Source organism: Globicephala melas, chromosome 5 (assembly GCF_963455315.2).
Source record: "Globicephala melas chromosome 5, mGloMel1.2, whole genome shotgun sequence".
Taxonomy (NCBI): domain Eukaryota; kingdom Metazoa; phylum Chordata; class Mammalia; order Artiodactyla; family Delphinidae; genus Globicephala; species Globicephala melas.
This window is the reverse complement of record NC_083318.1, coordinates 122,303,187-122,879,902: the sequence shown is the minus strand read 5'-3', so window position 1 is coordinate 122,879,902 and position 576,716 is coordinate 122,303,187. Positions and strand designations below refer to the sequence as shown.

The 576,716-nt window shown below is 38.9% G+C and overlaps 10 protein-coding genes, 1 non-coding gene and 2 pseudogenes across 19 annotated transcripts; 5 read left to right on the top strand and 8 right to left on the bottom strand.

Moving 5' to 3' along the window:
* Positions 1-54,436: 54,436 nt before the first annotated feature.
* On the top strand, positions 54,437-54,543 carry LOC115858201 (U6 spliceosomal RNA). The gene has a single exon (XR_004041568.1). It is a non-coding gene; the product is annotated as a U6 spliceosomal RNA (small nuclear RNA).
* A 38,859-nt stretch (positions 54,544-93,402) lies between these two features.
* EIF4E (eukaryotic translation initiation factor 4E) lies at positions 93,403-212,367 on the bottom strand. Of its 2 annotated transcripts, none has more exons than XM_030865628.2 (8): positions 212,129-212,367; positions 147,320-147,366; positions 115,177-115,283; positions 108,361-108,456; positions 105,835-105,898; positions 104,019-104,132; positions 102,410-102,549; positions 93,403-100,326 (listed from the first exon to the last, which is right to left on the bottom strand). In XM_030865628.2, exons 1-8 carry the CDS (start codon positions 212,355-212,357, stop codon positions 100,212-100,214), a joined length of 912 nt encoding a protein of 303 aa, XP_030721488.2. In that variant the 5' UTR covers positions 212,358-212,367; the 3' UTR covers positions 93,403-100,211. The 2 variants fall into 2 exon arrangements, with proteins under 2 accessions (XP_030721488.2, XP_060155750.1); XM_060299767.1 differs by lacking the exon at positions 212,129-212,367 and adding an exon at positions 201,895-201,964.
* On the top strand, positions 211,570-282,683 carry METAP1 (methionyl aminopeptidase 1). 2 transcript variants are annotated; one of them, XM_060299766.2, is made up of 11 exons: positions 211,570-211,629; positions 247,169-247,220; positions 253,061-253,176; positions 254,744-254,804; positions 258,924-259,015; positions 259,745-259,828; positions 262,537-262,675; positions 264,444-264,575; positions 268,104-268,247; positions 273,163-273,228; positions 276,774-282,683. In XM_060299766.2, the coding sequence occupies exons 4-11, from the start codon at positions 254,744-254,746 to the stop codon at positions 276,935-276,937; spliced, it is 882 nt and encodes a 293-aa protein (XP_060155749.1). In that variant the 5' UTR covers positions 211,570-211,629; positions 247,169-247,220; positions 253,061-253,176; the 3' UTR covers positions 276,938-282,683. The 2 variants fall into 2 exon arrangements, with proteins under 2 accessions (XP_060155749.1, XP_030721483.1); XM_030865623.2 differs by lacking the exon at positions 211,570-211,629 and adding an exon at positions 211,753-212,037.
* A 1,552-nt stretch (positions 282,684-284,235) lies between these two features.
* On the top strand, positions 284,236-285,407 carry LOC115858068 (macrophage migration inhibitory factor pseudogene; annotated as a pseudogene).
* Positions 285,408-286,759: 1,352 nt separating this feature from the next.
* Positions 286,760-299,840, bottom strand: LOC115858067 (alcohol dehydrogenase class-3). Its single transcript, XM_030865626.2, has 9 exons — positions 299,686-299,840; positions 296,654-296,755; positions 294,869-295,010; positions 293,901-293,988; positions 291,122-291,341; positions 290,711-290,971; positions 289,850-289,985; positions 287,193-287,331; positions 286,760-287,053 (listed from the first exon to the last, which is right to left on the bottom strand). The coding sequence occupies exons 1-9, from the start codon at positions 299,695-299,697 to the stop codon at positions 287,029-287,031; spliced, it is 1,125 nt and encodes a 374-aa protein (XP_030721486.1). The 5' UTR covers positions 299,698-299,840; the 3' UTR covers positions 286,760-287,028.
* Positions 299,841-309,837: 9,997 nt separating this feature from the next.
* LOC115858157 (all-trans-retinol dehydrogenase [NAD(+)] ADH4-like) lies at positions 309,838-330,986 on the bottom strand. Its single transcript, XM_060298713.1, is given in 11 exon segments — positions 309,838-309,940; positions 316,218-316,356; positions 316,850-316,939; positions 316,942-316,984; positions 320,440-320,700; positions 324,862-325,093; positions 326,801-326,888; positions 328,418-328,498; positions 328,501-328,558; positions 329,539-329,640; positions 330,969-330,986. Coding segments are annotated over 11 exon segments (1,215 nt in total).
* Positions 330,987-355,370: 24,384 nt separating this feature from the next.
* LOC115858156 (riboflavin kinase pseudogene) lies at positions 355,371-355,839 on the bottom strand (annotated as a pseudogene).
* A 27,607-nt stretch (positions 355,840-383,446) lies between these two features.
* On the bottom strand, positions 383,447-398,134 carry ADH1C (alcohol dehydrogenase 1C (class I), gamma polypeptide). Its single transcript, XM_030865616.2, has 9 exons — positions 398,117-398,134; positions 395,117-395,218; positions 394,364-394,502; positions 392,325-392,412; positions 392,008-392,227; positions 389,811-390,071; positions 386,813-386,948; positions 385,705-385,843; positions 383,447-383,471 (listed from the first exon to the last, which is right to left on the bottom strand). The coding sequence occupies exons 1-9, from the start codon at positions 398,132-398,134 to the stop codon at positions 383,447-383,449; spliced, it is 1,128 nt and encodes a 375-aa protein (XP_030721476.1).
* A 26,499-nt stretch (positions 398,135-424,633) lies between these two features.
* Positions 424,634-440,063, bottom strand: LOC115858155 (all-trans-retinol dehydrogenase [NAD(+)] ADH7-like). The gene is made up of 6 exons (XM_060298712.1): positions 440,019-440,063; positions 429,934-430,144; positions 429,543-429,592; positions 427,675-427,810; positions 426,800-426,938; positions 424,634-424,658 (listed from the first exon to the last, which is right to left on the bottom strand). Exons 1-6 carry the CDS (start codon positions 440,061-440,063, stop codon positions 424,634-424,636), a joined length of 606 nt encoding a protein of 201 aa, XP_060154695.1.
* Positions 440,064-441,357: 1,294 nt separating this feature from the next.
* Positions 441,358-458,244, top strand: C5H4orf17 (chromosome 5 C4orf17 homolog). The gene is made up of 5 exons (XM_030865622.2): positions 441,358-441,603; positions 447,016-447,188; positions 453,407-453,488; positions 454,829-455,018; positions 457,806-458,244. Exons 1-5 carry the CDS (start codon positions 441,552-441,554, stop codon positions 457,810-457,812), a joined length of 504 nt encoding a protein of 167 aa, XP_030721482.2. The 5' UTR covers positions 441,358-441,551; the 3' UTR covers positions 457,813-458,244.
* A 490-nt stretch (positions 458,245-458,734) lies between these two features.
* TRMT10A (tRNA methyltransferase 10A) lies at positions 458,735-491,057 on the bottom strand. Of its 7 annotated transcripts, XM_060299763.1 has the most exons (9): positions 490,330-490,639; positions 488,610-488,655; positions 485,350-485,546; positions 481,786-481,948; positions 472,050-472,121; positions 470,906-470,980; positions 468,909-469,058; positions 467,691-467,796; positions 458,735-466,497 (listed from the first exon to the last, which is right to left on the bottom strand). In XM_060299763.1, exons 3-9 carry the CDS (start codon positions 485,532-485,534, stop codon positions 466,232-466,234), a joined length of 1,017 nt encoding a protein of 338 aa, XP_060155746.1. In that variant the 5' UTR covers positions 485,535-485,546; positions 488,610-488,655; positions 490,330-490,639; the 3' UTR covers positions 458,735-466,231. The 7 variants fall into 7 exon arrangements, with proteins under 7 accessions (XP_060155746.1, XP_030721477.1, XP_060155748.1 ...); XM_030865617.2 differs by lacking the exons at positions 488,610-488,655; positions 490,330-490,639 and adding an exon at positions 490,908-491,057; XM_060299765.2 differs by lacking the exon at positions 488,610-488,655 and having other exon boundaries at positions 490,577-490,641.
* Positions 491,058-499,949: 8,892 nt separating this feature from the next.
* Positions 499,950-544,297, top strand: MTTP (microsomal triglyceride transfer protein). Its single transcript, XM_030865613.2, has 18 exons — positions 499,950-500,077; positions 505,793-505,980; positions 507,452-507,595; positions 513,491-513,598; positions 514,808-514,924; positions 515,211-515,350; positions 517,095-517,245; positions 519,393-519,550; positions 522,533-522,701; positions 523,590-523,697; positions 528,136-528,348; positions 530,488-530,699; positions 532,849-532,946; positions 533,051-533,172; positions 534,532-534,759; positions 540,061-540,185; positions 542,462-542,632; positions 544,126-544,297. Exons 1-18 carry the CDS (start codon positions 500,017-500,019, stop codon positions 544,295-544,297), a joined length of 2,685 nt encoding a protein of 894 aa, XP_030721473.1. The 5' UTR covers positions 499,950-500,016.
* A 19,015-nt stretch (positions 544,298-563,312) lies between these two features.
* Positions 563,313-576,169, bottom strand: C5H4orf54 (chromosome 5 C4orf54 homolog). Its single transcript, XM_030865612.2, has 2 exons — positions 570,805-576,169; positions 563,313-563,515 (listed from the first exon to the last, which is right to left on the bottom strand). The coding sequence occupies exon 1, from the start codon at positions 576,167-576,169 to the stop codon at positions 570,842-570,844; it is 5,328 nt and encodes a 1,775-aa protein (XP_030721472.1). The 3' UTR covers positions 563,313-563,515; positions 570,805-570,841.
* Between the last annotated feature and the right edge of the window lie 547 nt (positions 576,170-576,716).

Here is a 576,716-nt window from a genome sequence, read left to right as displayed (position 1 = left end):
AAGGAGGAAATCATCAATAGAAAAATGGGCATAGAACATAAAAGAGAAATTCTAAGGAAAAAAGGCAAATACTAGGGGCTTCCCTGGTGGCGCAGTGGTTAAGAATCCGCCTGCCAATGAAAGGGGACATGGGTTCGAGCCCTGGTCTGGGAAGATCTCACATGCCGCGGAGCAACTAAGCCCGTGCGCCACAACTACTGAGCCTGCGCTCTAGAGACCGCGAGCCACAACTACTGAAGCCTGCGTGCCTAGAGCCTGTGCTCCGCAACAAGAGAAGCCACCGCAGTGAGAAGCCCGCGCACCACAACGAAGAGTAGCCCCAGTTCACTGCAACTAGAGGAAGCCCACGCACAGCAACAAAGACCCAATGCAGCCAAAAATAAAATAAATAAAATTTTTTTAAAAAGGCAAATACGAAATAAATATATGAAAAAATATTCAACCTCACTATTCGCTTAAAAATAACAGAGGAAATTTTATAAGTAATTCAATGAGATACCATTTTCAAACCCAAAATATTGACTAGTAATAAAAAGAATAATATGACAGTGGCAAGGGTAAGGGAAGACTGGCACTCATCCATCCAGCTGGCAGAAGCGAAATGGGTACTTTTCTGGATGGCAATTAGGTGATATGTACCAACAAAGTTAATATATAATTAACTAATTATATATAATTAATATGTTATATATATTTAAATATATATAAAATTTGTATATATATTTATATATTTAAATATATATGTATTTAAAATATATAGTTAACTAATATATAATATATACTAATTTGACCCAGGAATTTCACTTCTATGGATTTATGGTAAAGAAATAATGTTTATTATACAAGGATAATTATCACATCATGGTTTAAAATCTGGACATTATCTAAATACCTAAAAAGAGGTGATTGGTTATATCAATTATAAGATTATCTATAGACTAACACACTAGTCATTAAATACCATTCTGCAGATGAATACCCATTGGCATGAAAATATGTTCAACCTATCACTAAGGCTAAAATTATATGTGAGGTATGACAGTATTAAGCACATTCTTGTGTGTGTGCGTGTGCGTGTGCGTGTGTGTGTGCTGAAACATGCACAACAAAAAGTTTTCTCCGAAAGTATGGTTTTCTGTTTCTTTTCCTTCTTTTTGTTGTTGTTTTCTGAAATTCTGTCTGCACTGGGCATATAACACATACCAGAAAGAAAAGATCATAAAAAACTCCAAAGTAACCCCAGTCTAGGTCTATGAACCAACAGTCAGAAGTGGACTAGTCATCCCATAAGTATTTTGGACTGTAAACTGTAAACAGCTTTGAAATCAAAGGTCAGTCCCTGAGCTGGCCACATGGCCCTGCTCTGGCCTCTGAGCTTCTGTTACCAGTGGCCCCTTTCGAGGAGGAGTGGGTGACTCTCCCGTGCACCAGGAACCAGGTGCTGGCCCAGAAGGAGAGCTCAGGTCGTCACCAGTCAGGGAAAGGAGCTGCCTGAAGACACTCGCACAGCAATAGTAGATTACATTACCTTCAGTTTTTACATTTTAGAAGCTGCATGTGTAAACTGTATGCCTGCCTGCCCTGCCCACCCTGCTATTTATAGCTGTTCTAATCAGAACCTTCCATATTGCAACAATGGAGGAATGACTAAGGAGTCAGTTAATTAATAGAATTTGTACAGCCAGATGCAAGAAAAATACCCAATGAGAAACCAGATCAACAAAGAAGCGTTTATTCCTTGTAAAGAAACTGTGATTCCCCAAATTTAAGATACACATCAACGGTTGGAGGAGATTTCTCAGGCGAGAAAGCAGGTAAATGTCTCATTCTTTTCCTCCCCTTTTAAAGTATTTTTTCAGGTTTTCCTAGTAGATATTATTTTTCATAAGTAACTTCATCTGACAGACAACAAGCATATTCTTCCTTGTTTGTTAGGGTCAGGAGGCTGCAGCATCCGATTGTATCATCCTGGTAAAAGGACTCTCTAAAGCCACTTGCAACCACTTATTGTTATAAGGTCTTGATTTGTAGGGCACAGGAGTACAATGGACAAAGAATAAACACAGGATGTGTATTCTTCACTCTGGATTGTTTAGTGTTAAAATAGCACACAGAGTAATAGCCGCTGGTGCCACTGTAACAGGCATTTACACACGTACGTTGTGCCCCATTTTCAGGTCTACGAGAAATCGGCAACCAAAGGAGGTCTAGACCTGGGTACCCTCTCTTTGCTGGGTTTTAGGGAGAGCTGAGGCCGAGTTCTGTGGAGTGTTGTATGGGACTCCTGAAGTCAGAGTTAAACATTTCTAGCATACATGGTTAAAAAAATTATAGTCACAATAACAACTTGAATTTGTTTAAGGCGGCAGCATGCTAAAAAAAGATCAGAGGTTCGGGAATTAGACTTAGTTCAGATCCTTGCTTTGTTTCTTATTAGAGGTGTGCCTTAACCTCAATGAATTTCAAGCTCCTAGCTGTAAAACTGGAATAAAATTACGCATGAAAAAAATTCATATAGTGCATAGAGCTTTATGTTGTATTTTCAATCACACTCTCATTTGATCTTTGCAATTATTCCACAAAGAAGATATTATTATCCCTAATTTACAGTTGAGGAACCTGATGCTCAGAAATTGAAATGTCTTAATCAGCTCATACAACTCAATAACAAAAAAAACAAACAACCCAATCAAATAATGGGCAGAAAACCTAAATAGATATTTCTCCAAAAAAAACATACAGATGGCCAACAGGCCGTTGAAAAGATGCTCAACATTGCTAACTATTAGAGAAACGCAAATCAAAACTACAGTGAGGTATCACCTCACACCTGTCAGAATGGCCATCATTAAAAAGTCTGTAGAGAGTGTGGAGAAAAGGGAACCCTTCTACACTGTTGGTGGGAATGTAAATTGGTACAGCCACTATGGAGAACAGTATGGAGGTTCCTTAAAAAAACTAAAAATAGAACTACCATATGATCCAGCAATCTTACTCCTGGGCATATATCTGGAGATAAACATAATGCAAAAAGATACAGGCACCCCTATGTTCACGGCAGCACTGTTTACAATAGCCAAGACATGGGAACAGCCTAAATGTCCATCTATAGAGGAATGGATAAAGAAGATGTGGCACATACATACAATAAAATACTACTCAGCTGTAAAACAGAATGAAATAATGCCATTTGCAGCAACATGGATGGACCTAGAAATTATCATACTAAGTAAAGTAAGTCAGAAAGAGAAAGACAAATATCATATGATATCACTTACATGGGGAATCTAAAATATGACGCAAATGAACTAATCTACAAAACAGAAACAGACTCACAAACATAGAGAACAGACTTGTGACTGCCAAGGGGAAGGGAGAGGGGGGAGGGATGGAGTGGGAGTTTGGGATTAGCAGATGCAAACTAGTGTATATAGAACGGATAAACAACAAGTTCTTATTGTATAGCACAGGGAACTCTATTCAATATCCTGTAATAAATCATAATGGAAAAGAATATGAAAAGGAATATATATATGTATATATATATGTAACTGAATCACCTTGCTGTACAGCAGAAATTAACACAACGTTGTAAATCAACTATACTGCAATAAAATAAAATTGTTTAAAAAGGGGAAATTGAAATGTCCTAAATCACATAGGATAAGGACAGGTATCTTCTGATTCGTAGCCCTGTGCTCTTTCCGCAAAACACACAAAATACATTCTAACCAACTAGCAGTCAAGAAAATGAGTTGAAAAGAAGATGGGCAAAATGCAGCTGTTTGTCAGGAGCCCAAGCAGTGCTCCTATTTTTGAGTTAGTTTGTAGGTCCAGTCTGTGTGGCCAATCACCTTTTCCCCCTGGGCTGCAAAGCAGTGCAAATGGAGCCATCCTTGGAAGCATCCCAGGAAACAGGAGTTAGCTGGCTCTGAAGAAGGCCTCTCTTTTCTTGATCCCAGCATCAAGTCAGCCAGGGCTGAGCTGAGAAAGTGGCAGGTGACCACGAAGGTGGCCCTCTGCTTACAGAAGTGAACTCGATCTAAATTGGCCAAGTCAATTAGGAATTTGATTCTACCTACAGCAAGAGGATTTTACACATCAGCACTCATCAGTGGAAGATGATCTCAATTAACTTGTATTGCAAAAATTGATTATAATGTAAGACCAAGGTTTCAGTCTGAGCCACCGTGAAAGCTCAACGAAGTAAGAGCTAATTCCACAAAACTCACTTTGCCTTTTTACACTCGTGGGTAGTTTCATGACGCTAGTCTGGATCATTAGCTCATTTTATTACCTGTAGGGTCTTTTCAGCCTCCATTGGGTCCTTTCCCTGCCAAATTCAGCCTGGCATTATAATTCAGGAGTTTTGAGAAATGTGAAACATATGGCCTGGGATTTTTCTAGCTATATAATGCAATGCTCTCAATTTCATTAAAAAAAAAAACTGCTTCAAAATAACTTTGGGAGATAAACTTTTTGATGTGAGACCACATTAATGCTGATTTCTTCACAGGATCAAATGTCTATGCCTCAAGTCTAAAAGTTCCCTTCTAGATACAATTCTCTTGATAGCATCATAATTAAAAGCTTAAACTCCAAAGTAAGACAGAACTGGGTTTTAATCTCAGTTCCAACTGTGGGATCTCAGGTGAAATATTTATGCTCAGTTTCCTCATCTGTAAAATGGTGACAGTGATTGCACTCACCTCATAGAATTACTATGAGGAATTTGAATGAACTAATATTTGTAACATACTTAGTAACTCCTGAAAAATAGTCATCATTCGAGAACCTTACTGCTATCCTTATTCATCAAGTACTTATTCCCTGCGACGTGGCAGATACTGTGCTCACCCCCAAGGTTGCAGCAGCAAAAGATGGTTCTTCTCAGCAGGCCAAGGTGACCAGTGCCTGATGCATAGCAACTGCGGAAGAGCAGTCAGCTTTTGATAGTAGTAAAACAAGTCCACGAGGGAAACTACAGGAGACCCCAACTCTAAGCAGAGGTCCTAGTCACAAAGCAAGCTCCCACCTAGAAAGTCAACTGATCTGGAGCAATAGCCTTAATTTATAAAAAGTTCCAACTACTGAATTTTAAAAAGACAACAAAGCAACAGAAAAATTGTCAAGGACAGAAAATACACAGAAAGAAATACAAATAATGAAAAAAATAATGCATAAAGATGATTTGAAAATGAGATTCCTATGCTTTCTACTTTCTGTGGACATGTATTACTTTAATAATTATTTTTTAATTATTATTTTTATGTTACAAAAGGCTCCATAGAACTAGGACTTAAAATATCTATAAATGAAGCATTCGCTCTCCTCCTCTACACCCCCCCAGTTACAAGCATGTGTTGGAATTTTGTCATGATTTTGCTGCAAAAGAAAAGGCCCATTGTGATCATTTCAGAGAGTAAGTCTTGGCAGGACATTTTGTAGGTAAAGAGAATGTTAAATCATCATTGTTAAACAAGGAAGAGAAAGAAAAGAAGTTTTGATTATTGGTCACAAGACTCTTGATTGATAGCTAAGTGGGGGACAACTGGTTCTCAGAATAAGGGTTAATCCCGTTAAAGTTTAGCAGAAAATTGCTTACGCATTTTTTTCATTTCCTCCCAGAATGAGGTTGCAAATTAAATCAGACCCAGAGAGTGTTTGGGATCATTTTTCTTTCACATCTTTCAGTCCTCCTTGTCTTCCAATAGTTCTTACTTCTATGATGGGCTCCCTTTCTGGGGAGTTACCTGATCCAGAATCCTGGACATTAACCTCTCCCTTGCATTTTCAGGTCAAATCACCAAGTCCTTGGTCCTATCTCTTAGATAAATCTCTCAACTCCGTGCCCTCCATTCCAAAGCCACCATCACTACTTTCATTGAGGCCCATGTATTACTGGGATAACTTCCTATTTCGTCTCTAAGCACCTGAATCAAAACTCACTGGTTTTTTATTACCAAAAGATATTGCTGACACTTACATATTTCCTGATTCCCCAAGGACAGTGACTTTTACTTTATACTTTGATCACATTTATATGATTTAATATTATTTTTTCGTGAGTTCTTTTTAAAGATGGCTACTATAATCAGGAGAAAATTATGTTTTAAATCTGATAAGTCAAGGTTAACATATAAAAGGGTATCAAAGTCATCAAATCATCGAGTTTGATGTTATTAAATATAGTGTGTATATATTATAAGAGTACTGAAAGAACTGTTCGAAATTTAACTGAGGATTTTCTGTTTAGAGTAAAAAATAAAGGATCCTGCTGTGCCCAAATAGCCTCTCTCCCACAGTTAGGGGGACCATATTTCCTAAGCGGTCAAAGACAATTCTAGTTCCAGGTCATGCCTGTTGTCCTGGAATAATCATTATTCATCCAGTTTGGGCAATAAATGTTATGGTTACTATATCTAGAATGGTTATCTCATACAATTTCCCCCCTTTTTTCTTGTAAAAGATTCCTTTATTTGGAACGTACCCATCATAGGGGATTCCAGTAGGGATGAACCCACATGGTTACTCTCCCAGCCCTCATCCTCCTAGATAGACACGTGCCTCCAGCTTGGCCAGTTAGAATAGCCTACCTCTTGGACCCCAGTTTAGGGAAAAGCGTATGACCCATGCTAGTCAATCAGAGTCCTTCCTGAAAAGTTTTACAGGCACTTTCTGAAAAAATTCTCCTTTATCCAGGTTTGCTCAGTTGGTTGGATATGAGCATTGGTGTTCCAGAGACTACTTAGCCTGCCATGTGGAGAAAGCCTATGTCAAAGTGAGAGCACCACAGTGACATCACCGACTACGCTTCAAGTCAGCTGCATTCCAGACTCCCCAGCTCAATAAGACATGACTTTTTAAAAATCAGTTAAAATAGTTTTAATTAATATGCCCTCTCTCCAGCTCCCCTTACAGTGTATAACATGGACCCCAAATGAAATTGAACATTATATGTAATCCCGTAAAGGCAGAGGTTTCCATTCTTGAGATTTCTTTAATGGAAAATAGAACATTAGTTAAAGCACTTAATAATACTTATTAACTAAAAGTAAATTATTGTTACAGTTATAACCTCAAGGGACTAAACAGAGAATTTGAGGTGCAGCTCTTGCAAAATAAAAGGGAAGTCTCAGAGGAAGAGCAGTGTGCTCACTGTATATTAATGGCTCTTTCTGAGATAAGAATCTGCTGTAAGCACATGATTCCTGGTTATATGTGGCCTATCTGCCAGATGTTGTCTAATTCTCACCCTCTTTCTGACCCCATCCCTAGCCGCCACAGATTCAGGAGTTGGTGTGCAGAGGCTCTGCCAGAAGGTGAGACGGCTGTTTTGCACATCACTTGGTAATTTTTAAGAGCTGAAAATGTAATTACTTTTATGCCACCTCAAAATATCCCCAAGTGAAAACACTTGCATCAAAGCAGCAGTTTCAGTGCCAGGTATCTGCTGCCTCTTTCGTCTGGCCTTGCCCCCTTAATTTAGTTTCCATCCAGACTCCCGAGGGATTTTTATAAGATGCTAATCTGATCTAATCATGACCTTAGTTAAAGTTCCTCTAGCTCCTGTTTTCCTTTCTCCCACCCCATCCCCACATGGCTTCCCAGCTCCACTTATATCAAACTATACACAAGTCCACGAATGCCCACGTGACTCATGACTCCACGCCTCTGCAAACCCTTCCCCTGCTTGAAGGTTTTTCTCTCTCATCCTGCCTGATGGGATGACCTCATCTTGGGTCATCTCCTCCGAGAAATACTACCGTTGTCTCCCCAGACAGGGTTAGTTAGGCATTTCCTGCTCTGGACTCTGTGCTGATCCTCTAATATCCCACTTACTCCTTCAGTGGGATTACTTGCTCTCCTATTTGTCTCTCTTGCTAGGCTGTGGATCCCTCAAGGGCAGAGGATACGTCTTCTTTATCTTTGTAGCCTTTGAACTTGGCATAGTACATTGCATGGCAATTGTTCAATAAATGTTGAATGAGTCAACAAATAAATGAATGTATGGGTGAATAAACGAGCAATAAATTAAGCATAAGAAGCCAACCATAATAGGATGATTACACTGGGTCTCGCTCATGGCTACACACCTTCTAATTTGTTCATGTGAAATTTGAAGTTGTTAGTTTCCTGCCTTCCCCACAGGAAGAAGGGACATTTGTACTGATCTTTAGGGTTTGGGAATAAAGTTCTGTTCATCCTAGTTGTACTTCAGTGGCATGACAGTTCATTTGCCAGAAGTTTAAGGACTCCAATCTGATTCAGACGAGATGTTTCCTGGATATTACATTAGATAATACATGTAAAGCACAGTGTATGGCACAAGCAGGCATTAAAAATATTACCTATTGTTATCGTCATCACCGTCACCATCATCATCAACAGCAGCAGCAGCCTTAAAGAGTCATGTTGTTGGATAAACAGCAGCAGAGCATAGAGGTTAGAGAGCACAGGGTTTGGAGTCAGGGAGAGGGGGTGTAGGGGAGGGATGGATTGAGAGTTTGGGATTAGCAGATGCAAACTGGTGTATATAGAACAGATAAACAACAAGGCCCTACTGTATAGCACAGGGAACTATATTCAATATTCTGTGATAAACCGTAATGGAAAAGAATATGAAAAAGAATATATGTATATGTATAACTGAGTCACTTTGCTGTATAGCTGATATTAACATAACATTGTAAATCAACTGTACTTCAATAAAACAAAATTTTAAAAATACAATAAATAAATAAATAAAAAGTATCTTAATGATTTCTGAGTCTAAATTGCCTAATCTGTAAAATGAAGATGTATTCATTTAAGGAGTATTTATGGATTGATTTCTCTGTGCCAAGAATTGCTCTAGGTGCCTGGGATCCACAGTGAATAAAACAAAGACCCATACCCACATGGGGTTTACACCATCAAAATAAAGCCTATCAGAATAAATAAAATGTATCTTAAAGAAAATGTTTGTGGTGACAAGTGCCATGACTGAAAGAAAAGCCAGGACGTGGATGGGGAGTGGGAGAGGACTGCATTTTAAATAGAGTGGCCAGTCAGTGTTCATTGCAGCACTGTTTACAATAGCCAAGACATGGAAGCAACCTAAATGTCCATCGACAGAGGAATGGATAAAGATGTGGTACATATACACAATGGAGTATTACTCAGCGTTAAAAAGAATGAAATAAAGCTATGTGCATCAACATGCATGGACCTAGAGATTGTCATACTGAGTGAAGTAAGTCAGACAGAGAAAGACAAATATCATATGATATCACTTATATGAGGAATCTAAAAATAAACTGATGGAAATGAAACTTATTTACAGAACAGAAACAGACTCACTTAGAGAATGAACTTATGGGGCTTCCCTGGTGGTGCAGTGGTTGAGAGTCCGCCTGCCGATGCAGGGCACACGGGTTCGTGCCCCGGTCCAGGAAGATCCCACGTGCCGTGGAGCGGCTGGGCCCGTGAGCCATGGCCGCTGAGCCTGCGCATCTGGAGCCTGTGCTCCGCAACGGGAGAGGCCACAACAGTGAGAGGCCTGCATACCGCAAAAAACAAACAAACAAAAAAAGAAAACAAACTTATGGTTACCAGGGGGTAAGGGGGAGGAGGGATAGTTAGGGAGTTTGGGATTGACATATACAGGCCACTGTATTTAAAATAGATAAGGCATTTTCTTTGCTGCCTAGAAACTGCAGCTCAGCAAGCAAGCTGCTGCCAACAAAAAGCTCGAGCCCTGAACAAGACGGCAGAGTAGAAGGACGTGCTCTCACTCCCTCTTGCGAGAACACCAGAATCACAACTAGCTGCTGGACAATCATCGACAGGAAGACACTGGAACTCACCAAAAATGATACCCCACATCCAAAGACAAAGGAGAAGCCACAATGAGACGTTAGGAGGGGCCCAATCACAGTAAAATCAAATCCCATAACTGCTGGGTGGGTGACTCAAAGACTGGAAAACACTTATACCACAGAAGCCCACCCACTGGAGTGAAGGTTCTGAGCCCCAAGTCAGGCTTCCCAACCTGAGGGTCCGCCAACGGGAGGAAGAAATCCTAGAGAATCAGACTTTGAAGGCTAGTGGGATTTGATTGCAGGACGTCGACACGACTGGGGGAAACAGAGACTCCACTCTTGGAGGGCACACACAAAGTAGTGTGCACATCGGGACCCAGGGGAAGGAGCAGTGACCCCATAGGAGACTGAACCACACCTACCTGCTAGTGTTGGAGGGTCTCCTGCAGAGGTGGGGGGTGATGGTGGCTCACCATGGGGACAAGGACACTGGCAGCAGAAGTTCTGGGAAGTACTTCTTGGCAAGAGCCCTCCCAGAGTCTGTCATTGGCCCCACCAAAGAGCCCAGGTAGGCTCCAGTGTTGGGTTGCCTCAGGCCAAACAACCAACAGGGAGGGAACCCAGCACCACCCATCAGCAGTCAAGCGGATTAAAGTTTTACTGAGCTCTGCCCACCTGAGCAACACCCAGCTCTACCCACCACCAGTCCCTCCCATCAGGAAACTTGCACAAGCCTCTTAGATAGCCTCATCCACCAGAGGAAAGACAGCAGAAGCAAGAAGAACTACAATCCTGCAGCCTATGGAACAAAAACCACATTCACAGAAAGACTGACAAGATGAAAAGGCAGAGGGCTATGTACCAGATGAAGGAACAAGATATACCCCAGAAAAACAACTAAATGAAGTGGAGATAGGCAACCTTCCAGAAAAAGAATTCAGAATAATGATAGTGAAGATGATCCAGGACCTCAGAAAAAGAATGGAGGCAAAGATCGAGAAGATGCAAGAAATGTTTAACAAAGACCTAGAAGAGTTAAAGAACAAACAAACAGAGATGAATAATACAATAACTGAAATGAAAACTACACTAGAAGGAATCAATAGCAGAATAACTGAGGCAGAAGAACAGATAAGTGACCTGGAAGACAGAATGGTGGAATTCACTGCTGTGGAACAGAATAAAGAAAAAAGAATGAAAAGAAATGAAGACAGCCTAAGAGACCTCTGGGACAACATTAAACGTAACAACATTTGCATTATAGGGGTCCCAGAAGGAGAAGAGAGAGAGAAAGGACCAGAGAAAATATCTGAAGAGATTATAGTAGAAAACTTCCCTAACATGGGAAAGGAAATAGCCCCCCAAGTCCAGGAAGTGCAGAGAGTCCAATACAGGATAAACCCAAGGAGAAACACACCAAGACACATAGTAATCAAATTGGCAAAAATTAAAGACAAAGAAAAATTATTATTATTTTTTAAATAAATAAATTGAAACTTCAAAGCTTTTGCATAGCAAAGGAAACCATAAACAAGACCAAAAGACAACCCTCAATACATTCTTAAAATTTGTATTATGCTTTATCAGAAGAGTCAGCTCATATCTAACATTACTATTCATTTTATTATTTCTCTAATTGATAAAAATGGACTAGAGACTTAAATTACAGGATTTCTAAAATATAAAATAATGATCAAATAACCCTGAATAGCCTAAACAATCTTGAAAAAGAAGAAAAGAGCTGAAGGAATCATGCTCTGTGACTTCAGACTACTACAAAGCTACAGTAATCAAAACAGTATGGTACTGGCACAAAAACAGACACAGAGATCAGTGGAACAGAATAGAGAGCAATGGCTCATTGCAGTGGCTTCTCTTGTTGCAGAGCAGGGGCTCTAGGCATGCAGGCTTCAGTAGTTGTGGCATGCGGGCTCAGTAGTTGTGGCACAGGGGCTTAGTTGCTCCACAGCATGTGGGATCTTCCCGGACCAGGGCTTGAACCCGTGTCCCCTGCATTGGCAGGCAGATTCTCAACCACTGAACCACCAGGGAAGGCCCACAAGTGATTTTTTATGTGCTCGTATCCAGCAATCTTGCCAAATTCATTGGTCAGTTCAAATAATTAGACTGTAGGTTCCCCTGGACTTTCTATGCAGCCTATCATATAAATTGTGAGCAACGGCAGTTTCACTTCTTCCTTAGCAACCTATACACCTTTCATTTGTTTATTTTTAAATTTTTTTAACTTACTGTACTCACAGGATCTCTAGTATATTATAAAATAGATAATAGTAATAATGGGTATTTTACCTTTCCTGATTTGTAATGAAATGCTTCTTACTGTTCATGATTCCATATAATGTTATTGGAAAGTGTCTGCAATTTGATCTAATGCTTCTTAGATTAGATTTTGAGATGATCGTGTGTTTTTTCTTTTATAAAATGTTAATGTGGAAAATTAGAACAATAGATATTTATCAAAATTATACATGAACACGGTTTAAAGAGTCAAGCTGCTCTATGACACACCATTTGCATGCCCACTAGCAAGGCATGGGCGCTCCAGTTACTGTACACCTTCACCACACTTGGTATTATTATCAGTATATTTCATTTCAGCCATTCCATTGGGTGTGAAGTGGTAGCTCATCACTTATATAATTATGAGCTCTGTAGTAAAACTAACAAAAAATCAACTAGTGTAGGGTGAGCCACACCAAGATGTTTGTAAATTGGTAGATAAATCAACTTGCATAACGGTAGCTCAATCCAAAGTCAACATCATAACACAGGTTCCAAAACTGTGAAGGACTGTTCCAAGGGCATGGTGAATCCATTATCTGTAAACTGTAATAATTTGTGAATCTACTGTTTGTAAACTAAATTAATAAAATTATAGCTTTATGTGGGTTCTAGGATTTTTTTTTCTTTAAAAAAGGGTTTCTTGTGGTGGCTAAGACACAGGTGGGGCTCTGACAAGTATTCTATGTGACCTTGGGTAAAACCTGAAACCTGAGCCTCAGTCTTCACATGTGTAAAATGGGACAGTAGTAGGAGCCACAAAATAGGTTCATTTTGAGAATGAAATAAGATAATCCATGCCAAGAGTTCAGTCCAGTGTCTAGCTTGGCACATATGCTCATTAAAAGTTTAGTTGTGGTTACTTGTCAAAAAATTTGGATATTAGTTGCTTCACTAATAGAGAAGTAAAGCAGTCATGCAAGTACCTAGCAGATACATATAAAAACTGGACAAAATGGAAAACAAAATGTAAAACATCTGAAAGCATCCCAAAGTGGACCAAAATCAGAGGAAAGTTTAGGCTCAAGAAACTGCAAGTAGAAAGGGTAAAAACTGCATGGACTGTGCTTCTTGACCCCAGGAAGCTGCCAACTCCCATGGCCAAGGCTGAGGAAAAATCATAAAGTTAAAGAAAGCTGTTACATATTGGACGGTCTTGGACCCTGTCTAACGTAACAGTGTTATAAGTGGTGGTCTTTAGATGTATAGAAAAGGGAAGAGGAAAAGAAAACTTGTTCATCTAGAATCACCCAAGGACTCCATACCTGGCAGGCACTATAAGGAATTAGTGAAGAGTGTTGCATGGTTGGGCAGCGACCATTCATTCATTCATGTGTTCACTCACCTCCTTCTTCATTTACTCAACGAATTTTTATCAAGCATCTATGATTTTATTACTAAATATTAGCACTATAAAGATGAATTTCTGGGTTTCCACTATTTACACTCCAGACACAGGCTTGACCAACTTCAGAGATGATTTTAAAGCTCTGCCTCAAAATCCTGCACCCAGTCCTGGCTTCCATCTGCCTCAAATCATCACCTGCAACAGAGAGAGAATGGCAGCACCTGCGTTTACCTTGAATTTCTACCCACTTCCATGGACCTGACAGAGGGGGGCTACATCCATGATGATCAACATTGGCTGCTGTTAGATCCACCTGGGAGCTCTAAGAACTCTAAGCCCCCCACTGTTCCTGGATCAATCACATCCCAATCTCTGAGGGTGACCCTGGCATCAGAATTTGTAAATCTTCCTAGGTGATTCTGGGTACAGCCAGAATGGAGACTGAACTCCAGGCTGGTTTAGAGTTGCATGAGAACAAAAGAGAATGGCTAGACAATCATCCAGGGAGCAGGGAGGTAGGGAGTGGTGTTGCTACTGATGGTGAGACAGGGCGGGCTAGAGGCAGGAGGAGGGCTTTATGGTCATCTCCCATGCCTGCTCTGCACTAGTTGGGGTTTATACCTACTGGGAAGTGCTGTGGGCTGAATTGTGCCCCTCCCCCAAATTCATAGGCTGAAGTCCTAACCTCCATACCTCAGAATGGAGGGTCTTTAGAGAGATGATAAGGGTGAGCCCTTATCCAATACGACTGTTGTACTTATAAGAAGAGGAGATTGGGACATAGGCATGTATCAAGGGAAGAGCATCTAGAGATACAGTGGGAAGGCAGCCATCTGACAGCCAAGGAGAGAGGCCTCAGAGAAAACCAACCCTCCTGACACCTTGATCTAGCCTCTAGAACTTCTATCCTCTAGAATTGTGTGAAAACCAATTTCTGTTGTTTAAGCCACGCAGTCTTTGGTATTTGTTATGGCAGCCCTAGAAAACTAATACAGGAAGCACAGGCACCATACTGATGATTATTGCCTTATTATTGCTATTATTGGTTGTCTTATTATTGCTATTATTGTTAATTAAAACATATTTGTGGTAAAAAAAAAATTCTAACAGTGGAAAATGGTATAGAATGAACACTTTAATTTCTCTTTTCTTCCCTGAACCTTCTGTAATCACTCCCCTGAAGTAAGCACTGTTAACAGAGTTGTTTTTTGTTGTTGTTGTTTTTAAATTTATTTATTTATTTATTTTTGGCTGTGTTGGGTCTTCGTTTCTGTGCGAGGGCTTTCTCCAGTTGCGGCGAGCGGGGGCCGCTCTTCATCACGGTGCGTGGGCCTCTCCCTGTCGCGGCCTCTCTTGTTGCGGAGCACAGGCTCCGGACGCGCAGGCTCAGTAGTTGTGGCTCACGGGCCCAGTTGCTCCGCGGCACGTGGGATCCTCCCAGACCAGGGCTCGAACCCGTGTCCCCTGCATCGGCAGGCAGACCCTCAGCCACTGCACCACCCGGGAAGCCCCAACAGAGTTTTATATTAAATAATATCACGTGAGAGTATCAAGGTGTATTTACTGACTATGCAATGAGCACTGATTCCCACTATGTGCAAGACCCTGTGCTGCTGGCATACAAAGGAGGATGTGGTGCTATTCGGAATCCCAATGCTGACGGGATGGCGGTACCTGGCTTCTGGGCCCCCCAACAGAACGGGGGATATAGGGAAATCAATGCTGGGGGCCACATGGGGATGAGCACAGTTGTTACTCGGCAGAGCCGAAAGAAATCACAACCAAAGGGCAAGAACCGACAGGAATTAAAATTTGTGCTTAGACCTAGAGGAAAGACACCCAGCCACAGATCTGGGACAAGAGGGGCAGGCCATGCATAGAGGACAAGGTAGGAAGTGAGGGGGCACAGAGGTCCCCAGCAGGACATCAAGTCGGCAGGAGCTGCAGGACAGAGGCTCTTCAGGTCTAGGCTGTGGGCTGTGAGCGCGGCGGGGGGCAGGGGTGGCTGAGTGGCCCCAGGGAGCCAACAGGCTTCAGGTCTCGGGGCCTTCCGTGACAAATAGGCACACGCTTGAGGAACCCGGCAGAGACCGTACTGAATAATTACAGCCATGGGAGGTCACGCCCAGATGCCATGGAACACAGAGAAGGAATCAGGGAAGGGAAGTCAGGGAGGGTGATGTGCAAGAGTGAGGTGTGAACTGGGTCTTGAAGAAGAGGCATTTACCAGATGAGCGTGTGGAAGGACATTATAGGAAAAGGAAGCACAGTGCAGAGCCATGATGTCCTGAGGGAACAGAGAGCAGTATGACGCAGCAGGCTCGTATCGTTTATGGGGACAGAGGGTCTGAAAAGGTACCCAGAGTCAGGCTGGACAGCACCCATTAGAAGCAAGTTTGGACCACATCCTGAAGAATTTTGATGGGGGAGAGATGTGCGGAATCTGGGTTGCAGACATTGATCTACCTGGTCCTCCTAAGGGCAGTGAGGCAACAGGCCTGCGTCTGGGGGGAACACGCCAGCACTGGGGAAATGCATTTTATCGTCAGCCTCCCTGTCACCTTCTCCACAGCTGCAGGAACTTTCCTTAGCTCTCCTCTCTCTTTCATTTCTGCAGGTTTTTTTCTCCAAGCAGGTCACTGCCTGGGACAGAGGTAGGCCTGCCTTGCTGCTATGGGCCCCTGAGGAATGCCCTGGCACTGACTGCCCACAGCGGGTCGCCGTGATGCCTCAAAGACATGGAACAGCTGCAGCCTGGGCTGCAACCGTGAGCTCCTCCGAAGCATACGTGGAGAGAAGTACGTGTGTCCTTCTGCCCCAATCCAACAGCTCCCCTCACACATCGAGCACTGAAGAATCTTGCCGGTTGAGGACATGTGTGTGCAGGTCTCCAGGATGTTCTTCAGGTTGGAACCGAGGCCCTCCTTTCTCTCCAGGATTCTGTGAAAGGCCCTTTCACTTAGCATTCCCAGCAGGTAAGACAGACCCTCTCCAGGGTTATCTCTGGTTGAGGATCAAACATCTGCTCACCACTGTCTCAGCAGAATAAAACGCTTCTACTGAAGCAAAATTGACACAGTGGCACAAAACAGATAAGCGTGCGTTGGGCTGTGAGAGGCATGGTTATCTGGAGTACTGTTCCTTACCCAAGAGAGAAGTATTTATCTGAGGAGTACTGTAACCGTGTCCTTTGAGATAACAAAATTTTCTAGGGAACCCTTCGTATCAGCAGCGACTCTCCATTCTCCCCCCCTGCCAAAATGGTACATATTTCTTTGCCGTATATGGCTAAGAGGAAGCGTACGAGTGTAGGCAGAGAGGAGGATTTGCAAGAGGTTGTCCGCTGTGTGTTCTGGTCCGCGAGCTGAGCACAGGAAAAGGGCGAGCCATGAGAGATGTCGGCGGGAACTGCCTCACAATGGGAGGCAGAGATGAGGTCTGGCTTGAGGGCCCTGAAAAGCTACCCCCCTGTTCCCTCCTCCCGAAAGGGAGTTCCCTGGTGATACTGCCTTCAATTCCCTCATTAATGGCTCTTGTGGGCTAATGCAGCAGCTTTCACTCTGGGCTGCATGCAGCTCTAGGAGTTCCAGGACAAGCAAGGCCAGGAGAGGAGGTGTTGTACCCTTTCCCTCACCTTTAAATAGGGGCGCTCCTAATTCCTCTATGTTACATATCAGGCTTCCCTTTGAGATTCCATTAAAAAAAAATCTTTTTTCTCCTTCTTAGTAAGTAGGATGGTTAATTTTATGTGTCAACTTGGCTGGACCACAGTACCCAGATATTTGGTAAAACGCCAGTCTAGATGTCACTATGAAGGTGTTTTTTAGATGAGATTAACATTTAAATCAGCAGACTTTGAGTAAAGCAGATGACCCTCCCCAGTGTGGGTGGGCCCCATCCAATCAGCTGAAGGCCTTAAGAGAAGAAGACTGAGGTCCGGGATTCTGTCTCAAGTTGTGACATGAACTCTTCCCTGAGCCTTCAGCCTGCCAGCCTGCTCTGCAGATCTTGGCCTCGCTCGCCTCCGCAACCTCGTGTACCAACTTCTTTACATAAGTCTCTATTTCTTCACACCCGATTTGTTCTGTTTCTCTGGGGAACCCTAACTAATATAGTAGATCTGTTCAATTTAGGGGTATGGGTGAAACAATTTGGGAACTATTTTAGATGTAATACAGAATTGAGCAAAAGAATAAACGTGTTGGTCTTGTTGGGTTCTCGCTGTGCAAGAAGGGCCGTACAAAAATGGAATGGGGCAAGGCCAGAAAGAATGCTCTGGGGATGGGTGGGAACGGGAGGTACTGTGCTAACTCAGGACTTCTGAAATACATATACGAGTATGTATATACACCTGTAGATGCCTATGTATGGGTGTTAACGTGTGTGCATGTGTAGGCATGAGTGCATCTATGTACTTATATGTCTTTAGTTCTCCCTGATGAAAATCTCAAGAAGCAAATACACCCCAGCAGCAGCAATGAGCACACTTAGTGCCCAGATAGTGGTCTCTCATATTCCCCACAAAAACTGACCAGGACTACACAGAAAAATTGTTGATTCTAAGGCTAGGGCAGGGTGGGTACAAGATGAGTCTGGAACATATTGTTAAGCCAGAAAGAAAAGAAGTGCACACAAAAAATAATGCAGCATGTTACAAGGACTTGGGAGGCAGCTCAAAGGTTTCCCACAGGCCAAATCAGGTACAAATGGAGCACGAGGACATTAAGCACAATAATAAACTCTTGAAAAAGCAATCCATATCACTGTTTTAAAAGACATATGCGGACTTCCCTGGTGGCGCAGTGGTTAAAAATCTGCCTACCAATGCAGGGGACACGGGTTTGAGCCCTGGCCTGGGAAGATCCCACATGCCGCGGAGCAACTAAGCCCATGCGCCACAACTACTGAGCCTGTGCTCTAGAGCCCGTGAGCCACAACTACTGAGCCCGCGTGCCGCAACTACTGAAGCCCACGCGCCTAGAGCCCGTGCTCCACAACGAGAGAAGCCACCGCAATGAGAAGCCTGTGCACCACAACAAAGAGTAGCCCCTGCTCGCCGCAACTAGAGAAAGCCCGCACGCAGCAACAAAGACCCAACACGGCCAAAAATAAATGAATAAAATAAATACATAAATAGATACATAAAATAAAAAAAAGACATATGCATAAATAGAGGAGGAGGTTATTCTGCTTATAGTAGAATGCTAAGGGCCAAACAGCCAATGTGCAGGGAGCGCTGGAGAGGGAAAATCATCATTTTGCAGCTACAGAGTAGAGAGTAGGTCAGCAAGAAACACCGATGGATGCTAAATCCAGGGGGAGATTTTGAAGAGGAACAGGATACATGCCTTAAAGTGTCTCCTCGCAGACTGCTTATGAGTTCAAGGGAGAAAATAAAACCTAATAATTACTTAGCAGAGATCAGAATTACCTTCACCAGTGCATAGTGTGTGTCTCCTGACGCACCACCCTGTGAAGGACACAACTTCACCTGTGCGGCATTATGGCCAGCAACACATAACCCCAGTAGAATCATCAGACAGACAAAAAGTCAGGACTGTTCTGTTTTCTAAAAGAAAGGTATGTGTATGGGAGGGGGGACTCTATTTTTCAAAATGTCAATGTCACAAAAGACAATGAAAGGCTGTGGAAGTGTTTCAGATTAGAGGAGACCAAAAGAGCGTGACAACTAAACGCAGTACCCAACTCTGCACTGAATCCTGTGCTGGAAGAGAATGAAGTGCTGAAAAGAACATTATTACATCAACTGACAAAATCAGGATACGGCTGCCAGATTAGATGAAGGTATTCCATCAATGTAAATTTATGAAGTTGATAACTGTACTATGGTTATGTAAGAGAATATTCTATTCTGAGGTAATACACACTGAAGTATTTAAAGGGAAAATACCATATGCAATTTACCTTCAACGGGTTCAGAAAAAAGAATTCTATATTCACACACATATGTGTGTGTGTCTCTATATACACACAGATGCATGGATGGATGGATGGATGGATAGATGGATAGATGATAGAGACAGATAGAGGGAGGGAGGGAGGGAGGGAGGGAAACAGGGAGGGAAAGAGAGAGAGAAAGAACAAAGTTCCTTGGGGAAAGAGAGAGCTCTGGGGGAAGAGAGACATTTGTTCCCTGTGCCTGTAGCACATATTAAGGCTGGATGAACTAGTCCTCTGGCCTGAAGACATGACCAAAAATATATGAAGTGAATTTGGGGCACTGGTTAGAATCAGATTTAGACTCAAGTGAATACACCTAATGCACTAGCTCCCTTTCAGTGTCCATGTGCTATGGTACATTATAAACAACTCTAGCTTAATCACTGTACCAGTCAACTTTCCAGCAGGAAACAGATGGCAGGCTGAAACTAGATAATCCAGGACAGTTTAATAAAGGATATTTACCAAAGTGGGGGACAGAATTAGAGAAACCAACAAGGGAAGGTGCAGCTCCCCATGAAAAGCAGCAGTGAGGAGCCAGTGCTGTCAGAATAAATGAAGGGAGAGAGCAGTTCCCTGAACTCGAAGCCCAGAGAAAAGCTGTGTGGAGACCTGGTCTGGCCACTTGACAGGAGCTGTGGTCTCTGGTAGAGGGATGCACCTGACTCTGCAGCCAACCCTCAGCAACCCAGCAGGGAGGGAGCTATAGGGAACAAACACCCTGACTGTACTTTCCTTGCACCCTCTGGTCTCCTGCCAGGGTCTCCCATTGGCTGAATCCCCCTGGCAGCCGGGAGGGAAGAGAGCCTACACACGTCAATCTCCCAGGGCTATACTGGGTGATTGTAGGGTGGAGGAGGGTAGAGAGTGAATCTTACAGGGGAGATGGATTTAGCAGTGATTTGGGGCTGCAATGAATGTTTAACTTTGTAGAAGCACAGAGAGCTGACATTCAACATCACCAAGCAAAAGAGTTCTGATTGTATGGAGAAGATTCTTGGAACTGGAGTGGTTAAAGAGTTTGATAGGAAAGTTGAAAAAAAAAAAGTGCTGTTTTCCTGATTTTTGGAAATAGGATTTTTTCAGTCCTTACTTTCTCTCAAAAAGTAATTTTCTAAATTGTCAACCATGGCCAGTAGGAAGATAAACATAGGAGAATTCATTAACAACGTAGCAGTTACATTCAATCTGGATGGAGAAATTCTCCCATTAATTTTTCCTGGAAGTAGAATACCTATTGGATTTGACAAAGTGCTAAGTTTCTGGAATGCTCCACCAAAGTGTGGCCCAGCATAGGTGGTATATTCAGTGGGGGTCTCTGCAGAGGGCAGGAGGACAAGGCAGGATGTTAACAGCATGGGTTGTTCCCAAAGGAGATTCAAGGGGCAAGATGAAACTAACGACTGAAAGATGAATCATAAAATGAGAAGCTGGGAGGTCTGGAGGAAGAGCAGGGGGTGTGGCATATGACAACACCTGGCCAGTGATTTGGGACAGGGTTGTGAGAGGCCAGTGCTGAAGTGTCGTTAGCTGTTTGTTTTGGAGGCAGGACTCACTGTGGAGAAGAGAAGAGGACAGACCTCACTGCAGGACGACTAAGACCAAGCTGACTCTTCCCAGCCCATCACATCCTCTTTTGGGAGACACCAAACCCAGCCACGATTTCCCAATACACAAAACTACACTGAGTCCTGTCTTTCCAGCCCCACGTCCCACCACTCCCTAACTCCTTTCTCCATGCTCCAGTCACAAGGATTTCCCTGAACATATCGTGTTGTTTCACACTACTGTCTTTGAGCATTACATTAGACTTCAGGTTAAACTGCTGTAACAAAGAGAGAAAAAAATAGAGGACACTAAATTAAGTTTTTCTCCCTATGAATGGCAGCGCTGCTCCCATTTAAGGAACCAGGTTCCTAACATCCTGTTATATCATCATCTCCTGGGGTACTGCCATCATCCACAGAGTTGAAGTGGGCTTTACCTTCATGTCTGGCAAAGAGAGAGTCCAGGAAAAGTAACTTTCTCTCTAAAGAGATGGCTCAGAATTTACACACGTAACTTTTGCTCACTCTCTATTGACCTGAACCTAGTTACATAGTTATTTCTAGCTGCAAGGGAGTCTGGAAAGTATACCCTCTACCTGGTGGCCCTGTGCTCTACCCAAACATATCACATTCTTTCATGGAAGGGGGACTAAATGGAGGATGTCACCAGAACTTGGGCGACAGGTCAAAGGGGACCCACTGGCCCCCAAATTGCATACAGTTGGAGCACTAAAATATTAAGGACAATAATAAACTATTTTAAAATGGGAATGCATCAGACCATATCAATGATTTGAAAAGGTACATAAATAAATAGGGGAGACGGGAGGGTTCTTGTTAATGGTACCCATCTGCCACCAGTCTGCCATCTTCTCAGGAATGGACTTTGCTCACCTTGATCACATCCCTGAACCTCCCTTTCTGCCCTTTTTTGACTTAGTTAAAATTAAACTTTCCCTACTCCCCAACCCCAGCATTTTGTTATCTCCTCTCTGTTATAATCATCTGTGTACAACTTAGACTGTGAGCTGAAGAAATCAGCAATAAATTACCAAAATCACTCCCAAAATAGAACAATTTTTATAAAGTCTATAAAACTCAGTTATTGCAGTCTTCACTTGGTCACCCTTCATAACAGTATTGTTGTTGAAGGAAAATGGTTTCCAATCCTGATCATACTCTTTCATATACTCTCAAAGTGAAATATCTTCTGTGACCAGGAAACGGTCTCTCAGGCACTGACTATACTATTCCTCTTAGTTGTTGTCTCTTGCAGCAAGTTGTGTCCCCCTCTCCACGGTCCTACAATAGGACCTGCTCAACTTTACAGACCAGACATTACTGTAATCATAAGCTGCTCTCATCTGTATCAAAATAAAACTTATGCATTGACCAAAATCTAACTGCTCATTTGTGAAAAGTTTGTGCTGCAGAGAGCTGAGGTCTTTTGATGAAAGAGCACGGAAGTAGGCACTCACTGAGTATTAACTGAATGAATGATTCATTCATTGAACAAATGAACAAATAAGTGAAAGAACAAAGTTGGTCAATATTTGATCCAAAAGCTAGTTATAAAAAACTTTAATTTGAAAAGATACATGCACCCCAATGTTCACAGCAGCACTATTTACAATAGCCAAGACATGGAAGCAACCTAAGTGTCTATCAACAGAGGAATGAATAAAGAAGATGTGGTGTATATATATATATATATATATATATATATATATACACACACACACACATATATATACATACACACACACACACATATACACACAATGGAATATTACTCAGCCATAAAGAAGAATGAAATAATACCATTTGCAGCAACATGGATGGACCTAGAGATTATCATACTATGTGAAGTAAGCCAGACAGAGGAAAACATATATCATATGATATCACTTACATGTGGAATCTAAAAAAAAAAAACATGATACAAATGAACTTATTTACAAAACAGAAACAGACTCACAGACATAGAAAACAAAGTTATGGTTACCAAAGGGGAAAGGTGGGGAGGGCAGATAAATTAGGAATTTGGGATTAACAGGTACACACTACTATTTATAAAATAAACAAGGACCTACTTTATAACACAGGGAACTATATTCAATATCTTGTAATAACCTATGATGGAAAAGAATCTGAAAAAGAATATATATATATATATACTTATAACTGAATCACTTTGCTGTACACCTGAAACTAACACAACATTGTAAATAAACTACACTTTAATTTTAGAAAAAGTTAGTTACAAAGAGTCTGGTTCTTTCAGTTGTCTTCTTTTTTTTTTTTGTGGTACGCGGGCCTCTAACTGTTGTGGCCTCTCCCGTTGCGGAGCACAGGCTCCGGACGCGCAGGCTCAGCGGCCATGGCTCACGGGCCCAGCCGCTCCGCGGCATGTGGGATCTTCCCGGACTGGGGCACGAACCCGTGTCCCCTGCATCGGCAGGCGGACTCTCAACCACTGCGCCACCAGGGAAGCCCCTTTCAGTTGTCTTAATCATCAAATGGCATTTGCAGGTCACGTGAAAGCAATTGTATTGCCTAGAATCTGATCTTGATGAAGGGTGGTACCAAGTTCATGATTTCTAGAAGTCTTGGAAATTAAAAGGAATAAATTCTGTTGGACTGCTGGTGTAGAGGGTGGTCTAGGTAGAATCTGCTTTTTCAGGCTTGCAGGACAGTCCTGCTATGGCTTTCCCCCAACCCTTTTGATACAGTCCTTATTTAAGGTGGAGCAATGACAGCAGAACACACAGCCCTCCTGTCACTTCAGAACCCACCCAGGGCTCCTGCATGTGGTGGGAGACCCCAGTAGCCATCAGAATTATAGGCTGGCAGCTCTATGCAAAACAGGCTTGCTTGAGCCTGAAGGTTTAGGACGACAAGATAAGTAAGAAAAATGATCTAACATCAAGGATTTATATTTAAAGACAAAACAACCCACCAGCTACATCTTGGGATCAATAAACATTCAGCCCTGTCTCCATTAATATCCAACAGACTCCATGAAAAGCATTGGTTCCGGTAATGACATAGCTCAGGCGCTGTAAGACCCCAAATCATCCTAGATCCAACCATGTTCAGAGTCCTATACTTCCCAAACATTGGAATATGAGCTTATAGAGTCTAAATCAAAATTTCACTTTTACTCTATCCCCGGAGTTTCCTGAGTTCATTTTATTAATGAAACCTGTTTCTTCCCAAACAAAATAGGGTCTGGAACCTGCCAACGTCCTAAACCCCTAAAATCTAGAGAAATTCCAAGCTACTTGGTACAGTCCCTTATCAAACTAGATGTTTGGTGTGTTTTCTCCTAAGAGTAACAAGAAACATCCTAAAACAGGAGTTTAAGTTTTTTACGACCACCCTAAAAACTAATTACAACCTTTGAATAACTACAAAAGTATCAACTGAATTATAAGAATTTATGTCACACTTTTAACAGGGGGAGAAAATGCCTTTGCAGACTAATACTGGGGAGACTGTCACATAAATAGAAGTACAATAAAGTTTAATGAAAGTGAAGGGAAAGGTTGTTGACAAGAAGGCCAAATATTCTTGTACAGGCAGACCTCGAAGACATTGCAGCTTCAGTTCCAGACCAGCACGATAAAGCAAATATTGCAATAAAGTGAGTCACACAAATTTTGGGGCTTCCCAGTGCATACAAAAGTTATGTTTACATTATACTTCAGTCTATTAAGTGTGCAATAGCATACATCTAAAAAAGCAATGTATATTCCTTAATTTAAAAATACTTCATTGCTAAAAAAATGTCAGTCATCTGAATATTCAGTGAGTTGTAGTAGTAACATCAAAGATCACTGATCACAGATCACCATAACAAATATAGTAATAATTAAAAAGTTTGAAATGTTGCCAAAATGTGACAGAGACACGAAGTGAGCAAATGCTATTGGAGAAATGGCACCAATAGACTTACTCGATATACGGTTGCCATAAACCTTCAGTTTGTAAAAAAACACAATATCTGCGAAGCACAGTAAAACAAAGCACAATAAAATGAGGTCCGCCTGTAATGAGATTTCCAAACAGATAAAATACTATGTCCTATTACAGGATACTATAGCTGATGTCTGACGTAGGGCCCAAATGGGATTCAAACACATCTAATGTAACTGTTGAGTAGTAGGCAGTCCTTAGAGTTAATAATTTACATAAGAAGACCGAGAGTCTGTCATACAGAGTGAAGTAAGTCAGAAAGAGAAAAACAAATACCATATGCTAACACATATATATGGAATCTAAAAAAAAAAAAAAAAGGTTCTGAAGAACCTAGGGACAGGACAGGAATAAAGACGCAAACGTAGAGAATGGACTTGAAGACACAGGGAGGGAGGAAGAGTAAGCTGGGATGAAGTGAGACAGTGGCACTGACATATACACACTACCAAATGTAAAACAGATAGCTAGTGGGAAGCAGCTGCATAGCACAGGGAGACCAGCTTGGTGCTTTGTGACCACCTAAAGGGGTGGGATAGGGAGGGTGGGAGGATACGCAAGAGGGAGGAGATATGGGGATATATGTATATATACAGCTGATTCATTTTGTTATAAAGCAGAAACGAACACACCACTGTAAAGCAATTATACTCCGATAAAGATGTTAAAAAAATTTACATAAGAAGAACTGTGTGTGGCTGAAGGAGTGAAGAGGGGCTGGGGCACACGTGCCTGGGAGTGCATGATGTCAGTGCCCCAAACAGCTGGTCAGACATGAGACTCAGAAGACACCATTTAGTGAAATGGACATACTACAAGGAGAAAGCAAAGTGTATATGAAACATTCTGGGCTGCAAACCTGGCCTCTAATCTATCTTTGCCTCGGTGTCATTTCTCCAGGATTCCTTTTCCTCACGTGCCATGTATTTGGCTTGGGCTAGATGATGTCTGTGGACCTTCCAGTTATAGTGTTCTCCGACTCTAAGGAGAACCATGACCAAAAAGTTAATAAAATAAAATAAGATGGTATGGTATCAAAGTCAGTAAAGAAATGGCAGGCAGAAAGGCATGGAAAAGAAGTGGCCAGGAATGTCTCCTTTATCAAATGGAAGAAGGATCTGAAATCCACTTCTTTGGACACAGACAGAGGGCAGCAATAGCAGCGGAGTCATAGATTTCTGTCGTGTCTACAAATCCCAACAAATTCTTGTTTCCATGGGAATGAGGAAACAAGGCTGCTTCCTAACAGATTGGTGGTTTTAAAATCCCATCTCTTCTGAAACTTTCCTTCCATCTGTTTCTGCTGTGCTGCACTCTGCTTTGGTAGCATGAAAATGGAAAGACAAGTTGCACCTGAAAGAAAAAGAAATTGTCCCCTCCTACTCTTCCAGTACCTTCTATTCAAAAGAAGGGCAATGGGGAAAAATGAAACCAAATAAAATGATACTGAAAATTCTGAATGTTATTTTTTTTCATACTCCATGTGAGTTCACAAATCTGTTATAATTGTCAATCAAATCCTTAACATTTTTATCTCCTTTCAATCTCTTCTCACTCCCTATATTTTAGTACTATTTTGTGAATTCTCCTACCATGCTCTTGCCCTTGAGATTTTCTCAATACCCTTTTACCTACAAAAAAAGAAATATATAGCACAGTGATGAAAGGAATGGTATGGACAGACAATGAGGGAAAAAGATGGTCCAAAAATACCCCAGCAATACTAAATTCTTATCTGCAGTTGTCTCTTGCTAATGACAGTCGCGTGGAAATGGAAGGTGGTAGAGAGAAAGCAAAACACACTTTCTTCACCCTTTGCTCAGCTACTATGTGTGTCACTTATTATGAGACCCAATTCTTTCCGGGAAGATACAGAGTGGAGAGTCTGCTCTCTGCCATTCCTAGATTATTTTGCTCTAAGATGACTGACATGCCCTAAAAGTAAGTAGATGTGGAAGAAGATGATTAGTGTAACTTACTGGTGAATTATTTGAAGAATTAAATGAAGATAATAGCACTAATTAAGGGTAATGTTGTATATTGATTGCACTAATGAGCCAATCCTTCATGCCTTCTTATATCCATGCTCTTGGTAGTGCCCTATACACACTGACTTTCTGTCACATAACTTGCTTTGGTCAGTTGGGTTGTAGCAATGTTGATTCAAGTAAGGGCTTTGAAAAAATCCTCTCATGTTTCCACCTCCTCTCTTGTTCTCTGTCATCATCATGAGAACTAGTCTGCTGGTGGATGAAACTCATGTGGTAAACCCAACCATGGTCTATCATGATAGCTGAGGCCATCATAGATTAGATGACAGGCAGATGATCCCCATACATGTGAGTGAGCCCAGATGAGCCCAGCCCTGATCAAAAGAGATACCAGACAACCCATAGACCTGTGAGAAACAACTATTGTTTTAAGCCACGATAGGTGTGTAGGGTGATTTGTTACATAGCAATAGCTAACTGATACAGATAACAATAATAATTTTTTGAGTATTCACAATATGCCAGGGACTCTTTCATGCTTCTTTCAAAAATCATTTGATCCTTATAACAAACATAATAGTATTATTACAAGCTCAATTTTTTAGTTCAGCATATTGAGTCTGAAATATAAATCTTCAAAATAATTTTTCACATAACTTTAAGCATCACAGATATCCTGTGCCACAGATAAGGAAGATACTATTTTCTCCACTGAGATCTGTGAGACAAACGGACACATTAAAAGTGAGCACTGTGTTCACTCCTGCTTTCTGCCTAGAGATACTTTCCAAACCAAACTGCAAAATGATGAAGACCAAGAGAAGAGACGTGACATTGCTGAGCTTAGGAGGCAGAGATGAGAGTGCAGGGCTGCCAATGTGGCTGGACTCTGCCAGGCAAGGTACCAAAGAGGAGAAAGCTGCCCAAAAGGGGGTCCATGGAAGTCTACATGGGCATTCACCTAGGTTCTTAATTGTACATGGGCAGTGAGAGACATCTTGAGGCCCAGCAGAGAGTGGGCTTAAGAGCTGAACAGGGTTACCAGGGGTTGTATAGTCCTGGAAGACATTGGAGTTCTGTTTCAGCCAGAATGAAGACACCCACACTAGCACCTTGGGCATTTCAATGAGACCCCAGAAAGGTCACACTTTAGGAATAATGACCATGCACTAGGAAAAGGGTCACACCTTAGGAATAAGAAAAATATCAAAATAGATCTTAACAAAGCCTAAAATCAAGCTTGAAAGGATTTAGAAACAATCTTCCAGTAAATCACCTACCTACCAGAACAAAACTCCATCCTTTCAACAAGAAATCGTAATTTAAACTCCCTACAGAATAACATTCACAATGTTCAGCATACAATATAAAAATTTTAGACACGCACAAAAGCAAGAAAATATGATCCAGAATCAAAAGAAAGGAATCTCAAGAAGACCCAGATGTTGGACTTACCAGAGGAGTACTTTAAAACTATTATTAATATATTTAAGAATAAGTGAAGAGATATACATAATAAGTAAATAGATGGGAGTCTCAGCAGAGAATTGCAACTACAAAAAAGGTAACAAATGAAAATTCCAGAACTTAAAAATAAAACATCTGAAATGAAAATTCAAAGGATGTGTTTGACAGAAGATGTTACAGAAGAAAAGGCCAATAACCTTGAAGACAAATCAATAGAAATTGTCCCAACTGAATAACAGAGAGGAAGAAAATTTTAAATAATGAAGAACAACTCAGACACATCAGGTAGTCCAACATACATGTGATTCAAGTCTCAAATGAAGAGGAGAAAGGATACAGTAGAAAATATTAGAAGAACTAATGGCCAAACATTTCCCACATTTTGTAAAAAATACCAACCTACAGATCAAAGAAGCTCAGAAGACCATTAGTTGAATAAATACAAAAAAAAAAAAAAAACACACACACACATTTAAGCACACTATAGTTAAACTGGTTGAAAATTAAAGATAAAATCTTCAAGTCAGCTAGAAAAAATTCTTAAATGATGTTACAGAGGAACTATAAGAATGATATCTGACTTCTCATCAAAAACAATGGAGGCCAAAATACAACAGAATGACATCTTTAAGAAAAGGGAATCCTTGTACACTGTTGGTGGGAATGTAAATTGGTGCAGCCACTGTAGAAAACAGTATGCAAATTCCCCAAAAAGCTAAAAATATAATAGAACTACCATATGATCCTGCAATTCCACTCCTGGGTATACATCCAAAGAAAACTAAACACTAATTTGAAAAGATACATGCACCCCAATGTTCATAGAGGCATTATTTACAGCCAAGAAATGGAATCAACCTAAGTGTCCATCAACAGATGAATGGATGTGGTATATACATACACACACACAATAGAATATTACTCATCCATAAAAAAGAACGAAATTTTGCCATTTGCAACAACATGGATGGACTTGGAGGGTATTATGCTAAGTGAAATAAGTCAGACAGAGAAAGACAAATACTGTATGATATCGCTTATATGTGGACTCTAAAAAATACAACAAACTAATGAGTATAATGAAAAAGAAACAGACTCAGAGATATAGAGAACAAACTAGTAGTTACAAGTGGGGAGAGGGAAAGGGGGGCAAATAGGAGTAGGGGATTAAGAGACAAACTACTATGTATAAAATAAATAAGCTACAAGGATATATTGTACAGCACAGGAATATAGCCAATATTATAACTATAAATGGAGTGCAATCTTTACACATGGTGAATCACTATGTTATACACCTAAAACTTATATAATATTGTACATCAACTATACCTCAATAAAAAAATTTTTAAGGGGACGGGGGTGGGCAAAATGGGTGAAAGCAGTCAAAAGGTATAAACTTCCACAAATAAGATTAAATAAGTCCTGGCGATGTAATATACAACATGATGACTATAGTTAACAACACTATATTTTATATTTGAAAGTTGCTAAAACAGTAGATCTTAAAAGTTCTCATCACAAGAGAAAAAATTTGTAACTATTGATATATGTGGTGATGGATATTAGCTAAACTTATTGTGGTGATCATTTCACAATATGTACATATACCAAATCATTATGTTGTACACCTGAAACTAATATAATTTTATATGTCAGGTATATCTCAATTAAAAAAACATATTTTGATGTATGAAGCACATCAAAAAAGAAGTGAGAAGATATTTCAAATATTAGAAAATGAAAGTCAAAACGAAAAAGACATCTTTAGCACTAAAAGGGGAAAAAAATCAATCTTGAAATATATACACAGTTAAAATACACTCCAAAAATGAAGAGGAAATACACATTGTCAAGTATATGAAAACTAAAAGAAGTCATCACCAGCAAACCTCTACAAGAAATGCTAGACAGAGGGAATTCTTCAGGCTGAACAGAAATGATAACAGATGAAAACTCAGATCTGCAGGAAGTAATGAGGAGCACCAGAAATGTAAATATGTTGGTATACATGAAAGGCTATCATTTTCCCTTTTATTAATTATGTTAAAAGATAAATGACTCTTCAAAAAGATTATTTTTACCATTTACAATTTGTGGAGATATAAAATATTGTATATGACAACAATAACACAAAGTACAAGGGTATAAACATTTCAGAAGCCTCAATTTCTGGTGTCTAACATTTACTTTAATTAAATGACTCCTTTTTTTTTTTTTTTTTTTTTTTTTGCCATACGCAGGCCTCTAACTGTTGTGGCCTCTCCCGTTGCGGAGCACAGGCTCCGGACGCGCAGGCTCAGCGGCCATGGCCCACGGGCCCAGCCGCTCCGCAGCATGCGGGATCCTCCCGGACCCGGGCATGAACCCGCGTCCCCTGCATCGGCAGGCGGATTCTCAACCACTGCGCCACCAGGCAAGCCCTAAATTCCTTCTTATCATGCCTAAAGTTTGCTACTTGCTATCTCAGTAGCCAACCAGAGGAACAACAGAAATAGGAGACATGGTCTTTGACATCAAGGATCATACAAGGAGTTGAGAAAGCAAAATATACAACAGTGAAATACCTTAGCAATCATTACAAAGCAGTGACTGGAAGATACAAGAACAGACAAAATGCCTAAGTTTTCCTAGGGTTCCTGACACAAACTCACAAACTCACTCCTAGCCCATCTGGAGAAGTTTTGTGAAATAGGAGGGGGAAACCACGTTTCTCCTCATCGTTGGACAAGGATGTGTGAGCTTGAATTTCAGCCCCACCAGCCCTCAGTGGGCAATGAAACTGCACAGGCAACCGCAGTGGCTCTGATCTCAGCAGATACAGAAATAATTAGGAAAGACTTCCAGGGTCCTGAGCTCTGCTTCATGAATATGGACTGTCCTCATCTCCAAAGGAAAGAAAATAACTTCCACATTAATTTTCAGAAAGAGCTTCAAAGGATCTCAAGCCTGGTATATTTTTGGAAGTTCACATCCAGCTTGATTAAACTTTGCTCTGTCTTTCTGTTTCTAACAATCTTATGGAAATGTCTTACATTTCATCTTTAAACTTCTTTGTTTTAGGAGAAATTGTGAAGACAAGTGTTCAAATGACAGAGAAAATATAAAAGTTTGTACTTGTTAATTTGTATTGAATTTAAGTAGCCCAAAGAATATTTTGCTAAGCAGTGACTCTCAGGAATGATCTTTTTTTAAAAAATAATATTTATTTATTTTATTTTTTAACTGCATCAGGTCTTAGTTGCGGCACGCAGGCTCTTCATCGCGGCGCACGGGCTTCTCTCTAGTTGTGGCACGTGGGCTCCAGAGCACGTGGGCTTGGGCTCTGTAGTTTTGGTGCATGGGCTCTGTAGTTGTGGCATGCAGGCTCCAGAGCACATGGGCTCTGTAGTTGTGGCGTAGGGGCTCCAGGGTACGTGGGCTCTGTAGTTTGCAGCACGCAGTCTCTCTAGTTGAGGTGTGCGGGCTCAGTAGTTGCGGTGCTCGGGCTTAGTTGCCCCGCAGCATGTGGGATCTTATTTTCCTGACCAGGGATTGAACCCGAGTCCCCTGCATTGGAAGGCAGATTCTTAACCACTGGACCACCAGGGAAGTCCCAGGAGTGATCTTTAAAGGAGTCTTTTTCCCACCTTTCCTATTGAACACACTCATGTATGCATATACACATAGTCCATCTGTGCTAGTACAAATATTAAAATTTGGCAGTATGATTTTTCTCATAGTAAGTCATCGATTGCCAAATTGGGAGTTAACAGCTCCTGCCATTTAAATTATCATTAGTTTTTTTTTAAAGAGTGTAGAAATTTTAATTTTTAAGCTATGGGGAAATGATATTGTTTGTTATCTTAAAGAAAGTAAATAAAAATTGTAAATCATTATTCTTTTTTTTTTAATCTTTGTGTTTGGCCTCACTGGGTGGCCTGCGGGATCTTAGTTCCCAGACCAGAGACTGAACCTGGGCCCACAGCTGTGAAAGTGCCAAGTCCTAACCACTGGGCTGCCAGGGAATTCCTTTATCTTTATTCTAAAATAAATCTTTATTCTAATTGTGCCCTCAAAATTCACAAGTTTGTTAATTATAAAATTGTTTATGTTCACTATAGTGTTGTGTTTCAAAGACATAAAAAACAAAACTTTCAAATTCACAGTCCAGTCACTTAGAAATAAACAATGCTAATGTTTTCGCTTTCCTTCTGGTCTATCTTTTCTGCATGAAAAGGCATGCCTAGACAATATCATGAAAAGTTATTTTTAATAAATTTTAGATTATATTGAATTAAAAGTTTTGAATCCTTTCTTTCAGTTAACCTATTATTAAAGATCTTTCAAACACCTTATTTTAGATATCTGCCATAATTATTTGTCAGTCATCGTGGTAGCCAGCCTCCAAGATGACCCCCAATGATTATGGCCTCCTGGTATTCATGACCTTGTGTGGTACTGCCCCACATTGAATAGAGGTGACCTGTGTAACCAACTCAGAAGTAATAGTTTGACTTCCAAAACTCTGTCATAAAAAATATTGCAGGGTTTCCCTGGTGGAGCAGTGGTTGAGAGTCCGCCTGCCGATGCAGGGGACACGGGTTCGTGCCCCGGTCCAGGAAGATCCCACATGCCGCGGAGCGGCTGGGCCCGTGAACTATGGCCGCTGAGCCTGCGCGTCTGGAGCCTGTGCTCCACAACGGGAGAGGCCACAACAGTGAGAGGCCCACGTACCGCAAAAAATATATATATATATTGCAGTTTTCATCCTTTTTGGTTTACTCAGTATAGGAGAAGCAGGCTGACGTGTCATGAGGAGTCCAGCATCCCTGTAGAGAGGTCCAGGTGGTGAGGAATTGAGGTCTCCCACCAATAACCATCACCAATTTGCCAGGTATTTGGGTTCATCACCATGGAAGTAGATCCTCCCACTCAGGTTCTCAGATGACTGCAGCCCTAGCTGACACCTTGACCGCAACCTCATGAGAGACTCTGAGACAGAATCACCAAGCTAATCTGCTCCTGGGTTCCTGACCCATAGAACTGTGTGTGTTAATAGATATTTATTGTTTTAAATATTTAAATGTTGGAATGACTTGTTGCGCATAGATAAATAATAATTATTTGGGGACCGGAAGTGGGGCACTACTATAACAAAAACCTAAAATGTGGAGGTGACTTTGTGACAGGGAAGACTGAGAAGTAAAAGCATAAGGTACATGGAAGAAACTTGGCAGAAGCCTGGTGACCTTCAAGGATGCTATTGGTAAGGACTTGGAGAAAAATCTGGAAAATATTATTGGGAACTAGAAGATAAGAGATCCTTGTTAGGGACTTCCCTGGTAGCACAGTGGTTAAGACTCCGTGCTTCCATTGCAGGGGCACAGGTTCAATCCCTAGTCAGGGAACTAAGATCACGCGTGCTGTGCGACACAGCCAAGAAAAAAAATTTAAAAAATGGATCCTTGTTAGATACGATAGAAAATTAAACAACACTGTCACATGCAAAAATATGGGGAGAAAAAAGAAAATATGTTTAATGAACTAAGTGATCTAGCTAAGGAGATTTCCAGGCAGAGTGTTGAAAGTGCTGCTTGGTTTCTTCTTTTAGCAAAATGTGAGAGGAGAGATAAGCTGAAGGAAGAACTATTGAATTGAATAAAAAGGAGTCAAGACTCTCTGCTTCTGAAATTTTCCAGATGACAGAAGATGCTAAAATTGTAAAATAGCTTCCAGGCAAAGATAAATCCGGGGCTCTTCCAAGAAAACATGGTCTAAAGATGAAGTTGAGGTTGTGACTGTAAAATCCCATTTAATGATTAAGGAAAATCTAAGGGAGTGCTTCAGAGAATTCTAAGGCTTCTGAGAAGCTTACAGGCAATGTTCCTCAGCAGTTTCAACAAAAGCCCAAGGTAGAAAAGGGCTTGTCTTGAAGAGGTTTATGGTGTGGTTTTTGTCTAATGGAATAAACGCTACCTACTACCCTATTGCAGATGACCTACAAAGTTGTTTTTTTTTTTTAATTAATATTGGCAGAAACATTATCAGGTTGGACTGAATGGACAGAAACCATACAAAGTGAAAAGAGACCTTCAGACTCCCAAACTTTGAGAGGCAGGAAGCAGGCTGAGACTATCTCTTAGCTGCAAATCACAGGTTACCTTTAATGGAACAGGAAGGAAGAATCAGAGGGTGGAACCAAGGGCTCAGAGGGCAGAACCAGGAGCCATGGAGAATCATTCCCAGGAAAGAGTAGACCTGAGTCCTAATTAAGGAACTTTCAATATTTGCCTGGGTGAATGTTACAATTTCTGTGAAGCAGTACCCTCTGCGTGCCTCCTGTTCTCCCCGTTTTGAATGGGAATATCTACAGCAGTACTGTAAGGCTGTCCCACCAGTATATATCAGGTGTGGGAGGGGTGCGGATAACTTGTCTCTGTAATTCATGGGTCTTCAGGGCGACAGGAAGTCCATTTGAACTGTACCTGGAAGCACATACTGAAGAAACTGTACCCAAAGAGCTTCATCCGCCCCTGGACCTGATTTAGCTGGTGAGGCTCTGGACTTGGAACTGATGCTGAAACAGAATGAAACTTTTGAGGAACTTGTGAAAGGGTGATTGCATTTTGCAAGAGTAAAGGATACGAATCATTGGAGGCCAGAGCACAGACTCTGACTGTGGTAACCACCCTCTCCAATGATCCCCAGTAATTCTTGCCTCCTGGTTTTCATGTCCCTATTGAGGTCCCTAACCCACTGAATAGAACCGATCTGTGAAATGCAACAGTATATTAGAAAATAACAGAGTGTGACGTCCAAAAAGAGACATTGCAGTTTCTACTTTGCTCTCTCTTGGATCACTCGCTGGAGGAGAAGCCAGCTGCCATGTCACGAGAGAACAACTCCAGTCCTATGCAGAGGTCCACGTGGGGAGGGACTGAGACCTCCAGGCAACAACCAGCGCTGCCTCAGCAAGCATGTGTGTGAGCCACCTGTGAAGCAGAACCTCCAGCCCCAGTCAAGCTTTCAGATGACCACAGCCCTGGCCAACAACTTGACTGAAACCTCATGATATGTCTTGGGGCAGAACCATCCAGCTAAGATGTTCCTGGGTTCCTTCTCCACAGAAATTGTGTGAGATAATAAATATTTATTGTTTTAAGCCACTAAGTTTTGGGGTAATTTGTTATTACTAGTAGATAGATAATTCAGTCTTATCTTATCATGCGGATATACCATAATTCAGTGTTGAACATTTAGATTTCTTCTAATTTTTCATCATTACAGAACAATGCTACTATGAAAAACCTGATAAATAGTAAATTGTCTGAATCTCTAAGTGTGACTCTAGACTAAATCCTTGGAAGTGAAATTACTAGATATGAACAATGTAGGTTTACAGCTGCATTATACAAGAGTATTTGTTTTACTGCAGCCTCTAGTTATGCTTTTAAAAACCACAGGACAAGGCTATCCATTATCAGTTTTATTATTTAACACTGTACTGGAATAAACACACATAGGAAAGAAAATGAAATTAAAAGCATAAAAGTTAGAGACGAAAAACTTAAACCTCCACTATTTTCATTTGATATGATGAGTATTTGGAAAACACAAGAGAAACTATTGAAAACCTATTATAAATGATAGGAGAACCCAATAAGGTAACAAGAGACCAAAGAACTTCATCGCTACCCTAGATGCATTCAAGACGCTCTGAACAGAGGTCTGACCAATTGTGTTTACTGGCAGAGGTAGGAGGAAAAAGAGCTGCCTCTTGACTGTATCCTACTGACTTCATCTCATTCAACAAACAAGTTACACAAATACATACAATAATGTCAGCTGTATAACACTTGAGTATCACATGTACACCTCTCAAATGTGCACACGGTGCACTTATAATCCCTAATTATCGGGAGGGGGAATTGTTGCTGATTTTGAAACTACAACTAGCAAGAGGGAAATAAGGGAGCACATGGTGACTGAAGAGGTTCGACCTGAATTACCTCATTCCTTACCTCAATCCCTGAAGTTTCTCCTACTCCATCAATCTTCTCTGAGACTGACAGACCAGGTCTTCGGCATTTAGCATCTCGCTTCCTGAGTCACGGCTTAGTCACTCTCCCACTCCTGGCAAGCTCCTCCCTGTGAGAGCTTCTGTTAAGCTCCTATCCTGAAGGGTATGTTCAAGCCCAGAAGCCTAACCAGACTGATGCTGCTAGCTGTCAACTCGCCCTGGCTACAGGCCTCAGGAACAGGGGGATCTCGATGCTGAACCACAAGCTAGATTCTGCCCTTGCGATTCACCCTTCTTTACCAGATCAACTAGCAAGGGCCAGAGTTAATCAGGATGTTGTTGCCTCCGCTCGCTCTATCACACGTTCCCTGAAGAAGACAGCAAGGATTATCTTTTTTGGATAAAAATAAGGAAGGGAATAAGGAGGGACAAAGGGCCCGTCGCGTGAACGGCAAATCTCTGGACCACGAGGACTGAACGAGATCTCACTTGGCACTTTGGGCTCCACCCGCAGGCTCAGAGCTCTGGCAGGAATGTTTTATACGCATGTGGCCTTCCTGCCAAGTCTGACAAATATTCCTAAGGCTAAAGTGTGTTAAAACACAGGAAGAGATCGTGGGTTCCTTCCTGCAGAAAGACCTCAGAGAGCTGAGTGCACCAGGCGCTATGAGGAGACTCCAGATCTCCCCTTCCCTGTCCCCTGCCCTGCAGGATGGGGTTCGGGCACGAGCAAAGAGGAGGGGTCTGTACGTGGCTTTTCAGCACCCACAGAGAGAAGCCGCTCTCCACAGGCCAGGAGGCAAGTTGCCACAAACCCAGATGAGCCTCTTGCAGCAACGCGTGCTCTCTTCCCAAAGTGAACCACAGAGGTCCTACCCTCCAGCTTCAGCAAGTGAAGGCGGGGCTTCTGAGAATCTCTCATTCAACAGCTTGGACAACTTGCATGGCTGAAGCACATGCTGTATTCACTCACATGAAACTGCAAACTAGGCCTATAGAGAACAGAGCAATTGATTTCTAAACGCGTAGGAAGAGAGAAAATCTACGAAAGTCATCCTCAGCATTCCCGCATCTAGGAAGCCATTAAAATAGTCACATCCTGGAGTCTCCAGAGTGTGAGTTTCCATCAGGTTTCACCACACCTTTCGGCCTCTTTATTTACCCCATGAGATATTAGAGAATTCACAAAACAGATTTACAATTAATTTTATTTCAAATGAATATATAGCAGATCGCATTTGGTGAGTCAGAGAGGAAATCTGAAATAAAATAAAAATAGAATGTGGTGATCTAAAAAATAGTGCAACTCATAGCTCTCCAGACAAAACTGGCATATTAAATGGACACAGAGCAGAACAGTGCATCACTGTCCTTTCTGAACGTCACAGATGTTTGTAATTCTTCGTTTGGGGTTTTAACCTCGATTCATATTAAATTTCAAAAGCACAGTCTCAGTTCACGATCCAGTTTGATTTACCTTCTCCTACGTGCTTGGCACTGAGCGAGGCACTAGTGAGACAGAGGAGAATCACACACATCTGCCCAGAAAGAGTCGAGAAGTTGACATTCTTGCTATTTTGCTCTCCAAAAGAAATAATGCACCAAGTTAGTGCAGCAAACATTTTAGAGAGCTGACTGTAAGGTCCTGTGTGAGGCCCCAAGAAACCCCCAAATAATGCCAGGCCACAAGTGGCTTTTTAAAGCCACAGTACATAGTGACTCTGTAACACAGAATGTTCATCTGGGTAGATTTATTTCCCTAATTATGTTTTGTTTGTGCTAATATTAAAATGAGCCTGTATTCCCTGATCATCTTCAGAGGAAGAAGTGCTTTAGAAGCATGCTGGGCAACAAGATAAAAAAGGATTGAAGATGCCCAAGCCAAGAAACATGGCTCCTCTGTCCCGCTCTCTTTTCCTTCCTCTCCATGCCTTGTTTTCTTTCTTCCTTCCTTCCTTCCTTTCTTTCCTTTTTTTTTTTGGAGGAATTATATGTGACTCCTTCGGAATATGAAAAATGTTTATAGTCATCTTCATAAAGTCATGGGAGGAAAAAGAAAACATTTTAATTTATTGAGCCCCTGCTAAGGGCTAGATATTGTACTGTTTCATAAGTTATCTCTTTTAATCCTCCCTAGAGCCCTGTGAAGAAGGCATTGTTGTCATCAGTTTAGAGACGAGGACACTGAAGTACGAAAGTATTTACATAACTAATAAAAGACTGAACCAGAATTTGAATACGGTCCACCAACGTTAAGACCTATTTCTTTCTATTGTCCAGTTCACGCTAACCTTTTTTTTTAAGATTTTTTTGATGTGGACCATTCAAAAGTCTTTACTGAATTTGTAACAATACGGCTTCTTTTTTATGTTTTGGTTTTTCGGCCACGAGGCATGTGGGATCTTAGCTCCCCAACCAGGGATCAAACCCACACCCCCTGCATTGGAAGGCGAAGTCTTAACCACTGGACTGCCAGGGAAGTCTCCATTCTAATCTTTAATATCCCAATTTACCAACAGCCCAATAGAGAAATGGGCAAAGGAGAGGACCAACAGTTTGCAGAAAAGGGCCTTAAACATATATTTTTTTAGATGTTCGATTATACTCGTAATAAGAGGAATGCAAATTACAGCTTCACCCACCACAATGGCAAAGCTAAAGAACACCTGGTATCACACTGTAGTGGTGAGTATGGGGGAAACAGCTTGCCCTTACATTGCTGGTGAGAGTAAAGACTGACATAACTGCTCTGAAGGGCACTTGGGTAAAATTCCTATCAAATTCCTCTTCTGTGACTTCTTCCTCAGGTATACTTGCATTTGCAAGAAATGAGATATTCACAAGACTATTCATGGCAACATTGTCTATAATAGCAACAGATTGAAACTACCTGATGTTCATTAGTGGGAGACATAAATTATGTTCATCCGTACAAAGAATTATTTACAACCATAAAAATGAGGGGGCTTCCCTGGTGACGCAGTGGTTGAGAGTCCGCCTGCCGATGCAGGGGACACGGGTTCGTGCCCCGGTCCGGGAAGAGCCCACATGCCGCAGAGCGGCTGGGCCCATGAGCCATGGCCGCTGAGCCTGCGCATCCAGAGCCTGTGCTCCGCAACGGGAGAGGCCACAACAGTGAGAGGCCCGCGTACCACAAAAAAAAAAAAGAGAGTGAAAAAAGGAAGATGAGAACAGCAAGTGCTATGTGCTTCAATTTGTGTGAAGGGGGAAATATATACAAGTTTTGGTATATAACTAGACTATTAAGAAATTAGTAGCACTGGTGGCCTCCAGACAGGCATGGGGTGGGTGAGACTGGGGAGGACAGGAGAATTATTGCTATACACCCTTTGTGTCATTTGAATTTTGAACCATGTTAATACAAAACCTATTTTTTTAAGTAAAACTTATTTTTTTAAGTAAAAAGCTAAAAAAGCACACCAATTAATTGCCTTTCATATTTAACTACTGCATAATAGAAGAGGGCAATGATACTTTACTGGGTTAAACCTTAAAGTTGTACAAACTGAAACAAAATCACCACCAGCTTGCTTTCTCTTTGGCCATTCCTGTTGTTGGAATTACTTCTTCCTTAAATTGTTGTTTAAGCCTATGACTTAAACTCTTTAGTTGTCTTCCTTCTCCTTATAACAATAATATAACAATGATGAGAACAATTTATGGAAGGACTGCTATTTGTAAAACTCTTGAGTTTAGAGCTGTGGTTATATTGTTTAATCTTCCTGATAATCTTATACAGTGGGACTATCAACCTCATTTAAAAAAAACTGAACTATAGTTGATTCACAATATTATGTTAGTTTCAGGCATCCAACCCCATTTTTAAAATAAATAAATAAATTTATTTAATTTTTGGCTGCGTTCGGTCTTTGTTGCTGCTCACGGGCTTTCTCTAGTTGCGGCGAGCGGGGGCTACTCTAAGTTGCGGTGCACGGGCTTCTCATTGCGGTGGCTTCTCTTGTTGTGGAGCACGGGCTCTAGGCCTGCAGGCTTCAGTAGTTGTGGCACGCGGGCTCTAGAGCGCAGGCTCAGTAGTTGTGGCGCACGGGCTTTAGTTGCTCTGCGGCACGTGGGATCTTCCTGGACCAGGGCTTGAACCTGTGTCACCTGCATTAGCAGGCGGATTCTTAACCACAGTGCCACCAGGGAAGCCTGAACCCCATTTTAAAGGTGAGAAAATAGAAACTTAGACAAATTAGTATTTTCTATTTTAATTGATTTCTAGATACTATGGAGCAACTGTTTTCTAATGTGTATGGCTTTGAGAAGAGAAATTTAAAAAAAGAAAAGGCCTTTGAAAGTCCATCATGCCACCCAGAAAACGAAGAGGCTGACACACAATTTATTGCACAGAGATTACTCTATTTACTCCACAGAGACACTTCTCACATTCAGGTGCTATTCAGAAAAAAATAGCCCATGTGTTATATAAGAGATTCTAATATTTTAAAGGAAGAAAATTCCTGTATAGCGATGGTACCTCCTCTTTCCATTCCTTTCCATTTCTCAGCTGCAGTGCGCACAAAGCAAATGCTCTGTTTTGACACAAGAGAACCAATTTTTTTTTTTTCTCACCAGACAATGATAAAAATCACATAGTCTCTCCCTTCACCAGCCCTTGGCACTAGCCTCAAGCATCTTCTCACAAGTTAGGATAGAGTCCAGGATAAAAGCCTGACATACTAAAAGGTGTATCAGAAACTCTCCACTAAAATATACTTGATATTTTATTATTGAAGTAAAGACAACAAAATAAACCATTCAGCCTTGGGCTTTTCCCCCATCACCGTGTAGGAGGCTTGAACTGATGTTATGGTGCTTACAAAAAACGCTTACAAGAAGGACCTTTGATTCCCTTTGCCCCAGCTGACATCCTAATCAGCCTGTGTCCTCCAGCCCCCTCTCTCTCAGCCATGAAGGGAGTCACAGCTCACTAAGGAGCTCCCAAGAGAAGGGGCACTGTTTCTCATTCCAAAATGTAGGAGGCTGAAAGCAGTGTTCCCATAAAGTTGCCATTTGGGCTCTTAGTGGGTTTTCATTGCACTGTGAGGACAGCACCTGAATTCTGACTTCTTGATGATAAAATCTCCTTGTTGATCTTGGTGAGCTGGAGTGACTGAACTGTTATTCCAAGGGTAGAAGATGGCATGTGGGCACAGGATAAGGACATCATGAAAATCATTTTATCTCTCCTTTGGCTTCTGGTGGATACAGACTTTGTTTATTGCTTCCACATGATTCAATACAGTAGGACCTATTATATTTGTCCCCTATTTATGGCAAGGAATTGTCCTAGGCACTGAGGACACAGGCAAATACAAAACCAAGACCTGCCCTCTAGGAGTTTGATATTCTACTGGAGGATACGAAAAATACACAAGTCAGGTAATTGATGTATGACACGACAAAGAAAAAAACAACTGAATAAGGAAGTGGAAACCAACAAGGGGTATGTTTTCATTAGGGTGGCAAGGGATGGAGTCTGAGGAGTGGCCACTTCCGAAGAGAACTGCATGAAGTCTGTGGCTCCCCCAGGAGAAGGGTCCAGTACAGAGGGAACAGCAAGGCCAAGGCCCTGAGATGGAAGTGGGTTTCACAGGAATAGTGGAGGCCTGTACAAGAAAGGAAGGAAGCAAAGGGGAGAGTAGAAGAAAAAGGGGTCAGAAAAATTGCGGAGATCCTTGAAGGGCCTCGTGGGTCATAAGGACTTTGGACACTGGGAAGCCACTGACAAGTTTTGAGCAGGTGAGCTCCATGATCTGATTTACATTTTAAAACGACATCTTTGGTGGCCAAAATACCAAAATGCCTATTGTATTTATAGACTAAAAACTGCGTGTAAAGCCTTTTCTGTTAATCCTACTCTTAAAGATGATATTCTATGTGACCAGAGAAATCTTCCTTTGAAACAACAGAGTTCACCTTGGTGGTTACTTTTTCTGAACAGCACAGGTGAAATAATTATCACTGGGTAACAAAGAACCACTGTATGTACCCACGTGTAATTCTAGAAGTGGACCTCCCTCTCCTTCATTTAGTTATAATATCCACTAGACCAAGGTTATTTTTCTTTAATATAAACAAAAGTACATTTGAATAAAATTTTAATAAGTTGTAAAAAAATATTCTATGTGACCAAATATTTGGACTCATTCTGGACTTAGGCATTTCAATGTTCTTGGTTTTTTAATTTAACTCTTTTCACAGCCATGTTGAGAGTAAAAATAAATAATTTCTGTCTGTCTTCCATTTCAAGTATTTCTGGATAAGGGATTCAAAAAACTAAAACTGTTTTTGCTTATAACATAAAATATGGAATTGATCTTTCCAGGGTCAGAGATGATTAATGTTTTTACTTTTATACATTATTTTCTTAAACTAGTTCACATATAAACATTTTTATATGTTTGTAAGCAAATATGCTTTCACAGCATACCTTGTGTATGTGTAAAGATAAGTATTTAATTCTCACTGTTCACTTTTAACTGACAAAGAAAAAAAGTGAAAATGACAGAAACTGTGGTAGAACCTTACTTGCTGTTCTGGTCCTGGTTGTACCCGCCTTTGGCCAATCCCATAGCTATTCAAGAAATCTTCCCAACAGAGTACAACAGGATGAGAATCTGAAATCATTTCTGATATTCCCTACTAGATATTGATTGTTATATCAAGTAGTAAGTGGTAAAACTTTTAATTGACAATTAGTATAACTGTGGGTGGATTCTGATTTTGTTTTTAATTCTGTAGATTGTGTTTAAACAATTCAAAAGTATGTTCCTGATTTTGAGATACTAAGTGATATTGCACAGTTGTCACTTTATTGAATGTGTACAACACTCCCATGAAGTTTATAAGTGTACCTTTGTATAGCTTCAGCTGCTAAAATTAAAATTGATCTGTTATGACACACACAATAAAGACATTTTTGGAATCTATCATTATCTCAAAATAAACAGTTTAAAAAATGCTATCACTGGCTGTTGGGTGGAGAATAGACCACAGGGGATGTAGGCAGACTCTTAGATGGCCCCCAATGACCCCCACCTTCAGTGTTCCTGCCCTTCTATAATGCCTCCCCTTGAGGACAGTCTGCTATCATGGACTCATGTGTAATGAATAGAATGACAGAAGTAATGGCATGACACTTCTGAGACTAGGCTACAAAAAGACTGTGGCTTCCATCTTGAGCATTCTCTCTTGCTTCCTCTCTCCCTCTCCATCTCTTAGATCACTCATCCTGGAGGAAGCCAGCTGCCATACTAATGAGCCACCTTATGGAGGGGTCCACACGAGGTGACAAGGAACAGAGGCCCACAGTCCAAAGCCCATGAGGAGCTGAAGCCTGTGACAGACATGTGAGTGATCTTGGAATTAGATCCTTCTGCCCCAGTCTTATGTTGCCGTAATGGCAGCCCTGACCCACAGGTGGGCTGCAACTTCACGAGAGACTTTGAGCCAGAGGCACCCAGCTCAGTGGCAATTCCGATTCACAGAAATGGTGTAACAATGTATGATCATTGGTTTTGCCATTATGTTTTAGGATAATTCGTTACACAGCAATTGATGACTCATACAGGGGAAATAAGAGTAGAAGCAGAAAGACCAATTAAAGGCCATTGCTGTAATCAAGAGACAACTTAGAATAGGGTAGTAATGGTAGAAGTGGTGAGAAGTGGGCCTGGGCAGGACAAAGGAGATAAGAAAAGCAACAACGTGCTCTCTGTGACCTGGAGAAAGAAAGTGAAAAACTATGGCCCTGATTTCCACTCAGTGGAGAATAACCAGCAAGTCCCACAGTGGAGCTGCATGTTGGCATGACAGAGAGAATAACTCCGGAAGGATTTTGGCTCCTGTGGGAAGGCACGGGGACAAGAAGTCTGAGGACATGGCCTGACCTGAGCCTTGTCTAGCACCCTGTAGCAGGACTGAGAAGCTGATTCCAGGAGCTGGGAAAGGGAAAGGGACAGGATCTGGCATCAGTCTGAATTTACAAACCAAAGATGATTGCAACGGGTCCAGAACACCTCTGTTTGGTTGAAGTAATCAGAGAAACTCACCTGAATAAATATGTCAGTCCAAGTCCTATGATTAAAAATTGTAAAAAGCCATATTCTTTTTTTTTTTTTTTTTTTTGCGGTACGCGGGCCTCTCACTGTTGTGGCCTCTCCCGTTGCGGAGCACAGGCTCCAGACGTGCAGGCTCAGCGGCCATGGCTCATGGGCCCAGCCACTCCGCGGCATGTGGGATCTTCCCGGACCGGGGCACGAACCCGTGTCCCCTGCGTCAGCAGGTGGACTCTCAACCACTGCGCCACCAGGGAAGCCCAAAAGCCATATTCTTAAGTGCTCCTCTATCAGGGCAGATCACCAGGTCCTGCACCTCTGGGACAAAGAGGCAGGCTGTTACCAGCCATGCAGACATTGGCCCTGGAGGCAGTTATCCTAATGGTTAAGACTATGGGTCTTGGGGCTTCCCTGGTGGTGCAGTGGTTAAGAATCCGCCTACCAATGCAGGGGACATGGGTTCGATCCCTGGTCTGGGGCGATCCCACATGCCGAGAAGCAGCTAAGCCCGTGCACCACAACTACTGAGCCTGCGCTCTAGAGCCCATGAGCCACAACTACTGAGCCCACGTGCCACAACTACTGAAGCCCGCACACCGCAACAAAGAGTAGCCGCCGCTCGCCGCAACTAGAGAAAGCCTGCGCGCAGCAATGAAGACCCAACGCAGCCAAAAATAAGTAATAAAATAAAAAGTTTTTTTAAAAAGCTTCATATCTATTAAAAAAAAAAAGAACATGGGTTTTGATGTGAGGAAGGCTGAGGTGGAATTCCAGCTCCTCTCTTGCCGTGTGACCTCAGCAAACATTTAAATTCCTACAAGCTTCTGCTTTCTTGACTGCAAAATAAGGATACTAAAGGCACTTACCCCTATTACCTTTAGTACAACAATGAATGGTTGGAAGGATTGGATAAGATAGAGTATGTATTTTTCTTAGCACAGTGCCTGGCACATAGTAAGTTCTCGGTAAATAAGCATTGAGCTGCCACGATGTGAATTGTCACCTGCTGCTGCTGTTCTAAGTCCCTGGAGGAACACACAGGGTGACTGAAGGAGGTGGCAGTGCCCTTTATCTTAAAGCAAAGCTGTACTGCTATGTCTGACATTAAAAACAGGAAGGTACACACATCCCTGTATAGCTATTCTAGGAAAATCTTGATCAAAAGCCCACTTTACCCCATCAGTGAACACAGCTGCTGGTTCCCTCTGCCCTCTTCTCACTCTTGATAAGCGAGCTTTTAACACGCCTTAAAGGCAAGTCCTGCTGCCGAAATGAAGGCGGCCCAAATGGGGACAGGGCGGATTCATGGAGAGTGTCACTCTTTTCAAGCAGCCCTATGCACACTGTGTCACCACATCTGCCCCTGACATTCACTGGCCACTTTGTGACTCACTGATGTATAAAGAGACAACCCACCGAATAAGCAGGTCAGGAGGGTCACTGGAGGACAAAAGGCCCACCAAGGCACCCACAAGGCATAGGCTAAGCTCGGGGTCTGTGTGTCATGTCATAGCTGCGAGGGATACTCCTGCCCAGATGGCATACCCCATGCCTGGGCATTCAGGGTCCTGTCACTAAGAGCTAACACGTGACACTGAAGGCAAGACAGACTCAGCAGCTGCTATGTTCAGACACAAAAATCATCACAACCTAAAGCCACCAGCACAAACTCTGCTGGAAAGAGTGGTCACCGTCATGGATGATAACACCACGCCATGAATACGGAGAACAACGTTATCAACAACCCAACAAACATATGCAAGTATACACAAAGGCACATCAAACGTTATAACCAGAAACTGAATACTAACATTTGTAACAGGAAAGAACAAAACGTTTGTCTTATGAATACATCTCACCTCAAAGTCCGCTGTTTAGTTCAAGATATCCACCTGAAGCCAAGAAAATGTCATTATTTTCTCAGCTTGGCTTCCTGTTCTAAAATGAAAGACTTCAGAAATCCAGACATACTTATAAATCTAAATGCTTTTCATTTACATCTATAATTGAGCCATAACCCCCTGCTAACACACATAAACAATTCATATTTGGAAATAAAAGTATCAAAACTTATACAATATACAAATTTTCTTAATATTCTTCCCCACAGTGGATCTTTGCCAGCATTCTGTCATTTCTAATCTATAGCGTCAGATTGACAGTTAAACCCAGCAAGAGCTAATGATTGTGACAGGGGAAAGTAATCAGCACATCCATTCATTAGCAACCTGCTCACACATTCATTGTCAATTATAAATATTTGCTTGGGCTAAACTCTGCCATCATCATAGGAGCCATTACCACCTGTAACCACGTGATACATTTGAAGAGTCAAGCTTCCAGCATTTTGCACCTGGGACTCAATAATCAAAACGTTCATAAACTAACACTTGGGTCCCAGCAGAGTATCTTGCTTGAGTTAACAAATGATTATCCTAGACAATGGAACTACAAGTCTCTGATTCATGAGTTTCCCAATTATGTTTCTGGGCTGTATCCATTAGCTTTTGTTGAAAGCCATTTCACTTGCTATTTGGGAACATTTTTAGGGGACATTCAAGTACACAGTTGGCCTTGTACATCAGCAGATACTGCAGGATTTGGCGGGGGGGGGGGAACTCCAGACCCTACTACATGTAATGGAAGCTGTCCGGTGCCCCGCCCAGATGCCCTTTAGGGGCCGGCGCACCCATCCCTCAGCTGCTGTGACTAGAGGTTGCCAATGACTCACAGCTGCCCTCTGCTCCGGAGGCCTGCTCTCCAACAAACCCAAACTGTCTTGACCTGGAAGCCGTGTCCTCCCCACTTTAAAAAAAAAAAGAGTAAATTCTGAATTTATTTCACCTCCACATCTTGTAATGAAGGTCGGCTAGTAAGATTTGTACAAACCGTGGTAATAGTTTCAACTTAGATATGGAAATTAACGTGTATTTTTCTGTAAGTGCACAATGGAGCCAGAAGCAGGGCTCATGTATATGGAGCTATATTTGTTAGAATGTATCCTTCAAAGTGAAATCTTAAACAAAGTTAACAGTATATACTTCTTGTGCCGCTCATAAAACGTATCAGCCAGAACCGCCTACCGGGTGGATATGAAGTCTGAGTTTGCTTTTACATGCATTCATAAATTACTATTTCAGGGCAACCAGGTGGTACCTGATTTCCAATAATGTGTAATGTTTTGGTTTTGCCAAATATATATATTACTGTGGATCTCATGGTACCATATTACATTTTTCCACCAAGGACTTACCGAAATGGAGTACAAAGAGCAAGTTGCTTCTCTCAAGGGAGGGACAGCCGGCTCTGGGGGGCAGTTCATGCTCTGGAGCTTCCCATGGGGCCCAGCTGAAGCTAGTCGCCCACGGAGACCACATTCCAGCTTAGTTTTCCTCCTTTGACCTGTCCTGGTTCTCTCACTCATCTTCTCCTGAGAGGACTCTGGAAATTAATTGCTTGAAAAAGAACCTCCATCTCAGCGTCTGCTCCTAGAAAGCCTGACACTAAGAACTTCTCTTTACCCTGGATGGGACTGTGCTCCTTCCAGGGCCTCCGTGAGCCCTAAGTCCCACCCTTGAGCTGGTTGCTATTTCCCAAATACTCGAAACAGGTGAGTCTTTCCGTTCGCTGTGTCCCATCCATCCCTAGCACCTGGCACAGTTCTGGCAGAATTCCTCATCACAGCCCAGACCAACAAAATCCTTCTCAACCTTTCTTAGATATCAATTAGAAAAAGACTCAAAACCCAACAGAAAAATAGGTGTAGGGGATGAATAAAAACAGCCCACTGAGATGGAAATGGAGGCGTAAAAACATAAGAGATGCTCATCCTCACTCAGAATAAGTGAAATCTGAATTAAAACTACACTGAGATACCATTTTTCAATCATTAAATTGGGGAAAATCTGAAATATCGTTTTTTATTCTATCTATATATCCAGTCCAGCGATAGTGGGTTTTTTCTTCCCCTGTTACAAATAAATTGTTAGTCCAAGAAACACCCCTCTGGGATTCCACTGCTGGGAAATGAATCTGATAAGGCTCTACAAAACCCTTTAGGGCTGTTGGTGAGAGGAGGGTGCAAACCTAAATTATTAACTTGAACATCGACCTCCTCAGGAATGTTACATATTATTTTATGTTCCTTCTCCAGGTCTTCAAGAACCTACTGCTTTCCTTATTTCCTCTGCTTATCCTACCCAGGCAAGTGTCCTTATTGCCATTTTTATCTATTTCTCACTTTTACCTGAAATCTTTTTTTCTTCAAGACCACAAAATGTCTTGATAGCATAAGGGCCATACCCTTCAGTTTGCTATATATTTCCTATCCATCTTAGTGTAAAGTGGGATTAAATGGAGTGTGCATTTTCCTCTATTATATTGTGCCTGGTAGTTAACTGTATAGGTCCACAGATCTACGTGGTTTATTGCATGACTTTTTTCAAATATTCGCTTCCTCTCTCTGCAGAAAGATTGTACCTCTCTGCCCCAATAATGTCAAGTTTGGTCTTAGAACTTGCATTGGTCAGTGAAATGTGAGCAGAAATGACAGAGGCAACTTCCAGGCAGAAGCTTTAGGACTTATCATGTGGTCCCAACCATCCTGTTATTTCCTCCACTGCAAGACCATCCCCAGATTAGCACAGCTCAGGAACGGTTTGTTCCTTTAGCCTGGTCCTGGAATAAAGACGAGATAGAGCAGAGACACGAAGGATACAAAATGTGAGTGAGAAATAGACCTTTGTGGTATTAAGCCCCTGAGATGTAGGAGCCGTTTGCTATCGCAGTATAATCTTGCCCAGCTGACTGCTAAATCTATAAGCTCTGATGCATTTTATTATTATTATTATTTGTATCCCAAAGAGCACCTAGCATAATCCTTTGCCCATAGTGCACATTTAACAAAAATTGGCTGAATATTATTTTTCTCTTACTCTTTCATTTCCCTTCCCTTTCTTTTCTAAACAATTCAGTCCGAAAGCCATTATAAGGGGCAGAGGAAGGTAGGCGTTTGGCAAAGGTGTGAAGAGGAGCTGTCATGACACAAAGCAGGGTGTCAGGGCTTCCCTGGTGGCACAGGTTGAGAGTCCGCCTGCCGATGCAGGGGACACGGGTTTGTGCCCCAGTCCGGAAGTTCCCACATGCCACGGAGCAGCTGGGCCCGCGAGCCACAACTACTGAGCCTGCGCGTCCGGAGCCTGTGCTCCACAACGGGAGAGGCCACAACAGTGAGAGGCCCGCGTACCGCAAAAAAAAAAAAAAAAAGCAGGGTGTCAGAGCCTGAGCAAGACCAGGAGGCTTGGTCAAATCAGTAACTATATTATGGATAGTGGGAGTCAAGTTTCTCACTATCAGAGAAGGGAGTTACAAATATGGATAGGGAGAAGATCAGAATAGACCCTGTTTAGTTGGACTGGAATTGGAGATATTAATGTGAACACATGGTTTTCAATATATGTAGATAGATAAATATAATTGTAAACATGTGTATATATATAAATTGCCTCGTTCTTGAAGGGGCTTGGGAGTAGCAACTTCCCAATGGAAATGACCACACCCAGCACCAGGTCTTGGCTTCTAAATACTATTCTACACTAAAGGAATCAGGAATCCTTGGGAAAAGAGCTGATTCCAAAGCTGAGACAGGGAAAGTAAGAAATGAGCCTGGAATATCCTATTCTGCCATAACTAAGGAAGTGCTCAAAAAAAAAGAGAAATGATGTCAAAAGGAAACAGAATCCAGTTTGAAGAGGCTGCTACTGGCTATATCTGAGTCAGAGCATCAAAATAAATAATGAGAGTAATGAATTAAAACCCAGGAAACAACATAGGAATTCATTATATAAATATCTAGATAGATAACTGGGGAAATTGAAAGTTTGATGAGGAACAGGGCATTTACATAACCTCAAAGTACCACCCCTCAAAATACTCAATTATTAAGAAAGACGTAGTAAACTTACATTGGAGAAGCCTGGCAACCACCACCCTAACCAAGTGATCATGGTTAGTATCACCAGTAATGGAACAAAGTATTATAAAATGTGTGCCCTAACAGGCTGCAGTGAGCCACACAGGACCACTTCTGTGATATCCCTGCCAAAGAAACATAACCAGAATCTACTCATGAGGAGGCATCAGACAAACCCAAACTGAGGGATATTATAAAAAATGATTGGCCTCCGATCTCCAAAATTCTCAAGGTCATGAGAGTCAAGGGAGGACTTCAAAACTATTCCAGATTAAAGGTGATGAAAGAGAAATGACAACTAATGTGGCTGGGAAGGCAGAGATTTGGAGGGATGCAGCCACACGTCAAGGAATGCTGGCAGCCATCAGAAGCTGGAAGAGGCAAGGAATGAATTGTTCCCTACAGCCTCTGGAGGGAGCATGGACCTGCTGACACCTTGAAGCTTGTTTTGGATTTCTCTGGAAGAAAGTATTTCTGTTTCAGTTTATGGTTATTTGTGACAACAACCAATGAAACGAATTCGGAATCATTCCCTAACACTTAAAGTCACCACGGTAGAGATGATGGCTGATCAAGAAGTAGATGTTGCCGTATCTGGCTACTCTCCGTTACCAATGAATTGAAGCAAGACTGGGGATAGTCAACATTTCCCGTATCATCATGCTTGAAGATCCAAGGAAAATCACAGATCTAGTACACTGTTAAAGTGGGTTTATCTTTAAAAAGAAGGCTAACAGTAAGATAGTTAATATTCCTGAAGAGGTAGATGTCCTTGTTAATAACTAAGGATTGTACTCTCCTTTCCTCTACAGCTTGAAATGGTTTTACACAACTTTATTAAATTTATTTCCCGGTAGTAGAATGCCACAGGGGTATCACTTGATCTAGCAATTCAGCTGTAGCAGGGTGTATTAGTCAGGGTTATCCAGAGAAACAGAAGCTACAGGATGTGCATATATATATAGAGAGAGATTTATTTTAAGAAATAAGCTCACATGATTTGGAGGCTTAGCAAGTCCAAAATCTGCAGGGTAGGCTGGCAGGCTGGAGACTCAGGGAGGAATTGCAGTTTGAGTCCAAAAGCCGGCTGCAGGCAGAATTCCTTCTTGCTTGGGGAAGTCAGTCTTTTTCTATTAAGGCCTTTATATGATTTGATAAGGTGGCTACACTATGGAGGGTAATCTGCTTAAGTTAAAGATTTAAGTTTTTTTAATACTTTAATTTTTTAACTGAAGTATCATTGATATACAATATTATATGTTACAGGTGTACAATATAGTGATTCATATTTTTTAAAGGTTACATTTCATTTATAGTCATTATAAAATGTTTGCTATATTCCCTGTTTTGTACAATATATCCTTGTAGCTTATTTTATACCTAATAGTTTGTACCTCTTAATCCCTTACCCCTGTACTGCCTCTCCCCACTGGTAACCACTAGTTTGTTCTCTAAATCTGTGAGTCTGCTTCTTTTTTGTTATGTTCACTAGTTTGTTTTATTTTTTTGATTCCACATATAAGTGATATCATACAGTATTTGTCTTTCTCTGGCTGACTTATTTCACTTAGCATAATGCCCTCCAAGTCTATCCATGTTGCTGCAAATAGCAAAATTTCATTCTCTTTATGGCTGAGTAGTATTCCATTGTGTGTGTGTGTGTGTGTGTGTGTGTGTGTGTGTGTGTGTGTGTGTATCACATAAACATTCAAATGTTAATCTCACTAAAAAAATACCTTCACAGAAACATCTAGAATAACGTTTGACCAAGTATCTGGATACTGTAACCTAGCTAAGTTGACCCAGAATATTAAACTTCACACAAGGAAAAAAGAACCCACTGTCATTGGGTTGGACATATGCATAGAATAAGAGCTCACCTTTTTGGATTCAAGATCATTTACTTTCATCTCGTGTCATTCAGTAATGTGTACACCTTTATCTCATTTTTTTTACCTGGTTTTCATTTTCAGCAGGAAAAGCAGCCTTGAGTATCATCAAAGTTTGGGACTCATTTTGCCACCTGGCAAATGCATTTTGTAACCATCTCACTAGCATAAAACATGTGGGAAAGTTTCTTACTAGCTATTCATGGAGTGAGAAAATCTAGGCCCATCTGCTTTACAGACGTGAATCAAGAAAGGCTACTCTCAGGACCCGGTCTTAAGGGTGCTAGAGAAGAGATCTAAGACATAAGGATGTTTTCACCTAAAAGTTTTTGACTGATTTTATTTAGAACAGTCTAACACATTCACTATAGAAAACAAAAGATCAGAGTTCAGCTGTGGCAGGAATCCACTACAAATTACTCATTCTGTTTCAGAAGATGATGTAATTTCTTCTCCCAGGGAGAGAAATGACACTCACCTTGGATCACGTGGCCATGAGCAGGAAAACAGAAGTCAATCCTCGATGGATCTGAGAAATGTCTCTTCCCTCATGCCTTCCTAGTTCTTTGGTTTCTTAGGAATATCAGCTGGGAAAGGATATGTATCGCAACCAAGAGAATCAGGGGGATTGTGAAGTGACCTGTCAATAACATAATAATGATGAATTAAATGTCTATTTTGTACCAGATGCTGTCCTGGTTACCACGGAGACAAGATGACGACAAAACATGGCCCTTGATCCTCTGTCTAGTGGGAGCAACAAATAAATGAGTCACTGTGATGCATGAGGGAGAGAGCTGCAAGCAAAGAGTTGACAGAAACAAAGGAGGAGGGTCTAGGAAGACTTCACAGAGGAGGTGACCTTTGACCTGTACCTTGGGAGATGCTTAAGAGTCTAGCAGGAGGAATAACAGGAAAACAGAGGATTCCAGAAACTGGGAGTTAACTTTTTGTTTATTTACTTACTGGTTTTATTACTGATTATTAAAGTACTGAAGATTCACTTAGAAAATATGGAATATACCAAAAAATTATAAAGAAGTAAAAAAAAAAAAAAAAACCAAAATGACCCATAACTTTAATATATAGATGCAATACAGCAGCAATAATTACTCTGCCATAATTCCTTATTTTCTTTTTCTATTCATTTTAACATAAAATTATATTTATTCTATAGCTATAACTTTGTATATTGTTTACTCTCAAAACATGTTCTATCATTTAAAAACTTGGTAAACTAATATTTGATAGCTTCTTGAAATCTCACCAAGCAGATTTATCACGATATTTGTAAAAGCACTAGTTTACTGTGGATTTCTGTGCTCCAGGTTTTCATTCATATAAGGCATGTCTTTGTGTGTAAACTTTTGTCATATTTTAGAAGTGGAAACCCTAGGTTAAAGTATTTGAACATTATTAATGCTCTTGATTACTAGCCATATTGTTTTCTAGGACAGTTGCAACAAATTATCACTAACAAAGTTGGAAAGTGCCTTTCTTACTAAACTATCAACTTTGCATAGAATTTTTAAAAACAGATTTTAGCATGCATTCAGTAAAGTGCACTAATCTCAAATGTATAGCTACTGGAATAGTATCACTTTTTACCTATTTGATAATGTAATAGGAAAAATTTTTGTTTCTTTTAAAAAATATGTATGTTGCATTTGTCATATTTGCTGTAAATATTTTTCCCAGATTGTTGTTTCTTTCCATTTTCTTTGTGATGTTTTCTGACAATCAAACATTTTATTGTTTGTGTTGTCAAGTTTTTCTGTCTTTTCTTTTGAGATGTCTTTCAAGTAGAATTCAAAATATTTCTAGATTTTTTTGAGACTTCTTCTTTGACTCATGGGTTATTCAGAAGTGTGTTGTTTAATTTCCAAATAATTTGGAGGATGATCCAGCTATATTTCTGCTACTGATTTCTAGTTTAATTCCATTGTGGTGAGAACATTCTTTGTATGATTTCTAAGTTTGTTAAGGCGTGTTTTGTGGCCTATCTTGGTGAATGTTGCATGAGCTTAAGAAGAATGTATGTTCTGCTGTTGTTGGATAGAGTGGTCTGCAGGTGTCAATAAGATCCAGTTGATTGTGCTCACTTCGGGAGCACATATACTAAAATTGTAACGATACAGAGAAGATTAGCATGGCCCCTGCGCAAGGATGACACGCAAATTTGTGAAGCGTTCCATATTTTTGTCTGTCATACAGAGTAAAGTAAGACAGAAAGAGAAAAACAAATACCGTATGCTAACACATATATATGGAATCTAAAAAAAAAAAAAAAAATGGGGCTTCCTTGGTGGCGCAGTGGTTGAGAGTCCGCCTGCCGATGCAGGGGACACGGGTTCGTGCCCCGGTCCGGGAAGATCCCACATGCTGCGGAGCGGCTGGGCCTGTGAGCCACGGCCGCTGAGCCTGCGCGTCCGGAGCCTGTGCTCCGCAACGGGAGAGGCCACAACAGTGAGAGGCCCACGCACCGCAAAAAAAAAAAATGGTCATGAAGAACCTAGGGGCAGGATGGGAATAAAGACGCAGACCTACTAGAGAATGGACTTGAGGACACGGGGAGGGGGAAGGGTATGCTGGGACAAAGTGAGAGATTGGCATTGACATATACACACTATGAAATGTAAAAAAAATAGCTAGTGGGAAGCAGCCGCATAGCACAGGGAGATGAGCTCGGTGCTTTGTGACCACCTAGAGGGGTGGGATAGGGAGGGTGGGAGGGAGATGCAAGAGGAAGGAGATATGGGGATATATGTATATGTATAGCTGATTCACTTTGTTATAAGGCAGAAACTAACACACCATCGTAAAGCAATTATACTCCAATAAAGATGTTAACAAAATAAACAAGATCCAGTTGATTGATAGCGCTACTCAGGTTATCCATATCCTTACTGATTTACTGCCCGCTTGATACATCAGCTATTAATAGAGGGATGTTGAAGCCTCTATTTAAAATAGTGGATTTGTCTATAACTCCTTTCAGTTCTCTCAGTTTTTAACTCAAGTATTTTGGTACATATTTAGGTGCATTCTTGTTTAGGGTTGTTATGTCTTCTTGGAGAATTACACCCTTCATCATGATGTACTGCCTCTTTTTTTTTTCTTTCGGTACGCGAGCCTCTCACTGCCGTGGCCTCTCCCGTTGCAGAGCACAGGCTCCGGACGCGCAGGCTCAGCGGCCATGGCTCACGGGCCCAGCCGCTCCACGGCATGTGGGATCCTCCCGCACCAGGGCATGAACCCGCGTCCCCTGCGTCGGCAGGCGGACTCTCAACCACTGCGTCACCAGGGAAGCCCAACTGCCTCATTTTATTCCTGATAATCTTTCTTGTTCAGAAGTCAGCTTTGTCTGAAATTAACATAGACACTCCAAGTTTCTTTAGTTAATGTTATCATGGTATATCTTTCTCCATCCCTTTATTTATAATCTCAGTCTTTATATATAAAATGGGTTTCTTATAGTTAGGTCTTGTTTTTCTTAATCCACGTTAACAATCTCTGTCTTTAACTGGTGTATCTAGATCATTCACATACATAACTCCACCATGAAAATCTGGTAGCATTCCTGGAGATAAGAACCACAAAACTGTGGGGACTTTCCCCAACACTGTGGTCCCAGGAGTTTCTCACTCGTAACAGTCCATATTCAGCCTCTGGAATTTCACTCAAAATTACCATTCAAGTATACAATTCTTTTTTTTTCTTCCAGTTATATGCTATAATTTATATGATATAATTGACAGCACTGCATAAGTCTAAGGTGTATAGCATAAAGATTTGATTTACATGCACTGAGGAGTGACGCTCACAATAAGTTTAGTGAACATCCATCATCTCCTATAGGTACAAAATTAAAGAAATAGAAAAGTTTTTTTCTTGTGATGAGAACTCTCAGGATTCAGTCTCTTAACTTTCTATATAACATACAGCAAGCAGTGTTATACTTATCACGTTGTATATTACATCCCTGGTTCTTTTAATGCTTCTTGACTTGTGTGTAAATGCCACCTGTTTTCTCTAAAAATTAAATCATAATCTATGAAATTATGAGAGAAAGGAATTACAAAATTTATTGTCGTTAGAACTCATGGTGCAAAAGTCATGACAGGTAAAATAGACAGCACATTAGCATGAAGCCAGTGGTACCAAACTGTGCTAATATTCATTGTATTCTTCACTGCCAGTTCCTCAAGTGTACAATGCTTAACTGACCAACGTCACTGAAAATCTGGACCAAGGAGATAAAGATTTAGCACATCTAGAAAACCATTTCTTTAAAGATACACAACCATGGCATAAGCATATTGTCTAAAAAGTGTCTATGAAGTATCCTTTTAAAATGGCTTAGTTTATATGGACACCAAGAGCATGCTACCACTGTAGACCTACAGAAGATCTCACAGAGCCAAGTCTTGGGAGCAGAGAGCCAAGGAGGAGTGACTTGGAAGGCAAAGTGGCTAAGCAAGGGTAGCCTTTACTGCAGCCCCTTGGGCTGCGCGTCTGGGGAGAGCATCTCTAAAAGCTTCTCAGAAACAGCAAACTAAGTGTGAATTTTATATCTGATACCCAAAGCACCCCCCCCCCTTTATCCTGCTAGTGGCTTTGTCTGTATGTATTCAGAGCTGCTCAGTTTACAGGTCTGGTCAACGTCACACCATGTTATTATGCCCTAAAGAAATTTCACAGTCCCTGTGTACACCTCCTACATTCCTGCTGTGGCAAGTGAATAAAGGTTCCAGTCCAGTTTGGAGCAAATAAAAATCTGGACCACGCTGCGTGAGGTCACCTGGACAGCCTCTTGCAGCTCACCACTAGTACTACTAAATGCACTGTGTTAATTATATTACTGAAAGATTCAAGCCACAACAAAACTATAGTAATCAAAACAATGAAGTACTGGCTTAAAGATAGACATATAGGTACTTCCCTGGTGGTGCAGTGGTTAATAACCCGCCTGCCAATGCAGGGAACAATGGTTCGATCGCTGGTCCAGGAAGATCCCACATGCTGCGGAGCAACTAAGTCCGTGTGCCACAACTACTGAGCCTGTGCTCTAGAGCCCGTGAGCCACAACTACTGAGCCCGTGTGCTGCAACTACTGAAGCCTGCACACCTAGAGCCTGTGCTCCACAACAAGAGAAGCCACCGCAATGAGAAGCCTGCTCACTGCAATGAATAGTACCCCCACTAGCCACAACTACAGAAAACCCACACACAACAACGAAGACCCAACACAGCCAAAAACAAAATAATTAAAATAAATAAATTTTTTAAAAAAGATAGACATATAGATCGATGGGAAAAAATTGAGAATCCAGAAACAAATCCTTACATTTTTGACAAGGATGTCAAGACAATTCAGTGGGGAAAGAATAATCTTTTCAACAAATGGTGCAAGGACAACTGGATATCCAAATGCAAAAGAATGAAGTTGGATCATTACCTTGCAAAATACAAAAATTAACTTAAGGGGAGCTTCAAGATGGCGGAAGAGTAAGATGCGGAGATCACCTTCCTTCCCACAAATACATCAGAAATACAGCTACATGTGGAACAACCCCTACAGAACACCTACTGAACGCTGGCAGAAGACCTCAGACCTCCCAAAAGGCAAGAAACTCCCCCACGTACCTGGGTAGGGCAAAAGAAAAAAGAATAAACAGAGACAAAAGAATAGGGACGGGACCTGCACCAGTGGGAGGGAATTGTGAAGGAGAAAAGGTTTCCAAACACTAGGAAGCCCCTTCGCGGGCGGAGACTGCAGGTGGCGGAGGGGGGAAGCTTCGGAATCACGGAGGAGAGCACAGCAACAGGGTGCGGAGGGCAAAGCAGAGAGATTCCCGCACAGAGGATCGGTGCCGACCAGCACTCACCAGGCCGAGAGGCTTGTCTCCTCCCTCGCCGGGGCAAGCGGGGCTGGGACCGGAGGCTCGGGCTTCGGTCAGAGCACCGGAAAAGGACTGGGGTTGGCGGCGTGAACACAGCCTGCAGGGGGTTAGTGCACCACAGCTAGCCGGGAGGGAGTCCGGGGAAAAGTCTGGACCTGCCGAAGAGGCAAGAGACTTTTTCTTCCCTCTTCGTTTTCTGGTGCGCGAAGAGAGGGGATTAAGAACGCTGCTTAAAGGAGCTCCAGAGACGGGCATCAGACGCTAAGGCTGCTGCTGCCGCCACCAAGAAGCCTGTGTGCGAGCACAGGTCACTCTCCACACCTCGCTTCCGGGAAGCCTGTGCAGCCCGCCAGTGCCAGGGTCCCGGCATCCAGGGACAACTTCCCCGGAAGAACGCACGGCGCGCCTCAGGCGGGTGCAACGTCACGCCGGCCTCTGCCGACGCAGGCCCGCCCCGCACTCCGTTCCCCTCCCTCCCTCCCCCCGCAGCCTGAGTGAGCCAGAGCCCGCGAATCAGCGGCTCCTTTAATCCCGTCCTGTCTGAGCGAAGAACAGACGCCCTCCAGCGACTTACACGCAGAGGTGGGGCCAAATGCAAAGCTGAGCCCCTGGGAGCTGTGAGAACAAAGAAGGGAAAGGGAAATCTCTCCCAGCAGCCTCAGAAGCAGCGGATTAAAGCTCCACAATCAACTTGATGTACCCTGCATCTATGGAATACATGAATAGACAACGAATCATCCCAAACTGAGGAGGTGGACTTTGGGAGCAAGGGTATATATATTTTTTCCCCTTTTTCTCTTTTTGTGAGTGTGTATGTGTATGCTTCTGTGTGTGATTTTGTCTGTATAGCTTTGCTTTTACCATTTGTCCTAGGGTTCTGTCTGTCCGGTTTCTTTGCTGTTGTTGTTTGTTTTTCTAGTATAGTTTTTAGCACTTGTTATCACTGGTGGATTTGTTTTTTGGTTTGGTTGTTCTCTTCTTTCTTTTTTTAATTAAAAAAATTTTTTTATTACTTAAAAATTTTTTAATAATTATTTTTTAGTTTAATAACTTTATTTTTTTAATTCTATTTTATCTTCTTCTTTCTTTCTTTCTTTCTTTCTTTCTTTTTTTTCTCCCTTTTATTCTGAGCCGTGTGGATGACAGGCTCTTGGTGCTCCAGCCAGGCGACAGGGCTGTGCCTCTGAGGTGGGAGAGCCAAGTTCAGGACACAGGTCCACAAGAGACCTCCCAGCTCCACATAATACCAAACAGCAAAAATCTCCCAGAGATCTCCATCTCAACACCAGCACCCAGCTTCACTCAACGACCAGAAAGCTACAGTGCTGGACATCCTATGCCAAACAACTAGCAAGACAGGAACACAACCCCACCCATTAGCAGAGAGGCTGCCTAAAATAACAAGTCCACAGACACCCCAAAACACACCACCAGACGTGGACCTGCCCACCAGAAAGACAAGATCCTGCCTCATCCACCAAAACACAGGCACTACTCCCCTCCACCAGGAAGCCTACACAACCCACTGAACCAAACTGAGCCACTGGGAGCAGACACCAAAAACAACGGGAACTACGAACCTGCAGCCTGCGAAAAGGAGACCCCAAACACAGTAAGTTAAGCAAAATGAGAAGACAGAGAAACACACAGCAGGTGAAGGAGCAAGGCAAAAACCCACCAGCCCTAACAAATGAAGAGGAAATAGGCAGTCTATCTGAAAAAGAATTCAGAATAATTATAGTAAAGATGATCCAAAATCTTGGAAATAGAATGGAGAAAATAAAATAAACGTTTAACAAGGACCTAGAAGTACTAAAGAGCAAACAAACGGTGATGAAAAATACAATAAATGAAATTAAAAATTCTCTAGAGGGATCAGTAGCAGAATAACTGAGGCAGAAGAACGGATAAGTGACCTGGAAGATAAAATAGTGGAAATAACTACTGCAGAGCAGAAAAAAGAAAAAAAAGAATTGAGGACAGTCTCAGAGACCTCTGGGACAGCATTAAATGCACCAACATTTGAATTATAGGGGTCCCAGAAGAAGAAGAGAAAAAGAAAGGGACTGAGAAAATATTTGAAGAGATTATAGTTGAAAACTTACCTAATATGGGAAAGGAAATAGTTAATCAATTCCAGGAAGCACAGAGAGTCCCATACAGGATAAATAAAAAGGAGAAACACGCCAAGACACGTATTAATCAAACAATCAAAAATTAAATACAAAGAAAAAACATTACAAGCAGCAAGGGAAAACAACAAATAACACACAAGGGAATCCCCACAAGGTTAACAGCTGATCTTTCAGCAGAAACTCTGCAAGCCAGAAGGAAGTGGCAGGACATATTTCAAGTGATGAAGGAGAAAAACCTACAACCAAGATTACTTTACCCAGCAAGGTTCTCATACAGATTTGATGGAGAAATTAAAACCTTTAGAGACAAGCAAAAGCTGAGAATTCAGCACCACCAAGCCAGCTTTACAACAAATGCTAAAGGAACTTCTCTAGGCAAGAAACACAAGAGAAGGAAGACCTACAATAACAAACCCAAAACAATTAAGAAAATGGTAATAGGAACATACATATCAATACTTACCTTAAATGTAAATGGATGACATGCTCCAACCAAAAGGCAGACTGGCTGAATGGATACAAAAACAAGACCCGTATATATGCTGTCTACAAGAGACCCACCTCAGACCTAGGGACACATACAAACCTAAAGTGATGGAATAGAAAAAGATATTCCATGCAAATGGAAATCAAAAGAAACCTGGAGTAGCAATTCTCATATCAGACAAAATAGACTTTAAAACAAAAACTATTACAACAGACAAAGAAGGACACTACATAATGATCTAGGAATTAATCCAAGAAGAAGATGTAACAATTGTAAATATGCACCCAACATAGGAGCACCTCAATACATAAGGCAAACACTAACAGCCATAAAAGGGGGAATCAATAGTAACACAATCATATTAGGGGACTTTAAAACCCCATTTTCACCAATGGACAAATCATCCACAATGAAAATAAATAAGGAAACACAAGCTTTAAATGATACATTAAACAAGATGGGCTTAATTGATATTTATAGGACATTCCATCCAAAAACAAGTAAATACACTTTCTTCTCAAGTGCTCATGGGACATTCTCCATGATAGATCATATCTTGGGTCACAAATCAAGCCTTGGTAAATTTAAGAAAATTGAAGTCCTATCAAGTATCTTTTCTGACCACAATGCTAGGAGACTAGATATCAATTACAGGAAAAACTCTGTAAAAAATACAAACACATGGAGGCTAAACAATGCAGTACTTAATAACCAAGAGATCACTGAAGAAATCAAAGAGGAAATCAAAAAATACCTATAAACAAATGACAATGAAAACACGATGACCCACAACCTATGGGATGAAGCAAAAGCAGTTCTAAGAGGGAAGTTTATAACAATACAATCCTACCTTAAGAAACAAGAAACATCTCAAATAAACAACCTAACCTTACACCTAAAGCAATTAGAGAAAGAACAAAAAACCCCAAAGTTCGCAGAAGGAAAGAAATCATAAAGATCAGATCAGAAATAAATGAAAAAGAAATCAAGGAAACAATAGCAAAGATCAATAAACTAAAAGCTGGTTCTTTAAGAAGATAAACAAAATTGATAAACCATTAGGCAGACTCATCAAGAAAAAAAGGGAGAAGACTCAAATCAATAGAATTAGAAATGAAAAAGGAGAGGTAACAACTGACACTGCAGAAATACAAAGGATCATGAGAGATTACTACAAGCAACTCTATGCCAATAAAATGGACAACCTGGAAGAAATGGACAAATTCTTAGAAATGCACAACCTGCCAAGACTGAATCAGGAAGAAATAGAAAATATGAACAGAGCAATCACAAGCACTGAAATTGAAACTGTGATTAAAAATCTTCCAACAAACAAAAGCCCAGGACCAGATGGCTTCACAGGCGAATTCTATCAAACATTTAGAGAAGACCTAACACCTATCCTTCTCAAACTCTTCCAAAATATAGCAGAAGGAGGAACACCCCCAAACTCATTCTACGAGGCCACCATCACCTTGATACCAAAACCAGACAAAGATGTCAAAGAAAGAAAACTACAGGCCAATATCATTGATGAACATAGATGCAAGAATCCTCAACAAAATACTAGCAAACAGAATCCAACACAACATTAAAAGGATCATACGTTATGATTAAGTGGGGTTTATCCCAGGAATGCAAGGATTCTTCAATATACACAGATCAATCAATGTGATACACCATATTAACAAATTGAAGGAGAAAAAACATATGATCATCTCAATAGATGCAGAGAAAGCTTTTGACAAAATTCAACACCATTTATGATAAAAACCCTGCAGAAAGTAGGTATAGAGGGAACTTTCTTCAACATAATAAAGGCCATATGTGACAAACCCACAGCCAACATCATCCTCAATGGTGAAAAACTGAAACCATTTCCACTAAGATCAGGAACAAAACAAAGTTGCCCACTCTCACCACTATTATTCAACATAGTTTTTGAAGTTTTAGCCACAGCAATCAGAGAACAAAAAGAAATAAAAGTAATCCAAATCAGAAACGAAGAAGTAAAACTGTCACTGTTTGCAGATGACGTGATGCTATACATAGAGAATCCTAAAGATGCTACCAGAAAACTACAAGAGCTAATCAATGAATTTGGTAAAGTAGCAGGATACAAAATTCATGCACAGAAATCTCTTTCATTCCTATACACTAATAATGAAAAATCTGAAAGTGAAATTAAGAAAACACTCCCATTTACCATTGCAACAAAAAGAATAAAATACCTAGGAACAAACCTACCTAAGGAGACATAAGACCTGTATGCAGAAAACTATAAGACACTGATAAAAGCAATTAAAAATGATACAAATAGATGGAGAGATATACCACGTTCTTGGTTTGGAAGAATCAACATTGTGAAAATGTATTACCCAAAGCAATCTACAGAGTCAATGCAACCCCTATCAAACTACCACTGGCATTTTTAAACAGAACTAGAAGAAAAAATTTCACAATTTGTATGGAAACACAAAAGACCCTGAATAGCCAAAGCAATCTTTAGAAAGAAAAGCAGAGCTGGAGGAATCAGGCTCCCTGACTTCAGAGAATATGGTAGTGGCACAAAAACAGAAATATAGATCAATGGAACAGGATAGAAAGCCCAGAGATAAACCCACACACATATGGCCACCTTATCTTTGATAAAGGAGGCAAGAATATACATTGGAGAAAAGAGAGCCTCTTCAATAAGTGATGCTCAGAAAACTGGACAGGTACATGTAAAAGAATGAAATTAGAACCCTCCCTAACACCAAACACAAAAATAAACGCAAAATCGATTAAAGACCTAAATGTAAGGCCAGACACTATCAAACTCTTAGAGGAAAACATAGGCAGAACATTCTATGACATAAATCACAGCAAGATCCTTTTTGACCCACCTCCTTGAGAAATTGAAATAAAAACAAAAATAAACAAATGGGACCTAATGAAACTTAAAATATTTTGCACAGCAAAGGAAACCATAAACAAGACCAAAAGACAACCCTCAGAATGGGAGAAAATATTTGCAAATGAAGCAACTGACAAAGGATCTCCAAAATTTACAAGCAGCTCAATAACGAAAAACAAACAACCCAATCCAAAAATGGGCAGAAGAACTAAACAGACATTTCTCCAAAGAAGACATACAGATTGCCCACAAACACATCAAAGAATGCTCAACATTATTAATCATTAGAGAAATGCAAATCAAAACTACAATGAGATATCATCTCACACTAGTCAGAATGGCCATCATCAAAAAATCTAGAAACAATAAATGCTGGAGAGGGTGTGAAGAAAAGGAAACACTCTTGCACTGCTGGTGGGAATGTGAATTGGTACAGCCACTATGGAGAATAGCATGGAGGTTCCTTAAAAAACTACAAATAGAACTACCATATGACCCAGCAATCCCACTACTGGGCATATACCCTGAGAAAACCATAATTCAAAAAGCGTCATGTACCAAAATGTTCATTGCAGCTCTATTTACAATAGCCAGGAGATGAAGCAACCTAAGTGTCCATCATCGGATGAATGGATAAAGAAGATGTGGCACATATATACAGTGGAATATTACTCAACCATAAAAAGAAATGAAATTGAGTTATTTGTAGTGAGGTAGATGGACCTAGAGTCTGTCATACAGAGTGAAGTAAGTCAGAAAGAGAAAGACAAATACCGTATGCTAACACATATATATGGAATCTAAGAAAAAAACAATGTCATGAAGAACCTAGGGGTAAGACGGGAATAAAGACAAAGACCTACTAGAGAATGGACTTGAGGATATGGGGAGGGGGAAGGGTAAGCTGTGACAAAGTGAGAGAGTGGCATGGACATATATACACTACCAAACGTAAAATAGATAGCTAGTGGGAAGCAGCCGCATAGAACAGGGAGATCAGCTCGGTGCTTTGTGACCACCTAGAGGGGTGGGATAGGGAGGGTGGGAGGGAGGGAGATGCAAGAGGGAAGAGATATGGGAACATATGTATATGTATAACTGATTCACTTTGTCATAAAGCAGAAACTAACACACCATTTTAAAGCAATTATACTCCAATAAAAACGTTAAGAGAAAAAAAAAAAAAACCAAACCAAACAAACTAAACCCACCTCTTCTCTCAGACGCTGCAGCCTAGAAGCGGCTTCTGAAGCACTCCCTCAGCCATGCACATGTACCTGCCAGGACCCCAGCCTCCCAGGCAAGGAAGCCCCTCACACTCTATCAGAAACAGTGGCTGTTCCCTGGACCAAACGAGTTTTGTAATAAAATTGTTCCTTGTCCATGTGAAACTGAGGAAAATGGGAGCAACGCACTTAACTTTTTATGAAGCTAAAATTGAAATAACTCTTTTATTCTGATGTTATGCCCTTTTTAAATTTGTGATGTTAAAATGTTCTTTTTTTCACCTTATGGAGACAGTAGATGCTGGTTCTTTTTTTGTTTGCTTGTTTTTGGGGGGGGTTTGCTAGTCACTTTTAAATTTCCAAGGGGGAAATACATTATTCAGGATCTTCTACACTTGCCTGATTATACAACTCTTTCACTGAAAAGCACTTAATAGAAACTATTTTTCCATTTACTATTTTTTTCTATTTTTCTATTAACTATCTTTGTTAGTTGCTTTCATTTTGCCCCATTTGGCAAAATTAAATGGTTGGGAAACTCCCCTCCGCAATTTTAGAAATATATATCTTACTGACCCATTAAATACAATAACCTGAGAAACAGTGATCAAAAATGTCTTTCAGAGGAGCACCACAGGAAGTTGAATCCAGTGTCAATAAAATGTGTTCAAAACAGATATCATTATGGTTACAATGTACTTCAAATGAATACCAAAAAGTAACAGTGGAGCAGCTTAGCAGGTATAAAAATAATCCTTTAAAACTGCAAATGATGTGCAAACATGTCACTCCTCAAAAAACTTGGCAGGAAGAGTTAATGGAAAATCTATTTATTATCTGGGGACTTCCCTGGCGGTCCAGTGGTTAAGACTCCATGCTTCCAATGAAGGGGGCACGGGTTTGATCCCTGATGGGGGAACTAAGATCCCACATGCCGCGGTGCAGCCAAAAAAAAAAGAAGTCTATTTGTTATTAAAGAGTGCTGGTCTCATAAATCTTTTTCTTGCTTTAATAGTTTTAACAATCATCCTTTTAAAAAAACAATTTACTTTAAAAAAATGTTTATTGGCGTATAGTTGATTTACAATGTTGTGTACAGCAAAGTGAATCAGTTATATATATACATATATCCACTCTTTTTTAGACTCTTTTTTCATATAGGCCATTATAGAGTACTGAGTTGAGTTCTCTGTGTTATATAGTGGGTCCTTATTACTTATGTAGTTTATATATAGTAGTGTATATATGTCAATCCCAATTTATCTATCCCTCCCTCACCCCCTGGTAACCATAAGTTTGCCAAACAATTTACTTTTATTTTAACAACTTCAGTAAAGTCAGAGCAAAATATTAATGTAAAGTCTAAAATTCTTCATTCCTATGGTCAGAAAAATTATATTTTACCCATAAATGGTAATAATGTCAGTAACGGTATAAGTCTCCATGTGTCTCGTCTGACATATTTTAGGATTCAAGTCTACATTACTAAAAATTTGTAAGCCCATTTACCTGCATCTCTTACTCCCTGGACAAATTTCTGTGACAGTAGACTTAAAGTCTGATACTGAGATGTGAATATGGTCCCTAAAGGATTAGAACAATGGCCTGGATATCATTATAGAATCATGATATTTTTCATAAATTTCTTGGTTCAGCATTTCCCAACAGTGTTTCTATTAAGCGCTTTCAATAAAAGAGTTGTATAGTCATGCAAGTTTAGAAGATCCTGAATAATGTATTTCTCCCTTGGAAATTCACAATACACACTGGCACATTAAAGGTTCTAAGAAGCCCTGCCCTAAAAAAACCTCTTCAGCTTGGTTTAATACAGTTTTCCCAAACTTTCTTTAGCATTTAACATTCATGAATGGAACACACTTGGAGAAACAATGATCTAATTCAGGGTATTTTATTGGTTGTAAAACTAGGACCAGAGAAAGGTTAAGAGACTTTGTTCAAGATTGCCCAAGAAAGTAATAGCCATCAGGACCAGAAACCCAGGTTCCCCCAATACTCTATTATGACATGCTGCCTTTGTTCGGCCTCATAAAAACTTTGGAAATTATTATGGAAAACCTGTTATGAAAGTGAAACAGAGAAAACCCAGGTGGATACAAAGTGCGTTCTTATCAATTTCCATTCCTTTCCAGTTGATGTTACCAGAACATTTTTTAAACCTTGGTGGTGTGTGCATAAATGGGAGGCTTGTAATTGGTGAATGGTGTAGAGAAATTGCTTTTTCTTCAGGCTACTGTTATTCAGATTATGTTTGAATGTATGAAAATCTAGGACAAAGATGTTAGCTTCTAAGTAACACACTGAAGCCCTCTGTATCTAAGGATCAAGATATAACGGGTTGAGATAGTATGAACTTGGATACTCTGTGTCATAGATTATGTATTTTGGACAATTTACCTAACAACTGATCCTTAGAACATAAAATAATACACTATACAACAGCAGTCCCCAACCTTTTTGGCATCAGAGATCGGTTTCGTGGAAGACAATTTTTTCATGGACGGGAGTTGGCGCGGGGTTGGCGGGGGGATGGTTCAGGAGGTAATGCGAGTGACGGGGAGCGGCAGATGAAGCTTCGCTTGCTCACTGGCTGCTCACCTCCTGCTGTGCAGCCCGGTTCCTAACAGACAAGGCACCCTTCCGCGGCCTGGGGGTTGAGGACCCCTCCTATACAGTGTAAGCACTCCACAAAACCTGTTCATGTTTATTTAGTAATCCCTAATACCTTTTTTCATTTAGAAATTTCTAAACTTTAATTTAATCAACCTCCATTAAAAAAATACTTTTAAAATGTTTGAATAATTGTCATGTGGCATTATTGTCTCCTATCAGAATAGAATTAGTCACATACTTTCTATTACTTTGGAATATTGTGAGATGGTTAATTATAGTGTACCTGAATGATTTCCAGTAGTCCCTTGAAAAAGGCCTCAGTGATCCATTTTGTACCAATGGGTTAAGAAAAGCAAAATAAACATACTTCCAATTTCATAGTTCTTTTTTTCTGTGTAAAAACCACTTTTTAAAAGAGATAGTCATTAAGAAAGATTTGTAAGGGGGTAGGGGCAGTACACGGGTAGGGGATTAGGAGATAAAAACTATTATGTATAAAATAAGCTACAAGGAACAAGGACCTACTGTATAGCACAGGGAACTATATTCAGTATCTTGTAATACCTATAATGGAAAAGAATCTGAAAAAGAATATATATATATATATGTATATATATATACACACACACACATATAAAACTGAATCACTTTGCTGTACACTTGAAACACTGTAAATCAACAATACTTCAATAAAAAAATAAAATAAAATAAGGTACAAAGATATAGTATACAACACAGGGAATATAGCCAATATTCTATAATAACTATAAATGGAGTATAACCTTTAAAAATTATGAATCACTACATCATATACCTGTAACTTACATAATATTGTACATCAACTCTACTTCAAAAAGAAAATACTGAAAAAAAGATTTGTAAATGTTTTTTCTAATTAATTTTTATTAGAATATAGTTGCTTTATAATATTGTGTTAGTTTCTGCTGTACAGCAAAGTGAATCAGTTATACATACACCTATATCCCCTCTTTTTTAGATTTCCTTCCCATTTAGGTCACCACAGAGCACTGAGTAGAGTTCCCTGTGCTCTACAGTAGGTTCTCACCAGTTGTAAATGTTTTTAAGAAACACATCTCCAAATTAACCCACATAAAAATCTTGTAATGGTCAGAGAATAGAACTTCAGAATAGTCTTCATATAATTCATATAATTAATGACAGAAGTGGTTAGTGACACTTTGTTTCAAAAATGTGCAATTTAATATTCGTAACTTACAGCCCTCCTTTTGTTTTCTTTTAATTTTCTATATAAGAACAATTTTTTTCCCCACTGAGACTATACTTATTAATATTTATTTATTTTTTCTGCGCTGGGTCTTATTTGTGGCACACGGGATCCTCACCATGGCATGTAGACTTCTTAGTTGCAGCATGCATGTGGGATCTAGTTCCCTGACCAGGGATCAAACCCGGGTCCCCCCGAATTGGGAGCACGGAGCCTCAGCCACTGGACCACCAGGGAAGTCCTGAGACTATATTTAAATTACAGAGGAAAAACATGTTAAAATTTCTTTATAGCCTCATGTCACTTCTCTGTTTATTGTACACTCCACCTTCAGAATCCTGTCCTTGTTCTTCTAAACTTCTGTTGCAGGCAGAATTCTAATGTCCTCCATGGTCTCCGTCCTCTAATGGTTTCCCCATCATTATATAAGTTACATAGCAAAAGGATTTGACAGGTGCAGTTAAGTGTATTAATCTGTAGACCTTAAGCCAGAGAGAGGATCTAGGAGGGCTTAACCTAATCACATGAGCCCTATAAAAGCATAGAGTTTTCTCCAGCTGGTAGTAGAAGTCAGAGAGATTCCAAATATGTGAAGGATTTGACATGCCATTTCTGCCTTTGAAGATGGAGTCGGCCATGTGGTAAAGAATATGAACAGCTTCTGGGAGCTGAGAGCAGCCCCCAGCTGACAGCCAGCAAGGAAATGGGAATGACAGTCCTACAACCACAAGGAACAGAATGCTGCCAACAACCTGAAAAGGCTGGAAGAGGATTCTTCTCCAGAACCTCTAAGATAAGAGCCCAGTCCAGCCTATATATGAATTCTTTAAAAAATATGTTAAAGAAATGTCTACCAATTCTTGTGATATTAAGATTTTTTTTTAAAGTCAAGAATGTCAAATTTTGTAAAATGCCTGTACACATCTGCAAAGATACTCCTATCATTTCTCTCCTTTATCTATTAATCTAGTTAGTTATTATTGTTGCCTTAGTAATTTTCCTTGTATTCCTGGTATGAATCCAATGAGGGCATAAACTGTTACTGCATTAATTTGCTACTGGATTCTAACTGTCCTTTATGGGACAACCTGGGTAATCTTAAGGAGAAGAGAAGGTTAATTTCACTTCGGTCTCCTATAGGAAATCTCTTAAAGCATAGGCAGCTGCTGAGGTTATTTTATCACTTTTTCTGTTTTTCTACTGTAGAATAAGTTATAATACTGTGTTCATTACAGATGTGGAAAAGTAAAGTAATCAACAAGCAGGGGCCATCCATAATGACAATACCCCAAGTATAATAGCCAGCCTCCAAACTGGCCCCCAATGATCACTGACTCCTGGTATACATGACCTTGGGTAGCCTCCTCCCATATTAGGTAGCCATAGGATATTGCAAAAAATAATAGGTCGTGATTTCTAAGCCTAAGTCACAAAAGATGTTGCAGTTGCAGCTTCTGTATTGTTCTCTCTCGAATCACTTGCTCTGGGGGAAGGCAGGTGCCATGTCGTAAGGTCATGCAAGCAGCCCTACGGAGAGGCTTCCATAATGAAGAGCTAAAGTCTCCTACCAACAGCCATGTGAATGAACCATCTCGGCGATGGATCCTTAAATACCAGTGAGATTCCAGATGACCACAACCACAGCCAATGTTTTGCCTGCGACCTCATGAGACATCCCAAGCTAAACCATCCAATTAAGCCACTCCTTTATTTCTGACCCACAGAAACTATACGATAATAAATGTTTGTTTTTTAAGTCACTGAGTTTTAGGGTCATTTTTTTTACTCAGTAGATAACTAATACCAAGTTTCATATAGTTTCCTCCCAACAGAATTGCTGAAAGGTACCTACCTCTCCAAAACCTTTCTTTCCTCATAATGGATCTTTTTCATTACTTTAACCTGGTGCCCAGTGGCTAAGACTCCACGCTCCTAATGCAGGGGGCCCGGGTTCAATCCCTGGTCAGGGAACTAGATCCCACATGCCGCAACTAAGAGTCCGCATGCCACAACAAAATCCCGCATGCCGCAACTAAGACCCAGTGTAGCCAAATAAATCAATATTTTTTTTTAAAAAAGATAATTGCCTCTCACCCAGGCTGTGAAAGTGAGAGTTCCTCTTCCTGAATGATGGTCTGCCCTCACCATTTCCCTAATGACTATTTTCCCAAATAATGCCCATACAGTGGGAAAATCTTGGCCCAGAAAAAAATCATCCAGAAACGTAAATCTTAGAATACTTATTTCCCTGTGGTTATCTCTTTTTTCCTCTCTGTCAAGATATAAGTATAATGTGAATAAATTGTTAGAGAAAGGAGCAAATGTGCCATTATCCTTGGTTCTGAGACATAATTATACTCTAAAGCATTTATCTCAATCTTTCTGAATACCTAGAGTTTTATAAAATACAGGCCCCACGCCTAGGCCTCACTCTAATGGCTCTGATTCAGTACGTCTGAAGTGAGACCCAGGAATCAGTGGGTTTTTTTAATTGCGAAATTATTCTGATGATTATCCCACTGTTAATTTGTCTTTTTACTAAAACCACATGATTTCCTTATTATGTATATCTGTCTCCTCCCTCTGAAATATAAGCTCTATGAAGGAAGATATTTTTGTCTATTTTTTTCACTGATGTATCCCCAGCAACTAGTACTATGCCTGGCACACGGTAGGTAATCAATAAATGTTGAATAAACAATTGTAAAAGTTGATGAGCAGTATGGGAAGAAACAGATCTGGGAATGCAACATGGAGTATTTATAATTTAAAGAGTTATAGTAGGATAGACTTCATTGAGAAATGACTTGAGGATATAACAGAGGGTACCATATGAACATCTGGAGGAAGAGGGTTCCAGGCAAACGAAAAAGGAGTACAAAGATCTTGAGTCTGGGATAGTCCCAGAAACATCAAAAAGACCAGAGTGGCTGAAGTGAAATGAGTAAGGAGAGGACTGGGAGACAGAAAATCAAAGGAGTAAATGGGGCCAGATCACACATGGCCTTCTAGATACGAAAGAACGTTGGCTCTTATTTTAAGAAATGAAGAGCTACTGCAGTGTTTTGAAGAAAGCCATTGCATATTTAAAAGCTCATTCTGGCTGTTTGTGTTGAGAATAGAACGTCGAGCACAGATGGAATTAGGGAGACAAGGCAGAAGGTAGGCTGAGCCTTATTTAAGTGACTTCAGGAAAAATTGGAAGAAAGAAATTGGATACAATGAGTAAACAGAGCCTTTTTGAGGTTTGCTGAAAAGGGGAACAGAGAAATGATTCAAGCAAAGGTTTTATGTTTTAAGATGGTAGACATAATAGTGTCATATTTGTATGCTAACGGAAATGACCCAATAGAAAAAAACATGGGTAGTTCCAAAACCTGGGATTCTAAACTCCAGGAGAGACAAGGAACAATTGACAGAGAGAGCAGAAGAGCAGGAAAAATATAAGGGGCTATTAAAGAACAATATGTAGACATGTAGACTCTAGCTTCAGATTGTAGCTACCAAAAAACCCATTTCCCTCTGAACATCTGAGCGTAGGGCAGCATATCTCCATCCCCTTCCACATAACAATTATGTGTCAGGAGAGAATAGTTTCCCACAGAAGTGAGAGAGAGTTTGTCAACTTTAATCTCCATGGTATGTGGGGGGGGGTACTGTGACCCCTTAGTTCACATTACCATCTCCTTCAGTTCTTGATTTTCTTCTCTGGTAAACTGATGTGATTTATCTTAACATTTAAATCCTACCTCTCCACCCCACTGTAGCATATTGACTCATCAAGGCATCTGCTGTCTGCTTGCTCTCTTGATTTGCATATACCATAGCAGAATTAAATGGGTGAGTTACTTACCTGAATATCTTTCTGTTGGAGAAAGATGTGACCATCTAGATCAGGGTTTCTTAATCTCTGCAGACTGACATCTTCGGTTGGATAATCCTTTGCTGTCTGGTGCAGTGTAGGGTGTTGAGCAACATTCTAGGTCTGGACCCACTAGAAGTCAGAAGCACCTTCCTCTCTGTCCCACTTCCTGTCCCAGTTGTGACCAAAAGAATGTTCCAGACGTTGTCAAATGTCCCCCAGGAAGTAAAAATCACCCCCCACCCAGTTGAGAGCCACTGATATAGATGTAAAGTTTCTCAATACATTATTAATAGATCCTGGTGCTGTCAATGATAAAACATGGGATAAAGCCGGGGGTTTGTTACCTATACCTTTATTCTGTGCTTTTGTCATAGATAATCATTGTTAACCCTCCACTTCTTACCACTATTCTCAAAATGAACATTATGGACCTGGTATAAAGAAATAACTTCACGCTCACTTTAAAAACTGGTACATTTCCACACATGATTGGACTGGGGAGAATGAAGGAATGAGAATAGGTGAACTATGGACACTTAAAATACTATTGGTGAGATTTTGCCATCTGAGGCTTTTCAAAATATTTGTTCAAGCACCATATACATATTTTTTTTCCTATCAACTGATTGCTGATAACATAAAATTGGCCTTATCTGCATTGGGTGCATCAATATGTATTACTTTGTGGTATCAAAAACCATCAGGACCAGAAGAACCCAGTCAAGCTTGAGAAGAACGTATTTGAATTCAAGACATAGTACAAAGTTACAGAAGTTAAGACAGTGTAGGATTGGCACAGGATATACAAATAGACCAATGGAAGAGAATAGTCAGAAAAAGACCCAGTTTATGACAGATGTCAATGCAAATCTATAAGGGAATGAATAGCTTTGCAATAAGGGGTATTGGAACACGTGGATATTTTATGGAACAAAATGGAACTTGACCCCTACCAAACAGGGTATATAAAATTTAATTTGAGATATATCACAGTTCTAAATGTGTAAAACAATAAAGCTTTTAGAGTAAAACAGGAAAATTTCCTCGAGACAGTCCTAAATAGAAGACAAAAAATACTAGCTATAAAAGACTGACTTCATTAAAATTAAGAACCATACCCATCAAAAGACACAATTAAGCAGGTAAAAAGGCAAATCACAGACTGAGAGATCTTCATGACACGTACGTCCAACATCTCTAAATCAGTAAGAAAATGACAATAATCCAACTTTTTAAAATGAGCGAAATTCCTGAAGAGGTCTGTCACAAAAGAGGCTATTCAATGGAATACTACATAGTAATTTAATTAAAAAAGAAACTACTGATACTTGTAACAAAACAGATGAATATTACAGACATTATATTAAGTGAAAGTAGTCACAACAGTACATACTGATGATGCATTTATATGTAGTTTAGGCAAAACAAATAATGATGGAAGTCAGAATAGTGATTACCTTTTGAGGGTGTGTTGACTAGGGAGGGGCATGAGGAAACCTTCTGGAGAGATAAAATATTCCATAAATTTATATGGACGATGGTTTCATGGGCCCTATGGAACATACAGATAACTCTTTTGAGGAGTTTTTCTGCCAAGCAGAGAATCAAGGCAGTAGCTGGCAGAGAAAGTGAGGTTAGGAGAAGTTTCCTAAAGGATGGGGAAATAACATATGTATATGCTCATAGGAATAATTAAGTAGCGAGGGACAATGGTGATGGAGGGAGAATGCTGGCGTAATGTCCCTATGCAAGGTGGGAGAGGATGACATGTTCTCCCTATGTGGAGGAAAGGGAGGTTCTATAACAGCAGGAAAGATGTTAGACTACATGTGAGTGATGGTTTGGATTGTATAGTGTAGATGTGACGAGAGCCTAGGAAGTTCTTTTCTGATTGTTTCCATCTTCTCAGAGAATTAGGAAGCAAAACTGGCAGAGTGAGGATAGAGGAAGTGACTTGGAAATAGGGGAAAAGAGAAGTATGAAATAATCCAAAGAGTAGCACAGTGAATGGACCAAGAATCTATATTTCAACCGTGAGGTATCACTGAGGCCCACGGCAGGTTAGGGTGATGAATTCAGTTAGTGTGGTGTGTTTTTCTCCAGGTAAGTCCATCTTCATAGGTGCAGGCACCTGAGGGGTACAGCACTGGATTTAACCAGCTTTGCAGTTTTGCCATAGAGTGCCAATTTTGTGAGTGAGATCATATATACCTGGGAATCTTATTTTTACCAGTTGGGGCATCATTAATTCCATGGACAAAACTAGGAAATGTTCTTAAATATTTTTAAATGAGTTCATATTAATATTTATAATCATATTTGATATTACAGGGATTTTTATGAACTTCTGGGTTTATATTTGTATATATTTTCTCTGGCAGTGAAAGTCTTGGGTCCTCATAATTCTATTCGTATCAGCAATAAAATTACCAGTGAAGTTTCAAGATTTCTTTGCAGTTCTTTTCGTCCTTAGAATGTATCCTATTAAGGAAGTACAAATGGAGTATTATATTCAACATTCATTGGAATAATTATATTCTCTGTATAGATCCTACCAAAATGAAATAAAAATAGGCCTTTTGATTGTTGGAGTTAAATTTGGATATTTACATTTTATATTCCTTCTAAACTTAATTTTGAATATATAAAACACATTAGTAAGAGAAAATCAAAACTATAAGAATTACACTCATATATACATATGTATAATTCAATCACTTTGCTATACACCTGAAACTAACACAACATTGTACTATACTTTAATTTTTTTAAATGGTTAAAAAAAAGAAAAAAAATTATACTCAGAGAAGTCTTGCTCCCATCCTTCTCCTGTTCCCAGGCCTCTTCATCCCTTATAGGTAAACATTTCTTCACTCTGTAAAGAATTAAACATTTATCCTGCCTTTGGGGAAGAACTATTATTTATCTCCTGTTGATGAGGGAAACTTCTTCTTTAGAGAAAAATGCCAGCTAATAAATGTAGGAGGAATTACTTAATTGGAAAAATCTTTTTGCAGTTCTTATTGAAATAATTAATTCAGACAGGATGTTAAAACCATTGGGTAAAGGTTTTTGAAGATGATATTGGCACAGAACCAAATATCACCCCACAGATTACTTGCTTATTGTAAAGGAAAAACATATCTTACAACTGATTGAGCTGGCATTATCATCTTAGCCAAGTGACAAACTTGACACTTTGTGCTCACTGATGGGATGCAATATTAAATATACAGCATTAACCATGAAGCATTCTTGCCAAGAAATGTTTACCATGTTTCCAGCCAAACCTTTGGGCTAAACCTCCAGTTAATAGGAATATGGGAGTTAAAAGAACAAGTTAAACAATCAGACAAATCAAGAATGTGGGACATCTTACTAGACAAGTGATCTGGTTTCTTCCAATGGCAATGTCAAGGAGGAAAGGTGGCAGAGCTGTTCTAAAGAGACTAAATAAGACTAAATTTTAAAATGACATAATGATTCACAAATAGTAAGGTATTCACACCAGGTACATAAAGTTCAACACTTTGCAATATTAAGTAACTTATTATTACTCTTACAGTTGTGTATAAATAGTTGTAGAAATAACAAGTAACGTGTGAAGTGTTACTGACTCTTTACCTTATCAACAAGATGGACGTTGAACATTAAAATTGCAAGGAGTTTTATTTATAAAACCATTTAATAACATTTCATTAAAGTTTCAAAAATTATTTAAATTTTATTTAAAATTGAGACACTGGGCTTCCCTGGTGGCACGTGGTTGAGAGTCCGCCTGCCAATGCAGGGGACACGGGTTCGTGCCCCGGTCCGGGAAGATCCCACATGCCGCGGAGCGGCTGGGCCCGTGAGCCACGGCCGCTAAGTCTGAGCGTCCGGAGCCTGTGCTCCGCAACGGGAGAGGCCACAACAGTGAGAGGCCCGCGTACAGGAAAAAAAAAAAAAGTTGTCTTAAAATATTCGAAGTTATTAAAGCTAAAAGACAAAATATGAACACTAGCTGTATTCATATTTTGTCTTTTAGCTTTAATAACTTTGAATATTTTAAGACAACTTTTTAAAACAAAAATAATTTTAATATTTATTTTAATTTCCATTTTAATGAAATATATTTAAATATTATACACTTGGAATACATTTTTTATACTTTATGTTAGTACCAACAGATATTGTGAGAAAATTCTTATAAGAATATAATTAATGATTTTGTTAGAATGAAAGCAAAACAAATGAAAAAGTTTCTTCAGAATAAAGATTTGAAAAGACAAGAAAAGATAAAAGCAACGGAAGAATATCCAAATATATAGAGAATAGAATCAAAATAAGCAGCATTCCTGAAGGAGAGACCTGAACAAAAGAAACAAAAACATTATTCAAAGGCATATGACTTTATTACTCACCCAGACACTGCTGTTGAACACCAAGATATGTGCAATAATTAAATTCAGTCCACTTTGATATTTTGTACTTTGTCATATAAAAACCATAGTGCTACCCATCTTTTTCAATTTTATTGTAATAAAAATTTATTTGCCAAGGTAAGAGGATGGAATATATTTTAAGTTTGTTATCATGATTCAAACATTTAAAATATTTAGATATATTGTACATGGATCTCCATTTGAACTCTTGCCTTGGATCCTGTAAACATTAGGGGTGGGCCTGACTGCAATTTCAAATACCAAAATAATTAAGCAATATCTATAAAGTTCTCAAAGAGAAAACTGCAACCCTAGAATGGTAAACCACTTATGTCTATTCAAGTTTCCTTCAACATGTAAAAAGAAACAGATGATTTCAGATGAGCTGAGAAAATAAAGCATCCATGAGTCCTTGAAAAAGTTACAAGAAGATGTCTAACAAATGACCCAAAGTTAAGAGCTCAACATTGGGAGATTTCAGGGAAAACAGCCCTGTGAATTAGTTCCTACTGCTCAACTCTTTCAACTCCAGCCCAAATACCAACTACTTCCCCCAAGCAAGCAGGTAGAGTGTATAAGCTAAACTTCAAGTCTGCTTAGATCTCTTCAGAAGAGATTAAACTCCGGACTTTCCCTTTCAGGCCAGATAAAAACCTTGGGGTCCTGTAGAAACAGCAAGAGTCCTGGTGTGAGGATTAAAAAGTCACTAATACATGATCATACCAAACCTCATTCCTTTTCACCTGTCTGGCCCTTAGGGATAGTGGGGAATTGACAAACTGACTGAATCCTTCCTGCCCCAGAATCAGGAATCCAGAGAGCAGAGAGTTCTCAGTAGGGGATAAACAACCTTCTGGCTTGAGTGCCAGCAGGCTGCCAAGACAGAAAACACCAGTGCCTCTCAGAACTAGTGGAGTTGCCCTGGAGGTACACCAGCAGCAGGACTTGAGCCCTGAGCAAGGGTGGGACCCCGTGGAGGCAAAGGAAAATAACAAGGCCCCTAATCTAGCAGCCAGAGTGAGGAAGCAGCAGCATACCCAGCACTGAGATCACCTCCTGAAACAGAGCTACTGGAGGGCAAAGCACCGACCTTAAACATACAAAATGAAAGTGCTTAAGGAAATTTGATTACAAATCACAGATGATGGATTTAAATTTTTTAAATTAAGTAGATAAATGAAAGCGGAGAAATGTCACTATTTAGACCTTGACTAATTAAAGGTCAAGTCAGAGACCTACCTTTTTTTTTTTAATTTATTTTTTGGCTGCGTTGGGTCTTCATTGCTGTGCACGGGCTTCTCATTGTGGTGGCTTCTCTTGTTGCGGAGCACGGGCTCTAGGCACGCAGGCTTCAGTAGTTGTGGCACGTGGGCTCAGTAGCTGTGGTGCACGGGCTTAGTTGCTCCGCGGCATGTGGGATCTTCCCAGACCAGGGCTCGAACCCATGTCCCCTACATCGATAGGTGGATTCTTAACCACTGCGCAACCAGGGGAGACCCAGAGACCTATCTTAAAACATTGAGCAAGCATGCAAAAAAAGGGACTCGAGAGAAAAGATGACAACTGACCTGGACAGATCCAAAGGCATCTCTCATAAAAAAGTCACGGAGTGCCAGGAGAAATTCACAAAATATAGATGAAGGAAAGGCAATCATTAAATAAATTAATAAAAGAAAATATAAGCCTGTAGATTGAAGGGGTTAGGAGCCACAGTTAAGGTTGTTTGAGAAAATACGCACCCTAGATTAGCTTCATAAAATTCTCTATTACTTCAAGGATAAAATCATATAAGCTTCAAGAGGGAAGAGATATGGGAACATATGTATATGTATAACTGATTCACTTTGTTATAAAGCAGAAACTAACACACCATTGTAAAGCAATTATACTCCAATAAAGATGTAAAAAACAAAAATCATACAAGCTTCTAGGCTAAAAGAACAAAAGATTGAGAGAGAAAAAGAATCATCCCACCCCCAAAAAAGATCAGTACTGGATTCTTTTTAACAATGCAAGGTAAAACTAGTTTAGCTTCTTTCTTAATTAAATTTGAGTCTTTTCTTGAGTATTTTGCTAAGATGGTATAGACAGCTGGTAGATTTTCTGAATATTTCCCTGTCTGAGATTTTGTTTTTTTCACTCAGCTAATGAAGGATAACAGACATTGTAGAATACATAGTGTGCCAGGCATTGTTCTAAGCACTTTAAAAGTATTAACTCTTTAAACCTCGTAACAACCTCATGAGGTAGATGTGTTATAATCCCTATTTTATAGATGAGGAAAGAAAGCATCAAGAGGTTTAAAAGTTTGTCCAAAGTCACAAGCTGGTAAGTGGCAAAATCTTTTCTCTCTACTAACATCAGCCAATGTGCAATATAAAATTAAAAGTCATAAGCAGAATAAAGAGACACCTTATAGAAAAGGCAACTCATGCAGATACAATGGTCATAAATCTGTAAACACTAACACCATGAATAATTTTGACTTCAAAAAAATTCACAATTTGTGGATGAGAAAAAATACCATAACTCAAGTGATTAAATGATATACTTGTAAAAGTATTTGTAATACAAAACAAATAATTAAGTAATCTCATAGAAAACAATAGTAAAAAGCAACTTGACAGGAAAATGGACTATGGATATAAATATGCAGAAGAGTAAGTATTAATAGGCAGAAGAGGCAATCCAAAGACACAGATGAAAATATTTTAAAAACACTATTATACAGAAAAATACAAAGTATCAATGACATACTACTTTACATCTATCAGAGCATCAAGAATCAAGAGCCTCAGTTAACACCTTACCAAAGTCCTTACTATGGCTGACGAGGCCTAACCTAGCCTACACTACCCCTTCTGACCTCATTTCTTTTCACTCTTCTCCTATCACTCAACCACACTGTCCAGCTTCAAACCATCCTCAGATGCAAGAAACATCGACCCCCTCTGCCTAAAACACGCTCTCCTTACGTATTATCATGGCTTACTCCTTCTTACATCAGGTCTTTGCCCAAAAGTCAATGCTCAGAAATTTGCCCTGATCACCCAATACAGAATCCTTCCCCCACAATACTCCCTCTCATCTTATCCTACTCTATTCTTCCTTATAACACTTACCAGTTACCTAGTATAACTGATTGTTTTATTGTATTGGTGCAATATTTATTAGATCGTATTAGTGGTTGTACTGCATTTGCTTATTACTTATCTCCCTCAGTAGACTCGAAAGTCCAAGAGAGAAGAAACTTTTTTGACTCTAATGTCTGGAATAGTGCCAGACACATGGCAGAGATACTCAAAATTTGTTGATGGAATGAACAAGCATACAATGAGCAAACAACTACCACTAGTAAAGGTGCTAAGAAAATGGAACTCTTCTAAATGGGGATATGTGGATTTACAATAGCATTTTTGAATTTATGTATAATTATGCACATCTATGACAACATCCCTTTTAACCCAGCAATGGGTTACCATCCCCATAATCTAAATAAAGCTCCAAAATATAAGGACATATGCTTAAGAAGAATGTCTGTAATGGTACTACTTGTAGAGGAAAAAAACAAGAATGAATGCTTGGGACTTCCCTGGTGGCACAATGGTTAAGAATCTGCCTGCCAATGCAGGGGACATTGGTTCGAGCCCTGGTCTGGGAAGATCCCACATGCTGTGGAGCAACTAAGCCCGTGTGCCACAACTACTGAAGCCTGCGTGCTTAGAGCCCGTGCTCCACAACAAGAGAAGCCACCAAAATGAGAAGCTAGCGCACCACAACAAAGAGGAGCCCTCGCTCGCCGCAACTAGAGAGAGCCCACACAGCAACGAAGACCCAACTCAGCCAAAAATAAATAAATAAATAATAAATAAATAAGAATGAATGCTTATCAAGAAGCATATGTTTGGATAAAACACGGTACATACACAGCACAGATTATGTAAGCTTTAAAATAACTGAAACTAGATCTGTGCCCATTAGGAGGATTTGTACTAACTAGTAAGCAAGAAAAGCAAGATTCAGATAAATGTATATAATGTGAGCCCATTTTATAAAACAATGACTAACCTTTCACTCTATATGTGTGTGCATATATAAGCACGATAAAGCGTGAGGTAACAGATTTTTTAAAAAATTTACTTATATTTTATTTTTGGCTGCGTTGGGTCTTCGTTGCTGCGTGCGGGCTTTCTCTAGCTGCTGCGAGCGGGGGCTACTTTTCGTTGCGGTGCGCGGGCTTCTCATTGCAGTGGCTTCTGTTATTGCGGAGCACGGGCTCTAGGCGTGTGGGCTTCAGTAGTTGTAGCACCCGGGCTCAGTAGTTGTGGCTCACGGGCTTAGTTGCTCCACAGCATGTGGGATCTTCCCGGACCAGGGCTCGAACCTGCATCCCCTGCACTGGCAGGTGGGTTCTTAACCACTGCGCTATAAGGAAGTCCTAGATTTTTAATAATGATTATGTGGGGTGTGAGTATGGTAAGGAAAACAAGAATTCTTTTGAAAAAATGTCCACACCAAAATAAACACAAGACATGGCCACTTTACTTACAATGATACATGTGACAGATACTGTTGGCTATCTATCCAACAGCTATTCCCCACCATTCTTTCGTGCTTTCAAAGTCTACCTCTCAATATAGTGGGTTGGCCAAAAAGTTCGTTTTGGTTTTGCCAGCTTATGGGAAAACCTGAACAAACTTTATGGCCAATCCAATAGAAACAGAAAATGCCAGAAGCACTCTTTCCCAGCCTCCCTCACAGTTGAGGCATGGCCATGTCATCTGACCAACGGAAAGTAAAAATCTGCTAGGGTCTCCTAGGAAAGATTTCTTTGCTCCTTGAAAAGACAGACACAAGGAGAAGCAGCTTATTTCCTTATTTCCTATTTTTGAACAGAGTTATCTGAGGAAGTTATGGCTAGAGCTGTGAGAGCCATCTTGTGACTATGAGAGGAAAGCCAAGAAAATCAAAAGAAGCCAATCCAAAGTCCTGACTTTGGTAAACCGCTATAAATTCTGTAACTGTCAACCTCTAGCTTTAGTATTATATGTTATATATTTAATTAATAAACCTCTATTGTTGATATTATTTTTAGCAATATATCTGGGTCAATTATAGCCCAATATCTTAAACAGCCCTGTGTTTATGTGGGTATTATGAATGTATTAAAATGTGACCAACAAAATATTAACAATAGCTCTCATACTTTTATAAATTGTTTAAATTGTTTGAATTTTTACTGAACAACTGTCATTTATATAGTCAGATCAAAATAATGAAGCTGGGCTTCCCTGGTGGTGCAGTGGTTGAGAGTCCGCCTGCCGATGTAGGGAACACGGGTTCGTGCCCTGGTCCGGGAAGATCCCACACGCCACGGAGCGGCTGGGCCCGTGAGCCATGGCTGCGTCCGGAGCCTGTGCTCCACAATGGGAGAGGCCACAACAGTGAGAGGCCCACGTACCGCAAAAAACACCAAAAAACAAACAAACAAACAAAATAAAAAACAAAAAAAAAAATAATGAAACTGATTTCATTAATTTAAAAAGTGACGACCTCAGGATCAGAGATAAATATTAAATACTGAAAATGTGATTATAAAACAGTGTAAATTGTCAAAATTACTACTCACTGAGAAAACTGACAGTGTAAAAAAAGTAATAAAAATAATCTATCCTCTGAAAAAGACTTAAAACTGTAAAAGTTTAAGCATTTTCTTAAAAAAGGGCTAAAGATATTACCTGTGATGTAATAGTTAACATTGACAAAGAACACAAATTAAAGAATTCTTTGAAAACTTTAACCACTGCAAGAATCAAAAATAAAATACACATTTTAGAAAGACAAAAGCAAAGAAAATAGTTTAAAGCAAAACACTGAAAAAAAGAAGTAGCAATCAAGCATTTAAAAACAAATAAAAAGATGACTATCACCAAAGCTATCAATTATAACAATAAATTAATCTTCTGTAGACAGATGATCTCAGAAAGGGTTAAAAATGACCAAAATCTGGTTTCAAATTGAAGATAACAGACTGAGGGTAAATTTATCTCCCTTCCTTCCCCAAATCATAATGAAATAACAATGAAGAGGAATAACAACTTCTGATGTGAAATAGCTGATCGAATCAAAATCAACATCTTTCCCTTTCTCCTCCTGGATACTCAACAAAAACAACAAGAATATAGGAGGAGGGAAACTGTGACTTTCCTCAATGAAACATAGGAAAAGTGTAATCCACAGACACCAAAACATAGATAAGTACTGCCAAAAGCACATACAGTTGTGCAGAAGTGAATAGAGATGGCACAGTGACGGCAGATCTCAGAGAGCACCAGGAAATATACACTTGTGTCATAAGATGCATTTCCTTCTTTAGAACAACCAGTGCAAGAAGTGAGGGTTGTCACAGGCAAAGGGGAATGGAAAGCTTAGATGCTATCAATAAGGCCCAGCAACAGAAAATATAAGAAATGCCAGAAAAGTACTCTTAAATTGCAATTCACTAACATTTTTAAATGATCACATCAAAAATACTGTCAGAACTAAAGTGAAAAAAGAGCAAAACTAACCATCAGATGAAGAATACTCCTCCAGAGAATACGAAAAATTATAGTAAAAAAGAATTAAATGGTTATTTTCTTTAGGCTATTCTGATAGCAAGTTAAATCTGACTAACTTAAAAAGGGGTGGCAGATTTATTTGCTCACACGATGCAGAAATTATCAAATAAAAAGTAGAAAGAGTAGAGAAATAGATGGGTTTCAGTAACAACTGGAATCAGAAACTCCAAAAAACCAGTTCTCAAGACTCTCCATATTGATTCTGGGGCATGCACATGTGCACGCGTGCGTGCGCGCGCGCACACACACACACACACACACACACACACACATATCTTGGGAAAGAACTACAAATGTGGCCAAAGTAGAGAAGTTTTATAAGAACAGAGCAGCAATTTTCAATCCTGGCTGCACACTTAATTACCTGGTGACTACCTGAGGAGCTATCAAAAATGCCAGAATGGAAAAACTTGGTAATAAAAGGGGCAGAAGATATGAACAACTTTAAACATACACACAGCCTGTAAAATATATTCAACGTCACTCAAAATAACATTAAAACTATACCATTTCTCCTGTTACCACTGACAAATATTAAAGTATTTATTTATTTTGGCTGCACCAGGTCTTAGTTGCAGCTCATGGGCTCTTTGTTACAGCATGGGGACTCCTTAGTTGTGGCATTCAGACACTTAGTTGTGGCATGCAGACTCTTAGTTGCGGCATGCATGCGGGGTCTAGTTCCCAGACCAAGGATCGAACCCAGTTCCCCTGCACTGGGAGCATGGAGTCTTACCCACTGGACCACCAGGGAAGTCCCAAACACTAAAGTATTAATAACATAGTCTGTTGGTGAGGCCGTGGAGAAACAGGCACCCTCATACACTGCAGGTATCAATGCACATTGATGAAAACCTTAAGGAAGGGACTAGTATAACTACATACACACTTAGCTTTTAACCAAACAATCCCATTTCTAGGAGTTTAATCTGAAGATACATGAAAATTTAACTACAAGATTATTCATTGCAGCATTGTTTGTAATTACATATACTGAAAAGCATATGGTCATATATAGGAGAATGGTTGAATAAACTATGGGACAGACAATGGAGTAGTACACTGTAGCTGTAAATAAGATCTCTGTGGATTGATGTAGAACAATTTCCAGCACACACTGTCAGGTGAAATAAGCAAAGTGCAAAAGATATCTTCAATATGTTACTCATTGTATAAGAAAGGAGAAATAAGAAAATATACATGCATCTACTCCTTTGTGCCAAAGAAATAAAGATACCCCAGAGATGCATGAATTTGGTTTACAGGAGGAAGGGCGGAATGGGGTAGAAAGGACAGAAGGAATTAGGGGGGAGGGAAGGATGTAATTTTTGTGAGTTTAACTTTATAAACTATTCTGACTTTTGGAACCATGTTACTGTTTTATACATGCAAGGAAGAAGAAAGGGAAGAAGGGGGAGGGGAAAAGAGAGAAAGGAGGAGTAAAGGGAGGGAGGAAAAAAGGGAAAGGGAAAAGGAAAGGAGGTAAGGAAAAAGAGAAGAAAAAAGGAAATGAAAAAGAAAGAAGGGAGAAGGGAGGAGAAGAGAGAAATAAGAAATGATGGGGACAGGAGGTCCTAAAATGGAATACAAACAGAAATGAATGAATGAAATATTTTGAAAGGTAACATAGCTACACCAAAGGAAGGGAAGGGTGGGAGGGAAAACGGAAGACCTGAACAGTGTTTGAACTAAATGCCCTAAATCTAAAGATAAAAATGAACTCTAAACATACCTTGAATTCTTAGGTTTCCTTTTTGCAAAGGAATAGGCTAGCCATTATGAAATTATTTTCTGTTATTTCTAGCGCTACACAAATAAATATATTGGGGATGATACCCTGCTTCCTCATTGTACACAGAAAATAATAACATATATGGAAAGAGAGAATAAGACTCCTGTGATATTGGGTTGGAATGAGATATCGGTGTGAACTCATGGATTTAAGGGGTGTGTGTGTGTGTGTGTGTGTGTGTATTAACATGATTATAGAAAAAAAAAGTATTTGTGGGTATGTATACAAACAAATTTCTATTTCCTAGCCCTGCTGTGAGAACTTACAAGCAATGTCACCCTGGTAGTAATGAGTATACCAACTGCCCAGATCTTGGTTACTAAATTCCATTCTCTACTAAAAGAATCAGGGCTCCATGGAGACATCATCAATTTCAGGGCTGAAGTAGAGAAAGTACAAGATGAGTCAAGATAAGCCTGAGACATCCTTTTGCACCCAAAACAATGATGTGAGCATGTCAAAGCATAAAGAGGCAGCTTGAAGGGGTTCCCACTGGCCGAATCTGGGACAATATGAACATCAAAATAATGACAGTAAAGGATTATCAACTGAATAAAACAGAAACCTCAGTCTACACTGAAATTAATTAAACAAGGGAAAGCTATTTCTTACAATAGGAAGCCAACTGGAGGTAGAAAAATCACCATTTGCTGATCATAACTGAAAGTGAGACCATCAATAGGTACTAAAACTCTGTGGGTAATAGTTATGGAGAAACAAGAAGTTGTGCTATATGATACTTAACTACTATAAAGTAAAAATCAGCAAGTTTATAATGGAGACACCCACAGAGATCACCTTAATCAAGTGATCAAAGTTAACATCACCAGTAATGGAAGAAATTTGTATCATGTATTCCCTGGTATAATGCCCTGAGAAACACACATGACTTCTGTTGTATACTTGTCGTAAGTTCATAACCTGATTCTAATCATGTGGAAACATTATTCAAACCCAAACTGAGAAATATTCTACAAGATAACTGGCATGTACTCTTCAAAAATGTTATGTCCAGGGCTTCCCTGGTGGCGCAGTGGTTGAGAGTCCGCCTGCTGATGCAGGGGACACGGGTTTGTGCCCAGGTCCGGGAAGATCCCACATGCTGCGGAGCGGCTGGGCCCGTGAGCCATGGCCGCTGAGCCTGCGCATCTGGAGCCTGTGCTCCACAACGGGAGAGGCCACAACAGTGAGAGGCTCGCGTACTGAAAAAAAAAAAAAAAATTTATGTCCATAAACACAGAAGACTGAGGACTTTTTCCAAATTAGAGACTAAAGGGATAGGACAGCTGAAAGCAAGTTATAAATGTAGGCTTTCATTTACTATCAAGGAAACTGTCCAGTAAAATAATGATGGTAAAATCTGAATAAAATTTATTGATTATATTACTGTACTAAGGCTAATTTCCTGATTTGATCATTGTATGCCCTTGCTTTTAGAAAATATACACCAAGAATTTTAGGAAACACACTGAAGTGTTTAGGTCAGAGGGGGAACGTTGGCCTATTCTCAGGCACTTTAAAACAAATGGCAGGAATTCCATGGCGGTTAACACTGCACACTTCCACTGCAGGGGGCACGGGTTTGCTCCCTGGTTGGGGAACTAAGATACCACATGTCGCACAGTGCGGCCAAAAAAACAAAATAAAAATAAAATGGGTAAAATGTTAACATATGATGAATCTGGGTGAAGGGTATATGGAAATTCTTTGTATTATTCTTAGAAATTTTCTGTAACTTTGAAATTATGTCAAAATTAAAAGTTTAAAAATGCCTATCTGGAGTTCACACATAGATAACTCCTACTGGTCTGAAATGAAACCTATTCATTTAAGAGTCAGACCCAAAGCCACATGGACCTCAGGGAGTAGAAAGAGGCAATAGTTCCTAGAAGCAAAGTGTTCAGGGCAGGTAACACCAGTGATGTCTACTGCAAAGGAAAATTAGCCATTTCTCTATGTGATAAAGCATTCAATTAACAGTGTAAACTGTCATCTTGTAGCATCAAATAACATTGAATTGTATACAGCAAAAGCTGTTAGAAATACATGGAGAAAACGAACTTATCTACAAATCAATGGGAGCAAAAGCTTCATTAGGTGATTTTCTGTTCTGCTTTATTAGTGTAAACTAGCCTGGCACATAGGAACCATTTAATAAGTGTATTTTCACACACTTACATTACATAAACTCACAGATTATAAACATGATTAGTGTGGAATCATGTCTATTTTGTTCTCCTCGCTCTATACAACACTTAGCAATGGCTGGCACATAATAGGTACTCAATGAATATTTGTTTAACGACGAATAACTGAATCTACACTTTAATACTTGTGGGAGATTGAGTAAAAAGAAACATCTTTAATAGATTAGAATTACAGATCACAACTAGCTGCAGGACAATCATCGACAGGAAGATACTGGAACTCACAAAAAGAGATACCCCACATCCAAAGACAAAGGAGAAGTCACAATGACATGGTAGGAGGGGCCCAATCACAGTAAAATCAAATCCCATAACTGCTGGGTGGGTGACTCACAGACTGGAGAACACTTATACCACAGAAGCCCACCCACTGGAGTGAAGGTTCTGAGCCCCATGTCAGGCTTCCCAACCTGAGGGTCCGCCAACGGGAGGAGGAAATCCTAGAGAATCAGACTTTGAAGGCTAGCGGGATTTGATTGCAGGACTTCCAACAGGACTGGGGGAAACAGAGACTCCATTCTTGGAGGGCACACACAAAGTAGTGTGCGCATCAGGACCCAGGGGAAGGAGCAGTGACCCCAGGGGAGACTGAACCAGACCTACCTGCTAGTGTTGGAAGGTCTCTTGCAGAGGCGGGGGGGGGGGGTGCTGTGTCTCACCGTGGGGACAAGGACACTGGCAGCAGAAGTTCTGGGAAATACTCCTTGGCGGGAGCCCTCCCAGAGTCTGTCATTGGCCCCATCAAAGAGCCCAGGTAGGCTCCAGTGTTGGGTTGCCTCAGGGCAAACAACCAACAGGGAGGGAACCCAGCTGCTGCCATCAGCAGTCAAGGGGAATAAAGTTTTACTGAGCTCTGCCCACCAGAGCAACAGTCAGCTCTACCCACCACCAGTCCCTCGCATCAAGCCTCTTAAGATAGCCTCATCCACCAGAGGGCAGACAGCAGGAGCAAGAAGAACTACAATCCTGCAGTCTGTGGAACAAAAACCACATTCACAGAAAGATAGACAAGATGAAAAGGCAGACGGCTATGTACCAGATGAAGGAACAAGATAAAACCCCAGAAAAACAACTAAATGAAGTGGAGATAGGCAACCTTCCAGAAAAAGAATTCAGAATAATGATAGTGAAGATGATCCAGGATCTCGGAAAAAGAATGGAGGCAAAGATCAAGAAGATGAAAGAAATGTTTAACAAAGACCTAGAAGAATTAAAGAACAAACAGATATGAACAATACAATAACTGAAATGAAAACTAAACTAGAAGGAATCAATAGGAGAATAACTGAGGCAGAAGAACGGATAAGTGACCTGGAAGACAGAATGGTGGAATTCACTGCTAAGGAACAGCATAAAGAAAAAAGAATGAAAAGAAATGAACACAGCCTAAGAGACCTCTGGGACAACATTAAACGCAACAACATTCGCATTATAGGGGTCCCAGAAGGAGAAGAGAGAGAGAGAAAGGACCAGAGGAAATATGTGAAGCGATTATAGTCGAACACTTCCCTAACGTGAGAAAGGAAACAGCCACACAAGTCCAGGAAGCGCAGAGAGTCCCCATACGGGATAAACCCAAGGAGAAACACGCTGAGACACATAGTAATCAAATAGGCAAAAATTTAAGACAAAGAAAAATTATTGAAAGTAGCAAGGGAAAAAAGAAAAATAACATACAAGGGAACTCCCATAAGGTTAACAGCTGATTTCTCAGCAGAAACTCTACAAGCCAGAAGGGAGTGGCACGATATATTTAAAGTGATGAAAGGGAAGAACCTACAACCAAGATTACTATACCCTACAAGGATCTCATTCAGATTCGATGGAGAAATCAAAAATTTTATAGACAAGCAAAAGCTAAGAGAATTCAGCACCACCAAACCAGCTCTACAAGAAATGCTAAAGGAACTTCTCTAAGTGGGAAACACAAGAGAAGAAAAGGACCTACAAAAACAAACCCAAAACAATTAAGAATATAGTCACAGGAACATACATATCAATACTTACCTTAAATGTGAATGGATTAAATACTCCAACCAAAAGACACCGGGTTGCTGAATGGATATAAAAACAAGACCCATATATATGCTGTCTACAAGAGACCCACTTCAGACCTAGGGACACGTACAGACTGAAAGTGAAGGGATGGAAAAAGATATTCCATGCAAATGGAAATCAAAAGAAAGCTGGAATAGCTATACTCATATCAGATAAAACAGACTTTAAAATAAAGAATATTACAAGAGACAAGGAAGGACACTACATAATGATCAAGGGATCAATCCAAGAACAAGATATAACAATTATAAATATATATGCGCCCAACATAGGAACACCTCAATACATAAGGCAACCGCTAACAGCTATAAAAGAGGAAATCGACAGCAACACAATAATAGTGGGGGACTTTAACACCTCACTTACACCAATGGACAGATCATCCAAACAGAAAATGAATAAGGAAGGACAAGCTTTAAATGACACAATAGACCAGATAGATTTAATTGATCTTTATAGGACATTCCATCCAAAAACAGCAGGTTACACTTTCTTCTCAAGTGCGCACAGAACATTCTCCAGGATAGATCACATCTTGGGTCACAAATCAAGCCTCAGTAAATTTAAGAAAATTGAAATCATATCAAGCATTTTTCTGACCACTCACTATGAGATTAGAAATGAATTACAGGGAAAAAAACGTAAAAGACACAAATACATGTCACATGGTGACATTCCATTCTGGCACATGTCTTTATCAAGCTCAACTTTCACAAAAAGAATGTGAAACTGCTTCTAAAGCATATGACTGCACACATAACTAGTTCTTCCGACACCAGTCCAAAAGTAAAACTCACTGCTATTTGAAACTCATTAAAAAGCTCATTTGAGAAACTATTTATACAGCACAGCTGTCTACTAGAACTTTCTGCAATGACGGAATGTCCGATATCTGAGCTACTGTTCTGGACACTGCCGATCTAGATCATTATGCCTTAAAGTATGGTCCCTGGGTCACAATAATCATCACAAGATCACAAGAATCACTTAGGATCAGGCACAATGAAATCTGAAAAGGACTGGTTCTCAAGGGACACAGTACCACTGACTATTACCATAACCAGTAGAAATTTATGTGACACTTTGATTATAACAATTATAGGTGAGGCGCATCTGGCATTATTAGGGATGAGCAATACACAGATGTACACACCTAAGAGCTGGTATCCCAAATGACATTCAACTATCCTGCCATGTAAACTTTTTAAAAATCTACTTTTAATACTGAAATTTTGAATCTAACCGTATTACCTAACATCTAACACCAAGCAGTTTTTGCACAATTTTAATATACTCTGAATTTTCCAGAAATACCTTAAGTTAAAAAAATGTATAGTTTTGTCCAGAACTTAGTACTAAGCATTGTTCACTTCAGAGTAACTTAACAACTTGCATTTAGAGTTGTCACATTCACACTGACACTAGGTATGTGTTCAATTACTAGACTACTTTCATTATATAGTTACATTTGGGCTAAAATAGCTGTACTCAGAACTACCTCCCTCTAATTTCCCCTCTGATTATTCTCTTATTATCTATTATTGTCTAGATAGGGAATTTATATTTTAACAAGTGGTAAGCAATTTCACTTCAGGATAATAAGAGCATGCAGTGATACATTTGCTTATACATATGGGGTGCTTTGTCTGACATGTGGGGTGCTGTGTCTGAGAGTGATCCTTAAGAATCACTGGTTTAAGGATTTATGCAGCTGTTACCATCCCCCTAGATCAGAGGCCCTTAATTTGGGAATACAAGGACACTCAGCCTAAGGAATCCACGGAGTGGCTTCAGAACAACAGAAATCCTAAATAATACATACAATTTGATACATATGTATAGCAACCTTGGGGGGTTAACAATATAACTTTGTTCCATCCCAAACTGTTAGCTTAAGTACCATTACATTACACCCTGAGACTATATATGCTGGGCTGGATTATAAACTTGGATCTCAAAATGTGGTCAAGCCCCACACCCAATTACATTTATGGAACTGCAATTTCATCACTTCATCAGCCTACACTAGACTATTAATCCTGACAAAGGATTAACCTCCAAAGTTTACAAGCAGCTCATGCAGCTCAATATCAAAAAAACAAACAACCCAATCCAAAAATGGGCAGAAGACCTAAACAGACATTTCTCCAAAGAAGATATACAGATAGCCAACAAACACATGAAAGAATGCTCAACATCACTAATCATTAGAGAAATGCAAATCAAAACTACAATGAGGTATCACCTCACACCAGTCAGAATGGCCATCATCAAAAAATCTACAAACAGTAAATGCTGGAGAGGGTGTGGAGAAAAGGGAACCCTCTTGCACTGTTGGTGGGAATGTAAATTGATACAGACACTGTGGAGAACAGTATGGAGGTTCCTTGAAAAACTAAAAATAGAACTACATATGAACCAGCAATCTCACTACTGGGCATATACCCTGAGAAAACCATAATTCAAAGAGTCATGTACCACAATGTCCACTGCAGCTCTATTTACAATAGCCAGGACGTGAAAACCACCGAAGTGTCCATCGACAGATGAATGGATAAAGATGTGGCACATATATACAATGGAATATTACTCAGCCATAAAGAAATGAATACTGTATGCTAACACATATATATGGAATCTAAAAAAAAAAAAAAAGGTTACGAAGAACCTAGGGGCAGGGCAGGAATAAAGATACATACGTAGAGAATGGACTTGAGGACACGGGGAGGGGGAAGGGTAAGCTGGGAAGAAGCGAGAGAGTGGAATTGACATATATACACTACCAAATGTAAAACAGATAGCTAGTGGGAAGCGGCTGCATAGCACAGGGAGATCAGCTCGGTGCTTTGTGACCACCTAAAGGGGTGGGATAGGGAGGGTGGGAGAGAGACGCAGGAGGGAGGAGATATGGGGATATATGTATATGTATAGCTGATTCACTTTGTTATACAGCAGAAACTAACACCATTTTAAAGCAATTATACTCCAATAAAGATGTTAAAAAAAAAAAAAGCCCAATCCCATAAAAGCTAGAATTACTATAGAATGTCAGCCACTGCATTACATACACTACAGGTTTTTTTAAATGAAGACCCATGGAAGAAGGCTAAAATTCATTACACATTTGCTCTGCACCTGGTACTGCACTATACTTTATACAAACGATGTCGTTTAAGTCTCACCATTGCCCTCTGATATAGGTATCACTCATTGTTTCACAGATGAGAAAACTGGCTTAGAGAGCTCAACTAACTTGACTAGGTTCATACATTGAATAGATGGCAGAACTAGAATTTGAACTGAGGCTCTCTGACACCAAAGCATGTGTGTGCTTTTCTGGAGCAGGTTGCTATTTATTCTTTAATTTTACTGTGGAGTATGTACTGAATCCCATCTTCCTTTGACATAGCCAGCTGTATACTTAAAACAAAAATTGTGTCCCACAAATGGCAGTCACCCAAGCATGACATTAGCATCTTTGAATAACTTGCTTCTCCATTTTATTTGGTTACTAGAATGGTCTTTATGGAATGGATTTTGCATGCTAACTTCATTTCTGGCTTAATCTTTTCTCACATCCCCCCCCCCTTTTTTTTTTTACTTTCTATAATAAAGCAAGAAACAGAGGCATACCACATGCTGCTTTAGGTAATAGAAAAAATATATTAAGACTGTCCTGTAGAGTACAAGCTTTGCTTGATGATTTATAAACCACCATGCAATCATTTTTGTAGTTAAAAACACCAACTATCACTTTGAGAATAAGTACATAAGCTCCAGTATTTCCCAGTTAGAAAACTTGATTACCTTGGCTGTTTTCTAAATAGTAAAAGAAATCTTAACATGCAAACAATGAGCATTTGAGGACATGGGCAAAAAAGCAGGGAGGTAAGCTGGGATGTCTTTTAGCCTAAGAACCCAGATAGTACCAGGGACAATCAGGAGAAACTGCAGTGGACTCAAGGACATTGTCTAAGTAGAGGGGAGAGAAGAAAATGATGATGTAAACCACACTCTGTTGACTGGATTAATGGTAAAGCCATCAGGTAGGAATGGGGTTAAGGGCTTGCTGGAAGTGAAAAGGAAAAGAAAATAGGATGAGACATTTGGCTTTGCTGACACTGTCACTAAAAACATTTGGTTTTGCTGACACTGTCACTACAAAACATTTAGAGTAAGGATCAGCAAACTTCGTACTACAAAGGCCCAGAGTAATAAGTATCTTACGCTTTACAGGGCTGTCTCAGTCACAACTAGCCAACTCTGCCATTATAGGACACACACACACAAAAATTAGACATGTGAACAAACATGTAAGTCCATGTTTTAATAAAACTTTATTTACAAAACAGAATGCAGGCCAAATATGACCTATGAGCTATAGTTTGCTGACCCCTGACAGAGAAGTCCAATAGGCAGGGAGAAGCATGATCTGAAGCACAAGAAGGTCATGGACAAGGAGAGAGATTTGAAAGCCACTGACAGTATGGATAACCTAAGAATAGTAGAGATGGAAGATATGAACATTTAAAGATAGAATCCTTATAAAATAGCAACACTTAAAAAAAACATGAAGAGGAGGTAAATAATTGATGGTAAATAATTAATAATTAATGAAAGGAGAAACGTTGCATGAAATAGGAACTTATGATTCCCTTAAATATCATTCTGGCTCAATACAAATCCCGTATGCTTGGAGAAGCACAGAACACTGCAATAATTAACTATGGTTATTATCTAGAAGGCAGTGCTAGAACACAGAAAAAGCCCCAAATGTATATGGAATACACCTAATTAACACTTTGACATAACAAGACAACACAAAGCAGGGTCAAGTTGGGACAAAATCTTATGCCTCACATACCTTATAAATTATCTTACACCAGAAACAAAGTGTCAAGCATCATGCACAAACCACTTACCCAAAATTGAGTTAAAGGCTGAAGACAAAACTAAACAAAAAAAGGCCCAAACAAAAAACCCTTAAAAACAAATGTCAAAAGAAACTTGTTACGACAATATAAAGATGTGTTTGGGAAATGCTCTCAGTTCAAAAATTGTGAAGTTAAATTCATTACAAGGCTTGAAAACAAAACTAGGTCCTATATCAGTGTTACCTGATTCAAGCTTTTTTAATATTTACAGGTCTAAAATAGAATTGCTAGCTTAATGCTTGTTTTCTGGAAGAAGTACTATCTAGCAAATAAACTATTTTATTTGTATTTTAAAACAATGTTGGCTCACTAGAAGAAAATAAAACAATTAAAAGTCAATCAGAAAAATACCATGAGGACCAAAACTGCAAAACTTGCAAAGCAGCATTCTGTAGAACACAATTACAAAACTGATGATGATCCTTGCATGTGGATTAGAACGGTCTGGGTGTGGAATGGGTAGAGAATAGGGCCATACAGTACTGCTAAAGAAAAGCAAACTTACACGTATCAAAAAACTACACTATACAGAGATAAGACTATAACTTACATTGGGAGACTGTAAAGGCAAAAATTACAAGGAAAGAAGGAAGACAGGCAGTCCTCCAATAAGGCATACATTCATATAATGGATCACTAGGCAATTAAAAATGTCTTATATGCGTTATGATGTGTAAAACTGTCCAAGATTATTAAATGAGAAAACAATGCTATTGATATTCTCAATAAAATGATTTGTGTCCAAAGAAAAAAGTTACACACATGTGCCCACACATACATGTGGTGTATGCACAGAAAATTCAGACATATACAAGAAATTTGAGTGGTACCTTGAAAAAGAAGAGTAGGACTGAAGGAGGCAGGAAATTGTCACCTTCTACCCTTCTACAGTCAAAACAAAATAGGCATGTGTTATGTTTGTGTTTTATGTCAAACATTAAAGAAAAAAAATCAGTATTTTAGAAGGTGAATAAAGGGAGAACTGCTATGTATAAAACCACACCAATACAGACACAATCATTTAAAATGCTTCAACAAATTCAAAAGTATGTTAAGTACAATCTCATAACCAAAAAAGAGCCACACCCACAAAATTTTACGTGGACAATCACACAGGTTTCAGTAATATAAAGTAGAAATTAAGTCTTGCAAAAGCTGTAATTTACATGTGAGGGTTTGGTCGAGTCCTCCTATATAGTGTGATCTGTTTAGACTCAATGTTACAGCTGGAAGGGTGTTCAGAGCAAACAACTTCATTTTGTATTTACCTCTAGACTACTAATACCCAGTAACAGAAACCCTAGGAGTTTCTATTTCAATAACATAAACTATTTGCAGAACCCTGTGGAAAGATTTATTTATTCTGAATAGATGTCTGCTTTTAAAATTTTAGAGCAGGGACCAGTCTTTTGTTTTCTGCTGTATTTTCCAGCACCTAGAGCACAGTAAACGGAGGTACTCAATATGTATTTTTTGGAGGAAACGTAGGTATGTAAGTTCTGTGCAAAACTATGAGGAATTTGTAAGTTCTGAAGTAAAAGAAAAAGGGGCAAGATTAAAATGTGGAAACTGTTTCCTCTGAATTGGGAAAGACATAGCACATGTGATCTCATGCCCACAATTTCATTTTTCTTTTGTTTCTAGCAGTGGAAGAAATAATCACAAGACTATTGAAGTCTAAAACTATCCAAGGTATTAGGAATTTCTACTTTGAAATTCACAATAAGCAAGATACCAGAAAGTATTATTGAAAGACACTACAGACGAGGGCTGAAACTTTGACACGAAGTCCATTACTTGTGAGATGAGGAGTGAAGAGATAGTAAGCTGGATGTTTTTAGAGACTGATGGGCAAATGAGCTGGTCTTGGCTACTGAGGAAAACCTAAGAGTAGTGTCTCTCAAATTATATGTGATGAAGGACCACTTTTAAATCCCAAACTGCACTCTTGTCACAAATATATTTTTAAAAATCCGTTAGTAGAGAAATGATCACATACTTTAATGTCACAGCAATATCAAATTTCCATAGAAGTTTCTAGACATTCTTTAATTTCTATACTGGTCCAGAGAGACACCAGATAGCACTGACCTAGGGTTTTGTTTTTTAATGTCAATCTGACCTGAAATTTTGCATTTGCCCAGAAGGTCTAACTCTGAGTGAGAAAATTCAGCTCTTTTTTTCCTCTACTCACTAATGAAGACAATCCATAACAATTAAGAGATAAAAAGTAGCACAGAGACTTGTCATTAACTTGTTTTAATTTTAAAATGTAAAACATCACATTATCACACTGCCTTAGTAAATTAAAATTATACTTTTGAATGCAAACTTCAGCATTTAAGAATCTCAGCTCAACTTGAAAACTCTGCTTTATTTTGCCATTTAGCTTAGAAGATACAGGATATAGACACTTAAAACTGTATACGAAAATATTCACTTAATCTATGCACCTCTAAACTCCTGTACCTTTGTCTCCATGTTCTCAAAAAACCCCAAATGATTAGTTTAGCTGACTGCGAACAGACTGGCCTCGGGGGACGCTCCATCTATTATACGTTTCATTACCAAAGGAAGTAAAATTTAAAATGTCCTGACCTATAAACTTACTACAATCTGGTGCAATTTACTATAGCCCATCAGGTAGGCTCTATATCACTGAGACTGTATAATGTGCTTTACAGGATCTCCAAAACCAAATTTCCAGGATTCAAATCCATACTAAGCGACTTAAATCCTCACTGCTTGTTTCTTCATCTGTAAAAGGGGGATAACAGCACCTACATCAAAGGATTATTGTGCAGGTTAAAGTGCGTGTGAAGTGCTTAGAACACTGCCTGGCACATAAGTACTAAGTAAGGATTTCGACTTTTTGATTGTTACACAGTATGCCTCAAATCCTTCTGCAGAACTGGAATTATTAACAAAATTGGTTAAATGAAATATGGCACATCCCTACAATGAACTACTATTTACCCATTAAAGATTATTTTAATAATCTACTATGAAAATATATTTATTTATAATATCCTGTTAGAGAGGGAAAAGTAACTTAGAAAATCATGTACAATCTAATCTTATATTTAGAAAAGATGCTAATAAAGTTAGGAAATTTGCAAGTCATTGTGGTACTTAAGTGGCATTTGCCAAAAGTGACTCAGAATCATTCCTCCCCACCCATACTGGGAAAAAGACTTAAAACCGAATGTGATTCTCAGATGGTAATAATGAGGACAATCAAATGCTATAAATTAGGATTTTTAAAAATTTAGAACTCTGTACATTTAATGCATTATTCCTCCTCTACCCGCCAAAGCTGGTACTTCTTAAAATGGACTGCATCCTAGAATTAAGGAAATTAAGCATTAATTTCTAATAGATATATTCCTCCAATGCCACCCATTGCCCACACACCACCACCTCCACGGTCACTTTTAAGCAAGCTCTTGAAGTGCTCACAACTACGTATATCAACAAAGACAATAAATCACCTTAAACAATCACCCAACCTTAAACAACAGATATTACTAGGTACAGTATATTCAGATTATAAACACAAAAGACTCAGTTATTTCCAGACTACTGAACAAGGGGTGTTTGTGGTATTGCGAGTACTCAGATGGTAGCTTGTGGTACACTTTAAACTGTTTTAAATTCCTCAATAAAATCAATACTATTAATTTCATGTTTATTTTATATAGGATTTTTGTCAAACTTAGCAGCTTTAAAATGATTCATTCATAATCACCATCTAAAGATGAAATTTCCTCTCAATTAATGGTTCTCATTCTACCTACAGTTCAACTTACCCTTTTGTCTACAATATAACTATATTTCATTTTACGGGATCTGAAATATACAGTAATTATAAACAAACTGTTTTCAAATTTGCTTTCAAATGATGCCTATAAAGAGTAGATCAAGTTTTCAAGTTTACATAAATCTATACTACACCAATTCATCATTATAAATACAAGCATTCATAACCTGTTTATTCTAATTCTATTTAGACAGCAACACTAACAAAATTCTTAATGCATACGCCCACCATCTGTAACTCTTTCCCTATGGTGTCATTTGGACACTTGAAAAATAACGTCTCAATTCAGCAACCAAGTTTTACAACTGCTATTCCTACCAATCAAATGGTGATGCACCAAGGTCGCAATTCTCATGAGTTTTAACATATTAAGAGTACATTGTTTACCTAAGACTGAAGGACTGTGCCTCTTACTTTATTAAAAAAAAAAAAAAGATAGCCACGTCAATTTAATTCCATATATGATGCTACCTATTCAATTTATTAAAAATTAAAATAAACGTAATAATCAAACTGATGCTCCAAACTTACGCTATTCACGTGGAAGACACTACAAGAGAAGACACCATAGAGACTGCCTTGCAATAAGAAGTACAAATTCCTTCTATAGAGATGGAGAAATAAAAGGAAGGACAAATCTAGTTGTCTAAAAGACAATTCACTGTACACATTTTATTTACAGTTTTGTACACTGTCTTAATATGAATGGGACCGCTTTTCTACTTGAGCCATTTTTTAACCAAAGCAAAATAACCTAAGTATAACAAAGTGTTAAAATACAGCATAAAGATACAAAAACAGACATACTAATTCTAATTAGGAATGTAATTATGATGTTACATTTTTTATAATCCACAATTATGTTTAGGAAATCACACAAACATAGATCACTGATTTGAATGAAATGCATAAATTTGTAGCAAAGCTTTGTAGTTACAAAAAAACAAAAAAATTACCAAAGAATGCACAAAATTAATGTTTATTCCACCTTTGTGTCATATTCCTGGATCCTTCACCAATGTTACATGAGGAAAAAAACAAAAGCAAAACAAATGAAAAACTGAAATCAGAATCACTAATGTTATCAAGTAGGGAAACAAATAAATTAAAATCTAGCAGCCATCAGCAAGAGTACAGCACAGACAATGCTGTAAAAAGAAACAAAGAAAATTGTTAGAAAACTGTATGCATCATACTCTTTCAAACCAGCAAAATATGCTCCTGCATACAACGGAACATAAACAGAATCGTTCTCTTGTAAGGTATAGAAATGCAAATTCTTTTCTTTAATATTGTAGATGGGTCAAATGTGTTTGTAATCGTTAATTCTTTTAAGCTATTACAGAGTGGGCCAGGAACACATTTATGGATTCTGGGGACGATGTGTACTGTAATTCTTTGATTGGGATAGTGGACACTCTAGCCAAAATTAAGAAAAAAAAAATATATGAACACAGAAGTACAAGACAAAGGCGAATGAGACTTCTCTTATATCTTAGCAACATTTAGATGGAAATCAAATTTAAATGCAGTCCACTCTGCTTTTGAAGAGGCTTTGGTTCAGCTCCCAAATCTCGATTGCTTGACGCAGTCTCCTATGAGAATACTCAGAAGGTGTCTTCTTAAACAACAAACCTATTTTTAGTGGTGGAGCCGCTCTTAGTAGCTGTGTCTGCATGGGACTGATAACCAATCACTATCTTTGGAGGAAGTCCTAACCTTTCCTTGTATACCCTCCTAGAAGATGAAAAAGAAGAAAAGTAGCCATTAATTTTTATTCAAACATACACCCCAAATCCAGTATTATTACTCTTTACATTAAAAAATAATACCTAGAGAGTGAAATAGGAAATTGCACACCTTTTTCCTTTTAGCAAAATTTACTCTTCATAATCACTTAACCAATATTTGAGAGTCTACTATGTATCAGGTACTGTGATAATTATCAGTAAATTAATAATAAGCAAAGCAAGGACACTCTCTAGGCTCATGGTGTTTATAGTTTAGAGTATTTGATTATTTGCAAATAAATAATCACAAATACATACGGTGGAGCTGTATCACATACATAGTTAATGTATTCAAAATCAATTACATGCACATTTTAATTTTCTGATCTAAAATGCTTCAATTATATTTCACATATAAACCTTAGTAAATATTGTATGTTACTGCAGTTACATTTACCTTACCTATTACCGACAAGAATTCACACACAAAAATCAAACACTGTGAAGGCGATTTATGATATTTTAAGGATAATTTAGAACATAACATGATTTCTGCCTTATATATTAACTCTACAACCTAATTTTCAAATAAGATGTGACTGAGTATCAATGAGGGTAAGCACAGGGGTTGTGATATTAGCAAGGAGGATCTAATCTCCTCTTTGAAATCAGAGAACTCTCTCCTTTTAAAAACTCATGAGGTCAAAGTATAATGCTAAGAGAATGAAGCCCATCTGAAGGCCAAGGAACAAAAATAAGGCTGTGTGGCTACAGCTCACAAGAAAGGTAAATATGAGAGATAAGGCTGACAAGGTAAAATTGGGGACAGATCATCATATGATCTTATGAGAACATCATAGGTCAAGTTAGGAATCTGGTATCTGAGAAAAAATAGCAAAATTTTAAAAACAGGCACCAAAATGAAACAAAAATAAAGAGATATATATGGCAAACAACAAAAAAAGAGATTTTCATGGAGCTAAATACTCTAGCAGTATGATACCAGGAAATTTTATTCATACTCTACCCTTCAGAAGACTTTACTACCTTCCTTAGAATAGAGTATTTAAAAATAATTTTATAACTAAAATTATAACTATTATCAGATTTACATTAGGATATAATGTATTACCTTCAATTATACTTAATCACTAAAAATGCCAGAATGAGCACTGAGCCATGCAACTTAAAAGGGTGAAAAAAAATTTTTCCTTGAAAAAGTGAGGCCAAAAGTTTTACAGAGATTTCAAAAATGTTTAATATTGACACAAATAAAAAACTTTCCGAGGTAAGAAGTTCATACTTAGTTTCTTTAACACATTTTCAAAGAAATAGGAGACCCCCACTGTCAGTAAGTTTTAAGGCTGACAGAAAGATCAGGAATATGGTGACAAATCAACAATCAACCTTCTCTTATAAGAAACCCCGTGGAGAATGAAACCTGGAAAATCCCCACATCTTTTAATCCAGAAAGGAATTATGTTCACAGGAGAATTCATAATGTTTGAAAAATCAACATGCAAAGAGGCAAACTAAACATATTGTGACTTATGACTGGTACTTAATTTTAACACAAAATTTAAAGTCCAATTTTACTAATTTAAACATAGTAAAGAGAAAATCCTAGTTAACATTGACTGACATTTGCGGGGGCGGGGGGAGCGGGGACGACAGGCAACTTTTGCAAATAGTAATATTTGCCAAAACAAAGTTTTAAAATTTATACATGTGGGTTTTAAATATGGACAAAACCAAGCTACTGTCACTTAAACTTCAATGGCAAATGCCAATAGTCACCAAATTATTGAGTATTATACATTAGCATTATGGTTTTAAAGTAGGGCAAAAAAGACATATTCTCATATGCTAAATAATAAAATGCTACATGCTAAAATAGTGATTATATACCCCACTGCTAGGAAAAAGAAATTTTACAGAAGTGAAAAAAATACGAATAAGAGCAGTTCAAGATTATAAAAGTGCTCATGAAAAAAAGGAAAATAATGATCTACATAAATACTTTTAATTTAAAAAGTACTTCTGCTTTTAGTTATCTATTTTAAAAGAAGCACACAAAAAGCAAAACTTACCCTATATGTGTAACCGCTTCTCTGTTTTCACATTCAGTAGTCCATATTGCTATTTTATCACCTTTAGCTCTAACATTAACCACAGCTCCACATACATCATCACTGTAGTCATCAAAAGACTCTCCAATAAGGCACAGCAGCTTAAAAGAAAAAACCCAAATCTCAAGTTACATTCAATAGATGATAAACAGCTTATTAAGCTGCAAATGTCTCAAATATTTGTATATATACAAAACTGAAAAACAGTTTTTAAATCAAGAGTCGACTTTCTGAATGCGTAAATTATATTTATATATAGTTTTTTGTCCTGGTCTTTAAAAAATTTGTTAATTTGATTCTTTAATATCAAGAACATGATCAGTTTTGTTAACTTTTTTAGCAAATTGGGCAACTGATGTCAGGGCACATAAAAGGTGAATTATTTTATTAATATTCACTTTGCTCTGCTGCTGCTTATACTTGCCAGCAAACATTAATGGAATAACTGAAAAAGCTGCTTAATTGCCTCTTGTTCTTATTTTTCATGAACATTTTCTAACTTTTAAAAAAATTGTAGTAAATACATGACATAAAATTTACCATATTAACCATTTTTAAGTGTACGGTTCAGTGGCATTAAGTATATTCACATTGTACCACCAACAATCTCCAGAACTTTTGTCATCCTGCAAAACTGAAATGACTTTTTAATGCAGAATTCTAAAATGGTAATTACTGATAATCTCTCCCAAAAGCAAAATTAAGTTTTTTTTTTTAACTTATTTATTTATTTGGTTGCACCAGGTCTTAGTTGCGGCCAGTGGGCTCCTTAGTTGCAGTTCTTGGGCTCCCTCTTTGCAGCTTGCCAGCTCCTTAGTTGCGACATGCGAACTCTTAGTTACGGCATGCATGTGGGAACTAGTTCCCTGACCAGGTATCGAATCCGGGCCCCCGGCATTGGGAGCCGGGAGTCTTAACCACTGCACTGCCAGGGAATTCCCGCAAAATTAAGTTTCTTCTTTAAAAAGCCATTCACTGAAATATTTATTATTGCTCAACTTAGTAAGGGCTAACTATAAACCAGACACTGTCAAGTGATAGGGATACAAAAGAGACTATAATCCCTGCTCCTAAAAGCTTGGGGTTTGAAAACTTTCACTAGAGAAAATGCCTATTATCTCATATTTAATAAATGTCATATGAAGCCAAAAGTCCCAAGTTACATCACAACATATAAGGTGAATGATATCAAGCTACAATTTCACTGTTTCCTTCACTGATCTAAAAAGTTTAGTATACAGAGCAATACTCTAAGAGGATTGTAAAAAAACTTACATCATACAAAATGTGAGAGGTTACATAATTTTGAACTTAATGAGATGACCAGGATGACCTTATTCTGGAAGGTGAGTCAACTGCCGATCACTTTCTGGATGTGTAATATGTGGTAGGGAGTTTCACTGTATTAGTATGTAAGAAGTATACAAGATTCACAGGACAGAACAAAACTAAGTGCTGGCTTAGCTATTGTGGGAATCCTTATCTCATCTTGAATTAAGTAACCAATATAAAATGTAACATAAGTGAAGTTTTAGTATTCCAAAACAGCTTTATAATTTTAAAACCTTACTGTCTCTAGCCAAAAGCGATCGAGGTCACTTCGTCTCTGCTGTTTGTTCAATGTAATGAGCCATCGTCCTCCTCGTTTGTTTTTCTCATCTTCCCACATAGGCTCAATACCATCCTACAAGGTTAGGGAGACAACAATATGAGACAATATTGTTACTTTAACTTGAGATCACCACTAGAAACAGCAAGCAACAACCCTATTAACTATTTACTTTATATCCATAAAAACTGTTAATTGATGTAGTGGGGAAAAAAGCACATAAGACTTAAAGCAAAATTAGAGTACTGACTTGGGCACTTATTAACTATCAAACCTTGGGTTTCACTTAAGTTGGAGGCTCTAAAACATTCTGAGTAACAGATACCTTTGAGAAGCTGTATACATTTCTATACCTAGAAAATATATTAAAAACTTACACAATTTCAGAGAGCTAATGACTGTCCCACCCACTACCAGCTGACAAAACTCATAAATATCTCAAGGACCCACACACTACAGGTTAAGAATTCCTGACGAACTCTGGACTTCAGTCTACTCAAATATATAAAGAAGAAACGGATTGGATGACCCATTTGGATTATCAAAGCTCTCCTCAAAATCAATCACAGTATGTGCCCATACAGTCTGACTCACTTAATTTCAATAACTGGGTTCGCCAAAAGGTTCGTTTGGTTTTTTCCCTAAGGTGCATCTAGTAGCGCTCAGTTGTCTTTAACTTCATTCAAAACAATTTCGTTAGATTGTATGTGACAGCTGTCATATCAGAGCACATTTTAAAAAAAACTTATCAGAATTGGTGAATTTTCATGTAGCCATTTTAATATTGAAGATGGAAGAAAAAAAGCAACATTTTCGGCTTTATTATTTCAAGAAAGGTAAAAATGCAACTGAAATGCAAAAAAAAGAATTGTGCAGTGTATGGAGAAGGTGCTGTGACTGACTGAATGTGTCTAAAGTGGTTTGCAAAGTTTTGTGCTGGAGATTTCTCGCTGGACGATGCTCCACGGTCAGGCAGACCAGTTGAAGTCGATAGCAATCAAATCGAGACATTAGCTGAGAACAATCAACGTAATACCACACAGGAGAGAGCCAACATACTCAAAATTAAGTGCTGACAATCATTTGCACCAGCTTGGTTATGTGAATCGCTTTGATGTTTAGGTTCCACATAAGTGAAAAAAACCTTCTTGAACGTATTCAAGCATGCAATTCTCTACTTAAACATAATGAAAACGTTCCGTTTTTAAAACAAATTGTGACAGGTGATGAAAAGTGGATACTGTACAATAATGTAGAACGGGAGAGATCCTGGGCAAGCTAAATGAACCACCACCAACCACACCAAAGGCTGAATACGTTGTTCAATAAAGTTCTTGGAGAAAATGAAAAATATGCCTTGAATAAATACAATTAGAGAAGAAAAACAAAAACAATTAGAGAAGAAAAACACTAGACGTTTTGAGGAAGGGCAAAACAGAACAATGCTAATTTAACTAGACAACTAGACCTATGAATTATGGGGCTTCAAATGTAGTTCTATTACTTTAAAACATGGTTTAACTAAATTAAATGTGTATTTTATTTTTACTTAAAAAAATGTGTCTTTTATTTCTACCAAAAAGGCACTTTTTGGCCAACCCAATGTTTATACTAAAATAGGGCAAAATATATTTATGCTAAAACCTGGTAAAGCTAATTTAATTATTCTCCAAGCACCACAACATTAACTATTCCTAAGTTTATGGCAAGATTTTTTAATGAATACCTGAATGGTCCAGTCTTATAATAAATATATGAAGTCACCAATTAAACATACCTTAAAAAGTGAGTAGTCACAGCCAGGCATTAAATTACTAGACAACTGGATATGGTTGTACAGACTAGATAAAAGAAAAGAACAATTATAAACATAGCATATGTAATGCAAAGTTTAGGTGCGTACATATACATTCAGAGAATATGATAAAAATAAGATAAAAACTCATGTTTACTTCCCGCCCCCATGAAGTCAATTTCTGAAATGGACCAAACAGATCTCAGTAACAGTCAGCTTCAAGAATCAACATCTGATGATTTTCAAGAAAATATTTTTAATAATTTTATTCTGACAAGTTTGATGTATTAGTTAACTTAATACATACATATGTATATACAAGAAACTGAAAAGAGAGGTATGAGGTGGCTTTAAGTAGATGAAAGAATCCGTGAGGCTAATGAGCAGTTTTAAACACACAAAAAGACAAATCAAGAGAAAGCAAGACAAACTCCCTGACCATCAGGATTGCATGACTAAAGTAAGTCAACATTATTATCCTTGAAAGTATCCAAGAGTGGGACAGATCAATGGTTCCCAAACACCACACACCATTACTAGTTTAAGTCAGCATAATAATCTTTTGGGGAGCTTTTAAAAACAAAACAGGACTTCCCTGGTGGCGCAGTGGTTAAGAATCCACCTGCCAATGCAGGGGACACAGGTTCGAGCACTGGTCTGGCAAGATCCCACATGTCATGGAGCAATTAAGCCCGTGCGCCACAACTACTGAGCCCGTGTGCCACAATTACTGAAGCCCGCCTGTCTAGAGCCCGTGCTCCACAACAAGAGAAGCCTCTGCAATGAGAAGCCCACGTACCGCAACTAAGAGTAGGCCCCGCTCACCGCAATTAGAGAAAGCCCACGCACAGCAAGACCCAACGCAGCCAAAAATGAATTTATTAAAATAGCAACCAAAAAAAATAAAAATAAAAAAACAGTTCCTTACCCTACTTCTTGAGATTTTAATTCCTTAAGTATAGGATGGAACCATAGAATCTGTACTTTTAAATTACTTCCCAAATAGTAATATCTAACTAAGGATAATAACACCATCCATGGTCACTAGTCATATAGCTAAGATCATCACTTCTGTATAAAATATTGGAGACAGGCAAAGCATTCTTACTCTGTTGCCCGTTTTATAACAATTTTACTGTGATAGACTTCAGGAGATCAAATGATCTAGGCTTCTACCTTCAGGCTAGTGAAATATCTAAATTAAAAATTTTAAAATTTCTTAAAAAATGTTTTCAGGGCTTCCCTGGTGGCGCAGTGGTTGAGAGTCTGCCTGCCGATGCAGGGGACACGGGTTCGTGCCCCGGTCCGGGAAGATCCCACATGCCGCAGAGCGGCTGGGCCCGTGAGCCATGGCCGCTGAGCCTGCGCGTCCGGAGCCTGTGCTCCGCAACGGGAGAGGCCACAACAGTGAGAGGCCCGTGTACCGCTAAGAAAGAAAAAAAAAAAAAATGTTTTCAATTAAAAGTGACCACTCAAAGTGGTCTCAATATACAGTTTTCTCTAATTATTCTATGCTTTGTTTTCAGTGATTCAAATGCATACTAAATGCCTAATATGGGCAAAGCACTAGAAATATACAGAAAATTGTTTCTGCCCTGGAGGAAGTATACATTACATGCATAAATTTTCTAATCACAATCTGTTAGTCTGTACGCTACACTCAGGGAGTTAAATTAAACATAAGAATCACATCACTGATATGATCCAAAATACACCAGCTGAACAAATTAGAATACTTAGATAACTGCTAGGTAATTTACAGCTCTTAAAAATGTTTTCAACAAGTTGTATCTTTCATGTTCTCAAGTAGTTTCTCCCCATACATTTTTCAAGCAAATAGACATACTAAATCAACTTTGTTTTTAAAGAATCAATATTCCAAAACTTCCTGAAAAGAACTTTGTCATTTTAAATCATATTTTGAAGTGATGCAAAGATTTAAGACCCCGAAATCTTAACTATTTGCTAAATTGAAACAAAATCTCAAAAATATTTCAACTATTCTTCTTGATGTTGACCACAAAGTATAATGAGATTAATAAACTATCATCAGAGATATTGTCATTCTTTGACAAACCCTGAATTATGAGCAGTTCTGCCTTTGAAATCTTGGAATCTCTATCACAGGAAATCCAGATATTATACTGGAAAGAATCTGCAGAAATAACGGCCTAAGAAAGCTCTGGAATACCTAAGAATAGGGCAAATGTATCTAGGCAACCAAGAAAGGGGACAAGCTCCTAAAAGTTGTTGGAAATTCTAGCAACAATAAAGGATTCTCAACGAAAGAGATCTCAGGACAAAGAATAGAGAATAGGCAGAGCTAAAAGACGACAAGACGGAAGCTTTCTAAAACTGATGAGGAATAATCACCAATTCAAACAGTTGTGAGAAGATGGACATACAAAAAGGTGAATATTAACTGTTCACAACTTACCCTTCATTTTGTGAATGCAACTTAAAATGAAAAATTACACAACAAACATCCTAAAATGAATGGTTACTTACGCCCAAAAGTCTTCAACAGTATCAAACTTAGAGATCAGCCGAAGGTTTGCTTGCCAAGTTTTGCTTTTATCATTTTTAAAAAACCAGAGTGCCCATCTAAAAACAGAAAGTCAGTGTCAAAAAAAAAAAAAAAAAAGACGTAGCTTTACATCCATGTTCAAAGCAGCATTATTCACAACAGCCAAAAGGGGGAAGTGTCTATTGTCAGATGAATGAACAAAATGTAGTGTGGAATATTAAACAGCCTTAAAAAGGAAGGAAAGTGAAAAGAGTCCATCAAAGAAGACAAATACTGTATGATCCACTTGTATGAGGCACCTAGAGTAATAAAGTAGAATGGTGGTTGCCAGGGGCTAAAAGGGAAGGGGAATGGAGAGTTGTTGTTTAATGGGTAGAGAGTTTAAGTTTTTCTGCAAGATAAAGAGAGTTCGGGGTGGGGGGGGGGAACTGGTTGCACAACAATGGGGGTGTATTTAACACTACTGAACTGTACATTTTAAAATGGTTGATAGTAAATTTTATATATGTGTTTTACCACAATTAAAAATAAATAAAATAAATAAAAATTTTATTTATAATAGCAAATGAGTAGTTTTCTCTATTTCTTTCATTTAAAAAGTATATATTTGGGGAGTTCCCTGGTGGCCTAGTGGTTAGGATTTGGGGAACTGAGATCCTGCAAGCCATGTGGTGTGGCTAAAAAATAAATAAATAGATAAATAAAATGAAAAGTATGTGTTTTGTACCTGCTATGTAACAGATTCTCTGCTATACTTAGAGATCCACTGAGGCTCATCCCACAGGGAATTCACAGAAATGTTGTACAGAGACAATTACAATGTCCTAAGTGCTATGATAGAGATAATTAAGCACAGTTATTTAAGAAAAACAGACTAGGAGCACTTAACTGGAAAGGTTAAGTGGGGAATAGGGAAGCTGAATTTACAGAGAAACAAGAGGAGAGAAATGAGAGCACTAGGAATGGGGGCGGGGGGGGGACTCATACAAACGGGAATATAATACAGGGATTCATTGAATAATGTTACCACAGATATATTCTGAAATAATGCATAGTAGTTTCTATATATCTGTATATACTTTGTCTAAAAAAGTTTTATTCTAATACTTTGAAGACAAACTCATGTCACATAAAAGTTATGCTTAAATATTATCATCCCAATATGATTCATCTTTAGTAAAACTGTATTTTCTGAATTACTATACCACCTCCAAGGAAATTTCACTTACTCATTGATAAAAATGTTGTCTGAAGACAGGTTTCCAAGTGGACATATATTTCATAACTTTATGGTTAATGCTTGATAATCTCAGACATAAAAATGAGATGCATTTCAGCACCTACTTGATAATGTATATTTGCCAACCCACTCTCAAGGAAAAAAATTTTTTTAAAAAAGCAAAGGCAGAAAAACTATTAAACATACACACACAGTGTCAAGTATTATACTCTGGATTTCTAAAATTAATTCAGTCTTTCCTCAAAAATTTAAAAATAGAACTACCACTGAATCCAGCAATTCCACTTCTGGGCATTTATGAGAAGAAAATGAAAATGAAAACACTAACTTGAAAAAGATATGTGCCCCCCCTCCCATGATAAGCAAAGACATGGAAGCAACTTAAGTGTCCATCAAGGTATGAATAAGGAAAATATGGTTTATATATATATACATTTTCAATGGATTATTCCGTCATAAAAATGAAGGAAATCTTGCTGTTTGCAACATGGATGGACCCTGAGGACTTTGTGCTAACTTAAATAAATCAGACACTAGACAGTAAAAACAAATACTGTATGATCTCGCTGATATGTGCAATCTTAAAAAAAACAAACCCCCAGAAAAAACACCCCAAGCTCACTGATACAGAGAACAGATTGGTGGTTCCCAGAGGCACAAGCGTGGGGGAATGCATGAAGGGGGTCAAATGATACACACTTCCAGTTGTAAAATAAATAAGTCATGGGGGTGTAAAGTACAACATGGTGATAATACTGCATTGCAAATTTGAAAGTTGCTAAGGGACTAAATGTTAAAAGTTCTCAACACAAGAGAAAAAATTTATAAATATGTATTGTGACAGATGTTGACTTACTGTAATCATTTCACAATACATACAAATATTGAATCATGTTGTACATCTGAAACTGTTACATCTCAATTAAAAATAATAAAATAAATAATAAAATTTAATTCCATCTTTAAAAAAAAATTGCATTCAGCCATTAAACATATAAAGATATATCCTAAGAAAATAATTGGATAACTAAGCAAAAATGTTTGTACAGGAATGTTCTTAATTTTGGAAAATTTTGGAAACATCTTAAGTGCCTACCAACAGTTCTCAAAATGTGGTTTACAGGCCCCTAGGGGATCCTAAGGCCCTTTCAAGGAGTGCTGATGAGTAAAAGCTATTTCATAAAAATGCTAAGACATTTTATTTTTCACTGTGTTGATATCTGCACTGATGATGCAAAAGCGACAGTTGGTAAACCTACTGGTGCCGTACACAGCAAGAATTATACAGTGGCACCAATTTGTACTAGTAGTCACTGTATCCTTTATTATCACCAACTCTCACAGTAATAATGTCAGTTTCAGTTAAGAATGCCACTGAACGGAAACCAGCAGTAAAAACTACTGGTTTCATTAAATTTCAATCTGTGTACATGTCTTTTTCTGCACAAAAAATATTTCTGCATACCAAATATCAATACGATGCTTAGGCAATTGAGTTGTAAGGTGAACTAGTTACTTTTTTCAAAGAACACCACTTTTACTTGGAAGAAGATTGGCTGATCAACCATGATTATTTCTTGAAAAATGAACAGACTGAGCCAGCTGCTAAAATTTGAGCTTTCAGGAGAAAATCAGAATTTTGGAAAGCATGTGTCACTGTGCACTTAACAATTTAATGACACTTGATGATATTTCTGATGAGTTTAGGTAGTGATAATAATTAATGTTATTGTTTTGATATCATATAATGAAAAGTGCCAATATTTGGAAGATCTGCAAACTCACTGAACCAATATTATCCAAATGACCAGAGGTGTGCATGGGTGAAGGATACATTCCAAATGCAAGATAGACCAATGGATTTTAATGTAACAGAGTAGAAAAAGTTCTTGGATATGGTTTCAGATTCTACAATTCAACTAACATATAAGAAACCTAGTATCAAAGGAAGGAGATAGTCATAATTATTTTAAAAGGCTATTAAAATTTCTCCTCCCTTTTCCAACCATGTACCTGTCTGAGGCCGTATTTTATTCTCATACTTTCTCTGAAACAACTTATCTCCAAAGACAATGCAACTATGAAGCAACTATGAAAATCCAGCTGACTTCTATTAAGTCAGGCACTTAAAAAGATTTACAGAAATACTTCCCACTATGTATTTTTTATGTATTCTTCCACTACGTATTTTTTATTTTGAATAAATTTTTTTCATAAAAATTATTTACATTAACATGCAATGGGTTAAGTACATATATAATTTTACATTTTTAAACATTTATTTTCTAATATAGCAAATGAAAATAGATAAAAATCTACATAACCAAAGCACTGTGGAATCCTCAATAATTTTTAAGAATGTAAAGGGGTCATGAGCCCAAAGAAGTTAAGATTTAAATAAAATATAAATAATATAATACATGCAAGAGACTGCTAGGCAGCTATTAAATAGGATAATTGTGTGAGTAAAATTCTCCTAAGACTGACATGAAACCCAGAAACCATGGAAGCAAGCTGGTATTTGATTACATGAAAATCAAAAACCTCTAAAATAACATAACTCCTTAGACAATGTTGAAAGACAAATGATTTGGAAATGCATTTTCAACCTAATTCCCCCCCTTGAATGGGAGAACATCCCTAATACACAATGCTTGGAAATAAACTTGGGAAGATAACCCAAAAGAAAATAATAGACAAAAGAACTGAACAGACTGCTCACAGGTAAAAAAACAAATAAGCGATTGTTTTCAACAAAAATGTCTTGAAATTTCAATAAAAGAAATGCAAATTTAAAACAATAAGACACTGTTTTCACAAATCAATCTAGAACCAATCTGACAGGCAATTAAATTTAAGATTGATGGTGTTGCCAAGGATGTAGAAACCAGTAACCCTTAAACTGTTAAGAGTCTAATAAGCTGATAAAGGAGGATAATTTGGCAATCTCTACAAAGGTAGTTAAAAGGTAGTCTTTAACCTAAGAACTCTGAAATTTTACCCTAGATATATTCACACAACTGCAAAAAAATATATAAGGACGTATACTTTATAGCACTGTTTGTAAATAGAAAAAAATTCTATATACACATTAATGTAAGCCTGATAAAATACGTGACTATATATTCATTTAATACAAGGCAGTGGTTTAAAATAATGAGTCAAAACCTGCATATACAAAGAAAAAAACTCAACAGTATGACCATCTATATAAAAAAAGTATATATATGCATATTGAAAGGTTTTGGAAAAATACAAACCAAATTTTTAACACTGACTATTCTGGGGAATGGAGAAAAGCAAAATGGGGAAGAAGGTATCAGAAAAAAGCGGAGAACTTTTACTTTATATACTTTGTACCCCAATAATTTAATCTTTCTTATAATAATATAGCTTTTTTTTTAAAAGAAAACATAATTCTGCAATATTTACAAGAAGTAAATAATGAAGAAACTACCAAAATTGGAACCAAAAATGTCTTAAAATAGTTTTCCATATGATACTATTTTACACAAGAAATAGAATTGATAAGAGAAATTGAAATCCTCACAAACTTCATTTTAGGATTTAATCAGTTTGTTCACCGATAGGACAGGAATCTCTTCTCAGATTTCACTTAAGCTATGAGGGATACATGCCTTGATTACTTCTCCCCACAAAACAGCAACACTAAGAACTGTGTTCACAGTCAAGAAGACAGAGCTAGCTTTTTATATACAACTGAAAAGATGAAAAAACATACTTTAAAAGTTTGGGTACTGCTGCTAGGTTAGCTAAATGAAATTGCCACTAATCAACATTCAACTATTACCTTTGGCACAATGCTTTCCTGAGGAAGAATTTTTACCCTTTATGGACTATTTGACCTTTGACATCTCACTCACATTGTCTAGAGAACTGCTGAACCACAGGTCTCCTATGAAAAAACTACTGAATGTGTTTGGACTATTATTTCAATAGGTCTACCATGATAACGAAGAAATGATAAAAAATAAAGGGACATAAAGGGACAACACATTTTTCAGATAAATGAAACTAAATTATAGACAGTCTCATGGGATCTTTAAGGTAAAGAGAGTAAAAGGCCTGGGAGTGGGGGGAATGAAAGGAACTGAAGATCCTCATAAGTTAATTCCTTTAATGAAAGAATTAAAGATCCTCAAAAGTTAACTCCAATTTACTTTCCTCCAGATTCTTACAATGTTTCTGAGTTGCCATTTTCTTCCCACCATCAGTTCTCAGGGAATGTGTTAATTTTCATCATGTAAGCCAGAAAGACAATCAAGTAAAAAACATAAACATACTGGGAAGTGGTAGGGTAGAGATAGGAAAAACCATATACTGAACTATTAAACTACTACACAGTAACTATGAAAACTTAACTCATCCTAAACTCTCCTCTTTTCCTCACCTAACTTCTCTTAAATACAACCAACCAATCTCCAGCCTCCACATCCCCTAGCTCTCTTTTCTCTTCACAGACCAACTTCAAATTGCCTATTCCTGCTCTATACATTTGTATACTTTCTATTCACTCTTCAAACTATGCCAATCTTCTTCCATCACCTGCTCTACTAAACTTTCTCCAATGTTAGCAAGGACTTATTGTTCAATCCAATGAACATTTGGCCTTTCTGTGGCAAATATGCTTATCTTGTCCTAAAATAAACCATCTGCTTGGTTTCCATGACCAAGCACTCTTTCCTAGTTTATACAGTTTATATGTCTATACCCTTCAAAGGCATTCTTTTTTTAAAAATTTTACTGAAGTACAGTTGATTTACAATGTTATGTTAATGTCAGCTATACAGCAAAGTGACTCAGTTATACATATACATATATTCTTTTTCATATTCTTTTCCATTATGGTTTATCACAGGATACTGAACGTAGTTCCCTGTGCTATACAGTAGGACCTTGCTGTTTATCCATTCTAGATGCACCAGTTTGCATCTGCTAATCCCAAACTCCCAGCCCATCCCTCCCCCACACCCCTCCCACTTTGCAACCACAAGACTGTTCTCTTCATAGGCACTCTTACTCAAAACTATCACCTATGGGCTTCCCTGCTGGCGCAGTGGTTGAGAGTCCGCCTGCCGATGCAGGGGACGCGGGTTCGTACCCCGGTCTGGGAAGATCCCACATGCCACGGAGCAGCTGAGCCCGTGAGCCATGGCCGCTGAGCCTGCGCGTCCGGAGACTGCACTCCGCAGCGGGAGAGGCCACAGCAGTGAGAGGCCCGCGTACGCAAAAAAAGAAAAAAAAAAAAAAAATCACCTATGTGCTAATATTCCAAGCCTCTGTTGTGAGAACTCATTTACTACTGTGCTTTCAATTACTATCAATTACCAATGAATTTCAAACCACTCTTTCAAAGTTCTACTACCTGAGTTCAAGATTCACACATAAAACTGCTGCTAGACATGGGTCATCCAAATGAAAATGGAATCCTTCACCTATCTAAAACTAGTCTCATCTAACTTTTCCCTCCAAACCTGTCCCATTCACCATTTACCTTGCGGCCTAAGTCAGAACACCTATGTGTCAGAAAGCTTACCTGTTCTGTAAAGGATGTTTAATATAGTGCTCTGGGTTAGCAACCTCCTGATTAGATTCTGTTTTCTCTTCTTCTGTAGGTGGGGGATTAGGAGTAGGGGTGGTTTCCTAGTGGAGAATAATTAAACATTATGAACTTCTTAACATGAAGAAATAACATTAAGAAATTTCTTTATTTTTAAATTTTTATTGAAATATAGTTAATTCACAATGCTGTGAAAAATTAATTCCTACGACAGCAATACGCTAAATAAATCTGAACCAATATTGTCCATATTTTTTTTAAGGAGAATGAATTAACAGCAGAAGCACTGGATAAAATAGACCACAGATCAAACTCTAAGCACCAGACTCTTCATTCTAGCATCTCTTCATTATGAGCAAAAGGTTTCTCAAATTTAAAAACATAATAATAATAATTTTGTATATTGTTACCTTCCACTTACACATTTTAATATAAGATTGTTAGAGACCATGGAAAAAAGTTGGGAAAATCAAGTACCTTTCTTAACATACTAAACACGGTGCAGAGTGGGAGTGGGGGAGATACAATTAAAGTTTGGAGAGTATATTAACTATATCACAATGACACAAACACAAAAATCTTTATAAAGTGATCAAGGCAATACTACACAGATCCTTGCTTTCATGTTACACTGTTATTATATATGGTGACAAAGTTCAGCAACTTGTCATTTTCAATTGGCCCTAAGCAAAAAAGCTGGACATTGGCTTGAACTTAAATTCTTCTAGGCTAGACATAATTGTCATCTAAAAATGTCAGGGAAAAAGGGAGGCTGGGAATAATAAGTGTTCTCCACATTAATCCATGTAACTCTTCACCCTACTGTAAATTGGTATCAACAGATAGCTAAGAAAAGGGACCAGACGCTGAAACAAAAGCTGATACAAAAAAGGAGGGCACTGAAACAAGGGTTTGGATATCAGATTTAAATCCAACTAGCAAACCAATACAGATATATGTTCACATTAACAACATTCTGTAAATCAGAGATGTATGATCTAAAAAAAAGACTTCAGGGACAGGTGATACACATTTTACAAAATAAAATACATTTTTCTTATCAACAAGACACCTCCAGTAAGTACTTTTTACTAGCCTATGAAGTCACTCATAGCAAGGGCTTTATCTTGACTTTGCTCACAACTGTAATGCCAATGATCACAACGCTACACCAATAAGAACTTACTGGCTTGATTACTTAACTGAATAAATTTAAATGTTTACACAGAGTAGTTAAGGCCATAAAATTTACACAGAGTAGCCAATGCCTTAATAGCACCAGAGCACCAATCATTTTTACCAGCATTTCCTCATCACAATCAATTTACATCTTCAAATAGATGATCATTACCAAATGCCATTCCTTACTCTACTAGCTTAAAATTAATGATGGTCTCCAGACAGAGGTAGTCTGAGTGAACAGAGAAAATAGCCAACAGTTAGGGACTGATAAGACAGGGGGTTTGGGGAACAGGGTACCAGAGAAAAGTGAGCTGCAGAGGAGTGAGCCTCAAAAATCTATGTAAAAATCCCTGAAGTCCTTGGCTGTGACTCCTAAACTGAGATGTTCGGAATGCAGCTCCGGGTAGTCTAGCAGGGAACAGCTGAGCCAAGACTTCAGAGCCTGAACAGCATCAGGAAGACTAATTCAGACCCAGCCAGAGTGGATGGTTGAAAATCCTCAACTTTCAGATGAAATCCTAGAAAGGTCACGTCCTAGGTATCAAGTGAAATACATATGCCTAACAAATCCTAAAACTAATCCGTGACAGGATCAAGGTAATCTACTGATAAATAAATTAACTGCCCCCAAGAACCAGACTCTATACTCTGGAGGAAAATAACAGAAGTGTGAGCCTCTATGAATATTATCTACGATACCTAGCAAACCATCAAACATTATTAGACATGCAAAGAAAATTTTTTATAGCAACTAATGATCAAGATATTAAACTGTCCATAGAAAGACATCCAGATAACAGATACATGATCCAGATAACTGAGTTAGCAGACAAAGTCTTAATAACTATGACTACTATGGTAAAATAGAAGATGGAGGGAATTCCCTGATGGTCCAGTGGTTAAGACTTGGTGCTTTCACTGCCAGGGCTGGGTCCATTCCCTGGTCAGGGAACTAAGATCCCACAAGCCGCATGGTATGGCCAAAAATATAAACAAATGAACAAACAAACAAACAAATAAATAAAATAGAAGATGTGGAAAAAGGATAGAAGAAACAGGAGTATTTGAAAAGGGAATTGAAATCAATTTTTAAAAAGAATCAAATAGACACTACTGAACTGCCAACTACAATGTCTGAAATTGAGAGCTTATTGAATAACAAGAAACTCGACTCAGCAGAATGTACGACTGGTGAACTTCAAAGACAGGTCAGTAGAAAATATTCAAATAATCACAGAGGAGGGGAAAACAGATAGTAAGAAATGTCAAGATGGTTAAAAAGTTCAAGGACAAGATAAGAGAGAATGGGACAGAAGGAATACAGAAAGAAAGAATACCAAAATTTACCAAATTACATGAGGGACTCAAGTCAGATTAAAAAACTGAGGCAACTCCAAGCAGTATAAATACAAACAAAACTACACCTGGGGGATTTCCCTGGCGGTCCAGTGGTTAGGACTTCGCCTTCCAATGTAGGGGGTGCGGGTTCAATCCCTGGTCAGGGAACTAAGATCCCACATGCCTCACAGCCAAGAAATCAAAACATAAAAAAAAAGAAGCAGTATTGTAACAAATTCAATAAAGACTTGAAAAATGGTCCACTGCAAAAAAAAAACAAAACAAACAAAAAACAAAAACAAAAACTACATCTGGGCACATTAGACTCAAACTACTGAAAACTAAAGGAGGCAATATTAAAAGCAGTTAGGAAGAAAAATTTTAAAAAGACACATACACATTACTTTCAAAGGAACAATAAGAATAACTGCTAACTTCTCAAAAGAAATTATGGAAACCATCAGACAACAGAATAACATCCTTGTGCTTAAGGGAAAAAACTGTCAACACTGACTGAATTCAGTGCCTAGGAGGGGACTTCCCTGGTGATCCAGTGGCTAAGACTCTGCACTCCCAATGCAAGGGTCCCAGGTTCAATCTGGGGTCAGGGAACTAGATCCCACATGACACAGCTAAGAGATTAGAAATGAATGACACGGAAAAAACCATAAAAAACATAAACACATGGAGACTAAACAATACATTACTAAATAACCAAGAGATCACTGAAAAAATCAAAGAGGAAATAAAAAAATACATAGAGACAAATTGCAACGAAAACACGACCATCCAAAACCTATGGGATGCAGCAAAAGCAGTTCTAAGTGGGAAGTTTATAGCTATACAAGCCTACCTCAAGAAATAAGAAAAATCTCAAATAAATAATCTAACCTTACACCTAAAGGAATTAGAAAAAGAAGAACAATCAAAACCCAAAGGTAGCAGAAGGAAAGACATCATGAAGATCAGAGAAGAAATAAATGAAATAGAAACAAAGAAAACAATAGCAAAGATCAATAAAACTAAAAGCTGGTTCTTTGAGAAGATACACAAAATTGATAAACCATTAGCCAGACTCATCAAGAAAAAGAGGGAGATGACTCAAATCAATAAAATTAGAAATGAAAAAGGAGAAGTGACAACAGACACCGCGGAAATACAAAGCATCCTAAGAGACTAGTACAAGCAACTCTATGCCAATAAAATGGACAACCTGGAAGAAATGGACAAATGCTTAGAAAGGTATAACCTTCCAAGACTGAACCAGGAAGAAATAGAAAATATGAACAGACCAATCACAAGTAATGAAATTGAAACTGTGATTCAAAATACTCCAACAAACAAAAGTCCAGGACCAGATGGCTTCACAGGTGAATTCTATCAAATATTTAGAGAAGACCTAACACCCATCCTTCTCAAACTCTTCCAAAATATTGCAGAGGAAGGAACAGTCCCAAACTCATTCTATGAGGCCACCATCACCCTGATACCAAAACCAGACAAAGACACTATAAAAGAAGAAAATTACAGACCAATATCACTGATGAATACAGATGTAAAAATCCTCAACAAAATACTAGCAAAGAGAATCCAACACCACATTAAAAGGATCATACACCATGATCAAGTGGGATTTATCCCAGGGATGCAAGAATTCTTCAATATACGCAAATGAACAATGTGATACACCATTAACAAACTGAAGAATGAAACCCATATCATCTCAATAGATGCAGAAAAACCTTTCTTTCAACACCCATTTATGATAAAATCTCTCCAGAAAGTGGGCATAGAGGGAACCTATCTCAACATAATAAAGGCCATATACAACAAACCCATGGCAAACATCATTCTCTATGGTGAAAAACTGAAAGCATTTCCTCTAAGATCAGGAACGAGACAAGGATGTCCACTCTCACCACTATTATTCAACAGTTTTGGAAGTCCTAGCCTCGGCAAACAGAGAAGAAAAAGAAATAAAAGGAATACAAATTGGAAAAGAAGAAGTAAAACTGTCACTGTTTGCAGATGACGTGATACTATACATAGAGAACCCTAAAGATGCCACCAGAAAACTACTAGAGCTAATCAATGCATTTGGTAAAGTTGCAGGATACAAAATTAATGCACAGAAATCTCTTGCATTCCTATATACTAATGATGAAAAATCTGAAAGAGAAATTAAGGAAACACTCCCATTTACTACTGCAACAAAAAGAATAAAATACCTAGGAATAATCCTACCTAGGGAGACGAAAGACCTGTATGCATAGAACTATAAGACACTGATGAAAGAAATTAAAGTTGATACGAAGAGACAGGGAGATATAGCATGTTCTTGGATTGCAAGAATCAATATTGTGAAAATGACTATACTACCCAAAGCAACCTACAGATTCAACGCAATCCCTATCAAATTACCAATGGCATTTTTTACGGAACTAGAACAAAAAATCTTAAAATTTGTATGGAGACACAAAAGACCCTGAATAGCCAAAGCAGTCTTGAGAGAAAAAAACGGAGCTGGAGGAATCAAGACTCCCTGACTTCAGACTATACTAAAAAGCTACAGTAATCAAGACAATATGGTACTGGCACAAAAGCAGAAACACAGATCAGTGGAACAAGATAGAAAGCCCAGAGGTAAGCCCACGCACCTATGGTCAACTAACCTATGACAAAGGAGGCAAGGATATACAATGGAGAAGAAACAGTCTCTTCAATAAGTGATGCTGGGAAAACGGGACAGCTACATGTAAAAGAATGAAATTAGAACACTCCCTAACACCATGCACAAGAATAAACTCAAAATGGATTCGAGACTTAAATGGAAGACCGGACATTATAAAACTCTTAGAGGAAAACATAGGAAGAACACTCTTTGACATAAATCACAGCAAGATCTTTTTTGATCCACCTCCTAGAGTAATGGAAATAAACACAAAAAGAAACAAATGGGACCTAATGAAACTTCAAAGCTTTTGCACAGCAAAGGAAACCATAAACAAAATGAAAAGACAACCCTCAGAATGGGAGAAAATATTTGCAAACGAATCAACGGACAAAGGATTAATCTCCAAAATATAGAAACAGCTCATGCAGCTCAATATTAAAAAAACAAACAACCCAATCCAAAAATGGGCAGAAGACCTAAATAGACATTTCTCCAAAGAAGACATACAGAGGGCCAAGAAGCACATGAAAAGCTGCTCAACATCACTAATTATTAGAGAAATGTAAAATCAAAACTACAATGAGGTATCACCTCACACCAGTTAGAATGGGCATCATCAGAAAATCTACAAACAACAAACGCTAGAGAGGGTGTGGAGAAAAGGGAACCCTCTTGCACTGTTGGTGGGAATGTAAACTGATACAGCCACTATGGAGAACAGTATGGAGGTTCCTTAAAAAACTAAAAATAGAATTACCATAAGATCCAGCAATCCCATTACTGGGCATATACTCAAAGAAAACCACAATTCAAAAACACACATGCACCCCAATGTTCACTGCAGCACTATTTACAATAGCCAGGTCATGGAAGCAACTTAAATGCCCATCGACAGACAAATGGATAAAGGAAATGTGGTATATATACAATGGAATATTATTCAGCTGTAAAAAGGAACGAAACTGGGTCATTTGTTGAGATGTGGATGAATCTAGAGACTTTCATACAAAGTAAAGTAAGTCAGAAAGAGAAAAACAAATATCATATATTAACACATATATGTGGAACCTAGAAAAATCGTACAGATGAACCAGTTTTCAGGGCAGAAATTGAGACCAGATGTAGAGAACAAATGTATGGACAGCAAGGGGGGAAAGCTGCGGGGGGGTGGGGGTGGGGGGGTGTGATGAATTGGGGGATTGGGATTGACATGTATACACTGATGTGTATAAAATTGATGACTAATAAGAACCTGCTCTTTAAAAAAAAAGTGATCAAATGTGTATCATTGGAAAGAAGCAAAAATAGATCATGTTTACTGTCTAAAAATATATATTTGATTTTTGAAAAAAAAATAAAAATCAACAGAAATTAAAAACTCACCTTTGACCTTACTGAAACCTAGGATCCCTCTCCTGATTTAACTACTGTTTTATTATGTAGCTTTTAAAGACCTTTCCTAATGCAATCATATGCTTCTGAATGTTTGAAAATATTAAATATTATTTTGTTTTATTGAGGTGGATCTTTTCATATGTATGGATACTATATGTATTTCTGGAAATTGTTGCACACAGTTTTATTCTGTCTCAAACTGTATTTTAATCAATGCAAAAAGTTGAAATATTATAAAGAACAATGCTTGGAATACCATATATTTTTTCTTTGATATTTTTAATTGAATTTTTAATATGTAAAAGTCACTTAAAAATGTTAGTGCCAGTTTGTACCAGCTTTCTAGCAGACAACTGGGTAATTGGAAGCATTGATGTCCAGACTCTGTAATTCTCAAAATCCTTGTTGCTTTGGGAATGTTTGGACTTTATTAAGTTGATGACAAGATAAACTGTTATTCACTGCATATTATTACACAGACATATTACTGACTTTATTACTCTATTATTAATAGTAGAATTGGCATTTTTACAATAAATATTATAGGGATTCATGTTAAGTAATAAGAATTTTCTTCTGGAAGCAAGATTTTTGAAGCAAATTATGATGTCATAGAGAGAAATTATGTAAATCATTATATACTATCTTAGAATATTGAGATGCTGAAAGGTCACTATAAATAGTGTCGTAAATAAAACTGTTCACTTTCTCTAAAAAAAAAAGAAAAAAAAGAGTTCGAATGCTGCAACTAAGGATCCCACCCGCCACAACAAAGATCCCACATGCCACAACTAAGACCTGGCACAGCCAAATAAATAAATAAATATTTTAAAAAAGAATTCAGTGCCTAGGAAAAATATCCTTCAGAAATAGCGAAGTCAAGTCAGACTCACACAGACACTACACAAACACACTCTCACACCCAAGGTCCAAAGTAAGAGGAACACCAAAGGAAAGTTTCAGGCTAGAGGGAAAAGTTCCCAGACAAGAGAATGGAAGTGCAAAAAAGAATGAAAAGCACTGGAAAAGGTAAATGTATGGGTAAACATATGAAAAACTATGAACAGTTTAAAGGAATAATAATAATGATGCCTTGTGTAGTTTAACATAATAATGACGGTCCTACCAAAGGACTGGGTATATATGGATTTGTGAGGTTGGATGTGTGAATAAAAGATACTCTTCCTGGGACATCCCTGGCGGTTCAGTGGTTGGGACTCTGAGCTTCCACTGCAGAGGACACGGGTTTGATCCCTGGTCGGGGAACTGGGATCCCACATGCCTCGTGAGGTGCTCAAAAAAGAAAAAAGATACTCTTCCTCCCAAACTTAAGAAATAATGCAAATTCTCTTATTTACCTAAATTAAAAGACAGGGCTTCCCTGGTGGCACAGTGGTTAAGAATCTGTCTGCCAATGCAGGCCACACAGGTTCGAGTCCTGGTCCGGGAAGATCCCACATGCCGCGAAGCAACTAGGCCTGTGTGCCACAACTGCTGAGCCTGAGCTCTAGAGCCTGCGAGCCACAACTACTGAAGCCTGCGCACCTAGAGCCCATGCTCTGCAACAAGAGAAGCCACTGCAGTGGGAAGCCCGTGCACTGCAACGAAGAGTAGTCCCTGCTCACCACAACCAGAAAAAGCCCGCGCGCAGCAACAAAAACCCAACGCAGCCAAAGAGTAAATAAATAAAATTTAAAAGAACTGGCTACCATCTTTAAAAAAAAAGACAAATGATAAGTAAAACATATTCATAAGTTCACAATCCTCATTACAAACCATACTTTCACAGCACATATTTACACCTTTTACCTCAGCAGCATGTAAAAGACAATCACAGTATGAGTAATTACAAGTTTCATAGGGTACAAAATGTCACTTCCTAACTCCTTTAGTACTTTCCTTTCTTTTCTCTTATTCTACTCTTTTCACCATTAGGAGAATGGTGGAAAGCTTAGATGGTATCAAAAGTCTCTAGATATATAAGAACTAAAAGCAGGTAATAACTCAGAAAAAAATATGTTCACTTCCTTAAAAAGTGTTCCTTTGAATTTTACATTCTACATTAGCTGAAATATTAGCCTTATATTAATAATATATAATTTGGGGGTTTTCCTGTAACTAAAATAAATATAGCTACTCATCTTTAAATGATTGTGTAGATGTATGAGTTAAGTATACTAGTTTAAAAACTTAGTCTTTGCTTTTAATATTATATAAACGTACTAGATTACGACAAATGCTCTAGAACACTGAAAAAAATGTTTATTAACCATAAACAATCTTTTCAGTATTTGAAACCCTTTTTTAATATAAGTGTAGTATTGATGTTTCTTTTTTAGATTTTTTTTTTCCCTTGGCCACACCGTGAGGCATGCGGGATCTTAGTTCCCTAACCAGGAATTGAACCTGTGCCCCCTGCAGTGGCATGCGCAGAGTCCTAACCACTGGACTGCCAGGAATTCCCATCTTTTTTGGCCTTTTAAATTATTATCTACAGTTTAATAGATGTTTAAATTTTTAAACTTATTTGAATTTAATTCCTCTTAATAAAGCAAAAGTGATTAATAGCCAATTGTTTCCGTGACAGAATAAAAAATACTCAAATACTCTACAAAAATACTCATTCACATGGCACAGACCAAATCTAGTAAGATTCAGAATCATTTTCATGATGGAAATTACTTATGAAAACATTAATATTAAAAATCATGTATTTAAAAGGGCATATTTTCTCAACACAAATTTTCTCAGGTCGTACTTTGCTATGGTCATATACTTATCACAACAATCCATTCATAATCAATAGAAATTTTTTTAATGCATGTACTTTTTAATATTTATTTTTTGGCTGCACTGAGTCTTAGTTGCAGCACGCAGGATCTTTCGTTGCACTGTGCGGGCTTCTCTCTAGCTGTGGCATGTGGGCTTAGTTGCCCTGGGGCATGTGGGATTTTAGCTCCCCAACCAGGGATTGAACCCGCACCCCCTGCATTGGGAGGCGAAGTCTTAACCACTGGACTGCTAGAGAAGTCCGCACCCTGTAAACTTTTTTAAAAAAATTATTTATATTTTATTTTTGGCTGTGTTGGGTCTTCGCTGCTGCGCATGGACTTTTCTCTAGTTGCCGTGAGCGGGGTGCTACTCTTCATTGCGGTGCGCAGGCTTCTCTTTGCGGTGGCTTCTCTTGTTGCAGAGCATGAGCTCTAGGCACATGGGCTTCAGTAGTTGTGGTACATGGGCTCAGCAGTTGTGGCTTGTGGGCTCTAGAGCACAGGCTCAGTAGTTGTGGTGCACGGACCTAGTTGCTTCGCGGCATGTGGGATCTTCCCAAACCAGGGCTCGAACCCATGTTCCCTGCATTGACAGGCAGATTCTTAACCACTGGATTCTTAACCACTGCACAACCTGAGAAGTCTGCCACTCTGTAAACTTCTTGAGTCTGCAATTATGTTGCCAATTACTGCAAAGGAAAACATTATTTTTGTTTGAGACTACTCAGACATGCCTTATTATAAAATCATTTCCTGTCATTTCTTTCAACTTGTTTTATTTTTTTGTTTAAAATCTCTTAACTTTGAAATAATCAGGATGCTTTTTTTCTTATTTTCAACTTAGATAAAGCAAAACAAAAGTAATAGCCATGTAGGATGTTATTTTAAACTTTCAGATTAATTCTATGGGGGTGGTCTATTCTATGGGGAAATTCCAATCCCCTATACCTTTTTTTTTTGTGGTACGTGGGCCTCTCGCTGTTGTGGCCTCTCCCGTTGCGGAGCACAGGCTCCGGACGCGCAGGCTCAGCAGTCATGGCTCACGGGCCCAGCCGCTCCGTGGCATGTGGGATCTTCCCGGACCGGGTCATGAACCCGCGTCCCCTGCATCGGCAGGCGGACTCTCAACCACTGCGCCACCAGGGAAGTCCCCCTATACCTTTTGAATCCATGGTAGTATATACAATGAGAAGTAATATCCAGAATGATGGCCGTGCTATATTAAATTATTCGATCAGGGACTTCCCTGGTGGCCCAGTGGATAAGACTCCGTGCTCCCAACGCAGGGGGCCTGGGTTCAATCCCTAGTCAAGGAACTAGATCTCGCATGCCACAACGAAAGATCCCTCACGCCACATCAAAGATCCTGTGTGCCACAACTAAGACCTGGTTTAGCCAAACAAACAATTAAATAAAATTCTTTGATCAAAAATGACTTATAATTATGGACATATGCCAAATAAGAATGATGAAATACATTTTTAAAAGAACCCTAGAAAGGAGAATTCTCTGACAGTCTAGTGGTTAGGACTTGGCACGTTTATTGCTATGGCCTGGGTTCAATCCCTGGTCCGGGAGCTAAAGTCCCGCAAACGGCTCGGTGTGGCAAAAAAACAAAACTTTCAGGTCAATCCCGAGTTAAGCATAAACATCAATTAACTATAATAGATGTTCAAATTATTCATTATTTGTCTTAATTTGCTAAATATTTATTTTTGGCTGCATCGAGTCTTCGTTGCTGCACGCAGGCTTTCTCTAGTTGCGGCGAGCGGGGGCTACTCTTTGTTGCGGCAAGTGGGCTTCTCTTGTTGCGGAGTACGGGCTCTAGGTGTGCGGGCTTCAGTAGTTGTAGCAAACAGGCTCAGTAGTTGGTGGGCTCTAGAGCACAGGCTCAGCAGTTGTGACACATGGGCTTAGTTGCTCCGCAGCACGTGGGATCTTCCCAGACCAGGCTCAAACCAGTGTCCCCTGCACTGACAGGAGGATTCTTAACCACTGTGTCACGAGGGAAGCCCTGCTAAGTACTTTTAATATAAATTGACTTTAAAAATAAAATTAAAGTATTTTGAAATTATATCTCCTCTTAAAATTCTTTGTAAGGCTATTAACTAGTTAGGTATCTAAGACTTAGGATCACCAAAAAACAGGTCGGAAGAGGAGTACTATGGGATACTTGTAGCACCAACTTCACAAAATTCTCCCTAAAAACCCTTAACAGGTGTTTTCACGGGATATGTTTAAAATGGATTTAATTAGATATTTTTTAATTATATGAGATCATCAAAGAAGCAATAAACAAGGTTATCACATTACATGGGAACTTTTTACAAACTTGTCATTTTTATGGTTGCTTCCTACAGAGCAGACAGTAAAATAGTTTTAAATTTACACTCAGTTTTTTGTTTTTTGTTTTGGCCACGCCAGGCGACTTGCGGGATTTCAGTCCCCGACCAGGGATTGAACCACTGCCCTCCACAGTGAAATCGCAGAGTCCTAACCACTGGACCACCAGGGAATTCCCTACATCCAGTTTAAAAACAAAATTCTCTACTGGGAAGTCCCACAACATCCCTCTACCTACTCTCTCAGCTTGGTGGTCTCCCCCATAAGCAATTTTCTTTGGAAATTACTTTTTAAATATCCATGTTTTATCAATACTTCTAGGTTCGAAAATTACCCAAACCAGGAAATGCTACTTTAAAAGACTATGGCTACTCTCAAGCCACCACAAGGAGAAGCCCGCACACCGCAACAAAGAATAGGCCCCCGCTTGCCACAACTAGAGAAAGCCTGCGCACAGCAATGAAGACCCAACGCAGCCAAAAATAAACAAATAAATATATTTTTTGAAAAAGTGAATTGAGAAAAATATTAATTAAAAAAAAAGACTATGACTACTTTCAAAGTAATCAAATACAATTTTAACCTAAGAAACAATCTGCAAGTGAAAAACCACTGTTTTTCAAGGGGGTAGAATGGCGAGTAAAGCCATGAGATGGTACAGTGTTTACCAAGAAGACAGTAATGAACCAGGGAGTCTGAAAGTGAGGGTCCATGAAACCAAAGATACAGCTAGAATGGTAGGCTGGAGCAAGACTGTAAAAGGCCTCAAAGGTCAGGCTAAAACTGTATCTTTCCACATGTAAGCAATGGAAGCCACTAATTAACAGGTCAAAGTGATTAAATACAAATAACAAGTAAGGGAATAGAAGAGACAACCAGTTTAAGTACAAGTTATTAAACCTGGTTTTGGATTTGCTGAGTTTATGAGATTCAAATAAAATTGTATGGAGGGGGACAATAAATTAAGAGCTTGCGATTAGCAAATACACACTACTAGACATAAAACAGATAAACAACAAGGTCCTACTGTATAGCACAGGGAACTATATTTAATATCTTGTAATAATCTATAATGGAAGAGTATGGAGAAGTACATACATACATATATTAAACTGAATCACTGTGCTGTACACCAGAATCTAACACAACGCTGAAAATAAACTGAATCTCAATTAAAAAAAAATTTTTAATGTACAGTATAATTTCGTGGTCCCAGGGCTAAGGAGCTGTCACACCAATAGAAGAAAGTAAAGTTGAAGGGGAAGAAATAAAGTCGAGCAAGGGTGGGACAAGTCTAACAATTAGCTGCAAAAAATTTCAAGCAGTTTTACTGCATTCTGCAAAAATCAGCAAATGTGTCAGTCACAATTATTAACCATGTGGTACAATCTTAAGAGTATAAAGCTAGATATTTCCCAGACGTAGCATCAGTTCTGTGGGGTTTTCTCTAATCTGACTACAAAATTTAGATTCCTTCTAGCCATGTTCAAATCTACACTGCTTAAATTCCAAAACCAAGGTGCACTTTTTCCATGGCTATGAACATTCAACATTTCTTAGCAACCCTTGGCCCTAACACACAAACTATCTCTTGTAGAAATATAAGGAGCCTTCCCCTCATGACAACCAATCACCTAAGGCTTCATTTGAAATGCACAAATACTGGGAGCTCCCTGGTGGCCTAGTGGTTAAGATTCTGGGCTTTCACTGCCTTGACCCGGGTTCAATCCCTGGTTGGGGAACTGAGATCTGGCAAGCTGCACGGCACAGCCAAAAACAAAAAAGTACACAAATATCAATAGTTCCCTGGCACTAAAAATGGTTTAAAGCACTCAAAATCAGACCTTCTGCAGGTTCTAGTCTACAACCAAGTTAAGTATAGAAATGGAAAGTAAACATTTAGAAATTTTATGGTAATTTGACAGTATATTTATGTCTGTTCAAACTAATAATATAAAATTCAGGCTTACATTTTGTATGCCTTTTTTCATCTCTTTATCCTATTGTTATCATTTTACAAAACATTAGATTGGAAATTGTTTAAAAACAAAACAAACTAGTTTTCTACCAAAGTATGAGAGACACTGGCTTAGATTACACACTCTGGAGCCATGTTACCCAGGTTGTAATCCCAACTCTGCCATTCACAGATATATGGTTTGGTGGGGCAAAACACCATAGTACCAAATAACAGATAACAATATTATTGGTAACCCATCTCCAGTAGCACTTCCTTATATTTCCCCTTCCTTGCTTCACTATTTTTTAGCTGAATGGCAAAGACCATTTGTGGCTTTAATAAAAATGTAAATGCTATTATGGCCAAGGCAGCTACAATTATCTCTACCAGTTACTAACCCAACATTTCAGTAAACTGAAGGCATTAAATAAAGATATGAAATAATGAACAGAAGGGTGAGCAAAGTAAGAACAGGAAAAGATGGTAGTGTTTTATGATTTTTAAAGTGGTTAACACCAATCCTCACACTTCTACCAAACTATGAGTTTTTACTTGATAGGTAACATTTACTAAGCAGTTACTAACAAGCAACGGGCTGCATATTTTTATATATGTTATTCAGTATATTCAATCTTCACAATACTGTGAAACTACTACTCTCTCCACTCTTCAAATTTAAGCCCTGGGAAGTTAACAAGTCTTATTTATATTCTACATTTTATTGCAGGACTGTCAAGATTCATAGCTAGGGATACTATGTGTCCAAATTTTACCTGTTTGTCGTTTCAGCATAATTATTATTACTAAAACCCTGGTTCACTCTCACAAGTGCCCAAAATTGGATAATAAATTGTATATTGTTACCAAGGTACTCTTTCCAGGCAGCATAACCCTACAGTATGTACTATGCTTTGTACCACAGCCTCAGGCTCAACACTTTCACTATCTTCCAAGTGCATGCCATTGCCAATAAATTAGAACAAAGGCATGAATGGTACACTTCACTCTTCAAACACACACACACAAACACACACACACACACACACAATCCCACTACTAGGGGAAAAAGCAAGTAAACACCAATGATTGATTATACTGATTTTATATTATGCAAGACAGTGTACTAAATGCCTATGTGATCAAAATATCTTAGAAATACAGGTAAGCATATATAAAAGCTACCTTTTATGGATACAAATAATTAACTCTAAGAAGATTATTTTTTAATACAACATATGTAAATAGACTTCAGGATACTTTACTCTTCCTTTTAGTATCCAAACATTCAGTTCCCAGGTCTCTTTTTAGTAAAGATACATTTCCCCCAGCACTCTCCCATATGTAAATTAGTATAATTAATTAACTAGTACACAAAAACAAATAAAGCCTCACCACCTGCCTTGTAAGGAATGAAAAAAAATCTGGTGTAAACAGTGAAAATTATCACAAATAATTAAACCAACTGTTTTCAGTGTCAGTTTTCAAATATACCTATAGTAAAGGAATACCAGCTAATCTGGCATCACTCATCAGGAAAAGTGCAGCTGTGGATTTTGCAGGTCTTCTTCCTTGTCTGTAATAAAGGATCAAATTGGTGACCTTTGTGCCATAAACTAAAAAGTCGAAGTAGATAAACAACATATGTAGATTCAGCAAATACAAACCTTTTAAGTTTAGAACACTGCTCAAATGGAGAATTTATTTTTCATGTAAAGGACTGTGAGATCCCATATATCAATTCTGATTCAAGACAGTACTTTTTAACATTCCTTTTTACTAATATAATATGACACCTAAACAATAATATTGAAAGCTGAGGTACAGAGGGAAGAGCTTTGACCATCTGCACAAATTGTGTTGTGTCTAAAAATTACGACAAAATTTAATAGCTGTTCAATTAATTATTTAAGTAATAATAATGTAATTATCTGACTAAAACTGATGACTAGCCCTAGACTTTTAAGTGAACAGAGTTAAATTTGCTATGCTACAGCTAAAAGTTTGTATTTCTGGATAGTCAGCAAATTACACTTAACCACATTCTACTAATAAAAAAATTCCTATAGCTCACATTTGAATTTCTTATCTTCTAGAATATAATTTTAAAACTAGAAAGACTTGTAGGCATCTTGTTACATTTAAAATAAACTAATTCCTAAAGGAACACTAATATCTGTCAACCAAATTACTCTGCACATCTTAATGTAGCTTAGGGCAAGACTACAAATTCAGGAAGTGTGACAGAGACATAAGAAATAACAAACATGTATGATCAAGAATGATGAGATTAACAATAAAATTTAAATGTCAATACTACTTAAACCAAAGGCTACCAGAAGATTCACATTTTTTAAATAACTAAGGAGAAATTTATATAAGTTGAACATTATACAAAAGTAAAAATTAGTGCTTCAAAATAACATTAAAATGATGTTAGGACAAACATTTACATTGCACAAAATTATATTGGTTCCCGTAACATGATGATTTCTATTTCATTCATTCTTTGAAGATTTATAATTACAATTTGAAAGGCAAACATTTTAAAGAATTTAACTGCTGCTTCTTTTAAAGTTTATTCCTTTTAAAACTTTGAAAAGCATAACTAAAATTTAATGATACTGGTTAAATATTTGTTTAAAAAAATCAATTTTAGGGACTTCCCTGGTGGCACAGTGGTTAAGACTCCACGCTCCCAATGCAGGGGGCCCAGGTTCAATCCCTGGTCAGGGAACTAGATCCCACATGCATGCTGCAACTAAGAGTTCGCATGCCACAACTAAGGAGCCCGCCTGCCACAACTAAGACCCGGCGCAATCAATTAAAAAAATAAATATTTTTTAAAGTCAATTTTAACATGTCAGCTAAACAAATAAGCAGTTTAATTCTTTTTAAATTCCATGTGTTAGTTTTTTTAAAGTTCTGTAATGTTAAAAGTTAAAATTTCAATGTAAACTATGGTTTAATAAGAAAATTAGATTTATCCTTTTATTCTCCAAGTATTTAAACCATTTTTCAAAAGAAATCAACTGGGCTTCCCTGGTGGCGCAGTGGTTGAGAGTCCGCCTGCCGATGCTGGGGACACGGGTTCGTGCCCCGGTCCGGGAAGATCCCACATGCCGCAGAGCGGCTGGGCCCGTAAGCCATGGCCGCTAAGCCCGCGCGTCCGGAGCCTGTGCTCCGCCATGGGAGAGACCACAACAGTGAGAGGCCCACGTACCGCAAAAAAAAAAAAAAAAAAAAAAGAAATCCACCAATATTTCTTTAAAAATTAGAAAACCAGGTACTACACTGTTTCAAATGTCCCCAGGTTTATAGAGTATGACTATATCCTTTCACTTAAGTTAATGAACCATCCAAACTTCCAAATATAAAAACTTCTATATTCTTTAACCCAGTTATACTTTTAAGAGATTTCTTCAAAGGAACTGTCAGGACAATAAAAACTTTATATATTTTATATCAGGAAGGAAAACTAGAGGCAATATATATATTAAAAAATACGACCAAAAGGTAACAGATAAATCATGGTGTTTATAATATAGGCACTAGAAGTGATGTTTGGAAAATCATTTTAAAATGTTAACATAAAAGTAGAAAAAAGATGTCAGGACTGAATAATGAGAACTTTACTTTTGTGGGGGAGGGCACTTTATTTTTAATTTAACCAGTCCCAAATAAACGTGGTACATCCAGACAATGCAATATTATTCTGCACTAAGAAATAAGCTAACAAGCTGTGAAAAGACATGGAGGAATCTTAAATGCATATTACTAAATGAAAGGAGGCTTAAGAGACTATCTACTGGGTTTCCCTGGTGGCACAGCGGTTAAGAATCCACCTGCTAATGCAGGGGACACAGGTTTGAGCCCTGCTCCGGGAAGATCCCACATGCCACAGAGCAACTAAGCCTGTGCACCACAACTACTGAGCCTGCGCTCTAGAGCCTGTGAACCACAACTACTGAGTCCACGTGCCACAACTACTGAAGCCCACGTGCCTAGAGCCCGTGCTCTGCAACAAGGGAAGCCAACACAATGAGAGGCCCGCGCACCACAACGAAGAGTAGCCCCCGCTCGCCACAACTAGAGAAAGCCCGCAGGCAGCAACGAAGACCCAACACAGCCAAAGAAATATATAGAAAAATCAAATAAATATATAAAAAATAAAATATTAAAAAAAACTATAGACTGTATGATAACTGTATGATAAGAACTATAATTCTGGAAAAGACAAAACTACAGGGACAGCAAAAAGATTAGTGCTTGCTGGGGGTTAGGGAGGAAGAGGGATGAACAGACAGAAGATTTTTAGGCAGTGAAAGTACTCTGTATGAAACCTATAATGCTAACTGTGTTATTCCACATGTGTCCAAACCTACAGAATATACAACACCAAGAGTGAGTCGTGATGTAATGTACAGACTTCGGGTGATAATGACATGTCAATGTAGGTTCATCCAGCGTAACAAATGTACCTCTCTGGTGTGGAATGTTGATTGTGGGGGACACTGTGGATGCTGGGGCAGGAGGTATGTACCCTCCTTTCTATTTTGTAGTGAACCTAAAATGGCTCTAAAAAAGTCAAAGGAAAAGAAATAGACACAAAGAGAGACATGGTGAGAAAAAAGAATCCACAAACAAGTAAAATATTAACCAGAGAACATGTTGTTGGGACTGCAGATTATTTTTTCTTCATACAGAGCTAAATGTTCCAAATTTATTGTAACAAAATTATACTGAAGCCCAAAGATACAGAGACTCTACTCCTGGACTGTTCAGTCTGTTCCAAAGATGTCAGTCCCCACTTGCACCAATATCACATTTTTATAAGTTACCTTTGTTGAATAATGTTTTTTTCTCCATGTAGGGCAAATTCTCCATTCCCCTTTTCTCCTCCAAAAATTTACTGCTAATTCTCATTTGTTTATTCTTTCAAATAAACTTGCAAACTTTTTCTCTAAAGGGCCAGAGAGTAAATATTTTAGGCTGGTAAACTTCTATCACTTATTCATTGTTTTGTTTTACTTTTTGAAATAAAAACCATTCTTGGGACATCCCTGGTGGCACAGTGGTTAAGAATCCACCTGCCAATGCAGGGACACTGGTTCGATCCCTGGTCCGGGAAGATCCCAAATGCCGTGGTGCAACTAAGCCTGTGCACCACAACTACTAAGACTGCGCTCTAGAGCCCGCAAACCACAACTACTGAACCCGCGTGCCACAATGACTGAAGCCCACGCGCCTAGAGCCTGTGCTCCGAAACAAGAGAAGCCACCACAATGAGAAGTGTGCGCACCGCAACGAAGAGTAGCCCCCACCTGGCGCAACTAGAGGAAGCCCATGACCCAGTGCAACCAAAATAAATTAAAAAAAAAAAATCTTAGCTAGCAGGCCACACAAAAGCAGCCCTAAGGCCAGCTTGAGAACCCCAGCATAAAGTGTAGCTTCCCAATAAGAACCTGCTGTATAAAAAAATAAATTAAATTTAAAAATTCAAAAGAATAAAAATAAAGTGTAGCTTCCCACCCCACTGGCAAAGATTTTGGCATTTTGACTCAGTTTATACTGAATTTACACATAAAATTCAGGAAAAATTAACATCTTTCCAACATTAACTCTTTCAAAAGCAAATTATGTGATTAAGTGATTCTTCACTTATTAAAGTCCTCCACTGTAGTTCTCAGAGCTGTACCGCTTTTATTTATGAATCCTGCAAACTAACTGTTAGGGTTTATAATTCCTGGGCACTTGAAGGCTCTGGCATTTGGGTATATGAATGCTGCAAAGAACTTGCTAGGTTTATTATTCCTGGCGTTTTTTGCCTAAAGAAAAACTAAAAAAACTACCACTAGAATGCAACAAAAAGTTACTTTTAAAATGTGGTAATAAGTGTTAGTTCTTTATTTCTTTTATATTCAGTAATCCAGTAACTCTTAGGTTAAGAGAGAGGTGGGTTAATCACTCAAGAGTGCATGGCACATGATAGACACTCAAATGTTTCAATAAATAAATGGTTCTAATTCTGTTCCCTCTCAAAACCCCACTAAAACTATAGTAATTTACCAAAAAAAATAAAATAAAATAAAAGCCCACAACCATGGGAAGAGCAGAGAAAAAAGAACTGGAATGTAGATGGAAAGGGCTAAGTAATCAATATACACCTTAAAGTCTCCTGGCAGCACCTTTCAGAACTGGGAGTGAAGGAAGGGAGTAAATTAAAAAGAATCCAGGGAAAGTTGTTCGGGAAATAACTAGATCCCTCCATCCCCTCCCCCTACTCCAAGTCCCTAGGCTTGCTGCCATAAGTTCAAAAATAAAAAGAAAAGAAGCAATTTGGAGGTAACAGACAGGCAGGGAATAGAAAATGCCTTTAAAAATATGTACCTATATATATCCTCAAAAGGATGTTAAGATTTTGCATGCACACAATTACAGGAAGCTATAAAAATGAACATTCAGAAGACCAGAGAGAGAGAACATCTGGAAATTAAAATTATGAAGCAGAAAAGGTTGGAAAATAAATTTCCCAGAAAACCAAACAAAAAGAGATGGAAAATGAGAGCAAAATTTAAATGAGAGTGAGAGTGCATCAGAGCTCGAAGACACTAACGAACCACTGCAGTAGATTCAATATCTGAATAACTGTTTCAAAGAGAAACGGGAGAGGAAAATCACCAATAAATCTCTCAGAAGTGATGGATAGGAGTTGCTATATTAAAGTCCAATAAGTACCCAGCACAATAGATGACAACACTCATACTAGAGCATGTCATTGTGAAATGGGGACAAGGAAAGACTATAAATTTCTGGTGAGTAGAAGGGAACTGGTCACATTAAAAAAAAAAAAAGTCATCAGAATAATTCCTGAGTTATTAACAGTTACAAGAGAAGATGACCATGGAACTTCAAAATTCTGAAGAAAAGAATTCTACACCCAGCCAAACTACAGATATGACATTGTTCAATAGGCATAGTCTCAAAAATCTTTAATAACCCTCATGTACCTTTTCTCAAAAAAGTTCTGCAAGATGTGATCCACCAAAGTGAAACAAGTAACCAAATAAGAGGAAAACAAGAGATACAGCAAACAGAGGAGTGCAACACAGAAGTCATATGAGAGCAAATAAGGAACATAGTCAAAAGAGATCCAAAAAAGACAGGTGTGCACCAGATATAGAGAGCCAACGGTCTAGACTGGAGCAATGTGATTCAGGCTACATTCATGTGCTGTTATGACCAAGAGGCTTACTATTGTACCTTTTATTAAAAAACGACTGCCATGTGTCTGGCCTGGACATTTTTTTTTTTGGTATTTTTTAAATTGTAAATTTATTATTTTTAAAAATTTATTTACCTATGGTTGCATTGAGTCTTCGTTGTGGTGCACGGGCTCCTCATTGCGGTGCTTCTCTTGTTGCGGAGCATGGGCTCTAGGCACATGGGTCTCAGTAGCTGTGGCTCGTGGGGCTCTAGAGCACAGGTTCAGTAGTTGTGGCGCACAGGCTTAGTTGCTCTGCAGCATATGGGATCTTCCCAGACCAGGGCTCAAACCTGTGTCCCCTGCACTGGCAGGCGGATTCTTAACTACTGCACTACCAGGGAAGTCCCTGGCCTGAACATTTATGTACCCGTAACTCAGCTTAAAAATATGTTAACATGGACTTCCCTGGTGGCGCAGTGGTTGAGAGTCCGCCTGCCGATGCAGGGGATGTGGGTTCGTGCCCCGGTCCGGGAAGATCCCACATGCCGTGGAGTGGCTGGGCCCATGAGCCGTGGCCACTGAGCCTGCGCGTCCGGAGCCTGTGCTCCGCAACGGGAGAAGCCACAACAGTGAGAGGCCCATGTACCGCAAAAAAAAAAAAAAAAAAAAATATATATATAGTTAACAAAGCTCCTTTTTCCTCTTCTGTGCCCTGCTCCCTGGAACAGCTCAGAATTTCACACCAGAATTAACCTATTCTTAAACAAGATACAGAGCAGCTCACTCGAAGAGACCACTCTCCTAACTGAAGGCTCTGCCTGGCCCATACCACAGCCCCAGCAGATAACTGTAGAGTCCTTTGTTTCCCAGAACATGTTCATGATCTTGCCCACTCGTTTTCCCAAGATGGGCTCTAGTAAAAATTCCAGGAAGCTGAAGCCAAACTATAACCCAGAAATGGTGTTTAGCTTATCTTAGGAACCTACCTGTAACAGTAGCAATACCGTGCTTTCCCTACACATCATCTAAGTTTTTAGTTTTTCAAAACTAAAATACTTAGCTGAAAGATATACACACTGGAGATTAAACTCTAAAGATAATTATACTGTAAAAAAAAAAAAATTCAAGGGAATGACTAACATGAAAGTCAGAACAGTGAGTAGGTAAGGAGGCAAAGAAATGAAAATGTGATCAGAGTGTAAGATTGAGGTCCTGGGGCTTCCCTGGTGGCGCAGTGGTTAAGAATCTGCCTGCCAATGCAGGGGATACGGGTTCGAGCCCTGGTCCGGGAAGATCCCACATGCCGCAGAGCAACTAAGCCCGTGAGCCACAACTACTGAGCCTGCGTGCCACAACTACTGAGCCTGCACTCTAGAGCCCATGCTCCGCAACAAGAGAAGCCACCGCAATGAGAAGCCCATGCACTGCAACAAAGAGTAGCCCCTGCTCCCCGCAACTAGAGAAAGCCCGTGCACAGCAACAAAGACCCAACACAGCCAAAAATAAATAAAAATTAAGAAAAAAAAATTGAGGTACTGATGTTGTCTTATGTGATGGGTACATGGGTCTTCAGGTTATTACTCTAAAACTTACGTACAAATGTATTTCACATTTTTTCTACATAAAAGCATCTTGCTATTAGAAAAGAGAGGATCTCTAACAACATCAACAAAAAACAATTGTAGCATGATGGACAACAAGAGTCACAGAAGTGTTTTATTTGACCAGTAGTTTTTTAATTTTCAATTTGTTGCCAAAACATTCACCTTACAGATATACTACCCCATGTGTAGAATGACACAGGTAAAGGGTTATTCATCACAGTACTGGAATAGCAAATGGTTCCAAAGCAAGTTACATGGCTAAGCCCAGTGGGGATGGGGGGGCTGTAGACTACTCAAAGTTATGGATACAGGGAAGTATGATTCTTTAGGGGGCATAGCTAACAATCTTCCATACCTGTAAATTTTCTATTGCCTTTCTCAAATAATAATAGTAGTTACCAATCTTTCTAATTGTTCAATTTATCACCTAGTCCTTGGCTCACCTGGTATGGATCACATAGCCACACCAATAAACACAAACGGTACTATAATTTATCCCCAAATTAACGATCACATTCCCTTTTACAATCTATACAGGATTATAAACTCGAATATACTTATATGCCTTAATTGAACCCTAGCAAATGTTCATCAGTATAGAAATAAAAATGTTTTAAGGGCTTCCCTGGTGGCGCAGTGGTTGAGAGTCTGCCTGCCGATGCAGGGGACACGGGTTCGTGCCCCGGTCCGGGAAGATCCCACATGCCGCGGAGCGGCTGGGCCCGTGAGCCATGGCCGCTGAGCCTGCGCGTCCGGAGCCTGTGCTCCACAACGGGAGAGGCCACAGTGAGAGGCCCGCGTACCGCAAAAAAAAAAAAAATTAAAAAAAAAAAAGTTTTAAGACCAAACCATGTAATACATACCATCAGAAAAAAAGTGAAAGCTTTGTGTTTACATGTAATGCTCTAAAAAATATATTACTAACTGAAAAACACAATGTGCCAGAATAGTGTACAGAGTTGGCTACCATTTATTTTTTTGAAAGAATATACAGCTGACCCATGAACAACGTAGGGGTTAGGAGCACTGACCCTCTACACAGTCTTAAATCCACACATAACTTTACAGCCAGCCCTCCTCATCCAAGGTCCCACATTTGCAGATACAAACAACCGCAGATCACATAGTACTTTAGTACGTATTAAGTGAAAAAAATCCGTGTATGTATAAGTGGAACCATGCAGTTCAAACCCATGTTGTTCAAGAGTCAACTGCAAATCATATTTGCTTGTATATATAGTTGTCCCTCGACATCTGTGGGGGACTGATTCTAGGATCCTCTCAGATACCAAAATCTATAGATGTTCAAGTCCCTTATATAACATGGTATAGTACAGACAGCTCTCCAAAATTTGATCCACAGCTGGTTGAATCCTCAGACGGAAATCCATGGATGGGGGGCCAAATGAACACAAATCTCTACAGAAAGATATGAACTGACCATGGTGGTTGCCCCTAGAAGTGATCCACCTGGATGGGATCAGCTTGAGAAGATTTCACTGTATACTCTTTTGTACAAAATTTGAGTTGTGGACAATGTATACAATGGGCTACTCACCCACACATTTTCTTAAACAGCAAAACAAGGTCATAGGACAATTGTAATTTTAGGACAATTTTAATTGTACATACAAAAGCAAATAATTATCTTTGGAAGTTTAAAATACAGAGAGAAAAAAATTAAAAACTAAAATACAGAGAAACATTTTCTAGAATAAAATTAAAAAATAACTTGCCCAACCAAACTGGTCTTTGTCATATTCAGTTGTACCTTACAAAGTTATAATACAACATGTGTTTGTATACAGCAGGATATGTCTAGATTCTACAGCCACATTGTCCAATTTGGTATCCCCTAGCTACATATGGAATTAAATTTCAATTAATTAAAAAATACAATTAATACAAGTTTAAAATTCATCTCCTGGGTTGGATTAGTCTTATTTCAAGTGCTCAATAGTGCCGCTAGTGGCTACCGTATTGGTCAGCACAAATACAGAACACTTCCATCATCACAGAAAGTTCTCTTGGACAGCCTTTTTTAAGAAGAATCCTCAAAAAAACTGGTTAATACTGGATGCTCTGGAGAGGAGAACTAGGTGACTGGAGAAAATAGATAGGAGATAGGTTTTTCACACCAGTAAGACAGGACTTTGCCTGTGCCAGGCAGCACCCTTAATGTTTCATGTTAACTCACTTAATCCTTACTGTACTTCAACTTCAATATAATTAGTTTCCTTTGTAATCCTATGTATTTTATTTAATTTAAAAACATTATTCTGAAAATGAGGTCACAGGCTCCAGCTGTTTAAAGCTAAAAGGATCCATCTGAATTTTGGAACATGAGCATTTATTACTCATCTTCAAGAAAAAAGCTATTAAAAAAAGCTAAAATACCATTATCTATAAACCAAAACCCAAAAGAGATTTTACTAAATATTATTTTAAAATACGTCACACCAGTTTAAAAGAAAAAATAAAATGTATCGCTCCTAATCTCATCATGCCACCACCCATAAACCATCTGATACATCCTTTCAGATATGATTTTATGTTTATTTGTGTATAATGATGACCTATGCATCAATTTTATCCATAAGGTAAGAGTTTTGCTGAAGGCAAAGAGTTGGACATTTTAGTTTTGGTTGAATTTTAGTTTTTTTTTTTAAGTATAGTAATAAAGCTTGAAGATAGGACCTGGGTTGGAGTTCTACCTCTCTCACTTAGGAACTATGTGACCTTGGTAGAAACTTTTTAATTTAATTTTAAAAAGCTTTAAAATCAAAAAAAAAATCACTTGAAATATGAATTTCTCACCTATAAAAAGTATTTATCCCACAATATTAAGATTTACAAAAAATTACGGTATTTTATCTTTCTATTAAAATATTGACCTTAGTTAATACTTTATGTTATTAGACTGTGGTTACATAAGCTGTTGCCCTAAGATGACCCATGTAAAACCCCGAATTTTTTATAGCAATACTAATATCAGTTCACATAAATACTAAAACTTATTGACTGTCACTGTAATAAGCAGAGCACAGAAAAATTTCTGTAATTTCTAATTTCTGTATAGCATTTTGTATGAACACATTTAAAATATGTAACTGAAGACATTTTAGCTTTAAAGATCACTGCAGGGCTTCCCTGGTGGTGCAGTGGTTAAGAATCTGCCTGCCAATGCAGGGGACACAGGTTCAAGCCCTGGTCCTGGAAGATCCCACACGCAGAGCAACTTAGCTTATGCGCCACAACTACTGAACCTGCGTTCTAGAGCCCGCGAGCCACAACTACTGAGCCTGCGCACCTAGAGCCTGTGCTCTGCAAGAGGAGCCACCGCAATGAGAAGTCTGCACACCACAAGGAAGAGTAGCCCCACTCGCTGCAACTAGAGAAAAACTGCACGCAGCAACGAAGACCCAATGCAGCCAAAAATAAATTTATAAAAATAAATAAAAGTAAAGATTACTGCAAAGACATGAGTTTCAGAGAAATCTTATGGTCTTATTACTTCTACATTCCCCAAATAATTCAGCTTTTAAGACTAGCAACATACTACAACTGAAACTTTTTCAAAACTGCTTGACTCTTTGCCAGACCTTTCACCAAAATTACTAAAAGTACAAAGGTAGATGAGAGTAAATTCCACGTTTGCAAATTTTTTTTCAATTTCACTACACTGTTTTCACTAGCAAAATATTTTAACTGGCAAAACATATGAATTGACAGGTCCAGAAACCAAATGTACAGGGGGAGAAGAAGAGTGACCATTCACTTTCTTTAGAAATCAACGCACAAAGTTCTGGACCAGTATGGCCAGTATAACTACTTGTTTAGTCCTCAAATTTAGACACCAAGGTGATATTTTCTTCTTGGTGATATTTTCTTAAGATTCTATACTTTGGATATCAGTTAGCCAACACTGTAGTACAACAGAAACTAAAAATAAATGTCCACATACTTTTAGAACTGTAGCAAAGTATCTATTAAGTTTATCAAATTAATCTTTCCAAGTCACACAAGGAACACACGTTAAATGCCTATGGGAAAGACAGTGTCATGGTTAAGAACACACACTCTGGAACATGGTTGCTTTAGTTTGAACTCCACCCCACCACTTATTAGCTCTGTGATCTTGGGCAAGTTAGTCACACAAAGTTACTTAATCTCTCCGTGCCTTGGTTTCCTCAACTGTGAAATAAGAATAATACCTACCTCATCGATTTGCTGTTAAAAATTAAATGAATAAATATATGTAAAGCACTTAGTAAGGTGCCTGACATACAGTAAGTGCTTTGTGTTAGCTATTATTAAGATATAAAGATCACCTACATTAAAAATCACTGTTACAGACTGTGTTTAAAATATCATTTTTATTCAGTTGCTTAGAACTCTAAATCTATAGCCCTGGAAATTCAATGCTGGGTCCTAATTTGTCATAATTCCATAGAAACTTACTGAACACAGTAAGCCAAAACTACAGCTTCCTATTGTTTCTATGGAAGATGTATCAAAAGTTCCAACTGGGAAAAACAATCTTATTTTTCTGACCACATTCTCAGGTTCTAGAAGGGACTACTTAGTACTTAAGAGACAAAAGCCATCCTTTCTTTTTTCTCCAGGCATGTACAGGAACTCTTAAAGAAACACTAGTGATTTTTACAGTAAGGAGCAGGAAGACTATCTGTGGGTTATGGGTCATAAGCCTTGTATTTCTTAATAATGGCAAAGAAATGATAAAGTCGGCTATGTAAATCTCCTAGCAAAGAGAGGAAAAAGTGAGTACAACTTTGCATGGATACACCTACATGCAGCACACCTATGGAATATTAACTTTATCTAGTTCTTTTTTTAAAAATAAATTTATTTATTTTTGGCTGTGTTGGGTCTTCACTGCTGTGAGCGGGGCTACTCTTCATTGTGGTGCACTGGCTTCTCATTGAGGTGGCTTCTCTTGTTGCAGAGCATGGTCTCTAGGTGCACGGCCTTCAGTAGTCGTGGCACGCGGGCTTCAGTAGTCGTGGCATGTGGGCTTCAGTAGTTGTGGCTCACAGGCTCTAGAGTGCAGGCTCAGCAGTTGTGGCGCACAGGCTTAGTTCCTCCACGGCATGTGGAATCTTTCCAGATCAGGGCTCGAACCCACGTCCCCTGCATTGGCAGGCGGATTCTTAACCACTGCGCCACCAGGGAAGTCCTCTATCTAGTTCTTCATAACTGATAAATTTTCATCCCTGAATAGTGCATTTGAAAATCAAAACCACTATATCTTATTCCCATTTTTCAGCCAGACTTAGAAATTTCCATCTTCAAGGTCACACAGATATTAAAATTAGACTATAATTCTGGCTCGTTTCCACTTCTCAAAAAACTCTCTATGACAAAAATGGAGCAACTCAGAGGTACCAGAGGAGCAAGGAAGTTTCTAATAGTAGCAGAGAAGTAATAGAAGAAATTACCATTGCTAGAACAAGTACTTCACAGGTTGCTTGTTACATCCAGGACTGCTGGTACTTCTCCTATATTCTTAACCTTATATAAATTAAATAGAATACTTTAAAAAAAATTTTGCATAGAATTTTCTGTCCAAATTGGATTAAGGTTACATAATTCATTAAACATTTTATTCTCTGCAACTTTGGTGTGTAAAACTATGTCTATTTCTAAACTGGACTTCTCTAAGTCAAATAATTAGGCATAATTTTAATTCAGAGTAAAAAACAAAGTGAAATCTAAAATATAAACACCGGAACTAAATTTGTTTGGTTTATGAATGAACTTTGATATACTGGGTTCTTTCTCTTTTTTTTGCAGTACGTGGGCCTCTCACTTTTGTGGCCTCTCCCGCTGCGGAGCACAGGCTCTGGAAGCTCAGGCCCAGCGGCCATGGCTCACGGGCCCAGCCGCTCCGCGGCATGTGGGATCCTCCCAGACCGGGGCACGAACCTGCGTCCCCTGCATCGGCAGGCGGACTCTCAACCATTGCACCACCGGGGAAGCCCCTGGGTTCTTTCTTAAAGCAAAAATATGCATATTAATTTGCAAGGTCTGCTTGTTAATCAATAGTCTTTGGTTAGCAAAAATACATGGCATTATATAACAACATATTTGTCAACACGTATTTAAGACTTATTTACTTTTAATAAACTCTTTGCAATACAAAACGTGTTTCTAAAGGATAAAAAAAGGAAACATTAGATCAGCTGATTGTCCAAGTTGATTCCATTTATGAAACTAATGTACAGTTTAAAAAATTCAAGAGATACAATGTAAAAACAAGTAAAATTATATACCTTCAGTTTAACTAAATAAACCAAAATCTCTTACCTTTAAAAGAACTACAAGTCAAAAAAACCCCAATAATGAAGAATGAAGAATGAAGATAAAAGCTGCCAAAACCCACGACCCACTGGAGGTAAGATGGCCTGCCACCTTCGCCAACTGGTATTAAGTCTAACTTTGATCTACCCACAAAGTCTAATTTTGACCTAACCACAATTTAAATGCCAATAGAATAGGAGAGTATTGTTTATCCCAATGTTCAAAACTTTGCCATATTACCTGTTAAGAGGTAAAATGCTGCCTTTAATATACCTATCAAGCTTGTCAACAAGTTTAATATTTGTAAGCCACTTCTTTTATGTGTCTGTGTGTATTTTGTTGTGGGGTTTTTTGTTTTTTTTGGAAGTATAGTTGATTTACAATGTTGTGTTAGTTTCAGGTGTATTAGCAAAGTAATTCAATTATATATATATATATATACACACACACACGTGTGTATATATGTACATATATATTTTTTCAGATTCTTTTCCATTATAGGTTATTATAAGATACTTAATATAGCTCCCTGTGCTCTATAGTAGGTCCCTGTTTTTTTATCTATTTTATACAGTGTGTATCTGTTAATCCCAAACTCCTAATTTATCCCTTCCTCCTCCCTTTCCCCTTTGGTAACCATAAATTTGTTTTCTATGTCTGTGAATCTATTCCTGTTTTGTAAATAAGTTCACTTGTATAATTTTTTTAGATTCCATGTAAGCCATTTCTTAATCTAAATGATCTTGTACACACACACTTGAGAAGCGCACAATATCAAACTGAAAATGACTGATATTTTACTTAATTTCCATAAATAAAAATTCCCTGAATGCCTTCAAAGGTGGGACAAGCAGAAAAAACCCATGACTCTAGGTGCTTCTGATTATGCTCAGCAAAAAATAAGGAAACTCACAAGCTAGCTGAAATAGCAATGAACAAATATGCTTTTTGTAGGCTTTTACATGGATACCTCAATTGCAGCAAATACTAATCAGCTGCTTAAAAAATATATATATACCACTATTTAAAATTGTCAAAAAGAATTCTAAATGACTAACCTGTGGACAAAGGTGCATTAAAAGTACTTTAAACTTGCATTTTTCACTAAAAATAAACACAAGATTATTTTACATGCATCCTCACTCTATTATAGCTTCAATCTGGCTTTTGACTTTCACACACTAAGTTTTTAGGTTCCCTACTCCCCAAATTTAAATGCAGCATTGAAATCTCCCTGGGGTCAGCACTAGAAGGAATGCTATACTGCATCATTGACCAGATCACTGGAAATTAAGTTCCTAAAATTTACACTGAACAAGGTATAGAATCACATTTTGTATAACTCTGTATCCTAAAGAACACTTGGTACAAGGTCCTAAATGTATCAGGAGCTATAAATATTTACTGACTCAAAACAGTCCTTCAACACTTTTTAGTTTTGTTCCATGTTGTTGAAACAAAACAGCATAGCCTGCAAAACCCAAAGGCCCTAAATGTTACTGAAACTTCACAGACTACATTGTTTTATTGTTTAGAGGTTTTAGCCTTGCCCTTATTACCAGCTGTAATGCTTTTACTGACGCTGGTACGGTCGGTAGGAGTTGATCCAGTCAGAAGTAGTATCAGAGGCCATAAAAGGGTTTTAAGTTCAAGTTTTACATATTTATCTTTTATCTATTTAACATTAATGTTCTAAAAATCATTTAATTGTATCAGCAACTTAATAAAGTTCTGTAGTCAACCTAATTTCCAGGAATGTAAATAAACACTTGTACCAATAAAAGAATAAGTAACCAAGCAGGAAATGTGCCTTAAGTTCTGGCAACAAGGTAAGGATAGTGTTTAAGTCAATGTAATGAAAAATAAGCATTTTTGTATTCTATAGATCTTTTCATAACTAATTTTTTAATAGTTATAAAAGTCTTTAAAAAGTCAAAGCAAATTGGGAAGCCATTATCAAAATCACAAACTACCATTAAAGATATATGAAAATATCCGGCAACCAAGGTCCAGAACTGGTTCCAGGGTATCAAAGGTTTTCTGGTTAATGTATTATGCCTCTAAAATATCACTTAGATGCAACATTCCTGAAACGGCAACACAGACCTAGAAGTTTCAGTGAGCCACTGCCGGCAAACCCAAACTATGACAAAGATACTCCCTCCTTTGGACGGTTATCAATCAACTTGGTGCTCTGGGATCAGCTTGCTTGAAAGAAGTTTAAGATGGTGCCCAAACTGGGAGAGAAACCAGTAGAACGGATAAAGAGAAAATCAAATGGAAAAGTAACTTTAAAAGTTAAGTTCCTATTTCCAATAATCTGTGCCTGAGGAACCTTCCAGACGAAAAAGACAGATTCGGAAGAACAGACGGATCTACACCCACTCGCATTCTCTGAGGCGTGAGCACTGCGCGGAAACGATGAATGAATGGGAGACGGGCGCGTGTGAAATGCAGCAGGTCCGGCCGGCAACCAGACCAGCAGCAGCTCTCCGTAGGCCTCGCTCCTCCCCCTTCCCTCCTCCATGACAGCCCAGCCTCCAGCATGGAGGGGCGAGGACAATGTGATCCCCCGGCTAACCACCACCACCACCCTTCATCCTACTCGCAGAGCTTCACCCTGTGACACGGGGTTCTCCTTCCCACTCCAAACCCTTCTCGCCTCCCCTGCAGCCCACCCCGGCGACTCTTGGACGCGCCGGCGTAACATGCGCTGGCCGCTCTCGGCTCCCCTAGGCGAGGTCGAAGCTTCTCCGCGCACGCCGCGGCACCATTCCCGCCCAACTCACCCTAGGGCAACGCGCGCCCACCGGCTCCCTGGCCCACCAGTCTAAGGAGTTCCGGCGCGCGCTCCGCACCCGAGCCCCTGGGCTAAAGCGAGGGAGGAAGACACGGAAAGGCTGCCCCAAGGCTCCCTCCATCTCATTCCAGGCCGGTTCGCCGCCCACCCTCCCTGCGGATCCGGGCGCCAGCTCGGAGACGACCCAGCGCCCTCCTATCCCGAAGACACAATTCCCACACACCTAGCCCAGGGCCCAGGTCGCCCTCCACCCTCGAACCCCCTCGCGGCTCCGCCTGAGGCGCCGCCCCTCCCCCACACCTCTCCGCGAGCTCTCGGGCCCCCACCAGAACGTGGGCTCTACACGCCGTCGCGGCCAACCTCCGGGGCGCCCCCAGTTGTCCGCGGGGAGGTCAGGCCCACGAAGAGGGGGAGGGGGCGGCAAGGGGTAGCGTGCGCACCGGGAACGCGGTCCCGCGGGGTCCCCGAGTCCGAAGGGAGATGGAGCGTGCGGGCCTGTGGGGGTGGGGGCCAAAAGCAATACTCACCGGTTCCACAGTCGCCATCTTAGATCGATCTGATCGCACAACCGCTCCTGAAGGGGGGGGTGAGAGGAAAAAAATGAGATTCAAACCGCATTGGCCGGCTTCTGTTCACGTGACGGACGTGTCCGTTTGGCCCTGGCGGCGCCTGCGCAAGACTGCGGCGGCGTGTTTAACGAGAGGCTTCTGGGAAGTGGAGTCTTTCTCCTGTGTTTCTCTCTCGTTTTCGTTTTTTTTTTCTTTCAGGCAAAGAAGTTTAAAAAAAAAAGGACTGGTCACGTGGTCGATGGGTACCGTGCACGGTTCTCGGCGCGGCGGACACACGCGTTCTGGAGGGTGGTTTTCAGTCCTCTGCTCTTCCGCCTGGATAGCTGCTGTCGCACTTACTGCCAGGCATGCCTGCTGTACCCTTTGTCGCCCTGTCCTCCCATCTTTCCCGAAAGGTTGGGAACCGTAGGTTCAGCACGCACAATAAGGCTTCGTTTGCTTAGTTGAGGTCCTAGAACAAGTTGCCTGTGTGTTCATTTAATTTTCTTTTGACTGCACACCATTTTCTCTTAGTTTCAAAAAGAGGCGGCGATGGAGAATCGTTTAAGCAGGCAACCCTCCCCGGTCCCCCGGCTCCGCTAACGCTGGTGGTCACTCATGGCCATCACTGCCAAAAGGGGTGGCGGGGCTGCCCACAGTACCCACTTGCCACAGGTTGGGGGAGGGGGAGTGCACCCGACAGCGTTTCCTGTTCCAACTCCTGAGATTAAGACCTCAAGGCTAAGGCTTGCGTGGAAGTAAAAATCATTTGCAAGTTGGGTCCTCTCGCTTCCACTGTTCTGCTTTAACGTGATCGGAACTAGCCCAAGTCCGGGTGCCAGCCAGGGAAGCCACTCCGGCCCCCGCTGACTAAGCCCTGGATTGACCGTCAGGAGTCGTTAGGCCGGGTCAACTATGACTCGACGTTGACTCATTCTCCTTGGGCGAGTGACTTAATCATTCAGTGCCCTAGCTTTTTCATTTATGAACCACAGATGATAATACACTTCCCTCACAAGGGTGTGCTATGCTAATGATTGTAACCAGCTTTGAAAATGAATCGGACTCCCTAAATGCTTCAGAATAGTCAACCTCGTGCCTTCCTAAGGATCAGCGGCTTTCCCTGTTTTTTTTTTTTAAACAATATTTAATTTTTTTCTTTCGTGCACTTTCTTACATTATCATGTACACCAATGCAATTTTAAAGTTTCAAGACAAGTTTTTTTTTTGAACTGTACCTACCCTCCATGGAGACTTTAATGTTCAGGAAAATAGTGTTATATTCACAATAATCACTGGTAATTAGAAATTTATCCCTACAGTGGCATCCTATATTTCCTTTCCCTGTAAGATGCTGTGCTGTCATTTCTCAAGACAGTGTTATTCTGCATGGTTATTAATACAAAAAACAGAGGTAAAGAAATCTAGTAGAGTGCTACTGTAAGGTTTTAATGAGGAAGACATACGATTACTGTTTTCCATGCTGCTTAAGAATGTTAACACCAGAAAAATCAGTATAAGCAGGTTGCCTGTGCCTGCCTGCTTACAGTGTTGCTGATGTCCAGAGCTGTGTCATACCTATTACTGACTACATAATGGTCGCTTGAGTTGGCTAACACATAATTGAGGCTGTAATAACTCAAAACCATTGCCTGATCATAGGCTTTGGTTTACCTGGATGTCAGACACGATTAATAAAAGCTTTTGACCAACTTAGCTCTAGTAGGTTTAAAGTAGAAAGAATTCTGAAAACATAAAATAAATGGATAAATGAATTTCTATTTAGACTATCTACTCTTAGTTAACCTATCCAAAGTAATTATAGTCGACCTCAGTGATACTTTCTGTTGTTTAAAAGTAGTATCCTGTTATCTTCTTTGAAGAGATAGTGTATATGTATTATTTTCCCAATGCTGCTAGATAATAGAACAAAAGAGATTTAAAGAGATTTCAGTGGGACTGAATACCAGTGATGTTCTTAAAACTTCCTTTTAATAATAGCTTCCATTATTTTAACTTTTCTCTTGATCAAAACACACCTCACTTTTGTCAATCATCCTAGTACTTCTACTATACATGTATAGTAGAAGTATATATATATATACTCCTCTTTGGAGCTTAATTTCTCTCCATTTTCTATGAGCTTTGTTGCATGTGTTTTATGACACATTCATGTGTCTTTTCCTAATATTACCATTAGACTCTACCATGTCAAAGACTTGGTGATTAGGTTTTTATCTATGTGTGTATATGGTTGTTTTGCTTTTGCCAATCTGAAATATTTTATTCTTTTTTTTTTTTTTTTTTTGCAGTACGCGGGCCTCTGACTGCTGTAGCCTCTCCTGTAGTGGAGCACAGGCTCTGGACGTGCAGGCTCAGCGGCCATGGCTCATGGGCGAAATATTTTATTCTTTATTAATCTATTAATGCACAAAAAAGTACATTTGTTACATTACTACCATATTTGTGCTTGTACTTAAAGGAAAGAGTAATAAAAAAGATATTTGAAATGGGATATGGTATTGAAACACTATTCTACTTGTTGGAGTTATCTAGTTAATACATAATTAATGGCCCAGCATAGTATCATGGTAACTATTATTTAAAATCCTGGAAAATAAATAAATAAATAAATGCCTGGAATGATTGATTATCATTTAGCATCTGTAAATAGTCATGATCTTTTCTCTACCTAATATAATCCTGAAGCTGGTATATCACTAGTCTTTATAGATCTAACTCATGGTAAAGAGACTTTAAATAATTTAATAGAACGCATCATAATAAAAACAGCACATCATTTTTATCATGTATTTTGTCATTGGAATTTTATTTAGGTTTTCTAAATAATCAAAATCATTGTTTTGCTGGGCATTGTTCAACTGTGGTTCAAACTGATCACATCTGCTATAAAAATATTACTACTACACTGTCTAGGATTTAAAAAAAAACAGACCTTGGAATTTTAGACATTCTGTTTAAATTAGTTGCCTTTCTTAGACTTGGATTAGTAATAAGCAATCGTTTTTTCTTAAAATGAATAGGTTTTGAGACTGAAGATATGAAATCGCATAATAAAGTAAATGATCCTTAATATTTTCATTTTGGGTATTAACTTTAGATATAATCTAAACCAACCTCTAGTTAACACTTTTTTTAAAACCTTTTTCACTCTCTTTTTAAACTTGGTTATACTTTATACTCTATTTTTTAAATTGTTATTGTCACTTTCTACAGTGATGTTACTTTAGGAAAGACCTAAAATGATGGCTTCAAACAGGATAAATAATCCTTTAAATTACAATTATATAGTTTAGTATGTGAGAGCATGAGCTCCAATGTCAAATTTTCTTGGTTCATAATCCCAATTCTCCCCTTTACTGTGACCACATGCAGATTATTTAGTCTCTTTGTGCTTCATTTTGTCATCAGTTAGATAGGCACAATAACAGTACATATCTTGCATGGTTAGTGTGAGAAATGAGTTAATCCATGTAACTTATTTAGAATAGTTCTTAGAATATAGTAAGCACTCAATGTAACTATAATTACCATGATGTAATATTATATTAACATAAATTTATTATTTCTACTTTTTGTATAGTGTAATATGCTTAAGAATTCTTCTGTGCAGAGAACCAACCCCCACCCATTATCTTTAAGGATATTCCAAGCTTTCAGAGTCAACTATTGATTTCTTATAACATACCACATATTTTTCACATCAATTAATTCATTTGACCTTTATAACAAATATGTGAATTAAAAATTATCACCCCCATCTTATAGATAAAGAAACAGACTCAGTAAAGTAGGGGACACAGGCAAGTCCACACAGCCAATGGGTGAGCTGGAATTCAAACCCAGTTCTCTTGACTCCAAGATTCTTTCTTCCATACCAGAGCTGCTTTCCTCTGATAGGGTCTTCCAAAATGCCTGTATCTCTTTGAAGGACTTCAAAACTGACAATTCAAGAAGTACTAAGTTAGTAATGGGAAATGTGTAATATTTGAAGGATATTTAAAGGACATGGGAAGCCCAGGCACTTCCTTTCTGGACTGTTCTGTTTGGCATCCTAAGTCATAGATATATAAATAGTTCACTACCCATATAAAGAAGTGTGACTAAGAACAGAAAGGGTGCAGCTAACAAGCCAAAACAAGCACTCATTCACCTGACGATTGAGACAGTCACTTCGTTTCTTCCCTTGTTTCATTCAGATCTCTGTTCCAATGCCATCTCCTGAGGGAAGGCTTCCTTGACCACCCTATCTAAATTACCATGCTCATTACTCTTTATCTCCTTAACCCTGCTTTATTTTTCTTCAGGCCACTTTATAAGTCTAGCTCTAAACCCAGTATTACATTAAATATTATTTAATTAATCATTGGTTGCCTCCACTAGCAAAATGTTAGGTCCTTGATGATTTGTAGGTAGAATGCCAACAAATATTTGGGAAAAACCAAGATTTTTAAAACTTCACAGAATTCTAGCCTTAGGACTAACAATGTAATAGGAAAATTACTATATACCAGGTATCATGTTAAGCAGTTTATGTGCATTGATAATACCTCATTTTATCTTCAAAACAACATTCTGAGATAGATAAGGAAACTGAGGTTAAATAACTTTCCCAAGAACACAGTTCTGTCTTCAGGGCTCTTAACACTATATAATATTGACTAGATTGTAATTGAACTGCCTAATAAGAAAGATAATTGTCTGAAATACTGAGAAATAATCTGCAAAGAGTATGTGAAAAATTCATATAAGGAGTATGCTGGGTCAACAATAAGATACTATAAAGAAATGTAATTTACCTTTTAAAATTGAAATTAGAAAAAAATTTAAATGTAGTGGGATGAGATCAGTAGCTTTTAGAAATAACCCACAAGATTGTAAACACCCAAAATTCAGAGATTTGGGTGGAACTTCAGGGAAGCATGATTGGATTTTCATTGTTACATACATGAGTAAGTGCTTATATTGAACTTGTCTAAAGAAATATGTTAATGGGTGGGAGCTGGTCTGCTTACCATCTATAAAAGAGGAATCCAGAATGACAATATTTGACCACCTAGTTTTGTTCTAGGGACAGAGTGCCCTGGTGCAAAAATATGGATCTCTGGTCCATTTGGCCCTCATTGGGGACGGTTTCTTGAGGACACCAGAACTAATTCTCCTTGTTTGGTTCCAGGTTTACCAAGCGACCATATGATGAACATATCTTCTGGTATTGATTTGTATATATGTAGGGCTGATATGGATACACGAATGTCTAGACTAGTTATATTGCTCAGAGTCCATCTTAACTGGCACTAAATTTTTAGTTTGTTTTACTTACACTCTATGAGCTTGGCTAAAAGAAAACTACCCCTGTGGACTGGATTTTCTCTGTGTCCTCAGATTGTGATGATTCTCGGAGGAAACACCAATCTACAGGAATGGTCTGGTTGGCTACCTTCCCCAGGACTTGCCATGTGCCTTTCTACTCCAACAGCATCGTTGGAGACCTGTGAATTAGAAATTTTTGATTCACCTGCCTCTAAACTCTTATTTTAAATTCAGAGTTTGAGAGATACCAATCCTCATTCAGGACATTGCTCAGAAACATGGGATGTACTAAAAATTCTCAGATATCACCTTATGTGTTTCAAGTAGCTAATGGAAAACCGTGATTATTGTTTTGTTAAAAATAAATAATAAAATAATGGTAATAATACTCGCAAGAGAGCCATTTATATCTTTTTAAAAAATGACAAATCACTATTAAAGACTTACTATTTGGGGAGAGCTTTTGTCAGGTCTGTGGATGCATTTAGTACAAACTGACCAACAGTATCCACAGCTCTGAAATGGAAAGTTAAGAAACGGGTCTATACTTTTATCATATCAGTGCCTGAGATTATCAGGTTTTAAGAAGGGGAAAAGGGTTTGATCTAGATATGCGTATTAGCAGACTGGATGTACTTAGCTTATAAAAAGTGACTTCTGGAAAATGAAAAAAAATTACTATGCTGGGCAGATTTATGAAACAAACTGTTAGTTTAATTGCCAGGCAATTTATGGAAACAGAACCTTAAAGAAAAAAATCTGACCTTGCTTAAAAGTTTTTCCATATAGGCTTATATGCTTTTCCTCCCTGAAAGGTAAGAGAATAGGTTCACATGAGAGTTAAATACCTATTTTATTGTACAGTAAAATAAGATGGCAAGATAAGTAAACACGATCCTATTCCTTTATTAGAGCTTAACTTTTACATTCTGAAAGAGATTTGGGCAATATATAGGAAAATGTCAGCAGTCATTGTTGAAATTTTAAAACTAAGGGGAAATTATTGTTTTGTTAGTTACAAAAAGGATTAGCTAGGGCTTCCCTGGTGGCGCAGTGGTTGAGAGTCCGCCTGCCGATGCAGGGGACACAGGTTCATGCCCCGGTCCGGGAAGATCCCACATGCTGCGGAGCGGCTGGGCCCGTGAGCCATGGCCGCTGAGCCTGCGTGTCTGGAGTCTATGCTCCGCGACGGGAGAGGCCACAACAGTGAGAGGCCCGCGTACCTCAAAAAATAAATAAATAAATAAATAAAAGGATTAGCTAAATGTAATTAATACTTGAAGAAAAGGGAAATTATTGTTTTGTTAGTTACAAAAAGGATTAGCTAAATGTAATTAATACTTGAAGAGCAGAGCGATACTTGACTGAAAATATTTAAGTGAAAATATTTAAATATTTTAACTTATTAACTTTTGTTTATTTTTTTGTCTTAAAAAGGAATGTTGGGCTTCCCTGGTGGCGCAGGGGTTGAGAATCCACCTGCCAATGCAGGGGACACGGGTTCGAGTCCTGGTCCAGGAAGATCCCACATGCAGAGGAGCAACTAAGCCCGTGCGCCACAACTACTGAGCCTGCGCTCTAGAGCCCGCGAGCCACAACTACAGAAGCCTGTGCGCCTAGAGCCCGTGCTCCGCAACTAGAGAAGCCACCGCAATGAGAAGACTGCGCAACGCAAGGAAGTAGCCCCTGCTCACTGCAACTAGAGAAAGCCCGCGTGCAGCAACAAAGACCCAACGCAGCCAAAAAAAAAGAGGAATGTTACATTGCATGTCAACTGTACCACAATAAAACTTTTTTTTCAAAGAGCCGAAAAAAGGTAATGTTAAATATAGGAAATTCATGCTATTTTCTGAAACTGCCTAGGGGGTAAAAGTATTTAAAGTACTCATAAAGAAACTTGGAACTATGTTCTTGTTTTGGGAGATTAAACCAGATATCTGATAGAAGATAATATTACTTAAAAGCCTTGTGTTCAGCTCCATCCAAAAAAAAAAAAAAAGAAATCACACCCATACCAAGAGAGGAATTTGTTATTTATTTGCTCTTTAACTTGGAGCTGGACTTTAGCAAAACCTTTCATGTTAGGGGATGGGACAACAGCTTAAACTGGTTTGGATCTATAAATTAAACTTTCGTTTTTCAAAATGTAAGGAGGGAATTCCCCGGCGTTCCAGTGGTTAGGACTCCACACTTTCACTGTCAGGGGCCCGGGTTGGATCCCTGGTTGGGGAACTAAGATCCTGCAAGCCGCGTGGCCAAAAAAAAAAAAAAAAAAAAAGAACAAACAAACAAACAAACAAAACATGTTTAAGGAACCCTGGAGTAGAATTGGAATTTTAAAAATTATTCTATTATTCTTATTGTTTTTATACTGTTCTTCCCCTTGGTGATTTTTTTCTTTTCTTCTTTTTTTTTTTTTTTTGTTTTTTAGCCCCTTGGTGATTTTTTAAATGCATTTAATCTTATATAATGGTTTCATTTTAAACACAATATAACAAACATCATTAAAGAAATTTTTTTTAAAAAAAGGAAAATCTTCCCTACTACCCTAATACATCAATATGCCAACATTTTATGCTCTTACAATTATAGGTCACATACAGTTTTGAACTGTATTTTTCACGTGATCTCTTATTGAGAATATTTTGGACACTGTTTGTAGACTAGATAATACTTTTTAAACATTTTATTTTGAAAAATTATCAAACTTACAGAATAGTTGCAATAGTAACTTCCACAAACCCTTCTAAAGTAAACAATCGTTAACATGTTGCCTTGTCTCTCAATCTTTCATTATTTCTGAGCCATTTGAGAGCAAGTTGCAGACATAATGAGCTCTAAATACTTCAACATGTTCCTCCTAAGTATGAAAATATTTTCTTACAGAGCCATAACACAATTAAATCAGGAAATGTAATATTCAACACTTTTATCTAAAATTTAATCATCGAATCAATATTCAAAATTTGCCAATTGTTCGAATAATTAGTTTTATAAATTTTTTTTTCCAATCTAGGATCATGCATTGCATTAGTTGTCATGTCTCTTCAGCTTAATCTGAAACAGTTCCTCAGCTTGTCTTTTGAAACAATGACACTCAAAAGTAAAGGACAGTTGTTTTGAAGAATATCCCTTAATTTGGTTTATCTGATTGTTTCCTACGATGCTGTTAGGATTATTGTGGACTTGTTATGTTGATACAACACTTTTAAACTTGTACATTTTTGGCAGAAATTCTATGTAATATTGTGTCCTTCCTAGAGCATCACATCAACATTGGTAGCATTAGCGGCCTCAGAATATTTCACTAAGTAGATATATTACAATACCTAATTCTCCATGGCTACATATTCAGGTTATTTCCAGTTTTCTCCTATTATGAATAATGCTCTAATGCATACATTCAAGAGAAATTTATTTTCATATTTTAGATAATTACTTCAGGATAAATTTTCAGCAATGGAATTAAATGGTTTATAGAATACAACACAACTTTCACTTTTTATACATATTGGAATTCATATTGCTCTCCAAAAATGTTGTATCAACCTAACAGGTTACAACAAGCATCAGCATTTGGCCTTAAAGGAATTAAAATTTATTTATTTATTATTATTTTTTTTAACATCTTTATTGGGGTATAATTGCTTTACAATGGTGTGTTAGTTTCTGCTTTATAACAAAGTGAATCAGTCATACATAAACATATGTTCCCATATGTCTTCCCTCTTGCGTCTCCCTCCCTCCCACCCTCCCTATCCCACCCCTCCAGGCTGTCACGAAGCACCGAGCCAATATCCCTGTGCCATGCGGCTGCTTCCCACTAGCTATCTACCTTACTACGTTTGTTAGTGTATATATGTCCATGACTCTCTCGCCCTGTCACAGCTCACCCTTCCCCCTCCCCATAACCTCAAGTCCGTTCTCTAGGAGGTCTGCGTCTTTATTTCTGCCTTACCCCTAGGTTCTTCATGACATTTTTTTTTCTTAAATTCCATATATATGTGTTAGCATACGGTATTTGTCTTTTTCTTTCTGACTTACTTCACTCTGTATGACAGACTCTAGGTCCATCCACCTCACTACAAATAACTCAATTTTGTTTCTTTTTATGGCTGAGTAATATTCCATTGTATATATGTGCCACATCTTCTTTATCCATTCATCCGATGATGGGCACTTAGGTTGTTTCCATCTCTGGGCTATTGTAAATAGAGCTGCAGTGAACATTTTGGTACATGACTCTTTTTGAATTTTGGTTTTCTCAGGGTATATGCCCAGTAGTGGGATTGCTGGGTCATATGGTAGTTCTATTTGTAGTTTTTTAAGGAACCTCCATACTGTTCTCCATAGTGGCTGAACCAATTCACATTCCCACCAGCAGTGCAAGAGTGTTCCCTTTTCTCCACACCCTCTCCAGCATTTATTGTTTCTAGATTTTTTGATGATGGCCATTCTGACTGGTGTGAGATGATATCTCATTGTAGTTTTGATTTGCATTTCTCTAATGATTAATGATGTTGAGCATTCTTTGATGTGTTTGTTGGCAGTCTGTATATCTTCTTTGGAGAAATGTCTATTTACGTCTTCTGCCCATTTTTGGATTGGGTTGGTTTTTTTTTTGTTATTGAGCTGCATGAGCTGCTTGTAAATTTTGGAGATTAATCCTTTGTCGGTTGCTTCATTTGCAAATATTTTCTCCCATTCTGAGGGTTGTCTTTTGGTCTTGTTTATGGTTTCCTTTGCTGTGCAAAAGCTTTGAAGTTTCATTAGGTCCCATTTGTTTATTTTTGTTTTTATTTCCATTACTCTAGGAGGTGGGTCAGAAAGGATCTTGCTGTGATTTATGTCATAGAGTGTTCTGCCTATGTTTTCCTCTAAGAGTTTGATAGTTTCTGGCCTTACATTTAGGTCTTTAATCCATTTTGAGCTTATTTTTGTGTATGGTGTTAGGGAGTGATCTAATCTCATACTTTTACATGTACCTGTCCAGTTTTCCCAGCACCACTTATTGAAGAGGCTGTCCTTTCTCCACTGTACATTCCTGCCACCTTTATCAAAGATAAGGTGTCCATATGTGCATGGGTTTATCTCTGGGCTTTCTATCCTGTTCCATTGATCTATCTTTCTGTTTTTGTGCCAATACCATACCGTCTTGATAACTGTAGCTTTGTAGTATAGTCTGAAGTCAGGGAGCCTGATTCCTCCAGTTCATTTTTTCGTTCTCAAGATTGCTTTGGCTAATCGGGGTCTTTTGTGTTTCCATACAAATTGCAAAAATTTTTGTTCTAGTTCTGTGAAAAATGCCAGTGGTAGTTTGATAGGGATTGCATTGAATCTATAGATTGCTTTGGGTAGTAGAGTCATTTTCACAATGTTGATTCTTCCAATCCAAGAACATGGTATATCTCTCCATCTATTTGTATCATCTTTAATTTCTTTCATCAGTGTCTTATAATTTTCTGCATACAGGTCTTTTGTCTCCTTAGGTAGGTTTATTCCTAGATATTTTATTCTTTTTGTTGCAATGGTAAATGGGAGTGTTTTCTTGATTTCACTTTCAGCTTTTTCATCATTAGTATATAGGAATGCCAGAGATTTCTGTGCATTAATTTTGTATCCTGCCACTTTACCAAATTCATTCATTAGCTCTAGTAGTTTTCTGGTAGCATCTTTAGGATTTTCTATGTATAGGATCATGTCATCTGCAAACAGTGACAGCTTTACTTCTTCTTCTCCAATTTGGATTCCTTTTATTTCCTTTTCTTCTCTGATTGCTGTGGCTAAAACTTCCAAAACTATGTTGAATAAGAGTGGTGAGAGTGGGCAACCTTGTCTTGTTCCTGATCTTAGTGGAAATGCTTTCAGTTTTTCACCATTGAGGATGATGTTAGCTGTGAGCTTGTCATATATGACCTTTATTATGTTGAGGAAAGTTCCCTCTATGCCTACTTTCTGCAGGGTTTTTATCATAAATGGGTGTTGAATTTTGTCAAAAGCTTTCTCTGCATCTATTGAGATGATCATATGGTTTTTCTCCTTCAATTTGTTAATATGGTTTATCACATTGATAGATTTGCGTATATTGAAGAATCCTTGCATTCCTGGAATAAACCCCACTTGATCATGGTGTATGATCCTTTTAATGTGCTGTTGGATTCTGTTTGCTAGTATTTTGTTGAGGATTTTTGCATCTATGTTCATCAGTGATATTGGCCTGTAGTTTTCTTTCTTTGTGACATCCTTGTCTGGTTTTGGTATCAAGGTGATGGTGGCCTTGTAGAAGGAGTTTGGGAGTGTTCCTCCCTCTGCTATATTTTGGAAGAGTTTAAGAAGGAAAGGTGTTAGCTCTTCTCTAAATGTGTGATAGAATTCACCTGTGAAGCCATCTGGTCCTGGGCTTTTCTTTGTTGGAAGATTTTTAATCACAGTTTCAATTTCAGTGCTTGTGATTGCTCTGTTCATATTTTCTATTTCTTCCTGATTCAGTCTTGGCAGGTTATGCATTTCTAAGAATTTGTCCATTTCTTCCAGATTGTCCATTTTATTGGCATAGAGTTGCTTGTAGTAATCTCTCATGATCTCTTTTATTTCTGCAGTGTCAGTTGTTACCTCTCCTTTTTCATTTCTAATTCTATTGATTTGAGTCTTCTCCCTTTTTTTCTTGATGAGTCTGGCTAGTGGTTTATCTATTTTGTTTATCTTCTCAAAGAACCAGCTTTTAGTTTTATTGATCTTTGCTATCGTTTCCTTCATTTCTTTTTTATTTATTTCTGATCTAATCTTTATGATTTCTTTCCTTCTGCTAACTTTGGGGTTTTTTTGTTCTTCTTTCTCTGATTGCTTTAGGTGCAAGGTTAGGTTGTTTATTTGAGATGTTTCCTGTTTCTTAAGGTAGGATTGTATTGCTATAAACTTCCCTCTTAGAACTGCTTTTGCTGCATCCCATAGGTTTTGGGTCGTTGTGTCTCCATTGTCATTTGTTTCTAGGTATTTTTTGATTTCCTCTTTGATTTCTTCAGTGATCACTTCGCAATTAAGTGGTGTATTGTTTAGCCTCCACGTTTTTGTATTTTTTACAGATTTTTTTCCTGTAATTGATATCTAGTCTTATAGTGTTGTGGTCGGAAAAGATACTTGATACGATTTCAATTTTCTTAAATTTACCAAGGTTAGATTTGTGACCCAAGATATGATCTATCCTGGAGACTGTTCCATGAGCACTTGAGAAAAATGTGTATTCTGTTGTTTTTGGATGCAATGTCCTATAAATATCAATTAAGTCCATCTTGTTTAATGTATCATTTAAAGCTTGTGTTTCCTTATTTATTTTCATTTTGGATGATCTGTCCATTGGTGAAAGTGGGGTGTTAATGTCTCCTAATATGATTGTGTTACTGTTGATTTCCCCTTTTATGGCTGTTAGTATTTGCCTTATGTATTGAGGTGCTCCTATGTTGTGTGCATAGATATTTACAATTGTTATATCTTCTTCTTGGATTGATCCCTTGATCATTATGTAGTGTCCTTCTTTGTCTCTTGTAATTTTCTTTATTTTAAAGTCTATGTTGTCTGATATGAGAATTGCTACTGCAACTTTCTTTTGATTTCCATTTGCATGGAATATCTCTTTCTATTCCATCACTTTAAGTTTGTATGTGTCCCTAGGTCTGAGGTGGGTCTCTTGTAGACAGCATATATACGGGTCTTGTTTTTGTATTCATTCAGCCAGTCTATGTCTTTTGGTTGGAGCATGTAATCCATTTACATTTAAGGTAAGTATCGATATGTATGTTCCTATTCCCATTTTCTTAATTGTTTTGGTTTGTTATTGTAGGTCTTTTCCTTCTTTTGTGTTTCTTGCCTAGAGAAGTTCCTTTAGCATTTGTTGTAAAGCTGGTTTGGTGGTGCTGAACTCTCTCAGCTTTTGCTTGTCTGTAAAGGTTTTAATTTCTCCATCAAATCTGAATGAGATCATTGCTGGGTAGAGTAATCTTGGTTGTAGGTTTTTCTCCTTCATCACTTGAAATATGTCCTGCCAGTCCCTTCTGGCTTGCAGAGTTTCTGCTGAAAGATCAGCTGTTAACCTTATGGGGATTCCCTTGTGTGTTATTTGTTGTCTTTCCCTTGCTGCTTTTAATATGTTTTCTTTGTATTTAATTTTTGATAGTTTGATTAATATGTGTCTTGGCGTGTTTCTCCTTTTTATTTATCCTGTATGGGACTCTCTGTGCTTCCTGGACTTGATTAACTATTTCATTTTCCATATTAGGGAAGTTTTCAACTATAATCTCTTGAAATATTTTCTCAGTCCTTTCCTTTTTCTCTTCTTCTTCTGGGACCCCTATAATTCGAATGTTGTTGCGTGTAATATTGTCCCAGAGGTCTCTGAGACTGTCCTCAGTTCTTTTCATTGTTTTTTCTTTATTCTGCTCTGCAGTAGTTATTTCCACTATTTTATCTTCCAGGTCACTTATCCGTTCTTCTGCCTCAGTTATTCTGCTATTGATCCCTTCTAGAGTATTTTTATTTTCATTCATTGTGTTGTTCATCATTGCTTGTTTCCTCTTTAGTTCTTCTAGGTCCTTGTTTAAGGTTTCTTGCATTTTCTCTATTGGAAATAGAATAGAGAAAATGCAAGTGAAATTTCTTCTTGATCTTGTAAGGGGTCACAATGACCATCACTTTGTACTTGCAGATCCAGATTGTGTAAACTGTCAATCATACATCATCTAATGTACAGCTTTTTTTGGTCTCAAAAACCTTGTATAACTGTATTTTGGCTTCTAGTGGGTGGAACAGTTCTCAGAGCTTTCTGATATGCTCTTCCCCGGTTACAACCCTCAAATTGGCTTGGATGAAATTTTCCATTCTTTTTCTTAGATGAACTGATTAATTTTCTGTCAACACTTGCTTTCTGAAGAGTCTAGGAAACATGACTTTCAAAAACTCTAACCCTCACTGACATATTACAGGCTTTTCCACCGTAATGGTAATGACTCCCATGATCCTATGTTTATGTAATCCCAGGGAAGGATGAGTTCTAAGTCAGGTGCCCACACCTGGACAAATCAACAAAGTTCAGCAATGGTGGGGTGTTATGATTGGCCTAATTTGTGTTATAAATTCACTCTTCGACTAGTCAACTCTGCCTGGGGGAAGGGGTAGCATTTGTATCAATGTAATGACTCATGTGAGCCAGAGAATTGGAGGAGAGGGAAGAGCAGGTTACAGCAAAGAGGAAGGAGTGATGTGCTACCAAGAAGGGAGTGTTTAGTATAGAAGAAAAACCAAGAAAAGAGCTTAATATCATACAAAGATGAATAATTACCCAGATTGACCAACCTAGATGTTATAAAATGCATAATCTCTAAAAATAGGGTAAAAACTAAAGCGTATTTTGAAAGAATGATGATTTGGAAATATTCAGAGGGACACATATCAATATATTAAGAATGGTTATCTCTGAGTAATGTGAAGGGGGAAGGGATAATGGGGGACACTTTCACTTTCTACATGTCTACAGTGTTTGAAATGTTTTATATGCCTACATGTGTAGTGTACCAAAGTTTGTGAAGAAATAACAAAGATAGGAGACCCAAGATACCTTTAAAGTCTTTTAAGCAACAGAAATAGGGGAACGTTACATACTTGGAAAGTAACAGAGGTATTGTGTGTGATAAAAAAATAAACCAGGGGGCTTCCCTGGTGGCGCAGTTGTTGAGAGCCCGCCTGCCAATGCAGGGAACATGGGTTCGTGTCCCGGTCCGGGAAGATCCCACATGGTGCGGAGCGGCTAGGCCTGTGAGCCATGGCCACGGAGCCTGTGCTCCGCAACGGGAGAGGCCACAACAGTGACAGGCCCGTGTACCACAAAAAACAAAACAAAACAAACCAGGACTTCCTTGGTGAAACAGTGTTTAAGAATCTGCCTGCCTATGCAGGGGACACGGGTTTGATCTCTGGTCCAGGAAGATCCCACATGCCACAAAGCAACTAAGCCTGTGCACCACAACTACTGAGCCTGTGATCTAGAGCCCACGAGCCACAACTACTGAGCCCGCGTGCCACAACTACTAACGCCTGCGCGCCTAGAGTCCATGCTCTGCAAGAAAGAGAAGCCACCGCAATGAGAAGCCCGCGCACTGTAACGAAGAGTAGCGCCCGCTCGCTGCAAACAGAGAAATTCTGCATGCAGCAATGAAGACACAATGCAGGCAAAAATTAATTAATTAAAAAAATAAAACCTGATTCTATAGAATGTAACAGAAACTGATTCTGTAGATTTGAAATGAAGAAAGAATAGCTGCTTACTCTCTGGGAGAAGAATGACTGCAAGAGAAATAAAATCCAAGCTGATGAAATTGATAAAATACTAATAGGAGGTCACAAACTGCTTTGGAGTCTAGATAGGTAAGAAAGAAAAATAAATAATTAGAGGAATATGAGGCAAGAGAAAGTTCCTTAGGCCTAATTCAAATATTTCTAAGACCTAGGTAGTTGAGATAGATCTGTAACCAATAATTTAAAATGTAGTAACAAAATGGGGTAGGGGGTTAATTCAGGTGGTTCAAGGAGCTAAAGGCCAGGGACGATACAACGTGATGTGTACGCTTCCCCAGTGAGAATGGAATGAGGAAGAATAATGTGTTGCCTCGTTAGGTAGAACTTGACATTTTTTAAAAACAAATTTAAAAATTGGCCAGCTGCTACTCTACGTGGAGACAGAATTTCCCTTTAGAGCATGTCTTTTTTCTGAGAAGAGCCACTGGAATGGCTGCTCTTAATTATGTAAATGTAAGAACACAGGCACTCCTTACCCTTTATTTTGTGGCTTGACAAAGCCTGACCTTCCTAATGCCTCTTCATATGAAAATTTTCATAGAAAACAAGGAGCCTCCTGGGTAGAAAGGAACCAAGACCTTGACCTCTTCTCTTTTGATATTCCAATTTATTAAAATCTATTTAATAGATTGAGCCAGTCCCAACTGATGCCCTGGTAGTGAAGGACACCAAAGGCACCAAGAATTAGCCATGAAGAAAGGGGACATCTGGGGATAGGGACCAAGCCCTATATGGCATAGCATGTGGATCACCAGGAAGCTTTCCCCCTCACCACCTCACCTCCTACTTGTCTTGGAATGTGTGTTCCCAAATATAAGTTAAAATGTTATAACTTTGGGGCCTACACTGAGGGTACTTGGCCCCAATTTGGACCAGCAAGAGTATCATTGTTACGTTAGTAGACAAAATCATACCCCTGAACTACAGCTGTTAGTGAACTAGGCCAATTCTTTAATTCTTCTTCAGCAGCTAAGCAGTTTGGAATTAGAACAGGCCTCCTTGGGACGGAGGTGGGGTTGGGAGGGTAGGGGGGGTGGGGAAGGGATAAATTAGTAGTTTGGGATGAACATATACACACTACTATATATAAAATAGATAAACAGCACTTCCCTGGTGGTCCAGTGGTTAAGACTCCGAGCTTCCACTGCATAGGGAACGGATTCAATCCCTGGTCAGGGAAGTTCTGCATGCTTCATGGTGCAGCCAAAAACAAGTGTGTAAAACATATAACCAACAAGGACCTATGGTATAGCACAGGGAACTGTACTCAATGTTTTGTAATAACTTATAAGGGAAAAGAATCTGAAAAAGAATATATATGAATATACATATATATATGTAAAAATCTGAATCACTGTGATGTACACCTGAAACTAACATAACATTGTAAATCAACTATACTTCAATAAAAAATAAAGAACAGGCCTCCTTGGACTCAGTAAGTTTCTAGGCTTTTTAATAAGTCAGAGGGAAATGCCAAAACAAAGCCTATCCCCACAATACTGAGTAGAAATTACCAAAATCAATAAAGATGACTTAGGTATAATTATAGAGAAGCACAATGGGATTGTGATTTTAACCAATAAACTTAAAACCAAGTGGTTTAATGCACTGTGGTGACCTAAATGGGAAGGAAATCCAAAAAAGAGGGGATATATGTTTATGTAGAGCTGATTCATTTTTCTGTACAGTAGAAACTAACACAACATCATAAAGCAACTATACTCCAATAAAAATTAATTTTAAAAAATGGTTTCTGGTGCATAGTCAAGGCTCTGTAAGTGTTCGCTGTTGTAATTATTATACTTCTGTGATTTAGGAGAAAGAGGAAGAGAACTGAGTCATGGGCAGCTTGAAGACTTTGTGGATCTTAGACTTCTGATTCATAAGTGAACTCAGACTTATTCAGAGATTGTGCTTTTTGTTTGTTTGTTTCTTTTTGTTTTTGTTGAAGTACAATTGACTTAAAACACTACGTTAGTTCCAGGTGTACAACATAGTGGTTCAATATTTCTATACAACACAAAATGATCACCACCACAAGTCTAGTTACCATCTGTCACCATACAAAGTTATTACAATATTACTGACTATATTCCCCATGCTGTATATATTATCCCCATGACTCATTTATTTTGTAATTGAAAGTTTGTACCTCTTACTCTCTCTCACCTATTTCACTCATTCCCCCACCCTCTCCCCTTTGGCAACCACCTGTTTTTTCTCTGTATCTATAACTCTGTTTCTGTTTTATGTTGGTTCATTTGTTTTATTTTTTAGATTCCACATATAAGTGAAATCATACAGTATCTGTCTTTTTCTGTTTCACTTAGCATAATACTGTCTAGGTCTGTCCATGTTGCTGCAAATGGCAATATTTCATTTTTAAAAAATATTTATTTATTTGGCTGCGCCGGGTCTTAGTTGTGGCATGTGGGATCTTTGTTGCCGCATGAGGGATCTTTAGTTACAGTATGTGGGCTCTTAGTTGCAGCATGTGAGATGTAGTTCCTTGATCAGGGATCGAACCTGGGCCCCCTGTGTTGGGAGTGCAGAGTCTTAGCCACTGGACCACCAGGGAAGTCCCAAGATTTCATTATTTTTACGACTGAGTAATATTCCGTTGTAGTTATGTATATCACGTCCTTTCTATCCATTCATCTGTTGATGGATATTTAGGTTGCTTTCCTATCTTGGCTACTGTAAACAATATTGCTAAGAATACAGGGGTGCACACATATTTTTTTTTTTTTTTTTTTTGCATTACGCGGGCCTCTCACTGTTGTAGCCTCTCCCGTTGCGGAGCACAGGCTCCGGATGCGCAGGCTCAGCGGCCATGGCTCACGGGCCCAGCCGCTCCACGGCATGTGGGATCTTCCCAGACCGGGGCACGAACCCGTGTCCCCTGCATCGGCAGGCGGACTCTCAACCACTGCGCCACCAGGGAAGCCCAATGCACACATATTTTTGAATTAGTGTTTTTGTTTTCTTAGGAAAAGTACCCAGAAATGGAATTGTTGGAACTTATGGTAGCTCTATTTTTAATTTTTTGAAGAACCTCAAACAATTTTCCATAGTTGCTGTACCAATTTACATTCCTATCAACAGTGCAGGAATCCCTTTTCAGAGATTGTGTTCTTAACCGCTAATTTTTATGCCTCTCTCTAATTTTTATTCCATTTGGTGCAAATCCTTCTGTATTTGAAAGACATTTTTCATATTAAAAAAAAAGCATTATAGTCAGCCTTTCATATTCATGGGTTCTGCATGTGCAGATTCAACCAACCACTGATTGAAAATATTGGGGAAAAAATTCCAGAAAGTTCCAGAAGTCAAAACTTGAATTTGCTGCATGCCTGAAACTATTTACATCACATTTACATTGTATTAGACATAAGTAATCTAGAGATGATTTAAAGTATACAAGAGGATGTGCATAGATACAGAATATGCAAATTCTATGCCTTTTATATGAAGGACTTGAGCATCTCTGGATTTTGGTATCTGTGTGGGGTCCTGGAAACAACCCTTGTGCATACTGAGGGATGACTGTACTTTAATTGTTTTGCATTTTAATTTTTTAATGTGGAAAATTCCAAACATACACAAAAGTAGTAAGAATAATAACAAATCTTATTTACCCATAACCCAACTTTAACTGTTATCAATTTATGGCTTTCAAAGTTCTTGGTATGAACCTTTCCCTGGTTTCTATACAAATGAGAATATTGTTTTAGCACTTAGGAAAAGGAGGATCCGTGGGTCTGTACCTATCTATTTAGATTTTCTGAAAGTCTTAAATACTTGTGCTATTCTGATTTAACTGCTTTTTCTTACAACTATAACAGCCTTATCAGGCTGTTACATCAGTTCCATTTTCTTTGTTTCTACTCTAATTGCCTTACTTTGTACCATCATCACTTTTCTCCCCTAAATTATTGTAATAACAGCCCAACTGATCTTCCTGTATTCAGACCTCTATATTCAGTCTACCCTCCACACTGTTGAAAGATTATTGTTATATCACAAGCCTAATTATGGCACTCTATTTAGAAGCCCAAGAATTACTCTCAGTTGCCTACAAAATAAAACTCAAATTTTCTTATTTCCACAAGAATCTGAAGTGGGTCTTTTTAGCCTTTCCTGAGAATATCTTTCACTATGTACTACAGTTCTTCCATTCTAAGATACCATTGATTATGATACATCATTGATGTAATAACAGCTTTTAGGTATGAGTCCAAGGGGCATGGTGGACCTTATACATCATGGATAAGATATATCATGATTTCACAATTATTAAAATGTGAAGACATTTAATGATTCCTTAATCATAGATACAGTATCAAGGTAATAGCAAAAAATGGATGGCATACACTTTTTCTTTTATGAATGTGTGGCATACACTTTTACTCAACATAGTTTTGAAAATCCCAGACATAGTAATCACAGAAGAAAAAGAAATAAAAGGAATCTAATTTGGAAAGGAAGTATAACTGTTACTGTTTGCAGATGACACAATACTATAAACAGAAAATCCTAAAGACACCACCAGAAAACTAGTAGAGCTCATCAGTGAATTTGGTAAAGTTGCAGGATACAAAATTAATATACAGAAATCTATTGCATTTCTATACACTAAAAACGAACTGTCAGAAAGACAAATTAAGGAAACAGTGCCATGTACCACTGCATCAAAAAGAATAAAATATCTAGGAATAAACCTACCTAAGTAAGCAAAAGATGTGTACTTGGAAAACTATAAGATACTGGTGAAAGAAACTGAAGACAACCCAGGAAAGATATACCATGTTCTTGGGTTGGAAGAATCAATATTGTTACAATGACCATACTACCCAAGGCGATCTACAGGTTCAATGCAATCCTTATCAAAATACCAATAGCATTTTTCACAGAACTAGAAAAAATAATTTTAAAATTTGTATGGAAATACAGAAGACTCCAGATAGCCAATACAATCTTGAGAAAGAAGAACAGAGCTGGAGGAATCACGTTCCCTGACTTCAGACTGTAGTACAAAGCTATAGTAAACAGTATGGTACAGGCACAAAAACAGAAATATAGGTCAGTGAAACTGGATAGAGAGCCCAGAAATAAACCCACACCCTTATGCTCAATTAATCTATGACAAAGGAGACAAGAATATACAATGGAGAAAAGATACTCTCTTTAATAAGTGGTGCTGGGCAAACTGGACAGCTAATGGAAAAGAATGAAATTAGAACATTTCTCTAATACCATATACAAAAATAAACTTAAAATGGATTAAAGACCTAATTGTAAGACTGGATACTATAAAACTCCTAGAGGAAAACATAGGCAGAACACTCCTTGACATAAATTGCAGCAATATTTTTGTGGATCCATCTCCTAAAGCAAAAATAAATGCAATCTAATTACACTTAAAAGTTTGTGCGGAGCAAAGGAAACCATCAACAAAATGAAAAGACAACCTACTGAATGGGAGAAAATATTTGAAAATGATATGACCGATAAGTGATTAATATCCAACGTATATAAACAGCTCATAAACTCAACATCAAAAAAACAAACAACCTGATTATATAATGGGCAGAAGAACTGAACAGATATTTTTCCAAAGAGGACATGAAAAATGGCCAACAGGCACATGAAAACATACTCAACATCACTAATTGTTAGGGAAATGCAAATCAAAACCACAATGAGATATCACCTCACACTGGTCAGAATGGCTATCATCAAAAAACAAAACAAAACAAAACAAAAAAACACCCCACAAATAACAAATGTTGCCAAGGATGTGGAGAAAAGGGACTCTTGTACACTGTTGGTGGGAATGTAAATTGGTGTATCCACTGTAGAAAACAGTATGGAGGTTTTTCAAAAAACTAAAAATAGAACTAACATATGACCCAGTAATTCCACTCCTGGGTATATTTCCGAAAATATAGAAACACTAATTTGAAAATATACATGCACCCCAATGTTCATAGCAGCATTATTTACAGTTGCTGAGAAATGGAAGCAACTTAAGTGTCTATTAACAGATGAGTGGATATAGAAGATATGGTATACATGTACAATGGGATACTACTCAGCCACAAAACGAATGAAATTTTGCCATTTGAAGCAACATGGATGGACTTGGAGGGCATAATGCTAAGTGAAATAAGTCAGAAAGACAGATACTGTATGATATTAGGTATATGTGGAATTTTAAAAATACAACAAACTAGTGAACATAACAAGAAAGAAGCAGATTCACAAATATAGAGGTATAAAATAAGCTACAAGGATATACTGTACAACACGAGGAATATAGACAATATTTTATAATAACTATAAATGGAGTATAACCTTTAAAAATTGTAAATTACTATATTGTACACCTGTAACTTATATTGTACAGCAACTATACTTCAATTAAAAAAATGGACAGCATATTAAACTGGATAATTCAAGGAGAGTTTAGTAAGGGAATTATTTACAAGACATGGGCAAAGTTTAGGGAGACACCGGAACATGGTGCAGTACCCAAAGGATAGCTTTGGGATGGGACCTCTAGGTCTGAAGGAGCAAGGGGAAGGAGCATTACCGGTATCTAGAGAGGGAAGTGAATGGAGCTGGACTCTAAACAAGATCCCTGACTTCAGTAGAGGGAGCCATGGAAACTTGGCAAGGAAGGGGCCAGGAACAGGTATTCCTACTTCAGTCTTCCCCTACCCTCTTATTTTCAGGTTAGCTGAACCCAGCCGGAAGCCAGAGGAAAAGCAAGTCTACCAATGCAAGTAAACTTCCCAAGGCACAGAGCAGGAGGACTCAAGGTGGAGCACAGTGAAGAGGGGACCCAAAGGAACAAATGCAAGTTATCTGACACACCTTCCATCCCGTCTACCCTCCCTCTTAAATCACAGATTAAATCTCCACACATCTGTAGATCTGCACATTTTGCTGTTATCTAGTCTTCAAGCCCAGCTTAATTTCCACCTTTTCCATGAGGCCTTCTTTGCCTTCTTTAGTCAATTTGTTCTCCTATGTGTGCTCATAAAATTCCATTTAAAAGATTTAACTTTTACACTTCAAGAGGTGTCTATATATTTGTCCTCTCTGATATAAACACTTTGATGGTAAGGAATATTTTATCATTTTGTCTTACCCTTTCCCCCTGAAAACGCACAAACTCACCTGTCACACTGTCCTCTACCCAGAATCAAATATTTCAGAGCTGGAAAAAAGTCCTGGAAACAACTAATCCAACTATCTTATTTTATAGGTGAAGAAACTAGATCTCAAATCAATGTTGGTAACAGCCCAATAAATGTCAGTTGAAGTGAAGTTTCATCCTAAAAGGTCAATGGTGTCTTCAAGAGCACTTTGAAAACAAGTGGGAAAAAAATTACCTTTTTGTGGAAAATCTATTGTACCTTGTCACCTGGAAGACGGTTGATGATTTTGGTTTTCACTCCAGGCTCCCTGCCCTTGTAAGAAGATTAAATTAAGTCAATGCATATAGTCTTAGCAGAGAACCTGGCACATGGTAAACTTAAATAAAAGTGGGTATTTGTTCTGGGGACATTCTGGTGGGATAACTTTCAAGAATTTAAAAATAAGGGAAATAAGATTTTCCTCTGATACTTCAAATGTAAAATTAAACACAAATAAATGTGGAACATACATACTGTGCAATAATACATACCTGTTAAAATGATGACATACATTTGTAGTTACTGACATGGAAAAATGTCTACAGCATATTGTTGAGTGAAAAAGTAGGATATAAAAAGTCATGTATGATGTGATACTTTTTTCATTTTAATTGAGGGTGATCTGGAAGGATGTTTACCAAAACGTTAACAGTGGTTTTAACTGGCTAGTGGTTCTCTGGTCAATTTTACATTCTTTATGCTATTCTGGAATATCTGGAATATTTAAATGTTTTATAACGAGCTTGTATTGTTTTTAAAATCAGAAAATAAATGTTATTTTCATGTTAAAAGCAAAACCCAATAATAGGTAAAGTCACCTTAAATAGAGTGGTTCTAGACCAACCAAACTGGACTGTAAAGATAGAAAGCATTAACATATCTAAAGGAAGAATGTGTGAATGTGTCAGACAGCAGGGGTCTGGTCTGTTATCAAAATACTGAATGAGGGCTTCCCTGGTGGCGCAGTGGTTGAGAGTCCGCCTGCCGATGCAGGGGACGCGGGTTTGTGCCCCGGTCCGGGAGGATCCCACATGCCGCGGAGCGGCTGGGCCCGTGAGCCATAGCCGCTGAGCCTGTGCGTCTGGAGCCTGTGCTCCACAACGGGAGAGGCCACAGCAGTGAGAGGCCCGTGTACCGCAAAAAAAAAAAAAAAAAAAAATGCTGAATGAGAAGAGTCAGGGAAACAAATTTAGACAGCACCCATCCAAGCACTGTCCAAGAGAGGAAGAATCATGGCCAGTGGAGAGGATTTATTGACAAGACCATTCCTGTTGTTAGATGAGTACCTCAGGCACTCTCAGCCTGATCACACTAAATTATAACGAAAGAGAGAAAAATAAATATACTATTAGAAACAAGAAAGGGCATGTAACCAAAAATCTGGAAGAGATTTTTAAAAATTACATGAATATGTTATATACAACTTATTGCAAAAAAAAAAAAAGAAAAGAAAAATTAAAGAATTTAGCCCAGAGGAGTCATGGCTAAATACAATAGTAACAACAGAAGAAATTGAGAAGATGTCAAACTGTTAACTCTCCCCAAAACAAAAGGCCCAAATGGTTTAACTGATAAATTATATCAGATTTCAGAGAACTGATACTACATATCATATTTAGATATTTTGGAACAGATATAAAAAATGGAAATTTATCAGTTCATTTTATGAGGCTAACCTGATTCTGACATAAAATACAGACAAAGAACAAAAATTAAATCTACAGAAATAATCACTTAAAAACAGAGGAAAAAGTGGGGTGGGAAGTGCTGAAATGGGTGAGAGGGGTCAAAGGTACAAAGTTTCAGTTATAAAATAAAACATGGGGATGTAGTACATAGCATGGTGACTACAGTTGAGGCAGGAGATAGATGGGCCCCAAGCTGAATAGTTTCTTCCCTGTGGATAGAAACTCCATAATAGCAGAAACTCCATAAAAGCAGTATGATGGAGGAGGCTGGGCCCTACCCAGATAAGATAAAAGACCACATATTCCTCATTCTCGAAATCAAGGAGCCCTTCCCAACTACACATGCGCAGAAAGGCTCCTTGGAGATCAAAAAGGGAGGGGGCGCCACCCCATAGTAAGTGATGTCAACTACCCATAGGCCTCTTTGCTAGACTCCATCTGGGCTAAGAGATGCGCAGGCACAAAGGGGAGGACCCTGAAATATACAAGATACGGACTCAGAAACAGGCAAAGCAAGATGATTGGCCAAAGGAAACCCGGAAGACATGCCCCATAAAAGTGATTCAAACTGCCAAGAGGACGCGACTCTCTCGCTGAGCCCACCTCTGTGACTATCCACACATACTGTACTCTTTTTCCTCCTAATAAACACTTCACTCGGTTCTCTACTTTCCATCTCTATGTGGAAATTCATTTCTACACAGCTGACGGGCCAGGGTGTTGTCACTGGCCACTGGCCCCTGGTGGTCTGGTGGCTAGGATTCAGGGCTCTCACTGCCGCTGCCCAACCTCAGTCTCTGGCAGGGGACAGAAATCCTGCTTCAAGCCGCTGCAGGCTGAGGCTACCCGAGATCATAGTTAATAATACTGTATTGCATATTTGAAAGTTGCTAAGAGAGTAGATCTTAAAAGTTCTCATCATAAGAAAACACATTTTGTAACTATGTATGGTGAGGGATGTTAACTAGACTTATTGTGGTGATCATTTTGCAATATATACAAATATTGAATCATTATATTGTACACCTGAAACTAACACGATGTTACTTGTCAGTTATATCTCAATTTAAAAAAAAAGAGAAAAAATATTTCAAATAAAATATTAGAAAAATATACCAACTGTGTCAATATGAATCATGGCAAAGTAAGATTTATTCCAGCAATGCAAAATAATGCATTTATTAAAAGCCTATCATATTTATGTATGTTGTATACAAAACTGATGACAATAAACAGTTAAAAAGGACTTCCCTGGTGGTCCAGTGGTAAAGAATCCGTCTTCCAATGCAGGGGACCTGGGTTAGATCCCTGGTGGGGGAACTAAGATCCCACATGCCATGGGGCAACTAGGCTGGCGTGCCACAATTACTGAGCTCGTGCGCCTCAACAAGAGAGCCTGCATGCTGCAAACTACAGAGCCTACACACCCTAGAGCCCGAGCGCCACAACTAGAGAGAAACACAAGCAGAGCATGCGCCATAACGAAAAGATCCCGCATGCCTCAACAAAGATCCCGTGTGCTGCAACTAAGACCCGACCTAGCCAAAAAAAAAAAAAAAGGAAATATATATATAAAAAGAAATAAACAGTTAAAGGAGAAAGTTTGCAGACTCATCTGGATAAATACTAAAAATTTGTTTAAAAAATACTAAATTAAAAAAAATAAAATTTCAGTACTCACCTTAGATTCAAACTAAAATTGCAGTCTACTCCCTTCTTATCATAGTAATTACTTATCTGAAACAAATAACCAATGCCATTCTTAACAATAAAATACTACAGGCATACATCTGAAGCCAGTCCTGGGTATTTCCATTCTTTTTGAAATCTTTACCAAGTTAATAGCTGGTATGACTTTCTATAAGGTTCGACATAAGCAAAGCTTCTGAACATAGCCCACAAACTCATACCTACCAGGGAGGGCAGCTTGCAAAAATGCATGAAACAGCCAGGGTAAAATAAAATACTTTTTGCTGCAAAAAAGAATAATGCTATCTTCTTTTTTTAAGAAATATAAAACCCAGGTTTTATTTTCCTCTGAATTTTACTACAAGAAACACAGCAATGCAAATATAGTGATAAATGTCAAATGACAACAGCATTAAAGTGGGGGAAGCTCTACAGAGTGACAGCAACTATGCGGGTACTTGCCAGCTGAGCAGGTGCCTGCACCTCCAGGCATGATGCTAAAGTAGGAGCAGAAAGACATACACACAAGGTGTGCTGGAGGTGGGACTCTATTAGTTTGAGTCTTAACTTGCATGTAACTGAGAACCCCATCTGTGGAACAAATCAGAGATGGGCCTCAGGGACGTGACCATAGGTATCTCTTTACACTGTCCATTTACGAAATGGAATAAATCATTCCATAGGGAAGAAATTTCTCAAAGACTGAGTTGAAATCTTTTAAGATCATGTTCATATGGTGACCAGACCTGTGGTGTGTCTACTGGTAATATTTATTTTGGTTTTCTTGAGTCTCTTTGTGATTTGGGACCTCTCACCTCTGCTTCTGCCTTGCCCATCAGTACTACCTCTTGCCACTAGGATTTTCCCCAAACCTCAGAATTCTCTTACTTCATGGTCACGTCTCCTGAGTATCTGTTTCTCTTCAGCAAGCATGACATTTTCTATCCTGCGGAGTTCTTAAGGTTTAGTCTTCACCTTACCTAAAATAAATTAATTACAGATAGTTTTGAAAGTTCAAAATTCTTTAAAGTTTCTTTTTCTTTTTTACTTAAAATGGAGTATTCATATGTGTTAAAGGAATAATAATGGACATCACTTATGCTTTATCATGTGTCAGGCAATGTTCTAAGGACTTTATACATGAAATTGCATCTAATCCTCACCACACCCTATGAGACAGGCACTATTATTATTCCCATTTTCAAATGAGTAAACTGAGGCACAGAGATGTTAAGTGCACTGTACAGGTTTACACTGCTGACAGATGCAGAGTCAGAATGTAAACCCAGACTGTCTGGCTCTGGTGTGGGTCCTAGTCACTCTGACATGCTGCTGCAAGAAGGCAAGCCAAAATACTTAAGGGAAATATTCCTTCTCTTATATATGCCAATCAGTCATTTGCTCCTTCATTTATCATACTATTTGGAGTGCATACTATGAAAAAAGTGCTCTTCTGGGAATGGTACAGACATTAAAAACCAACCAAATAAATAACCAACAAGTACTACAGAAATCGAAGAATGTTTAAAATCGGTATGAAATAAAATAGTTCAACCCATTATATTAGTGATTTATAATCAGATTTGCAATTAACTTTCGAGTTCATGGTAAATTGTTCTTGAATCTGTTATGAATGCTTTTGGCACTTCTCAACAAAATTAGCTCAAAACTTCATTTTATTTTCTTTATTTAATTGTTTAATTTAGATAAAAAATTTGCTCTAAGCAAAGCTAAAATAGGCTATCATGACAGATTCGGTCTTTATTTTCTTTGTTTTTCAGTCCCATGAATTACTGACAGCTTTCTTAATTATTCTGAGATTCTGGATTTCAATGATTCATTATTTGTGTAATAATTTCTGCAAAATTGCTGAAAGCTGGCAAGTCTATAATTAATTACATATATTAGACTAAGTAGTTGGCTATGACATGAACTGGGTTTGTTTTTCTCATCTTTACCGTATTTTCTGTCACTGTGTTAGCACTTGCTAATGTCTATAGGGATGCCTTGGTTTTCTTTTAGTGGTGGAAAGAGCATAAGTATTTATGCACATTACCTGAAGATCTCATTTTAATCTGGCAGATAGAACTGGGGAAGAAAAATACACCAAATAGTACTGAAGCATAGCAGGGAGTCCCAAGTTGAAATGAGGTTAAGTTTCAGGTAAGAGCAGGAATGTCTGGCAAACTGGTAAGGTGGGCCCACCAGGAATCATTTAGATGAGGACAAAATTGCCTCTTGGGAGAAATCACCTTGAAGAAAGACCAAGTCAGAAACAATGGACTTGAGTTTGTAAGAGAGCCTTAGTAAAAGAATAGTGATCTTGGCAGCCTGGTGGCTGTCATTAAGCACATTCTCATTTACAAGTCCCCTGAGTGGGTGGCTGGGACCTAGGGAGAAAGAGGGCTCTAAGTAAAAATTGAAAGTGCTGTTTTACTGAAGACTGTAAGATACCGACACTGCTGGTTTGGATTCCCCCTGTGAGAAGTGACAGGGAGAAGCATTTTCCTTTAGTGCCTTTGGGTGGTGCTTGGTCAGAGACACTGCCAGGCAGAGCAGTGTCTGAGACCAGCAAGAATTGCCATGCCTGCTGGAGTAGAGCAGAAGCTGAGATGCCCTGTGGAACCAGAGCAATGTCTGCAGGGAACTTCGTGCCAGCAGTGGCCATCATGTGATCCAGAAGCCTCCCTGAACATCAGTGGAACCCCGCAGAAATTAGCATGCCAGCAGAAACTCGTTGCTGGTGGAAGAGCTCCAGGTTCCAGCGAGCGAATGTGATACCCGGTGGGTGGCTGCTGAATCAGGGTGTGTTTGTGCGCATATGTGAGACACCCACTGAAGATGCCTAAAACACTTCAAGAAAGTGAAGGGGACTGGAGTGCTGCACTATGCAGGGGATGACATCAGTTGTTCACTAGTTGGTTATTCCGCTTAACATGACCTTATTTGCATCTATAAGCTAGTGGGAGCTGGGCAAATGGGTATATAAAATAATCTAGAGATCACAAATTATCATCAGAACTATCGGAGATTTTTTTTTTTTTTTTGCGGTACGCGGGCCTCTCACTGTTGTGGCCTCTCCCGTTGCGGAGCACAGGCTCCGGACGCGCAGGCTCAGCGGCCATGGCTCACGGGCCCAGCCGCTCCGCGGCATGTGGGATCTTCCCGGACCGGGGCACGAACCGGCGTACCCTGCATCGGCAGGCGCACTCTCAATCACTGCGCCACCAGGGAAGCCCTATCGGGGATATTTTAAAGGGGCCACTTGGGAACTTGTATTATAAAAATTTAGAGACAAATCAAAAGTGTAATCCCATTTTGTAGTCACAAGCTACCACATTGTATAAGGTCTTATTTAAGACTAAATAACCCAGACTATGGGAAATATACTAATTTGAACTCTGGTCATTGCCTCATAGAGATCATGGAGCCAAACCATGTCTGCATGTGTCAGGGTGGGGTTTTATCCCCAAAGGGAAAGGATATATTTTCATATTCTGAGAGCAATATTTGCCTTATTTACCCTACCTTTAATTAATGGTAATACTGAACAAGCTAAGTTTTAGGATAGCTGTCTGCCCACAGCCCCTTCTAAGAGGTTCTTCTCTATAGTCCTCTTCCAGAGTTTATTTCTGCATAGAATTCTCTCCTTGTATGAAAGTACCCTGATACCTTAGCCACAACTGACATGAACAAGGGCAGTTACCAGAGCCAAGAAAAGTCAATAACCCATTTAGTCAATTATAACCTATGAGTTGAGACCCTTTTTCGGAGTTTCCATGTGGGGAAACCGGTTTCCACATGGGTTCCTCAGGCCACCATGCTGGGCCCCAAGCTCCGCAAGGACAGACGCTCCTTTGTTTGGGATCTTGCCCTACGTATTTCTTCATCTGGCTGTTGATTAGTATCTTTTAATATCCTTTTATAATAAATTAGTAACCTAGTGAGAAAAAAAATTATGAGTCGATGTATCACGAAAACTCAATTGGGAATAATTGCAGTTAATTAGTCTGATAAACATCATCTTACTTTGGGAGGTGTTCAAACGGTAGCAAAGGCAAAAACTGAAAGACCAATTGAGAAAAGGTAACTAGTAGAAGTCTTTAAGTAGGAGGAGTCAACAATAAGGAGAAGCTAAAATAAATAAATGCCATTATGTTGAGAGAAAAAAGACGGTCAGTTAATTGGTGGCATCTAGAGCAGGACAATCAGACACAGAGAGTAACTGAGTCTCTGTTATGCTCGAGCAGACAATGGAGGCCATTGGAAGCTTACTGAGTCACTAGAACTGCTGGACATCAGGATGGACCTTGCCATATTCTTCCCAGGCCATATTCTCTCTTCTTGAGTTCTGGTAGCTTGAGTATGTCTCTATTACTGTAACCTGCTAGACTATAGCTACACTCCACACTGCTGCAATGAATTTTATTAGTTTAAAAAAAATCAATATGGGGATTTAAATAGGTAGGTAAATGTATTTGTTTACAAGGTATACCAAATAATAAAATGAGAATGAACAACCAGAAATCAGAATATAAGAAAAATAAATTAGTAAATATTCTCATTCCAAGGGTCTTTAATTGTTACATGTACTAACCATAAAATTTGAACCTGAGCTTCCAGGTATCTATGGCAAAAAGAAATAAAGGAAGAACACAAAATATTTTGAGATATTTAACTTTTACCTCTTTTTTTCCCCCTTCCCTGTCCTCTCAAATAAGTAGGTGGCCAGGTCTGTGCTTTCTTCATCAAGATGAAGTGTGTGTAGTAAGGATGGAAATGGAAGTCGCCTGGAAAACTTTCTGGCTTTTATTTCAAAAGGCTACGTCTCTGTAGAAGAGAGAAAGTGCAGGTAGGGGCAAAATGGCTTGGAGAAAGTTGAAGTAAAAGAACTTCTCTCTGTTAAGAAAAAAAGATTCTTGGGACCTCCCTGGTGGTCCAGTGGTTAAGACTCTGTGCTCCCAATGCAGGGGGCCCGGGTTCCATCCCTGGTCAGGGAACTAGATCCCACATGATGCAAGTAAGAGCCTGCATGCCACAACTAAAAGATCCTGCATGCCACAACGAAGATCCCACGTGCTGCAACTAAGACCTGGCACAGCCAAATAAATAAATAAATATTTAAAAAATAGAAAAGAAAAGGAAAACAGATTCTTTAGGCTCAATAAGGGCCAGAGGACTTGGGTTTTGGACATGGGAATCTGGATCATACTTTCGAATAGTATTGCTAGGGAGGGAGCAAGACGGACCCTAGAAAGGAACAACTGCAGGGCACATGAGTCCCCAAGCATGCAATTCTCAGCCTTGGTAAAAATACCCGTGCTGCAAACTTGGAGCAGAAGCAGCTCAGAGCTGCTGGACCTGAAGGGATGATGTGGACAGAGTGTGATCAAGGGCTGTGAAGAGATGACCAACCTGCTGGATGCCTTGGCACTGCATTAGACACCAGAACTGTGAACAATCCTGGGTAAGCTGGGGTCAAGCTCTAAGAATGAACAAGGTTAAGTTTCCACACACCAGTGGAAGGGGGTGGTGGAGCTCAGAATCAGGAAGCACCTTGCTGTAGAACACTTTTTGTACATCTGTATCTGTGAACTGAGATTCACAGCCACTAATACTTGTATTATCAGAAAAGAGTACCAAGATCACTTCTAAGTTTCAAATTAATCACAGTGGCTATACTGACAGGTTTTTTTGAATCCCAAGCCAAAATGACATGCTAGGAAATCTTAAGTGATGGGGCTGTAAAATAAGGAAGACAAATGTCTGTCTTACAGTCAGACCCTCCTCCCACTGGAACGAATCTGGAAGGTCGTTTGGGATATTAGCAGTTCATGCCATTGTGTTCTCATGAGGCCACGGGTCCCTGTTGCAGTCCTACACCATTCTGGTGACTCAGCTACTCTCTGCAGCCGCTATTCCCGCTACTCCATTCTCTCCATTGTCTTTCCTAGCTTTTCCCATTCATGGTGTCTGACAACTCTTGGCTTTTATTGTCTCATGGCTTCTGATCATTGCCTTTTCTCTGGGTGTTTGGTTTTGTTCTTTTCATTTTTTGAATTCCACTCCGGTAATAAACTGCTGACTTACTGTGTGTTAAACACTCAGCCTTTGCAAGAGAGAATATTGGTCCATTCATTCAGTCAGGGCCACCTCTGTTGGCCACCTGGGTCATCTCTGCTGCATTTAGGGCTATGGGTTCCTGAAACTTTCTGAGCCTATCTCACAAGGAGTGTGGTGGGGACAGACATGTAAATAATAATAATAGGTAACATTTATAGAGTGCTACGGGCCAGGCATTATTCCAAGTGCTTTACAGTGAGTCAGGTCAAACCTCTGAATAAAATCCCCATTTTACAGATGAGAAGGCTGAGGTGGTTAGAGGTGAGCAGTATTTCCAAGGTCACACAGCCAATAAGCAGCAGAGCCAGGATTCTAGCTGGGTAGTCTGGCTTTTAGCCACCACATTTGCAATGCAACTGAATTTTAAGAAACTTACATTGGAGTTGCTGTTCATAGCAGAGGGGGCTAGCTGACAACTAAATGTTCAGATTCTGTGTTCATAGTGGAGAGTTGTTACTGGGAAGCAGCTGTCCAGCCAAAGACTATATTTTCCAGTCTCTCTGAATCTAAGTAGGAGCATATGACTGGTTCTAGCCAATGTGAACAGAAGTGATGTGCTTTCACATTCAGGTCAAGGAAGTAAATATCTGGAGTGCCTTCTGCATGTTCTATTACCCTCCCATGGCAACCTTGGAACCCACCTATTTAAGATGGTAGTGCTATAAGATGGAAAGTGCCCAGTTCTCTGAGTAACCACTTGGAGAAAAATTGCCTAGGAGAGCTGCACAATCAGGAATACCAACTAGACTTTATATGCAGGAGAAATAAACTTTAATGTGCTGAGATGTGAGGGTTGTTTGTTACAGCAGTTAGCCTATTCTGACAAATACATCATATAGACACCGACTTCTTGGGTAAAACTTATAAATTTGTTGATAAATACATGGTTGAGATGTTCTAACCAAACAGATGTTTTGGACATGGATATTAAGGGAGATGACGTAAACAATTTTGACAACGGTTCTGAGAAGAAAATATTGTAACTGTTTACTGATCTTTATGAAAAATTAAAACATAAAGCAGTAACTGACTCCTCTTCTATTCTGAATGTGTGACCATGTATGCAAATATTGTTGTATGCTGAGGCATCTTCTCCTGGGTCTTCTAGCATTATCATGTGAATAATCAAGATCATACATTGGGAAATACTGTGAACTGCTTCCACATTTCCTGGATCTAGATTCTGACACATCCAGGATAGCATATTTCCCGATGTCATCGGCTGAATTGTGCCCCCTCAAATTCATTTATTGAAATTCTAACCCCCAGCACCTCAGAATGTGACTGTTTGGAGATAGGGCCTTTAAAGAGGTAATTAAGGTAAAATGAGACCATGTGGATAGGCCCTAATCTAGTATGACTGGTATTCTTATATTAGGACAGAGACAACACAGACCAAGGGATGACCACGGGTGGACACGGCAAGAAGGTGGACGTGTACAAGCCAGGGAGAGTGGCCTCAGAAGGAAGCAAATGTGTCGACAACTTGATCTCAGGCTTCTAGCCTCCAGAATTGTGAGAAAATAAGCTGTTGTTTAAGCCACCCAGTCCATGGTATTTTGTTATGGTGGCCCTAGCAAACTAATACATCCCAAAAGGCCCTACAACCTCAGAATCAGCATTCTGCTTCTTGAAATCTCTTAAGTCATCACAAGTGTAATCTTGTACAGCGTGGGCAGGATTCTTTATACATGAGTCAATCTTTAAATTTGTAAAACAAACAGTTTTTACTCTGCTAATTCCGTAGGCAAGAGTTCTCTTCTTGCATCCTATGAAACCCCTGTATATTAGAAGCTGATCCTTTATTTTCTGAGTTGAGACAAATAATTCAGCTCTTCAGATAAGTAGAAATATCCCCACTAAGCTGATTGCATTTCAATCTTTGAATATCACTAAGTGTTAGATTCTTTCAACAATCTCATAAGTTCATCAAAATCTTTCATCCTAAGTGAAATAGAAGAGAGAGATCTTTTGGTAAAAAAAATATTTATTTAGGCTGCGTCGGGTCTTAGTTGCGCATGTGGGATCTTTAATTGTGGTATGCGGACTTCTTAGTTGCGGCATGCATGCGGGATCCCTGACCAGGGATCGAACCCCGGCCCCCCTGCATTGGCAGCATGGAGTCTTATCCACTGGACCACCAGGGAAGTCCCGAAGAGAGAGATCTTATGGCAAATATGTTTTCCTTCAATATTTGAGACTCTCAGGAACATAACATGATTTAGTTGGGGACCTCTATTTTTATTTTAAAAGAGGATGGAAGCGGTAAAAGTGCAGGCTCACTAATATCAGACTTTTCAGAGAACTCTCCAATTTATGGTCATGTCTTATTCAGTTTTTATAAATTATAGAATCAAGTACTTATAGATAATATCAATGCTTTAAATAAGATGAAATGACATAAGGCATTGAAAACATATCCTCTTCATTTTTCTAAAATATATCAGAATACATGGGTAAAACAGTAATGATTATAAAATTACTTGAGACTCCTTAGAGATGCATTACTAATATTCTTGTTGTAAAGACTATTATTATTATTGTTATTCTGTTTGTATAGCCAGGATGGTAAGGCATACTTTCTTTATATTTATTTATTTATTTTATTATTTATTTATTTAGTTGAACTGGGTCTTAGTTGCGGCAGGCAGGCTCCTTAGTTGAGGTTCACGAGCTCCTCAGTTGCAGCTCCAGGGCTCCTTAGTTGTGGCTCGTGGGCTTCCTTAGTTGCGGGTCACTGGCTCCTTGGTTGCGGCATGCAGGCTCCCTAACTGTGGCATGTGAACTCTTAGTTGAAGCATGCATGTGGGATCCAGTTCCCTGACCAGGGATAGAACCCGGGCCCCCTGCATTGGGAGCACAGAGTCTTATCCAGTGGACCACCAGGGAAGTCCCTGTAAATACTATTATTGAAACATAAAACTTGCCTAAATGTACCAAGTACTTGAGAAGAAATAATGGTTTAACTGTAAGATAGGGAAAGAGTGAATTGCATCATTCAGTTGCATTATTCATTTTGATGCTGATGACATTGGAATGAAGCAAAGTAGATAGATTATGCAATCCCAGGTTGTACATTGACACTTTTGAATTATCCAGAGATAATTAAGTAGCATCACACAGTTACACTGGTTATTCTCACAACAGCAGCTATACTCACAGCTAGATGAGGTAGCTTTCCCACAAAAACATTCTGACCTTGGTAGCATGTCTGACCTCTCCTTTGAGCCTTTCCTGCTAGCCCCTGTAGATCTCACTTCTTGCACTGCTTTCAGACATGCCCAGAATACAGCTGAAATGGGAGTCCTGCCATAAATCAAGATCCATGAATGGATGCTATAAATTTCCTAATTTATATGCTACATGGTATGTGTTCCTTTGAGAGTCACAAAGCTATGCAAATAGAGTAACTTGGAAAGCACTGATAGGAAAGGACCATTTTGCTAAGAAAGGAAGCCATAGGAATCAGTAAGCTCATTTCTTGTGAGTGACCACCAAGCAGGGCAAAATGGCAGCTGTAGAGGGCCTCCTAAGAAGCTTGACTGAGCTACCAGGAAAGAAGCTGATAAATCTGTAAAACAAACAGATGCTTGTCTTTCATTTCTAAACTGGTTTGGTGTACTACAGTTGTCTTTCCCGCCATCTATTGGAAAGCAAACAAACCATTCTGTGTAATTTGAGCCCAAAGGGAAAGATATAAAAGAATTGTACTTCACTTTGCTTCTTTCCTGGGGCTCTCTCCTTGCTAAAAGGGGTTGCTGTGAACATAAACAGAATATGAAAGGCTATTTTCCTGCATATAAATGTTATGTTCCTTGGTAATCAAGTTTTCTTCTTTCAGATCTTGCTAGCCTGGGCATTATTTTCACAGTTCACATGAGAAATAAAGTTCAGAATCTGCAATGTGGCTTTGGTGTTAATGTATACGTCAAATGTTCCACAATTTATGGATACTTGCCTAATTCTAATTACTCAAATATTTCACTTCTTTTAAATTTATCATAAGCACTCAAAACAGAAAACCAGAATGGCGCTTATTTTACACCGCATCTCTATACCCACTAAAAAAAAAAATTAACTTTTACTTCAACTTGTATGTGTAATCAATCTCAGAACAGTCGTGGAACACATTGTAGAATATTTCAGCAGAGGTAAATTCAAGCAGCTCTTCAATATCTCTTGCTGCCTCGAAAGGGATGATGCCACTTGCCATTTTAATTTGTTAAACAGTATGGAGGGAGATCAGATCGTAATGTGGAACACATATCTCAAATTAAACTTTGTAGTGCTTGGTTGATATTTATCTGAGGCACTGCATTTTAAAGCTGTATTAGCACAGAATTTAACTCAATTCATTCTGAGGCTGAACTGTAAATGAAACGTGTTTTCTAGGAAATGGAGAGAAGATGGTCCAGGGGTTTCTTAGGCTTGTGAGTCCAGAATTCTTACTTAAACACTATTTTTAAGAAATTCATGTTAAAAAATCCCCATCTTTATAACTGAACTGAAATCCAGAACTTGTAATGAATTAAAAAGAAATAGGAGATTTTGGACAAATAATGTGGGTTTCATATTATTATAAATAGCATAGTATGTAAGTTAAAGAAATAATGTTTCTTCATTTAAACATACTGTTTTCCCCATTTTCCTTATTTTAAGAAAGCACACATTCATTAGGCATACTGGGAAAAATATAAAAGTATATAGAAAAGAAACCCTATTTGTCATTGTTCTACCATCCTAAAGTAAGTATTGTCCATATTTGGAAATGTTTCTTCTATACTTTTCTTTTTTTCTGAATTTTGAATTTTATTTTATTTATTTTTTATACAGCAGGTTCTTATTAGTCATCAATGTTACACACATCAGTGTATACATGTTAATCCCAATCGCCCAATTCATCACACCACCCCCCCACCCTCTGCTGCTTTCCCCCCTTGGTGTCCATACGTTTGTTCTCTACATCTGTGTCTCTATTTCTGCCCTGCAAACTGGTACATCTGTACCATTTTTCTAGGTTCCACATATATGTGTTAAAATATATTTGTTTTTCTCTTTTGGACTTCACCCTGAATGACAGTCTCTAGATCCACCCACGTCGCTACAAATGACCCAGTTTTGTCCCTTTTAATGGCTGGGTAATATTCCATTGTATATATGTACCACATCTTCTTTATACATTTGTCTGCCAATGGGCATTTAGGTTGCTTCCAACCTGCCTATTGTAAATAGTGCTGCAATGAACATTGGGGTTCATGTGTCTTTTTGAATTATGGTTTTCGCTGGGTATATGCCGAGTAGTGGGATTGCTGGGTCATTTGGTAGTTCTATTTTTAGATTTTTCAGGAAACTCTATATTGTTCTCCATAGTGGCTGTATCAGTTTACATTCCCACCAACAGGGCAAGAGGGTTCCCTTTTCTCCACACCCTCTCCAGCATTTGTTGTTTGTAGATTTTCCGATGATGCCCATTCTAGCTGGTGTGAGGTGATACCTCATTGTAGTTTTGATTTCATTTCTCTAATAATGTGAAGTTGAGCAGCTTTTCATGTGCTTCTTGGCCCTCTGTATGTCTTCTTTGGAGAAACGTCTCTTTAGATCTTCCACCCAGTTTTTGATTGGGTTGTTTGTTTTTTTAATATTGAGCTGCATGAGTTGTTTATATGTTTTGGAGATTAATCCTTTTTCTGTTGATTCATTTGCAAATATTTTCTCCCATTCTGAGGGTTGTCTTTTCATCTTGTTTGTAGTTTCCTTTCCTTTGCAAAAGTTTTAAGTTTCATTAGGTCCCATCTGCTTATTTTTGTGTTTATTTCCATTACTCTAGGAGGTGGATCAAAAAAGATCTTGCTGTGATTTATGTCAAAGAGTGTTCTTCCTATATTTTCCTCTAAGAGTTTTATAGCATCCAGTCTTACATATAGGTTTCTAATCTATTTTGAGTTTATTTTTGTGTATGGTGTTAGGGAGGGTTCTAATTTCATTCTTTTACATGTAGCTGTCCAGTTTTCCCAGTACCACTTATTGAAGAGACTGTCTTTTCTCCATTGTATATCCTTGCCTCCTTTAGATTAGTTGACCATAGATTAGTTGACCATAGGTGCGTGGGTTTATCTCTGGGCTTTCTATTCTGTTACATTGATCTATATTTCTGTTTTTGTGCCAGTACCATGTTGTCTTGATTACTGTAGCTTTGTAATACGTCTGAAGTCAGGGAGTCTGATTCCTCCAGCTCCATTTTTTTCCCCTCAAGACTGCTTTGGCTATACGGGGTCTTTTGTGTCTGAATACAAATTTTAAGCTTTTTTGTTCCAGTTATGTAAAAAATGCCACTGGTAATTTGATAGGGATTGCATTGAATCGGTAGATTGTTTTGGGTAGTATAGTCATTTTCACAATACTGATTCTTCCAATCCAAGAACATGGTAAATCTCTCCATCTGTTTGTGTCATCTTTGCTTTCTTTCATCAGTGTCTTATAGTTTTCTGAGCACAGGTCTTTTACTTCCTTAGGTAGGTTTATTCATAGGTATTTTATTCTTTTTGTTGCAATGGTGAATGGAATTGTTTCCTTAAATTCTCTTTCTGATCTTCTGTTGTTAGTATATAGGAATGCAAGAGATTTCTGTGCATTAATTTTGTATCCTGCAACTTTACCAAATACATTGATTAGCTCTAGTAGTTTTCTGGTGGCATCTTTAGGATTCTCTATGTAAAGTATCATGTCATCTGCAAACAGTGACAGTTTTATTTCTTCTTTTCCAATTTGTATTCCTTTTATTTCTTTTTCTTCTCTGATTGCCATGGCTAGGACTTCCAAAATTATGCTGAATAATAGTGGTGAGAGTGGACATCCTTATCTTGTTCCTGATCTTAGAGGAAATGATTTCAGTTTTTCACCACTGAGAATGATGTTTGCTGTGGGTTTGTCATATATGGCCTTTATTATGTTGAGGTAGGTTCCCTCTATGCCCACTTTCTGTAGAGATTTTATCATAAATCGGTGTTGAGTTTTGTCAAAAGCTTTTTCTGAATCTATTCAGATGATCATATGGTTTTTATTCTTCAATTTGTTAATATGGTGTATCACATTGATTGATTTGTGTATATTGAAGAATTCTTGCATCCCTGGGATAAGTCTCACTTCATCATGGTATGAAGAATCATGGTATGATTCTTTTAATGTGTTGTTGGATTCTGTTTGCTAGTATTCTGTTGAGGATTTTTGCATCTATATTCATCAGTGATATTGGTCTGTAATTTTCTTTTTTTGTAGTACCTTTGTCTGGTTTTGGTATCAGGGTGATGGTGGCCTCATAGAATGAGTTTGGGAGTGTTTCTTCCTCTGAAATTTTTTGGAAGGGTTTGAGAAGGATAGGTGTTAGCTCTTCTCTAAATGTTTGATAGAATTCACCTGTGAAGCCATCTGGTCCTGGGCTTTTGTTTGTTGGAAAATTTTAAATCACAGTTTAAATTTCATTCCTTGTGATTGCTCTGTTCATATTTTCTATTTCTTCCTGGTTCAGTCTTGGAACGTTCTTTTCTAAGAATTTGTCCATTTCTTCCAGGTTGTCCATTTTATTGGCATACAGTTGCTTGTAGTAGTCTCTTAGGATGCTTTGTATTTCTGTGGTGTCTGATGTAACTTCTCCTTTTTCATTTCTAATTTTATTGATTGAGTCCTCTTCTTCTTGATGAATCTGGCTAAAGGTTTATCAATTTTGTTTATCTTCTCAAAGAATCAGCTTTTAGTTTTATTGATCTTTGCTATTGTTTTCTTTGTTTCTATTTCATTTATTTCTGCTCTGATCTTTATGAGTTCTTTCATTCTGCTAACTTTGGGTTTTGTTTGTTCTTCTTTCTCTAGTTCCTTTAGGTGTAAGGTTAGATTATTTTTTGAGATTTTTCTTGTTTCTTGAGGTCGGATTGTATTGCTATAAACTTCCCTCTTAGAACTGCTTTTGATGCATCCCATAGGTTTTGGATGGTCGTGTTTTTGTTGCAATTTGTCTCTAGGTATTTTTTGATTTCCTTTTTGATTTCTTCAGTGATCTCTTGGTTATTTAGTAACGTATTGTTTAGCCTCCATGTGTTTGTGTTTTTTACGTTTTTTCCCTGTAATTCATTTCTAATCTCATAGCGTTGTGGTCAGAAAAGATGCTTGATATGATTTCAATTTTCTTAAATTTACTGAGGCTTGATTTGTGAACCAAGATGTGATCTATCCTGGAGAATGTTCCATGAGCACTTGAGAAGAAAGTGTAATCTGCTGTTTTTGGATGGAATGTCCTATAAATACCAACTAAATCTAACTTGTCTATTGTGTCATTTAAAGCTTGTGTTTCTTTGTTAGTTTTCTGTTTGGATGATCTGCCCATTGGTGTAAGTGAGGTGTTAAAGTCCCCCACTATTATTGAGTTACTGTTGATTTCCTCTTTTATAGCTGTTAGCAGTTGCCTTATGTATTAAGGTGCTCCTATGTTGGGTGCGTATATATTTATAATTATTATATCTTCTCCTTGGATTGATCCCTTGATCATTATGTAGTGTCCTTCCTTGTCTCTTGTAACATTCTTTAATTTAAAGTCTCTTTTATCTGATATGAGTATTGCTACTCCAAGCTTTCTTTAGATTTCGACTTGCATGGAATATCTTTTTCCACCCCCTCACTTGCAGTTTGTATGTGTCCCTAGGTCTGAAGTGGGTCTCTTGTAGACAGCATATACATGGGTCTTGTTTTTATATCCATTCAGCGAGCCTGTGTCTTTTGGTTGGAGCATTTAATCCATTCACGTTTAAGGTAATTATCAATATGTATGTTCCTATTACCATTTTCTTAATTGTTATGGGTTTGTTTTTGTAGGTCCTTTTCTTCTTTTGTGTTTCCCACTTAGAGAAGTTCCTTTAGCATTTGTTGTAGAGCTGGTTTGGTGGTGCTGAATTCTCTTAGCTTTTGCTTGCCTATAAAATTTTTGATTTCTCCATCGAATCTGAATGAGATCCTTGCAGGGTAGAGTAATCTTGGTTGTAGGTTCTTCCCTTTCATCACTTTAAGTATATCGTGCCACTCCCTTCTGGCTTGTAGAGTTTCTGTTGAGAAATCAGCTGTTAACCTTATGGGTGTTCCTTTGTATGTTATTTGTCATTTTTCTCTTGCTGCTTTCAATATTTTTTCTTTGTTTTTAATGTTTGTCAATTTGATTACTATGTGTCTTGGTGTGTTTCTCCTTGGGTTTACTCTGCCTGAGACTGTCTACACTTCCTGGACTTGGGTGGCTATTTCCTTTCCCATGTTAGGGAAGTTTTCGACGATAATCTCTTCAAATATTTTCTCAGGTCCTTTCTCTCTCTCTTCTCCTTCTGGGACCCCTACAATGCGAAAGTTACTGTGTTTAATGTTGTCCCAGAGATGTCTTAGGCTGCCTTCATTTCTTTTCATTCTTTTTTCTTTATTCTGTTTCGTGGCAGTGAATTCCACCATTGTCTTCCAAGTCACTTATCTGTTCTGCCTCAGTTATTCTGCTATTGATTCCTTCTAGTGTAGTTTTCATTACAGTTATTGTATTGTTCATCTCTGTTTGTTTGTTCTTTAATTCTTCTATTTGTTTGTTCTTTAATTCTTCTAGGTGTTTGTTCTTTAATTCTTCTGGATCTTTGTCAAATATTTTTTGCATCTTCTCGATATTTGCCTCCATTCTTTTTCCGAGGTCCTGGATCATCTTCACTATCATTATTCTGAATTCTTTTTCTGGAAGGTTACCTATCTCCACTTCATTTAGTTGTTCTTCTGGGGTTTTATCATGTTCCTTCATGTGGTACAAAGTCCTCTGCCTTTATATTTTGTCTATCTTTCTTTGAATGTGGTTTCACTTCTACAGGCTGCAGAATTGTAGTTCTTTTTTAAAAAAATTTATTTGTTTATTTATTTATCTATTTATTTATTTTTGGCTGCTTTGGGTCTTCATTGCTGACTGTGGGCTCTCTCTAGTTGCAGTGAGTGGGGGCTACTCTTCGTTGAGGTGCACGGGCTTCTCATTGAGGTGGCTTCTCTTGTTGTGGAGCATGGGCTCTAAGCGCGCAGGCTTCCGTAGTTGTGGCACATGGGCTTCAGCAGTTGTGGCTTGCGGGCTCTAGAGTGCAGGCTCAGTAGTTGTGGTGCACGGGCTTAGTTGCTCTGTGGCATGTGGTATCTTCCTGGCCCAGGGCTCGAACCCATGTACCCTGCATTGGTAGGTGGATTCTTAACTACTGTGCCACTAGAGAAGTCCCTATGCTTCTGTTTTGAGTTGTGTTTGTTTCTGTAAAGTTTTAAAAAATTCTGTCCTCTTCAGTTAACATAATGTAATAGCATTTATCTATGTTAACATGTATCTTTACAAACAATTTTAAAGGGCTGTACAATTTTCTATTATATGTAGACTCCATGATTTATTTATCTAGTACCAGATCATTAGATATTTAGGTTAATCTAAATTTTATCTTTCAGTAAGTATGCTACTGTGAACATCCTTCTGCATAGAAAATATTCTTAATTTTGAATTTTAGGTGATTTATTTAGGTTTTCTTCTCAGAAGAGAGATCAGATTTAAAGACCTTTTTAAAAAAGGACACTAGCATTAGAAATCTATTAGAATGCTTTGTTTTATGACACTCTTGCCAGCACTGAATAGTACTGTACATATGACTTCCTGTTTAACGTGGCAGAGTGACCACTTATTTTTTCTTCTACTCAAAGCTTCATAAAGAGGCAGTAAAAGAATAAAATATATATCAAAACCCACAAGATCAAAGAAAATGGGAATGAAAACATGAGATCTGCACAAGAGGAAGCTGTGCCTCCAGGAGCTGACTGGGAGAAAAAAGTGAAAATATGCATATACAGTAGAAAGTAATACAACATTGTAAAGCAATTATACTCCAGTAAAGATGTGAAAAAAAAATTGAAAATATGAAGACTCTTTCCTGGGCATTAAGGCAGTCAGATATACACACCTCTTTGGCAGGAGATAGGAGGACAATTTTCTTGAATGATTTAAGATCAGGAGAAAAAACCACCAAATAATAACATTTTGGGTTCCTAGCACAAGGGTTGGCTTGTATTCAGACAGAAAGTTGGAGAAGAGGAAGAATAGAAAATATTAAAAAGAGCGTAAGAATCATATGGGACACTGATAAGAAACTGAATATATGTGTAACTGAAATTTACTTTTAACATATGTGTAATGAGAGATACTGACTAAGAATTTTCAAAATCCGACAAGAGATATCAAGCCGTACAGTCAATAAACTCTAGACCCTAGCAAATAGAAAGAAAATCATGTCCGGCACATCATAGCAAAGCTAATGAACACCAAAGACAAAGAGCGAAATCTTAAAAGCATTCACAGGGAAAAAAAAATCACTTTCAAAAGAACAACGATAAGACTATCACCACTAATTCCAGAACATTTTCATCACCTGAAAAGAAATCCTCAGTCACTCCCCATTCTCTCTTGTCCCTGTCCCCTGGAAACCACTAACTTAATTTCTATCTCTATGGTTTTGCCTATTCTGGACATTTCATGTAAATGAAATCATACAATATGTGGCTTTTTGTGTTTGGCTTCTTTCACTTAGCATAATGCTTTTGAGGCTTACCCATGTTGTAGCATGTACTTCACTCTTTTTATGGCTGAATACTATCCCATTATACAGATACAACACATTAAAAAATTCCTTCAGCAGTAGGTGGACATTTGTGTCGTTTCCAACTTTTTGGAAGATAAATGTATGGGGTTTTTTCTGGACTCTCAATTCTATTCCACTGATTTATACATCTGTCTATAAGCCAGTAACCACACAGTTCTTTATTTTTCTTGAAAGAAGTTATTTATCCTTGATATTTATTTGATTCTTGCTAGAATCTTCAAGAATACAAACTCTGTGTTGTCTGTTGTTTACTGATCTAGCCTGAGATTCTATAATAAGGCTTAGGATATGGTAGGTGCTCAATAAGTACATGATAAAGTTGAATTTGGACTTAGTCTTCTTTTTTAAATAATTTCTAAACATAGACCTAGAAAATCTCTCAGAGGTTTTCTAAATATCCAATTTTGTTTCTTTCAGTTATTCTTTGGCTAATTTTATTACCTTTAATTTTTTACTTTTGTTCTTTAATTTATTTTATTATTATTATTATTATTTTATAATTTTATTTTTGGCTGAGTTGGGTCTTTGTTGCTTCGTGCAGGCTTTTCTCTAGTTGAGGCGAGTGGGGGCTACTCTTCGTTGCAGTGCGTGGGCTTCTCATTGTGGTGGCTTCTCTTGTTGTGGAGCACGGGCTCTAGATGTGTGGGCTTCAGTAGTTGTGGCATGCAGGCTCAGTAGTTGTGGCTCACAGGCTCTAGAGCACAGGCTCAGTAGTTGTGGTACACGGGCTTAGTTGCTCCACGGCATGTGGGATCTTCTTGGACCATGGCTCGAACCCGTGTCCCCTAAATTGGCAGGCAGATTCTTAACCACTGTGCCACCAGGGAAGCCCTTTACTTTTGTTCTTGATTTATCATTAAAAAATTTTGTTTTCCAAATTGCCACCTAATTTTCCTTAGATTATTTAGTCAAACATTCTTCCCCTCTACATTGATTTGTAATACTTTCATCCATCATATGTGAATAAATTCTCTTATGTAAAAGGCAGGCAAGGAGAAACTAACTAGAAAGGGGATTAATCAGAATTTGAACTCAGTTATTCTTATTTTTTGGACTCTATCACTCTGCTTTCTAGACTATTTTATCCCATGGGACTATATTATTATACTGGTACCATATGTTGTTTTATATATGGTAAAATTAGGCTTCCCTTTTAATTTATTATTTCCCTTCCATAATCTTGTGCCTATCCTTGACTATTTTTAAAAAAATTAAAAATAATTTCAATAACTAACAAAACTATAATAACATCTCACTAATTTTAACTGTAATGATAACTTATATATTAACTTGGGATAAACTGACATTTAAAAAAAAAGTTTGTATGCTTGAAACTAACACAAATTGTAAATCAACTATACATCAATTAAAAACAAGTTTGTCTTCCTATATATAAACGTTGTCTTTATATTTATTTATGTCTCTCAATAAAATTTTCTAAATTTCTTCCTGTTGATATTAATACATTTCTCAGTAAGCTACTTGTTGGTAGTTTTAAAACTTGGTTTATAAAAAAAAATTTTTGTTATATTTTCTAGTTTATCTCTAGTAGATGTTTATTGATAAAGTGAGAAAAACACCCTCTTAAAAGTACTAACAAATATTTATCAAATAATGTTTATTGTGTCTATTTAAAATACGGTTTTAAATACAAATGTCTCATTTTAAATATTTTAAGAGCCTCTGTATTTATGTACAAGGTAGGTGTGGGAATTTTTCCCCCATCCTGACTGGTTGCAAATCAGGACCAACAGAAATTTTGTTATTCATACTCATAATTTAATCGAAGCATCTATTAAAATGCATTGGGTGCTTTATAATTTAATAAGAAGGAAAAGATGTCATTGCTTAGAATTGTAAACAGCCTGTTATAATCTGGTTCTTTATAAACTGAAAAAGAATATTGCAGAAAAGCTGTCTACAGCAACACAGTAAGGAATATACTGACTTTTAGAGAGGTTTTTAGCAAAAAATGCTAATTCTATTTCATTTCATGAGTAAAAATCATTATTGGAGATATAATTTACAATATCATCTGATGAACACATACATATTGTATAGAAGCACACAGGGATATGTTTTATGTCGTTCCTGGCTGAAATGTGAATTTGTGTAACCTCGTCTTTCTGTTATTTTGCTACTCTGTGTACATATACACATAAAAACACACACAAGTGTGTACAATGTTAATATTAATTGTAGAAACCACTTTCTAGTAGAAATAAAATGTGTACATGTTAAAATTAAAGCATTTTAATAAAGGTCAAGCTGTCTCCTCAAAATAGGCCAGGCAATTTTTACAATATCTATAGGTCAAGCACTGGCTCTGCCTATAACTAAAAAAAAAATTTTATCATACTATGCATTAGAAAAATTAACTAGAAAAGCTACAGTAATCAAAACAGCATGGTACTGACACAAAAACAGACACATAGATCAATGGGACAGATCTATGAACACATAGATCAAATCCCAGAAAAAAACCCACACACTTATGGTCAATCTACAACAAAGAAGGCAAGAATACACAGTGGAGAAAAGACAGTCTCTTCAATAAGTGGTGCTGGTGACTGCCCTAGTGGTCTAGTGGTTAAGAATCTGTGCTTCCACTGCATGGGGCACAGGTTTGATCTCTGGTCAGGGAACTAAGATCCTGCATGCTGTGTGGCAAAAAAAAAAAAAAGGTGGTGTCGGGAAAACTGGGCAGCTACATGTAAAGGAATGAAATTAGAACATATTCTAACACTATATAGAAAAATAAACTCAAAATGGATTAAAGACCTAAATGTAAGACTGTATACTATAAAACCTAGATGAAAACATAGGCAGAACACTCTTTGATATAAATAGAAGCAATATTTTTTTAGATCCATCTCCTAGAATAATGGAAGTAAAAGCAAAAATAAACAAATGGGACCTAACTAAACTTCAAAGCTTTTGCACAGCAAAGGAAACCATAAACAAAACAAAGACAACTTAGGGACTGGGAGAAATTATTTGCCAACAATGCGACCAACAAGGGTGTAATTTCCAAAATATACAAACAGTTCATAGAGCTCAGTATTAAAACAAACAAACAAACAAAACCAAACAACCCAATCAAAAAATGGACAGCAGACCCAAATAGATACTTTTCCAAAGAGGAAATTGAGATGGGCAATGGGCACATGAAAAGATGCTCAACATCTCTAATCATCAGGGAAATGCAAATCAAAACTACAATGACATTTCACCTCACGCCTGTCAGAATGGCCATCATAAAAAGTCTACAAATAACAAATGCTGGAGAGGGTGTGGAGAAAAGGGAACCCTCCTACATTGTTGGTGGGGATGTAAATTGGTGCAGCCACTATGGAGAACAGTATGGAGGTTTCTTAAAAAACTAAATATAGAACTACCATATGATCCAGCAATCCCACTTCTGGGCATAGATCCGAAAATGATGAAAACTCTAATTTGAAAAGATACATGCACCCCAATGTTCAATAGCAGCACTATTTACAATAGCCAAGACACAGAAGCAAACTAAACGTCCACAGATAGGTGAATGGATAAAGAAGATATATACAATGGAATACTACTCAACCATAAAAGAATGAAATAATGCCATCTGCTGCAACATGGATGGACCTAGAGATTATCATCCTAGGTGAAGTAAGTCAGACAGAGAAACATATGATATCACATATGTGGAATCTAAAAAAATGATACAAGTGAACTTATTTCCAAAACAGAAACAGACTCACAGACATAGAAAACAAATTTATGGTTACCAAAGGGGAAAGGGGTTGGGGGAGGGATAAATTAGGAGTTTGGGATTAACAGATATACACTATTATACATAAAATAGATAAAAAACAAGGACCTACTGTATAGCACAGGGAACTATATTCAATACCTTGTAATAACCTATAATGGAAAAGAATCTGAAAAAGAATATATATATGTGTATATATATGTGTGTGTGTGTGTGTGTGTGTGTGTATATATATGTATATATATATGTATATATATATATACATATATATACACACACACACACACACACACATATATATGAATCACTTTGCTGTATACCTGAACTAACACAACATTGTTAATCAACTATATTTCATTTAAAAAAATTAAGCCATTACTGAGAAGCTAAAAAACAAAAGTGGATCTTAGGCTACATTCATTTGTATATATTTCATTAATTTTTCATGTATTTATTCTACAGATATTTAGTGAAAGCCATAGCAATGACTGGCTAGATGCTGATCAAACTCATTTTCTCTTATTTTGAAGCTACAGGTAAACTATGTTTTTTAGCATCCCTTGTATGTGGCCAGTGACTGACTTCTGGCCAATGGGATGAGCTAAAGTGAACTACACCACTCCCAGCAGTGGCCTGTTAAATCTCATGCACAGGAAAGCTCCTGTGCCAGCCTATCCTTGGGTAAGGATTTCAAGGACCTAGGATGTGGTAGAGATAAGTGATTGATCCGGAATCTCTGATTGACTGAGAGAGCAAGGTTTCCCTGACTGACCTACAACTGATGCTGATTTTCTTAAGCCACTGAGTGTTTTGGGATTGTCTGTTACAGCAGTTAGCATTCCCTGATTAATACTAATGCAATGCCTATACTGTGCCAGCCCCCATTCTGGGTACTAGGGACACAACAGCAAACAAACAAGAGAGACAAGGTTCTTGCTCTTACAGGATATGTTATATATAGAAGGGGGGCAGACATAAACGGCGATCGTTTACTTTCATTGGTGCTTTCCAGTTTACAAAATGATTTCATAGGTACCAATTCATTTGATTTTCATAACAATGTTCTACAGATGAGGAAACAAAAGCTGAAAGATTTTAATTGCTTTGCACAAGACAAAGAGTTTGGAACTAGACACATGGATCAGAGTTTTCTGACTCCCAGCCCATTGATAATACCATGACGCTTCTCAAGTATAAAAATATGACAGAGCAAGGAAGGTGTTAGTCCTTTTCAGAAAATTCTTTTATTTAATTTTATTTTAAAAATAACATATTATGCAGAAGTCTAAGAATCTTTATGGCAGCACTGGAGGAGAGGAAGCAGAGGGATGTGACTGGGGAGGGGTACACTGAGGACTTCAACCGTATTGGCCGTATTCCATTTCTTAAGAGAGGTGGTAGGTACAACATTATTCCGGGTGATTTTCCATTTGCCCCTCTGCATCCATTTTCCACCCATCTCAATCTGGTCCTCTGCCCTTTGAGGCTGACTTGTATGTTTCACTGTAGATCAATGGGCTCCTTATCCTTGTCGCTTTTAGAGGATTGAAAGGGAGGAAGAGAATGAGGTCCCAGATTCCTGATTTTGGGGTGGCTTTGGGTTGGTTAGGCCTCTTAACCAAAAGTCACAGCTCCTGCTAGGAGGCCCTCTCCTCTCAGCTGACTCCGGGTTTTGCATTTATTTGCATTTACTGTGTAGTGTACTGGAAGTATCCAATAAGGTACTATCCAGGAGTCTCTGCTGAATCCTGAACATCAGTTTCCATTCCTCGGGCCCCATGTAGGGTAGCAGACAGAACCAAAAAACTATTTTGCTGAACGCTAATAAACTTCTCAATTTTGGCTAGAAATATTTCTTCAGCAGGCACAAAGCATTCTTTAGCATCCATCAGTGAAAATGCTACTACAGAAAGAGGAAATATAGTTGATCCATTTTCCACTGGATCTGAATACGGAAACTTGTGGCTTTGATTTTCGAGGGCAGTTGCAACTTACTGTCCATTCCCTTTATTCCTTCAGACCAAGAAATGTAAATATTGCCTCATTGTTAACTCTCAGTTATTGTAGTATTTCTTTTGGTTTTCCAAGACACTGTCCATGCCTTAGTATAGAGTCTGTCTCTTTTTTGGGCAGCGCCTGTGGCTTGTGAAACTTCCCTGACCAGGGACTGAACCTGCATCTCCTGCAGTGGAAGCTCGGAGTCTTAACCAGTGGACCACCAGGGAAGTCCCTAGTTCCTTTATTAAATTCTTCACTCTTCTCAAATTACCCAGCTTGAGAGTGTCTTCTGCTTCTTTCTGCATTCTGACAGAACAGGTATTCTCCCCATCACCCCCAACTCTATCTCTCTTTCAATCAACATGTACATATATCCTTCTTCTTTTTTGAACATTTGACATAATTCATATTTGCAAAAAACTTAAGAAGGAAAAACATTTACTGAGCACTTATATGTCAAGAATTGTGATAGGGTTAACGGTTGGGAATAGAGAAAAAAATAAGCTATAACCCTCTTGTCACAGAAAGTTACAGTCTAGTAGGAGAGACAGGTGAAAGATTAAAGGTAACGAGTACAGTGGTTAAGAGCATGGGCTTTGTAGTCAGACAGACTTGAACTCAAGTCCAGGCTCAGCCACCTACTGGTTATGTGAACTTGGGCTAGAGAGATAAAAATGGGATTAGTACTAGTACCTTCCTCATAGGGTCCTTATGTGAATTAAAAGTAAACCCATTAGTATCTATACTTACTTATAAGCATATGATCATATGCTTAGCATATAGTAAGTTCTTAATAAATGTTACTTAAAATTATCCTTAATGGCGACAATAGCACCATGTACCTGGTTTAGAGGTAGCACAGTGGAAGCCACTGATTAACTAGAGCTATGGAGGTCAGCAAAAATTTAATGGGTAAAGTGATATCTGAGCTGGATCTTGAAGAAACAGAATTATAATTTCACCAAGAGATCAAATAGGGATCAAACATAACCCATTTCCTTTACAGCAAAAACATTTTTTTTCTTTTGGTCCAAGATCCAACCCAGTTTCAAGTGTTACATTTAATTGTTATGTCTCTTCAGTCTCTTTTGATTTGGAATAGTTCCTCAAATCTTTCCCTGTTGGGTCATTGGCATTTTGAAGAGTACAGGTCAATTATACTGTTGATTGTCTTCTGTTTGGATTTGTCTTATGTTTCCTCATGATTAGAATCAATTATGCATTTTTGGCAAGAACACCACAAAAGATATACCATGTTCTCAGTGTTTCATATTAGGAGGTGCACAAAGTTGATTTGTCCTCTTCCTGGTGATTTTAACTTTGATAACATAGTTAAGAAAGCACCTGCAATGTTTCTCAGCTGTGAAGTTACCATTTTGCCTTCTTAAATGATAAATATTTTGTAGGGAGTTACACTGAGGCTATGTAAATATCCTGTTTCTTAACAAATTCTCCCCCAATTGTTTTAGCACCCATTGATGGCTCCTGCCTAAAAAAGTATTACTATAATGGTTGCCGAACAGTGATTTTCTAATGACTTCATTTCTTCCACACTTATTATCCGACATTCTATTATAAAGAAGTGCTTACTTTTGCCCCTCATTTGTGTGTTTATTTATGTGTTTTTATCAGTATGGGCTCATGGATGACCATTTTTTAAATGGGTTATAACCTGATACTATCATTATTTATTCTGATGCTCAGATTGTCTCCAGTTTGGCCAGTGGGAGCTCCTTCAAATTGGCTACTATGTCCTTTTTATACTTTCCATCATTTATTTATTAAAAAATATTTATTTGTTTATTTATATTTTTGGCTGCATCGGGTCTTAGTTGCAGGGGTCTCCATCATTTCTGAGCTTTAGTTTATGTTCTGGTACAATGAGACTTTACAGACTTATCTTGTACTTACCCTGCTCCTGGAATGAGCCAGTTCTCCAGGAGCTCTGATTCCTTTTAGTGGAGAATGGTATTTAGAAACCAAGATCTGGAAATCAGATGTGCTCATTGCCATTAGGCCCTCTCAGTGGGTAAAGCATTACTTACACACACACACACACACATGTCTATATTATCTATGTATCAAAATTTGAGTTCACGCTGATACTTCTAATTCCGATACAACACTACATGATTCATTCTAGCCTTCAGCCTTTCCATATTTTAAACTCCCTCCTTAGACAGTGAAAAATTTGAATCTCAGTATCTTTAATTTAATTACTTATTTTCTCATTTCCCCTTTATGTACCAAGCCTCTGATCCTTGATTATCTCCTTAGCTTTGGCCTTGGTGGTCCCAGAGATCCCCTTAGCGCTGTTTCATTGGCCCCAATTCTGCAAGCTCTGGTCACCTCTCTGACCCTGGCTCCAGCTCCATAGGCCCCATATTAGTGAAAGATGTTAAGCAGGGGAAAGGCATGATCAGATTTGTCTCTTAGAACAATCAGTTTGATGGCAGGGATCAGATTCAATGGAATTAGGGGTAGTTAAGAGGCTACTGTAAAGCTTAGGCTTAAAACGGCCTCAACTAAAACTAAAGCCAAAGTATAGAGAGAACACATAAAACAAATACTTAGAAGATAAAACCTATAGGATTGAGTAAATAATTTGATGTAGGGGCATACGGAAGAAGAGAGAGCCTAATTTTTTTTTTTCGGCCACACTGCATGGCTTGCAGGATCTCAGTTCCCCGACCAGGGATTGAACCCAGGCCATGGCAGTGAAAGTACCAAATCCTAACCACTAGACCACCAGGGAACTCCTGAGAGAGCCTAATTTTTAACTTGGGAGATAACAGTAGAAAGGATGTCACTAAACAAAATAGGAAATTCAGGAGAAAAAGCAGATTTAAAGGGGGTGACAGAAGTGCCAAATAGAGGACAATTGTTTATTTTTGACCATGTTGAATGTGAACTGTCTGTGGACACTTGAAACAGAATAGCAAGCTGGGCAGATGGCTTTGGGCATGTGCTTAGATACTACCTGAAAAATGCTTTTCTCTGTGCAAAAGTCCAGGGAAACAAGTGCCTCCAGGGCCAAAGGACTCTCAGAAATGCCAAATTCTCATCTGAGACTCTGAAGTCCATTCTTCTGCCTGTAAGTGGGTTTGCTGAACTTTGCCCAAGGTAATTAAAACAGAAACCGATGTCCAATGGGGATTTTGACTTAAAAATCTCAGAAGAAGAAGGAAGAGAAGAATACAACAGGACTATGTCTGACATAATTTTATAAAAATCTATGTTTATCACTTTTTCATGCTTAAACAAAAGCATAAAATTGCTTATCTGAAGGACAGCCAGGGACTTCCCTGGTGGCGCAGTGGTGAAGAATCCACCTGCCAATGCAGGGTGACAATGGGTTCGAGCCCTGGTCTGGGAAGATTCCACATGCCGTGGAGCAACTAAGCCCGTGTGCTGCAACTACTGAGGCTGTGCTGTAGAGCCCACAAGCCACAATTACTGAGCACATGTGACACAACTACTGAAGCCGTGTGCCTAGAGCCCATGCTCCGCAACAAGAGAAGCCATCGCATTGAGAAGCCTGCGCACCACAACAAAGAATAGCCCCTGCTCACCGCAACTAGAGAAAGCCCGCACGCAGCAAAGAGACTCAACACAGCCAAAAAAAAAACTCAAAAAAAAAACAAACAAACCCCAAAACCAAAACCAGCCATAAAGGTGGTCTTAAGAAGTTTATATCACTCAATGGCTTGCCTTGTGGGGGTGAAGGGGACCAAAGAAAGAGGAGCTGATGGCAAGGCTAACTAGTATTGATAATAATTATAACTTATTGGTCTCTTAAGCACTTCACAAAGTGTTTCCAAATTAATTATGACAAAACTCTATGAGGTAGGTACTCTAATCTGTATTTTTCTGATATGGAAAGTGAGGTTAAACAAGTGGCCCATGGAAACATGACTAAGGGAGGGGGTATGTAGGTAGAGGTTTCAACCCAGGTTTGCCTATCTTAATACAACATCTGGGCTCTTAACTGCCCCAAGCACTGCTTTCCTAAAGATGCAAGGAAGCAGCAGCCTCCAGAGGAGGTGGCCAGCAAGAGCAGGAGAGTTTCTAGTCTCCCTGCGAAAAACCCTGAGGGTCTTTTGAACTAGAATTTTCAGAAATTCCTGTTTCTCTATTTGATTAGCTCAGTCCTGGACACAACCCAACAGAGGTCAACAAACTGGAATTTCTCCAGAGTAGATGGACAAAGATTACAAGGGATCTAAACATACTATAGAGGCCTTTTGGTGGGGCTAATGGCCGACTCTGGGAGCGCTTACATCAAGGAGTACTTCCCAGAATTTCTGCTGTCAGTATCCTTGTTCCCATGATGAGCACAGCCATGCCCCGCCTCTGCAGGAGACCCTCCAACCCTAGCAGATACACCAGGAATACATCTACACGTGGAACAACTCCTACAGAACACCTACTGAATGCTGGCAGAAGACCTCAGACCTCCCAAAAGGCAAGAAACTCCCCACGTACCTGGGTAGGGCAAAAGAAAAAAGAAAAAACAGACAAAAGAATAGGGATGGGACCTGCATCAGTGGGAGGGAGCTGTGAAGGAGGAAAGGTTTCCACACACTAGGAAGCTCCTTTGTGGGCGGAGACTGCAGGTGGCGGAGGGGGAAAGCTTCGGAGCCGCGGAGGAGAGCGCAGCAACAGGGGTGCGGAGGGCAAAGCGGAGAGATTCCCGCACAGAGGATCAGGGCCGACCGGCACTCACCAGCCGAGAGGCTTGTCTGCTCACCCGCCCTGGGAGCTGAGGCTCGGGCTTCCATCGGAGCGCAGGGAGAGGATTGGAGTTGGCAGCGTGAACACAGCCTGAAGGGGTTAGTGCACCACGGCTAGCCGAGAGGGAGTCCGGGGAAAAGTCTGGACCTGCCGAAGAGCAAAGAGACTTTTTCTTCCCTCTTTGTTTCCTGGTGCGCGAGGAGAGGGGATTAAGAGCGCTGCTTAAAGGAGCTCCAGAGACGGGCGCGAGCCGTGGCTAAAAGCGCGGACCCCAGAGACGGGCAAGAGAAGCTAAGGCTGCTGCTGCCACCACCAAGAAGCCTGTGTGCGAGCACAGGTCACTCTCCACACCCTGCTTCCGGGGAGCCTGTGCAGCCCGCCACTGCCAGGGCCCCGGCATCCAGGGAAAACTTCCCCGGGAGAACGCATGGTGCGGCTCAGGCCACTGCAACGTCACGCCGGCCTCTGCCGCCGCAGGCTCACCCCGCCCTCGGTGCCCCTCCCTCCCCCCGGCCTGAGTGAGCCAGAGCCCCCGAATCAGCGGCTCCTTTAACCCCGTCCTGTCTGAGCGAAAAACAGACGCCCTCCGGTGACTTACACACAGAGGTGGGGCCAAAGCCAAAGCTGAGCCCCTGGGAGCTGTGAGAACAAAGAAGAGAAAGGGAAATCTCTCCCAGCAGCCTCAGAAGCAGCGGATTAAAGCTCCACAATCAACTTGATGTACCCTGCATCTGTGGAATACATGAATAGACAACAAATCATCCTAAATTGAGGAGGTGGACTTTGAGAGCAAGATTTATGATTTTTTCCCCTTTTCCTCTTTTGGTGAGTGTGTATGTGTATGCTTCTGTGTGAGATTTTGTCTGTATAGCTTTGCTTCCACCATTTGACGTAGGGTTCTATCCGTCCGTTTTTTAAAAAAATATTTTTCTTAATAATTATTTTTTATTTTAATAACTTTATTATATTTTATCATACTTTATTTTACTTTATCTTCTTTCTTTCTTTCATGTTTTCCTTCCTTCCTTCCTTCCTCCCTCCCTCCCTCCTTTCTTTCTTTCTTCCTACTTCTACTAATTCTTTCTCTCTACTTTTTCTCCCTTTTATTCTGAGCCATGTGGATGAAAGGCTCTTGGTGCTGTGGCCAGGAGTCAGTGCTGTGCCTCTGAGGTGGGAGAGCCAACTTCAGGACACTGGTCCACAAGAGACCTCCCAGCTGCACATAATATCAAATGGTGAAAATCTCCCAGAGATCTCCATCTCAACACCAGCACCCAGCTTCACTCAACGACCAGCAAGCTACAGTGCTGGACACCGTATGCCAAACAACTAGCAAGACAGGAACACAACCTCACCCATTAGCAGAGAGGCTGCCTAAAATCATAATAAGTCCACAGACACCTGAAAACACAAGACCAGATGTGGACCTGCCCACCAGAAAGACAAGATCAAGCCTCATCCACCAGAACACAGCCACTAGTCCCCCCCACCAGGAAGCCTACACAACCCACTGAATCAACCTTAGCCACTGGGGACAGACACCAAAAACAGCGGGAACTATGAACCTGCAGCCTGCGAAAAGGAGACCCCAAACACAGTAAGATAAGCAAAATGACAAAACAGAAAAACACAGCAGATGAAGGAGCAAGATAAAAACCCACCAGACCTAACAAATGAAGAGGAAATAGGCAGTCTACCTGAAAAAGAATTCAGAATAATGATAGTAAAGATGATCCAAAATCTTGGAAATAGAATAGACAAAATGCAAGAAACATTTAACAAGGACCTAGAAGAATGAAGATGAAACAAACAACAATGAACAACACAATAAACGAAATTAAAAATACTCTAGATGTGATCAATAGCAGAATAACTGAGGCAGAAGAATGGATAAGTGACCTGGAAGATAAAATAGTGGAAATAACTACTGCAGAGCAGAATAAAGAAAAAACAATGAAAAGAACTGAGGACAGTCTCAGAGACCTCTGGGACAACATTAAACACACCAACATTCAATTATAGGGGTTGCAGAAGAAGAAGAGAAAAAGAAAGGGACTGAGAAAATATTTGAAGAGATTATAGTTGAAAACTTCCCTAATATGGGAAATGAAATAGTTAATCAAGTCCAGGAAGCACAGAGAGTCCCATACAGGATAAATCCAAGGAGAAATACGCCAAGACACATATTAATCAAACTGTCAAAAATTAAATACAAAGAAAACATATTAAAAGCAGTAAGGGAAAGACAACAAATAACACAAAAGGGAATCCCCATAAGGTTAACAGCTGATCTTTCAGCAGAAACTGTGCAAGCCAGAAGGGACTGGCAGGACATATTTAACGTGATGAAGGAGAAAAACCTGCAACCAAGATTACTCTACCCAGCAAGGAGCTCATTCAGATTTGATGGAGAAATTAAAACCTTTCCAGACAAGCAAAAGCTGAGAGAGTTCAGCACCACCAAACCAGCTCTACAACAACTGCTAAAGGAACTACCCTAGGCAAGAAATACAAGAGAAGGAAAAGGCCTTCAATAACGAACCCAAAACAATTAAGAAAATGGGAATAGGAACATACATATCGATAAGTACCTTAAATGTAAATGGACTAAATGTTCCCACCAAAAGACACAGATTGGCTGAATGGATACACAAACAAGACCCATATATATGCTGTCTACAAGAGACCCACTTCAGACCTAGAGACACATACAGACTGAAAGTAAGGGAATGGAAAAAGATATTCGATGCAAATGGAAATCAAAAGAAAGCTGGAGTAGCAATTCTCATATCAGCGAAAATCGACTTTAAAATAAAGACTATTAGAAGAGACAAAGAAGGACACTACATAATGATCAAGGGATCAATCCAAGAAGAAGATATAACAATTGTAAATATCTATGCACCCAACATAGAAGCACCTTAATACATAAGGCAAATACTAACAGCCATAAAAGGGGAAATCGACAGTAACACATTCATAGTAGGGGATTGTAACACCCCACTTTCACCAATGGACAGATCATCCAAAATGAAAATAAATAAGGAAACACAAGCTTTAAAGGATACATTAAACAAGATGGACTTAATTGATATTTACAGGACATTGCATCCAAAAACAACAGAATACACATTTTTCTCAAGTGCTAATGGAACATTCTCCAGGATAGATCATATCTTGGGTCACAAATCAAGCCTTGGTAAATTTAAGAAAATTGAAATCGCATCAAGTATCTTTTCCGACCGCAACGCTATGAGACTAGATATCAATTACAGGAAAAATCTGTAAAAAATACAAACACATGGAGGCTAAACAATACACTACTTAATAACGAAGTGGTCACTGAAGAAATCAAAGAGGAAATCAAAAATACCTAGAAACAAATGACAATGGAGACATGACGACCCAAAACCTATGGGATGCAGCAAACGCAGTTCTAAGAGGGAAGTTTATAGCAATACAATCCTACCTTAAGAAACGGGAAACATCTCGAAGAAACAACCTAACCTTGCACCTAAAGCAATTAGAGAAAGAAGAACAAAAAAACCCCAAAGTTAGCAGAAGGAAAGATATTATAAAAATCAGATCAGAAATAAATGAAAAAGAAATGAAGGAAACGATAGCAAAGACCAATTAAACTAAAAGCTGGTTCTTTGAGAAGATATACAAAATTGATAAACCATTAGCCAGACTCATCAAGAAAAAAAGGGAGAAGACTCAAATCAATAGAATTAGAAATGAAAAAGGAGAAGTAACAACTGACACTGCAGAAATAAAAAAGATCATGAGAGATTACTACAAGCAACTCTATGCCAATAAAATGGACAACCTGGAAGAAATGGACAAATTCTTAGAAATGCACAACCTGCCAAGACTGAATCAGGAAGAAATAGAAAATATGAACAGAGCAATCACAAGCACTGAAATTGAAACTGTGATTAAAAATCTTCCAACAAACAAAAGCCCAGGATTAGATGGCTTCACGGGTGGATTCTATCAAATATTTAGAGAAGAGCTAAGACCTATCCTTCTCAAACTCTTCCAAAATATATCAGAGGGAGGAACGCTCCCAAACTCATTCTATGAGGCCACCATCACCTTGATACCAAAACCAGACAAGGATGTCACAAAGAAAGAAAACTACAAGCCAATATCAATGATGAACATAGATGCAAAAATCCTCAACAAAATACTAGCAAACAGAAGCCAACAGCACATTAAAAGGATCATACTCCATGATCAAGTGGGGTTTATTCCAGGAACGCAAGGATTCTTCAATATATGCAAATCAATCAATGTGATAAACCATATTAACAAATTGAAGGAGAAAAACCGTATGATCATCTCAATAGATGCAAAGAAAGCTTTCAACAAAATTCAACACCCATTTATGATAAAAATCCTGCAGAAAGTAGGCATAGAGGGAACTTTCCTCAACATAATAAAGGCCATATATGACAAACCCACAGCTAACATCATCCTCAATGGTGAAAAACTGAAAGCATTTCCACTAAGATCAGGAACAAGACAAGGTTGCCCACTCTCACCACTCTTATTCAATATAGTTTTGGATGTTTTAGCCCCAGCAATCAGAGAAGAAAAAGAAATAAAAGGAATCTAAATCAGAAAAGAAGAAGCAAAGCTGTCACTGTTTGCAAATGACATGATACTCTACATAGAGAATCCTGAAGATGCTACCAGAAAACTACTAGAGCTAATCAATGAATTTGGTAAAGTAGCAGGATACAAAATTAATGCATAGAAATCTCTGGCATTTCTATACACTAATGATGAAAAATCTGAAAGTGAAATCAAGAAAACACTCCCATTTACCATTGCAACAAAAAGAATAAAATATCTAGGAATAAACCTACCTAAGGAGACAAAAGACCTGTATGCAGAAAATTATAAGACACTGATGAAAGAAATTAAAGATGATACAAATAGATGGAGAGATATACCATGTTCTTGGATTGGAAGAATCAACATTGTGAAAATGACTCTACTACCCAAAGCAATCTACAGGTTGAATGCAATCCCTATCAAACTACCACTGGCATTTTTCACAGAACTAGAACAAAAAATTTCACAATTTGTATGGAAACACAAAAGACCCCGATTAGCCAAAGCAATCTTGAGAACGAAAAACGGAGGTGAAGGAATCAGGCTCCCTGACTTCAGACTATACTACAAAGCTACAGTAATCAAGAGAATATGGTACTGGCACAAAAACAGAAATATAGATCAATGGAACAGGATAGAAAGCCCAGAGATAAACCCACGCACATATGGTCACCTTATCTTTGATAAAGGAAACAAGAATGTAAAGTGGAGAAATGACAGCCTCTTCAATAAGTGGTGCTGGGAAAACTGGACAGCTACATGTAAAAGTATAAGATTAGATCCCTCCCTAACACCATACACAAAAATAAGCTCAAAATGGATTAAAGACCTAAATGTAAAGCCAGAAACTATCAAACTCTTAGAGGAAAACATAGGCAGAACATTCTATGACATAAATGACAGCAAGATCCTTTTTGACCCACCTCCTAGAGAAATGGAAAAAGAAACAAAAATAAACAAATGGGACCTAATGAAACTTCAAAGCTTTTGCATAGCAAAGGAAACCATAAACAATACCGAAAGACAACCCTCAGAATGGGAGAAAATATTTGCAAATGAAGCAACTGACAAAGGATTAATCTCCAAAATTTACAAGCAGCTCATGCAGCTCAATAACAAAAAAAAAAAACCAACCCAATCCAAAAATGGGCAGAAGACCTAAATAGACATTTCTCCAAAGAAGATATACAGACTGCCAACAAACACATCAAAGAATGCTCAACATCATTAATCATTAGAGAAATGCAAATCAAAGCTACATTGAGATATCATCTCACACCAGTCAGAATGGCCATCATCAAAAAATCTAAAAACAATAAATGCTGGAGAGGGTGTGGAGAAAAGGGAACACTCTTGCACTGCTGGTGGGAATGTGAATTGGTACAGCCACTATGGAGAACAGTATGGAGGATGCTTAAAAATCTACAAATAGAACTACCATATGACCCAGCAATTCCACCACTGGGCATATACCCTCAGAAAACCATAATTCAGAAAGAGTCATGTACCACAGTGTTCATTGCAGCTCTATTTACAATAGCCCAGAGATGGAAACAATCTAAGTGTCCATCATCGGATGAATTGATAAAGAAGATGTGGCACATATATACAATGGAATATTACTCAGCCATAAAAAGAAACGAAATTAAGCTATTTGTAATGAGGTGGATAGACCTAGAGTCTGTCATACAGAGTGAAGTAAGTCAGAAAGAGAAAGACAAATACCGTATGCTAACACATATATATGGAATTTAAGAAAAAAAAATGTCATGAAGAACCTAGGGGTAAGACAGGAATAAAGACACAGACTTACTAGAGAATGGACTTGAGGATATGGGGAGGGGGAAGGGTAAGCTGTGACAAAGCGCGAGAGAGGCATGGACATATATACACTACTAAATGTAAGATAGATAGCTAGTGGGAAGCAGCCGCATAGCACAGGGAGATCAGCTCGGTGCTTTGTGACCGCCTGGAGGGGTGGGATAGGGATGGTGGGAGGGAGGGAGACGCAAGAGGGAAGAGATATGGGAACATATGTATATGTATAACTGATTCACTTTTTTGTAAAGCAGAAACTAACACACCATTGTAAAGCAATTATACTCCAATAAAGATGTAAAATAAAATAAAATAAACATACTATAAAATACAAGGGAATATTGTAAGAACTGAGAAACCATAAGACATGATAGTACCAAATACATAAAGAGCTATTGTGTAGAAGAGGAATGGGACTTACTGTTTCTCTAAATCTAAGAGTAATCCATGGCATAGTGCTATGTGAAAATGCAGAGCAAAATATTCCATCAATGACTGCAAATATGTAAACATTTAATAGGCAAGCGAGTAAGGATTGAAGGTAACTAGGACAGATGAAACACTGATGTGTTTAGGCGATGGTACCGTGGCCAAGTTGACTCTTTGTTTAGTATTGTTCTGCAAAAAAGAAATTTTAACAAAAGCAAAACACATAAAAGAAGAAATGGAAGTGCTATAATCATAGAAAAATGTTCGGCCTTACTATAATCTAAAAACAAATAGATTTACATATTTATCAAAATGAAAAACATTAAAAATAGATAATACCTAGTACTAGTAAGGTCTAAGGAAATAAGATCTCTAATGCAGTTCTGACCAGAGTGTAAATTTTTACACATTTTCTGAGGAAAAATTTGGCAAACTATATAAAAAAGAATAAACAACAGTGACAATCCTTTGATGCAGCAATTCCACTTTTAAGACTATATCCTAAGTAAGTAAGGATTTATGTAAAGTTTGAACTAAAAACGTACTCACAGAAGCCTTGTTTATAATCCATAACAATTAAAAATAACCTAAATGTCTATGATTAGTTAATTTGGCTCAGTAAATTATACAATGGAATATTATGCAGACATTAAAATTATGTGCAAAAAGTACATATATATATATATATTTTTTTTTTTGGTTGCACTGCACAGCATATGCGGTCTTAGTTCCCCAACCAGGGATCAAACCGTGACCCCTGCAGTGGAAGTGTGGAGTCCTAAGCACTGGACCAGCAGGGAATTCCCTGGAATAAAGTATATCTGATGGCAATAAAGGAAGTTCACAACTTGAACAAAACAGGTAACTAAATACTCTGCATAGTACGGTCCAGTTTTCGTTTAAAATATTCTATATATATGTACTATATGTGCATATACACATATCATATACACATACATATACATATATACATATATTTGGTGCTTGATTTCTTTTTTGCTCATGTGTATATAAATTTTAAAATTTATTATTTGATTTTATTACATTATTTATTTTATTGCTTATATAACAAAACAAAGCAATTAAAAATTAAATAAGAGGGCTTTCTTGGTGGCGCACTGATTAAGAATCCGCCTGCCAATGCAGGGGACACGGGTTCGAGCCCTGGTCTGGGAAGATCCCACATGCCGCGGAGCAACTAAGCCCGTGTGTCACAAGTACTGAGCCTGCACTCTAGAGCCCGCGAGCTACAACTACTGAGCCCACGTGCCACAACTACTGAAGCCCACACGCCTAGAGCCCGTGCTCTGCAACAAGAGAAGCCACGACAATGAGAAGCCCGCTCACCGCAACTAGAGAAAGCCTGCGCACAGCAACGAAGACCCAACACAGCCAAGAAAAAAAATAAAATAAAATAAAATAAAAAGAGCTTTTCTCATCTATCAAATATGGGAAGTTTTTAAAAAATATGGATTAGATAACACAAAGTTCACAGCACTTAGTTTGTAATGGAGCAGGACCCTATGGGGCCTTCCTGGGACAGGCCTTTTCTCATATTCTCTTCTTTAGTTCCTCTCTGAAGTACCTAGATAACAGCATTTCATGCACATTTCCATAGTTGTTTTACAGATGTGAAAACCCCCCACTGAAAGGAAGGTATTAACTACTTGATGACCATGAGCACATAGCCCCAGACCTCCCCATAGCCTAAGGACTGATAATGTTAATCCCTGTGACACCTCCCTGTTGCCTGCACCTTCAGCCAATCAGAGAATTGTGCGTGAGCTGATCACATACCTTGCAACTCCTCCCCCACCCCCGCCCCCCAACCTGGCTTTTAAAAAATTGCTTTGCTGAAACCCTTTAAGGAGTTTGGGTTTTTTTTTTAGAGCAATGAGTCACCTGTCTCCTTTGTGGCCCTGCAATAAACCTTTCTCTGCTCCAAACGCCCACGTTTTGGTGTTTGCCCTCACTGTGCGCTGGGTACACGAACTTGCGCTAACAAGTTGATGATCAATAAATACTTCCTAAATGGGAAGGAAATCTAAAAAAGAGTGGATATATGTATACATATAACTGATTCATTTTACGGTACAGGTGAAACGAACAAAACATTGTAAAGCAACTAAACTTCAATAAAAATTATTTAAAAAATTTATCAGAAAAAAAAAATACTAGTTCCTCTCTCTTCCCTGGTGACAGGAGGTATTCAAGCACAAATTAGAAAATGGCAGATCTGGGATGCAGTTGAAGAGATTTAGGCAAGAGGTTTGTATTAGATGAACTCTAAAGCTCCTATCAACTCTGACATTTCATGATCAACACAATTTCCCCCTATTTACCTCTTAAACTATCAACTGGGATAATACAAAAAACTACGGTTTGTATTGACTACCTAGTAGTTGTGTTACCATCAGTAGCACTGTACATTGTGAATGGAGGGGCGGTGGTGTGAAAAAAAATCCGGCACAAGGGAAGCCAGACTCAAGTCCCAGTCCACCTCTCCATTGACAGTTCCCTGGCTCCTTGTTTTGTGAATGAGCGGTGGTCCTCAGGCCTCAGATCAGACACTATCCGCGAGAAACAGAACTTTAAAAAGGGAATTACTTTCCTTTTCCAAGGAGTTGCCGGGTGGACCAACACAGAGGAATGGAGCGCCCTTTCCAACCGCCTGAGAGTACGGGAGACGTTCAAGACCCTGGGATCCAGTCAGTAAGGGACGACTGGGGAGCTCTCTCTAGGAACTGAGAGGGCCTCTCCCAGTTGGTCGCACCGGGCCTTCTCCGCCGGGCGCCAGGAGGTCGCGCTGGCCGCGGCTACAAGCAGGACAGCACGGAGGGGCCGAACGCCCTACCAGGTACCCTTACGGCCCCCACGTGCACGCGGGCCGCGAAAAGGCTGGGGCCTCGGGCCGGGGCGGGGCTAAGGCCGCGGGGCGGGGCTCCAGCTGCGCGCGCGGGGCGGGGGCGGGGCGCGCAGCGTGGTCTGGGCAGGCCCGGTGCTCTTCCTCCTCCCGCGCCCAGGCCTGGCGGGCCGAGCTCCTCCCCCGGCTCGGCCTCTCTCCCCACCCCTGCCCTCCTTCTGCCCAGCAGTTCCTCCTTCCCTCCTCCCCCTCTTCCTCGGTGAGGTGCTCCTCCATCAGCCAGCCAGCATGGCGGCCGTGGAGACGCGTGTGTGCGAGACGGACGGTTGCAGCAGTGAGGCCAAGCTCCAGTGTCCCACCTGCATCAAGCTGGGGATACAGGGCTCGTACTTCTGCTCGCAGGTAGACTCCCGCTCCCCAGCGGCGCCGCCGCCGCCCCCCCTCCCCTCTCCGCCTGACCTCGCCGCCGGTCGGGACATGCTCCTCCTCTTACCCCCGCGGTCGCGCCGGCCGCGCTTCCTCCTCCCCACAGTCTGAAGCGCCGCCGCCTCCTCTCTCCTCCGGGGGATCTGGGGCCCCACCGGATCCTGGCCGCGCGGGGCGCACGCTGGGTACTGGCGCGGGCGGCCGCGGCCATGTGGGCTGGGGGCGGAAGCGGACTTGCCCTGAGTCGCTCGGCCGCGCTGGGGCCCCGCGTTGACGGGCCGGTTCTCACCGCGCATCCTCTGCCCGGGCTGGGGCTGCCAGGTGTGCGGGCTACCCGGGACAGGTGGGGACGCCGGGGGAAGGCGGCAGCCCCAGCTGTGCGAGTCGTCACAGCTGCAGCTCCCGGCAGGGCTCTGATCTTAGTCGCTGGGGGCTGCGGGGCCGGGTAGTCACTCTGGTCCCTACGGGATTGGGGGTCGGAAGAGACCCGCTGGCCTTTGAAGAGTGAGTTACCTGGGACGGTGGGGGTCGCAGAGAGGAGGTATACCAGCCCCACCCACCTCTGTCCGTAGGTTTTACTGCTGCGCATTGACACTTCGGCAACTTTGGGGTTGGGGATGGAGAGGGATCTGTGTAATTCATTCTTTTCCTTTGGCATCCAAAATTATTAATTTACAAAACCATAAGTTAACAGTATGAGTCACTCCTGATTTACTGAATTTACCACTGAGTGAAAAAGACAGTTCCATTAAGAGTTATGCTTTAAAGCCGTAGTGTATTAAAATACAAGTTTTGTGCGGTGGAGCAAAGCCAGCACTGAATGGGGTCCGGACTGCAACGTGTGCTGGTGTTTATGTTTACTGAAGAGCACTAGTGTTCCGGCTGCATTTAGACGCCCGGAGTATTGGCCCGGCGGCATTGGTACGGCTTTTAGTTACAGTCCGGATTTGTTGAAGAAAGGCACGTGAATATTCAGGTACTAAATCGGTAGTGTCCCGCGAGGAGGAGAGCATGAACAAAGAGTCTGAAGACACGGTCAGGGCCCTGGCCTTGCCGTTGACTGTGAGATCTTGAATTAGTCAAGTTACTTAATCTTGCTGAGCACCTCTGTGCAGAGGGGAAGATGATACTTTTACTTGCATATTTCACAAGGTTGTTCTGAGGCCCAAATTATCCAATGAATGTGAAATCTTGGTAAAACCTAAGGAGGTTCTTTTTAAAGGTCGTCAGTACACTGTAGCACTGTTATATGTAAAAATATAAACGAATAGAAGGAAAACAAATATATAAGAGCAATAATATAAATATTTCAAATATAAACTGTGTAAACATAAAGATGTATGTAAAATTAACGTATAAATAAAATCCTTAAGGTCCAGCACTTGTAGATAAGCGGTTGTAAGAGATCCTAGCTATGTTGTACAGGTGTTGTTTTCAGATAGGATATGATCCTTGACCTTGTTAGTATCATTTGGAAAAAGTTGCACATGGAGAAGTGTTGCTCATTTTAAAAATAGCATTGGGACTACTCAACATGCTAAAAGTGGTCTGAGTCCTTTTGTTTCTTTAAAATAATTTTCAAATTCTATAATTTGTTGAGGCCTGTGTGGGACCTGGACTTAAAACAAAAAAACAGTAGTTTATCTTTGGAAATTGTGTACCGCATGAGTAGACTAATGTGGTTTATGTTGTGCTTAAATTTAGTTGGTATTTGGTAATGTTAAATGAATTAATATGTACACAGACTTACCTGCTGGGATTTTAAAAAGATACTATGAAGCCATATTCATCAGGGATGGGTGATATTCTCTTAGGCATGGTTTTATTCAATAGAAAGAACATTGGCTCATTGGGGTTTATGGAAAAATGCCAACACATTTGTGAAAACATGCAGGGTTTATTCAGTACAGTAGGTATTTCATGTTGGATTCTGCAGGTATATTTCTAGTCCCATTGTTATACCTGTAGTCAAATATATCCTGAATGGTGCTCAAAGCTGTCTCTTTCTTCATTTCTGTTACTACCTCCTTTAGTCAGTTTTAAAAATTTCTCACCCGTTTCTCTTAGTTCATTTCCCTGCTGTAGTTTCCCACCTTGCAAATAAACACCCACACCCACCCACACACACACACACACACACACACACACACACACACACACACAAATCAAAGGAAGAAAACCTTTTGTACAGAAGTTATTTCTCCCCTAGCATAGCACAGTCTGACTATGCTTACCGCCACCTATAACAAATAGAGTTACCATTGCTTGCAGGATTCTAGCCCCGTAGTCAGGGCACCTGTCTTCAGAAATCACAGCTATTCTTTCAGTCCCAGCTTGAGACCTTGATCAATCATTAACTTTTCCTAAGCCAGTTTCCACATTTGTGATGAAACTAGGGCTTCGTGCCACTTCTCTGATCATTTTCACTAGCAGTGGTCTGTCTTTTCTCTTCTCCTTGCTCCTCTGGTCCCCAGCCTGGCTATCTGGCCAGCTTGTCTTTGGGAACAAACCGAACAAAACTACAAGAGCCGTAACAGAAGTAAGCCTTTCCCGGTTACCCTGTCACACCACCTTATTCCCTTTATAACATTTTATACAATCTGTAATTATTTCATTTTTGTTCTTGTTTATCTGTCTTTTAATCAGAAGGTGAAGTCATGAAGAAGCTATCTTGTTCAGTTCCCTATCCTCATTTCTCAACACAATGCTCTATGCAATAGGTGGTCAATAAGTGCTTGAGTCATTGTATCAAAAGGCAGAATAAAGAGGTAGACTACTGCATTTGAATCACAGCTCCATTACTTACTAGCTGTGTGCTTTAGGTAGATAATCTTTGTTTTTTGTTATAGCCTTTTAAAATGGGTCTATGAATAGTACCAACATCAGGGTTGGGACTAAATACTAAAGACTAAATACTAAGTGTATGTAAAACACTTAGCATAGCAGTGCATTTCATCAGTGTTAGCTCTTTGTATTGTTATACTGAGTTTATGCTTAAGAAGATAGAAATATTTTTATTTAGGATGCTTAATTTTAAGAAAAGTTTTGGTCCTTTAATGAGTAAAACCCGTTTTACTTGAAATCGAGCTTTTCAGGAATTCCTGATGTTTGATGGTATTTCTTTATAGATGTATCTATCTTATTCAATAGTAGTTGACCAATTTTAATAGTAGTTTAGTAGTTTACTTGTAGTCCCTAACAGTTTGTAAGAGTTTTTTGAGGATGGAGGCTGTGCTGTACTCATTTTTGTATTTCTTTTAAGTGCCTTGTACACAGTAGGCACTCAGTTCATTAAATGAAAGAAGAAAGGTCATTGGGCCTGAGAAGGAAAAGCAAAGAGCAATCAAGCCCTTAGTGAACACCCCAGGGCAGATGCTATCTTGTCCTTAGTTGAAGGATCTGCTGAGAAGGACCTGAGTGATTTGCAGTCCTTCATAAGGCATAAGAACTTAAAAGGTAGTATAGTATAAGTGGAAGGAGCCTGCCTGGGTTTGGAGTCTGACCTGGGTTTAAAATTTTTGAGACCATGTCCTTGGGTAAGTCATCTCCTATTTTATGAGAGGACTAATGGTACACCCTCTTTATGGAGCTGAGGTGAAGGTGAATAAGAGCATGCGAAGTGCCTCACACAGTGTTCAGTAAATAGTTTTATTACACACATAGCCTTATGTCTAATACTATTACAGTCAGATATAAGGAAGGTTTAAAAATGTTTAAGGACTCCTAGAGTAATGAAAACAAAAATAAACAAATGGGCCCTAATTAAACTTAAAAGCTTTTGCATAGCAAAGGAAACCATAAGCAAGACTAAAAGACAACCCTCAGAATGGGAGAAAATACTTGCAAATGAAACATCAGACAAAGGATTAATCTCCAAAATATACAAACTGCTCATGGAGCTCAATATATAAAAAACAAACAAACAACCCAATCAAAAAATGGGCAGAAGACCTAAATAGACATTTCACCAAAGAAGACATACAGATGGCCAAGAGGCACATGAAAAGATGCTCAACATCACTAATTATTAGAGAAATGCAAATCAAAACTACAATGAGGTATCAGCTCACACTGGTCAGAATGGCCATTATCAAAAAATCTAGAAACACTAAATCCTGGAAAGGGTGTAGTGGAATGCTGCACTCTTGGTGGGAATGTAAATTGATACAACCACTATGGAGAACAGTATGGAGGTTCCTTAAAAAACCAAAAACAGATCTACCATATGACCCAGCAATCCCACTACTGGGCATATACCCTGAGAAAAACCATAATTCAAAAAGAGACATGTACCAAAATGTTCATTGCAGCTCTATTTACAATAGCCAGGACATGGAAGCAACCTAAGTGTCCATCGACAGATGAATGGATAAAGAAGATGTGGCACATGTATACAATGGAATATTACTCAGCCATAAAAAGTAATGAACTGATTTATTTGTAGTGAGGTGGATGGACCTAGAGACTGTCATACAGAGTGAAGTAAGTCAGAAAGAGAAAAACAAATACCATATGCTAACGCATATATATGGAATCTATAAAAAGATAGAAATGGTACTGATGAACCTAGGGGCAGGGCAGGAATAAAGACGTAGACAGAGAATGGACTTGACACAGTGTGGGGAGAGGGGGAAGCTGGGGGAAAGTGAGAGTAGCATTGACATATGTACACCACCAAATGTAAAATAGGTAGCTAGTGAGAAGCAGCAGCATAGCACAGGGAGATCAGCTCTTTGCTTTGCGACCACCTAGAGGGGTGGGATAGGGAGTGTGGGAGGGAGGCTCAAGAGGGAGGAGATATGGGGATATATGTATGCATATGGCTGATTCACTTTGTTGTACAACAGAAACTAACCCAGCATTGTGAAGCAATTATACTCCAATAAAGATGTATTTAAAAAAATAAAAATATAAGCAGTAAATAAACATATTCTATGAAATGGAGAAGCATCGTTTGTCATGAACATTTTGAACAAATTCTTGCAATAGGTTCTTTCAAAGAAACTGGTGATGTAAGGTGACTGATTGGGTCTTCAGTAAGAAAGTAAGTGGGTGGGCATCTTGTATGTTGGAGTTGGAAAGTGAGGAAGGAATTGACCTTCCAACATGTAGCATCTTTGAAATGCAGACCTGCCCTCTAAGACGCTTTCTCCTTTGGTAACAAAGTTCCTGAGAATGCGGAGTGTTTCTGGAACTCATCTTCATCCTCCTTGGAGGTATTACCATATTATACTTTTTATTTCTAGGGATTTTCTTTAAATTCCTCACATTACCTCACACTATGCCTAGATATTGTTGTAAGATTGGTGTTTGGGTACAACTGTCTTAGCTTCTTATTAAAAAATGAATAGGATGAAGGTCTAGAGAGGTTGTGATTTTTTTTTAAACAAAAATAACTTTTGCTGTAGAAAAAATTAGAAAATGCAGGTGAAACGTTACCCAGTGATTATTTCTGTGAGTTTTTTGATGAGTATTCTTACAAACACGTTTATATATTCTTATTTACATTTATGTGCATATACTTGTGTTTTTGTCAGAATGGTACCATAATATGCATAATCTTAGGGAATTTGCTTACTTTTACGTCTTAACTAATACATTGGGAATGTCTGTAATAGCTACATTTACATTATCCTTTGTAGTGGCTGGACTAATATACAACGTGATCGGTGTACCGTCCTTTATTTACTCACTTATGGTTGAATTTACTTTCTTTTCAACTTTTTTGGCTACTGTTTAACTGCTCTTCAATAAATGTTCTTGTGAAATTTAAATCATTTTGATTTACTCGGGAGTATAGGATAATAGTAGGACTGGTACAGGAACCCAGGAACCAAGGATTGAAGCACCCCAAGCTGCTAGTAGTTCTCACAGTGTAGTCAATGGATTGTTACTAGTTTGAGAAACTTCTGGTGGTGAATGGAGATCTCCTTTTATTGACATGTTTGTATTATAAATGCTTGTCATGAATTATACTTTTATTCCAGTAGAACTTGTGAAAACCAAGCATCATTTGGTTGGTAGATAGTAAAAAGTTGAACAAATCTTTAACTCTGAGTTACTGTTTTAGAGATTGAAGGGCTATTGGAAGTAGATGTGATCTTATACTATTGATATAGCTTGTGGTAGAAGTTTTAGTCACTTTTTTTTTTTTTGGGGGGGGGTGAGTCTGTTTCAGATTTGGCACACTTACAACATTTTTAGTTTGGTCTTAATAATTTGGTGGGGATGACAGACACATAAGCCCATTGCTAAACACATACCCAGCTCTAGACAGGAGGGAGGAGCTTTAGCATGGTAGCTCCTTCTCTATAAATGAGGAATTGTCTTTGGTATTAATAGCAAATCCATTTAGTTGATGTAATATAGGCAGGAATACTCTATAGAGCAACCATTGGGATTCTCTCCATATTAAAGCTTTAATGTAACCAAATATAAATATAATTATCCTTTCTGCTTGATCCTGAACCTCTCTTGACCTCACAGTTTTAACATGAAGCATTTGCTTATTCATGCTTGGGCAGCTCAACAATTATAAATCTTTTTTTTCTTTGATTGATATCAATCTCGGATCTGGCTTTGAATAAAGAACAATTCAACACACCCTGTAAGCTAGGCCTGCCTTTCGCAATGTGTGTATTTAGCAGCTATAGTTGAACCTAGGAAAGGGGGCCCTCTGAAAATTCCCCTCAGTTATTCATTGCAAATGAGTTTTCCCTTTGTGCACCATTCACAATAGCTAAGTTGTGGAAACAACCTACATATCCATGGATGGATGAACAAATAAACAGAATGTGGTATAAATATATAACAGAATACTATTCAATTTTTTTTTTTTTTTTTTTTGCTTTACGCGGGCTTCTCACTGTTGTGGCCTCTCCTGTTGCGGATCACAGGCTGCAGATGCGCAGGCTCAGCGGCCATGGCTCACGGGCCTAGCCGCTCCATGGCATGTGGGATCTTCCCGGACCAGGGCAGGCGGACTCTCAACCACTGCGCCACCAGGGAAGCGCAGAATACTATTCAATTTTAACAAAGAAGGGAATTTTGCAATGTGCCACAACATGGATGCATCTGGAGGACATTGTGCAGAATAAAATAAGTCAGTCACAGAAAGACAAATACTGTGTGATTCCACTTACAAAAGGTACCTGAAATAGTCAAAATCAGACACTCAAAGAGTGGTTGCCAGGGGTTGGGTGAAGGGGGAAATGGGGAGTTACTAATTAATAGGCATAAAATTTCAGTCAAGTAAGATGGATAAACTCTAGAGATCTGCTCTTTACCATTGTACCCACAACAATGTAAATTATATATATATAAATTTTTTGGCTGTGCCCTGCGGCATGTGGGATCTTAGTTCTCCGACCAGGGATTGAACACGTGCCCCCTGCATTGGAAGTGTGGAGCCTTAACCACTGGACTGCCAGGGAGGTCCCAATGTAAATTATTATTGACACTTAACAATTGTTAAGAGGGTAGATCTCATGTTAAAGTCTTCTTACCATTAAAAAAAAAAAAAGTTCTTTCCTGTTTTTGTCTCTAGTAACCTATCTGTTTTATAGCTAAGTTCAGTGGGGACTTCTTCCTGATACACCAGAGCTGTGCCATGTCTGTTGGAAAGCATTCCTAAAATCCCTGTCAGCTGGAGTTGGCTAGTGTGACATTTATCTGGGTCATAGGCTCAGGCCTCTAAAGAGTGGTTTGGGTATAAGTGAAATTTTGTGACTTTAGCAGTTTCCTTATCATCATATAGTGGGAGGCAACAGAGACTTTTCCATATTTTGAACTTGTATTTATTGGTTCTGCCTTGATAAAAGGTAAAAAAGGGCAGCCCTTTGCATCAGATTCTGAAGGTTATCCTGCTTTATTGATCAAGCTATGAGCTCAAATCATTTAGTAAAATAGGTAAATGTAAGTACCATTAGGTTTTAGACATGACATGGCTTTTTTTTTTTTTCCCTCTGAATGGGGATTAATTTTCTTACTGATTGTTTCACTAATTGGTGCTAGTGATGGGTTTAACTATTTGAATACTGATAACTCTGCATTGTTCACTACTAATATGTGGAGAAAAATATAAATGCAGTTATGTGATTTAGTGTTGCTTTTGAATTGAGGTTTTTAAGTACCTTAAAGTCAGGATCTATAAGTTTTGTTTTTTTTTTTTTTACTCATTTGTTTTTATTAGATGTTGAATAGAATAAAAAACTAACAGTAAGTCATCCATAGGATCTAAAGAAACGTGATATAGTAAATGCCTCTATACTTAACCACCTAAGTTATTAAAAAGAACATTATTAGTAAAGCAAGTAAAACCAGAAGGCTCTTACGTGTCTCTCACCCAAGTGGAACTCCCTATTCTGAATTTTGTGTTTATCATTCATTTGCTTTTCATGTTTGATTCCTTAGATAATACATTGTTTAGTTTTGGTGTTTTTGAGATTTTTATAAATGAAATCACTGCAAGTATTCTAAAACTTGCTTTATATATTGAGGTGCTCCTGTGTTGCACCTACGAGTGCAACGTGGGGGGAGGGGCTGGGAGCTGAGGCTCAGGCTTCAGTGGTCAGACCCCAGGGAGAGGACTGGGGTTGGCTGCATGAACACAGCCTGAAGGGGGCTAGTGCACCACAGCTAGCAGGGAGGGAGTCTGGGAAAAAGTCTGGAGCTGCCAAAGAGGCAAAAGAACATTGTCTTGGAGTGCACGAGGAGAGGGGCTTCCTGCTGTGTGTTCCCACAGGTGACAGAGCACCACCTAAGTGAGCTCCAGAGATGGGCACGAGCTGCAGCTATCATCTTGGACCCCAGAGGCGGGCACGGACCGTTACTGCTGCCACCAAGTATCCTGTTTGCAAGTGCAGGTCACTACCCTCACCCTCCTGGGAGCCTGTGCAGCACACCACTGCCAGGGTCCCGTGATCCAGGGACAACTTCCCCAGGAGAACACATGGTGCACCTCAGGCTGTTGCAGTGTCACTCTGGCCTTTGCTGCCACAGACATGCCCCGCATTCCATCTGTGAAGTACCCCTCCCTCTCCTCGGCCTGAGTGAGCAAGAGAGCTCTAATCAGCCACTGCTTTAACCCCCTCCTATCGGGCAGGAAACAGATGCCTGAGGGCGGCCAAGACGCCCTCAGGGACCAAAACCAAAGCGGAACCCCAGGAGCTGTGCAAACAAAGAATAGAAAGGGAAATTTCTCTGTGTAGCCTCAGGAGCAGTGGACTAAATGCCCGCAATTGGCTTGGTAAACCCTGTGTATGTGGAATACCTGAATAGACAATGAATGCTCCCAAAAGAAGGCGGTGGACTTTGGGGAGCAGCTGTAGACTTGGGGTTTGCTTTCTGTGTCTAATTTGTTTCTGGTTTTATGTCTATTTTTGGTTTTGGTTTTATCTTAGTTTAGTTTTAAGTGCTTGTTATCATTGGTGGATTTGTTTATATGTTTGGTTGCTCTTTTCCTTTTTTTTTTCTTTCTCCTCTTTTTGTGAGTGTGTGTGTGTATGTTTCTTTGTGTGATTTTGTCTGCTTTTACCATTTGTTTTGAGGCTCTGTCTGTTCAGTTTTGTTTTTTTTAATAAATTTATTTATTTATTTAGTTTTGGCTGCATTGGGTCTTCATTGCTGTGCATGGGCCTTCTTTAGTTGCAGTGAGCGGGGGCTACTCTTCGTTGTGGTGCGTGGCTTCTCACTGCGGTGGCTTCTCGTTGTGGAGCACGGGCTCTCGGCACGCAGGCTTCAGTAGTTGTGGCTCGCGGGCTCTGGAGCTCAGGCTCAGTAGTTGTGGCGCATGGGCTTAGTTGCTCCGTGGCATGTGGTAGCTTCCTGGACGAGGGCTCAAACCCATGTCCCCTGCATTGTCAGGTGGATTCTTAACCACTGCGCCACCAGGGAAGCCCTGTTCGTTTTTTTATTTATTTTTTCTCCTCCTTTTCTTCCGAGCCATGTGGCTTGCAGGGTCTTGGTGCTCAGGCTGGGTTTCGGGCCTGACCTTCCAAGGTGGGAGAGCTGAGTCCAGGATGTTGGACGACCAGAGGCCTCCCAGCCCCATGTAGTATTAATCAGCGAGAGCTCTCCCAAAGATCTCTGTCTCAACACTAAGACCCACCTCCACCCAACAGCCAGAAAGCTCTAGTGCTGGATGACCCATGCCAAACAACTAGCAAGATGGGAACACAACCCCATCCATTAGTAGAGAGGCTGCCTAAAGTCATACTTAGTTTACAGACACCCCAAAACACACCACCTGATGTGTCCCTGCGCACCAGAGGGACAAAATCCAGCCCCATCTACCAGAACACAGGCACCAGTCCCCCTAACCAGGAAGCCAACTTCACCCACTGGGGCAGACACCAGAAATAATAGGAACTATGAATCTGCAGCCTACAAAAAGGAGACCCCAAACACAGTAAATTAAAAAAAATGAGAAGACAGAGAAATACGCAGCAGGTGATGGAACAAGGTAAAAACCCAACAGACCAAAGAAATGAAGAGGAAATAGTCTACCTGAAAAAGAATTCAGAGTAATGATAGTAAAGATGATCCAAAATCTTGGAAAAAGAATGGAGAAAATACAAGAAACATTTAACAAGGACCTAGAAGAACTAAAGAACAAACAAACAGAGATGAACAACAATAACTGAAATGAAAAATACAGTAGAAGGAATCAATAACAGAATAACTGAGGCAGAAGAACGAATAAATGAGCTGGAAGACAAAATGGTGGAAATAACTGCCGAGGAGCAGAATAAAGAAAAAAGAATGAAAAAAAATTGAAGAAAATCTCAGAGACCTCTGCGACAACACTAAATGCACCAATATTCAAATTATAGGGGTCCCAGAAGAAGAAGAGAAAAAGAAAGGGTCTGAGAAGATATTTGAAGAGATTATAGTCGAAAACTTCCCTAACATGGGAAAGGAAATAGTCACCCAAGTCCAGGAAGCACATAGAGTCCCATACAGGATAAACCATAGGAGAAACACATCAAGACACATATTAATCAAACTAACAAAAATTAAATTCAAAGAAAAAGTATTAAAAGCAGCAGGGAAAAGTAACAACATACAAAGGATCCCCACAAGGTTATCAGCTGATTTTTCAGCAGAAACTCTGTAGGCCAGAAGGGAGTGGTAGGATATAGTTAAAGTGATGAAAGAGAAAATCCTACAACCAAAATTACTCTACCCAGCAAGGATCTCACTCAGATTTGACGGAGAAATCAAAAGCTTTTCAGACAAGCAAAAGCTAAGAGAATTCAGCACCACCAAACTAGCTTTACAACAAATGCTAAAGGAACTTCTCTAGGCAGGAAACACAAGAGAAGGAAAAGACCTACAAAACCAAAACCAAAACAATTAAGAAAATGGTAATAGGAACACACATATCGATAATTACCTTAAATGTGAATGGATTAAAAGCTCCAACCAAAAGACACAGACTGACTGAATGGATACAAAAACAAGACCCGTATATATGCTGTCTACAAGAGACCCACTTCAGACCTAGGGACACATACAGACTGAAAGTGAGGGGATGGAAAAAGATATTCCATGCAAATGGAAATCAAAAAAAAGCTGAGTAGCAATACTCATATCAGACAAAATAGACTTTAAAATAAAGACTATTAAAAGAGACAGAGGACACTACATAATGATCAAGGGATCAATCCAAGAAGAAAATACAACAATTGTAAATATTCATGCCCCAACATAGGAGCACCTCAATACATAACTCAAATACTAACAGCCATAAAAGGGGACATTCACAGGAACACAATAATAGTAGGGGACTTTAACACCCCACTTTCACCAATGGACAGAGATCATCCAAAATGAAAATAAATGTGGAAACACCAGCTTTAAATGATACATTAATGAAGATGGACTTAATTGATATTTACAGGACATTCCATCCAAAAACAACAGAATACACTTTCTTCTCAAGTACACATGGAACATACTCCAGGATAGATCATATCTTGGGTCACAAATCAGCCTTGGTAAATTTAAGAAAATTGAAATCATATCAAGTATCTTTTCTGACCACAACGTTATGAGGCTAGATATCAATTACAGGAAAAAAATCTGTAAAAAATACAAACATACGGAAGCTAAACAATACACTACTAAATAACCAAGAGATTACTGAAGAAACCAAAGAGGAAATTAAAAAATACCTAGAAACAGATGACAATGAAAACACAATGACCGAAAGCTTATGGCATGCAGTAAAAGCAGTTCTAAGATGGAAGGTTATAGCAATACAATCCCACCTCAAGAAACAAGAAAAATCTCAAATAAACAACCTAACCTTACACCTGAAGCAATTAGAGAAAGAAGAACAAGAAAAACCCAAAGTTGGCAGAAGGAAAGAAATCATAAAGATCAGATCAGAAATAAATGAAAAAGAAATGAAGGAAACAATAGCAAAGATCAATAAAACCAAAAGCTTGTTCTTTGTGAGTTGAAGAAAATTGATAAACCGTTAGACTCATCAAGAAAAAAAGGGAGAAGACTCAAATCTACAGAATTAGAAATGAAAAAGGAGAGGTAACAACTGACACTGCAGAAATACAAAGGATCATGAGAGAGTACTACAAGAACTATATGCCAATAAAATGGACAACCTGGAAGAAATGGACAAATTCTTAGAAAAGCACAACCTTCCAAGACTGAACCAGGAAGAAATAGAAAATGTGAACAGACCAGTTACAAGCACTGTAATTGAAACTGTGATTAAAAATCTTCCAACAAACAAAAGCCCAGGACTGGATGGCTTCACAAGTGAATTCTATCAACATTTAGAGAAGAGCTAACCCCTGTTGTTCTCAAACTCTTCCAAAATATAGCAGAGGGAGGAACACTCCCAAAGTCATTCTACAAGGCGACCATCACCTTGATACCAAAACCAGACAAAGTTGTTACAAAGATGAAAACTACAGGCCAATATCACTGATGAATATAGATACAGAAATCCTCAACAAAACAGTAGCAAAAAGAATCCAACAACACATTAAAAGGATCATACACCATGATCAAGTGGGGTTTATCCCAGGAATGCAAGGATTCTTCAATATACCAAATCAATCAATGTGAAAAACCATAATAAAAAATTGAAGGATAAAAACCATATGATAATTTCAATAGATGCAGAAAAAGCTTTTGAAAAATTCAACACCCATTTATGATAAAAACTCTCCAGAAAGTGGGCATAGAGGAAACCTACCTCAACATAATAAAGGCCATATAAGAAAAACCCACAGCCAACATCATTTTCAATGGTGAAAAACTTAAACCGTTTCCTGTAAGATCAGGAACAAGACAAGGTTTCCCACTCTCACCATTATTCAAAATAGTTTTGGAAGTTTTAGCCACAGCAATCAGAGAAGAAAAAGAAATAAAAGGAATACAAATCAGAAAACAAGAAGTAAAACTGTCACTGTTTGCAGCTGACGTGATACTATACGTAGAGAATCCTAAAGATGCTACCAGAAAACTACTAGAGCTCGTCAATGAATTTGGTAAAGTAGCACAGAAATCCCTTGCATTCCTATTACTAACAGCAAAAAGCTGAAATAGAAATTAAGGAAACTCCCATTTACCATTGCAACAAATGGAATAAAATAAACCAACCTAGGAATAAACCAACCTAAGGAGACAAAAGACCTGTATGCAGAAAACTATAAGACACTGATGAAAGAAATCAAAGATGATATAAACAGATGTAAAGATATGCCATGTTCTTGGAATTGGAAGACTCAACATTGTGAAAATGACTCTACTACCGAAAGCAATCTACAGATTCAATGCAATCCCTATCAAACTACCACTGGCATTTTTCACAGAACTAGAACAAAAAATTGTACAGTTTGTGTGGAAACAGAAAAGACCCTGAATAGCCTAAGCAATCTTGAGAATGAAAAACGGAGCTGGAGGAATCAGGCTCACTGACTTTAGACTATACTACAGAGCTACAGTAATCAAGACAGTATGGTACCTGCACAAAAACAGAAATGTAGATCAATGAAACAGGATAGAAAGCCTAGAGGTAAACCCACTCACATATGGTCACCTTATCTTTGACAAAGGAGGCAAGAACATACGATGGCGAAAAGACAGCCTCTTCAATAAGTGGTGCTGGGAAAACTGGACAACTATATATAAAAGACTGAAATTAGGACACTTCCTAACACCATACACAAAAATAAACTCAAAATGGATTAAAGACCTAAACTTAAGGCCAGACACTATAAAACTCTTAGAGGAAAACATAGGCAGAACATTCTATGACATAAATCACAGCAAGATCCTTTTTGACCCACCTCCTAGAGAAATGGAAATAAGATCAAAAATAAACAAATGGGACCTAATAAAACTTAAAAGCTTTTGCACAGCAAAGAGACCATAAACAAGACGAAAAGACAACCCTCAGAATGAGAGAAAATATTTGCAAATGAAGCAACTGACAAAGGATTAATCTCTAAAATTTACAAGTAGCTCAGACAGCTCAGTATCGAAAAAACAACCGAATCCAAAAATGTGTGGAAGACCTAAATAGACTTTTCTCCAATGAAGATATACAGATTGCCAACAAACACATGAAAGGATGCTCAACATCAGTAATCATTAGAGAAATGCAAGTCAAAACCACAATGAGGTATCACCTCACACCAGTTAGAATGGTCATCATCAAAAAATCTAGAAACAATAAATGCTGAAGAGGGTGTGGAGAAAAGGGAACTCTCTTGCACTGTTGGTGGGAATGTAAATTGATACAGACACTGTGGAGAACAGTATGGAGGTTCCTTAACAAACTGAAAATAGTAGTACCATATGACCCAGCAATCCCACTACTGGGCATATACCCTAAGAAAACCATAATTCAGAAAGTGACATGTACCACAGTGTTCATTGCAGCACTATTTACAATAGCCAGGACATGGAAGCAACTTAAGTGTCCATTGACAGATGAATGGATAAAGAAGATGTGGCACATATATACAATGGAATATTACTCAGCCATAAAATGAAACGGAATTGTGTTATTTGAACTGAGGTAGATGAACCTAGAGTCTGTCAGTCATGCAGAGGGAAGTAAGTCAGAGAAAAGCAATTACCATATGCTGATACATATATATGGAATTCAAAAGAAAATGGTTCTGATGTACCTAGGGGCCGGACAGGAATAAAGACGCAGGCGTAGAGAATGGACTTGAGATGGTATGGGAAGGGGAAGCTGGGATGCAGCAAGAGGGTAGTATTGACATATATACACTACCACATGTAAAATAGCTCGTGGGAAGCAGCTGCATAGCACAGGGAGATCAGCTCGGTGCTTTGTGACCACCTAGAGGTGGAAGATAGGGAGGGTGTGAGGATGGTGCAAGAGGGAGGAGATATGGGGATATATGTATATGTACAGCTGATTCACTTTGTTCTACAGCAGAAAGTAACACAGCATTGTAAAGCAATTATACTCCAATAAAGATATAAAAGAAAAAAAAACTGAATTTGGATAAACTGAAAGAAAAAAAAAAGTAAATGAAAGGGTGTGTATCAGTGCAAAGGAGAGGACATTCTCTCCAGGGGAAGGATATGTTTATGGAAGCAGGAGCAAGCTGAGACGTGTGTTATGGCAGGTAGATTAGCTTTACGGTGGTAAAGAGTCTCAGTACAGAAATATAAGGAAATAAAATGATTGTTAGAAGGGTAGAGACCTTGCTGTTACATTGAGTATATTTTTTCAAAATGTAAATACCTTCATTTGTATTTTCAGTATAAAAAGCAGTACATGATCTTTGCATAAATTTAAAACAGAAGTTTATAAAGTGAAAACTCTGTCATGATCATATCCTAAGAGAGTGTTAACAGTTTGGTTTATTGTCTTTTCAGACTTTTATGTATATATTACATAGAGGTTAGAGCATGGATACTGTGTACAGAGGGCCTGCATTTAAATCCTGGCTTTGTGATTAATTAGCTGTGTGGTTCTTTTACATGTTAATTAATCTCTCTGTGCTTCAGTTTCCTCATCTGTAGAATGGGAAATAATAGTACCTACCCTTTAGAGTTGTAAGGATTAACAGTTAATGCATAGTAAGTCCCTAAATCAGTGCTTGGCATGTAGTACACATTTAAATGTTACCTGTTGTTTTTATCTTTTGAAAACAAAAACAGGATCGTTTTTCTTTATTATACACAGGTATACAGTTTTGTAACTTTTAAAAAATGAATTTCTTTCTTACTGTGGTTAAAAAAGACATAGAGACGTCACCATCTTAAGCACTTTTTTTTTTTTTTTTGCGGTACGCGGGCCTCTCACTGTTGTGGCCTCTGCCGTTGTGGAGCACAGGCTCCGGACGCGCAGGCTCAGCGGCCATGACTCACGGGCCCAGCCGCTCAGCGGCATGTGGGATCTTCCCGGACCTGGGCACGAACCCGTGTCCCCTGCATCGGCAGGCGGACTCTGAACCACTGCGCCACCAGGGAAGCCCAGATCTTCATGTATTTTGAAATATAAGCCTTTAGCTAAGTTAGTTGTTTTGTAAGACAGTTCCTCAGTTTATTTAATGAGAATAATCCTCTTAGTCCTCTTATTAAAGCTGGGATTTGATGTAAGTTTCATGAACCACGTATAAAACACTCTGAAATCCTCTGAGGAAAATACAAGGCTATTTATTTGGATAGCTACTTTTCAATGAATGTGATGAATTTCAAAATGTTAGTTGATGATAGCTACATTGAAAACATAGTTGGGAAAAAAACGATGTGGTATAGCATTGATCCCCAGTGCATTGTAAACTTCTTCAGAATACCAAGTAGTCTGAAAAATGTGAAGCGTGTTCTGCTTTTCTAGGAGTATGTTCATAATCTTGTTGAACGTGGGGTTTGTTTTGCTGAAATAGAGTCAAGGAGGATTATTTTAAAATCTTGGTAATTGCTCCATAGCTTATGACTTTTCAGAATAGATATGAAAAAATTAGTTTACCATGAATACTTACGGTGTGTACCTTAACTTAAGGTGTGTACCAAATCTTAAATGTTGGTCTTTACACATTGTCTTGGGCTTTTTACTTTGAAGTGACAGTAGAGGAGAAGCGTTTTGAAATATAGTTCCTTTAAAAAACTTATACTGCTTTTAGTTTGTTCAAAGTTTACCCGAGATAAAATCAACAGAAATTACAATGAAATAGATTATTAATTGAATTGTAGAGGCAGTAATTGCTAAAGGGTTTAGAAGAAATGTCATTTGTCACTGGGGGACAGGAGGAGTTTTACAGAGAAGGTGGTATTTAAAGTCATTTGTTATCTTCTAAACTCTTGCAGGAAGGTAAGTTTTGGATGGAGGAGAGGAGGGCATCTTCTTATTTAAGCTTAATTGCTTTGAAAGAGAAGATATGAAATTGGGCACAGGTGAGAGTGGCTCCCCCTCGCTGCTCCTGTCTCAGAGCAGCTCTTTGTTCTGTTTTAAATTCAAAAGATTGCTCTAGATTTCTTTTTACAAGAGTTCTGTGATCAGTAGCGGTACAAAGAAAAACTTGGCATCTACTCTGATACACTCCAGATGGCAAGCATTAGCAAATAGAATCGAAAATCTTTATTTATTTAGAATTCAAGAAGATTTGATGATTGGGTTTCTGTATGTTTTCCTGTTGTAAATAACATTACCTTTTGAGTGGAGAAGCTAGGAACAATCAACAAATAATGGTGAATGTGTAGACATACCCACTGTAAGAGATGGGTCACTGAAGACGACAACGTTAGGAAGGATGTGAGATTGATGTGAAAAAAAAAAGAATAACATGATTGTGTTCCTTGATGCCAGTCTGTCAAGCCTCGTTCACCTTAAGGTGATGTCCCCCAGGAAGAGGCTGAAAGAGGTGAGCTGTGTGTTTTTGCCACTGGGGGGATACTTAGTTGTGGGGCAAAGAGTAACTTGTCCGGTTAGTAACACTGTGAGCGGAAAGTATAAACACATTGCCTTAATGCTGTATTAATTGTTTTAAAGTGTGCTTCAAGTGACAAGATGCCTTAACTCAGAATAAGAAAACAGTTTGTATTTTAGATGGAATCTTCATGCAGCTGGAAAATGGCGTTCAACTTAAAATACTGTCTGTAGGAAAGGAAACTTAATATATATACACTGTACAGTTTAGAGATTATTATACCAATTATTATTTAAATAAATTTATTTATTTTATTATTTTATTTTATTATTTTATTTTTGGGGCTGCATTGGGTCTTCATTGTTGCATGTGGGCTTTTCTCTGGTTGCGGCAAGTGGGGGGGCTACTCTTTGTTGTGGTGCGTGGGCTTCTTCTTGCAGTGGCTTCTCTTGTTGCAGAGCACGGGCTCTTGGTGCGTAGCCTTCAGTAGTTGTGGCACACAGGCTCGGTAGTTGTGGCTCATGGGCTCTAGAGCGCAGGCTCAGTAGTTGTGGCGCACGGACTTAGTTGCTCTGTGGCATGTGGGATCTTCCTGGACCAGGGATCAAACCCGTGTCCCCTGCACTGGCAGGCAGATTCCTAACCACTGTGCCACCAGGGAAGCCCCCAATTATTATTTTTTAAATATGGCTTTGATTCTTGAAAAGACATGCACATGGCTTAGAGTCAAATAGTCTATAATCCTTACACCCTATACCAGATATCTCTTTCAACATTTTATCCCAGTTTTATTGAGAAATAATTGACATAACATTGTATAAGTTTAAGGTATACAACATAATGATTAGATACATGTATATATTGTGAAATGATTACCACAGTAAGTTTAGTTAATGTTCATCACCTCGCATAGTTTCAGTTTTTTTCCCCTTGTCATGAGAACTTTTCAAGATTTACTCTCTTAAGCAACTTTCAAATATACAGTAGAATATTGTTAACTACACTCATCATGTTGTACATTGTATCCCCAGAACTTTTTATCTTTCACCATTTTCAACAGATTATTTTGGTACTTATTTCCATATCTCTAAAATACATGGTTAAATTGCTCTGTCTCGATAATCTGGTTTTAGGCCTTCTCTCTAGGCTTCCTGGAATGGCAGAAGAAGGGTTTAGCTATTACACTCCTCACCTGCCATGTGCCTGTCTTCTGACTCGTAAGGTGGTTATGAGTCATGTAGTCTACTTGCCACTTATTAGCTGTGTGACCTTGGGCAAGTCATTTAACTTCTGTGCGGCTCAACTTTTCTCATCCGTAAAATGAGTACTATATAAATAGTATCTAGCTCATACGGTTGTTAGCACTTAACCTATGTAATTAAAATAGTGCCTAGCACATAGTAGGCTCTAAATAAGTGTTATGTAATATTATTACATAGTGATTACCTTTCCTTTCCTGTGTAACTCATTACTTAGCTTTCTGTGTACTTGTCTTTAATTACCCCAACCCTTCCCCTGGTTTTTTAAGTCTTTTTTTAGTATATTTAAACATACTTGGTATTCTTTACTTGGTTTCGTGTTCTTGAAGAGTCTCTTCCAGAGTCTTCTGACCTCTCCAACCTGGTTTAGTCCATCTCTAGATCTGTTGTATAGTGAGTTTTTTTTTTTTTTTTTTTTTGTAGGGAGGTGGGTGGGATGGGGAGGGGATCATCTCACATCATCCTGTGGTTTTCTTTTATCTTCTTTAATGTAGCATCCTCTGATTGTACATCTTGTTAAAATATTTCATGGAAAATTTCCTTGAGAAATAACATTTTGAGAAAGTATTTTCCTTTCTAGGGTTATAAAGCATTTGTTACTAATTTAAAACCACATATGGGTAGCAGTTTTATATTTTATGCCCTTTAGTTAGAAATAATTTTGTTAGTTAGAGGTGTGTGTGTGTGTGTGTGTGTGTGTGTGTGTGTGTGTGTGTGATGGTAGAAGGTATTTAATAGCAATTTTACATGGAATACCTTAGTTTGGACCCAGAATAGGTACTTTCAAATTCAGGAATGCTTTTTATATATTGAGCACTCATTTAATATTAAATGATTGATTTTGGCAACTCTTAAACCTTCTATTTGTTGAAAGTTTCAAAATAGAAACAACCAAGTGTTATAGTTATGGAACCACAGTACGGCAATGTGGTTGATAATAGCAGTATCTCTAGAATTTATAAAATAGGCTTGTTATATCTTCTTGAAAGGACATTTTTCTGAACTTTTTAGTGTTACCGTATTCCTTCCTCTACCTTGTGTCTAGTAGGTCTTCTTGAATAGGCAGGTAGTTTATGATTTATTTTGTTTTCTTTATTTGAAAATGAGGAAGAAAGGACTTGCTTGTAACCCACCAGAAGGAGTTTAAAAAGTCATGCTGTATAACATTCTGGCAAAGTTTGCTCATTTTTGTTATTTAGAGGTTGCATTTTACCAACATGAAGAATTAGTAATCTAGTGGAGTGATTTGCTTAGCATTTTTTTTTTTTGGCCGTGCCCCACAGCTTGCAGGATCTCAGTTCCCAGACCAGAGATTGAATCCGGGCCATGGCAGTGAAAGCCTGGAATCCTTACCATTAGGCCACTAGGGAACTCCCTTGCTTAGCATTTAATAACTTTACAATATTGTAATTTAAAGTTAATGAGTTTATTCTGTTTATGTAAAGTCCTTTCTGGGAGCTACTGATGCATCAGGATGGTTAAATTCTATTCAGTATAGTTTTGATGCTGAGTGTTTTTCTGTGTATGTGTTTTAATTCCATGAAAATCTCGGAAATTATTTTATTGTAGTAATATTATATTTTGTTTATTAAAAATGATAATACATGATAGTTGTAGAGAATTTTGAAGTGATGAGTGCTTCTCCCCAAATTTATCTCTAATTCCCCAGGATCTCTATTAAATATTAACAGTTTGCTATGTATCCCAAGGTGTTTTCAAAGAACGTGGTGCATCTCTTAATCAGCATATTAGTCAACAGAATTCAATAAGAAACTTTCTTGATAACATGGTTTATTATAGTGTCTAGTAGGAAAATAATTACTAACGTAAGAGAATTAACATACAGTAATATAAGCTCTGTGGATGAAAACATTTAATTATGTAATGTTTAATAAGTGGTAAGTATGATTCTGTTTGAGACCAGTCTTTCGTTTCTTCTTTGACTTTATCCTTTGCCAGTTCTTAGTATACACTGAGAAATGTTTATGTATTTTTCATATTTATATAAAAAATTTTTTAAGTTAAAAATTTTATTTAACCTTTTTTCTTAAATCTGTTTCCTTTTACCTAGATCTCACCTGCTTCTTCCTCTCTCCTCTATATGCTGCTAGATTGTTTTTGCTTTTATTTATGTTTACCAGTTTATTATAGAGGATACAACTCAGGGACAGCCAGATGGAGGAGATGCATAGGGCAAGGGATTGGGGTGGGAGATTGTGGTGCAGAGCTGAATCTTATCCCTTTTACTGAGCCGTTGCTTCTTCAGAGCACTGTCCTGTGAGCCTTGTAGCTAGATAGAAAGAGAGTAGACTTTGGAGCCAGAGAGCCCTGTGTTGCAGTTCCAGCTCTACCACCCGACAGCTGTTTGAACTGGTTCATATTATTTACCCCTTTCCTGCTTTAGTTTCCCCATCTGTAAAATGGGAATATTAATATGCAGTTCCTAGGATTAGTGTGAAGTTTTAATGATATAGTACATGTAAGGTGCCTGGCACAAAAAAGTCCCTCACCAAATGGTAGTTTCCATTAGCAAATGTCAAGGGTGGACAGGCTTTTATCTATAATGGAAGGTGATGTCGTGCTAACCCAGCTTGATGGGAACCTTCCTTTATAGATACTCACCACTTGGTCCTTTTTACTCATTAAGATGATGACAGGGCTATTTTTATTTTTGAGACAAGATTTTGAAGCAGAGTATTATCCTTCCCTATTATCTGTTGGCCAGTAATAATAAGGGTTGGTAGTAATAGTGAAATGGCAGGTAGACAGGAAAGGGAAGAAAGAGCAGCAAGAAAACCCTGGATTAAAATATCCAGCAATACATATCGAGAGACATAAAATGCATACAACTTCGTAAAACAAATATTACTAAGTTGCATTATGCAGTATGTAAAGGAATAATCCACCATAGTCAGCTAGTTTATTTCAGGGAGGTAGAAATCATTAAATAATACGTGAAGTTATTAATATAATATATCAAATCATTACATCAGATACAAAAAATCGCTTATGAAGGTGCTTAAAATGAATTTGATAGGATTCAATACCAGTTCCTAATAACATTATTTAACAGTGAGAGGCCTGCGTACCGAAAAAAACAAAAACAAACAAACAAAAACTTATAAATGAATTTGGGGAGAATTGACATCTTTCTTGTATTTAGTCTTCTACTTCAAGAGCACAGGATGTCTATTTATTTAATTCTTACTTGATTTCTTTTATCATTGTTTCTTAGTTTTCAGCATACAGCTCCTGTACGTCTTTTGTTATATTTATACTATTTATTTAATATTGGGAGGAGTGATTGTAAATGGTGTTACTTTGTGTATTCCCAATTACACATGGCCAGTATATAGAAATATGGTTGGTTTTTGTGCGTTGACCTTGTATTTATGGCCTTGCTGAACTGATATTTTAGTTCTGGCAGATTTTTTTCCCTTGGTTTTTTTTTTTGCGGTACTCGGGTCTCCCACTGATGTGGCCTCTCCCATTGTGGAGCACAGGCTCCGGACGCGCAGGCTCAGCGGCCATGGCTCACGGGCCCAGCCGCTCCGCAGTATGTGGGATCTTCTCGGACCTGGGCACGAACCCGCGTCCCCTGCATCGGCAGGTGGACTCTCAACCACTGCGCCAGCAGGGAAGCCCTCCCTTGGTATTTTTATATAGGTAATTATGTCAGCTTTGAATGGGGACAGTTTAATTTCTTCCTTTCCGGTCTGTATGCCTTTTATATTTTTCTTACCTTGTTGCATTGTAAGACTTCCAGTATGATGTTGAAATATGCATGTTGAAAGTAGACATCCTTGTCTGTTTCTGATCTTAGGGAGAAAACACTGTGTCTTTCACATTAACTATGATATAATCTGTAGACTTTTTGTAGATGATCATTATCAAGTTGAGGAAATTCTCTTCTAGTTTACTGAGAGTTTTTATCATGAATGGTTGTTGATTTTTGTTTCCAACTATATTGTGGATTTTTCTTTTTCTTCTTGCACTTCTGTTACTTTCTGCTTCATGTATTTTGAAGCTCTGTTGTTTGATATATACAGTTTAGACTGTTACATCATCTTAGTTAATTGATCTTTTAAAAAAAACATTCTGTAATTTTCCTCTTTACCCTTAGTAATTTTCTTTGTTATGTCATATAGGTCCTGAGGCTCTGTTCATGTTTTTTAAAAAAACTTTTCTGTGTTCAAATGGGATAATTTCTTTCAATCTTTTAGTTCACTGCATCTTTCCTTTGACATCTTCATTATGCTATTCAGTACATCCAATTAGTTTTTTAGTTTGGCATTGTATTTTTCAATTTTAAAATTTTCATTTGGTTTTTCTTTACATCTTCTTTGTAAAGATTTTCTTTTTCCATTGATTGAAGAGTGTTTTGATTGATTGTTGGAATGTTTTAATAATAGCTGCTTTAAAGTGTTTGTCAGTTAATGCCAACGTTGGTGTCATCTTAGCATCGGTGTCTGTTGACTCATTTCCCTTGTAAATTGAAATTGTCTAGGTTCTTTATATGCTGAATAATTTTAGATTGTATCCTAGGGATTTTGAATATTATGAGATCTTGAGTCTTGTTTAAATCTTGTGAAGAATGTTGATATTTTAAGTTTTAGCTGGGTAATAATCTGGTTAGGTTCAGCTTGCAAGTTCTAACATGCCTTCTTTGCGTCCAGTGTCAGTTCAGTTTTCAAAACCTAGCAGTGCCATTCAGATTTGTCCCTGAGACCTGGACGATGGTCTCTCTATTCTGTTCTCACACACATCAGTATTGTATTATGAACAACTTTATGGGGTCACTTTCTGGTGCTCCTTCCTGGTACTTTCCGGTTCCTTGGGAATCCTCATTTTTGGTCCTCTGGCCAGAAAGCTGGGGTTTTAGTTACCTGCTTTGCCGCATACTTCATGACAGTGCCTTTGTCTGGGCCAAATGACAGGAGGACACAGAGAGAAGAAAGCAATGGGGTTCGGCCCCACCCTCGCTGGACCACAGCTTCACTGATGAGAGAGGAGATGCCTCTTCCTCAGAACTTTGACTCCTATGAGCTCACATTGTAGGTCGCCTCAGGATCACTTGGGGTTTGGGGTGTGAGAAGAGAGAAACAAGAAAAGAAGGTGGACTGTATTCTGAGCACTAGGAGTTCCCTTTCCTGTTCCTTGAGCCAGAATTAGAGGGCTTCTGGACTGCTCTGTGTTTGTGCCCCGGTGGGCACTTCCATGTTGCCCCTGGTGATTTTGGTGGGGGAGGATGGTACACTCATCACCAGTTCAGTGGTTCCTTAAATAGCTGTGCCATACATTCTGTTTGGGTTTTGTAGTTGGACTAAATCTGTGAACCTCTGACTTTTGTCTCCTTTACAGTGGCTACTGATGTCTCTGCTCAATGTTTCTTTAATTTAAAAAATTAAAAAAAAAATCCTAAAACCTGGCTTCCTAAGGTTTGCTTTTGTGTCTGAATAGCTTAGAATTCTGCCAAAGGTTAGTCACAAGTTGTGCTCACACACCTTGAGCTGGCAGGCTGTTCTCTGTGATGGTCTCTGTGTTGGCTGGAGAGCCTGTTCAAACCTAAGGTTCTTCCTGACTCTTTTTTTTTTTTTTTAAATTTTATTTATTTTTGGCTGCCTTGGGTCTTCATTGCTGCGCGTGGGCTTTCTCTAGTTGTGGCGAGCGGGGGCTACTCTTCGTTGTGGTGCACGGGCTTCTCATTGCGGTGGCTTCTTTTGTTGCGGAACAAGGGCTCTAGGTGACCGGACTTCAGAAGTTGCAGCACGCGGACTCAGTAGTTGTGGCTCACAGGCTTAGTTACTCTGAAGCATGTGTGGGATCTTCCCGGACCAGTGATCGAACCCGTGTCCCCTGCACTGGCAGGCAGATGCTTAACCACTGTGCCATCAGGGAAGTCCCTCTTCCCGACTCTTGCATCCCCTTTCCCAATGCGCAGGTTCTGTGGACAGTGATGCTAGTCAGCTACAAAGGTTACAGTCATCACTAGCTGCCTAACTGCCATAAGTTTTCATAAGCTAAGAATTCAGGGCAGGGTTGACACAGACATGTTAAAAATATACAGGTGCACCATCTTTTCAAATTTCAAGTTTAAATTGCTTTTAAAAATAATAAGATTGAGGGACTTCCCTGGTGGCGCAGTGGTTAAGAATCTGCCTGCCAATGCAGCGGACATGGGTTTGATCCCTGGTCCGGGAAGATCCCACATGCCGCGGAGCAACTAAGCCCGTGTGCCACAACTACTGAGCCTGCGCTCTAGAGCCCGTGAGCCACAACTACTGAGCCTGCGAGCCACAACTACTGAAACCCGTGCACGTAGAGAGCTCCACAACAAGAGAAGCCACTGCAATGAGAAGCCCGCACACCGCAACTAGAGAAAGCCCCACGCACAGCAACGAAGACCCAATGCAGCCAAAAATAAATAAATCTATTAAAAAAATAATAAAATTGATAAAACTGTTATTGGCCACACATTTTTACACAGTTTTCCCTACATTGCAGTTGAGGAAAGTGGAACGTGGAGATATTAAGATTTTTTTTCCCCTTACAGCTAATAAATGATCAAGCTATGGGACAAGTCTGTCTGACTTCAAAGTCCATGATTTTAGCTGCTGCCCTAAACTTAATTTAGAAAATCATGTGAGTTTTGAGTTGTCCCTACCTATAAACCCTTTATGAATTATCCTTAGTAGTAAGTAGGCAATGGATTTTTTTGTAGTGTTAAAAAAAATTAGGTGAAAATACTAATTTTCTTTAACATTTTAAATGCTTCTTTTATCTCTCCTCTCTGATGGTTCGTTCTTTCCCCTCCCTTTCTTGAGTTAAATTGGTGTGTAAACTTCTGTGTTCTCTAAATGAATCAGTTGGGATAGAGATGTTATTTTATTTAAGGAAATATGTGTCAGCTTCTGTGAGGTCAAAAAAAGATGCTGGGTGAGGCAAAAGTACTTTGTTCACATAACCTATTTAGAAAAGTTTATAAATAGGTTGTATTGGGTTGCCAGCTATATAAAGGCAGATCTTATTTTGCAGTTTTGATATGCATGAATCTAGTTACCATAGAGTAGTTAAAACCAGTCTCCGAACAACATGAGTAATGACATGAAGTACATAAGACTTCATTGCTAGCTCTTCAGTCCTCAGATCACTGCGTAAATCACAGCTGTGCGTCTTGATCAGTGAGTGACCAGTCCCTCCACTTCGTTCAAAGCCTGTCAGCGATTGGTCCCTGTGCATCTGTCACTCGGTTCTCTTGCAGACAGCAGAGCCTGTAGTTGCCTAGCTTTCTTGTTTCCCAATGATAAACTTATGTGACATTTTACAAAAATGGATCATTGAAAGAAGGAATTGGCTAAAAAAGATGGAAGTGCAGCAAAGAAGTGCTAAGTGTTAATGCTAGAAGTGAAATCTAAATGGAACATAAATGGAGTTGTGGAAGAAACAGCTGACCCAGGGGAGTGTTGACATTGCCCACCTTTCTAGAGACTCTGTAGATGTGCAGCCAGAGGAAGTCGGACAGACTTGTTGACATAAATGAGGAAAATGGTTGTGATGAAAAGAATGATGGTGTCTCAGGGGAAGTGACACCAACAAAAAACTTTACATTAAAAGAACTCTCAGAGGTATTGAGAGTGCAAAGGATAAAATTTGGAAGCTGTTTTAAACCTAAAAAGGAGTATGACAATCTGCCAAGCATAACAAAGATATTCACTCTGTTTACTGAGTTATACAGTGGGAAGAAGGCACACGTGTTCAAATTAGTCTTGATAAGTTTTAAAATAAAGAAATAAAATACCCTAATTTTCAATATATCTGATGTTTTAAATTACAGTATACTAAACAAATATTAGTTTTACTTTTCCAGTTTCCTGTATATTTATAACCTACAGTACGAGAATTTTTCTTAAACATCTTGTTCATTTATTTATTTATTTACTTATTTATTTATTTATTTATGACTGTGTTGGGTCTTCGTTGCCGTGCACAGGCTTCTCCAGTTGCGGCGAGCGGGGGCTACTCTTTGTTGCGGTGCGCGAGCTTCTCACTGCAGTGGCTTCTCTTGTTGCAGAGCACGGACTCTGTGCACGCAGGCTTCAGTAGTTGTGGCACGTGGGCTCAGTAGTTGTGGCTCGTGGGCTCTAGACTGCAGGCTCAGTAGTTGTGGCGCATGGGCTTAATTTCTCTGTGGCATGTGGGATCTTCCCGGACCAGGGATCGAACCTGTGTCCCCTGCATTGGCAGGCGGATTCTTAACCACTGCGCCACCAGGGAAGCCCTGAATATTGCTTTTTACGGTTACAGCTTGTATGATTGTTTACTACTATGCAAAGCAAGGACTGCCTGTATTAAAAATCAGCTTTATGGAGTTCTTTAGGACCATTCTGTGTATTAAAGTTTTAATTTGGGGTGTGTGGATGGAGATCAGGGATGCTGTAAACTCAAGTCTTCATCAGGTTGTTCCTTCATTTAAAACCCTTTAGTGGCTTTTTCTGTTGTCATTAGAATAGACCAGAATTTTTTTTTTTTTTTTTTTTTGCGTTATGCGGGCCTCTCACTGTTGTGGCCTCTCCCTTTGCGGAGCAGAGGCTCCGGACGCGCAAGCTTAGTGGCCACGGCTCACGGGCCCAGCCGCTCCGCGGCATGTGGGATCTTCCCGGACCGGGGCACGAACCTGTGTCCCCTGCATCGGCAGGTGGACTCTCAACCACTGCGCCACCAGGGAAGCCCCAATAGACCAGAATTTTTAACAGGCTCTTATCTCTGCCTCTGTCTTTAGCTCTTGTCTTCCACTTCTTCTCATAGCACTGTGTATTTTTTCTGTTTAGCCCTTATGATTTAAACTATGTAGTAAATTGTGTGATTAGCCATGTAATATTTGTCTAGAATAGGCCTATATTGTTCACTGCCGAATGCCCAGCACCTATGCGCATATAAACATGGGCATACAAGTCTGTTCATTCACTCATTCATACATACAAGTACAGAGTGCACGTTACAACCTCATGGCACTCTGTATTTTATATGTGCATGGATAATTTTTTTTTCTGTGGAGGGGAATGATTGCTTTCCCAAGATTCTCAAAGCCTTCAGTGGTCTGAAAATGTTAAGTCTTGTACTATAGGAATTGATACAGTGAAATGTGTACTCAAGCCTAGATGGTATCATTATACATTAAAGATGTTCACTTTCTAATCTGTATTTGAATATTTGGACATTCAAAATATTATATATGGCCCTGAGCAAGCATTTAAAATTAGTACATTGTCTGTAGAAGATAAAATTCATTTTAAAAATGGTTATTTGTGTTGGGATATATTAATATAGTAGCATTTAAAAAATCTCTATCAATTTTACATAAGATATAAGACAGAGTAGAGTGGCTATTGGGTGGGAAATCGGCTGCTTGGCAAATTTAATCTTCTAGAAAATTGTTGAGTCCATAAATAAGTACATGTAAGTGGAAAAAGCTTCAGAAAGACTGTAGTTAGTCCCTCACCCTGTTTCAGTGTGTGCCCTGATGTCTTGTTAGTCACTGTATTAGTTTCCTGTGGCCGCTGTAACAAATCCCCCACACTGAGTGGCTTAAAACAACAGACGTTTATCCTCTTAGTTCTGGAGGCCAGAAGTCCAAAATCAGTTTCATTGAACCTAAATCAACGTGCTGGCAGGGCCGCGCTCCCTCCAGGGGCTCTGCCACATCACTCTGATCTCTGCCCTCCTAGGAACATTACGTTTTCCTTTTCTCTGTGTGTGAACCCCCCTCTTCCTCCTTCTTACAAGGACACTCGTGATGATGGCATTTAGGGCCAACCTGCATAATCCAGGGTAATTTCCCTATCATAAAATCCTTAATTTAATCACATATGCAGCAACCCCTTTCCCGAATAAGGTAACATTTTACAGGTTCCAGGGATTTTATTATTGCTGCTTTCACCCATCACTCTTCCAGCCCCCTTTTTGTCTTTTATTAAACAGGTGAGTGATTGTTTATCCCAGTGTTCTTTGAGTTTTCGTACCTCATAATCCAATGCAATTTCTAACCAGTATATCCACCAAAACTAAAGTTGTGGAGTTTTTTTTACTGACGTCTCTGTTATTGTTTTTCTACTATGATGAGGAGTCTGGAGGTGGATGTGTTGGGACTTGGAACAGCAGCTCCACAAAGTCATTAGGGACCCAGGCTTCTTGGGGTGTGCTTGTCGTTTTGCAGGCACAGCACTGCTACTTCACTTCAGGCAACATCTCCGGGTTTGAAGAGGGGAAAGGGCAAAGAGTAAAAGATAGGTGTTTCTTTTCTCAGAAGCTTTGCAGAAGCCCCACCCAACAACTGGGCTTACACTTGGCTGGCCAGACTGGGTCACGTGTCCACCTGCAGCTTCAAGGAGGCTGGGAATGTTTTTAGCAGTGTTCCCACAACTCCACTCTAGCAGGATTCTTTGGCTGTTGAGGAAAGGGGAGGATGGCTATGAAGCAGGCAGCTTGCAGTCTGTCCTGGAAAGTGATGAAAGCAGTTCACGTTTCCTTCTACAGCTACAAGGTTTTTTTTTTGTTTGTTTTGTTTTTTGTTTTGTTTTGTTTTGTTTTTTTTGCGGTACGCGGGCCTCTCACCGCCGCGGCCCCACCCGTTGCGGAGCAGAGGCTCCGGACGCGCAGGCTTAGTGGCCACGGCTCACGGGCCCAGCCGCTCCGCGGCACGTGGGATCTTCCCGGACCGGGGCACGAACCCGTGTCCCCTGCATCGGCAGGCGGACTCTCAACCACTGCGCCACCAGGGAAGCCCCTACAAGGTTTTTTTTTATTGGCTGCACTGTGCAGCATGTGGGATCTTAGTTCCCTCACCAGGGATTTGAACCCAGGCCCTTGGCAGTGAAAGGGCATGGAGACCTAACCACTGGACCACCAGGGAATCCCCTAGAAGGCTTTTGTGTATATGATCACATTATCTTTGTTTCTTCCCTAACGGTTGTGGAGAAAACCTGCTTAATGCTGGGTATGGTGATAAGCACTAAGATGTCATACGTTGATACTTGCTATGTGCTAGACACTTTAACTACTTTTATATATGTTAGTTGCATTATCTCCTTTAATCTGCTATGTGATCTTCTCTTGGAGAAAATCAACCCACTTTATAGGTGGAGCAACTGAGGATCCATTAAACTGGTAGTAAGTATCATCATTTCCTAAATTTAAAGGTAAAATTTTAGAGCTTATAATGGTATAGCTAACACATGGTATAGCTTAATCACACCTGTGTTTTCTAGTTCCAGGTTTGGTGCTAAATCAGTGTTTTGAATTGAGTATGCGCAAAACACCCCTCCCCCCCACCCCGCCCAGCCCATTCACACACTGTAAAACAGTGAGAAAGCATGACCTGTAGTCAGGTAATCCTGGTTTTGAGTCCTCCTTCTGCCAGGTACGGTTCTGTTATGTGATAGACAAATTATCTAGTTTATCTGTGCTTCAGTTTTATCATTTGTGAAATGGGGACAGTGCCATCTGCCTCGCAGGGTTTTTGTGAGGATGAAATGAAATATAGGTGTATAGTGCACATATATTTAGTAAATGATAATTTACAGTTTTTACTATGGTTGTCTTCCTATTACAATTCAACATTGAGTTTTCCTTTCTTATGTGATGCAGCGGTCTCCAACCTTTTTGGCACCAGGGACTGCTTTCGTGGAAGACAATTTTTCCATGGACCAGGGTGCGGGGGGGCGGTATGGTTTCGGGATGATTCAAGCATGTTACATCTATTGTGCACTTTATTTCTATTATTATTACATTGTAATATATAATGAAATAATTATACAACTCACCATAATGCAGAATCAGTGGGAGCCCTGAGGTCATTTTCACTTGCCACTCACTGATAGGGTTTTGATGTGAGTCTGCAAGCAATTGATTGATTAAGGTCTCTGTGCAGTCAAACCTCTCTGCTAATGATAATCTGTATTTGCAGCCGCTCCCCAGTGCTAGCATCACCCCCTCAGCTCCACCTCAGATTATCAGGCATCAGATTCTCATGAGGAGCGCACAACCTAAATGCCTTGCATGTGCAGCTCCTGTGAGAATCTAATGCTGCTGATCTGACAGGAGGTGGAGCTCAGGCGGTAATGCGAGCGATGGGGAGCGGCTGTAAATACAGATGAAGCTTCATTCGCTCACCCGCCCCGCTGCTTACCTCCTGCTGTGCGGCCTGGTTCCTAACAGGCTACAGACCAGTACCGGTCTGTGGCTCGGGGGTTGGCAACCCCTGATGTAATAGGTTAATACTGAAGAAATAATTTATTCCTTTTTAGTTCTTGGGACTTTTCGATTAATCTTAATAATCCTCTTTTGTGGTAAAATCATGGAAAAATATTTGTTTTTCTACCTATTTCCTATAACTCCATGGTGGGGAGGAATTGATTTTTGTGCCAGTTGTGAGTGGTTTTTGCAGTGACAACAGATAGGGGTACCTCTAGTTTCCTTCCTGTATTAGTTTTCTATAGCTGCCAAAACAAATTACAACAAACTTGGTGGCTTCAAACAACACAGCTTTGTTATCTTGCGGTTCAGTATGTCTGACACAGGTCTCAGGGCTAAAAGCACGTGTTGGCAGGTTGGCATTCCTTTCTGGAGACTCTAGGAGAATGTGTTATTTGCTCTTTTCAGTTTCTAGAGGCTTCTTGCATCCCTTGGCTGGTGGCTCCCTTCCTCTGTCTTCATAGCCAGTGATGTAACATTTCTGTGGCCATGCTTCCATCATTACATCTTTCTCTGACTCCTTCTGCCTTCCTCTTCCACCTCTTAAGGACCCTGTGATCACATTAGTCCCACCTGGGTAAACAGTATAGTCTTCCCCATTCTCCAAGTCAGCTGATTAATAGCTTATATTCCCCTTTACCTTAGTTGTAAACTAACATATTCACAGGTTTTGAGGATTAGGACACGGACGTCTTTAGGCACCATTATTCTGCCTCCTATATCTCCCATCCTCCCCAAAAGACTGAGCTCGGTTTCAGCTTCAAAACTGGAGAAGTCTTTAATGTTGCATACACCTTTTTATACAGTTGAAGTCTGTTGAGGTTGTAGGTTGTAGTAGGAGGTAATGGGTTAATCTGGGATTTTTGACTCAACTGCTGCTGGTTGCGGAAGATGCGAGGGGAGTGAAGGGGAAGTAGTGAAGGTCTGGCTCTGGAGGGGGAAACCAGCGGAGGCTGTTGGGTAAATCTCTAGGGAAAGCAGCTTTTAGCATCACTGGTGTAATGGGTGTTGATTACTACATAGTCCTAGGGATTTTTCTTTATTTCTCCTTCTATTTTTTCTTTAGCTTTCCTCTTATTCCTGGATTTTTTTGTGTGTTTGCAAAGTCAAAACGTTTGTAGGGATTTGTGAAATTTCTTAGTATTTGTATGATTTATTTGAGTAATTTTAAATTATTTGAAGGAAAAACTATAAAAGTCAAAGCATCAGTAAAATCTATGTCTGGTTGAATTCATTTTTCCAATTTATTACTTGAGTTCATTACTTGAATTCAATTTACTACTTGAATTCATTTTCCCAATTCAGTACTACTTACTGGTGTCTGAATTATGTCACACGAACGTATTTTCCCAAGTGAAAAGTCTAGTCTTTCTAGTTATTTATTTATCCATTCTGATCAATATGCAGGTGTTCACTGAAACTCCTCCATGTGCCAGGCGCTCTGCTTGGCTCTGGAGATATAGTGGTAAACTTGACATAGTCCCTTCCCTCATGGAGCTTACAGTCTAGTCTAGTAGGGCTGTCAGCACATAGTAAACAAAGTGGATATGACTAACTGGGAGTCAAACTACTATAAATCATGGAAGAATCTGCAAAATTTTCCTTATTTTTATTTCCCGCAGTGTATGATTACTTCATTGGTTCAGAGTTCTTTTCAAATTCTTCAAAATAATTTGATGACATGAAATTGAAATATAACTATGGCTACTATTTACAATATTGACTAATGTTTTTTGGCTTATTTGAAGTATGTAATCTGAAGTTTAGGTTGCTTTATTTATTTTTTTTGAATTTTATTTCTTTATACAGCAGGTTCTTATTAGTTATCTATTTTATACATATTAGTATATATATGTCAATCCCAGTCTCCCAATTCATCACACCACCACCCACCAACACCCACCACTTACCCCCTTTGGTGTCCATACGTTTGTTCTCTACATCTGTGTCTCAATTTCCGCCCTGCAAACTGGTTCACCTGTACCATTTTTCTAGGTTCCACATATATGTGTTAATATACGATACTTGTTTTTCTCTTTCTGACTTGCTTAACTCTGTATGACAGTCTCTAGATCCATCCATGTCTCTACAAATGATCCAATTTTGTTCCTTTTTATGGCTGAGTAATATTCCATTGTATATATGTATCACATCTTCTTTATCCATTCATCAGTCGATGGGCATTTAGGTTGCTTCCATGACCTGGCTATTGTAAATAGTGTTGCAATGAACATTGGGGTGCATGTGCCTTTTTGAATTGTGGTTTTTCTCAGGGTATATGCCCAGTAGTGGGATTGCTGGGTTATATGGTAATTCTATTTTTAGTTTTTTAAGGAACCTCCATACTGTTCTCCATAGTGGCTGTATCAATTTACATTCCCAACAGTGCAAGAGGGTTCCCTTTTCTCCACACCCTGTCCAGCATTTGTTGTTTGTAGCTTTTCTGATGATGCCTATTCTAACTGGTGTGAGGTGATACTTCATTGTAGTTTTTTTTTTTTTTTTTTTTTTTTTTTGCGGTACGCGGGCCTCCCACTGCTGCGGCCTCCCCGTTGCGGAGCACAGGCTCCGGACGTGCAGGCCCAGCGGCCACGACCCACGGGCCCAGCCGCTCTGCGGCACGCGGGATCCTCCCTGACCGGGGCATGAACCCGCGCCCCCCGCATCGGCAGGCGGACTCCCAACCACTGCGCCACCAGGGAAGCCCCCTCATTGTAGTTTTGATTTGCATTTGTCTAATAATTAGTGATGTTGAGCAGCTTTTCATGTGCTTCTTGGCCATCTGTATGTCTTCTTTGGAGAAATGTCTATTTAGGTCTTCTGCCCATTTTTTGATTGGGTTGTTTGTTTTTTAGTATTGAGCTGCATGAGCTGTTTATATATTTTGGAGATTAATCCTATGTCCGTTGATTCATTTGCAAATATTTTCTCCCGTTCTGAGGGTTATCTTTTCAGCTTGTTTGCAGTTTCCTTTACTTTGCAAAAGCTTTTAAGTTTTATTAGGTCCCATTTGTTTCTTTTTGTTTTTATTTCTATTACTCTAGGAGGTGGATCAAAAAAGATCTTGCTGTGATTTATGTTAAAGAGTGTTCTTCCTGTGTTTTCCTCTAAGTGTTTTATAGTGTCCGGTCTTACATTTAGGTCTCTAATCCATTAGGTTGCTTTATGAAATGAGTTTTAATATAGGCATTATCATTTTTAAGCTTTTCCAAATATTTAATGTAGTGAAGTTACAGATGTTGATTTTCGCAAATAAGGTTTCCAATAACTATTTCTTATATATAAAGTTCTTTAAAATATTTCTAATTAAGGAAAGCCTGGGGGCTTCCCTGGTGACGCAGTGGTTGAGAATCTGCCTTCCAATGCAGGGGACACGGGTTCGATCCCTAGTCCGGGAAGATACCACATGCCGCGGAGCAAGTAAGCCCGTGCGCCACAACTACTGAGCCTGTGCTGTAGAGCCCGTGAGCCACAACTACCGAGCCTGCATGCCGCAACTACTGAAGCCCATGCTCCACAACGAGAGAAGCCACTGCAAAGCGAAGCCCGCGCACTGCAATGAAGTGTAGCCCTCGCTCACCGCAACTAGAGAAAGCCGTGTGCAGCAACAAAGACCCAGCACAGCCAAAAATAAATAAATAAATAAAATAAATTTATTTTTTTTAAAAAAAGAAAGGAAAGTGTGACACTAATTTTCATGTTTTTTCCTTTTAGGAATGTTTTAAAGGAAGCTGGGCTACTCACAAGTTACTACATAAGAAAGCAAGTAAGTAAAGTCACACATCTCTATACCATTTTTCTTAGAAGTGGCTTTGTGCAGAAGACAAGAATTCTTCCAGCTCTGAAAGCGTATATTTGAATGTTCTGATGGTATAATCCCAAAAGCTAGAATTAGGACATTTTTTGTTCTTTGTGGTATGTAATCATTTAAATAAAACGTGACTAATATCTCTGTTAATCTTGTTTCACATATGTAACATGAAAACATGAGATGGCTGCCACGAGTGGGATCTGGCTTGAGCAATACCAGAGGACATCCTAAACTTTTGGCATCTGGCACCCGCTTTCCTTTGCTAGAAGCGTTTGTGTGTTTTAGGCAAGGGCGCACGAGCTATCTGGCTTCATTTAATCAAATCGCTTTTGTTCTTGTTTAGTTTCAATTTCAGTTGCTTTGTCTAACTCAAAATTGTATCACTTTGTTTTTTGGATGTTTTAATGTTATTCCTTACAGTCTAATGTTTAGTTTTCCTTTTTGAGACACCACAAAGTGAAACTATTGGCTGCTTTTTAGCTATTGCTGTCAACCACACTGATCTATTGCTGATTCGAATGGCCTTTTCTGCTTTCGCGACTCATCCTATAAATTCAAGCCGTTAGTGTGGCTAGCTCAGGACAACTCGTCACAATTACTTGCAAATTGACAAGGGCTTTTTTTCTTATAGCATTGCCATCCTTATGGGTGGATTGGCAGATAGTACGTGGTTCTTGGTATAAGATTTTCTTTCAACTTACTGATCTTGGTATTTTTAGTTCATCTACTTTATATTTTTAAGGAATTTGCTGATTTAATAAAGTTTGATAGATTGTTTTATATGTGTATATACCTTAAAAATCTCATTGAGGTCAGTTTAACCACCATTTCAAGGAAAAGGAAATAAAAATTTAAAAAGACATATATTCTGTGGTTGTATAAAGCGAAGTCTACATTTAACGGAAATGCTAGGCTATTGTGGGAGGAAATGTGGTTAGAGATGAGGAAAAATGATATGAATAAATGAATTTAAAAAGCATAAATGGCAGGATTTGCTACCTGCAAAGTGTAGAGATAGGTTTAAATATGCCATTTTATTTTATTCACTTATACTTTAAATACTGTATATCAAATGTGTTAGGTATTTTTAGAGCTCTTTGAGCCAATTATTAACATTTTATATTCAGGAACTTAAAGCACAGGGAACTGAAGGATTGAGGTGAAAGAGTATGTTACTAAAAGAACTTGGGGCTTCCCTGGTGGTGCAGTGGTTAAGAATCCGCCTGCCAATGCAGGGGACACGGGTTTGAGCCCTGGTCCGGGAACATCCCATGTGCCACAGAGCAACTAAGCCCGTGTGCCACAACTACTGAGCCTGTGCTCTAGAGCCCACAAGCCACAACTGCTGAGCCCTCGTGCCACAACTACTGAAGACTGTGTGCCTAGAGCCCGTGCTCCGCAACAAGAGAAGCCACTGCAATGAGAAGCCCGTGCACCGCAACAAAGAGTAGCCCCCGCTTGCAGCAACTAGAGAAAGCCCGTGTGTAGCAACGAAGACCCAATGCAGCCATAAATAAATAAATAAATAAATAAAGAATGGGTCTCTACTGCAAGTGTTTGCCAACTCATTGAAGTGTGCTTGTTTCTTCAATATTGGGTTTCTAAGGATAGAGCTATTTCATTATGACTTACACTGCAAGAGAATTAAACAGCTGGTGTTTCCTAAGTAGTTGTTACTGCATTGGACTAAGACGGTTTGTGTTTTACTTATACCTCTAGAGTTTAGTATGGTGCCGTGTTTCAGATTGTGCCCTCTTGGATCTTAGGGGATGATTTCTTCAGTGGGTGAGCTTAATATTCTTGATCACTTTGGGCTGTGTTGGGTAGAGTCAGCCCTCAGCTGCCAGCCCTGTGTCTTTCACGCCCTAATAAATTGAACCCAACTACCATTGTGGATGACAGTCCTAGAGGAGGGAATGGTGTGGGGAAAGGTGATCTCCAGGGCTAAGAAGAGTATTGAGAAAGGGATTAGGGGAAAAGAATGTTGGGCTGGGAAGGAACCAGGGCATCTTAAAAGATAGCACCTCATTCCAAGAAATAATAGTGAAATAATGTAGCAAACAGTTCATGTGAACTGATCTCTAATTAAAGATGGCCCAGTTATATTTATGTTCATGAGGGATATTGGTCTGTAATTTGCTTTTAATGTCTTTGACTGGATCTGGCATTAGAGTAATCCTGGACTCATAGAATGGGAAACATTTCCTCCGCTTCTATTTTCTGGAAGAGGTTGTGTAGAATTGGTCTTATTTCTTCTGTAAATGTTTGGTAGAATTCACCAGTGAAATCATTTGGACCAGGAGTTTTCTTGGTTGCAGAAGCTAATCAGGCCTTAGGAATATTTCAAGTGTGAGTTAAATGACTTAAGAGCAGAATTTACTTTTTATGTGTCATAGTAAAGAAGACCAGTTAGGTTGTCAAGTCCTTAAATGCATGTAATGCTGATGCTTGGGTGCATATTTCTTACACATATCTCCTGCCAGAGTTTACACAGTACCATTGCCTTTGATCTGTAAAAGTTGTAGCACTTCACATCTCAATACTATATTATTCTACACTTTTTACACTCACCACTGATATACTCAGTGTGTTTCTTTGCTTCCCATTTTCCTAAAGTAAAAGGTGGACATGGTTGACACGTATCTTTTTATTTATTTATTTATTTTTATTTTTGTGGTGTGCGGGCCTCTCACTGTTGTGGCCTCTCCCGTTGCGGAGCACAGGCTCCGAACGCGCAGGCTCAGCAGCCATGGCTCACGGACCCAGCCGCTCCGCAGCATGTGGGATCTTCCCGGACCGGAGCATGAACCCATGTCCCCTGCATCGGCAGACGAACTCTCAACCACTGCACCACCAGGGAAGTCCCGACAAGTATCTTTTGAATAGCCAAAGATATGATATAAAAACTCATTTAAAAAAAAAAACACAAAAGAAAAACCTCTGTGGGATTCCCTGGCGGTCCAGTGGTTAGTACTTGGCGCTTTCACTGTCATGGCCTGGGTTCAATCCCTGGTCGGGGAAATAAGATCCTACAAGCCGCACAGCGCGGCCAAAAAAAAAAAAAAAACACCTCTAAATAATACTTTTTATTCTACTCTTCTACCCTTCCAAATTAGTGTGCTTGAATTTTGGATTGCAGAGGGAAGGTATTAGGTAATATTTCAAAACCGGTTCCACCAAGTTTTGTGAGCACGGATTACTCTAAGCCTCACTTCCAAGCTGCCGAAATCATGCATTTATTTTGAGTGTTAAATAAACAAATCTATGTAGAGTGCTTGGTGTATGTACAGTGCATAGTAAGTGCTCAGTAGGCATTTAATAATCACCTCTGGGAGAACTGAGTCAGGATTGTGATCAGAAGATTCTGTTCCAGGCAAAGCTTAGATATGGGCAGTTCTTTTGTGGCAGCTGAGGCCACCTGCACAGAACCTTTTAAAGAGGAAAGAAAGAAAGGTGTGCTGTACTTGGTACCTGATCTTGCACATATCAGGTACTCTTTGACACCACCTGCAGCTTACCTGGCCCTGTTGCATTGTGATGTTTGAAAGACAGCTTACAGATGTTCGTTTATGCTGTCCTGTGCTTTCACAGTCCTTTGAAAAAGACCAGTTAGTATGCAATTTTGTTACCAACCCCCAGTCCAATTCATATTTATTAGGTTTCTATTACGTATGTGTCTGGGACTTAGGGGCTTGAATCAATTGATCCGTAAATAGTTTACATTAAGAAAAACTTACTTTGGAAGAGAAACTTTCCCTAAGTAAATTATACCTAGAGACTAGAAAAGGGCTTGCCATATTTCATTCTTATTTAGATAGCTTTTGGGTTATATTATTTGTTGGAGATCTGCTTTCAGTTCTCTTGAAAATCGATTGTGGAATGTTCAGAATCCAGATCAGTAGGAAGGAAAGATTTTACGTCCTTCGTTTTCACCCTCCCTTGGATGATGTTAAAGCAAAAAGCCTGCATCTTGATTGCTGTTCTGTCCTGTTTCTGGTGAAAATTATTCTTGAAGTTTATGATTCAGACAGAAGCGGTTGATGCAATCACAGCTAAAGCAGGTGTAAGTTGGCCTGCATTTTAAACTATTTTCTATAATGTTTGACCCTAGTGGCAGTGAATGGAGTCCATTTCTGTCCTGGAATGAGAAACAGTTTCGTGTGAATGTTAATGTCAATAGGAAACCTTTCCTGAATTTCATAGGGGAGAAAGGTATCTAAAATTTAGTAGTGTAGCAGAGCTTTCCTTTCTCTCTTTCTATTCCTTCACTTTTTTTTCTTTTGGCTGCGCCATGTGGCATGAGGGAATCTTATTAGTTCCCCGACCAGGGTTTGAACCCATGCCCCCTGATTGGGACTTCAGAGTCTTAACTACTGGACCGCCAGGGAAGTCCCCTCTATTCCTTTACGTTTTATGTAATATTATAATTGTATTTTCTTCAATAATGTGAATGGATTGGTGGTATTTTTGCATTCTTTTCAATTGCCCCTCAAGGGCCTTTCAATCCCAAGTTGACCACATGCTCTTTGGAGAGAGTACTGGACTGGGAAGCAGCATTTCCACATTTCTGTGCCCATGTGAACCATATTGCCTCAGTTTCCTCATGTGTAAAATGAGAAAATGAGATTAGATTGTCTTTTTCTTGTTGTTGATAACTTTAGTCACCATGCTGTCCTTTATATCCCCAGGACTTAATTTATCATATGACTGGAATTTTGTACCTTTTGATCACCTTCACCCATTTCACCATTCCTCTTTAGCTTAAGATGACATGATTCCATCTGTCCAAAATCAATTTTAAATAGATTGCTTAAAGGGGGGAGTTTTTTCCTTGTACACTTCTAAAATTATTTGGAGCTTGCCTTTTAAAACCTGTGCTAGCATTACAATAATCAGGAAGACACTGGTGTGCATTGGGAGGTGTATAGGCTGCTACTTGGTGTAGGAGGGATTTGAATTCCTGCCATTTAAACTCTTAGGATAGTAGTTTTATTTTGGTTTTTGGATCAGAACTGCAGTTAATGTGCTCAGATACCATTAAGGGTAGGTTCTGTGTGAAGATTTTTAGGTGTATTTCAGTAAATACAACATTGTATATTATTAACTAACCTGGAAGTAAGGTGTGTGTTTGGTTCTTAATTTTTCTAATGAATTTTCAGTAACTTCCGATTGATTGTTCCCTCCCCTTATCTTTGCCTTTTCCTACTTCCTTCTATTACCTACTTCTTTCTGTTACCTCCTTCCTGAAAAAAAGGCAAATGATACTCATCAAATTTTCTAAGCAACTTAAAATGTTGAAAGTCATTCATCAGCTAAGTGAGAAGTTTTTGTTTTTTACTTTAAATTTGCTTTGGGATTATTTAGAATCTGTTCTTTTAGTAAAAGCACAGAATCCATTTGTAATATCTGCTCTCAGTTGGGAAGTTTTCCCCAGGCTCAAATTTTGTATTTCAAAAAGCAGGCTTCCTATAAATTGACATTGTAGAGAGAATACATTTAGTATTTACTTGAGAAAAGGAGTTCAGCTATGAGCTGTTCCTATTCAACATTGTGTAAAAAATGAGAATATGTTTAGTTTGGGCTTTTTCTCCTAAGACACTTAGATCTTTGAGGAGTCATAGGGCTGTGGCAAGAAAGCGGTAGTTTTGGTGACTTAGGTTAGGGTAGAAGTTTGCTGGATTTTGTGCCTGGGCTCTTTGGCTTGGCTTTCAAATGGTGATAGTTAAAGTATGCTGCTGCTCAGTAGCTTGACCACTGAGGCGTTTCTTTCTCTCATTCATCTGTCCATCTCCCAGAAGATGAAAAGGCCAAGCGAGAATCTGTGTCTCCCTGGACTGTGGAAGGTGATATCAACACTGACCCGTGGGCAGGTTATCGATATACTGGTAAACTCAGACCACATTATCCACTGGTGAGTAAATAAGGTAATAAAAATTTAACATTCTTTTAAACCAATTTTCAGTTTCCTAAAAATGATACTTATAATTTGTATTCCAGTTATGAATCATGTGATCAGGATTAAGTTTACATTCTAGCTTTTGAACTTTTATGGTACATTATTTAGAAGTTAGTAGGGATAATTGGCAATCATGGATGAAGTAGAAAAATTTTAGATGAAGGATTCTTTAATTTTTAAGAAAGAATGAGGTAGAATAGATATTTTTAGGCCAACATAATGGTAGTGTATATTACTACTTCTCTAAAATGTTTTCAGTGTGATATTCTTCTACCTTAAGTTTGATATGGCTTTTCTGCCACTCCTGTTCCTTCCAGCGTTCTTGGCAGACTGACTTCAGAGTCTTAACCTAGGAATTGACTTAAGTTGAAATTTATTTGTCATTCTCAAATACTTAAATTCTTTTTACTGTTGTTTTCATTTTATAAAAGAGATACATTGGGGCTTCCCTGGTGGCACAGTGATTGAGAGTCCACCTGCCGATGCAGGGGACGCGGGTTCGTGCCCCGGTCCAGGAAGATCCCACATGCCGCGGAGTGGCTGGGCCCGTGAGCCATGGTAGCTGAGCCTGGGCGTCCAGAGCCTGTGCTCCGCAACAGGAGAGGCCACAACAGTGAGAGGCCCGCGTACCGCAAAAAAAAAAAGATACATCTTTAATTTTTAAAATTTGGAAAAATGTCAAAAATATAAGAAAGTTTAATTGTAGCTCCCAGAGATAATGTCCAGGAACATATTGGTGTACATTTACTTTGAAACATCATTTTTTTACTGATTGTGGTTCACCAATTTGTTTGGAACAACACGGGCACCCTCCTTGTCTGCATGTAATCTTAAATCTTTAATGGCTTCTGTCACTCTCCCCATTCCTTACATATCCTGGGAAAGGGGGGTGACATTAGCACTAGGCTCGATCTTCACAAAACAGATATGTTGTGATATTTAAGATGTCATTTAAAACTTTTTTTTCATTTAAGTCAGCAGTCCCCAGCCTTTTTGGCACCAGGGACTGGTTTCATGGAAGACAGTTTTTCCACGGGGCCGGGTCTGGGGGGTGGTTCAGGCGCTTGTGAGTGATGGGGAGCGGCAGGTGAAGCTTCACCACTCACCTCCTGCTGTGCAGTACGTGGCTGTGGCCAGGTGTTGGGGACCCCTATTTCAATGAAATGAATGAACTTTTGAATTTGGTGTTTATTCCCCCACTTTTATTTTCTTTGTTAGTAGATTTTTTTTTTTTCGGTACGCGGGCCTCTCACTGTTGTGATACCGGCCTCTCACTGTTGTGTCCTCTCCCGTTGCGGAGCACCGGCTCCAGACGCGCAGGCTCAGCGGCCATGGCTCACGGGCGCAGCCGCTCCGCGGCATGTGGGATCTTCCCGGACCGGGGCACAAACCCGTGTCCCCAGCATTGGCAGGCGGACTGTCAACCACTGCGCCACCAGGGAAGCCCTGTTAGTAAATTTTAATAATGAAAGTTACTTTCATGTTTGAATCGGATCCATCTAACCTCTTCGTTTCTTTTCAGATGCCAACAAGGCCAGTGCCAAGTTATATTCAAAGACCAGACTATGCTGATCACCCTTTAGGTAAATTCTGCTATGCTGTTTCTTCATAGTTCAGTTTGTGGGCTTGCAGACTACTACAGAGGAAAAGAGTGCTTTCTTAGTAGAAAAGTTTCAGTGCTGGATTTCTAATAAATGTAAATATGTTTTTTCAAGGCACACTAGAACATTTGAGAGCATTAAAGATTCTTTCCTCTCATTAGAAATCTAATCAATTCTGAAAACATTGTTTATGTGGCTGTTAAAGGCTACATTCAACATAATATTGTATTTAGTGTTATATCAAATTCTAGATTTTAAAAATAGTTTTGATTTTAGCATGTTCTCCAACCTTAATTAAATAATATCCGTTTAGGAAATAACAGATGGTGGAGGCCTTGAATGCATGCCTAACTAAAGACTCTGGACTGTAGCAGTAATAGAAATAGTAGTAATGGTGATGATAATAGTAGTAATGGTGATGCTGATGATTCTATAACTGATATTTTTTCATAACTGTGTGTCAGGCACTGTGTCAACCTCTTTACATGTATTACTCCATTTAATACTTTCAACACTCCTGGCGTGGGTTCTATTGTCTTCTCCCTTTATGGTTAATGATAGTGAGACATGCAGAGAAGATAGGTACTTTACAGCATAGGCTAAAGTTGGATTATGTGAAATTACTGAATTTGCTTGTCAAAAATGGTTGAATGTGGTTTAATCTACAGAGCTAAGCTACCTTTGCTTTTTTCTCAAAGAAAAAAGGGGAACTGTATTAAGTCCTTATGAATATAATTTGAAAATTTAGTTAAACTCCACTATTTCAGATAAATTGAAAGAAAAGAGTCTGAATGATAGAATACTGTTGAGGATGTATAATTTCATTACACTGTATTTAATATTCTTGAATATAGTTTTAAATTGTATTTTTAAAGAGTACATAGATAAGGTAAATTGTAATAGGATAAAATGTTGCACAGTGAAAAGTGAGTACCTTTCCCCAGAAGTAATCACTATTAATGATTTCTCGTAGAACTTTTCAGATATTTGTTGTGTGTACACACATTAACACGCCCCCACCCAATTATACACAAAACGAACAAACTATATACACCTTTTCACCTTGCTCTGTTATATTTTATGTTGTAAATATTCCATATAATCCGATATAAAACCATTTCTTTCTTTTTAATGACTGAAGTATTCCATTATGTGGACATGTTACAATTTATTAAACCAGACTCCTACTAATGTATATTTAGATTATTTCCAGGTTTTTACTTCTAACAATTTGACTTCAGGAACTGTTCTTATAATTACATATTTGTACACATGTTGAGAGTATTTCTATAGGTTAATTGCCTAAAGTGAAATAGCTAGATCACAGGATACATGCATTTTTAAAAATTTTGAGAGGTATTATAAATCTCAGAGATTTTTTTGCCAGATAAAAACATATGAGAGTCGCTTTCCCTGTATCTTTTTTTCTTTTTAAATAAATTTATTTATTTTTGGCTACATTGGGTCTTCGTTGCTGCGCACGGGCTTTCTCTAGTTGCCGTGAGCGGAGCGCTACTCTTCATTGCGGTGCATGGGCTTCTCATTGCGGTGGCTTCTCCTGTTGCAGAGCACAGGCTCTAGGCACGTGGGCTTCCGTAGTTGTGGCACACGGGCTTAGTTGCTTCCTGGCATGTGGGATCTTCCCGGACCAGGGCTCAAACCCGTGTCCCCTGCGTTGGCAGGCGGATTTTTAACCACTGAGCCACCTGGGAAGTCCTGTTTTCCTATATCTTCCCCAGCTTAGAATCTTATCAAGTTTTGCGATCTGTGCTAATTTGAAAGATGAAAAACGGTATTTTGCAGTTTTTTTAATTTGCATTTTGAGTAAGGTTGAGCATCTCTATATTTTTAAAAATCATTTGTATTTTTTTTCCTTTTGAACTGTCTATTCATATCCTTAGACTTTTTTCCCCCCAGTTAGATTACTTAGTTTTTTCCATACTGACTTATAAATGCTCTTTCTATATTAAGGAAAATAATCTCTTGGTGTATGTACTATGAAATGTTTTCTCCCAATCAAGCAGTTACATTTTTGTCTTTGTAACATTACATTTATGACAAACTTTCAACATTCTTCTGTAGTAAAATTCATCAGTGTTTTCTTATAAGGTGCCTATGGCTTTATGACCTAGAAAGACCTTTTGGGTTCAGAGATTATAAAAACATTTTCCCATGTTTTCTTCTGTTTCTATGGTTTTACTCTTCTTGAGTGTGTGTGATAAAATTTTTGGTCCATCTGAAACTTATTTATCTTTAGGAGTTAAGTAGGGATTCAACTTTATTTTTTTCCCAGCAGAATATCTGGTTGTGACATCACGAGTTATTTTTAAAAATTAGTCTTTCTTACTGATTTAAAATGCAAGCTGTATCACTATATTAAATCTTCACGTCTTTAGGTTTTGGGATTCTGTTCTGTTTCATTAACCCATCTGTCTAATCATGTGCCATTGCCAAACTCTTAATTATTACAGCTATATCATGTTTTCATACTTGATAGGCCTTGTTGCCCCCGCCTTTCCTCGTTTTCAGAATTTTCCTGGCTGTTCTTGCATGTTTGTTTTTCCACGTGAAATTTAGAATCAGCTTGTCTGGTTCCCAAAAATGTCCTGTTGCCATTTTTTATTGGGATAGTATTAAATTTATAGAGTAATTTTGGAAGAATTGACACCTTTACCGTATCGAGTCTTCCTATCCAAGAATAGGGTATGTTTTTCTTTCCTTCATTAGGCCTTTTAATGTTAAGTTATTCCTGGATACTTTATCTTTTTAAGTTATTCTTGTGAATATAATATCTTCTGTATTTTTTGCTTGTTTGTATATGGGAAAGTTATTGATTTTTATATATTTTTCTTATCTGCCAACTTGCCGAATTCTTATTTCTAGTCATTTACCAGGTATTCCCTTGTTCTAGAGATATATAGTCGTATCTGAAATTGATAAGGAGTTTTTCCTTTTCTTCCTAATTTTATATGTCTTGTTTCTTTCTCTCGTTTAGTACATCTGCTAGTATTGTCAGAACAGTGCTAAAAATACTAGTGCTGAGAGTGGGCATTCCATGATGTTGGTTCTTGGCTTGAGATTTACATGTATCATGTAAAAGTGGTAGCTGGCTATGGTATCAGAATTATCTTTCTAGATGATCATTTATTTTTCATTACTTAATCTATGGCTATGATGAGTTATATTAATAGTTTAATATTGAACCATCCTTGCCTTTCCAATATGAATCTTGCTGAAGTCATGCTGTACTATGTTTTTAGGATTCTGTTTGATAATATTTTATTTGGTATTGTTATATCAGCATTTATAAAAAGAGTAGTTTATGGTTATATTCTTTTTGTCAGATTTTGAAATAATTATTATACTGGCTTTAATGCTTTTAAATGTATGAATAACTTCAATTAAGCTAATTTTATGAGTGCAAATTCTTAGGGCAGTATTTTTCAAACTTTTTTGACTATGACCCAGAGAACTGTATTTTATAGCATGATCTGTGTATATGTGTGTGTGTATAAATCAACAGTCAAACATTTTACAACAGCACTTACTTGCTTACTTACTTACTTACCCTGTATGATATAGTCTATTATTTTCTATTCCATTTATTTACTATAAAAAAATATTAGTCATAGCCCACTAATAGCCACTAAAGGGTCACAAGCTGCCATTTAAAGAACACTGACTTAGGTTCCGGTTTCAAAAAAGAAATGAGTGTAATTAATTTATCAGTTGTTGATAATCTACTTGCTTCATGAGATGATGATCATGAAAACAGTTATAAATTGTATGGTGCTCTTCAAATGTGAATCATTTACTGACCTTATTAACACACTCCCGGGCAAATAATAAGTACTCCATCTTGAATGATTTCTCATAGATTTGGAAATTTGTTCTTTAAAATTGTTCTCTCAGTTTGTTTAGCAAATCTCATGTTGCAAGTAGTTTTTCAGAAAACCTGACCTGGACCCTCCCATGTTATGAAATACCATTGTGTGAAATAGTGAGACCTGACTATTATTATATCATCTAGGGGATAATTATGCTAATATATACTACGTCTTTTTGTTCATTTTGGTTTTACTTACTGATTTTCTTTACCAGGAATGTCTGAATCTGAGCAGGCTCTTAAGGGTACTTCTCAAATTAAGTTACTCTCATCTGAAGATATAGAAGGGATGCGACTCGTATGTAGGGTAAGAGTTTTTTTCTCCCCCCCTTGGGATAGAACATGTTTAAGTAGTTATAACACATGAAGTCAATGATTTGCTCATTTATAAAAGTAACAAATGTTACCTAGTAAAACTGTGATTAGCCATATTTACTTTATTTTTAAATTTACTTTTTGAAGTACAGTTGATTTACAATGTTGTGTTAATTTCTGCTGTACAGCAAAGTGACTCAGTTATACATACATTTTTTTTTATATTCTTTTCCATTATGGTTTATTCCAGGATATTGAATATAGTTCCCTGTGCTGTACAGTAGGACCTTGTTGTTCATCCATTCTACATGTAATAGTTATTTTCTGTGGTTCTTTGAGGAAAATCATTCATCTATTCTTTTATTTCCCTCCCTTCTCTTCCCTGTTGTAGAATTGTGAGAAGCTTCAAACTTCATCAGTTCATTATTGTTTAGATTACTTAGGATGTACATTTTCACATAGAAATCAGTCAGACGTACTTATTAAGCTATTTTCTAGTTAGCCCAATTTTATTTATATGTTTACACACACATGCATGCACTTTTATTAATGGGTGTTAGAAATACATACAAATGGTTGTAAACTGAAAATTCAGGATTATAATATGCAAAGTGAGGTTCGTCTTATCAATATCCTACAAAATCTAAGTTAGTCCAAAGGGTACAGATTTCTATTTCTATTTCATTTCTTCTTGAATGTATGAAGTGTTTCTCTTTTACAGCTTGCCAGAGAAGTACTGGACATTGCTGCTGATATGATTAAACCAGGTGTAACTACTGAAGAAATAGATCATGCTGTACACTTAGTAAGAATTTTAATTTTATGCTTTGAAAAAATTTTTCATACTGTTAGATGTTTAGTCTAAAACATTAAAGTAAAAAATTAAGTAAACCTAAGTTCTGAATATCTACACTTGGCTAATTTGAAAGCAAAGTTTTCACTTTGTTTCAAATATAGAAAGTATTCAACAGTCATTATTCCCATCTTTAAGTATCTGTGGTATTGGGGTCTGAGGTAAGCTTGAAATATCTTGTTTCTGAAACCTCACATTTCATAACATTTTAGTTTAGCTTTTATAAGATGATTAGCTTTATTAGCACTTTAAGTAAATCACGCTACCACATGCATCAAATATTTTGAAATAAAAAAGAATATAACTTCTGAAACTAGATTAGTAGGAAAACATCTTCCTTTTTATATCTGTAATAACAAGGCCACAAACAGACCAGATACATGTTTGTAGTAAATATGGTATAGGTATACTTTTAAAATAAAGATTGCTTATCTACCAAAGAGAGACCTTAAAACCCTTTAGTAAATAAATATTCATGATCATAAAAAAAACAAAAAAAAATACCCTACAGTAGATGAGTACATATATGATATGATTAGGTTGTTCATAGTAGAAGAGCAATAATTAGTTAATAAATCACATGGAAAACTAATTAAACCTGCTCTGGTAATCAAACAAATGCAAGTCATAAAGACCTACTAAATTAGTAAGTATTTTAAAGATGTTTATGTCCATTGCCTACGGGAAGATGGTGAAATTGGTACTCCTTTGCATGGTGGTGGTATTGTAAATTGGAACTATCCTTTTGGAAGGAAATTTGACAATGTGTCTTGAGCTATAAAAATGTTTAGAACATTTTTTTATTTGGAATTTTATAAATCCTGATTTTTGGATATTGTTCCATGTTATAAAGTACAGTTGACCCTTGAACAACACAGGTTTGAACTGCATGGATCTTTTTTTTTTTTTTTTAGTATTTATTTATTTATTTGGTTGCACCAGGTCTTAGTTGCAGTGGGCTCCTTAGTTGCAGCTCCAGGGCTCCTTAGTTGCTGCTCACCAGCTCCTTAGTTGTGGCAGGTGAGCTCCTTAGTTGTGGCATGCATGTGGGATCTAGTTCCCTGACCAGGGATCGAACCCGGGCCCCCTGCATTGGGAGCGCAGAGTCTTATCCACTGCGCCACCAGGGAAGTCCCTGCATGGATCTTTTCATGTGATGAAAAAGATCTTTCATCTTTTTTCAATAAATATATATATCTACTGTAAATGTATTTTCTCTTCCTTTCGATTTTTAAAAAAAATTTAATAAAAATTAAAAAAAAATTCTTTGGTCTCACCACGTGGCATTCTTTTTTTCTTATGATTTTTAGAGTAGTATTTTCTTTTCTCTAGCTTACTTTATTGTAAGAGTACAATATATAATACAAAGAATTATGTAATATAAAGAATACAGTATATAACACATACAAAATATGTGTTAAACTGTCTGTTATTGGTAAGGTCAACAGTAGGGTATTAGTAAAGTTTTGGGGGAGTCAAGTTATATGTGGAATTTGGACTGTGCAGGGGGTCAGTGCCCCTCCCCCTCCCCCTCCATCCTTCCCCCACCCCCTGTGGCCCCAGGTTTTTCGTGTCAGCTGTATGTGGTATGCATTAATAGCAGTTTGAATGCTTCCTATAGGCCAGGTGCTCTTTTACGTGCTTCTTTTATTAACTTATTTAATTTCCCCAGCAACTCAATGAGATAGATGCTACTGTCATCTCCATCTTACAGATAAGGAAACTGAGGCAGAGAGAGGTTAAGTTGCCCAGGGTTACACGACTTGTAAGTAATGGAGTTGGCATTTTCAGTCAACGCAATCTGCTTCTGTGTGCTCTTAACTAGTATTTATACTGCTGTAAGAAATACAGAAGCATATCGTTAAATATAAGGAAAAATGATAGGCATGTAGTTATTGATCATAATTTTTTTGTAATTGAGGAAACTAATATAAATTTTCAATACTAGAATTGCCAATAAAATTATAGTACATTCCACAAAGTGTATTCTAGGCAACTATTTTTAAATTATTTGTAGGAAGACTGTGGCAATGTGGAAAGAGAAATTATGTATGCTATGACTACCACTGTATAAAAACATCCAAGTAAAATAAGACTTATTTATGGGGAACCAGATCATTTTCTTAGAGGTTCTTTTGTTGTTCCACATGAATGTAGTGGTTAAAATGTCTCAAGGAATACTTTACCATCTCTTAATTATTACTAGTATTTATTTTTATTTTTATTACTTTTATTATTAGGGATAGAGGCTTGTTTCTATATAAGAAATTATAATTACATTAAGTGTGCACATTAATTTAAAATTTTAAATTTAAATAATATGTTTTTAATAAGGAGTAGGTAATTCTAAAATAAAATCTTCATATAGTGACATCTGTATATGTAAATATTTGGAATATGTGAATTTTCTTTTCCTTTGCGATTATCAAGTAAACTGGTTTGCCTGTGGTCTGACTTACAAACCCTACTATTTATCTACTGTTTAAGGTAATAGCTACTAGTATTTCTAAAATAAAATCTTAAATAAGTTCTTCATTAGGAGCGTTTGTACAACAAAATTTTCCACATTTTTCAAATTTTAAAATGATTAATTGTATACAGATTAACTTTTTCTTTGGCACATTCCAGATTATTCTCTCTGTATTTTTATTTTATTATAGGCATGCATTGCAAGAAATTGCTATCCTTCTCCCCTGAATTATTATAATTTCCCAAAGTCTTGTTGTACTTCAGTGAATGAAGTGATCTGCCATGGAATTCCAGACAGACGGCCCTTGCAAGAAGGTGATATTGTTAATGGTAAGAAATAAGTGTGACTTTTGTCACTGTTAGCAAAGAAACAGCAAGGCTTTGGGAGTCTAATAGTGACTTGCATTTTCTTCACTTGCTTCCTGTCTTTTACTTTTTTCATATTTAAAACTTAAAATAAATTGAAAATCTCTGGAAACCTATTTTATGGTTTTAAGATGTTTAATTGCTTTCAAGGTGCTTCTACTATGATGTGCTTGATACAGGTTCTTTAATGCAGATGATCATTATGTGACTGGTAAATAGGGGAAAGATGTCAGTGAAGTGTGGAAGTAATGTTGATTCAAGTGGGATTTTTTTTTGCTTATTCCTTTTAGTCCACTATTGGTTTTGAAGAAATCAGGGCAGGCTTTCTTACAGATAAAGAGAAATCATTAGTAATATATGAAGCTCTTAAGAAAAAAAGCTAAAAATTCTGCAGAAGTATTGTCCTTGATGTAAGAAGTTCAGAAAGTGGCTTTAGGGACCACTGTGTTAAGCTATTTTGGGAAACTCCAAGTGCAGAGAAAGAAGCTGCAAAAAACATTTTCCTCTGTGATTGAAAAAATGTTGATGAATTAGGCTCCCCTCGATGGTATTTTTAATATTGATGAACTTGGTCTCTTTAGTAATCAGATATCTTCAAGGATCTATATATCAAACAAGGAAGCCTGAGCCCAGGTGTTAAAGGCTACAGAGAATGGACCAACTGTGATGCTGGCTGTGAATGGTAGTGGGGACTTGACCAACACTGTTTTTTTTTTGTTTGTTTGTTTGTTTTTTGGCGGTACGTGGGGCTCTCACTGTTGTGGCCTCTCCTGTTGCGGAGCACAGGCTCCGGACGCGCAGGCCCAGCGGCCGTGGCTCACGGGCCCAGCCGCTCCGCGGCATGTGGGATCCTCCCGGACCGGGGCACGAACCCGTGTCCCCCTGCATCGGCAGGAGGACTCTCAACCACTGCACCACCAGGGAAGCCCTGACACTGTTTTTATATGAATTGTTTTTGCTTCAGTTAGAGTATCTGTTTATAAAGTTCCATAAGTTTTGAGGGGTCTGCCCAATGCTGTTTTTCATATATAAGCCTTATTATTTTTATTACACACATAATGTGTGAGGTTTTTCAGGAACGTGAGTGTTGTGCTAGAGCCAGCACACCTATATTGTGATATTGTAAGTGGATTGAAAATTTATGGTTTAAGAATACTCATTTAATGTGCTCCGTAGGATACATTTAGTGTAGTTTAGTGGTGTAGTGGTAATCTGTATTTTTAAACATGGGAATAGTCACAAATCAGTGAAAGGCAAATGAGTCTTTGAAAAATAAGTGTAGAATAGTGTAAATGTTTCTATTTATTGATTCACTAGGACGAGGAAAAAGTCATTAAAGATAACTAATGAAAGCAGTATTTCCTGTTTAATGTCAAAAGGTGGCAAAGTCCTTCATTTAATGTTCTTAACTTGGATCATTGATCTTGCATGAATATATCCGGGGTTACATTTTTCTTCTGCTGTAAACGATCTAACCACTGCTGTAAGAGTATTAAAGCCCACTGTCTGGCTTGTGCTGCGAGACCACGGACCTGTTTTCCACAGTGAGTTCAGTTGCATTACAGACAAGAAGTGTCTCTTGGGCATTAAGTGTGTATTCATTGGTGTCACTTGTGAATGCAGAAGTTATCTCTCTCATTAAGCTGCTTGATTCTGTCATGTTGGAGAAAGTTAACTTCAATTTTGAGATAAAAAACAAGTGTGGTCTTTATGTTTGCACATTCTTTTGCAGTGGACATCACTCTTTATCGCAATGGTTATCATGGGGACCTGAATGAGACGTTTTTTGTTGGAGACGTGGATGAGGGAGCTCGGAAACTGGTTCAGACCACGTATGAGTGCCTGATGCAAGCCATTGATGCAGGTCAGGCTCAGTGCTGGGCACCCGCTGGAGCTACTGTGTGGTGTGGGCCTTGAGTGACCTATCACTGTACTGTGCATGCCTTATCCCTCCCAGCTGTGCCTCTACCCTCCTTGAGTTAGCTTTGGGTTTGGCAGTAGTAGGTTTAAGGATGATTTGGGAATCCCTTGATGAGGATGGACCGGACTATTGCTTATTCCTTTGACTCTTCTATGATTTATCTTCCTTTTCTCTGGCTGATCAATGAGGAGGAATGCGTGGATACTTTTTTTTTTTAACGTCTTTATTGGAATATAATTTCTTTACAATGTTGTGTTAGTTTCTGCTGTAAAACAAAGTGAATCAGCTATACATATACCCCCCTATCTCCTCCCTCTTGCGTCTCCCTCCCACCCTCCCTATCCCACCCCTCTAGGTGGTCACAAAACACCGAGCTGATCTCCCTGTGCTATGCAGCTGCTTCCCACTAGCTGTTATTTTACATTTGGTAGTGTATATATGTCAATGCTACTCTCTTACTTCATCCCAGGTTCGCTTCCCCCTCCCTGTTTCCTCAAGTCCATTCTCTATGTCTGCGTCTTTATTCCTGTCCTGCTCCTAGGTTCATCAGAACCATTTTTTTTAGATTCCATATATATGTGTTAACATACAGTATTTGTTCTTCTCTTTCTGACTTGTGGATAGTTCTTGAGTGCAACTTTTCTTCTACTTTTTAATTATTTTGGGAAAGAGTGTGTTAGATTATAAGAGAAAAATGAGTGATCTTCCTTTACGCTTGCTTCTCCTTTTTTGTTTTTTAATCTCTCTTCTCCAGAGGTGTCCACTTTTTTTTTTTTTTTTAATAAATTTACTTAGTTTTGGCTGCATTGGGTCTTTGTTGCTGCGCACAGGCTTTCTCTAGCTGCGGCGAACGGGGCCTACTCTTCGTTGCAGTGTGCGAGCTTCTCATTGTGGTGGCTTCTCTTGTTGCGGAGCACGGGCTCTAGGCACATGGGCTCAGTACTTGTGGCTTGCGGGCTGTAGAGCGCAGGCTCAGTAGTTGTGGCGAACGGGCTTAGTTGCTCTGCATCATGTGGGATCTTCCCGGACCAGGCCTTGAACACGTGTCCCTTGCATTGGCAGGTGGATTCTTAACCTCTGCACCACCAGGGAAGTCCCCAGAGGTGTCCACTTTTAACATTTAGGTTTTTTTCTCTGCAGTATGTTAGTACACACATAGAAACACACATAACTGTATGTATGTGTTTAGTTAGGTTAAACGGTATCATAAGATTTGCGGTATTCTATAATTTGGTACTTTTCAACCAGTAATATCTTAGAGGTCTTTCCATATTAGAATACGTACGTACCTGTATGCATAGATCTCCATTCTTTTAATGGCTATATATTATATTCCACAGTATAAAAATTTCTACAACTGTTCCCCTACTGGATTTTGGTATTTTCCATATATCTTGCTATTGCAGTGAATAATATCTTTGGGTAGAGGTGTATTTCTGTGGGATTTTTCTCACACACAACAGTTCATCCAGGTTTTTTAAAATTTATGCCATATCTTGTGAGGAAAGAGAAGGAGAGTCTTGTTGCAAATGTTAACAGACTATTACAAAGGACAGTTTGAGGGCAAATAACTTTTCAGTTAAAATCCACAGCATTTCAACCTTATTGTTCAGTGTGTTATCCACCCCCTACCCCCTGTTAAATAAATCTGATATATCATCAACAATGTATTGGACAGGACAGGGTTCTTAGGCAAAAATATAGGATATGATGCAATTTTTACTAATTTAATGAAGTCAGAGGAATGAAAAATGAAAGCATGTGATTATTTTTATATATCAATATGTGATATTCTTTTCCTTATTTTTCACTGTTGATTATACTTAAAAACTTTGATATTCTCTGTGGTATTGTGAGATGAAGACTTTAATATTTAGTTTCTCATTTTGGAAGCTTTAGTTTTAAATCATTTTTAGGGTTTCTGTGTTCAATGTTTATGTCCCTTTTGCTTCTCTGTGGGTTGATTGAAATAACCAGACAGCTGGAATGTTGTTTTACAGTGACACAGGAATAAAAGTTGCTAAGAAACTACAAGAAATCAAAGTCTTCATTAACAGTAGACAGGAAAGAATAGAAGTTGCTTCATCTCTGGAAAGTGCTATTAACACTTTTGTATGTATCATTCCTGCCTCTTGTTTTCCGATAATTTGGCTGCCCACCCTGGTGCAGAGCACTAGAGAGCTTGACCAGCTATGAAATTAGCCTTCTAGAATAGGGCTTCTCAGTCTACATGCTCATGGCACTTTGAGTCTGATAATCCTTTGCTGTGGGAGTCTGTCCTGTGTACTGTAGGATGCTACGCAGCATTCCTGGTATCTACCCACCAGAGGCCGTTTGCACCACCACTCCTCGTTGTGACAACCAGAAACGTCTCCAGATATTATGAAGTGTACTTCCCTGGGACCAGAATTCCCTCTGGCTTGAGAATTAGGGGAGAAGTCTCCTCTCTCACCCTCCGTCATTGTTTTTGAACAGTTTCTTGTGTGTTGTGCACCATGGTTAAAATTTTCCTTTCCTCCCTGCTGACTGGGGCTGATAGGACGGCTTGGATGGAAATGCAAGAAAATCATTATGCAAGTCAGCATGTTCCTCAAAAATCATTAACCTCCCACCCCCCCCCCCAAAAAGTCAAGCTGGAACATGTGGTTAAGAGCAAGTAAATGTTATGAAAATGATGCCTTGAGCCGTTCACCTGGAAATTTGATTGATGGGAGAGGATGTGTTGTGCCTGCGCCTCAGGTTGGAGATGAGAGAGGCACAGTAGGGGACTGTAGGGCGTGGGAGGACCCCCAGAACCGTGACTGGGTTCCCTAGGAGTCTCCATGCTAGGAGAGCTGTAGCAGCAATAAGAACCGCTTCTTTGGGTTTTTATTTAAACAGTGGTAAAAGTCATAAAAATTAAACGGGGCTGGAAGTATACAGTGAGAAGTACCTTTCTACATCCTACTCCTAAGACCTTCTGCAGAGGCAACTATGAATAATTTGAGAACCACTTTTATGGGGATAAAGAAGCCCAGGGGAAGTAATTCTTTGAGAAATTGACCAGACTAAAACTGAGGACAAGTCAAGTTCCTTTTTGGACCTTCCTTTTTCTCCTGATGCTCTTTCCTTTCTTATCTCTTCTGCTTGCTTTAATGGAAAGCACACTGACCTTAGGGAAGCCGAGGAAGAGAAGTGTGTGTTCCATTCTCTTGTTTATTCAGAGAGCAAGCGGTGCCTCTCCCAACCCCTTACTGCTGCACACGCCCTCTTCTTCTGCAGCAAAGGAGGAAACGCAGGTGCTGCTGGCTTGGATCTCAGCTTTGCTGTTTCCTGGCAGTATAGCCTCTTTGTGCTTCGGTTTCCTCATCTTGAAAGTCTCGGAATGTAGGTGTGTAAAGCCTTCAGAAAGGTTCCTGGCATAGACAGTGATTGCTCAGTAATTATTAGTTTTTCTTTCTCTTGGTCATGAGTCTTCTCTTTTCCTTTCAGTGAAACCTGGTGTTCGATACAGAGAATTGGGAAACATTATTCAGAAGCATGCCCAAGCAAATGGATTTTCAGTTGTTCGAAGCTATTGTGGGCATGGAATCCACAAGCTTTTTCATACGGCCCCCAATGTACCCCACTATGCCAGTAAGTACTGTCCAAAGATTTGGTATTTGCGAACTATTTAGTCAACAAATATTCAAACATTTAACAGGACCTCCTATTTTGTATTTATTAAAGTAATCTATTAGCTGTTATAAACAGACCCCCCAGAGTGTAAACGCAAGGCACATAGCAGTCCACAGCATATGTGTTCGGTCACTCTGGGGGTGTGGGGTGGGACAGTTACTCTCTGACCCAGGCTCTTGTCACTTTCAACCTATAGCTTTCAAGATCACTTTGGGGGTTCCCCTCCTAGTCGTACAGATATTGGGGATGAGGGGAGAAGCATGGAGGGGTATGCTTGGGAGGTTTTAATGGGCCAGCCTGGACTTGGCATAAATCACTTACATTTACTTTTCATTGGCAGGAATTCAGTCACATGGCTACACTAACTGCAAGGGAGGTGGGGAAGTGTAATCCAGCTGAGTACTCGGGAAGACAAGGAGACTAGTAATTTTGGTGAACAGCCAGTACTCTCTGCCACATGTATTCTGATTCCTGAAATGAAATTGGTTCAGCTGGGTTTGATTTGAGTTCTCAGTACATGTCAGCTACTGTATTCTTTGTTGGTATAGAGGGGAATCGACAAAGTACCTTTTCTTGGGCTTCCGTGGTGTCGCAGTGGTTGAGAGTCCACCTGCCAATGCAGGGGACATGGGTTCATGCCCCGGTCTGGGAAGATCCCACATGCCGCGAAGCAGCTGGGCCCCGTGAGCCATGGCCACTGAGCCTGCGCGTCCAGAGCCTGTGCTCTGCGGCGGGAGAGGCCACAACAGTGAGAGGCCCGTGTACTGCCAAAAAAAAAAAAAAAAGTACCTTTTCTCAAATTGAGTGCTGTCTGATAGATTAACAAAGGAAGTTTTGGGCGATTAATGTCTTACAGAAACCTTTCCCTTGGAGAGTTAAGACATGCAGGGGTGAGTCTGTTATTTAGTGCTAGAAAGGAAAGCCGTCCACAATAAGTGACCTAAGAAGGAATTTAACAAATATGTAGGAGCCATTGCTATGTAGACACTTTCATGTACCTCCTTGTGCTTACGTTTTCCCTCATATGCACAATAGCAGGGAATGGTACCTACCCTAGAACTGTTACTAGGATTAAGTGAGATAATGCGTGTTAACTTTTAGAGTGATGATAATGATGATGGTGATGCTATACATTATCTCATTTGATCATCACAACTCTATGAATAATTTCTTAGCCCTATCTTTTTAAATTTTTTTTTTAATTTTTTTTTATTTTGCGGTGCGTGGGCCTCTCACTGTTGTGGCCTCTCCCACTGCGGAGCGCAGGCTCCGGACGCGCAGTCTCAGCGGCCATGGCTCATGGGCCCAGCCGCTCCACGGCATGTGGGATCTTCCTGGACCAGGGCACGAACCCGTGTCCCCTGCATCGCCAGGCGGACTCTCAACCACTGCACCACCACGGAAGCCCTCAGCCCTATTTTTAAAAAGCAGATTCTGCGTTTAGGGAAGTGGTGTATTTATTCAAGTCCACACAAACTAGTAAATAAACGTCAGGTGTAGGATTGGTACCTAGGTTCTGTCTGGCTTTCTAGAGTCAGTCTTTCCCGTGCTGCCTAGGAAGGACTGAAGCAGTTTGGCGCTGGGTCTTGTGGGAGAAATAAAGATTGAGATTTTGGTTTGCTGGAGAGATGAGGAAGGGCATTCCAGGCAGTGGGGAAGCATGAATAGGTGCTTCAAGTTGAGACTGAACAGAGACAAGATAAGCTTGGGCTGAGAATTATGTGTTAAGGACTAGAAATGGGCAGTGCCAGATCGAGGATAGTTGACTTCCTTTTAGGGATTTGTAGAACATTTTTTGGCAGAAGAATGGCAAGGTGAAATTGCCATTTGGGGAAGAAAAGTTAGCAGTGGTGTCTAGAATGTATTGCCGGTGTGAGTTAGCCAGGCTTGTCAGCCTGATGCACAGTTGTCGTAATCCAGATGTGAGGTAAAATCTAAGACGTCAGTAGTTGTGAAGAGAAAGGGAAATGAGTGAGAAACGTCTCAACAGGAGGAGCTAGAGAAGGCACTTAAGGCACAGCATTCGACATAAATCAATAAGCATTTATTAGCAGACCACATAGGCCTTTTTATTTCAGCTGGAATTGTGCTTGAAATAAAAGCTAGCAATAGAAAATAGGTAGCCAACTTCATTCCTACCTGGTAAGCCCTGTGATCACCTGATGTGCATTGCCTTTAACAGAATGGAAGTAGCTATTCTGATGACACTGGCGTGTGCCACACGTGTACGTGTGTGTGTTTTGTGTGTGGAACAAGAGTGTGCAAGGGAGGGAATGAAAAAAGCACCCTTACTTGCAGAGGTAACAAACTTAGGTTTAGGTATGGACTAGATAGAGACTTTTTGTCTATCTGTCTATGTCTATTAATTTTTATCGGAGTTGAGTTGATTTACATTGAGTTTCTGCTGTACAGCAAAGTGAATCAGTTATACATATACATATATCCACTCTTTTTTAGATTCTTTTCCCATATAGGCCATTACAGAGTACTGAGTAGAGTTCCCTGTGCTATTCAGTAGGCTCTGAGGAGTTATCGATTTTATATCAATACACAGTAGTATGCATATGTCATAAAGAGAGATTTTTTTTGAAGGAAATAGAATTTATGGGAGACGGAGATACAGGTCAGTGATGATGGTGTCAGCAAAATACCATACCACCCATACACAAGAGATGGCGCTTGAGTTTCATGTTAAACTCTTTAATTAGAAATAAAAATTCTGAAAAAAGAAACAAGGACCCAGGTATACTTCATTTCATCCAACTGATACGTTTTTGAAAAGTCAAGTGTTAATCGGGTTTAGATAAAACAAAATATGTGTGGTCCCTTTAGGGACGTGTTAAAGGAAGCTGCTGAGAGAGTCTCTGTACTGCAGAGGCCTTTTGAAATGTAAAGGATCCCTGCTTTGGCTTGTAACTTCATATTCCTAAGCACCCGAGCACGGAACCAGGAAATTGTTGTGTGACTTCCCTCCACCTCCTTCCGTGTAAGAGAAGTCCTTGTTAGATGAGAGTTTAGTGTGCTGCTTTGTCATTATGGTTCGGAACTAAAGGTGATACTACCCTATCTTTAGAATATATATCACGGTAATTCTGGGAGGCAGACGGTAGAGCAGGTACACACTTTTGTAAAAGCACTCAGCAGTAGTATCTGCTATAGTGTAGTCGCTAGGCGATGTATGTTTGAGCCTTTTTGAGAAGCTGAAACCATGAGTCAGGGTTAGCTGCGAGTTGTAACTTCTACAACAATGCATCAATGGCAGAAACAGGAGTGGAACTTGGCTTCTCTGTACTGCGCTGTCCAGTGTATATGAGGCACATATGTAATGTTAAAATTTCTAGTGGTCATATTGAAAAAGTAAAAAGAGACAGATGGAGTTAATTTTATATTTTATTTAATCCATTACATTAAAAATATTAGCATTTCAACATTTAATCAATGTAAAAAAATGGCGATATATTACATGCTTTTTTTTTGTCTTTGAAATCGGCGTATTTTTACATGCACATTCTGACTTGCCATGTTTTAAGTGCCGAGCTTCATGCACCCAGTTGCTGCCTTACTGGACAGCACAGCTATCAATTCCTTTATCCTTTTTTCTTTCCATGACACCACACTGACTCTCTGACATTTTCTGTTTGATATCCCCAAGGGAATATGACCAAGTCTTTGTAGTAAATTGCATGTCATTTGGAGAGAAAGTTCATGAAATTAGAAATAAAAAGTAAAGATTATTTTTGCCCCTCAGAGTTTTATAATTTAGAAACTCCTGATTTGGAATCTGTAGAATAAGTGTATTTTGGCAATACCTAAGATAGCGGAAAGCAGCGTGATAGCTATTCACAAGGAAGGGCGTGCAGGAGTGTAAACGTGCGGGTGAGGTTAGACCGTACCGAGACAGAGCAGCTTGAGCAGGGTCTGCCTCTGTCGACACATGGGTTGCCATCCGGAAGAACCGCAGCCTTACGCAGAAAACCCCTGAAAGCCGGTGCTTTCGCCACCTGGTGGTCCGGCAGCGCAAGTGCAGTCACCTGTTTACCGATGCTCTTAGCAGTTTTTGGTTTTTATTGACAGTTTGAACTTTAAACTGGTTCTCCATTTTCGTCTGAGATTGTCTAAAAAGGCCTATCCCGTTTAAAATTTTTGGCCTTCTTGGGGAGATGGCACGCCTGGGCACTGATAGTTGAGTTTCTCACAATGATCCTGAAAAATACTTTTGTATTGGTGAACTTGGACAAAAAGTCTTTGGAGGGAGAAATGGAATTTTTGTTTCCAATAGAAAGGAATAATCGTGTCAGCATTAAAGAAAAGTAGGTTAGTGTGCGGGGCTTTGTCCCCCTCCGAAGATAAGACAATTTACAAAACTTTTAAAAAATGGTGCAGTTGTTTCTCTGGGCTGTGCCCCCATCTCCACCCGCATCCACACCCCTACACGCACCCAAGAGGTAGGAGGCTTCTGGTGGAATTCGAAATGTCTTCTTCTTTAAAGCATTGTACCTCCATGAGTGTGGCGCTTTGCTGGGTTGCATGGTTGCAATTCTAACCCTGCTATAACATAAATGGGGGGCACTTTTCCTTTTATAGAAGCGATAACCACATCTGAGATCCAGCCTAGGGCATCTCTGTATTTTCCTAGAGAAGACGTAAACAAAATGAAATATGCCTAGGACAGTATCTGCCCCAGAGTAGGTTTTCAGTAAAATCCCTGTTTGTTGAATGATCTGCTTTAAGAAAGGGGAATCAGGAGAGGAGAAAGTCATTAATTTAAGAATCACTCATGGGAATATAAGTTGCGTACTTTTCCCAGGGAGCTGCTTAACAATATGCTGTAGGTTTTTTTGCTGTGTTCTGAGATTTTTTTCTTTAATTTCAGAAAATAAAGCAGTTGGAGTGATGAAGGCCGGCCACGTATTTACAATTGAGCCAATGATTTGTGAAGGTGAGAAAAAAGGGATGCTGTAACATTCTTTAATTGAATTTTTATTTACTTTTGGTTACTCATGATCAGATTAGTAGTCTGCTCTACTTTCTTTTTGCTTCATTTCCACTCCCCGTCCTATCTCTAACTTGATTCGGTATCATGTTAGAGAACTGAAAATTGTAAGGGTTGGCAAGAAAGCAATACCTTCTGCACGGTAATTTGCCTGCTGTCCGTAGATGCTGAAGTGCTTGAATCCTGGTCCCTTTTCATAAAGGTCCTGTCAAAGGGAGCATGGTAATAACTAGGCGCCTCCATCAAGCCTGTGCAGAAGTTCTTGCTTGTCTTGGTGGGGGTGAGGAGGAGGAGGAAAAAAGAAGCTAGAGCTATTTGGGTTTTTTTTTTTTGTCTTTTAAATTAATTAATTAATTTTTATTTATTTATTTTTTGGCTGCATTGGGTCTTCGTTGCGGTGAGTGGGCTTCTCGTTGTGGTGGCTTCTCTTGTTGCAGAGCACGGGCCCTAGGCGCGCGGGCTTCAGTAGTTGTGGCACGCAGCCTCAGTAGTTGTGGCTCACAGGCTCTAGAGTGCAGGCTCAGTAGTTGTGGCACACGGGCTTAGTTGCTCCGCGGCACGTGGGATCTTCCTGGACCAGGGCTCGAACCCGTGTCCCCTGCATTGGCAGGCGGATTCTTAACCACTGCGCCACCAGGGAAGTCCGAGCTATTCGTTTTACAGCAGAGTTATATAATTTAATTCTCCACAACTTATGAGGTAGGTGCTATCCCCATTATACAGGGGAGCGAACTGATTTTTGAAGAGGTTAAGTAACTTGCCCAAAGTCACTTAGCTAGTTAAGTGGCAGAATCTGTGGGACTCTAAACTCATGAGCCATTCTGCCGCTTGAGGGTCTGCACTCATATCGTCAGGTGGTGTCATACAACTGCTGTGGAAAAAGCACAGCATAGACACGCTCAGCACTGGCAGTTCTGTGTCCTCGCTGTTGGTCACTGTGACAGGCACATGGCAGTGATGGTTGGTGTCATGATTGGAGCCCCCCACTGAGGCTGTCCATAATAACTGGGGCCTCCTTCATGAGGCCTTCACCTTTGCTTTCTGCCAGTTCTTTGCTGGGATTGGGGGATGCAGAGTGGGGCAACAGTAGTAGGGCTCTTGTGTCCTGGTCCCTGTGTTAAAGGATGCGTCCCCTTGGGATCCTTCCAGTCTTTTTTATAACCTAATCTTTGGAGTGATATCCCATCACTTCTACCAGATTTTCTTCCTTAGAACTGAGTCACTAAATCCAGCCCACTAAATCCTCTCAAGGGGAGAGGAGCATTGGAGGTTGTTTTAGAGGCTACCTTCTTAACCTGGTCCTTTGTTCCCTTTTCTGTAAAATGGAAGTTACAATCTTTATCCTGCTGAATCCCCAGGGCTGTTGTAAGAATTAAGTGAGATGATTTGTATTAACACAAAGTACCTTTAAAGGGCTGTACAAATGTAAGGTATTGTTTTGTCATTCCCTGGAATAAGAATAATGATCATATGTAACCCATTGCAAGAGCATTGAGTATATTAGCAGAGAAAGGCAAGACGGTGAGAGGAAAGTGTCATTTTGGTTACATACCTATTTCCATTAACTGGCACTTAGCTGGTGAGACATGAAGTGGTATTTCCGGGAGTAAGCAAATAACACAGTGTTGAGCTGGTTCAGACAATCGTCAGATTATAACAAATATACCTCAGTGTAACTCAGCTAGGTTAAATCCCAGCTTCTTAGTGGAAGGTCTCTAATCCAAAGAAGAATTTGAATTTCCTTAGAATAGTAGTCTAATATATTTAACTTGACATTAGTAAAGGATCTGTTTTAGCAGATGACAATAAAATTAAAGATGTATTTATGTCGGGCTTCCCTGGTGGTGCAGTGGTTGAGAATCCGCCTGCCAATGCAGGGGACACGGGTTTGAGCACTGCTCTGGGAAGATCCCACATGCTGTGGAGCAACTAAGCCCACGCACCACAACTACTGAGGCCGCGCGCCGCATCTACTGAAGCCCGTGTGCTCTAGGGCCCATGCTCCGCAACAAGAGAAGCCACCGCAATGAGAAGCCTGCGCACCACAACGAAGAGTAGCCCCCGCTCGCCGCAACTAGAGAAAGCCCGCGCACAGCGACGAAGACCCAACGCAGCCCCAAAATAAATAAATTAAAAAAAAAATTATAAAAAACCCCCAGTGTATTATGTCTTAAATCCGTTTGTGAAAAGATCATTCGTTACATTGAGAAATATCTGTTTACTCATCTTTAGATGGTTGACAAAGCATGAGTTAACTTTCTTTAAGCTACCTCATATTTTCTTTTTAGACTGGGGTTTAATATTGCAAAAGTAGGTTACTTCACTGCAGACTTTGTACTCTGGGATGTGTCTGAGGCAGTAAGACCTAATCTTTGGTAAAGATTACTCAAAATGGGAATTCCCTGGCGGTCCCGTGGTTAGGACTCGGCGCTTTCACTGCCGTGGGCCTGGGTTCCATCCCTGGTCAGGGAACTAAGGTCCTACAAGCTGCGAAGTGTGGGCCCCCCACCCCCAAGGCAAAAAAGATTACTCAGAATGAAGAATATTGATTTTTTTTTTTTACATCTAATTTGGAGATAAGAAAGTCTCTGTAAACACATTTTTATAGTAGTATCTGGAATTGCAGAACTTTGTCATTCCACTGTTGCCTCTCCTCCCCTGCCCTACTCCGCCTCCCATTCTCTCTTTCCTGTGTTGTCTCCCAGCTCTTTTCATTGTCCCTTCGTTTCCTTTCTAACCCTCTCTCTAACCCATTCTCCCTCATCATATTTTTTTTTTTTTTGGCCGCACTGCACAGCTTGCAGGATCTCAGTTCCTCGACCAGGGATTGAACCTGGGCCACAGCAGTGAAAGCCTGGAATCCTAACCACCAGGGAACTCCCAATAATTTAAAAATTTTCTCACCAGTCTCTCTTTTTCTCTGCCCTCTTTCTGGTTACAGGGGTGTGGCCTATAAAAATTTCAGCGTATAATCTGTTCTCACCATCTTTGTGCCTGCCATTTAAAAATTATATCAGGAATTAAATGCTATAATAAAAGTATAAGAAGTTACTCTATTTCCTTCACAATATACATCGGCTATAGTTCAGTCAGATTCCAAAGTTATACCAGGAGAGAGCTAAATTCATTAATTCAGTTTCTTACTTGTAGTTCTGTGATGAGTGGTTATCAGTTACGTTTCTGAAAATGAAACCGAGTGCCTTTGTTTTGGAAATACCAACTTGATTTAATATTTGGGAAGTATACAAAATGTGAAGTTTTAAAATTTAAACACTGTTATTACTTTGTTGGACTAAAGACCAAAATGAAATAGAAAAGGCTTTTTAGCTTAAACAGTTGAAGTGTAAATAGGAATCTTAATAGTGAATTTTAAAATTAGTTTTCTGAGATATCCAAGGATATAGGAGTACAGGCCAGTACACTTGCCTAGAGAGTTTATTAAGAAAACAAGCTGAGTGATAGAATTAAGAACTGGTGTTTGTTTGTTTAAGGCGGATGGCAGGATGAAACCTGGCCGGATGGCTGGACAGCAGTGACGAGAGATGGGAAACGGTCTGCCCAGTTCGAGCACACCCTGCTGGTCACGGACACTGGCTGCGAAATCCTAACCCGGCGACTCGATAGCGCACGGCCTCACTTCATGTCCCAATTTTAATTTCTCCCGAGATGGCACATCTCAGTGATACCTTCTGGCTGTACTCGGCGTTTTATTGAGAGTACAGGATGGAAGAGGACATTTTTTATAACTTGTTTTGTTTCGACTATAGATAAGGAAGGACTACAGCATTTGATGTGTGTCCTCAAGAACTTGTCTTAGGTCTGAAAAAGCCAAGAAGAATAAAGGAAGCTTTCTCAACTCCTTTCAATGCTCCCCTCTCCCCACACAAAAAAATCTCTGCGCCCCTGTTTTCTCATTTGCCCTTTGAGCACTTTTACTTAAACCTGCTTCTAGTTGCTTTTATCACTGCCACAACCGGGCCTTCAGAGCCACCTGCTTTCCAGGTGAATGTTGGAGGTGAGAATCCCTGAAACTTTAGCAACATATTTTGCTCCCGATTTTTTTTTTAATTATATATGTATGGAAATATATACGTATACATTTTAAATTCCATATATGTAATTACCAAACACTATGTGACCTGGGGTTTGTGTTGATTCTGACAGGGTTCTATGCTGTCGTAAATGGACCCGTCATTTGCAGTGATTTAATTCCCAGCTGGGAATTAGCCTCCCTCCTCCCCTGCTAATTTACCCTCGTAATTGTGTGTAAGGAAGCACTCGGTCAGTGAGACTTTCCAGTGTGGACTCTGTGTGCGTGAATGGCTATGGCAAAATTCACTTTGGAAAAAGATGATCAGGTTTTAAAAAATCTAGTTTATGGCAAAAATAGCCACGCTCCAAGCGGAAGCTGGCTGTTGCAGAGAATGGGATTTTTGTAATACGTTGCTATTTCAGACCTCTGTTTGTTTATAATGGTAGGAAAAACGCTCCCTTCTCTCTTATTTCAAAGGCATACCTTGGAGATATTCAGAGAAGGGTGGAGGCTGCACTGTGGGGGTTGATGGGGAAAGACAGTTCTGAAATCTCTCCAGCAGTGAGCAGAGTCTGGAAATGCTAATGTTTAATAAACCTGGTGGGGATGAGAAAGGAACTTCTTTGAAATTGGACTGTTGCCTTGCAGGGATGCAGCTGTCCTTGGTGTGCTACCACAATTCTCCTTTACATAGTTGGGAACCTCATTAGAAATGACCTCAGCTGCCCAACATCTGTGTTCCTTTCAGTAGTTCAGTCCAAATGGGAGTGCATCCAGTGAAGACATATCAGATCAAGGTCATTGTCATTAGAGAGTACTTGATTACTAGGTATCTGGTAAGTTTATTCTAAGATAATTCGATACCACTGACATGTTACATTTGTATGAGAACATCTTTCCCAGAGTGCCTCAGACCTTTATTGCTTTAAAGGAATTATAATGTTTTCATTACTTTTATTATTTTAATGATTTAGTAAAGTGGCTGAATCTGGTATGTGTGTGAAGTTTTTTATCAAACTGTAATATTTGTGAATGGAATGCCTTGCAATATGAATGTTAATATAATGTGTAAAGGGAGATTAAAAAGTTTGAATGACTATCCCACCATGTAGTTGTTAACTTTGCTGTATTTGTTGGGGATTTCAGAAGGAAGTGGTGGGAATGGGGAGGCTAATTTCATAATCTAAAATAAAATTTGAGTAAAAATACTTTTTTAAGTTGAATGTCTATATACAAATTCCAGTACTGTGTTTAGTTCAGCAGTCTACCAGCAGTATTTGAAATGCAACCATATTTCTGAGATAGTTTAAGGTGGCGATTGCTGCATATGTAAGGCAGCATCTTATGTACTGATAGTGGAATTAACAGTGTGGGCTTACTCAGTGTCTACTATTAGAAAATAAGCTCAAAGAAAAAAGTCTTGGTGGGTAGTTTTTTTTTGTTGCTGTTAAAAGATAAACACCACACTGGTGATGGTGCTTTTCTCGGTTTGGGAGATTTTAAAACAATATGTCCTCTAGTCTAATTGTATATGTCTGATTACAAATGTTTGTTTAGTAGGTTTAGATGAGAAAACATCTAGGGTAGTTTCATCATTCTGCCAACTTCTCAAAAATGTCAGTGTGTTAACTTTTTATTTTTTGTATTAACTTTAAAATAATCCTTTTTTTCCCCTGACAGTCCTTCATCCCCCTTGGAATTATAATTTAGAAGGGAAAGGTGTTTGCCTTTTATTTTCATTTTATGTCTTTTGCTGGTAAAATGTGTAAAGGTACATTAGAACCCGTTCACCAACACCTTTATATTACTTGCCATCCACATGTCTAAATTAACAGGAAGAGGGTGTTTAGGAATTTGCCATCTTAGCTTGATTCCTCAGTTTGTCCTGTCACCACTTCTGGCTCTTCATTGAGTTTGGTTAAATTTGAGAGTGGGATGCTCCAGTTTGCTAAAGCCCCCAAATGCACCCTCCTGGTATCTGTAAGCTATTTCTGTCCTACCCCCTCCCCCGTTTTTTCGTTTTTTTACTTCCAAGTTTTAATTTTGAAAATTTCAAATTTACAGAAAAGTTGATGGTACAGTGAAATAACCACATATCCTTTCCCTGTATTCAGCAATTGTTATTGCGTCACATCTCTCTATATAAAAAGCATTTTTCTTTTGAGAGAAATGGCATTGTCGTACTTCACCTGCTACTGTTGCAGTGTGTCTCTCTTAAAACATAAGAACATTTCCTACACAATCATAATACTCCTGTCACACCCAAGGAATTGATTATTCATAGTTATCTAATGTATAGTACACATTCAAACCTGAGGCTCAGTTTCCCCCCAAGTGTACTTTAAAGCGTTTGTCTTGTTTAAAATGCAGAATCCAAACCCATGGCATTTGGTTGTCATCTGTAGGTTTTTTTAAACTCTAGAACAATCCTTCCACCTTTTTTTATCTTTTATGAAACTGACTTGAAAAAGCAGGCCAGTTAGCTTGTAGAATTCTGTACTTCCCTGATTGTTCCTCATGAGTAGGTTCAGGATAAATGTTTTGGCAGAAGACTCCATAGATGGCATGTGGTGTGTCCCATTCATCGCATCACATCACATCACATCACATCACATCACAAGGCACATACTGTCATTGTCACATTATTGCCAATATATGTTTGCTCACTAGGTTTCTTTTAGATTTTCTATTTTAAGATCCCTTTCTTAAGCAAATAATTTGGGAGGAGATACTTGGAGACCATTTGGATATCCTGTTCACTTAATGATTTTAGCATTCATTAATAATCCTTGCCGGAATCCATTATTTTGTTACATTGGTGGCTGCAAATAGGGACTTTCTAAATCTAGCATTCTGTCTGCATTTATTGGCTGGCATTCTTTTACTAAAGAAGCACTTTTTTGAGTATCAGTGTGGGCTCGTTGTTTTTAAAAATTCAATTAGTTACTCTAAATGGTCTGTATTTGGCCAGTGGAAGCACCTTTAAGCTTATTTATGGGTCATTTTGATCTGTGTCTGTTAGTCTTTGAGCACATTCTTGCTTTTTGCCGTATCAAGATGTTCTAGATTTATCATACACTTTTCCTGCCCCAGCCTGGGAATTGGCTTCTTCTCCAAGGAGCCCTAGTTTCTTTTCATGGGGAATGGTATTTGGAAATCAAGATCTGGGTGCTGCTGGGGTGTCATTGCTCCTAGGGCCGTTCAGGGAACAGAGCCAGCAAATGCATTTTTTATAAATCATGAATTCATTCTGATACTCTGATTTCAAATTTAACACTAATCTTCCTCACCCTTCCCTGTTCCATATTTGTATCTTCCTTCTCCCATGGTGAGAACTTTGGTTCTGAACAACATTAATATTAACTTATTTGCTTGATTCTACATGACATGTAAAATTATTTTAGAATTACTATACCAAAATCACTACCAAAATTTAAGTGTAAAAGTTGTGATTGTTCTTATTCTTGGAACATATTTCACTAAGGGGGTACAGAGTATTGGGTTAAAAGCTATTTGAAGTAATTAATTTTGATCCTGCAGTATTCTAAATTTCATAAACCATGAAGTTACTTTTCAACAGTAAATGCAGTGAATCTTGGGGGCAAAGCATGCTATACAGGTGGGGAAGATTTTTTAGCAGTCTGGGAGTTAGAAATACTGGAATCAATTGAGATAATGTGATATGATTCTGTCTACATTTGATGGTGTGTGGCTTCTACCAAGTTCTCTAGCTACCAGAGGAGCAAATTATACCACTTGTAATGTGGATGTATAGCCTATTTTCAGTATAGAGTAGGAAAAAACATCTGGACATTGTTTTAGGAACAGATTGTTTCACAACATAGGCTGCATTATGCTGATATTCTAAAAGTTATTAATGTGTTTTGCTTCATTTAAAAAATGAACATCGAAAGAAAGGCAGCACAGGTTCCATGCATCGAAATTCTGTGGTCCCACTGTGTTTGAACTCACAAGCAGCCTTTGGTGGCAGCCTCCTTCCTTACCTCTTTTTCCTTTTGCTGCTAAGTATGAAAAAGAAAAACAGTGGTTTGCATTTGGTTATTTTGCAAAAAAAAGCCAGGAGTCAGGTGGCCTTGGCTACCTGTTACCTGCTGCTTTTCATTTTGGGGACTGTGGTGAGGAACAACAGAACTGTCTGTGTATGGTAATTCTGTGATTACATTCAAACGTGTCAACACTGGTTTATCTCACTAAAATGTGCCCCAAAGTCAATATGCGGAGCACTCAAGAAGGGCTTCCTGGAAAGATTTTCACTTACCACTGATGTTTGTTGGAGTTCAAAGTATTTTAATAATTTTTCTTGTGAATGTCCAGCCTTTTTACTATTGCGAAGCTTTGAGTAGAATAATTGCTTCCATCTCCTGGGTGCTTGGCCCTTTTACTATTACTCCAGCCTCTTCATTCAACTCCCAACAACAAACACATGCCAAACTCTCAGGCACATTTGCACTGTGGTGTCATGAGACGATCACGAGATCAACAATCAGGACACTAGGGCTCTGAGTTCTCTGATTTTTGCGATACGCGGGCCTCTCACTGTTGTGGCCTCTCCCGTTGCGGAGCACAGGCTCCGGACACGCAGGCTCAGCGGCCATGGCTCACGGACCCAGCCGCCCCGCGGCACGTGGGATCTTCCCAGACCGGGGCACGAACCCGTGTCCCCTGCATCGGCAGGCGGACTCCCAACCACTGCGCCACCAGGGAAGCCCAGTTCTCTGATTTTTTTAAACTAGCTGAATGGCTTGGACAAATCACCGTATTTCTCTATGGAGGTATCCTATTTGTGTAATGACGCCACAACTTAGCAACTGTTTTATTCTATATATAATGTGACTATAAAGCGAATTTGCTTTATTTCAGTACTTGGGTCAGACATCAACAGAAAATTCAGAATAGAATTTTTCAAACTTTACCAGTAAATCTGAGCCCTGGGTGATTCTGAGAAAACAAAATAGCCAACGATAAGAACATTTAATATTAAGATGTAGATTTAAGAAAGAGAACAACAGGTATTTTAAAGCAAATTTCCACTGTTTTATCTTGTTTAACATATCTAGATATTTTTGGTAGTCAGGAATATTTCAGTCCACGTCTAAACTCTGGGTAGTTCAGTGGTGGATTAGCGCCCCTTTCCTGAAGGGAGCATGTACATATTACCTCTCAATGAATTCTGTTACGATGTCCAGTTTGATAAAAATCAATCTGCTTAAAAGCCCATCCCACTTGCTCTGTTCCTATAAAGTTCCACCAAAAGAAGTTTGTATAATGCAGGACTTTGTACGTACCGGTTCACTGTGCTGGTTTACTTCCTAGTTGTTTCTTTAAAGATATGATTTCCTTGGTATAGTTCTATGTACTTATTATCTAAGTAACTGTTTAAATATACTTAATGTTTTCCAAATGTGTTTTCTGTCTGTTTTTTCTGCAGGGTATTTGCTGACAGAGAATCTGATCTTGCATGTTAATTGAAACAAAATTGGCTGAGTGCAAAGTTGGTTTTTTCCTGGGTCACAAAGTATCTCTAGGCCCAAAGAACTGTCAGTTACTTTAGGACTTTGATCATCAACCTACTTGGGAGATTGGTAGCCATGCAGAAAATGTTCTGAAGCATCTGTGCATGTAAAAATATGTTCCCTGTTTCCCAGATCAACAAAACATTTTGAGAATCATGAGCTACATTTAATTTTGCTTTGAAATGGGATAAATGGAAGTAGCATTGTGTTTATCTTTTGGAGCTGTATTTGTTTAAGCTGTACACACATTAACTGGCTCCACTGTAACAAAGTTTGGAAATAATGCAGTTTTTTCCCTCATCTCAATAACCTCATCATTCCATAGGTTCTACCTTATGTTAGTTCTCTGTGCATGTCGTAAAGAACTCATTCCAAGTCAGACATGGAATTCCAAGTCAGCCTGTATATGGACTATCTTTCTACAGTGAACATCACTAGGTGGGTTAAATAGAAAGCAGAATAGCCCGACATGCGGAAAATGGAAAAGCAGGAAAGATTTGAAAAATGCCAAGTATACCAGCATTTTCAATGAAAAACAAAAAGCTGTTAAAAGATACATCCTAATATTGTAAAATTTTGGATCCTTAAAATTTTTTTTACCAACTTTCATGAAATATACAGCAGAGGTTAGTGACTTGTGTTAAAATTATATACCTTTTATCCAAGAAAGCAGTTTAAACATAACTTCAAAAAATTCCCGACAATACTTCTAAGGTGGTAGAGTCCTCATTTTGGACAACCAGGATAGATTTGCTGACATGCACATAGTGAATGTTTTCTAGCCCTATGTTGTGTATGTTCTTCCAAAAAATATTTGGTTCCGCAATATACATAACCACCTAGATGCCATCCAAGAGGATGTATTAAAAGTATCTTAACAAGAAATACTTTATACCTATAGTTCCATGTTCCAAGAATCTTTATATTAAAGAGCTTGTAAAATTGATTCTAAATACTGGTTCTTTGAAAGAGACAATTGTACTTTCAGCCAGGAAACGCTCGTACTTGTTAAACTGAATTAGCTGGCTTGAGACTATGTACATGACTGTGACAGAAAAGTAAACTCCCTAATTGGCCAGCTACAAGAATTGGAGTTACATTATTTTACTATCTTAAAATTATTCTCTCATTATTGGAGAACATAATGTTTGCCATTCTCATTCAAGTATAACTCATGTATGAGAAGAAAAAGGCGAAAAAAAAACCCCCAAAATTATTAGTTCTCCTCCATTATTACCCTATATACCCATTCCGTTACTGCAGTCGCTTAAGGCAATAATATACTTCGTTCCTGGAAGGCTGAGCTAAAACAAATCAGATTAAAGCACACTTCCTACAGCTAGGGTAGAAGCTATTTTTATTCTGTTCTTCCAGTTCACCCAGAACAATAGGTTGGAGCCATCTGGGCCCCGACTGGGTCTCCAGCCCTCTAGGTAAAATGAGAGAAGCTAGGTCATACTGCCTAGTCCTTCAAATGCACCAGAGATCCAAAAAAGAAGTCCTGACCATAACTGCCACTTTTCTAGTTTTCAGTCAACTAAATATTGCTCTCTCAGAAACACAAACTTTGGGAGTAATTAAGCTACATCAGTCAAAAGAATTAAAACAAGAAAAAGCACATGGTTTCAATCAAACCAAAAGATATGTATGTGCATGGCATATCTGATGTCCTGATACAAAAACAGTCTAAACTATGCTATGATGTAGAAAGAAGAAAAAGGCACATAATAGGCGGGGCGCCGTTCACACGAGAGTCGGTTGGTTCCTGTATCCCTGTCCCCGCCTTCCCTCGCCGTCATGTCGATATTCCTGGTGAACACCAACGTGCCCCGCGCCTCTGTGCCGGACGGGCTCCTCTCTGATCTCACCCAGCAGCTGGCGCAGGAAGGCCACGGGCAAGCCGGCGCTGTACATCGCGGTGCACGTGGTCCCGGACCAGCTCCTGGCTTTCGGGGGCTCCAGCGAGCCGTGCGCCCTCTGCAGCCTGCACAGCATCGGCAAGATCGGCGGCGCGCAGAACCGTTCCGACAGCAAGCTGCTGTGACGCCTGCGCGTCAGCCCGGGCAGGATCTACATCAACTACTACGACATGAACGCGGCCAACGTGGGCTGGAACGGCTCCACCTTCATCTGCACGTCGCGCTCCGGAGTCCCCTGCCCCAGGCCCGCAGCCCGCACGCGGTTTTCTGCCCGCCCCGCCCCCAGCGACCCCACCTCCCGGGACGGAGAAATAAACGGTACGGAGACGGGGGGGGGGGGGGGGGGGGGGGGGGGGGGGGGCACAGAATAGTGTTAATAGTATTCCTTCGTGTTAAAGTATATGTACAAATGCTATTATATTCATAGAAACTTCTGGGAAGCTACATAAACTGAATAGTGGTCACCTATTTTTTGGGGGGAGAGGGAAGTGTAGCTTTTCTTATGCAATTTTCTCTACTATTTGAATGTTCTAACTCTTGGATGTATTGCCTTCATGTATTTATTTTTGTGTTAATGGATCACCTGGATGGTAAGACTATGCCTCATTCTCGTTTGCTTCTTTATTCTGCTCAGGGTAAAGAAACCTAAATGTTACTTAACAGCACCAGGAAAAGACTGATAGATTTGACTATACTAAAATAAAAATTAAGAAATATAAATATATTAATATAAAACTTACAAAGGATTGGCATCTAGAATAAAGAACCCCTAAAAATTACTCAGGAAAAGAGAAGTAATCCAACAGAAAAATGGGCAAAGGATGTGAACAGATGCCTCACAAAAAAGGAAATACAAATGGCCAAAAGAATGAAAGACTTGGGACCTCCCTCGCGGTCCAGTGGTTAAGACTCTGCACTCCCAATGCAGGGGGCTCAGGTTCCACCCCTGGTCAGGGAACTAAGATCCCACCATGCTGTGTGCCACGGCCAAAAAAAAAAAAAAAAAAAGACTTTAGTCATTAAGGGAAAGGCAAATTAAAGTCATTTCACACCCATCTGATTTGCAAAAATGTCCAACCACATTTAAGAGCAATTTGACAATTTCTAGTAAGGTTTAAAATGTGTTTATTCTATGGTACACATCCTTCATAACTAACGCACTGAGCACAATGTACAAGGATGTTCCACCAGTGTTGTTAGCAATACAGAAACAATTTGGTCAACAACTATATGCTATCAACTGGAGACAGATAAATTATGGTAGTTCATATAATTGACTACTGCACAGTACTAAAATTAATGAATGGGAGCATCACCTACAACAGGGATTAATCACAAAATAATGAGTGAAAAATGAAAGCTGCAGAATGAGACAGTATCATGTTTAAAACATGTATGACAATACTGAAGACTAAAGGGTTTATGGATATGTGTAGTCAAAGTATGGCAGTATGCATGGGAGTGATAAACACCCAATTCTGGATGTCGACTATACCGCAGAAGAGGAAAGGCAAAGTGGCCTGGAAGAGTAAGATGTTAAGATTTGACCAAATAAGTACTGGAAATTTGGGTATTCAGTATATAAATATTTTCCATATGCTTGAAATAGTTCAGAGTGACCAACAACACATATATACCTACTTAAGCTCAGAAGGTAGTTTCAATGAATTTGTGGGCCAGATGTCATACTAGGAATTAGGAGTCTAAGTCTGAACAATGCATGGTACTTGCCCACAAGAAGATAATCTCACAGAAGCAGATTTGGGTTCTGATTAACTGTGCTACTGCTGATTGGAGAAATTTGTTCTTTAGTAAATGGGCCTGAGACCCTTAAAAGTTAAGCGAAAGTTACCAAGGACAGTAGAAGACAAGGTTCAGATACTCACCACCGCCCTTCTTCCTCCATCTTTCCTTTAAAGAATGAAGATAATGGGGAGAGCAACCATGACAAAGAATTTGACATACAACAGAGTTGACAACTTCCACACATATGCAGAAATGCCTTTTATTATGTTAAAAATATTCCTTAATGAGCCAGCAATTATTTATGTGAAGAGTCCAGAAAACAGACTTATAACAGTATTAGCCTTGTCCTTGATTAGACATTTATGAATTTATACAGAAAACATTATTCCCCAGAGTCAGTTAATGAAGGTCTAAGAAGATGTGAACTTGAAAGAGCTCCTTCCTGCTTGTCTGGCTGCTCCAATCAGACCACAAGACTTAGTTACAAGGATGGAAGAATTTTTCTCTTTTGAATTTAAAGCTTTAAAACAGTTCGGATGCTGTAAGAGAAGAAAGCAATAAACAGGTTCTGAATGATTTCTTTGAAGACCACTAAAACTCTTTTTTTTTACCCTTCTCCCTCCATAAGCCCCAAATCATTACCACATTCTACATTAAACAGCTAAAGAGAAAGCTCACCTCTTTCCTGCATGCATCAGTTCAAAGGCTTCGTTAATTTGGTCAAAAGGCAAATTGTGAGTCACAAATTCATCAATCTTCATTTTTTTGGACATATATTCGGACACCAACTTTGGGATGCTTTCTACACTCTTCCATCCTAAAAGAAATCATACATCTATTCATTAAGTTTTCCAACAAATCTCTACAGTATGCTTATTACTTAGTGGGTGACAAAGACATTTAAGAGAATGAATTTTTTCACGAACTAAAGAGGAATGAAAAACTTCAAAATCAGCAGCGAGAGGAAGAAGAAATGCACATCTTTAATTAAGAAAAAAGTAAATGCCTTTTGAGCACTTGCCTTTTTCTGTATTAAGGTTTACTAAAATCTCATTAAATCTTAATGGAAATTTTTAAACCATACAGGATAGAACTCTAGAATCAGAATAAGCTTATTTAAGTCCACAACAGCAAAGATTTCTGTAATCGTGAAATTCAAGGAAGAAAAAAACTGATGTGATACATGACTATTTCTGTGGTTTTAATTTCAACAATAAGGATACCATCTCAGAAGAGAAAACTGAAATTGAAAAGCAAAGTAGGTGATCTTTAGTTACAGGTTACGATTTTAAACAAAATCAGATCCTTCAATTTCTCACTTGTGTTGAAAGAAGCAGTAAATCAACAAAGAAGCCTTCCCACCTTTTAAACCAGGGAGTCTTTGGACCACATTTCAAACCTCTTTTGAGCCTTTCCCAAATCTCCCTTCTTGTGTCCTCTACCAGTTACCCTTTCCTTCCAAACTGCAGTGCTTTTTTTTCTCCTTTAAATCTCCTGGTAACTGAGACAACCACAGCCACTGCCATTCCCTAAACTGAAACTTCTGTTTACATTTGTGAGTCATATTTTAGCAACACCCATGGGGCCCCAAGGCTCCAGCTTATTTCCCAATAAGCATGTGTTTGGATGAGGCTTCAGTGAGAGGTGACTACCAAACCCCCTGGCTCAGTCTCCCGGACTAAGAACACCCTTTCAAATACAGCTATGGACCCTGAGATGATGCCCCTGAGCTGCACGTATGGCTCTGAAAGTCTGTCCTAAAATACTCAAGTGCGGCATACGTGTAGCGGTTTGGAAAAGAGGGTTTAGTCAGCTTGACATTTGCCTTGACAAATTCTGTAGTATAAGGAAGGAAAACTCTGACCAAACCCCTCATTTTTCATACTTTCCTAATCTTTTCTTTTGGCCTTGAAACAAAAGCTGGCATGAGGTAGGGGACACTTTGCTTAAACACAGATCATTAAAAACTCATGCTATTAGAGAATGGACTTGAGGACACGGGGAGGGGGAAGGGTAAGCTGGGACAAAGTAAGAGAGTGTCATGGACTTATATACACTACCAAATGTAAAAAAGATAGCTTGTGGAAGCAGCCGCATAGCACAGGAGATCAGCTCTGTGCTTTGTGACCACCTAGAGGGGTGGGATAGGGAGGGTGGGAGGGAGATGAAAGAGGGAGGAGATATGGGGATATATGTATATGCATAGCTGATTACTTTGTTATACAGCAGAAACTAACACACCACTGTAAAGCAATTATACTCCAATAAAGATGTTAAAAAAAAAGAAATGCAAATTCTTGAGGAAAAAAACCCTCATGCTGTGTAATTCTTTCCTTAGGAGGATGGTAAGGATATAAATATATTTTTTAAAAATCTATGAAAAACTTTATATTTCATTTATTCACAACAGTTGGGATATACAAACATGTTTTTTTTTTTTTGAAATAAACAGCTGTTTTTTTTAATAGTTTTTTTTTAGATGTTGGGGGTAGGAGTTAATTAATTAATTATTGCTGTGTTGGGTTTTCGTTTCTGTGTGAGGGCTTTCTCTAGTTGTGGCAAGCGGGGGCCACTCTTCATCGCGGTGCGCGGGCCTCTCACTATCGCGGCCTCTCTTGTTGCAGAGCACAGGCTCCAGACGCGCAGGCTCAGTTGTGGCTCACGGGCCTAGCTGCTCTGAGGCATATGGGATCCTCCCAGACCAGGGCTCGAACCTGTGTCCCCTGCATTAGCAGGCAGATTCTCAACCACTGTGCCACTATGGAAGGCCCTACAAACATGTTTTGATGTCTTTTCTCTTCTCTAGCTGAGCAACCTTGAAAAAGGTGGAAACTTTCTCAGCATTCTGCTGGTAGTTAGGCAACCCCAAACAACCACATACTTTTAGGATCATACAAGGGAAAAATGATCAGTCTGGCAGCTTTTCAATTTTGTTGTAAGGTTTTGTCAAATTTAATATTTTCAGTTTAAGACTTAGTATTGGTTACTGCTGAAATCAGTGCTATTCAGACGGAAGTATGATCACATCCAGGGATCACTGCACTCTCTGGAAAAATGAGTAAAAAATGCCAATAACCTATGTAAGTCTACAACACGGCACAGGGTGGCTGATACTGTCGTTTGCTTATCCTGTAACCAGCTTCTCACTCCTGACCTACCCTCAACTATTTCATTAACAGAATATTAATATTTTTTTCAATGTGTAAGAAGTAGCCTTGTGTTTCAGGAGAAGCTGAGCACCTCCCCAGTCCCAGGGGTAAATGCTGACTAGGATTAAAATTCTGCCAATGGAAGTAACAAAAGAGAAAATGTACTCATCTCATCCACCAAATTACCTCCAAAGGCAGTGCCTTTCCACGTGCGGCCTGTTACCAGCTGGAATGGACGAGTGGCAACTTCTTCACCTGAGGCAGCTACTCCAACCACCACGCTGACGCCCCAGCCTTTGTGGCAGGCCTCCAGCGCTGCTCTCTGCAGGCAAATCACAGAGGTCAGTGCACTGTGCTGAGAATATCTGCTTCCCCAGAAACTTCCGGGGGAGAGGGTGGTGGTACAGAGCTTATTAGAAAAACGGCAACAAAATGTCCAAAGTGAGTATTTAGTAAGTTTAATTTTATTGAACAATTTTAACAGGTATTTTAAAAAATTTACGAACTTGGCCCAACACTGACACAAATTGAAAATAAAAAGCTTTCATTTGTTATTTTAAAAAGTAAATCTTAGCTCAAAATTCTAAAGGCTTAATAAAGGCAGCAGGCAGAGAAGTAATAGTTATACTTCTGCTGAGTGTCTACTTTGTGTCAGGTACCTACGGTTACTATCTGCATTTTACACATAAGGAAACAGGTTTAGAGAAGTTAAGTAGTTGCTCAAGGTCACTGAGTTAGTAAGTGGACATATATCTAATTCCAAAGCCCATGTTCTCTACAGCTGCATCATTTTGCCTTTTCATTTAATGAAACATACTCTGAGATTTATGTGTACACTGAAAGGCAAAGAAACATTTCCCTTCATCTTTCCCTTGTATCATTTCCAATTTCTAGTTCAAGTAGTCATTTTCCCTTCTAATAATTCTTATCAGGGAATTCAAGACTTTTCCTTTACAAAACAAAACAATTTTTGAACTTAATTAAGGAAATTACATTAAAAAAAGCAGCCCCCCCCCACCCACTTGGAATGAAGCCAAGCATACTCACCATGACTTTAACGTTACCAATACACTCAAAGGAATAGTCCACTCCCCCATCAGTCATCTCAACGAGCACTTCCTGGATAGGTTTACTGAAGTCCTGGGGGTTAATACACTCAGAGGCCCCAAACTCCTTAGCCCTTGTGAATTTATCTTTATTGATGTCCACACCAATGATCCGGGATGCACCAGCCACCTTACAGCCCATGATAACTGCCAATCCAACTCCTCCCAGTCCAAAGACGGCACAAGTAGAGCCAGGCTCCACCTAATAGTAAAGATAGTTTATAAGGTACTCATTTCACAAGAGTCAAGGAAATCATTAGGTTTCTTACTGTTTGGGCCTATTTCACTATTCCAGCAAGGCTTTGTTGTATGAAATTAGAAGGTGGACGCTGAAACCCAGGCCAACACTTACCTTGGCAGTGTTCACAACAGCACCATAACCAGTTGAAATGCCACAACCCAGAAGGCAGACTTTATCCAAAGGGGCTAAAGGATCAATTTTAGCAACAGAGATATCAGCCACAACTGTGTATTCAGAAAATGTGCTGGTTCCCATGTAATGTAAAATTGTCTTTCCTTTACAAGTAAATCTGCTAGTGCCATCTGGCATTAATCCTTTCCCTTGAGTGACTCTAAAGAAAATAAAAAAGGAAGAAGGTAGGGTAGAATCAAGTTTCCTAAAATGCACAGGAAAAAGAAATCAATTTAAAAAATAATGACCAGTAAACAGAAGAGTGTGCTAAGACCAAAAGTCTAATTTCTAATATATTCATTAATAATTTAGCACCTTTCAGCAATGCCTTATTAGGAAAACTTATAAAAGAATTATAATCTTACCTATCTTTTCCAGCATTCAATATACTTCTGGATTATACTGTCAGAGTATTGAAATAATTTTAACAGGTACAATTTATGGATCAGATGAAATGATTTTAAAATTCCATCGTAAAACTCTGTGACCAAATATAACTTCATAAAGCCAAAACCAGCATCTACACAGCAAAGATTACAAGCAACTATCCACATCAGCTGATGAAAGTAGATGTCCACACTGGCTGATTTAGACCTTTCAGGAGGCCTATTTCAAGAGTGTAGCTCTCACCACTGATATGATACATGGTAACAAAAATTATTTTTGATATTCTAAATAGGTGATGTAACATCTTGCTTAGGAACATGGGCCCTAAAGGCAGACACACTTGTGCTCAAATCCCACATGCTCCTGGGCAAGTGAATTAACTTTTGTGCCTTAGTTTCCTCACCAGAAAATCAGAGAAATCTATCTTTCTTAGACATTGCTATAAAGATCAAATGAGGTTATGTAAAGCACTAGCACTGTGCCTGGCACAGAGTGCTTAATATATATGTTATTTTAACAAAAATAAACACTACAATTTGATGTACATTCTTGGAAAATCCTTTGGAATACATGTGAATAAATAAATATATATAGATGAAGAAAAATGGATTGCCTCTGGATTCAAGAATAAGTACATTTCCTTTGGGAGAAAAACAAAAATATGATCAGAAACAAACAACAAATAGGTGACAAAGCTCTACGATCAATAACTTGTATCTTTATGAGAGCAAGTTAAGTTTGTTTAGCTCTGAATGTGAGAAATTGCTCCTGTCCCAGAAGAGTTTCTTGAACAAAAGGTGATATGGGATGTATTTTAAGCTTTGAAAGGACTTGTCCTTCTAAAAGGTTACAGACAGCCACAAAAAACCTATTACCATTATTATATCTGACGTGTCAAAATTTTTTCAGACCGTGTTTGGAATTCCCTTTCAAAATGACTAGTTTTTTATTTTTTCGGTTCTAGCTTTTTTTTTGCGGTACGCGGGCCTCTCTCACTGTTGCGGCCTCTCCCATTGTGGAGCACAGGCTCCGGACACGCAGGCTCAGCAGCCATGGCTCACGGGCCCAGCCGCTCCAAGGCATGTGGGATCTTCCCGGACCGGGGCACGAACCCGTGTCCCCTGCATTGGCAGGCGGACTCTCAACCACTGCGCCACCAGGGAAGCCCGGTTCTAGCTTTTTAACTGGATTTACGTGATAAAATAAATGGAACCTTATTTCCAAAAATAGAAACTAATTTTGTCAATGGCATTAGAAAAAAATGCAAAAACAAACAGATCTCCCAAACACTGCTGGTGGGAGTATATCCCATGACTCAGCAATTTCAATCCTACGGAAATACCCAAGAGAAACTTTTGTATATGTCCATCAAGAGACACATATGAATGCTTATAGTGGCACTAATCACAACAGGTCCAAACTGGCAGCAACGTAAATGTCCATGAACAGGAGAATGGATTAACAGTGATTATTTGGAATGGAATGTGAAAGAAACAAAAGAAAATCACTGATGCACAGAGCAACCTGGATACATCTCGAAGGAAGCCAGACAAAAGAGCACATATTGCATAATTCTGTTTATATGAAGTCCTACAGTGAAAGATATCAAAATAGTGGTTAGCTTTGAGGGAGGCAGGTGTTGACTTGTATGGGACATGAAGAACTTTGTGGGCTGCTGGAAGGGTTCTCTATCTTGATCTGGGTGATGGTTATAACTATTAGGTGTGTATATGTATAAAAATTCATGGAGCTGTACACTTAAGATTTGTATACTTTAATTACTTCATTATATGTATATTCTACTTCAATAAAAAAGACAAAAAAGGGGCGAACAGACACAAGATCTTAAATGCCTTGAAGTTCTTTAAGTGTGTTACCTTGCTACAATCAAATAACCACCTTTTCTGTGTCAAAAGGTTATGTTATCTCTTGTAGTCTTCCTAAAACCTTATGAGCTAAGTTTTATTACTTCGATTTCATGGACAATAAAATGGCTCATAAAAATGACTTCATTTAATTTCATAAGCATGTCCCTCCTTACTACATATTTTGGCAAATTTAGCCTAGTGTTATGGAAAGAGAACGGGTTCAGAAATTTGTGAGGTACCTCTTAACAGCTGATGATGCTGGGCACACCACTTAATTTCTGGGTCTAAATTTTCTCATCTATGAATATAGTGATAGCAGTGATAATGACAGGTTGCCCTAAAGATGGAATGAAATAATTCATGTAAAATGCCCTGTATAAATTGCCACGTAATTACTTATTATCATGATATTATCATGATTAGTGTTACCTCTTGTTTTAAGAATAAAATAAAAAGATACTAACCTTATCTTCTGGCAAAGGTTCGTTTTAGGATTTAGACAAAATTTGCACTCTCCACACTGTGGGATGTAAAGTGGGATGACAGTATCACCTGGAAAACAAATGCAGGGACATTATCCTGAATAGGTAGCATCTGATTCTAAATGAATACATCAGCCCCTGCAAATTCCCATTTTTTTTTAATTAAAAAAATTTTATTTATTTATTTTTGGCTGCATTGGGTCTTCGTTGCTGTGTGCAGGCTTTCTCTAGTTGCGGTAAGCGGGGGCTACTCTTCGTTGTGGTGCATGGGCTTCTCATTGTGGTGGCATTTCTTGTCGTGGAGCATGGGCTGTAGGCGCGCGGGTTTCAGTAGTTGTGGCTTGCGGGCTGTAGAGCGCAGGCTCAGTAGTTGTGGCACACGGGCTTAGCTGCTCTGGAGCATGTGGGATCTTCCTGGACCAGAGCTCGAACCCTTGTCCCTTGCACTGGCAGGCGGATTCTTAACCACTGCTCCACCAGGGAAGTCCCCCAAATTCCCATTCTTGTCAACCCATGCAGCTTTGCAAAGTTAACAACTTTAAGACCTAGAACTTTACCTACATGACATCATTCAGACACTGCCCATGCAAAAAATACAAGCTTCAAATTTCTGTCTAAGTGAAACTTTTAAAACAGTAAGTGGAGAACAAGGAGGTCATGTGCTTCAAAACACTGACTCAATGCATCTTCAAAAATTCTTGCTTAATTGGGCAAAATTTGCTTTGGCGATGTACTTAAACCATTTCAGATAAACAGCAGTCTGCATAATCAGAGAGAAAGAAACTCTCAAATATTTGTGCTTTTCAGATGAGGCGTATAAAATCAATCTTGACAACTTACTTAGGCGATAACTTATTCACAAATAAACAATGTATAAGTTATGAGAAACATAATTTCCCTATAGAAATAAGCCAAAATTGTAAAATAAGTGATTCAAATACTCTCCTTACCTGCCTTCAGCTTAGTAACTCCTTCACCAACACTTTCCACAATTCCAGCACCTTCATGTCCCAAGATCACTGGAAAACTCCCTTCAGGATCAGCCCCACTCAGGGTATAGGCATCAGTGTGGCAAACTGCAGTGGCAATAATCTAACAGGGTATTAAAATGTCTACACGTGTGTGCATGCGATTCAGTGAGGCATAGGTGGAAGCACTTTTACTTTAATAACATTTTATTGATTAGAAGATACAATTCTTTCATATTTTAACCTCTCTAAAATCAGCATATGCTTATACTCTATGGCATCTTAATTAGAACTGGCAGCATTTTCTTAGTGGTACTTAAAAGTAACGGTGCATTTATAGGCAATGAAACATGGTACATCTATTCTCCTTTTCAGTGCATGTTAGCAGGAGAAGGTAAACAAGGTGATGTTTTGGGCACTGTGCCGTCTGCAGGTGTGGAGAGGAACATCCCCTGTGTGCAAATGCAGGTGGAGCCCATCTCACTGCTGGCCTCCTCCTAACTGCTGGGGAATGCGATTTCTAATAAGGTATTGGCTATTTCTGAAATACGTCAGCCTGCTTGGTCTGGGCCAAAACTCAGAGGTTTTACTGGAACCAACTCCCCTTTTAGCAGCCACACACAATTTCTACTTAAATAAGCCCTTTATCCCGATTTCTCTAGCCTTCAAGCACCTCTCACTTCTCCAAACTACCAAAAGCACAGAAAGGAAAAGTCTTGGGGGTGTCTGTATTTATGCTTCTATGCTGCTCACAAATATATCCAATTACAACGTAACATTCTTGGCTGTTTGTCAGCCGTTTCCCAAGGAAGCCTGCTGAACTCAGTGTGCCCGATACGGCTCATTTTAGTACATCCAGGACCAACATTTTCTTTTTTAGTAGCAAAATCACAACCAGGCTGATTTCTGAACTTAAAGAAAAACATACACACTAGTCTAAGATTTCAGATCCCTGGGCCTGGGTTAAAAGGATCTGAAAGTTATTTGGCTCTGGCTTCTCAACCTGTTCAGTGTGACCCCTGGGAACCTGAGAATTGGAGGTGGGATGGGGGAAGTATACCCCAATTCACAGCAAAAAATGCTTATTTTTTCTAGAGGTTAGTTTTATTCAATGTTCACTACTTTAAAGCACTGATTTTATATGAAAACAAATACAGAGGAGAATGCCAGAATATCCAGCTGCCTGCCTTGTGCAGTATGACTCTCTCCAGGGGTAACTTCAACTTCCCTGCCACAGCAGAGGTTGAGAAGCACTGCAATAGTGAATCCCCTGAACCCTGGCCTTGTCTGCAAGGGTCAGTACATTTTAAAGCTCTCTTAGCAAGCTTACTTCACTTGCTTGTTGGTCTAATCAATTAGGAACCTCTTCCTAAATCTTATTTGAAGTTTCTTCTAACAATCCAAAGACCATTTCTTTCTTCTTTTGTTTCTAATGTGTCACCATAGATTTTAACTTATGGGATCAGCAGAAAGGGGAGCATCCTACCAAGCCACCTTAAACCCAGACTACAGAGATAAATTGCAGTAATCCAATGATCCACGGAGAAGGCTGCTCAGCACAACACCAAAGCTAAAAAGATGGGAGAAGACTGCTGCAAAGGTGAGAGGGATAAAATAAGAGGCTGTGATTCCAAGGTTGGATGACTTTCAATACCTTCTCCTATACACTGTCCTTTGGGATTTCTCCTCTGCAGACCTCAGAGGACTCATCTATCCAGATACCTAATTGTAAGCCTTTTTCTCCCAGTACCTTGGATGTTTCATTACCTTAATTCGAACTTCATGAGCCTTTGGGGGTGCCACCTCTATCTCCTCTATGGAGAGAGGCTTTCTAGCCTCCCAGGCAACCGCAGCCTTACATTTGATAACCTGAAATGGGGAAAACAGAGCAAGATGTTTATCCTCCTGAACTAGTAACCAACTACTTATTAGTTAATTTAGATGCTGGTGAATGCTAATCTTAGAAAGTATATCACAAATTCACAAAGACACATATAACTCTAAGTGATATGGAGAACTGTCTGGCACGTGTTTATACTTCGTATAAGTGATATTCATTAAAAAGGTTTAATCGAGATGACCACATGAAGAAGTTTAATTCAGGAATTCCCTGGCAGTCCCATGGTTAGGACTCGGCGCTTTCACTGCTGGGGCCCACTTTCAATCCCTGTTCCGGGGAAACTAAGATCCCTGCAAACCGCATGCCCCCCACCATAAAAAAAATAAAGTTTCACTCATCAAATATTTAATGACCCTCTATGATGCATAAACAGGAGCTGGTTAACAATACAGGTTCCAAGAAAATCTGATTCTAGTCTGGTACAGGGTCCAAGGAATCTGAATGCTTAAGATGTGCCCTACGAAATTCTTTTGCTCAGGCTGGTTTAAGTAACACTGGTTTAGTGCAAAACTGCACCGTGGGAAGGAGCGTAAGGAAAAGTATCAGAATGGGGGAATTAAAAAACCCTACATCTTTCCCTTTCAACTGTGCTATCCAACACAGTAGCCACTTGCCACGTGTGGCTTTTGAATGCTTGAAAAATGGCCAGTCTGAACTGAGATAAGCTGTAAGTAGAAAATATACCCAGATTTTGAAGAGTTAGTATAAAAAAATTAAAATATTTCAATATTAAAAAAATATTGATTACATGTTGCGATAGTATTTTGACTACATTGGGTTAAGTTTTAATCCAACTTAATACCGTTTTAATGTGGCTAATAGAAAACTTAAAATTATATATGTGACTCATACTGTATTTCTATAGTATAGTGCTACTTCAGAGTCTAGTCAGTACACTCCTCCTTTACCAGAGAATGAAGTGTATGTAATAAGGAAGGTTTTGACTCGTTCACATAATGCTTATGAAACATGTTCACAGAATAAAGATTGCAATGGGTTTATAGGAGACAAACTCGAAAGCTAACGATTACAAAAAGTGTGATTTAAAGGGATAGGCACAAAGTGCTACAGAATGCAAAATGTGGAGAAAGAGTGTAACTTTGGTTGGTGGGTTTGGGAAAGCGTCACTTTTAACTGGGATGCGGAAAGATGAGGAAGAGTTAGTTACATAAAGATAAAATATCTACATATAGAGTGACTGTGAATGGTGAATATGAAGCCCCTTACACAGTCCTTGATACAGTGTAGCTTTGCAGAAATAAGGTGGTAGTTATTAGTAGCAAGAGAACAAAGAGTAGAGAAAAAGAACTGAACTATGTAGAGGGATGAGTGGCTTGTGTTAATTGGCGAGGCTGGAAATGATCACTTTTAAAATTAAAATGTAGATATTAAATCTGATCAATCAATCTGGTAAAAAAAATTCATACACTGCAGTAGAATCTTTTTTCACCTCAACGTACCATAAATTTCAAAACAAAACTCCAAAGGTAAAATTCAGAATACTAACAATGAAGTCACATATTCTAGAGATCTGAAGCAACAAGAATAAATCATCCATAATCTAAGCTTTAAGTGCCTTCTCCACCCTTTTAAAGCATATATGAAAGTTTAACCTTTTCCTGTCAATGACAATTCTAAACAAAACAAAGCCCCACACTAAATCCACACGCAATTGCTCTACTTCAACATCTGAACTATCACAGGAATTATAATTTTTCACATTCTCTGCTGAAGGCACTTGGTAATAAGGAAAAAAACCTGCCAACTTGTTAAATCTGAAAGATCGTTTAGAATTTACCATTTCTATTCAAGTCCAAATCTTTTTAGAAAATCTGTTTGCAAAGCATTAAAACAATCAGCAACTTTAGACGGATTAATCATATTACTCATATATTTCTGCCTTTGTTTATTGTCTAATGTGTATTTCAAGAACTTGCAATAATAGTCTGTTGCACAGGGTTCGGAACCCCGGCTCACTATGTTTAGTGTTATCACTAAGCACGACAAACCACTAACCCTCAAGTTTTTGGTCTGTAAAATGGGCTACTACCTTGCATAGCTGTTATGTGAGGATTCAAGGAGGATATGTATAAAGCTCTGGTGCCCAAGTGCTCCAAAACGTTACCGAAAGGGCCCTTAGGAGCCTTCCAAAAATACATTCCTGGGGCTTCCCTGGTGGCGCAGTGGTTGAGGGTCCGCCTGCCGATGCGGGGGGGCGCGGGTTCGTGCCCCGGTCCAGGAGGATCCCACATGCCGTGCAGCGGCTGGGCCCGTGAGCCATGGCCACTGAGCCTGCGCGTCCGGAGCCTGTGCTCCGCGGCGGGAGAGGCCACAGCAGTGAGAGGCCCGCGTACCGCAAAAAAAAAAAAAAAAAAAAATACATTCCTTGGTGGCACAGTAATAGCTCAATTATGAACTACTATCGTGAAAAACAGGCAACGTAGGGGTTAGGAGCACGGGCTCTGGCTGCAGCTTTGCCACCGAAAAGTATGGCCCCGGGCAAGTTACTTATTTTTGTGTACGCAAGGCGTGGCGGCCCCTAAGTCACCCCCAGAACACCAGGCTAGAGACCGACTCCCCCTCACCTCCACTCTCCGGTTCTCCCCACCTCCACCCCGCTTCGGCTGTCCCAGAAAGAAGCAGCAAAAACCCTCCCACGAACGAAGCCGAAACAAAGCTTCCTCCCTCCCTTCTTGCTGAACCGCTCGCCCGAAGCCCCGTTTCAGCTCCGGCAGCCGGAGGCCGTCTCAGGGCCAGGCCCCGCGCGTCTCCCCCTCAACTCCTGACTCCCCCCCCTGGTCCCCCCGCCCCCCCACCCGGCCAGGGGCCCGGTTCTGCTCCATAGTTTCCCTCCCTCGCTTCCTTTTCTGGACTCAGCCAGCGTAGCAGCTGACAATACCTGGCTCGCCATCTCCTCGGATTCCGGTCAGCGCGAAGCGAGGACTCGCAAAACTCCCCAACGCAACGAAAGATCGAGGATGTGGGTGGGGCGTGCGTCCGGCGCGGTCCCGCCTGCGCCGGGGAGAGCGTGGAGGCGGGGTTTGCGGGGGCCGGGCCGTGAGGGGCGGGGCCTGGAGTGCGGCCCGGCCAACGCGCCTGCGGAGGCCCAGGTGGTTTCGCGGGGAGCTGGAGGGGTGTCAAGGAGGCTGGTTGATGGCGGCAGCTTCGTGAGCCACGTGACAGGCACCCTGCACTATATCTGTCAGGAAAGGGTTTCCCCGTGTGACTGTAGCCCAGGCAGCGTCGATAAAGCTTACAAAAGAGAGTGGTGGAAGGTGAGGAGCCAGGAATTAAATTCTCTGGAAGCATGTGAGAAGCCATGAGAGGACTGCACCGTCTTTGTGCTCCTTCTACACACTTTGTGGGCACGTCTTGAGAGCGCAAGGCGAGTAAGATGCAGCTGTTCGAGGGAGTCTCCGTCAGCTGAGCTGTTTGAAGAAGAATAAAGGGCACGCCCCAAACGGAAGCGCCTTCAGGACACTTCCCAGCGTCAACTTGAAAAAAAACGCGCAAGGGACGACCAGTGAGTTTATTCAGTGTCCTGCTGGGGACTGTGGCGTGGGAGACAGCCTCTCAGATAGCTCAGAAGAGTTGTCTTGGGAGGCCAATAGATATGTGATTTGGAGGAGGGAGGTCCATGTAATCCAGCGTGTTATCTCCTAGAAGGTTATTGCTAGTCCCGAGGAACAGGTATCTTAAGTGAATGATTTTCGTGCATGGGAAGGTGTGAGAATCCAGGTTCATAAAAAAGTTTCTCTTGAAATATTTCTCACTATCTAAGGGCCTGTTTCTCCTGTTTTCCCAGAGCACGGAGTGCCACTTTCCTGATCTTCACCCTGAATTCCTTTCAGGATGCACTGTAGGTCAGCGACTGCAGTGGCCAGTGACTCAGTCCTTGCAGAATTGGATGGTGGGCAACATCCTTCATTTTACACCAGGCTCCTATGCCAGCTGCTGCTGAAGGGTGAGTAGGATTTCTGATGGTGGTCGATAGGACATGGGGAGAGAACTTTGCGAGGAGGAGAAGCGGGCAGGGAAAAATCTCTGAAACATGGATGCATTTGATGTGTTTTAAGAGTGGACCAGAGTGTAGAGAGAGGGAGGATGAAGTATTTGCCAGTTTACTCTTAAACTCTGTTATGGATGCTGAATTTTATTAAAATGGCTCTACTGAACAGACCACTCTTCTTCCTTGCTGCTCAGTCTTTTTAATGGCTCCTTTCCCTCAGTATATACCTTAAGGGTTAGTGCTCCCAAAAAGTTTGTCCGAAGCCTTTCCTTTCACTCCACCCACTCATCTACACCATGGCTTTTAACTTCTATTTATATAAGGACCACTTCTAGATTATGAATCAGGATGGCTCCCAGTAAACTCCAGACTTGGGCACACAACTGCCTTCTAGACCTCTGCCTCCATTAGGATATCCCACAATTATCTCAGACTCAACTTGTCCCAGACTCATCCTGTCATCCTTTTTCCTTAAAGGTACTCTTTTTTCTGTCTTTGTGTGTATCACTGAAGGACCCAGATCTAATCATCAGACTACAGAAACCTTCCCCTTCTCCTACACCTTACCATTACATGACTAAAGGCCTATTTACCACCTTTTTGCCCAATAAGTATATCATATGTGCCTTTCAACAAAAAATAACAAGGCATACTAAAAGGCAAAAAACACAGTTTGAAGAGACAGAGCAAGCATTAGAACCAGACTTTGATATTGCAGTGATGTTGACATTATCAGGAATTTAAAATAACTATGATTAATATGCTGAGGGTGCTAATGGAAAAAATAGACAATATGCAAGAACAGATGGATAATGTAAGCAGAAAGATGGAAATTCTAAGAAAGAAACAAAAAGAAATGCTAGAAATTAAAATCACTGAAATGGAAATGAAGAATGCCTTTGGTGGGCTTTTTTTTTTTTTTTTTGCGGTACGCGGGCCTCTCACTGTTGTGGCCTCTCCCGTTGCAGAGCGCAGGCTCTGGACGCACAGGCTCAGTGGCCATGGCTCATGGGCCCAGCCACTCTGCGGCATGTGGGATCTTCCCGGACTGGGGCATGAACCCATGTCCCCTGCATTGGCAGGTGGACTCTCAACCATTGCACCACCAGGGAAGCCCTTTGTTAAAAAAAAAAAAATTATTATTATTTATTTATTTATTTTGGCTGCATTGGGTCTTTGTTGCTGCACACAGGCTTTTGCCTAGTTGCGGTGAGCGGGGCTACTCTTCATTCCACTGCATGGGCTTCTCATTGCAGTGGCTTCTCTTGTGGAGCACGGGTTCTAGGCACACAGGCTTCAGCAGTTGCAGCACGCGGGCTCAGTAGTTGTGGCTCGTGGGCTCTAGAGTGCAGGCTCAGTAGTTGTGGTGCAAGGGCTTAGTTGCTCCGCAGCATGTGGCATCTTCCCAGACGAGGGATCGAACCCATGTCCTGTACATTGGCAGGCGGATTCTTAACCACTGAGCCACCAGGGAAGTGCCAGTGGGTTTATTTGTAGATTGTACATAGCTGAGGAGAAGATCTATGAGGATGAAGATATGTCAGTAGAAACTTACTAAACTGAAAAGCAAACAGAAAAAAAAAACTGAAATAAATGGAAAAGAATATCTAGGAGCTATGGGGTAACTACAAAAGGCATAACATATACATAATGAGAATGCCAGAAGAAGGAAGAGAAAGAAACAGGAGCAATATTTAGAGCCATAATGATTGAGAATTTCCTCAAGTTAATGTCAGACACTGAACCACAGATAGAAGCAGCTCAGAGAACACCAAGGAGGCTAATGCCAATAAACAAAACAAAAATAAACAAATGAAAAAACTACACCTAGGCATAACATATTCAAATGACAGAAAATCAAAGATGAAAAAATCTTGAAAGAAGCCAGAGGGAAAAAAGCACCTTACCAAAAGAGGAGCAAAGATAAGAATTACAACCAGTTTCTCCTCAGAAATCACCTATGCAAAAACATAGTGAAGTGAAGTATATAAGTGTTGAGGGAAAAAACCTTCCAATCTAGAATTCTGTGTCCTGTGACTTTATCCTTTAAAAGTGAAGGAGAGATAAAGACTTTCTTAGACAGAGAACCATTGAGGAAATTTGTTGCCAGAAGACCTGTCTTACAAGAAGTGTTAAAAGAAGTTCTTCAGAGAGAAGGAAAGTGAGTCAGGTCAGAAACTCAGATCCAAATAGAGAAAGGAAGGGCAATAGGGAATGAATAAGTGAAGGTAGAATAAAAACTTTTATTGTTCTTTACTGATTTAACAGATAACTGTTTGTTCAAAATAATAATAGTGGGACTTCCCTGGTGGTCCAGTGGTTAAGAATCTGCCTTCCAATGCAGGGGACACGGGTTCGATCCCTGGACAGGGAACTAAGATCCCACATGCTGCAGGGCAGCTAAGCCCGTGTGCCACAACTAGAGAGCCTGTGAGCCTCAACTACTGAGCCCACATGTCACAACTGGAGAGCCTGTGTGCTGCAGCTACTGAGCCCCCACACTCTGGAGCCCATGCGCCACAACTAGAAAGAAGCCCGTTCACTGCAGTGAAGAGCCTGCATGCCGCAATGCAAGATCCTGCATGCCGCAACAAAAGATCCTGCATGCCGCAACTAAGACCCAACGCAGCTGAATAAATAAATAGTTGAAAATAACCTACCTCCAGTTCCATCTTCTCATTAAAAAAAGTAATAACAGCAAGAACATTTGATGATTATAGTTATGTATAATTGAAGTGGATGACAGCAATGATACAAGGGATTAGAGGGCGGAATTAGGATTATTTTGTTATTGTAAAGTATTGGTACTACCAAAGAATCCATATATTGCTATTTGAAGGTGAACTTGGATTAGCTGTAAACATGTATTGCAAACTCTAGGGCAACCACTAAATTTTTTTTTTCGGTATGCGGGCCTCTCACTGTTGTGGCCTCTCCCGTTGCGGAGCACAGGCTCTGGACGTCAGGCTCAGTGGCCATGGGTCACGGGCCTAGCCGTTCCACAGCATGTGGGATCTTCCCAGACTGGGGCATGAACCCGTGTCCCCTGCATCGGCAGGCGGACTGTCAACCACTGTGCCACCAGGGAAGCCCCCTAAATTTTTTTAAAGAAGTATATGGGAGCATATGTATATGTATAACTGATGCACTTTGTTATAAAGCAGAAACTAACACACCATTGTAAAGCAATTATACTCCAATAAAGATGTAAATAAATAAAGAAGTATAGCTGATATGCTGAGAAAGAAGGAAACATGGAATCATGTAATATACTGCATTAACACCAGAGAAGGTAGAAAAGGAGAAGACAAAAACGGTAACAAAGAAGAAGGACAACGAATAGGAAACAGTAACAAATATGATAGATAGTAATCCGCCTATATCAGTAATCACTTTAAATGTCGATAGTCTAGATGCACCAATTAAAAGATAGAGACTGTCAGTATGAATCAAAAAACAAGTCCCAAATATATTTTATATACAAAAAACCAACTTTAAATATAAAGACACATATAGGTTAAAAGTAAAAATATGGAGAAAGATATAACATGCTAACACTACTCCAAAGAAAGCTAGAGTAGCTGTATTAATTTCAGACAGCAGATTCAAAGCAAGAAATATTATGAGGTATAAAGAGAGGCATTACATAATGATAAAGGGGTAAAAATGTAAAAATTCTCGGCAAAATATTATCAGATTGAATCCAGTAATTAATAAAAAGAGTTATATGGCACAACCAAGGGATTTATCTCAGGTATGCAGCCTGTTTCAACATTTGAGAATCAACTAATGTAATTCATTTCATTAACAGGCTAAAGAAGAAAAATCGCACAATCATATTAATAGATGCAGAAAAAACATTTGACAAAATCCGACACCCATTCATGATGACAACTCTAAGGAAACTAGGAATGGGGGGAAAGTTCTCAACTTGATAAAGAACATCTACAACAAATCTACAGCTAACAATGTACTTAATGATAAGAAAGTATTTAGAAGCTTTCCTACTAAAATCAGGCACAGGCAAGGCTATCCCCCCTCACCACTCCCTCTCAGTATCATAGTGGAAGTCCTAGCTAACACAATAAGACAAGAACAGAAAATAAAAGATATACTGATTGGCAAGGAATAAATAAAGCTGTCTTTGTTCACAGATGACACGACTGTCTAAGAATCCACAAAAAACTTGTGGAACTGATAAGCGACTATAGCAAGGTTGAAGGATACAAGGTGGTATGCAAAAGTCAGTTGCTTTCCTATATACCAGCAATGAACAAGTGGAACTTGAAATTAAAAACAATACAATTTACATTAGCATGAGGAAAATGAAATACTTAGATATAAATTTAACAAAATATGTACCAGATCTATGAAGAAAAACTGCAAAACTGATGAAAGAAACCAAACAAGAACAAAATAAATGGAGAGATAGTCCAGATCATGGATAGGAAGACTTATTTATTTATTTGGATGTGCCGGGTCTTTAGTAGCTTCACACAGGATCTTTGTTGTGGTGTGCAGGATCTAGTTCCCTAACCAGGGATTGAACCTAGGCCCCCTGCGTTGGGAGCATGGAGTCTTAACCGCTGGACTGCCAGGGAAGTCCCTGGTTAGGAAGACTTGATATTGTCAAGATGTCATTTCTCCTCATCTTGATCTGTAGATTCAACCCAATTCCAATCAAAATCCCAGCAAGATATTTTTGTGGTTATTGACAAACTGACTCTAAAGTTTGTACGGAGAGGCAAAAGACCCAGATTAGTCAACTCAATATTGAAGGAAAAGAGGAAAGTTGGAGGACTGCCACCCCCCAACCTCAAGACTTACTATAAAGCTATAATAATCAAGACAGTGTGGTATTGGCAAAAGAATAGACACATCAGTGAAACAGAATAGAGAGCCCAGGCATAGACCCACATAAATAAAGTCAATGATCTTTGACAACATAGCAAAGAAAATACAATGGAGAAAATACAGTCTTTTCAAAAATGGTACTGTAACAACCGGACATTCACATGCAGAAAAATGAATCTAGACACAGACCTCACAAAAATTAAGTCATAATGGATCATAGACCTGAATGTAAAATGCAAAACTATAAAACTCCTAGAAGATAACATAGGAGAAAATCTAGATGACCTTTGGTATGGTGATGACTCTTAAAATACAATACCAAAGGCATGATCCATAAAAGGAATAATTGATAAGCTGGACTTCATTAATATAAAACAACATTTCTATTCTGTGAAAGACACTGTCAAGAGAATAGGGGAAGCCACAGATTTGGATAAAATATTAACAAAGCATATCTGATCAAGGGCCATTTTCAAAATATACAAATAACAATAAGAAAACAAAAAACCCAATTAAAAATGGGGTGAAAGGTCTGAACATATTGCTCATTAAAGAAGCATATGGCAGCTAAGCATATGAAAAGGTATTCAACATCATGTGTCATTTGGGAATTGCAAATTAAAACAATAAGGTACTACTACACACCTGTTAGAATGGCCAAAATCCAAAACACTGACATCACCAAATGCAACAGGTATTCTTATTCATTGTTGGCGGGAATGCGTAATGATACAGCCACTGTGGAAGACAGTTTGGTGATTTCCTACAAAACTAAACATATTCTTACCATGTGATCTAGCAATCCTGTTCCGTGGTATTTACCCAAAAGTTGAAAACTCATGTCCACACAAGTTTTATAGCAGCTTTACTCATAATTGCCAAAACTTGGAAGCAACTAAGATATCCTTCAGTAGGTGAATGGATAAACTGTGGTTCAGCTAGACCATGTAATATTATTGAGCACTAATAAGGAATGAGCTATTAAACCCTGAAAAGACATGGAGGAATGTTAGATGCATATTACTAAGTGAAAGAAGCCAATTCAAAAAGGCTACATACTGTGTGATTCCAACTATACATTTAACATTCTGGAAAAGAAACCTATGGAGACAGTAGAAAAATCAGTGATTGCCAGGGGTTAGTGGGGAGGGAGGGCTGAATAGGTGGAACAGAGAACATTTTTAAGGCAATGAAACTATTCTGTTATGATACTACATGGTAGATATATATCATTATACATTTGCCGAAACCTGTGGAATGGACAACACCAAGAGTGAACCTTAACATAGGAGTTTGGGTGATAATGGTGTGTCAAAGTAGTTCATCAGTGTAGCAAATGTACCAGTATTGTGGGGAACGTTGATAGTGGGAGAGGTTGTGTGTGTGCGGTAGGGAGGAGGAGGTACTCTGTATCTGTGGGAACTCTGTATTTCTACTCAGTTTTGTTGTGAACCTAAAACTGTTCTAAAAAATAAAGTGTATTAAAAAATAACAGGGCTTCCCTGGTGGCGCAGTGGTTGAGAGTCCACCTGCCGATGGAGGGGACACAGGTTCGTGTCCCGGTCTGGGAAGATCCCACATGCTGCGGAGCGGCTGGGCCCGTGAGCCGTGGCTGCTGAGCCTGCGTGTCCGGAGCCTGTGCTCCGCAACGGGAGAGGCCACAGCAGTGAGAGGCCCGTGTACCGCAAAAAAAAAAAAACAACAAAAATAATAGACAGGAATTACAAGTAGATGTTTAAGTCTCATCTACTTTCTGTGAGAAGACAAAATTGATACAAGGTGAAATCAGAGGCCCTCAGTCTCATTAGAGAATTTGCTAGTGTGGACTAAATTAGAAATAGCCTGAGCAGGTAGGAGATACAGGTGATCTTTCCAGATACAGATCACAAAATGGTATAGCAGCAAAATATAGAAGTATTGAGGAATCTCAACCTCCTGGCAGCATTTGGAAGCAGGCCCTTTGTTAAATTCTTGACCTACTGTGCTCTCCATTTCATTGAATAGAAGAGAGGAAACAATGAATGATACTCTTAACTTGTACTTAATTCTAACTCTTAAGATAATTCAGCTTATTTTTAAATTTTATTTTATTTTTATTTCTGAGATATGCATTTTAAAGTAATAACTAGAATTATGACTTATACTATTATACCAGAACATGTAAGATTTTTAGGAATTTCATCTAATGTCTGAAACATTTATATTTAAATTTATTTTTAATTCAGCTCATTTTGAACTGAAGGGCTTATTAGGTGAAAATGACCTGTCATTTTAGACTTTGTAACATGCAAGTAAGTGTACACTAGACATAGTCAAACAGACTTCAAAAAGTTGAAGCATATTTCATAGAGCTCACAAGAAATAAAGATAAGTATTGAATGAATTGAAGGAAGAGTTCATGAAGCCATAAATGTCTGCTACATTTTGAGGGGAACTTTTTCTGTTTTTTGTTTTACCAGCTTCAGTTGACATTGCTTGGGTACATCTTCCATTAGAGAGGTAGAGATAGCCCTTGCTATGGCCCCTCTGAATTGGAACAGGAAACTGAACTGCCACAGATGGGTTAAACACAGGGGAGCCAGAAGTGGTTGGTACTAATTCTATTAAATACTGAGGCTCGAAATCTACCCAACAAATCCTTTCTCTTGGGAAAGCACACATACACATAGCATACAAAGTAGATGGACACCTAGTTTGCAGCTGCAAATCTGAATTGTGTTGTGCAGTTTTTCCTGTTATTTTTCAAGACGAACACATATCACAGAATTAGGGGGTCAGAGACTCCTTGGGTGGTGCTACGATCCCAAAGAAGTAAATTTTCCTTATGTTTTTTTGTAGGTAATGTATTATAAGTTATCCATTATAGAGAACATATCTTTTCCTGATCTTTTCCTGATTGGAACTGTGGAGACTCTGGAAAACCTGACAGGCTGGAGAAGTACAGGCATACCTCATTTTATTGTGCTTCACTTTATTGCATTTCACAGATATTGAATTTTTAAAAACTGAAGGTTTGTGGTAACCTTGTGTTATCAGTTGATGGTTAGCATTTTTTAGTGATAAAGTTAGGTATGTACTTTTTTTAAGACATAATGCTATTGTACACTTAATAGACTACAGTGTAGTATAAACATAACTTTTATATGCACTGGGAAACCAAAAAAAAAAAACCTCATGTGACTCACTTTATTGCCACATTCACTTTATTGCAGTGGTCTGGAACCAAACCTGCAATATCTCTGAGGTATGCCTGTACAAGGGATAGTTTCATTAAATGTAACAGGAAGTTAAAATGGAACTTTTCATTTTGTCTCAGTTTTGGCTAAAAACTCCAAGGCCAAGCAATATAGGTGCCAAAATTACCCTCACATTCTAAAGCAAGGTACTAGAGTACCTTATGTAGGACATGCTAAGAGACATCTTCTGTCAGCATTAGCTCATCTCCTATCTCTCAGCTATATAAGGGAGGGTAGAGAATCCATGGGGAAGGGCAGAAATGGTTTGGAGGGAGAATTTCTTTGGAGAGAGTTGTCAGTGTGCTGTATATGCCCCTCCTACTTCCTGGTAAGTATGTTGGGAGCACTTCCCCCTCATCTGAAGCCAAGAGAAGAAAAACACTCAAAAAGCATGAAGTATTTTCTCTGAAACGTGGAAGATGCAAGGTCTGTTACCTGAAATAAATTTAAGGCTGGTGGCAGAATGAAGTAGAGCAGAGTTTAGTGGGGACAAGGACACAAGTGTGTTTCCCACGGACCAAAGGTGGAAACTGCAAAGGGATACAATTGTAGATTATTTTAAAAGGAGCTTCATCACAGAAATCCATCTGGAGAGGTAAGGTGACCCTTGTGGAAGCAAAGGGTTGAAGGCAGCGTCTTAGTTGTCCAGTTGTAGAAAGAATCATCCCTATAAAGGAGTTGCAGGTAGGAGATCCCTACTGGGTCAGAGGATTCTTTGTGAAACCCACAGAAATTCCCCACTCAAGAAGGAATTCTGTATCTAAAAGATGCTGCACCCAAAGGACACCAATATCAGATTGCAACAGTATTGGTTGTATAAAATGTAGTCTTTTCCTCTAAATTTCTCCTCTTTTCCAGGCTGGACAATTGAGGGGGCTTGAAGCAGTAGCTAGCAAGAAGTGGGAGGAGATGGAACACAGAAGGGAGAAGAAGTAAGTCCCTCACTCCTTCTCTACTGTGGACTTAATTTCCTGTAGCAGTAATGGCAGTCAAGCCAGTGGCGGTGTCCTCTGTCCAGGGGTGGAATTGATGGTTCAGTCTGTGGCATCTTGAACCTGAGGTCAAGAAAAATGGTGATCAGATCAGTTCTGCTGCCTGGGTTTGGACATAATTTCAAGCCATAAATCTCTGAAAGTGTTTTCTAGTCCTCTTGATAGTTCTAGGACTTGCCCAATAATAAATTCCTTATCATTATAAATTAGCCAGAATTGATTCCTGTGACTGGCAATGAAGTCAGTCAAAAGCAGTATCAGGAATTTTGCAAGAAAACAGACCATCAGGGAAATGGGTCAGTCTGGGATTAATTATCTGACCTGTTGAGGCTGAAAGTAGTGAAAATCCAGTTGATTTTAAGGAGTAGATTATCTCTAGGTATGCAGGGGTGGAACAGTTAATAGAAAATCAACTCTGATTTACTTGAAATAAGTAAGAAAGTATTAAAGGCAAAGCCTTAGGGACCACAAGATTTTTGCTGTAGAAGCGTGTTAAAGTACATGAGTCATTCAAAGCCTGTGGCGGGTAGATGGTTGCTTCTGAAAGTGCTGGACATTTTAATGAAAGAGAATGGTAAATTCTGCTGCTCAGTGATGTCAAGGCTCTAGTTCAACTTCTCTGCCAGTCTCGTCTTTCCCATCATGGTTGCAAGATGGCTCCTGCAGCTCCAGACTGTCATGTCCTTACATGACAGTATCCAAAGGCAGGAAGGAAAGGGTCTTTTCTCCGCTCCCCACTTTTTTTCTTTTAAAAAAATTGAAGTATAGGGAATTCCCTGGCGGTCCAGTGGTTAGGACTCTGTGCTTCCACTTCAGGGGACAAGGGTTCCATCCCTGGTTGGGGAACTAAGATCCTGCAAGCTGCGTGGCATGGCCTAAATAAATAAATAAATAAAAATAAAAATTGAAGTATAGTTGATTTACAATGCTGTGTTAGCTTCTGGTATACAGCAAAGTGATTCAGTTATACATATATATACATATTATTTTTTTGTATTCTTTTCCATTATGGTTTATTACAGGATATTGAATATAGTTCCCTGTGCTATACAGTAGGTCCTTGTTGATTATTTTACATATAGTAGTTTGTATCTGCTATTTCAAACTGCTACTTTATCTCTTCCCCACACCCTTTCTCCTTTGGTAACCGTAAGTTTGTTTTCTATGTCTGTGTTTCTGTTTCATAAATAAGTTCATTTGTGTCATATTTTAGATTCCACACATAAGTGATATCATATGGTATTTGTCTTTCTCTTTCTGACTTACTTCACTTAATATGATAATCTCTAAGTCCATCCATGTTGCTGCAATTGGCATTATTTCATTCTTTTTTATGGCTAAGTAGTACTCCATTGTATATATGTAGTGGAATATATATATATATATATATATATATGTAGTAGAATTGCTGGGTCATATGGTAGTTCTATTTTTAGTTTTTTAAGGAACCTCTATACTGTTCTCCATAGTGGCTGTATCAATTTACATTCCCACCAACAGTGCAGGAGGGTTCCCTTTTCTCCACATTCTCTCCAGCATTTATTGTTTGTATATATATATATATATATATATTTTTTTTTTTTTTTGGTGGTATGCGGGCCTCTCAGTATTGTGGCCTCTCCCGTTGCAGAGCACAGGCTCCGGACACGCAGGCTCAGTGGCCATAGCTCACGGGCCCAGCTGTTCCGCGGCATGTGGGAACTTCCCGGACTGGGGCATGAACCCGTGTCCCCTGCATCAGCAGGTGGACTCTCAACCACTGCGCCACCAGGGAAGCCCGTCTGTAGATTTTTTGATGGCCATTCTGACTGGTGTGAGGTGATACCTCATTGTAGTTTTGATTTGCATTTCTCTAATGATTAGTGATGTTGAGCATTCTTTCATGTGTTTGTTGGCAATCTGTATATCTTCTTTGGAGAAATGTCTATTTAGGTCTTCTGGACCTAAATTTTTGGATTGGGTTGTTTGGGTTTTTTTTGATATTGAGCTGCATGAGCTGCTTGTAAATTTTGGAGATTAATCCTTTGTCAGTTGCTTCATTTGCAAATATTTTCTCCCATTCTGAGGGTTGTCTTTTCGTCTTGTTTATGGTTTCCTTTGCTGTGAAAAAGCTTTTAAGTTTCATTAGGTCCCATTTGTTTATTTTTGGGTTTATTTCCATTACTCTAGGAGGTGGGTCAAAAAGGACCTTGCTGTGATTTATGTCATAGAGTGTTCTGCCTATGTTTTCCTCTAAGAGTTTTATAGTGTCTGGCCTTACATTTAGGTCTTTAATCCATTTTGAGTTTATATTTGTGTATGGTATTAGGGAGTGTTCTAATTTCATTCTTTTACATGTAGCTGTCCAGTTGTCCCAGCACCACTTATGGAAGAGGCTATCTTTTCTCCATTGTATGCTCTTGCCTACCTTGTCATAAATTAGGTGACCATATGTGCGTGGGTTTATCTCTGGGCTTTCTATCCTGTTCCATTGATCTATATTTCTGTTTTTGTGTCAGTACCATACTGTCTTGATTACTATAGCTTTGTAGTATAGTCTGAAGTCAGGGAGCCTGCTTTCTCCAGCTCCATTTTTCCTTCTAAAGATTGCTTTGTCTATTCCTGGTCTTTTGTGTTTCCATACAAACTTTGAAATTTTTTGTTCTAGTTCTGTGAAAAATGCCATTGGTAGTTTGATAGGGATTGCATGGAATCTATAGATTGCTTTGGGTAGTATAGTCATTTTCACAAGGTTGATTCTTCCAATCCAAGAACATGGTATATCTCTCCATCTGTTTGTATCATCTTTAATTTCTTTCATCAGTGTCTTATAGTTCTCTGCATACAGGTCTTTTGTCTCCTTAGGTAGGTTTATTCCTAGGTATTTTATTCTTTTTGTTGCAGTGGTGCATGGGAGTGTTTCCTTAATTTCTCTTTCAGATATTTCATCATTAGTGTATAGGAATGCAAGAGATTTCTGTGCGTTAATATTGTATCCTGCTCCTTTACCAAATTCATTGATTAGCTCTAGTAGTTTTCTGGTAGCATCTTCAGGATTCTCTATGTATAGTATCATGTTATCTTCAAACAGTGACAGCTTTACTTCTTCTTTTCCAATTTCGATTCCTTTTCTTTTTCTTCTCTGATTGCTGTGGCTAAAACTTCCAAAACTGTGTTCAGTAATAGTGGTGAGAGTGGACAACCTTGTCTTGTTCCTGATCTTAGTGGAAATGGTTTCAGTTTTTCACCATTGAGAATGATGTTGGCTGTGGGTTTGTCATATATGGCCTTTATTATGTTGAGGTAAGTTCCCTCTATGCCTACTTTCTGGAGGGTTTTTATCATAAATGGGTGTTGAATTTTGTCAAAAACTTTTTCTGAATCCATTGAGGCGATCATATGGTTTCTTTCCTTCCATTTGTTAATATGGTGTATAACATTGATTGATTTGCGTATATTGAAGAATCCTTGCATTCCTGGGATAAACCCCACTTGATCATGGTGCATGATCCTCTTAATGTGCTGTTGGATTCTGTTTGCTAGTATTTTGTTGAGGATTTTTGCCTCTATGTTCATCAGTGATACTGGTCTGTAGTTTTCTTCTTTTGTGACATCTTTGTCTGGTTTTGGTATCAGAGTGATGGTGGGCTCGTAGAATGAGTTTGGCAGTGTTCCTTCCTCTGCTGTATTTTGGAAGGGTTTGAGAAGGATAGGTCTTAGCTCTTCTCTAAATGTTTGTTGGAATTCGCCTGTGAAGCCATCTCTTCCTGGGCTTTTGTTTGTTGGAAGATTTTTAATTACAGTCTCAATTTCAGTGCTTGTGAATGGTCTGTTCATATTTTCTATTTCTTCCTCGTTCAGTCTCGGAAGGTTGTGCTTTTCTAAAAATTTGTCCATTTCTTCCAGGTTGTCCATTTTATTGGCATATAGTTGCTTGTAGTAATCTCTCACGATCCTTTGTATTTCTGCAGTGTCAGTTGTTACTTCTCCTTTTTCATTTCTAATTCTATTGTTTTGAGTCTTTTCCTTTTTTTCTTGATGAGTCTGGCTAATGGTTTATCAATTTTGTTTATCTTCTCAAAGAACCAGCTTTTACTTTTATTGACCTTTGCAATCGTTTCCTGCATTTCTTTTTCATTTACTTCTGATCTGATCTTTATGATTTCTTTCCTTCTGCCAACTTGGGGTTTTTTTGTTCTTCTTTCTCTGATTGCTTTAGGTGTAAGGTTAGGTTGTTTATTTGAGATGTTTCTTGTTTCTTGAGGTAGGATTGTATTGCTATAAACTTGCCTGTTAGAACTGCTTTTGTTGCATCCCATAGGTTTTGGGTCATTGTGTTTTCATTGTCATTTGTTTCTCGGTATTTTTTGATTTTCTGTTTGATTTCTTCAGTGACCTCTTGGTTATTAAATAGTGTATTGTTTAGCCTCCATGTGTTTGTATTTTTTACAGATTTTTTTCTTGTAATTGATATCTAGTCTCATAGCGTTGTGGTCTGAAAAGATACTTGATACGATTTCAATTTTCTTAAATTTACCAAGGCTTGATGTGTGACCCAAGATATGATCTATCCTGGAGACTGTTCCCTGAGCCCTTGAGGAGAAAGTGTATTCTGTTTTTTTTTTGGATGGAATGTCCTATAAATATTAATTAAGTCCATCTTGTTTAATGTATCATTTAAAGCTTGTGTTTCCTTATTTATTTTCATTTTCGTGATTTGTCCATTGGTGAAAGTGGGGTGTTAAAGTTCCCTACTATGATTGTGTTACTGTCAATTTCCCCTTTAATGGCTGTTAGAATTTGCCTTATATATTGAGGTGCTCATATGTTGGGTACATAAATATTTAGGATTGTTATATCTTCTTCTTGGATTGATCCCTTGATCATTATGTAGTGTCCTTCTTTGTCTCTTGTAATAGTCATTATTTTAAAGTCTATTTTGTCTGATATGAGAATTGCTACTCCACCTTTCTTTTGATTCCCATTTGCATGGAATATCTTTTTCCATCCCCTCACTTTCAGTCTGTATGTGTCCCTAGGTCTGAAGTGGGTCTCTTGTAGACAGCATATTTATGGGTCTTGTTTTTGTATCTATTCAGCCATTTTATGTCTTTTGGTGGGAGCATTTAATCCATTTACACTTAAGGTAATTATCAATATGTATGTTCCTATTACCATTTTCTTAAGTGTTCTTTTCTTTTTATTGAACGTCTTTTTTTTTTTTTTTTTTTTTTTGCTGTACACGGGCCTCTCACTGTTGTGGCCTCTCCCGTTGCGGAGCACAGGCTCTGGACGCGCAGGCTCAGCGGCCATGGCTCACGGGCCCAGCCGCTCTGCGGCATGTGGGATCTTCCCGGACCGGGGCATGAACCCGTGTCCCCTGCATCGGCAGGCGGACTCTCAACCACTGCGCTGCCAGGGAAGCCCTGAACGTCTTTTTTTTACATTGCAGTTAACACTTTTACAAATTAGGGAGTTCATATGAGTAGAGATATTTTCTCAGATTTCTTACCCAGGAAGTATCCTTGGTCCTCACACCATGGACCTATTTTCTTCTTTTGCAACATTTGTTCTCTGCTTCAAAGTCCTGTCATTTAACTATGTACTTTCCCCCTTTCACTTCTTTTTGTTGCCTTTTTGCATCTCTTCTGTGTAACACTGTTCCTGGTGTTTTGGCCTTTGCTTCTATTGATCAACACTGTGGTTGATTATTTTAACCAAAATCATTGATCCTAGTCTTACCCACTCCCCAATTACCAGGGATCCCCTGATTGGGACATTTTTATAAATCATTTCTCAGGGTCTATGCCAAGAAAGCACAATGTAGCTAAAATTGTAGACTTGAATCACTTGTAAGACAACCATGACAAAGCAAGAGAATGAGGCAGTTGGGGAACCCTTTAAGTATCTGTTACCTGCCACTCACTACTCACATCTTCATGGTTTTCACCTGAGTCTGATAATGAAGGGCCTGGAGTGGGCATTCTGTGTCAGTCGCAGACCACAGTGATTCCAGACTCAGGGCCATATTGTACTATATTGAACCTGACATTATACTCTAGAAACCTCTCTTGCTATGGAGCAGCCCCAACTGAGTTAACAATTTGTGAAGGGGAAAATATGTGTCAGTTTATATCACCACTCTATGTTGGAACAGTGTATGTCCATGTACATTATGGAAATAGAGTAGGAAGTTTTCTTTTTTGCAAATGGCCACTATTTAATCTTTTAAGGACATTGAGTACTTCTGATGATGTGGAAAGTGTCAGAAAAGACACACTGGTTAGTTTTCAACATCAAATGAAAATAGAATCATCATAAAGGTTTTTCAAACTGCTCACTCATCTCTTTGGTAATTTACCTTTTTCTTTGGTACATTACGTCAAATGCCTCATTAACTTTGTCAAAAGCAAGGGTATGGGACGCCAGTGCATCCAGATCGAATTTCTTATTCTTGTAGTCAGCAGCCAGCTTTGGGACAGAATTGATACCTTTCCAATCTGTAATTGGCCAAAATACCAAATAAAGACATGGTGCTTGACATGAAAAGGTAGTTTAACCAGTGTTTGTCGAATGAATGAAATTATCAGGTCAGATTTGGGTTGCTTCAATTAGCTTATCCCCCTTGCCATCTCTAATTTTTTGTACTTCTATCTATTAAATTTTTTTTCTTCAAAAGAAAAATTCAAGATTATTTTCTATTTCTAGATAAGGAAGTATCTCAATTTGATCGCTGTCTACCTTTTGTTCCCCTATGTTGGTCCATTTTAATGCAAACTGAATTTCAATTTGCAAATTATAGTTATCCTTCTATAAAGAAACTCTGTTTACTTTCAAGTAACTAATAGAATAAATAGCTTTCAGGTAGTCTTCAGATATGTTCTAGGCACTCAATATTTAAAAAATAAATTATTTTCCTTTCCTTTCAATAATCCTAATTATGATAATTTCAGTACTACTATGAAGAAAATTAAAAGAAAAAAAAAAACTGACCACCAAAGCTTGTTCCATTTAGAGTACGGCCCATTATTAGCTCCACTGCAGAAACACTCAATCCGTTGTCACCAACGTTTACTCCAATGATGTACATACTCCCCAACCTACTGTTATGCTGTCAAGGGCTGCTCTCTGGAAGGTCAAACAAAAAGATTAGCTGAGTAAGTAGAAAAGTAGAACATGAATTCCAATGTGGGTTTGTACAATAGTTTAGGGAAATTTTACACAACTCTGCATAAAAGATAATGGCTAATGAGGTTGTAATATTGTAGATTGAGACTTGAGGCACCAGTGTTCTGTTTCAGATAGAATATCCAATAAAATTTTGAATGTCATCAAAAAAGATATTGAAAAGAAACCAAACATATTTTACTCTGTTTAATACCACACTTATGCTGAACCCAGAATGCATCTCATTGTATATCAAGAAAAATATACATACATGAAGGTAAAGAAAGATCTATAGAAGATATTATAAACTCTAGTCAACAAGTTTTTGACCAGGTACAATGGTATATATGAAGATATTTGCAATTCCATGGACAAAGGATCAAAATTAAGTCACGAACAGAGGGTGAATAAGTATTCACTAGAGTCTAAAAATGAGGCATATACTGTAAACTTAGCAGATCTCAATGTAGGATAATTTAAAAGAAATGCTATTTAAAACAGAAGGCAAAATGGTTAAACAGAAAATAACAGTGGCTGCTGCTCATCAAACATTTCATCTGCTTCCCTATATTTTTTAGCTCTCTTGCAGTTAAGTAGAGTCATATGACTAGTTCTGGGCTATGGGCAGGAGTGACGTGTGCCATTTCCTAGCCAAAATAGAAAAGCCAGTGCACATCCCGCCAGCTGTCCCTTCTACTCTAACAACCAAGAGGACCTCATGTTGAGATTGTAAAGCCACAAATTTGAACTTCCTTGATTGCTGAATCACTACACGGAAGACAGGGGCCCAGGGGATTTGCATTGATCTTTGCATGAGAGAAAGAGAAAATATTATCTTAACCTACTGCAGGTTTGGAGTTAATATAAAAATGCCAAGATTGAAAATGTAAATAAGTTTAAGAAAGATATAAACTTGTGGATGGCCATTCCACATAGAAGCCCTATGTTATAGTTGAACATTTAAAATCTTTTGAGACTAATATTATACAAGAAAAATATAAACTTATCCCATATTGTTTGCCATAGCCAGTGGTTAACTTTGTTCTCACCTGTTGAGGCAACTTTTACTTCTACAGAAGTCCCAATAGGAATACCATTCCTGTTCATCACTGATCATTATATGAAAGAAGCAATCTGAAGTACAGTAAATTATTTCCCTCTTCTCTCTGTCTGTCTTACTAGGGATGGGCAATGCAATGACCTAGAACTTTTAGAATGTGTTTTGAAATCTTTATTTGAATATATATTTATAGTTTTGAGAATTTCTAACATTTCTAAATAGCAACTCTTCTAGTTTCTATACTTCTTATATGGCAGAAATATTTTTGTTTAATGTATATTGTACAGAGAGATCCACAGAGAGAGGTAAAGAGCACAGGCACTGCTTGCAACCTTAAGGTAGCTGCCTACATTACTCCTGGTTTTTTTTTAATTTAATGTTTTTCCTATTGCCCTTCTCTACATTTCTGAGCTTTGCTCCAAGCAGGGAATTAACCTCCATAATTATAACTTAGTTAAATGGGTATTATATGCAAATAAAACAGGGTTTTATTTGGTAGCCTCTGATAACTTTTGATGAGAATTTTTAATTCTCAAAATCTTATAAAATTGTCCATTACTGTAAATTTCTAATTGTTCTGTTGGGTTCTTTAGACTGCTTTAGAGCATTAGCGGTCATTGAAATTAAGTTCATTCCCATTACTGGAATCTCCTCCACAACGTAGAAATTAAGCTTTCCCTAGTTATGGAAGCTTTTGGTGGAAGGGTAGTTAGCCCATCTTTTTGTGATTAAACCCATCTCTTTTTATTTGGGTTCTCTAGTGTAATTCTATTCCATAATTTAAAATACGTTTCTTGGTGTAATAAATAAGTTAATAATAGAACCTGCCAAGTTTTGGATCAGTGGTTCTTAGCTTGAGAACCAATGCATGAGAATATCCTGGGTATGGGTCAATTCACTGATGCTGGAAAACAACAACTCCCCAGGTACTTCTGAAGTATAGCCAGTTTTGAGAATCTCTATACTAGAAAAATAAGTGGGCTGAATTTCAGTGTTTGTGAAACATATGAGCTGTGGGAAGTGGAGGGAGGGATGTGGCACATTGAAGGCCACAGGTGCCAAGGACAATTGAAAAAGCAAGACCTGAGGCTTTGGATGCAGGGAAGCGGTGCAGTACAAGGGGTCCTCACTGCACGAATGTCAGTAATAGCTACCATTTATCGAGTGCTTATTACCTGCCAGATCCTCTTTTAAGCAGTTGCACTATTATAATGAAGCCATTCTAAGAGGAAAGACCCAGGAAGGGCAGCCTTCCCAGTCTCCATTCTCTTTTGTCATATCATGTTGTGTCAGGTAAGAACCGAGGGGAAAATTGCCAAAGCCTGCTCCTGGGAGGTTGAAGTACAGAATTTCATTCTGTGTACCCTCTCTAGAGGAGAGTTTTAGGAGCCAGGCTGAGTGAAGGGGTAAATAAAAGGGAATAGTGTCATAACTACTTCACAGCTCTCACTAATGAACTAAGAAGCCTCCATAGGCAGAAAAGTTAGTTGATGAATTCTTTGGTCATCTTGTTAAAAAAAACAAAACAAAACTCTACTTAGTAGCTTTGAGCAAAGATGCATTAGGTGAATATTTGCTGGAAACTAAGGCTGCGTGCTCTGGAGGCTAACTTCTCCCTATGTTGCCTGTGCAGTTGGCTCTTTACCCCATTTTCTGGAGCAGAACAGACAGGACTGGCTATATGGGCCTGCAACCAGTGCAGTTGCCCAGGGCTCTGCACTCAGAAGGGCCCTCCTTTCCTGTCCTGAGAGGGAAGATATCTGAATGATACAAAATTGTAGTGTTTAGGAAAAAAAGATTGAGTTTTTAATTTTGCAGCTTGTTGACTTTTTTAATTGAAAATTTCACATACGTAATTTGGACCTAATTCTGCAGCCTGATTATTGAGATCTGATGGACAGAACTGGCTTGTTTGTAGGTTGCTAACATCTCCTTGCTCTACTTTAAGATGAGAGTGGATACCTCTGGCTGTTAGGGGTGACTCCATTCACCCTGTCTATTCCCTCCTCTAAATCTGCCTTTTCTATTTTTTTTCCTCACTTCTCATAGGCACAATCCTTTGAAAGTTTTTATTTCTAAGTTTTCTCTTAATTTTTTGCTGACTTTCATGTGAAAGAATAAACAAATATTAATAACAAATTAATATTAAATAGTAATTATTAATATTTATTAATAAGTAAAAATTAATTATATGTATGTAACATATAATGATATCTAATATAGTATTAATAACTATTCTTAAACATAACTTATACATGTATATAAATATTAAAATTTAATAAGTATATTAAGATGCACATATTATAAATGTTAATAAGCAATATTTATTATATCCTACTATAAAAAATATACACACCATGATTTTAGCTCCACCTACACACTCAAAGGCAAAATCCACACCTCCATTGGTCATTTCAACAATGACCTCCTGAATGGGTTTATCTAGGTCTCTAGGATTGAGGCAGTTGGTGGCTCCAAGGGCTCTGGCCTTTGTAAACTTCTCACTTTTGATGTCAATAACTATGATTCTGGAAGCTTATGCTGCTTTATAACCGATTACAGCTGAAAGACCGACACCTCCTAGGCCAAAGGTGGCACATGTAGAACCAGGTGTGACCTGCAGGCAAGAAAATTATACATTAACTTCTCAAGCAGCTGGTCCCACTTTTGTTGTTTTTTTTTTTCTTAACCACTCCGTGCTGCATGCGGGATCTTAGTTCCCTGATCAGGGATAGAATGCGTGCCCCCTGCATGGGAAGCACAGAGTCTTAACCACTGGACCACCAGGAGTCCCTGGTCCCACTTTGTAAAATAGGGACCGAGTGAGGTGGGGGCAGGACCATATAAATAAAGACTGCCTGTCATAAAACTAAATGATATAGCTAAATGGGGGCAATTTGCCAACATGAAAATGGATGAATCACTGGCTAAACCTGCAGAAACACTTGAAGGCCATTAGATATTCAGCTCATAACGAACAAACCCAAGTGAAAATCATTCTCTTGTCTTCCTTTTCCCTTTGGTGTTATGAGAACAAAAACTGAGGCCCACACATTTTAATGGGTTTATTGGTTTCTTTTTAAAATAGATCAAAGTGAGAGAGTAGCACTGACATATATACACTACCGAATAATGTAAAACAGATAGCTAGTGGGAAGCAGCCGCATGGCACAGGGAGATCAGCTCCGTGCTTTGTGACCACCTAGAGAGGTGGGATGGGGAAGGTGGGAGGGAGATGCAAGAGGGAGGGGATATGGGGATATATGTATACATATAGCTGATTCACTTTGCAATACAGGAGAAACTAACACACCATTGTAAAGCAATTATACTCCAATAAAGATGTTAAAAAAAAAAATAGATCACAAGCCCCAGTGTTCATTGCAGCACTATTTACAATACCCAAGACATGGAAGCAACCTAAATGTCCATTGACAAATGAATGGATAAAGAAGATGTGGTACATATATACAATGGAATAATTATTCAGCAATAAAAAAGAATGAAATAATGCCATTTGCAGCAACATGGATAGACCTAAAGATGATCATACTAAGTGAAGTAAGTCAAAGACAAATATCATATGATATCACTTATATGTGGAATCTAAAAAAAAATGATAAAAATGAACTTATTTACAAAATAGAAATAGACTCACAGACTTCAAAAACAAACTTATGGTTACCAAAGGGGAGGGGGGAGGGATAAATTAGGAGTTTGGGATTAACATACATACACTACTAGATATAAAATAAATATATTTCCTTCAATTAAAATATAACCAATACCTCTAGGCCCAACTTAAATCACACTCTCCCCATGAAATGTTTCTTGATTCTTCAATTAGAAATTAGTGCCCACCTCTTTGCTTTTTTTATATCATATAATTTATAATTATTCTTGATTGATTTTGTTTGCATACATGTGTTTCTTTAAAAGACTGTAAAATCTTTGAAGGCATATAATCTCTCACATTGCTATCAAGGAGTGTTCTTATCTTTTGTCTTTGATAAATGTTTGTTACATTGAATTAAAAAGAAGCATAATATATAAGATGATAAGGAAAGCTGCTGTAGCTGGAATATGTTATTTTGTAGAGTGGTATAGTGGCAAAAAAATTACTATACAGAGAGATGCTCAATTAATATTTTCTAATGGTGATGAGAAACTGTTAGAATTAAAGCATAAACAAAAGGGAAAGAGAAAATGTGTCCAAGGGAAGTACTGATATATTCTAAACTGGAAACGAAACTATTAAGGAACAGAGAGAATGCATGTATTTTACTTTAACTTATGTGTGATATTAGGCATGCATATGCTGACTTTTGCTACTCAGGGAAAATAGAATATCTATTTTGCAAATATTCAGAATAATGTTCTATATATACTATGTTCTATTGACTATGATACTGTGGCGTATTTAATATATTTTCAAATATATTTCTATGGAGACTGTATTACAAAGTTTGCCGTAAGTCTCATTGAAAGTAACATGCATTTTTCTCATTGAAGCAATGTTGTACACAGTAGTTGTACATAGCTCACAACAGTGTATAAATTGAATACACTGCACTAGTTATGTTATACAACTGGACATCTGTGTGTAAAAGTGCATTTAATTGCACTTCTGAGTGGAGGTTATTATAAAGTACCCCCCACTTAAAAATAGGGCTATAAATAGTTGATGATTATCTATCTGCAGACAACACTGTTACAGGACATTTTTATGCTTCCAAAGATCTCTATGAAATGTGATTAATTTGGCAGTAAAGGATACAAATAGGTTAAAAAGAACCCGGAGTTCTGGTGATACTGAGGGAGTGGTCCTCAATAATTAATCAGAGTTTTTGCATCACTTTTCTTCCCAGAAGTAAATTAAACATTATTAAAGCTCTTGCCTTTTGACTAGAATTACTGACACTTCACTTCTCTTAACTTGTTCCTATCAGATTTATTTCTCTTCTTTGAGCGTGAGGTGGTTTAGCTATTCCTCAGTAGCAGGAAGAGCAGATTCTGGGAGTTTAGGTAAGTTCTGACTAGATTTAAAAGAAAACTGTGGCTGAATCTCTAGTGTTAATACCCCTGAAGAAAGACTAGAACAGTAGAAGGTGACAGTCAGCATGGAGTCCAGAAAAGGGCGGGGTGGGGTGTGGTGGCAAAGAGCAGTAATTTTTCCCTGTGTCTCCAGTGTTATCTCGAGGAAACTAGCCTTGACCGGAGGGTCACATCAGCTCTGAACTCCACCCAACTAGCAACACCCTTCCTCCAGGAGCCTTCCGATTGTAGTTTGACCTCCCATATAGTTTTACATTTTTGTTAATGAATAAATGAATGAATGAACTTTTAGAGGGAGATAATACACTAAGAGCCAAGAGTAGCATTCCTATGGCTGATGTAATTGTCAACGAAAAGTCATATCTCGATATTCTGGCTACTAGATCAGCCTCTTATTTTGGTTAGTTTGACTTTGTTTCCTTGGCACTGAACAACTCTAAGCAATCTGATAAAAAAGAATATTTGGATTGCAAGGCTGAGGACCAAGCCTCACCAAGGCGTTCTAGGTGTTTCACATGATCCTGGCTTTATTCATTCATTTGCTGAAAAATTATCAAGCTCATATTATGTGCCAGGCACAGGGCTAGGCTCTGGCGCTATCACAATGAACAAGAGAGAATTCTTGCCCTTACAGAGCAAATCATCTAATAGGAAGGAGAAATAAATGGGAAATTTCTTCATAGTGTGATAAGAAGGAAGACAGGGTTAAATACAGAAACTTTAGGGGAAAGTGGGAGGGAGGGATACCTCATGCATGCCTGGGAGGGTGGAGTAGGCTTCCAACAGGAAGGGATAAATAAATGGAGTCAGCCAGAAGAAGTGGGGGAGCTTTCCAGGCAGTGTTGGTGGGAGCCAGGTGTGAAAAGTCCAGAGGCGCAGTCCAGAGCCCAGAGACTGAGGGTCAGGCCCAGGGGAACAGTGAGCCACAAAAGGAAGAAGGAGGAAGAATGACTGTAGCATATTGAAGGAAAAGGGGAATAATTAAATGGGAATAAAAACTTCAGATTTTTTGTTTAGGAAGATCACTCTGGTTGCATTTTGCAGTTTAGAGTCAAGGGGAAAAGATTGATGTCAAGGAGGTTCAAATAAGGAGGTTGTTTGAAGCGTCCAAGTGATATTGACATCTCTCTAATCTCTCAGTTGAAGAGCTTTGTAAAAGCTAAATTCTAACATGGAATTCCAGGGACGCATCTTACCATCATCAGGGCTGCCATCTGAGACCTTCCCCTGAAGCCACAAAGGCACAGGGTGAGAAGCAGAGATGAATTACTACAGTTTGAGAGAGAGGAATCTGCTGTGTCAGGGAGAAAGTAGGGTAGCTCTATGGAGATGGGTGGAGGTTTCTGTTGTCTCTTGACTGGGTCTGCTGTCCCAGGACGAGCATTCGCATTTAGGGGACATATTTATCAGGCTCTGTTTAAATCAGGGACAGTCTATAATCTAACATACGAGTAAAGGACTAGAAATGAACATGAACTGGGTGCCAGCTATATGCTAGCCTCTGGGCCAGATGTCTTACATATGTAATATGATTTAATTATCCCCACAACTATTTGTAGTAGATATTATGGTAGAGAGATAGGAATAGAGAGGTTAAATAACTTGCCTAAAATCACAGAGGTAATAAACGGCAGAGCCAGGTTTTGAAGATAAATCTGGTTGCTTTATCATGCTACCTCCTAGTAATGTCTATTTTACACAACCTGGTGATTAAGTATTTTACCTTGGCAATGTTGACTACAGCACCATAGCCAGTTGAAAATGCACATCCAAGCAGACAAACTCTCTCTAAACTGGCATCATCATCAACTTTGGCAAGGTTAACATCTGACACTACAGTGTACTGACTGAAGGTACTGGTTCCCATGAAATGGTAAATTGGTCTTCCTCTGCAGGTAAACCTGCTAGTTTTGTCTTCCATTAATTTTTGATCACCCATAGGAGTTTTGAAATGCCTAGGGGAAAAAGATACAAAAAAAGAGAAAGTAGATGGACCACTGATTACTTTCCTGAAGAAAAAAATTAGGCGTTATGTATTCGTTATGATAATTTTATTAGATGGAAAAATTGAAAAAAAATGGCTTGAGAATTTTCACCTAAATATATAGTCAGAAGTGGTCTAAAGGTAATAATGATAATAATAATACACTTTTGACTGTATACTTCTTATGTGTCAGAAACTCTTTTAAGGGCTTTACATGTATTTCTTTAAAAAATTGTATTATGGACAACTCAAGCACATATAAAAGTAGAAAGAATAGCAAAATGAATCCTCATGTAACCATCTCCAAGCTTTGGCAATTATCAATTCATGACTGATCTAGTTTCATCTATTACCTACCTGCTTCCCCAACACCAGCACCTATCCTCCCCACTTTGGACTATTTTGAAGTAAATCCTAGACATCGCTATTTCATCTGTAAATATTTCAGTATGTGTCTCTAAAAGATAAAGATTCTTTTAGTTCCACACATTGCATTTGGTTGATATGTCTCTTAAGTCTCTTTTAATTTATAGGTTCTCACCCCACCCCTTGTTTTTTCCCTGCCATTTATTTGTTGAAGAAACAGTCATTTGGCCTCCAGAATTTTCTTCACTCTAGATTTTTCTGATTACACTCTTGTAACCTGGTTTAACATGTTTCTCCATCACTGTATTTCCTCTAAACTAGTATTTTTGATCTAAATGCTTGATGTGATTCAGGTTTTATGTTTTTGTAGGAATATTGCTAAAATAGTGTTGTGTATTTTCATCTGGAGGCATATAATACCTTATCTCTATTTTTGTGACGTTAGAGAGAATTGATGGTCATTGTCAAAATCTATTATTAAAGGTTTGCAAAAGGGTGTGTTCATTCTTTGAATATCTGCAAAACCCTGTGAAGTAGGCATTATTATTGTCCCCATTTTATAGATGAGGAAATTGAGGCACAGTAATCTATGTAAGAGTAGTAAAATTTTAGCTTCTAAAATAACTAGTTTCAATTAGAATTAAGCATAAACAGATCTTTCTATAGTCTCAGTAGAGAATAAGGCAATTAAAAATTTTGACTCTGGAGCCAGACTGCCTAGGTTCAAAATCTAGCTCCAGGACTTACATCTATGTGGTCTTGGAATAAATTACTGTGACTCATTGCATTCCTCTCTCATCCTCTGTAGAAGTAGCTATTATTCTGAATGTGGCATTTATCATTTCCTTTACTACATACACATGAACCATAAACAATATATGGTATTGTTATTGTATATGACTAAATTTATCTGTGAGAAACTTGCTTCTTTCCCTTAACATTATATGTGTGAGCTTATTCTATGTTGATACATTTAGAGCAAGTTTAGCCATTCTCATTGTTATATAGTATATTTAGAGCAAGTTTAGCCATTCTCATTGTTATATAGTAATTCCATTGTGTTACTACATAGCAATTTGTTAATCTATTTCTTACTGAAGGACATTTACCCGATTTTCAATTGCTTGTTATTACAGTGTTGCAATGATCATTATGGTGCATGTCTGTTTCGGTGATTTTACAAGTTTCTTGTACACATCTAGGATTGGTGGGTACAAAGTATCCACCTCTTCAACTCCATTTAGGTATGCCAATGTACTGCCCAAAATATTTGTAACAATTTATACTCTTACTAATAGTTTATAGAGCTTACTTGATTTTTCCACAAAAATTTGTGTGTAAACTCAGACAGAACTTGTATTTTCCACATTGAGGTGTGTAGAGTGGAATTACTTTGTCACCTAGAAAAGAAGGCCATGTGTTAGATGATGCCTAAGATGTTACTTATAGTTTCTACCAGGTGAATTGGTGGAAAACACCATTCTTTATGGTATACATTTTATGTTCAGTAGGAAGTATAGGTGGCTACAGTATTTTATTAACCTGCAAGATTGCTGATTCTCCCAAGTATTGTATATACTGTCTTTTTTCTTTTTTGTTTTCTCTCTGCTGGGCAGTCAAGCAACACATCTGTATTATACCATCAGGTGCAGAGTCCTTTGTGAGACTCTGCTGTCATTGCAACACTCTGCATTATGACTATTATTTATTACCTAAGGACTTTATTTATTACATTTCTAAACATCCTGCATGGAACAGAACATCCTTATATAATAGGGGAGGTGGGCAATAGGCTAGATATGGAGAGTAAACTATATATCATCTTCATGTTTCATTTAGTTCACTCTCAAATTCTACATTTTCTACTTTTTATTCAATTTCAATAATGATTTCTATCCTCTGATGACCAAGGTCCAATAATGATGATTAACATTTGTTCAACATTTAGTATGTGTCAGTCACCATTCTAACGGCTTGCATGTATTATCTCATTTAATTCTCAGGACAACCCTTTGAGATGGGTACTGTTATTGTCCCCGTTAGAAAATGGAAATCTGAGCTGAGTCACAGAAAAGTGACTTAACTGGTTGAGGTCACACAGCCAGTAAGTGGTAGAGCTGGGAGTACATTGGCCAGACTTGTTTGTGGATGCCAAATTTTGGAGAGCAATTTGTTTCTATAATCTTGTTTTGAATGGAAAGATACTAATATACTTCTCAGTTTGGAGCATCCTCATTAAAGGAAGAAAGAATGATACGGTTCATCCTGTCTGATAAGTGACAATTGCATAGCTCATATTGCAGTATTTGATGGATCTGTTACAAAATGTAAAGTAAATAATTCGACTATTGGCATGCTTCATACACATGTTTATCTTACAAACTTCCAAGAAGACATTTAAGCTAACATTGACATATGCATAATATTTCTCGCTTAAGCTACCTATAAGTCATCATTCTTTAAATTCTTTATAATATTAAAATAGTTTTCTGTTTTATTTAGAGGAGGTTGTTTTAAATTGTCATCTGTTCCCCCTTGGAAGCTCAGTGTAAGCTCACCTTGTAGCTTTGCATCATAGGACAGTTTCGCAGTGCTATATGTAAATAAAGTGACTGTATTTCGCAGATTTTATTAGACAGTTCTTTTTTTTTTCATTTCCCAGACCAGGGATCGAACTTGCACCCCCTGCAGTGGAAGTGTGGAGTCTTAACCACTGGACTGCCAGGGAAGTCCCTAGGCAGCTCTGATTGGAAATATTGTGTCTCGTTGCTAGACTCTGATAGACTGTGTGCTTCAGTTTTGCTTTGGAAAAGATGGTCCCCTTATGTAAACAGAGATCAATTATAGCATGCAAAGCCAGGACTGTATCAGGAATTATCCCTGAAATATCCTGACATTTCCATTTAATTGGAATCAGAAATTTAAATACCTGGTTTGAAGTTGGTCACTCTTGGCCCAACACTTTCCACGATTCCTGCAGCCTCATGGCCAAGGATCACTGGGAAAAAAGCCCCTCAAATTGAGGATGGATGACATGGGCATCAGTATGGCACAAGGTGGTGGCGATTATCTACAAAGCAACCGCAGACTTGAGTCCTGTTTCTGTAATTATATCATTGGGGTTGTTAGGAGGATAATTTTAGGCCCAATGACACCTTGAAACTTAACAACACTCATTGAGCTCAATAAAAGAATTGCATTTTGAAAAAAAAAAGAACAATTAAAAATATGTTGCGATATAGTCTTTCCTCTTAATGCATCTTTATTTTCTTCCTTTCACTGTCACTGAAAAAATCACACAAAGAGAGAGAATTGGCAGTCACTGTCTCTAGGAGAGGAGAAATCAAAGGTAACAGAAAAGTTAAACTCTGTTAGAGGGAGTGGAGGGGGAACACAGGTTTCGAGGGCTTGTTCAAATTTTGTTGAAACGACATGAAATACAATAGAGGTAATAAAACTTCTATAGTTAAAAGAGAGATATCAAATAAGGAATTGTCTTAATTAATTACGAAGTGTCCCAGTATTATTTTTCAGGATTCTGTTCATGAGGATAACTCATTCATTCTCATGCATCAACTCTTACTGTGGTTGGTGATCCTGAGGAAAAATATAAGCCAGGTCAGCTGCGGAGAAAATGGAGAAATTGACTCAACTTGTCGCCTGTGATCCCTCTCTGCTCAGTGCCATGTCTTCTCCCTGCTGTCTCACTTCTGTCCCCTCCTCTGGGCACCCAGGACCCTTAGCATCAGATCTTTCCTTGTTTTGAACCAAACTCTCAATCTTTCTTTTAATAACACTTTTCAATAACTGGCAACTGGAAAACAAAAAGAAAACCTACCTAATTCTAATCTAAAATGAATTCCTTTGTCTGATTCTTACAATTTACCCCTCCTGGGGATAATACCTGTTTTTGTTGTGAACCTAAATATGTAATTCCCCCATAGTGAAAACTCCTGGGACTCCCAGTTATACTACATAGGCTTGACCTGACCGAAGCCAAGTCTGCATTTGGTGTCTTGCCTGTCCCGCCTTGGGAAAGTTCACACACACCTGAATTCGAACTTCATGAGCGTTGAGGGGAGTTCCCTCAACCTCTTCAACGCTGAGGGGCTTGTTTGCTTTCCAGGCGATAGCTGCTTTGCATTTAATAACCTGAGAAAGAGGGAGAGGGGGAAAGGATAGGAGGGAGGAAGAGAGAAGGAGAGAGAAAGAAAGACTATCATGGAAAAAAAATGAACGAACATGTTGATACTATTATTTTATGAAAGAGAGTTTTGGAGTTTGTGGCTGGATGTTATATATAATTATATTATTCTAAAGACAAGGGACCTTAATTGAAAATAAGAAGTCAAATTCTACATTGTAGTCATTGCACTTTTAATTTTCAAAAAGAACAGGTGTATTAAAGTTTACCCTATTATAAAGCCTTGATTTTTTTCTCTCCAGAATAAAGAGGATAAATTTATAGGATTTGGGCATGGTAGATGACCAATATGTGTTTGTTGATCGAACCATTTGTTATCAGCTCTGCATTACCTGAATCCTTATTGCTAGAGCAGATGTGTTTTACATCTTCGCTGCTCAAAATGTGGACCTCCCTGCCACCAGCAGTTATTGACATCACCTGAGAATTTGCTAGAGCTATAAGCCCTAGTAGTTTGTATCCCTTAATTTCCCTCACTTATTTCTCTCATCTTCCCAACTCCCCACCCCCACACCCTGGGCAATCACCTGTTCTCTGTATCTATGATTTTGTTTCTGTTTTGTTATGTTTGTTCATCTGTTTTTGCTTTTTAGAGTCCACATATAAGTGAAATCATACAATATTTGTCTTTCTCTGTATGACTTACTTCACTTAGCTTAATACCCTCTAGGTCTACCGATGTTGTCACAAATGGCAAGATTTCATTCTTTTTTATGACTGAGTAATATTTCATTATGAGTGTGTATGTACGTGTGTGTGTGTATATATATATATATATTTTATTTATTTATTTTTGGCTGCGTTGGGTCTTCGTTGCTGTGTGCAGGCTTTCTCTAGTTGCGGCAAGCGGGAGCTACTCTTTGTTGCGGTGCGGGGACTTCTCATTGCGGTGGCTTCTCTTGTTGTGGAGCACGGCCTCTAGGTACGCGGGCTTCAGTAGTTGTGGCTCACGGGCTCTAGCGCACAGGCTCAGTAGTTGTGGCTCACGGGCTTAGTTGCTCCGAGGCATGTGGGATCTTCCCAGACCAGGGCTCGAACCCATGTCCCCTGCATTGGCAGGTGGATTCTCAACCACTGCACCACCAGGAAAGTACCTATATGAGTATATATATACCACATCTTCTTCATCCGTACATCTGTTGATGAGGACTTAGCTTTTGATCAACTTTAAACTGCTGCTTTCTGAGAGTAATTCCCAAGGACGCTTCTTTTAGCAACTGTATAAAGACACACACACAAAACAAGAATTGAACAAAGAAACAGTATATTTGCTTACTTTGCCCTTGGTGCCCATTTTCTTTGGGAAACTTGCCTTGGAAGTTTCTTTCTGATTTAAGTTCTTCTTCTTCTATCCAGGGTGCTCTGTGTCCTGTGTAGAATTGTCTTTGAATAAATACCATTTCTGCTCTTCTATTCTCCAATTATTTTCTCTCCTTTTTTGTTGCTGTAATCTGCAACTTTGCCCATCTCTCTCCACATCATCATTTGTGGTGTCATATTTCAGCTGCAAACCCTCATTGCTTCCAACTATTTGGGGATTTCTGTTTACTTGTTTTTTTCTTTTTTTATTGCAAAATATAAGATAACAGAGTAAAGGTCATTAAACCTATTAGATAAGTTAACAAATAATTATAAAGTGAAGGACATTTCCACTGACCCAGAATCCCTCCTATATCCATCCTTCTCTTTCACAATCCTAATAATAATTTCCTTGCATTTCTTTTATGATTTATGCTTCTCTACACAATATAGTTTAGTTTTACTGATTAAAAGCTTTATACAAATGGAGTCATAGTGTATGTGTTCTTTCATGTCTTTTTTTCCCTCTCAACTCTATTTTTGTGAGATGCATCCACATTGCCTGTGGCTGTACTTTGTTTATTTTCATTACCGTAGAGTATTCCATTGTATGAATTGACCACATTTTTTTTCATCCATTTTCTGTTTTGTGATGAATCAGAATTGCATAACAAGTCTTTTCCTGTATATCCTGTTGTACTTGTGCTTTTCCTTAGGGAAAATTCAGGGCTTATATGCAGCTAACATACCCTATTAAGGTGATGCCAATTGTTAAAATATTGAAATACTTCTGATCCTGTTGGTAAAAAGCCATAGTATTCTATTATCTCCTCCAGACTTTAACTAATATTTTATTATTGAATATTTAAGTTGCTCTGTTACACTTTTCTTTTTTTTTTTTTTTTTTTGCGGTACACGGACCTCTCACTGTTGTGGCCTCTCCCGTTGCGTAGCACAGGCTCCGGACGCGCAGTTATTTCAGTTATTGTATTCAGTTATGACTGGTTCCTTTTATATTTTCTAGTTCCTTGTTAAAATTCTCATTATGTTCATTGATTCTTTTCCTGAATTCAGTTAGCATTCTTATTACAAATGCTTTGAACTCTTTATCTGGTAAATTATTTCTGTTTCATTAATTGCTTTTTCAGGGGTTTTCTCTTGTTCTTTCATTTGAAATAAATTCCTCTGTCTTTTCATTTTGCTTAACTTTCTTTCTTTTCATTTTGCTTAACTTTCTTGTCTCTATGATATTGTGTGAAACAGTTACCTATTCTGGTGTGCTTGTGTGGAAACATCCCTATACAGTCTGTGTGTGCCCAGTGGCTTTGCAGGGAGAGCTGTATCTGACATGAGCATGAGTCATATCTTCCCCCAGGGTGTGCTGGCAGCTATCACCTTGGTAGGAGGTGGGGCTGGAGATAGAGGGGCTAGTGCCAGAGCCAGGTGTGAGCTGGGGCTTCTCTACTGCTCAGTGGCCAACAGGACTTTTTTGGGAGTGGGGGCCAGGTCCTTAGTTGCTGGAGCAAAAGCTGTAAGGGTCGGATCTGAGCTGGTTCCAATCCCTCTAGTTGTGTGCTTTGCCCCCTCCCAGCGCCTGCACCCTCGCCCCAGAGGGGAGCAGTGCTTGAGCAAGAGAGGCTGGTGTGGACGTTCAGCATGGGTCAGGGAATGGGCTGTGGCAGTCCTGGACCCAGTCAGAGTTCTAGATCTGCTGCTTCCATGGGCGCCAGCAACGGCCACCCTCACCCAGTTATGATGCCATGTTGGGTCCGAGTCGGCTCCATCCTGCACAACTGTGCACTCCCCCGGTTCTATCAGCCCTTGCGCTAGTGTGGAGCTGTGCTGTGGAACAAGAGGGCCTGGAGCGGACACTTGGCTCGGGCTGGGGCTCAGGCTGGGGCGCGTGCTGGGGCAGTTGTAGGGAACTTGTCAGAGTCCCAGACAATCTCATTTTGCTTCCTCTGCCTTGTTTCAGGAGTGAGCAAGTGTGTGCACACATTCTTCATGAGCATAGTCTAGGTTTCTTACAGCTCCACTGTCAGTCCCACTGGTTTTCAAACCAGCCAAGGGGACTTACCCCCCCAAGCTGGGGTGCCCGATATGTGGCTCGCACAGCTGAATCCCCAGGGAGGATCTCTGAACCCATGTAATCCTCCCCGTCTTCTGTGTCCCCTCCTAGATGTGCAGGTCCTGACCTGACCACTTCTCTTCCCTTCCTACCTGATTCTGTGTGGGTCTTTCGTACAGCCTTGGCTGTACAAGAGTCTGTTCGCCAGTCTCCAGTTTTCAATGAGAATTGCTCCACGTGTAGATGTATTTTTGATGTGTTTTTCTGGGACAGTGAGCTCCGTGTCCTCCTACTCTGCCATGTTGATTCCTCTCCTGAAAAAGTGTTATTTTAGAATCTGGCTACAGTTTGTGACAATTGGCCAAGGGAAAACGAAAGTTTCAGATTGGTATGGGGAAAATGCCTTAATGGTGTGGGTGGTAACGTAGGGCAAGGGTTATGGTTAGAGCTTAGGTGGAAGACGTATAGACAAATAAGAATTATATTAGTGTAAGTAATAAAATAGGAGGAATTTTGGGTCTTTCGCTTGTGGGTGGGTACAACAGAAGTACCAGTTCTTGGAGAAAGAGTGTAGAGAAGGGCAAGAATCGGCTTGTATGAGATATGAGTGAGAAAAGAGACAGCTCATGTAAAATTCCATGAGTGGGAGTGGCCAGAGGACATGAGGGCAGCAGAGCCTAACATTAAACTTAATGTTGTCAGTTCATGTCACACTGTACTATAATCTATCTTTCCTAAATCATCAGCAAAGTCTGCTACCCACTAGGGCTTTGTGTTGGTAGTGCTTTGGGAACTACAGGAAGAGGGAAAGTGCAGCATATAGTGAAGTAGCCCAGATAACAGTAGCTCCAGGAAGACAACTGACCAGTGGGATGGTTCAAAAACGATTCAGCAGGAGCAGGAATTCAGACCACATGAATGTTAGCTCCTGGGGACGCTCAGAAAACATGGAGGGAGTATGTACTTCAGTAATTGTCATGGGGACCCCAGCCATTTTTTTGGAGGGGGGATAGTGAATGAAAGGTGGGGACACACATGCACGACAAATATCTGGATTACACAGGTAGAATCCGAGGTTTCTTTTTCTACCAAAGAAGTCTTTTGTTTTTATTTTAAGTTAAATCTTGTCATGATTTTAAGCAATATGAACGAGGCAGTGCTCCATGGGTTCTGCTGTTTGCTAGAGTTCTCTTTCTGTTTTGTTAATACAGTTTCATTTATTATCAAAATATTTTCAGAGGGGTTAAGAAAATGTGAAGAAATGGAAAATATTTCTAAAGAGACAAAGGGAAAGCTCTTTATGAAAGTTTCTTTAGAGAGGCCCTTTAACTCCCGTCCTCACTTCCTGCAATCCCAGGTCTGCATCTGTCTCCTTTTGTGTCCTCCTCAAATATTTACAATATACAAGTACCTTTGAAAAACCCCATTCCAGAGGTCTTACTCCTGGTTCTATTCTTCTTTTAAAAAATCATCAGGGGGAAAGGATTGTCTCCATGCTGTCTTCTGTGTTTTACACCAGCCCATTCTCTTTGGCCATGGAAACCAATGGTAGGCAGTTTTCTCCAGTAATGTTTTTCTCTAGTAATGTTCAAAGTATAAGGAGAACATTAGAATAACTTGCCTGTGATGGACTTAGTGACTGTCCCATTGTCTACTGCTGTAAACCAGAGCAATTTTCAGTTAAAAGCATTTGTAGGATTCAGACTCTTCTGTTTCACTTATTTTCATTTTTTAAAAAGTAACACATACATACGGTAAAAATTTAAACTGCACAAGTGAAAACCGACATCGTAGTCTCCAGTCTTCCTTACCCCACCCTAGAGACAGTTACTCTTGTCAATATCTTTCAGAGATATCTTTCAGAGATATAACCCCTTTAAAAATACAAAGGCTGCATATTATTTACCCTGTCGTAGGCCTTGCTTTTTTACTTAACAATAGATTCTGGAGATTTCTCATTTTAGTACATGTAGCATTCTATCATTTTGTTTAATAGTTACATAGTATTCTGTTGTATAAATATATCATAATTTGTTTAACCAGTCCCCTGGACACCGATAGACATTTAACCAGTCCCCTGGACACCGATAGACATTTATTTATTTAACATTTGAGGGTTTGAGGTTGGGCATCTGCTCACATGCTTAAAAGCATTTGTGTGTGTGTGTATATGTCTGTATCTATCTCTCTATATATTTCCCTCCAAACTAGATATGTATTTTCTTTGCCAATTTTTGTAAATTGCTTTTAAAGAATTCTTTATATAGTGAGGAAATTTGCCTATTGTCATATTGTTTTGTTGATTTTTGGGGGGATTTTTTTATATATGGAATTTTAAAAAACTTTTCAAATGTATCTATGTTATTTTATATCTTATGGATTTTTGTATTGGTTAAAATTTCCTTTCCTTCTCCTTTCCTTCCTTTCCTTCCATTCCTACAGTGTTCTCTTATGGTACTTTATAGCGCTTGTGTGATTTCACTTTTCACATTTAATTCTTGGATTCATATAGCATTTTTTTTTTTGTATAAAGAATGCAATAGCAACTCAACTTACCTTTTTTCCCCAGATAACTATCCAGCTGTTTCAACATCATATATTGAATAATCAATGTTTCCCTCTCAAATTTGAAAGGTAAACCTAATCCTATAGTACATTCCTGTATATATTTGGTCCAGTTCTGGACTCCTTCCCTATTTGGTTCCACTAATGTGTTCAACTATTTATCATATGCTTCATTTAAATAATTGTTCAACAGTTTCCCTTGGTTGACCTTTTTTTGGGAAATTTTTGTCTCGTTTGCACTTTCAGGTTCAGTTTCAGTGCATTCTATTTTTTGTTCACAGGGAGATCTGCTCTGTGCTTTGTGACTGTCTGGAGGGGTGGGATGGGGAGGGTGGGAGGGAGGGAGACGCAAGAGGGAAGTGATATGGGAACATATGTATATGTATAACTGATTCACTTTGTTATAAAGCAGAAACTAACACACCATGGTAAAGCAATTATACTCCAATAAAGATGTAAAAAAAAAAAAACAAAAAAAAGACTACTGAAGAGGGCAGGATGGGTTCAGAAGAGACGGTTGTAAAACCACAGTGTGACTGATCAAAGGTCTCACTTTGTGCTTCATTGGAGCTTGTGGGTGGGGGTGTGGAGGAGAAGGACCAATTATAGAAATGAAGGAATTGGAACACCAGAAGGAAAAGGATAATGTCTCCTATTATGATTGAGACCTTAATTTATTTCACATTAGGGCTTTAGAGTTGTGTTATTGGTACAAGTCATAGTCCCATTTTTTGTTGTAAATCAGCCAGATAAAGTGGAGACTCTCAAAGCAGTGGATAAGAAAGAGCTCAAAGCTGGAATCCTGGCTCTGTCCCCACCCCTCCTTCTTAGCTGTGTGACCTGGGGGTAAATTATCCTTCCAAGTCTCAGTTTCTTCATCTCTAAAATGGGCACGCGTTCGGCACACATGTGCACACACACGCACACATACAGAATTAAGTCAAGAATTGAAATCTATTGAATTTGCCCATGTAAAAGGGGGATTATTGGAAGAATACCATAAAATTGCTTGTAACGTTATTGTAGGAAGTGCAGTCAGATCTAATGGATCTAGAAATCCATCAAGCAGACTTTGTCTTCATCTCTCTACTTTGATTCATTGTATGCATAGCTGCATTTTCCTGTTACTCTTTGCAGACAGGCTTTCTCTTATTCGTCATGATCACATGGTTAAAATGGCCACCAGCCCTGAGCCCCTCCAGCCTTTCCGGTTTCCACCATCCCCTGCCTTGCTCAGTCTCTCTGTATCTTGTTCAAATGCACGGATGAGAGATTCAGATTTGTAGCTTATCAGATAATGGGTGGAGATGCCTTTGAGTTAGTGTCCCAATCTCACTGTATGAGTTGTGAGTCTGTGGGTAGAGCGTGGATGGGGTTAGCCAAATGGACTTCTGTGCACTCAGCAGGGGGTATAGACCAGAGAAGACTCTCTGAAAAGAGGGCATGGATTGCACAGGCAAGGTAACTGTGCAAGAAAATGACTCTCTGTAATCCATTAATAAGCAGTACTTATTCATCATTGTTAAAATTGAATAATGGCAATTTAAAAAACCTGAATGAGAAGTCAGGCGAACTACCTTCTGGGCTGGTAGCCTCTTATTAGAATCACCTGGGGGAGATTTAAAAACTCTCATGACCAGACTGCACTCCACACCAATTAAATCACAAATTCAAAATGTCTGAGGATGGGACTCAGTTATCAGCATTTTTCAAAGCTCCCGGGTGATTCCAAATATATAAGCAAGGTTGAGAAAAACTGTTGAAGTCTGTGTTCTTAGCCGTTTGAACAGTCGCTGCACCTTATTGGATTTCAATCTTCTCATCTGTAAAATAACAGGTATCCCTAAGTCCCTTCCAGCTCTAACCTGAATTCCAAGGATTCAGACTTGATTTATCTATAATCAAACAAATTTCATACAACATACAGTCAGCCTTCCTTATCTGTGGGTTCTGCATGCACGGATACAACCAGCAAGGGATTGAAATTATTTTTTAAAATTCCAGAAAGTCCCCAAAAGCAAAACTTGAATTTGCTGCATGCTGGCAACTATGTACATGTCATTTACATTGTATTTACAACAATTTACATAGCATTTATCTTGTATTAGCTATTTTAAGTAACCTAGAGATGATTTAAAGTATACGGGAGAGGGCTTCCCTGGTGGCGCAGTGGTTGAGAGTCCACCTGCCGATGCAGGGAACGCGGGTTCGTGCCCCGGTCCGGGAAGATCCCACATGCCGCGGAGCGGCTGGGCCCATGAGCCATGGCCGCTGAGCCTGCGCTCCGCAATGGGAGAGGCCACAACAGTGAGAGGCCCGCGTACCGGAAAAAAAAAAAAAAAGTATACGGGAGAATGTGTGTAGGTTACATGCAAAGACCACAGCATTTTATATAAGGGACTTGAGCATCCTAGGATCTTGATATGGAGTGGGCGTGGTCTTAGTACCAATCCCCTGCAGATATAGAGGGAGGACTGTATTTCAAGATAACTTAAATATCATGAGGAATATCATAAAGAAAGTTGAAAGTACAGATTAAAATATGGTTTGTGGGTAGAAACTGCTTTTAATTAGTAAATAGTAATAGTTATAAATAGGTATCCTTTGGGTATGTAGCCTATGCCATACCTCCCTAAACTTTTCTCTGGCTAGATTTAAAGATGGATGGAAATTTTTAATAAAAAAGGAATAGGAGAGTGTATAGTTTTCTTTTTGAATTGAACATTGTGAAAATGATGTATAACTTATAGTGAACAGCTCTGAATTTTGGTGTGGAAATGTTGTGGATTTTTTTTTTTTTTACCTTTATGCGAACTTTATGTGAACTTCCTTTGCCTTTGGTGGAGCCACTTCTACCTTCTCAATGGAAAATGGGCCGCCAGGCTTCCAGAGTATGGCTGCTCTCACCTGATAACCTGGGAAAAAGAATATGGGGGCAGAAAAGGAAACTCCTTAGGCTTGGGAGTTGGAGAAATCCTGTATTCATGATTATTTGAAGGTTGAATCCAATTCTTCTGCACTCAAGCCAAAAAAAAAAAAAAAAAAGAAACCATCGCTTAAATACACGCTGAATGTAGCCTCTTGAACCTCAATTCAACTTTTCTTGTACTATCAGTCTCTGTATTCAAATTAGTCTTGCAATTCTAACTATATTTACATAATGCTACACAACCAAGAGGATAGATGTCATACTTTTGATCTTACCATGAATGAAGTTGTCCAGTGTCAGGGTAGAAATGACTTTGCAGTGCAGGAGTTTTTTTGTGATCTTAGGTATGGGAGAGAATCAATTTTGGGGTGGAGGCAGGGATGGAGACCATCTAGTTGTGGCAATTCATCAAATGGTGGTGGTCCCTGGCAGACTGAGATTGACGAGGTTGTTGGTGGTAAGGTAGTTCTTAGGGGTTCTGATTTCAGCCCACCACTGTTCTCATTATAAATTCTCTTCTTATGTGGTCTCACCTGTTTTTATAGATTCAGCTACTACCTTTATGTAGATGACGTTCACAATCTGTATCTATGGATAGACTTGTCCCTAAGCTTTAGATTCTATTCATCAGCTACTTGAATGTCCTACAGGTACCTCAAATTCCACATGGTAAAACATGTACACACCATTATTTCTTTCTTCTGCCACCACCCTCCCCCTGCCCAGTGGTGGACCTAACACGCAATCTGTTCTTTACTCTTTACTTTATTCTCTGTTTCAGTGAGTGGCCATGTAACCTACTCACTCATCCAAGAAAGAAACCTGGGAAGTAGCCTTAATTTTTCTCTTTCCCTCAGTCTCCACAATCTAAAAGTTTCTGTTATCTGTCCCTTCTTCTCCATTCCTGCTGCTACTGTGTGGTCCAGTCCTCATTACCTTTCACCTGGCTTGGGTTCATCACCTTCAAGTCCATCTTCTATAGAATTGCTATCTCAACTATAATTCTGATCATGCTCTTTCCCTACCTAAAAATGATATTGCCACCAATTGTTTATCAGAATCTGTCGACATGGTCTACGAGGCTCTCCATGATCTTCTTCCTGTTATTCTCTCCAACCTTATTTCTGGTCACTTCCAGGCACAACAAATATTCTGGAGATTCTCCTCATGTTGTTTCATCTGCCTGTACAATTGTCTCCTCCTTTACCTGGTGAATTCTTACATCTGTAAGTTTCCTCTTAGATGTCACCTTCTCTGTGAAGCCAGGCTAAGTTAGGAGCACTTTCTCTCTCTTTTTTAATTATTCTTGCACACTCTTATAATTACTATGTCTCTCTGTGAGATCCTTGAAGGAGGGGGTATATCTTTGACTCTGGAAAGTTTGATGTAGGAGGGTTTGATATATTGCCTATTAAAGGACTGAAAAAACTGAGGAAAGGCAAAGAACATTAAGGGAATAAAAGAAAAGGGGAAGGAGAAGGAGAGGTATTAAGATTAAGACTCTCTCCCACTTTAGGAGTATAGAAACTACTTGGGCAATGAGGTGTTGGTAAATAGACAAGCGCACAGATTGACACAATTATGATATGACATAAAGAAGACTATACTTACTTTCTCTGTAGTACTCATGCTGATTTTCTCCGTGTTCTTCTGGCCACAGATGAATATATTGAGAAAGGGAGATTCTGGTTACAACTTTCAAAGTCCAAGAGAGTAAACATCACTGTTTGATCAAGAGTCTGGGTCCTGAGCTTTGTGTATAATCAGGAAATTAACACACCCGATGCTTGGAAGCTCAGATTTTCCTGTTCCTTAAGGGAGGTTCCTAAGTATGATATGAAATAGACTTAGCTCAGTGAAAATGCACAAAAGGTGAATTTGTGTAAACTTTTTTTTCTTCTCTCAATCATGAAGTTCTTTTGGTCTTTTAAATGTCCAAGTTTAAAATTTCTCATAGCGTGTATAGAATTGTGTCTATGTTGTTTTTCAAATGCAGATATGATCTCTGTAACTCTAAACTTGAGTAATCCATTTGATTTTCCAAGCATGTGTCGCATTTTCGAGGAATTAGGATGTTACTAGACAGTTTTATCTAGTAGTTTAGCATAAGCTCCTCACCTCTTGGTATTCTGAGCTGGTCACTCAGAGAAATTGAAACCGGTTTCTGTAAGAAGTCTAACGATCAGGATTTGGATTTGACCAAATCTCTGTATGTGGATTAAGAGAGTCTTGACCAGGACCCTGATGAACATGGGGACAAGGAAATACATTCCCAATGAAAGGCAACACCAGTGGGAAAGTTTTAGCTAGAGGGGAAGAGAAGAAGATTAAATGCTCTTTCTGTGTCATGATATGAGCATATGATTTTTCTTCCTTAGCCTGTTGAATTATGGTGGATTATATCGACTAATTTTCAAATGTTGAACCAGCTTTACATACCTGGAACACATTCTACTTGGTGTACTAGTTTTCTTTCTTTGCACTGTCTCTGCCTGATTTTGTTTTCATAGTAATACTAATTTCATCAAATTATTTCCTCTTCTATTTTCTGTGAGGGATTGTGTAGAATGGGTGTTAATTCTTTAAATGTTTGGGTGAATTCTTCAGTGAAACCCTCTGGGTCTACAGATTTCTAATTTGGGATGTTTAAAATTTTACATTGTGAGTTCAGTTACCTTCATATTTGTGGGGCTATGTAAGTGATCTGTTTCGTATTTGGTGAGGTGTGGTAGTTTGCGGTTTTTGAGCAATTACTCCATTTTATCTCAGTTGTCAAATTTATGTGTGTAGAGTTGTTAATAGTATTCTCGTATTACTCTTTTGATGTTTGCAGTGTCAGTAGTTATATACTCTGTATTATTCCTGCTTATTGGTAATTTGTACGTTCTTGCTGTTTTTCTTTGTCAGTGTTGCCAGAGGTTTGTTAATTTTATTGATCTTTTCAAAGAACAAGCTCTGTTTCATTGATGTTTCTCTATTCGTTTCTTTTCAATTTTGCCGATTTTTGCTATTAACTTACTTTGTTCTGTTTGTTTTTAGTTTATTGTGCTCTTTTATTTCTGGGGTCATGAAGCGTGAATGTGCATTATTGATTTGCAGTTTTTCCTCTTTTTTAATGTAAGCATTTGGTACCATAGATCAGATTCAGTGCAGCCTTAGCTGTGTCACACAAATTTTGGTATGTTTTTCATTTTCATTCAGGTATATGTATTTTTTAAACTTTCCCTTGAATCTTCTTCTTTGACCTCCAGATGATTTAGAAGTGTGTTGTTTAGCTTCCAGGTGCTTAGAGATTTTCCTTTTATTTCTGTCATTGATGTTTATGATTCCTGTTATTGATTTCTAGTTCAGTTCCATTGTGATCAGATAACAAACTGTATGATTTCAATTCTTTTTCCTTTGCTGAGATTTGTTTAATGGCCCAGGATATGATCTATCTTGGAATATGTTTCATGGGCACTTGAAATGAATGTGTATTCTGCTGCTTTTGGGTGGGATGTTCAATAAATGTCTCTTAGGTTCGATTAATTGGTGGTGTTATAAGTTCTTCTGTACCTTTGCCTTCTTTCTAATTTGTCTATCAGTTTTTCAGACAGGGATTTTGAAGCCTTTAGCTAAAATTGTTCATTTGTCTACTTTTCCTTCCAGTTCTACCAGCTTTTGCCTCACGAACCTGTAGCCCTGGGTGCATGCACATTTAGGGTCGCTGGTTCCTCTTGGTGGATTTTGCCCTTCTATCATTATATCATATTCTGCTCTGCCTCTGACAATTTTATTTTCTCTGAAGTCCACTTTATCTGATATTAATATAGTCCCTCTTTATTTTGATTAATGTTTGCATGATATATATTCTTTACCTCTTTCCTTTCAACCTGCCTATATATAAAGTGACTTTCTTATAGACAGCGTACATTTGAGTCATGATTTTAAATCTACTCTACCAATTTCTGTCTTTTTAAAAAACAACTTTATTGAGATATAATTGACTTAATATACAATTCACCCGTTTAAATCGTACAATTCAGTTTTTTTGTAGATTCACAGATATGTGCAACTATCACCACAATCAATTTTAAAATACTTTCATCACCTCAGAAAGAAACCCATACCTCTCTATTCCTTTCTCATCAACGTCCCCCACCCCAAACCACCACCCTGGCCCAATGCCACCATTCATCTACCTTTTGTCTGTATAGATTTACCTATTCTGGATGTTTTTACTGAATAGAATCATATGATATGTGGTCTTTTATGACTGACTTCTTTCACTTAGCAGTATGTCCTCAAGGTCCATCCATGTTGTGGCATGTATCAATAATTCATTCCTTTTTATGGCCAAAACATATTCCATTGTATTAATATAGTACATTGTCTATTCATCAGTTAATGCTTATTTGGGTTGTTTCCAATTTTTGACTATTATGAATAATGCTGCTATAGTCATTCATGCACGTTTTTGTGTGGACATATGTTTTTATTTCTCTTGGGTGTATACTTAGAAAATAAATTGCTGGGTTATATGGTAGAACTCTATGTTTAATTCTTTGAGGAACTGCCAGACCGTTTTCCAGAGTGGTTGCACCCTTTTACATTTCCACCAGCAGTGTATGATGATTATGATTTCTCCACATCCTTGTCAACATCTGATATTATCCTATTTTTAAAATTATAGCCGTCCTAGTAGGTACAAAGTGGTATCTCACTGTGATTTTGATTTGAATTTCTCTGACGTCTAATGATGTCGACCATCTTTTCATGTGCTTATTGGCCATCTGTATATCTTCTTTGGAAAAATGTCTATTCAGATTATTTGCCTGTTTTCAATTAAGCTCTTTGTCTTTTTTATTAAGTCATAAGAATTCTTTATTCTAGATACACATATCTCTTATCAAATATATGATTTGAAAATATTATCTACCATTCTGTGGGTTGTCTTTTCATTTTCTCGATAATATCCTTAGAAGCACAAAATTTTTTTATTTTGATGAAGTCCAACTTATTTATTTCCCCTTCTTCTTCCTCCTCTTCTTCTTCTTGTGTTGTATCTAAGAAACCACTGCCTACTCCAATGTTACAAAGATTTACACTGATCAATTTTTTCTAAGTTTTATAGTTTTAGTGTTTACATTTAGGTCTCTGATCCATTTTGAGTTAATTTGTATATGATGTGAGGTGAAGAGCCAACATTTTCTTTCGTGTGAGGATATCCAGTTATCCTAGCACCATTTGTTGAAAAGATATTCTTTCTCTATTGGATGTCTTGGTACACTTGTCAACTGACAACTGCATGGGCCTGGCGAGTGCTGCGGAAGGGTCTGCAGTGGCTGCAGGAGCTATTGGGGTTCTCAGCGGTACCTCTAGGTCCAGTGGCTAGGGACCAAGGCAGGCAATGGTGGTGTCTGTGCAGCGGCTCAGCTGTGGGAAGAAGCTGCAAGTGTCTGTGTAGTGGCAGGGGCTGGTTGCAGGCACACATGCAGTGGCAAGGGCCATTGCTAGTAGCAAAGGCTGGGGCCAGCTGTGGGTGCACCTACAGCTCTGGGGGCCCTGGCTGTTGTCAAGAACTCCTGTGGTATAGGGTCTTGCCATGGGCACGTGTGTAGCAGTGGAGGCTGGTGGTAGAAGTCAGGCTGGTGGGATGCAGTTGTACAGGTAGACTGGCTAGCTGTAAGTGAGCACAGTGGTGCAGCCCAGTGACAGGAGTCAGTCAGGTCGGGGCTGACAAGCAGCTATGGCGCCCTTGTTGGTGTACACTCCTGTGGTTGCAGGGTCTTGCAACTGGCACATGGCAGTGGACAGGCTTGGACCAGTGGAGTGCAGGTGCAAAGCTGGAGCGGCTCATTGCAGGTAGGCCCAGCAGTGCAGACTAGTGACTGGAGATAGGGCAAAATCAAGACCCACAAGCAGCTGTGGGGCTGCATTCGCAAGGCTGCAGGGTTTTGCCGTCGGTATGCACTTGGCAGTGGAGGCTGGAGGTGGGAGTCAGGCTGGCAGCACGCAGATGCACAGCTGGAGGCACTAGCCTCGAGCATGTGCATGGTGGTGGGGGTCAGCCACAGGGGTCTAGGCTGGTGTCTTTGCACTTGTACAGAGGCTGGGGCTGGCTGCCTGTGCAATCCCGGGCTCTGGCAGGGAGGAAGGAGAAGGAGCAGGGAGGGACTCAGGCTGCTGAGTGAAATCGGGTGAAAACTGGTGAAATCTGCAGGGGGTCCATGGTAGCTATGCAGGGGAAGGGGAGGGGGAGACTGACTCATTACTGTCGGGGGGTGGTGGTGGTGGAATTCAGGTTCCCCACTAGCTATCATCACCTCCTGAGGCGGAGACTGCTCCTTATACTTCTGGACAGAGGTGAGAATTCCAACTCTCCGTTCAGCTTCCACTGACACCTCCTCAGTTGGAAAGGATAGCAGTGCCTTGTTACTGCTATCACATGGCCCCTATGACACAATGGGGAGTGAGTGTGTGTGTGCGTGTTCGTGTGTGTGTGTGTGTGTGTGTGTGTGTGTGTGTAAGGGTAGCCTAATTATTGCTGGGTGGTAGTGAAAGTTCTGACTCTTCACCAGGGCTCCTCTGACACCACCTCAGGAAGGAGGGGAGGGGTACCTCATTATTGCTGGGTGGGCATGGAAGTCTAGGCTTCCCACCCACACTATGGGGTGGGTGCTCCTTACTGCCAGGTGGGGTTGGAATTCCCAGATCCTTCCTTTGCCTTCTCTGACAGCACCCTGGTGGGTGGGGCTACCGTTCTTTCTGTTGTGTTTTGGTGGGGGTAGAGCAGCTATTATCTAAATGTTTTCTGTTTTACTAGGCTGCCCCTTTTGTAACTCTTTGGTTAGAGAGAGCAGGCTTTTGTTGGGGCCTTATTTTTTTGTCTGTGCCTGTTGGTGTTTTGAGGTTTCTGGCTTCTTCAGCTCCAAGTCTGAGATACATGAGGCATGCAGAAAACCCAGGTAACTCACACCCATACATTCCTTGGGGCTCCAGGTCTCTAGCCTTCTGCTTTCTTCTCTCCACCTTTCAGAAAGCAAACAAACAAATTAAAACCCCCCCAAACCCCACACAATATAAGAAATAATTATAAAAATATCAGCAAACAAAATAATATAGATGCATTATATGTGGAATCTTAAAAGAAAGTTACAAATGAACTTATATACAAAACAGAAATAGACCCACAGGCATAGAAAACAAACTTATGGTTACCAAAAGGGAAAGTGGGGAGGGATAAATTAGGAGTTTGGGATTAACATATACACATGACTGCATATAAAATAGATAACCAACAAGGGCCTACTGTATAGCACAGGGAACTCTACTCAATATTTTGTAATAACCTATAAGGGAAAAAAAATAGATGTATACATACATACGTATAACTGAATCACTGTGCTATATACCTAAAATTAACACAGCATTGTAAATCAACTATACTTCAATTAAAAAAGTAATGTAGATGGATTAAACTCATACCAAAAAAACCCTACAAATTAATGTCAAACTTTAATCAGTAGCTTTATTAGTGAAAAAAGCAGAAAGGAGCATTGCTGAGGATGTTTATGCTCCATTTTCATCATCTGGGATCTCAAAATGAGAAGACACAGTGGATGCTGAAACACAAAAATTCAAACACTGAAATGACTGACTTGCCTGCATAAATGTGGCTAGGACAAAATAATTACAGCATGCGTATTTTAAAGGACAAAATCGTCTACCTGCCCCCATTTGTTATGTCTACATTTATCTCCCCTCTTTCCTCATAGGCACCAGAAAATGTCCCCTGGATCAAGTCCAGAGGGTAACTGGCAATCATAGGATTTAACTTTAGTAATAGGAAGCAGAGACAATAATCATCTCTGCTTATGAGTCTTGGAAGTCATCTCATTTGGATCCGTAGTTACAGGGTGCACTTCACTCCTTCAGTTTTTTTTTTTTTTTTTGCATTTCTTTTTCTTTTCTTCCAGTTTTATTGAGGTATAATTGACATACAGTGTAAGTTTAAGGTGTAAAGCATAAGGATTTGACTTACATACATCATGAAATGATTACCACAATAAGTTTAGTGAACATAGATTATCACATATAGATACAAAATTAAAGAAATAGAAAAAAATTTTTTCCTTGTGATGAGAACTCTTAGGATTTACTCTTTATTTTTTTAATAGATCTTTATTGGAGTATAACTTCTTCGCAATACTGTGTTAGTTTCTGTTGTACAACACAGTGAATCAGCCATATGCATACATATATCCCCATATCCCTTCCCTCTTGAGCCTCCCTCCCATCTTCCCTATCCCACCCATCTAGGTTGTCGCAAAACACCGAGGTGATCTCCCTGTGCTATGCTTCTGCTTCCCACTAGCTAACTATTTTATATTTGGTAGTATATATATGTTGATGCTACTCTCACTTTGCCCCAGCATCCCCATCTCCCCGCCGTGTCCTCAAATCCATTCTCTATGTCTAGATCTTTATTCCTGCCCTGCCACTAGGTTCATCAGTACCATTTTTTTTTTTTTTAGATTCCACATATATGTGTTGGCATATGGTATTTGTTTTTCTCTTTCTGACTTACTTCATGCTGTATGACAGACCCTAGGTCCATCCACCTCACTACAGATAACTCAGTTTTGTTTCTTTTTTTTTTTTTTTTGTTGCGGTACGAGGGCCACTCACTGTTGTGCCCTCTCCCGTTGCGGAACACAGGCTCCGGACACGCAGGCTCAGCGGCCATGGCTCACGGGCCCAGCCGCTCTGCAGCATGTGGGATCTTCCCGGACTGGTGCAAGAACCCGTGTCCCCTGCATCGGCAGGCGGACTCTCAACCACTGCGCCACCAGGGAAGCCCAGTTTTGTTTCTTTTTACGGCTGAGTAATAGTTCACTGTTTATATGTGCCATATCTTCTTTATCCATTCATCTGTTGATGGACATTTAGGTAGCTTCCATGTCCTGGCTGTTGTAAATAGTGCTGCAGTGAACATTGTGGTACCTGTCTCTTTTTGAATTACGGTTTTCTCAGGGTATATGCCCAGTAGTGGGATTGCTGGGTCATATGGTAGTTCTGTTTTTAGTTTTTTGTTTTGTTTTTTTTGCGGTACACGGGCCTCTCACTGTTGTGGCCTCTCCCGTTGCGGAGCACAGGCTCCAGACGCGCAGGCTCAGCGGCTATGGCTCACGGGCCTACCCGCTCCGCGGCATGTGGGATCTTCCCGGACCGGGGCACGAACCCATGTCCCCTGCATCGGCAGGCGGACTCTCAACCACTGTGCCACCAGGGAAGCCCTGTTTTTAGTTTTTTAAGGAAGCTCCATACTGTTCTCCATAGTGGCGGTATCAATTTACATTCCCACCAACAGTGCAGGAGGGTTCCCTTTTCACCACACCCTTTCCAGCATTTACTGTTTTGAGATTTTTTGATAATGGCCATTCTGACTGGTGTGAGGTGATACCTCATTGTACTTTTGACTTGTATTTCTCTAATAATTAGTAATGTTGAGCATATTTTCATGTGCTTTTTGGCCATCTGTATGTCTTCTTTGGAGAAATGTGTATTTAGGTCTTCCCCCCATTTTTTGATTGGGTTGTTTGTTTTTTAATATTGAGCTCCATGCACTGTTTGTATATTTTGGAGATTAATCCTTTTTCATTTGCTTCATTTGCAAATATTTTCTCCCATTCTGAGAGTTGTCTTTTTGTCTTGTTTATGGTGTCCTTTGCTGTGCAAAAGCTTTGAAGTTTAATTAGGTCCAATTTGTTTCTTTCTCTTTTTCTTTTCATTACTGTAAGAGGTGAGTCAAAAAAGATCTTGCTGTTTTTTATGTCAAAGAGTGTTCTTCCTATGTTTTCCTCTAAGAGTTTTATAGTGTCTAAGAGTTTTATAGTGTCTGTTTTATAGTGTCTAAGAGTATTTAGGTCTTTAATCCATTTTGAGTTTATTTTTGTGTATGGTATTAGGGAATGTTCTAGTTTCATTCTTTTACATGTAGCTGTCCAGTTTTCCCAACACCACTTATTGAAGAGGTTGTCTTTTCTCCTCTGTATGTTCTTACCTCCTTTGTCGTAAATTAGGTGACCATATGTGTGTGGATTTATCTCTGGACTTTCTATCCTATACTATTGGTCTATATTTCTGTTTTTGTGGCAGTACGATACTGTCTTGATTACTATAGCTTTGTAATATAGTTTGAAGTCAGGGAGCCTGATTCCTCCAGCTCTGTTTTTTTCCCTCAAGATTGCTTTGGCTATTCAGGGTCTTTTGTGTTTCCATACGAAGTGTAAAATTTTTTGTTCTAATTCTGTGAAGAATGCCATTGGTAGTGGTAGTTTGATAGAGATTACACTGAATCTGTAGATTGCTTTGGGTAGTATAGTCATTTTCACAATATTGATTCTTCTAATCCAAGAACATGGTATATCTCTCCATCTGTTTGTGTCATCTTTGATTCCTTTCATCAGTGTCTTATAGTTTTCTAATTACAGGTCTTTTACCTCTTTAGGTAGGTTTATTCCTAGATATTTTATTCTTTTTGTTGCAATGGTAAATGGGATTGTTTCCTTAATTTCTCTTTCTGATTTTTCGTTGTAAGTGTATAGGAATGCCAGAGATTTGTGTCCATTAATTTTGTATCCTGCAACCTTACCAAATTCATTGACTAGTTCTAGTAGTTTTCTGATGGCATCTTTAGGATATTCTATGTATAGTCTCAAGTTGTCTGCAAACAGTGACAGTTTTTCTTCTTCTTTTCTAATTTGTGTTCCTTTTATTTCTTTTTCTTCTCTGATTGCCATGGCTAGGACTTCCAAAACTATGTTGAATAATAGTGGTGAGAGTGGACGTCCTTGTCGTGTTCCTGATCTTAGTGGAAATGCTTTCAGTTTTTCACCATTGAGTATGATGTTTGCTGTGGGTTTGTCATATATGGCCTTTATTATGTTGAGGTAGGTTCCCTCTGTGCCCATTTTCTGGAGAGTTTTTATCATAAATTGGTGTTCGATTTTGTCACAAGCTTTTTCTGCATCTATTGAGATGATATATGGTTTTTCCTTAATTTGTTAATATGGTATATCACATTGATTGATTTGCGTATATTGAAGAATTCTTCCATCACTGGAATAAATCCCACTTGATCATGGTGTATTATCCGTTTAATATGTTGTTGGATTCTGTTTGCTAGTATTTAGTTCAGGATTTTTGCATCGATGTTCATCAGTGATATTGGTCTATAATTTTCTTTTTTGTGATATCTTCTTCTGGCTTTGGTATCAGCATGATGGTGGCTTCGTAGAATGAATTTGGCAGTGTTCCTCCCTCTGCAATATTTTGGAAGAGTTTGAGAAGGATCAGTATTAGCTCTTCTTTAAATGTTTGATAGAATTCGCCTGTGAAGCCATCTGGTCCTGGACTTTTGTTTGTAGGAAGATTTTTAATTATAGTTTGAATTTCATTCCTTTTGATAGGTCTGTATATATTTTCTAAATCTTCCTGGTTCAGTTGTGGAAAACTGTACCTTTCCAAGAATTTGTCCATTTCTTCATGGTTGTCCATTTTATTGGCATATAGTTTTTTGTAGTAGTCTCTTATAATCCTTTGTATTTCTGCAGTGTCAGCTGTGATTTCTCCTTTTTCATTTCTAATTTTATCGATTTGTGTCCTCTCCTTTTTTTTCTTGATGAGTCTGGCTAAGGGTTTATCACTTTTGTTTATTTTCTCAAAGAAGCAGCTTTTAGTTTTATTGATCTTTGCTAATGTTTTCTTCTTTTCTATTCCATTATTTATTCTTTTAAACTTTTTAAAATTAACTTTATTTTTTATAGTTTTATGTTCACAGCAAAATTGTTTGGAAAGTACAGTGAATTCTCATATACGCCCATTCCCACACATGTACATCCTCCCCAACTATAAGCATCTGTACTACAGTGGTGCGTTTGTAGCAGTCAGTGAACATACATTGACATATCATTATCACCCCAAATCATTAATTTATATTAGGGTTCACTCTTGGCATTGTACGTTCTGTGGGCTTGACAAATGTATAATAACATGTACCCATTGTAATATCATACAGAATAGATTCATTGTCCTAAAAATCCTCTGTAGTCTGCCTATTTATCCCTCCCCTGCCCCATTAACCCCTTGTAACCACTGCTCCTTTTGTTGTTTCCATAGATTTGTCTTTTCCTGAATGTCATATAGTTGGAATCATACAGTATGTAGCCTTTTCAGATTGGCGTCTTTCACTTAGAAATATCCATTTAAATTTCCTCCATGTCTTTTCATGGCTGGAAAGCTCATTTCTTTTCAGCATTGAATAATATTCCATTGTTTGTATGTACCACAGTTTTGTGTATCCATTCACTTACTGAAGGACATCTTGGATGCTTCTAAGTTTTGGCAGTTTTGAAAAAAGCTGTTATAAACATTCATGTGCAGGTTTTTGTATGGATATTTTGTATGAACAGTTTTCAGTTCTTTTGGGTAAGTACCAAGGAGCATAGTTTCTGAATTATGTAGTAAGAGTATGTTTAGTTTTTTTAAGAAATCACAAAAATAACTTCCAAAGTGGCTGCACCATTTTGCTTTCCTAACAGCAATGAGTGAGAGTTCCTGTTGCTCCACATCCCTGCCAGCATTTGGTGTGTGAGTGTTTAGGATTTTTGCTGTTCTAGTAGGTGTGTAGTGCCATCTCATTGTTGTTTTAATTTGCAATTCTCTAATGACATGTGATGTCAAACATATTTTTATAGCTTTATTTGCTATTTGTATATCTTCTTTGGTGAGGTGTCTGTTAAGTCTTTGGCCCACTTTTTAATAGAGTATTTTCTTATTGTTGAGATTTAAGAGGTTTTTATATATTTTGGATAAGTCCTTTATCAGATAGGTCTTATATTTTGAATTTTATATTATTTTATTTTTTATACGGCAGGTTCTTATTATTTATCTATTTTATACATCTTAGACTATATATGTCAATCCCAATCTTCCAGTACATCCCCCCCACTGTCCCACCACCCCCGCTTTTCCCCTTTGGTATCCATACGTTTGTTCTCTACATCTGCGTCTCTATTTCTGCCCTGCAAATTGGTTCATCTGTACCATTTTTCTAGATTCCACATATATGCATTAATATACAATATTTGTTTTTCTTTTTCTGACTTACTTCACTTTGTGTGATGGTCTCTAGGTCCATCCACGTCTCTACAAATTACCCAATTTCATTCCTTTTTATGGCCGAGTAATATTCCATTGTATATATGTACCACTTCTTCTTTATCCATGCATCTGTCGATGGGCATTTAGGTTGTTTCCATGACCTGGCTATTGTAAACAGTGCCACAATGAACATTGTCATGCATGTGTCTTTTTGAATTATGGTTTTCTCTGGGTATATGCCCAGTAGTGGGATTGCTGGGTCATATGGTAATTCTATCTTTAGTTTTTAAAGGACCCTCCATACTGTTCTCCATAGTGGCTGTATCAACTTACATTCCCACCAACAGTGCAAGAGGGTTCCCTCTAGTAGAGCTAATCAATGAATTTGGTAAAGTTGCAGGATACAAAATTAATACACAGAAATCTCTTGCATTCCTATACACTTACAATGAAAGAGCAGAAAGAGAAATTAAGGAAACAGTCCCATTTACCATTGCAAAAAAAAAGAATAAAATACCTAGGAATAAGCCTAACTAAGGAGGTAGAAGACCTGTACTTAGAAAACTATAAGACACTGATGAAAGAAATCAAAGATGACACAAATGGATGGAGAGATATACCATGTTCTTGGATTGGAAGCATCAATACTGTGAAAATGACTATACTACCCAAAGCAATCTAGAGATTCAGTACAATCCCTATCAAACTACCAATGGCATTTTTTACAGAACTAGAACAAAAAATCTTAAAATTTGTGTGGAGACACAAAAGACCCCAAATTGCCGAAGCAATGTTGAGGGAAAAAAACAGAGCTGGAGGAATCAGACTCCCTGACTTCAGACTATACTACAAAGCTACAGTAATCAAGACAATATGGTACTGGCACAAAAACAGAAATATAGATCAATGGAACAGGATAGAAAGCCCAGAGATAAACCCACACACTTATTGTCAACTAATCTATGACAAAGGAGGCAAGGGTATACAATGGAGAAAAGATAGTCTCTTCAATAAGTGGTGCTGGGAAAACTGGACAGCTACATGTAAAAGAATGAAATTAGAACACTTCCTAACACCACACACAAAAATAAACTCAAAATGGATTAAAGACGTAAATGTAAGACCAGAGACTATAAAACTCTTAGAGGAAAACATAGGAAGAGCACTCTTGGACGTAAATCAACACAAGATCCTTTTTGACCCACCTCCTAGAGTAATGGATATAAAAACAAAAATAAACAAATGGGACCTAATAAAACTTAAAAGCTTTTGTACAGCAAAGGAAACTATAAATAAGACGAAAAGACAACCCTCAGAATGGGAGAAAATGTTTGCAAATGAATCTATGAAGAAAGGATTAATCTCCAAAATATATAAACAGCTCATGCAGCTCAATATTAAGAAAACAAACAACCCAATCAAAAATGGGGGGAAGATCTAAATAGACATTTCTCCAGCGAAGACATACAGATGTCCAAGAGGCATGTGAATAGCTACCCAATAATTACTAATTATTAGAGAAATGCAAATCAAAACTGCAATGAGGTATCACCTCACACTGCTTAGAATGGGCATCATCAGAAAATCTACAAACAACAAATGCTGGAGAGAGTGGGGAGAAAAGGGAACCCTCTTGCACTGTTGGTGGGAATGTAAATTGATACAGCCACTATTTCATTTATTTCTGCTCTGATCTTTATGATTTCTTTGCTTCTGCTGACTTTGGGTTTTCTTTGTTCTTCTTTCTCTAGTTGCTTTAGGTGTAGGGTTAGATTGTTTATTTTAGACTTTTCTTGTTTCTTGAGGTGAGATTGAATTGCTGTAAACTTCCCTCTTAGAACTGCTTTTGCCATGTCCCATAGGTTTTGGGTCATCCTGTTTTCATTGTCATTTGTTTCTATGTATTTTTTTTTTCACTTGGTTAAGATTTTTTTCAAGGCCTGAAAACACTGACTAATCGAAAATGGCCCTACTGCAATTTCTTATAATATATAAATACTTAATATAAAACTTTAAAAAATGTAGACACTATTAACTAACTCCTAAACCACACACAATAGGCTTTTCAAAAGCAATAGTTATTTAACAAAATGTAAGGTGACAATATCAAAGAATTTTCACACTTAATGAGGACACAATCAGTCACAAGCTACTCAAACACAAATCTTTTTTACACTTTCCATGTTTGTTTTTAACTTTGTTTCATAGAACCACTGATAATTTAGGCTTTTTTCAAGTATAGGATTTCTAACATTCAATTACATTTTCTAAGTATTTCTATAAAGAAGAAATGAAAAAGACACATACTACATTGTTTGCCATAAATTCATACACCGAAAAGTCAAAACAATCCAAGTGAATTTATTCCTGCTTCTCCCTTCTCCAACATTAGCTTTAGATGTTCTTCTAAATATTATATAAACAGTTTTGTTAAAATCAGTTCTCTCATTTATGCAGATTAGGGGAAAATGGTTTTATAATAAGTTATCTTTAAAATTATCTTCTAAATAGCACTCTTTAGCCTTAAATTACATTGTGCACACACAACTACAACAGTTTGCATTTGCTCAGGAACATATAATCACATTAAAAACAAATAACCTTGTATTTCATAGTTTAGCTGGCTCTTAAAATAGTTTCCCTGGGGGGGAAACAAGTATTTTGTGTTGTTTAAGAAACTGGTATATGTAAATGAAATGCTAGGTGTTCGTTTAAACTTGGAGAAAACCTACAGATGAACTTTTGGGTGTTTTTTCTAAAATGCAAGAGATATGTGCTTAATCACTGTTCGTATAATGAAGGAATGGGATGGCAGATACAGACGCAGATGAAACTACATTTTGTAAATGTAGAGTTGGATATTCTAAATGGAAGAACTGACACTGACAGTTGTTTACAGGAAACAAAGGTTAAGAAAAATGTTGAAGAATATCTACTCTTAAAAAGAGAGAAGTGTTATACAACACATAAATGAGAGCTAGATATTCAAAAAACACTTATTTTACTGTTTTAAAAGAAAAACAAAAAAATAATAGGGAGAGAGTCTAGACCAATTAGAACTGAGGCAGCTGTAACAAAGATGGAACACAGTACAATGATTTGAGCCCTTAAAGGAAATGACTAACTAAAATGAAATTTCACAAGTCTTCATGTCTATAATAATATATAAATGCACAAAATATCAAAAATATGAAGTCTGGATTTTTCCCCTTAGGTTTGTAATAAACTGTCAAACCTCTGCTTAATATAGTTACTTTTATAAGCCTTCTGATTAGCAGAGCATGCTATACAGGTACATGCATGCTAGAATTTTACCATGAGAATTATAGTTCTCATCTCAAACTAGTGACTTGCCTGTTACCCACATTTATATATATTTCATTTCCATTATAAAACACTTAAGACCTTTCTAGTGGTACATTTTAATTAACATATTACATAAAAAAGAATCTTGATTTTTAAAATGAACCTTTTTAGTACTGTGACATGATGGGTTTAATTGAACAGTTGGAACATAATATGGTAACTACATTGTACTGTTTAATTCACATTAATTCACAGTTTAATGTAGGAAAATGTTTGATTTTTAAAGTATAACCAAGATGAGACTGTAGAGTTATAAGCAGTAAAATATTAGAAAACAGTGAATGAATCAATATGATGCTTTTCCATCAGTGGCCATTCATTATTTTGCTTTTAGGCACCTGGAAGAAATTGTCTTCTTTGAGTTTCAAATGTTCTGGTAAATCTAGTCGTTTCTTAGCTTCCTCAATATCACCTTGAATTGCTGAAATAAGTGACTCTAAAGATTCAAAAGTTCTTTTCTGGTCTGAGGTAGCCGACGATGGCCACGTTGAGAATTTTCCTGTAGAAATCCTCTTTGAAAGTATGCATGATATGAGTTTCCATGGACGCTTTTGTATTCTTGTAGTTTGGGTTGCATCCTATGCTCACCACCATCTTATGGACGTCTCCACTTCCAACACTGTCCCAACCATAATATATGCCAGTGGATACGTCAGCTGGAAGATTATCTACTACTTGTTCAGGAAAGTTAGCTGTAGGGATGCCCAGCTACTTGGAGCCGCGACCGAAGCCCCGCACCACCTGGCTGCGGCGGAAGTACGGCAGGTGCCTCATGACGCCGTCAGCTAGGGGTGCAGGCTGTGGTCCAGTCTGCGCGTCCCGCGGAGCCGCTGTTGAGGCGGTGCCTGGACCCCCTGGACCAGCCGGGGGACACGGGTGGGAGCTCCACAGGCCAGCCGGCTGGCTGGGCGAGTGCACGGGCATACAACGGGCCTAGCGGCACAGACGACACACCATGGCGAGACCCTCACGCCTGACCGAACAGAAGGTGCCGAGTGACTCAGATGCTGCGTCTGGGCTCCTGAATGCCGGCGACCGAGGAAGTGTGTGTTTCTATGTATTTTTAAATTTCTTCTTTGATTTCTTTAGTGATCTCTTGGTTATTTAGTAGTGCACTGTTTAGCCTCCATGTATTTGTGGTGTTTACAGTTTTTTTTCCCTGTAATTGATTTCCAATCTCATAGCATTGTGGTCAGAAAAGATGCTTCATACGATTTCAATTTTCTTAAATTTCCCAAGGTTTGATTTGTGACCCAAGATGTGATCTATCCTGGAGAATGTTCCATGTGCAGTTGAGAAGAAAGTGTATTCTGCCACTTTCAGGTGGAATATTCTATAAATATCAATTAAATCTCTCTGGTCTATTGTGTCATTTAAACCTTGTGTTTCCTCATTTATTTTCTGTTTGGATGATCTGTCTACTGATGTAAGGGGGATTAAAGTCCCCTACTATTACTGTGTTACTGTTGATTTCCCCTTTCATGGCTGTTAGGATTTGCCTTATGTATTGAGGTGCTCCTATGTTGGGTACATAAACATTTATAATTGTTATATCTTCTTGGATTGATCCCTTGATCATTATGTAGTGTCCTTCCTTATCTCTGGTAACAGTCTTTAAAGTCTATTTTATCTGATATGAGAATTGTTACTCCAGCTTTCATTTGATTTCCATTTGCATGTAATATCTTTTTCCAGCCCTTCAGTTTCAGTCTGCATGTGTCCCTAGATCTAAAGTGGGTCTCTTGTAGACAGCATATAAAGGGGTCTTGTTTTTGTATCCATTCAGCCAGTCTTTGTCTTCTGGTTGGGGCATTTAATCCATTTATACTCAAGGTTATTACCAATATATATGTTCCTATTACCATTTTCTTAATTGTTTTGGGTTTGTTTTTGTGGGTCTTTTTTCTTCTCTCATGTTTCCTGCCTAGAGAAGTTCCTTTAGCATTTGTTGTAAAGCTGGTTTGGTGGTGCTGAATTCTCTTAGCTGTTGCTTGTTTGAAAAGCTTTTGATATCTCCGTGGAATCTGAATGAGATCCTTGCTGGGCAGAGTAATCTTGGTTGTAGGTTTTTCTCTTTCATCACTTTAAGTATATCTGCCACTCCCTTCTGGCCTACAGAGTTTCTGCTGAAAAATCAGCTGATAACCTCATGGGGATTCCTTTGTATGTTATTTGCTGCTTTTCCCTTGCTGCTTTTTATACTTTTTCTTTGAATTTAATTTTTGTTAGTTTGATTAATATGTGTCTTGGTGTGTTTCTCCTAGGGTTTATCCTGTATGGGACTCTCTGTGCTTCCTGGACTTGATTGACTATTTCCTTTCCCATGTTAGAGAGGTTTTCGACTATAATCTCTTCAAATATTTTATTCTTTTTCTCTTCTTCTTCTGGGGCCCCTATAATTCAAATGTTGGTGTATTTAGTGTTGTCCCAGAGGTCTCTGAGACTGTCCTTAATTCTTTTCATTCTTTTTTCTTTATTCTGCTCTGCAGTAGTTATTTCCACCATTTTGTCTTCCAGGTCACTTATTCGTTCTTCTGCCTCAGTTCTTCTGTTATTGATCCCATCTAGTGTATTTTTCATTTCAGTTATTGTGTTGTTCATCTCCGCTTGTTTGTTCTTTAGTTCTTCTAGACCTTTGTTAAACATTTCTTGTATTTTCTCAATCCGTGCCTCCATTCTATTTTCGAGATTCTGGATCACCTTTACTATCATTACTCTGAATTCTTTTTCAGGTAGATTGCCTATTTCTTCTTCATTTATTTGGTCTTGTAGGTTTTTACCTTGCTCCTTCATCTGTGACATAGTTTTTTGTCATCTCATTTTTTTTTTTTTTTTATGAGTAAAATTGTGTTCCTGTCTCACTGGTTGTTTGGCCTGAGGCTTCCAGCACTGGAGTTTGTAGGCTGTTGGGTAGAGCTGGGTCTTGGTGCTGAGATGAGGACCTCTGGGAGACCTCACTCCGATGAATATTTCCAGGAGTCTGAGGTTCTCTGTTAGTCCAGTGGTTCAGACTCGGAGCTCCCACCACAGGAGCTTCAGCCAACCAAGATCCCGCAAGCTGCACAGGGTGGCAAAAAAAAAAAGAGGAGAACAATAACAAAGTAAAAAATAAAATTAGACTAGGAAACAAACAGATATGTTAGAAAGAAAAAATATATATATATAGATGAAACAACAACCAGAAGGTAAAACAGAACCACAATAGTATAAAAGAGGAGAAAAAAAGAAGGTGGAAAGGCCTTGGCTGTGGAGGGTGGGACCTAAGCAGGGGTGGGGTTTGGGTGGTGGGTGGGGCCTCTGCTTAGGACCCACAGGGCTGGATAAGGCCCTGGGGGTGTGGGGTGTGGGGCCTCGGCTCAGTGGAACAGAAGGGGCCCAGCCGTGTCTCCCACCTCTGGTCTCAGAGGATGGGGGAACCCCACCAGGGAGCTCAGCAGTTTTCCTGGGCCTCGAGTGGGTGAGGCAAATATCCTCCACTCCTCTCCCGCTCCTCTGGTCCTGGAGGGCCCCTCCTGCCTGCCTCTCGTACTCCCTCCCTCACCCCCCCGCCCCGCCGCTGCCCCGGCCTCCCTCCTATGCCCCCAGGACCCACGCAGCCTGGAGGGGGCTTTGGAGGGCGGGGAACTGGCCTGGGAGCTCAATAGGTTTCCCGGGCTCTAGTGGGTGGTGCCAATGCCCTCTGCTCCTTCCCCTGCTCCTCTGGTTCTGGAGCGACCCTCCTGCCTGCCTCTCCTGTTCTCCCCCAACCTCCCTCCCATGCCCCCAAGACGAGTGCGGCCCGGAGCAGGCCTCTGAGGGCGTAGGACCCTGCCCAAGAGCCCGCAGACATCCCCGGCCGATTGGGCAGGGGATACACTGGGCACACACCCCACGATCTGAGCCCCCGAGCGTCCCTCCAGGCATGGGAACCCCTCACCCCTCTCAGCCACACCCCTCAGGGGTGCCAGTCCTGTTCCACCTCCACCTCTCCTCCCCAACTCAGTCCCCACACATCCTACCAGTTTGCTTTGGGGTTCCTCCCGTCTCCTTGGGCGTTGAGGTCCCCCATCAGCATCCTGCAGGAGCCCTAGTCGTGGGGAGATGCAAACTCCGAGTCTTCCCACACTGCCATCTTGACTCCACCACCTAGGATTTACTCTTTTAACATCTTTCATGTATAATGTACAGTGGTTTTAATTATATTCATCACGTGTGCATTATATCCCTAGTACTTATTTATCTTATAACTGGAAGTTTGTACCTTTTGACTACCTTCATCTAACTCACCCCCCCCCAACCCCTACCTCTAGTAACTACAAATCTGATTTTTTTACTGTTCACTCCATGACGTTTAATCACCTTGTAGCTGCCCATGAGCTGGTATGATTGGAAAGGGAGGATTCCCACAGCATCTGTTTTCTAATTGTGAATGGCTACATGAGAATCATCATAGTATTCCACTTTAAATGTCAGCTTCTTAGCTTCATCCCTCATCTCCTGTGGTACTACACAACCCCTTTCAATAGCTGTAAAACAGTTCTCTGTTAGGAAGAATAACAAGCATTATACATTGTATAGTGGCAGGTACCCTAGATGTGTGCAGTATTCGAATTCCATTGTTCTAAATGCATTTGTAGTACCTTGGCTCATTAACACATGTTCTTATTTATTCATTTATTTAAACAGCTTTTTTTTACTGAGCCAATCCCATATTTCAGGCATTGCATTTGATGCTGTGGTAATGATGATGAATGTGATATTCAAAGAGTTCACAGTCTAATAGTGCAAACAAATAATTAATCAGACAGTTACAATATAGTGTTTGACATGTTATAATGGGGGGAGTAGAGGGTGCAATAGGAACAGAGAGGAAGTATATGTAACCTAGATTTCTGGGAGCTTGAGGGCCCTGCTATAATGTGACTTGGACAATGGCTGGGAGTTAAGGAACATGGAGTTTGGTGGGGATGGGGTTTGGGCATGGATGGGTTTCAGAACAAGGAACTAGGAACTACATGTGTGAAGGCTCAGAGACAAGGGAGCCTGGTATCGTTTGAGGGGCAGGAACTGGGAGAAGACTGAAAGAAGCTCAGTGTAATTGAGGCACTGTGCATGAGGAGTGAAATGAAAGATGTGAGAGTAACATGGAAGATTCATGTAGAGAAAGGAGTGGTAAGACTACAAAATTTACTCAGCTGGTAATTGGCTGTGTGATCCTGATAAGTCACTACACTGCGCTTACCTGGGTCTTGATTTTCTTCCCCATAAAATGAAGGTGACAGCCAAATGACCTCAGAAATTACATCTGCCCATACCCTATCAAAGCTAAGTTCAGTAAGTCCCTTTGCAGAAAGATTTCTGCAAATGGCTTCTGTTAGTGGGGTTGGGAAGGGTTAATAATATTCTATCCCAGGAGTATAAAACCCAGAAGCTTGGTCTGCATTTTATTTTTCTCATGAAAGTTCATCTCAGTTTCTTTGCACTCCGTTTTGTTCTATTACTACATACACTGTTTATATTACAAAGAATAATGTTATTTATTTTAACCTTTGGGACCAAAGTCTAATGTTGCTAAATCATAGATAATTATCAAGCCAATCCCAATAAAGTAAATTTAAAGAGAAGTAACATTTCCTCATATTCCAATTCAGTAATGTAAATTGCTTGAGGACTTTCTGAATAAGTTGGAAAAAACTGCCTGTTTCTAGGGTCAAATTCTGAAATTAGGTTTCAAGGTAGGGAAGATGACTGTATTAAATTAATATCTGGGACTTATTTATAGTCATTACCTGTTAGTCATAGTAAATGTGAAGAGCAGAAGTGGCAACTTTTCTGATCTTTTTATGTGCTTGTAAACTCTGCAAAAGTGGCCATTTAGCAATAAATGCATGTTCTCCATCAAGTTAGCATCAATGCCTACCTCATCTCCTCAGGAAATTAGATTCACCTTTTGCATTTTCACCCACGATTTGGTGACCATGGTCTTTAAATATTTTGAGAACACTAAATTTAAAATGCTTGAAAAGCTATGTGTTGTTTAATTTTCAGTTTAGATTTTCTCGCATACACCATTGTACGAAACATTGCGTTAACCTCATGCTTCAATGGAGAAGAATCTTAGTTCTAAATTCTCAGCATGCTTTTCTTTTCCTATGAATGCGAAGCTTCAATCCACAGTCAATAATGTGGGAACTGTCTATTGTTTTTCTCGGCTAGTGATGGATGGATTTTGGTACTCTCTTACTGCTGGTGACAAAATAGGATACATTTATTTAAATACTGCTGGGAGATAGGAGTGAAATATTTAGCTGAAGATTTTTAAAGGAGAGCTACTTAAGGGTCAGTTTCAGAGTTCTATAAAAAGTATTTGGGCCACATTGTTTCAGAACCCAGAACCATAGTCTCATAAGCTCTGAACTCAATATACATAGAAGCATGGGTGGACTCATAGAGCTAGAAAGTGGCTTCAAGGTCAAACACTCCAACACCTGTATTTTTGAGATGCTTTGTAGCTTGACTGATTTCAATCAAGCTACAAAGTGCACTTTAATAATTTCAACCAAAATTATTGTTGATTTATGTCAATCACTACTAGGTGGGACTGCATAGCAATATCATATAGTAAGGCCCAGGAAATGCATGATAATATCCTAGGAAAACCCAGTTCTCTTTAGATGTGAAAATTCTTGCACTCTTACTTGTTGACATAGAAAATATTTTGCAATCAAGACCTTTAAACTCACTCAGTACTCTACACAAACACAATCTGGCCCTTGCAGATGGAATTGTTTGCTGCTTACCATATGCAAGTTTTGTTCTCTCTTTTATGGGTTCTTACACACAGTTCCAATTTCTACAGTGTCTTTTACCCTGTTGTTCATGTTGTAGTTCTGTAAGCTCCCAAGGCTCAGCTTAGGGCTGACCTGCTCCCCGAGGGCTTCCCGTCTTCCAGTCAGAAATGAGGTCTCTATGCCTTGAATCTGTAGTCTTCTGGATTTCATTCAACTCTGCTTTTTCAGTGTGTCTAGCACAATGTTGTTATTAAATGTTTAATGAATGTATGCTGAAGAGAAATATTTCTGAAATACCAAACAGTAAACTGTTGATTGAGAATAAACCCATAAAAGCAGCACAAATTGCACCTTGTAAATAAATAATTTTCTGGAGGAAGTTAGGTCATTTCAAAATTGTGTTATAGTCAGTTGCTAATTAAGTTGTACTATAATTTAATTTAATTCCCAATTAAATTTAATTTATTGGTCATATATATCAGTATTCAAACAAATCACAATGAAAATTTTATTATAACATAATTTTGCAGTATTTTTTTCTTTCATTGGTCTTTCCTCTTATTTACACATTTGATCTTCATACCTGTTTCTCAAGAAAAGAGGTATCATTATCCCCATTTTATAGATGAGGACAGTGATGACATGGGCAAAGGTAGCCATCTGGGTTCACACAGTGACTGCTTAAAGGGCTCTTCAAAACTGACTTAAAGCTCTTTTATTGCCATTCTCTAAAAGGTTTCCCACAGCCACCCTCTTTTATACTTGATATGAGACCTCTCACTTCTCATAAAATCTTGGGTGTAAGAGTCATATGCATAAGATATGTCACATTACACAAACACACATACACACAAATACCAATTTCCATCTTGGAGCAATTCAGATGCCTTATTGATTTCTTTCAAAGGGCAACTCATGGTGGGAACTTCCCTGGTGGCGCAATGGTTAAGAATCCGCTTGCCAATGCAAGAGACACAGGTTCAAGCCCTGGTCCGGGAAGATCGCACATGCCGTGGAGCAACTAAGCCCGTGTACCACAACTATTGAGCCTGCGCTCTAGAGCCCACGAGCCACAGCTACTGAGCCTGCATGCCACAACTACTGAGCCCGTGCACCTCGAGCCCGTGCTTCGCAACAAGAGAAGCCACCACAATGAGAAGCCCGCGCACCACAACAAAGAGTAGCCCCCGCTCGCCGCAACTAGAGAAAGCCCGCATGCAGCAACGAAGACCCAATGCAGCCAAAAATAAATAAATAAATAAAGGCAACTTATGGGTTATAAGTAGATCTATGTTAATTTTTTTTACAAGTAGTCAGTTACCAGTTTAGGAATAGAGTCTGGTTTTAAACTCTGTGGAAGGAGAGGTCAATAATAACAAGACTTGGGAAAAAAGAATCAAAACTAAACAAAGAATCAAATGAACTGTTTATGTAGAAAATTGGCAAAAGCATTCATGGGGGATAGTAAACCATTTACTTTTTGACTCCTTTCCTAATCATCAAAAGCAAGGTAATTTAATTCATAGCAGAATCCAGTTACTGCTCAGTAGTGCTGAGATTACCAATATGGTAGCTGAGCCCTACATGGGCTATAGTGGACTGGACTGTTGGAGTGGATCCAGTACTGCCATGGTCGCAGACCATCAGCCCCCAGCTATCCTTTGTGCTCAGGGCACCAGTGATTTCCTGTAACAGCTTACCCTCCAGCTGGAATGATTTGAGTTACCATGTACCAAGCCTCTCTGAGGCTCTAGATATATCTCCTTCACAAACCTAACATTTCAACCTCAGAAATAAAATTCTGTACTTTGATAGTGTTTTGAGAGTAACGTAGTAGAGTAGTTGCAGAAGTTGCTGGTGGCATCCTGCCTAGATCCCATTTACTATTTGATTACAGTGAGTGAGGCAGAAGCAGGCATTATTTTCCCTATTTTTCTGACTTTGAGGGGACTGATGTTCGGAGACGTTAAATATTTTTTACTGATTGTATTTATTAGGTTTTTCTTTTTTTAAAATATATTTTAGAATACTTTGATATCTTGGGACCTTGTGGACCCAGCGAGGGACTGCCTCTCCCGGGGTTAGCTAATTTCCAGAGATAGCAAACAGCTTGCTTCAGTACATCTTTGATATGCAAGCCAACCAATCTCAGTCCATATCCCCCATCCACCTCCTTTTGTTGGTGCCAACATTCTGGGACACTATCCTCCTGCCCTAAATCACCCCAGGGCCAGTTACCAGATAACTGGGACCACCCCTATGGCCCAGAATCCACTGAAGCTCACTTAGCCTGCCTACCCCACCTTGCCTGTTCCTTTTCCTGAAATCCACAATAAAGGCCCTGGCCCATACTTTTCCTTAGCTCTTTCTGCCTCCTGACTGACCCTGGGCTTCCCCATATGGCCCTGCATGGCGTGGCATGCTCCCTTCTTTTGGGGAAACCGTGAGCAATAAACTCTTCTTTCACGGCAGTTGTCACTGTGTCTGTCATCGTACCATATCTGACTAAATCAAATCCTGGGTACATTTTAAGACACTGATGGACATCTAGAAAGTGGAAGTGCTGAACCTAGAACCCAGGTCTTTATATTCCTAGCAGGGTTGTGTTTCTACAACATTATGTTCCTTATAAATTTATGTAAAATTGCATTTAAGGCTATTTTGAAATGTTAAGATATGGTAAAAAAAAAAAAGGGGTTGACTTCTTTTTATAAAAGACAGCTAGTACACTTTATCAGAGCCTTGGCCTCAAATATTTTATGTTGCCTAATGGGACAATTTTTACTAAAATATTTGAATATTATATAATTATTATGCAAGAATTTGAGTAACTTAGAAACTTGTCAGCATGGAATTGAACGATAGGAAAAACCCATCACAGATTTTTCCATCCAAAACAAGAATCTTATTAAGGGTGATCTTCTTCAGTGTGTTGCATATAGTGAGAGAGGATGGAGACATGGCAGATACGTGAGGAATGTTAGAAAATGTGAATAAATTCCTTCAATGAAGCAAAGGGTTAGCGCTGAGAAGAAATATCGGTGTCAATTATACTTAGTCATTCCAAGCACCAGCCTCATCACTTTTGAAATGGTTTAATTTTTAAATTGGGTTTTTATTCAAATTGGAAATTCAGACATCTAGAGTTTCTGGAAAAAGAAACTTTCATGATGGGAGGTTGGTCAATGGTAAAGTTTTCTCTAGTATTTGACATTGAAGTACTTATACAGTTTTATTTACATTTAATCAACTCATGGAAAACTGCACGAATGAAGAAATAAAAGAGCACCCAGATATCTTAAAACAGGAAGAAATCCTTCACTTATCTTTTGCAATATAGGTACCTTCCTCCTCAACTTTTGTCTGAAGCTACTGTTATCATTATTGTTTCTGCTACAATTAAACGTTAATTTTGTGCCTAACGTTTGTCAGCTTGTTTGCCAAGTGCTTTACCTGCATTTTCTCCTTTAGTTCTCACTACACTAGGTAAGAAAAGAACTACTATATTTACCCTATTTTTCAGATGATGGGACTGGCAATTAAGGAGTTTAAAAAACTTGCTAAAAAAATGGTTATGAAGAACCTAGGGGCAGGACAGGAATAACGACGCAGACGTAGAGAATGGACTTGAGGATATGGGGAGGGGGAAGGGTAAGCTGGGACGAAGTGAGAGAGTGGCATGGACATATATACACTACCAAATGTAAAACAGATAGCTAGTGGGAAGCAGCCTCATAGCACAGGGAGATCAGCTCGGTGCTTTTTGACCAGCTAGAAGGGTGGGATCGGGAGAGTGGGAGGGAGGGAGATGCAAGAGGGAAGAGATAGGGGGATATATGTATATGTATAACTGATTCACTTTGTTATAATGCAGAAAGTAAGACACCATTGTAAAGCAATTACACTCCAATAAAAACGTTAAAAAAATAAATTCCTAGGGCAGTTTTGAAAAATACCCACATTCAAAATCATTTATAACTATTCGGTTAACATTTCATTTTTATTTTAAGACTGAAGTCAGAGATGTTGAGGGAGTTGAAATGCTTGCCAGTGTTCTTGTAGCTTGTAGCTGGGATCCTTGCCATGAAGACCATTACACGTCAGTCTTGTTTGCATATCTCCTGAGAGTCTTGGGAAATAATATCTGAGAAGCCAAAATCCAAAATGACAAAGATGTACACTTTTGTCTTCTTGATGAGAGCCAAACTACAAACAATCTGAATGTCCCACAAATGTTTTGGTGACTTGTTTCGAATCATTTTGATGATGTGCTTGGCAGATGCAAAATATAATTACCGAGATGTTATAGAAACACCAAATGTTCATAATATTTTTAAAATAATACAAAGTAATACAAATGCCATGGTTGCAACAATATAAAACTATCTTAAAACTAAGAATAGTTCTCTAATGGTGGAGAGTTTTCTTCTCAAAAATTTAAAATATTGTTATTTTCCATGGAAAACAAATGATTACTATCAATATCTAATATTCATAGAGTGTTTAATTTGCTAGGTACTTTATATACATTGTCTTATCTAATTCAAACCCTAAAATTAGCCTATAAAGTAGATATCATTGCTATGTACATTTTACAGATGAGGACACTGAGGCTTAAGGAGTTTATATAAATTTCCCAAGATAAACAACTAGTGGTAGAGCCAGTGTTCCAGGAGGCCTAACTGTAGAGTTTAATAACCTGCCTGATGATGATGATGACAACTAATATCTTTGTCACTCTCAGTATGTTCTAAATGCTTTACATTTATCAAGTCATTAAATCCTCACAGTAACTATGCAGTAAGTTCACTATTATCCTCATATTAGAGCTGCTTGTGTTTCATCAATATCTTTGTCATCCTTAAAGCCACTTGAGTTTTGTAGCACAGTTTTCCAGAGTATGTCAACTTTACCTCCATCTAAATTTCTCAAGACCCTTGGCGTTTTCAAGCAGGAGCCAGCACAGTACTGGAAATTTTATTCCCAGACACTTTTCCTACTGGAGTCTTTGGCTTGTACCAGTGTGGGCTGGGAATGCTCTGCATCTGGGCACATCTGCCATCCTCAAGCTTCTCTGCCCTTGTCCTGGGGAATCCCTTCATTCTCTCCAGGGTGAGACCATCAGCTTCCTAGATCCCATGTTTTTCTCTTGAATTCACTTACCACTTTAGGAGAACTTCATCAGGTAGCCTCCTGAGAAAAAGTTCATTGGGGGGGTAGATTTTTTGAGATCTTTAAATTTTTCTATTGGAGTTCCTTTCCTGCTATGATAATTTTTAATTCCCAAGAGCTCTTTTTTTTTTTTAAATTGCCACCTGTTCTTACTTCATGTATACCCCATCTTCTTGTCTCTTTCAGAATATTAATAACAGCCTTTTTGAAGATTTTTACATTTTCTCTTTTCATGGATTATTTCTTCCAACTTTTCTTTGTTTGCTTTGTTCTCTCTCATATTAGAAAGCTATTGATAGAATCACCTCAAATGTCTGCTGATTCTTGGTTGTCTGCTTCTGTTGAAGAATGGCACACTAATAAGCTATTGGGAAGCTCAGAACACATGGATGGCTTTTTTTGAATGTGGGATTTGCCGTAGAATTATCTGGTGTGTTTTATTGTTAGGGCATCGCAATGTTGGTATTTTGAGGTCTTTTCTCTTTTGGCTTGTCAGATTATTCAGAGAAGAATTTTCCAGTTTTCTATGTGGAAAGTACATACCCAGCTGCCACCATTCTGGGGTCCAAGAGGGCAAGTGAAGATCCAAAGATAAGCCCCTTGGGAGAAAAAAATGCAGAATCCAGAACTATGCAGGTAACTCCAGAAAGTTTGTTTATATTAATTTCATATAACTATCAGCCAAAAATCTACTAGACCTTACAAACTCATGTTTAAAAGCTCTAAACATTTTTTAAAGGCCTGTGAAAAATGTTTCTTATATCTAGCCTTATATATCTGCCTTAGATAATTATAGGTTCCTAAATGATCCATTAAGAAAAACATGTTTATGACTCCATGAGTAATGTGCAAAATGGACAGAGAGTTTTGAAATCTTCTCAAGATTTTAGAGACATCCCCAAACAGTTTATATTATTTTGACAATTATTGGGCCGGAGTGTTTTTTCGAAAATGAAAACAAAAATCACAGTAACTTCAAGTTATTTCACAGTTACATATGTATGTTAGCAGTTGAAATCTTTCATTTCTCTACAGTTTCTTTATAGGTAATAAAGTCATAAGTTTCATTGTAACAAGTGAAGCCAAACAGTTGCAGGTAAAAGGTTAACTTTTGTTCTCCAACTCAAGTCAGGCCAGGTTTCTGAGGTAAACAGCCTGTATGTACATTTCCACACCTTTCTCCATGCTCATATAAACCTATATACTAATAAATGGGAATCTATTTTTGGTTTATTTTCGTCTTTCACAAACACTGGATCATACAATACACATTACTACTCTGTACTTCAGTTTCTACATGTAATGATGCATCCCATTCGTCCCTCTTAAAAGATGTCAGTTGTTTTTTTAAACATCCACTTAACATTCAAAATAGGGGTTTATCATTCCTTACTCTGTCAATTAGACTGTTTAAAAATTACTTATTTTTTTCTTCTACAAGCAAGGCTGCAGTAAATAATCTTGTCTTTACATCCTCACACCCAGATACTTTTATTTCTAGGAATTGATTCCCAAGTATAGTACTCCTGGGGGAAAGGACAGGTGTACTTTAGCATTTTAATAAATATTGCCAATTGCTTTTCAGAAACCTATAACAATTCACATTTTTATCAGTAGTATAAGCTAGAAGGTTTTTAAACTTTTTATTTTATATTAGAGTATAGGTGATTGACAATGTTGTGTTAGTTTCAGGTGTGTACAGCAAAGTGATTCAGTTATACATATAAATGTATCTATTCTTATTCAATTTCTTTTCCCATTTAGGTGGTTATATAATATTGAGCAGAGTTCCCTGTGCTATACAGTAGGTCCTTGTTGGTTATCCATTTTAAATATAGCAGTGTGTACATGTCAATCCCAAACTCCCGAACAATCCCTTCTCCCTTGGTAACTGTAAGTTGTTTTCTAAGTCTGTGAGTTTGTTTCTGTTTTGTAAATAAGTTCATTTGTATCATTTCTTTTTAGATTCTGCATATAAGTGATATCATATGATATTTCTCTTGCTCTGTCTGACTTACTTCACTTGGTATGACAATCTCTAGGTCCATCCATGTTGCTGCAAATGGCGTTATTTCATTCTTTTTAACGGCTGAGTAATCTTCCATTGTATATATGTACCACATCTTTATCCATTCCTCTGTCAATGGACATTTAGGTTGCTTCCATGTCTTGGCTATTGTAAACAGTGCTGCAATGAACATTGGGGTGCATGTATTCTTTTGGACCATGTTTTTCTCCGGATATATGCCCAGGAGTGGGATTACAGGATCCTATGGTAGCTCTATTTTTAGTTTTTTAAGGAACCTCCATACTGTTCTTCATAGTGGCTGTACCAAGTTTCATTCCCACCAACAGTGTAGGACGGTTCCCTTCTTTCCATACCCTCTCCAGCATTTATTGTTTGTGGATTTTTTGGTGTTAGCCATTTTGACTGGTGTGAGGTGATATCTCATTGTAGTTTTGGTTTGCATTTCTCTTATAAATAAAGATGTTGAACATCTTTTCATGTGCCTCTTGACCATCTGCATGTCTTCTTTGGAGAAATGTCTATTTAGGTCTTCTGCCCATTTTTGATTGGGTTGTTTGTTTTGATGGTATTAAGCTGCATGAGCAGTTTCTAAATCTTGAGGACTAATCCCTTGTAGGTCACATCATTTGCAAATATTTTCTCCCAATCTGTGGGTTGTCTTTTCCTTTTGTTTATGGTTTCCTGTGCTGTGCAAAAGCTTTTGATTTTAATTAGGTCCCATTTGTTTATTTTTGTTTTTATTTCCATTCCTCTGGGAGACAGATCAAAAAAGATATTGCTGTGATTTATGTCAGAAAGTGTTCTGCTCTGTTTTCCTCTAAGAGTTGTAGAGTGTCCAGTCTCACATTTAGGTCTTTAATCCATTTGAGCTTACTTTTGTGTATGGTGTTAAAGAATGTTCTAATTTCACTTTTTTTACATGTAGCTCTCCAGTTTTCCCAACACCATTTATTGAAGAGATGGTCTTTCTCCAATTGTATAGCCTGGTCTCCTTTGTCATAGTTTAATTGACCATAGGTACGTGGGTCTATTTCTGGGCTTTCTATCCTGTTCCATTGATCTATACTTCCATTTTTGTGCTAGTGCCATACTGTTTTGATGACTATAGCTTTGTAGTATAGTCTGAAGTCAGGGAGCCTGATTCCTCCAGATCCGTTTTTATTTCTCAAGATGGCTTTGGCTATTTGGGGTCTTTTATGTCTCCATACAAATTTTAAGATTTTTCTAGTTCTGTGAAAAATGCCATTGGTAATTTGATAGGGATTACAATGAATCTGTAGATTGCCTTGGGTAGTACAGTCATTTTGAAAATGTTGATGTTTCCTATCCAAGAACATGGTATATCTTTCCAGCTGTTTGTGTCGTCTTTGATTTCTTCCATCAGTATCTTATAGTTTTCAGAGTATAAGTCTTTTGCCTCCCTGTGTAGGTTTATTCCTAGGTATTTTATTCTTTTTGATGTGATGGTAAATGAGATTGTTTCTTGAATTTTTCTTTCTAATCTTTCATTGTTAATGTGTAGGAATGCAAGAGATTTCTGTGCATTAACTTTGTATCCTGCTACTTTACCAAATTCATTGATTAGCTCTATTAGTTTTCTGGTGTCATCTTTAGGTTTCTCTATGTATGTTATGTCATCTGCAGACAGTGACAGTTTTACTTCTCCTTTTCCAATTTGTATTCCTTTAATTTCTTTTTCTTCTCTGATTGCTGTGGCTAGGACTTCCAAAACTATGTTGAATAATAGTGGTGAGAGTGGACATCCTTGTCTTATTCCAGATCTTAGAGGAAATGCTTTCAGTTTTTCACCATTTTGAATGATGTTTGCTGTGGGTTTGTCATATATGGCCTTTATTATGTTGAGGTAGGTTCCCTCTATGCATACTTTCTGGAGAGTTTTTATCATAAGTGGGTGCTGAGTTTTGTCCAAAGCTTGTTCTGCATCTATTGAGATGATCATATGGTTTTTGTTCTTCAGTTTGTTAATATGGTGTATCACATTGATTGATTTGCGTATATTGTAGAATCCTTGCATCCCTGGAATAAATTGCACTTGATCATGGTGTATGACCCTTTTAATGTGTTGTTGGACTCTGTTTGCTAGTATTTTGTTCAGGATTTTTGCATCAATATTCATCAGTGATATTGGTCTGTAATTTTCTTTTTTTGTAGTATCTTTGTCTGGTTTTGGTATCAGGGTGATGGTGGCCTCATAGAATGAGTTTGGGAGTGTTCTTCCCTCTGCAATTTTTGGAAGAGTTTGAGAAGGATGGGTGTTAGCTCTTCTCTAAATTTTTGATAGAATTCACCTGTGGAGCTGTATCGTGTAAGTTTAGATTGTTTATTTGAGGTTTTTCTTGTTTCTTGAGGTAGGATTGTATTGCTATAAATTTCCCTCTTAGAACTGCTTTGCAGCATCCCATAGGTTTTGGGTCATTGTGTTTTCATTGTCCTTTGTCTCTAGGTATTTTTTGATTTCCTCTTTGATTTCTTCAGTGATCTCTTAGTTATTTAGTAACGTATTGTTTAGCCTCCACGCGTTTGTGTTTTCTTACTCTTTTTCCCTTGTAATTTATTTCTAATCTCCTAGCTTTGTGGTCAGAAAAGATGCGTGATATGATTTCAGTTTTCTTAAATTTACCGAGGCCTGATTTGTGACCCAAGGTGTGATCAGTCTTGGAGAATGTTCTGTGTGCACTTGAGAGGAAAGTGTAATCTGCTGTTTTTGAGTGGAATGTCCTATAAATATCAATTAAATCTATCTGGTCTGTTGTGTTATTTAAAGCTTTTGTTTCCTTATTAATTTTCTGTTGGATGAGCTGTCGATTGGTGTAAATGAGGTGTTAAAGTCCCCCACTATTACTGTGTTACTGTCGATTTCCTCTTTTATAGCTGTTAACATTTGCCTTATGTATTGAGATGCTCCTTTGTTGGGTGCATATATGTTTATAATTGTCATATCTTCTTCTTGGATTGATCCCTTGATCATTATGAGGTGTCCTTCTTTGCCTCTTGTAACATTCTTTATTTTAAAGTCTATTTTATCAGATATGAGTATTGCTACTGCAGCTTTCTTTTGATTTCAATTTGCATGGAATATCTTTTTCCATACCCTCACTTTCAGTCTGTATGTGTCCCTAGGTCTGAATTGGGTCTCTTGTAGACAGCACATATACGCATCTTGGTTTTGTTTCCATTCAAGGAACCTGTGCCTTTTGGTTGGAACATTTAATCCATTCACATTTAAGGTAATTATCGATATGTATGTTTCTATTACCATTTTCTTAATTGTTTTTGGTTTGTTTTTGTAGGTCCTTTTCTTCTTTTGTGTTTCCCACTTAGAGAAGTTTCTTTAGCATTTGTTGTAGAGCTGGCTTGTTGGTGCTGAATTCTCTTAGCTTTTGCTTGTCTATAAAACTTTTGATTTCTCCGTCGAATCTGAATGAGATCCTTGTCGGGTAGAGTAATCTTGGTTGTAGTTCCTTCCCTTTCATCACTTAAAATATATCATGCCTCTCCCTTTTGGCTTGCAGAGTTTCTGCTGAGAAATCAGCTGTTAACCTTATGGGAGTTCCCTTGTATAGTGTCATTTTTCCCTTGCTGCTTTTAATAATTTTTCTTTGTCTTTAATTTTTGTCAATTTGATTACTATGTGTTGGCATGTTTCTTGTTGGGTTTATCCTGCCTGGCATTCTCTGAGCTTCCTGGACTTGGGTGGCTGTTTCCTTTCCCATGTTAGGGAAGTTTTCAACTATAATCTCTTCAAATATTTTCTCAGGTCCTTTCTTTCTCTCTTCTCCTTCTGAGACCTCTATAATGTGAATGTTGGTGCTTTTAATGTTGTCCCAGAGGTCTCTTAGACTGTCATCATTTCTTTTCATTCTTTTTTCTTTATTCTTTTCCATGGCAGTGATTTCCACCATTCTGTCTTCCAGGTCACTTATCCGTTCTTCTGCCTCAGTTATTCTGCTATTGATTCCTTCTAGTGTGTTTTTCATTTCAGTTATTGTATTGTTCATCTCTGTTTGTTTGTTCATTAATTCTTGTAGGTCTTTGTTAAACATTTCTTGCATCTTCTCGATCTTTGCCTCCATTCTTTTTCCGAGGTCCTAGATCATCTTCACTATCATTATTCTGAATTCTTTTTCTGGAAGGTTGTCTATCGCCAATTCATTTAGTTTTTCTGGGCGTTTATCTTGTTCATCATCTGGTACGTAGTCCTCTGCCTTTTCATCTTGTCTATGTTTCTGTGAATGTGGTTTTCGTTCCACAGGCTGCAGGATTGTAGTTCTTGCTTCTGCTGTCTGCCCTCTCGTGGATGAGGCTATCCAAGTGGCTTTTGCAAGCTTCCTGATGGGAGGGACTGGTGGTGGGTATAGCTGAGTGTTGCTCTGGTGATCAGAGCTGAGTAAAACTTTGATCTGCTTGTCTGCTGATGAGTGGGTTGGGTTTCCTCCCTGTTGGTTGTTGGCCTGAGGCGACCCAACACTGGAGCCTACCCGGCTCTTTGGTGGGGCTAATGGCGGACTCTGGGAAGGCTCACACCAAGGAGTACTTCCCAGAACTCCTGCCGCCAGTGTCCTTGTTCCCATGGTGAGCCACAGCCACCTCCCACCTCTGCAGGAGACCCTCTAACACTAGCAATTAAGTCTGGTTCAGTCTTCTATGGGGTCACTGCTCCTTCCCCCTGAGTCCTGATGTGCACACTACTTTGTATGTGCCCTCCAAGAGTGGAGTCTCTGCTTCCCCCAGTCCTGTCGAAGTCCTGCAATCACATCCCACTAGCCTTTAAAGTCTGATTCTCTGGGAATTTCTCATCCTGTTGCCAGACCCCCAGGTTGGAAGCCTGACATGGGGCTCAGAACTTTCACTGCTATGGGTAGACTTCTGTGGTATAATTGTTCTCCACTTTGTGAGTCACCCACCCAGTGGTTATGGGATTTGATTTTATTGTGGTTGAGTCCCTTGTACCATCTCATTGCTATTTCTCTTTTGTCTTTGGATGTGGGGTGTCTTTTTTGGTGAGTTCCAGTGTCGTCCTGTCGATGATTGTTCAGCAGTTAGCTGTGATTCTAGTGCTCTCACAAGAGGGAGTGAGTGCACGTCCTTCTACTCTGCCATCTTGAACCAATCTCAGCATAACATTTAAGTTAAACATAATATTAAAGGTTATATGTAAGGCAACCCATGAATACTTGACACATAAGCTGTAGGACTACCTGTTTAGAGGTCAGAGGATGAGAAATCTCCTGCTGCCATGTCTTGTGATGTCTGTTCTCCTTGCTGTGCAGCTGTTGTTACAATAAAGGTGCTTTGTGTCTCTTACAGAAGTATTTTAGTAGCTCATTTGTTTTTTCACATTTTTGTTTCTCTCATCAAAGGCTATTGATAGTAATAATAACAGCAATTATTTATCAATAGCTTACTATGTGCAGGCAGTGTGCCATGGCAGTGAGTGTTCGATGGCACTTTACGTTTGGCAGGCTTACCTGTGGGAGGAAGGGTAGGCTAGGTGGTGGGCCTCCAGTTCAAATTTTAGTGTGGGGATTAGGAAGTCTAAAGTAACCCTAAGAAGTGTAGTAGTTAGAAATGTATTCAAGAGCAGATAACTGAAAACTTGACTCTGAGGGGACTAATCACTTAAGAATTATTTTCTTACCAAATAATAATTTGGAAGTAGGGATTTTTCTGCATGTGTTCAGCAGCATGGTGACATGAAGGCGTTTTTTGTTTTGTTTTGTTTTTTTGGCTGCATTGGATCTTTGTTGCTGCACGCGGGCTTTCTCTAGTTGCAGCGAGTGGCGGCTACTCTTCATTGCAGTGCGCGGGCTTCTCATTGCGGTGGCTTCTCTTGTTTTGGAGCACAGGCTCTAGCCACACAGGCTTCAGTAGTTGCAGCATGTGGGCTCCATAGTTGCGGCTTGTGGGCTTTAAAGTGCAGGCTCAGTAGTTGTGGTGCACAGGCTTAGTTGCTCCACGGCATGTGGGACCTTCCTGGACCAGGGATCAAACCCGTGTCCCCTGCATTGGCAGGCGGATTCTTAACCACTGTGCCACCAGGGAAGTCCCTGAAGGCCAGCGGTTTTGAAATTACTTTAGTTCTTCTATGATTGTTATCACTGGTCCCAAGATGGCTGCCCCAGCTCCAGGTTTTACAACTATGTTTAAGGAAAGCAAAACAGGGAAGGAGAAAAAAGGGGGAAGGAGAAAAAAGGGATAGTGCAAACATATTTGTTTCCTTCATCAAAAAATGGGCAGCTTCATCCCAGAAGTCTCCATCAGAATATTGTTACATCCCTATTGGCAAGAAGTATGTCATATGGCCACTCCTAGATGTACGAAAGGCTAGGAAAGCAATATATACCTTTCCTAAGCCCTATGGTAGAGGCAGCAAGATGGAAGTGGTTTGAGAATTACGTACTGGTTTAGGCAGTGGATATTGTAGGACAAAGAACTGCTGGGAGTGAGAATATGTGTTTTACATGAACTCTCATTTAATTATCACAACAGTGCTGTAGATAGGTGCTTTTATTATCCCCATTTTACAGATAAGAAAATGGAGATTAGTTTCTACCTTTCTTGTGTGCTGTAGCCATCTCCTGTCTTTTCTGTGGTAATTTAATCTATTATTTCTCTTAAAATTTTTTTTTAATCATTTCTTCTCTACTGTCCACTGACTGTTCATTTATCCCCCAAAAAGAATTTCCTTTCAACCCTGTTGCTACTACTGTTTTTGTCCAATATTTTAAAGTTTTCCACACTTGCCTTTTTTTCATTACAACTCAACTCTTGAACTTCTTTGCTTATGCAATTTGCTTCTCCCACTCTCCTTCTCTTTACTAGAACTGCCACTTCCAGAGGTAAAACGCAGCTCTTTCCTCAGTTCTCTGGCCTTCATTACAGGTTGTCTCCTCATTGTCTTCCCATCTCGTCTGCCTGCTCTCTCTCTCTATTCACAGAACTTCTTTTACTTCAAAGATGAGGACATGTTCCAATGCCAGTCCTCTGATATCAGAAATCATTTTTATATTAATCCTTTTTACTATTACCTCATGTCCCATGCCATCTTGGATCTGAAGTCTTATGTCTACTTACTGGACATCATTTGAATGCCTCCTGTCACTTCAAAAATCCATGTTTCTAAGATATGGCCCATTTCTTTTCTTTTTAAAACCCCCTTTTTTGGCACTCTATGTGGATTTTTCTTCTTCACCTGTCCCCTGATTTACAGACCTGTGGTCATCTTTGGCTTTTCTTTCTCACAATAGGCACCAATCTCAATGATCCTTCCTTTATGGAGTTTCTCACATCTGTCACGTGTGATCAGTCTCTCATCTATCTCACTCATGTCCTATGGAAATTCTTTCCTAGCTGGTCTCCTTACCCAGACTCAGTCTATTCTACTTATTACTGATCTATTAATTTTCCAGATTGGTACATTTGCTAAACCTTCAATGGCTCTTTTCTCTAGGAAGAAAAGCCAAAGCCTGACATTGAAGGTCTCTCCACAGTCTGTCACTTCTCTTCCTATTCAGTCATTTCTCCTAGTTCTCAGTCAATTGACTGACTTATGGTTCCTTAAATAGCAGTGCAAACACTTCTCCCTGTGGCTGTTAGCTGATACCTTCTCCCTGATTGAAATGATCTTTCAGTTTCTCCTTCTGATTTGTTCTCTTGATGTCCTATACTCTCTCCCTGGAAATATTATCTTTCCCCAGGGATTCAGCCAACACCTTGTGCTTGTCTAAATGTTGATCATTGTAGACACCAGAATCTTCTAAAGGTAGTTTACACAGAAGGGATTTCTTGAGGGAGATATTTCTTTGCATAAGCAAAGGGATTTCCATTCTGACTGGTGTGAGGTGGTACACCAGTAGTTTTGACACTTAAATCACACTGTAGTGTTGACACTTAAATCACAATTTTGCATCTTGTAATTGAAATCACTGTAGTTTTGACACTTAAATCACAATTTTGCATCTTGTAATTTTTTTGGGGTGGGGGCCATGGGAGAATTCAATGCTAGAAAAGGTGGACTTATACTACAGGGAATTATCAACATGGGAATCAACCCCAAATCTATATATTTAGCTTAGAACTTAATTTGTAGCTGCAGACTTTGTATAAACAGCTCCATATGAAAATCTTAGAAGCACTTCAAACTTGTCAAGTCCAATGCCAATCTTAATCATCTTCACTACAAATACTTGGTGCTGTTCTTAGACCCCAAGTTGGTGAAGGGGCCTACTGTCCACACCCAGTTGCCAAGACAGACACATTGGAATAAGCCTCAATTCTGTCTCCTTCTACCTTGCACCCTGCACTCCATCAGTCTTTGTGCCAAGTCACCTATACTTCCTAAGAATATCTCATTTATCTGATGCACTCCTTCCCCTTTGACACTGCTCTAAAACAGGCTCCGTTCCCTTTTGCCTCTACATAGCTAAAGCCTTCTCACTCTGTTCCTCTCCTCACTTCTAATGTCCCCTCCTCAGGGTTGCAAGAATGAATTTCTAATGTTTTAATATAATCATATCACCAATCTGCTCAGAAAATTTCAACAGAGGTCCCATTGCCCAGAGGATAAAATCTAAAGCTCTTGCAAGGATTTCAGAATTCACTGGTACCTGACCCTAGACATTTCCCACTGTGAAGTCTGCAAGTCAGCAATACTAAATGCTTACATTACCTAAACATATTCTGCTCTTTCATGCTGAGCCCTCTGTCTGGGAAGCCCAATTTTCCTTCTGTCAAACTCCTCTTCATCCTTTCAATTTAGGTATAAATATTTGCTTCTAAGTAACAATCAACATAATCACAGAATGCAAATCTCAGGTTAAACAATGACAATTTCTCTTTTAGGTATTAGTTTTGAATGTACTTGTTATCCTCTCCCCTTCCTTCTTCACTCCCTTCTTTTTCTTCAGAACTATTGGAGAGATGGAGAATAAATGGCTCAGAGACCCTAAAATCTCTCTCACACTCAAAAGTCAACCAGCATATTCTTCAAAGATCTGTTTTTCAATGTCCTTGAAGGAAGGGAAGGTAGCAAATATAAAATAAATGGTCATTGACAGCTCTAAATCTTTTCTGCTATTCATTATAGTTTGAAGACTTTGGAAGGATAACACCAAATGCCTTAGTATTTCCTTCCATTAATGGAGGAGTGTACTTCACTCCAGCTTTTCTTTCACTTCTAATTTTCTGATGCTTGAATTCAGGTGCAAAATGACATAAAGATGAAAAAGACTATAGAAAAGTTCAGTGAAACCAAGAGCTGGTTCTTTGAGAAGAAAAGCAAAATTGACAAACCTTTAGCTAGACTTAACAAGAAAATAAGAGAGGGCTCAAATAAATAAAATAAGAAATGAAAGAGGAGACATTGTAACTGATACCACAGAAATACAAAGGATCATAAGAGACTGCTAGGAACAAATGTATGCCAACCAACTGGACAAACTAGAAAGAAATTTTGGGAAACATACTACCTTCCAGGACTAAATCAGGAAGAAATAGAAAATCTGAACAGACTACTTACTAATAAGGAGATTGAATCAATAATCACAAACCTCCCTACAAACAAAAGTCCAGGACCAGACAACTTCACTGATGAATTCTACCAAACATTCTAAAAAGAATTAATACCAATCCTTCTCAAATTCTCCCCAAAAATAGAAGAGGAGGTAACACTTCCTGATACCAAAATCAGACAAGGATACCACAAGAAAATAAAATTACAGGCCAAGATCCCTGATAAACATAGATGTAAAAATCCTCAACAAAATATTAGTAAACTGAATTCAACAACATATAAAAGGGATCATACACCACAATCAAGTAAAATTTATTCCAGAGATGCAAGGATGGTTCAACATCCTGAAATCAATCAATGTCATATCCCACATTAACAAAATGAAAGCTAAAAATCATATAATCATCTCAACAGATGCAGAAAAAACATTTGACAGAATTCAACATCTGCTTATGATACAAGCTCTCAACAAACTGGGTATAGAGGGAACATACCTCAGTAAAGGCCATATATGAGAAGCCCAGCTGACATCATACTCAATAGTGAAAATCTGAAAGCATTTCCTCTAAGATCAGAAACATGACAGGGATGCCCACTCTCGCCACTTTTATTCAGCATGGTATTGGAAGGCCTAGCCAGAGCAATTAGGCAAGAAAAAGAAATAAAAGGCATCCAAATTATAAAAGAAGGAAAACTGTCACTATTTGCAAATGAGGTGATAGTGTATAGAGAAAACCCTAAAGACTCCACCAAAAAAAACCTGTTAGAACTAATAAATAAATTCAGTAAATTTGCAAGATATAAAATCAATATACAGAAATCTGTTGCATTTCTATACACTAATAATGAGTGACAAGAAAGAGAAAGAAAACAATCCCATTTACCTGAAACCAAAAAAGAAGAAAATATAGGCAGTAAGCTCCTTGACATTGAACTTGGTGATAATTTTTTGTATTTGACACCAAAAGCAAAAGCAACAAAAGCAAAAATAAACAAGTGGGACTACATCAAACTAAAAAGCTCTGCACAGGAAAAAGACTATCAATAAAATGAAAAAGCCACCTACTAAATGGAACAAAATATTTGCAAATAATCTATCTGGTATGGTGTTAATATCCAAGATATATAAAAACTCATATAACTCAACAGCAAAAAACCAAACAATTGGATTAAAACTGGGCAGAGAACCTGAAAGACAGTTTTCCAAAGAAGAGCTCCAAATGCCCAACAGACACATGAAAGGATGCTCCATATCATTAGTCATCAGGGAAATGCAAATCAAAACCACAATAAGATACCACCTCACACTTGTTAGAATGGGTATTATCAAAAAGACAAGAAATAACAAGTGCTGGCAGGGATATGGAGAAAAGGGAATGTTTGTACAATGTTGGTGGGAACGTAGAAATTGATGCGGCCACTATGGAAAATAGTATGGAGGTTCCTCAAAAAATTAAAAATAGAACTAGCATATGAGCCAGCAATTCTACTTCTAGGTATATACCTGAAGAAAACAAAAAGCTAACTGGAAAAGATATATCCATCCCCATGTTCACTGCAGCGTTATTTACAATAGCCAAGATATGGAAACAAACTAAATGTCCCGATGAATGGTTAAAGAAGTGGTCTATATATACAATGGAATTTTATTCAGCCATAAAAGAGATGAATACTTGCCACTTGTGACAATATGGATGGACCTCGAGGGCATTATGTTAGGTGAAATAAGTCAGATATAGAAAGACAAATACTGTATGATCTCACTTATATGTGGAATCTAAAAAAAAAAAAAACATAGATACAGAGAACAGAATATTTGCCAAAGGTGGAGGTGCCGGGGGGTGGGCAAAATAGGTGAAGGGAGTCAAAAGGTACAAACTCTCAGTTATTAAAAAAAATCCTGAGGATGTAATGTACAGCATGGAGAATATATTAGTTAATAATATTGTATTGCATATTTGAAAGTTTCTAGGAGACTAAATCGTAAAGGTACTCATCACAAGAAAAAAAAATCAGTGTCAAAAGAAATACTTAAGTCTTCATGTTATTTCCCAATCTCTCTCTCAGCCATGCTGAAACATGGAATTACCTAGGAGATATTCAGTATTTAAATTTAGAATGAACTAAAATTCTTCTTGCTTCAAAGCTGTAGTTATGACCCTTTAAGGCAGTTAGACATCTCCCAAAACACTGTAAATTATTTGTTTATGGTGAGTAGTAGTTTTTTTTTTTTTTTTAATTTTTGGCTGCGTTGGGTCTTCGTTGCTGCACGCGGGCTTTCTCTAGTTGTGGCGAGCGGGGACTACTCTTCGTTGTGGTGTGCGAGCTTCTCATTGTGGTGGCTTCTCTTGTTGTGGAGCATGGGCTCTAGGCATGCAGGCTTCACTAGTTGTGGCACGCCCTAGAGCACGTGGGCTTCAGTAGTTGTGGCTCGCGGGCTCTAGAGCGCAGGCTCAGTAGTTGTGGCACACAGGCTTAGTTGCTCTGTGGCATGTGGGATCTTCCCAGACCAGGGATTGAACCTGTGTCCCTTGCATTGGCAGGTGGATTCTTAACCACTGCACCACCAGGGAAGTCCTGAGTGGTAGTCTTTAAACATCATTTTTAGATAAGAATTGTCTGATGATTTCTGACTTGCTTTTGTTCCTAATAAATCTACTGAGTTATTTGTTGACATGGCAAATACCTCAAAGAGCAAGACTGGAAAAGGAAACCAGATGCTTTACTGTCTCTTTGCTCATGTGTTAGTTTTGTTTACGAGTTATTCAGCCACCTCTGGGTTCTTTTGATGACTGTGGTAGGGCTGTGCAAGATGATCTTCTGGCCCTTGGATCCCAAGTGAATGAAATGAGTAAACCAGGTAGACATATATGACAAAAAATTTCATCAAAATGGTGTTTGGCCTCTAGGGCCCCCACTCTAGTTTTATTCTTGCCATACTAATTTTGGTTTCTCTTCCTATGCAATGGTCCATTTCCTGAATGTTTGCTGCATATTTGACAGATAAATATAATTTGATATACTTCAATACAATGATCAATTTCACATTTTTGGAGAATACTTAATAGAGGTTATTTGTGCAATAATCATTTGCTAACAGAATTAAGTAGTCATGTGTCTAAGAATGTAATTATTAAATACATACTTGCTCTTACTCTACTTCAACTTCTGAGTAATTTTTTTTGTGTGTGGTACGCGGGCCTCTCACTGTTGTGGCCTCTCCCGTTGCGGAGCACAGGCTCCGGACGCGCAGGCTCAGCGGCCATGGCTCACGGGCCAGGCCTCTGTGCAACCAGTAGGATTTTATGCCCGCTATTGTGACATGGGCATTTAGAACCATCTCTTTTTCCTCTGAATCTCACATTATCAGCACCAATATAAAAACATTGGAGCACCCAGTAACATGGGAACGTGGTGTTCCATGATGTCAGGACAATCTGAAAACTTAGGGACATTCTTAAAGCTCCCCTAACCCTCAGTATCTCCTTCAGTATCTTTGACAAAAGAATTAAACTGTTCCCTACATTTACGTGGCACTTCATAGTTGACAAGCCTTTTCACTAGCATCATTCCATCTAATCTTCATGAAGCTGTAATGGGTTGGTAGAGTAATTTTTTAAAACAATGGATAAAATGGGTTTAGAGAGGTTGAGTAATTTACTGAAGGTCACAAATAAGTGGTAGATCACTTGCTCTAAGTCTAGAATCCTTTCCACAATATCAAACAAATTGTAGACATGGAAACAAATCACACTTTTAAAGATAGCTAAAGCTCCTTCAAGGAATAAGCTTTTCATTACACATTTAGAGATGAAGCTCAAAGTGCAAATCTTCCCCTGAGAAAGCACTAACAAATGGGGACCATAGACTTTCACATGTGCAAAGAATTAATTCCAGGGTTATAGGCTTAAGACATGGTAGTTAATAGAAAAGTTCTAGTTTGAAAAGATTTTTGCAAAAATGTACATCTCTATGTGTATATACATCTACTTAGAAAATCTATTGCTTTGGATGTTTGTGCCATTTCTTAGTTACCCTTTTTACACTCTGTGTCCACAGCTGCTTTATTCCCATCCCTAGACTTCAATCCACCATATTATTTTTAATTACCTTATGACTTATTTTCAGTCAATTGTAATAACTAAGATCATTTAACCAATAAAGTACTTTCTTGAGTAAAAGTTATAGACTTTTGGAATATGGTTCCAAGAGCAGTTCAGTTTTCAGATTTACTATTCAAACCTCACATTTATCACAGGTAGTATGAAACTGTAGTATAAAAACACTTCCCTTCACCTTAAAAATATGTGACATTTCCCTAAGAAATTCCCTGCACTTAGAAGTTCTGGACCTTCTCCACTTATAAATCTGAGTGTATCCTTTCGCAGACTATGTGTAGTTTTTACTGTAGGGTTTTGCTGCATTTCATAAAAAGGAAAATACAGACAGTAGAAGTACAGGTAGAGGACTTGGAGCACAATAGTCCATCACATATATGTTGGGGAATAAGTATCACGAGGACTTTCTCAATGACTAAGGCTTCAAAGACTAAGGGTGGCAAAGATACGAAAAGTGCAGAAACTCAAAAGAAATACCTTTCCTCAGTGGGAAAGATGACACGATTCAACATGAGTAGAATGATTAAGAAGGAGGGTTTATTGGACGCAATTACCCATATGATGGTTCATCTGGCTCTTACTTGAATTTTAAGCATTTGCTTAAAAATGATTTCACATTAATTTTATTTCTTTTGGAAAGCCCCCATGTGTAATTTATTGGTAGTATCTCTGAAGAATAGAATTATTGATGATGTTTGGCTGATGTTTCAGATGATGGAGGAGCCGGAAGACTGCTACAAGTGAAGCCACGTGTATAGTCTCAAAATGTCAGGACGGTACGGACACTGAAACAGAAAATAAAAGATACTAATTGTTTTAATGTTTAGACAATATACACTCTTCCATGTGAGAGTACAAGGAGCACTTGATTTGTCTCTTTGAAAAGCTATCTTTGTTTCCTGCTATTTCATTCCCATCCGTAATGCACTCAAGTCAAGTCAAGTAAAACGTCATCTCATCTTTTCCTGTTGTGTTTTCTCCAACCTGAAGCTCTATTATATCCTGAATATGACTGCCATTTAGGCTTCATTATGTATTAGATTTTCAAAATATAATTTTTGAGATCCCACATGCCTTGTATAATAAGGAATACAAAATAACAATGTGTAATGATATGTTCATGCTGTTGTCACATACTATGTAGATGTTTTTCATGTATTTTATCATTTAAACTTCTACTTAAACAACAATGCTAGGAGGCAGTTTCTAATATTATTTCCATTTTAGCGATTGTAGATACTGAGACTTGGAGAGACTTGCAACTTTCTTTAGATCACACATCTAGTGTGGGATCCTGGGATTTAAATACAAATACAAAGTTGCACAAATTACAAGATGATAGGTAATGTGCCTAAAGGTGCTGATAGTGTAATAAAGTTAAGACCATGTTGAAAGTTTAATAGAGCTTTGATAAAGAAATGTTTAAGGAGACTTAGAAGTAGAAAAAAAAGAATTGATTTGTACTGGGTGAGACTTTATTCTTGGAAAGATCAGAAATGTTACGTTTTACTGGAACTAATGTCCTTTCCAAAAACCATCTTCTGATGGGTACTTTAGAAAAAGGTGGTCTTTGTGTTTAAAAAAAATATATATATATGTGTGTGTGTATATATATAATATATATGAAAAATGTATGTAGATAATTTAGAAAGTAAAGGACAGTATAAAGAAGAAAGTAAAGATAACCTGTAATCCCACAACCCAGAAATAATCAGTGTTAATATTTTCTTGAATTTTGATCAACTTTTTCTAAACATATGCAAGTTTTTATTGCTCTTATTGAAAACTTGGAACCATATTGTATATATATATAAGTTTGTTTTCTCTACTCTATAGCCTAAAATTACATCAGGAGAATTTCCCAATTTAATGAAATCATTTCTTTTTAAATGGCTTCATTGATTTCTAGTACATGTTTGGAATTTATTTAACTATCCCCTTAATGTTAACCTTTGGAATGTTTCCAATTTTTGATATTATAGATGAACATGCTTAAACATATGTATGTTGGCATATCTCATAATTTCTGTAGAATATATTCTCAGAAATGGCATTGCTGGGACATAGGATCTAAGTTTTATTTTTTTGTTTTGTTTTTTTAAGGTTTCTGATACAAATGACCAAACTGCTTTCTAGAAAGGATGTAATCTGGTACTGTTTGGATGCTAGTTTCTTTCCTTCCTCAATAATATTTATCAGACTAAGTGCCTAGTATGTGTTATGTGTATGGGTGCTAAAGAAATATTGTTTAAAATTGAAAACCTCATGAGAAGAAGGGTGAAGCTGCAGAAAAAGCAGGGACTATGGAACAAGAAGGGGAGAGTTAGGTAAAACTGCCTATTATTAATTGTGCCCCATATATAAATGCAAATGATAAAATTCTTCTTTTTAGGTGGTTGTAAAAGTTAAACGTTAGAGGTGGAAAATGGAACTGGCTTGTTTTCCTAAGCTTTGAAGAACACGTAAGATTTAAAGATTTAAAATAGATTATGTACCCTTCCTCTTTGCAATAATTTTTATTTGTGAAAAATTCTTTGTAAATGGAAAAAAGGAATAACAATAATAGCATTTTAATGAAGAAAGTAATATCTGTAAAGAAAATAATGCCTATATAGCTCCACCAGCTCCCATAATGAGTTTTGGGGATGTCTTGAATGTAATTTAAATTTATAGCTATTAATAGTCAACCGTTTTAGGTGGCTAGGCAGGGGCTGCAGTAACTCCACGTTATAATATGACTGTGTGTCTCATTCTTTTTCCTTGCAAAGATAAGAGTTCTCTTGTAAAGAAGGCAGAGGGCTCTGATCATTCAGATTTACTGTGACCAACATAATTTGGCTTCAACAAAACAGGCAGTGCAAAGCATTTAGCTTCTCACAACATGATCTTAAGTGTCCTACATGCAAAGATTGAACTATGAATGGAAAACCAAGGTACTGCACCCTTGCTTTCTCTCATCCTTCTACCTTTTTTTCTCTGTTAGTCAAACCACACCATGAAAAGAAACTTAAAGTCTACCTCTTTCCTGAGCGAAGCAGGTCAAATCCTTCATTTATTTTTTCAAAGGGTAAAACATGGGTTATTAATGGATCCAGTGGAAACTTCTTAGCCATAAAATCAGCCACAAGTTTGGGGACAGAATCTTTACTTTTAAAGCCTGAAAAGGAAGTGACATCAATGTTAGATTCAGCCAGATATGAGGAGAATTGGAGAGGAGACTTTCCACATAGAATTTAAATGAAAGTTTGTAAAGTGTCCACAGACTACTATTACTGAGGTTAAGAAGAGATGGTGTGTTTCAATATCCTTTTGCGGTGGTTTGACTTTTTAATACAATCTCTCCAAACAAACTAGGGTCCTTGGTTATTAGTTCTCTCATAGAGAAATTATAGTACAGATGGTTATTCTCAAAGTGAAGAAGAAGATTTAACAATTGTCTAAATTGGGGCAGTGAGTGCAGACATAGATTATCGCTGTGGATTTCCTGGATCCTCCTAGGTATTTCAGTGCATTGTGCAGTCACAAGTATCAAAGGAGATGATGCTGAAAGATCCTTGTTAGTTTATGGGGACTCCATTAAAGTCTATCTTGGGACTTTCTGTATGCATTAGTTCCACATCTAGTTGATTTGGAGCCTGTAGATACAAAGGAACTTTAGTTTATTTTTAAACTACATTGCATTTTATTTTTTTAAATTAATTAATTAATTAATTTTGGCTGTGTTGGGTCTTTGTTGTTGCGCGCGGGCTTTCTCTAGTTGCGGTGAGCGGGGGCTACTCTTCGTTGCGGTGTGCGGGCTTCTCACTGTGGTGGCTTCTCTCGTTGCAGAGCACAGGCTCTAGGCGCACAGGCTTCAGTAATTGTGGCATGCGGGCTCAGTTGTGGCTCACAGGCTCTAGAGCACAGGCTCAGTAGTTGTGGGGCACGGGCTTAGTTGCTCCGTGGCATGTGGGATCTTCCTGGACCAGGGATCAAACCCATGTCCCCTGCATTGGCAGGTGGATTCTTAACCACTGCACCACCAGCGAAGTCCCTACACTGCATTTTAAAACCTGGCCTTGTCACTTGTAAAAAGGAAGAAATCCTGAAGTTAGTAAGAATTTGGCCCTCAAGCCTAACTACGTACCACCAAAAACAGCTCCTTTCCAGGTACGTCCAGTCAACAGCAACATGGGGTTCATAGGGAGATTTTCGGCACTAGAAGCTATTCCTACAATGACGCTTACTCCATATGCTTCGTGACAGCACAACAAGGCAGCCATCTGGAATAAAATTAATATGTAGCATCATTAAAGTGGATTTTCTGGTAGTCCCAACTTATGATACACGGTATCGTGTAATATGGATCTAGCTAAATTGCGTGTGTGTGGCGGGAGGAGATTATGCCTTTTTCTTCATTCCCCATTATTTCCTGAAGCCACTAGGTGTGGCTTTAGAAAATGCCCAGAAGATATTTTTGAGTGAGACAATAGATGAATGAATTTGTATGTTTGTATGTACTTAAGTCTTCTTTAGAAAATAATAAAGTGGCAAATCTCATTACATATATGTAATCTGATTCCTCAAATAAAGGTAATGTTTATCATCACATGACCCCTGGGCAATCTGAGTTAGTTAACTCATTCTTCATTTACTTATTAAGATATTTTGAACTCAGTACTTTGAACCAGGTATTTTGATGGTGAACCCGATACAAGGTCAATTACATCATCAACATTTCTCTCTTTCCCACTTCACAGTCTCCCTTTTTAATGGATCCCCATTTCTACTGCCCATTTCTAGTGGACACTTTTTTCTTAATTTATGTACTTTATTTTTTTACAGTTTTGTTGAAGTATGATTGACAAATAAAAATTGTTTATTTTTAGGTTGTACAATGTGATTTTTTAGGGTGAACAATGTGATTATTTAATATACCATGTGAAATGATTACCACAGTCAAGTTAATTCACATTCATCTCCTCACATAGCTACTACCTTTTTTTGTAGTGAGAACATCTGAGATCTACTCTCTTAGCAAATTTGAAGTATACAGTATAGTAGTATTAACTATAATAACCATGCTGTACGTGGAAGTCTCCAGAACTTACTCATAACTAAAAGTTTGTACTCTTTGACATCTACCCATTATTCCTCCCCCACTCCTCCAGACCCTGGCCACCACTGTTCTACTCAGTGGTTCTAAGAATTTGATTTTTTTAGTTTCCACATGTAAGAGAGGTCATATAATATTTGTCTTTCTGTGTCTGCCTTATTTCACTTTGCATAATGTCCTGCGGGTTATTCCATGTTGTTGCAAATGGCAGGACTTCTTTTTTATGGCTGAATAATACTCATTCATATGAATTATATTATTGAATATATTATTGAATAGAATATATATGAATATATATATTATATATACATCACAATTTCTTTATCCGTTCATCCATCAATGGACATGTAGGTTGTTTCCATATCTTGGCTATTATGAATAATGCTGCAGTGAACATGGGGGTGCAGATAGTGATTTCTATATTCTTTGGATATATACCCAGAAGTGGGATTGCTGGATCATATGGTAGTTCTATCTTAAATTTTTGGAGGAACCCTTTATACTGCTTTTCATAATGGCTGTACCAATTTTACATTCCCACCAACAGTGCACAAAATTCCCTTTCCTCCACACAATCTCCAACACTTGTTATTGCTTGTCTTTTGATAATAGCCACTCTAACAGGGATGAGGTAATATCTCTCTGTGGTTCTGATTTGCATTTCCCTGGTGATTAATGATGTTGAGCACCTTTCCATATAGTTGTTGACCTAAAATGGGCATGTTTTAAATGTGCTTTTAACTGCTGTGTGACTTTACTTTAAACTACACCTATTACTCTGCAACTTGAAAAGAAAGCCTTTCCCCTCCAGTCAGGTTTTTAAGCAGGTTTGCAGTAAGAAAGTCATTTAGGATCCCCCCCTGAAATATATAATAATCAGTCCTTTGATTTTGGAGTATGACATTTGGAAGACCAGAGAACTTTAGAACATGTGGCTATCAGACATTTAAAACAGTCCAATTCCACAAGAGAAAATGGAGGGGAAACCATAGAAAAATGGCATAAGGAGAAAGGCTAGAGCCTTGGAAAAAGTTGGATTGTATTGGAACTTCAGTCATCTATGACATATTGTCCCAGGTCAAGGCTGCAAAGAGCTTTACTCTTTAGGTGCTGCTTCTTACTACCAACACTGCTGGGGCTTACTGGAGAACCTTAAAAGGGGGCTTTTTTTTGTTGGTCTCTGGGGGTGTTTTCATTAGGATTCTAGAGAATTCTGGTTAGGTGAAATGTAGCTAGGGATGTGTTCTCTGTTGCAATTGATAATTGTAATTATTTGAAAGTAATATGTATATTTTAAAGACGATGTAAGTGCTGCAAGATTGCAAACAGTACTGTACGTTGATGACCCCAGCTGACATTTATTAATAAGAGCTTGCTACTGACAGGTGGCATGTGCTAAGTATTTTACATGTTTATCTCACTTAATCCAGAAACAACACTATGAGATACATATCACTTAAATTTTTTGGGTGGAAAAACCTGTTGACTTTTTAAAGTATTCAGTTCAACACACAGATTCGAATGCGTATTATGTACCAGGCACTGTGCTGCGTGCTGTGGTAAAAACAGGGCATATTTTCTGTTAATAAAATGATACGGAGCCTAAAGTTGCTCATTTTTTCTTTTGGCCAAAACATGATATCCATTATAACCTATAAAAATCGTCAAACCATTTTTTGTTAAGAATGTGGGGGAAAAATCAAACTTGCCAACTTGAAACCAGAATTTATATTCTTTATATTGACTTGAGGTTGAATTTTTTGAACTAAAAATTAAAATAAATTTATGATGGCTCAATAAAAAAACCCTCTTCTGTCTCTAAAAAGGAAATAATACTTGTGACAGTTATATGTAACTGATGGAATGAGATTCCTCATAATAATAATTAAGCAATCCAGGTAACAAATAGGAGATGGAAAATTGCCATAGTTTAAAAAATATTCTTTATATATAATGTTTATATTCTGCTGCATAAAAGTAGACTCTAGAATGCAGAAGCTGATGTCTCAAGGCATTTCAGGGTACATACCATGGTGTCAAAACGACCGATGACTTCAAATGAAAAATCCACACCTCCACCACTCATTTCCTTCAGCACCTCCTGGATGGGTTTCTCATAGTCCCGAGGGTTGATGCACTCAGTGGCACCCACCTCTTTGGCCTTTACAAATTTGTCTTTGTTGATGTCCACTGCAATGATCCTGGCTGCTCCAGCTGCCTTACAGCCTATGATAACAGACAGACCAACTCCTCCGAGGCCAAACACGGCACAGGTGGAGCCCTGGGTGACCTGTGTTTTCAGAAAATGCAAATACAGATTAATGACTGTTAGAAAGAGCCTAAATTGTATAAAGTGCCATGCTTTTCCCTTGTCAGGAGCGACTCAAACTATGTCCATCTGTTTTCAAAACTTCTTTTGGCTTCAGCTGCTTCATGTTTAAAATGAAGGGGTTGAATTAGATCAGTGGTTCTCAAATTTTGCTAGACATAAGACTCACCTGGGGAGCTTTGAAAAAGAATCTCAACACCCAGGTCACAGCCCATAAGCAATTAAATCAGACTCTCTGCAGGTGAGACTGAGTCTCCAGGTGACTCCAATGGGAAACCCAAGCTGGGAGCCAGTGGACTGGATGATCTTTGAGCTCTAAATGCTAGTGACCCCCTCTTAAAGAGAATCTATTGATAGCCAGCTTCAGTCCATCACACATACACAAACACAATTTTGGGGAAATTAAATAATAAGTAGAAGAGAGGAGACTGAAAAAAAATAATCCAATTGAACCCTCAATAATTAACTCCTTGTTTCATTAACTTTCAGTAGTCATGATCAGTATAATGAGAGCAGAAATTATCGGTGAAGCATAGAAGAGTTATCCTCGGCTTAAAGCAAACTTAACAACAGGGGAAATTTAACAGGTAAGTTTAAGATAATACTGCTTGGGACCGGTGTGCTCTGAGTGGGTCTTTATGTCTGCTTTTTAAAATACACTAATGAAGAATAATGCAATGAAAAGCTAGTCTGTACTTTAATAATGGATGAAATTCATCATCACAAGTGCTTCTTGGCTTCTGTGTGTAGGTTCAGTTGGACCACCTGCTCAGATGAGGCAATTGCACAAGGGACTTAGTGCTAGGCTCACAGAAATTTGGAAAACACGTGCTCTCAATTGTTTAACTTGCCTAAGGAACTGTTTAATAAACCTGATCTGCTACAGTTAGCCTTCAGTGTGGGTGAAATGTTCCTCCTGTCCCAAGTAAACATTCTGTGGGGCACAACACCATTTTTTTACCTTAGAAAAACATGAGGCTTGTGGTTGTGATTTAAAAGTGCTGGTAATTATGTATTATGGTTTATGATTCAGCAGGAGTTTTGAGAAAGAAGCTAGTCACAGCTGTCATATTAACCAGTTGTGAGATTTTGGGCAAATTGCTCTATGTCTCTGGACCTCAGTTTCATAAAATGAAAGGATACTACTAGATTTCCAGCCTTTTGGGAAGAGGAGCCTTTAAAGAATTTCTCCTTAAAATCTACCACTTCTGAAGTGTGTGTGTGTGTGTGTGTGTGTGTGTGTGTGTGTATTTGTGGCAGGGGTGGAGGTATAGCAGTGGAATAAATGCTTCATGCATCATTGAAGCTTCATTGCTTTCCTCGTAGAGATCCACAGAGCGGGTATGTTGGCGACCCTCAGTTTGGAAGCATATCGGCATATCAGGTAAGGCTTTGAAATCTACTGTTGGTCATAATTCTGGGAGTAGAAGATCCATGGACTAGATACTCCTCAAAGGCAACGCCTTCATTTCATTTACTTTTCCTGACGCAGAACTTAGTGGAAACTGCTGTGTATGGGTCATGTTGGTGCTAACTACAAAATGAATGACAAAACGAGCTCCCAGCTCTAAAATTTAGTAATCCCATAGAAAAACACATGTAGAAGAATAATTATTGAAAACATCTTTACTTTCTCTTAGTTAATTATCAACAGCTTTTCATTTGTGATTAACAGATAAATTTTCTAGGATGCGCTCTCAATTCCTTCTGAGGGCATTTTCTACTTATAATCAACAGACTCGATTCTATGGAGCATGTCAATATTATTACGGTGGTGGGGGGAGAAGCTACCAGTAAATCTGTGTAGCATGATCTCTGATTCCTGTGAGAAGCTGCTCTCCTTTTAGCTCCTGACAGTCTGAGTGTAGCTGGTTTTATCACCCATTGTAATTCCTACCTTGGCAACTTTGACCGCAGACCCATAACCAGTAGAAAATCCACAGCCAATGAGACAGACTTTCTCCAGCGGTGAGTCTGCATCAATCTTGGCCACCGACATCTCATCCACCACTGTGTACTGAGTGAAGGTGCTGGTGCCGATGAAATGGTAGATGGGCTTCCCTCTGCAGGTGAACCTGCTGGTACCATCCATAAGGGTCCCCCGAGGCTTGGTCATACTGGTCAGTGCAACACACAGGCACATGAGGGTATGAGACAGGAGTATAACTGATGTGCAAATTCCTTGGCTGCATAAGGAGAGTATCAGAAACTTACCTGTTTTTCAGGCAGAAATTGCCTTCCGGGTGTTTACAAACACTGCACTTTCCACACTGGGGAACAAAGAGTGGGATGACTTTATCACCTGGGGAAGGGGGTAAAACAAATTCTTCTTAAATTTCTACCCAGGAATTAATAGAGCTAGAGCTTAGAACTTACACATATGTATTAGAGGCACTTGACTTTGAAAAGTCTCCAACAATAGGGTCCAGTCAGCACTATGTCTTGGTCATTGCCTGCCAGCATCGTTACCAGTTTGGGTTTATATATGCCTGAAGATGCCCAAAGAAAATGCAAATGTGGAAACCAACATGGATTTTTAGAAGTGGTTCCACTGTGTTGATAGTTATCTTTTATTGTGTGCCCTTTCTCTTGGGGATTTTATATGTATCATCTCATTTAATCCTTAATAATTAAAACAAATATTCTCACTGTAAGTGTAAATATAAATTTAAGTTGTGAGCAGGCTGCCATAGTTCCACTAGATGATCCAGTATTTTGTAATAGTTTGGGATACAATAACAATGAGAATCTCAACAACTATTTCTTGGCTTTTCAAAGTGATTATGCTTATCTCTACTATGAAATGAGTCCTTTAAAAAATTCTTTTTTAAGGAAAACAAACAAAAATAGGACACATAAGAATTTAAGAAATGCTTTTGAAAACCTCAACCCTCAATAATAAGTTAGACACTTTCTTTTAGGATAAGAACTGACTTTCCAATGTTTGTAGCTGATAATTTGTGAATAGTTCATTTTTACTGCTATGGTGGAGGGAGCAGGGGTGAAAAGTAGGGGTGTTGGGCTTCCCTGGTGGCGCAGTGGTTGAGAGTCCGCCTGCCGATGCAGGGGACACAGGTTCATGCCCCGGTCCGGGAAGATCCCACATGCTGCGGAGCGGCTGGGCACGTGAGCCATGGCTGCTGAGCCTGCGTGTCCGGAGCCTGTGCTCGGCAATGGGAGAGGCCACAACAGTGAGAGGCCCGCGTACCGCAAAAAAAAAAAAAAAAAGTAGGGGTGTCATTTATTATTAATAGATTTCTAACTAAAGTAAATACTGAGAGCTGAAACTCAAACCAGACAACTGATTTTATTATTTTCTGTTCACAGGTCAATTAAGTATTTGGTGAGCAGGGAGGTCAAATCTACTGGCTAAAGTGATTTTTTAGAATTAAAAATATTTATTTTTAATCATCTATACTACTTATCCAAAAGACTCAGAAAGATAACATTTAATAGATAAACTTTATATGAGATGATAGCGTGGAAATTTTCTGTTTATTCACAGTTTACCTCTAAAAATATTTATCTGTATTAATACACAATAATATTAGGATACAATAAATATTAAAGAAAAATAGTACTTGGTAACCAGTCACATTTAATCATGGTTAAAGGTAATAAAACAGATATTGTTTATGGCAGGATGCCTTCTGCTAGTTCTCTTTCATTTCCTGCCAACTAGTCTGTTTCGTTCATTCCGTGTTCAGGAAAGAAGGCCATATTGGAAGGGGAAATCAGTGAATGGGCTCCACTTCCCACCTGAGAAGAGATAATGTTGATTCAGTCATGGCCTCACAATCCCCATTGTGTGAAGTCAGTACAGAACAGGTTCCATACACTGATCTAGAGGCTCAGGACACAGACATGTTTTTTCCCTTGTCTCATCTGTAGTTTAATTTGGACCTGATAGAAGACAATGCTTAGCAACACTAAAATGGGAATTAATTCATTATGAACTCCACCCTGGCAGGCACTGGGTCTTTTTTGATCCTCATGTATTCCCTGGATCTAACATGGTGGCTGACATCTAGCAGGTCCTCAAGAAATACTTGCTGAAGGAGAGAATACAGGAGTGCATGGATGCATACATGCCTGAGACAGGCAGGGAGGGAGGAAAGGAAGAGACCTCCAGTCAAGTCCTAGCTCAGCCTTGAGCAAGTTCTTTCATCTCTTATTACTTCAGTGTCATCATCCAGGCTGGATCATCTTGGGGTCCTGAACCAAAGCACACTCCCCAACTGTGAATTCTGTACCTGGTTTTACTGTAGTCACCCCTTCTCCAATGCTCTCCACAATGCCGGCTGCCTCATGGCCTATGATCGCAGGAAGAGGTGTGACCAAAGATCCATTAATCGCATGGTCATCTGAGCGACAGACTCCTGTGGCCACCACCTACAGGGTAAAGGGAGGATGATTAGATTCAGAAAAGATTATGACCCTCACTCAGATGGACTTAACATACCCAGTTTCCTGAATTTGCGCTAAAGAGTTTTCACTGACAATTCCTACTCTTCCCAAATACAGATTCAATTTATACCCAAGATTATTCAGCCTAAAACCCTCCTCTACTTTCCTTTCATGCATTAAACAATTTGGAATAATCTGTGAAATAATTGTTTCTGAAATAGTTAAGTCATATAATATACAAGGAGGCAATCTTTTGTATAGAAGTAGGAAATGCAGATTAGCACCAAGAAAATAGTTACTTAAATGCTACCATCTAATGCTAATTGATTTAAAATCTGGATATATATTCCTTTGCACCTATTTTTCTGTATTAACACATAAATTCTTTTTTATTTTACTAGGTTTATACTGTATATACTCTTTGGTCTCTTTTTAAAAAATTTAACAATTTATACTTACAACTTTCCTTGGCAACGAATATAATTCCACTGTCTGGATAACCATATGAAAAGTGCCTCTTAATGGATTTTGGTTATTTTCATTGTTACTCTCTGAAATTTTTAAACCTAAGATTAAATAGAAATGGAAGGAAGTTTTACCTTAATACGAACTTCATAGGCCTTAGGGGGTGCAACCTCCACCTCCTCAATGGAAAATGGTTTTTTGAGCTCCCATAGCACAGCTGCTTTGCATTTTATTACCTGAAAATTGAACAGAAAGATGATACCAGTTTTTCCCGACCCTTGAAGTCAGGGATTGTGTCTTTTACCTTTTTACGTGCAATATCTAGCCCCATGTCTAGAAACTAACATTGTTCCACAGAAATGAAAACCTTTGATTTGCAAAAAGAATAATAGTACCTCTTTATAAAAATGTGTAAAGCAATACCACAAGGAAAGAGAAACAGAATTAACTATAGTGAGACACTGAGATAAAATGGAATATATTCTTTTATGAAGAAAGAACACCATAGGTTTTTTTTTCCTCTAAGGATTGTTTATTGCTTCTATTTCCTAATGCAGTCCTGAAATTGGTTGTTTACCCAAAACTATTGGCTCGTACGTGAAGTTCTAAATCACTATCACTTTGCTGACAGATTCAGTGTCTGTTCACATGATACTGATTTCTCCCTTGCTCAGTTCTCCACTTAAGCCAAAATGATCTGACTTTATGATTCCAGTTATGGACTTGCCTCCCTGCCTAGGGTTTCTCTCTATATATTTGCCTGTTCCTTTGATTTTCTCTCTACACTTGTTCTATGTGCTATTTGTTTGCATCACTTATTTGAAAGTTAGCTTTGGCAGCTCTGTTTTGTTATATAATTTATGTATAGGGATTTCTTCCAGATTACACTTGAGCCCAAAATTGTAGCGATTAAAACTCTACACACACACAACACACACACACACACACACACACACACACGCATATATTTAAAAATGGGACAACTGTGTATTTGACTTTCTAACTAGCATAGCTTACTTACAGGTGTTCTTACAAATAAAAGTTGAACACATTTTTAGTGCTTGGGAATGTAGTATAAGACTTGTGTTCATTTTTGCAAAGCTTGTATAGTTGACAGTTTTTTTCTAGAGAGAATTAACATATTGCAAATACGATAAAAATTCAATTGAAATTTATCTGATAATTTATTTTCATTATTTGTATGCCAAATCCTTCTACTTTGCAAAGTGTTTGTCATGGTCAATTCCACAATAAATATAAGAGTACTTGGAAATAATACACTAACGGTAGATGGGTGTTGATTATTGGGTGCCAATGATGTAGCAGGCACAAGTGGCTGTGCTGGGTGAGTTCTTGATACATGTTTGACTTTTAAACTTTACAGGGCAGTATTATTGAACTATTAGTCTTATTTTACAGATGAAAAGATTGAGGCTCAACTGATTTAGTAATTGACTAAACACTTCTCAATCACAAAGCTGGGTGTCCAAAGAATTAACATCATTTTATCTTTTCACTACTTGATGGTAGTAAAAGATTAACAAAAGGTTAGAGGTTAGATAGCAATAACAGCAATAATAGCAGTGACTGGTATTTATTAAATTATTTCTGTGTACCAGGCACTATTTTCAATGCTTTCCAGTATGAAAAAATTTAATATGAATTTATTAAATTCTCACAACCACCTTATGAAAGTAGGTATTATTATTGTTGCCATTTAGCATTTGAAGAACATACAATGCAGGAAGGGTAAACATAAATGAAGTGTTATCGTAGCTAAAAGTTATTGATGTTGCACCTGAGGAGTGAGAATTGATTGCCTATAATTTATAATTATCATTAATACATTTGGTTTACCCTTTTGATCTCTGAACTCTTTCAAGCTGAGTTTTGGAAAATTTAGTTTTTCTTTTTCTTTACTATTCTTCATTTGAAATGTAATATGCCACTGTAAATGCTAATCAGTAATGGATGAAAATAAAGTTAGAATAAGAAAACTGACAATTGGTTACCCATAAGATTTCCAACCAATCTCATTGATATAGGCCTTTTGCGTGTCACACAGTGTGCGTAGAAACCTCAGAATCTTTCAGTTGAGTCATCATAGCAAGATATTATATTGTGCAATCAACTCCTAATACAGCAAACCTACTGGAAACAGTTACACAGGCTTTTGCCGTGAAGAAGTTAAACAACATGAATTGATTGTATTGAATAACCACATGTATTTCTCTGCACCTGTAAGCACATTGAACAAATAAACATGAATCTATGGAAGACTTAGAACCAAGTATCTCTGTTCCCAGTGCTAATAAGTGGTTCAAACTGTATCAGTATTAACTTTTTTTTTTTTTAAATCATATTGACTTTTACATGAAGAAGATGTCGTTCTTTAGCAGTGGTCCCCAACGTTTTGGCACCAGGGACTGGTTTCGTGGAAGATAATTTTTCCACGGACCGGGGGGTGGGGGAAGGGGGATGGTTTAGGGGGTAATTCGAGCGATGGGGACCAGCAGATGAAACTTCACTGGCTGGCCTGCCTTTCACCTTCTGCTGTGAGGCCAGGTTTCTAAGCAGCCCAGGGGTTGGGGACAACTGTTCTATAGGATTTCTATGGAAATTTCCTGAATTGTGCCATAATAGGACCCTTTTAAATCAGAATTTGCATGTTGATGTTGGTTTGTTTAGTCTTGATTGTTCTAATGCTTTGAGATCAATAAAAGTTTTATCACACTTAAGTTTCCTGTACTCATAAAAAGAATATGATTATAAAGAATAGCATTCATATTATGGTATCTTAACATAAAGATAACTTCTTGATAAAAACATTTCATTTCTAACTTTAGACTTGAAAATTACTCATGATTGGATGTACTACTTCACATTTATTTAATATATGAAATATAGACTGTAATAGGTATAATGCTATACATTTTGTTAAAGATATTTAGGTATTGCCCATCTCTTGTAGTTTAATATACCTTGTATATTGAAGCCTATATTCTATGTTATATTTCAGTATATATTATTTCTAATTTATATATGAATTTTAAGTTATTCATTAAATACTGTATCTCTTTGTGTATTATATTAATTAGAATATAATTCCAAAAGTAAAAAATAAATTGCCTTACTTTTCCTGCTGTACTCATGTTTCTGCTTTCTCTGCAGGCCAGGAGACGTGAATTCTTACAGACTCTTCCCTGCTTAAGTATGTACAACAGATATATTGCACAGATTATTGTTTGCTTGGATAATGCCCAATTCTACACATGTGATCTGGGATCTTTAAGCCCCTCCCATCAGCTTATTTTTGACCAAGTCAAATCAGGAAGAACAGTGCACTCAAATACTGACTTTGTTTGCAATATGCTAATTTCAGGTAACATCTTGATTTCATCAGGTTAAATATTTCCCTAGATATATCTTTTTCCTGGATTACGTATTTCTCTTCTCTCAGTCCCACACAGGGTGTTCAGAGTTCTGTTTTCCCTTTGTGTGAACTAAGCTCCAACTTCTAATCCACATAATGCAGTTAGCAAGGCGGAGGAGTAAGAAAGCAGCACAAATGCCTTAGGACGGAGAGAGTTACAAGCCTGAGGAATGTGTTTGCTTCAGCACTCTCCTCCTCTTCACAGCAGAGAAGTCAGACACCAGTCAGTGACAGCAAAGGTGCTCACTGTTTCTGGCATTCCTGCTCCACTCAATACCAATTAGCACTGGCTGGGAACTTCCCTGTTCCAGACACTCAGCTGGATACCGTGGGGTGACAATGATGGATAAGAGATGGCCTCTACCCGTGCCAGGAGGCATTATGAGGCAGTGGTTATAGCATGACCTTGGATTTGAGCAGACCCTATCCTTACTAGCTGCGTGAACTTGGTCTTGTTATTTAACTCTCCTTGGCCTTAGTTTCCTTATCTGTAAAATGAGGATGAGTAGTAGTGCCACCTGAAAAGGTTGTTTGATGGACAAATGAGTTAATCCTTTTAAAGCACTTAGGGGGCCTGACACACAGGACAGCCTTTAATAAGTGTTAGCTACAATGATCATCCATAAAAGTAAACTCACAGTCTATGGGGGAAAAAGACACAGGCAACCAAGTCAGACCATCTGTGATGTTCTATATCAGAGGGAGGGCGTTCTGACCGAAGGACTCAGAGGAGGCTTTGTAGAGAGAAGACATTTAAGATAGAAACAAAATAATGATCATTTTGGCAATTAGTCAAGAAAACTCCTGTGCATTTCCATTGTCCTTCATTCAGTGCAGTGAGTATGAGAAAGAGTTTGTTTTTTAATAAATCTCAAGTCTTTTACCAGCACTTGGAGGACATAGTGCATTCAACTACTTAATTAGATTTAGTCTGTCAACATGTATATGTTAACAGAAAGGGTATGTTTCTCTGGAATTGTCAAGGGAACAACACTATTGTCTGTTTCCAACTTTACTTATGCAGGTGTAGAAAGTCATACTAGGGTTGCACTACATCCACCAAGAGGAGAGGCAAGAAAGGTCTTCCATCTCACTGTGGTCTTATAATCATTGAGTAGGCGCCACTTCTAAGGAATGGCCACCACCCAGCTCTCACCCACCTTAACTTGTGGAGGAGAGCAGTGCAAAGAAAGGGAGTCTGACCACTTTTCAGAGATTCTGGATGGTATCAAGGGGCTGATATGTCCTAACCAATTTGAAAGACTCATGGGATTCGTGTGTTTATAGGATAATGGAAGAATAGGGTATCAGGAATAATGTAAGATACAAATTTACAGGAAGCTAATGGCCACCATTAATTGAGCACCTACTATGCTTCCAGAACTCTACTGGGAGTTTTTCCTACATTCTCATATACAATCCTCAGAGCAATCCTACAAGGAAGATACTAGTATTATTCCCATTTTACAGATGAGATAAGAGAAGCTCAGAAATTATACATCCATAAATATCCTTTCTCAGTCAGAAATATTGGCTTCAAGAACATCAAGATACTCAGGCTGATGTTAATAAGAGTGTTAGGGTATGAATATAATAGGCAATCACATAAGCATCAAAGGACAAGAAGTGAGTGGTATGCCCTGAAAAAGTGAAATATCAGGGCTAACTGACTATTTCATATCTTTGATTCCCTCTCCCTCTCTTTCTCTCTCACTCTCTCTTTCTCTCTCAGAACATAGCTTGGCCATAAGTCTTCTATCTTTTGACTAAAGTCTCTCCATCAAGCAGTTGGGTCAGGTGTTATCTTAGTCTGCCTGGGCTGCTATAACAAAAATATCATAGACTGGGTAGTTTAAACAATAAACATTTATTTTTCATAGTTCTGGAGGCTGGGGAGTCCAAGGTCAAGGTGCTGGCGGATTCTGTGTCTGGTGAGAGCCTACTTCCTGTTCATAGATGGCCGTCTTTTCAATGTGTCCTCACATGGTGAAAGGAGCAAGGGAGTGCTCTAGGGCCTCTTTTATAAGGGCACTAATCTCACTCACGAGGGCTCCACTCTCATGAACTAGTCACCTCCCAAAGGCCCCACCTCCAAATACCAGCTATTGGGGATTAGGTTCAAACATATGAATTTTGGGGAACGCACACATCAGTCTGTATCAGGTGTCCGGCCATGAAATAGTCAGTTAAAAACAGATGGTTGAGTTTATGCAGCTGTAGAGAGCTATACCATCTCTAATGGTATCATGAAGCTGGAAAGTGGCAGTGGAAGAATCCTAAACGAGGTCTGCCCAATTCAGAAACCCATATTTTCCCCACTACTTTATAAAAAGAAGGCAGGGCAGAACAGGATTTGAATAAGACATTCAGCTATCTATCCACAAAGGTGGCCCCCACATTTTATAAGGCCTGAGAAAGAACTCTTTAGCAAGGAGATCAGAAACCATCCAATCCAAATTCCTTATTTTATGGCCAAATGACTTGGCAAAGCAATGTGGTTAATATTTACTTAAAAGATATTTGGAAAGGAAAAAGATGTAACTCTTCTCATGGGTGCATAAATAATCTAATAGCTTTCAAATATTGTGGGGTTTGGGCAAGGTAAAGAGGGAGATTAGCAACAGCCAAACATTTACGTTGCTATGGCAATATGTTTAAACTGCCCAAATCCAATACTACAAATCAAGTATTGGACTTCCCTGGTGGCGCAGTGGTTAAGAATCCGCCTGTCAATACTGGGGACGTGGGTTTGAGCCCTGGTCCCGGAAGATCCCACATGCCATGGAGCAACTAAGCCTGTGCAGCACAACTAGTGAGCCTGCACTCTAGAGCCCGAGCTACAGCTACTGAGTATGCGTGCCACAACTACTGAAGCCCACACACCTAGGGCCCATGCTCCATAACAAGAGAAGCCACCACAGTGAGAAGCCCACACACTGCGATGAAGAGTAGCCCCTGCTCGCCACAACTAGAGAAAGCCTGCATGCAGCAACAAAGAACCAACATGGCCAAAAATAAAATATAAAATAAATTAATTTTAAAAAAACAAATCAAGTATTTACTTAACATTTTACTTTGACATTGAAGCCTAAGTTTTTGAGAGAGTTAAAGTTATCTCCTTTTCCCCCAAGTTAGAAAATATTTTGGCAACTTTGACCCCTGATCCTGACCTAAAGAGCATGTATAGAATGTTTAAAATATTTGTTTGTAGATCTCCTTGTGAAGGTCTTAGGAAATAATCTCAGAGAAGTGTTAAGACAAAGCCATGCAGATTTTCTTGACAGTTTTCTCTGAGTTCCAAATTCGAATTATCTGAATGTGTAGAGGATGTTTTAGTGAAATATTATGGATCAGTATGCTGAAGTGCTACTCAGATGGTAATTTTTGAGATGATGCAGAAACAGAAATATTATGTAATGATTTTTTAAAAATTGAAGTATAGTTGATTTAGAGTGCTGTTTTAGTTTCAGATATACAGCAAATTGACTCAATTATACATATCTATCTATCTACCTATCTACCTGTCTATCTATCTGTCTCTATCTTTTCTTTTTCAGATTCTTTTCCCATATAGGTTATTACAAAATATCGAGTATAGTTCCCTGTTCTATACAGTAAGCCCTTGTTGCTTATCTATTTTATATATAGTAGTGTGTATATGTTATCCCAAACTCCTAATTTATCTCTCCCGCCTTTCCCATTTGGTAACCATAAGTTTGTTTTCTGTGTCTGTGTCTATTTCTGTTTTGTAAATAAGTTCATTTGTATCATTTTTTTAGATTCCACATATAAGTGATATCATATAATAAAGTAATGCAAAATGGCATGAATTCTGCACTTTAAATAATATGAAAATATGTACCAGGGAAAGATGCAATCTACACACTGAAAACAGTTGTTTAACCATGAAGAATCTATGGTGATTTTCCACAGGATAGTATTTTTTTTAATTGATCATCACATTATATTACTAAATATAGCCAAATTTTATTGAGTGATTGCTTTATTAATGCTTTATTTACATTGCTTAGCTTAATGTTTATTAGGAAGATATTATCATACATCACCCTTTGTAGATAAGAAACTGAAGATAATACATTAAAAAGTTGATTGAGATAAGTTTCTAAGAGGTTTTCTCCAAAGTTCTTAATAAAGAATAATAACGATGATACTAGTAGCTAGCAATTACGTAGATTTAGCATGTGCCAGGCACTAAGTGCTTTATATTTACTAAAAATTTTCAATTCAATCCTATGCAGTACTACTATATTCCTTTTTATAGATGAGGAAACCGAGGCCCAGAACCAGGTTCCCCCGCCAATGTGGGGCAGAATCAGGATTCGAACAGTTCAGCTCCAAAGTCTGCACTCATCTGTTTACTGCTCTAGTCCCAGGGCTTCGTGAAAGTAGCAAAGAAAGAATGAAAAGAGAAATTACAAAGGAAAAATTAAAGTACGTGTGGTAAATCCAAAACAACTCAATGTTCCAGTGTGAATGCGTGGGAGAAAGTGGTTTTACTGACTAATAGGGGAGGTTGATTTGAACATGTTAAATTTTAGATAACCTTGAAATATTCTGAGTGGAATGTCCGGCTGGGAAACATGGGAATGTAATAGGCAATATAAAATGACTCAATATGTAGATTCGAGAGTGTGCAAAGAGAGGTAAGAGAACTTCTTGTTTTCAGTCTGGCACGCAAGAAGCTTGGAAGTCACCACACCATCCTAACAACAAGTAATATGCTAAACAAACTGAGAAATCAACAACTCTTCTTAGAACCATAAGAGAAATGAGATCTCAGGGCAGACTGCTGCCCCCCAATTTCTTGTATTCCAAGAAACCAATTGGAATACAGAGGATCGCAGCTGACTGGAGCAGCGACTGCCAGGGAAACCAGCACTGGGTAGGAAGACCTGAACTGCAACTGAAGAATTGCTGAAGGCTCAGTTAAAAACGGAGAGAGTTAAACAACTCCAGGCGGACTCAGGAGACCTCCACACTTTTGTGAGTTTTACCTCCTGGATCTCGACCAGATTCTCAGTTATTATTGGAGAAAAATCCCCTCCTGCTTCCTGCAGGGGGGATGAGAAGAGGAACCTTTTGAAATATGCCAGCATATTTTGTTCCTCTCAACAAGGCCTTCCCTCAGGAGCAGCTATTTAACCAAAGCCTAACCTTCTGGGGTTTTTATCAGAGCCTGAGTTACCTGGGGGAAGGGAAATACCCAACTCCAGCCAGCTCTAGCCATCCTGTCTCACCTAAGGGGGGTGGGAGGGGGACTGAGAAGCCCTGACGAAGTTCACAGTGCAGGGGCACAGTCTCACTGAAAGACTCATAGGGCCACAGAATCCTTCCCCTCTCCCCACACCTTACCACCGCATTACTAAATCGTATTTTCATCAGTTCCTTTTACCCAGCACAACATGTCCAGATATCAAGGAAAAATTACAAGGCGTACTAAAAGAGACAGAGGAACCAGACTGTAGGAAGCAGACTCAGATATGGCAGGAATGTTGGAATTATTGGACTGGGAATTTAAAACAACTATGATTAAGATGCTAGGAGCTCTCATGGATAAAGCAGACAGCGTGCAAGAGCAGATGGGCAATGTGAACAGAGAGATGCCCCGTCCTTCCCTAGAGGGAAGTCAGGATGAGTGTAGTTTGGCATTAAGTAGGTATAAATGCTTTGCTGTTAATATTGATCTGTTGTAACGATCATTTTACCCTTTTGTAGTCTACTCTGTGATGCTGGAGCTGTGACTCTCCAAACTAAATTGCCCAGAGTCTCTTGACATGTAGTTTCCCTAAAGTTTTTGTCACGGAGAGATTTGAACATAGGAGAAGGGAGAGGGGACTTTCTTTCCAGTTCCCGTTAGTGTCACACCGTGTCACAAGGTTGGCTCCATCCGCCAGCTGCTTTAGGTGCTCGGGGCACTAGTCTTGCTTCACCCCTCAGAGGCGGCAGCAGCAGCTGGGCCCAGCTCTCTTGGCAGGGTGAGTGTGAGCTTTGCCTTCTGAGCAACCACTAGGCTGTACCCTCTCCTCGCGTGGTCTGAGCCACAACCCCGTGGGGCCCTTTTGCTCAGGTTTCTGTTCTGGCAACCCCACTACTTTCTTTTCATTCTCCCAGCCCTTTCGGAGCTTAATGCTTTTAATGTTCTTGGTGACTTCAATATGCCCTTTGTGATCTTTCTAACAATTCTATAACCAGTTTTTCTGTATTAAATTCCTCTTTATTTGAAATACAGAGTTGTCTGCTTTCCTAACGGGGCATATTGATACAGCTCTTGGCAGCAGGAGTGGTTCCAGAAGCAGACCCTCAAATAAACAAGTGTTAGCGCAGACTGAGTTGATGTCTTTTTAATGGTCATAATTTGCTGAAATAGAAAGCACTGGGATGAGTATGTTTAAGGGATGTGAGAAGAAAGGCAAAGATCGAGAATCGTCAACTAAGGAGAAGCCACTAGAGATGATTAACGGGGCCCAGTTCCTCTTTCCCATGACAGGTTTATATGGGTCTGATCTGCAGTGTTTTGCACAGCCTCCATGTGCCTTCAAGCAGAAGTTTTCCAGAACATTCCAAGGTGTTTGCAATATAGTACCTTTTGAATCTTTATCTGATACAGTCACTGAAAATAACTCAGCTACATATACCTATTTGTACAGTGCTATGAAATTGGTTTGAAAATGTTCATTCACTTTGTATCTTATTAATCCTAGAATGTAACCAACTCTTAATGTCTTCATCATTTTTCCAGTTTTTTATTTTTTATTTTCATTTTACCAAAGTGATACATGAATATACATACGCAAATTTTTTTTCCTACGAAGTCTAACAGCAGTATTTGCTTTCCCATTTCTTCCTACAATTACTCCTCCCTAGAAGACACTGCTTTCAACTTTTGAAACTTATCATGTGTTTTATCTCTGCATGTCTAAGTAGCATGCATACATTCCTAACTTGATTTTTCTTTGGGCATTTTGTTGTTCTCACTTTGAAGGATGAGAATTTGGGGCAGTCATTACCACAAAAAGACTCTAGTTCTCCCGTTTCCCAAACGAGTAATAGATATTAGAGTAATTTATATTATTATGACAATGTAAATGCTACTTACAGATGAGCCATGCAGTTTGCACTGCTTTTTTTTTTTTTCTTTCTACCTGAACAATTTCATTTTTCCCTAGGATTAAATACTGGCTTTAAAAAAACTAGTTTGGTTTTGTCTTTATACTTAACAAGTAATTCAACGCCCAAAGCATAGCCAGTTGTCTAATTCTCCATTCAAGGCATGCAGATGTATCAAGTATCCCATCAATTTTGTCTTGACGGGAAGTCTCTCCCATAGTCTTTGACTTGCTCCAGAATGGCCTGGGTGCACTCTGCATCTGGGGCAGTCTGTTGTGTTGCTTTCTTTTGGCTGCTGTAACAAATTACAGTAGTCCCCCTTTAGCTGAGGGGGATACGTTCAAAGACCTCTAGTAGATAGATGCCTGAAACCTTGGATATATACTGCCTGAAACAATATATATGGTACTAAACCCTATATATACCTTTTTTTTTTTTTTTTTTTTTTTTGCGGTACGCGGGCCTCTCACTGTTGTGGCCTCTCCCGTTGCAGAGCACAGGCTCCGGACGCGCAGGCTCAGCGGCCACGGCTCATGGGCCCAGCCGCTCCGCGGCATGTGGGATCTTTGCGGACCAGGGCACGAACCCATGTCCCCTGCATCGGCAGGCAGACTCTCAACCACTGCACCACCAGGGAAGCCGCCCTATATATACTCTTTCTCCCTGTACTAACAGGTGTGTAGCCTATGCAGCATGGATATGCTGGACAAACGGATGATTCACACACTGGGCAGGATGGAGGGGCATTGCATGATATTTCATCATGCTACTTAGAAAGGCGCTCAATTTAAAACTTATGAATTGTTTATTTCTGGATTTTTTCATGTAATATTTTTGGACCACAGTCGACTGTTGGTAACTGAAACTGCAGATAAAGGGGGACGACTGCACCACAAACTGGATGGCTTAAAATAACAGGTTTATTTTTCTCCCAGTCTGGAGGCCGAAAGTCTGTGTTACTGGGCTGAAATCAAGGCGAAGGCTTGGCTGTGCTCTCGCGGAGACTCTAGGAGAGAATCTGTTCTGTGACTTGTCCACCCTCTGATGGCTGCCGCATTCCTTGGCTTGTGGTAGCCTCTCCTCCTTCTCTGCTCCTTTCCTTCCTCTTCCTTTTTCATATTGTCTTCAGAAGCTTGTAGGATGTTTTGTTAATTCCTAGTAGTCTGAAATTTTCCAGTGATCTGTTCTGGGTGTGGGTGTATTTCTATCCATTTTACTGGCATTCAGTGGCTTCTAAAAGATATGAAGATTAACTTCCTTCAGTTCTAGAAAATTTACTTAGATTGTTTTATTAATGCTCTTCCGTTCCTGCCCCTTTCACTCCGCTTTGTCTGTTCTTTCATGCTGGAACTCCTACTGCTCATATATTGAACATCTTCATCTGGTACTCTAATTTTCTCTCCCCCTGCCCCTTTCTCCTTTTTCCTATCTCTATGTTTTCGCTCCCTCCAGCTCCAAACTCCCTCTTAAAATGCAGGCACAGGTGGCAGCATGAGGGTTTGCAGAGCATGGCACAGTGTTCCTAGGGGTTGGGGGCATTTATAAACCTAGGGCTGGCACTTCATCTTTAGTTCCAGTCGGGGGAAGCAGGAGAGTGGAACAGAGCCTTAGTAATGTCATGCAGTAGTGTACCAGCTCAGAGTGCCTTCCTGGCTCCCCGCAATGACAAATTTGATTTCTAAGATCAAGAACTTCTATTAATCTCCCCCTAATTGTCACCCTTTGAATTTGCAGACCTTATATTCATGGAAATAGGGGCCCTGATTTTTTGCTTACTGTGCTAGCTAGTACCCTGAGAAATTATCAATGATATTTATATGATGATTGTTAAGTTCATGGTCCACTTAAGACTTGTGCTACTGCTTCAACAGTTATAGCTAGATAATATAAGATCTCGGTTTGCCAGAGACAGTTACTGTTGTCCCAGTGTTAATTATTGATAGCTCACTTTTCACTTTCAGGAGTGTTCTAGTTGTGATCACCCTACTTATGCCTGGATATAACTTAGATTTAGTCAGTTGCAAAAGGCTTCCTTGGAATAAAGAAAACTTTCAAAGTTTCAAGAGTTAGAAGTTCATGTTAATTATTTAACCAATAGCTCCTGTGGTGGTGACCTATTTCAGCAATATTGCAACAATGAAAAGAGTAATATAACACTTAACTAATTTTTACTACTTTATGAGTCATACTAGCTAGTCTAGGATTAGAAAGCTCAAAGGCTAATGTAACTTAAAAAAAATTAGATAGATTCATAAGAAAACTACTCTCAGAAGCTATATTAGAATGAGTCAAAGTCTATATTCAATAACTACATAATACTTTAATATTTAATTTTTTTAGGAACTGATTATTACAAAACCTCAGTTAAGTGTTCACTGAAAGATTTGAAAGTGGTGATTGTATTGAAGTATGTCCATTTTTATTTGTATAAAACTTGCAATAACCTGGAAATGGGCCATTGCATGGGAATAGATAAAATTATTGAAATGAGAATGCATGAAAAGTACAATAGTCACATTGTAGCTTTATCAAATTGGTGTTTGAATTTGAGATTAATTCAATGAGATTAATGGTCTTATATGCGGACTTGTTTTTTTTTTTGACTTACAATCCAGAAGACATTCTGTGTGCTACTGTCACAGACATCACACAACACCAGAACTTATTTATTAGCCTAAGCTGCATACTAAGTGGAACTTAAAAAAAATTCTGGTTCGCACAGCTGTGTGAAGTATTATCCAGATAAGCTATTTAATGTGTTAATATTTGTCGACAAATATTATGAAATTTTCTTTTGAAAACAAACCAGAAGAAAAGCAAGATTTTTCTTATGTAAGCATTATGTTTTTGGTCTACTGCTCACCCGGAAATCAATGAATTGCAGTAAACTTGGTGGTATCCAGCTGCCTTAAGGTAGATCGCTGCAGTCTCAAAACAGAATTAATATTTGCTTATTCTAATGTCAAAAATAAATATCCTCCTCGGATGCCGTGTCTGGGATCTGAGTTGCAGAGAGGGGAAGCAAAGGATGCCAAAAAATAACTTAAGGAGTAAGTATTTCTCCAGAGTCTAAACTCAGGCCTTGGGAAAGTAGAAGCTGAAAGAAAGCTGGAGTGTAGTATATTCCTCTACCTCTAAAAGAGAATTCAAAAGCACCCCTCCCACCAAAGGGCAAATAAAAATAAAGAGCAGGAAATGTTTGGAGGAGTCATGACCTATTTCTGTGACACACAGAAACTTCCTCTCTTATAGGGATATTCCGAGGCACACAATACTCAAGCCACTGATGATTTCCAAGTCTGAGGGGTTCTGGGCTTTTTGAGCAATTTTTATTTATTTATTTTAACATTAAGTGTACACATTGGTGAGCCTTGCCCAATTAATATACCTCTAAATCTACTCTAAATCTACCACCACAAACAGAATATGGAAAATTTCCATTTCCTTAAAAGTTCCCTCATGCCTCTTTGCAGTCAGTCTACCTAGACACACCCAGGCCCAGGCAACCACTGATCTGCCCTATGTTAGTATAGACTGCTTAGCTTGTTCTAAAATGTCATATAAATAAAATCAAGCCAGGATCAAGTCTCACATATTTAGCTTCTTTATTCAGCATCATGTTGTTGAGATGTAAACGTGTATATCAGTAGTCTGCTCCTTTTTATTGTGAGATAGTAGCTCATTGTATGGATTTACCATATTTGTTTATCCATCCTCCAGGGGATGGACATTTCAGGTGCAATTTTGGCTAGTGTGAAAATAGCCACTAAAAACACTTGTGGACAAGTCTTTTTGCGGACATATGTTTTCTTTCTTTTGGATAAATATCTAGGAGTGGAACGGCTGTGTCATATTGTGGGTGGATGTTGAACTTTATAAAACATAGCCACACTATTTTCCCAAGTAGTTGTACCATTTTACATTCCCACTAAGAGTGTATGTGAATTCCAGTTGTTCCACATCCTCACCAACACTCGCTGTTGACAGTCTTTTAAGTAGTAAGGCCAGACACTATGAAACTCTTAGAGGAAAACATAGGCAGAACACTCCATGACATAAGTCACAGCAAGATCCTTTTTGACCCACCTCCTAGAGAAATGGAAATAAAAACAAAAATAAACAAATGGGACCTATTGAAACTTCAAAGCTTTTGCACAGCAAAGGAAACCATGACAAGACGAAAAGACAATCCTCAGAATGGGAGAAAATATTTGCAAGCAAAGCAACTGACAAAGGATTAATCTCCAAAATATACAGGCAGCCCATGTAGCTCAATATCCAGAAAACAAACAACCCAATCCAAAAATGGGCAGAAGACCTAAATAGACATTTAGATGTAGACATTTCTCTACAGATTGCCACAAACACATGAAAGAATGCTCAACATCATTAATCATTAGAGAAATGCAAATCAAAACTACAATGAGGTATCACCTCACACCGGTCAAAATGGCCATCATCAAAAAATCTACAAACAATAAATGCTGGAGAGGGTGTGGAGAAAAGGGAACCCTCTTGCACTGTTGGTGGGAATGTACATTGATACAGCCACTATGGAGAACAGTATGGTGGTTCCTTAAAAAACTAAAAACAGAACTACCATACAACTCAGCAATCCCACTACTGGGCGTATACCCTGAGAAAACCATAATTCAAAGAGTCACGTACCACAATGTTCATTGCAGCTCTATTCACAATCACCAGGACATGGAAGCAACCAAAGTGTCCACCGACAGATGAATGGATAAAGAAAATGTGGCACACATATACAATGGAATATTACTCAGCCATAAAAAGAAACGAAATTGAGTTATTTGTAGTGAGGTGGATGAACCTAGAGTCTGTTATACAGAGTGAAGTAAGTCAGAAAGAGAAAAACAAATACCATATGCTAACACATATATATGGAATCTAAAAAAAAAAAAAGGTTCTGAAGAACCTAGGGGCAGGACAGGAATAAAGACGCAGATGTAGAGAATGGACTTGAGGACACGGGGAGGGGGAAGGGGTAAGCTGGGACGAAGTAAGAGAGTGGCATGGACTTATATACACCACCAAATGTAAAATAGCCAGTGGGAAGCAGCCGCATAGCACAGGGAGATCAGCTCGGTGCTTTGTGACCACCTAGAGGGGTGGGATGGGGAGGGTGGGAGGGAGACGCAAGAGGGAGGGGATATGGGGATATATGTATACGTATAGCTGACTCACTTTGTTATAAAGTAGAAACTAACACACCATTGTAAAGCAATTATACTCCAATAAAGATGTTAAAAAATTTTCTTTTAGCCAATCTAGTGAGTGCAGTGTTATTTCAATATGGTCTAAATGTTCACTTACTTCAAGACTAATTTTTTGAGCATTTTGCTCTATTGGTGATCTGTATAATTTCTTTTGTTAACTGTTTAAATCTTTTACTTATTTTTAGTGGGCTGTCTTCATCCTGTTTGGTGGCAAGAGTTCTGTATACATTCTGGATACAAGTGCTTTGCCAGGTATGTGTTGAGAATATTTTATTCCATTCTTTGGCTTGCATTTTCATTTCCTTAATGGTGTTATTTAGAGGAGCATACATTTTTAATTTCGATAAAGTCTTATTTATCAATTTGCTCTTTTATAAGTAGTACTTTTATGTTCTAAGAAATATTTGCGTTAAGCCAATATGCGAAGATTTTTCCTGTGTACTCTTCTAGAAGTTATATAGTTTTAGCTTAAACATTTATGTCTGTGATCCAAGTTAAGTGAATTTTTGTGTATGGTAGGAGGTAAGTGTTGGGGTTCATTGGTTTTCCAAGGGATAGCTACTTGTTCCAGCCCCATTTCTTGAAAATCTCTCCTTTTATCCATCACATTACTTTGGCACTTTTGCTTAAATACACACACAAATGTGGGTCTATTATTTCTGGATTCTGTAATCTCTAATATGTTCTATTGCTATTTGTTTATCTTTGTGCTAATATTGCACTATTTTGATTACTATAGCATTACAGTAATTCCTGAGTCTTCCAACTGAGTCCTTATTTTTCAAAACTGTTTTGGAGATTCTAGGTCCTTTGAACTTTCATATAAGTTTTAGAACCAGCTTGTCATATTCTACAAAACAAGCCCACTGAGAGAGTGATTGGAATTATATTAACTCTATAAATGAATTTGGGGTCAGATGATATCGTAATAATCTTGAGTCATCTAATCCATAAACATGGTATATCTATTCTTTTATCACCATCTATAATAAGTGACAAAAAGTTAAGTAGATTTCAGTGTATAATTCTTGTACATATTTTGTTCATTTTATCCCTAAGTATTTCATATATTGAATGATATGTAAATGAAAACTATTTTCCAATATTTCATTGTTACTATATTAAAATATAATTGATTTCTATATATTGATATAGTATTCACTAACCTTGCTAAATTCACTTCCTAATTCTAGAAACTTTTGTTGCATTCCTTAGGATGTATACACTCATGACATCTGTTAATAAAAGCAGCTTTTTTCTATATCATTTTAAAAAAATTTTATTGGAGTACAATTGATTTACAATGTTGTGTTAGTTTGAGGTGTACAGCAAAGTGAATTTGTTATACATATATCCACTCTCTTTAATTTTTTTTTAGATTCTTTTCCCATATAGGCCATTGCAGAGTATTGAGTAGAGTTCCCTATGCTATACAGCAGGTTCTTATTAGTTATCTATTTTATATATAGTAGTGTGTATATGTCAGTCCCAATCTCCCAATTTATCCCTCCCCCCGCTTATCCTCTGGTAACCGTCAGTTTGTTTTCTACATCCATTACTCTACTTCTGTTTTGTAAATAAGTTCATTTGTACCCTTTTTTAGATTCCACATATCAGTGATAACATATAACATTTGTCTTTCTGTGTCTCACTTCACTCAGTATGACAATCTCTAGGTTGCTACAAATGGCATTATTTTGTTCTTTTTTATGGCTGAGTAATATTCCATTGTATATATGTACCACATCTCCTTTATCCATTCCTCTGTTGATGGACAGTTAGGTTGCTTCCATGATCTGGCTGTTGTAACTAGTGCTGCAACGAACATTGGGGTGCATGTATCTTTTTTTTTTTTTTTTTTTTTTTGCAGTACGCAGGCCTCTCACTGTTGTGGCCTCTCCCGTTGCGGAGCACAGGCTCCGGATGCGCAGGCTCAGCAGCCATGGCTCACGGGCCCAGCCGCTCCGTGGCATGTGGGATCTTCCCAGACCGGGGCACGAACCCGTGTCCCCTGCATCGGCAGGCGGACTCTCAACCACTGCGCCACCAGGGAAGCCCGCATGTATCTTTTTGAATTATGGTTTTCTCTGGGTATGTGCCTAAGAGTAAAATTGCTGGGTCATATTGTACTTCTATCTTTAGTTATTTAAGGAACCTCCGTACTGTTCTCCATAGTAGCTGTACCAGTTTACATCGCCACTAACAGTGTAGGAGGGTTTCCTAATAAAAGCAGTTTTACTTCTTCCTTTCTAATATTAAGGCCTTTTATTTGTTTTTCTGGCCTTAAGGAACTTGTTTGGACCTCCAGTGCAATGTTGAAATGGTGAGAATAGAATTCCTTACCTTGGTCCCAAACATAGGTATACAGTCTCTTTTAACTTTCTATTTCTTTATTGGTATTCTCTATTTTTAAATTAATTTTTATTTATTTATTTTCTTTATTTTTTTGGCTGCATCGGGTCTTGGTTGCAGGGGTCTTCGTTGAGGTCTGTGGGCTCTTCCATTGTGGTGCGGTCACTTCATTGTGGCGCAAGGGCATCTCTCTAGTTGTGGAGTGTGGCTTTTCTCTCTCTAGTTGTGGTGCATGAGCTCCAGGGCACATAGGATCTTTTGTTGTGGCACGCAGGCTCTCTCACTGAGGCGTGCAAGCTCCATAGTTGTGGTGCGCGGGCTTAGTTGCCACGTGGCACGTGGGATCTTAGTTCCCCAACCAGGGATTGAACCTGCGTCCCCTGCATTGGAAGGCAGATTCTTTACTACTGGACCACCAGGGAAGTCCTGGCATAGGGTCTTAAATTAAGTATGCTGCTAGCTTTAGATTTTTCATAGATTGCCAAGAAATTTTTCTTATCATGCATGGATGTTGGATTTTGTCAAAGGTTTTTCTTGCATCTGTTGGGTTAATCATATGACTTTTCTCCCTTACCCTGTTATGAATTACACTTACTCTGTGGCGAATTGCATTAATATATGTATATTAAACCAACTTTTAATTCCTGGGATAAATCCCACTTGATCATGATATTATCATTTTTATATATTATTGATCTGCTAATATTTTGTTAAGGATTTTTGTGTCTATGTTCATGAAATCTGTAGTTTTCTTGAAAAATGTTTGTCTGGATTAGATGTCAAGGTAATACTGACTTGATAAAATGAGTCCCCTCTTCCTCTATTTTCTAAAGTTATTTGAGTAAAATTGTTATTATTTCTTCCTTAAGTGTTTCCAGTTAAAAGTGGAGTTTACTTTGTGGGAAGACTTTTAGTTAAAAATCCAATTTAAAAAATAGACAGGAAAGAAGTGCAGGATTAAGCAAAGTGCCTGAGCCCTTGAGTCAGACTTGACTGATTCCTTCCTACTCATGTTTTCACATGATTGGGTCGTTATTTAACTAACTAAGTTTAATAGCACCTCATATAAAATAATATACTCAAGAGTCTGAAAAAATAAGCTCAGTAAAAGTTAATCATAAGGTGAGTTTGTAAAACTTCTAAAAGTAATAGATACTTGAAAAGAATATGTGTGTAAGCTTATTGTATGGAACATGAAAACAATATTAGGAAGTAGAATTAAGCAAAAGATTATAGTGTTTTCTCTTTCTACCATAAACTTAAACTTTTGCACCTGCTTCCACATATTTATTTATTCTCTAATCTCAGAATTGCATAATTAGTGACTCAAAATTTAATGTCAACATTATATAATATTCCATAAAGAATATTGCGAACTTTAAGTCCTCTGCTTCTTGAATATTTGAGAACCTCTGCTCTGTAAGGCTTTTCTGACTCTAAAACTTTGTAGGAAAAAGAAAACTCCTATTTCACTTTGAGCTGTTGTCACAAACATTCTATGGTTGGGTGGGATCATTTAGTTTAAATTATTTTTCACATGATAAAACTAAAGGTCCTATATGAGATTATGCAATTTATTCGGTCACATAGAGTTGGTGCAATATCTGGAATGGGAACTCCATGCATTTTCTAATATACCTCACTAATATGGGGGCCTGACCACAAGTTTCTTAGTTTTCTAGTTATTGCATCCCAGGGTTTGGTTATAGGGTTAACATGATAGGAAAGTAGCTATGCCTGCTACACCTCCACACAACCAAACCAACAATGATGACAGAAAAAAAAAAAAAGACACCCACAGTAGAAATTCAAAAGGCCACAGTAAGAATAGATTTCCCATTTGTATTGAGAAGCATATATTTTGAGGCACACCACATACTTCAGCCTTTGAACCAGCTTGCAACTTAACAGAGGAAATAGAAAAGTATTTTGTTTTATCTCTCTTCTCTGTGCTTTTTCCAAGATGAAGGGCTGTACAGATCATTGGGCAATTTGGCCATTCCTGAAGTATGAAGTATTGTCTTTGCCCATTAGAATTATTCTACTCTCCTAGCCACATCCTACAATATTACTGCCTCCCTTTTTCCACCTAGGCTCTTCCACGAATGCTATGTATTACATGAAAGGGGTCTGAAGAAAGCACATGGCATCCTTAGATGCTTAGTGACCTAAGGACAAGTGTTGCAAATGTGGATAGAATGTGGGAATAGTTCACATGGAGGTCTAGTCCCATGTATAATATTGTTCAGTTAAGAACTGCACTCTGCATGGCAGTTGCATTGCCAGTCAATGTAAAAGGAACTAGGAGCTGAGCACATAAATTAGCTTTAGCTACAGAACAAGGCTAAGGTAAAGGCTGGAGTCCAAGTGGTATCTGAGTGACTGGGAAACTTATACAATAAGTTATAGGTACAAGTTTTAAAATCCCCTCAAAATGGAAGCAGTAAAGAGTAGAATCAACGTTCCTGACATCAAATCAACAAACTAGAGAACAAATTTGAGATACTCATCAAGAAACCATAGAGTGGGTAAGGAAAAAAAACAAAACCTTGCAAAACAAAATGATGAAGGTTAAAAATTAAAGAATAGGTGATGATGACTTTATTCATTTGATTAATTCTTATTGAGCATCTATTGTGCTTTAGGCATATATTGGGCAAATTCAAACAAAAAGAAATCAAGATGGTTTCATAAACATCATATAGAGTTCAAGTCAAAGAAGCGTGAGACCAGATAAAGAGGATCACTTTGTATTGATAAAAGGAAAGCTGCATTGTCAACAAATATCCTGGCGTTAAATAATGTAATATTTTAGAAGTTTTAATTACAGAGAAAATGATAGAAGCAAACACTTAACGAGAACTTGGAAGTGCTAATCTACCATAAACAGGTTGGAACACTCTATCCATGAGAATGCCTGCGCTACAAGTTACAAAATACAAATGAACAATGGCTTTAACTCTTGCTAATCAATGTGACGTCCATGGACCAACAGCATGGGCATCACCAGGGAGTTTGTTAGAGATGAAGAATCTCAGGGCCCACCCCCTACCTACTAAATCAGAATCTACATTTTAACAAGATCCTCAGGTGATTCAAATGCACATTATTCATTAATATGAGTAATGATATGTAAAGTACTTGATATGTACTTGATATGTAAACATTTTGAGTAATAAAAATAATAAGGTAAAATTATATATGCTATATACTCTACTTACAAAGGCTAGCCTCTTTTTTGAACATTTATGGAAGACTTACAAAATACGTCACTAGGCTAAAAACAAAATTCCTATTAGCTCCAAAGTGTAGAAATTGTAAAAGTCATATAGTCTGGGAACTAGATTAAAATTTAACTATACAGATTTGAGCAAAAATCAGACAACCAAACAGTAAACAGACAAAAAACTCTAGTTAGCTATCATTTCAAAGAAGTAATATAATTATTGATTCTTCCAATCCAAGAAGATGGTATATTTTCCATCTGTTTGGGTCATCTTCAGTTTCTTTCATCAGTGTCTTACACTTTTCGAAGTACAGGTCTTTTGCCTCCTTAGGTAGGTTTATTCCTACGTATTTTATTATTTTTGATGTGATGGTAAATGGGATTGTTTCCTTAATTTCTCTTCTGGTAGTTCATTGTTAGTGTATAGAAATGCAACAGATTTCTGTATATTATTTTTATGTCCTGCAACTTTACTAAATTCATTGATGAGTTCTAGTAGTTCTCTGGCAGTGCCTTTAGGATTTTATGTGTATAGTTATCATGTTATCTGCAAACAGTGACAGTTTTACTTCTTCCTTTCCAATTTGGATTCCTTTTATATTTTTGCTTCTCTGATTGCTGTGGCTAGGACTTACAAAACTACATTGAATAAAAGTGGTGAGAGTGGGCATCCTTGTCTTTTTCTTTACCTTAGAGGAAATGCTTTCAGCTTTTCTCTGTTGAGTATGATGTTAGCTGTGGGTTTGTCATATATGACCTTTATTATGTTGAGATATGTTCCCTCTATGCCCACTTTCTGGAGAGTTTTTATTATGAATGGATGTTGAAATTTATCAAAAGCTTTTTCTGCATCTATTGAGATGATCATATGGTTTTATTCTTAAATTTGTTAATATGGCATATCATATGGATTGATTTGTGGATATTGAAAAATCCTTGCATCCCTGGAATAAATCCCGCTTGATCATGGTGTATGATCCTTTTAATGTATTGTTGGATTCAGATTATGGACTTCTTTTTTTTTTATATCTTTATTGGAGTATAATTGCTTTACAACGTTCTGTTTCTGCTGTACAGCAAAGTGAATCAGCCATATGTATACATATGTCCCATATCCCCTGCATCTTGAGCCTCCCTCGCACCCTCTGTATCCCACCCCTCTAGGTCATCACAAAGCGTCGATCTCATCTCCCAATACTATGCAGCAGCTTCCACTAGCCATCCATTTTATATTAGGTGGTGTATATGTGTCAATGCTACTCTCTCACTTCTTCCCAGCTCCTCCTTCCCATGTGTCCTCAAGTCCATTCTCTACATCTGTATCTTTATTCCTGCCCTGCCCCTAGGTTCTCAGTACCGTTTTTTTTTAGATTTCACATGTGTGCGTTAGCATACGGTATTTGTTTTTCTCTTTCTGAATTACTTCACACTGTATGACAGACTCTAGGACCATCCACCTCACTACAAATAACTCAATTTCGTTTCTTTTTATGGCTGAGTAATAGTCCATTGTATATATGTGTCACATCTTCTTTATCCATTCATCTGTCAATGAACATTTAGGTTGCTTCCATGTCCTGGCTATTGTAAATAGTGCTGCAACAACATTGTGGTACATGTATCTTTTTGAATTATGGTTTTCTCAGGGTATATGACCAGTAGTGGGATTGCTGGGTCATAGTTAGTTCTATTTTTAGTTTTTTAAGGAACCTCCATACTGTTTTTTATAGTGGCTGTATCAATTTACATTCCCACCAACAGTGCAAGAGGGTTCCCTTTTCTCCACACCCTCTCCAGCATTTATTGTCTGTAGATTTTTTGATGATGGCCGTTCTGACTGGTGTGAGGTGATACCTCATTGTGGTTTTGATTTGCATTTCTCTAATAATTAGTGATGTTGAGCATCCTTTCATGTGTTTGTTGGCAATCTGTATGTCTTCTTAGGAGAAATGTCTATTTAGGTCTCCCCATTTTTGGATTGGGTTTTTTGTTTTTTTGATATTGAGCTGCATGAGCTGCTTGTATATTTTGGAGATTAATCTTTTGTCAGTTGCTTCATTTGCAAATATTTTCTCCCATTCTGAGGGTAGTCTTTTGGTCTTATATATGGTTTCCTTTGCTGTGCAAAAGCTTTTAAGTTTCATTAGGTCCCATTTGTTTATTTTTGTTTTTATTTCCATTTTTCTAGGAGGTGGGTCAAAAAGGATCTTGCTCTGATTTGTGTCATAGAGTGTTCTGCCTATGTTTTCCTCTAAGCATTTACAGTGTCTGGCCTTACATTTAGGTCTTTAATCCACTTTGAGTTTATTTTTGTGTATGGTGTTAGGAAGTGTTTTAATTTCATTCTTTTACATGTAGCTGTCCAGTTTTCCCAGCACCACTTATCGAAGAGACTGTCTTTTCTCCATTGTATATTCTTGCCTCCTTTATCAAAGATAAGGTGACCATATGTGCATGGGTTTATCTCTGGGCTTTTTGTCCTGTTCCATTGATCTGTGTTTCTGTTTTTGTGCCAGTACCATACTGTCTTGATTACTGTAGCTTTGTAGTATAGTCTGAAGTCAGGGAGCCTGATTCCTCCAGCTCCGTTTTTCTTTCTGAAGATGGCTTTGGCTATTCGGGGTCTTCTGTGTTTCCATACAGATTGTAAAATTTCTTGTTCTAGTTCTCTGAAAAATGCCATTGGCAATTTGTTAGGGATTGCATTGAATCTCTAGATTGCTTTGGGTAGTATAGTCATTTTCACATTGTTCATGCTTTCAATCCAAGAACATGGTATATCTCTCCATCTGTTTGCATTTTCTTTGATTCCTTTCATCAGTGTCTTATAGTTTTCTGCATACAGGTCTTTTGTCTCCTTAGGTAGGTTTTTTCCTAGGTATCTTATTCTTTTTGTTGCAGTGGTGCATGGGAGTGTTTCCTTAACTTCTCTTTCAGATTTTTCATCATTAGTGTATAGGAATACAAGAGATTTATGTGCATGAATCTTGTATCCTGCTGCTTTACAAATTCATTGGTTAGATCTAGTCATTTTCTGATGGCATCTTTAGGATTTTCTATGTATGCTATCATGTCATCTGCAGCAGTGACAGTTTTACTTCTTTTCCAATTTGTATTCCTTTTATTTCTTTTTCTTTTCTGATTGCTATGGCTAGGACTTCCAAAACTATTTTGAATAAGAGTGGTGAGAGTGGACATCCTTGTCTTATTCCTGATCTTAGTGGAAATGCTTTCAGTTTTTTACCATTGAGTATGATGTTGGCTGTGGGTTTTTCATATATGGCCTTTATTATGTGGAGGTAGTTTCCCTCTATGCCCATTTTCTGGAGAGTTTTTATCAAAAATGGGTGTTGAATTTTGTCAAAAGCTTTTTCTCCATCTATTGAGATTATCATATAGTTTTTATTCCTTAATTTGTTAATATGGTGTATCACATTGGTTGATTTGTATATACTGAAGAACCCTTGCATTTCTGGGATAAACTCCACTTGATCATGGTGTATTATCCTTTTAATATGTTGTTGGATTCTGTTTGCTAGTAGTTTGTTGAGGATTTTTGCATCTATGTTCATCAGTGATATTGGTGTATAATTTTCTTTTTTGTGATATCTTTTTCTGGTTTTGGTATCAGGGTGACGGTGGCTTCATAGAATGAATTTATGAGTGTTCCTCCCTCTGCAAATTTTTGGAAGAGTTTGAGAAGGATTGGTGTTAGCTCTTCTCCAAATGTTTGATAGAATTCACCTGTGAAGCCTTCTGGTTCTGGACTTTTGATTGTTGGAAGATATTTAATTACAGTTTGAATTTCATTACTTGTGATAGGTCTGTTTATATTTTCTAATTCTTCTTGTTCAGTCTTGGAAATTTGTACGTTTCCAAGAATTTGTCCATTTCTTTGTGGCTGTCCATTTTATTGGCATATAGTTGTTTGTAGTAGTCTCTTATAATCCTTTGTATTTCTGCAGTGCCAGTTGTGTTTTCTCCTTTCTTTTTTCTAATATTACTGATTTGCGTCCTCTCCCTTTTTTTCCTGATGAGTCTGTCTAAGGTTTTATCAATTTTGTTTTACTCTCAAAGAACCAGCTTTTATTTTTATTGATCTTTGCTATTGTTTTCTTCATTTGTATTTCATTTATTTCTCCTCTGATCTTTATGATTTCTTTTCTTCTACTGACTTTGGCTTTTCTTTGTTCTTCTTTCTCTAGGTGCTTTAGGTGTAGGGCTAGATTTTTTCTTTGAGATTTTTCTTATTTATTGAGGTGAGATTGAATTGCTATAAACTTCCCTCTTAGGACTGCTTTTGCTGCATCCCATAGGTTTTGGGTTATCGTGTTTTCATTGTCATTTTTTTCTAGGTATTTTTTGATTTCCTCTTTCATTTCTTCAGTGACCTCTTGGTTGTTTAGTCGCATATTGTTTAGCTTCCACGTGTTTGTATTTTTTACAGTTTTTTCCTCTAACTGATATCTAGTCTCATAGTGCTGTGATCAGAAAAGATGCTTGATGCAATTTAAATTTTCTTAAACTTTCCAGTGCTTGTTTTGTGAGCCAAGATTTGATCTATCCTGGAGAATGTTCCATGTACACTTGAGAAGAAAGTGTATTCTGTTGTTTTTGGCTGGAATGTCCTATAGATATCAATTAAATCTATCTGGTCTATTGTGTCATTTAAAGCTTGTGTTTCCTTACTTATTCATCTCTGTTTGTTCACTCTTTAGTTCTTCTAGGTCCTTGTTAAACGCTTCTTGTATTTTCTCTATTCTATTTCTGAGATTTTAGATAATCTTTACTATCGTTACTCTGAATTCTTTTTCAGGTAGTTTGCCTATTTCCTCTTCATTTATTTGGTCTTGTGGGGTTTTATCTTGTTTCTTTGCCTGCAAGTCATTTCTCTGTCTTCTCATCTTGTCTGATTTACAGTATTTGAGGTCTCCTTTCCCTAGGCTGCAGGGTTGTAGTTCCTCTTGCTTCTGCTCTCTGCCCCTCGTGGTGAGGTTGGTGCAGTGGCTTGTGTAAGCCTCCTGATGGAGGGACTGGTGCCTCCGTTCTGTTGGGTGGAGCTGAGTCTTTTCCCTCTGATGAGCAGGGATGTGTCAGGTTGTGTGTTTTCGGTTGTCTGTGAGATTAGTATGACTGTAGGTAGTCTGTATGCTGATGTGTGGGTTTGTGTTCCTGTCTTGTTTGTTGTTTGGTGTCAGGCATCCAGCGCTGGGAGCTGCTGGCAGTTGGGTGGAGCCAGGTCTGGATTCAGTTAGAGGCTTCCGTGAGGGCTCTTGGCGATTAATCTTCCCTGGGCCTGGGAATTCTCTAGTGGTCCAGCTTCCTGGACTTGGTGCTCCCAGACCTGAGCCTCAGGCCCGACTTCCAGTGCAGGAACCAAGACCCCATAAGTCACTCATCCCAGCAATAAAGGGATTAAAAAAAAAAAAAGAAAACTAACAAAACCCCAGACAAATGGTAAAAAGTAAAATGAAACAAACAAAAATAGAAAAAAGGAAACATTCACTTACAAAAAAGAAACAAAAACAGAACCAAATAAAACAAAAAGCAAGAGAACACTCAAACAAAAGAACCCAAGAATGAAATCAAACAATTAAAAAACCTGACAAAAACATAAAACCAAAAAACAAAACCAAAGCAGAGTGCCAACTGTAGAATGAAGCAAAGAAACAAAAGAAACCAACAAAAATGATTTAAAAAAAAAGAAAAAGAAAAAGGGGAAAGAAGACAGAACAACTGAAAAGCAACATAGAAATAGAAATATAAAAAAATAAAATAGAAAATATATTACAGAAAAAGAAAGACAAACAAAACCCCAGAGAAATGCTAAAAACAAAATCAAACAAATACAGAAACAAGGAAATACACACACACACAAAAGAAACAAAAACAGAACCACATAAAACAAAAAGCAAGAGAACAACCAGTCAAATAGAAGAACTCAAATACGAAATCAAAGAATTACAATTAAACTATCAAAAACACAAAACCTAAAAACTAAACCCAAAGCAGTGTGCCAACTGAAGAATGAAGCAAGGGAACTAACTAATAAAAATGATTTAAAAAATAATAATAAAAAGGGAAAAAACACAGGACAACAGAAAAGTAGAAATGGAAATATAAAAAAAGAGAGAGAAACATATATTAAAGAAAAAGAGGAAGAAAAAAATTAGGCAAAAAAACACAGAACAACAGAAAAGCCAAGTAAGAATAGAAATGTGTAAAAAAATAAAAATATGTTATAAAACATGGAGATCCCAAAAGACTAAATAAAAAAACTAAACAACAAACAAAAAAATAAAGAAACCAAAAAAAAATCTAGAACCAACAACAGAATGAATCAAAACATAATAAAATTAATAGTAATAATTATGTTTCCCTGGGGTCTCCGCTGTGAGGTAGTAAATTACAGTAGTAAATTTTATATTACTATAAAATTGTGACATACATAATGATTAAAAAATATAATTGATAAGATTATATTATATTATATATATTATATAATGTTATATTATAATTATATTATATTAGATTATATATATTATATAATTGATAAGAAACTCTAGGCCTAAAGTGGAGTTCATTTCAAAAACTGTGACCTGAGAATATAAATGTTTACTCCTTTTGGGATTTATTTCTTCTGATGTAACTATATTTGTATATAACTTTAGGTATCCTTATGTAATAAGTATTTTCAAAATTTGAGATAAGGTACATAAACATTAACCCATTTTACATATGGATTAAAAATGCTTTGGGGGTCAGTTTTCCTTCATTAATTAGGTCATAGGGTCCTAACTATAGATGTTGCTAATGGATGAGGGAAATGTCTCTGAATGATGCTTAGGTGGAGACTGTGTGTGTGTGTGTGTGTGTGTGTGTGTGTGTGGTGTGTATATGCATATATGTATGTATTTTTTTCTAATAAACTGTGACTGTTTATAAGTGCTTTGAGAATTGCCATACCTAAACAGCTTGATGAAGGGATTTCACATACTTTTTAGATATTTCTCCCGTTTTTTGTTTTGCTTTGTTTTTTGAACCTAGATTAAGCAGACCAACAAACTGGTAAAGAGACCTTTTACCCCTTGAGTTCAAGCCACTTTTCATTGGGAAATATTCATTGTGTAAAAGTGACTCATAATTACCTGGACCTTTTGCAATCTCCCAAGGCAGGACTGTCCAAGCTATATGACGACCTTATATTGAAACCTCCTATTTCTGCTATGCCCACCTTACTTATTTTTCTTATGAAGTATTTTGTATGTTTTTCAGGTGCCTTACTTTAGTCAATAAAGCTTTATAACAAATAAAACTGCACTCTTCAAACAAAATATATCACCATAAAATGTTTTATAAAACATTTAAATTTTATTAAGAATTTTAAGTATATCATATATATAGATATAGCTAGATATGCCAGTGCAGTCGTACCAAATTGAAAACATTTTTTGGTTAAATGAGTCATTACTAAGTAAAGTGGGACTTAGGGATTTATAATTCTGCTTTATTGAACTGAACATTAGTATATATATTACAGTATGATTCTAGCTGCACTTTTATGTTTAAGTAGTATTACAAAAAGACATTTTCTGAAATGTCAATGTATGCTGGCAAGTAGCCTCATGACACCTTATAGGATGCTTTTCAGGTTCATCTAGTTATAAAATGATTCTTAAAGTTAATCATTTAAAGTGTGCCCCTCCTTTATATTTCACTATTTCTTTTCTAAACTAATCAAGTAACTTGTACCATGCAATGAGCTGATTTCAAAACCTAATCCAAGTTAATTTGTAACAAATGCTTTTTAAAAATATTTACATTTACATCCAAAAAGAAAGGTTACAATGTGTTAAACACTATCCATAAAATTAATATTACTGTAGGAAATACACGTACCATATCTTTATATGCTAAATCTGCTCTAAGTGGTGGCAGGTGGGTAAAAGTCTTTTTCAAAAATCTCTATTCCAACAAAAAAATCCAATTGTGTGTTTGTGTGTGGGTGTGTGTATATATATATCTCAAAATATATAATTATGGCTTTAGAACATGTAAATTAAAATTTTTAATATTGTTGACCTAAACGCCCTGCTAATTCCCAGGTCCTCATAAGATACTAAATCTTTATTTCATAAAGATTATATATCTTCATCAAATCTTGTACTTCTGCTTGTATTTATGAAACAGATCCATGGTCACAGCAGAGGAAATGTGAAAAGGGAAGCCCAGGTCACCATCACGTGACACAGACCTTCTGTCACTTAGAATCTCAAAATGTCAGGACAGTTCGAATGCTGAAGTGTAAAATGATGGTTTTTAGTGATTTGTTTCCACACCTCCCAAACAAGAACATTTTATACAATTGTCCTTTCTGCCTGGGTTAGGAAACTTCAGGTAAATTCTGTTACTGGAAATCCTTCTGGGCCTGAGGTCCCCACCAGAAAGAAAATGAATCGGTATATGAGTATATGCATATGGGTATCTGAGCTGATTCTTGAGGCATCGGTACAATTGCAAAGGCTGACAAGAGGAAAGGGGTTTCCTTGCTGAAGGGAAAGCATGAATATGCTAGGAAGGTGTGAACAGGAAGGATAATCCAGTGTGCTTAGACTTCTGGGTGCCAAGGAGAAAAGTAGGTGAGCCCTGCTCCCTTACTTTATCTCCAGAGCCTAGCACACAGGCTGTGATAGAGTGGGTGCTAAATTCTCAGTTGTTGAATAACTGGGTATATTAACAAAGTAGGTTGTGGTCCAATAGTAAAGGCTTTCAAAACCATGCTAAGTCATTGACATTTGGGGGCAACTTGAGTTTTAGCAGCTTAGTGAATGCCTGGCTAATATGGTAATATACAGAAGGCAGGAGACATATTATCATGCTACTGTGTTAACATGTCCAGGTGAGAGATTACTGGACTGAACTAAGGTAACAGTCATGGGCAATTAGAGGGAGAATCCTGGAGGAGAAACTGGACTGTGCACTATCAGAGCTTAGCATCAGTTTGCATGTTGTAGGCAAGAGTGAAGAAGGAGTCAAACATGATGCTCTGGCTTCTAGTCTCTAAAAGCAGAATAAGTGGCATTATTTGCTGAGATAAGATATACTGGTGGAAGCATTATTTTGAGTGAAGTTGATGCAAGTGGGACATTCAAGTGGAGCTGTGTAGAAGTCGATGGAAATTGAAGAGCTTAGGTTTATAAATGTCAATTTAGAAGCCACTGCCTTAAGGTAATATTTGAAACAAAATTCCTAAGAGTAGAATTTATGTTTCTTTGGATAACAGCTAGTAACTATTTTTCAAAGTGACCATATTAAGTTATTAATATTGCTTGACTAAGTAAAGGTGTATGTCGGAATAGACATTTTTCCAAAGAAGACATCCAAATGGCCAAGAGACACATGAAAAGATGCTCAACATCATTAATCATCAGGGAAATACAAATCAAAACACAATGAGATATCACTTCACGCCTGTTAGGAGGGCTACCATCAAGAAGATAAGTAACAGGTGTTGGCGAGGACGTGGATAAAGGGAATCCTCATGCACTGTTGGTGGGAATGTAAATTGGTGCAGCCACTATAGAAAACAGTATGGGGGTTTCTCAGAAAAATTAAAATAGAGCTACTCTGTGGCCCAGCAATTCTACTTCTGGGTATTTATCTGAAGAAACCAAAAACACTAACTTGAAAAGATATATGCACCCCCATGCTCACTGCAGCACTATTTACAATAGCCAAAATATGGAAACAACCTGTGTCCATGGATGAATGAATGAATAAAGAAAATGTGGTGTGTGTGTGTGTGTGTGTGTGTGTGTGTGTGTGTGTGTGTAATGGAATATTTAGCCATACAAAGAATGAAATTTTGCCATTGGCAACAACATGGATGGACCTCAAGGGCATTATGCTAAGTGAAATAAGTCAGTCAGAGAATGACAAATACTGTATGATCTTACTTGTATGAGGAATCTAAAGCAACAACTTCATAGATACAGAGAACAGATTGGTGGTTGCCAGAAGCAGGAGTATTGGGTGGGAGAAATAGATGAAGGAGGTCAAAAGTTAAAAAACAAACAAGCAAACAAAACCTAACTTTCAATGATCAGAAGAAAACACATTTTAAAAAGCACTTTGAAAACTGTAAAGTAAGGAAATTTTGTGGCATTACTTGAAGAAGTGAGCAGCTTTGTGCTGAAATAAAAATAGCCAAGATGAAATCAATCTAGTATAAAAGAATGAAGTCCAGAGGTTTTTTAAAAAATTGGTTGATATAAGACGATGACATAATAAGTCTATGAAGAAGAAGTAATCAGCTATATCAATCTTGCTACATAAGATAATCAGAAATAAAATATGAAGGAAACAGATGCATTTATAAATACTAAATTTAAAAAGTGACCTATGGGGAGGAGACAAGAGAACTATAAAAAACAGATACCTTTGATGTGAGTAGAGCAGTTCAGAGCCTTCATTGATTTGTTTAAAAGGGAAAACATGGGTTGTCACTTGGTCCAGGTCAAATTTCTTTTCCAGGAAATCAGTCACTAGTTTTGGAATATCATCTCTGCTTTCCCAACCTGTAAGTAAGCATACATGTTCTCTTTAGACTTTACTGAATGATCTTTATGTGTTATTATCTTTGTTCCTTCTCTCTCTTGCATTATTACCTTTTCCCCATACGGGACTATCCTTAACAGCACACAAATGAGCTGTATTTCTCCCATCTTAAGAAACAAAGGCAAAAACCCCATGAGGAACCTCTATTTCCCCCACAACTTCTAGCTACCCCATGTCTCTGCTCCTTTTACAGAGAAACCACTTTACAGTTCACTGCTCCACTTCCTCTTCTCCCATTTTCTCTTGAGCCCACTCAGCACTCGGCTAGTACAGCTCTTGTCAAGGTAACCAAAGATACAGACAACGGTTAATGTGAGGCCAAGCCTTGTTCTCTTTCCACAGTACCTGGTGCACAAAAAATGAGAGGCTGGTTGGTACAGATGAGATTCTTTAGAGAGGGCTCCTTCAGGGAAATAAGACTTGAACTGAGAACTACACAAGAGGTACAAGTTGAGCCTCCTCGCTTCGACTCTTTGTGTGATGTGGGGAGATTATGGATTACCCAGGAATTAGAAGTAAAATTCAGTTATTCACTAAATGTCTTTGGGGAATATGCTAAGGACCAGGCACTGTTTCCGGGGCTGGGAATAGGGTAGAGGTATAACATACCCAATCCCTGCTCTCAGGAAGCATGAGAATCCTCTCATTGAGTGCAGAGAGACTGACAATAAACAAATAAGGCTCTGCCATTCTTACCTCCAAAAACGCATCCTTTCCATGTGCGTCCAGCGCAGAGCAGCACTGGGTCATAGGTGAGTATCTCGGCTGATAGAGAAGCCCCTACCACCACGCCGACCCCGTAGTTCATGCTGCAGGATGCAAGGGCATCAATCTGAGTTTAGAATGAGGGAGACTGTTGGTTTCTCATGTCTCATAATATGTCATGGGCTCAGAAATGCCCTACATACTATTGCAGTTCCAGTAGTTGGTTTTGTTTCCAAGTCATGAAGTGAAATTAGGCTCACATGCCTTTTCTTTCTGCTTGCTTTTTTTTTTTTTCAAACTTTCTTTTTATTTATTTATTTATTTATTTATTTTTGGCTGTGTTGGGTCTCCGTTGCTGCACGTGGGCTTTCTCTAGTTGTGGTGAGTGGGGGCTACTCTTCGTTGCGGTGCGCGGGCTTCTCATTGCAGTGGCTTCTCTAGTTGTGGCTCATGGGCTCAGTAGTTGTGGCGCATGGGCTTAGTTGCTCCGTCATATGTGGGATCTTCCCAGACCAGGGCTCGAACCCGTGTCCCCTGCATTGGCAGGCAGATTCTTAAGCACTGCGCCACCAGGGAAGTCCCTCTGCTTGCTTTAAAACACTCGCAACACAATTTTAGTCATGAATTAAACTCGTTCATACATTTGTCCTTTAAGGCAGAAAGTAGAAATTAATGTGGTCAGTGTTCATGGCATTTTCAGTTTACCATGGACCAAAATGCAGGGAGAAATTCCTATATTTTCAGACCAATATCATCACTTCAGATAAGGTTTGGAAAGCCATTTGAACTAAATCAAATTACTTATACTGAATCAATTAATCCAGTTATTTTAAAGTTTAGTATGAAAATTAAATCAAATACTAAAATGTGGGACAAAGGAATCCCTTTCTTGGTTACATTTCTGAGACTAACTCCACATTTTCTGGTCATCCACGCATCCAATCATTCATTAATAGTTTTTTGAATACTTGGTAGGTTGTAGCAATAGATGTTGGCATTTTTCAGAGACCAATGTTCATTAAAGTATCATCTGGAAATCAGTAGGCCGTAGCAATATTCAGTGTTGCATATTGGCTGTGTAAACATGGTATTTGTTGCTGTGGAATAATTCTAAGTGACACTAAGGAAGGGGAATGAAAACAGTGGTAAATTAAAGACTACTTGTTCCTAAAGTACCAAAAGTATTAGAGCGAATTCAGTCTCCTAGTCAATTGTGAGCAGAATTGACTTTGTCCCATATTTCCAAGTCTCCCTCCCTACCTTATCCCAGGCTGGGGCTTTCCAATCCAGGAGATCTGACCCGTTTCTCAGATTTAAATGGAAGTCTGGTGCTACTGACTGCCACAAGGGAGGCGTATTTTAAAAAGTTGAAGGCTCCTATTTTAAGAGAATTCAGAAAGGAGAAAGCAAACTCAGGTATAGAGTGAGAAGTTGGCTACATCGTGGTTTTGAGGGAAGAGACTGCCAAATTTGGAATAGTTCCTTTCGCCCCTGGATCTCCTCCATCTCTGTCTCCAGAGAGTCACTTTGTGCTGTTTGACTTGCTGACGTTCAAGAGATGGAATCACTGTTGCCAAAAAAGCCATACATACAAAGTAGATTAACACTTAAGCAATTTGCCTAGTTGGTTGACTCCCTCCCTGGCAGTCTGATCACATGAGAGTGGTATGATATGATATACTTTGGTCAAGCAGACCTGCACATAAGTTTTGCTTGACTTTTTAGGCACAAGTGCTTCATGATTACCAGGTATTTTGCCTAACAGGTAGTTGCTTTCAGTAAAGCTGTGGAAAGTGAGTTTACCCTGTGCGTTCAAGGTAGTTTGGGTATTGTGTGGCTCCTCTAATCTTGGCTCTCACCATAGTTTCAAGATGCCCAATAACTTCAAAACTGTAGCCCAAAGTGCCGCCTGTCAATTCTTTTCTTTTTTATTTTAAAGAAATTAATTTTATTTAGTTACTTTTGGCTGCTTTGGGTCTTCGTTGCTGCATGCAGGCTTTCTCTAGTTGTGACGAGCAGGGGCTACTCTTCATTGCAGTGCGCGGGCTTCTCATTGCGGTGGCTTCTCTTATTGTGGAGCATAGGCTCTAGGTGCACTGGCTCAGTAGTTGTGGCTCACGGGCTCAGTAGTTGTGGCTCACGGGCTTAGTTGCTCCGTCGCATGTGGGATCTGCCCGGACCAGGGCTCAAACCTGTGTCCCCTGCATTGACAGGCGATTCTTAACCACTGCGCCACCAGGGAAGCCTCACCTGTCATTTCTGACAGCGCCTCACTGATGGGCTTGGTGGAGTCCTTGGGGCTGATGCACTCAGTGGCTCTGACAGCCACGGCCTTTTCAAATTTGTCTTTGTTGAGGTCAATCCCAGTGATCCTGGATGCACCAGCTGACTTACAGCCCATGATGACCAAAAGGCCAACTCTTCCCAGGCCAAAGGCCACACAAGTTGAACCACGGGTGACCTGTGGAGAGACAAGTTCCTGTAAATGTTAGACCTAGGGTTAAAATGTGGAACCTGCAAAGTATCTCCAATATTAGAACACAAAATTCAGAAGATCACTATGATGAGTTATTAGGACTGGATGACTTGTTCTCATGAGAATGCCACAAAGAGAGCTAGAAACAGCAGAATGTCTGAGAACAGAAAAGGAACAAAATCAGTATTTGCAGATAAATGAAAACTTTTGATAAAAGGTTACATCATTCAGGCCTTTGTTGTGGGAGCTTTTGCAGCCTTTTTGGCCACCACCCATAACCTCATCTAACCTCATAACAGGATTAAATAAGCACTTGGATCTCTATTACTCTTCTACACAAAACCATGCTAAATCTGTTTTAGATTTGGTTTAACTAGCATTTTCTTAATAACCATAACTCTGAATCATTTGTAAATAAATTGTTTTTTCATTGAAGTTGAATTTCCATGTTGCAATTAGATGATCCATGTGTAGCTCCAGGAAGGAAATGTAGTTAAATCAATTGGGAGATTTTTACCCTGTACTGTGCTATGTTAAACAAGGTTCTAGCCAAAACTCACTTTTCCTGCTGTAGAGTCCTAATCCTGTTTCATAGCAGGGATCAGGGAGACCTGAAAATCAGGAAACCCACAAAAAGGGTATGGAACTTATTGTGATCATTTTTGTCTTCTTTTCCTTTCTTTTTTCTCCTCCCTCCCTTCTTCCCTTTCTTCCTTCCTTTTTTTTTTTTTTCTTTTTCTTTTTAACATGCAAAGGCTTATGTGTGAGCAGGGTGTGTTGTCATATGTCCTGATTCTCCAGTTTTGTCCTCCTTTGCAGGAATTACCTGAAGAAACAGCCTGTGTGTGGAGGTCTATGTATGCATGTGTTTTGAAATGTCTGAATTTATAAGCAGATATTTAAGTGGGTACAGAGGTGCTGTAGTTTCAGCTACGGCATCCTAACCCCTCAGTTCATTTCCTGAATTTGGAGCTCTGAAGTTAGTGTGGCCATTCTCTCAAGTATCATTCAGTCGTTCACTCATTTATGCAGCAAAGTTTATTGATGGATTCTTTGTGGTCAACATTTTATGTCAGAAACTAAACTGGGCGTTCTCTGCCTTTTCTACTAGTTTATCTGCTAGCTTTATTATCTAGATCTGAGATGGAATTTTTTGTTGATGGTTGAATTCTAAATCTAGAATTTTATGATTCTAACACTGTCTTCTGGGACCTCTTTCAGCCTTCCTTATTTAATCTCTAGCAAGACTTAGGCTGTGGTGGCCCTGAAGTGTGATATTTCTGACCACCTGGGAACTGTGCCTCTAAAGACTTCTCCCTAGGACTCCATCACCCATCTGGAAAGTTGTAATTTTTGACCTTCATGTCACCCTGACTCTAAGCCTTTAAGTGGATCATGGCCCCAGTCTCTTGCTAACTTCAGATGTCCCCCCATCTGAAAAACCAAAACCAAAACCAAAAAAACTTCTCTTCCTTCCCACCTTCTTGTTCTACAGAATGGGAACTGGAGATTAATATCTATAGTGAATTATCCATATCATTATTATAGAAGAAAGTTATAGTCTAAAACAAGAGTGTCAATTTTAGGTCACTTAAAAATTTTTATTATTTAAAATAATATTTTATTATTTTGTATTTTAAAATATAGTAAGCTTCCACTTTTTAGTATTATTTTTCTTTACCCTTCTGATCCCCTTCATGATCTTTAATAAATACTTAAATTTCACTATCCCAAAGAACCTTAGGACCTTAACCAGGTCTTGGGAGATAACTTTTGAGTCCTTGGAATATCCTGTCCACTAAGAGTGTCTTTGTACATCTGAGACATTGGGCTACTCCAGATAGTTGATGCTAACAGTGTGACTTACGGTGAATGCCTGTTTTCATATGTCTGGGGCTTTGATCCATCAGCTTAACTCCTGATTCTACTGGGGTCTTGAGTAGCTGAGGTCAGTCCTGTGTGTGCTGTGTGCCTACATGACTGTTCCCACAATAGAAACCCTAAACACCAGACTTGGGTGAGCTTCCCTGGTTGGCAACACTTAATATGTGTTGTCACACATTGTTGCTGGGAGAATTAAGCTCTGTCCATGTGACCCCACTGGGAGAGGACAACTGGAAACTTGTACCTGGTCTCTCCTGGACTCTACCCTATGTGGCTTTTTCTTTTGCTGGTTTTAATCTGTATCCTTTCACTGTAACAAACTGTAGCTATGAATATAATAACTGTTCTGAGTTTTATGAATCCTTCTAGTGAATCATCAAATCAAAAGAGCATCTTGGGGGACACCAACACATCCTCATATTGTAAGTTTGACCTATCTTCAAATAGGCAAAGGCAAGAATATGTGTTCATTCAAGTAATTTGCCTTAAGATATAGCTTCCTGTAAAAAATTATACCTAAAAGTGGAGAATGTCTTGGTTAATAATATATTAGCCAAGTACTAATATGGTACCAATATATCAAGTACAATAAAAAACTTAGAATACTAACATAAAACCATATCCAATGTCCCTTCTCTCACCTCTATCTTGGTAGAAAATTCTTAGTGGAAGGTCTCGAGGAATGTTCCAGCACCAAGATTTTCCAAAGAAATTTAAAAGCAAGTGGTTACTAACATATGTCATTGACATGTACATGCATGCTAATGTTATACGTTCATAGATCTGAGACTTGTCTTGAACCTATGTCTGGGATAAATCTACTTCAACGCCCATATGTGTATTTTCCACAAGCTCCTCACCTTTTTATTCTTCCACATATTTGGACATCCCTTTCCTTATTCATTCATACATCTCTTTTTTTCCAAATATTATTTATTAAGTCATTACTATGTCCAGGCTCCTTGCTAAGTACTGTAGTGAATAGAGACTTGGTCCATACCTTCTTGGAGCTTGTGGTCTAATGAAGACTAAAGGTATAATAAGAATTTGAGATTTGGGACACATACTGTTAATGAAGCAATCATGTAGCCTTGAATAATGGAAGGCGGTTCCTGCTTAGATGGAGTAGACAGAAAAAAACAAACAAACAACTTCTTTGAGCAAGTGGGTTATCTTTAATCTGAGAATGATGTTAATGAAGCACCTACACAAGGGCTCAGTAGATGAGTGTTCCAGACAATCAGAATAGCTTGTGTAAGTGTCTTCATGTAGGAACAGCTCAGCAGGCTTACAGATCTCAACAGAGGCCAGCGAGTATGAGTGGATCACAGTGCCACAGTAAATAAATCTTCCAAATGTAAGTAATTCAAGCAAGTAGTCTGAGGGAAAAAAGCTTAAAGCAAAAATGACGAGTTAACATTTTTGATATATACAATGCATAATCGAATTGATAGGGAAAGCATTAAAACTTCCACTACCTCTTCTGCCCTCCCACGTAGTTTACTCAATACCTGGAGATACACACAAAGAACATAAAGAGGAAAATGCAAATTAGTAAATATGTAGTGAAGTGTTTGTTTTCCTTGGTTATAAAATTTTTTTTAATAAAAGTAATGAGGTAATTCTCTTGTTAGGTCGATAATGATTTTTTTTTTTTCTTTTTTTGCGGTACGCGGGTCTCTCACTGTTGTGGCCTATCCCATTGCGGAGCACAGGCTCCGGACGCGCAGGCTCAGCGGCCATGGCTCACAGGCCCAGCCGCTCCGCAGCATGTGGGATCTTCCCGGACCGGGGCACGAACCCGTGTCCCTGCATCTGCAGGCGGACTCTCAACCACTGAGCCACCAGGGAAGCCCCGAAAATGATTTTTTACTTACGTATTGTCAAAGGGGTGGTGAAATGGGCAGTGTCATTCATGTCAACACCTTTGGAAAATAATTTTCAGTATACATCAGGATACTAAAATGGTTCTTTTTTCCTGTGGGTGGTCACAGTTTGTTTAGCAACTTAATTGAGATATCTTTGCCATATAAACATTGTATATGTTTAAGGAATATAACTTGATGTTTTGATATATGTATACATTGTGAAAAGATCACCACAATCAAGCTAAATAACTTATCCATTACCTCTACCTAGTTACTATTGTGTTTTCATGTGTTTGTTCATGTGTGTGTGTTAAGGTTTAATTTAAGATCTGTCCTCTCAGCAAATTTCAAGTATACAATACAATATTGTTAACTATCATCACTATGCTATACATTAAATCTCCAGAATTCATCTTGTATAACTAAAACTTTGTACCCTACTTAAGAATATTTTGACACTTTCACCAGGTAATTCCATTTAAAAAAACCTAACTTAAGGAAATTGTAAATTCAGAAAAATATTAGTATATATTAGAGGTCATCACAGCACTAGTTATAAAGGGAAATATGTAAACAGTATGTGTAAACAAATATGTAGATAATAATAGAGAAATGAGTAAATGAACTGTAAATCTAGAAATTAGATATTTAAAAAGTTTATAAATTGTTATAAATTTGGAAAATGCTTATATTAAGTTGGAAAAATAGGATAAAAATATTTATATATTGTACGAGTACAGCTACATAAAATATGGATGGAAAAATGTAAGGAGGGAAATTTAAAAAAATCAATGGTAGTCTGTAAGATATAAGACAATTGTTGATTTTTTCTTCTCATATTTTCTGATTACCCAAATTTTCTGGAATGATTATTGTTACGGGCTGGATTGTGTTCCCCCAAAATTCACATGTTGAAATCCTGACCCCCAGTACTTCGGAATGTCTGTATTTGGAGATAGGGTCTTTTAAGAGGTTAAAACAAGGTCATTTGGGTGGTCCTTAATCCAATATGATTGGTTTCTTTATAAGCAGAGGAGATTAGGACACAGATATATACAGAGATAAGACCATGTGAAAACACAAAGAGAAGATGGCCATTTGCAAGCCAAAAGAGAGGTTTCAGAAGTTACTGCCAGCACCTTGATCTCAGACTTCCAGCTTCCAGAACTGTGAGAGAATTAATTTCTGTTGTTTAAGCCATCCATTCTGTGGTACTTTGTCATGGCAGCCCTAGCAAACTAAACAATCATCTTTTACTTTTTTAATGAAAAAGAAAACATTTATTATAAAAAGAGAAAAAAGCAATCCCCAGTGCAAAGAGAATCCCTCCTTTCCTGTGATTCAACTGAAACCCTAAAGCAACTTGGGCAATATAGAACTCTAATGCAAACCACACTATTGCATGCATATCTCTATATCAAAATAGTATAGCTTTTATGCTATATCTTGAATTATATACTGTATCATTAATTTTAACTGGAAACTGCTGCCTTTAGGTTAGCAGTTTGGAAATATTCTAATAATGGCTAGATATCCACTTTATAGAGGTAGCACAACGAGAACTCAAGCATCTGTTGGTTGGATGGAGTTGCAAATTTTTAAGATTCCTTCCAACCCTAAGATTCATTAATTTCTATGGGTAGAGTTGCTAGCTTCTAAAGTCCAAAATTAATTCCCCGATTAAGCTAGTTTTGCTGGGTCCTTGACCCAAACTAGAATGCTTTTATTCTAGTTCTATTCCACTCCAGGAAGAATTATTTCAAATTCTAACATCATAGGGCCTCCTCACTTTGTCACATCACCCAGACTTCAAGTGTCATCTTCATTTTTCCAAAACCTTAAGGTAGGCTAAATGCAAAGTTGTTTAAACAAAAACAAAACAAACAAATGAAAGCACCTAACACTATAAACAATTGGCATACCCATTTCAAGCAAGCAACTATACTGACCAACCTGCAAATGAAAAAAGTGCCAAAACTATTTCTAAGTTAAAGCCAACTCTGTTTTAAAAGAATAAACATACTTTACCTACAATGCATTCTTGGTTTTTAAAGATTTCTTTAACTTGTATTTTGATGAAAACTGTACCATTAAGAAATCTTGAAAGCATGATACTTTCTTGTCCACTTTGCATTCCAGAATTAGCATTTTTCCATTGTCAACAGCAGGAAAATCTTTTCTAACGGCTGAGAATGAGACCTTGGTTACCCTGTGAACTACAGAAGTGAATGTAATGCGTGCTATTGAAAGTCAATTTATGGAAACATTTTGCTTACCAGCGCAAATGCCCAGCTATCCTGAAATTAAATTATCAATAATGTCAATAGAAACCACATTTCTCCATTTTCCCCCACTGTCTTACTGAAAAACCTTAATACGCTGTTTTATCCTGTTTCTATTGGCATTCTCTGAAACTCCAACCCAGTGTCCCCCCCACCAAGTGTATGCTTGCTCAAAAGGCATTTAATTCCCCAAGAAATAACCCCAAGTATTTAATTACGTTAAGGTATTCCAAGTTCTAACAATCAGTCCCACATTATTAGATCATAATGAGGATACAGAAATGTCCTGCTTACTTTTCCAGTGGTGCCCATCCTGTCTTTCTCTTCATTCTGTTTATTAGTAAACAGAGGCTTTTTCTGCCTGATGTTTGGCTCCGTCTGCTGTAAATAACAGCATCTTGTGCCTTCAGTTAAATAGTCTGGCTCAAAAGTTCCACCTTTAGCAATGACTCATAGCCTTCAAGACTTTCCAATGGCTCATGAGCCCCACCATTTGCAGATCAAGTTGTGAAAAGCAATACAGTAACTTATAATGATCAAACCATGGGTAGAGCTCTAACAAAGACAGGATAATCAAACCTATTGAAAATGACTGAAAGCTTTCTTATCCACCTTATATCTGGGAATATAAAAACATGTCAGGTTAGTTCAGCTCAACACAACTCAGTAAAAACGTACTGTATGCTTCTTTAGCTGCTCTGCAAGGCGCAGCTGATTTTAGGCATATGTGTGTGTGTATTTATTGATGCTCTACTTCATGCCACAAAGACATGATGTAGTTTGTGGAAAACATGTAATTAAACATAAATGAAAATAAGGCCAAGAAAATGTAAACAAATTGGAATAGAAGGTCAAAATTTGGAAAGAGGAGTTGGGGGTATATAGAATATAGGTATGGATAACTATAGTTTATAGATATTTGGGGGATAGTAAGATATGTAAAACTTGTTAACTCTGCACGTAGACAGATTATGGTCTGAACCCAAATCACCGTTACATACACGGCTGTCTCATACAGTTGTACAGGTTGTGCATGGCACAAAGGCACGCAGTGCAGAGCAGAAGTCCACCCTGTATACTGGCTCTCAGATGCCAAAGGGCTTTTATTTGGGCAAGTGCTTCACTCTTCTGAAGTAGCTGTTTAAATACTTCAAGCCACTATTTCTTAAAATAAGATGCACTGATCCTGGAATCTCCTGGATCTACTGACTGTATTGATAGGAGAGTGTCCAGGATGAATTTTATTTTTTACACTCTTTGGGGGTGCACTGGCAGACTTACCTCCAAGTAAATTTATTCTACACAAAGGACGTTTTACTCTTGTGGAGTCAATCAGTGGAGCAGGTTTTCTAAGTCTTCAAAGCTGTTCAGATCATGAAATATTTTTTCAGACAACAGATATGAACAAAACTTTCTTTTGAAAACCTAGTATAAGCTTTGCCCACAGATATCTCTCTGAATGCAATATAGTGTTGTAAGTCCGATTTAAAATCTATATGCCTAATTCAGAATTAGCAGTTAGAAGGACCTTGTTTATCCATTCTATATGTAATAGCTTACATCTGCTAACCTCAACCTCTCAATCCATCCCTCCCACACCTCCCGTCCCCCTTGGCAAGCACAAGTCTTTTCTCTATGTCTGTGAGTGTGTTTCTGTTTCACAGATAGGTTCATTTGTGCCATATTTTAGATTCCACGTATAAGTGATATCATGTTGTATTTGTCTTTCTCTTTCTGACTTCTCTTAGTATGATAATCTCTAGGTCCATCCATGTTGCTGCAAATGGCATTATTTCATTCTTTTTTATGGCTGAATAATACTCCATTGTATATATGGACCACATCTTTTTTTATTATTTATTTATTTATTTATGTGTCTGCTTCAGGTCTTAGTTGCAGCATGCGGGATCGTCATTGTGGCATGCAGGGTCTTTCGTTGCAGTGCACAAGTTCTCTCTAGTTGTGGTGCAAAAGCTCAGTAATTGCGGCACGCAGGCTCTCAAGTTGTGGCATGCAGACTCTAGAGCACGCAGGTTCAGTAGTTCCCCTGCGGCATGTGGGATCTTAATTCCCCAGCCACTGATAGAACCCATGTCCCCTGCATTGGGAGGCAGATTCTTAACCACTGGACCACCAGGGAAGTCCCTGGACCACATCTCCTTTATCCATTCATCTGTTAATGGACATTTAGGTTGTTTCCATGTCTCGGGTATTGTGAATAGTGCTGCTGTGAACATGGGGTGCATGTATCTTTTTGAATTATAGTGTTGTCTGGATATGTGCCCAGGAGTGGGATTGCTAATATTTTTTTAGAAAAGAAAAAGAAAAAAAAATAAAGTCCATGAGAAAAGAAAATAGAATTAGAATTAGTCATTCTAACTCACTGGCCAAATTAAATCCACCCAGTAAAAGCACTACCAGTCGATCAGCCTTGACTGTGAACACCATTTTTTTAGCAGCAAAACACTGAAGAAACCCAGCATGTCTTACAGGTATTATCAGATAGACTTAAGCAGGTGTGGACCAAACAGCTATTTTGAGTTTTAATTTTCAAACCAAAGAAACCAAAGTTTATCTCAGCAACAAATAGTTGTTTACTTATGAACAAAGGCAAAAGAGTACCAATATGGGTGGTATCAGCACAAACAAAAAAGTACTCATTTGGTAAACTCCTTCATAAGGCCTTGACAAAATCTTATAGCACCTAATCTAAAAAATAACATTTTACAAGAAAATAGTGTGTCCAATAAGGTTTAATATCTGTATAAACCTTTAGGGCCCTAATCCCTTCTCCAGGAGAATTGATTGGATGTTAAAATGTCAAAAACTGAAATTTGGAAGGTAACCTATTAAAAAAAAAAAATTGAGATAAAAATGTTCATGGTCATGTCTCATGATATAGCATGTAGTTAGTCCTAATTTTTGGTTTAGAGAAGTTACCAGCTGAATCTCCCCTGTAAACTCTTTTTACAGTGTTTCTGTGACATTCTGGGGCCAAGTCTCTCAGGGTACTGTATCTCCAAAATGCTGTGAGCCTGGTTCCACTCCAGAGTTTCCAAGAGCCTCTAAAGAAGGGTGCTGATCTCAAAGTAGCCATGCAATTCCGATTTGCTTGGGACAGGGTACAGGGGACCTGGAAGAACTTTGAGAAATGTGCTGCAGGAATATGGGCTTTGGAGTCAGATACACCTGATTCAGGGTCTGGAACCTTGCTTGAATACGTATGACCTCAATACCACATTTGTAAAATGGGAGTAATAATAACACATTATGTGTCAAAGATTAGCAGTGAGGATCAAAAGCACTTCCTATACTGCTTGTTTCATAATTAGTAGAAAATATCATTGTTATTAACTTGGTTCCCACAGGTAACCAAGGGTTTAGATTTTTAAAATATTTAAAATGTAACCACTTGGGGCAAAATGACCCAGAGTCCAGGCTCAGTAAAAACTGTCTTGTTGAGATCCACTGTGTGTTCCCAGAAGCCTCTAGAATTTCCTAAGAGTTTGGGGCTAAGAATCTTCTGAACCTAGAGGTGCTACCAGATATTTAGGTGGAAACAAAGAGGCAGAATATTATCCATATGGGGGTGACCAACTGTCCTGGTTTGCCCATGACTGAGGGGGTTTCCAAGTCACAGGCTTTTCAGTGCTAAAGCCAGGACACGTTATAGCACCTGATCTAAAAAATAAAATGGAGCTGAGCTGGTCACCCTCTGTGCACCTGCATCACTACACAGGTGCTGTGATGTGAGTGTGTGTGGTGGACAGGGTCACGTTAGCTTCAGGTTGTCAGCCTTCCTCTCTCACAGCTCTGATCCCTCACTCTCAGTAACAGCCTTCTATCATGGACCTCAGCCAGGACTCGCATCGCCCAGTCTCATAATGACAGCAGGGGAGTGAGAATACTTAGTGGAGTCAGGAGAGCAAGGTTTGACTGTCACCTCTATCAGTGACTGGTAAGTGCTCATGAAAAGACACTAAATGCTCTGATTTTCACAATGAGAGGAAATTATACTGACTTCAGGGCTTGTTGTGAAGCCGAAGTGAAGGACTGTGTGTAGTAGAAGTGCCCATTAAACTGTCGAACACTCAGTAAATGAAAATTACAGTAAGTGATACCCCTAAGGTTAAGAAAGTAAGAAAAGAGCCTTTGTGTGCACAGGGAAATGGACCTCCGTTTATTGCTGAATCATTCTTAATAGCAGAAATAGTTATGCAATTGTAGTACCCAATGGCATACAACTGCTGGTCACTAGAATCACAGTGACTTTTGTTCTGCCTTAGCAAACCAAACCTTAAGGGTGGAGTTTTACTCTGATCTTTGTTTTTTCAAACACTCCAAACTCAGGTGGTACGGCAAACAACCAGCTGCAAGCTGAAACTCATCCTTTAATCTTTCCACTATGCCAAGCCATGCCAGGATGGGGCCAAGCTGGAAAGCAGGGTTGAGATGGGGTTTCTGCAGCTGCACCCTGACAGGTGAAGATTTTGCTAATCCTTTTTCAGGCGTGCTGTGCCAGTGTGCAGAACTGCTGTGTGAGATTATGCTTGGCAGTTTCAAAACTTTTATTCTCCATGCAAACCCTGCCCAGGAAGAGAATCCAGAGCAGATTTTTCATTATAAGGCAAGGGCTTCACATCTGCTCCACATAAACTCTCCATTGTGCTCAGCTCACCAGCCGAGCGTGCTGGTTGATGAGAATTTCCGTTCAAGGAGATCAGGAATTGTGGAAAAAGTATAAATCCAAGTTGTTTTGTGCCCCTCTTGAGCTCCCCTTAAGAAAAAACAGAACAGTTAGGGAAATTGGTTTTGCCATGTATCTGGCTAAGGACGAGTTGAAAATAATTTCAAGGCACCAAGGTCCGGCAGTTCTTCATTAACTGACGTGGATCTAGGGATTGTTTCTTGCAGAGGACAAGCCACAGACCATCACAACAATGGGAAGCGTGCTGCCTAAGGACCAGAAGCCAGGATCATGGCCTTGAAAGGAGGTAAAGATGGCTCTGGATGCGCTGCATGGCCTTAAGTCAGGTTCATTGATTTGTTCTCGCTTTGCTTCCAGAGTTCCCCTCAGGATTTGTCTCGGTAAAACATGGAGTAAGATTCCAGAATGTTAGCACCAGAGGTAGGCGCAGACCACTTCTCCGTTGCAAAAGTCCAGTCCATATTCAGAGGGAACTCTCTTCCTGGCACAATGAGAATGTGGCACTCAGAGTGAATCAGCTATTTCCGTGCCTCGCCTTGTGTTTTTTTTGTTCTTTTGTTTGTTTGTTTGTTTTGCGGTACCCGGGCTTCTCACCGTTGTGGCCTCTCTCGTTGCCGATCACAGGCTCCGGACGCGCAGGCTCAGCGGCCATGGCTCACGGGCCCAGCCGCTCCGCAGCATGTGGGATCTTCCCGGACCGGGGTACGAACCCGCGTCCCCTGCATCAGCAGGTGGACTCTCAACCACTGCGCCACCAGGGAAGCCCTCTCTTTGTGTTTTACATTATCAGTTAAGATGGTTAGAGAGTAGATCCAGGGGAATGTTGAATCCTGTCTCCATGGGATGCTGTGGTGTGACGAGGTTATCTTTGGTCTAGAAACTTATCAGCTTTGCAAGTTCAAGAACTTGATTTTATTAGTATGCCTAAGTTTGATTAGAATCTGAAGGCTGATTCACATGAATCACACCCATGAAGAATTGATAAACTAGATACCAATTTATAATATATTAACTTATAATGCTTGCCACTATAACTTTGAATAGATTCTGCACGAGGAACATAATGGACAGATGTAATATTCAGAATATTTATCAAACCTGAAAGGCATGGGCACCCATTAATCAGAATGGGTCCACAGTCCATTGGAATAGATGCCAGATGGCTTGCTATTTTAGGGCATATTAGGGAGAAGCCCTGGAAATAGGGGCAAAAGTTAATATTTAAGTAACCCTACTACCTGCCAGATACTAATATATGATCAATTTACGTGGACTTTTTTAATTGAAAACTTACAATGACGCTTTGAGGAAGGCATTAAAAAAACTGGCTATCGAAGATTTCAGATAACCTGCCCTTGGTCCAACAGGTAGTAAAATAGTCTGGTTTCACACACAGGTGTATGTGTACCGTACTGCAAAGGGAGATTCTCCCCTGGTACATGCAGAACTGTGGCCCTGATTTCCTTTTCTGGTCCAAGGAATGACAGTATGTGACACGATGGAGCAGCATGGCAGTCCTCACTGACAAGACCCAGGGTTGCATAACGTGCAAAAGCTAGTGGCTAAATGAAGTCTGAGCTATAATCCCGTGGGGGAGGACTAAACTGAGAACAAGTCTGCAACTTGCCCTGGATTATTTCAAAACAAAAAACTTCTAACTTAAAAATAAACGGTTTAATTATGCCCCCAATATAGTGCATGTTATTTTCCTAATTAAAAATCAACACAGTCTAATAAAGGGTTTGCTTTTTTTTTTTTTAACATCTTTATTGGAGTATAATTGCTTTACAATGGTATGTTAGTTTCAGCTTCACAACAAAATGAATCAGTTATATATATACATATATTCCCATATCTCTTCCCGCTTGCGTCTCCCTCCCTCCCACCCTCCCTATCCCACCCCTCCAGGCGGTCACAAAGCACCGAGCTGATCTCCCTGTGCTATGCGGCTGCTTCCCACTAGCTATCTACCTTACGTTTGGTAGTGTATATATGTCCATGCCTCTTTATCGCTTTGTCACCGTTTACCCTTCCCCCTCCCCATAGCCTCAAGTCCATTCTCTAGTAAGTCTGTGTCTTTATTCCTGTTTCACCCCTAGGTTTTTCATGACATTTTTTTTTTTTAAATTCCATATATATGTGTTAGCATACGGTATTTGTCTCTCTCTTTCTGACTTACTTCACTCTGTATGACAGACTCTAGGTCTATCCACCTCATTACAAATAGCTCAATTTCGTCTCTTTTTATGGCTGAGTAATATTCCATTGTATATATGTGCCACATCTTCTTTATCCATTCATCCGATGATGGGCACTTAGGTTGTTTCCATCTCCGGGCTATTGTAAATAGAGCTGCAATGAACATTTTGGTACATGACTCTTTTTGAATTTTGGTTTCCTCAGGGTATATGCCCAGTAGTGGGATTGCTGGGTCATATGGTAGTTCTATTTGTAGTTTTTTAAGGAACCTCCATAGTGGCTGAACCAATTCACATTCCCACCAGCAGTGCAAGAGTGTTCCCTTTTCTCCACACCCTCTCCAGCATTTATTGTTTCTAGATTTTTTGATGATGCCCATTCTGACCGGTGTGAGGTGATACCTCATTGTAGTTTTGATTTGCATTTCTCTAATGATTAATGATATTGAGCATTCTTTCATGTGTTTGTTGTCAATTTGATGCTGGCGATGTCACTCCCTTTAATACTTTGGACCTCATCTTGGAAGCTTAATTTGGACACTCATGTAGGAATTTTCTGAAACATTTCAGTGCTTTATGGAAAGAGAGAAACAGAATATTTTATATCAGAATGTGCTTGAAAATCAGAGATATGGCCACATTTCTGCCAACATGAAAGAAGGAGAGGAGATGGCCTCCTTGGCATCTGAAGTGACAGTCTTCAGCAATGCCCAGGGGCTCTTCCCTTCCCTATTTTTTTTTTTGAATCCTGGTTCAAAAAGCCCAACCTGAGGTCATGCTAAAGCACAGCCACTCTGTAAATGCATTTTCTGCTTCTTCCCTCTCTCCATCTACCCCAGTAGAGCTGTGAAAGTCAACAAAACAAATTAGGTGGGTCTAAAATTACTCATCAGAAAAAACAAATTATTAACTTTGTCAAGTGCACCATGGGGTTGGAATAGTTCCTTTTAAAGAGAAAAATGAGATAAGACTAAGCAACATAATTTTTTTATATTTAAATGATCCATTATAAAAACTTAATGATTCATCTAAAAAATATTTACTATATTTTTTCTTCCCATCTTTTTAGGTCTTTCTAGATAAAATGATTGGCTTATACATACTCAGTTTGGTTCATTTTCAGTGTTTTAGAGTGAAAAAAGAAATCATAGGTTTTGGAGTTAGAGACTGAGCTTGGCCAGGTACTACCCATATACTTTGACCAAGTTACCACATTTTTCAGAGCCCCAGTAAATGAGGCATGTCTTTGAAGGGGTGTTTTAAAGTTAGAAGAAGATAATGTAATTAAAATGCACATTGTAATAGGTACTTGCTAGGATAATTTTGTTTATTTTTGATTGCTGATCATTATTTTGGAGTGTAATACTTTTCATTTTTCAACCCAAATGTCTACAGACATATTTTAAGTTCATACAGATCTTCTGGGTATCACCTGTTTGCTCCCCAAGCTTCCCTCTCTACCCTGCTCTGTCCTCAGGGAAGGCTCACTAATTGGATACGTTGATGGACTCTCTTGCCTTCTGGCTGGGTTTTGGCCAAGGGGGGGGATCATAGGCAGAAGAAGAGGTAAAGAGTCGGGTTGAGGGTTTATTTCCCAGGTGCTTCTCTGTGGGTCCCTGTAGCAAAGGCCACAGCCGCTGTCAGGGGCCCTCTCTGTGCAGCTCTGTCTCTCTCCTGGTTCCAGTAAATGCTCCCTCTCCCACCTCCCAACACCCCGAGCCCCCTTACTCACTCCAGGGTACTAGACCACTTCTTGTTTGTTGCTTTTTAAAAATCCTGCCCACAGCCTTACCATCTATGAAACTCTTCTCAATAATTCAGCTTGGAGGTAGCATCTATTTCCGCTAGATCTAGAAATGATACAATAGTTATTACACTTCCACAAGTATTGCTTCCAAGCTTCATGATATTTTGTTTATATTACATATATATGTGTATAATTATCAGTCAGGTTCTTCCACAAGGCTTTCCATCAGAGCTCACAGAAATGTGTTCTGGAGGAGGTCTGGCTGAACAGAAGCTTTGGTTTCAAACAACTGGGTTCTGGTCACAATTCTGCCATTTCTAAGCTCTGTGGTCTATCCAAGACTTCTCTGTAAGACTCAGTTCTTTCATCTGTGAAATAAGGATAATAGTAGTTTCTATCTCATAGGATAGTTAGAATACACGTCATTGTTCCATTAATGTCAGCTATTAAGAATAAAAAAAGGATGCCCAGCTGATCATAAACGAGCAGCTGAGCTGTCAAGTCTGCCTTCAGTACTGTAACATTTCAGGCCAAGGTGGAGGTACTGAAATCAGGCCTTGTGTGAACCCAGTGTGAACAGGGGACAGGGCAGCTGAGTGCTGTAGGAACAGTCAGCACCCTCTGGCTACAGAGCAGATCTTGCTGGAGGCCTGGCTCCACAGCGATTTTTTTTTCCACCCGTGACTCTGCATCACCCTACCAGGAAAGGCTTTTTAAAACAAATTGCAGGCACTATTTCAGAGCTTCAGAATTTTTACAGACCTACTCAGGTACTTCTGATATCCAGCCTGGACTCTGAGCCTTACCCCAAGGGGCAAGATACTATCCTGGGCAGAGGTCACACTGTGCTACACCCTGTGGCCCTCCTCTGCTCCACAGCCAGCCAGGGACCAATCTGATCAGCCTTCAAAGAAAGCAAATACTTAGAAAATCTTAGGGCTAGGATGCTAACATTTGCCCTAGGATTACCAGCCATAGATTAGACGTATGAGCTGTTTTTCCCAACTTGGATACAGAGTCCTAGTGCCAGATATTAATAGGCTCAGTATTCTCTGGGGGAAACTCTCAATCTGCTGACTTTTGACAAGGTCTGTTACTGTCCAGGTCCTTCAGGGTTATTGCAACTACCCAAACTGCAACTTTTCTGGAAGCACCATGGCTGTCACTGCTGGGAGCTTTGCTGTGCTTTCTCCAGGCCAGTGCATGGTCCAGCCAAAAGAGTCTGGCAGTACCCTTTGTTCTCATCAACTCCCTACCTGTCCTATGTATTCTTTTATTCACTCATGCATTCAGTAAATATTTATTGTGCTATCACAGAGGGTGGATTCTACCCATATATATGGAAAGCCTCCTGGGAAAAAAAATCCCCAAGTAATTCATTGGTACACCCAGGATTGAGAATCATGTTTCTAAATGTAGTCAACCTGAAATAATAACTTGAGTCAATGGTAGCTCACATTTCTGTAAGACAGTTTTGTAGAAATTATTTTAATTGTTCATTCTGCTTATCCAAGAGGTAGAATGTCAACTCCACTAGTGAAAGCAATCTACTGGTGCAAGCAGATGTTCCATTTTATCAAGAGTATCTTTTTGAAAGGGCTATACATAAGTCTTCATTGAGTTTTACCTTCTAAAGGGTTTATTAGTTTAGGAAACTGACCACAGCAGTTGCTGCCTCCATTCTGGCTCTTCATGCTCTAGCTGACCTGGACACAGCCAAGTCTGTGGATGGCATGTTGCCGCCACCTAGTGGTGAACATGGAACTTTAACCTTGTGACTGGAATAAAAATCTCTTTGAGGGAATTGGTAGAGTTGGAGTAGCAACATCAGTTTGAAAACAATGTTGAATCCCCTCTTGCCCTCAAACAAACAAAAAACCCACCCAACCACCCTGATATATTCCTTCGACAAGTTTAGGTATTCTCTAACTTTTTTTAAAAGGGCACACCAACGCTCATTTTCCCCCTTTTCTCTATTCACACCCTACAGTAATTTTTCCTTCATTAAACAAAAAGTCAGAAATAAACTATCACCCTAACCTCTCAATATCTGTGAAATATCTAATGTGGATATGCAAACGACAGAGAATGCTGGTTCAACCTTTTTAATGAACCCTTAAACATCAAATGCATAGCGCTTCTTCTGATGAATGAAACATCTCTTCTCAGAGCCAGGAAAACAATTAAGAAGCACTCGGGAGGGAGACTTTCAAGATGGCGGACGAGTAAGACGCGGAGATCACCTTCCTCTCCACAAATACATCAGAAATACATCTACACGTGGAACAATTCCTACAGAACACCTTCTGAACGCTGGCAGAAGACCTCAGACTTCCCAAAAGGTAAGAAGCTCCCCACGTACCTGGGTAGGGCAAAAGAAAAAAGAATAAACAGAGACAAAAGGATAGGGACGGGACCTGCACCAGTGGGAGGGAGCCAAGAAGGCGGAAAGCTTTCCACACACTAGAAGCCCCTTTGCGGGCGGAGACTGCAGGTGGCGAAGCGGGGAGGCTTTGGAGCTGCGGGGGAGAGCGCAGTAACAGGGGTGCTGAGGGCAAAGCGGAGAGACTCCCGCCCAGAGGAACAGGGCCGACCGGCACTCACCAGGCCGAGAGGCTTGTCTGCTCACCCGCCGGGGCGGGCGGGGCTGGGAGCTGAGGCTCGGGCTTCGGTTGGAAGGAGAGGGAGAGGACTGGGGTTGGCGGCGTGAACACAGCCTGCAGGGTGTTAGTGCGCCACGGCTAGCCGGGAGGGAGTCCAGGGAAAAGTCTGGACCTGCCGAAGAGGCAAGAGACTTTTTCTTGCCTCTTTGTTTCCTGGTGCGCGAGGAGAGGGATTAAGAGCGCTGCTTAAAGGAGCTCCAGAGACGGGTGCGAGCCGCGGCTAAAAGCGCAGACCCCAGAGACGGGCATGAGACGCTAAGGCTGCTGCTGCCACCAACAAGAACCCTGGGTGCGAGCACAGGTCACTATCCACACCCCTCTTCCGGGGAGCCTGTGCAGCCCGCCACGGCCAGGGTCCCACGATCCAGGGGCAACTTCCCTGGGAGAACGCACGGCACGCCTAACGCTGGTGCAACGTCACGCCAGCCTCTGACGCCGCAGGCCAGCCCCGCACTCCGTGCCCCTCCCTCCCCCCGGCCTGAGTGAGCCAGAGCCTCTGAATCAGTTGCTCCTTTATAACCCCGTCCTGTCTGAGCGGGAAAAGACAACCTCAGGTGACCTACATGCAGAGGTGGGGCCAAATCCAAAGCTGGATCCCAGGAGCTGTGCGAACAAAGAAGAGAAAGGGAAATCTCTCCCAGCAGCCTCAGGAGCAGCGGATTAAATCCCCACAATCAACTTGATGTACCCTGCATCTGTGGAATACCTGAATACACAACGAATCATCCCAAATTGATGCAGTGGACTTTGGGAGCAACTGTAGACTTAGGGTTTGCTGTATGCAACTGACTGGTTTCTACTTTTAAGTTTATCTTAGTTTAGTATTTAGAGTTTATTATCATTGGTAGATTTGTTTATTGATTTGGTTGCTCTGTTCCCTTTTTTTTAATATACAGGTATATATATATATATATATATATATATACACTTTTATTTTCCTTTTTCTCTTTTTGTGAGTGTGTATGTGTATGCTTCTTTGTGTGATATTGTCTGTATAGCTTTGCTTTTACCATTTGTCCTAGGGTTCTGTTTGGCCATGTTTTTTGTTTGTTTTTTTAGTATAGTTTTTAGCACCTGTTTTCATTGGTGGATTTGATTTTTGGTCTGGTTACTCTCTTCTTTCTTTCTACTTTTTTTTCTTTTTATAATTACTTTTTAATCGTTTTCTATTTTTAATATTTTTTATTTTTTATTTTAATAACTTTATTTATTCTCTCTCTCTCTCTCTCTCTTTCTTTCTTTCCTTTTTTCTCCCTTTTCTTCTGGGCTGTGTGACTAACAGGGTCTTGGTGCTCTGGCCGGGTATCAGGCCTGTGCCTCTGAAGTGGGAGAGCCAACTTCAGGACAATGGACCACCAGAGACCTCCCCGCTCCACGTAATATCAGTTGGTGAAAGCTATTCCAGAGATTTCCATCTCAACGCTAAGACCCAGCTCCACTCAACAACCAGCAAGCTACAGTGCTGGAGACCCTATGCCAAACAACTAGCAAGACAGGAACACATCCCACCCATTAGCAGAGAGGCTGCCTAAAATCATGTCCACAGACACCCCAAAACACACCATTGGACACTGTCCTGCCCACCAGAAACACAAGATCCAGCCTCATCCACCAGAACACAGGCACTAGTCCCCACCATCAGGAAGCCTACACAACCCACTAAACCAACCTTAGCCACTGGGGACACACACCAGAAACAACGGGAACTACGAACCTGCAGCCTGCAAAAAGGAGACCCTAAACACAGTAAGTTAAGCAAAATGAGAAGACAGAGAAACACACAGCAGATGAAGGAGCAAGGCAAAAACCCACCAGACCAAACAAATGAAGAGGAAATAGGCAGTCTACCTGAAAAAGAATTCAGAATAATGATAGTAAAGATGATCCAAAATCTTGGAAATAGAATGGAGAAAATATAAGAAATGTTTAACACGGAACTAGAAGAACTAAAGAGCAAAGAAACAATGATGAACAACACAATAAATGAAATTAAAAATTCTCTAGAAGGAATCAATAGCAGAATAACTGAGGCAGAAGAACGGATAAGTGACCTGGAAGATAAAATAGTGGAAATAACTACTGCAGAGCAGAAAAAAGAAAAAAGAATGAAAAGAATTGAGGACAGTCTTAGAGACCTCTGGGAAAACATTAAACACACCAACATTTGAATTATAGGGGTCCCAGAAGAAGAAGAGAAAAAGAAAGGAACTGAGAAAATATTTGAAGAGATTATAGTTGAAAACTTCCCTAATATGGGAAAGGAAATAGTCCAGTCTGGTAAGCACAGAGAGTCCCATAAAGGATAAATCCAAGGAGAAACACACCAAGACACATATTAATCAAACTATAAAAAATTAAATACAAAGAAAACATATTAAAAGCAGCAAGGGAAAAACAACAAATAACATACAAGGGAATCCCCATAAGGTTAACAACTGATCTTTCAGCAGAAACTCTGCAAGCCAGAAGGGAGTGGCAGGACATATTTAAAGTGATCAAAGGGAAAAAGCTAAAACCAAGATTACTCTACCCAGCAAGGAGCTCATTCAGATTTGATGGAGAAATTAAAACGTTTATAGACAATCAAAAGTTAAGAGAATTTAGCACCACCAAACCAGCTTTACAGCAAATGCTAAAGGAACTTCTATAGGCAAGAAACACAAGAGAAGGAAAAAACCTACAAAAACAAACCCAAAACAATTAAGAAAATGGTAATAGGAACATACATATCGATAATTACCTTAAATGTAAACAGATTAAATGCTCCCACCAAAAGATATAGACTGGCTGAATGGATACAAAATAAAGACCCGCATATATGTTGTCTACAAGAGACCCGCTTCAGACCTAGGGACACATACAGACTGAAAGTGAGGGGATGGAAAAAGTATTCCATGCAAATGGGAATCAAAAGAAAGCTGGGGGCTTCCCTGGTGGCGCAGTGGTTGAGAGTCCGCCTGCCGATGCAGGGGACACGGGTTCGTGCCCCGGTCCGGGAAGATCCCACATGCCGCAGAGCGGCTGGGCCCGTGAGCCATGGCCGCTGAGCCTGCGCGTCCGGAGCCTGTGCTCCGCAACGGGAGAGGCCACAAGAACAGTGAGAGGCCCGCGTACCGCAAAAAAAAAAAAAAGAGGAATTGTACAGATGTTGTCAGGACATATAGGAGTAGATTTGGAGCTAAGAGAGTCTTCAAGGAGAAAGGAATCCAAAGAATGTTTAAGATATAATTAGAAAATGAAGAAAAGCATGGAAGAGCTCATTCCCAGTGAAGAGAGCTTCATATCTAAATGCTAAGATGTGAGAGCACTATCTATTCAAGGAACTAAAAGCAATGATATGGGTGATGCAGAGAGTGCAGGGAGAAGTTTATAAAAGACAGGGCTGGAGACTTAAGCAGAAACCAGATAATAAAGTATTTTATAAGCTATATTGAGGTGGCCAGATTTCATCCCAAGGGCTGAATTACTTTGTAAGTACAAGAATTACATTGTCAGAGTTGTACTTTAGAAAAATCATTCTAGATATAATGTGCAGAATTAATTTGGGAGGGGGAAGAAAATTTCCAGCAAGGTACTCTGCTTCCAAACTGATAGATTAGGTTCATTAGCCTCCAACTGTAAACAGCAATATATCTGGGAAACAAACAAACAAACAAAAAACTGTTTCCAGGCACTGGACACCAGACAGCACAGATTTATGACCATTAAGGGAAGTGAAACAGTTGGGATAATTTCCACATTCAACCCAGATTTCTTCCTAATCATGGCACAGAGAAGTGGAGCCCAAACAGAGAGTACGAGCTTCACTAGGTAGAGAAAACAGAGTTTAGTGTTTGGGGATGCTGAAGTGGCTGGAATTCGCAAATTAAGATACTGAAGAAGAAGGATCTGTGGACAGAATGAGCTCCAGAAATCTGTATCGGGTTCCCTGAATCTTTAGCCCAATAAAAGCTGTATGTGCACAGGATGAGAGTCTGAGACCTGGCAGAAGAGAGCTAATGGGAGGGAGCATTTTGCTTAAAGATGATGGAGTGCTGATCTGCTAGAGTAGAGAGACCTTGCTGAACACACCAGGAATGCAGTTGAGACCCCAGAAAGGTCACACTTTAGAAAAAGAATAGGGTATACTAACCCACAGTAGGGGCTACCCTAGACCTACACTCAAACCCTAAAATCAAAGTTCAACAGATCAAACTCACCCACCAACACATTAACTGGCTTCCAGAATAAAACTCAATGGAGAGAAAGTTTCCTAGGAGGACTTATTCTATCTTCTCTCACTAAGATGATAATTATATTCTTTCAAAGTTGTAAATGAGTGACCTGTGAATTAGAAGAAGCTGGGAGTGATGTGCAGTCACCATATTGATGACAAAATCATGAGAGGCAGAGTGGCCTGGAGAATAATATAATACCACAGGGCTATTTTTCTATTTTTGCCATGGACACTGATTTATTGTGAAATTAGGAGCAAATTTAACTTGTTCTCTTCTAGGATAAGGCATTATTGGGGACAGGAATCTTAATAATAGAACAAAGCTCAATAAAGGACAGTGGATTTTTCTGCCCTTTACTTTAAATTCTATATCTCCAGCACCTAGATCAATGATAGACACAAATATTTGTTAAATTAATAGTATTTTAAGAAAAGATTTCAGCCAGAAAGCCTAGGAAAAAGGATGTTGCAGTTGCAGAATTGATGATAGTTTAGACTGGGTCAAGGCTGTGGGGATAAAGAGAAATAGAGATATTTGAGAAATATTTAGAAGAAAGAATGCACTGAACTTGTTGGTAGTATGTTGTAGAAAAGGGCAAGGGAGTTGTCCAGTATGAATCCCAGGGTCTTGCTTGGACATATGTTCAATGTATGCTGGTGTGTCCACTGAGATAGGGGAACCAGGAGAAACAGCAAGTTTGGAGCAGGTTTTATGAAGAGAAAGCTGGGTTTAGCTTTAGATATTTGGGGTTCAAAATACCTACAGTATGTCTAAGTGGATACGTCTGGTAGGCAGATGGATATATAGGACTGAAGTTCAGGAGACAGGTTTGGATTTCAGATATGTCTAAATTCCAAGAACAGACACAATTTAGGGTAAAACTAGAAACATCTACATGTGCTTAATACTTTGGACTTTAATGCCTTATTATAGTCCATTTTTATTAGAATTATTTCATATATCTCCTCTGTCATCCACACTCAGCCCTTAACTCCAGATTAAGAAGTCAACGAAGGATTCTGATAGACTAGCGGTAATTGTATTCCTATCCTATTGGGCCAATCACTGTGTTCAGGGGACTGAGGAACAATGATGAATTCAGCTAGATTCACTCACTATAGAGAGGAGAAGTACAGATGGGGCAGTTCTGTGACTGGAAGAACCCCATGCTGCAGTGGGCAAGTATCAATTCCGAAAGAGAAGAAAAGTGAATTGCTCCTCCAGAAGATGTTAGTACTGAACAAACAAAACAAAACTGCATCGCCTAACCTAAACTATCACAGTTGACCCTTGAACAACACAAGTTCGAACTGTGTGGGTCCACTTATACATGGATTATTTTCAATAATAAATATGATAGTACTACCTGATCTGTGGTTGGTTCAATCTGTGGATGTGGAACTGCGAATATGGAGGAACCACCTGTATGGAGGGCTGGCTCTAAGTTATAGCTGGATTTTCGACTGCTTGGAGGGTCGGCGCCCCTAACCCTGCCTTGCAGGGTCAAATGTACTTGTACTGAAGATGTTTTTTTCCTGTTTGAAATCTGGCTCCCAAGCTAAAATCCCAGTCGACTTGAGCATCATGTACAGAGTGACATTTGGGAAGATGAGATTGTGGAGTAAGTAAAGGAAACCTTATAAATCTTGCTCACTATGTAACTCTAACGTTCTCTGTCAGGTTCTGGAAAAGATCTGTAACATTCTACGTACTGATTCTCTGGCAGAAGTTCTACAGTGGCTGCTCCATGCAAGTTCCAAAGGTGAGATTAAGCATTTGTGAACACTGAGCTCAGTTTATTGTCAGAAACTAGGAATGTGCCAGTGTCTGAAGTTTTCTACCTTGGATTTGCAAAGACAAGGTTGCAGTATTATTTCCCTAATGTTTCAGTATCAGAGTCCTGTATATCCAACTGCACACAAGCTGGTCATACAATGACCCACAATCTGGTATGCCCCAAACTGAACTTCTTCGGGTGATGTGAAACACTTGTGTCCAGAGCTGGTTTGTGCTTTTCCTCTTGCGTCCGCACACCCAGGCTCTCCCTGAGCATATCTTCTGGCCTCCTGTGACCCCTGAATACAGCCTGTTTCCCTCCTTTTATGTGGATGGCAGTAGCACAGCCTTCCAAATTCCAGATTCTAACAGCTCTGCCAATTCCTCACCAAAACCATCAAGTCAGTCAACTCCCAGCCTCCTTTAGGCTCTTCTGACCTGTTCCATGAAAGCACATGCCAGTCCCAAGTGAGATAACCATAAATAGCATAGAGCAGCTAACCTCAGACCTAGCTGGTCATCAGACTGAGGCAAAACTGAGGTGAGTGGAGTCTGAGAATTGACAGTTCTAACAAGTTCCCAGGTGACATGATAAGCCTGGTCTGGGGACCACTCTTTGAAAATCACTGCAGTAATCAATGTTAGGAAATACCAATGTGTTAGGAACAGACTAATGTTTTTAAATGGGGAGTACTTTGGAGATAGTACCTTACCTCAGGAAGATTACTTGGCAGGCAATTGAGATGTATTTGGGGATAAGGAGTTTTTAGTTATTCTTTTTTTTTTCCTTTTTAAGAATATAAATTTTAAAAACTTACACAAGTATTGAGTGCTTATTTGGGGGTGAAAAACAAATCAGAAAAAAATAATAAAAGAGGAAAAAGAATAAAATTATCACGGACATCACTTCAGTACTACTTTGGTATATATCTTTGTAGAGATGCTTAAAACTATTTATTATTTAACTATTAGTCTTTATTTTAATGAGATCGCATGGTACTAATACTTTTTATAGGTATCCTTATTTGTTTTTATTTGGCAGTGGCCTGTAAGTCTGGGTTTTATACTCAATATTTTAAATGTATTCCACTGCCACTCAGGGACAGGTACCCCAGTGAGTGCTCTGAGAGCTATACAATATCACAGGTCAACAGAAATTAGGTTGATGTGAATCACCTTTTCTACAGAAAATTTAACTCACACGTAGGTGCCTACCCAGAAAACAGATTACCTTTCACACTGGAGTGCTGAGTAAAAGAACTAATCCTGTGTTTCTAGCCAACATGATAATTACAACCTTCATGCCCCTCTCTTTTTTTAAATCAGAAAAGGAGTGGGTCTCAGCTTTGATTCATGCTGAACTGGCTGAGATAAACTTGTTAACTCCCCTCAGAAGAAAAGCCTCAGCGGAACTAGCAGCAGAGACTGGCAGGCCACCCAAAGTTAAATCACCCTCAGATTCACCAGCAAAATCAGAAGTGCTAACCAGTTCTAGGGAAGGACATCAACAGAGCAGGTAATTAGGCCTAATGGCCACCTATGGGGCATGTGGTTCATACAGACTTTGAATTCCCTTTCGTGTTTTGTTTGTTTGTTTTGCGGTACGCGGGCCTCTCACTGCTGTGGTCTCTCCCGTTGCGGAGCACAGGCTCTGGACGCGCAGGCTCAGCAGCCATGGCTCACGGGCCCAGCCGCTCCGCGGCATGTGGGATCTACCCGCACCGGGGCACGAACCCGTGTCCCCTGCATTGGCAGGCGGACTCTCAACCACTGCGCCACCAGGGAAGCCCTGAATTCCCTTTTGGTTATCTTTCAAAACACTAAAATCGCGGAGGTTTTAAGTATCCTCCTTATTCAGTAAATGACAACAACGAGTGTTTGTTTTCTTTCATTTTCATAAACGTAATACGAGAAATCATTCTAAATCCCGTTGTTCAGAGCATTTGGCAGAGACCATGTCTTCCTTACCTAACAACCCATCTTTTTGAGAAAAGTTCCCTTTCCATTCAGGGTAAAGCAAGAGTAGCCACCCAGAAATCTAAGAAAATGCAGTGGTTTTTAGTTTATCTAAAAATAGAAGCAATAAAGAGAACCAAAATTGCATTGTTATTGTGTATTTTGTTAAATCACTTTTTTTTTTGTCTAGAACAATGCAAGATTAAAATAAATTGCTCCACTTAATTTTCTCTGACGTATGCCTGGGGGCTGCCAGAGGGAAAAACAACTATTAAGGGAATTTGGAATTATTTCAGTAGAAATTTGTCTTAAGCTTTGTAATTTGAATGACAGAAGAAAATACATATTTATGTGTAACAGCATGGTGAAAGAATGTGGTAAGATGTTATTTAAGCTGTGAGAGAATATCTTGTTGCTTTAAAATTAAAAGTTGGGCAAATCTTAAATTCAGGGAAAATAAATATTCAAAACACATAACATGTCACTTTAAAAAGCATTATTAAGACAGAGGAAGAATTTTACATTTTAATCGGTCGCCACCTTGAAGTTTCCATAAAATTGGAAACTGGGAGATAGAGTCAGTTTCTCTACCTTACTGAGTAATAGCTGATGTACTGTTCAGATGTTTACTCAAAGTTAGAAGAATTTTGCATTGGAAAGTACATTTAATGCTGTCTGCATTGAAAAATGAAGAATTGGGGTAGCTTATTTAAGAAACATACATACTTAGCTTGTTGATGATAATGCAGTCTATGGGAAATACTTGTTTGTATCTGTGAATTTCATTTTCTCTTTCTCCAGTTGATTTAGAGTGTCAAGTCAAGGATCTGAAGGAAATAAGGAAGTACTGAAAGGTTAAGTACAGTTTGCGATAATTACTGAGTTGGTATAAGGAAACCAGTAAGTATCTAGCTAGTTAGAGACAAAGATGTTAAGGATCTGTGGTTTTAAAGGCAGTATAATATAATAGCAATTTACAGCTACTCTTAAGGGACAGCATCAGCTGAATTTTTCAATGAGATAAATTTGACCTATATTTGACTTTGTTTTGAAAGGCAAAGTGCCTCATCACACTCTTTGAGAAGCAAGACAGAAGGACAGCAGGAACTCTTAAGTTTGGTCATGCCAATCCAGTGACAGGAGACAACCTGCATTGACCTAACGAAAAGGACAGTGATAGTCAGAGTTTTGGTTCTTCACAGCTTAACTGTCATTGGGCTAAATGATTTTCACTTGAAACAAAGCCAGCCAGAGAAAACAATAAAATTTTGACAATTAGCCACAAACATATGCCCACAACACAGCTGAAATACAACAGAGAGTAGCAGTTTTATGTCCCCATAAGAAGTCCAGCCCCAGCCTTCAATTTGGACCAAGCAAAATCAAGAATTGTGGAAAGTCCTAGTTTGGTCCAGAATAGTCGAATCAAAATATCCCTGTGGGTTTGGCAGCTCCTAGCTTTAAAACAAACATAGCAGCAATGGCTATAGGGCAACAACTATGAAGCCTCTCTACAAGGCTCAAACATAAGTCTGTCTTCCTATTTCTGCAAGTCCCCCTTATACCAGGAATGACTTAGCAATCAATTAGAGTTTCCGGAGGTCACTCTAGACTCCAGCAGTTTCTGTTGGGATTAATCAAACCCGAAAGAAATGCTATTTGCTAATAGGCAATAATAAGTATAGTTTAGAAATTAGAAAACACCTCCTTACTCTGACACTCCAAGGATGGTCTATTGTATCTGACTTTTAACAAACTCTTCACCCTATGATCACAAAATCATGACAGTGATGGTTTCTATTACATAATTTTATGTCTTACCTGTAGGCCTCAAATATATTTTATCCTGTCTAGATACTTGTATACAAATCCTCAAATCATACCTCTTTGTCTCTAGTGTTGGTATTCAGCGTCTCCCCAAATCCTTATTTCTGTTTAGGTGTAAACAGTGTAGGCCTCGGGAAGGTCTTTTGAGTACAGTTGTTTTAACCGGCTTGTCTACTTTCTTTTTTGTCTGTCAGGACCATATATCCTTCACCTTTCTCTTACTGGTCCCATCCTTATCCCTCACCTTTACTCATCACCAGCTCTAAATTGTTCCTACCAAAATAATGTTTGATTTTAAGATTGAAAGAACATATCTTGCATGTTATAGAACAAATAACTCACTAAAGATGAGCAGGTGCTAAGAAAGATGAGAATAAATTATTTTATGAATTTTGGGTGTATTTGATTCACCTAAACTTCATATAGATTTTGTGTGTGTGTGATTTGCTACTAAAACATGGCAGAAGCTACTATATTCGATGTCTCAATTATGGTCTTATTGAGACTTTTTCTATTTCAGAGGCTGAGCACAAGCTTCCACTGTTTATAAGAAGAAATAAGATGAAAATACCCATTGCAGAATATTTCAGCAAGCCAAAGTCTCTTCCCAGGCCTAAAACTCAAGAGAGCATATCAACAAAACCAACATAAGCAAGGAGTATACAGCAAGGATACAGTCTCTCTCCCCAGAGAAGATTTTATCCTGTAACACACCAAAGGTAGAAATTCTAGACTGGGCTAAGTCTTTCACAAACGTGAGTTTCACTTTGTTATCACATCAAATTATTAAAAACATGTTTTTGGTATGGAGGAATCAATAGCTCCTCTATATGTTGGTACATGTAAATCTCAAAGCACCTGTATATAATGATACTAAATAAATATTAAGGGAGATAATATTTCTATTTGTAGTTAAATTAGTACCATGTATAAAAGAAATATATTTATATACTATATTTCTAGTCTCGCTACTATTAATATTAGTACATAAGCATTGGGCTCTGATACTAGAAAAATCATCCATAATCAGAATTAGGCAATTTCAATTCAACACTACCCCAAAATCTGATAAAAAATAAAAAGCAACGACAATAAACAAACAGAATTTTAACATCTGAGCTACTTTTTGCAATCTACTGTGTTTCAGTGTTGTTGGACTATTGGAAAAATGGTCATCTCCTTACCCAATCTTTTGTTTAGAATGTTTGCACTGATATTCAAAACAGATATTATAAATTTTTTGTGTGTGTGCATTTATGCATACACGCTTTTTTTTAAACATCTTTATTGGGGTATAATTGCTTTACAATGGTGTGTTAGTTTCTGCTTTATAACAAAGTGAATCAGTTATACATATACATATGTTCCCATATCTCTTCCCGCTTGCGTCTCCCTCCCTCCCACCCTCCCTATCCCACCCCTCCAGGCGGTCACAAAGCACCAAGCTGATCTCCCTGTGCTATGCGGCTGCTTCCCACTAGCTATCTACCTTACGTTTGGTAGTGCATATATGTCCATGCCTCTCTCTCGCTTTGTCACAGCTCACCCTTTCCCCTCCCCATATCCTCAAGTCCATTCTCCAGTAGGTCTGTGTCTTTATTTCTGTCTTACCCCTAGGTTCTTCATGACATTTTTTTTCTTAAATTCCATATATATGTGTTAGCATACGGTATTTGTCTTTCTCTTTCTGACTTACTTCACTCTGTATGACAGACTCTAGGTCTATCCACCTCATTACAAATAGCTCAGTTTCGTTTCTTTTTATGGCTGAGTAATATTCCATTGTATATATGTGCCACATCTTCTTTATCCATTCATCCGATGATGGGCACTTAGGTTGTTTCCATCTCCGGGCTATTGTAAATAGAGCTGCAATGAACATTTTGGTACATGACTCTTTTTGAATTTTTGTTTCCTCAGGGTATATGCCCAGTAGTGGGATTGCTGGGTCATATGGTAGTTCTATTTGTAGTTTTTTAAGGAACCTCCATAGTGGCTGAACCAATTCACATTCCCACCAGCAGTGCAAGAGTGTTCCCTTTTCTCCACACCCTCGCCAGCATTCATTGTTTCTAGATTTTTTGATGATGGCCATTCTGACCGGTGTGAGGTGATACCTCATTGTAGTTTTGATTTGCATTTCTCTAATGATTAATGATGTTGAGCATTCTTTCATGTGTTTGTGGCAATCTGTATATCTTCTTTGGAGAAATGTCTATTTAGGTCTTCTGCCCATTTTTGGATTGGGTTGTTTGTTTTTTTCTTATTGAGCTGCATGAGCTGCTTGTAAATTTTGGAGATGAATTCTTCGTCAGTTGCTTCATTTGCAAATATTTTCTCCCATTCTGAGGGTTGTCTTTTCGTCCTGTTTATGGTTTCCTTTGCTGTGCAAAAGCTTTTAAGTTTCATTAGGTCCCATTTGTTTATTTTTGTTTTTATTTCCATTTCTCTAGGAGGTGCGTCAAAAAGGATCCTGCTGTGATTTATGTCATAGAGTGTTCAGCCTAAGTTTTCCTCTAAGAGTTTGATAGTGTCTGGCCTTACATTTAGGTCTTTAATCCATTTTGAGTTTATATTTGTCTATGTTGTTAGGGAGTGTACTAATTTCATTCTGTTACATGTAGCTGTCCAGTTTTCCCAGCACCACTTATTGAAGAGGCTGTCCTTTCTCCACTGTACATTCCTGCCTCCTTTATCAAAGATAAGGTGACCATATGTATGCACACACTCTTAATGATAACACTTATACTACACTTACTGTGTGTCAGGAATCATTCTAAACACTTTAGATATAGTATTTAAGTTTCACCATAACTATTTGAGGTAGCTATTATTTTTATACTCACTTTTTTTTCTTTTTTAAATTATTATTAATTAATTTATTTATTTTGGGCTGTGTTGGGTCTTCGTTTCTGTGCGAGGGCTTTCTCCAGTTGAGTCAAGCGGGGGCCACTCTTCATCGCGGTGCGCAGGCCTCTCACTATCATGGCCTCTCTTGTTGCGGAGCACAGGCTCCAGACACGCAGGCTCAGTAGTTGTGGCTCACGGGCCCAGTTGCTCCGTGGAATGTGGGATCTTCCCAGACCAGGTCTCGAACCCATGTCCCCTGCATTCTCAACCACTGCACCACCAGGGAAGCCCCTCACTTTTTTTTTTAAATAAGAAAACTTATTTAAAAATAAGTTTAAATTCTCTGAGGCACAGAGAGTTGTACTCATTGGGATGAGACAAAACAGTTGTAAAAAATGTCATCATTCAAATACAGCAGAGGTTTTTCTCACATAAGAGTCCAAGGTGTGTGTTTTCAACCAGCAGATGACTTCACTTTACTTGGTGATTCAGAGGCCCTGGATCCTTCCATCTTCTGGCTCTACCGTTATCTAGAGTTTCACTGTTAATTTCTTCCTGCTGGCAAAAGAAAGTAGTATCTTCTTGTAGCTGCTGTAATAAATTACCACAAACTTAGTGGCTTAAGCCGATACAAGTTTCTTACAGTTCTGGGGCCGAGGTCCAAAATGGATCTCACTGGGCTGAAACCAAGGTGTTGGCAGGGCTGCATTCCTTTTGGAGGCTTTAGGGGAGAATCTGTTTCCTTACCTGTCCAACCTCTAGAGGTTACCCACACTCCTTGCCTCATGACTCCCTTCTATCTTTAAAGCCAGCAGTGGCTGGTTGAGTCTTTCTCATAACACATCACTGATACTGACTCTTCCGTCCCCCCTCTTCCACTGTTAAGGACCCTATGATTACATTGGGCCTGCCTGTTATCCAGGTTATCCAAGATAATCTTATCTTAAGGTCAAATGATTAGCAATTTAATTCCACTTTACCATGTAACACCATAGGTTCCAGAGGTTAGGATCTTTGGGGGGACATTATTCTGCCTCCCACAGGGAGGGTACATCTGCTTAAAGTCTTGGTATACATGATATACAGTGCTGTGTGTTGTGTGTTTCGAAGGTGTACAGAATCTTTTTCATTTATACATACAGATATATCTATTCATCTCCGGATTCTTTTCCCATATAGGTTATTACAGAATGTTGAGTAGAACTCCCTTGTTATACGTAGGTCCTTGTTGATTATCTATTTTATATGTAATAGTTTCTATTTGTAAATCCCCGCTTCCTAATTTGTCCCTTCCCCACATCTGTCCCCTTTGTTAACCATAATTTTATTTTCTACTTTTGTGATTCTGTTTCTCTTTTGTCAATTGGTTCACTGGTATTACTTTTTAGATTCCACCTATAAGTGGTATCATACAATATTGGTCTTTTTCTTTCTGACTTACTTCACTTAGTATGATTACAACTAGGTTCATCTATGTTGCTGCAATTGGCATTATTTCATACTTTTCATACCTGAACAATATTCCATTGTGGACATGTGCCACTTTTTCTTTATCCATTCATTGGTCAATGGACATTTTGGTTGCTTCCATGTCTTGGCTATTGTAAATCTTGCTGCAGTGCACGTTTGGGTGCATCTTTTCAAATTCTGGTCTTTAGATACATACCCAGCAATTGGACTGCCGGATCATATGGTAGCTCAATTTTTACCTTTTAAAGCTGCCTCCATTCTGTTCTCATTAGTGGCTGCTACCAGTTTACATCCCACCAGCAGCATAAGAGGGTACCAATTTCTCCACCACCCCTTCAGCATTTCTTGTTTGTAGATATTTTGCTGATGACCATTCTAACTGGTGTGAGGTGATACCTTTTTGTATTTTGGATTTGCCTGACTCTAATAATGAGTGATGTTGAGCAGTTTTTCATGTGCTTTAAGAAAAAAAAAAACAACGGTGTGAGTAGAATTTACCTCTTGAAATTGTCTTCTTGAAAGTTTGCCCTGTGTTGAATTTTCTTGTCGATTCCTGACCGCAGGACATTTTTTGAGGGCAGGTGTCATTTACAGCCCTGCAGTCCTTGTGAATATTATGTGACCGTTAGCACTAGGTTTAAAGCTGCTGTTGCGGGAAACGGCCACAAGGTGGCAGGATTTCTCAATTCCCCACTCTGGTTACTAGGGCAGCAGAGCCTTCCTGGAAGTCCTGTTCCTTTGTTGTAAATTAGAGTGGAATGTGCCAGGACAAACCCCCAAAAGCTTATGTCTCATTACTTCTTTGTTTTTTTAATTTAATTTTTATTTTCTATCAGAGTAAATTTGATTACAATGTTGTGTTTGTTCTCGGTGTACAGAACCTGCTTCATTTATGCATATACATATATCTATTCATGTACCGATCCTGTTCCCGTGTAGGTTATTACAGACGGTTGAGTAGACCTCCCTTGCAATGAGGTAGGTCCTTTTTGATATATTTATTTTATCTGTATTAGTATATGTATGTTAACCCCAACATGCTAATTGACCCATTCCTCCCACCTTTCCATTTGGTTAACGATAAGTTTGTTTTCTAAGTCTGTGTCTTTCTCTGTGGAAATATGTTCATTGGTATCCGTTTTTAGATAACACCTATAAATGACATCATAGGATATTTGTCTTTCTCTTTCTGACTTCACGTAGTATGATCATCTCTAGGCTCATCTATGGTTCTGCAAAGGGCACTGTTTCATTCTTTTTTTGTGGCTAATATTCCATTGTGTACATGTACCACTTCTGTCCATTCACGTGTCGATTGACATTTTGGTTGCTTCCATTTCTTGGCTACTGTAAATCTTGCTGCAGTGGACGTTTGGGTGATCGTGTCTTTTAGATTCTGGTCTTCTCGGTTGATAGGCCCAGTAGCAGGTCAGCCAGATCATATGGTAGCTCAAGTTTTACCTTTTAATGGCACCTCCATTCAGTTCTCGTTAGTGGCTGTCACCAGTATACATCCCACCAACAGCATAAAGGGTATGCATTTCTCCACAACCCCTTCAGCATTTATTGTTTGTCGACTTTTTGCTGATTGCCATTCTAACTGGTGTGAGGTGATACTTCTTTGTTGTTTGGATATGCATGTCTCCAATTATTCATTATGTTGACCATTTTTCCATGTCTTTTTTTTTAATAAAAAAAAGAGTAAACTTTACCTTGTGAAAATTTTCCCCGTGTTGAATTTTTTTGTCAATTTCAGACTGTAGGACATTTTTGGAGGGCAGGTGTCATTTACAGCCCTGCCTTGTGAATGTTAAGTGACCATTAGCACTAGGTTTAAAGCTGCTGTTTCAGGAAATGGCCACAAGGCGACGCAATATCTACATCCCCAACTCTGGTTACTAGGGCAACAGAGCCTTCTTGGAAGACATGTTCCTAGGTTGTAAATCAGAGTGGAAGGTGCCAGGACAAACCCCCAAAAGCTTATGTCTCATTACTTCTTGTTTTTTTAATTTAAATTTTATTTTCTATCGGAGTAAACTCCAGTACAATGTTGTGTTTGTTGTAGGTGTACAGAATCTGGTTCATTTATGCACATACGTTTATCTATTCATCTTCAATCCTGCTCCCATATAGGTTATTACAGAGTGTTGAGTAGACCTCACTTGGTATATGGTGGTCTTTGGTGATTATATATTTTATTTTAGTATATGTATGTTAACCCCCATATCCTAATTTATCCATTCCTCCCACCTTTCCTTTTGGTTAACGATAAGTTTGTTTTCTAAGTCTGTGAGTATCTTTCTCTGTGGAAATATATTCATTGGTATCAATTTTTAGATAACATCTATACATGATATCGTAGGATATTCTTGTTCTTACTTCACATATGATTATCTCTAGGCTCATCTATGGTGCTGAAAACAGCATTTTTTCATTCTTTTCCGTGGCTAATATTCCATTGGCTACATGTACCACTTCTTGTTTGTCCATTCATCTGTTGATGGCCGTTTTGGTTGCTTCCATATCTTGGCTATTGTAAATCTTGCTGTAGTGGACGTTTGGGTGCCTGTGTCTCTTCCATTCTGGTCTTCTCAGGTTATAGGCCCAGTAGTGGGTCTGCAGGATCATATGGAATTTTTACTTTTTAAAGGCACCTCCGTTCTGTTCTCCTTAGTGGCTGTTACCAGTTTACATCTCTCCAACAGCATAGGAGGGTATGCATTTCTCCACCACCCCTTCAGCATTTCTTGTGTGTAGACTTTTTGCTGATGGCCATTCTGACTCATGATGGGTGATGCCTCTTTGTTGTTTGGATTTGCATGTCTCTAATTATTCATGATTTTGAGCATTTTTCCGCGTCCTTTTTTTTTGTTTTTGTTTTTTTAAAGAGTAACAAATTCTGTTGTTTTAAACCACTGGTTTGCAACAGTTTGTTACGGCAGCCCTAGGAAACAATTACAGGGCTTTTATAATTGGTGAAAATTAAACTTTGTAGTGCTTGTAATGATCTTTCTCCACCTTTCAATATTAAACTGTGCCTTATTCCATATGGAGTAATTTAAGGAAAAGGCATAATGTTCCATGCCACCAACTAGATTTACTCAGAAAAACCTGGAGCTTTGAAAGATACAACTTAAGACATTAAGCTTTGTTCTTCTACCATTGCGGGGGCTTTTCTTTGTTTACATATGTTGCTCACAGACCTTAGACGGATAACTATAAAGATCACTAAGAATAAAGCAATGTAAGAGACAGTGAACATCAATGTTAAATTCAATGAACTTTCTACCAAATATATATATATATATATATATATATATATATAATTTGAGATGCCAATGAGTAAAAAGAATAGAAACTTAATTATGCAAACTCAGAAAAGGCTTCTGAAATGTTACTTTAGCTGTGACAGAGAATAATCACTTTAAACGTAATTGCTCTACATTTACTGGTAGGAACTAAAATATCTTTTTCGAGCCCCATCTTCCCTTGCCAATGCCCTCATACAAATGTCGAGTTATGGATTTTTGCACTTTATGAAATTTAAATTCCTTAGTGATATTCAGCACAATCATTCACACAAATAAAACAGATATATGGCAACTCAATCCTATTATCATTGATTAATAACAGAATCATACATGATATGGACAAATAGATGTATATACAATTACATGCATATTTTCATATATGCTTATATTATTTATAGAAACATACATTTACATTAGCTTGAATATTATTATATGATAGTAGGCAGATGCACATATAAAGTTAACTTTATTTGCTTAAGAACCAATATATTTTATTGTAAAGAAGTACATATGGAAGGAAAAGAATAGGTGCTAAGAGCTACGTTTTTGTTTTTCTTTTTAAGAACTGTTTCTTTTTAAATTTGGGTAATGACAAAATTGATCCTTCAACAGCCTTTTAAAATAATATAGCCTGAAAAATTAAATTTTGTAATTGAAATAATTTACCATCATTATTGAAATTAAGAAAATATATTAAAGAGAGTCTTAACTCTTCAGTGATTGCTTTAGAACCACAAAGGCATTACAAAGGAAGAACAGAGATGGGCTCCGTAGTCCAAAAGAAATCAATTCTTGAGTTTCTCAATCCAACACTTATTCCTAGAATCACTATATTCCTTTGAAGTAACTAAATTGAATATAAAAGCTGCAAATGGGTAACCACCCATACAGAATATTTTGGTGGACTTAAAGGAGTTTCAGGATAGCTGCCTCCATAAATAAGTAGGCAATAAATCAGAAAGACATTGATATAAACATATAATAATAAAACTGAAAGGTCAGAAGGCACATTCTGAAGAATGCAATCTTGTAAATAAAAGAGAATGAAGGTTTACTAATAAGGTAAAATTCTCAAGAAATGCTTATTTGAGGCTTAGAAAATTATTTTTTAAATTACACATTTAAATCTTATGCAAAAACAAAAAAATGCTTTTTTAGTGCTTTTTATCACTTAGTTCTAAAAAAAGAAAGTTTAAAAAATTCACAACAGAAATAAGAGAAAATGAAAGTTTCTTCCATTTCAAATATTCTATGAAATATTGTATGAAATTCTATATTTTCTCCTAATTTTCCTTAAACTTAAAAAAAAATGACATTAGTGTAGTATAGAGTTCACTGTAGATTCAGTGCTATTTTCTTTATCCTGCTTTTCTTCCTTATGTGGTGAATCTAGTTCATTTCTATTTTCCTCCTCACTGGAATCACTGTTCAATCCACCTTCAACTCTGGTGAACTTCTTGTCATGTGAAGAACTTTCACAGGCTTTGTCTGTGGGAACAGCTCCTTTTCTTTGGGGTAAGATAGTGAAAAATGCTTCTTGCCAGTCTCTTGTTTCTAGGTATTCCAGAATAATCTCAAACACTGCAACAAAGACAAACTCCATGTGTTTCTTAACCTAGTTCATCACAATGGTGCATGCTTTAAAACACACTGCTTTTGTGTTAAGAGTGCTAGTATGTCCTAGTAACTACTTTGTTCTTATTACTTCTTTCTCCTGTATTAGCTGTCAGAGCCAATATGCCTAAGGCTCTCAACGCTGCTACCTCTTTTGTAGCTTTTTCTCATTTCAGTTCTTAAGCACTCAGAGGTTTACCATTATCTGTTGTCAATTATAATAGACAGAGGACCTTTTTTGTTTCCTTCCTATTCTTTTTTCCTTCCACTTCTTTATCCTTTATGTGCTAACATAAAACTAGAAAAAAAAAAGGGTTAGTGTTAACCTAAATTTCTTCTATCTTTCCTATATAGTGCCACTCACTCTGGGGAGTGTCTTGCCTGCTTTTTTTTTTTTTTAAATACTATCTTCGATGTCCTTTCACTTTAATACACTGCTGGGGGAAATTTGGATTACTTTATGATAGAAAAGTACTTTCCACTAATTTAGCAAAAGTCTTAGAAGAAGTTCATTCCTTGAATCAATAAGTTTGTTTCTATAACTCCCTAGAGCCTGCTATAGAGAAAATTTAAAAGCCCAATTATGTGTACTAACAGAAATCTCTACTGAAAAATTTTTAAAAAGCAAAACTCCAGGCAAAGACTTAAGTCTGAGGATGTCTCTTACAATGATATTTACAATAGTAAAAAGAAAAAAAATAACAACAGGAGAATGGTTACATTATTGTGTATTTAGATGATGGAAAATTACATAGCCACTAACAGTGATTCAATAAATATAATAATAAATAGGGGGGAAACACCCTGGATTTATAACATTTTATGCAATAGAGTAAGAATCCAATTATGTAATAAATAATATTATATATGCATAGGAAAAGAACTGGAAGAAAACACACCAAAAACTTTCTACAAAGTATCTCTGCATAGTAAAATTACACCTATTTATTTTTCTTTATACTTTTGTACATTTTCAAAATTTTGTAAAGTATGCATATATTATTCAAAAAAATCATAAATGATGACATTTTATAATTTTGTACCCCAAATTGTGTGTTTTCCAAAGGTGTATATTTTCTACTTGTCCAAAATGTAAATGTAATGTTATTTTTCACAGTGTTCACTCAGGTACATTTTCAGTTTATCCCCTTATAGCTTACCATGATTAATTGCCAAAACTTTTCTACTATTCATCTTCACGAAATTTCCAAGAGGGAGCTGTGCATGATCAATTCCACGTTCTGATGCTTGTTTATACGTGAGTCCCTAAAACAAAGACACTGTGACTTGGGCTAGAACATTACATTATTTAAAGTCTATGAAAGAATAAATAATTTTTAGGAAAGACCTTAGTTCAGAGAATATAATCTGAAAAAGTGTGTGTGTACGTTTAACCACTAATTTGGAAACATTCTCTTGACAATAAGTATAGTTAGAATGTTGCTGGCATTTGTCTTAACCAATTTACAAATGAGGAAACCAAAGACATTATGCTCTCCGTCCCATCACAAAGTTCCTCAGTGGCAGAACCAAAGGAAAAACCTGGCTCATGCCTCCTGACTCAAATAGCGTCTCATCACTCCACACTGCCTTTCTCTCTTAAAGTACACAAACTGAATTCCTAGAGAAGGATCATCATTCTTCCCATGACTTTAAAAGATAAAACTATGTTTCAATTACATAACACTAAGAGGCACAAATGGCAAACACAAATTAAATAAAAACCTGAATTGAAAAAAATGTTCAACTGCCTATAAATTTTATTCTTCCCTTTCTGTCAATTAAAAGAATGCTGAATATAAATTTTCTCTCTTCTCAAAATTAAAATCCTTAAAGCCTGGGTCTAATCAGGACTGAAAGAGCAAAAAGACAGAGTGAAGGAGGAAGAAGAGCTAAACTTCTCAACCAATAGTTTGCATGTTTTATTTTTTTAATTTTTTTTAATTTTTTTTTTTTTTTTTGCGGTACGCAGGCCTCTCACTGTTGTGGCCTCTCCCGTTGCAGAGCACAGGCTCCGGACGCGCAGGCTCAGCGGCCATGGCTCACGGGCCCAGCCGCTCCGCGGCATGTGGGATCTTCCCTGACCAGGGCACGAACCCGCGTCCCCTGCATTGGCAGGCGGACTCTCAACCACTGTGCCACCAGGGAAGCCCTATTTTTAAAATTTTTATAGCACTGACCTCACTGGGTTGCAGTTAGGATAAAGCAAACTAATATATGCAAAATGCTTTGCTTAGCTAGAAAGGTGACTGAAATACTGTAGGCACTCAAACATCAACTATCAGTATTTACTAACAAGAAAACTGATATTACTATCAAGAAAACTGATATATCAATTTTAAGTATGAGCAAAAGCAAAAATAAAAACTTAATAGTACCTTGTGATGGTTGTGATCTACTAATCCTCCAATCACATAGGCCTTTGATTCATCTAATTCCTTTAGTACATTAGGTGAATCTGATGTAAGATAAACCAGGTCTTCTTTCTGTATGAATTCACTATAGTGCTCTGGTTTGATGTGGATATCCTTTAAAACACAAGGGGAAAGATGTTATTAATAGGATTTTGTGAAAATTGGCTAAAAATGATTATTTTCTTTTCCCTAGACAAACCCATCCAAAAAATATATGAAAGGAAGTTTGAAAGAATATTATAACAATGTATTATTTATTTAGAATCTACTACTCCAACATCTTTTCACCTCACATCTCCATTATTTAAGTAGCCTCCTGACGTTATTTCCCTGTCTCTAGCCTCAGATCTCTCCAGTTTACTTCCACACACGGATGGTGCACTCATTTTCTGAAAACACTATCACGTTTTATCTTTATCTGTAGAATAAAATTCAAACTCCTTAACTTAGTAATTCTTTCCTGAATATAGCAGTAACCTATCTTTCTCTGTTCCAACAAAACAAATGCATTTTTGTCATGTATTTGCTCACTTTGTTCTCCAGCCAAAGAACGCCTTCTCCAATTACTTCCTTCTCCATCTACATGAATCATCTAAAGGAAAGGGCTTACAGATTTAATAAATTCCATGCATCTGCTTCCACAAAGATACACATTTGAAATCTTCTTCACCAAAACTGTCAGGTCAGAGGTACAAGACTGAACAACAGTTGGCAGTCAGAATTTTGCAAATTGCACCAGAAGAATAAAGGAAGATGCATCCATCGCCAGGCTCAGACGGCATTTCTCAATAATTTTTGTGGAAATCAAAAATGAAGCGGAGACCTCTCACCTAAGATGTATACCTTATTGATTAATAAACAGCCATTTTTCTGGAAAATGGTATATTATAAACTTGATCCCTATGCTGAATAAGGGCCCCAAGAGGAATGTGCATAATTAGAGACCAGCCAACTCACATCTCTCTGGAAAACTGGTGGTATGAAATAATAAATTTAACAAGCCACAAAATAGCTGAACGTATGCCTATTCTAACTTATTACATTATTTCTTAGAAAAATAGGCATGAACATAAAACTTGGTAAATATATTGTACTTTAAAACTTAAAAAACCTTTGAAAATGTTTTATACTATGGACTATTAATAAATTAAATGCAGTCATTATGGGATTAGTGAGTGAGACAGGGAAAGTCTATCACAGTGAGAACTGGCTTGGAGAAAGGAAAAAAGTGTAGGAATAACCCACTACTTCTCTGAGTAGAATAGGGTTAAGGTTCCTTAGGGACTGGTACTAAAGCCAATCTATTAGTAATCTTTGCAAATGACTGAGAGTAGTTTAGTCCAATAGAAAAAAATGTGAGCCACATATATAATTTGAAATCTTCTAATAGCCACATGAAAAAAAGTGAAAAGAAATAGATGAAATTAATTTTAATAAATTAATTTGGTTTTTTTTAAATTTTAAGGAGATATTTTACATTCTCTCTCTTTTTTTTTGTACTAATGTCTATTTGACATTTATAGCACATCTCAACTCAGACCAGTCACATTTCAAGAGTTCAGCAGTCACATGTGGAAGTGGACACCATATGGTATAGCACAGATTTAGAAGAAAGAGAATGCAAGTACATTTCCAAATTTTAGAGTGACTTCACTCATAAATAATGTATAGCCAGTTTGCTAGGTAGAGACTGCATACAGACCTTTAAATTTTTTCCTTTTTAAAAAAATATGTTTTAAAGTTGGCAGTTAAATAGCAAGTGAGATTTCATGAAAGCAAGTACAGACTATATCTCAAGGCTCTTAGCTTCTTCCACTGGTAAACTTAGGTACAGTGATATGCAGGGTTTGTAGCTGCTGACTCTTATATTTATTAGCATTGTGTAGAACTTAGGTAAAACATGTAGACCTTTAAACATAAAAATACCTTGAATTATGTGAGAGTTAATCTATTTTAGTTACCTTCCAGTTGACCCATCCTTTGTCATTTTCATCCATGTTCTTTTTCAACTGGCCTCCATGGCTTGTCAAGTAAAACTGATAGAGAGATTGGCAGGTATAGAAAGAGAGAGCAAATGACTATTAAAGTCAATATTTTATTCCCTCATACACTCATCTGATTATCAATGAAAGACAAAATATTTTCATTCTGGAAAAAAATGAATTTATGGCATGCTTTAAACGTGCAAGAATAAATTTGTGGTACAAGCAACGTGTATTTTTGTGTATCTCCTAACCCACTAACTTCTGTATTCCATCTACATTTTCATCCTGTTTTCTAAACAGTTATAATCTGCCTCTTGTTTAATGATCACTTTACTATAAACTTCCTGCTTCCATGTGAAGTTTCCCTTCCCCTTCTTTTGCCACTACAGTTATTTTTTACCAGTCCAAAATCTTCATAATTTTGCTTTGACTCTAAACCCTGAAACCTATTTCAAATCTAATCAAGGGTGAGAAGAATATAGAATGTAAAAATATAATATTACTATCACTTGATAAGAAGAAAATATCTAACCAAAAGTATATTAAGAGTTTCTGGTTTTTAACATCAGTGAGCCAGAATTAATTTTTAGGTCACCTAGAATTCAAACAAATTCAGTAAGAAAAATGACCCTACTCTTAAGAGCAGCCAACTAGTCTCACAAATCACTTCCTCATTCTAGCTAATAAAGTACCTTTCAAAATTATTAGTGACTCAATATCCTTTAAGTAGAAAAAATCTAGCCAACAGACACAATGGCACATATCAGCCAGGGGCAGTTACCCCATTCCCCAGAAAGGAAGGAATTGAGAGCTGAGAAACTGGTATGGAAATATGCATAAGTCCTTTAAAGAAGATGTTCAACTACACAGCAGTGAACAGGTCAGTGTGTATATGACTAATGATGAATGGGCACAATGTGTTTGAGAATGACATGAAAAAATGTTTAAAATATTTTATTTTTGTAGAAAAATAAAACATTTTTACAAATAGGCGTTTTGTTCTCTAAGAAAGATTACTTGTAAGACTCTTTCTTATAAAAGCAACGAGGATTACCTATGCCTTTTCCGAAGGAAGATATAAAAGGAAATTGGAAGTTTGTTTTAAATTCCCCAAACATACCTGCACAGGATGCAGTGCTCGTCGATTTTCTGCATAACATCGTTGAATCTGCTTATGAAGTTTCTTAATGTCCTATAAAAGAGTGAAATTTTTAAAGCAATATTTTCAAAAGTATCTATGGCCATTCCACAATCCGAGTGGAATAGAATAAGCAGAAGGGATGACTAGATAGGGACATCCTTTCTTTTGAAATACAAGTCCTTTCTGATAATTTCCATTCAGTTTTCTTACATACTAATAAAATAATTACCATAAGTCAATACTCTATATAAGTGACCCATTATTTCACATTTTGTAGCCACTTAAAATGCAAGTTCAGGAAAACTTTCACTCTTCTTAAGAGACAACAAAAGAAAAAAAAAGAACTCTCTTATGGTCATGCTATTACAATTTTTATAACTACCAAAGGTTATAAACATATTCCTTTTAGTAGCATTGTTTAAACAACCAGGTTTCTCAAACTATTAAATAAGAAATAATTCTATTAAGCCAATCATATTTCTTATTTTCTTCCTTTTGATTAGGATAAATAACAAACTCCCCACAGCTCTTTATGATTAATATGCAATTACTGAGTTTCATAATCTCTTAGAGTATCTGTCTTTCCCTCTGTCTATACATATACATATAAATAAAAGCAACTTATTAGCTACTTTAATTTAGGGTAACAGATTTTGAAAAACTTAATTTTAAGATGCATTTTAAAGCTGGTTTGGTGGTGCTGATTTCCCTTCGCTTTTGCATAAAGCTTTCGATTTCTCCATCTAATACGAATGAGAGCTTTGCTGGGTGGAGTACACATTCCTGCACACTAACAACAGAAGGTCAGAAAGAGAAATCAAGGAAACAATCCCATTTATCATCACATCAAAAAGAATAAAAATACTTAGGAATAAACCTACCTAAGGAGGCAAAAGACCTGTACTCAGAAAACTGTAAGATACTGATGAAAGAAATCAAACATATGGAGAGAGATCTAAGATATTCCATGTTCTTGGATTGGAAGAGTTAATATTGTCAAAATTACTATAGTACCTAAAGCAATCTACAGATTCAATGCAATCCCTATCAAATTACCAATGGCATTTTTCACAGAATTAGAACAAAAAATTTTTAAATTTGTATGGAAACACAAAAGACTGAGTAGCCAAAGCAATCTTGAGAAAGAAAAACGCAGCTGGAGGAATCAGGCTCCCTGACTTCAGACTATACTACAAAGCTACAGTCACGAAAACAGTATGGTACTAGCACAAAAACAGAAATATAGATCAATGGAAAAGGATAGAAAGTCCAGAGATAAACCCATGCACCTATGGTCACCTAAAGGAGGCAAGAATATACAATGGAGAAAAGACAGTCTCTTTAATAAGTGGTGCTGGGAAAACTGGACAGCTATATGTAAAAGAATGAAATTAGAACACGCCCTAACACCATACACAAAAATAAACTCAAAATGGATTAAAGACCTAAATGTAAGGCTGGAGACTATAAAACTCTTAGAGGAAAACATAGGCAGAACACTCTTTGACATAAATCGCAGCAAGATCTTTTTCAATGCACCTCCTAATGAAAATAAAACCAAAAATCAAACAAATTATTGTTTTTCTTTTCAGTTTTTTTTTTTTTTTGGCCATGCACATGGGATCTTAGTTCCCCAATCAGGGATCAAACCCACGCCCCCCTGCATTGGAACTGTGGAGTCTTAACCACTGGACCACCAAGGAAGTCCGAGTGGGACCTTTTTAAGTTTAATTAAGCTTAAAGTTTAATTAAAACTTAACCTTTTAAGTTTAATTAAACTTCAAAGCTTTTGCACAGCAAAGGAAACCATAAACAATGAAAAGACAACCCTCAGAATGGGAGAAAATATTTGCAAATGAAGCAACTGACAAGGGATTAATTTCTAATATATACAAACAGCTCATGCAGCTCAATATCAGAAAAACAAACAACCCAATCAAAAAATTGGGAAGAAGACCTAAATAGACATTTCTCCAAAGACATACAGATGACTAAAAAGCACATGAAGAGATGCTCAACATCACTAATTATTAGAGGAATTCAAATCAAAAGTATACTGAGGTATCACCTTACACCAGTCAGAATGGCCATCATTAAAAAATCTACAAACAATACATCCTGGAGAGGATGTGGAGAAAAGGGAATCCTCCTGCACTGTTGGTGGGAATGTAAACTGGTATAGCCACTATGGAGAACAGTATGTATGTTCCTTAAAAAAATAAAAATAGAGCTCCCATATGATCCAGGAATCCCATTCCTGGGCATATATCTGGAGAAAACCATAATTCAAAAAGATACATGCACTCCAATGTTCATTGCAGCACTATTTACAATAGCCAGGTCATGGAAGCAACCTAAATGTCCACTGACAGAGGAATGAATAAAGAAAATGTGGTACATATATACAATAAAATAATACTGAGCCATAAAAGAGAATAAAATAATGCCATTTGCAGCAACATGGATGCACCTAGAGTTTGTCATACTGAGTGAAGTAAGTCAGACAGAGAAAGATAAATATCATATGATATCGCTTATATGTGGAATCTAAAAAAAGGGTACACGTGAACTTATCTACAAAACATAAATAGAGTTACAGATGTAGAAAACAAACTTATGGTTACCAGAGGGTAAGGTGGGGGAGGGGTAAATTGGAAGACTGAGACTGACATATACACACTACTATACATAAAATAGATAACTAATAAGGATGAACTGTATAGCACAGGGAACTCTAGTCAATACTGTGTAATGGCTTACATGGGAAAAGAATCTGAAAAAGAGTTGATGTATGTATATGTATAACTGATTTACTTTGCTGTACACCCAAAACTAACACAACATTATAAATCAACTATACTCCAACAAAAAATTTTAAAGAAAGATGCATTTTAGAGGGCTCCAATCGAGATCGCAAAATAGAAGGATACAGAGCTCACCTCCTCCCACAAATACATCAAAAATACGTCTACATGTGGAACAATTCTCACAGAATACCTGCTGAACACCGGCAGATCTCAGACACCCAAAACTGCAGGAAAGATCTCCATGTAACTGGGTAGGATGAAAGAAAAAAAAGGAATCGGGACAAGACTTGAGCCCCTGGGTGGGAACAGTGAAAGAGGAAAGGTTCCTGCACCCGGGGAAGCCCCTTCACTGGCAGGGAGATCAGCTGGGACAGAAAGGGAGCTTCAGAGGCTCAGAGGAGAGCACAGCAGCTGGTTTGCAGCAGGCAGAACAGACGGAGACCTGCACAAATGGTCCCTGCCATCGCCCTGCACTCCCCAGTCTGAGATCTGCTTTTGCTTTAAAGCTTGGGCTTCAGAGGACAGACCCAGGGAGAGGACTGGGGTTGGCTGCACGGAGACAGCCTGAAGGGGCTGGACTGTGGCTCGGGCCTGCCACAGAAGTGAAGCACCATTGTTAAGGGGTGCACAAAGGGAAGGGCAGGGTCCGCCATAGCAGCCTCACTCTTGGTGCACTCACAGCAGGTGTGCTGCTGCCACTGAAACCCCACTGTTAAGGGGCAGTGCCTGCTAAAGCTCCTTCTTTCTCAGTGAGCTCTCATCAGGCTCAGTGCTGCCTCCACGAGCTCTGGGAGCACGCAGTGCCAGCAAGTTGTCCATACACAGAGGCGGGGCTGAAATCAGAGCTGATCCCCAGGGGCCGTGTGACTTACGAAGCAGGGCTGATATCTGAGCCCTCTCCCTGTGGCTGTGCGATCTGTGGGTTTAGGCCACTGCTGCCAGCTTTGTAAACTCAGTTCCTGCGGAACATCCAAGTGGGCTACAGGTGCTCCCATGGCTGGGGCGGGTCTGGCCTTAGCCGCTGTGGGCTTTGTGGGTGTGTGCATATGGAGTTGGGCCAGGGTCTGGGCTCCATCCATAGCTCCCACGGCAGGTTCAGGTATGCAACTACTGCGGTCCTGGTACCTGAATTCAGTGGATCTGCGCCAGCGGATCTGCGCTGGTGGCTTTGTGAACCCAGCACCCGAGGAACAACAGGGCCAATTGCCTGCATTCCCATGGTTGAGGTGAGGCTGAGGGCAGTGCCCACAACAGTGTACTTTGTGAGCCTGCACAACGGGTGACAGATGACACGACAGAGCACACTTCTCAGCGGACAGCTCTGGCAGAGGAATACTCAGTGGCTCCTCTCCCAGTAGGAGTGCTCCAATACTGCTTACCTCACACTACAGCTCAGAAATGGATCTAGGGGCTTCTACTCCAACTGGGGAACAGACCTTGCCTCCAATAGGGCTGTGACAACCACAGAGCAAAGAGGAGGCCCTGCTCAATATTCAGTGCAGGCTCTGGCCACCACAACCCCAGTCACACCCCCTATCGAGGAGACAACAGCAGGTATCCATACAAAAAACAGCTCTCTCACCAAAAATATTAAACCCATGCAGGCTACACAGGGACATTCCCACATAAAAATATCTCCAACTATTTAGGAAACAATTGTTTCTCCTAAACTCATAGAGTAAGAGAACTATAAGTAAAATGAAGAAAACAGAGGAACCACTCCCAATGAAAAGATCAAGAAATTGCCAATCAAAGACAATGAAACAGACTCCTTCAGTCTAACAGACATCAAGTTCAAAAAGGAGATAATGAAAATACTGAAGGAAGTAAGAAAGGCTATTGACAGAAATGCAGATTACCAGGAAAAGGAACTAGGAAATATAAACAGGAGACAAGAAAAATTAGAAAACTCATTTGCTGAGACAAAAGCTGAGCTAAAGTCAACGAACAGCAAATTGAATAATGCAGAAGAACAAATAAGCGATGTGGAAGACAGACTAATGGAAATCACACAATCAGAACAGCAAACAGAAAGCCAAGTGAAAAAAATTAAAGCAATATAAGATGTATGGGGTAGAATAAAGCAGGCCAATCTACACATAATAGGGATCCCAGAAGGAGAAGAAAGAGAAAAGGGAATCGAAAATATATTTGAAGGAATTATGGCTGAAAACTCCCCAAACCTAAAGAAGTAAACAGTTATACAGATACAGGAAGCACAGAGTGTCCCAAACAAATGAACCCAAATAGACTTACACCAAGACGTATTATAATTAAAAAATAGCAAAAGTAAAAGATAAAGAAAGTATTCTAAAGGCAGCAAGAGGAAAAAAAAGAGTTAATTACAAGGGAACCCCCCATTAGGCTATCTGCTGATTTCTCTACAAATATGTTCCAGGCCAGAAGGGAATGGCAAGATACATTCAAAGTCCTGAAAGGGAAAAATCTGCAACCTAGGATACTCTACCCAGCAAGATTATCATTTAGAATAGAAAGAGAGAGAAAGAATTTCTCAGACAAGCAAAAACTTAAAGAAAAAAGCAATACTAAACATATCCTTAAAGAAATATTAAAAGGTCTTGTCTAAATAGAGAAGTAAGAATCTATACGAAAGAGAAAATCACAATTGGAAAGTAAATCACTTAAATAAGCCAGTATACAGATTAAAAAAAAAAGAAAGAAAAAAAATTTCTGTGAAAGCAAGATAACCACAATGAACAGCAAAAGGATGAACATGAATATGTAAGAGGACGTCGAAATCATAAAATGTGGGGGAGGAGAGTAACAAAATGTAGGGTTTTTTTTTTTTTAATGTGTTTTAGCCTATATGACTACCAGTTTAAAGGCAGTAGATATAGGAAGGGGTTAACATACTTGAACAACAGGGTAACCACAAATCAAAAACAGATTCACAAGAAAACAAAAAGAACACAAGCATAATACAAAAAAAAAAATCACATCACAAAAGGAAATACAAAAAGGAAAAATAAACAAAGAAGAAATACAAAATCAAGTGGGAAACAAGGTTTAAAATGGCAATAAATACATAACTATCAATAATTACCTCAAATGTCAATGTGCTCCTATCAAAAGACCTAAAGTGGCAGATTGGATAAAAAAGCAAGCGCCTACAATATGCTGCGTACAAGAGACCCACTTTAGGGCAAAAGACACACAAAGACTGAATGTGAGGGGATGGAGAAAGATATTTCATACAAACGGAAATGACAAGAAAGTGGGGGTTGCAATACTCATATCAGACAAAATAGACTTTAAAACAAAGGCCATAAAGAAAGATAAAGAAGGACACTATACAATGATGAGAGGATCAATATAAGAAGATAATATTACACTCCTCAACATATATGCACCCAACATAGGAGCACCCAAATACATAAAATAAATACTAATGGACATTAAGGGAGAAACTGATGGGAAAACAGTAATAGTAGGAGACTTTAACACCCTACTCACAGCAATGGACAGATCTTCTAGACAGAAAATCAGTAAGGCAACAGATATCATAAATGATAAAATAGAACAGTTAGACTTAAATAACAACCAAACATACAAGGAAGAACTTATATCAATCCTTCTCAAACTCTTTCAAAAGCCTGAAGAGGAGGGAACATTCCCAAAGACACTCTATGAAGCCATTTTCACCCTGATACCAAAACCAGACAAACCATAACAAGAAAATTACAGGCCAGTATCTCTGATGAAAATAGATGCAACAATTCTCAACAAAATATTAGCAAACTGAATCCAAGAACACATAAAAAAGATCATACACCATAACCAAGTGGGATTCATCCCAGGGTCACAAGGATGGTTCAACATATGCAAATCAATCAATATGATACACCACACCAACAAAAGAAAAGACAAAAACCACATGATATCTCAATAGATGCAGAAAAAGCATTTGATAAAATTCAACATCCATTCATGATAAAAACTCTTATGAAAATGAGTATAGAGGGAACATATTTCAACATAATGAAAGCTATTTATGACAAACCCACAACCAATATAATACTCACTGGTGAAAAGCTGAAAGCCTTCCTGCTATAAACTGGAAGAAGACAAGGATGCCCACTCTCATCACTTCTATTCAACATAGTATTGGAAATCCTAGCCACAGCAATCAGACAAAAAAAATAAAAGGTATCCAAATTGGAAAGGAAGAGGTAAAATTGTCATTATATTCAGATGACATGATACTATATATAGAAAACCCTAAAGACTCCACACAAAAACTACTAGAACTGATAAATGAATTCAGCAAGGTAGCAGGATACAAGATTAACATACAGAAATCAGTTGCATCTCTTTACATTAACCATAAATTTCAGAAGGGGAATGTAAAAACAGAATCTCTTTTAAAATTGCAACCGAAAAAAAAAATACTTAGGAATAAACCTGACCAAGGAAGTAAAAAACTTATATGCTGAGAACTATAAAACATCAATAAAGGAAACTGAGGAAACTGAAGATGATTCAAAGAAATGGAAAGATATCCCATGCTCTTGGCTTGGAAGAATTAATATTGTTAAAATGGCTACACTACCCAAAGCAATCTACAGACTTAATGTGATCCCTATCAAATCACCCATGATATTTTTCACAGAACTAGAACAAATAATCCTAAAATTTATATGGAGCCATAAAAGATCCAGAATTTGCAAAGCAATCCTGAGGAAAAGAACAAAACTGGAAGCATAACCCTCCCAGACTTCAGACAATACTACAAAACTACAGTAATCAAAACAGTTTGGTACTGGCACAAAAACAGACATATGGGTCACTGGAACAGAATAGAGAGCCCAGAAATAAACCCATGCACCTATGGTCAATTAATCTTCAACAAAGGAGGCAAAAATATACAATGGGAAAACAAAGTCTTTTCACCAAGTGGTGCTGGGAAAGTTGTACAGCTGCATGTAAATCAGTGAAGTTAGAACACACCCTCACACCATACACAAAAATAAACTCAAAATGTCTTAGAGACTTAAATACAAAACATGACATCATAAAACTCTTAGAAGAGAATATAGGCAAAACATTCTGTGACATAAATCCTACCTATGTTTTCTTAGGTCAGTCTCCCAAGGCAATAGAAATAAAAGTGAAAATAAACAATTGAGACCTAAACAAACTTATAACCTTTTGCACAGCAAAGGATGCCATGAAGAAAATGAAAATACAATGTATGGACTGGGAGAAAATATTTGCAAATGATGCGACCAACCAGGGCTTAATTTCCAAAATAAACAAAAAGCTCATACACCTTAATATAAAAAAAAAACCCAATCAAAAAATGGGCAGAAGACCTAAACAGACATTTCTCCAAAGACATACAGATGGCTAAAAAGCACATGAAAAGATGCTCAATATCACTAATTATTAGAGAAATGCAAATCAAAACTACAGTGAGATATCACCTCACATCAGTCAGAATAGCCATCATCAAAAAATCTACAAATAATAAATGCTGGAGAGGGTGTGGAGAAAAGGGAACCCTCCTATACTGTTGGTGGGAATGTAAATTGGTACAGCCACTATGGAGAACAGTATGGAGGTTCCTCAAAAAACTAAAAATAGAGTTGCCATATGATCCAGCAGTCCCATTCCTGGGCATATATCCAGAGAAAACTATAATTCGAAACAAAACATGCACCCTATGTTCATAGCAGCACTATTTACAACAGCCAAGACATGGAAGCAACCTAAATGTCCATCAACAGGTGAACAGATAAAGAAGATGTGATATATTTATACAATGGAATACTACTTAGCCATAAAAAAGAATGAAATAATGCCATTTGCAGCAACATGGATGGACTTAGAGATTATAGCCATAAAAAAGAATGAAATAATGCCATTTGCAGCAACATGGATGGACTTAGAGATTATCATACTAAGTGAAGTGAGTCAGAGAGTGAAAGACAAATACTGTATGATGTCACTTACATGTAGAATCTAAAAATATGACATAAATGAACTTATCCATGAAACAGAAACAGACTCACAGACACAGAGAACAGACTTTTGGTTGCCAAAGGGGAGGAGGGGTGGGGGACAGATGGATTGGGGGTCTGGGATTAGCAGATGCAAACTATTATACATAGAATGGATAAACAACAAGGTCCTACTGTATAGCACAGGGAACAATATTCAATATCCTGTAATAAACCATAATGGAAAAGAATATGAAAAAGAATATGTATAAATGTATAACTGAGTCACTTTACTGCCCAGCAGAAACTAAGACAGCACTGTAAATCAACTATACTTCAATAAAATAAATTTTAAACACACACACACAAAAGAACAAAATAGCCAAGAGGTGGAAGCAACACAAATGTTGATGGACACCAGATGAATGAATAAACAAAACGTGGTCTATACATACACTAGAATATTATTCTGCCTTAAAACATAAGGGAATTCTGACACACACTACAATGTGGGTGAACCTTCAAGACATAATGCTCAGTGAAATAAACCAGTCACAAAAGGACAAATACTGTAGGATTCCACTTACATAAGGTACACAGAGTAGTCAAATTCATAGAGACAGAAAGTAGAATGATGGTGCCAAGGGCTGAGGGAGGGGGAATGGAAATGGTTGTTCATTCAGTGGGGATAGAGTTTTAGTTTTTCAAGATGAAAAGACTTCTGGAGACTGGCTGCACAACAACATGAATGTAATTAGCACTACTGAACTGTCCACTCAAAAATGGTTAAGATGGTAAATTTTACATTACATGTATTTTACCACAATTAAAAAGAAAAAAAGATGCATTTTAGTACATAAAGTTATATCAAAGTCATATTACATATTAAAGCAAAAATTATTCAGCCTAGTTCAGTTACAGGATTTTTCTGACAATGATTCATGATACCTTTAATACCATCAAGCTATCAAAACTGCAGTCAATGATAAGGCGGAGTGGGCTGTAAACAATGTCTCTTCGAATACGTTTTCTGTCACTTCCTTCTGAGTTTGATTCCAGTTGACACTGTCGCTCTAATTGCTTTCTCTTGCGTTTTTCCTTTCGCTTTTGTCTAAAATTAGTAATTGAAAATAACTTTTCATTATTTGTATATTCATACATTTACAATACTTTTCTAAATAGACAAAGAAACAATTACTTTTAAAAATTAGCAGACTAAACCATAACAAAATTGCCACTTCCATGGATCAAAAATTGTCAGAGGGCTTCCCTGGTGGCACAGTGGTTGAGAGTCCGTCTGCCGATGCAGGGGACACGGGTTTGTGCCCCGGTCCGGGAGGATCCCACATGCCGCAGAGCGGCTGGGCCCATGAGCCATGGCCACTGGGCCTGCACGTCCGGAGCCTGTGCTCCGCAACGGGAGAGGCCGCAACAGTGAGAGGCCCGCGTACCGCAAAAAAAAAAAAAAAGTCAGATATCAGCAATTATATATAATCTATCTAAAAGCTTTACATAATAAATGAGTTGGCAAAAACAGTATAGTACTTTTTACACAAATTCAAACTATGCTAATAATTTTATTTACTATTGGTAGCATGTTAAACATACTTACAAAACTTTTAAAATACTGAGTTTGAGAGTTACGATAAATTTTACTTTTATCATTCTTCTACATGATTTTTGAGTTACATTTATAACCATATAAAAAGAAGTAAAATTTTTATCCAACATAGTTTTGGAAGTCGAAGCCACAGCAGGCAGAAAGAAAAAGAAATAAATAAAAGGAATCCAAATTGGAAAAGAACAAGTAAAACTGTCACTCTTTGCAGATGACATAATTCTGTATACATAGAAAATCCTAAAGTGCTACCAGAAAACTACTAGAGCTCAACAATGAATTCAGTAAAGTTGCAGGATACAAAATTAATACACAGAAATCTGTTGCATTTCTATACACTAAGAATGAAATATCAGAAAGAGAAATTAAGGAAACAATCCCATTTACCATCTCATCAAAAAGAATAAAATACCTAAGAATAAACCTACCTAAGGAGGCAAAAGACCTGTACTCTGAAAACTCTAAGACACTGATGAAAGAAACTGAAGATGACACAAACAGATGCAAAGATACCTCATTCTTGGATTGGAAGAATCAATATTGTTAAAATGACCATACTACCCAAGCAATCTACAGATTCAGTGCAATCCTTATCAAATTATCAATGGCATTTTTCACAGAACTAGAAAAAAATTGTTTTAATTTGTATGGAAACACAAAAGACCCTGAATAGCCAAAATAATCTTGAGAAAAAAGAATGAAGCTGGAGGAATCATCCTCACTGACTTCAGACTATACTACAAAACTACAGTCGTGAAAACAGTATGGTACTGGCACAAAAATAAAAATATAGATTAATGGAACAGGATAGAAAGTCCAGAGATAAACCCATGCACCTATGGTCACCTAATCTATGACAAAGATGGCAAGAATATACAATGGAGAAAAGATGGTCTCTTCAATAAGTGGTGCTGGGAAAACTGGACAGCTACATGGAAAAGAATGAAATTAGAACATTCTCTAACACCATATACAAAAATAAATTCAAAATGGATTAAACACCTAAATGTAAGACCAGATACTATAAAACTCCCAGAGGAAAATACAGGCAAAACACTCTTTGATATAAATAGAAGGAATATTTTTGGATCCATCTCCCCAAGTAATGGAAATAAAAACAAAAATAAACAAATGGGACCTAACTTTTGCACAGCAAAGGAAACCATCAACAAAATAAAAAGATAACTTATGGAGTGGGAGAAAATATTTTCAAATGATGTGACTGACAAGGGATTAATTTCCAAAATAAACAAAAAGCTCATACAGCTTAATATCAAAAAAACCAAACAACCCAATCAAAAAATGGACAGGGGCTTCCCTGGTGGCGCAGTGGTTGAAAGTCCGCCTGCCAATGCAGGGGACACGGGTTTGTGCCCCGGTCTGGGAAGATTCCACATGCCGCAGAGTGGCTGGGCCCGTGAGCCATGGCCGCTGAGCCTGCGCATCTGCAGCCTGTGGTCCGCAACGGCCAAGAGGCACAGGAAAAGAAGCTCAGTGCCACTAATTATTAGAGAAATGCAAATCAAAACTACAATGAGGTATCACCCTACACCAGTTAGAATGGCCATCATTAAGAAGTCTACAAAAAACAAAAGCTGGAGAGGGTGTGGAGAAAAGGAAACTCTCTTACACTGTTGGTGGGAATGTAAATTGGTGTAGCTACTATGGAAAACAGTATGGGGCTCCTTAAAAAACTAAAAATAGTGTTACCATATGGTCCAGCAATCCCATTCCTGGGCACATATCTGGAGGAAGCTCTAATTCGAAAAGATACATGCACCTCAATGTTCATAGCAGCACTATTTACAATAGCCAAGACACAGAAGCAACCTAAATGTTCATCAAAAGATGAATGGATAAAGAAGATGTGGTATATATATACAATGGAAAATTACTCAGCTATAAACAAGAATGAAATATTGCCATTTGCAGCAACATGGATGGACCTAGAGATTATGATATTAAGTGAAGTGAGTCAGAGAAAGGCAAATATCTTATGATATCAGTTATATGTGGAATCTAAAAAAATGATATAAATGAACTTATTTACAAAACAGAAGTAGACTCAGAGACATAGAAAACAAACTTATGGTTATGAGAGTGGATAGCAGGGGAGTGGGGAGATAAATTAGGAGTTTGGGATTAACATATACATACTACTTATGTATAAAATAAACAAGGACCTACTGTATAGCGTAGGGAACTATATTCTGTGTCTTGTAATAACCTATAATGGAAAAGAATCTGAAAAAGAATATATATACATGTACATACTTATACATATATATATAACTGAATCACTTCGCTGTATACCTGAAGCTAACACAACGTTGTAAATTATACCTCAATAAAAATAAAATGGTTTTTTAAAAACTATTCCTATTTAAAAGTAAAATTGTTTGTGAAATAAAAGTCATATTTTTTTCTCTCATCTGCATCAACAATATTTTCTTCTAGTAAATTCTGTCTTTATACAGTGACAGCGTCAGCCTAACTGCTCTCACCAAAACCTGCAATAGTTCTTCTAGCAAAATCAATGTTAGGCCCAAATTTGATCTTTCTGAGGTGGTTATTTTTGTTCCATATCTAGGACATGGATGCTAACTATATCCCTTTTGTAAATCAGTTATTTTAGAAATTGTGCTCCTACTCACAATAGGTTCTGGGTGAGAAAAGTGTACAGTGTAAATTCATCAACACTGCTAAAAAAATAAAACACATTCAGTTTTAGTAGCCAATTGACAATGTTAGCTAACAATATGTAGACCCGAATTTTATTAACATAATTATTTTTAATATGTCAAAGGGCTATTGCAAGGTCCAACATTCCAATAGGGGTATATTGGAATATACCCCTGTGAATAGGGGTAGAATACATGCATTCTGATACATACTTGCGGAGTTCTCTTTGTTCTTCCCATTGTTTCTGTTTCATTAGCTTCTTCATTTGCCGTTTAGATATTGGTTCAAACCCTTCACCTAATCCTGGTTTCTGATTCTCCTCTTGGTCTTCATTTAAGTCTTGCTTTCTTTCAACATTAGAAGTCTCACTAAATGCTGGCAATATTTCAGATGACATTATTTGATGCCTCTGAAAAATTGAAAAGCAACTTTGAAATGAACAGATGACTTACAAACACAAAAAAAGTAAGAAAAAAAACTGAAGGATGTGATTAAAATTAAACCATATTAGTAATGAATAAAAATGCAAATTTGGGCAATTAATTGTCATTTACTGCCAAAGATCATTTGATGAAATGGGATATTTTCATACAGTACTGGTGGCCATGGCACAATTTTTCCAGAAAATTACTCAGACCTATAATGTTTGAAGAGCTTTAAAATGGTGGTGATACTCTTTCACATAGTAATTTATTTCCTTAGAATAAATTCCTGTAAATTAATTAGAAATACACACAAAATTAATGCAAAAGGATATATGTACTGTTGTTATTTTTAACAATAAAAAATTAGAAACTACTTGAATGTCAGCAAATGGGGACTAAAAATAAATTAAAGGTCATTGATAACACTGGCTTGGAATACTAAGCAGCCAAGAAAAATCCTGTTACCCAAAATTATTTAATGATAAAGGGAAATGGTTATGTTAAATAAGAAAATCAAAGCAAAAAACAATAATGTCCAATTTTGTTTTAAAAAATACATACACACGTTTTAATTCTGACCCACCCATGGCTTTCTGCATTTTTAAAATTTTATATAATGAAAATATAGTTTTATAAAAAATATATACTATTTTTTAAAAGAGATGGAAGACACCTTTTTGTACTTGTCTTTAATGCTGTCCATACAAGAAAAATAGTACTTTCACTATCTGGGCGTACCCTCAACAATTGGGTTTTGACAACAGACATGCTATATATTTCTATCTTTTGGCCAGTGCAGAGGACAACTTTGGTTGCCCCCACCCCAATATATTTCATTGTAAATATGTAATTGTCAATTTTCCACTTAAGTCACAGCTGAAAAACAAAATACATAAGTTGACTCTGTAATCAGCTGTGGAATACTTAGGGCCAATTCAAACATCTTTATTTGGATTTAAACACCCACATCTTCATATCCATTGCCTAAAACTGAACTTGCTTTCAGATTACAGAAAGGGCTAGAAATATGAGACATCTTTTCTCTTTAATTGATTCTTAACATCAAAGCTTAAGAATGTATGTTATTTATCCCTACCAAAGACTAAGCATGAAGCTTGCAAATGTTCTATTGGCCTTATAGAAAAATACGTGATTCTTCCCTCTTACAGAGATAGCTAACAAGTCTGTGCAGAGAAGCTAACATCTAAAAGAAAAAGGAACAATCCCCACAATTCAGATAATGGAAGGAAAAAACCTTTGCAGAACATAATTTGAGCAGTAGTTTTATTATATGGTTCTTGCTTTCTTTAAAAGTGCAACGATATAACAGGACATATGGGGATAACCAAAGCAAACTTAGAAAGTTTACTGAATTTTGACTGAAAGACAAGAAATTTTAAGATGCGTGCTTTAGGGGCTAGAGCAAAAGCCCTGGCATTTTACTAGGTCACAAAATTACTAAGAGTGGAAAAAAATCATTTAGTAATACAAGTAAGAATTCACAAGTTTTCCTTACGTCACCAACCAAACAATTCTCCTTAGGGAGAACATCTCCTAGAAATAACAACTCAACTTTGACTCTACACTGGAAACTCCACTGGGTAAGGGATAAGTCTGATTTTGCCCAACATTATATTGCCAATACTAATACAGTGCTTGGCACTTCGTAGATGCTTATTATACACTGGTAGAATAAACAAATGAGTGAATATGATATTACAAAGGACTTTTTAAAGTAATGAAAATAGAGCAAACATTAATTCTTATTATGCTTAATAAAAAATGTATTATCTAATTTACTCTTCATAAAAACCCTATGAAGTAGACAGTATATACCTACTTTGCAAAGGAAGAGGTACAAAGGTTAAATAACTTGCCCAAAGTTAGAAAGCTATTAAATAATTCCTAAGAAACAAGGCACCTAGAGCAAATGTCACACAAAGTAGGTCCTCAAAATACTTGAATGAATAGACAAATGAAGTGATGGAGCTAAGATTCCAACCCACATCAAACTCTACCATCTCCCAGAAATCCAAAGTCTTATTTAGAAAATGAGGGTTTCCAAAGAATGTTAAAGAGTCGTGTTGCTTTAACCCTGCTGTTGGAGGGCTCTGAAAAGACCTGTGTCTCTGAAACATAAGGAGAAAAAAATAGCTCCAGTTCTATTCTTATGCCTCTGCACCAAAAAAATTGGGACAGACTTCCTAGAGATCATTGCCAAAAGTTCATGTTTTGATGCACTCTGCCTCCCAATCTTGAAACATATGACAACAGTAGATAAAATATAAAAAGGGGAAACAAAAAAGGTACAGCCTCTCTCAAAATCCAGGTTAAGAACTGGGTCTTCTGTGTAAAGGCAGCTAGAAGTTTTCCTAGCTTTAAAGTAAAGAGAAGAAGAATACAAGAGAGAGAAAGATGGGAGACAGTTTAAGACGAACCCTTAAACTAGTGTTAGGGGTGGGGCTCCTCTTTCCATGAAAAAAGCCTGAAAACAGATAAAATTATAGACTATAGCTTATACAAAACTGACTACTTGGGGGAAACCTGAAGGAAACAGACACAGCCTCTTGGCTACAACCTGGGTCCAGCATGAGGTGACATATGAACTTATATTATTACATGATTAGAATTCTGAACCACATATATAAGCTCTGCTGTGGGCTGAAGCACTGAAAAGGGTCATGGGTGGGAGAAACCACAAAATCAGTAGTTTGGAGAGGAAAGTTATAATTCCATTCAAGATGAGTCTGCAAAGCAAAATTACAAAAAGACAGAAATGATGAAAAAAACTCCAGCTAAATCAACAAGCAGGAGATAAATTCACTCTACAAAAATTGAATAGAGCAATGTGAAAATGACTTTAAAATAAGTTTGGTAGAAATCTTTCAGAGCTCATGAAGAGTAATAACCATAAAAACAAAACAGGAAATTGGGACACAAAAGCAGGCATAAAAATAGGAAAACAAGAATGTGTAAAAAAGAACCAATTTGGAAACCATGAAATGAAGATATAAAAATTTCAACGTATGAGACAAACTCCAGATTACCTGGAGTCCAAGAGGTAACTGATGAATTAGAAGACATCCTCAGAATCTAACTCAGAATCCAGACAGAAAAATAGAACGAAAAAATAGTATGTCCGAGCATTTAGATACAAATAACAGGATGAGAGAACTACAGGCCAAAAAGGTAAATGAGGGTAAATGTATAACCTTGAGTGCATTCACTAATTTTTTTTTTTAATCTGGAAAATAAGGTTAGCATTCAATTTAAGGAACAGGAGACAGGAGAAACACAGTAAGCCTGAAAAGATCAGAAGAAAAAATTTAACTATATATTGTGACCCCTAGGATCAATTTTATTTCCTTTCCATAGATAGTACGTTAATAAAAATGGGCAATAAATGTATTCAAAACAATATAGGGTGGAGAAAACATAAGCTAAACCTGCCCATTAAGCTAAATGTGCAAACTTAAAGGCACAATTAAAATTCAGAGGAAACAAATTGCTTTCTTCATGAAACAGTGATTAATATTCGAAGAATATTTCTATTATCAGTGGCATTTTTTGCTAGTTCTCTACTCTGTTCCAAACTGCAAGTGTTGATTTGCTTTATCATGTGAAAATTTTAGAAAAGTATAGCAATGTTTTACAGCTTATGCACACCAGGGGGAGCTTTCGCCTTTCCTATCTAAGAAGTCTAAGTTAAATCTAATTTGCTTATCATTGCATACTAATGTTTTTAAACAGCCTATCAAATACAAAAGGTCATGAGCTAGTCAACATCATTATCACTACTATTTTTAAAGTTATTCCCAATTAAGAAAATGCACTGTAGTGAGAGAATTTTTTTAAGCTTTGAATAAGCTAGATACATTGCACATTGCACAACAAAAATGATGCTAGCTTGAGATCCTATAAATTATTGCTTGCAGCATACTTTACATACAAAGATACGTACCAACTCCTACTGCCTACAACATACAATAAGCATTTCACTATGTACTCGCTTGTTTGGATTAACCTGTTAAGCAAAGTATAAACTCCATGGAGTTTTGCATTCCTCCCTCACATGCAGTGATACTCACAGCTCATTTTCATTCATTCACCACGTTCAACAAATTTTGTAGCAATTATAGAAATAATTGCGTGAAATTTAGTTTACCGGGGCATTGAATTTTTTAAAAATGTTTCATTTAGTTGCAAATCCAGGTTATCTGATGGTCTTATAAAATTAACAACTGGATAAGGATGACTAAGGCAATTTGGTATGGGATAAATACATTAAAAAATAGTATCTCAATCGTCCTTGTATTCCCACTTCTTAGCACAACTGCCGGCAAGGAGGACATACGTCATAATGAGTGACCGGCCAAAAGTTAAAAAAAAAAAAAATTCATGGTTTTATTGATTGGGCTAAAGTCTTCATAATTTATGACACATCCTCCCTTACAGAAAGATCCAAATGAATGTCGGAATAACTGCAAAATGGAATTAAATGACCTGACGGTGATAAAGAATACCCTTTTTAAAACGCGCGGGCCAAATGTGCATAGCTCGGTTCAGCTATGAGGCCCTTAGGCAGAGAGGGCTGGGCTGGGCCGGGCTGGGGAGACGGGGCAAGATTTAAAACAAAGAAAAATAAAGTGAGAAAGTCTTCTGTCGCTATCCTCTTTATATCTCTAGAAAAAGTACCGAATTTTAACACAAAATATTTCAGTGAAATCCAGTAACACCACGGACTTCTTAAAATCGTCCTCAGCTCACCACCGTGGGGCTGACAGCACCTGCAGCAACCTCGCCCTGGCCTCTCCCCACATTTCAGAGCGCTCAGCGACGTCTTTGGAAAACTGAGGTAAGGCAGGTTTAAAGAGGTGAAGCGACATGCTCACGCTCTCTAGCCACCAAGTGGCAGAACCACAACTCGTTTTCCGGCCCTTCAAACTCCAGATTTCCCTCTCCCTTCATTCTTTGGAAGCGCACACCCTTCACATGCTAGGGACCTTATCGCTACCCGCAAGCAAACGTCGACAGCGACAGCCCGGACGCTTGTGGACAGAGCCGCGCCCCACTCTTCCCTACAGGCCGCCCGAGGGCGGACGCATTCCGGAGGCGGGATTAAACTGTAGCCGACGAATCAAAAATCTGTTTGGCAAGGCGAGGGGGCGCGCTCTCTGACGTCACTTCCTTCGGAAGCTGGGTCTCGGTTGCTGCTTCCCGTGTCCCACTCCCCTCTCCCTCGGAAGCCCTACTGCTAGTGGAAGGCAGCAGTGGTGCGCGCTCCTTTTGCGCTCGGATAATATCAAAGGGTAGGCGAGCGATAGCCTCCATGCCAAGAGACTTACCGAACGGAGGGGTTGTCGCGGAACCTGAGAGCCCGCACAGAAAGCTTTTTGTAGTGGTCTTTACCACTGCAGAAGGTCCTCTTTCGGAAACTTCAACTCCCAGAGGCAGACACGGTAGCTACGCGTAGGAGGCTACGGAAGTTACGTCTTACGTCAGCTAACTGCGCCAACTCCGTAGCCGCAGTCGGAGAAAGGGGCGGGACTTTATGTGGGGCGGGGTCTGGAGTTAGGGTTTCTGGAGTGGGAGGTAGTTGCGTGATGTCTGTTTTTCCACTTCAAGGCAAGGTTATACCTGCGGCATATATTCACTCATATTTCTGTGGGGATGGCGGGAGATGTTAAGACATTCCTACTCTTAAAAATTACAAGTGCGAAATACTGTTGAAGGGCTCTTAATTCTTCCGTGTTGGAGATGAAAGCATCTCTTGCCTAAACTATTTGTAACTAATCCAGAAGAAGGTTGTTAGTAGCACATGATTTTACACAACTCAAATGGAAAATCAAATTTTAAAAGTGAGTCAAACTCCCAATAAGATGCGTGTAAACCCGGAATGGTTAAGCTTTTTCTTGCTTACAACCGCAAGTCTCACTCTCCATTCATTTCTTGAGCGGTTTTACATATGCTATTTTGCAAAACGTCAGGTGACATTTCATTGTTTATAATACCTGACCTTATGTAATCTTTTTGCTATATATAGATCAAGTCAACTGAGGGAGGGCTGAAACATAATCCAGTAGATTGTCATTTTCTATTTAGTTTTTAATTTGGTCCTCCTTTGTTTTGTTTTGTTTATTTATTTTTTTGGCTGCGCCTTGCTGCATGTGGGAGCCTAGTTCCTCAACCAGGCATCGAACCCTCGGACCCTGCAGTGGAAGGGCAGAGTCTTAGCCAGTGGACCACGGGGAAGTCCCTGGTCCTACTTCTAAAAGGTGATTATTGCAGAATTTGAATAGAAGAATGTTGTTTGACTCAATGAATAGAAGACTGCCATCTCAGTATGGAAAGAACTCTGAAGTAAATTATTCTTAATATTTGAAAACATTTTAACATGTTTAAAGGTTTCAGTGAATAGAAAATTAAATTCTGAATTTGAGTTTTCTTAAAGAATTGAAACTTCTCTAAATTTAGTTACAAAACGGAAGTCACTCTTGCTTTAAACCATCAAATTTTACTTGAAAAACTATGTCAGCTGTAACATGGTTGTAAGCCATGTCTGCTTCTTCATTATCTCCAGTCCAAAAGATCTTTTAACTAAGCATTGGCAGAGAAGTCTGGATCCATTTCTGATCTGTTAGTAGGGCATCTTTTTTCAGCTGCCTCCATATCAGGCCAACGAGTAGCTGAGGGAGGATTAGTAATTGGATATGTAGCCCTTCACATGTAGGTCATTAAACTCAGGCTGGCCATAGTGATGTGCCAGAACTTTCAGCAGCTGTTCAGTTGCCCCTCAGGGATCTGTTTTATGAATAATTATATATATTTTTCAGCGTTAATACCTGATATCCTTAGATATTTAAAACAAAAATGTTAAGTTACTTTAAAAACCCTCATATTTTAACAGTGGGGTCAATGTTTTCTTTTGACATAGCTATTCAACTTTATAATCATAGGGTGTGAAATTTAAAATGATTCTAGTATCAATCCAAACCAAGCACCAGCAAAAAATGGACAGTTTAACCAAAGATATAGAAAGCATTCAGAAAATACAGGAAAGTAAAAATCATAATATGAAATAATCTTATTTTCATTGATTTGTAAAATTCGTGTTTAATTTTTTTTTCTTTTTTCTTTTTTTTTTTTTTTGCGGTATGAGGGCCTCTCACTGTTGTGGCCTCTCCTGCTGCGGAGCACAGGCTCCGGACGCACACGCTCAGCAGCCATGGCTCACGGGCCTAGCCGCTCCATGCCATGTGGAATCTTCCCGGACCGGGGCACGAACCCGTGTCCCCTGCATCAGCAGGTGGACTCTCAACCACTGCGCCACCAGGGAAGCCCAGATCTCAATTTTTTTAAACAGCAGCCGGAAATCTGGATTTTTACGTGAAATCTGATTTTTAAGTGTTGGCAACTATTTTGTTTGTTTTTAAGTACTGAGCAGGCTAAACAAAACATGTCTTGGACCACATTCAGACAATTGGCAGCCAGTTTGTTAAATTGGACTGTAGATTGTAGTACAGATAAAAACAGAATTTTAGGACACAAAAATATGGTAATAAATAAAATTATGAGATCCTCTAAGATGCTTGGCCTGAAAACATAGGGCAGTCATCACAAGTTATTTTAAGCCGAGTTCTGATGTTTTATTAAGTCTGAGAGTACTCTTCAGTAGGTTGAGGAGGTCTGGGAATAGAGTTACATTTGTGGGTAATTAATCTGAGGCTAAGAAAGCCAAAAAGAACCTAATTTCTTTTAAATGATGTGAAAGGTATCTAAAATCAACCTATCACCTATAATCATTTCAACTTGCATTTGGATTGCCTTCAAAAATATAGAAAAAGTTTAAGTGTTTTAAAAAATACCTTATTCCCCCCTCTTAAGTTATTGAAGACTCTAGGAAGATGACTATGGAGACTGTAGTCTGAATCTCTTCATAAAACAGGTAGAGCATCTAGGATAGCAGAACGACGCTAATTACAAGAACAAATCATGGCTACAACAAGAAAGAATCCTTATAAAGCTCAAACTATGAACAGGTGGGAGCAAACCACCAACTTAGTATCAGCATCTGTGTAAGAGGAAATAGTGGGAAGACAACAGAGCAGCTGAAGGCCATGAGAATGGGAGGACTTCAAACTGCCAACAGGTATTCACTGAAAAGCAAGGGAGATCGATGTGAGATTAGCAGTAAAACTGACAGACTCTAATTTCAGAGTGAGTACAAAAGTATGAACAGGAAGGTCTGGAAGTGCTCATGGGGTGTGAGGGTCCAAGAACTCTCAAAGCTTAATGAACCTGAAAAAAAGCCCAACACTAAGAAGAAACTTTGGGGGAGTAGAATCCAAATTGAACAGAACAGGGACAACAGAGGCAAAGAAAAAAGGTCCAGATAAAAGTGGGAGAAAAGAAGAGGAGACAGAGCTAAGAAATGACCAGGATTTTATGAAAACATCAGAAAAGGAAGCTCTAGAAGCTAGAAAAGCTATTCTACCCACTTCTGTCTACACATACAGAATAACTTATTTAGCCTAAAAATACACCATGAAAAGAATAGTAATTGAACCTATTTAAAGCTGTTATAATAAAAAAGAGAATATGAAGCAGAAAAATAGATGAAAACTATAACCCATTATTTCAAAATGAGAAGTTTTTTAAATGCTAGGAGATAGAACAACAGAAAACAGAAAAACGCAGAAATAAAGTGATTGGAAAAAAGATTTGAAGAGCAGTAACAACTCAGAAAAGAATATGAAATATAAACAGTACACATATATATTTAACATCATATTGGAAGTGTGAGCTAGTGCAGTAAGAAGAAAAGGAAATAAAAGGAAGAAGTAAAACTGTTCTCAGGTGACATGATTGTCTATGAAAAACATCCCCCCAAAATCAACCAAAAAACCCCTCATGGAATTAATAAGTGATTATAGCAAGGTCACAGGTGACAAGGTTAACATACAAAAGTCAATTGATTTCCTATCTACTAGCAACGAACAATTGGAACTTAAAATTCAAGAAAACATTAGCACCAAAAAGAAAGGTGTAAGTCTAACAAAATATGTACAGTACCTAAATGAGTGAAACTACAAAACTCTGATGAAGGAAATAAAGATCTAAATAAATATAAGATACTCTGTGTTCATGGATTAAAAGACTCAATATTGTAGGGATGAGCACACTTTGTGCTCAGATCTTGGTTTCTAATACCATTCTTCAGTAAAAGGAACCACTTGGAGAAAGGGCTGATTCTAGGATTGGGGTGAAAACACACAAGATGAGCCTGGAGCATCTTGTAGTGCCAGAAATGAAGGAAATGCTTAAACAGACACACGCACACACGGATGGGGTATGTCAAAGGAAAACAGGAGCCAACTGAAAGAGCTCCCGATGGCTGAAGCTGGAACAATTGTAGATGTAAATTTAAAAGTAGTATTAGATTATAACCCCAAATATAAAATAAATAGTCATGTGCTTATACGGCTAAAAATGATAAATAAATGGGGGAGAAGCGACAAATCTCTCATGCAGAGAAATTCCAAATAATTTATATAGATGCTCCACCTTCAATGAGGAGCAACATAATTCCCTACTCCGTAAGTACGGGCCGCCCCTAGTACTTTCTTCCAAAGAGTACAGTATGGAAAAGAAGGTAAAAAAAAGAGTAAGTTTACAGTGGAGAAATCTGACGACACTTGTCAGCCAGGTGATCAAGGTCAACATCAACAATGATAAATCACATTGATAGTATGTACTTTTGATATAGTGTGATGAAAATGGGACCTCTGGGGTCTTCCTCCAAACCTACACGCCCACTCAAATCATGAGAAAAGCATTCCACAAACTCCAATAAAGGAGCATTCTGCAAAACACCTGACCGGATCCTGCAGAACACTTCAACGCTGTCAATGTCATCAAAAATGAGGAAAATCATTATATGTGGAATCTTAAAAAAAAAAAAAGGAGTACAAATGAACTTATCTACAAAACAGAAGTAGAGTTGCAGATATGGAAAACAAACCTATGGTTATCGGGGTAAGAGGTGGGGAGGGACAAGCTGGACGATTGGGATTGACATATATACATGACTATATATAAAATAGATAACTAATAAGGGCCTACTGTATAGCACAGGGAACTCTACTCAGTACTCTGTAATGGCCTATATGGGAAAAGAATCTAAAAAAGAGTGGATATATGTATGTGTATAACAGATTCACTTTGCTGTACACCTGAAATTAAAACAACATTGTAAATCAACTATACTCCAATAAAAAAAATTTTTTTTAATGAGGAAAATCAGAGAAACTGTCATGACAACTAATTTTAATGTAACCTGGGTGGGATCTTGGAACGAAAAAAAAAAGCATTAGATTAAAACTAAGGAAATCTAAATAAAGTAAGGATTTTAGTTAATATGTGAATTATTAATATACCACACTAATGTAAGATATTAATAATGAGGACAACTGGGTGCAGTCTATATGGGAAATCTCTGGAATGTCTTAGTAAATAAAATGATTCTGATCAAAATTTAAGTTTGTTTTCTTTACAATAGTTCATTGAAAGAAAGCCATCAATTTTCTCCTTTAAATGCTAGAAATTTGGTTTTATGCTGCCAAAATTAGTGTAAAGTTAGACTCCTCTTAGGGTGACTATTATTGACCCATAAGGATTTTTTTGGTTGTTGTCAAATACCTGTGTGTGGAGGGGTGGGAGGTGGAGGTAAAGTTTGGTTAATAACTCCATTATGGAAAATGACTACCCTTTCTGGAGAGTCTTAGATTCCAAACTTTTCAAACCTAAGTCTTGTTTACTCTTTCTAAGGAAAGGCATTTAGTGCATTTGTATTTTCTCAAAGTGAATTCTTAAAGAATACCTTAAAAAATAGTATATGTATTCTATAATTTTTGCCTTGGCATGAAAGACAGCATCACATCATAAGAATACAGTCCCATAAATTGGGAGATTGGGATTGACATATACACATTATTATATATAAAATAGATAACTAATAAGGACCTACTGCATAGCACAGGGAGCTCTACGCAATATTCTGTAATGACCTATATGGGAAAAGGATCTAAAAAAGAGTGGATATATGTGTATGTGTAACTGATTCACTTTGCTGTACACCTGAAACTAACACATTGTAAATCAACTATACTCCAGTGAAAATTTTAAAAAACCAAACAAACAAATAAATTGAGAAAATGTTAACTGACAAAAGGCAAAAAAAAAAAAAAAATACAGTCCTCTCTCAGTATCCATGTGGGACTGGTTCCAGGACCCCCGCTGTTACCAAACTGCGGATGCTCAAGTCCCTTACAGTTGCCCCTCCTGGGTATCCCCTGGTTCCACATCTGCTGATACAGAAAGCTGACTGTATTCTTAACCTACCAAAAATATTTTTTCAGGATTCCTTGAAAATGCTAACTCCCTCATTGAATTGAAAATACTATTAGACTTTATTATGACCGCTTAGGGATAACTTGAAGAGTCCCTCTAAGAATTTGTTTTTCATTAATGTCGTGGTTCTTTCTGGAACAGAGTAAAGTGTTCTGATGTTATAAAGACTTTTTTTTTTGTCTCTAGCTATCATACATTCTGACTTACTATATATAGTAGGTTAATACCTTTCCTTCCAACCTTTAGTGGGGTGAAGTTCATTTATCTTCTAATCTAGGAAATGAGTTAACTCCTAACAACCTCTGATACTTAACAGAAACACTATTGTACTTTGGAATCAGTCAGCTGTCTTTATTTCATAGTCTCTTATTATCACTGCAAAATAGTAGTATAGCAAATATTCCACAGTGTCATGTACTTACCAACAGAATTTCATTGCAATAGCATTGTTTTAAAATCTATTATTTGATTTTGACCTGGCTAGCACAGATCAGTTTTTTCCCCTGGAACAATTTGTTCAGCCTGGAACATCTAACAACAGCAATCAGGTGCTCTTTTAGCCTCCATACAAAAGTGTGATGAACTTACTAAAAGAGAGCCCCAATTAATAATTCTATGTCATCCATAAGAAATCAATTCTTTCTACCTCCTATCTCTAATATTTTTTAAGGAGAGTATTGGATCTAGGTCTCAAGGCTTGTTTTTCTATGGTCCCTAAATCATTTTACTAAATAAATCTGAATATCATTTTGCTAACGTGTGAAATGATTGTTGTTAGGATATACTACAAAATGTTCAGTGCTTAGCATAGTGTATTGTACATAGTAATCGTTCCAAAGATGGCAGCTCTTATTTTTGTATCGTGCTGTGCTTCTGTCCTGCTTCACATACCATGTAAATAGCTGATTTACTTGTGATGAGATCTGGAGGTATCTCCCACATATATTATACAATGTTTGCTCTGCTTGATCAACAGAGCAACAGAGGAGAATGCCTCTCCTTTGGTACCCAGAATTCACTGAATATGAAGACTTTGGCATTCTTATTTCATCTCTGTGAAACAATCTTAAGAAGTCTTTCAAATGTCTTTGTAAAAAGTTACAAGCAAAATATAAAAGGATGATGGTTTTTATTACCAAGAGAAGCAGCCTTATTTGAACACCCTATGTTGAAATGACTACTTAATACAGTGACTCATAGGAGCTTTCTAGTGAAAAGCAAATGCTCAATGAAACAGATTTTGTTAGGCAATAGTGATATGCCTTTTATTGGTTGGATTCTGGTAAACACCTGACAATGAACGATCCTTTACCTGAATAGACATGTATCATGCACCACATAGTCTAACCACAAACATGTAGCTGTGAGCCTCAAATGGAAATACAAAGTTCTCATAAGATTCAAACTAGTCCTTAATTTAAATAAATAAGTATGTAAAGTTTAAGTGACTATAGTGGCTTCATGTCACTATGTATATAATGCAAAAATTGTGGGAATACATAGAAATCTATTCAAATGTAAAGCAATAAAGCACTTTCACATTATCTTGTATTTATAATACCTACTATTCATAAAAATTTATATTCCTTCAACAGTTATTTTTCTAAGAATGGCCTTTTCTATTTACCCCAGGATAATATGTAAAGTGATTGTCATAACCAAATATTTTATTTTTATATAGGTATTTTAGTCATGATTTATATATAAAACATGATAGGAAATGAAGTTCTAATCTCAATAGATGATAAAGACAAACAATTTTTACATTTCAGTTCTTTATACAAAAATATATTTCGAGAGGAAATATGCTTAACTGTGAGATTTTTAAATTTTAGATTTCATTTTGTGGCCCTGTCTATAAAGTTGACTGTCTTTTACCTGGGTTGTCTAGAAGATTTAAGCTTAAGGTTAGGATTCTAGAAAAGGGTTTAGAGAGAGATGAGGGTAGATTTAGGAACCCATTTTATGCTTAAACACGGCCATAAGTATTTTCAAGTTCATTCCAAAAAGCCCTTCACCAGCACTTTATTCCTTCCTTTGCCAAAACATCCCCACGTGCCCCCCCAAACCACCTCATTTTAGTAGGTTTTATTCATATCAGGTTTCTCTTGCAGAAGTTTACAAGGACAGAGTTAGTTTAGTTAATGTGGCCTTAGCCATACTAGAGTATTCACTTTAGAGAAGTGTCATAATTAATTTTCTGTAGCAAAAGTGTTAAGGGCTGGAATCCCCCCTCTGAGTTTCTTCCTAGAAATGGGATTCAGAAAGCACAGGGGACTCCATCCAGCCAGTCTGGGGACTCAGACAAATGTTTCCTGTCATAGATATAGCTAGAGGTCTATTATGATAAACTCAATTGCCTGCTAGTGTGTTAATGGTAGACAATGCTGATTCACACATAAGGAGAACCATCTAGGTTTCAGAACTGAATGTTTTAGCTAACATTATTTTGAAGTGATTGGTGGTGGTACAAGTTAAAATTTTTAAATTTAAATTCTAAAATTCAGAGTGATTTTTAAAATAATAGCATACACATGGTATAAAAAAATTCAGATGACCATACAAGACAATAAAATCCAAATTTATCTGAGTTGGCAAATCCTCACCACCCTCCCACATAAAGTGGTAAATGTGAAGACAGGCATTTAATGTTATAGGCGTGATGATAATTATGTACTGAGCAGAAAAGTATCACCACCAGTTTTCCTTGAATGCCCCTCAGTACTTCTAAATTTATAGGATGGTAGACTGGTTTAGTTTAGCTCTCAAAAAGTGAAAATTTTCTTGATTTTTCTTATTGAGTAAAAAATAAATAAAAAGAGTGAGAGACTGAAAACTACAGCCCACCTAAGTTTAATCATTAATAGTGAGCCCTTCTGTGAACTTAGTTCCTGATTTTGGAGTTTGGAATCTGACCTTTCCCCCAAAGATAACCATTATTGTTGCAGGTTCTGAGGAGGGTCACTCCTTCGCTGCCATTGGAAGAGTCCACTTCTCAGTGACTCCTAGCTGGGAACTGGATGCATTAGAGGGTAGCTAGTCAATATGATTCTTCTTGCTGTGCTTTTCCTCTGCTTCATTTCCTCATATTCAGCTTCTGTTAAAGGTAAGTTTTTGTTGCTTTCTGCTAAACTTTAATTTTAATCGTTGAGGGAGAAAAGTGTGTGTGTGTGCGTGTGTGTGTAGTGAAAGAATTCCAAATTAAGCGATCTTCAAAACCATGTAACTTTGGAATGTTGGTGAAGGCATGACTGGGTTGGAATGAAAAGCAAATTCAAATTCCTACATAAAGAAAACAGAGGTTCCTTTTAGTTTCAGTCCCTCAGACTAGCATGCTTCTTGCTTCATTCTCTCATTCATGGTTTATTTTTAAAAGGGAGAAAAAAAGACACCAACTATTGTTACCTGCTGCTGTTGGTCACTCAATGAATGCAGCTCCTTCATTTGAATTGTAAAAGTAGATTTAAAAAAAAAAGTTCTTAAATTTCCTTCTAGTTGCCTAGCAATGTGCTATCAAGAAGAATTAGACCCAATGAAAAAGGCATTTGACTTGCCAAAGGATTATGAATGAAATGGTAAAGGCTGTATTTAATTCCATTCAGAAGTGATAGGACTATCAGAGTTGGTGAATTACAGAAAAGAAAACTACATGACGTAGATTTAAGAAGTAACACTTATCTTTGGAAAAATAGCGTTGCTCATTATCGTTTCTATTTTAAGATAAAATTGATTAAAAAACACATGAATTGATAACTTTCAGAGCAAACATTTTGAGTAATGACTTTAAAAAGCTGTATGAAATGTATTAATATGGAATCTTGTTTTAAATCAGCTAGTTTATGCACACCTTGAATCTCTCAATGTTGCACCTGTAGAATCATCACTTTTTAGAATCTCTTAAGAGGACTCACTGTCAAAGCCAGTTGGCCTAAGAAAAGACTTAGCATGATAGGGTCTAATTTTAATAACTGTGTACTCTTAGTAAGTGATAAAAAGTAATTCACCTGTAAACTTTTAAAAGCCTTTTGGGATAACTATGGCTTTTTTTCATAAGGTAAAGTTTGTCTCAAGATTTTTTTGCACAGAAAATTTCCGCATGAGGAAAAGAGACAATCTTTGCTATTGGAGCAATAAAAGGGTGGGGGGGTTAAATTATTTCACCTAAGCAAATCACACTTTAGGTTCTTGAACTAAAGATAATATATATATTTTTACCAGATTCTAAAATGTTCAGTATTTAAAGATATAGTCCTTACTTGGATGAAAAGAAATTTTAATGAGAAAAAAGTAAAGGTTTGTAAATTATATCTGACAGAGAATTGCTATATAGAGAGCTTACATTTTATTATCTGTCAAATAAACTGTTGAATATTGGAAATATGAATGATTCATACACCATGAGATCAAACCAATACCATGATTATTTTGAGAAAAATAATTGAGATATAGTAGTTATTGTGGGCTTCTCTTTTTTCCCCCCGTCCTACAAATGAGTACATTGGATAACTTGATGTTTTCAAATACATGCATTTTTAAAGATTTAAACACACACACACACACACACACACACACACACACAGAGCAATGACATACAGGGAAATATGACTTAGAACATTAACAGATAGCTACAGTTTTTTGTGTGTAACTTCAGTGGCAAATCCAGAATTTTAGAACCTGAAGCTTATGCAATTTAGGCTCCATCTTTGAGAAAAAAATATCTACTTTTTTACAAAAATATCCTACTTTTGCAAATGTTACTGAAAAAAAGATATGGCATGTGTACACAACGCTAGGGTCCCCTTCCAGGATCTTGGAAGAAGCCTGGGTAATTGAGGGCTCCAATGCTTAAGCATTATTAGCATCATGATATAAGCTGCTTATGCCAAATACCATGAATAAAAAGTACAGGACTTGACAGCTCTCTCTTACCCAGATGGGGTGATTTTTTGTATTATAGTACCATGGTTTAATTATAGATTCCTTGCCCTTTGCAATGATTGACATTTAATAAGCGAACTACATGTGAAGAGTTTACTTTAAAATCAGGCCATTATAAATTTTGGGATGTTATGCATCACTTCAAAACTCGTCTCAAATTTAGTTCTCAATGCAACTATTTAGCAAATCCCCAGATCTGGGTGGAGGTTGAGAGAGGTTGGACCATAAAGAGGATGGAGGAGGGGTTTAGAATTAGAATGGAAAAGGGTCTGTTTAGAAGAGATATGCTGATATGCTGACTGAATGTTTGGAAGACTCAGGTTTTCCCTACTTTTTCTGAATCACATTTTGTAATGGTGGGTCCATTCTCAGTGCCTTCTTTGGGTTTTCTTTATAGTGCTTTTCCTTTTGATAACCTGCCCATACACTTTCTATTTAATCTTGTTACCTGAACTCTTCCTTCACTCCCAGTCTTTCTCTCAGTCCCTGGCCCTACCATGCTTTTCAGTTCAGTCACAGTAATCATCTTCCATATTTTCTCCCTTATCCTTCATCCTACTCGTTTACTTCCGGCCTTCTAGTCTTCTGTTGGATTCGTAAATCCCATTACCTATCTTCCTTATCACCAACGCAGGTCTCTTCAAGCCTCACCTTTATTAACTTGTCTCTATTTTGTCTTTTTGCTTAAGTCAATGAACTATTATATTGATCTAAGTTTAATTAAAGAATATTTGAAGATATTTCTTAAAAAGTTCAAAATTAAGAGTTTTGTTCCTTTTACATGACTAAAAGTTTCACTTGAAGGGGCACCTTGAAGAGGTACTGACTCCTTTTGGGGCTAAAATTGATTTCTCGTTCAATCTACCATCAGTTCCAATTGCCATTCTGCATACTCTACAGAGCAACACCTTAAGACAGAAATTTAGTCACCAGTATAAATGGGACATGCCCCCACTGCCCAGTATTGCCGGATCTCTGAATAACAGAAACAGAAATATCAATAATTATCAAAGAGGAAAGGATAAAAGGGACAACACTTCACCGTGAGCACTTATTTAAACCATTTTAGGCTTTATCTCCTGTTGAAAGAGGTAGGAAAAAGTTCTAGGAGAACAAAGCCCAGTCTTCCCTGTGCTTTATCACTTCCAAATCATAGTCAGGAACTGATATATATTGTCGCTTTTCCCATTCTTTTGACCAGTCAAGTAAAAGAAAAGAAAAAAAAAAAAGAACAACATGATAGTTTGGAAAGCTTTGGAATTAAAGAGAGGCTACTTTACTGCAAAGATCTCATAGCTGCTTTAATCAGAAGACACCTTCAGGTAGTCCACAAAACTTGAATTTTAGCATATTCCAACGTCAAATCCTGCATCATATCTGCTATGTTGGATTATATGTGGAGTCAGCTTTTTTCAGCTGCCATATACTGCTTACCTTTCAGACTTGCTGTGAGGATTAGATAAGACAACATGTATTTCCTTTTTGCCCTATGTGGAATTTGATAGGTGTCATAAAAAGAAGGCCTCTTTGACCAAAATATCTTCCTGGTCAGAAAGCCAGTGTTTGACCCTGCAGCAGTGTCCCCAGTTAACATGCAGAAGAGGTGGAGATCAGGGAGGCTAGAGGGAGTCCCAGGCTTCACCTCCTGCAAGGTTTCTCCTGACTCTGTCTGCCTTCTGTATCTCATACCTGAGGTTCTGCCTGACTTAGTGTTTGGACACAGCCTGTTTTTGTGTACACACTTGGAGACCCCCTCCTACACTTCCTTCTCCTGGCTTTTCTTGATTCCTATTAAACGCCCTATTCCCTTTCCTTGAAGGTTTGTCAGATCATGTATAACTTCACCACGCAAAACTCTCCAGTGGCTCCTCTTGTCACTCAACCAAATTCTAAATCTATGCAAATGTCCCCCCAGGTCTCCCAGCCACCCATGGGTACCTATTTGACCTCATCTCCTTCTGCTATGTCTTTCACTTAGCCAATCCCAGCCTCTTTGGCCTCCTTGCTGTTCCTCCATTACACCTGCATGAACTCTCCTCAGGGCCTTTGAACTTGTTACTCCCTCTGCGGAGGGGCGGGGGGTGGGTAGGAATGTGGGGAAGGAGGGAAGGGGGGTGCTCTTTCCACAGATATCCATGTGGCTAGCCTAAAGTATTTGCCCAGAATATTACCTTCTCACAAAGCTCTTTCCCTTAACATCCCAGTTCCCTTTCCTGTTTCATTTTTCTTCATTAGCACTTCTAACATACTTTATAATTTGTTTATGTACTTGCTTTTTTAATTTTCCATCCCTTCCTCATTTAAAGGTAAACTCCACAAAGGTAGAAATTTTGTCTGCTTGTTAACTGGTATAGCTCCAGAGCCTAGAAAAGTGCCTACTACCCAGTAGGTGCTCAGTACATCCTTGTTGAATGAAAGAATGAATGAATGAATTCCTAGCTCACTCCCCAGGAATGGAAGAGTTCAACCTAAAGGTTTTATGTGTATAGTATAGGTAAGAGCATGGTCTCTAGATCCAGACAGGGTGTTAGAGGCTCCGCCACTGATTTCCTGGGTGATCTTGGGCAAATTGTATAATCTCTGTTTCCCTCGATTTCTTCATCTATAAAATCAGGGTAATAATAGTACCCACCCCATTAGGTTTTTGTGAAGATTTAATAAGTTAATGTGTATAAAACACTTAGAACAGTTTATTAGAGACAATGTATTTGACCTTTTTTTCATCTGGGCAGTAGACGCCACAGTAGGTGATAGAGACAGTAAATAGTAAAGACTTTTCAGAGGTTTTCTAATTTCTGGCTTTCCAAGTCATTTCACTTCCTTTCTCAGCTGCCTCACTTCTGTCCTAGTTGTCTCAACCTCCTTTCCTGTCCCTCTCCCATGTGCATATGTCCTGAGGGGAAAAAAAAGTATGGTTCCCTATATAGTTAACTAGGCAATGCTACCCTGTTAGCACTGAGGAAAAATATATACTGAAGTCGTTTTTGTACTATCTCCTGCAAGCTATGGATAGAAAACATACAAAGACTTTGTATGACCATAAACTGCAAGCCATCTCTGGGAAAGACTTGATCCTACTCTTTTACATTTCTTTGGGTTAAGATAAACTGACTTGGAGAGTGTATGAACTCCTCCATATATCAGTTTTTTTTGGTCATAATACTGACTTGTATACTATTTGACATTAAATTGTCCCTGCCAGATTAAAGCCTGTGCTAGGATTTTATGTAGGAAAACATCGTTTTATTCAGGAATAGCTAATTTAAATTTATATACGTGTAGCCTTGAAATGTACATTCATACTAAAAGTTTACTAATTAAATTAATAGGATAAAGTACATTAGAGGGATATTTAAATACTCAAAATATCCAGTGTAAGGGACTGCTTTCTAACTACTAAAATTACTTTGGCTTTGATCTCTTGTATTTAAATGATATGTTAATAACAAATGTTTTTTATTAAATTATAAAGCAATCTCTGGCTGCATCTCTACTTGAAATCATATTCATTATACCTCAGTAAAGCTGGGGTGGGGGGCAGGGAAGAAATCATATTCATATAATTTAAAGCAATACAATGATATTTCTTTAAAAAATATTCTATAGTTCAACCAGGGCAATATTTAGATAATCTGATTACTGATTAAGAATACAAACTAAGGTCTTCTGAAATGGAAGCTTATTTCTTTGTTGTGGTTTTTGTTGTTGTTCAAGCCAATAATTTCAGCAGATGGAGAAGTAGAACCATGTTTCACTTAGCAAAAATTTACTTCCATTAGCAAACATAAGCTCCCACTGTGTACCACTGTGCTAGATAGCACAGACCCTGGCCTGATGGGTGCTTTGCAACTAAGACTTGACTTGTGTCACTATCTTTATGCAGGTCACACAACTGGTCTCTCATTAAATAATGACCGACTATACAAACTCACGTACTCCACTGAAGTTTTTCTTGATCGGGGCAAAGGAAACCTCCAAGACAGCGTGGGCTACCGAATTTCATCCAATGTGGATGTTATCTTACTGTGGAGGAGTCCTGATGGTGATGACGACCAACTGATCCAAATTATGGTGGGCATTTTCTACCAGAGAGATGCAAAGATTAGATGTCAGCAGTCTTTGAGAAGTGTACCATTCAACAGCACTTGTCTGTACTCTTGGTCATATAGTCATTGAATTTTTTGTCCATCACTAACATAAGTAGAGATACAGTTTTGAAGTTTTTGCTAACCAAAAGTGATCTGATCTTTCCAAATTGTTGAAGCAGGCAAATGAAGGTGTATACGAGTGAGTAACTGAAGTATGATGTCCAGTTCTATATGTCATACTAATAGGCACATTAAACTAGAATCCATTTGAAGTGTTCTGAAACTAAGGAGTCTAGAATCCATGTTATGTGTAAAGCAATCGAGACCACTCTAACTGAAGGAGATAAATTGTGACCTTCCAATTTTTCTGAGTTCCTTGATCCAACAGGTAAAATTACCAATGAGGGAGTAAACCTATTCTGCATTCTTCTTGAGGACAGAACGAGGTGCTCCCCTGAATGGCAGTGTTTGGTCAGTTATGATGCTTTAGATTTAAGTGTTGACAAAGAGATTCAAATTATATGGCCTCTGGGGCCTGTTCCTGTTTCAATATATGGTGAGTCCACATTTGCTTTTCAAGGACCTAAAGGCAATAGTTTCTCTAGTATAGTCAGTTCTCCTTCTACAAGTCAGTGTGAAACAGGTACACAGGACCAAGATTTGCTTCATTGTCACTGATAAGCAGTTACTGATATACTTTATAATGAGGTGTTACTGCAATACATTTATCAAGTGATCTTTGCTTCTTTGGTTGTCTCTAATAGCTGTGTGTGTTTTCCAAGTTGGATCAAAATTTTATCATCCACCTCACTAAGCCATTTCTCAATAGAACAGTATTTTGCAGAAAACATTCTGTACCTCTTTGTTCAGTAATCAGACTGTTCATTTTAATTTTGTATGTACAAATAAAGTACAGTGGGGCAGGGCTCCTTTCAAACAAATGGTACAGAAAGTGAAGAGAGCAGGCAGACAGCAGCAGTTCAAAATAAATGAAGAGAGTGACAATGACATAAAAGAGCTATCTTCTAGCCACAATTATTGTAGACTTGAAGTCACAGATTTCTTTTTTTTTTAATTTCTAAAAACTTTTATTGGAGTATAGTTGATTTACAATGTTGTATTAGTTTCAGGTGTACAGCAAAGTGAATCAGTTATACATATATCCACTCTTTAAAAAAATTTTTTTTCCCATATAGGCCATTACAGAGTATTAGGTAGAGTTGAAGTCACAGATTTCCTTGATGTCAGTATTTTTACCTAATTCAAAAACCTAATTTTTAATATCTTCTCCATTCTTTTAAAGTTGATAATTAGGTCCTATGAATCATGAATTGAGAATGACAGAAGAAATTATGGCCAACCCTGTTTATTGCTTTACCATTTTATTTTCTAGGAGACTCTGATGGAAACAGACATAGGAAGTTTTTCTAATAGGTTTCTTTCCATGATTCCAGATAAAAGATGTAAATGTCGAAAATGTGAATCAACAGAGAGGAGAGAAGAGCATTTTCAAGGGAAAAAAGCCATCCCAAATCATAAGAAAGGAAAACTTGGAAGCTCTACAAAGACCTGTGCTCCTTCATCTAGTCCATGGAAAGGTAAAAGTGATTCTTGGAGTTTCACATTGTTTTTTCCAACTTCATATTTTTCTCTCCTTCAGTAGATATTATTTTAGGTGATCATGGTGTTGCTACTTTTATGGAAAATGGAATTTTTCAAGAACTAATAAACAGAAGTTGCAAATTAAATGTTTCAGAAGTAAATCAAGACATTGGATTCACTTATATTTCCTAGCCATTTATGTTCCCTATTTTTATGAAAAATTTTTATATAGGAAGTATATGTTTATTGGTAAGAGGCATAATTAAAAGGTACATTCCTTATTAAATTAGGAAGAATTCAAAAGACATTGTAACACAATAGGTCATCAGAGATGATTGGATAAATTCAGGAAAGTAGACAAATTATGAGAATGAAATGATGTAACTTAGATAAGTGATATTAACTTGTCATAAGAAATCAATAAGTGGATTAAGTACAAAATTGAAGCTTTTGAAGGGGTATGGCATTTCTAAGATAGAGTTGATTCTTTAGAAAAGCATTTAGATTATTTTATAGCTACGACTGAAAAGCACTTTATATGTTAAAGTAATGAATGAACGCTATAATATACATTGGAAATTCGCTCTGAAAATTCTGTAACTGTGCATTTCTTACGGTTTGAGTCTAGTCTATTAAAATGGTCTTACTATGTTTGGAATTGAAAAGAAACTTTGATCTGTGAATGATCAAGTATTACATATGTGGGTTTATGAAAAGTACAGATGTTATACTGACATGTATAAAAACATATTAGTATAAGATGAAAGCTTACTTTTAGGAACTAAAGTAGAAAAACAGAAAGGGATCATTATAGTTAAAACTACAAATCTCTAAAATTTCTCTAGATCCAAAATTTCTAGATTCAAACTAAAAGTGAAAACAAATACTTTAAAATATAAATTTCAGACATGAAATATTTTGCTATTCATGATGCTCATTTTTAATAAAGTACTAAAAAGGGACTCACAAGAAGGATTATTATATCATCACTCTCCTGTAACCAAACATGAATCACCATTTCAAGAATCCTTCTCTTCCTTCTCCACTTGTGAAAATACTTACCATGCTTCAGGCTTTGCTTGCAGACCCTTTCTTTTACAAAGTTCCCACCCTTCTAGCCAGCTGGAAATAACCATCCCTCTTCAGAACCCTCTTAGCACTTTATAGCTCACTCATGCCCCTCATTACTTTCCTTTTGGTCATTTGTGTTCATTGCTAGATTATGGGTCTTGGTGGAGAAAATTGCTGTTCCTCTTGATATTCCAGCCCTTCTACTCCCTTCCTCCCCAAAGCACCCAGAACCAAGCCTTGCACTGACCAACTTGGTGTTCTGAAAGCCTTTCCCAAACCCCATACTCCCCTGAGCTTATTTCTATCCAAGCATTTATCACAGTGTATTGTAATTCTCTCTTTACTTGTCTGCCATCCACATTCAGAGTAAGCTTCTCCTGGGTGGCAGTTGTGTCTTTATCTTGTATATTCAGCACCTTGTTCATAGTGGGAACTCAATAAATGTTCGTAAATTAAAGGAATGAACAAATAAGGTTATATGGGGCTAAAATGAGTCAGACTTTGAGGAAGTCTGTGCCTATTGTTTGCTTAATAAAAGCTAAAACATACTTAGTGCTTAATGCCTGCACTGACTGAAGGCATTACATGAATTCTCTCTTTTTCCTCATGACAGCCCTAGGAAGCAGGTGCTACTTTTTGGTCCTCTTGTAATAGATGAGGAAACCAAAGTTAAGAGAAATAAAGAAACTTGCCTAAGGTCACACAACTGGCAAGTGGTGGAGCTGGGATTTAAAACAGGTTTCTGTGCTGGAAACCTCTATATTTTACTGTCTTTTCGAGCTGGAATATACTTGGGGAAAAAAAAATGTCTGGCTGCCTTGTAGTCTTCTTTTTATTCTTCACTGTATCCATTAACTCACTTGATTTTCATATGGCACAACTATATTAACAACATGAAGTACTGTTATTTTCATCTCTGGCCTTCCAATGTGGCAAGATGCTTGATTTATAAACTATTAATTGCATTTATAATCTTAACGACAAACCAATTATCTTATAGCCCCTTGGGTAGCGGTTGAGTACAAAGTCTTTTGTTACACATACAAAAGCACTCAGTGCCCTCCCTGTTCAAAGGCTGGGATGGAGCTGCCACATCATTATTTCAGTGACTCCAACATGCCATTTCTACAGGAGCTATTACTTGTGATGATTTACTGTAGCTACAGGTCAAAGTACACTGTGATATCTTTCAATTACACAATAAAGTACTTGTTGGAAAAAACATGACCCTGGAGACTAAGAAGCCACCTGGACTCTTTTAGCCACATCACTGTCAGAAAGATCATTATTTAAACTATCACTTCATTTTACTATGAGAGAAATTATGAAAGGGAAGACTGTACTGCTGTTTTCTCAAAGAGTATTTTCTATCCCAGGCTCAATTTAAGAAATTTCTGTGATTTCAAGGATACTCATCAGCATGTATTTTTGTCCTCCCAGAGCCCCCTGTTTTAAGCTCCCACATTTACATTGTAAAAGATATCTCATGGAAATACTTATATGCATATTTATTGCACATATTTTTTTTCCATGCCTACTTATCTCCCCTACTTAAATGTTTGGGTATGACTCTAATTTTATCTACAAATCATAGATGAAGTCAGAAATATGACAGTTTTCTGGTTAAGACTGACATGCAAAAGATGCCTCAAGTTACAGTGTTGAATGCTAATCCAATTAACTAGAATATTACCAGACTTCTGTTTCTGGTTTTTGCTCAGTATTGATTACATTAATCATGTGGCTGCCGAGTCTGTCCCTTATTTTGTTGTTCCTAGACATTGATTTGCTCTCTGAATCTGGCAGTGTGGCTCCTGTACACACACGGAACCTCCAAAAGATATGTGGCGCCTTGGAAACCTTCTAATTCTTTATATATTTCTTCACTTGTCTGTTTTCCAATGTACCATTTCTTAGCTATGCTCTGTCTTAGATACATATGAAAGAGACATAGCTTCTGCTAAGTAGACCAGATAAAATGACTAATCTCTGTTTGCTGAGATCCTTTTTGTTTATTTTTGCTCTTTGACCAGTTAATGAAAATTCGCTTTCTCTTATTTTTAACGAATGTGTAAATTAAGGGAATGTATAGAAGTAATTTTTTCCTAAGGAAAAGAAATGTATAATCCCTACTGATTCCAAGGGGGAGATTGGCCCTCAAAATTATCCCAGAAGAGGCACTGAGTCTCCTTTCCCACAACCCACCCTTCTCCCTCTATGTTTAGTTTCCTTGGGTTCAACTCTTAGTTTGTGACTAGTCTACAATGCTGCCGGTCTCTGGCAGTTTGGGAGACTGTGAATTTAGATAAGAGTCCTGTGCTGTTGGATGTTCAGAGCTCATTTCAGAACTGAATGAAGTAATCAGCTTTATGGCCTGAATATAATAAAACTTACTTAGTTCCTGTTGTGAAATAATGAATTTAAGATTATTGTTGTGTCAGCCGTGTGGATTAAACTTCCAAGTCCTGATATTTTATTATTATTTTCTGAATTATCAAAACCCTACTCGATTCTAACAGTTTTGACATTTAGCTAATATGGATACCAGTGCTGTCTTCACTTTGGATCTCATTGCTCTGCACTAAAGGAAGAGAATTTAGGCCCCAAATGTAGCAGGCAGACAAAGGAAAAAGAGACTTGTCCACTTTTCTAGTTCTAGGGAAACAATAAAAGCTAATAGAAGGAATGAAAAAAATTTTTTCTGTCTCACAGTTTATGTTGCTCAGCCTTCCAGGAAAAAATTCAGCATACCATTTTCTTAGGTATCTAGCAGTCAAGATCAAAAGAAGTAGGAGTAACAGGAGAGTATTTAACCTTATGCATAGTCTAAAGATTAAATTTGAGACCTGGGTTTCCTGAAATTTTAGGTGAAACTTTATAAATAGTTCAGGCGTATTTTGTAGCTTGGAAGCAAAGTGAGGATACTGATGATAGTACAAGCATTTTTCCCACTTAATGGCTCCTCTCACTTTCTGAAGTATTTAAGGCTCAGACCAAAAAAGTCACAGGCCTTAGGCATATGTGTATTGCTACCAGTAAGCCCTTCTGACTGTGTATGGGCTCAAGCGATCCAGTTGTAAAGCTCTACTAGTCCTGATATTTGCAGATTCCATACTCCCAAATATTTGAAAAGAAATTTACACTATAATTCCTAAAAGGAGAGAAGACCTAGTTTGCAAAATAGAACATCAGAAACTCAGCCTTGGTTCTGAGAAATTGCCAGTGATTTGTTTGAGAATATGATGCCATGGATTTTCAGACACTGAGATCACTATTCCAGTTCCTTTTTAAGCTGGACAAACACAATTCCAACATTTATAGGTTCATCCACTGTAATGACTAAAATTGTTTGCCAGATAAAGTACCTAATAAATCTATCACTAGGCAGAGTATATGTAGAAAATAAAAATAGAAAACTTGAGGCACTTGTTAGGATAATTCAGGCAAAGTATTTTCTTCTTCTAAGGGATGAGGGAGTTTTCATGTATACTAAATTGTTCAGATTGGTATTAATTGAATTTATTGCATAATGACTGAGCTTTCAGTTTTACTTGAGAAGTCATGGTTCGTTTTAAAGAGAAATAGGAAGGCATTCAGGATATTTCTGGTAGAAATGCCAGCTATAATTATCATAGACCTTGGGAATTTTTACAGGGAAGCTATGTCCAACCTCTCCATTTCTAAATCATGTGACATGTTTGGAGTCAAAGCAGAGTAAAAAATGACAGCCTACGTTCCAGAAAATGCTTTGTATTTTTATCCTTGTTTCCTAAACATGAGCTAAATGTTCAAAATGGTATGCGACATCGTTATTACCTCTGTGCCTATAAATCTCAAGGATGAAACAAAGCTAAGATAAGCCATTTACTAGTGCAGCCAAATCACACTCACCTTCCTCATTCCAACCTCTTTTTCCCACCTTCTGAAGAGAAACTCAAAGCAGCGCGTGGGGCAGGCCATGCAGTGTTAGCACCCTAAACCTCAAGTCTTCCAACCTTGTATGTCTCCTTATACCCAAGGCCAACATGAATGCTATGGAGGGCAGAACATCAATCCTGTGGAATTGGTTTTTTTTTAATTTTTTAATTTTTTTGCGGTACGCGGGCCTCTCACTGCTGTGGCCTCTCCCGTTGCGGAGCACAGGCTCTAGACGCGCAGGCTCAGCGGCCATGGTTCAAGGGCCCAGCCGCTCCGCGGCATGTGGGATCTTCCCGGACCGGGGCACGAACCCGTGTCCCCTGCATCGGCAGGCGGACTCTCAACAACTGCGCCACCAGGGAAGCCCAATCCTGTGGAATTTTGACCATGGCCATTTTGGCCACGTGTGGGCCCGTATCATAGCCCTTAGAGGCTGTGCTGCCTCAGGAGTCTCAAGTATGGGGATTGCCATTCTCTTCCAAGAATCTATTTCTTTGATGTTATTTTAAACCTTGGTTAGTTTTTGTTTCAAGCAGAATCACAGGTAGCGAATACATTGACATGTTTGAAGAGAATGTTCCTGATTTCTCTTCCTTGGGCAATCCTTGTTTTCACAGAAATCCCACCCCGTATCGGTGCTCTCTTTCCTTCCCTATGTTACGCTCATCATATTTAGAGCCTTCATTAAAAGTCTCCTGAAATGTATTTGGACAGTCTAGCTTCTTAGAAATGTAAATAGCTTCTTTTCACAAAAAAAAGAAGTCCCAGCTTTGGACTAACAGATCTCTTTCTCGCAGAATTGATAGGGGGTGAGAATCTAACCTTTTCTGCTATTTATTTAACCAAATCTGGTAAATGATGCATTTTTGCTCTATTTATGCTTGTCCTTTTTTTTTGCCTAGGTCAAAGAGTTCTACTCCTATCAAAATGAACCCATAGCCATAGAAAATCTCAAGAGAGGCCTGGCTAGTCTATTTCAGATGCAGTTAAGCTCTGGAACTACCAATGAGGTACTTACTAATATTATTAAGGATCCAGAAACGTATTTGTCAATAAAGTTACCAAAATTGTTTATATGGGTTTCTATCTGCAGAAATTCAGTAAAAAAAAAAGTTACTGCTATGGTAATGCTTAGAAAAGATGACTTGGGTGGTTATCTCATTTACATACAAAACGAATTGCCGTTTACCCCAATTTGTATTTGAATACAAGGTAGAGGGAATTAGAATAAGTCATACTAAAGAGACCTATAGAATGACGGAATGATAGAGATGCAAAACACCTTGGAGAATATTCCAGTGGTATCACTGTGCATCACTATCCCACGGGGAGCTTATTAAAAATATAGATTCCCTGGATTCACTGCAGAGTTTCTGATTAAGTAGATTAGCATCTGTATTTTAACAGTTTCTCAGCTAATGTAGATGCATTGTCAGTTGGAGGAACCACTGGTCTATACAAACCCTCTTCATTTTATAGATGAAGAAACCGAGGTTGAACTAGGGAAGTTGAGTGACTCCTTCAGTACCATACTTGGAGTCAAAAGCAAAGCTGAGTCCAAGTTTTCTTGTCTGAATTCAGCCAGTCCATCAGTGGGTGAGAAAATCTGATGGCAAGGCTGGGCCAAGGGAATGCTGGTTAGCTTTCTAGAATGAAGACTGGGGGTGGTGCTTGTAGAGGCCAGAGGGAAGACTCAGAGATGCTAAACTGAGTCTGTACTGAGATACATTTGCCTACATTCAAACTGTTGATGTGACTTATAATGAGTTGAATTAATCCCACAGGTTTTTAAGGATTTCGAATCATACTCAGCTCATCAAAGCATGTGAGTGCACGCATGCGCACATGCACACATACACACAGCCTACATACAGCATTAAAAGTCAATTCCCCTTGCCACATAATTACCCACTTATGAGAGGTTTTGATTATGACCAGGCCATTTGTCCAGTTCCTATTAGACATTAGAGAGAAGTAGGAAATCCTTTATTATTCCTGGGGCAATATGAAGGCACTCATAAGACTCAAACAAACGGAATGGAAAAGAATCCACATGCTGCAGGAAACACTGAATTCTTCTGCCTTCCTAGCTTGTCAGCCTGGGCAGAAAGGCAGTCCCCCATGACATATTAGAACCCCAATTTTCAAGCCACTTCCCACTGGAATTCAAATGGTCCATGTGAGAATCCCAAACATTGTATTTTTGCTTTTCTTTTTAGGTAGATATCTCTGGAGATTGTAAAGTGACCTACCAGGCTCATCAAGATAAGGTGATCAAAATCAAGGCCTTGGATTCATGCAAATCAGAGAGTTCTGGATTTACAACCCTAAATCCGGTATGCTTGCTATCACTTTCTTTGAGGCAACCAAGTAATTACCTTTTGTAGAGATTATTTTAAAATAATAGGTGAATAAGGTAACAATATAATTTGGGAACATTTATAATTTTTAGTTTAGGGTATTAATTTTGTATAATATCAAATGAATAGGTTTATCTTAATATATTGTAGGTTTGGGTGACGGGGAAGTTCTTGTGAAGATGAAAAGATAATTCACTATTTGGCTTGATTCAAAGATAAAAAGCTAATTACTTGTTACAACCACATATATTTATTTATTTAGGTCTTGGGTGTCACTTCGAAAGGCACATCTGTCACTACCTATAAGATAGAAGACAGCTTTGTTGTAGCTGTGCTCGCAGAAGAGATACATGCTTTGAGGCTGAATTTTCTACAAACAATTGCAGGCAAAATATTATCAAAGTAAGATAATGTTAGAATTTAAGTTTTCTTTACTGTTCTTTGATATATTATTATACTTGGTTTAAAAAAATATATGTGTGTATATACACGCACATGTATATGCAGTGCTTCCTCATTTTGACTGAGTTCTTTTAAAACAGTGATTATGTCTGTTCATCTTTATTTTTCATATTATCTACAGTAATATATGGCATGTAATAAATACTTAATGTTTTAAATAGAATTTCATTAAAAATAAATTGTTAATTGAATAGAATTTAAATTTTGAAAAGGTAAACTACTTGATTCATTCTCATTTATTTTCTAATTTCTCTGTCAAATGATTTTAATGTTAAGCATTAAAAAATGGTGGCATTGGTGAGTTCTCGCCTCCAGATTATTTTTTTTTATTGTTGTTAATAAGCACAGAAAAGTTCCATACTAAAGTGATGTGACAGAATTTTTGATGTGATTTATAGTACTTACATATTCAAGCCTATTATTTCAATTGGAGAAAATTTCTCTGGTCAGAATAGTTCTCACAGGCTAAAGAACTAGAATTTCAAATCTAAGAGTATGTATTATTTTCAAATTTTAATTCAGAAGAACATCTCTAGCATTAAATGTTAGTTTTATCTTATGTCATTGTTTCTCAAATGTTTCTTCTGAAGTAGCCCTAATGTCAGAGGTACATGGTTGCAAAATCTTGGGAGAAATGCTTCAAACCATAAATGCTTGAAATTTTATTGAAGTCTCCTCTGGATTAGAACCTTGTGTTCTACTTTGTACTATATCCATATTGTTTTCATATATTTTCATATAAACTTAATATTTTTAATTACTTAGGTTTATCAGGTTTCCATTGCTCTATAACACACCACTCCAAACTTAGTGGTATAAAAAAACAACAATCGCTTTATTATTCTCACTCATAATCCTGGCACTTGCCTTGGTCCTGCTAGGCATGCCTCTCTTGGTGTCTGTTGTACAGTTGCAGACAGTCACTGACCAGAGATGGTTCAAAGGCTGCTCCCTCACCTATCTGGTGTCTGGGCTGGGAGACTCAAACTACTGAGGCACCTTATGCATCTCTGTTTATTTCCATGTGGCCTCTCAACATGGCAGGTTTGGGTAGCCAGACTTCTTACATGGCAGCTCAATTCTCTCGAGGTATGTGCTGCTAGCATGCCAGATGGAAGCTGAATTCCCTTTTATGACTTAGCCTTACAAGCCACATACTGAAACTTCTACTGTTCTCTGTGAGTTGGGGCAGTCACAGAGTCCTGCCCATGTTCAAGGAGAGGGATGTAGATTCCACCTCTTAAAGGGAGAGAGGCAAGCTTCTGAAAGAGCATATCAGATAAAAATATTATTGAGGCCAGTTTTGGAAAACAAGATTTCCTAATTATCTTAGTTAATAAGTGAAACGTGGTTGTACTGAAGACATCATTTTCAGAGAGCTGGGCTAAATCCAAAAGAGGTAACATCACATATCCAGGCAAATTTTCTTTCCTATAGTCTCTTGTCATAGTATTTTTACACTCCAGACTTAAATTTTCGAATCTTTGAGTAAAATTGTTGCTCCAGAAAAATTTCATAATTGTCTTGAGGTTTCTGTTACTGCTGGAGATATCACTGTTTGAAAGACATGGCCTTACAGAATTTGAATAAATTAGTATCTTGTTTGCCAAAAGAATGACAATTAGTAGCTTGTTCACTCAAAAGAATGCTGCTAATGTGACATTTCTCTTCCTTGGTTATGCAGGCAGAAATTAGAGCTGAAGACAACAGAAGCAGGCCCAAGACTGATGGCTGGGAAGCAGGTTGCTGCCATCATTAAAGCAATTGATTCGAAATACACGGCCATTCCCATTGTGGGCCAGGTCTTTGAGAGCGAGTGCAAAGGATGCCCTTCTGTAAGTGTGAGCAGCTGCGTTGTGTGGCCAAATCATGGAATAATCATGGCTTAAAGTTCTGTTTTCCTTTTGTCTCCAATGGAAGCTTCAGTTAATTTGTAAAGAAAGTTTACAAAGAACTACCAGCCACCACTGAGTTATAATGGCAGTAGCCTAATAATATGCACCCAAGGTGATGCATAATACAACAATAATTAACCAATGATTACCGTCCACTCATTTCAAATAAAAAATGTTATGACTTAAGGAGAGCTTCCTCAGAGCAGCACTTAGAATGCAGTGGGAATAAGGACCTCATGAAGTTAAGGGGAAGCATGGCATCAAGAGCACAGACAGCGGTCTGAATCCTGAAAGTTCTGCCATTTGGTAGTAATATGTCCGCAGGTGAAACGTTTTACTGACCTCAGTGTTCTGAGGATCGCTGTGAGGACTAAAAAAGGATACCAAACTCTTTGCCTAAATTGGGAACACTGATTTACCATGCCCCAACCTCCCCTACAGTTACAGCCAGAAATGAGATAGCACATCCCCAAGGCAAAGTGTAGATCATCTCATAACATTTGTAATCCAGCAAAGAGAAATTTCATTTATTGCATGAATCATTCGTGATGTATGGCCACAGATATGACTCTGGGTTCCAGCATTTCCTAATACTTCACGTCTTTTCAGGAGAGCAAACCCTTGGCTTCAGGCTCTGTTTGTATCTACCAGAAGATGCTCTACCCTTGGCTATTATTAGTGTTGAGAAAAGTAGACACATCAAGCACTAATACCATAATTTGCTTAAAGTGTGAGGCACTAATTCCTTGCTAGTTTCTCAAATATACCAAAATTGAATTAAGGGAAAAACAAAATGAGACAAAAAAAGTAATTGTTCTCACACTTGGTTTTTTCTTTTGTTTTTCTTCCATAAATCATCTCATGTTCTGGTGTAATTTTCTAATGTCATATGAGATGGAAATTATTTAGAAAGTTGACTAATGAAACTAATCATCTTTTCTTACGCTATTAATTTCTCCCCCCACAGTTATCTGACATTATGAGCCATCTAAGATTTTTCATAACTATTTCTTCATTATTATGGGAAAGGTTTATGTCTTTGAGGAATTTGTTTTCCAACTTCAGTATAATGTCACCAGTGCAACCCTTTAAAGAAAAAAACAAATCTGACTTCACATTGATATGCTCTCTGCCCTCAGAAATGACCCAGTAAATCTTTAGCTAAGTACAACTGGAATTTTGTTTTGGAATATCCTCTTAAGATTAGGTAACCAAAAGGGACTTGAAAAAAGAGAAAAATGTATATCTGTTGCTTATTGGAAGGAATGAGTAATTTAAAAACTGGCAGCATGGACATTATTCAGAGTTAGAGGTCACTGATGAGATTTAATACATTCTTTTACAACTGGGGAAAAGTGGTAAACTATGAAAAATAAGTTTTTAGCTTATTTCTAAGCCAAAGGATGTCATTAATTAGAACTATTTACTATTTTTAAAACCACAGTAGCATAATGATGGTGTATGTGAGAATTACCTTTATCTAAATAATACTCTACTTAACACGGATATATGAAATGAACAGTTCAGACCCCAGCAACATGTTTTACTATTGTTTGCAAACTATTTACTATTGTTTGCATCTCATACAGCAGTAAAATAAAGAGAATAGGGAGCTCAAATTATTACAGAAACTGGTTTTCAGTAAGGTTCCACTGCATAAGAAACCTGATACAATTCTTCAGCAGTTCTGATTTTTTTCCCCTCCAGAATATCCTGTTGTTAATGAAATTTTGGCATCATTTCACTATGGTGGTCAAAGTCTGGCCTCAGATAGAATTCCCTTGTTGTAACCATGGAATGACCCATATGCCCAGAAGCTTGAGGTCCTTTGAGCTAAGTGCTAATAGACAAAGACAGTCCTCCTACAGGGGAATTGTACACAGAGTCAGCAGGCCTCTGGGTTAGCCTCTGAGAGCCACAGGAGTGTGGTATGGACAGGGGGCGATCAGATATATTGAGGTAAGACACAAAAAGCTTCTTTGGCTTGTCAGATACAAAGGAAAGTTTATGTCTGGAAAGAACATCCTTTGTAAGTGTGGATGTTCAGAATTATGAATGTGGTATGGGCCTGCGGCCATGTTTTGCAGCTCTCGGAGCACTGGCAGTCCATCAGAAAACACCTGCAGCCTGACAACCTCTCCAAGGCTGAGGCTGTCAGAAGCTTCCTGACCTTTATTAAGCACCTCAGGACTGCAAAGAAAGAAGAGATCCTCCAAATTCTAAAGGCTGAAAACAAGGAAGTACTGTAAGTGCCCTGAACATTGTGTGGGGTTGTCTGTGGGAAAGCATTACTGGGTTATTGTTTATTAAGCAAGTAAGATCTCTTTTTAACCAACTGCCTCACCTTCCAATCAATTGTTTTGTTGTTTTGTGTTTTCATTGAACAGTTATACCTCAGTGCAGTAATGCAGTGGTTAATTGACCAGACATGCAATAACAAGTTTTCAGTAGTGACTCAGAGTGAACATTGTTTTTTGAGTATTCATGAGTTTACATCAGGTCTGGATTGGTACATAGATGGGGGGGCAGGGCTTCATTGTGACACCACGGTGCATGTGCTGCCTCACTGTTGTGAAATTGTGTTCCCTAGCTATTCATTTACACTCGAAAAGATTTCAGAGTTGATTATAAAAACAAAAAACGAATATGATTTTTTCAGTTGAAAATGTGGTTTCATTTTTATGTGATCATCCCCATTGAAGCCGTGTTTTAAAAAGAAAATTGAGTACTGAGGTAAACAGCCAAAAGAATCCAGAGAAAAGAAATGTGTACGTTATTTGAATATTTGATGAGAGAATGCTTTATTTGACATGCATCGTAAAGAGAGTTGACAAATTACCAAATTTACTTTGTAAATACAAATACACTTTCTAAGTAAAAGTGTTTTGGTCTTGTAATATAAAATTTGTCTGTAACTACAAATTCAACCATATGACACTAATTATCTTAACTGATGATATAGAACATGGCTCAATTAATTTGACAAACAGTGGAAACTAGCCATTAAGATAATAAAAAGTAGAAAGTGGCCAAGTTACACACACGCATGTACACACACACACACACAGACACACAGAGCAGCAGTAGTCACTGAGTTCAAGGGACTCAATTACCCAAGAATAAGAGAATTTAGTTTTTTTTCTGAGAAGTCTGTTTATTCTAGATTGTATTTGTTATTTACTCATCTTGAGGACACTAAAAAAATTGATATGAATTCCATATGACAAACCAAAAGTTAGTTGGGTACTATCTTCAAAAATAAATATTTAAACCAGAAGTTAACTATATGCAAAATCATAAATTCTCAGACTCTGTTTTAATCATAGAACTTAGGAAAAATATATTTTAGAGTGACTTATCTTTTTATCAAAAACAAAAATATGACAAGAATAGTGCAAAAATTAGCTATTTAGAACGGAGATTACACTAAGCCTTAGCCTATTTGTATCCTAAAAATTTTAAGGTGGCAATAATTTGTATGATTGCATGATGTAGTTTCTAAATCAGGTTATTTACGCAATATTGTACCATATCATAGGTAACACACACGTAACGTAGTACGGTAGAAAAGATACTAGGATGCGCTAATATCAGAAGACCTAGTTTTAAATTCTGACTTCCAACAACATACAACCTTTAAGTAGGTCATTTACATTTAGCTTCCCTGAGCCTCACTTTCAACATCTGTAAAATACAGAGAATAATTCCTTCTATTTATTGTAGGATAGTGAAAGTCAGGGTGGTGGAATGTAACATTTCCCGAAGTTTTTATTATGTGTATCTTATAACTTATACAATATTAACAAGTATGCCAAGAGGAAAGGCTTCTGTGAGCAACTGAGTTTGAAAAACACTGGGAGAAACCAAGTTAAACAGTTCTCTGCTACAGAAATATCCAGCATCTTTAATCTGATAATATTATGTATAAGTTTCCTTAAACATATTCCAAACTTACACAACTTTGAAAATCCCTTTTCTTAAAGCATTTGGTAGGACTAGTATTGCATGAAAAACACTTTAGGAAACACTGTAATTAAAGACCGTGTACTCCAGTCAGAAAAACCTGAGTTCCAATCCTAGCTATATTTTTACCAGCTATGGGACCTTGAACAAATGACTGGATATCTCTGTTTCTTTATATATAAGGGAGAATATTAGCATTAAACTGATAGAGATGTTCAGTGAGGTGATGGTATTAAAACCAGCATATATTTATTGAACATTTACAATGTGCCAAGCACTATTCTAAGTGTTTTACATAGATCATGTAATTTAATCCTCTCAACAATCCTAAAATAACTACTGTTTTTAGCCCCATGTTACGGATGAAGAAGTTAAAGCGAAAAGAGTTTGCACACCTAAAATTTCTAGTGCAATAATAGACACTTAATAAGTATTACCTCTCTCTCAGTTTGCTTCATTCACTAGGCTTTTTGTTAGGATCAAAATGGTATAGTGCAAGAATATCTTTTTAAAAATGTATAACATATTAAATACATGTATGGTATGTTATGTGAATGTGGAATAAAATATATATCAATACATACCTAATATGTTCATTAGTATGGCAACTAGTTTCAGAAATTTTACCATCCCAAGACTCAGCCAACAAAAGATTCTTGATGAGTAGAATATGTAACTAGCACTTTCCTGCAGGAGTTTTGCTCTGCTCACAACTGATCATTGTGGTTGAACTTGAACTATACCATGGTGCTTTTTATTTTTTAAAAAATGAGCAAAAACGTCTCTCTTGGATATAAATGAAAGTTTAAAGAATGCCCCACCTTTCCATTAAATAATACTGCCCTAGTTAAGTTATGTATTTGAGAAATGTATATATTTGCAAAGCTAATTAGAGAAAGAATTGATTTGGGGGACCATAGCTTTTATATATGACCCATACAGAAAAGTTTGAACCTAATTTATAATATTATTTATATGATTTTATTTATAAATCTCCAAATTATATTTGGCTTAGGCTAATACAGTAAAATTAATTTGTATATTCTGATTATACATTGAGGAGAAAGAAGGGAGTTAAGGGAGAGATTTCAAATAAAAGGGGGAAGGGTCTTTGGTGAAAGTCATTCATTTTTCTTTTGTTTAAATAAAAAAATTTTCACTTCTTTAGGAAATGTAAACCAATAGGGTCTATGAATGGTAGCGATTCAAAATAATTTCTTAAGCACCCTAAACATTGATATCCATGACCATGCCTTTTTTGTAGACCCCAGCTGGTGGATGCTGTCACCTCTGCTCAGACCCCAGACTCATTAGATGCTATTTTGGACTTTTTGGATTTCAAAAGTGACAGTAGCATTATCCTCCAGGAGAGGTTTCTCTATGCCTGTGGATTTGCCTCCCATCCTGATGAAGAACTCCTGAGAGCCCTCGTTGTAAGTCAAATGGAAACTGCAAAAATAAAGGCTCTGGGCTGCTCTTAGGAATCTAGGCAGTAATTAAATTTGCCAGCATCAGAATACAGGCTGAAATACAGCCTTCTGATTAGTCATATTCAAATTCCTTTGGACTATTTTCTTTCTGTTAATCATTACCTGTACAGTAGATTATTTCACATAGTGTCTTCTTTGTAATTCCTCTAAATAACTTAAACTATACTTTATGGAAATTTAAAGATTGTGTTCACCTATCATATAATGTAACATAGGACAAAATTTCAGAGGGGAGAAGTTTTGATTATGCTTCAAAATTTGATTTTAAAAGATTTGTTTTGACTTCAAAAATCTTCATGGTATTTGATGTACAGTACATTGTATAATGTATAATCTTATACATGTTATATATATATATAAGATATAATTCTTCTGATATTAAAAATTATATTGGAAGCAAAAGCTAGAGTTCTCTTGGATCCAAGGTTTAAAAACAAAAAGTGCACTTATTCACTTATGATTTAGGGGAATAGTTCATAATCTTTTTAGAAAATGGGTTTGTTTGAAAAATCTGATACCCATACATAAAATTACCCACACATAAAATTTTACAGATCAATTTTTGGATTCACTGACCCAATGAGCCCAGTCCATAAACCTCTCAGGACTTCACAGACCCATGTTAAAAATACCTGAAAGAACTCTAAGACTTTTCAACCCAAAGCTAGACAGTGAATTTGTAAGTGTCCCCAAAGCAAAATTCAGAGTTTGCAAACTAGGAACATAAAAACAATTTCCTCAGACTTTGGCTACTTTGTTTCTTTACTTAAAATATCCCTTGGAAATGTTTAAATGTTTCGGTAACCTATTTTATCCTTGTTTGGCTAATAGAGTAAGTTCAAAGGTTCCTTTGCGAGCAATGACATCAGAGAATCCGTTATGATCATCATTGGGGCCCTTGTCAGGAAGCTGTGTCAGAATGAAGGCTGCAAACTCAAAGTAAGTGCAAATCCAATCTCATTTATCGTATCTATAGTTCCGGACCAATCTATTTAACATTTACTGTGCTGCCCACCATTGGGGCAGAAATCAAATTTGTATGGTTTTTATGACATCAAAGGACTATGACTTCTTATATTTTTCAATTTCCATAATTATTTGAGTTGGCTGGTTTACTTCAGCAATCATATATCAAATATCTTGGCTAAACACAAAACTCACATATAAAAACATCCATTCAGTAGTATTTAATGAGTGTTTACTCTGTGCTAGGCATTATGCTAATACCTTAATATAAAGATACATAAAACATTCTACCATCCTCAAAGAACTCTTAGTCTGTTTATCAAATGCAAACAGATAAATAATAATATTGAAATATAAAAAGAGTGCTCTGGGGCTTCCCTGGTGGTGCAGTGGTTAAGAATCTGCCTGCCAATGCAGGGGACATGGGTTCAAGCCCTGGTCGGGGAAGATCCCACATGCCCCAGAGCAACTAGGCCCATGCGCCACAACTACTGAGCCTGCGCTCTAGAGCCTGCAAGCCACAACTACTGAGCCCGTGTGCCACAACTACTGAGGCCCACGTGCCTAGAGCCTGTGCTCCGCAACAAGAGAAGCCACTGCAATGAGTAGCACCGCAATGAAGAGTAACCCCCACTAGCCGCAGCTAGAGAAAGCCTACACGCAGCAACAAACACCCAACACAGACAAAAATAAATTAAAAAAAAAAAAAGAGTGCTCTGCAAATACTACAGAAGATGCACCAAACTATTCTGCTTGGGAGTGCTGGGGAAGCTGTCACCAAAATGATAATATCAAATAGCTTAGCCTAGAAGAGGTTTTTAGGTGAAGAGATAGTTTTGTGGAATAAAGGACGTTCTAGGAGAGATACAATAATGTATAAAAAAGCCCAAACTCAAAATGAGCCTTGTATGCTTGAAAACAGTGAGAAATTCTGTGGGGCTAGAGCAAAAAATATGTATGTTTGTGGGGCAGATAGGTGGGAGTGCTGATGAAGGAAAGAAGGGAAGAGAGAAGAGAGGTAGGCTGGATCTCTATTAATGGCAAGCTAAGGAGTCTCGACTTCATTCTGTAGAGAAAAAGGAGAATAATGTGGTTTTTAGGTGGTGAATGACACACGCCGATTTTTTTAACCTAGGAAGAAGCAAAATGGTATATAGACTGGGTGTCAGCTGCATTAGGGCCAGTACGATCTGATCAGAAATGTTTGCAACAACCTGGGCACGAATTAATAAAGGTCTGAATTAACGTAGGTGCTGTACGGTAAGAGAAGGAGACAGATTCAAGAGCCCTTTCGGAGATAGAATCGATAGTATTTAGTGACTGATGGGATGTGGGGAATGAGAAAGAGGTGAGAATCCAGGTGACTGTTAAGCTTCCATGTTAGGATACTAGATGTATGGTGATGTGAACCACTTAAGCAAAATTTATATAGAACCTGGTTTGGGGGTGGGAGGAGGGTAGAGCTATTAATTTGGCTATGTTTTGGCTATGTTTGAATCCTTTGGGACACCAGGTTGAGTTGCCCAATAGGCAGATGGCCACATCCATCTGTAGCTCAGAAAAGGAGTTAGGACCAGGAATAGAGAGTGACTGAAACCTTAGGAGACAATGGGATTACCCAAGGGAGGCATATAGGGTGAGAAGGAAACAAAACAAAGGATTACATTTAAAGTTCTTCTGATAATGGGACAGCCTAGTTATCACATCTTTAAAGTTACCTTATGAGTCTAGCTGTAAACTATCCATCACTGTCATTCAGTTTTGTTAATGTTTTTGAGCAACTTTTAAAAAAATGCATCTTTGAAGATAATGAGGCTTGGCTACCAAATGGACCATAGCAAATGTTCAGATTTTCTTTTCAACTTTCTGCTGTGGAATACTCATCTATCTTTTGCCCATATCAAAGACATCTGGATAGAAAGAAAACGATGTATTCTAAATACACATTTAAGGCATCTGCTGGGCACACAATCCACAATACCTTACTGTGCAAAAGGTACCTGCGAAGCTATCGAGTGCTATAGCTGTTCAGCATTTACTGGCATGAAAGCTACTGCCCTATGACAGTCTAAATGGCAGCTACACAGGTCACAATGAGTACTAAACCTCTATTTCTTTTTTCTATTTGTTTTTCCTTACATTTTGATCTCCCTGTATCCTAATTTCTTTTTTCACCAAGTTTATATTTGAAAAAATTCAAACCTATGGAAAAGTTGTAAGAATAGCACAATTCCATTAATATTTGTATACCTGCTTCATCTGGATTTGCCAATTGTTAACGTATTATCATATTTGCATTACCTCATTCTGTTTTATTTCATTTTATATTATTTTGGTTGAACCCTTTGAGAGTAAGTTGCATGCATCTGACATTTTACTCCTAAAGACTTTTACTTCTTATTATTCGAGTGCCATTGCATCTAGGCTCTTATAATGGACAAAATACATATATTTACATTTATTAAATTGCTAGTTCATACTGCTACCTCCAGTTCTACAGGGTTCTTCCTCTCCTTCCGTCATTCTGTAATTATACCTTCCTTCTCCCACAGTGAGAACCCTGGTTCTCAAGAACATTAATATCCTGATTCATTTGCTCAATCCTAAAACATGTACAAAATAATTTTGGAATTGTTACACCAATGTCATTACAAAAACCAAACTGACTTAAATAAAGTTCAAGACTTCATCACAGTCTTTTTGACCTTAGAATATATTTCACTAAAGGTATACAGTCAGAGGACTATGTTCAAACATTGTTTGGATTAATTCTTTTTTATTCTCTTCTGTTTAGTTATGTTATTACTCATTTGCTTCTGTTTGAAATCAATTTTAGCCACCTTTCATCCTTGTTGACTTCATTTTATTTCTTGAACATATGGAATAGTAACATGATTCAAAAGTCAGGACTTTATTTGAAAAGTATTCTCAAAGAGGTCTCATTCCCTTTCCTACTCTTCCACCCATTCTCACCTACCTTTTCTATGTAAGCAGTATCATTAGTTTTAGGTTCTCCTTTCTGTTTCTTTTTGCAACAGTAAGCAGATGTACATACACATTTTATTTCTTTTTTCTTGCACAAAATATAGCCTTATATACACTCTCTTGCATCTTCTTTTTTCCACTTAACAACATACCTTGGAAATCACCCCATACTGGTTCACAGAGATCTTCCTCCTTCCTTTTACAACTGCCTAGTACTCTATTGTGTGTTAAACTGAGGCACAACAGTTTATTCTCCCATGTATAGTCATTAGGTGGTTTCCACTATTTTTACTATTACAAATAATGCTTAAATGAATAATCTTAGGCACACTTTCTCTTAATTTTGGAGATATAGCTTCAGGGCCAGGGTATTGGATCAAAATGCAGATTTGTTAGATTTTGCCAAATTATCTTCCATGGGAATTGTAGCATTTTATGCTTCCACCTGAATGCCTATTTCCCTGTAGGCTCAATAACAATGTATGTTGTCAAACTTTTGTATTTTTAAAGATCAATCTGGTAGTTGAGAAATGGTATTTCTTTAATTACATTTGAAGTTTAGCATCTTCATTCTCTTTGGGGGCCTTTTATATCTTCCCTACCCCCATCTCTCCCATGGTGTGTGTGTGCACGTGTGTGTGTACCTGCAGCCTGGTTTCAGAGTTTATAAATCCTATAGATGAATTAGATCTTAGGAACCTTTACTTTACAGATGATACTGAAGCCCCTAAAACATACGTAGCAGCAAAGGTAAAATAAGAACCTAGATGTCCCTATTTCTAATTTGTTTTTCCATTAAACTGTTAACTTGCTAGTTCATAGTTTCTAGGCCAGAAAACTAAAAGGCCTTTTCTGATTAAAAAATATGTTTGAAAAGTACCTAGCAAAGTACATGCTACATAAAAGGCATTCAAGGGATGTTTTTTGAACAGTATGTCAGCATTAATCAAATTTGGAATCAAGTGGAAACAAGCACTTTTTAAACATTTAGAACAAGACCTTACAGTTGAGTGCTAAGTGCTTTCACCGAAGTTGTTACTAAGGAAAAGGTGTGTGCCACCATTTAGGCACCATCTAACCATTATTTTAGAATTTCAGTGAATGGGCAGTTTTAGGAATAATCGATCACAAGGGAATTTTAAAAATGACTTTATGCATTCAGAATGTGTTTAAAAGTAAATATGCCCATTATTAATTATACTCATTGCTTCTTAATATGTTAATGTATGTATTTTAAAAAAAAAACAACAACACCTTTATCAAGCTTTACTTGTTCATTTTCATTGTGTGCCTCAGTCAGGCAACCAGTGTAAAACTTTCTAAAACCTTAGGCTGTTATCCTGGACACAAGAGTGAAGCTGATCTTACCCAAGCTTTGTTTAATATATGGTTATGCATATGTCTGATGTAGAATGTGATTCTTTAGGGAGTGGTAGAAGCCAAGAAGTTAATCTTGGGAGGACTTGAAAAAGCAGAAAAAAAGGAGGACAAAATGATGTACCTGCTGGCTCTGAAGAATGCCCGGCTTCCGGAAGGCATCCCACTCCTTCTGAAGTACGCGGAGACAGGAGAGGGGTCTATCAGCCACCTCGCCACCACCACTCTCCAGAGATATGATGCCCCTTTCATAACTGATGAGGTAAATTCTCCAAGAATGTTTGCAACATTCACAAAAGGAAAAAAGCATGCCTAATCACAAGTCAGATGCAAACTTCTCTGAAGTCACCCTATTTTTTTTTCCAAACTAACAATCTCTCTTTCCTGTTAGAAATAACCCTTAAATTGGATTTAAGGCTCTTCTGAAGCAGCCTCACATTTTGAATAGATAATGTCCTATATCCTGAAGCATAAATATTGAAGCACATTCTCTTGTTTTATCACCAAAGGTAATAGATAATGCTAAGATATAGGAAGTCAAGAATGTGAAAGGAAGATAAAGCAAGGGGAGCTGAATCTAAAGCTAAAAGATGAGAAACGGTCAGGCAGAAGAAAGGATATGTGTGTTGGATAGAATACGAGAAAGAAGTGGGAGTCTTTCAAGCAGGGGAAGCATATGGGTGAAGACCCACAAATGGGAAAGAGGGTGGAATATTCCAGGAAAAGAAATAAGTCCAGAATGACTGATACATGAAAAGTTAGGGAAAACATCTCTGCAATATGGTTATGCAGCCTGTACTTGAATGTTTCTGGTGACTAGAAGTTCAATATTTCACAAGACTTCTTCATTATTGGACAACTCACACTGTCCGATTTTTTTGCTCATATCAAGGTGATATCTTCCTTCCCGTGACTAACACTTATTTGTCTTAGTTTGGCTTCCCCTCCGGCAGGAGAATTCTACAAGTATTCGAATAGAGGCAAAGTCCTCTCTCCTTTTGGGTACCAATGCCAGTTCCTTCAGCAATTCCCTGTTAAATATGATTTCAAAATATCTTCCCCAGGATGAATTCTTATTGTCAAGTGGTCTTCTTAAAATTAATATCAAAATTCAATAAAGTACTCCAAATGATAATAAAAAAAAAGAAACATTCTTTTCTGAAATATCTTTACTTCCACAAGTTTTAAGATGCTCTTAAATTTTTTGACACTGGAATAACCTGGCTTAAGTACTACCATGTTGGTTCCTACAGCTGCATTTTCAGGAAGCCATCCCAGCTATACTTTTTTTTAGGGCAGAGAATGTTTATAAAGTGTAAGATAAACTGCCTGTTGAGAATGATGTTCCCGGTTTGCAACTATGTTTTGTATCACAGTTGATAAGCTGCAAAGTGTGGTAATTAGGGTCATGAGTTTTTGACATAGACAGACCAACATATGGATTCTGGCTCTGTCCCTTCCTAGTTGTTTTTGCTTAGGTGATTCTTAATTCCTATATACCTGACAACAAAGCTCAACATTTGCGGGAGATAGAAAAAGACAGAGGAAAGTAGAACTGAAAGAAATATTTATAAATGCCTAGTACAGAACCCCAAGCACTGCATATTGTTAGGCAATGCTAGTGACCAATGAAATTATTTGTTGCCGCAGAATGTAATTATTTTGGCAAATTTTCTTTTGTGTTAATGTTTTGTTGAAAGAAGAAAATCCTCTGATATGACTTATGGACTTTAGGTGATAATGATGTATCAATATAGATTCATCAAATGTAACAAATGTACCACTGAGATGCAGGATGTTATACAGGAGGAGGTTGTATGTTGGGGGGAGAGGGGAGGCATGTGGAGCACGAGGTATATAGGAATTCTATACTTTAAGCTTAATTTTGCTGTGAACCTAAAATTGCTCTAAAAAATAAAAAGTCTATTAATTAAAAAGAAGAAGGGAAAATTCTGAGGTACCTCATTGTAAGGAAATGTAAGTTCATATAGCCATCTCTCTCCAGAGCCCCTTTGCCATGTGGCAGTAGTGTCTTTGAAAATTCTGTGGTTGTTAGGGAATACCATGATATGCTGCAATAACAAACAAGACTCAAAAATCTCAGCTTCTCATCCACTCTATGGCTAAAGTAGGTAAAAGAAAATGTGGCCCTGAGCTCACTACCGTAGTAGAAGAGAGAGAGGAATAAGATACACCAGCTCTTAACTGCGTTGGCCCAGAAGTTACCCGCAGTGATTCCGTTCATGGTCCATTAGCCAGAACTATGACCCCAACATAATTGCAAAAGAATATGGGAAATATTGGAATACATGTCTATTTTATGAGCGTTAACTCTTCCTGCCCGATATCAATTTTAAAAATCTAGATGTGCACTAACTAAGCTTGAACATCTTACGAACAGGTGAAGAAGACTATGAACAGGATATACCACCAGAATCATAAAGTTCATGAAAAGACTGTGCGCACTACTGCAGCTGCCATCATTTTAAATAACAATCCATCCTACATGGAAGTAAAAAACATCCTCCTCTCTATTGGGGAGCTTCCCAAAGAAATGAATAAATACATGCTCGCCATTGTCCAAGACATCCTACGTTTTGAAACGCCTGCAAGGTATGAAGCAGTGCCCCGTCTCTGCTTATCCAAGCTTATTTGTATATTGATGTGGTACATGTGTGGCTAATAATAATGGTGTGGTCTTTATGCTGGGTTATGTTGCATAAAACCAGAGAGTTTGCCAAATCTATTTGGAGGGCCAGATTAAACAACTTCACTTTGGCACTGTGATTTGGAACTCTGGGTATGATTTTTTTACTCTAGGTCTCCCGTTCGGTCTGGTAACATCATATTGCCAAATGTTAGCAATGTTTTAAAATCCAACTGTATTTTCAGTAGGACTATTTTTATAACTAGCATCATAAAATGAGGTAGGTTCCCACCAAATGGTCTTTCATCTTAACTTTCCAAATGTTAGGAATCTTTGAAGCCTCATTTATCACAGGTTAAATGAATTTACCATTTGAGTTTAAAACCATAGACAAGACCCATGTTTTAGGACTATTCAAAGTACGAAGTATGGAATCAGCAGACTTCATTGCTCTCAGTTACTCATTGGAATCATCTTCCTTCTAGTTCCCAAGTCTCTTCTCCCAAATTCACTGCTGTCCCTTTTCCTCACTGAAATCAGAGGGCCAGGGAAGGAAGCTCCATTTCCCCTGAGTTACATGCCGAGCACTGCCTTCAGGAAGGATCATGTTTGCGTGTTCCCAGTTGAAAAGGGAAACAGACATGGGGGGAGGGTGGGAAATAGGAGAAAGGGAATGGAAAAAAAGGCAGTAAAGCTGAAGGAAAGAAACAAGGAGTAAGACTGAAGGGAAAAGAAACAGGAGGAGTAAGTACAGACAAAGGAGCAGGGCAAGTAAGGAAGCAGGGGGAAGCAGATCAGAGATGCAGAAAAGAAACAAATTCTCTCTGCAGCCATGTGTACCTGGTCAAATGCATTTGATTTCTCCTTCTATTGCTTTGCTTTTGTGAGACTCTGTGGGGGAGATCCTGGGTGTATTTGCTGCCATTGTCTTGTGAACCTAGTGATTCAGGGGACAGTAAAGAGGAAGCAGCGGAGTAGAGAGCAGCCTGGGAAACATGAGGAAGCCATCGCGAACAGGGCAGGTCAGATTCTCAAAACTGAAAGCATCAGAGTTGGAAGGGACTTCAGAGGCCCCCTCGCTTGCTATCTCTCTCCAGTGAGGGGGTCTAGTCTCCTGGCAGGTGGTGTCCAGACTTTGCTTGCACCTCTCCAGTGGTGGGAGGGTCACCACCTCTGAGGGAACTTGTGTCATCATTTAGAGACTCTCTCCATTACTGCTTTGCATAACTGAAATCTTCTATTGGCCCAGATTTTATTCCTGAAGCAAAGTGGAAGAGATCTAATCATTCAACCACATGCAGCCCCTTTGAATATTTGAGGACTACTCTTCATCTTTCCTTTTTCAGGCTAAAATCTTATAATCTAGTGATACTGGGGGAAAAACCTATAAGATAACCATTCTTCCTCTCGGTGATGTTCTACCTCAGAACTAGGTCCAGATTTCTTTGGTTGGTTATTTTGATTTCGTTTTTGCTGAGTTGTTATAATTTTATTATTACTGATATGATTAGTGTTAAGTAGTCAGGAATGGAAATATCTCAACACTAATTAGTTAAGTGGATAAAATAGAGGTATGGGGTCAGGTTTAAGACTTACTTTAGAGGAGACTATTGGTTTTTACTGAGATGTTTCTTTAAGTGAAAACTACACAAATATAGAAGAAATTCCTGGGAATTTGCTGTTATATATCATTAGCCAGTGATAACATTAGAGGGTGTAGGAAAACATTTAAAGAAATATTGGGCAACCTCTCCAGTTTGGTACAACTTTCCTTAAAAGTATCTACTATTTAACAATAGAACCACGATGATTCAAAGAACATGTGTTTTCCACTCCTGAGGTGTGTCCATCAGTCAGCTTAAGCCATCTCATAGCTGGCTGAACTCTCCTCGCTGTCATTTTGATACCAAACTGAATTTCAAATATCCGAGGAATGGAGGGGAAAGCCCTCATCCTGATGCTGGTACTCCAGCTGGCGCCTCCCCAGTTTTGGAGTGGCATGAGGAAAATTTGGCCCCCTCTTTTTTTCCACTGAGGATTTGGGTTCTTTCCAAATCTGACCTGGGAAACAGCCATTACCATGAATGTGCAGCTTTTTCCTTTTACGTGTTACAGCAAAATGGTCCGTCGAGTTCTGAAGGAAATGTTTGCTCATAATTATGACCGTTTCTCCAAGAGTGGATCCTCTTCTGCCTATACTGGCTACATAGAACGTACGTAACCCAAAAAGGGGTTCTCCCTCCCTGCTCCGTCCCCTGCTCGGTATTGCTGGAACTGTTGTTAAATTACAGGTTTTTTTTTTTTTTTTTGTCCTTAGGTAGTCCCCATTCGGCATCTACTTACAGTCTTGACATTCTTTACTCTGGTTCTGGCATTCTAAGGAGAAGTAACCTGAACATCTTTCAGTACGTTAGGAAAAATCCTCTTCATAGTATTCAGGTATCTCATGTTTCATTAATTTTGCTTATTAAAGTATGTAAGAGGTTAGTGTGCAGTAAAATAAAATATATACTAATGATAACACTATAGAACGCATAAATTAATGGTGGATCTATCATCATCTGCAAGAGGCTGTATGGTTTACAGTCCCAGAGAGAGTTTCAAACATGAACTTGAAAACTTATATGTTTTGAGTCACTGGACTTGCCAAACATCCATAGTTTTTTCAAAGGTACACATAGTCACAAAATTGAAGTCATGCCAGTATTTCTCATGTATGTTTTAAAAACTGTTTTTATCCATAGATATATTCCCTGGAGCTCCAGATATTTAGTTATAGAATATATTTCCTTCTCTTTGTGTTTCTATGAAGAGACTGATTCCCCATAATAAAAGCTTTCATGATAGAATATGGTTCTCCAAAGAGTCAATCTATATTTTTTCAATATTGCTAAGAGAGAAAAGAATAAAGTGTAGGCATTTGACAACTGGCTGACTTCCATCCCTTTAGTTTTACCCCAAATGTGGTGACAATCTCTAAAGGCTTCCTAATTGTGAAATATACTTTCTTTATAGTTTTTATGCATATCAAACTATAGCCTTCTCAATAAGCTCATTTAAGCTTTAAAAACGATGCAATATATATAAACTTGAGATCTTATCAATATTGTATTACTACACCTTTGGTAGGAATCTAGTTACGATACTATGCTTTCTGTCCTGAGGAATCACCATCTGTTTTCTGATATGCATTCTGAAATGCCAAATGCCCAGTGGCTAAGGTGCTGGGTGTGGAGGACAGAGAATCTGTAGGATTCCTGTGTGTGGCAGAGATCAGGATGTGAGGCTCCTCATAGCGTTCATCATCTTTTCTTTTACTGGAGAAAGTTTTATGTGGAAAGGTGTGAGTCATGGCTTAGAGAGTTCCACATCCTCTCATAGGGCAGACTGTCCCAACACTTCTCCGCCTCTTTTTAGGGGCTCTACAAGGTAGCCGATCCACCATGTACGACAGTTCTGCAGAGACTGAGTCTCTAGGATGATGCCATTAAATGGAAAGCTCATGGTCATTGCAGTCAGACAGAAGGGGTTTGAGACTTACCTCTGCCATTTGAGCTTTTTTTTTGGCCTCATCTGCAAAATGGATACAAATCATATGAACCCCAAAGGGTGGCTGTGAGGAGTAAATGAAGAAAACGAACTCATATTCAGGCCTGGAGTTGTTTTTGTTTTGTTTTTGCCTAGCAACTGCAAATGTTTGAGTTTTTGACCCCCAGGAAAGTTCTAGTTGTCAGCTCATCATCACGTACAGAACAGGCATGGAGCTAGTGTCATGAATGCTATATCCATTTTCTCTAGGTGGTCATTGAAGCCCAAGGACTGGAGACCTTAATTGCAGCCACTCCCGATGAAGGAGAGGAGAACCTTGACTCCTATGCTGGCTTGTCAGCCCTCCTCTTTGATGTTCAGCTCAGACCTGTCACTTTTTTCAACGGATACAGTGATTTGATGGCCAAAATGCTGTCAGCAACTAGCGACCCTATGAGTGTGGTGAAAGGACTTATTCTGCTAATAGATCATTCCCAGGTAATTCATTCTGCAACTGTTTACTGAATGTACCAGGCATGCTTTAAATGTACTCCATGCTTGGAGGATACAAGACAAAGTTCCACCCACCTTGGAACTCGCATTCAAAGCATTGGAACCTCTTGGTATTATTGCCCTTTCTCTTTTTCTCTTTTGCTACAGGTAAATGTGTTTTCTTTTGTCTGTATTATCTGATTAAGTCATCTTTTCACTGTTGAGGCAAAAGAAGAAGTACTCAACATAATATGAGTATAATATAATGTCATTTATATCTCCATAGAACTAAAAGGTGGGGGTGGGGGGTAACCGATGTGAACAGAGACAAGAAATTATGGAGAAAATAACCTAGGATTCAACAGAGAAGAGATGGCCTTATCTCTTCACTTGGCTTTCCTGGGCACAAGGGCTTAGATGATATTTTTTTCTGAAGGCAAGAGCTAAACTACATGGCTTCATAGTTACTGATGACATTTGTCACGACAACAATGGTAAGATCCAAATAGTGCATCATCCCTGCCAAATTCGTAGAGACACAAGCAACCACTGACACCAACCACACGTTTAATGGAGACCCTGCCCCAAATTCTCATGTTCACAGAAGCTTACAAAGGTTCACTCATTGTTAAAGAGTAGGATTACTTTCATTCACTTGACCTGCATTCTTCAGAATAGTTTTCAGTTTGCTTCACCCCTAAATCTTACATTACTGTACTAAGGTATGACAATACTATATTCTGTGTGGTAAGATTTAGGTGACCAGGTGACTGTGAGGTGGGAGTGGGCTGCCTCATGGAATTTTTTGAGAAACAGAAAAGGGTTAATCTGAATAACCTTTGAGTTTGAGTGTTTGATGCTTAAAATTTTTTTCTTTAATGGCTTGACATTTCCTGCCTTACTAAGCATAGCAATATAAAAATGGAATATTTGCTAAAAAAGGATCTTATGGGAACTCCTTAAAGTGATCACTTGCACTCTGATTTATAATTATTAAATTAAAATTTATAGACTATAGGACTTGCTTGGGAAGTTTGCTTTTGTGGTTTAATAAATTCATAAGTAGTAGCCTAGTTTTGACTTTTGCCTTCACTACTTACTTTCTGTGTGTTCTTGGGCAGTTACTTAATAGCTTTAAACCAGGATTTGCTACTCATAAAGTGAGGCATCTGGAACAGATGATTCACAGTTTTTATCAGCTTTGTTCTTTGCCGGATAAGTTGAGGATCTTGATTTGTTGGATTCTGGTTATGAAATCATAGATTTTAAGATCTGGGAGTGACCTTAAATATCAGATTTACTAAAACTCCACCAAAACATCATTGGTTGAAACTAGATGCTAATTCCCTATCTTTATTATTCCTCATAACAGTTCAGGATAGCTGTATATAACAAAAGAAGCCAGTTTGGGGTAGCTTAACCAAATCGTTTGGTTTTTATCATGTTACAAGTATTTGGAAGTAGGTAATCCAGGATTGATATGGAAACCCTAAGATATTGTTAGGATCCAGACTCGTTTTCCTCAGGTTGGCCATCTTTACTTGTGGTTTTCAACCTCATGCTTGTCACCTCATGATTATCAGATGGCTGCTGCACTTCCAGCACTAATTCCTCATTCCAGGAAGGAAGAGAGAAGGGTAAGGTGCAGCAGAGTCTGAGACTCTTTTTCAAGAACTGTCCTGCAAGTACTATTTCTACAAAAGATAAGCATCTACAAAAAGAAGTCCTTTTTTATTGACCCAAACTATGCCATATGGATATCTCTAGCTGCAAGAGAAGCTAGTAAATATAGTTTTTCAATGGTTGTATTGACACTCTGAACAAAACTGTGTTTCTGTTAATATGAATGAAAAGAAGGACAACCAGCAATGCGTTTCATGCCCCTTAATCCTCAAAGTCACAGAAGAAAAATTGTTCTCAAATTATATTATAATTTTATACTGCAGTTTTCCGTTGAAGTATTACCTCTGGAGAGATGTATTCTTAATGAAAGAATCTCTGAAGAAGGCATAAGAGTGCTGAGAAAGTAGTCCACATTTTAAGATGCAGGAATAATAACAGTTCAGTACCACCTGTACGTACTCACCTACCCAACAGCAATGCCTAATAGTCTGAATGGGGGTATAACTCTTGATGCAAAGATAAGTAATAACCTAGGTCAGGGTTGGCAAACTTTTATGTAAAGGGCAGAAAGTAAATAGTTCAGGCTCTGTGAGACATATGGTCTCTGTTGAACTACTCAACTCTGCCATTGTAGAGTGAAAATAGCCATAAGTGATATATTAACATATGAGCGTGGCAGTGTTCCAATAAAGTTTTATTTACAAAAATAGCCAGTGGGCGAGATTTGCCTGCGGGCCATAGTTTGCCAACCCCTGATCTAGATTTATCTTGCATGATTTTTGTCTTCATTAAGCTAGGGCACTGCAGGCATATTCTAAGAGAAAGGTCTTCCCTTAGTTATTGAACATAGCCCAATGCCAGTGTAATTTAGATTGGAGTATTTGGCAGATCTGAGTTTATTATACAAATATACTGTTTGAGTCTCCCTGGCTCTGCAGAGCACTCCAGTAATGCCATCCTAGCTTCAGGGGCACATACCACTCTAGGTCAAGTGCTGACATTGAAGGAAATGTTGGCAGCGGATGACCAGTCACAAACGCCAGGGCAGATGGAATTACTCTGTGCTTACTCTCTCGCTCTCTTTTTGCAGCTAACTGGATTACTCTTCAGAGAAGGATGTCTGATAAAGTCAGATTAACAGGGGGATCCTCTTTAGCCAGCAAAGAACATATTTTCCTGAATGGGAGCAATGGGATGAGTTGTCAAAATATCAGTGTCTGAGCTGTAAGAAACACCTTCAGGCCCAAAAGTAAAAGATCAAAGGGGTCACATTAGCTACAAATACAAAGCTCCAGTATCTTATTCTTCTGGTTCATAAACAAGAATTTAAATAAATATGTCCTCTTGGTGACACAAGGACATAAGCCTATGCTTTATCTTGTTTGCAATATTTCTCAGAACAGGCTTCCTTGCACACTAGGAGACAAATGACAGTTATGATTTCCTGCTAGCTATGCATGTATGGTAGTAGAAAAGTCTCCCCACAAGAGACAGTCTGGGTAATCATTCTAGCTCCACATGCAGCCTCCAAGCCTAATTTTTCTTTTCAGTCTTCAGATATAATGCCCACCATGGAAGATTTGTGTGAGAATTAAATGAGATAAAAAATGTAGAGCTTTGGGGGCACAGTAGGTGCTCAAAAGCTGTTAGTTCTACTTATTTGACACCCCTCAAAAATTAGAACCACTGCACTATGTGGTTTAGTCCCTTTCATGAAGGAAAGAGTGGTTTATCCTTCTACAGGGGTCAGTGGTCTGTCCTTCTATTGCGGGGGGGGGGGCAAACAAATTCCTCTGTGATTATGCATAAGAATTCTTCCACGATCCCTTTGTAGGAGAGAAGTGGAATATTCCCGGAAAGCCAAGGCACTCCTCAAAACCCACACTGCAGTGGAAATGCTCTCTCCCCACAAAAGGCACCTTGTTTAATAGCTGTGAAATGTTCTTTTCCATGGCAGTTGGTGTGTTTTGACATCCACGTAATGTATGGCCAGTGGGAAGGCTAAAGTCCACATCACAGACCTCTGCCGAGTTAGGTGGACTAAGAAGATTATAGTTTTCAAATGGGGAATAGAGAATATGATCCAAATAAGGAAGTACTTTTGAGGCAGGGCATACAATAGGGCCAATTTGGAAACAATGACAGTAACAGTGCAAGTGCAGAACTCACATCTTGGTTCTGCAGTTCATGGGCATAGGTTACAATTGGGACATGATTATTGTGGTTTTCTCAGGATAATTTGTCTTCCTTCATATCAGTTATGATGCCTGAGGTAACCCCTGCATCCCACCACTGCCACATTTTGTTCTGGACCTAATGTAGCAGTAAGTATCCTTAGGGCTGTCTCCTAATACGGCCCGAGCTCTGTGTTGAGAATCTCATGCTTTCGTCCAAGTGTCTTTGAGACTGAAGGTAGTTTCATGCCACAATCAGACTTTTCTAGTAAACCAAGTTCTACAATTGAGATTTCTCGCCACATTTTTTTGAAAGTTGGAGAAAATTCAGGGAGATCAATGATCAACACAGTACTTTCTAGGAAGTGAAATTGCGGCATTAATAGTTGGTGAAAGCATGGCTTATTTGGTCTGAATAGGGCAGTTACATAAAGAAGTGAGTCACGCTGCCAGTTGCTGTGGACCTAAGATCTTTGGAGGAATATCAAAATTAAAGGTACTGAGCCTTTTTCCCAGAACCGTTATCATTTCAAACACTGTCCCAAGGCAATCTGATTCCAATCCAGCTGGAGAATTTTTCAGCCAACATCACCCCATCTAATGTACATAGAATTGCAAGACTTAAAGGGTAAATGCTGGCAAACAGCATAAAACAATGGTTTCCAGACAACTACAAAATTACTGAGGACGGACTACGTTCGTAAACGAGTACTGTCCCTCTGGAATATGCCGTGGAGTTCATGTTGGTCCTGTTTGTTATTTTGGTGTCATTCCAAATGTCAAACAATAGTGTATTATGGCTTAGTTAAGTCGCCTTGCCTTACTTTCCTAGCTTTCCTTTCCTAGGCAATTCCTGGAACTTGTATACTGCACCGGCAGTTTTGATCCTGCCTTTCATTTACCAGCAGGATGCAGTTTACTATATTTGACACAGAAGTGGTAAAGGACTTCAAGAGATCATCTATCCCAAAGCCTCACCCTCCACTCCAAAGCCACACTGGATTTCTGACGGATATGCTTTCATTTTCCCTAGTCTTATGGTTCTCAAATTTAGGTGCAACAGAAGCACATGAGGGCTTATTAAAACACAGAGCTCTGGGCACCACCCTCAGAGTTTCTAATTCAGTAGGTATGGGGCTTCCGTTCCTAACAAGTTCCCTGGATGCTCATGTTATTTGTCAGGGAACCACACTTTGAGAACCATTGCCCCTCCCAAAGTGAGGCAAAGATTGAAAGAAAGCACCCTTGTCAATTGACACTTCACTTCTTTAGTATTGTAATTGACTAAATAATTTAGCAAATCAGTAATCTACTTCCGTGATCAAGGTTAGGATGTGTTTCCAAGCCTAGAGAAAGACTTCAATGTTAACACAACTCAAATGGTATTACCTACAGCCGGAGGTTGAATGTGCCTTTGGAAAGGGGCTGGCTACGTTGTGCCCCTCCCCCTCCCCTCCTCCTTCTTCTAATTCTTCTTCTTCTCACTGTTATTCTATATTTTTGTTTCTAGGAGCTTCAGTTGCAATCTGGACTGAAGGCAAATATGGATGTGCAGGGTGGTCTGGCTATTGATATTTCAGGTTCAATGGAGTTTAGCCTGTGGTATCGTGAGTCTAAGACCCGAGTGAAAAATCGGTAAGCATATGTATAGTACTCTATGCAAAGAACCACAGAGATAAAGTTTTTTTTAAATTTTATTGAAATATAGTTGATTTACAATGTTGAGTTAATTTCTGCTGTGCAGCAAAGTGATTCAGTTATACATGTATATAGTTCTTTTCCGTATTCTTTTCCATTATGGTTTATCACAAGATATTGAATATACTGTACTATGCAGTAGGACCTTGTTGTTTATCCATTCTCTATATAATCGTTTGCATCTGCTAATCCCAGACTCCCAGTCCACCCCTCCCCCACCCCCTCTCCCTCTTGGCAACCACAAGTCTGTTCTCTATATGCAGAGATATGTTTTCGGAATTGTTTAACTTTCCGACTTCTTGAAATCTGTGCTTTCTGTTTGTAATCAGTAAATCGTAGAGTAGGGAGTAACCATGGGAAGTCATTTTTTCCATAGCGTCTTATGAGCAGCTAGGTACCTAATATGACTCAGCCAAGGATCTCTTTGCTTTTAAAGACATCCGCGGACAGCTTGCACAGTGGATGAGATGTTCATCTTCTCTTGGTAGTTGACAATGCTGTCAGAAGACTTTACTTTTAAGCAATCTTTTTAGCTTATACCTCTCGTTGGGATTTAAAATCTTTCCTCTTTTGCTGTCTTCAGTGGAGAAAAATAAAAAGATGATCACTTTTGTGAGACTCTAAGTCTTAAACATTGAGTCCTTAAGTGTTTTTATTAGTGTTCATTTTTCTAAATAGAATTTTCTCTGCTCTTTTAGTTTTTCTAATTGACCCATCAGATCAAATGAAAGTGTTTTACTTTGAACTTAAAACAATGTCTTTGAACCAATGTGATTGAACTTAAAACAATGTCTTTGAACCAATGTGATAATCAAAAGAATTATTCTTCTGTTTGTTGTAATACTCAAGAAAAGAACATGAAAATGCAATTGATTTTTACTTTTTGGATATTTAAAAATACAGTGGGGCAGAGGTGAGATAGGAGTGCTAAAATTAGATTTTTAGTTTATTTTGAACAATGGATGAAGGAATTGAGAAAAATCAGAAGGTGGCACATTTAACATGAAAGGTGACCCTCAGTGTTACTAAAAGGAACCAAAGAATGAGAAATGGGAGAGACTTTCAGAGTGATAAGCAATATAATTTAGGGCTTCCCACTGCATCAGTCATCTTGGTCATCTTTTTGATGTATTTTCTAGACAGAAATTTACCCAAATTAAACTGAACTGAATTATTTTCAGAAGGAAATCAACAACAGCTACAACAAAAATTTCTGGCTTTTTAAAAGAGACACGGTATCCCTAAGTATCTGCCAGTGTCCACATTATAGCCAATTCATCTTCAATTTTCCATTTGTTCATTTAAAAAATATCTCTTAAGCCTTTGTTGAGTGTAAGATATTAGAAGGTATTCAGGGATTTAATGAATTCAGGGAAAAGGATTCAGGGATTTAAATGATACCACCTCTGACCTACTTTTGCACTGGCAATAGCAGCAGGTGTGCTGTGAGAAGCGCAGAAAAAATTAGTAGCCTATTAAAAGAGCACGAACGTACAGCTCTGATTTCATCTAAAGTCTACAATTAAATTAGAGTAGTCCTAGAGGTAAGCCTTCTACTAGGATTGTTTATCCTCTTCATTTTCATCCAAGCCTCTATCCTAGTCAATCCAATCTGTCTAGGTGATCACTGGAGAACCTATGATATCTGTCCTTTCTGGGGCACCCAATATACATGCTGTAGGAATGGTTCTTTGTGATACTGTATTTTTCAAATATCTTGGCAACCATAGACTTCTGTCATCAGAGACCCTTTGGAGAAAGTAATGAAATGGAATTAAGGTAGCTACATAGAAGCCAACAGAGAGATAGTTACCAAGAAAATTGTTGTAAACATCAACTGTCTTCTGGGTGAGCTTATACTTTGTTTTAAGATAACACAGGTATTTCTGACTTCCTGATAGGACCAGGTCCCAGGCATGTTTTCATCATGGCTCTTGGTATGCCCATACCAAACATTAATGCCTGATAGACATTTCATTCCCACATCTAGAATTGAAGGCTGGGGGAGGACTCAGGAGTAGGGCAAAACTTCACTGCCCAATTGCTGGGACAAACCAGTTCCTGGTTACCGACAGACTTCTAAGCACATTTAGGTCACCTATTAGTTCCTTAAGTGTTTCTTTCCAGTTATCAGCATGAGAAATTCAGACCCTGTGGTCTGTTAGTTCAGCACAGTTAAATGTGATTAACAGCTTATTTTGTTCAATTCTTAGGGTAACTGTGGTAATAACTTGTGACATCACAGTGGACTCCTCTTTTGTGAAAACTGGCCTGGAAGTTGGTGTGGAAACAGAAGCAAGCTTGGAGTTTATCTCCACGGTGCAGTTTTCTCAGTACCCCTTCTTAGTGTGCCTGCAGATGGACAAGGATGGAATTCCGTACAGGTAAGAAGCAGTGCTTATGGAATGTTCCAGGGCCAGCCCCAGTTCACCAGGAACTTGCACCCAGTTTTGAGCATTCCGTTACAGAAATTAAAGGAAAATGGTAAAAACCCAGTGAAACATGACTTTTCTTTAAATGAGTAAAAGAATAATTGATAAGACTAAAAAAAAAAGTTAGTTTCTAGGATACCAAGAAACTGTAATGACTAGTTCATTTGATTCTGGAGATAATATCATATTCTAGCCCAGAAATAATTTATCAAGGCAACAAAGGGATTTGATTTACCGTAAGAATTGCCACACAGTTTCAGCAAAAGCACGAGATGCATATTTACTATCAGCTATCTTCACAGTTGTCTCTTGGACAGAAAGTTCAAGACAGAACATCTGACGATCATTTACCCTGGTTTAAGAGCCCAAATGCATCACAATTTTTAGGTAATCCATACAACAGCAACTTGACCTGGTTTAAGTTTTGGCTCAAGCTTAAGATTTTGGGATTTTGAATTTAAAAAAAAAAAGAAAGCCTTTTAGTAGAGTACTTAGTGTCCCAGAAACTAAATATATAACGGTCCATGTAGTTTTCCCAACACCTTATCCACTCTAGAGCTTTTCATTTACACTGTGCCCTTTGAATTTTGTAACAATTATTCTAATAATACTATAGTGAGGAAGTAGGATGCTTCGGGTCTAGGGAGCACTGACTTTTCTGTAGTGGGTGTAGAGGTCGCCTTGACATGCACGCTTAACCATGAAGGGAATCTGTATACTTAAAACAGAGAACCATGTTTTACATTATCTCCTTTGATAAGTAGGGCAGAGTTAAGCACCTTCTTTGTTTATTTTTTTAATTTCATGATCCATGTAAGGAATGCTAGATGATGTAAGTACAAATATGAACAGGTTATGTTTTTACAGAAGAAAAGGTTGTAGATTATAGTACATTAAGCTGTTGCTAATTTATTAACCTATGTCTAGAATAAACCTCCATTAATACATTTTAGAAAATCAACCTTCCAATGGTCAAAATGCAGTGACCAGCAGCCCAGGCACAAGGCTAACTGGTTAGGTTCCACATTTCACTTGGGCCAGGGCTCTGGGGATGTTTCCCTGTCAGCATTCTCAGCTTAACTCCAGTTGGATTTGCTCCTTTCTCAAAAGGGGAATGCTCCAGAGGTGGGGCTCCTGGAATGAGGGTGGGGGACATAGCAAGGCCTGCAAAGCTTAGCAGCCTCTGCAGAAAGCTGCGAGACATTTGGTCCTTCATTCCAGAAGAATGAGTAACAGCACTCCCGTATCCCAGGCGTGTGAAGAGAAACGCGAAGAAAAAAAATCACCCCATTCGTGGGAACGAAAGCTAGTCGTCTTTGGTACTCACATCCTTTCTCAAATGGCTTTGAAACAGAAGCTTCAAGTGTTCACTCAATAACTTGGCTCTGACGGGGGTGGGGTGACTTTAATATGTGTGTAATTTTGTTATTATTGTTATTATGCAGGCAATTTGAGACAAAGTATGAAAGGCTGTCCACAGGCAGAGGTTATGTCTCTCGGAAGAGAAAAGAAAGCCTAGTAGCGGGATCTGAATTCCCGCTGCACCAAGAGAACTCTGAGATGTGCAAGGTGGTGTTTCCTCCTCAACCAGAGAGTAGTTCCAGCAGTTGGTTTTGAAACTGATGGGGCTGTTTCACTGGAATCCATCTCCCCGGAAGGGATACGATGTGACGTGCCTAAGTACTTGCTCTCTGAGAGCACAGTGTTTACATATTTACCTGTATTTAAGAGCTTTTGTAAAAAGCAGTGAAAAACCTCACATAATTAAGCTTGGGCCTGAATCATTCAGTACTACCTACAGTGTCATTTTGAGCCAACCTATGTGACACTTTTAGTAGCATTCTTAGTTTTATTGTATCTCTCTCAAATCACATTTAGTACTATGAAAATAGTTCTTCCCTAAGAAGAAACTATTGTTTGTAAGAAATAAGACACACATTCAGGAGAGCACAATTTTGTTTCAACAATTTTCAATCAATGTATATGAAGCCCTTGGTAGAACCTTACACAGCTTGTTTCTATGAAACATGCCCAATCAGGAAAAAACAGACCTTTTTTTCTTGGAGAGGGGAGCATGGAGGAAAGGGATAAGACTTTTAATGGCCTTTGGCAGCCATCTTCAGGAATTAATATTTATCTCTTCTGTTAGTTTTATTGAGTATTGAGGTAGGAGGCACACAGAATGAACACATACCATCTCTCCTTTCTGCTGGCCATGTAGTCAGATCGCTAGAAGAAAGCTAGTGAGTCCTCTGCCTTCTGCCTTACAAAAATGCCGGACTCAGCATATCAGAATTAGAAATATTAATTTCAGGAACTCCATTAGATTTTTTCTTGTGCTGTATCTCTTTGAGACTATAATGTGGTTCACTGTCCTTTATAAGGGACATCCTCAAATATTCATCATTTTATTTTTCACTCAACTGTTTTGTGGTGGAAGTCCCAGTCTGTTGGACTGCAGTCTACAAAAGCCAGAATGGCCGAGAGAATTTAATAATGCTTTGAGAACCTGATGGATTTGGACTTCTAAAAAATGAAATCAAGAAAAGAGTGTCTCTATTTGTACAAATTAAAAGAGCCACGTTAACCATTTTCAAATATTTACTGACAAAACAGATACATGTTTTGATAGCGACAGGCCCAAAACAGATAACAGGTGCTCACTTGTCCATTAAACACACACACACACACATGCACACATACACACACACACATGCACACACACACGGGAAGTTTAGCTAGCCCGCCACTAGTTGTAAATTTAAAATGATATGTGATGAAATAAATATGTGGAATTCCTATTGAATTGCTTTTGTCTTCCGTATTTCTCTGTTCCTGCCACTTTCTGAGCCCAGACACATATACAGCTAAGCTTCTGAAGCTCTATAGAACAGGCCAGATGCTCTAATAGGTGGTCAGAGCCCTTTGGAAAATACGCTATTGAAAATAGCAGCAGAAGCAGTCAGAAGCTCTTAAGGACCGGCAAGCTTAAAAACAAGCTCTAAGCCCAGTTTTTATAAAGCTCTGGACCTGCACACGTATTGTTATGTTATTGAGAAGAGAAAAAGGAATAAAAACAGGAGGGTTTCGGGGGTACTCTTGGTGGTGGTGGCATTGGCCTTGGAGGAAGCGCTCTGTAGAGATACTCATGCTGCCGCAAAAGCAAGTTGATCCAGGGCACTGAGCTTGAAGATGCTGTGGGCTAAGGAACCTCACCCATGTGACACTTAGTAAATCACAGCTGCTTCTGGGATAATGACTTACTTAGTACGTAAAATAAGAGCTTACTTAAGAGTGATGACTGCAGGGTCATGGCTATTGCTGTTATGCCATTTCCCAACTGCTTGTCTGCCTGGCTGAGTCAAATATGGCCACTTATTTGGAGAATGGATGGTACCTACCAACTCTAACATGCTCCAAAGAAAAAAGAAACCTGAAGCATAGAACAAACATTAACTCCTTTCTAGATAAATGAGACAAATTTAAGAGGAGTAAGGTGATAGTTCACCTTTTATATGACATATTGGAACCAGAAAGACTTACTTGGCATCCTTATTGTTGACCTGTTTCAAACACCAGTGTCCAGACGGCTGACTTTTGCAGAGGTGGCTGTCTCGGAACTTCACGACCCTCTGGCATGAGCCCCTGTGCCCAGTCAGCCTCTCCTTGCAGACCTGAAGGATTTAGCCTGGCTGTTCTACAAAGCGCTACTGTCATGCCCTGTCTCTCACAGAGGTACTGCCCATGGAAAGTTGCTCTCTGCTTCTTTGAACCTGACCACCTTCAAATACATTTTTATTTTTATTTTTTTTGCGGTACGCGGGCCTGTCACTGTTGCAGCCTCTCCCGTTGCGGAGCACAGGCTCCGGACGCGCAGGCCCAGCGGCCATGGCTCATGGGCCCAGCCGCTCCGCGGCATGTGGGATCCTCCCGGACTGGGGCACAAACCTGTGTCCCCTGCATCGGCAGGCGGACTCTCAACCACTGCGCCACCAGGGAAACCCTCAAATACATTTTTAAAGGTAACACTTATTTAGCGCTTGTAAGGGTCAGGTATTTTTAAGCATCTTACGTATATTAAAAATTATTTAATTTTCACAACAACCACATTTAACGGGGAATGTTATTATTTCCATGTTGTAGACTGGCACTGTCCAATAGAAATATAATGTAAACACAAATAATTTTGACTTCTGTTTATAAATATAAACCTGTTTAAAAATAACCATAAATACAAATGTAGACTTGTAATATAAATGTTAATAAATATAAACATAAGCAATTTTAAATTGCTAGTGGCCATATTCAAAAAATAAACAGAAACAGGTGACATGAACTTTAATTATTTATTTATTTATTTATTTTTTGCGGTACGCGGGACTCTCACTGCTGTGGCCTCTCCCATTGCGGAGCACAGGCTCACAGGCCTAGCTGCTCCACGGCATGTGGGATCTTCCCGGACCGGGGCACGAACCCGTGTCCCCTGCATCGGCAGGCGGACTCTCAACCACTGCGCCACCAGGGAAGCCCTAGTAATTTATTTTTAACCCACTATATAATTTATTTTTAACCCACTATATAAGTATTATCATATCAAATGGGATATTCTATTTTGGGGGAGAGGATTAGGTCTTGGAAATGTGATATATAATTTGCACCTATAGCACATCTCAATTTGGATTAGCTCATTTCAAGTGTTCAATAGCCACATGTGGCTAATGGCTACTGAATTGGACAGCACAATTACAGATGGAGAAACCAGGGCACAGAAGACACTTAACTTACCCCACAGGAGACCTTTTCTCAGCTAGGAAATGGTAAAACTAGAATTCAAATATAAGCAGTCTCACCCCAGAAACTGCTCTCTGAATCCACTATATGTCCCAGATTGTTTGGGTTTTTTTAATTTGGTGCTAAAAGAATACAAATAGTTATGAAAACGACAAGCCTGGAACAGTGGCTACAAAGCTTTAAGCTATGCTACAAAGTTCTGAGAGTCATTGCCTGGCTGTAGTTCTCTGTAGTTCTAGGTCTCTTTCTCTGACAGCATCAGAAGTCCTTGTACGCTCACAGGTCTCGACATTTTTCTTTGCCAAGTGTCCTGTGTCCCTTCCTCCATGAAAGGTGCTTCATCCCTAGAGGCAGGTCTGAATGTGCTACCAACAAATGTTCATTTTTTGATAGCAGCTTTACTGAGATGCAATCCACATCACATGCAATTCATCCACTTGTAGTGTAGAATTCAATTTTTTGGTATTATATATAAATATAGTAGAGTCTCAAAGTTGTACAACTATCACTACAATCTATTGGGGAACATTTTCATCATTTCAAAAAGAAATCTGTACCCCTAGCTCCTACCCCCAATCTCTTCAGTCTCCCAGCCTGAGGCGATCACTAATCTGTTTTCTGTCTCTATAGCTTTATTCTGGAGATTTCATATAAATGTAATCTTATAACTACATGGTCTTTTTTGACTGGCTTCCTTCACTTAGCATTATGTTTTCAAGGTTCTTCCGTGTTGCAGCTAGTATCAGTACTTCACTCTTTTTTACAGTTGAATAATATCCCATTATGTAGATATGCCATTTATCAGCTGATGGACATGTGGGTAGTTTTCACCTTTGGCTATTATGAATAATTCTGTTATGAACTTTTGTGTACAGATTTTTGTGTGGGCATATGCTTTCATTTCTCTTGGGTAAATACCCAGGAGTAGAATTGCTGGGTCAAATGGCAACCCTATGTTTAGCTGTTTAAGAATTGCTAGGTTGTTTTCTGAAGTGACTACACCATTTTATACGCCCATCAGCAGTATATGAGGGTTCTGATGTCTCCACATCCACAACTACAATTTTATTATCTTTCTTTTTGATTATAACCATCCTAGTGAATGTGAAGTGATATCTCACTATGGTTTTGATCTGCATTTCCCTAACGACTAATGACGTTGAGCATCCTTCAATGTACTTATTAGCCATTACATATTATTACATTTTTTTGGAGAAATATTTATTCAGATCCTTTGTCCTTTTAAAAATTGGATTATTTGTTTTTATTATTGACTTGTAAGAGTTCCTTATATACTTGGGGTGTAAGTCCCTTATCAGATATATGATTTGCGAATATTTTTTTTCATTCTGTGTGATGTCTTTTCACTTTCTTGATAATGTCCTCTGAAGCACAAGCATTTTAACTTGTGGTGAAATCCAAGTAATATATGTTTTCTTTTGTTGCTTGTACTTTTGGTCATATCCAAGCAACCACTGCCAAATCCAAGGTCACAAAGACTTACCCCTATGTTTTCTTCTAATAGTTTCATAGTTTTAGCTTTAAGTTAAGTATTTGGTCTATATTGAGTTAATCTTTTTATATGATGTGTGGTAGGGGCCCAAATTCATTTTTTTGTATGAGGATACCTGGTTGTCCCAGCAGCATTTGTTGAAAGATTATTTTTTCCCCACTAAACAGTCTTGGCACCTTTGTTGAAAATCAGTTGACTATAAATGTAAATGCTCATTACTGGATTGTCAGTTTTATTCCATTAATCTGCATGTTATCTTTATCCCAGTACTACACTCTCTTGATTGTCGTTGCTTTGTAGTAAGTGTTGAAATTGGGACTTGTGAGTCTACCTACTTTGTTCTTTTTCAAGATTGTTGTGGCTATCCTGAGTCTCTTGAGTTACCATATGAATTTTAGGATCAGCTTATCACTTTCTACAAAGCCAGCTGGGATTCTGATAAGGATTATATTTAACCTGTGCATCAGTTTCAGAACTATTACCATATTAACCATATTAAGTCTCCAGACCCATGAATGTGAGACACCCTTCCACTTACTTCAATTTTTTAAAATTTCTTTCAACAGCATTTTGTAATTTTCAGAGTATAAGTTTTGCACTTCTTTTGTTAAATTTATTCCAAGTGTTTTATTATTTTTGATGTTATTATAAATGGAATTGTTTTCTTACTTTCAGATTGTTCATTGCAAGTATATGGAAATACAATTTTTTTTGTATTTGATCATGTATCCTGCAACCCTGCTGAACTCACTTATTCTAATATCTTATGATAGAAGGATTTTCCATATAAAAGATCACATCAACTGTAAATAGAGATTGTTTTACTTTTTCCTTTCCAATCTGAATATCTTTAATTTCTTTTTATTGCTTAATTGCCCTGGTTCGAACTTGGAGGTTGAAGGTTGAATGCAAGTGGTAAGTGTGGACATAGCCAAGATGATGGTGCTAGTGAAGATGGCGGTGAGGGTGATAGTAATGAGGGATAATAATAACCCCCGAACCTGAAAGGAAGGCTCAAATCACTTGGCAATGATCTGGTTCTATTTTCACTAAGTAATATATTTTAAAATTCATAAAAACTTATTTGAAACCTTAAAACACATTCAAAATAGCCTAAATGCACTCCTGTACAGGGAGGAGGAACAGAATTCGAGATGTCTATCCCGACATTAAGAGTCTGTTCCAGACTCAGATGGATCACAGCTTTGTTGCTTCTTCTCATTAATTTAGTTGTCAGCTGAGACAGTGTGGGTCCAGCAGGGGAGTGGGGCAGGGAGGCCTGGCTTGGAATTCCAGTTCTGCTACCTATTGGTTGAATGATTTTGGGTATATGACTCTATCTGTCATCTCTAAAATAGGTGTGATAATCCCTATTTCACTGGGTTGGTTTAAGGATTCATTGAGATAATGCATGTATAGTGTTGAGCACACAGTAGCATTTGATAAATGTTATTTTCCACTTTCATCAATTTTTTTTTAAATTTTATTTATTTATTTATTTATTTATTTTTGGCTGCATTGGGTCCTTGTTGCTGCGCACGGGCTTTCTCTAGTTGTGTTGAGCGAGGGCTACTCTTCGTTGCGGTGTGCAGGCTTCTCATTGTGGTGGCTTCTCTTTGTTGCAGAGCACGGGCTCTAGGTGTGTGGGCTTCAGTAGTTGTGGCGCATGGGCTTAGTTGCTCCGTGGCATGTGGGATCTTCGCGGACCAGGGCTCGAACCCGTGTCCCCTGCATTGGCAGGCGGATTCTTAACCACTGCGCCACCAGGGAAGTCCATCAATGTTGTTTTTAATGTTAGAGATGTGGTGCGCAATGTTCTTATTTACCTATGATCGGTTTCAATAAAATGGGGTTTGTTTACATGTTCTTTCTACCTCTACCTTCCAACTAGTCAGACAGCACAGTGGTCGTGCTTCTCTAACTCTCAGGGCTTAGTGCAGTATGGCTGGGATATCTGCACCTCTCACATGCAGCATCCAGGAAAGTGGGAAGCAGGGGAGGACAGTAGTGAGGGCGATTCTGAGTAAGGTACTCCTGTATATCTGAAATCTCACCTCTTCCACATAGTCCTGCTATATAAACTATATAAACTGCCAAGGCTTTCACATCTGTGAAATGAGCCTCTCCTCATGGGTTGTTGTGAGGATGAGGTGAGGTTATGCGCCAGCGCCTGGTACACAGCAAGAACTTAATAAGTGTTCACTAATATTCACTTTCAATGTGTGGTCCGATAGAACTGCTGACAGAAAGCAACGTGTTACGTTATGACTACTCCATGGAGTGAATCTATTTTCTGGACTTTCATCCGTGAGGAAAATGGGTTTTAGGAAGATTACCAGACTTATTTATTTGCTTATCATGAAAACATTACTTTCACATTGTAAGATTATTCTCATATTTTGTAAAAACATGACTTTCATCCGTTTCTCTACTTGCCTAAATTGACTTCAGATTTCACCAATCCTTTCTTTACCAAATTCCTTTGCCTTTGTTCTCTGTGAATGTGATAATTACCGAGGAAAAAGAATAAGTATTTCCATGAGGAAGCATGGAATGAATCAAAAATTCAGCCTTAAAATAAGCAGGTTCCGGTAGAAAGTTCTTCTAGAAAATAGTAAGAAGGACTCCATATCATAAGTGACAGGTACAACATTTTTGAGAACAAAGAAAATATGGGAAGAAGATTGCATCTCAACTCAGTCATTATCCTTCTTCAGGACTGGAGCAGGATATCATCTCTGTGTCTAAACTTCTGCGTGTTCTTAGTCACCTTCACCCTCACTGTCTCTTTCTTTTTCTCTGTCAGGATCCCTGTAGGAAACAGGGCCACTGCATAAAACTGATGGCACATCCAAACTGGGTAACTTGAGAAGAGCTTAATAAACCTTAGAAAGATAAGGGCAGGATATAAGGAAACCTCAAGGGTGATACAGCACCTCCAGGCTCATAACAACAGGGAGAAGGAAAGGTCAAGGGAGATCACTGGAACCCAAAGAGCCTAAGCCATGTGGACCGATGGCCTTGGATTAAGGGACACAAGCAGCCCTCACCACCTCCACCGGAGGGAACCAGGGAAACAAACATTCTGACTTCACTTTCTTTTCTCCCTTGGATCTCCTGCCTATGGTACCCATTGGCCGAGACCAGCCACAAGGCAGGGGGCAAGAGTTTCTATGGACCCAGACTATCCACAAAGATGGAAAGGGTAGAGAGGGGTTTGCAGGAGAAAATGGAAGAAATCTAGCCCCGGTTTATATGATGGGTTCTCCTCTACAATTTATTAATTTCTTTAATTAATCATCTTGCAACGTGGAGAGTCTATTAGGATCAAGAGATATACTAGGTTAAAAAAATTTAGATGGGTTGCCTCAACTCAAGAAACTCAGTGAATTAGGGAAAACAATACAACTACAAATAATTTTAGTACAATGAATAAATGTTGTAAAAGCAGCATGTTCACAATCCTAAGAGAGCATAAAGAGGAGACAGATAAAGAAAAAAGCATCAAGGAGGTGAAATTTGAAGGAGGCCGTATGATTTCTTTACCTCTCTTCATCTACCGTTTCACCAGCATTGGCTTCTTTGTGCATCAGCTTCCTTTACTGTCCAGGACATCTCAGACCCCCAGATGGAGTCAGGTCTGTTTGTCTTCAGCTTGAGTGTGCAGACTGTTCACATTCTCAGAGAGCCTACCGCACAACTGCATATGCTATTTGATGAGATTATAGAAGAACATAAAAATTGATATCAATAAAAAGTCCACCATTGGAGGTACTTTAGGTAACCATTTACCTTCCATAATGGGATTACAGTTAAGCTAGAATGAGTTAGTCATCCTTTGCTACCCTCCTATTAATAAAAGTTTACTTTATTCACAGCTGACTTGGAACAGCACATAAACCTGTATGCTATTTTCATCCTTCTGTTTTTACTAGAAAGATTCCTGCCATAATCTAGGATTACATGTAAAAGTTTGGACGTTCTCTTTTCAGAATAGGCTTTAGGTTTAAATTACCTGATTCTTTTGTTGGTGAAAGTGAGTCACCTCCATTCTGTTTTGAGGTACCTATCCCCACTTCTGTATACTTCTTCCACTCAATCTGCCTGAAGATCAACCATGTAAACACAGTCATGAGTAAGATTTCAGTGTGAGATGAATCAAATTATTGAGAAACAAAGAGTTGCTTAAGAGTGGACATGGTCTAATATATTCCCCAATTAGGGAGGAAGACGTCAGCTCTTTAATAAAATCTTAGGGGCCTTGGTGAATACAAAGCACTTACGGGATGAGAAGACAATTCCTAAAAATTGGAATTATTTGTGCTTAACCAAAGTCTTCCACAGTCTCCCTCTACCCTTTTTACTCAACATTTTATATTACACCTGTTAGGCAACATGTACTGCTCTAGGCACTTCATAGGTATCCAATCGTTTCATTCTCAAAACAAGGTAGAAACTGTTATTATACACCTTTTGTGTATGGAGAACTGAAGGACAGAGATATTCAGTGACTTGTTTAAGATCGCACAGCTGGTGGAGAGCAGAGTCAGGATTTAACCCTGGAGTCTCCCTCTAGAGTTTAAGCATGTAACCATTGTCCTACACTACCTACCCAGGATCCAGTCTAAGCTCCTAAGCCTGGAAGTCAATTTCTTCTCCCCACTCAAGTTCAACATTTTATTCCAGCCTCATGTGCACTAGTCTTCACAAAGAGCACACCTCCTGTTCCTGCCACGTGCACTCTCCAAACACACCAACATTCGGCTGTTCCGGTTCCTTGGCTCTCATCCTTCCACCTGCCCTTCTGCCCAAATGAGTCTTCCCAAGCCCAGCTTCCGCTGCATTTCCTATGCATGGAAGCTGCCAGCTACTGAGCCACCTGCTTCCCAGGTACACTTATTACATATACCACCACTTGTGAATTAACCATACCAACCTGCCCTTCTCTCTTTCCTTATGTCATTAAAATTTTCTTTTATTATGTAGATATCCTATTTTCCCAAATGAAGGGTGAGCTTCTCAAGCTCAGGGCCACGTATATGTCCTTAGTATCCTCCACATAGCACAGCCGGTGTTCAGTAACTACTGAGCTATTCCCCAGGGATGTCAGTACATTTGTAACTTTCAGGATGCTCAGACTGCCTTCAGTGGCCAAGGAGACATTTGAAGCAGACAGAGCCTGCTGTCTGTCAGAGCCTCCATAGTGAAGCAATGTCCCTCATGGCCCAGTGCTCTAACGTTTTCCTCAAAAGAAAAAAAATAAAGGAACAAACAATAAGGGCTAGATTAACTTTGCCAAAAAGGAAGAAAAGCAATATTTCTTTTCTTATGATTAGCAATTTAATAAAATAAACATGATTTCATAAAAGCTCCTGGTCAAAACACAATTTTTTTATAAAATATTTTTCTTAATTACAAAATACTTCAGATGGAAGATAGAGGGAGAAACATCTATGCATTTAAGATCCAGGTTTGGCACTTCCCTGGTGGCGCAGTGGTTAAGAATCCGCCTGCCAATGCAGGGGACACGGGTTCGTGCCCCGGTCCAGGAGGATCTCACGTGCCGCGGAGCGGCTGGGCCCGTGAGCCATGGCTGCTGAACCTGCGCGTCCGGAGCCTGTGCTCTGCAACGGGAGAGGCCACAACAGTGAGAGGCCCGCGTACCGAAAAAAACAAAAACAAAAAACAAAAAACTCATCGAGGAAAACGAGGGTGGGAGGGGAATATCTCTCTGGGGATGAGTACACTAACGTGATGGGCGCAGAGCATAGTTTTCCAGTCAGGACATCAGCCTTTTGGCTTCCCTCCAAGAAAGAGGTCAGCTGGTGGTTGCCAGCGCCCTGGGGTCCAGAGCAGCGGGTCTCAAAATTGTGTGCAGAAGAATCACCTGGAGGGCTTGTTAAAGCATAGATTGCTGCCCCTCCTACCCATTTTGGATTCAATTGGCCTGAAGTGTGCTGAGGATTTGCATTGAAACAGGTGAGGTTTCCCAAGTAAAGCGCACACCGTTGATGGCGGTCACACTTTGAGAGCCTTGCTCTTGAGAAAAAGGAAGACACTTAAAGTCATAAGAAGACCACCGGTCTCTCCTAAAGTTTGTAAGCAGTGTGTGTGTGTGTGTGTGTGTGTGTGTGTGTATTTGGGGGGATTGTTGGGGGGTTGAAAGTAAGAGTTTGTATTTTGGGCAGGGAAATATGTATTTCAGCAAATCACAAGGAGCTTCTCATCCCTCAGTCGTCAGGATAATTGAATAAAAGTGCTAAAATATAAAGTTTCTAAGTGAGGTGTTTGCATGTTTCAGGGTGGATGGTGGGGAGACATCTGTGTGAAAAGTTTTAAGAATGTTTATGTCCTTTCATTCAGTAACTCTACCCAGAGGACTTTATCTCAAGGAAATCATCAGAGATGCTTGGAAAGATTTGTGTCCAGATGTTCATTGCAGCATTTATTTTCATAGCCCCAAACCATAAAAACTAAGTACTTAAAAATATGAGATTGATTAAACATGTTATGATACAGCCATATAAAGAAATTTAAGATATAGCTGTTAAAAATCATTCCTTTAAGAATACTGGAAGATAAGGAGGTAGGTTTATAAATTTATGAAGAAAAAATAGACTACAAAATAGCAGGTAAAGTATCAAATACACTTGCAAGTATTTATTTCTGGAGGCCTTTTGTTTAGTGATTAAGAATTTTCCCTACTTTTCAGTTTTTAGAAATTTTAACATTTTCTAAATATCCTTCAAAGAACATTCACTATTTTTATAAACAGGAGATATCCCAAGAAATGGTTTGAGTATTTTTAAACACCCTGTATAAGAATGAACTTGAAGTTTTCAGGAGCAGAAATGTTATAATGGAGAGGTATATTGTAGTAGTTAATATTTCTTGAATACAACTACAGGGTAGGGGTAATATATATTATCTCACAATTCTCTCTTTATAATAATACATAGTATGTCACATATTATATGTAATAATGTTATTCTGCAATATTGCATCTAATGTGTGTTTGTGTGGAATATACATATGTGTATAATAAAACTTGTTTTCCCTCTCTATCCAGTAGTACTGAAGGTATATAAGCCTTCAGGGAAGATTACACTCAAGGGACAATCTGTTGATTGCCTTGTAACTTCAAGGAGCATGAAAAATATATATACGATTTTGCTGTGTCTTGGATGACTGTCTTTTCACACCACTTCTGTTGGATAAACTTGCTGCCAAAGGGTTGAGTCCACACTACTTCTCCATACACTCTGCCCCTTATTGCCTTTCAGCAGCTCCCTGCTCCCTACACAACTAAACAGCTTTTTCTTTTTCAGTCTCTTGCTATTGCGCTGGTTTTCTGGTTCTCTTCACACCTAGCCCTCTTTGCTCCCTGCCTGTCCCATGCTGGGTCGCTGGCATGGATCTCCTCTTTGTGGCCGCTGGCCAGTTTCCTCTTTCAATCTCTGTGCATTTGACAAGGCTTACACTGGAGAGCTTCATCAGCGTATCAGGCATTCTCACCATGTTTAAAGGCTTCCTGAAATCCGAACCTCTTCATGAATCAGAGCACCTGGCATATAGCAGGCATTCATTCATTCCTCAACAACATTGATTCCCTCCATGCTGGAAATACAGCAGTGAAATTCTGCCCTCTGAGATTCCAGCATACTCCTAACACACACAAAAAGCATGCCCAACAAATCTTGTATAGACCATTCTCATTCTAGATTCTTTCTAAAATCTTTGACCGAGACTACACTAATCTAAGAACTAACTTTAAAACTCCTTTATAAAAAAGTATCTGTTTACAAACACCCCTTAATGAGGATGGGGGTTAAAACAAGTTTCCAAATTATTTGACACTTTCCACTGAGAGCTGGGACTGTGTTCCTGCCCACTGAATCTGGGTTCTGTGATTGTTTGTCAAACAGAGGATGCTAAAAATGATGCTGTGTCACTTCCTGAACTAGGCCGTGAGAAGTGGGCAGCATCTGCTCCTGTCTCTTGGATACTCATGGTTGGAACCCAGCCACCATGTTCTGAGGAAGCCCAAGCAGCCCAAGGAGAGGCCCAGCTGAAGAGGAACTGAGGCCCTTGGCTGGCTCCAACTGAACTCTCAGCTGATAGCTATCATCAGCGTTCTAGTCATGTGAGTAGATTGTCCCTGGAAGTCACGCTGCCTTCTGAAGCAGAGCCAAAACTTCCATGCCGAGCTCTGCCCAATTTGCAGACTCACAAGTTAAACAAATGATTTTTGTGTTTTTTAAGCCATTAAGTTTTGGGGTGGATTGTTACTCAGCTACATAACTAGAGCAATGGTTCTGGACATAGTGCCGTGGATCTGCTTTAGCAGGGCTTTGTTAGGTGGTTAAATTGCTCTATATAAGAAATAATAGGGGGCTTCCCTGGTGGCGCAGTGGTTGAGAGTCCGCCTGCCGATGCAGGGGACGCAGGTTCGTGCCCCGGTCCGGGAGGATCCCACATGACTCGGAGCGGCTGGGCCCGTGAGCCATGGCCGCTGAGCCTGTGCGTCCGGAGCCTGTGCTCCACAACGGGCCTGCGTACCGCAAAAAACAAACAAACAAAAAAAAATAAAAGAAAAGAAATAATAGGAAATTAGAAGATTCTGAGCCAGCAAGCTAAGGAGCAGAGGAAGCAGACGATGAAGAGAGGGAGAGGGTTCTAGCCATTGGCAGGATGGCTAAAGCACAAATGAACTCAACAACCAGCAAAATTACCTAGTGCCAGAGATGGCAGGGGACTGTATAAGAACAGGAATGCCAGTGCTCAGGTTTAAGGTGTTTGCTAATGCAGCTGGCTGCTTCGGGTGAAGCACCTGCTAATCTCCATCCCATGTACCCTAAGCCTTCGGCAAAACCCTGACACACATATACAGTCTCAAGTCTGGAATACTCAGGACGGGATGGGTGTCCTGCAATGAAGCCTGCTGGGGCAATGCAATGCAGAGTAAAGGAATGCACACTTGAGGCAAAATGGAAGAATGGAATTTGAGAATTCACTGGAAACAAGAGCTGGAAGCCAGAGGTGAGTCAGGAAAATACAAGGCCTAGAACAGCCCTCAACTTAATTTCTTGCCCTACACCCCCCACACCCTGGACATATGTAAGGGATTCTGGATCTGTATGTTCTTGTGGAATGTGGTTTCAAGTCTCTTGGGGGCTTCAATCTTAAGGTTTCTAGTGACTTCAACTAGTGCTTGACATTTTACAGTACTGATCCTGTGCAGTGGGTCTCCAAATGTGTGCTTCAGATATTTAGGTTTTGAAGGGGCCAGACCACAATTACTCTGCTGGGCCTCAGTGTGGACCCTCAGGGACACTCGTCTGGGTTGCTCTTTGGTGTCAATGGAGCATCTCTCAACTTGGTAGGTGCCCCTCACAATGCTACTTAAAAATGTAAGCAGTTAGATACCTTCGGTTGATCAGGTGAAATACTCCGGGTACAGGGAGAGACCATACCAGACTCTGACCTCCAGAACTGTAAAATAATAAATTTGTGTTGTCTTAAGCCACTAAGTTTGTGGTTCCCACAGCAAGAGAAACTAATACAACCTGGATGTGAAACATTATAATAGAGTATTTTAGTTAAAGGAAGGATTTAAGTTAGAAGACAGAAGAAAATGAAAATGTCCAAAGCTTTTTTCTGAGTTAAAATAAAGAGAAAGAATGCATGTTTTCTTTGCATTTACTTTTACTGGAAAAACAACAACAACAACACTTTTTTTTTTTTTCAAAAAGAGTCAAAATAAAAGACCATTACACAAGATCGCACAATCACAAATGCTGGCAATTAAAGGTAAGTAAGCTAGTCAGTCTCACAGAGTCCTTGTCTAAGTAGTTTTCTCCACATGCAATCCACTGACAAAGTAATTCTCAGAGCTTTTGGGCTGGATTCACAGTCACAGTGGCCATGCTCACTGCATTCCATAATTGAATCACATCAGACCTCAAGTAGGAACTCTTCCACCAAGATTTCTATCTTGAGAGCAGTTTAAATGTTCATGTTCTTTCCATTTCCCACTGGCTTTTTTCATAGTCAGGGGTATAATTCAGCGTTATCCAATGTCTTTCTCCATTTACCACACAATTTACTCTCCTCTGTTTGGGACCTAACTTCCTCAGTCTTCACATTCTCTTCAACCATCACTGTCTTTACTGTACAATAAGATGACTTCAATGTAAATATAGAAACCTACATCTTCAAAGGGGGAGAAAAAGAAAGGACCACCTGCTAGAAAAAGATACAGGGATGATAAGTAATTTCAGGGAGCCCTGGATAGCACTTTTTGCCATTAATACCAGCTTATAAAAAGCAAGTAGGAAACTTTTAAAAAGAAATCAAATTCGACGGGTTGTGTGTGTGTGTATGTTTTATTCTGCACCATTATGAATCAAATAGGAAAATAACTAATAATATGCTCTAGCTGCAACATAAAACAAGAATGTTAACAGCTTACAAATGCTACTGTGAACATTTAGTTCTCTTCTGAGACAAGGGGCATACAAATGAGTCCAATTTTCAGAATCCTCCCCTGGGCCTTGTAATGACATGTGACACAGACGGACACTTTTTTTTCCCCCCAAGGACCAGAGTCTGCAATTCCAATTAGATTCAAGCTCAAGGTACGATTTAGCAAATGCTACATGCTTTATTAATGATTTTATGCACCTGTGAGGTCTACTTAGGACCCAGAAGTTAGTTAAGAATATAGAAACAGTCTCTTGAAAATATGTATCATATCTATATGTATACTTCCTTAGGAATTATGTAAAAGTCTAACACAATTTGTGAAGTTGATTTTTATAAGTAGTTTTGTAAAACAAACCTACACATAATTTTTCCCCTCAACAGTACTGATAAAATACAGGGCACCTTTTTCTTTCAAGTATTTGGGTAAAACAGCATACCCTGAGAATTTGGGGTGCAAACCTACACCTTGTAAACTGTAGAATGAAACTCCTCAAGCACCACATTGGAAAATGTATACCGTGATAGTTTTTAAACAGAGACTATTACTGAATGTGTTTTTTCATGCACATATAATATATACTTATCATGAGATTATAGTCAATCTACTTAAGAATCAACACTGTCCTGCACTCCAAAGTATTATTTCAGGTAGCATGAGCATTCAGTTTGCAGCAAACACTGACTTCCGTTTCTATGAAATATGAAAATAATTAAAATGCATTAAATCTCTTTAAGAGGCTAGAATGATGAAGTTAAATCTGAAATTAAGAAACTTATATCGCTAGATATTTTCTAGTGATATAAGGATGGATTTGAAATGTGTGTTAACATTTAAGATTTATCATAAAGATGTCAAAGTGTCATTTGTTTTAGCTTACTTACTCAATGATATCCAGAGAGCCATACACATACAGACATACGGAGACACAGGCAGACATACAGAGAACCGATATGTTAAGTCACGAACTGCATATCTGGGCTTCATTTCATCCTGAGGGCAATTTCAGTGAGTGCTTTTTAAGAAAAATACATTCTGTTGACTTAGATTTTCGTACGGGTTACAAATTTGTTCAGTTTTCCAAAAACAATTCAAATGGGGCATATTTCAACCTTACCATTTAACCAACAGGGAAAAATAGGAAATGGATCAAGATTTCTACACACAATGCCCTGTGATTCATCTGGAAAACTGAGTCACACATGTAACCCTGAGAGGAAACGGCGAAAGCCAGACTCTGCAATGCTAATTAGATTCAAGCTCCAGGCACTGTATAGGAAATGCTACATGCTTTAGTAATGGTTTTGTGTACATGAGCCCTAAAAGAGTAGTTCAGCAGCTAAAAGGACACTGGTAGGGTAATAGTTTTATGGGTCGGAAGGCTTCATAGACTCTTGGTTTTTCCTACTTAACTTGGGTTGAAAAAGGAAGGGCACAACTGTTTTATTCAAATATCAATTCAAACTCAAGAAATAATAAAACAATGAAAATGAGGATTTAGATTTACCTCATGTTTTTAAAAATGTTCCTCGCTATCACTCGAGGTGGTAAATGGCCCGGCAGGTTTGATTTGCTTTCTTATGGCTTGATGAAATGGAAAGCCATAAAATTAACAGTAGATGATATGGCGTTCATAGAATACTATTGTAAAGTCACATTTTAACCACTTGGACATTTACTACATCCACAGCAGCTTCTCAGAGGACACGGCCTCTCTGATAGAACCGACAAATGAAAAGTTCTCCTTTCTTTCCAAGTTTCTGTCCTAGTTTACCTCAATGTGAGAATTTAAGGCTCAGATCTGCTGGTGATAAATCATGATAAATAGCGATAAATAGCTTATGGGCTTCCCAGACCCTTGGTAGGTAAGAACTCTACCACATGTTCTAGGAAAGGAGATGTCTCTCATTTTGAAGACCTGGCAATCCGTTGACTACTTGACACGAGCACTGGGTTTTCCTAAAAGTCATGCACATATAATATATACTTATCGTGTATATATTATATATACATGATATTACATGATATTATATATACATGATATTATATATACATGTCATTCTAAAACAGTTTTATCAATTCTGCTTCTACCTGCCAAATCCTATCTGAGTTTCACAAGATGTGTTCAAATACGTGAGATTTCACGGTGCTGCTTTAAGTATTCTAAGCTTAAGATCTTTGATTGAGTCTACTTTCTTATTTCAATATTAAGTGACCTCTTACCCAGCACATCTCTACTGAAAATGAGGAAGGGCTGATGCTGTAAGAGAAGTTTCCCAGTGGTGAAAAATCAAGCAAGCTCTGGGGTGAATCTGTTGATGTACTTGGGTGAGAAGACCTCTATGACAAAGGAATAACGCTTTCCCCAATATAGCACAAGGGCATCTTTTCCAAACACAGAGACTGTTTCATATTTCATGTTCCATGTCTCAGAGAGGCTATCGCTTCATGTCATAGCTCATCAGCCCAATGACTGATTGAATTGTGACCAGAGCTGACTATTCCTGCCTCAAACCTTTCCTTTTACCCAACAGAACTTCTTTTCAGAGTAAGGTCCCTTTAAGGAAGTTCCTGAATGTGAAATTGAGGTGTTTTTTTTTAAAGAGTCCAACTGAGATGGAAAGCATAAATACAAAGTAATGAGATTACACAAATCATACAAAAATCAGTCTCTTAGTTTTTCTACTCACACCTTCAGTTATGAGTAGTATAAAATTCTGTGGTTTCCAGAAGCTGTTTTAAGCAGAAACCAATACTGATGATCATTAAAATCAAAATAAGGCTTTAAAAAAATTACCAGAATGCTTTATCTTTGAACAAATAAGTAAATAAGAGGAGATTCCTTTAAAAAAAAAAAGTCTGGGAGAACCTTCAAGTTATCGTTTTAAAAAGTAAAGAAATATTCCAACGTAACATTTGTTGAATATATATTGACTCGTTATTATGATGAGCTAAATATTTATCTGTTCAATCAACTCTTCAAAACTCACCATGAACACTCATTAAAATAACCTTCAGAACTGGACGACAACTGAGGCAGTACTGAATGTCAAGGAAAGATTCTGTGATTTAGATTCTCGACATCTCTAAAAACCATAAAGAGCAAATGATATAAACCTAGGTCAACTGCTATGGGTATGGCTAGGGCTGGAGATAATCGGAGCCACCAAATCAGTGTTTACTTTCTACTCCACTGCCCCAAACAGGTCACTCTTCAGACTCCAAATAATCTGTGAGAGACAGGAGTGTGCAACTAAGGAGGGATCATTGAAGAAGAAAAATAATCCTATACACTCATAGCAGAGGTTGGATTCTGAGGGAAGTAGATATTTTATACCTTTCTGAAACTAAGAACTTAACTTTAAATGCAACCACTGGCTCTTTAGTCTTTCAAGCCATTCTATTTTACGGCAACAAATAGTGTCATAGCATTGTACCAATGGGAAAGTTAAAACAAGGCACAAAAGTTAAAACCACCTTTTCACAATCACATTTGAAATCGTGCTAAACCCAATAAAAGAACATGTAAAACATAACCAAGAGAATGACTAGGCATGATGCAAAATGCAGACCCATCATATTTAAATCCAAACAAGTGCTACAACTCTGCCAGCCAGCCCTGATATATTCCAAGATTCTGCAGGGAGATTTGTGATGCAAATTACTGATTTGCTCATTCGGTTTACAACAGAACCAATCCTACTCTGTTGTATGTTTTGACTGAACTATGAGAACATGTAAGAGATTGTTTGCCTAGTCACAAATGCAGGAGGGAAAGATGAAGGGAAAGCTTATATTCTGTATTAAAGTATAAAAAGAAATAGTTTTACACAGGAAAAGTGCAACCATTCAATCAGCTTTGTAAAACTAAAATAACACAAGCTGTCTTAACAGGGTCATTCAGAAAATATAGGAACTTACACACTTGGTTTATAGAAGCAAAAACTAAGAATAACATATGTAGAGGAAGGTTTCCAGATAAATTCTTAGTGCTGTTACAATGCAGCCTTCTGATTCAAGAAGATTCGTCCATCTTTCTGTCTTACTCCTATAAACAAACATAATCAAGGAAAAGATTGTTAGTAAATCTCGCTCTTAAAGAAGGAAGAAAAATGACAAAATACATTTTATTTAACTATTTGGCTAATTTCAGTGTGAATAATGATGAAGTTCACATTTTAAAATATGTTTGGTGAGTGTGTTTCTGAACCTACTAGACACATCCTACTGACTTTAAGAAATTGCCTCGTGGAACCCTCTCTTTGAAACTTGAATTAAATACAGTCAACCATTCAAAAATGATTTTAGAGTTAAATATTTAGTTTTACTGAAACCATCCATAACAGAGATAAAATAGTATAACCGATATGTTCCTAAAATATACAAAAATGATATTTAAACTAAATTGAAACATTTGAAATTTACCATGAGTTATTAATCTAGTTAAATGAATAAACTCTATACTCTAAAGTGAATGGTCACTACTTAAATTATGTGGAAATTCATATTGCGCATTTTGTTTAAAATGAGATATACTGGTTAGAGCCTATAACTTAGTTAAATCCATTCTAAGACAAGCATTGACATGTTCAAAAGCTTACTGAAAATTAGCCCTTTCTTTCTGTTAATCTCTTTCTCTCTATATATCTATTAGAACTTTGCCTAAAGAACATTTTTAAATTAACCTTTGGGAGTTGATATTTGAACGTGATATTATGAAGACAGAAATAGAGTGGCCTACAGGTAGTATTTGTTAGGGATTAGAAGACTCTATCATGTGAAAAGTAACTTCTAAGAAGTATCAAATAACAGCTATCTAATCAATTATATGCAGAGTACTGTGGCAAAGGATATTTTAATCCTGCCCTCTAGAAACTGACCTGTGTTAAGTATATACTTAAGGAAAAAGAAGTCTATAAGAATAATTATGGGTTTAGAGAATAGCTCATGTGTATATATTTCAAGTTTGTTGATTTTACTCTTTTGTGTTTTATACCGAGAAATGACTTTCAAGAGGAAAGGGACAGTTGTGGGTTTGGAAACTTCTCATTTGCTAAAGAAGTTTAAAAGTTTTTTTTACCTTAGGACACACGGAGTAGCAACAGGAAAAAAATATATAATTACAAGGGGGAGGAGAAGAAAATAGACTAAGAAGAAAAGTTTTAATGTGGATGCAAGGATCTAGTGACAACTCAAGCTGAATTCCATCGTGAAGCAAGGTTTGCAAGGACTCTCTGAGCAGAAGGGGGACAGAGAGAGAGAGAGAGAAACAGTGAGAGAGAAAAAACAGTACAGGATGGGGAGAGCAGTCTGAGGAATGGAGGAGAAATCTGTTTCTACCAGCTGCTGGGGTCATTTTTGGGGATCCACAGTCCAGATACGGCCTTTTCATTCTTTTGCAGGATACTGCTTCCGCTTATATTAACTTTCGAAGAATTTTGTTTTAAACTTTGAAAGTAATAAAATGCTCCAATTCCTATTAAGGATGAAATAATAAAAATTGCCGGTTCAACCTAGCAGAGGGTCACGAAGAAGTCAGTAAAGGGAGAGGAGTGACTGCACTGTGTCACCGGGCAGTTTGGCCTGGATGACTTCCCATGATTTTAGGACCGGAACACATGACAGAGTTCAGCAGGGATGTTGGGTCAGATTTTCCTTTGCTCCACAGAGGTCTGTGCCCAGACTGAGAGGAAAATCACCACATGCAGCTGGCCAACTATGCCCAGAGTTGTGTAACATGCTGGAAAGCCGTGGGGCATACTAGAGGACCCCGACCACAGCCAACTGGCCTGACCCAGGGGATCAGGCAGCCCAAAGGGGACTGCAGAGCTGTGGGCATGACCTCTGGTTTGGGGAAATATCAAGCAATCCTGGGTACGGGTCTCTGGTGCTGTCCTGAGAGTCTACAGGAATAAAGGCTGACTTTCTGCCTTGGTGGAGGGCCCTGAGAGATGAGGGGCTTCTGAGGCATTGACGAGCTTCTAGTCTCCAAGGGAGATAGAACTCTTACTACATGCCATGGACTTTGTGCCACATCCTTTGCAGTGATTTTACCATTCAATCTTCACGACGTTCCTGAGAGGTATCCCCATTTTACAGTTGAGGAAACTGAGGTCCAGAGAGGGCAAGTCACTTGTCCAGAGGAGGAAGATTTTGCGCCAGGGCTGCCTGACTTCATGGTGCAGATACCTGGGTTTTAGTCAAAGCCACACTGTTTCTCTTAGACTGAAAGTCATGAGCCCATCAGTATCCAGTGGGATCCCACGCTCAGGTGACAGACCACACTCGCCCATCCCCACATACACACAAAATTATTACGGACCACACACACACTGGGAGCCACAGCCCCTAGAAGTGCTGGAACTGTTTCTCTTTGGGACATAGGAGAGCTAAACTTTAATCAAAAGAAAAACACATACGGAGGCTTAGTATACGCTAGACATCGCCAGGTTCAGGGTCAAATTCTTACCTTATTCCCTCCCTCTTTTTTCCCAAATAAGGGAAGAAGGACAATTCACAACAAGGAACTGAGACGGGGAGGGCAGAGAGGGAGAAAGTGGGCAAACTAGGGGTCATCAATAAGAGCATGGGCCCCCAAGCTTGAAGGGCCTGGATTTCAGCTGATCTCTTAATCTGGGACAAGTTATTTTTTCATTTGTTAAATAGGGATAAGAATAGTACCCACTCGTTTAAAGAATCAAGTAGCACCATGTTAAATCTTAGTAGATAATAAATGATTAATACACATTACTTTTCATTTTTTTATTAATTTTGTAGAGAGTTGAAAAGAAAATATAAGGCAATAAAATTGTAGAGAAAGGCACAAAATAATAAGAATGGGGAAAGCTACCATCCAAGAAAAGAGAAAGGGAGAAAAGAAATGGCAAAAAAAAGACACGAGGAAGATAATAAAATAAAACAGCAGCTATATATAATAATCAGGAGAGGAAGCCACAATCAAATTAGGAAAAATATAGATATAAATGAATTGACTCAAGAACGTAATCATGGGATGAGCTGGAAATGAAATGTCGAGCTTGCAGCCTGCAGCCAGCAGCCTCGTCCATCACCTGGCCTCGTGCACAAGGCTGCAGAGAACGCAGGTGAAGGAGCCGCAGCTTCAAGCCTGCCCTTGAAGCTGTCCAGTCTGTGGTGACAACAGACTCCAAACAGAAAAGGGAGGAGAAGGAAAAAAGCAAAGTGGGGCTTTAAACTAAATCAACTTCAAGTGAATGGGAAAGGAGAAACCACAATAAGGAATTAAAAAAAAAAAATAGCAAAGAACAGAAAGTAAATTCTCAAATAAAAGGCAAGGGAAGAAAAGAAGGGAAGTAAACTGTGGGCCCGACCCCAAGATGGAGGACCAGAAAGAAGAGTGGCCCTGGGGAGAAAAAGAGAAGGGGACTGGGAAGCAGGAAGAAAGAAGCAAATGGAAAATAGACTCTGGTCTGGGATGATTTAGGTTTTGAGTCCCAACTCTGCCCCAGAGGGACACTGTGACTTAAGAAGGGTCACTTAACTCAGGGGGTAGAAATGACTCTGAGGGGGTGAGAAGAAAAGAAAGACCAACGATGCAGGAACAACATAAAGCACACTCAGAAATGAAGAAACAAATGGGTAACATTTTACAGAAAAAAGAATAGACATTCAAAGGAAACAAAATAATTGTAATACCTACTGGGTAGCAGGCATGGTGCAAATTAAAGTTTTCTGTTGTTATTCTTACACATTTATCTTTATGCCCTTGTAAACGGTATTTAGTATCAAGTCTCAAATTTTAAAACAAAAATATGGTATCTAAGTGGCTGGGCAGGAGAAAGCATGAAAGTGAATATGTTAGGGAAGGAAAAATACAGCTACATGTCTCGAATGACAGAAAACAAAAAACTCTCATCAGAAAAGGCATCAAAGGTCCTGTGGAGAAGGAACTTTCAAAACTAAAATGAACAAATAACAAAGGCCTAAAACAGAAAAGGCCTAACAAAAACGGAGAGAGTTGTGAATTTTTGAACTGTTGTGCTCAGCACACTGGTGTGTTATCAATGGGTTCCTGTTGTGACTTTCCGGCCACTGCGCCACCGGCTGGGAAAAGCCTGGTCCATTTATCACAATGTGTGATGTCATTACTAAATACAAACAAAATACGTAATATTACTACTTATCTTCTGAGATGGGTTGTGACCTGGCAAAGTTTGAGGAGCACTGCAATTTTCACCACAGGAGGAAGAGAAGTAGGGAAGACCCTACCTATGAAAGCAAAACTAGAGGAAAATTCATAACAGAATAATCCGAGAGTAGCAGCAGCTGGCTATGCTCAAATCTACACAGGGGAGAAAGAAAGGCTCCCTGTTACAACGTGCAGCTAAAAATAGATGATGAAATACTTATTATTTGAGCTGGAAGGAATCTTAAAGGTTAAGACAGGACTTGAACACTGGTTTTGCAGTTCTGCATGTACGGTCTGTGTCCTCCAGCTGGCTCCTGGACTGTGGGACGGTACCAGGTCACGTGTGGCTTTATAGCCTCACTGCAGAGTACACTGTGCCTGGCGGAGTGTAAACATGTAATTCACGTTTGTTGAATGAATGATGGAATTAGTGCTTTTTGTTCAAATATTCATTTCACAAATGTCTGGAGAGGCAGAGCAGATCCACTGCCCTTCTCTGTCCTCCTTCTTGCTTTTCATGCCTCCTACCAACAAACAAACAGCGCATGGCGTGGTCCAGGAGCTGGGAGCCAGGCCCATCCTGGCTCTCTCACTCTCTGGGGACCTCAGCAAAACCATTTCTTTCTAAGCCCCAGTTTTCTTCTCTGTGAAATGCCGTGCTTGGATCAAACCATTTATGTGACTTCTAGTTAAAAGGGGCACATAAAACCCTACCCTACCGCAAGGAAAAACTCTGGAGTAAGTCTGGTTTTCAAAGGAAATCTCAAACTGAAAACAGCTTCCAAGCCTTCTCACACTGACCATCCGTATGAACAGCAACTGATGGATGGGGGTGTACAATGTAATTTTTGATATATCTGAACCGTGTTTAAATTTTTTTCACACAAGGAAAAGAACTATACACTTCTTTTTTATGTATCTGACTTTTCTTTGGAAAGTGGCATAGAACTTTCAGGATGGTGAGTTTTGAAGGATTTTTATAATAATTTCAATTATTATCTGAATTTGGGTAATTAGATTTTTGCCTGTACACAAAAAGCTAATAACTAGCTCCTGACTAGTCTTTTGCTTTCTATCTTTAGGACTGTGGACTAAAATAAAGGTTAAAGAAGGGAAAGCTTTCAAAGAAATCACTGTTCAAATCTCCCATACAGAAAACTCTGATTTGTATTTGTGTCTGATGGAAACAACTCCAGGCCTAATCTCTCCAGGCTCATCAGACAGGAGAAAGGCCAAAGGCAGCTGCTACAGGGACACGATTCGAGCGTGTGCCCGGTTCCTCCCTCCTCTGGGCCCTGTCCTCCCTTCCCCTTGCTCTGCACCTGCACAGCCCACACGAAGGCCTCGCAGGATTAGCTGCTCCCAGAGAGCCGTAGGTAAACATCCCACCTGTCCAGAAGATGAAAATGCTTTTATCTAGAGGCTACTCTTTTCCTTCTACAAAATGAATTCTCTAAATCTGCCCCTCTTCCACATGCCTATTTCTTTATTTTCTACACCGAACAATAGGTACATTATTTATATTTAATCTTCCCTCCCCTCTGTATTTGTGGTCATTACATAGGGCCCGTTGCAAATTCTTGGAAAGGAAATCATCTGTTTCTAGATTGCAAGTAAAATGAGGCTTGTGCTTTCACCTGAATTCTTGCAGAAAGAGCCAAGGATTTTTGAACAGTGGCCTAAGAAATGTTACTATGCATGACATTTCTTGCAGTCCAAGAAATGTAATGCATAGTAACCATCCCTTAATTCGGAGAGGTTTTATATTTTTCAATACACTATTGTATCATCTGGCATTCAGATACATTCTGAGGAGTAGAGATTACTGACACATGAGTGTCATGTGTGCTAGAGAGTTTGCATGTCTAAGAACACACAGCCGGTGAGAAGACGCTGGGACTCTGATCTAATGATCCTACTTCCTAATTTAAGGCTCTTTCCTTGAAGAAAGAAACCATGTTCCTGTTTCTTTTAAGCACAGAAGAGAGAGGAATGGCTTATTTCTTTCATACAAGCATAGAAAGGGCTCCTCTCCTAAAAATAAAGGTTCAGTATGATCTTACCAAGGAGTGAACCTCCTTAGAAAGCATTTATGATGTCAACCCTTCCTCATGTGAAGAGGACAGGAGAATGAGAGGGTAAATTTCTCCCCACAGGGCTGGCAGCTTTGTGCTGTATCTGAAGGTTGCCCCTGTCTTATGTTTTTGACCTGAAGTGTCCTGGTTCGGAAAACCCGAGCTCACCTTTCCTATCAAGTTCCATGGACTGTAGTTACAGCCAGGATTCCTGTCAGTGAATCTGAATTAACTTGGGTGTCAGGATCTACGTCTGCTTCATCTGATTTCCTTTAGTGGGGGCAAGGGGGAGTTGATTCTTTTCTGAAGGGAGAGAATGCAGATAGGAAAATGAGTGCCTTGTAGGAATCAGCAGCAGAGCCTAGTGGATTCAGTCTGAATGAACTGGATCAAACACAGCAGCTCCATTTCAGGAGTCACTGCAGGCCCAGAATCTCCTCCTCCCCTGGAGGTCAAGCCGAGTGTGTGTGTGTGTGTGTATGTAAAATACCTTAAAGACTGGACTCACCTAAGAAAAAGTATTCTGATGGTCTGAAAACAAAAACAAGAGCTTAAAAATACAGCCTTTTTGTATAAGAAACTCCAAGAGGAAGATGTGGTGGAGGGAGAGAAGCCTTTCTGTAGATTTTAGAAAACCTCCTAACAAGAAAATGTCAGTCTTTGACTCTCTTTACTCTGAGGAGTAACCAGAGTAACGGTGTCCCCAAGGATTTTCGTGCCTGTCACTGGGGTTGCTAAGAATAGAGTGGAGCTCGCTCACTCCACAAAATCCAGACCGGGTTTTTATTGCTTCCCCCTGCCAGTCTTCACCCAAGGCTAACCTGAGAGATCCAGGGTTCACCTCCCTCTCCCACTCACTGTGGGAAAAACACTCAGGCAATTTGAAAAGGTCAAAGGGGAAAGGCCAGCTGTGGGACTGAGGAGTGGGCAAGAAAATTAGCTCCTTAATAATACGGATGCAGTTTTTGCTCTGTTCTTCCGAAATGCCCATTTCTAGAGACAGCCTCCGCTGCTGTAAGTCTGCCCCTTCAAACACAAAGAAATAGGACTGCTGTTAATCCCTTAAACGTGATTATCGAAGTGATGTCCACTCACCAGCAGCTGCGCCCTTCTGCTTTCTGGTGGCCGCCCATCATCTGTGTTCCACCACGAAGCTCATGGTGGTGCCGTCAAAGGAGGGGGGGGCGATGATCCGCGGCCCCAGGGGCTGCGAAGTGATGCTGATGACAGGCTTGCCATGCAGCTGGGCAAAGCCCTTGGCCCCCACCAGCTGGGATGTGGCCGCTGGGGCAGAGGAGGAGGTGGGAGACTGACCGGAGGACATGAAGTAAGGGGCCTCGGTGAAAGATGCAGCTGCCTCTTTGCTGGGGGGCTCTGCTGCCACGGGGGAGAGCTCGGCGCCCCTTGGAGTGTGAGCAATTGGCGTGGGCTGCAGGGCATTGGCGGGCAGCACCGTGGGCAGAAACCCGGGGTAGATCATGTAGGCGGGGCCGTAGGCCCCCGGACTCAGGGCCAAGGGAGGCCCGGGGAGGGACATGGGAGCCACAGCCTGCTGCTGGGAGGTCATGGGCACGTCCACATACTGCCCCGTCTCGGGGTCAAACAGTCTCCGGGTCATGGGCTGTACTGGTGTGTCCACCAGATAGTACTGGCCGGTTGTCACATCCAGGAGCATCTTGCGCTGGGTCTGCGGAGGCTGCGGCTGCTGGAAGGGGTCTGTGGGGACCGGAGCTGGGCCCACAGGTGCCGGGGCAGGCATGCCTGGTGGGGAGAAGCAGAGGACCTGGGGCTGGGCCCCCTGGAGGGTGAAGGGCAGCAGCTGCTGGTGGTAGATCGTGGTGGGGGGATGCTCGGGGCTCTGTGGCTCTGCGGGGGCAGCTACCGTGCCCCGGGGGTCGTCAGGCTTGGTGCGCCAAGCTGGCCGGCTGGTTCCGCTGACCTGAGAGCCTTTGGGGCTACTGGGGACCTGACTGCGGGCACTCAGCGGGGGCAAGCTGCAGAGAGTGGTGGCTGAGGAGGGAGGGGCCTCCCTCCCCGCCCCAGGCCTGCCTGGAAGCTCCCCAGCTGCAGAGCTCCCTTTAACGGGGATGGTCAGGTAATTCTCGCAGTCGCTGTGGCTCTTTTCCAGATGGCTGCCATTCTTCCTGTTGGTCACCTCTTCGAGAGATGCCCGAGTGGCCGGAGAGATCTTGAGAGACCGGAGTCCCTGCGATTTGATGCCCTTTGCCGCCAAAGGGCTCTCTGCAGCGGGGCCTTGTGGGAACTTGCCAGCGACACCCCCAGTTTTCTGGGTGCTGCTGGCGCTCACTGTGAGCACGTTCCGGTGGCTGGGGAGCGGCGGCAGGGGCTGGGTTCTGTCCACATCCTTGTGCACCGGGGGGATATAGAGGGACCGGGGCCTCTCCCTGGCCAGGTTCTCAAAGGCGGCCGCGCGGGCGGACACACTCTCGGCGCTCGGGTTGGAGTTCCTCCGCTGCAGACGCTCTATGGGGCCCCCTCGCAGGACCACACCTGCGCCTTTGTGCCCGGCGCCCCGCTCTTCCGCCCCACCCACCCGTTTGGCCAACTTGTCGGGGTCCCGCTCAGCACCCCCGGCCCCTTCTCTCTCCTCACTGGCGATGAGCGACAGGACGTGGCTGTCGGTCATCAGGGGCAAGGGGTCGCTTTTCCGCTTCCACTCGTTCCTGTTGAAGCTGTACAGCTCTTCCATGGACCTCACAGCCGCCGTCAGCTTCTCCAGAGCATTGCGAGATGTCTTGGGGCCTCTTCCTTCCTCCTTGACCTCCTCCTCCTTGGCCTTCTCTGGGGTCTTCTGAGGCTTGGAGACGATCTTGAGCACGGGCAGGTACGAGCCCTGCTCAGGCTTATTGGGAGCGATGGTGGCCACGGGCAGCCTGCCAGATGCCCTGTGAACCAAGACTGTCCCTTCCGGCGAGGAGGAATTCAAGGCCCTGCTGCTGCCCTCCATGCCCACGTTATCCCTGGGCTCTCGGTCTGTGCCGTCTTCCCTCTGGTTCACCACAGCCTGGCATGTAATCACCATGGGGGACAGGGATTCCGAGCCACCAGCTGCAGGAGCCAGCGGCCTGGGTTTGGGCCCGGTCAGCCCCTGCTCTGGGGTAACGCTGCCCTTGTCACTGCTGTCCCCTGACGCTTTGATGAGTTTCCGGACATCTCTTACCTGGTGGAGGGGGCCTTGGGCCTTGGACTTGTCCCTGACATCTCTCACCTGGAACTGGGGCACTTTTTCCAGGTTGTCCCCCCGGAAGAGTTTCTGCTGTGCCCTGCTGTTGTCCTCAGTGGTCTTGAAGAGGTTCGAGGCGCCGCCACTGGCCAGTTTGGGTGTGAGCAACTTGGCGATGTTGAAGTCCGAGCCCGGCTGCTGCACGCTTCCCAGCCGGATCTTGATCTCGGGAGCCTTGGGCCTGACCACTGCTGTGGAGGTGGCCTGGGCAGCGGGGTGCTTGGTGGCCTGCTTGCCCGGCTGCTTGTCCTTGGGTGTCTGCTGGATGTTGGGGACAAAGAGGCGAGACATGATGGTGGACTTACTGGCAGAGATCTCCCCGAGATCAGCCCTCCAGTCGCCCCCTTTGGGGAGTTTCAGCTTCCCGATGGGGGCCTTTTCTTCCCGCTTGTCCGCCTCCTTCTCCTTCCATGACCGGAATGCACTGTTCTGACTGCGGAGGAAGATGCTCTTGACAGTCTCTGACGCACTCTTTTTGATTTCACACACTTCTACCGGGGGTCCATCAGCGAAATTCCGGCCGGAGCCTGCATGGCTCTCCCGAGGGGCACTGGCTTTGAAAACTGGGGATTTAGACCCAGCTACGGACCCCTCCCCACCTGCATCAGACACGCTGACCACCGTGTACTCAGAGCCGGCCTCCGAGTGGCGAGAACTCTGCCTCTGCAGGCCCTTCTCCCGCTGCTTCTCACCCCCGGGGGGAGGGCCCTCCGTCTCCTTGGAGGTGCTGGAGAGGTTATGGTGGGATGTGTCACTGACTTCTCCCCTCTCCATTTTGAACTCATGTTCCCGCTGCATCTTCTTGGAGATGACGTTTTTGAGCAGACTGGAAGCAAACTTGGACTTCTTCTGGGGGCCGTCAGCTCGGGAGGCAAGCCTGCTGCCCTCAGAGGTCTCCGAGCCATCATCCGTGTACACTGACCCGGGGCCCTTGCTGGGGCCTTTGGTGGCCCTGCAGGGCCCCGCGGCGGAGCTGGCTTTGCTCTCACTGCGTAAATTCAGAGGCTCGAGAAGGGTGACCACGTGGGAGCCCGACTGGACCTGCTTCTGGAAACACAGAGGTGTCTCCACGTGTTTGATCTCCCCCTCGACTTTGCTGACCACGAACTCCAAGGCCTTGGTCTGGGACTTCTTGGACTGGATGTAGAGCTGGTCTGCGGTCGTCCTGGCCCCACTGCCCTTCCTCAGACCCGCAGCCATAGAGGCAGCGCTGCTCCTGAGGAGACTCTGTTCCACCCTGGCTCCAACGCCTGCGCATTTCAAGTCCAGGAAGGCCGACCAGCGCCCAAAGCCGACTTCGGAGAGCGACGAGGACTCCCGGGAACTGATGTTCAGAGCCTCAAAGTAGGGGTAAGCGAGGCTCCGGAAGGCCCGGGAGGTCAGGTTACGCACCTCTTTGTCGGCGTCGTCCAGCTCGCTCACGGCACTGGAGGCCCCGCTGGAGGAGTCCACCAGCTCCTTCGCCCGGACGGCCCCGCACCGCGTTTGCAGGCGAGCAGGGACGGCGATGAATTTCTTCGCATGGTCCTGAGCCACGGCTGCAGCCGGGTCTTGCTTCAGTGAACTTGAATTGTGTTCAGCAGCTGTAGAGACGCGGAGGCTCATGTCGCCTTCATGCTTGGCAGCGTAAATAATGTTTTGCTTTGCACACACGTTGCTAGGCTCATTTATAGCCCGGGAAGTCTGTTTGATTGATAGGAGGATCTGGCCTGCTGCACTCCCGCAGCTGCTTGCGACGGCTGAGGCTGCCTCCAGCGGCTGCAGCAAGGGCTCACACGGGGTGGCAGTGCCAGGCCCCGTGGCTGGGGGAGTGGGGTTGCTGTCCGAGGGGCCGCTGCCCACTTCCGTGCTGCTGGTGTCGCCACCGCTGCTGCCCGCGCTGGGGCGGGCGGGGTCACTGTCGGTGGGGCTGGGTGTCCGGGTGGCGTCGGTGCTGGGAGCGGTGCTGAGGTAGCAGCTGTTGTCATCGTCCTCTTCGCTCGGCGTGGTGACGTCCTCTGGGGTCTCGTCGCTGCCACCAAAGGAAGCATAGTCCACGAATGAGTAGATCACGTTGTTGTCCTCGAAATCCCAGCGGGAGGCCAGGCCCACGTCGAAATCCGTGTCCTGCTCTACCTCGCTCAGCTGGATCTCGTGGGTGGTGATGTAGTGAGCCTCCTGATTCTGGGGGGGGTCCCTGCTGCCCTGAGACTTGGCAATCATGTCTCTGCACTCGGTTCTCTCTCCTCCTCCTGGTTTTTCCCCTTCTTCTCCTCCCTTGGGCTGGCAGCTCACTGCGTTCTCACCACTGTCACTCTCAAAGTCTAACAGTGAGGACGAGGTGGCCAGAGCCCCCGTGGATGTGGTGGTATCACCCGTCTTGGAAAGGCCACCTTCCTCTGCTTTGTCCACCAGGGCGGAGGAGGGAGACGAGAGGCTACTGCCCTCATCAGTGCCGGAGAACTGGGGTCCGGAGGCTTCCAGGGAGGCAGGATTCTTCTGGGGGGCTGGAGCCTCACACTCTTGGCTGCCGGCTTCGTCTTGGGCTTTCTCCTTGGGGCTGCTAGAGCCCCTCTGATCCCCCGGGCGCTGCTCCAGAGTAAGTCTCATGGTCCGGGGACTGTCCCTCTGCACTCCAGCTGAAGTGCGCATCTCCACGTATTTCTCTTCTCGCTGCGAGGAGGCCGATGGCTTGAGAAGTGGCCGCAGCTGCTGCTTGAGCTCCTGGCGATCTTGAGCTCCGCTCACCCCCTCCCTGACCTCCTTCGGTCTGGCCTGCAGATTCAGCTCAGGAGGGGCGCCTTCCATTCTGAGCCCTCGCCTAGGTTTCAGTGACAGGAGAAGACAATGGGGAGCACCGGGGCGGTCCCGGGCCCCTCCCTGGCCCTGGAGGGGCTGCAGAGTAGCCCGAAGCAGGGTCCCACGTGCCTGGATTGGCCCCAAGGCTATAGGCACCACTGCCGTGGCTGCCACCAGCTTCCGGTTCTTCAGCCCCTGTGGCGGGGCCCGGGCGAGGCTGAGGGAGGAAGGAAGGCTCCTGGATGGGGCGGCAGAGGTGGTCTGTGGCCAGGGGGCTGCGGCTCCGGCCGAGACCGTGGCCAGCTTCCCGTAGCTGAGCTGTTCTGTCCAGTTGTTTGCCTGGCACCATCGGCAGCTAGGAGTCTGAATGCCATCGGCCACGGAAGGAGCAGCATCTGTAGGCCGACCCCGGGACTCCCAGAAATGAAAGGAAAGCATGTGCTGTTTCTTGTGAAGCCTTATTCCTTTCCTGGATGGGGTAAGAGTGGGTCACGTCATTCCAGAAATATTTTTAGTGTCTATTCCCTAGTCATACGGAAACCACACTTGAGGGTAGAGAGAAGAGGCTCTAAGATGAAGAGAGAGTGTTGGGGGTGGAGGAGGCTTGTGGGTTCTAACTGAAATCAACCAAATGTCCTATGTAATCTATTACAGGGATGTCTAGCAAGTATGAAATTGTTCTTTACTGACTGTCATCTTTCACTCCCAAGTCTGATTAGATGTTTTTTCCCCCTTGTTCTTAAATAAAACCCAAATTCAGCATTGCATTTCAAATCAATTAAGGACAGCTCTGAAAGACTTCAAAATCTCCCTTGAACATATGGTAGCTTTAAGTTTGTCTCAAAATCTATGCATTTCCTTTCTCTTTCATCTCAAATCAATCAAGTTCTGGTAATAAAACTTTTCACAGGAATAAAACACTCTGTCCTTCCTTCCCCAAAGTCCTACTTTACGAAACGTAATCTGTTTGTTTAAAAATAGGAAG

What these genes read in the sequence shown, in the direction of transcription:
- TRMT10A (XM_030865617.2), bottom strand. Translation starts at nt 485,534, where the DNA reads ATGTCATCTGAAATATTGCCAGCATTTAGTGAGACTTCTAATGTTGAA. An exon ending in GAACAAAGAGAACTCCGCAA is followed by an intron (nt 481,949 to 485,349) that starts GTATGTATCAGA and finishes TACTAATTTTAG; the next exon opens with ACAAAAGCGAAAGGAAAAAC. An exon ending in AGTTTTGGCAATTAATCATG is followed by an intron (nt 466,498 to 467,690) that starts GTAAGCTATAAG and finishes TCTTTGTTGCAG; the next exon opens with TGTTTGAGATTATTCTGGAA.
- EIF4E (XM_030865628.2), bottom strand. Translation starts at nt 212,357, where the DNA reads ATGCGCGGTGAGAACCGGCCCGTCAACGCGGGGCCCCAGCGCGGCCGA. An exon ending in ACTGTTGAAGACTTTTGGGC is followed by an intron (nt 105,899 to 108,360) that starts GTAAGTAACCAT and finishes TCTTTTATCTAG; the next exon opens with TCTGTACAACCATATCCAGT. An exon ending in ATCGCTTTTGGCTAGAGACA is followed by an intron (nt 102,550 to 104,018) that starts GTAAGGTTTTAA and finishes TTTTCTTTTAAG; the next exon opens with CTGCTGTGCCTTATTGGAGA.
- C5H4orf54 (XM_030865612.2), bottom strand. Translation starts at nt 576,169, where the DNA reads ATGCTTTCCTTTCATTTCTGGGAGTCCCGGGGTCGGCCTACAGATGCT.
- ADH1C (XM_030865616.2), bottom strand. An exon ending in GGTGACTACAGTAAAACCAG is followed by an intron (nt 392,413 to 394,363) that starts GTACAGAATTCA and finishes CCCCTTCCCCAG; the next exon opens with GTGATAAAGTCATCCCACTC. An exon ending in CTGCTTCGCTCAGGAAAGAG is followed by an intron (nt 383,472 to 385,704) that starts GTAGACTTTAAG and finishes TTTCTGTTTCAG; the next exon opens with TGTCCGTACCGTCCTGACAT.
- LOC115858067 (XM_030865626.2), bottom strand. An exon ending in AGTTACTAAGCTGAAGGCAG is followed by an intron (nt 293,989 to 294,868) that starts GTAAGGAGAGTA and finishes TTTGTTTTCCAG; the next exon opens with GTGATACTGTCATCCCACTT. An exon ending in CTGTTGTGAACACTGCCAAG is followed by an intron (nt 290,972 to 291,121) that starts GTAAGTGTTGGC and finishes CTTTACTATTAG; the next exon opens with GTGGAGCCTGGCTCTACTTG.
- METAP1 (XM_030865623.2), top strand. Translation starts at nt 211,924, where the DNA reads ATGGCGGCCGTGGAGACGCGTGTGTGCGAGACGGACGGTTGCAGCAGT. An exon ending in TAGATCATGCTGTACACTTA is followed by an intron (nt 259,829 to 262,536) that starts GTAAGAATTTTA and finishes ATTTTATTATAG; the next exon opens with GCATGCATTGCAAGAAATTG. An exon ending in CAATGTACCCCACTATGCCA is followed by an intron (nt 268,248 to 273,162) that starts GTAAGTACTGTC and finishes CTTTAATTTCAG; the next exon opens with AAAATAAAGCAGTTGGAGTG.
- MTTP (XM_030865613.2), top strand. Translation starts at nt 500,017, where the DNA reads ATGATTCTTCTTGCTGTGCTTTTCCTCTGCTTCATTTCCTCATATTCA. An exon ending in GCTGAAAACAAGGAAGTACT is followed by an intron (nt 519,551 to 522,532) that starts GTAAGTGCCCTG and finishes CCTTTTTTGTAG; the next exon opens with ACCCCAGCTGGTGGATGCTG. An exon ending in CCCCTTTCATAACTGATGAG is followed by an intron (nt 528,349 to 530,487) that starts GTAAATTCTCCA and finishes TCTTACGAACAG; the next exon opens with GTGAAGAAGACTATGAACAG.
- LOC115858155 (XM_060298712.1), bottom strand. Translation starts at nt 440,063, where the DNA reads ATGCGAGTCCTGGCTGAGGTCCATGATAGAAGGCTGTTACTGAGA. An exon ending in GGCGCTGTCAGAAATGACAG is followed by an intron (nt 429,593 to 429,933) that starts GTGAGGCTTCCC and finishes AAGAATTGACAG; the next exon opens with GCGGCACTTTGGGCTACAGT. An exon ending in CTGCTCTACTCACATCAAAG is followed by an intron (nt 424,659 to 426,799) that starts GTATCTGTTTTT and finishes TTTACACTTCAG; the next exon opens with CATTCGAACTGTCCTGACAT.
- C5H4orf17 (XM_030865622.2), top strand. Translation starts at nt 441,552, where the DNA reads ATGGCTCACGGGCCCAGCCGCTCCGCAGCATGTGGGATCTTCCCGGAC. An exon ending in TGGGATCTTCCCGGACCGGG is followed by an intron (nt 441,604 to 447,015) that starts GTACGAACCCGC and finishes ATCTCTTCTCAG; the next exon opens with AGCCAGGAAAACAATTAAGA. An exon ending in GCTCCATGCAAGTTCCAAAG is followed by an intron (nt 453,489 to 454,828) that starts GTGAGATTAAGC and finishes TTTTTAAATCAG; the next exon opens with AAAAGGAGTGGGTCTCAGCT.